The sequence below is a fragment of the Oryzias latipes genome, chromosome 10 (genome assembly GCF_002234675.1).
Source record: "Oryzias latipes chromosome 10, ASM223467v1".
In the NCBI taxonomy this organism is placed as follows: domain Eukaryota; kingdom Metazoa; phylum Chordata; class Actinopteri; order Beloniformes; family Adrianichthyidae; genus Oryzias; species Oryzias latipes.
Genome location: NC_019868.2, coordinates 25,386,370 through 25,843,053, shown reverse-complemented (window position 1 = coordinate 25,843,053; position 456,684 = coordinate 25,386,370). Strand labels below are relative to the sequence as shown.

Here is a 456,684-nt window from a genome sequence, read left to right as displayed (position 1 = left end):
GCAAAAGAAAAAGAAAAAAAAGCACAAGGTGAAAGGAATTTATTTTAGGGATTCATCCCATTTACGATACAAAAACAATTAGCTATAGTGAAGGAATTCGAGAAGATGGTGAAATCCACCTCCACATGGAATTACCCGTAGACTGAAATGCCAAGATGTTTTTTTTTTTTACTTATGAAGCAAACACAATAAATTATTTAGTTATGATTAATGGAGAGCTGATTAAGACCAGTTTGTTTTTTTGCAACGACCTACAGTAGTCCATTAAGCGGAGTGTTTAGAAAGTCACTGGCTCCTGATGGACTGATGTCCAGTGATCAGGACGGATGCCAGGGGAGTACTGCACATGCAGTCAGAGACAAGCAGGAATTGACTGGTGTGCTCCGAGAGCAGCCCAATAATCATCTGGTCAATTTAGAAAGAGGGAAAGAAAACAAAGACCTGCTCCTTCTGCTGCTCTGCTGACTGAAACCTTTTCTTACCTGTCCATAAAATGCATAAATGCATCCGGATTATTTACAGTTCTGTGAGCTTTAATGCTTGCTCGATAAAGAGAAAGGTGTACAAAAACTGTTGTGAATGTCATGCACGTTGCCCTCTGCTGGACAAACAGAGCATTTTTTTCTAGATATCAAATGTAGCAGCTTTAAAGGACATATCCATCATCATTTTTTTTCTGATTTACACCTCAAAGCAGGAGAGGTGCACTTAGTATGCTTTGCTGATAATCACGCAGAGCAGCTAAGCATGATATCAGCTACGGCGCCTTTGATACGTCTATCAGAGAAGGAGAGCATGCCAACGCACCAGGTGGTTGTTGACTCGTGGAACCATTTCAGGGAGAAAATACCTGAGCCTGTCATACAGAATGTTGATGTCAGCTGCATGTCAGCTTGAGTTGATTCAGTTGGCATTGCTGGAAATACTGAACCTTTCTTAGGCCTGTTACCTCGGCAACAAGCCATACACGGCAGAAGAAAGACGTTGTGAGGGAGAAACATGAGGAGCCCATCCAGGGGCTTTGCCATTCTTAAAGTGATAGGTCACCCGTCAGAAATCCTTTGTCAGGCCGGAACATTTTAGAGGGTTCATATTTATGAGGTGTTATTAACCGTGTTTACTTCTAAACATTCGTTTTAAAGGAGCGTTTGGCTATGGGTCATTTTGGCTGAATGAAACACAACCTGAGGCTGTGGATTTGAAGCAGAAGAAGGTGAAAGGTGCTAGGTGACTGGCCACAAAGCAAGATGGTACAGATAACTGGAACAGATAACTTATCAGCTCTTGCCCGGAGTATAAAAAGCATGATCGTAGACAAAAACCTATTTGTCATTCAAAATTTCTAAGTATGGGGTCACTAGTCAAGGGTCACACCGTTTGTATAGATATATATGTAGTCACTGCAGTTGGCCTGATACACTAAGAATTAACCCTTTAAAGGGCCTATAATGCAAAATCAACTTTTTTTTTTACTTTTACGTGTGTTATAATGTTAATTATGATGTAAATTCCTTACTATAAACAATTATTTTGATCCATTCACACATAAGTATTTTGCATATTCCTCTGAAACCCTACGCTCTAAAGACCTGGTGAGGAACAGCCCCTTCCAGGAAGAGTCTGCGCTACCAGTTCTGCCCCCTGGCTAACACACGCACCCACTTTCTCCGCAGAGCTAGCGGTGATCGGCTATAACGCTTTTGTAAGGCTCCGCAATGTGCACATGGATGGCGCCGTGAAATGGGCGGCACCAACACGGAGCGATAACCGGTGCCTCAGAGATCGAGTCATCTTACTTTAGAGTATGAAACTTAGCTGCGAAAATAACTAAAATTTCATTAAAAAATCATTCTTTAGCATGCCAAAGGTCATTTATTGTCACATATATGGATATAGTTTTCTCTGAAAGGCTTAAGACAGCAGGATATAGACCCTTTAACACCAGAGCTTTAGTTCCATTAGCTGCGTTTACATGGACAAAAGTAATCGGAATGAACGCCTGATCATAAAAAAAATGTGTCATGTAAAAACAACGTTTGGAATACTCTGCCCCGATCACACTCGTTTGGATCAAAACAAAATCTCTTTCTGATCGAAATACGTCAGTTATGCCAATTTTTGATCCGATCGTTGTGCATGTGTTGCTGCGCTTTGCCCTTCTCCGAGGGTGAAGGAGGGAAGGCTTCAAGCCCCCCGACGTCCGGACCCTGCGCGGACAAAATCATTAGCTCTATATGCTAGTGCGGAACCTGGAACTGTGTTTCCACATTGTGTAACTAACAATGGCACAGAGTTTTTAGGAACTTTGCCGACGAAGATGTGTCGTCAATTTCTGGTTCCCTTCACAGTCCAGATAATCAATGACAGTGTTTCCCATGGTTATGGGACGTTGTGTTTGATCTGCTCCAGACTTAATTCCAGGTAACAATGGTACTTATGTGGTTGATCAAATGTTTTGGTTATGTGGGCAGGCCCTCTACCTCAGTCTGCCTAGAGACTGGAGTGGGATTTGTGCTCCCGTAAAGGTCACAGGTCACACTTTCAAAGTTTCTCCAGTCCATGAGCCTCACCTGTGCCACCGACGTAACTTTATTGATGCCAAGCCACATTTTTCCATTTGGGGATCAGATGTTCCTGAAGACCATAAACACTGGAATACTGGGGAAAAGGTAACTATGGCATTTTTTTCCCTGGGTGGGAACTGCTTAAAACACTCTTAGAATTGAGACCATTGATTGCTGATTAGGTTTATTTTTGAACACTACAATTGAAGCATTTAAAGGCTATAATGAAGAAATGTCAAGCATGAGACTTCTGGTTCTACAGAGCAGATTGGTTTTGGACTTATTGGTCGCTCAGCAGGGAGGTGTTTGTAAAATGTTAAATGATACCTGCATTTATTCCTGAAAATACAGATGAAGGTCACAGCATCACTGAAGCATTACATCAACTTGAAAAGGTTCAGCAGGCAATGTAGGATGACAGGAAACCCCAATCTTGGTATTTCTTGTCCTGGCTTGCTTTTGGTTCCGGGTGGCAACTTTTGTTAAAAATAGTGACACCTATTCTTATGGTACTGATCATGTGTTGTGTGTTCACTACGTGCATTTTGCCTTGTATTCAATCTATGATTTCCAGTGCAGTGAATGATGGAGTACAAAGTGTTCTTCTGAGTCAAGAATACAACTTGTTATCAAAGGGAGAACAAGATGACTTTAATGATTTTGAAACTAAGCCGAAAGAGAAACAACAACAATGACTATGTAAAAAAAACTTCTGAGTGTGAATTGAAAGTGTTATGAAAATGAAGATGTTACAGAAAACTGAAAAGAGATGTGATATTGGAAGTGAGATTTTAACATTTATCAATGATGAACAGGAGGGACTTTGTGAAGGAAATTGTTTTATTATTATCATTGTTTAAATGTAACTGTTTAAATGTATGTTTAAATGTTAACTCAGATTGAATTTTTTCCCTTCCCCATCCCAGCCAGGATGAGGGGGTTTTACGACGCACTGTCCTTAGCTGATAAGGAATACTGTTTGAACTTAGAATCCTCCCAAATGGGTCATCATACGACACGCCCTGATGAACTTTTCTCTTTGTTTGGAAATTGTCAGCTCCTACTTGAATTTTTAATAAAAGGTGCATGGGAGAAGCAGTCCTTTGAGAAGAGAAGTGCCTTGCTGGACGTCTTCTGTCACACTTGCTTTTCTACCTGGAGTATAAGAAAACTTGATTCTTGTTGTGGTCTGTTGTTTCTAATCGAGTTTTTCTTTAATGTCTAGATGCATTTATCTGACAAAAACTGAAAATGACTTGAACATTCCTGTAATTCTTTTATATCAGGGAGGAAGTGATACATTCAACGATACGTTATCAGGAGCATTAATCTAAAGTTAGCCTCAAAGACCCACTCCAGTGAGAATCCTGTTTTTGGTGGTTTCAACATGTTCTTGTAGCATTTTTCTAATGATGGAGGACATATACAAAGAAAAATAGGATAAAAATTGTTTTTCTGAGTATTTATGCATCCAAATTGCTGTGATTTGGGAGCAGATGAAAAAATGCTGTTTGAAAAACAGTGATGTAGAAGCTACAATCAGTGGGCAACAAGCTCCATTCTGATGCATCCACTTGCATAAAAATAGATTTGTGTACGTCTTTGTTTTCCTCGTCTGAGCTGGAATCTGGATCTAAACTGTACGGCTGGATAGCTACTATATTGCTCGCCATTTTTGATGCACTGGTTGTATTGGGTTGGGGTTGTGAGGGCCTGCAAGACAGCAGGAGAGCACGTAAACAGATGGATGATGGGAAATAGGGGTAGGCTTACTCAACATCAATGGTCCTGCCCACAACTCGGGTGAATTTCTAATGAACTCCTGCTGCTCTGCAGAAACTATGTCCTAGAAAACGACAGTTTTTTTTTTATTTGAGCTAAAAATGGCATAATCATAATAAATAGAAGAATTTTAAAATAGATGTAAAGAGAATCGGATGACTGATGTATGACTGATATTTTACATCCATCTGCAGCTCCACAGAGAACTGAAAGTTCATTTGCTCTCAGTTGCCGGATGCTTATTGCAGAGAGATTGCTGCAGACACACTTCACTCCCAGAAATGAAAAGGCCACTTCTGTGACCTGAGTCGTGCTATTCATGCAGCAGGAGTTTTCTGCTCACTCTGTTGTTAATTTCGCTCAGGTTGTCATGGGAACTGAACTGAGTGCAGTCTCTCAGTCCTCCGTGCTTTGCCGGTCTTATTGCATCTCCCATCTTTAGCTCCAGAGGTTCTATAATAATTCTGTTTTCATCTGCTCCTAAATATAACTGTTGAGCTTGGCAGGGCCGGTGTGGGGGCCGGCCCAACACCGTCAGGATACAGAGAAGCAACAGATGAGGGAGCCGAGGCCTGCAGGCAGACGAGACTGGGGACAGTAGCAGTGATGTGATCTTATCATTTATCAAACTAATTTTGCAACATATATAATAGTACATCAAAGATTAGCAATCAGCTCTCAGTAATATAAATTAGAACAAAGATTATTTATTTATCCGTGAAGAACCCAAGAACGATTCTCTTCTGGGCCTTTAAAGTTAATTTGACCATTTAATATACTTGTTCATTTTGGTTAGCAACAAATGAAAGTGGCCAAAAAAATGACTAAAATAAAATATATATATATTTTTTTATAAAAATAACAAATAAATAAATTAAATTGATCCTATGGTTTCTCCAGTGTTATTTTGGTACAAGTTTAAAAAACAAAGTTCAATGTAAAGATTAAGTTTGACAAGGGGCCCCGAGTCTGTGTCCTCCTGTGTAGCTCCCCAGCTCAGGTAAAATACAGGCTTGTGTCAAACCACCTGTGCTAAAGCTGATTTTATGTGCCGACCACTAATAAAGGGATATGCCGAAGGGTAAACAACAACAACAAAACAAGGAGATTATTTGATAATTGCTATCTGACCATCATTTTTTGACGAAGGTCAAAATTATCTTTGTGTCTGTTTGACGTTGAAAGTGAAATTTTAGGCTTTTTTCATTTCCTCTCCAAAAATCTTTTGGAGGAAAATTTGTTGATAAACAGTTGTTACCCTGAAATTAACTGTACAATAGGAATGTCCAAAAAAATGCTAAATACTAAACAAAGCAACAATTATTCTGTTTCGGGTATGGTTTCCTTTACTAGGGTTTCTTTGATTTGTTATTTGGAAAAATTCAACTTTGTGGAAAGTGTTTTTATATTTGATTGAGAGGAGCAGCTCTAAATGACTCCATCTGCTGACTAAAACTGAAGACAAACCTGTGAACACTGTAAAATAAAGAGGTTACATTGACACACTCCAAAAACATCTTTAAACTTTTTTTTTCAGTTGAGTTAAAACAGAAATCATTTTCATTGGATTTGCTGCCGTTCTGTTCTTAGCTATAGAAAAGTGTCACTTTTTTTTAAATCTAATTGTTTAAACTCTGTTATCTGGAGTCAGAGCTCTACATCCAGCAGGGACTTCTACTCCGCTGTTTGAACGCTGGATTGCACCTGACGTGGCAACAATTCTATCTGATTCGGGACTCCCTTGAAAAAAAGAGATTCTTCATCTCAATGGGACAATTCCTGGGTAAATGAAGGTTAAATAAATAAAAATAATAATAAAAAATTCACATTATGTAAGTGTTTGCCTAGTAGTAAAAATGGATCCAGGAAAGCAAAGCAAAACAAAACAGTTCTGGCTCATTTGTGACCCAGTGAGAAATATTTTCAGCAAAGGAGGATTTGAAAACTTTAAAATAATGCATAACCTGTCAGATTTACCCTAAATTTTACCAGAACTAAAGCAAAGTCCGCCTTTGAGCTCATTAACTGATCAAATCTAAATGGATTTAACATTTCAACTATCTCAGCTTAAATTTTTAAGATTTTACCATTTTTGTGGATGTGTTAGCTATTAAAAAACATTATTTTAAAACAATAACTTCATCTAGAACGTTTGTGAAAAATTATTTAGGTTTTCAAGTGTCATTGCCTGAAATCTTTTATTTTTTAAATCTTTTTTTATCTCCAAGTTAATTCTGTGGGTTCATCTTAAATTAATAGAGTGAAACCAACAAGTTTGGCAATGTTGTCACCAAGCTACAAATAATTTTACTTGCTAACTTTTGGCACAACAACCAATAAAAAGAAAGAAATATGTAAAAGTAAAAACTGTCCAGAAAACACAATCATGCACTCTGCTTTAAAAGTCTGTACTGTTGTAATAGTAGTTCAGTTTGAGCCATAATGAATCAAAACTAATCTTTGTAAAGAATAAATTAATCTTTTCTTTTTTTGTATCAGTTGTCTTTGTTTTATTCATTTTTTAATCAATTTGTAATAATTTTTGTTCAAGTCTGCTTCATATTTCCAAATATATTGTCTTTTATTACAAGTCTGTAACAAATTCTTCTTTGACAATAAAGAGTTTTCACAACATTTATTGCTACTTAAAACAGAGTTTAATAAAATACGGCTCGGATTTTACTGATTCAATTCAACAAACAAATTCTCTAGATAATTTATCACAATATTTCTAAGTCCACTTTTACTTAGCTGCAACAATTTTCCTTTTTGAGCAATATTTCCCTAAAACATCAGCAAAAATGGAACCAAGCTACCAAACTAACCTATATCTGTTATTTTCTTTTAAAAAATGTGATAAAATTTATGTTGTTTTTTTATATTTCCTGACTATATAGGTATATATATATTCTTTTGTTCATTTGAATCATGTGAAAAATTGATGCTCAGTGTGTGAAGACGCAAAACATGTGTTACTCTTTCTTTCTGAATTTATATTTAATTTGCATTTAGCGTTTTTTTTCTCTAACAAATCCACATTCAACAGTTAAAAAGTCCAGAATAGTGATCTTACTTTTGCAGGAAGTTGACAAAACCTAAGTAAAGCAACAAAATGCTATTTTTCTCAAACAGAAGCGTTTGTGTTTTTATCTCCATCCCGGCCATGCAGGCTCATCTGATTAGCTCCTCTGAAGCTTTTTAGCGAAAAGCAGCATCCACTTCAACTGATGGCAGTTGTTGTGCAGAAAATTCCTAAATCAAATTATTCTGGAATGACACAGAGGTTCCAGCGTTCTGTTATGTTTTTGTTTTTTTGCAGTTCTACATGCAGGCTTGCATTGCACCCTGCATTTAGGGCTGCAGAGGTGAAGATGTCCTATTTCTGTCAAACCAAATTCCTGAGGTTTTCAGGAGCATTTGGTCAAACAAATCACATCTCCACTGGGAAGCTCATGCAAACATGGAATCCAAAAAGATTTGAGATCCATTAGTATCTATTTGCAGTTTTTTTTGGTAGAACAAAGAAAGAATTTTTGGTAATTGTTTGCTTTACTTTCTTTAAAAAAAGCAATGTCATTAACTTGTTTTTTGTAGAATCTTTTCATATTTGGCACAACTTTATGAAGGATTTCCCCTTACTGAATGATTTGCTTTGCATAGACAATGCATGTGATTCACCCAAGTAAAAATTGTGTTAATAAATGAAGAAATGTCAATACTAAAAATATCCATGTGTAAATCAAGAATATGAATTTCCTTTTCTTTTTTAAGATGATTCTTTAATCATCGTCCTTATGCCTTAGGGCTGCTGGACCTGATCAGTTTGAAATTTCCTAAAAATATGGTCTGTCAAAAAAAAAAAACATTACAGATTATGGTTCCAAATGAGATGGTCAGAAGTCAGAGGTACGTCTCCCCCTCTGTTCATCGGCGGGAACCATCTTCAAAGTTCTAAAGGCACTACATCTCCCAGCAACCCCAGCTTACCGTTTCTGGATGCCATAAATCTGACTTTCATTTGCAATCACTCACATGCACGTAAACACTGCACTGAGCCTCACTCAGTGCAAAGTATTGTTTGTGCCACTCTGCCTGTATTACTTAGCGTTATAGTTGGACCTGATCTTCTATCTCCTGACCTTGTTTTGTCTCTGACTCCGTCTGCCTGCCGCCTGCCCCGAATCTCGCCTGGATCCTGACTACTCCAGTTTCCTCTCCGATGCTCCTGTGCCTGTTGTTGACCACTGCCTGCCTGAACCTGATTTAGATTTGTGGACTTTTAGCTGTGCTAATAAAACCTGCTGCAAATGGAACCAGCTGTCTGCCCGTTTGGTGACAGAGACAATTCACAAAGACTCATTTTTAAGGATTTAGAGCTCCAAAGAGACATTTTTTCACAAATGGAGACAATTTGAAACAAAGAACCTTTCAAGGGGATAAAGTAAAAAAATTCTAAAAACAAACAGTCACTACGTACATTTTGCGCATATTGGGCGGATGAAAATTGGTCATATGTGAATGTAATGGGAAAAAGTGAAAAAAGTGTGTTTTTTCACATGTCATTTTCTCAGATGAATCACGGTAAACCCTGCAAAGTACTTGTACATCAACATAGAACATGAACCATGCGTGATTCAGTAGTGCTTTATGCGTCAATTGCATAATTTTTAGCGTTATATGTGGTCTGTACACGTAACATAAAGTTATACATTGCTGGTACATGTGTGAGACATCCGTTAGACATACGTGGAAAGCCACAAATATGCGCACGTTCCTCACAAAAAACACACACAATTGCTCAAGATTTATGTAACAATAGCATACAAACCACAGAAAATGCACGGGAATTGGACAATTCTCAATTGACTAAAAATGTTTGAAAACTCAAAACCGAACTCACGCAAAAACCTATCGGCCTCAACGGACGTGACAAACACTTCCGCATGTCACGCGTGTATCAGGCAAAAGACCGAAATTTCATCCGTGGAAAATGCACAGAGTTTACGTGGTGGCTGTGTGAAAGATTTATGTGTAAGAAAGACTTATCCAGGAGGTCACAAAAGAAGCAGCCGGCGCTTACTTTACTCATTCAATGTAAGTGAGCAGACAAAAAATTCACTGCTAAGATTTGGTGATGATTGTCTAAACTTCAGGAGAAAAACTGTTGATCGTCCTAACATTTGTCTTAGACCTGCCCCAACTGATAGAACCAAGTTCTGTTTTTTTCAGGATAAAATATATATCAGTAATCTAACTGGTGAAGCCTCCTACATAACCCCCCTTCCCTTTTGTTACTTTTGTTGTTCCGTGAATCTCAAAATGTTTTTCCCTCTAAAGATTGCTGCAACGGATGCTGACGCTCTCCTGAGCAACAGCCTCTTCACAACTAAGAGCATCACAACTGAAGTTCATCATGGCAAACATGAACCAGCGGATGAGAGGAGGATTTCTCTTCCCGGCTCTTCATTTGCAGTCGCCTGGTCCATCTCTGATGGGAGGATTAATAACCCTCCAAATGACTGGGACGTGTGTTAGAAAGTATAATATCAATTAAAATACATTATACAATTAAACACTAAGGACCTGCATGTTAATTTCCATGGCCGGGGGCATTCGAGTAAATGAGGGGACTGAGGTTTTCTTGGAAGCAGATGAAGCTCCAGGAAAGATTTGCTAAAAAAAAACAAAAAAAACAAAGTTGAATCAAGTCCCTGAAGGTGTAAAAATAAAAAGGTCACACACAGAAAGATTTTTGTTAAAAAAGAAAATTTATCTCCATCTATTGATGCATTATTTTTTTATCGCTCACATAAGAAGCTATTTTTTTTTTATTAATAATTAGAAAATTGTCCTTTTTTGCAGAGAAAATGTAGCATTTACACCAGGCATCCCATTAACTTAAGTTTGTTTAGCATGAAATGAAAGATTAGAATTTTCTAACAAGTAACATGCCAGTTTACCCTTTTTATATATAGAAATATTTTTTAAAGAGAAAACTTTGGAAGTTTCAAAGAAAATTCTAGTTAGGCAAAACTCCTGCCATATAACACCCAAATATTTCACACAAAAGTACACCAAAATATACTACAATAAACAGCTAAATATTATACATATTTGCTCAGGATCCATCTAGGTTTATCATCTTATTCCGGGAAGTGCATTTGGCGGTAAAACGCTCCCTCTAGTGGCTCCTTCCTCCTGCCTGATGTCTTCAGTAAAAGTGTGTCATCACTGAGCTGTCAGATTCATCTGTTTTTATTGACATTTTAGTTAGCTTTAACTATTTTGCTCTTATCTTTGTATTCTTCATATATATATATTTCTTAAATGTCGCTGTAGGGTCTTTGAGGAAAAGTATCACTGACCTGCATGTGATATTTAAAAACAAATTCTTTAATTGAATCATTTTTTCTCTAACCTGTATTTTTAAAAACATTGCTTCTATTTTTTGTGTGAAAAACTTCTTTTTGTGACTGATAGCTACCTCAACATGATATTTAATACATAGAATACCAATATTGTCTATTGCAGAATTAAAACCCTGATGAGAAATGCGTTCATTCAAACTGGTCAACTCTTGTGAATTGAGACGGCGAGCAGAAATGATCACGTCTCCATTAGCTAAGCCTGCTTTATCCTGGAACGGGTCAACAGGGGTCAGAGCTTATTCCTATAGACACTGAGGCTGGGCACAGCTGGACAGGCTGACGGCCTATTATGTTTCCATTGGTAGGCTTTAATGATGAGTCCAGGACTCGAGTGCTTTGCTGCATGGGATGGAACATTGATTTCTCATCGTTTGTTCTCGTTCCTTGTTCCTGCTGCGCTATTTTAAAAGTTTTTACCGTTTTCAACAAAGCAGATGAGTCAAACAATGACTCCAACAATATAGACATATTCAGGCCAAATTTTCCTAACGCATACCTTTTTGGAAAACTGATAGAAAGCTGAGTACGCACCCAAACATGTACATGACAGGAGCCCATATCATTACACTTCTCCTACTTTTTTAATGGCATTGACACTTTTTAATTTGTCTATCAAGTTGTTAAAAAAATGTAATCTATAATTTACATACATTTTGCTATGTGATTTTTTTTTTAAATAATTTCCTGTGTTTGCTTTGCGCTGTCTAGTAGCTTGACTCACTTGTGGATTTTTGCTTAAAATTTAATCAAATCATGTTTTTCAAGATCTGAAAAAAACCCTTTTATGACCGATCAGCAAATAATTTTATAAAAATAATCCCTGTTGTATCCTTTTTCTCTCAAAATCTCTTTTGATTTAAACATTTTTAAACTCAAAGTCTGTTCTTTTTCCCCTCCTAAGACAGATACTTCTGCAAAACTAAAGCTTTGTTTATAAGTATATTTAAAGAGGCTTTTATTTAAATTAACTTATATTCCCATGACAACCAGAAAATGTCTTACTGTCTTATTCTTGTTTTAAAATTTCTTACTTGAGCAAATAAGCTACATAAACCTATATTATTTTTTTTGTTGTCCTTTTTTGTACCATTAGTACCAAAGAACTTTCTGGTGTAGATTTGTGCTTTTTGTAACATGAATTATTGCTTCAGCGGATGAATTTGGGCCACTTTTGTAATTATTTATAAATATATTTGGGGGAATGGTGACACAAGGACCATAAATCAAAGATGCTCATCAGATATTGTAAAGAAGACAAAGAGGGGGCTGAAAAGTGTCTGTTTGGTACCAGGTGTCCTTAAGTCAAACACAAATCATAAACCTGTGCTGATGGTGACACCTCCCTGCTTTTGCTTCACAGAAATAAATAGAACGGCACGTCTTAAATAGATTTGAGCTCCATGTAAAAACGGGTCAGTTGAGCCACAAGAGGGAGTGTTGAACCACGGTTTACCTCACCCGCGCTCCACAACCACCACCGATGCCCTCATTTTAAGCAGCCGTCAGCACTGATAACTTCCTGAAAACAATCTGGTTGATGATTTCTTTTGCACTGATCTCCAGCGGTTTTCAAAAAGGATAAAGGGAGCGTGTTAACTGTTGTCCAGAGCAGCGTAATATGAAACAGTGGCAGAAAACCTGGCACTATCCGGCTCCATCAGTAATGCACTCTGAAATCATGGCATGCAAACCCTGAACACCGATCTGTTGCTGACAGAGTCCTCATTAGTGCACGGATGTCCTGCGTCTGTACCACGAGACACAAATGAGATGTAGCTCGTGTCCTGTTGTGAAAGACAGGGGGATTCTGGAGACTGTGGGAGCAGAAACCAATAGGGTGGTAATGATGGCAAAATCAATTTCACACATGACTGCGTTTAGCAGAGGTGAGGGGCGCTGGGCATCTAGATCTGTCTGTCAACTCGTGTGTTTCTCTTCTCTGTGGCAGCATTGCAACTCCCGTTAGACAAACTGATCCACACGTGCCAACAACAGAGTATGGCTGTTAGAGCCAGCAGCAAAGCAACTCAACACCAGCTGCTTCACCTTTAGCTACTCAAGTACGCAGAAAATGAGGCCACGAGGAAACACTTGACAAATCTGATCAATCATGAAAAGTTAAATCCTGAACAGTCCTTAAACCCCAAAGGATTTCTATGTAATCTGAGTTGAGATCCAGGTTCATCTTTTGACACTGCGCTTTGCAACAACAGGGCGGTTGACAGTTTCCACTCCAAAGATTCAATGACAATAAATGCCCTGATTCACCTCGACCGTCCAGACTCACAACGCTGACATGAGACAACAGGAAGGACAATTTTTTTGTTGTTGTGTGGTGTGTCATCTGGATAATGGTGTCCTCTAGCTGCTGTACACAACAATTCAATTACCAGCAAATTCATTGCCTTTGTGGGTCACAAGCTTTTGAAACTTCTCAAGGTCCCAATCAGCTCAGAGGCCCGTTCACATGCAAACGATACTGTTCATTTCTGCGCAGTACATTTCCTGAGCTTTATAGAAATGCAGCACTCGTAAAAACGTTTAATGTCGGAGAATTTCTACTTTTCATATTCTAAGAGTGATGGTAAAAGTATGTTACTGAAAAGCATCTACTGACTTGATATTTCTGCCGGTAATCCTTTTTGTATTTTATGTACAGTAAAAACTGTTGTGTTTATGTCATCTGAAATTCAGCAAAAACTAGATCATGTTGTCAAAAGGTGTGCTCATAGCAAGTTTTAAGAGGCTTTTGTAGTTTTCCCAAAACAATTAACCCTTTAACAGTGCTCGTGTTGGCGTTCTTTTCACTACTGTAGCTCTTCAACTATTTATGCAATTAACGTAATTTAAGAAATGCAGCCTTGCACTCATATGCAAAACTTTGCAGTATGCTTACATAATCAAGCAGCCGCTTTTCTCTGCATCGGATTCAGCTGATTAACGTTGATCGCACGAACAGTTGATGAGTTGCATTATGTCAAAGAGCGAGTTACTTTGGTGTCGTTGGTGACATCTCTGGTGTTAAAGACCCATCCCAACATAAATCCTGTTTTTGGTGGTTTTAACATGTCCTTATGGCATTTTTCAGTAGGACTTTACAGATAATGAAGCTTGAACTTGCTTCTCTGAGGAGGTGTGTGGCTGGCAAGAATCTGGATACAATATTTATTGCGATTCATCTCAAGGGTCACTCGTTCTCATCTGGAGCCCACTACAAAGCACCACAATTTACGTTTTTACATGGTACTGGCAGCAACGTGGCACAGAGTTTCGGTTTGGTACCATCCAACGCAAAACTAAGTACAGTAGTACATGTCTCATAAAAACGAAAGCTGCATCTCTGGACAGAACATTTAGCATTTAAAACAAGCTGATTTTTGTTAGATCTTGTTTTGTGCGGTGTAGAGGAGGCTCAGTGTGCTGTGCAGCCAACAAGCGGCCGGGGGTTTAAGTGGAAATATATAATTTAAATAAATATCGACTTGACAACATTTTGAATCTATAAAAGAGTCGCCAAATGAAATATCAGGATATATCGATTTTCCCTACACCCGTATTTTTGAATATTTCATTATTCAAATTAAACAGCAATCACCAAAATTAAAAATCAATGTGAAAAGAGCTTATTTGTAATGTAGAAAGTACACTTGGTGGCCACAAGTTCCCTACTCTGCTCACACTCTTAGTTTTTCTTCTCCAAGCTGGCATCTGGCCGGCGGTGTGAGGGGCTGTAAGGTAGCATGAGGGCATTTAAACAGACAGCTCCCAGCAACAGCGGGGGGGGGCTTGTTCTGTGCCAACAGTTCTGCAACTCAGAGGCAAACTTCCTAAAAACTACAGCAGTGTTTTTCAACCAGTGTACTGTGGGAAATGGTCAGGTGTGCCGTGGAAAATTACCCTCATTAATCTATCTAAAAACATTTTCCATCTCCAGGATATCATCTCTTTGTTCATCCAAACAGGCCCTGATAAAACACTCAGTATTTAGGAAAAAGAAAATCATAAAATACTTTTTTCTTTGTGTTTATTTGATTCTAGTAAAGACATTTTGATAAGAATGTCAGTATCGCGATTTAGCCGTAGCTTCAGCTGTTTTCTGAAAAGTCCCGCCCCTTTAACTGTCTCCACCAATCATTCTTGGAGGCTTTATCACATGTCATCAGTCTGACCAATCAGAAGTGGTTAAGGTTTCACTTCCTTGTTCCGATTCTGCTCATAAAGTCTCTTAGTTCCAACAAAAATACCAGCTAAAGCTCGTCTTTAGCGGTGTAGCTTTCAACAGAATCTGGTGTCAGACCGTGGAACAAGTGAACGTAGTAATAAAGCTCAGAGAAGCGAGTCTATCTGCGTTCTGCAGCTGTTCGCACTACATCTCCCATGATGCATTGGGTTAAAGTGACAGTGTCTCGGCGCACAATGAGTCTTCATTGTTAAACCACAACGAACACACATCAAACAGTTTTTAAACCATCTAACTTAACTTTTGTTACATCTTTTAGAAAAAAAAGCTGCAGCTTCCAGCTTTTTCTGCCACAATTATCACAAAAATGCCTGTGAGATTGCGGAGGGGCTGTAGATCAATACAGACTATGAGTATCTCCTTTTTTTTTTTTTGAATGCTGGTATGCCGCGGGATTTTTGTCAAGGTTAAAGTGTGCCGTGGCTAAAAAATGGTTGAAAAACACTGTCCTAGCGAACGACACAGGATTTTACATTTTGGCTAAATCTGGCATTAATAATAAAAAAAAGTAGTAAAGTAATAAAAAAAAGACCACTGGGAACGCTTTATAAATAGATAAAAGATAATAATTAGAGTGGGTCTTTAAAGGGTTAACCATACATTCAAATGCCATCTACAGTTTCACCACTAGATATCACTAAAATTACAGAAATGTAGAAGTGTAAGGAGTTCTTATTTTGCACGTATTCTCAGAATAACACTTCTTCTGGGAGAAAGATTGTCACCAACCAAGTATTCAAAAGATCTTTTTTTTAGTTTTCTCTAAAAAAAAAATTAAAAAAAATGGGGTTTTAGACCCCTCAAAATATTGGCTTCAAAAAAATAAAAAAAGGATTATTTATTGCACAACAGCTTTCCAATATTTTGCTACATTTTTTCAAAAGCAGCAAAAGTAAAATTTAGTTCTAAAAGTTGCGTTTTATTTGTGTCACAATGAATGTTGTTGTCGGTCTAATCCCACAGAGTAAGAGGATTACACACTTTTAGAAAACACAGACATGTTCATCCAAAGAGCCAACAGCATTTGGTTTACTGAGGTGATGCTACCTGCCGGTTGTTTATTTGCAGGTTGGGACGAGTCATGCTTTTCATCAAGCTTTAGAAACTCAGAGCTCACTTCTTTGTTGACAATTTATATCTGGATATTCTTGTATAGATTACCATGACAACATACTAGCTAATTTTAACTGAAATGTGTGTGTTTTTTTGTACCAACTTCAGTCAGTTTAAATATATTTTGCATTTGGTTTCCATCCGGCTGCGCCTTGGTATAGAATGGCCAGTTTATAAATATCAACTGGATTTAGTGGAGAAATTGTTCATTTTTCTGGGTTTAAGCCTGGGCTGACAATCCTTTTAAATTTTTTTTTAGAAAGAGATTGCAACACAAAACTAAAGAGAAAAGCCTCTGTGAAAAATCAGACTTGCAAATGCACTAGATAGTGTTTATTGTATTAACTGGCTGAGTTGCTCTGCAAGAGGTCTGCTTGGGTTTACATCATTCCTCCTGCAGGACCTCCACCGTGTGCTAGTGCAAAAGCCTAACATATCCAAATGGTTTGCCAAGCAAATCCATGAAAACAGAGTTTTTGCAGGTGTCTGAAAATGCTCTCCAACAGGTTTTCATAGTGAAGAAGCTAGAAATTTTATAATGGGAGCGGTTGGAGAAACCAAGTGAAGGAAGAAAGCATTCAATTTAATGCAAACAAATTCAAACATATTTAATTCTGATGATGTCAGCACTGTATGATACTCCGCAGTTGGGTTGCTTACTGTAGCTATTCAAATGTTCCTGTAAAAACAGCTTGATTTTTCACCAAAGGAAATCTTTGTCCACATCATTTTTCCTCATCAGATTTAACGGACCAACACTCGCAACAGTATAACTCACATTTTCCCACACATTTCTAATGCTGCCCCCTGGTGGCAGAAAACAACGATAACATGAACTGGTGGATGAAGGAAAGCAATAATGACGAGAGAGGATGTAGAAGTATGTTTAAGCCCTTGACCTAACCATTTGTTGATTTTAGCTTCATAAATAAAGTGACTCTCCCTGAAAAATCTGCACTTGTACTAGATCTATTTACTTTACATTGAGAGAACCTGGTCCTTGGAAGGGAGTCTGGTCTGTTGAGGCTCTCGTGCAGCTTCAACAACAGGAGGTGGTTTCCCGTGAAGTGCAATGAACCAGAGCAGCACGTGAGCATATTGTGGCTTTACTCTTTGATCCTGCATTTGCCTACATACCTATTCACTTGGACGGTCTTGACTGCAGCAAGTCAAACTATTTCTGCCTTAGTCACAACTGCCCTTACGGGTGACTATGGACTGTCTACGGTGCGAAAAATGGGCAAACTTGTACAGGGATAGCATTATGTAAATTTTAAGACCAAAGATCACTCGGTGAGCCCTTTCTATAGGTATACTGAAAGCAACAGGTTGTAGCCAAACTTATACAACACAAAACAGAAAGTAAGAGTGAAGTAGGTGAAACCCAGGCGTGTCCTGCAGATTTGTTATTTTGTCCAACTCCCCTGAACCCGTTGGTGCTGTTCAAGTGAAAACTGTGGGCTCCTCATGTGCAGCCTGACTGTTGAGCGATCTTCACACCACCCCCTGCAACACACAGTTAAGCTACCACTTAAACACCAGTAAATGCACGTTTTGTGTTTCCGTGTTCAAAACTCTTGCGTTCGTGTGTAGCTACGCAAGTTTCTACAACCGTATTTGGGTTCCACATACAAAACGAGCAGCCATTGCAAGTTCAACCAGGTCGAATTGTGATCAATCAGGCACTCAAATTTGGTAGTGACGTATGGGTAGCATCCCTTCCAATTCATTGACGTGCCAAGCATTTGAAAATTGATTACAAAGGAGAAATTAATCATTTCCGGCTTGTGTCCGGCTTGAATTATATCACACCATGGCTTTCATAGAGCTGTGAAAGAAAAAGCCAGGAGCGAGATTCACGTGATTTGCACCGCTTCAACATTTCACACCAAGCCCCTTCAAGCTTTGAGTACATGTGCTGGTAAACAACAGAAAAAGAAATAGAGGACGAAGCCCCTTCCCTGCTTGTCCAGAACTCCATGGACTAAAGTCACGTTCAAGAATGGTCATTTAACGTGTTCAAGAATGTGTGTCACGCACCCAAAGTGACTGTAGCTTTAAAAATGAGGAAATTAGAGAATCAGAGTGTATGTTGTGTGGGCACCTATGGGCACTTAAACATCACCCATGCACCCCATGCGTGGAGCATTTGTGTGCGGTGCCATACAACAGCATTAGCCTTGCGTCATAAGTGTGTGTACCTTACATTATCCTTACAAATACGTCACGATACACTTACCACACGCATGACATCGGTACGTTCCATTTTCATGACGTCCCTTGAAGTGGCTGTATGAGCCTCAAGGGAATTGCAAGACAAGACACACCAGCCCTCCCCTTAAGATATGGCCGCTCCGGTCGGACAACCCAAAATCCTACAACATCCGTATGGGTGCGTGTGACTAAGGCTTAAATCTCTATTGCTGCAAGTCTTGGTCTACCACTTGTTTTCTGATTCATCCCCAAGTTTAATTTGTTTTGTCAATCCATCTTGCATTGGTGAAAATCCTTTAGAAGAAGAATCTATACTTGGGCGATAAAGCCAGACCACTCTCTGGTGTAAAGACTTCCTTTTAGATCCAAATGAATTCTTCTTAGCTTGGCATTTCCAGGATTCAGTAATTATCCATCGTAAAATCCCTGCAAAACCAACACAATCCTCTATATGCTCTTAGAGAATCTGCCTGTACATCCTCAGCTTTCCTTGCACTCATAACGACTCTTAATATTCAAAAAGGAAGTGAAGATTTCTCAATAAATATACGTTTGCTTAACCAAATAAACACATAGACATTGCTGGAGCAGATCAGTTCAGGATAATCCAAACGGCTTGTCCAGGTGCGGGGGTACAAAAATAGGAAACTGGCAAAATCCCATGCTTCAGCTTGGCTACAGACCAAAGGGATCATGAGGCAGTTGAATCCATTAAAGACCTTATAAGTTAAATGAGGCATCATGAAATATACAAAGGACAGTCAAATATTCCTGTGTGCAGGGGCTCTTCTTCCTATTGAGTTAACCTGTGTTTTTTTGGTTCCATGTTCTCCACAACTCCAGAAGAAAAATATCTCTTTGTGGCGATTACGATCCGTTTTATTGTGTGCAGACGGCTTTATTCCAAACTGATTGTCACACCACGTGTTATTTCCAATTCTAACCTTTGCCCACCATTGTTTCCTTTGACAAGTAAACCACCCAGTACACCATGTTGAATGCACTGAAGGATACCGGGAACAGGATCCTTGCGTACTTGTCAATTTTGCTGGTTCCACCCATCCCAGCAGTGGTTGGCTGAGAGCATGGCGTCTGCTTTGGCTCCAGTTTATTCCCCATCATCTGGATACGCTCCAGTTTGGGCCCCAGCAGATGCTGCAGAGATGTGGAGCTGGTTCCCGGCTTGCACGGCGTCCCTGCCATTATATCCGGTGTGGAAGCTGCCGCCAGAGGTGTGCTTCTCACCAGCTGAGCTGAGGAGGCCACGCTGAGCAGGCTCCCAGACTTCGGGCTGGTACGGGAGAGGGTGGAGGAGCTGCCATTGGCCCCGCTGGCCTGAGGCCGCAAAGGTCTTCCTCTTCCGAGTCCTGAAATGTTGGTGATGGACTGGGCTTTCTGCTGACTGCTCGGCTCCTGATGTGCGACGTAATTCCGCTTTCTCAGGGAACCATTGGAATCAGGAATTTGCTGTAAAACAAATGGAGAACATGAAAGATGCACCAACCTTTAGGGTTTCTTGATTAGCCCTGCAACAGACCGGCTAACCAGGAACCAAAAACCAAGAATAGACAAGTCAAGAAAAACACCTTTGGGCTGCACCTAAGGCCTTCTAAAACTTATTCATCAATTCCCTGTTGATCAAAATGTAAACCAAATTCAAATTCATATTAATTTTATTTCCTAAAGCATTTTCATGAAAAAAAAACAGCTCAAGGTGCTGTACAAAAAAACTCCCACACATGCTATAACATAATAGAAAAATAACAATAAAATACATTACAACACAAATAAAATATAAATGGTTATAACCCAGATGGCGCTGTCCGCCCTGTCCTCCTGTTGGCGGGGGTGTCAGCATCTTAGCAGCACAAACACAACTCATCCCCAGCACCTCCTGCCCAACGGCCCCCCAACCCCCAGGTAAGGATCACGTAATTAGCTCAGATTTAATTTTAGTTTGTCAGATTTACAAATTTCACCGACAAATGTCACTGCTGACATCCCACTACCAACCACTGCATTTGCTGCATCTTTGAGGGGGATCATATGTGGTACAGGGCGTCTTTTATTTTGAAAGGAAGTCATGTGAACCTCTGTCAAAAGTTATAAACCATTTCATCTTTCAGAGGGAAAAAAATCTCTGTTTATGCAAAAAATGAACAACATAGTTACTATTATAACAACATTAACAATAAAATAAATGCTTATTTTTCTAAAAGGTGAAGTAAGACTTTGTGACTCCTAGTGGATTGCAGTCGATAAGAAATCGACCCGAATTGCACTTTAAGTTTGCAATTGCCTCTTCTAAACAGACCATAATTGTTCATTTTTTCTAATTATATAATGTCACGACATTTAATTTCAACACATCAAGTGGTCTTTAAGGCAATTAGTGTGAGCGTTGCCTTACTTGTACCCTTCACTTGTACCTGTTTACTTAATATAAAATATTTCTGCAGAAAGCGGTCCAAAGATATGACATGCCTGTTCAAAAATAATCGTACTGCCCCCTTTTTTTGTTTGTGGGAAGCAGTTATTTTTTCCTCTTAGTTGTCTTCCTTTTTATTTAACATTGTGCTAAAAAAGCACTCACTGAAGTCAAATGTTATTTCAAAGACTCTTTTCCTCTGCTTAAGGAAAATCAAAGACAAGCGCACAGTAACCGTACAACTTTAAAGCCTTTTCAAAAGAACAAACATTGCCTGTTTTTTTTCCTTTGCAGAGAAGGTAAATTCATGTGAAGTGTTTATTCTTTTAAAGGAATCGGTCAGCATCAGTCTGCTCCCCCCACACCCCCAACACAGATGACTTTAATCTTGAAACTGACAACAGTGTGTGCAACACAAATGTCACTCAGCGAAGATTTCATTCATTTCACACAAGCTTAGGACAGAGAGCGCGCTCAGGATGGCGTTGGGGTAGTAATACTATGTTGCATCAAAGGAGCTTATCCTTTGAGAGTTGATGTTTTCAAGAGGGGTGGGTGTGATGCTGGTGGGGAGGCAATAATCCACCACAACTCCCCACCCTGATACTGAGAGGATCTGATAGCGTTGAGTCTCAAGAGGAGCAGTGGTGGTGTGAGAGTGGATTGAGCTCATCATCGCTAAAGGAGGCGAGAGTTGGATCTTTAAGGTCCCACTCCGGACATCTTTTGATCCAATTTAAAAGGGTTCCCATGGGTCTTCTAATTATGATTATGCAATTTTTTAGGCTAAATCTAAAGGTTGCCTCAGATTTGCAAATGAAACTTTTTGCAAAAAAGGCCCTGAAAAGGTGTGAGGGTCAAGCATTCAGTCTGCATTCTTTGAACCCTTTTAATAAAATAAAATATAATGAAACTACTTAACGAAAAACATTTTTTGGAATGGGTTACCTTTTACTTCTTCTCGTAGAACAGAAATAAATCTAAACACAGTTTTATCCAAATTACAGTAAATTTACGAAGTGAAGACCGGGTTGTTGCAACAGGTATGCAGCGCCTTATTTTATAATTTAGCCAATCACCATCAAGAACTCGTACACACAGTTCTTAAAAAGCGCTGGAGGCCGTGTATGATTGATGTTATGACAACGGTATGGTGAAGATCTGAACGCGGGTGTAGTGGGCCTCTGCGCGATTGTCTCCAGTACCCCCGTTTGAAGTCTGTCCAGCAACTGTTATTGGAAACGCGAGTGAGACGTGTTTGTTCAATCACACTGTTTATTCCAAAAATGTACAATTACACAAACACACGGTGAAAAAACGATGTCGCTTCCAACTTTCTCAGGCTTCAATCTAACAATGCAGTCGTGCTACCAGCGTCTCTCCGACGTGGCGTTACTTGATTGCAAGCTCCAACAGGGATTTTTTTAGGATAATAACTATTAAATATAGAAAACTGACTTTGGCTCCAACAGTGGGTCGCATTTGGCCCATGGGCCAGACTTTGGACTTGCCTGGTTTACGTTCTCCTGCTAGGTTACAGCCCTTCCTGATTCCCCTACGATTTGAATAAAGAAATACTCAGAAACACTGTTTTAACCTTAATTTCTTAATACATGTCCTTCATTGTTTGAAAAAAATGCCACACAAACATGTTAAAAACACAATTTTCTTCTGAGTGGGCCTTCAGCTATCAACAGAGACCAACCTGTGTTTACACCCCCCCCCTCTCAGCTGACAGGACTTCCTGAGAGAGTATTAACTTTTCTCCCCCCTCCAGAGCCACTGAAACATATACAGATGTAACGGCGTGTTGCCTTGGCAACCTACTAATCCATCGAAGTGCCGTTGTCACTTTAATGCATGCAGGCATGATTACAACACACTGATCCAAATTGGAGGGGGCCTCCTAAAGCCGACCCTGTAAACTGACGTACGCATCGATAGGAGATCCGTTAACGGCTGGTCTGCGACAGAAAACACCATCCAAGACGCCGGCGCCTTTTCCTCCACGTGACTCCATGGCAGATCGTATAAAGCACTCCTCTATTTAAAAGTGATGTTTGACTTTCATCATATCTGACTCAGAGTCTGAGCTCTAAAATAACTTCATAGCATATTCATGAAGTCTGAATCGATTCTCATGTCAGCTACCATGCTGTTAATGTAATTTGCTTAAGCTCCCAGCACAAAAAGTTGACAATTCGGTTGTGTAGGAATTCAAAATGTGAAATGTAAAAGCTTAAGATGTGCAAGAAGGGGGCACTAACACAACTGAAAACACTTCAGAGGGTTCGGGTGATTAAATGTAGCTTATCCATCCAGGTGAAAGATGGTATATCTGTCCAAAAAGCTTTGAAATTCAAGGTCTAAAGAAATCTAAAAAAAAAACAAAAAAAAAACATAATGAGGGGCCCGGCTATATAGGTGCTCCTTGACATATGATAATTGAGCCACAGCGAGAAAGGAAACATCACCTGCAGCACTTCTTCTGTGTCCTTCACCTTGACAGGCGTGGTCTGAGGCCCCGGGGGACATTTGGCCGGCTTCTTTTTGGCCCGCTCAATCTGTGCATTGGTGAAATAGTTGACAGCCGCAAACTCAATGAGGGCAGAAAAGACGAAGGCGAAGCAAACGGCGATGAACCAGTCCATGGCCGTGGCGTAGGAGACCTTGGGGAGGGAGTGGCGGGCGCTGATGCTGAGTGTCGTCATGGTCAGGACGGTTGTGATGCCTAAAAGGAGGTGGAAAACAATGAAAGCACCCAAAACTGTGCCAAAAAGAGAAGACAAGTTTTATTCTCTTGCTGAAAATGAGAATTTGAAAACCTTCAACACCAGATGCTAAAAGCTATGTTTGTCTTAACTAAAGTTGTTACTATGTGTGATATTTTCCCAGATTTATGAAAGAAAATAGTTTGATTTTATAAATCCCTTGAGGGTCATACACTTACAGATGTCCTGCATCATTCTTAGCTCCAAAAAAATACAGATTTTAAATAATAAATCATAATCAAAAAGTCTAACAAAGCTGCAGGACTTTAAGCAGAAGGGAGGGACCAATCCACTGCTGCATCTGTGACAATTCCACTCGTGACAACATTGGGTCATTTGTTCTCTCACGGAGAGGATTGGAAGGAAACGCAGATGGAGTGTGGTTTTCTGGCAGTGTTCTTCACCAGCATTTGGAAATGCAACATGCCTGACAGATCATTGGACGCACCGAAGCACCTGACCACACATGCCGTGGTCACGACCATCAGGCAGGCAAACGAAACACAAGCAGCAATCTAATAATATGAACATTTAAAAGATAGTTGGTTGAAACCAAATACGACAGAGCCCAAAACATGGACTCATCCTCTACAAAAGAATAAAAATAAATAAATAAATAAAACAAAAGCATTATCCAAGCATCAGATCCGGTTTGAATCTACCAACTCCCAACAGATGGCTCTCCAAAACCACACCCACCCAAAGATACGTTTCATGAAACATTCAAGAGTTTCATACTTTGTCCAAGACATTTAACTATTTCATGCTTTTCAGCAGCAGAGAGATCCTTTTTCTTTCCTGTATTGCTCGAAAATGTTGGTCTGGCTAATGATGTGGGACGTCCTTCTTTAATTTGACTGACCTGACAAACTAAACATCACAGATGTCTGAGATTAATGTCAGTGATGCCAAGAGCCCCGAGGCAAAATATCATCCAGAAGTTTATATAATATAGCATAATAAATTGGAACACAGTGTATAAGGCGGACTGGTTGCTATTAGTAAACAAAATTGGCATGCGGTCCAAAAATTAAGGTTAGGGTAATTTAATTAGCCCCATTTTTAATTTCAGTTAGTCAGATTCACACATTTCTGATTTTGATACAGGTTACAGAAAAACTGTTTGTCCAGTTAATTTTCAAGAAATCTTTTTCTTTTTATGTTTGCTTTTTGACGTCAATTGTTGCTTTAAAACTTGAACTATAATGTGTTTTGAACCAAAAACCTGGTGCTGAACTAGGACTTTTAGTTCACAATGATGCTCCAAAGAATTGCACGAGTTGTTTTACGTGTTAGGATGGCAAAGAAAGGACGTTTTAGGTCTAATCACAACAACATCAGATTCTTTTATCCACAATAACAGTGTTTTCCAGCTGTTATTAAGGTTTTTACTAGTCAAAGATTATTCCAACTGCACTTTTTTTTTACAACAGCCATGCTATAAACTTTGTTCTTTATGTGTTGTTTTTCTTAATGGTAGTTTTTCTGATTTTTTTATGCTCTGTTTTGCAGCCAGCATTTCTGAAACTCCAACCAAACAACTTCAAAAAGAGCTAAAAGTACATATTTGAATGCTTCGGCTCTTCAGATCAATGGGGTCACTTCTATACTACACCTACCTGACACTACAAACAAACAATATTTTTTAATTCTATTGTTGTTACAAAACAGTTTGACATTGCTTCCTCATCTGTCGCTGATAAAATTCTTCCCCTCACCGCTCTGGAAGAATCAGCCGTGGCTAATAACGTTAAATAAGACAACACCGAGGAGAAACAAAAGAAGCTTTTGCTCTCTTTTGTTTCAAAGATTAAAAAAAATGCAACTTAAAAGAGGATTATTTCTGTTGGCATGCAAGCTCTGCTTCCAAATACCATTCATTGCATGAAAAATGTCATGCCACCAGCTTAAAGCTGTTCATTTTTCCTTCTGGCGCAGCATCACTTCTGACTCTTCAGTCAGACTGTAAGCAAATCGAGGTTATACACCATAGCGCCTGAGGATCTATTGATTGAAGCTCCTGCATAGAATCCATCCAAGATGAGCCAAACATGTTTGTTTTCGCTGTAAGGAATAGGCGATGCCAAAACCCAAACTAAAAAGCTAGGAAGTAAGGTCATGCTTGGCTCCTATATAGCAGAGGGTCACTGCACCAGCTTTCAGCTCATCACTCGTCCTTGGTATTATTAATCAATAGCTATGACGTGGCTTGGAGAAAATCTCCTTTAGTCTTGATCTGGAACAGTCTTTGCTGCAGAGTCCTTGCGCAACATAACTGTGCGTCCTCTGCGCTGCTATATAATTACTTGTCAGTCAAAAAGCGACTTGGTGGCATTTTAAAGGTGGACTGCAGAGAGAGCACATTAACCGCAAAGCTGTTATAAACTAAAATGGACTTATGTGAGGGAAAGAAAAAAAAAATCAAACTGCATCATTGAAAATAAAAGTCAAAGCAGAAAAAGTGCCATAAAAGCAAATATCTGGATTGTTTTCTCATTAAAATGCCCTCAACAACACATGTATGTTGAATAAAAACAGGTATTTTAATCAACTTTGGCCACAAATTATGATCACATACTTGAAATAAAAAAGAAAAGTTCCTTCTCCATTAGGAAATTGAAAAATCTTTTAGAAAAAGGGCTGGTTTTTGAATCATCTGGGTTAATCTTCTTTCAGAATCAGTAATCTGGAGTTTCCATTAACACAGATCCTCTAAATCTTGTGACTGGCTGCTGCAGTGCACGTCGAGAAAGTCCCGGAAAGAAGGCAGATTTCCTGGAAACTCCTCAAATTCTGATATTATTCTTTCTTTCTTCTTTTTTTTTCTTACACAAGTTAGAGGATTTACCAGCAGACAATGTGGCCACAATTGTGTGAGACACACTGAGAGCATCACTGACTAAAGATGTTAGATTACGGAAGTACACAAACTAATCAAACAGTAATTGGTTTTCTACAGAAGAGACAAGAAAACCACACAAAGCAAGCTCATCTGGGGAAAAAAAAAGCTCAATTAAATTGCTAATAAAATAATAATAATACAATGAAAAGCATCATTTACTGTGAAATAACTTTTTTTTGTACAGCTTTAAGGTTAAAAAAAACTGCTGCTCCAGCAGCTAAAAAAACAAAAGTTGACTCATACACCCACTCTTGCTACAAGATGCATCTGGGTTAAATGCTCACATATCATTCTTATTCAGATGAAGCAACATGCAGTGTTCAGCCTCAAACACAATGAGCTGGAATGTCTTTACATCCACTTCCAACCTTTAAGCTCCCAGCTCATGTAAGAAAGGCCGACACAGTTTCTACATTCAAAGTTAGGCTTAAGACATTTCTCTTTGAATAGACGTATTGCCAGACTTGCTAGTACTCTGAAAATATTTAACTTACTGTTACCATGTTTAAATTAAACTTAATAACAATAACAATTAGTTGCTAATAGGCTGCTAGAAATTAGAAGCTGGGGAAAGTATGGTGCACTGGGGTTCTGTCTTCTTTTCTCATCATTCATTTTTTATTTAGTTCTCCATGCCTCGGTTTGGTGCAGTGCGATTCATGCATTGTCCCCCTTTCCCACTCCCCCCAGAGGGAGCAGGAGTGATTCCTGTACCTGGCCGTGTACCTCGTCTCAGCTCCTACACTTGGTTGTGGACCCTGCCTGTGGTTCGTCTTGCTCCCCCAGCTGTTCCCCAACTCATCTGGATGAAGCCCATCTGCTAGACTCTTTAAACATGTAGCTGTAGAGTCAGGTAAGCTAATTCTTCTCTGATAGTTCTGGTACATCACCTGTCCGTCCTGAGAGAGGATTCCTCCTTCATGTGGATATCCCTGAGGTTGCTTCTTCTTTTTCTCCCGGAATCCGTTTTTTTTAAAGGAGTTTTTCCTTACCGAGATGGAGGGTCTAAGGGCAGGGAAGCCCAGTTTAGCTTAGTCTGTTTAATTTAGTCATTACCTATTGAATTCTATGAGTTTATGTTCTTCATTATTTCATGTTTATTATACAATTACCAGTATGACGCCCATTGAGACAACTGTTGTAATATTGGGCTATATAAATAAAATTGAATTGAATGGAATTAAGCAAAGCCCATTTGGTTTTAGCTTCTAGCTTTTAGGACCGTTCACCACTTGAGTAAACTCATTCTGCTCCATTGCAGCTCCAATAAAAAAAAAGTAAAAACTCATTTTATTGAATCATTTTACTCTGAAATTGATACCATTGACTGCATATGGGAACTGGACTGAGTGAGTGTGACTTCACTCATAGAAAATTAGTTTAGCCTTTAACTCCAATGAAATGAAACCAATTTAGTTGCCATTTTTTTGCCACGGACACCAACACGTCAGTAAGTAGCGATTGGTTCGAGTCAATCTGAGTCAACATTTTTAATGGCAGCTGCTCTCACCAGCCAAGAGTGAGCTGGTTGGAAGTCCACACCCTACCCACTTAAAAGCAGACAGAACGAAATCTATCATTTAAAAGGTTTTGAACGTGGGATGTAGGGATCAGCAGGCACCACATACTTTTAATGAAGCATCGGATTAGTCAGTTTGTAACTTGAACAACTTGCAATAAAGAAAAAAAAAGATCACAAGGAAAAATCAGGATAATCAAGATCGTGTAAAAAAAAAAAATAGCAGAGCAAGAATGGTCATTCTGACAAATACAACAACTGCGTAAAAGCCGTTACAGGGTACTGTAGGTGTGTGTACTAATATTTGCACTGCTTAGTTTTATGCCGGGCTTGGCGGATTTGTTCCAAAGCAACGCAGAGGATGAAGAATTCAATGGATTTAGGGATTTGAAGTGATAAATAGCTTTATTGACTTGTTAGCATGTTCTTGATATACTAGATTCCTCCAAGTTTCCTGAAGCTAATTAAGCTTCAGTGTGTCAAGGTGAAGCTGTGGTTGTTATCTATTCTGTTGTTTTCATTTGCCTTTCAAGATGAAATGTCGGTTCTTGTTCCCATATTTTGTAAAATAAATTAAGTGCGACGTATAGTCCAAAAAGTATGGTAATAACTGTAATAATTGTTTCTCAGTAGACGTCTATGGAATTTTGGCTTCATGGAATCAGCAGGTACTTCCTGTTTGGAACGCTAAGGGGGGAGGGTTCACTCAGTCCAGTTCTCATTTACAGTCAATGATTGGTCCACTGTCTCTGGTAATTGAAGACAAACTTCTTCCTCCACTCTCAAAGCAGGTCACTGCCGTTGAGTCACCCAGGCAAGAAGTCAAAACAGACAATGACTGCAGGAAAGATGGGGAAAAATCCAAACACCGCCTCCCCCGCCGCCACCGTTTCATCCCAAAGAGCCACACACGCACATCCAAAAGCAGCGGATAACAGCAGAAATCCACTGCCTCAGACTTTCCACTGAAGCGACAATAGCTGCGTGGCTGTGACGGCCGTGTCATGCTGGATTCTAGGGAACGGGGAAGCAGAGGCCGTGCAGCTGGACTGTCAGATGCACAGCTCGCTGCAGCAGAGCGGCACTGATCCTGCGCTGCTGTGCGAAGACTGTGCGAGGGTCACAACACATCTTTTCACTCAGTAAACACACAAACCACACAGCCAGTGCTCAACGCACCTCGAACTGGCTCCGGTGACACTGCAGAGGGGACCACTGACCAGAAAACAATTACACAGGCGACTTGTTTGACTCCCGTTACACTGAGACCATTTCACTCAGTGCTGCCACCATTTAGCTCACTCTTTGTTGTTATAACCAAAAGGAAAGTGGAGCTAAATGGCGTTTACTAATATGGCACTTTTCTACATTCTCAGAAGGCCCAAAGTGCTTCACAGTCTCACTCACCCATGCGCACACACATTCACACACTGATGGCAGCTCCACAGTCTTACACCTATAACAACCAGGAGCAGTGTGGGGTATAGTTTCTTTCCCAAGGACACTTCAACACATGGGCAGGCTGGGAAGGAACCGAACCTGCGATCTTCCAATCAGAGGTCAACCGATCAACCCCTGCACCACGGCAGAAGAAAACTGTTTTTATTTTTGGTTTTGCTCTATTATGTGTTTCCAGTCTTTTCTTCTTTTTTTCTTTTTTTTAACAGTTTATCATTATTTATAATTCAAAGTGACGATGGGGTCAATAAACAAGGGGTGTCTTATTGCATTGTGGGTGCGATGGAGGGGCCTTTGACAGAGGGCCTCAAAAACCCTTTAAACACTCCTGCAGCTAAGCTAATTGAACCAAAAAAAGAAAAAAGATAGCTCGTGTAGAGCAAGAGCAAAGCTTAAGTGTATAAAATGTACTTTCTGTTTTTACATTGAATAGTTAATAAAGAGGCCTCAAATGAAAAAATAAAGTGACAAGTAAAATTCAAAACTTTGTTTCTCTTTTTGACGTCTCTGAATCTTAATATAGCGAGTCATCAATTATTTGACTTAACAAGGGATGTAAAAAATTACAAAGCACAAATATATCAAAGCCATTTACGACATCAATAGATTTATTAGAAAATAAAGAAAAAGAAAAAAAAAAATGTAAGAAGATTTTGCTTTATTCTTGATAGTGTTATTGCTGATCATCAATGGATGTATTTTCCGTAATGGATACATTATTCCTAATTTGAAAATCATTAACCTCATAAATGATGTGAATCCGGAAAGAAAAAAAGTGTTAATACCTTTAATAGATGTTAAGAACCAGATTATGATATTAAAAAAAATGGTTAAGTGAAACATTATAGGCATGGAATTGCTTAAGTTTAATTCCTCCCGATAGCTTTCAGGCAATTAATCAAACGACAATCATTACATTTAATGAATTCAGAATGTATGATACTGTATGCAAATTTAGTTTTATGATTAAGAGCAATTATAATGTCATATAAAGAAGATCATTTTTATTTTTTATTTAATAATTTTTTTTTAATCTAAAATAGATTTTTTTGCATTTTTCTTTAGGTTTTATTGCTGAAAATGTCTTGAAATAAATCAATCAAAATGAAAAATATTTTTAAGTGAATCCATGTAAATGTGATTTCCATTTAAAAAGGAGAAAATTAATTAAAAAAAAGCTTTAAGAAAATCACATGTCAGGCAAATTCAGACACTGTTCATATAAGTTTATATTTGTAAAAATTGAGTAGATAAATTTCTCAGAAGGGTGTTTTTGTTTGGGTGTTTCATAGCTAAAAACAGTTTGTATCTTATTATAACCACCAGAAAAACATCGGTGCATCAATGTGGTGGCAGCTGGGATGACACCTCAGCACTAGCTGCTCTGTTGCCATGCAGGTATCAACATGAGCGCCTCAGACAGGCTGTGCAGGGCGAGGGGTGCATGACGTGTACGTACCGAAAACCGTGCGTGCCGGGACGGATTCCTTATTTATCCAGAAGGACACTTGGGAGAGGATTACTGTCATTATGCAGGGTATATAGGTCTGAATCATGAAGTAGCCCATTTTCCGTTTCAAGTGGAAGTAGACAGTCATTACCACGTATTCACCTGCAGGATCAACAGAAGTTTGATTAACAAAGAATTAAATTAAAACGATCATTTCTTTGAATTTTGGAGATTTTGTTAAGTTTTTTATATAGGTTTCAGATTTGAATTTGTAAAAATGTATTTGTAATCCTTTTATGAACTGTCTCACTGACTTCTTGCTGGTTTCTGAGCAGCTGACTGACATACATAATTTTAAATTAAACCTTAGACTAAATATATACTTAAAAAACAACACATTTTACAAAGTACACACATTTGTGGACAAGTTTTGATTGTGGCTTACTTGAAAAACACCTTAAGTGCTAAAACAACTCACCTGTAATGGATTTAATTGTTTCACTGGAGACCGTTTGGCCCGTGAGATCGTACTGAACCAGGCTGGAGGACTCTGGAGGAACCTCCACCGAGTGTTCAGGTCCTTTGGTCCAGGTGTAGATCATCTCTGTTTTAGGATAAGCGTCTGCCGGCACAGAAATACAAAGAGGAGAAAAAAACTATAAGGAAGCATTAAAATATACATTTGTCTAAAATCTAAATCAGGGGTCCCCAAACTTTTTCCAGCGAGAGCAACTCGACGTTTTCATTCTCTGATCGGGGGCCAGGGTCAGTTTGAAACAGAGAAAGTGTGACAGTGCCAAAATGTAAACTGAAAGCCACACATAACCAAATATTAATAACCCAATCTGATATCAAATAATCCTCTCTGGGTTCTTCACCAAAAATATATAATTACATTCTTTATGAAGTTAGTAAAAAACAAATGACCATCTCTGGGTTCTTTGCATAAAAAGTCAGGAAATATTTAGTAACACTATTTTAGATTATAGAAAATCAATAACCAAATAAATCTCTGTGGGTTGTTCACAGAAATAAAGTTTCTGTTGTCCATGCACAATCTTAGGTAAATGTTCAAGAATCTCTTAAATGACTCATATGAGCAGTCTCTTGAGGTTTTTGTTTTCTTTGCTTATTAGGAGGTTTTCAGGAGGCTGGCCTAGTAGATACCACTGTTTGTTCTCTGATCAACTAGGTTAAATACCTGCATTCTGAATAAATGTTTCCCTTACCAAACCTTTTAGTCATTTTTCTGTTTTGATGGGGGGGGCAAGGTCACGTTCAAGTTCTATGACTGGGGCAAAGTGAGGTTGCAGTAGCAACATTTTTAGCTTAGCTCACATTTCAATTCAAATAAGCTTTATTGATGTGAGTAAACAATACCAGGGATTCCGTTTTTTATGCTTTCATGAATCTCTCACGTGACCAGCCTAAATAAAATAATAACGCAAAAAAAAGAAAAGATATCGTTCAGGGGGCTGGGTCAAATGGGTGGGTGGGCCAAAGCCGGCCCGCGGGCCAGAGCTTGGGGACCCCTGGTCTAAATTGTCTTTTTTTTGCATAAACGTGCTAAAGTCACTGTTTGACCTCAAGTCTTAAAGATCCACTCTGATCATCTTTGGATCTATTTTTATAGCCTTCCCAGTGGTCTTTAAATTATGATTTTGCCATGATTTTGCAGAAAGCTCTCCGTTTATGAACTCTCCTGCTAGTTTAAAGCCCCTCATACCCCAACCCAACATTATTGGTGCAACAAGATTGGCAAGCAATGTTGGAGCCATCCAGCTTTGCAGTTTTAGGCCAGATTCCAGCTCGGACAAGGAACATGAAGTTGCACATGAATTTAGTCGTCTACAAGTGGATGCTTTACAATGGGGCGGAGCAGGGAGCTCGGGCCCCGCCCAGTGTATTTTTTTTACGTCACAGATCTTTTTCAGATCATCCCATTTTTCATTCTGTCCAGATTCACAACGATTTGAATACAGAAATACTCAGAAAGGGTGCATTTTCTTTATATTTGTCCTCCATCATCAGAAAAATACATCAAGCATATGTTGAAAATACCTTAAAAAAGTTATGAAAGGATGTACAACAGCAGAAGAAATGGAGTCAAAAAAATACAGTCTCCTTCCTCACCACCTCTGAGGGGTATCACTGCTAACCACCATGCTGCTGCATGAAATTAAACTGAAGTCACAGATGCTCTCCTTCTTTAGTCAGTCCCTCCCTGATGGAGCAGCATTATGATTACCAACCAGTGTGGATCTAAAACTACACCAGAACCAAGAGGAACGAACCAAAATGTGAAAAGCCCTCTCACGTATTGTCTCTGCAAAGCGTTTTGGAATTGCCTCTACATGTGAAGTGCTTTAAAAATAAAGCTAGAAAAAAGATGGGCTCTATGAAGAACAGTTTAAAGTGTCTTTACAGAAGCAAAACCTTCCCATGTTAGCACTCTGCCTCTTATTTGCTCATTGGTTTACGAACAAAAAAAACTGACCGATCTGTGGACGCAAAACAAAACGGCAGTTGTCTTTGCCTGCCACTCCCTATGGGACTCCACATCGGCAGTACACCAACTGTTCCACCAAATGAAATGACTCCGATGTGTCATGGGGTGGAACGCAGTGCCTATGCATACAAGTCCAGATGGAAAGCCAAAAAGGAGACGGGGAGAGGGAAGAGAAAATGGAAACACGGGGCAGACGGCAAGAAAATGATCACACACAGCACTGGGGAGGGGGGTGGGGGGTGGGCTGCATAGGTCTCTGCTGTCCTGAGGCAGAAGAAGAGAGTCTGACCTTCCCTCTGCTTCAGGCTGCATCAGAGACATGATTCCTTTTTTCTCTCCTGTGAATGCAGGTGAACAGTGACAATGAGCAGGATGGAGAAGGACGAAAACAAGAGGAGAGGAGAGAGGCAGGACACCAGCTGAGAAGGAGAATTCGTCCTCTGCGTTGTCACCAACCGACAGCGGACTGTCAGGAGACAAACTTTCTTTTCTCTTTCAGATTTAATCTTCCAAACGCTTCTTCCGTCAGATAAGACGAAGCTGCTCCGTTCCTTTATTTGAGTCATTTCTGCTGACCAGTTGGCACGCCATAAACACAGATGCTGAATCGGAGCTTCATTGTTCACAATAAAGAACAAATCTCTTCGTTCTTTAGAGTTCAGTGACTTTCTGAAGCTGCTGTCTTTACAATTCAGTTTAGAACTAAAAGTAAGAACAATGTGACTCAACTCTCATCATCTGGAAAGACTGCTGCATAGAATTAAAACCAACTAGCTTTTTCCGACCTATAAATATGATCAGAGGATAAAACTCACAAACTCAGAATCTTCTGTTGTCTTTCTTGCAAAACTGACTGGCTGTTGAGCAGCAAATCGCTAGTAGTCCACTAGTCTAAGAACAAAAGGAATCCACTCGTTTATTCCATTTCTTCTGATCACATTCCTTAAATTCCAGGTTGTGTTTTAAAATGAAAAATCAACTTTTTAATGATTTAGTATATCTTTAGTTCTTCCGTTTTTTTACAGTACCTCACAAGTAAAATAGTCAGGAAGTTGACCAAATTTAGGAAGAAATTTTGAAGATTCTAACTTAATTTAATGCAGAAACTAATTAAAACAAACACGCAAAATAAGCTTCAATGACAACAAAAAAGTGAAAACAACAGGAAATGGCCCTGAAGACTCAAGCTCTTTGATTGATGAAGGAACAAAGAGGAGATGATTAAAAAGTGAAGTCTGGTGGTGAAAACAGAACTTCACTGGAATATGTGACTGTAAATACACTTCTAAGATGACGGTGAACACACTTAATCTTGTGCTCTTCAAGACTTCCACACGTACAATAATAATTCTTTTATATTATATATTTTATGTCATAAGTACTTCTTACTAAAATTTACATTAAACATGTAAAAATTCTGTCTGATAAAATTGCATTTTAAAGAAACACTTCAATCATTTTTTGATCTATTTTAAAAGCATTTTCAGAGGTCTTTTAATAATAATTATGCTGATTTTAGCCCGAATAAAAACAACCTGTGTTGTTTTCTAGGACATAGATTCTGCAGAGCAGCAGAAGCTCATTAGAAATTTGCCTCCGAGTTGTGGCCGGGACTTTTGGCGGGGTGTAAGCCTGCCCACACTTCCCACTATCCCTTCATTTACAGTCTCTCCCGCTTGTTTACAGCCCCTCACATTCACAACCTACCGGTGCAACAAAAATGGCGAGCAACATTGGAGCCATTTGAGTCAGATTCCAAAACAGACGACTAAAACAAAGACGTACATTAATTTAGTTGTCCACAAGTGGATGCATCGGAATTGAGCGAAGCAGGGAGCAGGGAGGAGGTCATTTTAAATGGGAATTATCCTGTTATATGACCCCCATCATGTCACAAATACATGTTAAAAACACCAAATACAGCATTTTTTTGAAAAATGAAACAAGTCTGACAAAAGCGTTGAGAGTAAACTTTCTTTACCTTCAACACTTCTCACGTAAATCTTCTACATATTATGGCAACAAGGACTCAATGGAAATCATCTTTTTTAGCTCAATTAGTTTATTTCTTGTTCTTAAAAAAAAAGAAGGAAAATCAATAATGACACAGGTCATTTGCGTTATTGTAAAAATTAACATGTTCTGAATAGCTTACCTGGTTAAATAAAAGGAAAAAAATGTTGTTGTTTTTTTATCTATTTAACTCTAAATAAACTGGATAAAATGTCTCCTTCCCATGACTTAAGATCCTTATTAATGTACAAAGATATATTTTTTTACTATGTGGTCAGTTTTCTTGGATAACTTCTTCTTTCTTAGATAACTTACAGCTCCCAAACTTGAGAGGACATGCATGTGCATCCATGGGGAAATCCACAAGCTTCATGGGACACTGTGCAATGATAGTTAGCCTGAAGGAAAACAGAGAAGATGTTTCCCATTAAGAAACAATCACACAAGTACTGACAAACTAAGAAAAGAAACACTCTATTGACTGCAAAACTAACCTTAAGACACAGAAGATCGAAACATCTCAAAAGGTTATTTGAAAGCTTGCACTTTTCAGCTAAATTGGAAATAAAACCTTGAAAACCAGAATCCTCTACCTGAAATGTTGTTTTTGCTGTAAGTTAAGTAGTGCTTCAAAAAAGTACTTCTCCCCACACAGCCTTCTACTGTTTACACCAAGAGTCTGGCTTTGATTTCATAAGAAATCTCTCTTATTGCTTCACAACAAACAAAGTCTGTCATTCCTGCTATTTTAGCATGAAAAATCAACAGCGAAAATGCTTCATGTGAAATCTCCAAAGCTTCATTAAACAGATCGCATTGGCAAAGGTTGAGCTATATTTCATTTGGCAAAAATGTGAGAATCTTGAATACATACCTCATGGTGTAAAGGATGGTGCCGTTCTTCATGATGCGGAACAGCTTGTTGGGCGCCGTCATGTTGTGAGCAACCGACCTCTTGCCATTCCTGAAGAAAGTATCAGGCGTCCACACCTTAGTCACCATCAGGTTGTTCAGCCTCAGGATCTCCATCGGACCCTCGTACATCAGCCGCCGATCTATCCACATCTGACGGAAGAACACGTCCATTGTGTATTCCTGAAACCAGAAAGAAATTATAAGGCCACAAAAATAAATACATTTCTCGTCTTAATTTGAAGGTTTTCTGATCAAATACATAATTTGGTTTTCTTCTGCAGCCTTAAAAAAAACATCAAGCAAAACAACTGTTACTATGACGTTCATCTTAGAAAAAATACACACCATTTCAACATCTGAGACAGGCCCAAAACTTGTCACATAAATATCCGTCTTGACTTCAGTCACGGGACCTGTTGAATCAACAAAACCAGACAGGAGCTGTCACAACTATGACCTGCTTTAAATACAGAGTTTCTGACAGATTCATAAAAGAAAACACTTTTTTCTGACAGTTTAAAGGGAATCATTTAAAACAAAATGTTTTATTATGATTCGGAAGCTCTTTGCCGTCCAGATTTAGTGTTTTTCCAAATCTCTTGCAAAGATCCTGCTTTTAGACACCCTTTAGGTGTGGGTGGAGGAAATGCAGTGCTTCAAAAATATCCTCCAGGTAAATTGGCAAGCCACAGCCTCCTTGCTCTGCTCCATTCTGATGCATCCACTTGCAGACAACTAGATTGGGGGGGGTGTGAGTGGCTGTAAGTGGGAGAGCATGTGAACAGATGGATGACGGGATGGAGGGGTGGGCTTTGGAATGACGACGGGGGGGCACAACCTCCCTGCTACGTGCACTCAGCAATAGGAAGGGGAAAAGGGGGCGGAGTTGTTCTGTGGCAACAGTCCCACCCACAACTAAGAGGTGAATTTCTAATGAACTACTGCTGCTCTCCAGAAAAGAGGTCCTTATTTTTATTTTTTATTTTGCCCAAAGAGTGCATAATTATAATTAAAAAGACCACTGGAAAAGCTTTTACAAGAGATCAAAAGATGATAAGAGTGTGACTTTCAATGTATAAAGAAAATAACAGGAAAACAAGTTTCGTCTAAATTAACCAAACGAAACTCCACAGGGGTAAACTGAATCATCGGCTACACTGGAATAAAACAGAAATAAACCAAAACAAAACCAAAGTAAACAAACCAAGTTCTAATTAAAAAAAAGAGCCCAGAAAAAGGTTGGCTCTTACATTTCTAAAAACTGCACCTGTTTAGCACAAACTACGCTGATTCCCCTAAGAATTCATTGCTTTATTCCCTTTGTGTCCATTTTATTAAGAAAAAAAAAAAAAATCCCAAATAAAAGTTATTGAATATAACACGTGGCATAGCTCAGGGTTCAATCTTTGGTCCACTTTTATTCATTGTCTTTTATTAAACCAAACATAAATGTCAACCACTTGATTTCTTCACTTGAGAACTTGTAAATTAGTCACTCAGTAAATACTAACTTCCATAAAAAACAAATTAAATTAAAAAGCTATAAATCTTAGCTCTGACACTTTTAGGAAACAGTCTCCTGCTCCAGCTTTACATCTGAACTGACTTCAAATGCATTTAGTTAATCTGCTGCACACAATTACAAGAAGAATCAGTTACAGTATTTCATTTACCTTTTATTAAACCCAAAAACTCTTCTTAAGAACTTTAGCATCCCGAATTTCATGTTTCTTATGAGTTTATCTTTTTGTTCAGATGGATTTTAGCTTTAGCTTTAGTTTAAGAAACGTCTTTTAAAGCAACTTTTGAAAATTCTAGAAGAGCTTTTCTTTAAAAAAAAAAGAGCTTTGAAATCTGCTTAAAATCTGTTAAACTTTCGCATTTTTTCAGTCTATGTAGGGGCACATCATTAGCATAAAACCATTAAACAAATGTGCAATGGCTCATTTCTTTAAAAACAGTATGATGCACCCGCACACTTCTTAAACTATGTCAAAACCTCATCTTGAATGTATTTTTTCTCCACACTGAATGACTGCCAGGGCAGACTGCAATGACAAGAGTGGGCCTGCACGTGTGTAATTCTCTTGACAGGCTGCTCAGCACTGAAAACCACCAGCAAAGTGCCTCTCTAGGAATAATGCTGGTTCTTAACATGAACAGGCACGATAAATGACAGCCAAATCCAGACTTTTAACACTTGAACTGTGCATTAAGCCTCTGTCCTGCAACACACACTTCATTATACAACAGCGCTCTTCTCAGAGCGCATATAGGCCTGTCTACAGAAAGATTTCAAATTATGGACGAAATTTAGCATCTGCTGCATTGTGATGCGCTCAGCTAAGACACAGCGTTAGAACAAGTCACCCACATAGAAAGAGGTAGAATAAACAGACCACAATGATGTAATGACATACTTTATCTCTCCTGGGTGAGAGATAATCTCAGTTTTGTCTATTATGACACACAAAAAATACTTTTGCTTGATGTTTAGTCAGTGCTTGAATCATCTGCATTTAAAACTATCATATTATGTTCTGTTGCTCCTTTTTATCTTTAAAGATAATGTATAGAGTTACAGCTTTTACATTCTTTTAAATCATTAAAGTAAAGGTTTTTGGTGCAATGAAGTATATTTAGATATTTTATTGCATTCAATTGCAACTCATACATGTTTTACCATTTTTATTTTAGAAAATGGTTAAAGAAATTCCTTTTCTTAACTTGAAGTATCCAAAGTGGAAGAGAGTTGACGCTCTTCTTTAATATCATCTCTGCCAGTGCGCAAAACAGCCGTTTCCCTAAATACCTCCAAATCCAGGTCGCAGCCTGTTGTCATAGCCGTCCAGAAGTCGGTCCAAAATTCGAGTAAAATTCTCCGGGTTGGTCTTTTCATCCTTACGTGTCTGTCCACAGATTTTCTCCACACTAAAATAAAAAAACAAAAACAAAGAAGTTCTGAGCTGGAAACGGGAGGTGTAGGTCAAAGCCATCCACTTTAGAGGTTTCAGCACCACGGACAGAGGCACTCACCAAGTCGCCAAAAAGAAAAAGTGGACGAGGATCCCGATGAAAGCGGGGCGCGTCGCTGTCACCATCTCCTTCTTCTGGGCAGCCACCATCCTTGCATGCCATACTTCTAGCTGCTTCACATCTCACCGCGCCAGCCGCCTGTGTCCCGGGGAATCACGCGCAGGGGAAGAGACGCGGTGGCGGAGACGGCGGCGGCGGCGGGGCGCAGCGGCGAAGAGCGAAGAAGTTGTGAGCCGCTCTGCTGCTCTCACACATGGGCGCGCGCCCTCACATGTGCGCTTCCACCTTCAACCCCACCAACGGTCAACTCTCCTTCCTTTCAACTTCTCTCCTCCCCCATTTGCCTTTCCTCCTTTTTACTTTCACCCTCTGTTGTTGGAGGCTGCTGCTTCAAAATGTATTTAATAAGAGTCACGTGACTTCTTTCCTTTTTTTATTACCTCCATGTGAAAACTAGAAAAAGGAGGACTCATTATCCATAAGCCCTCCCTCTTTGCTAAACTTTCACCATTTAGCTTTAAACATCTGGCCTTTGACCTTTACTCCACTGTCCTCCATCACTGGCCACCTTGTAGTTGTGTCACTCGCTGCTTAGCCTACATGTTGAACTACTTTCAGCTGTTCTTTGGTGAGCTACTATTAAGATTCAAATGGGTCAATCTTGTCGCAATACGCAATTACGCACATGCACAGACACACACGCAGGTACAGTAGAGGAACTGGGACAAGCCACATGCTGCTTCACAGATTTCACTGCACCTGGGACAAACACAAGACCTTCCCTTTTTTGTGTGTGTGACTCTGAAGGTGAAGCGTGGGTATATATAGGAGAATGAGATAGAGTTTTCTCACACTGATTTTGCTGATTATAGTTTGGAACAGCCTACACACACGTGCGCACACACACACACACACACACAAACACACGCTCACAGGTTTCAGTTAAAGCTGAAGCTTCTTGCTACTGTATTACACATAAGCCGAAGAAGTCATGTGGCCTTTTAACGCAGCTCCCAATCCTCTGCACAGCCGCCCACCTCGGTCCTCCCACAATAAACTAAAGCAAGGCGGCTCTGTGGGAGATGAGTAATACACGTGCTCTTTGTGGGGGTGGGCTTTCGTCCAACAGATTCTCTTTTTTTTCCGTTTCTCGTTTTCTTTTTCTAGTTTCTCGTCTTTTTAGACATTTGGCTACCATTTGCTCATTTGTTGTGAGCACACTCAGCACTGAGAAGCTGTTACAGGGTACAGTACACAACAGTCAAATGCTTAAAAATGTCAGACACACAGTTTTAGGTAAAGCCGTGTCAGCCTTAAGGTGTCTGTTGACCTTTTTCAGTAAGTCTGGCTGCTGTTTATGTTGTTTCTTTGGGTTAAAATGTGTGGCCTGAGGATGCTCGGGTTACGCGGCACTAAGAAAGAATCAGAAGACTCCTCTCTTGTTTCAATTGTACGAACAGGCTATCTGCTTTGTAAGCACGATGCCCGCAGGAGGAGTGACTGATAACCTATTTCGTGCCTCTTTTCATATCTACTGCGCAAAGGAGGAAGGTGGAGCTGAGCGATGCTTCTGAAGGTGTTGAGGGGTAACACAGCTGAAGATCCTGATAGAACTCCGACAGCCCAAACTCCAGAACACATCGAGCCAGCTGATGCAACAAACAGGCTGTGCATCACTGAAAACATCCCATAATTTCAAAGCTTTTAAAGACTCACTCCAAGCCTCTTTTGATCTATTTTCAAAGTGTTCCCAGTGGTCTTTTAGTTATGGTTATGCTGTTTTTAGGCAAAATCCCAAAAACTTGTCACATTCACCTCTGATTTTTGGGTGGGACCGTTGGTGCGGAACAACTCCGCCCCTCTTCCTCTCCCCATTGCTTAGAGCCCAGAGCAGGGAGCGCAATTACTAAATCACAAATAAGTTCTTTTTCAAACTGATTTTTTTTGTCTGCTCCAGATTCTCAAACATTTGAATAAAGAAATACTTCAAAATGTCATTTTAAGCTTATTTTTCTCTGTATTTGTCCTCTGTCATGAGAAATCTGCCACAAAAACATGTTAAAAAACACAATTTTTATCAGATTGGGTCACCATGGACGCAATATTTATCTGAGGGAAAAGGAAGCAGAGGTTAAACTATTTTTAATGGAATAAAGCTTTTTTATCACTCCTTCAACTATCAGTTTGTTTTTCTAAATGCTTCAGTCATGTGTTGAAGTCTAACTTAACCCTTAAGTGATGATCACTTCTTCTTTGTGTTACAATCTTATGTAAAACTGTTACACCTGACATCAGAGATTTTGTTTTTTCAACAAAAAAGAAAAAAACTATAATTAAATACATAAAAAATACACATGCATGTACAAAAATTGCTACAACTGGTTGATTAAAAAATAATTTTGCACAAATAAAAGATCAGAAAATGTTTGGTGCAGCCCCATGAGACAGAAAATGCACTTTAACAAACACAGTATGATGAAAAAAACGAGGATCTTTGTCAATGAATTCAGAATTTTGTTAAAGAAAGTGTTTTTTTCTCCTAAATTAAGACTCATGAAATTTTTTTTCTTATCTTTGACAGAGATCCTTTTCCTTCTTTCATTAGAAAGCACAGCAGTAAAGGGATGAAAAGATATTTTCTTTAGCACTGATCATTTAATCAAACTTATGAATCCAATAAAAAAAGTGTAATTTGAAATGCAAAAATATGCAAATTCATTATTTTTGACAACAGTTTAAAGTTTGGTTTTTAGATCATTTTTTTTTTTTCACAGAAAAAATAAATGACCGAAAAAAAAAAGTGTTGTTTGAGAAGGAATGCAACCGATTGAACTGGTACCAAATCAAAATCTGTACATGACATTTGCTGTTAAAATGACACAATCTCACAGTTTTACTTTAATGAGCTGGAATTAGTCTTCACATTTGCAGTAGTCCATCATAAAATCACTTTGAAAACAGCTTCAGCAGAATTGTAGATCGTTTATAAAAGTGTTTTTTATGGCAGCATGTCCATCCATCCTTTTTTTAAACCTTCTTAATCCCTTCGGATGTCACAGGGTTGCTCACTGTGAGGTGAGAATGCTAACCACTGCACCACCATGGCGCCTTTGCAGCCTTTCAAAGGTTTTCTGATTTGGGGACTTGTTTTGATGCTGCCGTGAGGGCTTTTATAGTGTTTTTCTTTTGGCCTAATGTCTTAGGATTTTCTCAATTTGAAATCTTTTTTTACACACAAAAAATCTACTAGTTCTATATCTGTTGGTATGAAAAAAGAAAAAAGCAAACTAGTAAGTCAGCTTAACCCCGACTGTGCTAACCAACAATTGTCAATCATTAATCATCATCCCTCGCACCTCCTTCAAGTTTTTTCTAAGACAGTCAAAACTTCAGGAAATGTATTTACATCCCATGATGGATTTTTACACCAAATATAAAAAGTTACTGCATTACTATTTATTTGCATTTCAAACTCAGTTAGAGTGAATCAGCATTCTATCAGCAATTCTTTTTTATAACCTCTAGATTATAAGGAAATTGAGGGAAATGTCTTTATTTAAAAACAAAAGTGCATACAGGAACCTTTGCATGTTAACACCCTTTAGGCTTTTATTTTTATACATACTAGCTTCATTTTTATTCTTGCTCTTTGTGCAGAGTCGCAGTTTTGAAAACCTGTAACTCTAAGTGTGAATTAAACATGTTTCAAGGGGATAAAAATCATTTTTATGTGAGCTATCGGGTGATTATAGCTGCATTCTTTGTTTTTCTGCGTACAAAACACAACCAGGTTTCTGAGCAAAGACGGCCATAACAGCCAGGTAGGGAGAACACAGCAGTTTTCACTGGGGAGGGGCTTACAATTGATGAGGCTCGTTGTGGCAGCGCAGGGAGCTAATGACTCAGAACCACAAGTCAAGCTGTTAGAAATTCACAGCAGCTCTAACACCCCTAAAAAAAGATCAATGTGACATCTTTGACTGCGTGCAGACAAATGCAGCTGAGACAGAGGCACAAACTGAAACGAAATGACACCAGAGAAGGGAGCTTTTGCTACAGCTGTGATCCCTTTTTTAAATATTTATCTTCGCTGATGCACAAATACGAAAAGATATGCCTACAATTAACTTGGATGGAGAGATTTTACCACGCAAAAAAAACAAAAAACTTAAACTAGACATTTCAAAAATAGAAAAAAAATCTGATGGTAGTAACTAAACAAAAATAGTAAAAAAGGTTCATAAAATTAATTTGAATACAAAGGTTTTATAAAAAAAAAAATGATAAGCTAAACATTTAAAAAAAAGAAGCAAACATCTGATGGCAGTAAATAAATACAAATAAAAGTTATAAAACATGCATATAATTAACCTGATTATTAGCTTTTACTTAAAAGGACATAAACATGACATCAAAAACCAGGAAAAAACATCCGATGGGACTAAATAAACTAACCAAACCTCCATTCTGCTATTCCCTAAACTTGATGCACCAAACGTCACTGGAGCCCGGTTTCATCAGGGGCCAATTCTCCATTAACTCCCGTGTTTAAAAGTCCACTTTTAAATTAAATGTATTTTTGTAGTTTTGTTTTTATGTTTGCAGTTTCAGCTATTATTCATGACAACTTTCAGGGGCAAGGGGACTCTTCTCTCTGAACAGCCGTTCTGATTTTTTCATTACAGCCTTAAATTGCTCAATTGTAGGTGGTTTTGTGATTAAGAGGACTCAAAAGGGCGTTCAGGGGACGCCACAACAAATCCCTCAACAGTTTGCAAATGTGATATTCAGCCTTTGACCCAATCTTCTGCTTTTACCCAGACTTTGGACCGGCACATACAAGCACTGGAGAAGTTGTGGTTGCAGCAGCATAAACCACCTGATAGTCCACAGCTAGTGTAGGCAAAACTAGATTTAATCTACAGTTTCTATAGATATAATCATTCTATATCAACTTGGGGGGGCACAAAAGCCAAAATGGAAGCCATTATTACTGGATTCTTTGGGGGGATAGGCATTAATTGGGCTGGGAGGCAGTTCTGTATCAAGCATAAAAACCTGCAGATCATGACTTTAGATGGAGATTAGCCGTTCAATCAGAAAATATAAAACTTTTACCAGGCAAAATTAAGTTCTTTGTTATAAAAATTTCCAAAAATGTCCTTGCATACATGAATTAATTCAATTATATTTATCATCAATATTCTTGTTTCAAAAATTTAAAGACTTTATTCATTCAAAATTCTTATTTTTGAGGACTTATGTACCTTTTTTAATTAAATGTTACTTTCCTGGCCTTTAACCCTGGAGAACCCACAGGGTAAGAGTTAGCTTTTATTTTTATTTTTATTTTTACTTTTAACATTTTTTCAAATGTAAAACATTTCAATAGTTTGTTTGTATTTTTCATTTTATTTTTAAATTTTTACCTGCTGTTAAATGAAAAGAAATACTTAAAAAGCAAAAAGTCAAATTAACTTTAAAAGCCTAGAAGAAAATTGTCTGCCAAATAATCAAAATAGCTTTATTTTAGCTTGATTAACAGAAAGTGTAGTCACATCACTTGATTAAACACCCACTCCAATGAAAATTGTACTTTTAGTCTTTTTAACATGTTTTTGTGGTAAAGTTCTGATGATAGAAGACATATAAAAACAAAATTAAGTTTAAAACCGTGTTTCTAACTATTTCTTTATTCAAATGGTGGTGAATCAGCAGCAGACCAAAAAAAAAAAAAAAAAAGCAGTTTCAAAAAGGCCTCTTTTGTGATGTCACAAATGGTGGGCGGGTCACAAGCTCCCTGCTCCGCTTCAAATATTGCTCAGCGTTTTTGTTGCACCACTAATGTTAGGTTGGGGTTGTAAGCTGGCAGGAGAGCGTGTAAACATGGAGCTCCCAGCAACGGGGAAGGGAAGGTGGGCAGGGATGCTCTGCACCAATGGTCCCGCCCACATGCAAATCTCTGATGAACTCCTGCCGCTCTGCAGAAACTACGTCCTTGAAATTGATAGGTTTTTGCATTTTACCAAAATCCTGTATCTTCATTAAACGACTACTGTGAATGATTATAAAATAGATGAAAAGAGGATTGGAGTGGGAGTGGGACATTATTAACTAAATGACACACTTTGCATACATTAGTTGTAAACAATTTAGTTATTTTTTTACTGACTGAATAAAGGAATGATTGGCGGTTGTAAATTACTGGTCATAAATTCTTTTTTTTTGGGAATGAATGATGCACATTTTGAGTTTCCCTGTACGTGTGACAATAGCACAATGTTTTTCTACTATGGAGGTTCGCACAGGGGGTTCCTCTTCTCACGCCATGATCTTTCTCAGTTTTTCTGACTACTTGACTTTTACATGCATTTTTGTTCTGACAGATTCATCAATTCGAGATTTTCAAAATCATAAACGATCTGGGGGTTTTTTTTACCAACAGAGACCATTTTTCCCAGAATGCATCTGTGCTTGTGAGGCTCTTAAATTTGCCTCGCTTCAGGCTTTCTGTCCATCAGTGCTGCGGCCTTTTCCACTGAGACCCTTCACTCCACTCAGAGTAACCACCTGGATTTTGAACAGTCACAAAGCTCAGGCAGAGCGGTTTGTCCTTCATCTGAAAAGAAGCTTCTTCATTTAGCCCATCTTGACCTCTGACCTCTCAGTGGAGGTAGAGCCGGTGCCAAGAAAACAACATAAAATAAAATAATTCCCCCAGGTTCTGCAGTGTGAGATTAACACCTCTGCTCACCTGCACGACGGTAAAACTATCTGTAATTACAGCGCATTCATGTCCAGAGGTAAAAAGAATTGCTATAAATCCAGACCTTCAGTGTTAACCAACACCATCAAAGCTAAGAGAAAGTTATCTCCACTTTGAAACAAAAAAGAAAGGAAAAAAAATTAAACACTATTTGAAAAACCTGTTATGAACCAAAAAGCTCCAAATCAAGGGACTGAAGAGTCCTCGGGGAACAACCAACATGGAGAGAAGCATTTAGGAAAGAATGGCCAAACGTTTTCTAATACAAGTGTCTTCATTGTTGCTTTTAATCCTTAAGCATAAAATCTGAAATCGTCCATCCAAATGCAAGGGAAGCACTGCCCTCAGTCATTACCCTCTTGAGTCTGAGTGATGGGGAGGTATTTATGCTCTGGAGTGGGACAGTGACCTTTCATCCACTCCAGTAGGCCTGCCCACTCACTGTATGATGGTACTTGGCAATACTCGAGCGCCCTTTGATGTTCAAACGGAAAATTTGCCTCGCTACAGACAATTGCCGGTTCCAAATCATTCAGTCTGAGTGGTTGAAATGTTCAGGTCAGAGGTCAAGAAGTTTGCCCCAGTTTAAACCTCTTCTCTGTTTGAAGACTTGGGACACTTAGTTTACCACAATTACAACAAGAATGCATCACTTATTTTTACAGATCTCTACAGTTAAAAATTAGTCTTTTTGGGGCCAATTAATACAAATGGGTTTATATATCGATGAACAAAGAGTGTGACTTTGTCACCTGGTTAAAGACCCATTCCAATCAAAATGGTGTTTTAGCATGTTCTTGTACATAGAGTTAATGCATAAAGAAGAATATTGAGTGTTTTGTTTTTCAAATTGAAGGTAAGGCTCACCCTGATTGTTTTGTGAGTCCATTTCAGGGCCAAAAAGGGACAGACAACCACAAGAGTCCCAAAAGATCTTTTTCTTTGGACTGTGGGAGGAAGCTGGAGAGAAAACCCACACATGCTTGGGGAGAACATGCAAACACAGAAAAGACCCCGTCGGGATTCAAACCCGAGCCTTCTCACTGTGACTCGGGAGTTCTCCTTTCAGATTCAGACTTTTTGAGTTTATATTCCCTTAAAAGGCAGATAGTGCTGCTAACATGAGGGAGAATCTGTAAATCCAAATATGGTTAAAGGCTTCGACTGTCACGATGCCTCTATCAGCCCCGCCCCCTCTGCTCTGCTCTGCTCCTGACTCCACCAGCTGTGACCAATTCACCCTCATCATCTCTACCATTCATAAGGAGCCCCAGCTCCACAACTCAACGCCAGTTCGTTACCCCTTACGGTGACTAAGTCTGGTCTCAGTCGCGATCTTGTTCATGCAACCTATTCTTGTCTTGCAACTAACGTTATCATTCCTGTCTCAGGATTCCTGCTCTCGAGTGTCACCTGTGTGGAAGTCGGTTCGAGCCTCCTCTGCTTGTCTCTGGAAACACCACGCTCCGCCAGCCGCGCTACTACCTCCAGCCACGCCTCAAGCTTCGCTCCTCTCTGGACCTCCACCAAACTATCACCATCTTTCTGGAAGGAAAGAATAAAATCCTTACTTACCTCTCACCTACCTGTGTCCTCATTCTGGGTTCCAGCACCTGGGTCTGCCGCTCCTCCGAATCATGACATCGACACCATCAAAACCCCAAATTTTTCTAAGTATATTCGCTTAATTACTAATCCAATAATTTAGATCACTTGACATAAGAAGCATTGACATTTCTCTCAGAAGGACATTTTTATAGAAACACTCTAAATACTGGAAATATTCCCTTAAAACTTACAACTGAACTGCTTGCAGAACAAATGATTTGCTGAATAGTTTGCTTTTTACAGGCTGTTTGATTTTTTTCTTTTGTCTTGTTTTTCTTAAATAATTTGGAATTTTTCAAAATGTCTGTTTTATAAAAAAAAAGTAACTTACTTTTAGGGAAATATCAGTTTAGTTAATGATTCTTATATTAGGGAAAACAGGTTGAGTTAAAGTGAAATCATGTACTTGGTAAGATTAAAAATATTTGCTACGTAAACATCTTACTTTTACATCTAAACACAAACAACCGTCGTTTAAAAAGGTTTTGTACACATCCTTGATGTTTATTTATGCCCAAGAACACAAACATACAGTTCTGAAATGTCAGACAGCAGTAATCGTTTCAGTTTTTTTCATAAACATGGGCGCAAATGAGGCGATTGCACATCTATGGATAATTTCTGAGGACGTCTTGGATGCGCCTGCAGGGAATGCGGCCAGTGGGAGATGTAGGAAGAGCCGTCAATGTTGGTGGGAGAAAATTTGCCCTGCAGCGAAATGGTGGAGTGCGAGTGTTTCTGTGGACGATCTGCTGCTCAAGATTCATGATAAACTTGCTTTATGCCACTTTGAAAACTAACTTTGCACAGAGCTTTGAAGTAAATTAAGAAATGTGAAAAAAAGAGTAAAATCATCATGTGAAACAACAAAATTAGCTAAATCCGCAACCCCATTGATCCTTTATGACTCTAAAAACAAAATATACCAAGGTTTTAGCTAGCTTTGGTTGATTTTGCAGTGAAATTACAACAAACAAATCAGTTTTTTCTTTTTTGTTCCAATTCTGCAGAATCTGGCCAATCTCTAAATTCGTTTTTGCTATGGAGGACACAATGGAAAAGTGAGCCAAAAATTTCTCAGCGATCTCCACAGCACCTTGGACCCCCCGCCGGCAGCAGCAGATGTAGGCAAACCCCTCAACAGTCATTTTGCTGAGCTATGACAACTGCCACAGACGCAGTGTGACACTAAACAACCTTGCCAGCACTAACACTCACACAAGGACAAATTTGGATTGTCACTATGGCAACCTGCACCATCATTTTATCCTCTTAAGGCAGCAAGAGGTCATTGGACTGAGCTGGAACGCTACATGTGTATTTTTTGGGTTGTGTTTCATTAACTTGATAGCAGAATTATGGATCGCTCCATAACTAAAGAGACTGAAATGTGGTCATAAATGAGCAGCATTATGACAGGCTTCTCATTTATCTTCACATTCAAGACAAATTCATAAGTTAGCTCATACAAAGGTCGTTAAAAATGAATCGCTAAGAAGAAGAGAGTCTTGCAGGAACACAGTGAAGCTGAAATGTTAAAGCTGACAAACACAACAGAGACATAAAAGAAAACCAAAGTATTTTTGCATTCCAATGACGTTTTGGTTGATTAAAAGTTAAATGAAACCCTTTAATATCAGTAGTAATGAAGTGAGCTATGGTTTTAACAGTATTTAGACATATGAAACGTAAAAGCATCAACATTCATGTTTAAGGAAACTTTTTTGTACACTGAACCGAAGTATAAAAGCAGCACTTTTGTTTTGTGCTGTCATTTATCGTGAGAGTAACTCAAAGATCTGAAACATTTTCCACATACATAAATAGCCATGTCTCTCCAATATTGTTGACAAATCTGTCTAAATGTGTGATAATAAGCACTTCTGCTTTACTGGAATCCCACCTCACAGGTGAGCTTTTTAGATTAGCATAATTATTGCACAGGTGTGCCTTAGACTGGCCGCTCTGAAACATTTTGTGCAAAGGACACGCGTTGCACCGCATGGGGCAAATAGTAGCCACACAGGAGTCCCCCCAAAAAAATAACACGTTTGGCATTCTATTGTTGCCACACCTGTGCAATAATCATTCCATCTAATCAGCATCTTGATTTGGCACACCTGTATGGTGGGATGGGTTATCTCACCAAAGGAAAAAAACTAACAGATTTTTTGACTAAATCAAAATGTTTTTGTTTTTTTCTAGGAGCAATATGCACAATGTTTTCAATTATCAGTTTTCTAGTTGAGCAGGCAGTTAAGGGTTAAGAACATTTATTAACTGAAAATCCATCAGCCACTTGTCATTGAAAATGTCACATCCCTGTTTGGGCACTAAGTTGCTTGCTAAAGAAATGATACAGTTTATACAAAATGACACTTTGTTTTATTTTATTTAGCAAAAAAACAAAAATGTCTTTTGTAAATTTGAATTGAAAGCACACCAGTATGACAGCCTGGCGTACTCACCTCAATCCTAAACTCAGTCAAATCCTCAAAGTGTTGTCTTTTTGAGAAAACTCCTGCATGCATGTGCAGGGAAACATGCTAATTCCACACAGAAAGTCCCAAAATCTGCTGTTTTGGTGGATTTCCTTGGTTTGCTTGGATCGAGGCCACAGTCCCTGTCACACCAGGTTTCAGTTCCAATGGGCCACAGCTGTTTCTCTCAGTTAATTACCCCTCTGTCTGCTTCAGTCCACAGTTTATTAGTCTTTATTGTCAGCTATCATGTTTTAAAAAACACCCTTTGGGTGTTGCTTGTTTCAGCTTTATCACAGTAAAGTTTTGTTTAATTTCATTGTTTGCAAAGGTTGAGGTAATTCATCAAACTCTTTGAGCTTCTGCATTTGGATCCTCTATTATCAGCTTTCCTGACAAAAAGAGCTCCAGCTGGGATTCAAACCACTACCCTCTGGATAGTAGTAGTTTTAGTGTCAACCACTACACAAATAAAATCCCTTCTACAAAAAAAAACATTTTCCAGCTTAACTTGCTGTCAGGAAGAAGATTTATCTAGCATCACAATTTAGCTAAGAGCTACTAACTAACTGTCTGCTCCTGCTGTCTAATTGCAGGCTCAAAATAGTCTCACTCTCTTGGGCGTCTTGGTTGCAGAAGTCAGATTGTGTTTCTGCATTCATCTGCTTTGCTGTGTTTCCTCTCCTATGAGGCCTGCAGAGCCACGGATGGACCTGCTCAGGTCTGCACGAGCTGCAAAGGAAACTGCAACAGAGAAAGAAAAGTCTAAACTTCTGGTGGAAGGTAACTTTTTCACCAACTCAGAAGAAATGCTGTTCCAGACTCCAGTTTCCCCGTGACCCTGAACGAGATGAAAGTAGGCTGCAGAACCCACTGCAACTGAATTACTGGGTTCTCCTCTGAGCATTTTATGGGCATGTAGATGTTTTTTTAGCCGCCTTTTAAGCTATAGTAATTATCTTTTAATTAGCCAATTACTGAATTTGGTTGCAGAGTGGCCTTCCTGAACCGGAGGAACAGTTGCGGCTTTAAGCGTTACACATTAACATTAAATTGGTTGAATTTGCATTCAAAGAAGATATCAAAGTGATGTTAACCTCACTGTGTTACTAAGACACCACTGTGGGGTTTTTTTCATTTTTTTTTTTATAGCATTAAATGTTAAATCTCTGGCGCAACTTTAACATTTTTGAAATAGAGTTAAATTAGAGAAGAATTTGATGGTACTTTAAGCTCTCCACAAACCATCAGTAATGTATGCAAATAAACTACGGAAATGCAATCATCAATACATCCTGGTCTACCTGTTGTTTTTTTATTTATTCTAGAGAACTGTTTACTTACATGGACCTACTGTGATAACTTCAGCTGTTAGAAGATTGGTTACCCAGAAGAAAATACATCTAATTACAAAAATTCAACTCTTTTTATACATTTATTAGTTCACATAATTTAAAAACAAAAAGGGTATACAGATGTTTTGTAATTTGAGACAAGTCTTTTTATGCATGGATCCATTTTTCTTCGTTCTTGTGAGGAATCAGTAGTGCAGGACCCTAAATCCAAGACGCTTAGTGGCAGAAAGATTAGCGATGGGTGAATGATACCGAGGCTTCAGAGCTTGTGTTGCTCTTCCTGTGGTGGAGGTGTTTGTAGCGGTGTGGCTGAGCTTGTTTCAGAACATTGTGTTTGGAAAAAATCTCTGACTCCTATGTTTAAACAGTGCTAGAATTCATGTGGATCACGTTAAAAGTTGTTTCAGTGAACCTGCATCATCTCATCTCTACTGTTTACATCCCATAATGCCCAGCTACGGGGGCCCTTTTGATCCAATTGTTCCGCTTATTCAGACTGAGGAATCTCAGAGCGAACTGCAGCTCCAGTCTGATTGGAAACAAACTGAGACCCCCTCCAAAGACGGGTACAAGAGCGGTTCCTGGTCGTCGGACCAGGGTCAACTTGAATGTATTGAAACTGAAAATGTGTTCCAGATTACCCGTGGAAATGAACTCTGTGGTTAGCTTTGAGCAAACCAAATGTGTCCAGTCTGAAAAAACTAACTCAAAAGTAACTTAATTTATACTTTAACAATTACAACAACAACAAAAAACACATTTCTCCTGACATAAGTCTTTATATAAGTCAGGGAAAAAATTCTGAAGTATCATAGAAAGTTAAAAGATCGCACAGGAAACCACTGATTATGTGTTCATTTTGAGCAGGATAAACGAGAGTTGTGGGTCTTTTTTAGGAACGTGTTTGCCTTTTAACTGTCAATCTTAAATTATCACTCGATGTCCTGTTTTAAAAAAGCCACATTTGAAGTGTAAAATTTTGCTGTCAGAGCTAAAAACGCAGAAACACCAGTCAAATACTGTAAAATCAAGTTCTCTGGATTCTGGGATCTGTCGTATTGCAAGGAAACCAGGAACTTTTTCCATCAATGCCTTTACCTTCCTTGCCTTAATGCTGGGAAAAATCTCACTTCGTTTCTCTTCTCCATTGAGACGGGTGCCGTAGAAATAGACAGTCCGGAAATAGACCTTCCCTCTCAGAAGAGCTCTCAGGAGAGGACCTGGACCAACAGCCAGATTTCCAGCATTGATATATAGGCCAGAATAGACAAATTTCAGGAATGTCATGCATTTTGTGGAATTCCTTTAAATCTTAAAAAAAAGTAGTTGCAAGCAAAATATGGATTTAATTGGAACAAGCTTGCTTTTAAGTGGGACACTTTGCTATCAATGCTATATATATTGTTTCCAATGTTTTTCTTCCTCCAGCAGCAAAAGCCTCCATTCATTTACCACCCATTTGCTCATCCACGCCTCATTTCCTGTTTGCCATGATGTCCACAGCTGTTCTCCTCAACAGCATGCGCAGGTCTCTTTATTTGTGCTTCTTAATCCTCTTTCTGAGTCATGTTGTTGTAAATTGGGTTGTGCATGAAGAAACATGCTTTCTCCCTGAAGAGAACGATGTAAACCACGAGGCTCTAATGAATGATGATCACGCAGTATGTTTATTAATTTGTCATGAAAGGAGCCGTGTGGCTCCTGGGGATAACGTGTGAAAAAGATCCTTTTATTGTGGTGGATAATCAACCTCTGGAGAGAAAAACTCTGGCTCATAAGTTTCTCTTCCAGTGGATCTGCAGGAGGGACTGCAGGTGCTGTGGTGATCAGGCTGGAGTCGATTTAAGGATCCAGTATCCTGATCTGAGGACCAGAGTGTGGCTTAAGGGCACAGTACAACAAATACTTCAGGGCACACCTGAGCGCCACTTAAGAAGATGCGGCCGCTCCTATCTACGACCCTCCAGACAACTCAAAAACACGCAGCACCTAAATGGATCAAACCCCTGCACATACTCGTGAGGGCACGTGACTAAGGCTTAAACTGTTCAGCAATAGTTTATGTAGCTCATTAAAGATCAAGTCTTGGAGTGAAGGGGGGAGTACAGGGCCCTTTTTATTTTCTAAATGAAACCATAAACAACCAAGAGAACTTTAGGCCATGTTTAAAAAAAAAACAGTTAGCCAAATGTTCAGATTTACGGGTTCGACTTGTTTAACTTTTATACTAAAACACTCTGTCAGTTTTTAAGCAGTTCTGGATACCAGAAGCTTCCCAACTTCAGTCAAAAACAAAGAAATAACAGGAGCAAGGAACATTTCAGACGCATTTGCTCCACTATATAGCACAGCCCACACAGACTTTAAATTAACTCCATCAGAGACCCAACATTAGGGTTTCTGTGCACAATCCAAGTCTGCTAAACACTTTCCATGTCAGAAATTATTTCACAGATGATTGGAAATCAATGCAATATATACTGGTTTGCAACCAGAAAGCAAAGGACGAAAGATTGAAAAAGATGTTGCAGAAAGGAATACCTGCCAGATTCTCGTCATTTTTGGTCCCCAAAGCGGCATAAAACTTCAAGGGAATGTGATTTGCTTTCAATCGTCTTCTGATTAAATTGAAATCTATTTTTACACCTCAGTGATGAGACAGGTTTTGCCAACAGTCTGTTTTTGGACTGAGGACTTCCAGCAGCTGCTCAGATAGGAGTGATGGCTCTCAGCAGAAAATTCGACACCGCTGAAGATGCTGAAGAGCCATTTATCCATTTTAAGATGTGAAATATAGACTTTGTACACAAACAGTTGTTTGCAAAGCAGTTAATGTACCTTATATGTGGTATGAGCTTCCAAATGGTTTTTAGTCACTCAAAAAATCTGTGCTTTTTCCAGATCTTTTGTGAAAATCTTAAAATATTAGCATCCCATAGAAAAAGATATGTTAGTTTTTCTTCATGCTGAATGGCAGTGATTAGGTTATTTGTCTGACCTTGCCTACATCAAGACAAAGGCCGTCTGGTGTTTCTTCCAGTCCTGCTCTTCCTGCAGAAGGCTCGAAGGTTTTTTAATGATACATTTCCAATAATACTGACAAAAACACATTTTTCCAGGTGGCTTTTTGGAGTAAATAAACCTTTGTGGGAACCAAACCAACCAACGACAGAACCAGGAAATCCTTACTGAATATAAACCAAACTAAAAGGCAGAATTGTCACAGTTCCCCTCCCCAGAGGGACAAATTCCAGATGTCCTGGCACATGACATCAGTTGAATAGAGGGAGACTTGGATGAGCGCCAGAACAACGGTCAACCCGAGGGAGAAGGGCATCGTGGCAAACCTGTCCTTGGTAACGGAAAAGGAAGAGGAGAGGTCCCGGTGACCCTCCTTAAGGACAGGATCCCTGAATAGGTATTTTTCTCAGATAGGAATCATATTCACAGATGCTGCGTAAGTCAACACATCTAAAAGTTTTAGCTGAGTTTTATTTTATTTATTTTTATTTATTTTTTTAACTTGTCCTGTCCAACAGCTGGGCAGACAGATGAGTGCTGAGGGCCTCTTGTGTTGGACATATTTTACTTTAACAAGAGGGGTTATTAATCTTCAGACAAACCAAAGGTATGTCTGAATAAACCCCTTTTGTAATTGAGGCCAAACTTTATTAATTTCAATCATGTTTGAAAATCTTTAGTGTTGGACCGGACGGAAAAGGAAAGAGGGGAAGAAGAAAGAGGAGAAGAAGGGGGGGTAGGAGGGTGATAATAGGAGGGGAAGGGGGATAAGACCATGAAGCAGCATAAAGCAACAAGTTTACTGGTTGTTAATCACTATGGTAAGGTTCAAATGTAGTACAAAAAGGGCGGAGCCTGTCCACACACACACTCAAATGTTATAAACACACCTGCTAGCTGCAAAAATGTCCACCTGTCGACATGTACACAAAACAGATAGTGTTCACATGCATACTTATGCCTTAAAACCAACTAGTGTGAAATATTTCAGTCATTCAGTCATGCAAACTGAGCTAACACCTGTGCTCAGGTGAGTGTTTATGTTCTTCTAAAATGGATGGTGGAACGTGAAAAGAAGGAGGGAGAGTGCCCAGCCATCCCCACCCCAAGACCCCCACCGCAGTGGCAGCCGGAATCCCCCCAACGCCATCTAAAAGTTTTAGCTGAGTTTTATATATATGAGAACTAGACTGAATGACTCCTCCCCCTCGTGCCCCAAACAGAAGGTATCCACTGGCTCCAAGAAGCCAAAATACCTTCTATAAAGAAATAAACAGCTATTACTCAGTCATTCTATTTGTCCTGATTGACTAGAGTGATTGCCATAGAAACGATAACTATAAAGAAACGACAAACGACATTCATATTGTAAAGAATTGGCCAGTTCTCATATACAGTCTGCTGCTTTTGACACTGTTGATCATAGGATGCTTTTACACAGACTCCAAGCCTGGGTTGGAATTTCTGGTTCTGCCCTAAGTTGGTTCAAGTTATATCTCGAAGACAGGAAATATTTTGTTGAAATTGGGCGTTGTGTCTCAGACCGCATGGCTTTGAACTGTGGTGTGCCCCAGGGATCAATCCTGGGACCCCTTTTGTTCAACCTCTACATGATGCCATTAGGTAAGTTAATTTGCAGTGATAAAATATCTTATCACAACTATGAAGACGATACTCAGATCTATGTGTCACTGACACCAGGTGAATATGGGCCAGTTGATTCACTCAGTTATTGCATCCAACAGATCAGTGCTTAGATGCAAAACAACTTTCTCCTCCTAAACTCAGACAAGACTGAAGTCATCGTCTTTGGTCCACAGAAAAAAAGAGAAAGAGTCAGCAGTGACCTTCACTCTCTGTCTCTAAAACCTCCAAATCAAGTCAGACACCTAGGGGTAATCATGGACTCTGACCTGAATTTTAACAGCTATATCAAGTCAGTAACATCAGCAGCATTTTACCATCTAAAAACTTTGCCAAAATCAAAAACATAGTGTCAAAGCCAGACAGGGAGATACTTATTCATGCATTTGTCTCCAGTAGGTTGGATTACTGTAACGGTCTGTTCACTGGCCTCCCCAAACGAGCTGTAAAACAGCTTCAGTACATCCAGAACGTTGCTGCTCGAGTCCTGACTAGAACCAGGAAGTACCATCGCATCAGTCCTGTGCTCAGGTCTCTGAGACTTTAAAGCAGCTCTGCTTGTTTACAAGTCTCTCCATGGCCTTGCACCAAAGTACTGTACATCTCTGACGTGTTAGCGCCATATGAACCATCTCGGACTCTGAGGACCTCAGGGACCAGACTCCTGCAGGAGCCCAGAGTCAGGACTAAGCAAGGGGAATCAGCGTTTCCGTCTTATGCAGCTAAAAGCTGGAACAGCCTACCTGAGGTTGTGAGAAAGGCCTCTACTGTGCTAAGGTTCAAATCAAGTCAAAAAACATTCCTGTTTAGCCTTGTATGTAACTGAAGGGTCCTTTTTTGACACCTCTTTTCATATTCTTTTCTCTTTCATTTCTTTTAATGTAAATTTTATAATGATTATGTATGTTTTTAATCTTTGCACTGTTATGTATTGTGATTTAATACATTTTCCTGCTTTGTTAAGCACTTTGAAGTACTTTCTGTACAAATTGTTCATTCATTTTCTATTCCGTTTTTCACTTTCGGGGTCACGGGGCTGTCGGAGCCTATCCCGGCCACTTGTGGGCGAAGGCAGGGGACACCCTGGACAGTTTGCCAGTACAAATTGTGCTATCCAAATAAACTTGCCTTGCCTTGCCTTACAGTCAATAGTGTTTGTACCACCATTGTGCAATACAAGCTTCATGCACTAAATTAGCACAAAATTGTATCACATCTTGGACATTATCTTTTTATCTTATCACAAGTTGCTTCAGCCCGGAGCCGGTTTAGCTCGTGCTGATTTGCGGCGCCTGCCGTCTGTGAAACCTGGGTTCGAATCCGGGTTGCTCCCTGTTCCCTTCTCTACTTCTGTGCCAGTCCCAAGCCCGGTTGCTTTGAGAGGGTTGTGTCAGGAAGGGCATCTGGCGTAAAACATTGCCGAGTTTACCATGCGACTCGTTCACTGTGGCGACCCCTGATGGGAAAAGCCGAAAGAGAAACAACAACAAGTTGCTTCAGCCCTGTGAGATTCAGTCTCTCCCTAAACTGTTACGGTAGTTTTTAATTCAATCTGTAGATCCTAAACAGTGTTTGCAAGAACCATCAAAGCCTCAAAGGGAAATGTAATGTTTGTTTCACTGAAAATTTTTCCCCACCCACCGCTGATCACCTGGATCAGGTGTTTATGACAAATTAGACGCTGCAAGGGCCTTTGCTGATTGGAGTATCTACACAAAAATGACTGGTTTATCCATTTATCTGACAGGTACTGTAATGCTCAAAATGAGTTTCCTAAATCACAATGAAGAAACTGCATTTTTCTGGGTTAACTGAATATAACTCTGCACACATGGACCTTGGAGACAATTAATTGTAAAGGATGGACCTTTCTTTTCAACCCGGCAGTACACCAATAAATCCCATGATCTCTTTAATCACAATTGAGAGACAACAAATATTAAAGTAGTCGTGGCAGCAAAAAAGCCTATTATCATCATCCAAGAGTAAATTAATGCAGATTTGGAGCATTAACTGGTTTTAAATTAAGTTAATTTGTGGGCCAAGGTGAAAGAGCTCATTATCCTTTGTCATTAGGATAGGGAATGGATTTCAATAATTATCTACTGTCTCTGTAGCAATTAACTTGCCAGAGATTTAATCCAGTTTACAGTGATATCTGTGAACAGATTCCTACTGTACAGTAAATGCAACACAATAATGAGGTGTAGTGCTGCAGGCGGAAACACCAGCGAGCTACGCTGATCGGATGCTTTTACAGAGATCAGTCCAAGCAACTTTTTTTATTTTAAAAATCAATTGTTTTGGCTTGAGATGTCTTTTTGTTGGAAAACTGTCACCCATCCATCCAAACACAGACTTCGCTTTTCTCCAGACAAGAACAGCCATCTGTCTAACGACATTTTAATTGCACCAGGATTAATTCTGCTGGGATCAAAGCCCACAGTCATGGACTGGTCCCCAAAATATTCTGCTGTTTATTCCAACGGACAGAAGAGCAAATCGTTCCCACGTTCTAATCTAGAAAGTGCAAATTTAAACAAAGAATTAATTGATGAGAGTCTGAGCTGCTAATAATAAATTACAACTGGCGCTAATAGATTTCTTCAGAGAGAGAGAGAGTGAAGCAGAAAAATTAACAATTCAATCTTCATGATTTATTTTGTTGTACATTAGCTGGTTTTTAAATTATGGATTGCAAATGGCAAGAAAAAAATTAGAAAAAATTTGACTAAAAGCAGAGGGGGAAGACAAGTAGGGCAAATCTAGAATGTGCTAAAGCAGAAAACTGTCATAGAATGTATTATTGTAGGGTCTAAAAATGTGTTTTTATCAGAATTTTTTCATTTTATGTGAGCAATGATTTACATTTTGACCTCTCCCTGAATGCTTTTTTTTGCATCCAGCTGCAGACACACCATTGCAGCTCACATAAAACATCTGTTAACGCTTTAACAACAGACCACTGGCTCCAGTGTTTGCAGTCTTTGGACAAGTGCAAGTCTTCAATAGTATACACAACTAACATAATTCAAGCAGATTCTGAAGTGGAAAAAGTTGCCTTTCTCATCAGAATCAGCGGATTCAGAGGGCAAGAGTTACGTTATGTCAAAGACAGCTCTGGTTTTACAGGGTTAAACCCAGTTCAATAAGAAGAGATATTTAGGTATGTGTATAAAGATTTTTGGTGTTCCAGAAACATGTACATTAAATAAGTCCATAATCTTTGGTTGTTTGGTTGTGGGTCAATGAGGTCTTGCGTCGTTGGGATGAAACCAAGAGCTTGGTGGTGCTTCAAAGTCATCCCGAAGCATCACTCCAGGTGGAAAACAGGGATAAAGAGAGACTACAAACCATCTAAAATACAGACAACCATTAAGGAATTTAAAGATGGTGATTAGCTGAAAAAGAAAGGATAGAATTTTAGCTATTAATTCAATGTGAAGGGCTAATTGAGGATGGCGTAGAGAGTAATGTAACAACCCACTCAGACCTTACATTAACATCAGGGTTCCAGTCACTGACTGTATACGAGAACTGGAATGAGTTGCCCCTCCCCCTTTGTGTTCCAAACAGGAAGTCCCTGCTGGCTCCAAGAAACCAAAATCCCAAAGACTTCTATGGAGACATAAACAGCTGTTAGTCATTCTACATGTCAGAAAAACCACTCTTGCTCTGCAAACTGTTTTAATATGTTTTTGCTAATCCCAATATTTTTTCAGGATACATGTTCTGTAATGCAACTTATCCACTTTAATAACTGGCCTTAATAAAAGTATGTGGTCCCTGCTGACCCCCACGTCCAACGTTGAAATAGTTTGACAGATTTTGTGTAGTCTGTTTTCAAGTCATGGGGGTGTGGACTTCAACCAAGCTCACTTGGACTCAGATTGATTTGGACCAATCCCTGCTTACTGATAATCGTCAACTAAATTCCCTTCATTTCACTGGAGCAGGAAGTAAGTCATTAACTTTGGCAAACGTCAAACTGACTCTGTCAAGTTCTCATTTACCAGCAGTCAGCAACCTGAGGCTCTGAAGAATCATGCGATGTTAAATTAGTTTGAGTTAAACGCATATTCTAATCTATGCTGCACAGTAGTGTCAATTTATTCTCATGTTAGAAAATGTCATGTTAGAATTGGTTTTCATACATTTTTAATTCAAGTAAATGTGCTGCAGCAAGAAGATCTTATTTGAGACTGGGTGTGTTTTATTGTGAAAGGAACTGTCATGACTTGCTAGACTAGACAGACCCAGATGCTGGAACCCGGAAGGAAGACTCAGGTAAGTTTTGAGGTAAGTGATGGAGTTTATTATTATCGGGTGGGGTTGGAGTTGTGGCAGAGCTTGAAGTTGGATGATGGCTTGCGGCGAGGCTAGAGGTTCTGCTATGGCTCGTGACGTGATTGGAGGTTCGGCGAAGCTTCGTGGCGTGGCAGGTTGACTCCGTGGTGTAAGATGCTCGGGTAGTCTGGAGACTCAGGCTTCAACTCGTGGTAATGTAATCCTGACAACAAGGCAGAAGTTAAATAAGACAAGAGCAAAAAAACACATAACCTAGAAATACTAGACGACCAGACTATGCACCATCTGGGGCAACAAACTGGTGATGAATACTGGTTCTGGATCTCCTTAAGTAGGTCTGGACGCACAATGAGGAGAGTGGAAACAGCTGAGTTGAATCAGGAACCAAGCAGAGAGGGGAGGAAGAGGAGAGCTGCCAGAGGCACCATGACAGGAACTTGTATGTGCTGCTGTCCAAGGTAAAAAAGTTAAAGTTGTTATATATAGCAAACTAAAATATTTATAATTCAAGTACTGTAAATATTTAAAAGATTACATTTTATAAATTAATGACTCAATGGCTACAAAAACATAATTAAAGTGTATTCCAGTGAAATGGGAAAAAAGGCTCTTTTAGCTTTAGAGATTGCAGACCTCTGTCATATACCGACCCGGGTTCAAACACAATGACAACTGGTCCATACAGGGGGAGTCCTCATCAGTTCATGTATGGCTGAGTCAAATGTTACCAATGTAAGGATCTCCTCTAGCTTCAGAGTCTCCCCCTATCCTCTGACCCATGTTTGTCAACGGGTTCATGGAGAACAGGAAAAATTGAAAAATTATTTATTATGGGAATTCAGACTGGATCCTTATTTTGAAACACTTGTAGGACAAAAGGAGATACATGGAAAATACTTCTTCAAACTAAAACACACATACTAAATGTAAGGCAAACAACATCCATCCATTTTCCAAACCCGCTAAATCTCTTTCGGGGGTCATGGGGTTGCTGGAGCCTATCCAAGCTGCTGTTGGGCGAAGGCGAGGTGCACCGAGAACAGGTCGCTGGTCTGTCGAAGGGCTGCAGATGAAATCAAATTAAAAATGACGAATTAAATTTTGTTTTAATCTGCAAAGCATGCAGAAGGTTTACAAAAAAGCAAGACATTACAGTCAATTACCAAAAAAGCGTTCTGCTGTTTAGTCCTGAAAGGAAGTTTAAAATGATCCACCACAGCGGTGATGGCATTTATTCGGTGTGGCTTCAGTAAACCCTTCAAAAGAGATGTATTTAGTCCCAAAGGTTGACCTTCAGTAACATGGAGAGGAATGATTGAGTCATTACTCAGCCTTGAATCCCCACTTCAGTTTGCTTTCATTGCCAATGTTCCCTGTTCTATGAATTAAGAGATATTTGGACATAATGTCCAGAAAACCTGGCATAAACAGTAACAACAGACAAAGGCTGTGATAAAAGCATCACGCTTAAACGCAAACTGAAAGAGCCCCTCATTTTAATCTGCTCTGAATCCATGAAATATCACTAAGCTTTAAAGCTTTTTTAAATACCCAATACAGGTTTGATTGTTTTTGCACTGAAATTATTGTTTTCTCATAAGCATATAGTTATTAAATGTTGTGTGCCATAAATGGACCTCAACCACATCAAACACATGAAAATAAAGATTAACTCTGCAGATAAACGGATGGATTTGGTCATGCAGCATTTATTCTCCGTAAACCAGCGTTAACCAGTCTGCATTAAAATAAACTCCTCTTAGAGTCCCAGTTCACAGTCAATTTTATTTAATTCCTAGATTGTTAAATCCTCGGAAGGCAGGAAGTACATTGTCAGAAATGGGAGAAACCTGTACAATACATGAATTCAAAACCTTTATTTTGAAATCCAGACCCAAAATCAAAACATTGGTAGTGCTAATAAAATTAGAAAAGCACACTGGAGCAGATGTGAGCCGCTGTGAGAAGAAAAAACAGATCATCAGACGTCACAGCAATTATGTTAAAGCAGGAATCTTTTAGCGGCTCGGTGAAATCAAATCAAATTAAACTTTATTTATTAAAAAATAAAAGCCTTTCTCATACATTGCGCAACTCGAGGCGCTTTAACATTTACAACAAATTTTTAAAAAACCACACGCAATATTACAATAAACACCCAACCCACCCTTCACCCCTCCCACTTCCCTCCATTAAAACATGCGACCCGTGACCCCAAATACAATGAAAACTGAAAAAAGTAACTTCTAAAAGAAATTTAAGGCTTGGCTCTGTTGTAAGGAAACAGTATTTGGGAATCTCTTTATACCAGGAACCAGCTCGACTGTAGGAACATCGCCACAGTGCGCACCCAGACCAAGACAGCAAAGGGGTCCAATTGACAGCCGTGAGGCTGCAATGTGAAACTCCAGCTGCCCCAGCAAGGGCAACAACCGCGGCAACAACCACTGACCAAGCAGGCAAAGCCCTGGCATAAAAGATCCCCACAAGAAACACTGTAAAATCACGATAAGATGCTAAAATTAAAGACATAAGCTGAATATAAAAACATAAAATTGAGAACAAGATTAAATGCATATAATGAAATTAAATAGATAAGAAAAAATATACTAAAACTTATAGAATAAATAAGCAGATAAGATCAACTAAAAGTGAAATTAAAAAAGTTGGTTTTGAGCCTCTTCTTAAAAACCTCTGCGGTCTCTGCGGATGACAGCAGCTTGATGTTGGTTCATGTTTCCATTGTAACCCTCTTGATTTACAGGTTAGTCCAGGGGTCGGGAACCTATGGCTCGCAAGCCATATATGGCTCTTTTGATGGTCACATGTGGCTCGCAGACAAATCTTTTATTATACTTTTTTTTTTTTTTTTTTTCATTAGACCAGTCCTTCTCGTGCGCGATGCGATGCCAGAGGCGCGCAGTAGTATCGGTGCTTGGGGAGAAAAATCTGCACCGCATATCAGTTTATTATTATCTAATTTTTCTCAGAGTTTGTACCAGCTGGAAACCTGTGAATTGCCGTGCCTAATACTGCGCGCTCTTTCAGTTGCGGGGACGGGATGTGTGAGGGAGAAAGCAGAGGGTGGGGGTGTGGGGTTGTGGGGACCGGCAGCAGGTGAATCGCGCAGGGATTATAAAAACGTAAAACCCACTTCCCGTCACTCACTGCAGCGTGTGAGTGTGTGTTTGGCTCCACGTCTGCATGTGAGCAGTCTTTGTCACATCTACAGAACATTCAGACCTAAGATCACGTTAAAGTCTCAACGCCTGCATGAAGCAGAAACTCACCACGTATCAACCAGACTAGACCATCAGCAGAACTACCACGAGAAATACTCATCATTTATTAGCAACAGCATGACGATGTTATTAAAAATAATCCACAGACTTATTGTACTTTAAAAATGTTGAAATTACATCAAATACACATATTCATTTTTATATTTAGTTTTAAACATATTGTAGCATCCCCGTGTTCTGTTCATTCGTTAATGTTTTATTAGATGCTAAATTGCTCTGTTGATTATGGAGAACAGTGGGCGTGGCGGGAGAGGGGAGGAAGAGCCGCGAGACTAGGAGGGAAGCTCGTTTTTAGTTGGGGAGGCTGACCCTGTTTTTGTACGGCGTGGTTACGGCCGACAGTAACCGAGTGTTCGGAATAAATGAGGAGTTTATGGTGAAACCAGCGTCTGCATTCATTGAAACGCCACATTGGTGTCAGAAGTAAAAGCAATCAAACAAAAAAAGGAGAACTTCTGAGTTCTGACTCACCTCACCGCTAGTCTGGTAGGGCTTGCCGTGCATTGCAACTCAGTCAGCGGGGAAGATGGCGACGCCGCGAGGAAAACCCGACGCTCGTCCCAAAATTAAGGAGGAGATGACGCACGATGATCGCGCTGGTCTGCCTGGACATCTGGTAGGATTGAGCCACGCTGCGGAGCATGTAGCCCGTCTGAGACAAACAGCAAGGGAGATGGCTGCTGATGCCGGCTTCAGCGAGGCAGCCAGAGCCGGCGCGAAAAAGCCCGCGGACAGTGACGTCAAGCCGAATGTAAACAAAGATGGCGGCGCCCGGCCAGCCCAATTCCAGGTGAAAACTCCGAAATACTCCGGCAAAGCGGATTGGGAGGCTTTCCATGCCCAGTTTGAACTTTTAGCGCATGCTGCAGGCTGGTCAGAAGATGTTAAAGCTCTACAGCTGGCCATTTGCCTCACAGATGAAGCATTAACATGCCTGCTGCTGCTCAGCCCTGCAGAAAGGGGTGACTATAAAGCTCTGGTCAGTGCTCTACAGCGGCGGTTTGGACAGTGTTGCAGACCCAGTGTCCTTCGTTCGGAGTTGGCAAACAGATTAAGACATGACGGTGAGCCGCTCCGCGTACTGGCCAATGACATTGAAACCCTAACAAGGAGAGCATATGCCCACATGCCTGCTGATGTGCAGAGTGAACTAGCCAGAGATCAGTTCATCAGAGCCATAAGCCCCAGAGAGCTGCGGATTCAGACACAACTGGCACATCCCTCCAGCCTGCAGGAGGCTCTGGAGCTAGCCCTGGAACGTGAGATGGTTGGAGCAGCAGCAACAGAGAACGACTCCGCTGGCAGCGGTCCAGTCGTAAGGACTGTGGTACACGCAGACTCAAGCCAAGAAAAGCCAGCATGGGCGGATGAATTGACTGAACTGATCCGAGCTATGGCCGTGCAACCACCGCGCACTGGCGCTCGCGCTCGCCGGGACCCACCCGTTTGCTGGGTGTGCGGCCAACCTGGCCATATCAGCGTGCGGTGCCCAAAACGGGCTGGTGTTCAGGGAAACGACTCCGGGCCTGTGTAGATGGGACGACACAGGCCCCAACCTCTGTGTCCCCCACTGCCTCATTTCCCCAGGTTGAAACCCAGCCGAACAGCTGGAGCGGGGCTTCACTGTGGCCAAAGACAGATGACGATACAGAGTCACTGAGGGTGGTGGGCTGGACTCATAAAGGAGATTTTTGTCACATACCTGTCGCCCTGGCCGGGACCCCTTGTATAGCTCTTATTGACAGCGGCTCCACAGCTACACTTTTGAGACCTGACCTGGTTCCTGCGGGAACACAGCTGGAACCTACAATCGTGAAACTGCGGACTGTAACCGGTGAGCTCGCTCCTATGTTGGGGAAAGGGACAGTGGCCATACAGATTGGAGAATTTTCTGTGGACTTTAAGGTGTGGGTTGCAGCAGTGCAGGACCCCTGCATATTGGGACTGGACTTTCTGCGGGCTGCCAGCTGCGTGCTGGATCTGGGAAATAACACGCTGGCCTTTCCCAGGGGCCCCACAATCCCAATGGTGCATTCTTCACAGGTACCCAGACCGCAACTGCCTGCTGCTAAGGTGAGAGGAGCACACCATCGGTTAGACCCCCCACTTCAAAACTTTCCGCTTCCTCACCACCCACAGCCCCCGGCGGTTGCACAGCCTCCCGCCTCAACCCGACAGCCTTCTGTTGACAAGTTGGACAGGTTGACTGAATTAAGAAAGGTATGGGAACGCAGCTGTGATAACTTAGACCCTGGGCAGCAGGAGGAACTGTGGCAGGTGTTGTTAGAATTCAAGGACATTTTTGCTCTGTCTGAAGAAGAAGTTGGCTTGACACACCTGGTCCAACATGAAATCCACACTGGTGATGCACGGCCCATCAGGACACGCCCCCGCCGCCTCCCATTCGCACACCAAGTAGCTGCTGATGATGCAATTGGTGAGATGCTGAGGGCTGGCATAATTGAGCCGTCTGACAGTCCCTGGGCCTCGGGAGTGGTGATGGTTAACAAAAAGAAGAGCTCAAAAATGAGGTTCTGTGTGGACTACAGGCCACTGAACAGTGTGACTAGAAAGGACTCATATCCATTACCCCGCATTGATGAGTCTTTGGACTTGGTGTCCGGTTCTTCCTGGTTCTCCTCCTTGGACTTACGGAGTGGATACTGGCAGGTGCCCCTCAGCCCTGAAGCCAAACCAAAGACTGCTTTTTGCACAGGGAGGGGGCTTTGGCAGTTTCGTGTTCTGCCGTTTGGCCTGTGCAATGCTCCGGCCACCTTCGAACGTTTAATGGAAAAGGTGCTGGCCGACACCCCTCGACAGGAATGTCTGATATATTTGGACGACATTCTGGTCCACGGGGGCTCCTTTGAGACAGCTTTGGGGTCTCTGCGGCGGGTTCTACGGAGAATAGCAGCAGCTGGTCTGAAGCTCCACCCTGACAAATGTTGCTTTATGAAGGGAGAGCTTGAGTTTCTGGGGCACAGGATTGGTGGAGATGGCATCAGCACACTGGAGGAGAAAGTGCAAGCAGTGAGAGACTGGCCAACCCCCACCAATCTAAAAGAACTGAAGAGTTTCATCGGCCTAGCTTCCTACTACAGGCGTTTCGTGCGGGGCTTCTCTTGTATAGCTGCACCTTTGTTCGGCCTACAGAGAAAAGACAAGGATTTTGCCTGGACACCAGAGTGCGAGCAGGCCTTTGGCTCTTTAAAGAAAGCCTTGACAGAGTCTCCTATTCTTAATCCCCCGGACCCCAACCTTCCATTCATTCTGGATACAGATGCCAGCGAGGTAGGAATGGGGGCAGTGCTGAGCCAAGTTGGATCGGAAGGGGAGAGAGTGGTGGCGTACTTCAGTCGTACTTTCAACAAAGCAGAGAGGCGCTACTGTGTGACGCGCAGAGAACTCCTTGCCATTGTGAGAGCATTTAGCCACTTCAAGTATTACCTGTGTGGACTACCGTTCACTGTTCGTACTGACCACTCAGCACTTCAATGGTTGATGTCCTTCAAGGAGCCAGAAGGACAGATTGCACGTTGGCTGGAGGAGTTGGCACCGTACACCTTCAAAGTGGAGTACAGAGCAGGAGCTCACCATACCAACGCTGATGCCATGTCCCGGCGGCCCTGTGGCCCTCTTGGGTGCGGATACTGTGAAAAAAGGGAGACCCGGGAAACAGAGCTCTGCGTTGAGGAGCTGGGCCCCGTGGACAACCGTGATGACCCGATCTGCAGGGCAATACAACTCGTCAGCCCCCTTGAATGGAGAGCACAACAGGAACAGGATGTTGACCTGAAACCTGTGCTGCGGTGGGCGGAGGCTGGGCAGAAACCAAAGTGGGAGGAGGTAGCTGGGTGTTCACCGACCACCAAAGGACTGTTAGAAAAGTTCGGGGCCCTACGATTGAAGGACGGGGTGCTTCAGAGAGCCTGGAAGGAACCAGCAACAGGGGAGGAGAGGTGGCAGATTGTGGTCCCCAGTTCCCTGAAACAATCTGTTCTAAAAACCTGTCACGGAACTACAGGAGCCGGCCATTTCGGAATTTCAAAAACTCTTCGACGACTCCGACAAGGGTTTTATTGGGGCCGGTTGAGGAGGGATGTCGAAGACTTTTGCCGTCGCTGCGATCTCTGTACAGCATACAAGGGCCCGCCAGATCAGTCACGTGCCCAGCTCCAGCAGTTGGCTGTGGGCGCCCCAATGGAGAGGGTAGCTGTGGACATTATGGGCCCCTTTCCCCGCACAGACCACGGCAACCGCTACGTTCTCGTAGCCATGGACTATTTTACAAAATGGCCCGAGGCATATGCCATACCAGACCAGGAAGCAGAGACTGTAGCAGATGCTTTGGTGGCTGGGATGTTTGCCAGATTTGGAACACCGGAGATCATCCACAGCGATCAAGGCAGAAATTTTGAGTCTGCAGTATTTGGTGCTATGTGTAAGCAGCTGGGCATACAAAAGACACGGACCACACCTTTGCATCCCCAGAGCGATGGATTGGTCGAACGGTTCAACAAAACGTTGGCAAAACAACTTGCCATCCTCACAGCCGAACACCAACGGGATTGGGACTGCCATTTACCCCTTGTTCTTTTGGCCTACAGGTCTGCTGTGCAGGATTCTACATTGTGCACTCCTGCTCTGCTGATGTTGGGACGAGAGCTACGGACACCAGCCGAGATGGCTTTTGGTAAAACCCCAGACACACCAGCAGTTCCACCAGGACCGGAATATGCCAGGAGACTCCAGGACCGGATGGACTCTGCCCATGCATTTGCTCGTGATCAGCTACAGAAAGCGGGTGTACGACAGAAACGGAACTATGACATGAGGGCCAGAGGAAGAGACTTTAAAGCTGGGGACCTAGTGTGGGTGTACAGTCCTAAACGGAGGAAGGGTAGGTGCCCCAAACTTGACTGCCACTGGGTTGGGCCTTGTGAAGTGTTGGAGGTGCTGGGTGAGGTAGTATATAGGGTCCGACTCCCACCTAGGGGAAGACGGGTGGTTCTCCACCTGGACCGGCTTGCCCCTTATAGAGGTGATGCTCAACCTCAGCAGTTTTCTGGACCCCCAAAACATCCTCCAAGAAATGTGACACCCCCATCCGACGTACATTCTTGCCCCCTTCTACAACCTTCTCTTTCTGCCCCTTCCCTGGACTCTACCCCTGCTCCTCAGCTGGAGGTTCCAGAAACACGAGCACAACCCCAAACTCTCACTCCAAGGAGGCCTCAGAGACAGAGAAAGCCTCCAGGCCACCTCGAGGACTTTTTCTGCGGCCCCTCGGGACGAGGGACTTTGTAAGGGGGAGACAGTGTAGCATCCCCGTGTTCTGTTCATTCGTTAATGTTTTATTAGATGCTAAATTGCTCTGTTGATTATGGAGAACAGTGGGCGTGGCGGGAGAGGGGAGGAAGAGCCGCGAGACTAGGAGGGAAGCTCGTTTTTAGTTGGGGAGGCTGACCCTGTTTTTGTACGGCGTGGTTACGGCCGACAGTAACCGAGTGTTCGGAATAAATGAGGAGTTTATGGTGAAACCAGCGTCTGCATTCATTGAAACGCCACAATATTGTCGCGGACTGAGTTGGGCTGGGTGGCTGTTGGGCCGCGTTATAAGTTCTGGAGTTCAATGAACGCATCAAGCAGAGATCTGATTGGCCCTCAGTTCTGTCGCTCATTCTGTTGTTAGGTAGTTTGGACCAATGGAGTTCAGCTATGGGCCGAATAAGGGAAATGGGAGGGCTGACGCGGCAGTGAGGGAATATAAAGTTGGGAGACGCGCTCTCGTCTCAGCGGGAGAGATTCAGGAGTTGCTGAATTAATTTTACGGCGTTTGTTGCGGTCAGCAGTAACCAGAATAAAGAACCTTAAAAGAGGTTAAGTCTCCGTGCCTCAGTGTGGGAAAGAGACACCACATTATTGTATGGCTCTTTCAAAATTACAATTAAAAATATGTGGCGTTTATGGCTCTCTTGGCCAAAAAGGTTCCCGACCCCTGGGTTAGTCTGAAGTTTTACAAATTAAAGGTCAAATAAAGATCTGCTATATTCATCCAACAATTTCCTCTTTTTGCAGATTTTAAAGTATTATTAACAAAAAGGCATTCAGATCACTCGTAGCTCTGCTATTAAAAAAAAACAACATATTAATCATGAGTTGGAGTGGAGATAAAAGTCTGTGGCTTTTATTCACAAAACAATAATTACTAACACAATAGAACTGTCAGAAGTCAGAACTCTCCCCCTCTGGTCACCGACAGGAACCATCTCCAGAGTTCTAGCCACACTTCCTGGATGCCGAACATCTGACTGTCATTCACTCAGTCAACCACAGCTTAAGCACTGTAATGAGCTGAGCTCAATGCGAAGTCTTGTTTCTGCTGTTCTGCCTTCATTACTGAGCATGATAGCTGGACCTGTCCTTCTGTCTCATGATCCTGACTCCGTTTGCCTGCCGCCTGCCCTGACCCTCGCCTGGATTTTGACCTTTTCGTCTCTCCTCTGATGCATCCATGCCTGTTAGTGACTCAGACCTGCCTGACCCTAGTTTAGCTTTGTGGACTTTTAGCTGAGTTAAATAAACCTGCTGCATTTGGATCATGCTGTCTGCCTGTTCTTGTGACAAGAACAACTTCTTATTGGCAATGCACACCTGATTTGAGAAATCAGAGGTAAGACCAAGATTTGAGAAAACCAGCAGAACAATGGTCCATGAGTGTAGAAGAACCCTGGGAAATGACACTACTAGAACCAAACCTGTGAAATATCACTTCAGCAGACAATTTATCATGTATATTTAATATGACAGATAAATGAATGGATGGAAAAAGCTAAGTATCGTTCTTGAAGAATGCTGAAAAAGGCCTCTCAGTTTGGTTTGATACAATTATTTTGAAGCAATGTGCTGAGTGCATCTGAGGTTAATAAAGTATGATTCTGTCTCTGTTTGGTGTGACAGGAGCATCACTCTATGGGTATGTGGAAGAGGAAGAAGAGTCGACAAAACTTGACAGTTCTGGTTTATAAAATGCCGCCTGAGTTGCTGCTGTCAAATCTGGACCCCAAAACCGTCTGCCTGTACAACAACCTGAAAGCATGGCAGCTCCAACTCTGCTCTCATTCCTGATTCCTGACAGCAGGTCAGCACAGTTTTTCCCACCTCAGCCACTGGCAGACCCGTGGGATGAAGAAGACTCAAACTACAGCAGGTTGCTGAAATTATGTAGGACGTTTGTTGACTTTGAAAATCCCATAAGGCTGTAAATTTCAATATCAAATATTCACCAAAATGGACATGGGGGGAAAAAACAGGATGTAGTGGTACAAGCATGATCATTAGCATGATTATTCGTTGTTTCCAAGACGAAAGCAAAAATCAGGGGGGAAAAAAGCCTTTAAAATGTTTTTGACAGTTTGTTTACTATTAAAAAAAAAACACACCAGTTTTCACATCTTACTCAGTTTGTGATGCATTTTCTTTCAAAAGCTGAATTTTAAAAAAAGACATCAAGATTCCTCTTTTTTTAACACTGCATGCCCTTTTACTGCTGTTTGAGCCAACACTCCCCCACGTGTTAGCATTACTTCAACCTGACAATCTGACAGTGGGATTTCCTGCAAGCAAGTGTAGTGTGTGGGCTGCTCTCTGGAGCTAAGATGTGCAGGGTCAGGCGCAAATGCGTTGGTGTCTAAATGTACAGTATTGGGTTCTAAGAATATTCAGTGGTGCAGAAAGGAAAAAAAGGCAAGATGTCCTGGCGATCAGATAACTTGATCACATGACATAGATCCTGAATAAAACGATGCTTTGTGTGACATCTATTTTAATCTTCTGTAAATGCTTTTTGCTAACACACTGAGTTTGCAAAGGGGGGATTGCATGAAAATCCATTTTCTGATCTTTGTGTGCCATCTAGTGGTGGTTAAGCACAGTCCCTGTGCTTTTATGTGAAGGAAAAAATTCCCAGGATAATTGAAGGCAGCAGGTTACCAAGACAACGGTACACAAGCTGAGCCAAAAACACCCAGAATTGGACACTTGCTCTCCTTGCTTTTGTTGGATCTATAAGGAACTATACAGTAAGAGCTGTTTATTTTCAAAATCACATTGTAAACTTAAAATGAAGAGACCGGAAAAAAACAGTTTAGTTCAACATATAACCAAATTTTTTGTTTTTTTTTATTTATGATTGGGTAAAAGAATACAAAGTAATTTAGCAAGTATTTTTAATTAAACTAAAAGAATACATTAAAAAGAGACCACAGACTAAATTATATTTAATTATTTTGAATGACTTTTCTCCAAATGGACTTAAATATTTTTAACCAAATGTTTTTTATGTTTATTCCAAATTATTTGGGATATGTTGAACTATCAGAAAAATATGTTCCCATTGAAGCCATTAGCTTCTTTTATTTGTTAATTTCGACATGAGTTTACAGTACTTTTTCAATTCCAACCCTAGAAGCTCTTTGAATATCATCATAGAGTTTGTGTATTAGAATTTTGTATTTTCACATAAATCAGTTGTCCCCTGTTCTAATTAAATCATTACTGATAGAAAATGTACATTAAACATATTTTTGATCACTTAAATCCTAAAAGCTAACTAATAGGTGAAAGTCTTAATATTTTAGACAACGAAAAATAATTTGTGTTTTTCTTTTTTTATCTTCTTTCTTTTTTTAAATTAAATAATAAGTCACAATGTTTGGATTACAAGGTTGAAACAGGTTGACAGGATTCTGAATTTGGGTGTTAAGACTGCATTAGCATTATAGTTACAAATAAACAGACTTTTTGTGTTTTTGAAACTTGGTTGCAAATCAAAGGTTGACCTGGTGCTTCTTCAGAGAGCACCAGGTCATAGTGTTATAGATGTTGTAGACTGTTATAGATCGAAGGACCATAAACGCATAATTATTGAGTAATAATTTTGGTTTTTATTGTTTTTATGCAGCTAACTTCTGACAACTTTATGGAGTCAGAGATTCAGAGTGCTGCCAGATCTCAAAAAACAGGTGTGAAGTGAAAAATCTTGAACTATTTCATTAAAAAGTGACTTTTGCAGGTTTATTTTCTGTTTGCAGGGATGAGGAGAACACAACCAAGCCCATATGAAATACCAGATGACAGCAGCATTATCCAATTTAGTGCAAATGGCAGAAAAAAGCAGAAGGAGGTTCGCATTTGTTCAAAAACCGCAGTGAACACACTGTCCAGTGTGTGCTTGCACTGCGAGTGAAAGATAGATTTTACGGTTGATGCTTCTTTTGCTCAGGAGATGCGTAAATACCTGGCACTGCCAATTGGAGAGAAAACATCCCACACTGCAAGAATGAGGGCCAAGCTAAAGAATGAGCTGGTGGGAGATCCAAAGGAGGAGGAAGAGGAAAAGGAGAAGAAGAGGACTCTGAAGCAAAGCAAGAGTAACATGACAGTCCCTGAACAGACATCAGGAAAACGTGAGCTGAAAGTTTTCCCCATGAAAAGAGGTATGAAGGGAAAACAAGGAGAAGATCACTTCAATAAAGTTTCATTCTAAAGTGTGTTTTGTGTTAACAGAAAACATCACAAAGCACAGCAAATATGAATTCCTCTCCATGGAACGACAAAAAGCTGTTTTGGAGGTTATTCTTTTGCTTGTTTTTCCAAATTTCATACATGTATCTGAATATTTTTTTTTAAACTAATCCACACTCCTAGTCAGAAAAGCTGTTTTCTTTGTACTTGTGAACAAAAGAACCGAAACAAAGAAAACAGGAGGAAAAGGCAAAGGTCTTCTGCTAATTCAGGTCTCTTTTATCCCACCTGCTTCCAAAGTGTATCGATGTGTTTTATTTTGAAGAGAATTATCCAGAAAAAAGCCAAAATTGTGAGTCCCAGATGAAAAAAGGGCTGAGATTCACGGCTGCAATGCAGGTTTGATGCATTATTTTTGCTGAATCCTGCAAAAAGATTTGCAGTACTTGAAGTCCGGGAAGTTTTTTGACAACTTTGTCTGTCCCTTTTCTGTTTCTGTTGGCTCAGGAAGCTTTTAACTTTCATCTGTAACCATTCACCATTGTTGATTTGATATTCCTGCTGATATCTGGGGCTATTTTCTCAGTCCTATGTGGAGCTTTTCCCTGTCCGTTAGCAAACCATGCTGGACAGCACTTAATTGCCTCGCACAGCAATATTTGATCTTTTTTTATTTCTTTTTTTATTCTCTGCAACTGAGACAGGATCTGGTTTACTCCCCTCATACCAACAGCAGTTTTGTCAATTACCAGCCGTTCACAGCTTGTTCAAACGGACGCAGATACCGTTTAACTGGGAAGATTGCAACTCCGTGCTCTAAAGCAAGACAACCCAGTTCAGCCAGATCTGATTAAACTTTCTACTCATCAGGACAGCAGAGAGGAGAGACATGATGACAAGAGATGAGGAAGTCGGTTGACAGATGACAGAAAACAGTAGAAAAGGTGAAGGAGAAAAGAGAGCGGGCAGATATACTTATTACACAACCTCTTCAGCTCTAAATAGCCAAGAACCTTAGATTTTATTCATTTAACCTTTATTCATCCAGGCAAGAAAGATTTGAGGAAAAAAATTCTTATTTTCAACTGCAGCCTGCCAAAAGGCAAGAACTTTTGAGAAAGAGGCACAGGCATTCATTAAAACAATTAAAATCATGACATTAATAACATCATTAGATGAAGTAGAAATGTCTCAGACCATGACCTGAACTTAATATTTTTGCATGATATGTAAATTATGAGTGTATTGTTCACCTTTTGGCACATCCCGTCACCACAGCCAATCAGCTTTCACTGATCTGCACTGGTGGTTTGGCAGAGATTTTTGTTCACCGGAGGCACAGGGAGACCAAAATATGAGCAAATCAAATATGTTATTACAATTAATCGCAAATTGTTAATTGTTTAGTGTGAACTTTATAAACTACGCCAGATTTTTAGAAAGAAGAATAACCAAATTGAAAAGACAACAAGCTGCATTACAGCCCATGTTGTGTTTGTATATAAGACCATGTCCTTTAACATCTCTACCTGGATAAATACAGGTACTACAACTACTCTTAGATACAGTAAAATATCCAAGAGAACATAAACACTTTGCATTTACCCAAACAGGACTCGTTTGTGTATTGCTTCTCTTTCTAACATCGTCCTTTTTTTCTTTTATTTTTCATTTTTAGTTGTCCCTGATAGCAAAGAGGTCAGAAATTTTGAAGATGGACAGGACTGTTGTGAAAGAAGAAAAGCAGCTGAGAGAACTTGAGAAGAACATTGAGAGACAGAACCAGAGGTTTGAGGAGTTCCTTAAGGAGAACGAGAGAAAGTCTGTGGAAGCCAGAACCCTGTGAGTAAATGATTTGATGTCAAATTGTTTCTGCTTACTCACTGACACAATAAATAAAGAACTGAGTGTCTAACTAAAAAGCTTGTTTTCAGTTTTGAACAGGAGGACAAATCAAAGCAGGAGAAGAATGCTGAGATTAAGAAGCTCACTGCTGAAATAGGGATAATAAAAAGGTGACGTTCTTTTTTGTCACTTAAATGTTTGATGTAAATAAATGATGTATTTTTGCTTTTATCTGTAGGGAAATCTTTGGATTTGAAGAAACCCTGATGGACTACAAACGCTACAAAGAGTTTCTTCACCGTCTTTCTCCTCCAGAGTGGCAGGAAGAGCAGAAATTAAAGGCCTTAAAAGCTAAAGAACCTTCTGACAAAGATGGAGAGGAAAACCAGGAGGTGACTCTCCAAAACGGCAAGTGGTCTAGAAAAATGAGCACAAAAACCCCCCACAAGAGATAGATGTAAATTGAATTTCCAGAAACAGTTTGCTGTGTTGGTCAAAATGCCAACGCTAAGATGGCGTTTCTGAATGTCTAAAAACAGGCCGACAGGTCAGATGTTGCACCTGAGGAATCCAAATCTTAGCCCCATAGAGAAAAGTATTGTTGTTTTGAGATACAAGATGAACATTAAAACACCTACTTGAAAAATATTTAACCAGAAATAACAACAATATGAAATTGTGTTACTTACTTTTCCAAAGGTAAAAGGCTAAAAGAATCCTCTGCTTTGTTCAACCTGCAAATCCATACAGAGAAGAAAAAAAGAAAATAGGATGATATCGTTTATTTTTGTTTTTTCCTGTCATTTGTTTTAGATTTGGAAAGGAAAGCGTCAGGTTCGGACAGAGAAGCGTCCTCCTCAGCTCACCTCAGTGATCCGTACGGGACATCCAGCACAACCACATCACTCAGTTCTAGATGTTTTATTTCTATGTCCTGCATGCCTGACAAAACAAAAGGAAGGGAACTTTTTCCAAACAACACATTAAAAAAAAACTTCACCTCACCTGAAAATCCTAAATCTCCTCAAAAGCATAAAGGAACAGTGTTAATGAGAAGTGAACATAATAATTAATGACTCTCTTGTTCATTTGTCTGATCAACTTCAGTGCTGTGCTTAAAAGGTCTTTGTCATTTCAGAAGCACAAAAGACAGCTCTGACTATGAGGTCAGCTCCCCTTCGTTCTCCTCCCTTTCACATGCTTTGCTGCGGGTCCTGCAGTGGTGGTTCTTGTCCATTTTGTTGTGTGCTTGTAGGACGATCCAGAGCTGTACTTCACCGACCCCCAGCAGCTGCTGGACCTGATGGCAGAGCTGACCGAGCAGAATCTGTCTCTCATTCAGGACTCCGTTAGGGTGGAGGAGAAGCTGGAGGAGCTCCAACACTCAATAGAGGCCACCAGAAGAGAGATGTGAGCCCTTTGCATCACCTTCTCTGATCTCTGCTACTTCATTAAAAAGAGAATTCTCATCCACCTTTTTTCCTGTCTGCATTCAAATGCCAGACCTGTAAATGGAATTGTAACCTCCTCTTCCTCACTTCAATGCAATCCTGATTCCTCTCTTTTTGCAGTGACGAAGATGAACGGCAGATCAAAGTGCAGATTGATGAGGTAAAGCAGAGAATGGACAGGGAGAGGGCGAGAGCCGCCAAGCTCCAACAGAAGGTTCAGCTGCACACGTCCCTGAGCACAGAGGAGCGAGTAAGAACATCTTGCAGAACACCTTTCAAAGGAAACTTGTTTCAGCAATAAAAGCCTCAAAACACCCAGAAAGAGCTACCTATGAGATGAATTCACATAAGTAATTTAAATTATATTTTTAACAAATTAGCTCTTCATTTTTCTTTTTTCGTTTCTTTTTTAATTTTTATTTTAAAGTTGTAGTTCTACATTTTAAATTTTCTAATTGTTTGTTTTTTAATGTTTAATGACAATTTCAATATAATTTTAGTTCACAATTTTTTTGTTCATAATCCTTTATTTTTCATTTTAAGTGTATTTCTAATTTTTTAATTTTGGTTTTAATTTTATTTTAATTGAAATAGCCATTTTAATTTTTATTGAAATTGCAATTTTAATGTAATTTTACTTGTAATTTTTTATTTTTAGCTGTCATTTTATTGCACCAAACAGGGCTTTTGCCCCACTGTCTACATTCTTCTAAAACCTTTTTTTGCAGACCAAAAATTGCAGTATTGCCAAAAAAAGACATGAAAGACAAGGTTTAATTCTTTTTATTAATTCACTGTTTTTTGTGTTTTACTGTTATAAATTTCCCAAATTTGTTCTTCTTTCTGTCTTCTTAATTCTTTACTGCAATGATTTCAACCCAGATGGACGACAACAATTTGGAATTCATTTGAATGAATACAATCAAGACTAATTATTTATTTTTACTGGATTTAATGTATTTCTTGCACTTTTTCAATGTTGTGTAAAAAAATGACGACATGATAATAGTTTATTTATTCACTGTTTGTTTTTTATAATACATTCTTACCCTATTTACATTATAAATCAGGCATTTTCATAATGTTGCTCAGTTTTGTTTTGACTTTTTGACGTGTGACCATCCCACTGAAATACTGAAGCTAAAGATTCCTGATGCATGTGAGCACAGTGTCGTTGCTCAAATCTTTCCTTTGTATCGTGTTTGTATTGTGCGGCAGAACCAAGCAGGTGTGTTTGTTCATTTTGGAGGATGCTATGTTGGATGCTCTCAGTGAGAAAGTGGCAAAGGTCCACCGGAGCTGCGTGGATGACAGAATGACCAACCTCAGCACCTTTGAGAAGGTGGCGAACATCGAAAACTGTATGCTGTCACTGCTGGAGGGCCTGGAGAGCATTCCTGGAGAGACGCTGGAGAGCATGAGGAAAATCAAGGAGAGTGAGAAGAGGACCAGGTGAGTCTTGACGGCTGCATTACTCATTTTTACCACCGTCACACGTGTGTCACTGCAACGCTGTGTTGCAGACAGCGCGAGGAAAAGCTGAGGGAACAGAAAGAAAAACAGGAAGAAAGGATGAAGAGATACCTGGAAAGATCTTTTTCCGACTCAAAGAAAAAGGTGTGTATCGTTATTCTAATTTTAATCGACTTATTCTGTGAAGGAAATATTCAAACAGAAGCCTTCGCTCTTCACTTTCCCACATCCTGCAGGTATAAACCATGAAAAAGCACAAAAACTTTAAAAACATGCCTGTAAAATCGTGAACCCTATAACTTCTGCTTTGGAGTTGAGTTTAATTTACTAAGAGGAGAGGTTAATTGAGCTGCACACCTTGTCTTCCAGAGTGGGAGAAAGCTCATGCCCAGATGCATGCCCGTTCCACAGAAGGTCAAGGTCAAGACTGTGGAAAGGAATCCAGCTGAAGATGAGATCCAGGAGTATCTCTTTGGTTCTGAGCACACCAACTAAAAGAAAAAAAAACTGAACCATAATCTAAAATATGTAAAGTTTAGTACTTTTAAAAATATATATTTTTCAGTGTTTTTCCAATCAAGGTTATGCTAAATTTAGGTGGTGTCCTGGATTAAATGGTGCATTTTGAATTAGCGACATATGGCGTGAAGGGGTCAAAGCCCTGCCTTTGCCCAACAGTAGCTGTTATAGGCTCCAGCAACCTCGTGCTACCAAAAGGGATTTAGTGGGATCAGTAGATGAATGGATGAATTTTAAACCAATTAGGAATGAATGTTCCAATTGGGATTTTATGGTCTTTAAAAAACAATCAAGACCGCACTTTTCCATACATTATTGTATTGCAGAATCAATTTTCTAATTATAAAAATGTCTAAAGAAAATTAAGCTTAAGATTGCATTTCTAAGAATTTCTTTATTTAATCCCTTGTGCATCAGTAGTAAATGGGAAAAAATCAGTTTGAAAAAAGGTATGTAACAAGATTTGTTACATAGAACTCAAGCTGGGTGGGCCACAAGCTTCCTGCTCCACTCCCTTCTGATGCATCAATTTATAGACCACTGCATCCATAAACGTTTTGGTTTTCCTCTTCTGACATTTTGCCAATATTGGTCGCTGTTGTTGTCGCATCGATAATGTTAGGTTGGGGGTGTGAGGAAGCTAGTGGAAGAAAGCATAAACAAAGAGCTCTCAGTTGTGGATGACAGGAAGGGGGGGGCGGAGCGGCAACAGTCCCTCTCACCGTGCAGAGGTGAATTTCTAAATGAACATTGCCGCTCTCCAGAAACTATGTCCTAGAAAGAAAGAAAAATGCATAATCATAATCAAAAGACACTAAACTAAAAAAGTATGTTTTTCTTTATTTCTCTTCCTTTTCTTCTTGGACTAAAACATCAACAATACTTGTTTGCTCTTCCTTTATATCTTTTTCTATGTATAGTTGGTGATTTGCATGATAGTTTAAATAAAGTCAACATTAAAAAGTCATTATTATTGTCTCATTAAGTTTTTTATGTTGTTTTCTGTCTGTCCGGATCTGTGCTGAAATTTGTTTTCTAATAAAATATTTTTTTAAGCTCGTTTTCTTTTTTTTCTAATTTTTTAATCGTTTTTGAATCACTTTTTCAGATAATTAATTGCCTTTGAACGTGATGAAGAAAAAAAAACTGTGCAGTAAAAGTTTTCCAGACTTGAGGTTGGGGCGGTAGGGGGCGCTGTGGAGCCGGACTGACATCAGCTGCTGAAAGAGGAAGTTGTTGGAGAAAGATGTCGCCTCTTTATTGAGCACCAGCAGCTGCCGGGGGAGTAGGAGCTCGGCAGCTTGATACAATCAACCCCCGACAATGCGATGGGTAACTGCTGGGCTTACTGCGTCGGCCTCTACCGGAGGGAAGCCGGCAGGATCCAGAGAGGAGGCGGGTACGTGCGTGTTAGCTAACAACTACTAGGGAAGCTAGCTAACAACTACTAGGGAAGCTAGCTAACATGATCATTGCAGCGCGCGTGAACAATCACAGAGTTAGCTAGAACCCCATCTTGGGAAACTAACAGGATGCGTGTATAGCCTTCTGGGGGTGTTATAGAGGAGTTACAGAGGAGTTAGGTACTGTAGGTAGCGGTCTGTAGTTTGGAATCGAGACCCCAACCCTAGCTATTGTTGACAGCTCGGACAACAAGTCAAGTGCAGCTCAGCTGCCTGCTGACACGTAAACACACCATCATGTAGTTCTTCAAAAACTAAGTGTTCTGTGAATGTGATATTTTTGCCTCGTAGTGTCAAAACAGCCCTTCTTGTCTCTTTCAGTGAGTAGTTGTAGATACCAGCCCGGATATTAATAATTAATAATTTCTGTCAATGATGTTCTTTCTTCTCTGCTTTACCGCTGAGATGGAGAATGGGCTTGAACAGTTTTGGTCGGTTTGTTTCTCCTTCTGGCATTGTAGAGTTGTTAGAAGCACAGATTCTCTCAGGCCGCTGATCCAGCCTGTCATAGTTTGTGCCCCATCCCCAATAATTTGCAGTAGAAGTGACAACTATTTTGTGAAATACTTCCATAACAAAGTGACATTCATAAATCATGTTGTGGTTAATTTTATTTATTTATTTTTTACATAAAAAGCTGTCGTTTCACGCAGAATTTGTGGGGGGAAAGGTACGGTGGCCTAGAAGGGTCACAACACTTTAGATTTTGCAACACAAAATAACGTACAATTCTAACTTGTGTTGTGACGAATTTAATTCGTCACAACACAAAAAAAGAGTTAAAGTTTTGTGTTGTGAGTTATTGTGTTGTCCTGTGAGTTGCTGTCTTGTGAGTTATTGTTTTGTTTTGTGAGTTAATTTTTTTAGTGTTGTGACGAATTGTAGTGTGTTATTTTGTGCTGTGTTGCGAAATCTAAAGTGTTGTGTAGTGACCCTTCTGGGCCACCGTAGAAAAGGCTTAAAACTACTTATTTGACTCTTGACAACACCACATACATGTTCTAAAATAAAATATACCCAGTCTAATGCTGCAACATAAAATCAAGCGTGACATTTTCTATCATTGGGATTTTGGGACGCCTTTATCCGTCAATATAAACATGACGGCATCGGTTCGGCATCCTCTGTACATGAAAACGCAGTTATATACTTAAAAACCGGGGTGTGACTAGAATTCATTTTTATTCCGATGATCCCACCAGATCGATCTCGCTGAGGCAGAATGGAATCAAATCGAATCGATCTTTACCGTTAAAATGTTTTTTAAAAATTAGATAGTCAATCTATCTGGATTGAGACATGGTAGGTTTATTTCACTATAGCATAAAAATGACCAAGTGCCGTCCCAGCGGGCAACACTCGTGTTGTGTTTTGGCAGCAAAAAATGATCAAGCCATCATTTCAGTCCAATGCAAAGACGTGTGATCGTCTGTAGTGCTCAGGCAGAAATCTGCTCTGTTTTCTTCAGGTCAAAGTACTTCAGAAGCAGCACCACAGGGGAACATTATACAATAGAGGTCTGACTCTTAACATTGAAACTTTCTTCAGATACTGTTATTTTTTTCCTCTTTTGTCCTCACTTTGTTCTTCCATCTTTGCAGTTTGACAATCTGGTAGAAAGCGATGAGGTAAGTCTACTTTTCTAATGAGATATTTAAGGAATGTGTTTGTTCTAAACTCTGTTGCTGCTTTATTAGAAAGCGTCTGCATTCAAGCAGGACTCCAGATTAATGAAACATTGTTCCACTTCTTTTAGCTCTTCCACCATTTCTTTCCAGCATACATTTATGTCTTAAAATGCTCTCAAATCGCGTTGCAATGATTTCTGTTTTGCAGGCTGAAAGTCCACAGCCATGCCCAAGGTAAGAACTAAGACTGAAGTGTATTCAGTGTGTTTAAAGAAATGTTTTAAGACTTGATTTGATTTTTATTAGGCCTATAAGTGAAGATGAGCTCAAGAACCTCCAAGAACATCGTTATGCTGCTATTTCAGACAAGCAGGTCTTGATAGACCAAAAGCTACAAGCTGAAGTAAGTTTCCGACAGAGTCGGATCATCGGCTCCCATCATTTTCTGTTTCGTCTTGCCTTTAAGTTGTTGCATTGCTTCTTATTTTGTGTTGTTATTTTGTCGTGTTTTTTCTTGTTTTGTCTTTGTTTATTTTGGTTTTTGTTATTTCTGCTCAGTTAGAGGCACAAGAGGAGAAGTTGAGGCTAGAAGAGGAGGCTAGAAACGCTGCCCAGCGTGAGGCCGCCAGGCTGGCACGTGAGCGAAAACTGAAGGAGGTGAGGCGGCACTAAGCGCTCCCTTCTGCCAGTTTGACCTTGATGCTCGGCTAAAGCAGCTTCTCCTCTGACCCACTGTCATGTATATGGAGGGGGGGGGCTTCAAGCCATTTTGTTTTCTGTCACATCATTCCTCTACTTTATTATTTTCTGTTTTTAAATCTCATTTTTGTTTGGTTTTGCTGTTTTTTTCAGATATCATTTGACCCTTTCTATTTAAGCTAACAGCTTTAAGGCTCGTTTACTCGTCAGTTGTTTTTGAGTGCAGCACATCTATTATTTTTATGCATTTATCCATCATTTCTCCAGGAAAGTTCCATCGAGATCCCCAGATCTCTTTTTCAGCAGAGTCCTAGACCACCAGGCAGAATACAACACAACCCAAGACATTTTATACAATTCAAACACTCCAAAAATGAAAAACAACAGCATGTTACAGTGATGTCATGTCAGAATCAAACGAGACAAAATTTCTGCAAGTGCCTGATACTGAAATTCAAGAAATGATGAACCATAAAGAAACATTTAATTGTCTTAAACTTAAAAAACGCCAAGGGAAACTTTTAAAAAACTGTTTTAATCATGTAATCTGTAGGATAAGTAGGTGAAAATCAAAAAGGCAAAGCTGTGTCTGAATTCACGTTTCTATAGTTTAACTCATGCTAAATATTAGAAAAACATCTGATCTTACTAAAAAAAAAAAAAGTATGGAATTGCAGATTCTTCAAGAGACGTTTAGATACTTATGAAACTGTTAACGCTTTGAAAAAAAAGAGTTCTAAAAGTTCATTTGTACTTAAAATACTTGGATATAATTCAAATCTGATTTGAAATCTTACTAAAAAAAAAGTTCAAAAATCCTTTTTAAAGCAATATGAAAGGGTTGAAATAAAGAATTCTGATTACGACATTAACCTGTCTTACATATTAGGATTGAAAAAAAAAACGTTTAGCATAAATGTCATAGAAATTTGACTTCAGATTTTTTTGAAGGCATTTCTTTTACTTAATCTGTAATGTTTGTTTGTTTTAACAGAGGAAGCGTGGCAAAGCAGATGGAGCCAGCAGTGAAACCCAGCAAAAAAAGTTTGTTGGTGTTCATGAAGGAACCACCGAAAAGTGAGGAAACGTGACATCACAGACAAACAAATGCTATAAGGAAAGACTGTAACCACACAGAAACAGTCTCTTTGTTTCCTGAGGCTAGGCTGTTTTACATTGGATGAAAAGAGGAACAGAATATTTTTCTTTATAACAAATCCCTTAGTGGTGAGTTGGTGAACTGACCTGGTTCCAGTGGCTTTAAGTTCTTGAACTGCCTCAAACCAGAAGTCAAACTTCTGTTCCAGCTGGTGAAAAGGTCTAAATAGAAGGATTTGAACACCTTTACACTTAAAGAGCTTTCTGTTCTGTTTTTTTTAGAACATGTTTGACATTCTTAAATACTGTTGGTTTGGATTAGCTCTAAAAAACAAAAACTGTGTTCTTACGTTTCAGACAAACCTCCGGGGAGAATTTCGATGTCTACCTCCAGAACGTCAAAGCCCAGTCCGAGGCTTTTAGGAGCAACCGTAAGCGCACAGCCTGGCTTCTGGGAAGAATCAAACAAAAGGCAAATGTTCATGTTGCAATTAGAGGAATCGCTGGTGAGTTTTGCTTTGGTTCCTCTGTTTTCCAGGACTTCCATCAGACACAAACACGGTGACTCCCAACACGGAGTACAGCTGGGATTTCACCACAAAGACGCGCTCCACCAACGAGGACGGGACCTCTCTGGATTTAGAGTGGGAGGACGAGGAAGGTGGGCATTTAGGGACGCTTTCCATCAGGCAAAACGCAACATTTTTGATTTTGGGGACGCCCCGATCGGAAAATCGGTGTCAAACCAGATTAGAGTTGGATGTTGTATCCCGATCAGGGATCGGATATTTATTTTAGTCGCATTATTATGATCAGTGCTATTTATTTGGCTGAGTTGTGTTTTGTTTTTGCTTTTCTACGTTTATTTAGCATTAGAAGTAAAAAAGAAAAGGCAGGTGTCTTTGTTGGTTTCAAGCTGCCCTAATGGCCTAGTGGTCAGGTGTCCACTCTCATCATTAAGGAATTTGGAATTGATTCCAAACCAAACGCTCTTCCCTGAGCGCCAACTTGCTGGGTTTAGCATGCGGCGATGGCTGCTGCTCATCTTTTCTTCAGGGAGGGGTCAAAGGTGAAGGACCGATTTCTCACATTTGGGTGTGGCAACAAAGTTTATGACTTTAACTTTGTCATATCGTTTGTTGTCCTGTCTGGAAAAACGGAAACATTTTCAGCTCGAGTGTTGCCCATGTGATTTAACCTCCTCCAGCAGCAGACCTGACCTCCGTCTTACACTTCTTCAGGAATCAATCGCGCTTTTCCGGCGTGGGAGAGGTCTCGAACAGAGGAGGACATCCTGCGGGCGGCTCTGAGGCCCGGCAGCAAACCGACGCACAGCGGGCCGACCTCGGCCTCCGAGGACTCCAACGCTCTGGAGTGGGAGAACGACTTTGTGAGCTCCCGTCCGGAGGACAATCCAGACGTGGAATTCCAAGGGTTTGTCAACCCCGTCCTGGACACTCCCTCCGAGGCCGTGTCGGACTGCAGCCTCCACTCAGACGTCCAGGACAGATAGTGTCCAGCACCAAAGGAGACATTTCTCACGCCACATTGCAGGTCACCAGCTTTCTGTTGCCTCATCGAGCAGACGCACGCGCGTTACAAGGTCCTCATAGTCTGGAATGAAACTGTGATGCTGCCGGAATGTGTCGTCCATCTCTGCACGGCGACGCAGAGCAGCGACAATTTTATAAAAACTTGTTTTCAGTGCCTTTATTTGCTGCATCTGCTGACCATTTAATGCACCAACGAGAAACTAATGTTGACCTTAACCTTTTTTTTTAAGAGCATAACCTCAGTGACTGTGGAGTTACTTCAGGAGCTGAGTGAGCCAACAAAACGGGATCATTTGTCAAGTTTCCCAACACCTAGAGACCAAATCCAATGTTGTAAAAGCATCAACGGTATCCACGGAAACCGTATAGGACTTACCAATTAATTAAAAAAAATATGACTGAAGAATCAGTTAAATTGCTGACAATTATGTTTTTAATGCTATTAATGAATGGGAATAGATCTGGGGAAGTGATTATCTTTTTTTTAATCATCTAATCAATGAAAAAAATATTATTTCACTTAATTTTTATTGAAGAAAATCGGTAAAAGCTGTTTTTTTGTGTGTTTTTTCTTTAATTTCTTTTAGGATGAATGAATATTAAAAAGTATAAAAGTTACAGAGTGGCAGGAGTTCATTGGAAATTCGCCTCAGAGTTGTGGGTGGAACCGTTGGAGCGGAGCGACTCCGCCCCCTTTCCCCCTCACCGTTGCCTTTACCTGCCCAGTGTTCTAAGTCCCAAACAGGCTCGTTTTCAAACAGCATTTACGCGCCTGCTCCTGATTCACAGCGATCTGCATTAAGAAACACTCAGAAATGTAATTTTAAGCTGAATTGTCTTCATATCAATGCCACAAGAGCATGTTTAAAACACCAGAGCGTTCATCAGCGTGAGTCTCCACCACACAAGAACATTTCCTTATTGATTTTAAGAATTCATTTGTTTGGATGTAGCAACCGCATTTCTATTGAGCATGCCTGGGTTTAGCAGCAGGTTTGAGGAAAAGACTTCCAGGAGAGGATTTTTGTCACTTATAAACAGACAGTGGAGGAAAATGTTTTAACAATGTGAACATACTGCAGAGGATAAATCCATTAATATCAGTTTTTGTATTAAATTACATTCTAAACTCAAACCATTTGACTGTGAGGAGCTGGGAAGACAAACAATAACAGCTGTACATCCTGATGTTTCTCTGCGATAAGATCAAGCTTCAGATCTGCTGCTTTTCATTCCTGACGACCTTCTTCGGTTGTTGCTCTTGGGAGTTGGAGGTCTGCGTGCTTGTAGAGTCATTTCCTTATTTCATTTTTGTTTCTTTTTAATGATTTTTTTTTTGCTCTGATTTTATGCTTTTCACTGTAAATTCTGTAAAACAGAATGTAAATTGAAATTGTTGTGCTGAGCTCAAAAAGAAAAATAAAATGTTCACACTCTGATTTACTTCTATGCTTTAAAGTTCTCTACTTTACTTTTAGGAAGCACTTCTTAAGTCTATGTCTTAAATTTTATTGCCTGTTTTTATGTGTCTGATGTTGGGTCCATTCAACCGGTTATTAAGCCTTTGTTGTTGACAAGAATTGGATATATTACTCACTATAAAGGAAGCAATATCAGATTAATTTTTTTAATCTATGAATAATCTAATATGTATTTGCGAGCGTTTGTCAAAAGTGATTATAGATTTTTAACCAATTTCTTTCATGATGCTTTAAAACATAGATAAAGGGGAGCTAAACATTGAAGAAATATCCAAATAAATGGCAGTTTTTATTTTTATAAACCTACAAAATGTTTCTTTTTTAATTCAGAGAAATTGTATTAACATAACGAGGTCTAGAAGACCTTTTAAGATCAGTTCAAAATAAGTTTAAAAGCAAGACACCCCTCACAAAACTGTATGCTGACAGAAGTGAGACATACACTTCTATTTTGTAAAAAGATTCAGGCTGGTTTAAACACATTTTAATTTAAGAAAATAAACTATTTACGCGGCTTAAAAATAAACTGCACCCCCTGTTACACCGAAAAAGAGGGGGGGGGGGCTATTTTGGTAACACAAAACAACTCTGTCATCTATCAAAGATTACTATTAATTACTTGAAAATTGTACTCCTTATGTGCCTCAACTTTAAAGTTGCGCAACAATTGAGTACAAATTTCACTGGGTAAATGCAGGAACCACTCATTTTAATGACACTTTGGCGCCCCCTTGTGGTCTGTCTTGTCTTAACACGGACTTCCCAACATCAGGTTCTCAGAATCTTCTGGAAGAAACGTGACACATTTAGAATAAATATTTTACAGAGTTTGGAGACAAAGAAAGGGCTCTTAAGCCTCTAATTATCAGAAAATACCATCTAATTTTGAGTCAATGTGTTTAACACTAACAAATATGCACATACTAGGAAAATACTTTTTTTTAACATAAGTTCAGCATGAATATTTCAGTAAATCTACTTTTTTCTCCAGTGTTGTTGAATTTTCTTTCATGGGGAAATGTATATAGTCATCTATGAAGAAAAAAAACATTAATTTTAATTTTTCATATGCATGGCTGTGTAATATCAAGAATTAACTATGTTTAACAATGAACAGTCAAGGGTTGTTACTTTTATGAAAATTAAGAAGATATACCTTTTTGTTAACTATCATAATTAATATGTGTACCTTAACAGAAATGTATCCTGGTAAAATCCTCAGAAGCTCATGTAATCAAACATATTTTTATAGAAAAAACAAAATAAACATAAAATAAAATAAACATAGAAGAAGGCTGCCACCTAGTGGCTAAATCGTGACACTACATTAATTCCAGAATCCAAAGACTTCATCCGGGAAAAAAGGATCCTCAGTACTACACCAGGAGTATTTACTTAGTTAGTGTTTCTTCCTCAGTGAAAGGTGTGGAACTATAACAGCCAGTCTGATTAATTCAAGTTAAACGGATTACCAACGCGACGACTGTCTCGAACAACTGACAACAAAGGACAACAATACAACAAACCACAGCACTCCAGACAGAGTGGAGCCAGCAAACTTGTGTGAGACGTTCCAGAGCCGCAGCACGACCGGCGCAGGGTTTTTTCTACTTCAAACGGCGAAATATCAGAGCACGTAAGCAAAAATAACGTGTTTTTCCCTACATAGTTTAGCCTTTAGTTTCGATTTATGAAGCATGGTTGGAATATCTGTATGTTTACTTATATTTAAACTAAATTAGTGCCTTTGTTCAATATTTCTCACTTTCCTGCATTTCTAACAGAACATATTGGGGTGGGGAGTGAAAAACGCGTATCACAGTTTCAAACATACAAATAAATATGAAATCGTAACTTTTGTAAACGGGTAATAGATTTTTTTGTAATCAGGAAAACCCTTTAGTGTTCAACATGACGTGCACTAGTTTGTCAGTGGGGCGGAGGGATATGCGTAAGGTCTTTCCAGTCTACTTGTCTCTGGGACTTGGAGGACATGGCATGGGGAGAAGGAGGAAAGAAGCATCGGAAAAGATCAGTCTTTCATCAAAAAAAGTAAGGAATAAACCTTTAACGTTGTCATTATAAAAGAGTGACATCTTTCGGAGTTTTGCTTAAAACTTATCTGATTAAAAAATGACTCACAGTTGGTTAAAAAAAGTGAAATCTGGTGTTCTTCATCATCAGCTCGGTAGACTTGCTGCAGGCTCCGGTCTCCCCCGGAGGAGGGCTCGGCTAGCAGCTAGCATGGTGTAGCCTAGCGACACTTTTAGAAGTTTAAAAAGTCCAATCGAAATAAGCAATGTGTCTTTAACTTGATTATATTGATTCCGAAATTACTTTCATGGGATTTGTTTTCAAGTACGATGTATTTTGTGTAATATATTATTTCAGGTTGTGCCGTTCTCGTAACTAACAAACTTGAAGCTAATCAAGCTATTCTGTAAAATAGAAGCTAGCTACCTAGCAAACTTTCCAGACTCTGTTGATCAACTTTCTGTACACAAACATTTTTGACTAGTATTGTGGTGTTAGCTGTTACACATAAATAAATTAAATAAAACACTTGGAGTCGCATTTTAGACGTCTTTTAAACTCTTTTTGGGTGGTTTGGCGTAGACAGTAGAATTGAATTTTCGGAGTCTGGGTGGTGGTGGGGTGGTACTTTCTTCTAACTGAACCGTTCTTCCATGTTGTCGTCTTCTTCTTCTTTTCTCTTGATAACAATTTCCAATAGATTTCCTAGTGGAAGGGTGAGTTTACCCGTGTTATTATTTTGATGTGTAGGATAGGAAGACACGTTTGTGTGTCGTTGGCGCCGGATCATGACTCTGTAGGAGAAATCAAAGTGTGACAACAAACCCTGAAGGACGCGAGTAAACTTCTACACCTTTCAGATTGAATCTGTTAAGAGATCAACTTGTAACACAGATGTTCTGGATGTTAGGAAGTATAAATTATTGTTTTGTGCACATTTGTGTAAATCCGTATTATTACTGTCGGAAAGATAAACAAGTTGCGTACATACTCGTTTAAAACCGACTTATTTTTTTAAAATCTTGCTTGATAAGTCTACAAAAAGATAATAGTGAACTGCCCCCGATTTTAATGTAATTTTTATGGTCAAATTAATTTCATTGTGTTGGTTTGGTCAATTCAACAGTGAGTTGATGAGCTATTTTTAGTTGGTTAAAGCAGACTAGTTAATTCAGTTGTGTTAAGGTTCTTTGTTGTAATTTTAAACACCAGCTGGGTGATCAGTTTTGTCTTTGGCTTTACGTCCTGCCATCTATGATTTCCTACTGATTTTTGTGTGGGTGGGGGGGGGGGGTGTATAACAATGAGCAATAAGAACTGCTGGACAGCTGTGGTCTTGATGGGAGGAATCAGGCAGAGATGAGATGGAGGAGGAAGCGGCTTACATCCTTTCTGACTCCACTAGTTTTTCCAAACTTCCACACAGCTGCGGCTGCACATGTTTGAACTCCATTTGTTTGGTCTGCATACGCTTAGAACAAAATAAGTCGCGCTCTGAACATTGTTTTTGGTGTTTTTAACATGGAGGCCATTTAATAAGTAAATTAGGCTCGGAATAGCCTTTCTGAATATTCTTTTTTTTTTTTTATTCAAATCAGGAATAAGAAGCAGACAAAAAATGCTGTTTGAAAAAGATCTTATTTTTATAAAGAAGATGCACTTAGCGAGTTCCCTGCTCTGCTCCATTCTGATGCATCCACTTGGAGACAAATGGATCCATGTGTACAGGACGTGATCTGTTAGTTTTAATTACACAAAATATTATCTGTCCCTAAGTTTCTTTCCCCCCTGTATTCTGTGTTGGGTTGTGTAGCCGCTCCTTAATGTGTTCTTCTTCGCTGGTTTTCTCTCTTTATAAGTTTGGCGCTTGCTTTCCCTCTCTCCTTTTTGTTTGATTGTCCAGCGGGAGAGGTGGGTGCCCTGTAATGATAGCCATATGAATCCTCGTTTTATGTTAGTTATTGTCCCTTATACTCTTATTATGTGGAATCTGTTATGAAAACACAAAAAACCTTTGTAGATGTTAACTGTTTATTTCAGTATAAGAATTTCCTGTGCTCCCTCTACCTCTCACCTTCACGTAGGAGCTAATACGGGATGCTAACACCGTGGTTTCTATTTTCTTTTTGGAAAATTGTCCGATACGCAATAAACGGAGGTTGTGCTGCTGTGTCCCGACATCTTTTGACTTTCTTAAACACAACGCAGAAATGATCCGGTTACACATGCACGTCTTTGTTTTCCTTGTTTGAGCTGGAACCTGGATCAAAACTGTACGACTGGATAGCTCCAACATTTCTCACCGTTTTAGTTGCACCTGCAATGTTAGGTTGGCAGGCCGTAAGATAGCTGGAGAGTGTGTAAGCAGCTCTCAGTTTTGGGTGATAAGATACTTTTCATTTTCACTTAAAGTTTACTCTTTGAAATGCAACACCTTTCAGATGGTTGAGTCATTCATGTTTCAGCAAGCATGCCTGAACTTCCTTACAACTGATGTAAGATAGAGAAAAGAAGATGGCAGACTTCTCGAATAACCTGTTGATGAAGACAAGTGCTTGTCACATGATTTCAGAACTCATAAACACTGATCTTAGTCCCGATGAAGTTAACCGAAGCAAGAAAAGTTTGTTTTTTTAGCATCCAAATCATCTCAAATATTTTCTGTGTTGCTTTTCCCTAACATCTGCTGTCTCTTTCATTTTGCAGAAAGGTGGTGACTTCATACTGAGCTTCGTTGGATGAACACATCACACAGGAAATATGGTTGTCTTCCTATAAGGCTTTTTTTTCTTTTTCTTTGTCTTTTTTTTTTCTGACACAGGCGTCCTGATGTCAGCCCCTGCAGTTTGAAACTTTTCCCTCGGTTAGTAGTGGTGACCCGACTACGGTCAGCTTGCTGCAGGGCCTTTCCTGAGCAGCAGCAGCTGCGTCCTGCTTGCTGACTCCCATTCCTCCCCTGCTTCCTGTCCTTGGTCAGACAAGGCTAGTCTTCTCACTCCACCCTCATCTCTGTCCACTCATTTGCTTTCTTACACTGCTCGTTTGATTGATCAAGCCTTTGGACTGGTTTTAGGGTACCATCATTTTTTGAATTCTTTTGGACGGACGGAGGGTGACCGTTTACCCCACGCAGCTCTCTGATTTGGGCTAGACTACATTGTGCAACATGTCGTCCATGTCTAGCCTCTTTTCTTTTACAAGCCCAGCAGTCAAACGGCTGCTTGGGTGGAAGCAAGGAGATGAGGAAGAGAAATGGGCAGAAAAGGCTGTGGATGCACTTGTGAAAAAGCTGAAAAAGAAGAAGGGCGCCATGGAAGACCTGGAGAAAGCCCTGAGCTGCCCAGGTCAACCCAGCAAGTGTGTTACCATTCCACGATCCCTGGATGGCCGGCTGCAGGTTTCTCACAGGAAAGGTCTCCCTCACGTTATCTACTGTCGAGTGTGGCGCTGGCCGGACCTTCAGTCCCACCATGAGCTGAAGCCCCTGGACGGGTGCGAGTATCCATTTGGCTCCAAACAGAAGGAGGTCTGCATCAATCCGTACCACTACAATCGCGTGGAAAGCCCTGGTAAGTATCAGTAGATATCATACTTATTGAAATATTTGCACTTTGCTCTTTTAACTGCTTTAAATATGCTTTTTTATTTGTAAATTTTAAACGATAAAACTTTGTCAGATTTCACACATTTCCATTTGAGTTATTCGTGTTTGTTGATGTTAAGGAACCTTTTATGTCAAAAATGTTCCTCTTTTTTTTTTTTTTTTTTAATCTTTGGCATTAAAACCATAAGCGCAATTCTCATATTGGCACACTAACTGATGTCGGGCTGCACACATCCTTCAGAACCTCGAGTTCCAAAGAGCTCGGTAAACAAATCCACAAAGGTCAGGAGGCTGTCCTCACTGGCCCGTTCTACCCGCCTCCTCCATTTCACAGAAAATCAATACCACTAGCTCTAAGAATCTTATTAGATTATATGCCTCAGGCACTCCAGATTGGGTGTGGCATCAAAGTGGCTCAGTAAATGCATAAACCCCTCGGAGTAAACTCCCAGCATGTTCTGTTCACGAACCGTCCTCCCTAGTTTAACGTCCGTCACGTTGGGAGACAAAAAAGGAGGACCCCTTTTGTTGCTTTGAGATGCGTTTCTCTGGTGGCGAATATACTTGTCGGTTTCGTGTATCACTGGCTCCTTTGTTAGATTTTGTTACATCCAGCTCAGAAAGACATTTAGATTGTTTTCAGCAAAGTCACATTATGGTTGGCTAATTAAACATGTGACTGCAGCTTCTACATTAGCCTCAGGGACTGGAAGCGACAATCCTCTGTGAAATTGTTCTTCATTTTTTCTCCCATGTTGGGTGTCTAAATTCAATGCTTTGGTGTGTTAATGGTATATTCCATTATAAAAATGCATTGCTATTTATATTTCTTTGCAAATAATGTAAATAACATTGTGTTAAAAGTTATACATTGTATTAATAATTTATGATGCTTATTTTTATTGGCCTGTTTGTTTGGTTTGCATTGCGTGTGCAGGTAGGAAAGTCCACCTGAACCTTGTTTATGACCAAGAAAGCAAACCTTTTCATTCTTTTTTAAACACCTGGTGCATTTCAGTGACGGTGTAAATGTAAGCAGATAGTTCAAGTGCCAAAGAGTGATTCAAGCCGCTTTGTATTGCTAAGGAAAATCTGGAAAGAACTTGAAAATGCACAAATTACATAAAGACATTAAAATGCCTCTTAGGTAAACACTGTGATGGAACGATGGGAAGTGTATCGAGATTATAAAAGGACAATTAGCTTTATACTTAGTTTTTTTTTTTCTTCCAAACAAACGTCTTTTTTTTTTCTGCAAAAGCACCCCAAAAAGACTTTTTTTTTTGGTGATTCAGTAGTTTTTGAATCAATGCTGTGCATGTACTAGTTCATAATGCAAGGCTACTTTTATGCTCCCCGTATGGCTATTGGGCATCCTGCGCCTCTGTTTTGATGTGTATCAAGTTAGCTGCTTAACACTTGTCCAAAAGTGTGTTTATAAACCTGATGCTCCCGACACTGCCGGGATGAGCTGCTGTCAAAGCTTTTTAGCCTCATCGCCACATGGAAGCCACCGATGATGATGAGAGATCAGTTATCTTAAAGAGCTCTTCATCGTGTCTCCATGTATGGGTTCATGAGGTCATTCAGAGACTCTGCCAGTACGGTGAGGTTCACCATCTACTGCAGGCGCTGTGTCTGCATGACGGCGCTCTCAGCTGTGCTTCCGTCTCTCTGTGACCCAGTCTGACGACTTGCTGTCCCGCGTTACTCTGAGAAAAGAAAAAATAAAAATAAAATAAGAGGAACTTTTTATTATCGTCGCCCTACAAAGAAGAAAAATATCACAAAGTTCAGGAGGAGAACAAACATTTCTCCTCCATGCTGGTTTTGGACTCCACCCACTGATCACGTCAACAGCATGTCACGGGCCAAAGCTGAGTTCCTGATTGGTTGACGCAGAACAAAGTTTTCACCAAAGTTTTGATGTTTAAACTCTGGAAATATGCTGAATTTTCGCCTCCCTGTTCAAAACGTGCTGTCTCTAGAGAATCGCGCTGCAGCTGACGTTCAAAATTCATCGCAAGACTTTTTATTGAGTCCGTATGAAACCGCGACTCGCCCTTGTTGTGAACGCAGCTTTAGTTTGCTTCCGGTCTTTGGTTAACTTAAGTTTGCTTTCTCGCTAAAAAGAACCAGACAGGAATTCATTTGCTAGTAAATTTATAATCTACTAAATTAACCAGAGTTTGCTTGACTTGACAATCAAGTTCAGAAAAAATGTATATATTTTTAAGAGGGTATACATCTTTCATTGGTTTGATTGTTTTATGAGGGGGTTAGCCATTAATAACTACTTATAACAGAAAAGGTCTTTTAGCGATTGTTTGGTATAATGGAAATTTCTTAACATTTAATTTTATTTTTATGATTTTAATGTGTCAAATAAAAATGTCTTTGTCTCCTTTATCTTTCTTTCTACCTTCCAGTGCTGCCTCCTGTCCTTGTACCGCGACACAGCGAGTTCAATCCACAGCACAGTTTGCTTGCACAGTTTCGCAATCTCACCCACAACGAGCCGCACATGCCCCTAAACGCCACCTTTCCGGAGTCCTTTCCACAGCCGCACAACGGGGGTGGCTCCTTTTCCATTTCTCCCAACTCTCCATATCCCCCCTCTCCAGCCAGCTGTGGTACTTACCCAAACTCCCCTGTCAGCTCGGGACCCTCCAGTCCATTCCAACTCCCAGGTACATCACACCCATTCATGTTCCTGACCCTGGGAAACCTGCCAGGCTATTGTTTGACTCAGCTGTCGCTCTAACGTAGACAAGAAAACTTCTGACGAGTGTTGGTCTCAAGTGAGATGATTTTGATTGTGTGATGTGAGGAAGAGGTGTCATTTGCACTCGACTGAAGGAAATTGAACCAGAAAAAAATGGAATTTCTTTGTTGAATCATCATCAATGCAACTAGCCTGGGACCGCGTTAAATTTTTTTAGCAGACTTGGATCGTTGTGCTTTCTTATGGGGTCAAGATGACCATTGACGTGTTATTCCTACCATGACAAAGGTGGAGAGGATTTCTTGTAATCCATGGACACCATTGAAGTTCACAAATCATTGAAGAAAAAAGTTCAGCGCACTGTCTAGTGGGTCTAGATGACCCAACTCCCAATGTTAAAGTGCCTAGGATAGCACAAGGGTTAAAAATGGTTTTTAACCCCTTTTGTAAATTTCTGTCACAGAACTTTGTTTTAGCTTCTTGCTAATCTAATTAGTTCAACAAGTCCAAACCATTACCTGTAAATGAAAACTGGACTGAGTGGCCCCTCCTTCTTTGTGTTTCAAACAGGAAGTACCCAATGGCTTTAAGAGACCCATAGACTTCTACTGAGAAATAAATAGCTATTGCTCCGTCATTCTATTCGTCAGAATGATCATTCTCGCTCAACTACCTTTTTTTTTTTTGCTAATCTAAATTTTTTTTAATGATACTTTTTCTTTAGTGCAAGTTATTCAAAATTTGAAATGCCCAATAAAAGTGGGTGGTGCCTGCTGGCCCCCAAGTCCAATGTTTAAAACGTTTGACAGATTCTCCCGAAGCCGGCTTTCAAGTGGCAGGGGTGTAGACATCCAACAAGCCCACTTCTCGATTGACAAAAGTGGTTACCATAGAAACGTTGGCTCAGACCGCCTTGGACTTTCACTGCTTTCTGATGACGTCTAGCTCCAAAATTTTGACGTCCATGTAAAAAAAAAAAAGTGACTGAATTTACTTGATTTCATTGGAGCTGGAAGTAACCAAAGGGGAGGCTCCAACGAAATGAAGTCGATACCATCGCCGTTTTTTTTTCTCCGCGATACAAACACCGCCATGTAGGAGCCAGGTGTTGTCGGCAACCTGTGAATGGTCCAAGTTGGTCGGAGATGACGTTTCTATGGCAACCACTCTGACCCCCTACCACTTTAAAGCAAGCTACACAAAATCTGTCAAAGGTTGGAATTGGCCAATCAGATGGCCTCTTACTACAGGATATGATTGGCCAAGTTATAATTTGAATAACTTGCACTACAGAAAAATTATGGGGAAAATAGAGGAATATCATGAACATGTTAAAAAGGTACCAGAGAAAGAACGGTTATTCTGACAAATATGACTAACAGCTGTTTATGTCTCAATTGAAGTCTATGGGATTTTGGCTTCTTGGAGCCAGCCGGCACTTCCTGTTTGGAAAGCCAGGGGGAGGAGTCGCTCAGTCCAGTTCTTTTATACAGTCAATGGTCTAAAGAGGAAAAGCCTGTTTCAAGCGTGTTCGCCTCAGTGTAACCTAGAATGTGTGGGTGTGGCTTACGTTCTGCCTTGTCCATAGTTTTGGTCGGTTCCAGCACTATGGAAGTCAGATCAATATATCAAACTGCTTCCACAAATCCAGTTTATCTGCTGGCAGTAAGACAGAAATTGCTTTAAAAAGCTACTTTTGCTGTTATTATACGACCCTATCTGTTCTTTAAAACCTCATTAGAGGTTTTCCTCCCTGTGTTCTCTACTTCACTTGGAGTCATGACTACAAACGCTCAGATTGCGCCTTTCGGGAATTGGTTAGCATGTGGCTCAAAAGCGAGGCATAAGTGTAATCTGACTCTGTTTCCGGGCCACAGATCCAGGGATGATTGTCTGAGTCAAGGGAGGTGTGTGTGTATGTGTGTGTGTGTGTGTGTGCGCACGTGCATTTTGTGTGTTTTATGTTACAACCATTTGCCAGCACCAACAACTGGTCTCATCCTTGCTAACTGCCTTCTAATGTCCCAGCTGACACCCCACCCCCAGCCTACATGCCCCCAGATGAGCAACTGGGCCAGGAAAACCAGTCCATGGAGACAAGCAGCAGCCTTGTGTCTCAGAACATCGGTAGAGGAGGTGAGAATCGCACACAATTAGCATCACAGCAAACACACTGCCCACAGTTGAACATTTGATCTTTCTTTTCTCTGTAATGTAAAGAGTGAAAAACACACCTGGAGGGGAAGAATATTGGTCTAGGGTCTTGTTTTTTTTCTTGGAAATATTTGTAGAACAATGTTCAGCTCATATCAGTAGCAAATTGCAGCAATTAGGAGAACCAGGAGTAGTTTTAAGAAAGTTGTTTGCCTTGGCCTAAGAAGAGTGTTTTCAAGAAGAATGTGGAAAAGAGGAACCCTGATTTAAAGGTACATTTTCAGTGGTTTTGACGAAGCTGAATGTAAAAAAAGAAATGATTTGGTGTTTGGCCTCGTCTGGAGTTCAAACCCCAACAACACATCGACCATCTCTGGAGCAGATTTCCAGCGGCTTTATGGTGGTTAAACTGCTCTTTATAAACATTGTATAAACTGTTTGTATTTATGTTATTGATTTACAGTGTTTATGAGCTGGAAATGACTGTTGCATTTAAAACAACTGTAGAAGATCCATTAACTGGACAGGTCTTCCACACCTCCTGTTTCTCCGTTGGATTGAATTAATTATTAAAAATTTTTCCAAACTCCTGTCTGCACTTTTAGAACTGTTTTGAAGTTGAAGTATTACAGCTTCAGATGGGTTACACAGTTGAAGTAATTGTGTTTACGTTTTCATTTGGTCAGTGTTTTGACCCCAGAAGCTTTTTGTGTGCGAGTGCTGTGTTCACACCAAACCTGATTCGTGCGTCAAGTTCACTGCTAGACGCTTGTCCAAAATTGTGTTCATAAACCTGATGCTATTGTGGGAGAAGCAACGTTAAAAAAACGCGCTGTCTCTAGAGAATCGCGCTGCAGCTGACGCTCAAAACGCATCGCGAGACTTTTGATTGTGTCTGTATGAAACTGCGAATCGCTTTTGGTGTGAACGCAGCTTTGGTTTGCTTCCGGTCTTTGGTTCTCTTAAGTTTGCTTTCACGCTGAAAAGAACCAGACAAGAATTCATTTACTAGTCAATTGATAATCTACTAAAGTAACCAGAGTTTGCTTGAATTAACGACAATTGAGTTCAGTAAAAATGTACATATTTTTAAGAAGGTATACATCTTTCAGTTTGCCAGTTTTAGACTACAACCGCTGATGACGTCATCAACACGTCACCACCAAAGTTGAGTTCTTGGTTGGTTAACTTGACGCAATTTCTTCAACTAAACATTCCACAAGAATGGCATGACCTCTGATCGCATCTGTAAATCAACTTGACATTAGAAGTGGATGCCCTGTTTGGTGTGAACACGGCTTTAGAGTTACCCCCGTATTATTATTTGCCCCTGGTTTGATGTTTCCAGATTTGCACTCCGTGGAATATGAGGAGCCAAGTCACTGGTGCTCCATTGTCTACTATGAACTGAACAATCGTGTTGGCGAGGCTTACCATGCTTCATTATCCAGTATCATCGTTGATGGCTTCACCAATCCTGAAAACAACAAAAACCGCTTCTGCCTCGGGCTGTTGTCAAACGTCAACCGCAATTCCACGATTGAGAACACTCGCAGGCATATTGGCAAAGGTACAACTTTTGATTGATCTGTATACGTTTGTGGTTGTGCTGTACAACTCTACATGCAATTGTTGCACAACTTTAAGACTGTAGTGAAGAGGTGCACTTTCCGTTTATTTTTATTTTTTAAACAGGGGTGCACCTTTACTACGTGGCTGGGGAGGTGTTTGCAGAGTGCCTGAGCGACACCAGCATTTTTGTCCAGAGTCGTAACTGCAATTTCCAACACAACTTCCATCCCACCACCGTGTGTAAGATCCCGAGTGGATGCAGCCTTCGCATTTTCAACAACCAACAGTTTGCCCAACTCCTGGCCAAGTCGGTCAATGAGGGTTTCGAGGCGGTCTACGAGCTTACCAAGATGTGTACGATTAGGATGAGCTTTGTCAAGGTAAAGGCTTCTTTAAAAAAAAAAGAAAAAGTGCACTGAGATTTGATTCAGTGAAATTGTTGGTCATAGTTGTCTTTACTAAATAAGTGCATTTTCTTCTGCCTCCTCTCAGGGCTGGGGAGCAGAGTATCATCGACAGGATGTCACCAGCACCCCCTGCTGGATTGAAATGCATTTGAACGGGCCCCTGCAGTGGCTGGATAAAGTGCTGACACAAATGGGTTCACCCCTCAACCCTATTTCATCTGTGTCCTAATGATGGATTCATGGGAGCTTGGAAAGGCCTTAAGTTTTGTTTTTCCTTTTCCTTTTTTTATGTTTTGCTTCTCCCCATTCAACGATTTGTAATTTAAAATCAAGTGGACGAACTGTTTACACCTACTTGGGGAAAGGATTTTGAACTCTGGCTTGAGATTCAACAGCAGTTGCAGCCAGAATCCACTTGTTTTAAACAACAAACCAGCGCAAGAAAACACCTGGAAAAAAGAAGAGTTCCGTCTCTACTGTTGAGCCTGTGGTTGTCGGATATTCATTTTTGCCTCAAGTTCTTTTTTTTTGATAAACGTGTTTTATCTGTGTCGTTTTTAATTAGGCCAATCTCTCACTACTCTGCGTCTGACTGAATTTGAATTTTGTTGAACACAAATTATTGTTTCAACGTTAAGATACCGATGCGCTTTTGTTTACCTTTTTAAAACTCGGATAACATCATTTTATAGTCTCTACTGCTAGAAAGGAACACTGAGCTACTGCCTTTAAAATAAAAATGTATGCCATCACACGATAGTTAACGATATGGGAGATCACTGAACAAGTTTAACATGCCATAAGCTAACATTATGAATGTTACATCTATTGCAATAGAATTAGTCATTGTGTAATCAGAGAATGAACACTACAGTTATTGATTGTGTTTGTGCTCTCAAGTTCAAGTTAGAGTTGCTGTATTTTTCCATACTCACTGTATTAACAATATTGTGCACTCATGGATTTTTGTGAAGGCATATTCAGTTTTGGCTTGGGTACCGAGGCATTATGTCAGTAGTTGGCTTCATGAGCTCATTGAAATAAACTGGTTCTGTGGAAACCGGCATTGCTCATGTGTCTGTCATTCAGGTGTGATGCTGTTTCCATGCTTATGAAATTTAAACACAAAAAGCAACAAATCAAATATTTTCATTTTGATTGCGATCAGACATTATAGAGAAAAAACAAAAGTAGTTGAAAAGTACTTGAATTTATTTCCAAAATTCTATTTTTTTTTCTTTTTTTTTTGCACTCAAGTAAATGTTAAATTAAGGTTAAGATCACATAGTTTTAATGACTCAAGTATAGAATTAAAACATTCACATTTAGTCCAATTCTCAAGTGCTGTTTTAAAGGAGCGAAAAAATAAAACCTGGTTAAATATGGTCATGAACTAATTGGTGTTAATTCCAGAGTTTGTTGTCAGTTGCTAAAGTCTGTCAGAAAAGTTTTAATTTTTTTAAAAAAGGAAAAACTTTTGCTGATTTTTATTTTATTCATTTAAAAAAAATAATAATCAGTAATTGGAAAAATGATTTAAAAAATTCCAAGAACATTAGAATATTAACCCCTATGAATATATTTTTATAAATTTGTTCAATTTATTCTATTTTTTTACTGTAGATTTTAATTTGAAATACGTTTTTATTTATAAAGTTTAAAAAATGAATTTAATAAATTGAACAGTTGATTAGTTCGCCTTATTTGGCATTACTAAAATTAAATATAAAAATGACAAATTTATTCCTAATTAATTGTTTGTATTTTTCTTTCATTTATGTAAATATGTTTCATGACGTACCCTTTTAAAATTTAAGCTTTCTATTGGTCCACGTAATTTTCTTACCGTAATATTCGTCAAAATGTAAATGTAATATCTTATGGTGTAACGAAGAAAAAAAAAACATTTTACGTTAGGATTTAAATTTAAAATCATTTTTAAAAACTTCAAATCCAAAGCAGGAAGTGAGATTAATCAGAATTTTGCTCTTCGGTTGAATTACCGTAAAAACCGGAAGTGAGGTGGCTCGCAGGGAGCAAGCCAAAGATAAACACGTAGACGAACACGGCCCAGGATTTTCCCTATAACCTGGAGGCGTTCACAATGTGTTTGAAATGGACTAGCTGGTGACAACAAAGATATTTCACTAGTTTAGGGGTTGCTGGTTCATCCACCAAGGCCAAGTCTTCCTCGGGCGTCGTATCGGTGAGTTCCGCAGTGAAGTGACAGCTGCTAATTAGCTAAAACAAGCTAGCTGTGCTAACTAAGCTGCAAAACTATGTTAACAAGCGAGTCCGTCATTAAAAATAACATTACAATGATGAGTTATGATGGCCTTCCTGTTATGTTTGCAACTGCTGCCTTCGAAATTAAATTTTGTCAACTTATTAGTCGTTTCTATTTATGTGAAGTTTGGTTGCAAATTCGAAACTTGTTTTTTTTAAATTAGCTTGGTTTCAGATTTTTTCCCCCCTCGCCAAAGGAAAGAAAATGAAAGTAGTTTCTCTTAAATGTTTTGTGTTCCCGGTTTTATTTTTTTCTGTATACGTGGATAAAAAAAAAGCGGATCCTTGTTTGTTTACGGTTTGTGAAATGCATAAATAAACGAAGGCTGGGTCGACCTTTGCTAACTCTGCTAAGAAAAGTTGCAAATATAAGTGTTAGCATAACACATTTATATGCAACTGCAAGGTTTTAGTATCTTCTGGATTTGTTTTAATTGTTTTGATTCTAGACAAATGTAATGATAGTTGGCCAAAAAATTGACTCTTCTTTATAAATGTCAGTATAATTAACCTAAACTATTACAGCAAAAAAAAAAAAAAAAAAAAAATCCAGGAGGATTTTCTTTTTTAATATCTCAATTTTCACAACTTCAATAATAGTACTGTTTTTTGTAGTTATATATAGGTTTCATTTGTGCTGTGGTCATATCCACAAATGACTGATGATTAAAAAAAAATTGTATCACAATATTAGAAAACATATTGATGTTCACTCTCTGTTTAATCGCAGCATGACGTAAGATGCAACCAATAACAGTTTTTTGTTTTGTTTTCTTTGGTAGAATCTGCAGTCCAAAATGGTACGAGCCGCCTTAGTAACTGCCACCAGTCTGGCGTTGACTGGAGCTGTAGTGGCTCACGCTTATTTACTCAAACACCAGTTTTACCCAACTGTGGTCTACCTCACGAAGAGCAGCCCCAGCATGGCGGTAAGGATAGTTCAGAGCTGAATGTTTCACATGTAATACAGTCTGTGTGTTTAGTGCATTAGTCACAGATTCTGTTTTTTTTTTTTCAGGTGTTGTATATTCAGGCATTTGTTCTGGTGTTTCTGCTTGGAAAGTTTATGAGGAAGGTCTTTTTTGGCCAGCTAAGAGCTGCAGAGATGGAGGTGAAGTCATGGATCTATGACATACTAAACATTTCCTCTTTGAGTGTAAGTGTCTACAGCGGTATTCATGTGGACTTTGCGTTTCTCCACCAGCATCTCATCGAGCGCTCGTGGTACGCAGTGACAGAGACGTGCCTGGCTTTCACCGTATTCCGAGATGACTTCTCGCCCCGTTTTGTTGCCCTCTTCACCCTCCTGCTCTTCCTGAAGTGCTTCCACTGGCTGGCTGAGGATCGAGTGGACTTTGTGAGTGATGCTAAGACATGGAGACAAGCTCTCATAACTTTAGGTGGCAAATTTTTGGCATTTTTTAAGCAAGCTGCTTTATGACACGGGCAAAGTAAATGAATACAAATGTTTAACTCAAATGACATGACGGTTTTCTTTTTTTCTGGCAATTATAAGCACATCAAATGTGTTTTATAGTCATTAAACTTTTTCTTCTTTTTTTTTATTCAGATGGAGCGGAGTCCAAATATATCATGGATTTTTCACCTGAGAGTATTATGTAAGTATATTTCTTAAACTAATCTGACTTTAGTCCAGACATTTCATCTCTGTCTGTTTCCTGGTTTCCCCTGGTTGCACTTGAATGAAGCAAAACTATATTAAACTCTATGCAAATCCTTTTGTTGTGCACATGAAGCCAGATGTTCCTCAGTTTTACCTTGAAGAGCATCAACCACAATATAGTAGTAAAATTAGCAAATGAGTACAGAGAGTTTCTGGTCTTTTTCAGATTTTTTTTCCTTTCATTATTTGAACCCAGAATAAAAATGTAATTCCTATTTTCAAAAATATAGTAATGTTTTTTATTCTAAAGTCAAATTTTATTTACATTGTTAGCCTCATTATGAACTGATGCAAGACTGGTGTGGGTTTGCTTTTAAAGCTGGGAGTGATGCACATTTTGTCCCAGTTTTTAAGGCTAAATTGTTAATTTTTTGTCGTAAAAAATTGATAGATAGAGGATAGTTTTTAGATTCCACTTAAAGTAAACAATTTAAGTGTCCCTGGCACTAAACTATCAAGAACGGAAGTTCAGTTTGATTTAAATGTCCTTATTTTTGATGTGATGTGGTTTTCTGCAGCTCTCATGGGACTGCTGGGTGTCATGGACTTCTTGTTCGTCAACCACGCCTGCCACAGCATCATCACCCGCGGAGCGTCCGTTCAGCTCGTCTTTGGCTTCGAGGTTTGTCTTTCCGTGCACGTGTTCACTTTTTAACTCTTTGTCTATGTTTTCATTAGAGAGACGTCATTAATCAGGGAACCTGTCCTTTTCAGGGAGTAAAAATAACATTTCTGAGCACATAGATTAGCAAATAGTTTATTTGATTTTGCAATCACGTTTTTTTTTCTTCCTTTCTTTTCTTTGTCTCGTCACACACTGATGAATATCAGTTGACTTTGGTACAGATCTAGTGTAAAATATTCAACCATTTATACTTTATGTTGTGAAGTCTGCTGATCAAAGGATACTATATGTTTAACATGCCATAAACTAACATTATGAATGTCATCTATTGCAATAGAATAATTAACTGTATTTGATTAAACAACCTTTTGAAATTTATGTTTTAGAACTTAAATTAGTTTTTCTTAATGTCTTTTATGGAGGAGTAGTCTTTTTTTCTTTTGATCAGACAAAGATAAAGTCATATTTCCACAATTTTACCCAAAATGTGCTTTTATCGTTTTAATAAGGTCGTGTCGATTGCAGCAAACTCAAGACATGTCGATCCGTAGAGTGAACGATGGCCATATTGCAGTTTACAAAAAATGTGAAATGCAGAGATGGAAACATGTCTTTACATTTAGAGATGAGAGTCATTGGTTTGACGGAAAGGACTTGAAAACTCTAAGAAGAAAGAATAGAAGCAACCAGTCGTTTATGTGAGGAGCCGCACATCCAGGATGGATCCATATTTCCACTTAGATTTTTAAACTTATAAAGATGTTTTACATTTTTGTTTGCAGTTATAAGCATAGATAATCAATGGACGTCTTTAATAATGAAAACAATTTTGTTTGCCATGCATTAGCGAATAATAAAATATAATCAATGGGTAGGACTTATGTTAAGTCTGTAAGTTCTTAATTCAGAAACTCGGTGCAGTTATACATTGATGAGCTTTGTCAGCAGCACCTGAGCTAGTTTCCTTTCCCACAATCCTTTTTTCAAACATTAAGCTGCCTTTCCGAAGGCCCGGATCAGATGGGGCCAGAATCTGTTGATTCATTTCTTTGGGATTTGAATTATTCTTTGATTCTATTAAAGATGCACTTTGATGAAAATTGTGTTTTGGGTGTTTTTAAAATGCATTTTTCTGATGATGGAGAACATATTTAAAGAAATCTAAGATCAAAGTTGCACTTCTGACAGTTTCTTTATTTTAATTGTTGTGAATCGGATGTAGATGGAAAAAATTCCGTTTGAATGACATCGTATTTGTTTTGTAGAAAAAACGCTGGGCAAACTCCCTGCTCTGCTCCATTCTGATGAATCCGGTTTCAGACAAAAAGCTCTGATACTGCTCACCATTTCGGGGGCTGTAAGCCAGCAGGAGAGCGTGTAAACATCAACTCTTTGACTTTTTTCTGCAGCTGAGAATTTTATTTTTGTTTTGTTTTTTACAGGCTTTGTCTCCACTTTGTATAAATGTAAATGTAAGCCAGTTGAAGCATCTTCCTGATGTGTGTTCCCCAGTATGCCATCCTGCTGACCATGGTGCTCACAACCTTCATCAAGTACATTCTGCACACCGTTGACCTGCAGAGTGAGAACCCCTGGGACAACAAGGCCGTCTATATGCTCTACACGGAGCTCTTCACAGGTGTGTGTGTGTGTGTGTGGTTTCCCCTTTGGGTTTGTGTGTTCAAGCAGCTGAAGTGTCATTTTTGGTCATTTCCAGGCTTCATCAAAGTGCTGCTCTACGTCGCTTTCATGACCATCATGATCAAGGTCCACACCTTCCCCCTGTTTGCCATCCGGCCCATGTATTTGGCCATGAGGTCTGCTCAACTTCCATAGACTTTTCGCTCATTTGTTTATTCCTAAATTATCTTTATTTCTTATATTCTGCTTGATCAGAGACAGGTGTGTTTTAAACCGTTAGATCAGCTCACATAGGAGTGACGCCTGTTTTTCTGTTGCAGAAAGCTACATTACATTATTGTTTAGGAGGTTTTTTACAGACTCTGTATTGTAATTGATGCAGCTCTGAACTTGTTTTTCCAGACAGTTTAAGAAAGCGGTTACGGATGCTATCATGTCCAGAAGAGCCATCCGGAACATGAACACACTGTGAGTAAAAACCTGCTTCTCGTTTAAAGAAAATCTCTGATCATCGTCTGTTTGGTCATCACCTTCGTTTGTTAAATATTCTTCACTGAATATTCTTCACAGATATCCTGATGCGACCCCTGAAGATCTTCAGGCCTCTGACAACGTTTGCATCATCTGCCGAGAGGAGATGGTCACGGGCGCCAAAAAACTACCGTGCAATCACATTTTCCACTCCAGGTAGATTCATTTGGATTCTGAAATGTTTAAGAAACCGAAAAGTTTTTTCTGTTTTTTATAATATGTTTTGTTGTCTCACTTTCCCCACAGCTGTCTGCGCTCTTGGTTCCAGAGGCAGCAGACCTGTCCTACGTGTCGCATGGACGTCCTCAGAGCCACCAACAACAATCAGACGCAGGCTCCAGCTCAGGCTCCGCCTCCTGCGCCAGCGGCCCCCGCTAACGCTCCTGCAGCTCCAGCCCCCAACGGTAAGACTCAAGTCATTTTAAGTTTTCATTTATTTTTATTTTTAACTTCCACTGTGACACTTGTGTATTAAGGGAAAATCAGTATCACACTTTAATGATTCCTATGGGAAATGTATTTTACAAATAAAGTTTAAAGATATTTTACAGAGGATGAAGATTAACTTTACCTTCAACTGGCTACTATTAAAATGCTCACTTCAGCCTCGAACAGGCCGGTCCGGGAAAGTCTGGTCTGACATGAAAGCGGTTGCTTGATGAAGCTTTCAGAAGGTCAGATGTGGGCGCCCTCACCTTCCAAGCAGAACTCGCACAACTAGAACTTCATCAAAACCTTGACCTGAGTGTTTGGAAAAAGTTTGTTTCTGGCATGTAAGCATTTTCTTTGCTCCGCCTTCCCTCCAGTCCCTCCAGGCATGCTGCCGGGCTTCCCTCCTGGTGTCTTCCCTTTCTGGGGTCCTTTTCCTCCTGTGCCCCCGCCTGCAGCAGCAGCAGCGGCCCCCGGAGGCGCCGATGCCCCACCAAGCAGCTCGGAAGCGGCACAAAGTGCAGGTCAGAACCACCACTTTGATATCTCTGCAGCATAGTTGCAAAACAATAGTATTTAGGAGAATCTAACGTTTTGATTTGCAAAGATGTGTAAGAATTTCAGATTTTCCAAAGTGCATTTGCATCTAAATTATAAGAGAATTGTATAGAATAACAAAGTTGAGTTATATGAAGAAAAGGCCACAAATGTAGGTTATAGGGTTTGTTTATGTGCACTCTGGAAACTTTAGTTTCCAAAGCTAAAATCCGCATTAAATTAAGTGGTGTTTATACTTTTTCAAGCCTTTATTGGCTTACAGTTGTTGGCGTTTGACATGTGACTCTCCTGCAGGCACCAGCCAGCCGGCATCCTCGTCTCCTGCAGACACTTCTCCCCCTGCAGCAGCTGCTGCTCCGGGATCCGCATTCCCAGGGTTCCCCTTCTCCTTCCCGCCTCCTCCATTCCCCACCGCTCCATGGCTGCCCATGCCTCCCCCACCGCCTTTTGGTAAGATTTCATATACATTTATTGCATTTCACTTTTTCAAAAAAAAAAAAAAAAATTATCTAGATGTAAAATTCCCTCATGGATGGAAATAAATGTCGTACTAGAAATTGGCTGGAGTTTCCAAAAAGCCCATTTACTCTAAAATCGGAGAGTAATCTGATTATTGCAACTGAAAAACAAGGAGAAATGCTGGGAGATATTTTTTATGTATATTTAAAATAATAATATAATAATATTTCACATAAGTGAACTTATTTGGAGCTTTTCGTGCCTCTATGACTACTTCCAAAGTCTGATGGCTCAAGAAGTCCGTTAATGGTCAGGTTTGTGGTCACTTTTTTATTTCCAAAGCAGTTTTTAAAAGGCAATGACCATTTTTAAAGAAAAATACTGCTCTAATGGAATAAAGTCAATCTCCGATCGTATTTTCATCCATTTTCAAAGCTTTCCCAGTTGTATTTTCGTTATGATTATGCCGTTTTTTGTTTTTTTTGCCGAAATCAAGACACCGTTTCTGCAGAGCGGCAGCAGTTCTTTAGAAATTCAACTCCCACGTTGTGGGCGGGGCTTTTGGTGTTGAGCAACCCCGTCCCCCAAACCTTCCCGTTGCTGAGAGCTCGGAGCAGGGAGCTAGTGACCCGCCCACGTCACAAATATGATGTGGTCTTTTTTTCTTTTTGCTGCTAATTCACAACAATTTGAATAAAGAAATACTCAGAAATGCAATTTTAAGCTTAATTTTCTCAATATGGGTCCTCCATCGTCAGAAATGTGCCACAAAAGCAGGTTGAAAGCGCAAACGCAGCTCCAAAAGCTTGTTGCTTGAGCTGCCATTGGGCCAGAGTGGATCCTGACCAGGAAGAGGAAAATCTGCTTCAAGTCATCCGTCGACCTCCTCACTGCACCGGTCACAGATGAGACACTTGCTGAAGATTTTCGTCGTTTGCCCTTTGCAGATTTTAACTCCACGGTTCACTTTCCATCAAGCCGAGATCCACGTTTGTAGGCAAAAAGTTCAATCTTGTTGTGGCGGAAGTAGCAGTCATCCTGTTTATTCTGCTGCGTTCATGAAGCAGACCCTTCATGGATTCCTTCCATCAGTCTGTTTTTTTCCCCTCATGTTGTTGCAGTGTCCTCCATGCCCCCCCCGCCTCCTTCTCTGTCCCGCCTGTCGGAGGAAGAGCTGAGGGAGTTGGAGGCTGAGGGGCGGCGAGGTCTGGAGGCCAGGCTGCAGTGTCTTCAGAACATCCACACGCTGCTGGACGCCGCCATGCTCAACATCCACCACTACCTCAGCACCGTCACCACGCTCACGTAACCAAACCTCTGATTCTTAAACTGTAAAGTCATTCTCATGATAAAAAGTCGTCACCATGACAATTGCATGTTTATATTGGATACATGTTTATATTGAAATGCTGAGGGGTTTGCTTTCCCACAGTCCTCCTCGGGCCGAGAGCCGCTCTGCTGAAGCCACAAGCCGCACGGACGCTCCTGCAGCCCCCAGCAGCTCTGAGAAGAGCTCGTCCGCATGTAAGTGATCTGATCCGTCTGCCTGGGGGGGTCATGATGGCAGGAATGAGCTCAAATGGTAAAGAAAGCTACAGCTGTGGAGGATCGTGGGGACCTTGGCTGCAGATTCACAAATCATCTATTCATTCATTCATTCATTCATTCATCAAACCACAGTTCTTTTCATTTAATATCTTTGCTGCACGTTTGTCTTTTTACTGGTTTATGATGATAATATACATTTAATCAACATTTTTTATACTTTATTTATTATTTACACGAGAATCAACATAACATAAAAAGTGATCATTCCTGTACATCTTGTATCTTTACCAGATTACAAATTAGTAATCACAAATATTGGTACTTGATTTTTCTGGAACAGATCAGATATTCTAGTCCAGTGTTCCCTGGCTTATCGCAAAAGTTGCGTTCTAAAATGAATCCGCGATACGGTGAAATCTGGGAAGTAAGATTCCAGATGTTTTTAAGGCAGTAAACCTCCCTACAACCTTAAATAAACTTTTTTTCTGACAGACGTGAACATTTATGCACTTTTCTCTCGTTTAAACTCTCCATTCTCTCCATTAAAAAAAAAGGATTCTAGAATGATCGCAATTGAAGATTCTTAGAAATGTGGAAACGAGGTTTCCTGTTGGAGGTTGATTGACAGTTCTCTACGACCAATCAGGACGCAGAACACAATGTTTAATTTTTTTTTTTTTAAATGGTGTGAAACGGCGAGAGCTGTGGATTCTGTTACCTGATGGAGAAATGGTTTTTGTTTCCAGCTGATCAAGCAAGCGCCGCCGCCGCCGCGGTTTCCTCTCTACCCGCTGACTCCACCTCCTCTGCTCTGGACACTGGAGGAAAAGAAAGCGTGGACGAAGGAGAGGCGGAGGATGAAGACGGAGAACCAAACGCTGCTGAGCTGAGGAGGCGCCGCTTACGCAAGCTGGAGACGGCCTCCTCCTCATCGGCGCCCTCAGACAACTGACCCGCGGGTTTTGATTCAGGCGTGGCGATCAGGACCAACGGGAACTCTCGAGTCGACTTTAGGCTGCTTCGGTCCTTCGTTGCCTCTCTTCCTCTCTTGCCTTCCAGAGGCTCAGGTTTCTAAAGGGGTGGATCTGGACTCGGGCTGTCGGGAGACGCTCCTGGACTGTTTGTGCGTCAGGCAGCCGCTGACCGACGGGACAAATCCCCGCCCCGCTCGTGGAGGATGCTCATCGTTCGCTACAAAGGAAAAGTCCCAGGTTTGGTGGACAGCTGTTTTAACTGAAGGTTCCTGGCTGTCAGCCGAAGAATTGTTGTAAATAATGTCATTTTTCAGATCAAGTGGAAGAAAAGTTTAGGAAATGTGAACCAAAAAGAGTTTAATTCTCAGTCAGAATGGTTGTTTTTTTGTCTTTTTGGGTTAAAGTGTCTTTTCTTTGTTAAACTTTTTTTTTTTTTTAATTAATCTTCACAAAAATGTTGCAGGTTAACTTACTGCCTCCATAAATCCATGTAAGACCAAAAGTAACAAATGATTAAATGTGTCATGAAATCAGAAAATTGATTAAAATGTCAATTAATTTCATGTCAGAAATGCATGTAGTTATTTCACTTTTAAATGGTGTTTTCATGAATGTCTTTTACTGGTCAAGTGGGCGGGACCTTGCACCTGAATTTACAGAGTTAGCCCCGCCCACTGACTGACTGCTGTAACACCTGACCGTGAAATATCTAAATGCATTTCTTACATGAAATTATTTTGTGTTTTATTTAAGATTTAATGACAAATGTATTTATTTTTGTTCCAGTCTTAATGTTTTTTTGACACATTTATTTAAGTAATTAATGATGATTTTTTTTTTATTTCAATTTGTCACCTTTGGTCCTCCATACTTTCACCCATCGTAGCTGTTTTAAATTTTTTTTTTCTTTTCTGAATGTCAATCACATCTTTCTCATGCATATATATATTTTTTGTTTTCCTGCTTTTGTGTGTTTTTGCTCAACACATCTTTCCCTGTAACACACACACAGGAATGGAAATCCCGTGTTTTCTTTTCTTCCTGGGGTCCATGTTTCATGTGAGCCGTGGTTCAGTAGCTCAACTCCAAAGTAGCTGGTATGTTTAGTCCTTTGTAGATATATATGTTATAGAGATGCAGTGTTGTTCTGCAAGGTTTTTTTGTTTTGTTTTGTTTACTTGATCTGGAAAAAAATGGCATTAATTAAAACAATTTTCAATATTTTTGCATTTTCTTTTTAATAAAGCCAGACTTTCGCTGTTACAAATTATTCCTTTTCTTCTCCTTTATGTCCAAAGCGGCGGCTCCATATTTTTGTCGGGTTCGTAGCGGCTTTCTTGCGCTCTGAGTTTGGACTTCCTGCAATAATGGGTGGTGCAGATGTTTGACTTCCATCAGAGGGTGATGCTTCATCATGGGGAGGGAGGGCGCTCCGGTTCTCGCATCTTTTGTTGATGCCGCCTGTCTTTGGGGGAACCAATCGGTGGATTGAATCCGCTCCTGCATTTTTTGTCTCAACATGCAACGTGTACATATTGTATGAACGGTTTTAATAGGATCGTCTGTACGTAATGCAGAATAAAGAGTGTCAGTGGAACGGCGGCTACATCTGTTTTTAGTGGTGCCATGGAAAATATTGCTGTTAATAGAAAAGGTTGAAGTAGGTTGAAGTTCTAATGTCTTCACAAAGATAAAATATCAAAATTAACTTGTTCGTTAGTAATTGGTGTTTTTTTTTTACATCAGTTATGTTTGCAAAATGGTCTTCATTTGAGTCCATATTATTCTTATGCAGCCTATTGCACATTCATGTTCACAATCAGACTGTGGCTGCATAAAAATAATCTGAATTTTAATCTGGATTTTGGTGAAGCATATCATGCATGCTGGGAATTTGGCAGATGTTTGCTGCATGGTTATAAAAAAAGAAAAGTTCAGTTTAGATTTGAGTTCATGACATTTTGGCAGGATGGTGGATGTGTTTCATTGACTGTCTTCAAATTATTGTATTTTTTTTACCTTTCACAATAAAAGCATCTCAAATTAAATCCACATACATATTAAGTGGACAAGATGCAGAAACAAAGATTTTTTCTTTTGCATAAATGATTTTTTGAAAGCAAAGAAAATTTGAAAGCAAAAATTTAATATTTTCATTTGCAACTTAAAGTTTTGTATGCAACATGGTGGCATAAATATTTTTCCATAAAATAATCGATTCCTTTTGAAATTTGATACATTTCCTTTATTGGCACAAAATGCATCTGATTTTTTATTTGTTCCTAAACTGTAGATTTCACTATGTTCCCTTAGCAAACACTAATACACTTGAAGTTTATTGTTTTAAATATAACTATAATGAATAACGGAATACTTTTAATTGAAACATTTTAGCCTGTATATTGATAGTATATGAAAAAAATAAACATCAAGTATACTGCCTTATATTAAGCATATAGAATACTAGTAGTACACTTAAAAGGACTACTTTTTGCTAAGGGTTTACTCAGGTGGGTTGAAATTAAATACATTTATTTACTTTCTTGTGTTTTTTAAGATAACTTCTGAATCAAATTAGGACGTTAAAACTTTTTGCATAATGTCAAATAGAAGCAACAATTAGTATCTTCAAAGCTTCCTTTATCAAAAAGTTGTACACTTGAAGATTGTTTTAGTAAGTATACTTGAGTATAACTATAATAAGTCTACTATAGACCGGATGTCGGAATACTTCATCAGACTAAACTGGAGCAAGTTTACAAGAGTATATCTGCCATTTAAAACCCTTGTGCTATCTTAGATGACCCCACCCTTACATTGACGTGTTCTCCCTACCATGACAAAGGTGGATAAAGGTGGAAAGATTTCATGTAATCCATGGACACCAGTGAAGATCACAAATCATTGAAGAAAAAAGGTTCAGAGCACTGTCTAGTGGGTCTAGATGACCCAATTCCCAATGGTAAAGTGCCTAGGACAGCACAAGGGTTACATAATGAACTGTGGGGGTCTGGGAGCAGAATTTACATCCATGCTGTTGGTGGTTAGTTCAAATAAATGAACTTTGATGCCAGAAAGGAGGTTATGCAATCTGCCTCTCTCTTTGCTGCTCCATCTCTGAGACTGTTTAGGGCACAGACAGCCCTCCATCTCTGACAGTTAATTAGCAGCTTGGCACTTGCTTGTCGTTATTCTAAAGGTTCTTTTTGACAAAGATTAGTTGTTTTTGAGAAAAACAATAAAATAATCATATATACCATAAATCTTAATTAAATAAGCAATCCTTTTTTTAAGTAACTAGTATTAAATACGAGAAAGGAGAGAAACAATTCAAACAGTTTGAATTCAAAATCTGATTGGTTATTCAGAGACGGAATGCTGATTGGCTGTTGCTATGGGGAAGGTGCTGATTGGTCAATCGATTCTGACGTAATGTGTTCATAGAAAAGCACCAGTGTGGGAGAAATGTTGCTAACATTTTTACCACTTTAAATGTTTTCTCTCTCACGTGTTTATATTTATACACATGTATTTTTATGAGGAGACAGTAACTTTGGGCAATGCGAGTTAAGCATTTAGAGGATAAAAACATAAATAATAATGCCTTTATCAAGTCACAACCATAAAACTATTAAAATGCACACATTGTGTTTACAAAATGCTAAACTTTTTTTGGTATGGAAAACTGCTAAAAAATATTTTTAAAAGGACTAAAACGTCCCACCTTTCCATAAAACCTGTCATGTACGGGTCAGAGTCAGACAGTCTGGCTCTCACTGAAATTGACTGATTTTTAACCATCTTTTTTTTATGAACCAGCAATTATATTCATATTCTTGGGGCCTATAGATGGCCCAATAATAATTGAAGTCAGTCTGTTCTCACATTAAAAAAGGGAAGCAGCAGATTTCTATTTTATTTTCACAATCTTTTTCAGTTCTACAAGTTCTCAGAAACCACAACAGCAGTTCCTCAGCTGAGGTCACTTGAGGTGTGACGCCGAGCTTTGGAGCAGGAACTTCACGTTGGGACATTTTCTTGTATTTAACTGTTGCTAATAAATTTTGTGTGTGAAGAAAATTAACTTCCTCTTGGGCAAAATTGTACTAAACCAATTTGTCTGAATACAGATGTGGTCAAACGAGAGAAAAAGGTTCTAACTCTTTTGGTAAATTGTGAGACGTAATAGAAAACTCCTTAATCAACTTGAGCACTGAAAGAAAAAAAAGACGAACAAAAATGAAACCTTTTTTCTTTTACATGTTCCCTTTGGTGCTAACAATCTTCAATCATTTTCTGCATAGCAACAAGATGTGCAGAGTTTTGTAAATAAAAAGAAAAAAAGTACATGTCTGCAGTTTCCATATCAAATGTCAGTCTGGCAGAAAGTCAACAGCACAGATGAGTAAAAAGTCATGAAACCCCTTTTCCAGAGGAGACAGTAACTTTAAGCATTTAGAGGATAAAAACATAAATAAATAAAGCCTTTATCAAGTCACAACCATAAAACTATTCAAAGAGGAAAGAAGGGAAGACAAGTTTTAAAAGTGTTAACTTTTTTTTTTCAGATGCAAAACCAGCTAAAGGCCTAAAACAAACAAACAAACAAATCAACAGCTACAAGAAAGCTTAAATTCAAAGTGATAAAATGGAATTCCGTCTGTCAACCTCAAAAATAAATATCTGTAATACCGTCTGTTTTGTTAACTTTCCAAATCTACAGTTGGTCCAGGAATGAAGTCCACAGCTCAGAGTGACTTAAGGAAAGTATGTGGAGCTCCAGCCGTCAAATAAGGTAATTGTTTCTGCAAAAAAGTTTATAACCTGAGTTTAGTTTGATGAGGAGTCTGCTGAGCTTTTTCCCTTTAAGGTGAGATAGAGAGACGCTTTTGTCTTTTTGTTCCACGACGTCTACAAGGTGCTTTTTTTTTTAGCTTTCCTGAGCTTTTCAGTGCAAAACTGCCCACGGTGGGAGGTCCCATCCTTCCAGGTGTGGTGATTCAGCAGGTGGGGTCAGGTCTGGGGGGTGGAGTAAAAGGAGTGGTGCTGGTGGCCGCTCTCTGCAGGGTTGTTGGCGCACAGGAGAGGAGCCGTCTCTGACCCGTACCAGCTGGAGGCGTAACAAGAAAAGATGCTTCAACATTTGGTTCGCCGCTGCCAAATCATGGATTCAAAAACGTTGTCATTCAGTAGTTTGTCCCTCATTTATCATGGGACAAATAATGGTGTGAATTTGTCAAAATGACTGCATTCTGTACAGTAGATACGCCACAGATTGACATTGCTTTTCAACCAATCAGGAAGCAGAACATAGTGCCCTGTTTAAAATAAAAATAAAGCAGAAAACGCTTCTCTTTGCTTTAGAATCAGCTGATTTACTATGAAGACAACTCTTGCTAGTTGGTGCACTCAGCTGTATAGTGCGGATATGTGTTAATGTTATTCGAGCGGCTCAACACCAGACGGGGAGAAATGTTTTGTTCTCTATTGCGGCCGCTGCGTGTACCTTAAGTTTGACTGCGAGCCGCGAGCCCACGGAACGGGAATGTCGTCGTCGCTGCCTTGAGGGTCGTCAAAGAAATACGGACGAGGGAGAACTCTGTTGTTGATGGCCGTGCTGCTGGTCTGCGGGAGAGGGCAGCAAAAGCAAAAGAAATGTCTCCTGTCGCTGGGTAATAAACGTCACTCAGATTCAAGGATGACATGAGGACTAATCAGACACCTCCTGAGCTGGTCGACGAACCCTGAAGATCAGAATGAGGAGACTGGTAGGAAGCAGCTCCCATATGAAGAGGATGATGCCAAAGGCTAGATAGCCCTGGTCCCCAAGTTCAATCAGCAAATCAGCCTGAAAAAACACAGAGAAAATGGCCAAAATAACTGCTATGATGTGCAAAGTTAAATAGTCATTAGATCCTGATGCTTTGCATTTACTGTTTAACTCCTTGATTATTCCATACCTTCTATTGAAATTTGGTGAAATGCAAATAAGACATTTATTGTTCAATTTTCATTTGACATAAAAAAAGCAATACGAATATTCACAGGAAGAAACTTTGGGGATCCCTCTACTCTACTATTTTTAATTCACAGATTTAGTTAAATGTTCATGACAGTCTGAAAAATAGTCAGGAATGCAATTTATGTCTTCCACCATCAGAAAAATGCCCCAAGAACACGTGGAAAACACAAAAACAGGATTTTCATCGCACTGAGTCTATTAAAAGAACATGCAATTTTCAAGAAACCCCAGTTTAGAACTAAAATTTAAAAAAAGATACATTTTAATATAAGGTATCAGGTCATGGAATGATCTTTGACTGCAAATCAAGGAGTCAAAATCAATAAACAAAGATAATTTTAATCATATATATACCATGTATTGGTATAGTCATATTATGTGTTTATTAAGGAATGCACATGTTGGCTATTTGTCTTGTTTTGAGAGAGGGAAAAAAGGCACCAATGGTTTTAATAACAAAGTAAAAGTTTTTCTGTTCCCACACAAAAGAAATACATTTTTTTGTGGGAATAAAATAAAATAAAAATGAGATGAAAGCTTTGGATCATCAATATTTTGAAAGAAATAAAAGCTGGCTGGGACTTTGGTGGATTACCTGGTCAGAGACGTTGTACCAGTTAAAGTTGAAGGACTCCACGCGGTGGTTCTGGGACAGGATGAGGACTGTCAGGTTGTAGCAGGCGCGGCTGGTATACAAGAGGATCACCGCAGCTCCGAGGGCTGCTGTTTGGCACACGGTGGTCCCCTAATCAGGAACAACAGTTTAGACGTGAATTGTTTCACAAAAATAAGAATAAGAAGAGCATCAGTTCCAGGAGGCTGCAGTTTCCATTCTCAAGCCTAAGGAAGCAGTCATTAGCCAACATTTAGCAGGTCAACGCGTGAATCGTTTAAAGCTTTAGCAGATGTGGCAGATGAGCTCAGACCCAGAGGACATGACACGGCAGGTTAATTTTCAGAAAGCGGCGATAAAATAGCCATTTCTGCAGAAATGTCCTGCACACCTTGCTCATCAGGTAGGCGCTGGTGGAGCGTGAGTGTCGGGCCAGACGCAACAGTAGTGTGGCGAGCAGCACGGCAGCCATGATGAAAAGCAAGTCGTTGATTATAACGCGGACCAAGACGAGGTTCCAGGTTCTGTTACCCCTCTCCCCGCTGGTGTCGCGGTCCCCAAGGACTCCACAGGCCACATTCACGCAGAGGAAGACCAGACTCATCGCTCCGTATGCACAACGCGCTAGCCATCTGGATACACAAACATCAGATGCTTGATAGTTAGGCTATTCCACATGAAAAGCGCCTGGGTTGCAGTTATTTTACTTTTCTGTCAAACTCACAGCCGTCTGTTCATTGCAGAGCTGTAGGTCTCTCTTACTTTGAGTAGTACCTGTAGAGGGAGAGCAGAGCTGAATTAAGAAATCTGAGAGAACAGCCTGAATCTAAAGACTGATCACCTGTCCCAAGCTCACCTGAGTAAAATACAGGCTTATGAGGCTGAGAGTGAAGAACTGCAGACACACAGGGAAGCAGTACAGCAGCCAGTAGACTGCGACAGGGAGGTGGTTGGCCTGCACCGCATTATGGAAGTAAAAGGAGAAGAGCGTGGTGCGGAGTGCAGACCAGAGCAGGCAGAGGAACAGAAAGGCGCTCTGGTAACTCCATCTCTTGTGTTTGTAGAGGAGGAGCAGCCACAGCTGCAAGTACACCGCCACGAAGAGGCCCGCATAAAGAGCCGTGTACAGGACCGTGAAGCTAAGCTGGACCGACGGGAGGATGGCGGGAAGCAGGGGCACCGGCAGGGGCGAGGTGGAGGAGTTGGGATCGGGGGCGGCTGTGAGTGGAGAGTCCATCGGAAGGGTCGACAGGATTACCGCGCCGTCATCCTTTCACGCTGCAACATGGCAGGTTTACGTGGAAGACCTGAGGGACAAACAGATTAAGGACGTCAGCAGCTCGCTATGAGTTAACGCTCGTTACAGGAAAAAAGATTTCTTTTCTATCTTTTGGTATTTTTTCGTCTCCACTGAAGTACCAGAAAACACCAATCCAAGCCATAAAAAAGTAGACAACCAACACTCTTAAAAGCCCAATTTTTTTTAAAGATTTCACACTTTGGATTGTCCAGAGTAACCTTTTAGTCCAGTCTTTATGTCTTTAAGTCATAATAAAATGCTGACATCAATAACCAGTGGGTATGATGTAGTTAACTTGAAAATGCTGTTGACTTTAGATTTCCAGGTAACTTTGCTCAACCCTCCTAGTCGCCGTCATTTGTTATAAATTAACAAGACTTCAGATGGTCAAGGAAACATATAGAGGACAGACATAATACCCCAAAAAAAGGAGTAACAAGATCAACAAACCTGTGTCTACAAACACAGTCCAAACTTTTACGCTACAACTGCCGCCCTGCAGGAAAGTGGTCTTGACGTGAGGAACTTAAACTTTATTTAAACAGCTACCAGACAACAGCGCACTGACATGCCTTCATATATCAGTGTGAGCTCAGTAGAAAACACCTATATACCTATCTGAGTGTGTTACATAACATGTTTACCGTCACAATCACAAGCTTGAACATGACTGAATCCAAGAGCATTTCAGGAAACTTCCTGTTTCTTACAAAGGTCAGAGGTCAAACGCCCAGCAAGAGTTGTAACTTTAAACTTTCTTTTTCTTAGGTAGGTGCAGAAATATAGCTTTGGCTAGTTTATGATCACAACAATAACCATGCAAAAACATGGATGAATATTTCCCACTCAAGAACATCCGTGGAGATTTCCATGAAGTCAAAGAATGTCAGACGTCCCAGTCCTGGGGATCATTAGAGAGCGGTTAACGATATACTATCTCAAAAATGTTTTATTACACATTTAAAACTATAAAGTTATCTGCAATAAAGACAGGTACATAACCGTGTAGACAGAATCAGGAGGCTGATCTTTTATCTCTCCTCGCGGCTTAAACTAGCTTAAGCCATCGGTATTTTTTTTTAACAGTGTTTCAGTTTCGATTAAAAAATACAACATAATGCAAACATAAACTCTTTTTTTCCACCAAATTCGGTTCGATAACACTTTAAAATTGTCAATTTTCCATTACCTTAAAAGACCTTTTATTTCTCCTGTTTTTGGAACATAAACAACAGTTTGAGGAAGCAAAGCCAAGCTAGTTCCAACTGACAGCTAACACACCAATGTGAGACGCTTCTGGTGTCACGAGTATAAAACCAGCTATGATGTATTTTTAAAAATGCAAAATTCGATCTGTTTTTGACAAAAAGATCAGAACTTACAAGGAGCTTCTCTACCTGCAGCCAGAAGTCGAGAATTCCCCCTTTTCCGCATTAGATCTGCGTCACACATGGGGGGCGGGGCTAATTCGAACGGATCCCTAACGGCCAACCGGAAGTCACAGGAAATCGCGGTCTCTTTAAGTTGTTGTTTGTGTTTTTTGAGGACGCGCACAAATCAAATTATTATGAACGTGCATTTGGGACTCCAAATTTTTTTCCACTGAATTTAGCAGTCCATAAATGCAGGTGATGTTCTTCACAGGTCGATCGTTGCAATATTTTTTTATTAACGGTTGCAATTTAAAAAATAAAAAAAAGACCAAATACATAAAGAGCTCCGTCCGTTAATGTCGTCACACGTGTTGAATTTTTAAAGTCATCCAAGATGCCGATACAATTACGAAGCCGCAGGTCCAGGAGTTATAATAATCCGGCGACTGGAGTCGAGTTACAGGCGACGCCGAGAAGAAGGTCGATCCGCCTGCAGGGAATAAGTAGGGTTGTGATCGAGGTGGGTACTTTTATTGCTCAGCTTTTCCGCCTCCTCTTCCTCTTCCTCCGCTGCCGAACACTCCACACACGGCCACGTAGCTCGCTTGCTAACGTTTTCTAATTAACCACTAAGGTTGTTTAAAAGAGGTTGTAAAGAAAGCCTAACTATTAAAGTTTTATGGAATTTGAACAAAAAAACTTTATTGAGTTTATTTTTTGTACAAATGAGGTGGCTACCGTTACCTGTTCCTAGCTAAACTGAAAAGCGCTTTAAAAACAAACAAACATTTTTTTAAAGGTAATTTCTACTGGATGGTAAGTTTATTTCATTTTTGTAAAGGAATATAGACAAAGCTGTACCTATTTAGAGATGAAAGGCGTATTTTTTCTGGTTAATAGGAGTCAGATGAGTCAGAGCCCGTGCCGTACCGAGCGATGGAGAAGCGCCAGGCTGAGCCGGAGAAGGAGGCTGCCAAGGAGGGCGACGTGACGGTGAGCTGCTGCTGCAAATGTCTGCTAAATGCTCAGAAACAGGGGAGGTACAGATGAAGAAAGCGTGGAAGGACTGTTATTTGCACAAGTGCTTGATGACAGCTGCTCTTTGCATCATCTGCAGCAGGCAAATCAGGAAATTGCTGCTGCTGCAGATGGACAGCTCCAGCATCTGTCACTGCAGTGACTGATCAAACGTTAAATGTTCTAAAATACACTCTAAACACCAAAATCATTTATTAAAGGTTGCATTTAGAGACTAAACTGACTTAAATGTTGCATATAAACAACACAACTGTAAGATTCATATTCAATATGAATACAAAATGTTGTTTTCTTTATTGCATAAAGTTTAAAGCACAAGAGCATGCACCGAGGAGCTCTTTCAGTCAGAGACTTTAACACCCCTCTGCAGGGAGGAGCGCTTTCGCAGATCTCTTTTCCTTATTTTCATTTGTTGCTAATTATAAGTGGATTTAAATATAAAAACAGGATGACTGATTAATATGTGTTATTAAAACCAGGGGAAAAAAGATAAATATGAAGAAAATATTCACTGTTTGGAGTGTTGCAGATATATGGTCATAAAAATGAAAATCGTCCATTTATTGTACACCGATGACTGACAGGGTGCTGTTGGCATCAACCTTTTCTGAATAGCTTAAATGATTTCTGTTTTTGCTAAATTTGTGTCATTTATTTGTAAATAGGAACATTACTTAAATATAAATGCACTTAAACTACATTTTTTTTAAAATCCTGTTGTTTCACAAGCCTTTTTAAAATGTGCGATTTCACATTTTACACTAAATCTTTCACATTTCCCAAAGTCTAACTGAACAGCAAAGTTACTTTGACAGTTTGACGGCGTCGCCTGAACGAGCAGGTCTAATGCGACAGACAGTGGTAAAACCAGTTCTGGGTTCCAGAGGCAGAGCTACCATTTTTGGCGGGGCGACCTTTTTATGACGAAGGGAAAGCTAGTTTTAGGTGCACAAAGGCGAAGCTATTTCCTATGACAGAGGCGTAGCCATCAGCGATTTTCTAGTAGAAAGTAAAAGTGTGGGAGGATGCCAGGTAGTTATGTTTGTTTCTTCTTTTCCCTCTCAGGAACTGAAGCTCTGCAGCGTTGTGCTGGATCGTCTGGAAAAGGACGCTGAGGAAAAAGAAGACATGAGTCGGAAAGCTGGCAAGCTCGTCTCCCGAATCCCAACGTTCCAGAAACGGTCCGCGGTTGGCGGTCAAATCACAGACCCGCCTGCTTCCAGAGGCGAAACACCGCTCCACGCCGCTTCCGAGGCCACTGGCGCTGCCGAGGAATCTAAGCGCAAACCACCTGAAGTCAAAGAAACGGTGTCGGTTCACACCCCCAGAGTGGGCGTCGGAACGGCGCCTGTGTTCAGCAGCGAGGCTCAAGCTGCTTTGGGTGCTTTCAGCGGCTCTGCTCACGCAGACTGGAGTTTATCCGAGTCTGCTCAGAGCCCCTTCCTGAGCGTTAGCGCCCGGCCGGCGCTCAGACCGGAGCTGCTCAGCTCAGAAGCCGAAGCTGTTGGAGCGGATGCGTCTACAGGAATCCTCCCACACGACGATTCTGCCTGTCCAAAGCAGACCAGCGACACAGACCAAAGCCCCGCGGCTTCAGGAGACGAGGAAAGGTCTCCTGCAGATGTCAGCCCCACCCGTGGCGACCAAGTCGCCGCCATCATGGACGAAGAACCACCCTGGGAAACGGAGCCGATGAGTACGGCTGACATAAGGGACAGCCGCTCTTCATCAGACGCCGAGGGTGATGACAAGTCAGACGATTCCGAACATCTTCAGCTACCCGTTAGCCAATCAGGAGCCCCGAATCTCTCAGAGAAAGAAGCCAGCAGGGAGGAGTCTTCTGTGGCAGCAGAGTTTTCATCAAAGGTGAGAAATGTTCCCATTTTCTGCTTCCATCTTCTGTCCTCTAACTGCGTCTGGTATTTAGAAGAAATGTGGGGCACCACACCCAGCTGCAGAAGCCATGGAATGTAAACTTTGTCGTTGATTTAATAACTCATCATTCCGATTTAACAGAGGTCGAGAGGCTCCGGGTTTTCCGCCGGCCTCCTCCTGCTTCTCAGCCTGCTGCTGCTGGGGGGGCTGGGTCATCACGTTTGGCGCTATGGGCTCCCCAGGTCTGCGTCTGAGCTCACAGCCCAGCTGGAGCTGCATTGGCTGGAGGGCTTTGGTCTGAAGCCAGAGCCATGCAGCGTGGACTGCAGGTGAGTACGCCGAAGAACAGTCTTTCCGATCGGTCTGTTAGCGTTGAGTCGCGTCCAGCTTTATTTCTGCTCATCAGAGTGCGTCTGGTGGAAAGCATTCCCGTCGGGCTCTACGAGTCTTCTCCTTCCACGTGGCCGAGCATCGCAGACAGCTGGCTGCATCTGCTGCACAGAGCCGAGCGCTCCGTTCAGATCGCTGCTTTCTACTTCACGCTGCGAGGCAGCGGCTCTGCTGACCCCTCTGACTCTCAGGTCACAGCGATGCCACACTCGGGTAAAGGAGTTTCTCTGGTGCGTCCCGTACTGATCATTCTCCTCTCTGCTCAGCAGGGAAGACATGTGTTCGAGCAGCTGAAGCAACTCAGATCCAGAGGCGTGGAGCTCCAAATCGCAGTGAATGCTCCGCAGGCGTCCAGCCAGGACACGGCAGAGCTGGCCTCTACCGGCGCTGAAGTTAGGGAGGTGAACCTCACGGCTCTGACCGGAGGCATCGTCCACACCAAGCTGTGGGTGGTGGACCAGAAACACGTGTATCTGGGCAGCGCCAACATGGACTGGCGTTCCCTGAGTCAGGTACAACAACTGTGAGGGGAAACTGAAAAATCCTTGTCGCACATGAAAACATCAACGGAACTATGAAGTGGGATCATTTGACAAATGACATGTTTCACTGCTGTGGGGTCGTAAAAATCATCTTAGGATCTGTTGTAAAAGCGTTCCCAGTGGTCTTTTGATTATGATTATCTCAAAATTAAAAAAAAAGGTGTCGTTTTCTGGGACATAGTTTCTGCAGAGCGACAGGAGTTCATTAGAAATTCACCTCTGAGTTGTGGACGGGATTGTTGGTGTGGAGCAACCCCGCCCCCTCTGCCTCACCCGTCACTGAGAGCTGTTTACAGTCTCTCCCACTAGCTTACAGCCCCTCACAACACAGACATAACGTTACCGGTGTAACAAAAAGGGCGAGCAATATTCTAGCAAACCAGCAGTACAGTTTAGATCCAGACTCCAGCTCAGACGAGGAAAACAAAGACGTTCGTGGATCTAGTCGTCTACAAGCAGATGCATCAGAATAGAGCAGAGCAGGGAGCTTTTGGCCCGCCCAGCGTATATATGATCTTTTTCAAACGGCAGTTTTTCGTCCGCCTCTGATTCACAGCGATTTGAATAAAGAAATACACAAAAATGCAATTTTAAGCTTTAATTTCTTAATATATGTCCTTCATCGTCAGAAAAACACCACAAAAACATGTTAAAAACACCAAAAGCTGCATCAGAGTAGGTCTTTCATTTGTTTTGTTTTTTCACAAGTGTTTAACCGTTGAGTAATCAGCGGGGAAGCTGTCATGAGCAGAACAGAGCTGCTACTGTCAAACTGCAAACTCTCTGTGCTCCGTCTGACCAAGGTGAAGGAGGTGGGCTTGTCTCTGGAGGACTGCAGCTGCCTGGCCCAGGACGCCTCTCGGATCTTCGGGGTGTACTGGAGCGTCGGGGGGGTCAACGCTTCTCTCCCTCCATATTGGCCCGCGAGACTGTCGGCTCTGTCCAGCTCGGAGCAGCCGCTTCACCTGAAACTCAACGGAGTTCCTGCTCGAATCTTCCTGTCTGTAAGTTCAGTCGTCACATTTTCTGTTTCCTCCTAAATGTTGGTGGATTTAAGATCCCACAGATAAATATAGCTGTGAAAAAAATAAAAATTTCATTCTTGAGGTTTAGGTTTGCTTGGTTTTTGCATTTGTATCAAGAATTTGCATGCTGTGCTGCAGAGCGTTGATCCAAACGAACCAGCATGTCCTTCTATGACCGAATTCAGAAGACTTTGAGATCCGCCTCCATCTACTAGCTTTCTGGTTTGCCCATCAGAAAATGATGGTTAAGTGGGAGTCAGGTGTAAGGTGTACATAGATGACCTGTTGAAGGACCTGAATGCCTGTAATACCGGTTGCATGGTTGGTGGTTTTAAAGTCAATCATCTGATGTATGCAGATGATTGTCTGTTTTCCGAACAGACAATTCAGATGTCTGTTCTGAATTTGGTTTTAAGAATGATATTTTATATAATTCCAGTAAAAGTGCCGTGATTATTTGTCGTAAAAAGGATTTTTTACTTACTTTTACACTTTCTGATTCTGAGCTTGACGTTTGTCACAAAGTAAAATATCTTGGTCATATCCTCACCGATAAGCTTACAGATGGCGATGATATCCACAGACAACGGTGTATTTTATAGCTCAGGCAAACACGCTTGCACGCAGGTTTTATTCATGCTCGGACAATCTTAAAATCCTTCTTTTCAAAACTTACCACTGTATACTGCCCACCTGTGGACAAATTATAGGGCATCCAGTATGAGGAAGCTACAGGTAGCCAATAGTGATGCCCTAAATATTTCATTAAAAACGACCTCGGTGGTGCGGCACAAGCATTTTGTTTGGTGCTAGAGTTGATACTCTTCAAGCTTTGTTAAGACGTTTTATCTATGGTTTTATTTATTTTATCGTCTTAACGCTACTAATAACAGAATCATTTTAACTCTCACCAATGTAAGGTACAGCACTTTTAGATACCAGTCCCCTATTTGGAGGTTTTGGTACGGCCGCGTTTTTAAAGCTTTTAAGTTTTAGTCAGCAGTAGTTTTACTCTTTGTTTAAGTTTATGATATTTGGTTATTTTATTGTTGTTTTTTTTAGGGCTGCATGTTATGAGGAAGACTTGCAATATTAGTGATTAATATTGCGACGACGATATAACTTGCGGTGTATGAACATATGGAAAAATGGTCAAAAACATCATTTCCATTTTACGTAAACAGTTTAACAAAAACATTCCAAATGACCCGCATCTACATAGGAGACGAACATCTAACATAAAAGGGCTCCATCTGATTGGTCTATGATGTAAATGGGTCCGTTCCATTGGTCAAATACATAAAGGGGTTTGTTTGTTTTGTTAAATACTTAAAGCTGCCATAAGATTGTTTTTTTTACAATTTTGGTCATCTTTTGCGATATGCATATTTCACAGCTTGAAATTGCGATAACGATAAATTTGCGTTATATTGATCATGCCTAGTTTTTATACTTTTATGAATGTTTTGTTTTTATCCTTAAGTCTTTTATTTGTTTTGTGTTTACTGTGGAAAATAAAGTTTCTTTTTCTTCTTCTTCCTGTCTGTCTGCCCTGAAGAGCGCCCCTCCCCAGATCTCGGCACGCGGCCGCTCCGACGATCTCGCCGCCATCCTGTCCGTCATCCATGACGCACAGGAGTTTGTTTACATCTCTGTCATGGACTTCCTCCCGCTGTCGCAGTTCACAGAGCCGGTCAGGTAGGCCTGAAATGAAAATGCAGCGCTCCCAGTGGTCAAAATAAAAAAAACTGTGATCTTAATGTTCTGCCACAAGAACTCGAGACTCTTTGAACTCGTCTTATATTGACAGAGCCACTCAGACGAGTGGCTCTGTCAATATAAGACGAGTTCAAAGAGTTTGTGCTGTAGTCTCATGATGGTGTTCTGATCCCAAAGGTTCTGGCCCGCCATCGACTCAGCTCTGCGCGCCGCGGGGTGCACCCGGGGCGTGCGGGTCAGGCTGCTGGTCAGCTGCTGGGAGCACTCGCCGGCGTCCATGTTCCCCTTCCTGCAGTCCCTGCTGGTGCTCGGCAGGCCGCCGCTGCGCTGCAGCCTGGACGTGGTACGGCGCCACCTGTTCTAGGCCGGAACCAAAACTGCCGAGCAAAGACCGTTAAAGCTGCGCTTCCTCTCTGTTCCTTCCGTAGAAGATCTTCCGAGTTCCCTCCACAGCCGAGCAGATGAAGATCCCTTTTGCTCGAGTCAACCACGCCAAGTTCATGGTCACTGACAGAGTGGTCTATATAGGTACGTGCTGCGTGAATGGAATGCTCCTTTCTCATTCGCAGTGTGAAAAAAAAAATTCCGAACAAGGAAATCAAAGAATTTCTGAACAAAAGCTGAACAGTTTATTCTAAAACTCAAACAGGAAATTGTCTCCAAAAGGATGAAGTGACATTTAATTTTGACCGTTTAAAAAAAAAAAATCCAAATTGATCGAGAAAATAGGAAATTTTGCATTAAGTTCTTTTGCCTAAAGCACCGTTTATAAATGTGTTTTTGCTATGAAATCACAAAAAAAATATATATTTTTCAAATTTGTTGATAGGCAAGTAACAATGAGGTAAAACCTTTCAGTTGTTTTATACTAAGCCTGGTGTACTGCAATAAAATAATACACGTTTGACCCTTTGCATGTAAACATACATTCACTTTTCCCACCGTTCGGTTCAATGATGCAGCACACGGTTTAGTTATCAACCAGCAGTTTCTGTTGCAGTTGTCTGAACGGCGCAGAAATCCAGTCACCTCTTTCTGCTTTCAGGGACGTCTAACTGGTCTGAAAACTACTTCACCCACACTGCTGGCGTGGGCGTAGTGGTGAACCAGACCGGCTCCACCGTGGAGGACGGCCAGCAGACCCTGCAGAGCCAAGCAGAGGAACTCTTCCTTAGAGACTGGAGCTCCGAGTACGCCGCCGCGCTCTCCGTGGATGACCATAACGTCTGTCCAAAGTGACACTGCAGCTTCCTGCGGCTTGTTGGACCTTGTTTTTTTACTTTCCCCCTCTTTGTGCCCACATTTTGCTGTAAATAAATTGTTATTGTTTTATTACAAGTTGATTTGAAAGGGGCGAATCTGCTGAGCTTTCTCTCAGTGTTGAAGTGTTAAAGAAAGGATCTATGCAAACGGTTACAGCTTAAAGAATGAAATCTGCAAACATTTATTTATTTCTGTTGACCTATTTCTGCTGTTGAGCTGGTATTTTTAAAGAGCCACTCTAAAGTGTTAGCTTTCTTTATGAAGCTCTTCCGGCTCTGCTTCCCTCTCCTCAATGACAAAGTATTGATGCATTCAATGCTCCACACTGACTTTATAAAAAAACTGAAAAATGAAGCTGCTTGCACTTCATGGCCCGGGTCGGGTCAGCCCTGTAGAGAAATTCACCGATTTAGCAGAAATTTCACACCGAATGATGCAAAAAGAACAGGAGCTGGAGCTGGAGCTGGAGCATTGCACTTCAACTCAATCTTGCTGAGGGATTCTTAGAAACATTATATTACATTTAATTTTAAGCAAAAAAAAGGCATTGTCATTTTTCTGTTAAATTATTTGGACGTTTCCTTTTGTAGATTTGCTAAATTTAGAAATTAAATTCAGTTGAATGTCTTCTTCCACTTTCGGCTTCTCCCATCAGGGGTCGCCACAGCGAACGAGTCGCATGGTAAATTTGGCAATGTTTTACGCCGGATGCCCTTCCTGACGCAACCTTCTCAAACCGGGCTTGGAACTGGCAGAGGTAGAGAAGGGAACAGGGAGGAGCCCGGATTCGAACCCGGGTTTCACGGACGGAAGGCGCCGTAAACCAGCACGAGCTAAACTGGCTCCCCTAAATTCAGTTGAATGTAGCGTGTTCCAATTGCAAACAGGGATGATGGAGGTAAACCTGAGTGGGGAAAAAAAAAAAAGATTTGTCATAAATTTTGCTCTGAAACCCACAACTTAAAAATACCCAAATAAACATTCCGCTTTGGGTATGACAGACTCCCAATACAAACATGCTTTAGTGCAACATCGCTCCATGTACGACCAAACTGGACTTGCTGAAGCTTATCTTTCATTTTTTAAACTTCCAGAACAAACTCAAGGTTAGTGCTTTTGCCTCACAGTGAGAGGATCCTGGTTCAAATCTTGTTGGGTCTTTTCTGTGTGGAGTTGGAATGTTCTTCCGCCTGTGTGGGTTTATTCAAGCACTCTTTCTGCAGTCCAAAGACATACGTCCTAGCGTAATTGTATCTCTGAATTGTCCCTAGGTGTGCACGTGAATTTGTATGGCCCTGTGACAGACGGGTTCAGGGTGTACTCTGCCTTTGCCCAACAACAGCTGGGATAGGCTCCAGCAACCCCATGGGGGTTCTGAGGATGGATGGAAAATCAAGCTCAGGTGATCCCCCAACAAGTAAAGTACTACAAAGGAAACGTTTTGGCTTCTGTGCTTTTATTTATTTTTGAATAATAATCATTTATAAAGACAAACGCTCTGCTTCAATCACTAGGAGAGTCTCTAGTGTTTCGTCTTAACTGTTTGGCGGATCCCAACAAAAAGCAAATGTCCTCCCAAAAATTCACAGGGAGGACGGGAACGGTGTCTTAACACATGTTGACAGCCATCCAAGTCCTTGCAACCGCACAGGAAGTGATTAAATGAACAGATGTTTGGACAAAACAGGGCACTCATTCCATGGAGAGCTGCACGCTGTCCGTCTGCTGCTGCTCAAACTTCCTGGCTGGAGGAGGGAGGAAAAGACAGATGTTGGTATTTTATGGGGAAAATGAGCTATTAATGAACCATTAAATAATGCAATTTCCTTCACTGTCAAATGATTCAAGGGATAGGAAAATATCAGATTTATTTTGTTTTTTAAATGAAAATATGTGAGAAAATTACCAAAAATCAGCTAAAAAGCTGTGATATCATATCCAGATCTTTATTCTTGTTTAAAAAATATATTACAAACTGTGGGTCTTAAGTATCTGAGAGCTAAAAGAAATGTGATCCTACACATGTTTAAGTGTCCTCCAGAGAAATTCTTGGAAAAACACGTAAGAAGTGGCTCAATTAACACTTCCGTTTTCACAATAATCGTCTTTCTGACACTACTGCTGTAAAATTAATCTCAGTTATAGAGGTAAAAGGGTTATAGTCTGGTTCATAAGTTTATTAGAAAGCATCCGCGCGAGCTAAAAGAAATGTGAACAGAGGGTATTTCGACTTTCCAATTTTTTAAATGAACATTTAAATGCATCACAGCTCCTGTTCATTCTACATAACCTTTATTTGACCAAGGAGTCCTAAATAGTTCGTGTTGTCCATTTTTTACTGCCATGCTCACCCAGAGAGTACATCTCCAGCTGCTGCCGCAGACGGACCTTCTGCAGGCTGTCGTAGAAGTTTGGCTCCGGGCTGGTACCGACGGTGGGAGGCAGAGAGAAGATGCGCATGATCTTCCTCTTGTTTCTGCTCAGAGAGTAAACAATTAGTTACATCACACGATCATCAACTTTTATTATTTTTCATTGTTATTTTAGACCGTTTGTTTCGTAAGTCTCCGCGGCTGACATAAGGGAAACCGTACTCACTTTCTGGCGTACATGAGCAGGCACAAGCTGACCAGGATAACCAGCAGGTAGACGTTGGTTGCCTCGTTCCAGGCTTCATGAACAGAGTAATCTATCGACTCAGGCTCGTTTCCCAAAAGTCCGTTAGAACCCATCGATAATTGTGACCAAGTTTAGTTAAATAAACGCGAAAAACACTGGAATGCATCAGTATTCTTGCATTTTCAGAGGCTGCGCATTTAGGTGTAAATAATACGTCATTTCCGCATATCTTCTTTGTTTTGCCTTAAGAGCGCGATGCTGCCCCCTGCAGTCTGAAGTCAGAACCGCATTCATTTAAGATCTAAATTTTTTTGTTGGGATTGACTTCCATTTATTTTAACATTTTAAATCTGTTTGAAAGCAATTTCAGTCACTTTTGAATTAAAAGTACTATTGTAAGAGATTTGTCTGTTAAGGAAGCCTTTTTAGATCACATCTAACCTTCACACCTACATTATTGCAGGCAGTGTTTAATTTCAAAGGTTTTTATTCAGTTATGTTTGTTGTAATTATTAGATTAAGTTCCAACATAAAGCACGAACACAATAGAGTACAACTTAGTTTATTTGTCAAGTTTACAGATTCTCAGAACAGCCGGTTGGATTCCCGGCCAACGCTGGCGTTCAACAACAAGCATCAACAGTGGTTTATGGATAATATTACACAGAAACTGGTCTGCGGATGGTCCAAGTCTCCTCTCTACAGTGTTTAGTTGTAGGACAGCATCACTGACACACGTCTCAGTTGTTAACTGCTTTTAAGTTTGTTATCTTAGTTGCACTAATGTTTCATCACACATGATTTCATTGTTTTTTTTTCTTCAAAAATGATCCATTGTCAAAATAGAAATGAGTAGTTCATTGCTAGAGAAAGGATAAAGCTGTGTTTTTTTTTACAATATAGTTAGCTTTATACACACAACAGCACATATATAATAGACGATTTAGGTCAGCAACTGCAGTGGTCGATTGAAGCGGCTAGAACAGTTTTTAAAAACCAGTAAATAAACTAAAATAAAAAGAAAAAAACTACACCTACGGTATACGTTGTGTCATCTCGTCACCTCATTAATAGACTAAACTGAAGCTTACAGCTACAACCACCTCTGAAAAACTAATAAGACTTTTAATAATGCTGACAGGAATCAATTCATTTAAGTAGGAGTGCTCACAAAGAAAACTTCAGTGACACAAAAGAAAAAGAATGAAAATATTCAGGAAATGATTTTAGGCTTTAAGCTGCTTACAATCCTGAATCAGTTTAGCACAAACAGGGAAAAAATAAAACCCTCAAATATAAACCTGTTCCATCAAGTTGAAAGCAAACAGTAATTGGAGTATCTATCAGCTATTTACATCATAGCTGGGTTCTAGCGACAGGATCACACTTGTGGTGATGCGTTGCTGGATCACACCAGCAGTTGGTTTCAGTGCTCCCCCCAGGCCTCGATGAAATGGAGCCACGACATTCAGCGGATGGAAAGACAGACCAGCCAGAGCTCCGAATGTCCGCCAGCTCATTCGTCCGAGTATCTGAAGTATAAAGCGCCTGAATCCCGATCAGCTGTCGTTTCAAGCCTTAAAGGAAAGGGTTCCGATGCCTTTGCCTGGTCTGTCCTTCTGCAGGTGATGGTTTTATCAAGAGCGTTGCTTTTTTCTTTTTCTTTCTAGTTTTTACAGTATGGAGAGTTTCCTATTTTAGGGCGATAGCAGCATTTAAGCATCATGACAAACAGCAGACGTTTAAGTGGGACTAAAAGCACTTGTGTGTCGCACAAAACAAATCAGCACGTGAAGCGAGGCTACAGGCTGCTGGAAGCAGGGCTGGCTGAGGGCGGCGGCGGGGAAGGGGGAGCGGGCGCAGAGGGAGCACTGACTGATTCACTGCTGTCACATCAGTATGTCCAGGACGTCGGCGTGATCGTCCTCCTCCGTCACCCGCAGCGACAGCACCTCCTCGTTCAGGAAGAGTCCGCTCAGGCGCTCCTTGCGCGCCTGCCGCTGCTCCTTCAGCTGCCGCTTGCGCAGAGCTTTCTGCTGAAGTTTGCGCTGCTTTGAGCGTTTCTGAAAGGAGGGGAGGAGAAAACCTGCAAGTTATTATTAGAGTCACAGGATTACTCACTTTGAATCAGAACACGAAAAGCAAAAAGTCTTGTTAAACAGTTAAACTTGGTCTCATGTTGATAGTTGTTAGCTTTAAGAGCTTTAAACCTTTATTCCGGTAAATTAAAGCATATTTTAAACTCTTCAAAATTTCAATTTGTTTTTTTTGTTTAATTAAATTACTTATTTTGTCATTCATGAATTCAAACCTAAAATATATTATTAATATTATAACAAAACTCGAGAGATAAAAGCAGCAGAAGACAAATATTTTTTCTTAGTAAAGACATTTTTTGAAGAAAAATAAAATAAGGGAAATGTAAGCTTAGCATTCAATTTTTTCAAGTGTTGATATATCCATATATATTGCTTTCTATGACTTATTTACACAATCAATTTTTTCTTAAGATTATAAAAATGTTTTCATTAGAACCTTATTTGGTTCAACTTGAGTTTAAATTCTGTGTTGTTGCATTTGTATGTATTTAAAATCCTTTCCAGTCTTTTTAAAATATCTTTCTTAACCTGAATATGAATTAAAAACAGATAAAAACTGATATTTGGATATTTATAGAAGATAAATATATTTTATAAAAAGATAAACTGTTGATAGTTGAGGCCAATTTAGTCTCTTAAGGTCATAACATCTTTTTGTTCACCCCTAAATTACATCAGGTTCTCCTACCAATAAGCTCTGCAAACTTAACAGATTTGAAATGACCCAATTTTATTTAATTTATTAACAGGTGTAAAAGTATTTTCAAGAATTTCCAGGTGCTTTTCAATCTTTAAAAAAGATTTTGAAAGATAGAATACACTTCAAGGAAATCCTCTGATCAGGATTTACTCCCTACATGCATTAATAAGCATAATTCACTTGATTACGTTAGAAATATACTAAAAACATTTACGTCTTTGAAATATAAGATTTTTTTTTTTAGGTATGACCTTATAATAGGATACGAGGAAAAACTCAGAATGTGCTATATTAATGATCAATATTGCAATAACGATATAACTTGCGATACATGAACAAAGAGCAAAAGAACTAGATACATCGTTTCCATTTCACCGCAACAGTTGAATTTAAATAAGAGTCAACATAACTTAAAGTATACTCCAAATGACCCTCGTCAGCATCTAACAAAAAAAGTAGTCCATCCGATTGGTCGAATGCATGAAGGGATTAGCACATTTACGGGTTAACATTTATTGGAATTTTCCCCAACCTTTGCGATATATGTATAGCACAGCTTGATACATTTGTGATTTTTTTGTGCATATTTACACTTTTCTAACTGCAAAGGAATCATCAGCTTCACATGGAGTAACGGGAAGTTTAATTCTTTTCTTTCACTTCGGTTCAATATTTTGGCAAAAAGCTGAGAGAAAGCACAGGGGTCAAGTCTGTCCACGCTCTTACTTTGGAATCTCGTATTCGCTCTGCGGCGCTGGACAGGTTTCCGTCACTGTGAGCTCTGCTGATGTTAGCGGCACTGCCCCCACTGCAGGCCGAGGCCGGACCACCTGAAGCGTTACATCACACAAAAATACAACCATTAGTGAAGAAACTCCTCACAACAGAAGGTATGTTAGATCAACTAGAGGAACAAAGCATTTCAGCTGCAGAGGTTTGCGAGGAAACCCATAATCTGAGCAAAGATCGGCCACTCCCTTATTTTCCCATAAGTCCGAGGGTCTGCTCAGCCGCATCTCACCTGCCACAGAGTTGGAGGCGGTGGAGCCGGTGGAGGAGCTGGCGGAGCTGACCATGCTGGCGTTGCTGCTGCTGACTGCGCTGACCCCCCCTGTGCTGGCGCTGCTGTGGCTGCTCCTCTTCCAGCCCTCTCTGGTGCTGCTGGCCCGCTGCCTGGGGCCGTGCTCCCGGATGTAGTTACGCACCTGAACGCAGCGCGAGGGACACAGACGATGAGAACGCAGCATTTCATCAAGATTTACCATCTCTGTTCTATTGCTGAAAGCTGTGAGGGATGCAGATGTGTCTAAAATCCTCCATCATTAAATCAAGTACTTTTTAATCTGCTCACAGCGCCTTCTATTGGTCGTTTCATGTATTACAGTTTAAATCGTTTGTATAAAAAACTTTATTGAACATAAGTTAAATAAGGTTTACAGGCAAAGATAAAAGTGACATGCTAGCACACACCACACACTCACGCACGCGCGCACACACACACACTTATACATGCATTTTGTCGGAATCGGAAATCTAATAAAAAAATAATTAAAATCTGAGATTTTATTTTTAGGCCATTTCGCCCGGCCCTCATCTAACCTAGTAATTGATGTCAAAAACCTCATTTTAAGGTATTTACATTTAAATTGGTGAGATTAAGGCACAGTAAAAGATCTTTATGAAGCTTTATGACGTTTTTTTTCATAAAAACAGACTCCAACCTTTACTTTTATACTACAAAGGCGTTTTATTTTTAATCTTAAATCATTAGTGTTAAAAGAACACAAAAAGATGAAAATCCTTACTAAAAGTGAAGCATTTTGCGTGTAGGATTTCTGCTGTTTTGTATGAACTGTTAATTAAGTGGAAAAAAATGCAAAATTGTTGCATATCTGTCCATGTAGATGTAAAACATGGAGCTAAAGACAAACATACATTTTTGCATTGTTTTGATCTTGCTTCAGATTTTTTTTTGGGGGGGGGGGGGGGGGTAGGTTTTTATTTTATCCTTACACTTTTTAACTTTGCTATAAAACATAAAAACAATTTGTTCTCAATTGTTAAAGTAAAACAAAGACAACCTTTACTATTTGGTATTGTTTTTTTGTATAGTTCATTTTGAAATTATTGTGTAATAAAAAATGACTCCTTAAAAAGAAAGGAAGCTGAGGTTGTAGTTAAAAATATCCAAAATTGCCAGAATGAAGAAGTAAATTATTAGAACTAATTGTAAAGTAGTAAAAAAACTTTAAAAGGGTTCACAGTAAAAGAGAATCAGATGTGGTGGAAGTGTTTGTGTTTCTGCTCACCTGTTTGAGCTTCTCGTCGGTCAGACAGTTGAGCTCGATGATGAACTCACTGTCGGTGGGAGAGATCTGAGCGCACGGATCGATGATCTTGATGATGTCCAGCTGTTCCCTCAGGCCCATCTCCGTGCTGACCTTCCGACTCAGGTACTCGATGTACTCCACCTGTGACGGCAGTCGCAGAGGTTTGAACCCCCGAGTGGCCTAAAGGCAGTGATTCTGCGGGGCGTCTGCAGGCGGTACGTTTACCTGCTCGTCATTACTCATGGCGCTCCACGGCAGCTCGTCCAGGTTGCGGTGGGGGTGGGGCTTCGGCTTCCTTTTGGAAAACAAACAGGGTGAACTCGGCACACTCGGGATGATGTCGGACAGGACATCGCTGCCGCTGGCGATGTCACTTCCTGGCAGCTGTGACCAAAAAAAAAAAAATCAAAAAAACAAGTCAGGATATTGCTGGGAAATTTAAAACTTGTATTATAAAATATTTAAAAAATTTAGGAGCAAAAACAGCAGATGAATCACCTGCCACTCAAATTCGCTGTCAGACCAGTCCCAGTAGGTGCTGATGGAGGAAGAGACGTCGCTGCAAACGCTGCCTTCAGGGAACAAGTCCAGCGACGTGAGCTCCTGGTCATCCAGCAGAGAGTAACAGTCGTCCTGATCGCCCACAGAAACGGAGGAGAAGAGCTCCTCGCTGCACTCCGAGCTGGCTACACTGGTCCCGCAGGAGGTGAGGTTCCACCTGCACACAACAGACAGACGGCCCTTTACAGTCAATTCTGGACATGTATGAACATAGAACCGACGACTGCTACGACCCCTGGTCGTGTCTGCTTGTTGTGTTTGTGTGTGTTTGAGTTGCAGATCCTGCAGCTGATTGAGGCTACTTCCATTCGCCTGTCTGGGAGGGACACTTTAGAACAGGGGTGGGCAATTCCAGGCCTCGAGGGCCGGTGTGTCTGCATGATTTCCAGATAGTCTTGCCCTACTCATGGCTGATTACCTGGTTCAGGTTTGTCCAGCCAATTAGAACGTGCCAGAGCAGGGTATGCTGGAAAACATGCAGGAATGCGGCCCTCAGTGCCCACCTCTGCTTTAGAAGCTCCCAGAATCCTCTGCTTCAGTGGTGGCTGCATTCCTGAGAGGAATTTCTTTCTTCAGCCTTCCCCTGCCGTCTGCCTGGCCTTAGCCTGTGAAAGCCTCTGCTTTCCCTCTTAGTTTGATTCTGGTTTAGTCCTTTTGTGAAACTTCATCTTTTGGTCTTTGTTTACATTTTGAGTAACTTTGTGTTTCGCATTAAAACCTGAGAGTTTAAGCCATACCATCATTTATTCCACCCTTGGTGTTTTGTTGGTTAGTTTCCTCTAATTTACGGCTGTGTGACCGACTTTAATCCCACCCCGTTAGCCGTTTTTTCTTTATGTTACATATTTTCTCCCTGAAGAGGGAAGTAACAATGACATCTAGAGACTGAAAGAAAAAAAAAAATCCTTATTCAAAACACATTCCATGTTTATATTGACCTGAGCATTTCTGTGAGGACATTTATTATTAAACTATGTATTTTTCGCTTACTTATTCTTAACATTATTCTTATTATCTAAGCTACTTTTTTATGCCAGACTGGGAATAATGTTTTCATGTGATATTGTTAAAATAAAAGATAACATAAAAAATAAAGATATAAATGTTCGAACAAATGTATGAATACAATCAGAAAATGTCACCTAAAATTTACTTTAATATTATCAATGCAGAATCAAGGAAAACCTAAAAAATGATCGGAAAATGTTTTACGGGAGTTGAGCTTCCGTTGTTTTTTCCATTCCCGCCTTATTTGGACTCGTTTGAGTCCAATGCGGTGTCCAATGGTACACAGCTCAGAGTTTGCATATAAAAAGGTTGCATAAATAGTGTTTTAGACCATGTGATCACAGGTGGAGCTCTACCACAGTAAAGGATATTCAGGGGAAAATTTAACTCTTGTAGAAGAAGCTGGCAACACCTCAAGTGAAAGCACCAACAGGAGAAAGGGAATCAGTGGTTTCATATTTACATAAAAAAATCTGCAAAATTTAACATTTAAGTGCAGTTCTGCAGTGAGAAACGGACCCTTTTAATGGTTGGTTCCATCAACTCTCAATGCAAACATTGAAAGTTATTTTTGTTGCCACTAGGAAAGGGGATAAATGTGTTAGCTTGTATTTTAAATTAGATTTATGTTTATTCCCTACTTCTGCTGCTTGTTGTATTAGAACAGACGAGTCATCATTTGATTCATTACTGTGCTGAATGGCTCCAAAAACACTAACACACCTGTAAACTTATTTCTTATTTCTCTGCGCAGCCCTAAGCCGTTTCATTTAACTCCCATTTGATGGAAATAAGCCCTTTTCTATATTTAATTGAGCCCTTTCTGTACAGAGGTCTGGATATTTACAGCAATGCAGCAAGAAATGTATAAATTGTTTAAAAATTAAGTATATAATCCACATGAATATATTGTAGCCATGAAATGTCTTTGAAAATTGTTAAAATAATTTTTTTTATTTAACATAATTTAGGCAAAATGATGACTTTCTGTTACTGGTAAAAATCCTAAAATGACACCTAACTAAGACTCACCCTGACAGAAAGTTTACATCACACATGAGATTCCAAACACAAAAACTAACACGTTTACTTGCCTGTTGCTGTGAAAACGATGTAATGGATCCGTTCTGTGGCAAGAAGACAACTGACAGTTGAAATCGCTGACATCGAAGGTTCCCACATCACTGAGGTTGGCTCTCTGAGAGAGCAGAGGAAAGGGCTCCTCCGGAGCCAGAAACTTCTCGTACAGAGATTCAGACATGGCTGGATGGAGCTGGAATACCTGAAATACAAGAGAAAGAGTGAGCAAAGGCAAATAGAAAGCATGCAAACTTCTCAGATTTGAACCAACATGAATAAAGAACATTTGCAAAAAGGCTACATATACTCAAGTAAACTTTCACACACAAAACAAATCTATGTATCTCAGGTTTGTATTTTTAAAGTAGTTTTGAAACACTGGTAAGGAATTGTTAGTGAGATTGTCAGATAAAAACAACAACCTTTTAGAAAAGAAAAGAAGGAATATATTTTGTTGATCGTATCGATTTGACCTATATCATTAAAAAAAAGGTTTCAAAATTACATAAATTGATTATATCGATGTTGGAAAATACCAATTGGATTGAGACGTGGTAGGTTTATTTTCCTATAAACGTACAAATGACCAAGTGCTATCATGATGGTGGACGACAAAAGACGTGATGCAGCAAAGATTAATCAGTCCATCATTCCTGAACAATGTGTGGAAATGTGACATGTGACCATACAGTGAATGTTCTAATAATGTTCATGTAGTGTCGTGAAACTAAAATGCGAATGGAATTAACATAAATTCTTGTTTTACTTGTTTGTTTGTACACACACTGTCCTTGGTCAGATGCTTAAAGCCAGTCATTTTTCTTCATGCAGTATAAAAAAACAAAAATAACTTATTTTGCAGCTCTATAAACCAGTTAGGAGACATTTAAACTGTTTGATTTCAGTTTTTAATTCAGAACTTTTTGCACATTCACCTCAGTTATGGTGCAGACACAGAAAAAGTAGCCTTTAGTGGCTTCTGTGGCCTACAATTACCGTATGATGCTGTTGCTAAATGGCTGCCATCCGTGTTTTTGTAAATATTAGTGATAAATGATGCATCTTCTTAAAATAAAAGGCACATTTCTTTTACAACAAGGTTACAATACAAGTAAATCAAAGGTAAAAAACCGAATAGAACACACTTAAAATGTGGACAGAGTGCAAGGTAAACTACATTAACAGTTTAAAGCATCTGGTGGGACATTTATTCCGTCTAGACTGACCAGGAAAGCTGAAAACAGATAAGAGCTCGGATTAGAACCACGGAAGGGAAATGATGTGGTGGAGGTCCAAAGGAAGTGAGTTATTACAGCCTTTGAATCTCACCTTTATTTGAAAGACTCCATAAAGTTTGAAGGGTTAACAGCAATAATTAGGAATCCAAAATGTAATTCTGCTATTTACCAAGTCTTTATCCATGTGAATTTTTTTAACTCACTTTTTTCCCAGTCCTTTTTTGTTACGAATACATCTAATTGAGTCATTAAGATCAAATCTGTCTCATTTAGATAAATAAAAGCGAACATTTTAAGCCATAAACTTCTACTACAAAATCTCAAAACAGAAAAAAGTGACACTGATAACATTTCATTAAGGAATTAACTAAAAATCATACATTTATGATCATATTACTCCAAGTTATAATTCTAAAATGTCAGAATTACCAATTGTGGTCATGGAGACCCGTTGGCAAAACGGGATTTGATGGATGTAACCAAGTCACGTAATTAGTTAAAAAAAAAAAACCTATGCAAACATTATATGACCAACTGTGCTCCCACACTAACGCAGATCATTTTTCTTAAAAAGGTAAATTGAATATGTGGTAATCATCGTGTTAACAACAAGCTAACAATACCCTAAGCTCCTCATGTCAACACAAGCTAGTCCCGCTAGCTTTTAGCTAACATTCCAAATTACGCCCAATGAAAGCAATAACAGGGAACTTAACAAAATATTTTGCTATTTTGAACACGTTGAATCGACAAAAATTCAGTGTAAGATATGCCAAGAAACTAATGGAGCAGAACACCCACCTTTGTGTGATTAAAGAGTAACCTCCGCCATCTCCATTTGCAAATCCTTTCTATACTGACCACGTCACAACCTGTTCTCGCGAGATTTTAGAGCAAAGAATATGTCACGTGGCACGAAGGCGGAAGTTGTCACATAAACAGAAGCCTCTCTCGTTTTTATGTTTTTTCCTTCTATTTTGATTAATATTGCTGCACGTTCAGAATGTCCTCTGGACACGTTAAAGATTTAGGCTTTCTTGGAGGAAGGGCACCTCCGGAAATCGAGTCAATGTCAAGAAGTCTAAAGGATGTGGATCAAGATTTGTTTAGAAAGCTACTGAAAGGTAAAAATTCTTGTTTGGGAAAACATTAAAACATTTATTAAACATATAATGATAGGTTTGCATGTCTTAATTTTTTCCTAGCATTTTATATATACATATACATGCAGCATATTATTAAAAATCTATATTCTCATCAAATTCTCCACCAAAAGTAGTTTTGACTTCATGAAATACAAAATACTTTTTTATTTTCTATTATTATTATGACTGCTACATTATTTTTTTTAAATATCTGTATCTCAAACTGTACTTTATTTGTGTCCTACAGTCCCCTAAATTAAGTACTTTTTATGTTAAATATAATACCTCATTATTCTTTATGTTATACATTTGTTTCTATCCCCATTATCTACTAAAATATTTAAACATCTGTGTATTTAGAGAAGTAAATGTCCTGCCTATAGGTACCGGAAATTAGTTTGCAATTGTTATTACAAATGACTTTTTGTTGACAATTTTAATAATGGCATGACATTTTTGACATAGTTTGTGTTTTTAGGTTTTTTAAGAATGGAATTATTTTCTTTTTGTCCAGCTGTGGTCAGCGCCCTGGAGGGCAAGGACTGCAGAGAGGCCATGAGGTCGATAGCAGAGACTACGGTCATCCCACAAGAGAGGCTCAGCCACATCATAGCAGGGATGCACAGAGTGCTCTCCGAAGCCACTCGCATCCCTGCAGCATTACTCAAACAGGAGGTGAGATGCTGCTTAAATACACGAATGAGTAGCTCATTCTGGTTTATATGTATGTTTAATGTTTACTAAAAGACCAGACAAATGTCTGGGCAGCAGGGTGATGTAGTGGTTAGTGCTCTTGTCTTATAGTCAGAAGGCCCTGGTTCAAATCCCAGCTGGGGCTTTTGTTTGTGGAGTTTGCATGTTCTCCTTGTGCATGTGTGGGTTTTCTTTAGGCACTAAAAATCTTTTATTTCAAGTAAGTGTGTGTGTGTGCGTTTGTGGCCCAGCAACACACTGATGACCCGTCCATGCTGTAGATTGAAAATGATAATCAAATCTGAAAATTACACCTTTGAATCCCTTCTGTTGGGCTAATTGAGACATTTTTAGTGCAAAGTTTCTTTTGGACAAATCAAGTGTCAGACAGTCGTTAAGATCAAAATATTTGCTCTGAACTCAGGTGCATTGTGGGACATCCAGCAAGTTGTCAATGCTGAAATATATTGTAAAAATGTGTTTAAAGTAAAAATAAAGTCTGACCTATATTTGCAGATAACCTTAATAAACTGAATGTCTGTTAAACTAATAATAACATGGGGAAAAAAAGCAGTTTAATGACTTTTGATAGTGTAATAGATACTAGAATCAACTTCAGGGCTTCTGTGTTGGATCACATAAGAATTATCTTACTGTGCCAGATATGGCAGGCCGGGGATACGTTTATATATATGGAAGAATTGTTAAAAAATCTTTGCTTAATTTGTCTTTCAGGCCTTCAAAGAAGATCTAAGAGAGCTGAGGTAAAGACTTTTTTTAATGAAACTTCCACCATTTATATTTATCATTTTAAACCTGCTCCTTTTTGTCAAAATCTCTTTGGTGCTTTATCGTCAGGATACCTGAAGACTTCATCACAGATTTCTGCAGTGTGGTTTTTGGGAGCCGGTATGTTGAGTTTATAGCCCGACTTGTTGACATCGGGTGTTGTTAAATCTTTTCTCAGAGACCTTTAAATAAAAATAAAAAACTGTATGATAAAGGTGTTATGCTGCACTGCTCTTTGTGTTTGCAGTCGAGCAGCTCTGGAGGCAGCTTCTCTGCAGAAGGATCCTCATCTTCCCACAGTGGACGAGTTTAAATGGAGAGTGGATGTCGCCATTTCTACAAGGTAGCCAAACTGCAAAAAAGTGCCCCTAGAAATAAGGGAAAAATTCTTAAAATGGGAAAAATTAGTTAATGAAGCCGTATTTTCCCGTTTCCTCAGCTCTTTAGCCCGAGCCCTGCAGCCTTCAGTTCTAATGCAGATGAAACTGTCTGACGGGAAGTTTCACCGCTTTGAGGTACCGAGTCTTTTCCAGGTTGCAGTCTCACTCCAAATTGTCTAATGCCTTCAGTGTTCCCTAAAATGTTGACATAACAGATGTTTGAAATGCACGACTGTATCCGATAAGCATCTAAAGCTTTAACTGTTATTTAACTGAAATTCTTGACTCTCTTTGGTGCTTTAATGTTTTACATCCTGCATTTAAATTAGTAGAAAGAAGACGCTACTTTAGGAAATGTAAAATTCCTGGCTTGCAAGACAAACAAATTAACCAAATATGTTATTTCTGTGACATTTTTCCAGTATATATGTTTTGTGACAGAAATAATATAATTGTCCATTTCTGTGGATGTTGTGCCAAATGCACCAAAGGACGCAGTTGTCTTTGTTGAGCCTATATTCTATATTATGGTTTCGTGGAGTGCATCCTCACACTATGGCCCTGTAGACTTGGTTTTCAACACTGAGGAACTGGAGAAAGGTTTGACACCTTTACTGGGTTAGATCTGTTTTTAGACTGCGCTGAACAGCAGCAGACCTGACTACCTGAAAATGTCACTCAGTTAGAACTGGGAGCGCTTTTGTCTGAAACTAACTGACTATGATGAAACAAACAAAAACAAAAAAAACACAAAAAAAACCTAGCAATTCGTTTAGTCCTCTGACTGTCATGTATTGATTGACACCTTCACCTCCTCACTGCTGTCATTTAGCATTTGAATTGTATAAAAAACTAGAAGGAGCTGCATTTTCAGAAGAAAAGGCAAGGTTGAATGCTATATTGCTGGATGAAAATGAAACTTAAAGGTTAATAATTGGAAAAAAAAATAAAATAAAGAAATGATCAAAGTTGACTATAAATAAAGAGAAAACAGCTCAATAACAAAAAAGACATTTTTTGTGAAAAATGCCAGCGCCGGGTATTGAACCAGCGAGCTTATGCACCAAGGATTCCCCATGTATTTCAGTGGAGGCAAAAATCCCGCAAATCCTGGAATATCTTGAAAAGTTCAAGGATTTGAAGGACCAAAAATCATAGCTGGAAAAAGCTGAGAGCTGAACATTTGAATAGTTGAATGGTTGAAATAGCTGAAAAATTGTAGAAGGAGTTAAGCGCCAAAAAATGGCAGAAGATACTATAATAAAGAAAGAGAAACAGGAAAACGATGCTTTATCCCTTGTGCTATCTTAGATGACCCCACCCTAACATTCACATGTTCTCCCTACCATGACAAAGGTGGATAAAGGTGGAAAGATTTCATGTAATCCATGGACACCAGTGAAGGTCACAAATCATTGAAGAAAAAAGGTTCAGAGCACTGTCTAGTGGGTATAGATGACCCAACTCCCAATGTTAAAGTGCTTAGGATAGCACAAGGGTTACAGCATTCAACCAACAAAAATGGTTTTGAAGAATTATTTATTTCTTTTGGACAAAATGATAGGAAGTACAACCCAGCAGGGGGCGCCAGACTCCATCTTTTCCTTAAACAGATTTGAACAGATCCAGGACCTTAAATAAAAAACAATCGTCACAATAAATGTGATTTTTTTATTTAGAAGAAATCTGTGTCTTCCTGGTTTGTGTCAAGGTCAGTAAAAAGGTAATCAAAAGTAATGCGGAAAAATTAGTTTGGGACACAAACTAATTGGATTTGTTGCTAAAAATGGTGTTCGAAAACTACAAAACGTTATATTTTCGTTCATTCTCACAGCTGTGATACCCACAACAAAAAATACCTTCAGATTACAAGCTGATATTTGTTTGATAAAAGAAAAAAAATATCAGAGTATGGATCAACTGGGAAAAAAAAGCAAACAACCGTAGAAAAAAAACATTCTAAGAAAACCCATTTTAGATTTTTCTTTCCTATATGGTGTATCAGTCCTGCATTGATGTTTAGCTGCAAACTACTAAGTGGTCTGATCTACACCTTCAAACAAGATCTAACCCTTTACTTGAAAATATTTTCAGTTTTTTGGGTCAAACAGAAGCAGATAAAAGTCATTTACTATTACTTAGTAATAGTAAATATAAAAATCCCCACCTTAAAAATGAAAAATGAAAAGTATAAAAAATTACTATTTATTTCACTTTGTTTTTATCCCATCATATCTGTCCAGTGTAAACATTTTTAAAAGTAAATAGTTGTTTATAATCTTACATATCTTCATCTCTTGAATAGAGAATCGGGGTTTGTCCTCTGTGGGGGGGTGGATCCTGCCCCCGGTGGAAGAGTTTAAGCCTTTAGAGGTTTCTGACACACGGATTGGTCGGCGTCCGCCGTTATGGGGTCGCTGTTCCAATCTGTTGTGGTGGAGAGCTGAGCCAGAAAGGAAAACTCTCAATTTACCGGTCGGTATTCGTTCCAATGCTCACCTATGGTCATGAGCTCTGGGTCAGGACCGAAAGAACGAGGTCCCGAATACAAGCGGCTGAAATGAGCTTCCTGCCTTAGAGATAGGGTGAGAAGCTCAGCCATCCGGTAAGAGCTCGTAGTAGAACCGCTTCTCCTCCTTATTGAGAGGAGCCAGTTGAGGTGGTCTGGGCATCTGGTTCTGATGCCTCCTGGACGCCTCCTTGGGGAGTTGTTCCGGGCATGTCCCACTGGGCGGAGGACTCTCGACTCTACGTCTCTCGGCTGGCCTGGGAATATCTCGGGGGTCCCCCCAGAGGAGCTAGAGGAAGTGGCCCTGGCGAGGGACGTCTGGGCATCTTTGATTAGACTGCTGCCCCCGCGACCCGGATAAGTGGAAGAAAATAATGGATGGATGGAAAATTTTACATTTAGTGACTAAGTCATTTCTCAGCTCCAATATAAAAACCTTCTTTTATGCACATCTGCCACAAAGATTGGCTACGAATTGGATAGCAAATTCATTTGGTTTAAAACTTACAAGATGATAAAGTTTGTGTTTGCTTTTATTCTGACCCTTCCAGACAATGCCATTTTCCCCATTACGATTCACTCAGTTTGGTAAAAGCAGCCTCAGCATCAAATGCCTTCAAACTAAATGTGGACAGTGGCACAAGCGAGCTCACCTACAGCGGATGGACCTTCTGTCGTGATAACACAATAAGATTACTGCCGTTTGGGAGATTAGCGGCAATAACATCCGCTGTGCAGGTGAGGCGAGGGCGCTGCCAGTGGAGCGTGACAAATTTAATCAATAACGGGTCTGCAGAGCATAAGAGGCATGGAGGGCACCTGAATTGTCCTGACCTTTGCACAGACTGCTCTACTTTCGTTCTGATTATTTCACCTCTGTGCCAGAACCGTGTTTTTCTGGTTTTGGTGCTTAAACAGCAGATTGTTTTACTGAGGCTTTTTGCTTTATATAGTCGTTAACCAAAACCTGGATTTTATCCGGGCTTCATCGATATTCACTTGTCAAAGAAACAAACAAAAGGCAACAGTTTTTTTCCCCAAATGAGATTATATTAATAAAGGATGTGAGCAGTGTTTAAAGGAAAACAAACGAGGTTCAGTCTGAACTGTTCAAAAACCATGAAAATAAAAACACATCAGTGTAGATGTGAAGAAGAGTTTCAAAGGAAGCTTCAATTTGAGGATAATCATATGGAGGTAAGGAGGGTTTAAGGATAGGGATGCCCACTTTATCTTAGTTTAGCCTATTGAATTTTATGACTTTGTGTTCTTTTTGATTTCATGTTTATTTTACAATTACCGGTATAAAGCCCATTGAGACTACTATTGTTGTAATATTGGGCTATATAAATAAAATTGAATTGAATTAATCCAACAGACTCGTTTAGATTGGGGGTTAATTGCTAAAAATGAAAATTTTTTTAGTTTTAAATTTGCTTTTTACACTGCACTTTTGAGAGTGGACCAAACCAGCATGCAGTTACTGAAGGTGCTCACATGGGAGCAGCATTGTCCAAAACAAGTGGGAAGTAAAAGGAAACAAAAAAAGAGAAAAGAAGAAATCCCACTAAAGTTTTAATGCTATATGTCAGAATTCCCACCCGTATTTCCCTAATCCCTAACTACTAAAAAACGACATAATGCCGGACTATCTAGTGCCCTGGATTTTAAGAAAAGCAGCCCCAAAGCATGATGCTTCCACCTCCATGTTTCACAGTGATGCATTCTCCCCTTTCATGCATGGCCATTGGCGTTTATACCAAACAGTGACTGTTTAAGCGTGTGGACAGGTGTCTTTTATACATGTCAGTTCAAACAAGTGTCATTGATAAAAATGACAAAGGGAGGATAGAAGGAGAGACAGCATTATTGCTTCTTTTTAGGAGATAAACACTTTTTTTCTTCCACCAAAATACAAATAAATTCTTTTAAAATGTGATTCTTGGATTATTTTTACGTTTTGTCTCTCACAGTTAAATCATGTCTATGACGAACAACATTGGGGAGCATTTTAACAATATTGTTCGTTAGAGACACAATTTATCTTTAGCTCTGACCCTGCTCGGGTAACAAAGGACAGCTGAAATGCGATTGGTTAAATGTTTCAATGTGAAAATACGTCTGTCTGTCTGGAAGCAGCAATACCATCATAAACACAATAAAAGGGAATGGACAGACCATTTGGAATATTTAATGAGTATGCATGGACAAAATATAATTAGCACATGTTTCAGATATTTTTTAGGCCTTCAGAGAAGGCCTTGAAGGCCCTGACTGCCCACCACTGGAGCAAACTCATCTTTTATAGTAGAACGACTTACAGAATCCTACTAACAAATACCTTTTTGTCAAACTGTATATTAGGAGTTCAGTCTAAAGCGTCTTGATTTGACTTGATGTGAGAAAGTTCTTATTGTTTAGGTGATAATTTTCTTTCGTTAAGTTACATTTAGTTAGAGTTTTATCAGCATGTAAGTCAAAGTGATGCTGAATCTTCCTCGTGTTCTCCTTCAGGTGCCGGTAACTAAATTCCATGAGCTCCGTTACAACGTGGCTCTAATCCTGAAAGAGATGAATGATCTGGAGAAGAGGAGCATTTTGAAGATCCAAGATTGATGAACCTTCAAGACCTAATCTGTGAGACTCTCCCTGATCTGTTGGGAATTCGGGTCATTATATAGAAATTCGTCGTTGTACGTGCCCCTCATCCTCCTCTGATGATGCAGATTCTTCTATGAACTTGATTCATTCCAAAAGTGTTTTTGTGTTCCTGTCTTTGTATTAAACTCCTAATCCAATTATTTTCTTGTTTGTTTCGCGTTGATTTTAAACATGATCGTCAGGTATCCCAACAGTAGAAGCTTGTGATTCCTTTAAATCAACCGTATATTTATATGGCCTACAACATAAAAATTAAGAATGTTAACATGAACGATTTTGTGATTTTTTTAAGCTATGCTTAAAGGAAACTCAGAATCTAATGTCTGCAGACATAACATCGAAAAGAACTATAAACTCAATTTGTACCCAGAAGAACGGCTGACAATCAGCAGAAGAAGAAATGCCAACCTTGGACAACCGACAGACTATGGACCCTTTTTTATTTTCCCTTACAGCATTACTTTATTATAAAAAAATAAAAAATACAAAAAAATTGTAACATAAATGATTAATCAATTATTGAAAATGGTTAAATTGATTGACTTTTAATGATATTACTTCACTTGCTCCAAAAATTGATTAATTGATTCAAAAATCTTTCCTAATGTAACATAATTTTGCACGTTTTTAACTTTTGGTACTTGATGAAATTTTGCTATGAAAATCTCTGAAACTGTGTTTTGTCTATTTTACAGATATAGTATTTTTTTTTAGCATATGAATGACTTTTATAAGTAACATAATCTGCATATATTCTAGACAACTGATCTGCATTTGCCATGTTGATTTCTAAAATAGTTATTTTTACATTACAATTAAGTAATTCATCTTTGTCATGTGCTTTATTGATACTTTATGATTCTTAATTCTGTCTGATAAAAGCTAGGAACCGGATATTGATAAATCATATAGTAAAATGGTTACGGTATAACGGGGTGGGATTATATAAATTCGCTTCCTTCTTACAGGCTTCAAATGATAAACATGATTTGATTCTAAAATAAAACCTTAATTTTAGTTTCAGCCTGTTAGCCCATTTCTGAACATGTGGTTTAAAAGTTAGACAGTCATCAATGAAAATACCAAGGTATTTTTATTCTGTTACCAGTTCAATTAATGTCCTTTTGTAGTAATTGGGGGCAGGTTTTGGAGTTTGGTTTGCTTTTCGAGAACAGAATATATTTAGTCTTGTTAGAGTTTAAAACCAGTTTTAAATGATAAAAGGTGTTCTGCCGCTGATTAAAAGCTGATTGGAGCTATGATGTGGCAAGCTAAATTGAAAGTGCTGAAGTGTACAAGATGGTATCATCAGCATATAGGTGCAGTTTATCAATGATACCTCTATCAAGGTCGTTTAAATAGATGGTAAAAAGAACCGAAGAAATTCTATAGACCTCTAACTTGGTAATTTGATCAACCAGTGTAACATGAATGACTAAAAAGTTTGTTGAGTTTCCTGATGTGTCTACAAATTAAGAATTTGTTTTCCAAATGGAAGAGCTCTGTGATGATCTTGAGCCTCAAACGATGACGTTTCATTTTTTTACAGAAAGTTTGCCTAACTGTTGTCTAAAAACAAGCAGCAAGTAAAAACTAGTTTTAATGTTTCCTTCAAAAAGAGAGAATCAGAAAAAGCTTTTCCCAATCAATTTATATTTCTGATTTTAGGTACAATCTTTTTTAGAAAATTTCTCTAAATTGAGAAAGGTAAAAGCAACAAAGGATTGTTTGAAATCAAACAGATTATTTAATTTATATTAAATACTGACAACATGAGTGGAGTTTCAGGCCTTTAGACTGTATCAGAAGAAGAAACAAGTGACTTATTTTGAAATTTCTGGTTTTGGGGAAATTGTTATTCCAGCAGAGACAATAGTTGATTCAAAAAGTGATAAATAAACACCTAACTTTAGGTAAAAAATATATAATAGCTGAAAATCATTCTTTGGTCAGTCAATATACATCCCCTTTTAAAAATGCAAATGCAAAATTGGTTATAAAAAAAATCATAATTGAAAATGGAAAAAATAAACAACAGATATTTTCTTGTACGTTTTATCCTCCATGCTTTTCTTTGATTTTAGACATTTATTTCAAATACAATAAAGGTTAAAAAAAAAGACCCAATAAGAGCATTTCCCCCTACTACCTCATAGTTTAACATACTTTATATTTGCATCATATATTTTTCATTCTACCTATCCATTTTATACTTGGTCGTATAGTAAAATTGAGCTTTTATTTTGTCACATTTTTTTAGTTTATTTATTGTCTGAACCATCTGTAAAACAATATTTAGACTTTAAAAAAGAATTAACCCTTGTGCTTTCTTAGATGACCCCTCCCTTACATCTACGTGTTCTCCCTACCATGACAAAGGTGGATAAAGGTGGAAAGATTTCATGTAATCCATGGACACCAGTGAAGATCACAAATCATTGAAGAGAAAAGGTTCAGAGCACTGTCTAGTGGGTCTAGATGACCCAACTCCCAATGCTAAAGTGCCTAGGATAGCACAAGGGTTAAAGAGTAAAAATGGCACTGCTTGTCTTTCTGTGTAGAATAGAAGATTCCAGTTCATAGTTTTACAGGGATTTCATGTATTTTCAGACATTTCAATCACTAAGCCACTGATCGTTCTCCATAAATGTTTCCTTCCACCTTTCAGACTTCAGCGTGTTAGCAGGTAGCAGCCCTGACTCCAAGGTACCCTTCGAGCTGTGCAGACATGAGTCTGACAGTGAGCCTGTGCTTTCTTATTTGATTACGTAACACTGCGTCCTCGTTGACATATATGTCAGTCCGTCTGCATCCTCATGTGTGTCAGTCTGCTCCCGTGTGCAGCTGCATGTCAGTTGGAGTCCTGCGTCTGCCTGTGGGATTGAGTTCACGGGCTAGACCGGACGACCTATATTACCAGTTACAGCTACTCCCGCGGTGGACACTGACACACTGTGACCTGTAATCCTCACACACTCAGACTGGCCCGAGTGAGCAGCTTTTATTTGGAGTCTGCAGTTTCAGGCCGGGTCAAAGGTACCGTGTTAGACCCAGTTCAGGGGCAATCCCATCACCTTTACATAACTTGTCTTCATCCTACTTGAAATGGTAGCGATGAGCTTTGAATGCCAGGTTGGCCAGAGATCATGTTTACGGTGTGAGTTACCTTCATGTAAAGGAAGGAAAAGAGGTCTAAGCAGTCCGTTTGCTCACCTGAAAGTCAACATTTTGATCAAATCAAGTAGGTGTAGCCTTAATTATTTCTGAAAATATTAAAGTAGTCACAAATTAAGGTTTCTGCTCACCTTTCATTTTCCTCGACTGGTTATTCAAGCTGTTATAAAACCAGCTTTACTCTGTGACGGTGTCGTGCTTTGATAACTCAGTGTTTTGCAATGCTTCCTGCTTTTATTGTGCCGTCTGACACACCGGGAAATGATCTTTGCACCTACGCCCCTCAGTTCTGATGTAAAATCTGTGTCAGAGCTGAGTGGCTTTAGGTTTCCTGCAGGTTTTCCACCACATAAGCACAGCATTGTTGATTCTGCCTTGGATGACCCTCATATTTTACGGTTGTCTCATTGCACATGAGAACACCAATTTCCTAGCCTCAACAAATGAGCTGTCCTAAAAGTTTACTCAACTCTGTGTATTTCCCCTAAACAAGAGGAGATGTCTAAAATAGTATAATGGCATATTATCATATTGTTAAACACATTTACGATCAGGAGCAAAAAAGCTGTTCTTATAAGAAACCAGCCTTTCCTTTATTTCATCACTTCAAGTCCCACTTTGATCATCCTTTGATCTATTTTAAGAGCACTCCCAGTGGTCTTTTGATGATGATAATGACGTTTTTAACTAAAAAAAAAACAACAACAACAAAATGTTGATTTCTATAGCACATAGTTACTGCATAGCGGTAGTAGTTAATGCGAAATTTGATTCTGTGTTGTGGGTGGGACTGCTGGCGTGGAGCAACCTCACCCCCTTCCCTGCTGCTGAGAGGTATCCGTTTACATGCTCTTCCGCCAGCTTACAGCCCCTCACACCCCCAACCTTGCATTAGCGGTGCAGCAAAAATGGCGGCAAATATCCGAGTTATCCAGCCGTACAGTTTTCATCTGCTTTCCGGCTGAGACGAGGGAAACAAAGACGTACGCGGAACTATTTGTCTGCAAGTGGATGCATCAGAATGAAGCAGAGAAGGGAGCTTGTGGCTTGCCCGTTGTATTTGTGACATCACACTACTATCTTTTTCAAACTGCATTCATCTGCTCCTGATTCACAGCAACTTGAATAAAGAATTAATCAGAAATGCACATGTGAGCAGAAAAATGCCGCAAGATCGCACATTTTTATTGGATATGGTCTTTATTCTCTCAATTTGAATCATTTACAGATGGCTTTCCACTTGAATTAGGTGTTTGTTTGTTTTTTAATGTTAAATTATTTGTGCAACAATTTTACCATTTTAAGTTGATTTTTTATTAATTGTGCTCAACTTTCTTATTTGTATTTATGTCTTAATTCATATGCACGTACGTGTAAAGACAAACTATTAAAAAGGCTTTTTGTAATTCTGGAATATTACTCATCCTCTATCCTTATTTTTTTGCCTTTATTTTATTAATTATTGTTGTTTTATAAAGAGTTTTTTGTATGTATTTGTAAGGTAATTGGATTTATCGTTTTTTATATCTTGATCAAGTTTTGACAAGCTTAATAGAAAGGAAATTATTTATTTTAGTTATTTAATGTTTTGCCCACTGCTCTAAACATTTGTTCCTCTAAACTATTCGATTCATAGATCAGCATTGAGTGGCCTCTTAAAAAAACACTTTTAAAAATTAAAGGAGTAAAACCTACCTGAAAAAATAAAAATAATATGTTGTGTTCTTGCAGCAATATCGTAACAAAAACGTATAGGTTATATCTATAGGTTTTAACGTTAAAATGACTGGATAGGTCACATTTATATTTTTGTAGGTCACACCACACACAGTGATTGAATAATTCATATTATATACCTGACATATTTCTTAGGAAACTAATTTATATAATTTGACCCCCTGGCAGGTGAAGTGCGGGGCTGCAAGCCTGCATGCAGCTCTGTCCCGTCATTGTTTATCGGAATCCCGCATGCAGGTCAGTCGGGCACCAGAGTCCTGCCCCTTGGCCCGTCACCGACACTATTACATGTGGGATTGTTTTGTAACCATTTTTTCAAACTTTTAGCCAATCAGAGCGCTCGCCTGAGGTCACATGACCCAATTTTACATAAGCTTTTTTTTTCTTCTCGCGTCTCGGTCCATTGAGAAGCCCATAGGAGCTCTGTGTTCTTCACAGGCGGAGCAGAGCAGCGCTTCAGGTCAGTCATGCTGGACTCGGACCGGAGACCAGACTTCATCCAGTAAAGCTGCCTATCTATGGGCTCAGAGCGGGAGAGTATGCTGCACCTCGCAGCTCAGGCTTTCCGGGCGAAAAACTTCGACCTGGCGGCGGAAATTTACGAGTGTCAGCTGGCGTGTCTCGGAGAAGCGGAGAGCCGGCTGGAGCTGATGGTGAAGCGGGCGGACGCGCTCGCTTTCGGGGATAAAATCTCTGACGCGTTCGAGGTCTACCGACAAGCCTCGGAGATTGAAAAACTCCGACCGGCTCACCTGGCTAACCTGATGGACTACCTCATCCGCAACATCCGGACACAAGACCGCCGGACCGCCGAGCAGGAGGCGGCCCGGGCTGTAGGCGAGTCCGGGCGCGGGCTCATCTCCTGCGGGATGTGCCTTGGCTTCCTGTTCGAGCCCGTCACGCTGCCGTGCGGACACTGCTTTTGCAGAAAATGCCTGGAGCGGGAGAAGAAGGAGAAGGAGCGGCCGGTGGTGTGTAAGGAGTGCAAGGCCAGCTCCAGGGTGGCGGACGTCCAGAGCTACCGGGTCAACGTGGTCCTCTGCAACCTGCTCAGCAAGTGGTTCCCGGAGCTGCAGCGGGCCGGCCGGCTGAGGCGGGAGGGGAACGGGCTGTACGCCGAGCGGAGGATGGAAGCGGCGCTGGACAAGTACAACCAAGCCGTACTGCTCGGTAAACTTCTAAACTTATACTTTATAAATAAAGTTTTTTAAAATTATTATTTAAAACTAAAACGTGACAAACTCGTCTGGTGATGAACTGGCTTTGGTTTGGTTTGGTTTTCGGCTGCGGCAGCACATCCAGCCCCGTAAGTGGGTCATGAACTGCAGCCCGGAGGGCGGAGGCGGTGGGGAGGGGAGGGAACAGCGGCTCGCGGCCTCTTTCCAGGCATCCGAGCCCCGTCACCATCATGTGTGTTGGATAACGCGGTTATGTAGGCTGGGCTAGTACGAGACCAACCATTGCGTAAGCACGTATCCCGCCTCTATTGTGTAACGGTTAAACTACACAGCACGAATGTGGGTCACGGGTGTTACCGGCGTTCAGGAGAACGACCCCGGCGGCGCCAGAGGCCGGACGGCGGCACATACACACCGGACGCCTCCACCGGTAGGGGCAAGAACAGCTTTACACCTGTAAACTGAGAAATGCAAGTAAAATAATAATAATAATAAATAGATGCTATATTTATATCAGTTCAACTGAATTAATCGGTTAAGAAATACATTTTTTATTTTTAATGATTCCCTCTGGTCTTCTGTCCTGTCAACTTTGTTTGTTACAAGTGGTTTTTGTGCCATAAATCTCTTATATGTTGAATAAAATGTAAAAAAAAAAAAAGGCGAATAACTCCAAACATTCAGTGTAATGTGGACTAATGTGGGAAAAAAGTTTCATCCTCTGAGACATTATCCCATGAATGTAAAGCTCAAAAGTCATATTTTTCAGGTCAGTTGGACAGATTAAACTCAAAACATCTCGTTAATGGACTCAAACGGTTTTAAATCAAATGGATAGTGTGTTTATATATCCTTAGCATTACACAACATTTGTCCATAACACGTTGATGATATAACAAATCAAATATTCATTTTGATAAATATTTGAGCTTGTAATCAATCCATTTAGCACATTCAGGGTGTATACTATGGAAACATATAGTGTACTTATCTATAAGGTCAACTGATATTTTTGTTTGACATGAAATGTACCCCTAATTATAAAATGACCCATATGTTATATAAGTTCAGTATAAGTGTAAATAATATCAGTGAAACAAAATATGGGGTGGGATTTTGTAAATTGACTTCTTCCCGTTCCATTTAAAATGCTCAAACGTTATTAAATTACATATTTGACAATCATATTAAATGAATACAGTGTGATTAAGAGCAATTATAGGTAGCAGACCTTTCTGTTATTTATTTTCTATTTAATGTATTAATTAATACCTCAAATTGAATCATATATTTCTATGATCTTTTTTTTCTCTTATTTTTTACATTGCTTTAAGTAAACTCATCATTTTGTCCACTACAAGCATTCAAAATGATTTTACCCATGTTGACCCATTTCAGCTGTTTTAATTGCTTTAACTGAACCAAATAAAATGGAAAAAAGTACCAATAACATAAAAATGTAAAATTAGTTTACGCCCAAAAAGACCAGCACTGTGTTTGGTTTATGAGCTAATAGGAAGAAGGCTTTTAAGGGAGAACACCTCATTCTGTTGATCAACTGAATCAGGGATTGAGAAAACCCCTAAAGATGGGAAACAATGTCAAGAATAATTTGCTTTCTAATCAATTTAAATCTTCAATTAAAAAATGGTATCATATTCTGCAAAAACATGCTTATTTATTTTAAAATAATTGCTAAAAATTAGTTTCAGAGCTTGAAATAAAACAATTTTTCATGGTGCTTAACTTAATTGACAGATTAGATGCTAAAAGCGCAAGATAACCTTACCATGAAGACATAAAAACTAATTATCTGTTGTTTAATTTACAGTGAAAAGTTACTTTACTGGCGTAAAATGTTTTTACTGGTAAATATTTTAGACTCAACTGTGCTGAAAGACCTGTCTGACCATAGGGTAGAGCTGATTTCTCTGGAAGTTTAAGAGGTAAGAGTAAGAAAGTAGGGTTATTAAAAAACATTTAACTCTAGTTAAAATGAACAATAGTAACTAAATACTGAAGTACGATAAATGGAATTAAATAGTTGAAAAGAACACCAGATCTATGGTGAAGAATGTGACCAAACAAAAATTTTTTTTTATTTTTATATTTTATGGAACCAGTAAATTAATGAGCAAAAAGTACCATTCATAGGACTACAATCCATATATGTCTATACATCTTAAGAGGGAAGTAAACCTCTGTTTTACTTTTGGAGGTTCAGAAACCTTTTTTTAATTGATTAATGAATGTAAGACGTCTGATGATGATGGGGAGGTCGAGTCCTTCAGTGCAGGAGGAGGAGGCCGTTTGTGCTGGAATTCCTGGCCTGACCTGCTTTTCCAGCGCTGTGCTGCGGCAGCTCAGCCTCTTTATGGAGCTGCTCGATTTAACTTGGTCGTTCGCGGGAAGTTGACCCCTTCAAAGAGGTGTTTCACAAAGCAGGAACTGGGATGCGACCTCCGCTGTCATTTCTGCTATTTAGGTTAAAACACGGCAACCAGGGACCAAAGAGACACAGAAGGTTGGGGTATTCAGGGCAGGAGCCTTCAATGCCTCTAAAATCTGCCTGAACCTTTAGATATAACAACAAGCTAATATCAGAAACATATTTGTTTATGTTTCTCAGAAAGGCGCCCCTGCCCTCGTCTCTTGTTTCAGACCAGGGTCTGGGTGAGGAGGAACAGGCTGGGGTTTGTGTTGAGGCATGCTGCAGACCAGCATGAGGCTCACCAGCACCACCTCACATGTATAATTAGCTGCAGTCGATTGAGCGGATTCACGTGCAACGCCATAAAACCTCAGCCATCCGTTCCTCTCCGTGAAAATACTAAGACCTCCCCTCTGGTTTGAGGAGACGAGTGACCGCCGAGCAGGAGCGGTGGAAGGAAACACTCTGCTCCTCCATAACCGAGACATTTGCATTCGCCTGTACAGTTATGAAACCAAAAATCTGGGTGACCTTGATAGTTTTGTAAGGCAAAAATTTTGCATAACAGATTTTGTAATGTTCATTATCTCAGCTGTTATAACCTTAGACATTATATTATCATCTTTTTTTCATTTTTGATGATAGAAGACAAATAGATTATTATTATAACAAACATTTTTCCCCCATAAAACTGTAGATATGTTTTTATGGTTATGGCTGCATTCACTCATGTGTCATTATTTATTATTATCTTAAAAGAAATCAAATGCTATTGCAAATATTGTTTATTATTTAGTTGCAATGGAAAAAAATAAATAAAATCTTGGATGAATACACTTTTTTCTAGACTGATAAATCTAGAACCAGTCATATTTCAAGTTCTTCTCCTTCTCAGCGCCCACAGACCACATACTCTTCAGCAACCGATCGCAGATCCACTCCAGTCTGAAAAACTTTGAAAAAGCCCTGAGAGACGCTGAGACGGCCTGCAGGCTGAGGCCCCACTGGTCCAGGGTAAGACAAGTCAAACAGCTCACATGCAGGCTCTTATTTATTAGATTGGAGGTAAAATAAGTTTATCTTTGTTTGTCTTTTTCCAGGGTCATGTTCGTAAGGCTCAGGCCTTAGTGTCTCTGGGCAGGACAGATGAGGCTCTGAGAGAATACCTGGTCAGTTTGTCCATCGAGCCGGACTGCAAACTGGCCAAGACCGAAGCTCTTAAGGTAAACAGCACAGTCTCAGAATCTTGTCTTAATCTAGCTTGTCTCTGTTTTAAAGACCCACCCTAATGAAAAACCGGGCTTTTGACAGGTTCTTTTGGACATGTATTAAGAAAACTAAAATTGTACTTATGAGTATTGCTATATTCGGATCATTGTGAATCAGGAGCAGATGAAAAAATGCTGTTGTGATGTAAAAAATACTCCTGCGCCATGCTCGGCTCCGCAATGGGGAGGGGAAGAGGGGGCGGGGTTGTTTAGTGCCAATCCCCAACTCAGAGGTGAATATCTGCTATTACCGCTGTGCAGATTTTGGCCACAAACGGCCGAATTATAAGACCTCTGGGAAATTGTAAATTAGATCAAAAGATGATTGGAGTGGGTCTTGAAACAAAGGAATTGTAATTTTCCATCACCATTAACACGTTTTTTTTTGGCTCTTTCCAGCTCCTGAGTAATTTCCTGTCTCCAGTCACGGATCAGGTCTCTGAGCGCATCTCGGATTATTCCAACTCGCTGTCTTGCAGAGCGCACATCAAAAGCTGCATCACCACTCCCTTCCAGGTAAAGCTGCAACCTCTGAATGATGGAATCAGTTCATGCTCTTTTTCTTTTTGCCACTTCTTCATGAACCCTTCATGATGTTTGTCTCCAGACCGGCATTCCTGCCGCGCTGTCTTCAGAATCCAGTTTTTCCTGCGGCCTCCCGGGTCTGGAAGGTTCAGAGGAGGTTGTCCGGCAGCCTCAGACCTGGAGGGTGGACCGCTGCCGCCTCCTGAAACGGAAACGAAGAGGCTCAGAAGAGGCGGAAGAACGGCAGGAGGAAGCCGACGACCAGAAGAAATCCAAGCCTGGTGAGCACGCAACCAATGAGAATTTGTCAAATTAAAACAAAGTTTTGTGTTATTAACTGTCTGACAATCTCTATTTAGAGCCAGCAGAGGGGTCTATTTCTTTATCAGTGGACGTCCTGGACCCCACAGATCTGGAATGTTCTCTGTGTATGAGGTGAGATTTAAGGAAGAACTCACCAAGTGAGCAAACCTTTCACCTAAATATTTAACAGCATGTGGTGCCTTTCCCATCCAGACTGTTCTACGAGCCGGTGACGACGCCGTGCGGTCACACTTTCTGTCTTCAGTGTCTGGAGAGATGTCTCGACCACAACCCAAAGTGTCCACTCTGCAAGGAGGAGCTGAGCGAGGTACTGGCTTAAGTCCACACAGAGGGAGAACGCCCCTTCCTGGTTGGACTTTTATTTTATTGTTTCTCATCTCCATCTCTCTGCAGTACTTGGTCCAGAGGCAGTACTGTAAGACGGTGTTAATGGAGAACTTGATATCCAAGTATCTTCCGTCCGCGTTCATAGAAAGGCAGAAAATCCACCTGGAGGAGATGGCTGAGCTCTCCAAGTAAGTTTTCCCCCTGTCACTCCTATTTAGCTTATTTATTTTAAATTTAAATTCTTTTATTTTACTTTAAAACATGCATATATCACATGTTACATTTGCTCATTGAGACCTATTTATAAAAACAGAACACTAATGACGTCTTATTAGTATGTCACGGTGAGGAGGATGATTGGCTGACGTCTAGGGCTGCACCATGTGAGGAAAACTTTCCATATGCGATATTATTGATCAATAGTGCGATGACAATTGCACAGCTTGATATTGTGATAACGATACATTTGCGATTTATTGTGCAGGCCTACTAACCACTAAAACTGAATGCCCATGAACTATTTAATATTAATTTTATTGTGATCAGATACTTTCATTTCTTTTATATAAAACAAATGCCTTTTTTTAACCAAAATTGCTGTGAATTTTATATTTGAAAACCAGAAAGAAAATAAAGAAAATGTCTGTCTGGGGAAAAATAAAAGCTTTTGTCAACATTAACTCTGGGTTCATATTAAAGGTTACACATTATGAAATACTCTAAATTTAAATCCAGGGAGCAGGAAAATAGCACAAATATGTATCTTATTCAGAAGTACAATCCGCTGTGGGTTTTAAACAAGAAACAAATAATTTCCGTTCTTCTTGTTTATCTCTTAAGGCTCTGAAGATCAAGTAGCCACAGGATTGCTATTATCATGTCAGAAAATCGAACAAATTTTGAAAGCGGACGTATATTTTTGATTATATGATAGGAGCCTGCGGTACGGACATTGGACATGTCAGATGTAAATGAACCAAAGTGCTGTAAAAGTGCAGTTTGTTTAAGACTTCTCTCTTATTTGGTCTCTTTTTCTTGTTTCTTTGCAGTCTTAACAAGAATGTGCCTATCTTTGTGTGCACCATGGCCTTCCCGACTGTTCCGTGCCCTCTTCATATCTTCGAACCCTGCTACCGACTGATGATCCGACGGTGTATGGAGACGGGAACGAACTGTTTCGGCATGTGTCTAGGAGACGACCTCAAAGGGTCAGTGCCACGGCAGCAGCAGGGACCTCAAGGGTTTGATTGGCACAGCAAGCCTGACCCGCCCTCTCTTTGCCTGCAGGTTTGCCGACTACGGTTGTCTGTTGGAGATTCGAGACGTCAAGTTTTTCTCGGATGGCCGTTCGGTGGTTGACACAATTGGCAGGCGGAGGTTTAAAGTCATTCAGCACAGCGAGAGGGATGGATACAACACGGCTGATATCGAATACCTGGAGGATGTGAAGGTACGAAGAAGAACGACTTGGAGGAAGAAGGGAAAATCGGCAGGGGATTTTATTTATCGCTCAAGTGTGTGTGTGTGTTTGTGTGCAGGTTGAGGGCGTAGAAAAGCGTGAACTACAGTCGCTCAATGATGTGGTGTATGAGCTGGCCCTGGTTTGGGTTAACTCTCTAAAAGTGGAACAGAAGGAACGAATCGAAGGACATTTTGGACCCATGCCTGAGAAAGACTCTGAACTTCAGGTACCCCTCCTCATATTTTTAAGCAACCTGGATGTGTGCTTGTTTTTGTTGTTTTTTCTGTTGTTTTAAAGTTTGACCATGTAGTGTTAGAATCAGAAGAGGACTGGCTTTTGCACAGCCCTCTAGTGGACAACTGGTGAACTGTTTCCGGCTCCATTAACTTTTAATTTTTAAACAGGCTTCCAAATTTGTCGTTTTTGGCTTCTATATTAATAATAAGCCTGTTATTTCTCCCCATGAAGCCCAAATGTCTCAAAGCTTGATGGTGAAAAACCAGAGAAGAGTTTTATCAAGTCATCAAATACACACAAACTTATTTTTCAGCGGCTTTAAAGTTATTTTTCTTAATACAGTTATTTGTCTACTCCTCCTGATTCACAACAATTTGAATAAAGAAATACTCTGAAATGCAATTCTGAGCTTTTTTTTTTTTTTTTTTTATAAATGTCCTCCATCTTGAGAAAAAAGAACATGTTAGAAACACCAAAAACACCATTTTCATTTAATCTGATTCTGTTCTACCAGATTTTTGTGATTTCTGAGATGAAGCAAAAGCCGCTGACAGCATCTCTGTGTCTTCACAGGCAAATCCCAACGGTCCCTCGTGGTGTTGGTGGTTGTTGGCTGTTCTGCCTTTGGAGGGTCGGGCCCAGCTGCCCTTTCTTGCCCTCACTTCTCTGAAAGATCGTCTCAGCGGCATCCGCAAAGTCCTGCTCTTTATGGCGCAGAACAAGCACCGGTGAAAGCGCCACGCTCATCCTTCACAAAGCAGCAACCGCCCCGTTCTTCCCTTTGATGCACAGAGACTTTTTCTCCTCGTAGTGGTAGCATGGACTTTGTCTACATATCAGCTGCCAACCTGAAACAGCAATAATAGAAATATTTTAGCTCTGGGAGACTTTCTGTGCACCGTTTTCTCTTCATGACGCACAAAGCTGGAGGCTTATCTCATTTTTTCTGCCATCATCATTCACAGATTTGTCTAAGAATAGAATAAGTCATTTTCTGAGGCGATGCTTTCACTGAGTTTCATCTGTTCAGCATCTGTTCCTATTTGGCCCTACAGTTTAGAAATGGAAAAAAAAAATTCAAAACAATAAAAGATTATATTTTCCTTTAATCAAATAATAAATACTTGAATTATAAGTCAGGGCTCAATATTAAGGTAAAATGAGACAGATTTGTGACCATCAATGACAATTATTGGAATCTTTTGTTGTATTTATGATAAAATAAACCATTAAATTGAAATAAATGCTAACTCCAGATTGCATGGACACCTTTCCTGTCTGGGAATAATCAGACTTCTGTCTTCCGCCTTCCTAGCTTCCTTCCATTTCTTTCATCCCAAAGATCAGACTGGAGCGTTACACGTTGCTGTGCTTTAATTTTAATCATGCTTTTGTGTGTGCGTGTGTGTGTTTTATTTATTTTTGAATTAATGCATGCAGTGACATTGTTTACATTTCACAAAGAAAAGCTGCTCACTTTCCAAAGGTTTTACCCTTCCCCTTTTTTTTTGCAGACATCTGAGTTATCAGTTCAGTGTGAAGCTGATACAGCAGCTGCTGGTGGTTTCAGAAATAAAACTTTTGCTTTTTTTTTTATTTTGTTTTTTTTGTTGTTCAGGGCAGGTATCTTTCCAGGGTTTTAAATGAGTGCTGCATTTTTAATGTTGTTTTGTTTGTATTTCTGGGCCCCTCATGTAGTTAAATCACCCTCAGCAGTCTTTCTGGGAAAAAAGGAACTAGTGGAATCATTCACATGAATTTAGGGATTTTTTTAAATTGCTATTTATTGCATATTTATTCTAACTTTTTTTGCACTTCCACCTTAAAGCTCTGGTCCGGCTGTGGTCAGAGGACTTAAAGGAGGTTTTGATCACGATGGTAAATCCGTGTGATAATGTAGCAGACATGCAGATGATCTCCATTCATGTGAGTGTGAGAAAAAGGCCAGTGCCTTCTGTACACAAGGCATTCAACAGCCCCCCCCCCCCCCTTTTTTTTTGTTTTAAATAGGAAGCAGTTTATTCGGAATATAGTTGAATTCAGATGAGTCTATTTGCTATAAAAGCATATAAATGACATAAAAACCTTGAGGCCTTGCTGATGTCTGTCACATGATTGTGTTGTTGCAAAAAGCTAAAAATGCAAAAGTCCCGCTTTGCGTTTACTGTGGATTCTTTTTTATTTGTCTCTTTTGTAAGGGTTTTCATGTTTATGATTCACTGCACATGTCTTGACTATTCGCTATTGTTATTGTAAAAGGGCCAAAACCATACAATGCTGGAAAATTAGTCATATGAAAATGTGGATTTTTTTTTTCACCTTAACCAGATGCTTGGAATGTGTCACAATACAAAACCGTGTATTATAACAACAAATTTGTCACTTGTGTTCAGTTTGTGTCTAGATAGGCATTATTTATAATCAGTGTTATTCTTATTCCCTTCTAAATTTCTTTATTATTACCTATGAAGACTAAAACAAATGTGAAAATAGTTAGCCTATAAATTCCAGGGAGTAGCCATCATTTAAGCACCATTATAGGTCCAGTGAGATGTGGAAGTTATGGGAAAATGTCATCTCATTTGAAATATTCTGCTGCCCTGTTATAGAAATGAGTGAACTGGTGAGAGGAAATAATGAAATGTTTAATAAAAATACTAGCTGGAATCCTTTGATGTTTTATTTGGTTTCATTCAATTCATTTGATGAAATGACAGAAATACAGTTAATGGCAAGATTTAAAAATGGCGCTGGATGAAGTTTAGGCCCCTTTTCATAAAGCAATTCAAATTTAAATTAATTTAAATTTTATTTTAAAGAGTTACAAGAAATACATATGCAGAAACCAATAAGGTTTTTTTTTAAAGTTCATCTTTGTATTTGCATTCATAAAATGAAATAATATGACAAATACAGTTAAAATATGTCTGTGCAGGAGACAGTGTGACCCCCAAAACATAATCATGTGAAGCAAAAGGAAAACACTACATTTCACCTCATTTTTTATGGTTTATCAAAGCAAGCTTAATTTGTATTGGTTAATTTTTTTTATTTGTTTGTTTTTATTTCTCAAGTGAGGAAATAGATTTAAGAGTAAAGTTTAAATGATTCCAAAGCTTTGGCCCCTTGGCCCTTTACTGCATTTTGATTGATGGCAGTTCTACAGAAAGGAAGACGGAAATCATCACAATGTCTTGTTGGATAGGCATGAACATCGGAAGAATACATAAAAAATCAGCTGATTGACTGATACTGAAACATGAAGACAAAAAATATAGAAGAATTTACATAAAATATTGTGAATATTTTATACTTTTTGAATAAAGGATAGAGACAATCTATGAATAACTAATGATACGTCAGAAACAATGTTTTTTTGTGTAATAATAATATCTTGTATTGCCCAAAATTATATTAGAGTAGATAATGTGTGGCTAAATTAAACTTTTGTACAGCTTCATCATGCAAGATGTGTGTATAGAAAAGTAATTTTTGTTTAACACTTGTGCTATTCCAGGCACTTTAACATTGGGAGTTGGGTCATCTAGACCCACTAGACAGTGCTCTGAACCTTTTTTCTTCAATGATTTGTGATTTTCACTGTTGTCCATGGATTACATGAAATCTTTCCACCTTTATCCACCTTTGTCAAGGTAGGGAGAACACGTCAAAGTAAGGGTGAGGTCATCTAAGATAGCACAAGGGTTAAAATACCAACAGATTTCATAACTTTTTTTAACAAATATTCTGAGTATGATTTTTCCAAGTTAACTTCTGAACAGTCACTCCTAACATCTTTGTTTGAATGACTTGGTTAATAAAAAGCCATCAATAAGTTATTGATTTACTAAAGTTAAATGCATTCATTTTATTACTAAAAACCATCAAATGTGTACATTTAGAGAAAGTTGGTTTAATTAAAACCAATCAGAAATATTGGATAATTCAGACAATTGAAATCTGGATCATTTACAAACGTGGGAAGGAACATATTTTTCACAAGCACTGGTGAGCTCATTACTATAATAAAAATAAAAGAGGTCCCAAAATGGATCCTTGTGGAACCCAACAAACTAACTCACCTCCTTTTGACCACTGAAAATTAATAAAAAGAAATTGCCCCCTCTGTTCTGAATAATTCTGTACCCACCTTAAAAACAGGATTTTGTGTTTCATATTTTTTTAATTTAGAAAAGAGAATTTCATGGTTGACGGTGTCAAAAGCCTTTGACAAGTCCAAAAATATAACAACTATGGGTTTTTTGTGGTCTAAATTTGATGTGATTTTGTTTACAAACTCTATGAAAACCAACGTGTCCTCCGAAGCCATACTGATGATTATATAAGACACTGTTTTCGAAGAGATATTTAGATATTTGGACCTAAACAAATTTTTAAGTACCTTAGAAAAGAACAGAAATTCCAACTAAAAGTTATTTCCTGTAAAGAACTTTTCTAGAACTTTACTTTGGATCAGAAGTTCTTCAAATATCTTACGTTTCTGAACAGTAAACAGTCAGAATCCAGTTTTTTTTTAATTACAGTAACATCACCGTTAAAATTAAAATAGACTCGATTTTTTATTATGACAAAATGAAACAAGTTTATAAAAAAAAAACACTCATCACATGGCTTTACTGTTTAGGGGTTTAGTATTTAGGTTTGTGCCAACACCAGAATCTCTTTTGAGTTTTTTAATCTTTTAATAATCTCAAATGCGTGTGTGACGGTTGGTGTTCTGCTTTCAAGCGTGTAGCTAAAATTCTGATTATGTTTCCTCAGATCAAATTCTTTACAGGTGGAATACAAGCTAATTAAATTACAATTAGATTAAAAAATAAGCTTAAAAATACATTTGCACCAGCGGAGAGACAGTCAGGAGCTACAACATTTGGAATTTGGCAGAATTTTCCTTTCTGATCCAAACCAGTCACTATCTCAATATGCTTCAAGACTTTTCAGTCACTCAGAATAAAAAATCCTGAACATGCAGCTGCAGGCAGATCGACCTACAGACAGGAAGGTGAGTTACATAAGCTGCAAATGTAGGTCAGTCTGTCAGATAAGGAATCTTACACAAACAAGGTGTGAGAGTAAAGGAGAGAGTGCCAAACACAACACTGTAGATCTGGTTTCTTCCCGGGCTGCCCTTTACTCTGTAGAAAGGTTTTGTTTTCATAATGAAGGCCGTTTATTTCGGGGAGACTTCCCGTGTTTACGCTGCATGGTTCTCTTAATGTCAGATGACAGATGATCCCGTGTTTTTATGTTTTTCCATCTCTGTCCTTTCTGACCCCAGCCAGTCACAACAATCTTTGTACAGCCCACAAAGACACCCTTGAGATTGGATTTCTTACTTAACTTAACTGATCTGAATGACAGTGGTGTGGTGGTCAGCATTCTGACTTCACAGTGAGAAGGCTCTGGTTTAAACCCCTGCTGGTTTTTGTTGTGTGTGTGTGTTTTCCCCTGTGCGTTTAAGGCACATACTTCATAAGTCAATTGCTGACTGAAAATGAGATTGTTCATTAGGTGTGAACATGGGTGTGTGCTTGTATATGTCTGTGTGACAAACTGCATCCACCTTCACCCAACAGTTGAGATAGGCTCCAGCAACCCTGTGACCTCAAAGGTGATTAAGCAGGTTTGGAAACTGGATCAATAGACAACAGATTTTTATTTGATCCTTAAAGTATTTAATTTTTTAGATGATTTCTTTATTTCCACAGCAGGTCATAGTTTAAATTCAAAGTGCCAAGAATACATGAAAAGTTACGGATACATGCTATGATGAATATCATCATATTATTAAAGTTAAATCATTATACATGTAGCAGCAAGAGCCTCTACTTGTAAATGAAACATGTTGAAACGTTTTTTTCTGATATTTTGTCAATTTTCCCAAATTTACCAACTTATTTATTTACAGTTGTTTGTTTCTTTGGTGATTTGTTGTTCTATCTATATTTTTTTTCTTTAACAAGTGAATTTCTCTGTGAGATGAAGAAAGTTCACTTAATTTCATTCAAATTGTTTATGCAGATATAGTTGATTATTAATTTCGAAATAAATGGCTTCTCTCTGTGAAGTTTTTGGCGCAATTTCAATAAGGAAGGTCTACCTCAGTTCTGGGTAAGCTCATCCTGTTTGCCTTCACTAAAAGAAACAAAACAAAAATAATAAAGAAAAATGACGCCCTCACTCTAAACCAATAGCTGAATCCCCCATCTTCATTTCTCAGCCAATCATGTTTCTGCTCTTAAATCCACGGATGGTTAATCTTTTATGTTCATCTAGACATAGATCTAGATTCTGGTGCCCCGTTCTTCCCCATGGACTTTTTCATGGCTCTGGGGTTTATCCATTTATGGTCTGAGCTTATCCCACCAGAGCCTAACCATCAATAGACTTGAACATTTCTGTATAACCAATACATCTTTATTATTTGCATTCCAAAGACATCTCCTTATTGAAATGCTATTAACTGAATACAGAAAAAAAATGTACAATAGGAAATGTAAAATATATGATATATATATTTAAATCTGTATTTTACTTGACACATCCACACTTTGAGCTGAAGCCCTAAAACAAAAAAGAATTGTGGATGTAAAATAAAATTAAGTCTGTTTAATGAAAGTTTACATCTTTTTAGTGCAACTTTTTATGCACTGGCAAACAATATTAATATATATTATTTTATAAAACTGAAAACAATACATTTGGAAAATGACTGAAAAGTCAGTAATTGACTTTTTATAAAATAAAATAAAAACTGGATTATTGCTAATCAACAGAACATTTAATAGCGAACTTTAAAAGCTGAAAGACACGGATCATCAACATCTTATTGTCTTTTTAAATAAAGAACATGCAATTTGTAATGTATGCACAATAGAAATGTTGGTAATTTAAAAATGTTGTGTCTGTGCCAAAGTTTAAATGATTTACTGAAGTTCCTGGTACCCCTTCAGTGACGTTAAGGAGACTCTCCTGACCTTTGTTTTGCCTCCAAGTCTGTTAGTTATATAACTGAAAACGAGAAGGTCATCACCAAACAGTCGTCGCCATGGATATTTGGCACGGACTCGTGCACGCACTGCACACCGTTAGCCGATCCGGTTTGGAGCCACATGTGAAAGTGATGTTTGCCTCAAAAGTAGGGCAGCAGTGTTGTTACCCTTGGCTGTTACCCAACTCACCCAGAAAAGACATCTGGAGAAGTTCAGCAGCAGTCCTGCTGTTGCAGCTTCCTGTTCACCAAAACAATGAATCACGCAGCCTTTTTAGCTGTTTATGCACACGTGCACATTAAGAAGAAACTCCAAGCAGGTACAAATTATTTTCTTTAAGATGCCTTTTACAGAGCGTATGCAACTCACCGATTCGGGATATAACGAGAGATGTAAGAAATGCCTGCAAATAAAAACTGTAATAAATACATAAAAAAGACTAAAAAAAAATGTTGTCTGTCAATGAGAACTCTAAACCCTGTCTGAAGAAATTTGTTTCAAGAAAGACTTAAAAACAAGGAAAATTGTTATTTCATTTGTTGTTTACTGTACATTTTATGTACAAGAGAGATTCTCAAAAGTCAATACAAAATAAAAAGTGTAACATGTTTAGTTACTTTAAAGACACGTTTAAATGATACAGAACAATCATGACTTTTCCTTAACGGGTTCTTTTGCATCGAGAAAACAAAAACCAGGAAGTGAGTTTACGCTACTGATAACAGTCCAATTCTAAATGTCTGCAAAAAGCGAGAACAAAACATGGGAGTTCTGTATTCAGAACAGCAAAAAGATGGCAAAAATATTAATAAAGAACATCAAAAATATATTTTACAGAAACTTATGGACAAAAAGGATAATAATTTGTAAATTTTCTTGAGAGGAAATGGCTGAAACGGTTGTGAGATCACTGCGATAAAATAAAAGCACTCCCAGGCAGAGAGACACACGCGTCCATTCATTCCCAACACAAAACAAAAATATTGATAATATTTTACTCTGCCTGTTTGCTCCTTAGTACTTTTTCAATAAAGTTATTTCATAAAATAATCTGTGTTCCCTTTTTCTGACTGGATTCTTTCGGTCATGCGAACTCAGTTAGTTCCATTAAAATGTGTGTTTTATTGTTGTGAGTCGACATGTTGAGGCACCGTTGACAATCTAAGAAAAGGAAAGTTGTGTTGAACGCTCAGAAAAGGCGACTCTTGGACAGGATGAGAGCAGAGACGTTAAACTGATTACATGTGAACATCAGAGTAGTCCCCTATAGTTAGGAGGAATGTGCAATGCATTGTGGTCTATGCGGTCCGTCAGACCCAGCGAGGCGGTAAATGGCCAGTCACTGGACGATCTGCGGCATTTCACTCCAGGCTTTGGCTTTCTTCTTTGCCAACGCCATCCAGGGGGGCTCATCCTGCGGCAGAGCCGGGGTAGTTAGACCCCGTGGTCCGGGGGGTCCAGCCGATCTGGACGGAGACTTTTCAGGAGTGGTTCTTGATGCAAAGGCAGGGGATGGGACTGGAGTAGTTTGGGGAGTGGAGGTGGGCTTTGAGGGGGGTATACTGGGAGGTTTTGGGTGAACGGGGACTGGAGTGGGGGGCGGCAGGGATTTTTGGGGTGGACTGGGATGCTTTGCCACGGGAGGGGGCACTTGTGGCTTCGGAGCAACGGGGCAGGGGAGCAGCTGGGATTTGAAAGGCTGAGAAGCTGCAGAAGTTTGAGGGGAGAGCGCCCTCTTGGGGTCTTTTTCTGGAGACACGGGTGGCTTGACGGCCTCCGGCTTAACCACTGAAGAGAAAAACAAAATGCTTTAGAATCAGCAAAAGACACAGAGAAAACTTGTGACTGAAAATGATGCAAAACTACACAAACTACATCTTTTACACACTTTTTTTAAGGTGGCGCTGCACCAATTCAGAATTAACTTACATTTAGGCATAATGATTAATCTGTGAAACCATTATTTTTTGCATAACAATTAGGATTTGTAACAAAAAATAATATGGTTAAAAGAAAATTGAAGAAATAAATAAAGGTAAATCACAGTAAAATGGGAATTTTCAAGCTTTAGCTTGAGTTTTCCCCAGAACATCAATCTTAAAAATAAATCATCTGCCAAATATTAAACATATTAGACATTACATCCACAAAGGTCCTGCATAAACCCTGATCTGGGATCAGTGAAGTACAGACTTTGTTCTCATTTCCACATACTTCTTCAGTGGTGCTGCAGTAGCACATCTAGAACAGTTGGGGGCAGCATTGTTTAAACAAAAAACATCTTTACATGCAACAGATGTTGATGGACTTGGAGTGAATTGGAGGAAATTTGTTTTTCTAAAACTGAAATACCTAAACAAGAGACCCAAACTTCAGCCAATTAAACTCAAAGTTTTTCTGATTTCAAACGTGTAGTTTGTAGATCTAAAAGGTGAGTGCCTGCACCACTAATGTGCGCCTGTGCATGTGTGCTTGCTCAAGCTCTGACCATGGCTGCTGGATTCTGCTGCCTTGGTTCTGGGCTCCTTGTTTGGCAGTGAAGGCTTTTTCTCTTGTTCCTCCTGACAAAAACGTTCAAAGGTACAGGAGTGAGATCCTCCATGAAAACATGACAGGGTTTCTGCAAAACGTACATGCAAAAAGTAATCTAAAGCACTTTACACACAAAAAAAAAAAATAATAATAATCAGTAGAAATGTGTCCAACATCATCAGGAAGACTGCTCCAGACTGAAACGGGATACATGTGGTCCTGATGCCGGAAGCTTCTGAGGCGGTGAAGTCCTTAAACTCTAGATGCAACAAAAGCCGCACTATACATAATGTATGTTTGTTCCTTTAAGATTATCTTTGTTTTTTTGGTTTTTTTAAAAGCGTTTAAATGGACTTTTCCTTTTAGAAACACTAACAAATTCAAACGTCACAGCGTCTCTCTTTCTCATACATTTCTATTTTTCCAGCATCTTCTTCTGGAATTTGCCTTTCCTGACCAGCTCCTCAATCATCCAATACTCACACAGCGACCAGCAGAAAGCTGCAGGTCCACACGAGTTTCTGGCTGTTTAAACTTCCATTTTCATCAAATAAAAATGTTATAGTCCTTTTCTACATTTGTTACAATATTCAGTGCCTTGAGGCTGGTAGACCATGAGTTCCATAATTTGGTCAGTTCATACCAAAAACGTTGGGGTCGGGGTTAAACTATCAAGCACATATGTGACCACAGCTCCTTCAAGGCATGGAAATAATTTTTTTTCAAATTTTCAGCCTTTATGTCACATTTTGTCAGCATTTATCACTAATAAAAAATCATCTGTGATTTGAAAGCTAAACTTTCCTCCATGGCTTGGACTGGAGTGAGGGGCGTGGTTACATTTGCATGTTTCCAGATCATTCAAATTCAACATTTAGAATTCACATTTAGGTTTATATTTAGATTTAAAATTTACATTTAACATTTAGCGAAAACATTTAAGACTTAATTACAAGTTTAGACCTTTATTCATAATATTTTTTCCATTTTTTATCACAAATAAAAACATTTGTGATTTGAAAGCATGCACTTTTATATATGCTAAATATAATTCTAAATATTAAAGATTAATTGTAAATGTAAAATGTAGGTGTCAAATGTAAAGTTTAGACTTAACTCTTACATTTATTAATTACATGTAGCTTCACATTTCACACTTATACTTTACATTTACAATTAATCTTTATTATTTAAAGCATATTTAGCATATAAAAGTGCATGCTTTCAAGTCACAGATAATGTTTTTATTTGTGATAAATACTGACAAAATATGACGCAAATGTATAATATTTGGAATGAAATGTCTAAATGTGGTATTTGTCACATAATTCCAATGAGGTGAATTTTTGCATTCGGCGCTCCATGGGTCAAACACAAAAAGACCAAACGTTTTTCTCAAAAAAAAAAAATTTCTGGATCCTAATATCTTAAGAGTTATGCTGAATTTCAAAGCCAAACCTGGAATTTACACACATTTTGAAAATCCCCATTACCTTCTTGAGGGTTATCTCATCCAGCGAGTTTTCTCTGTAGAGCTTCTGCTTGTGTTTGGCCACAGAAATCCAGCTGGGAGGATCTGCTCGAGGCGGATCTGAAATCCCTGAAATCAGACCAAAACAATCAGAGACCTTCTGGTGGTTTTACCTGAACGTATAGCAGATCCGCGATTCCGAGTTCACACCTGAGAAGCGTTTCAGCTTCCCTCCGGCCTCCGCTTGGAGTTCCGGTTTCTTAGGGAGGGCGGGCTTGTTGCAGACCGGCTGAGATGCGGAGGGTTTACTGCAGACCTGAGGCGACTCAGCCTTACAGCTTGTTGGAGGATTTACAGACTCAACCGGAGCCTAAATGACAAAGAAATGTTTCAGATAGAGTGACTTAAAGCTGTGAGTAAACCTTTTTTGAAAACCACTTTCTCTGATGGATTCAATGTGTCACGTGTGTCCTGAAAATGAAGAATGAGTCATTATAATGATACGAAGATGGCATTATCCTTTATTTTCTTTACTTCCCTATGAATTTATAAATAAATAAATTGGTCGGATTTTTTCTCTTTTTCAATTTCTAGTAATAAACCAATAAGCCAAAAATCACACATCAGGTTCTAAAACGCAAGTTTTTCTCTTTAACCTAAAAAAAAAAAAATCTAAATTCTTAATTTGTTTTTTGTTGGAAAACTAAACAGTGGTTTTTCACCTCTTCTTCCTCCTCAGAGTTAAAGCGAAGAAGAGTTGACGTCTTCCTCAGCCGCACTCCAAAAGGGTTGTTGGGGTTGCCCCCTGTTGTGGCAGCGCTCTCTGGGGGAAGAAAAAAACCCCATCATGGTGTTTTTAACATGTTCTTATGGCATTTTACTGATGAAGGACATCCATAAAGAAGATTAAGCTTAAAATTGTTTTTCTTTATTCAAATTGTTGTGAATCAGGAGCAAATGACAAAATTGCCATTTTGTAAAAGACTCAGCAACGGAGAGGGAAGGGGGGGGCCTACAACTCAGAAGACAATTTCTGATGAATTCCTGCCGCTCTGCAGAAACTCTATCCTAGATAACAACATTCATCTGGATAAAATTTCTGGTTTGAAGGCATTTCGCCTCTCATCCGAGAAAACTGAAGAAGCCGCTTGCATGAGGCGTGAAACGTCTTTAAACCAGAAATTTTGTCCAAATGTGACCAAGTTGTTCCTTTAACACTTGTGCTATTCCAGGCACTTTAACATTGGGAGTTGGGTCATCTAGACCCACTAGACAGTGCTCTGAACCTTTTTTCTTCAATGATTTGAGAACCTCACTGGTGTCCATGGATTACATGAAATCTTTCCACCTTTATCCACCTTTGTCATGGTAGGGAGAACACGTCAATGCAAGGGGGGGGTCATCTAAGATAGCACAAGGGTTATGAGACGACGAAGAATTGGTAGATTTCTTGCCTGTAGTGTTTGCAGCAGCCGGGCTCGGAGCTTTGACCGGGGAGGGGCTGGTCTGCGATTTAGAAGTGGGGTTGCCTGCGGCCTTCACTCTGCCTGGACCCAACACAGATTCACTCGCTGGTTCGGCCTCTGAAGTGTGATCCTTCACAGGGACCTCCTCATCTTTGGGTGAGGAGACGCAGACAGGTGAGGAGGAAGGAGAGGTCAGACTCTGACACCTCTGCCAGGCAGGAGCGATGGTGAAGCGGACTTTAGTCTCCTCTGGAGAGGGAGTGGCAGGAGGTGAACCTTCCTCTTTTGCCACTTCCTTAGTTGCAGTGTCGGCCTCCTCTTCATCCTCAGCAGTCGGGAACTCCGTGACACTGGGACCAGGACTAACTGCCACTGGAGAGAACTGGAAGGATTTTTCTGAGCTGGGGGAGGCCAGATTGATGCTTAGGATGCTGGTCTTGCTGGAGGGGCTGATCACACTCTCCTGTGAGTGACTTTCATGCTGGGTCTCAGGACGAAGAGGCTCAGGCAAACCGGCGTCTTCACTCTGCTTCACATCATCACCTTCCTGCTCCACTTCCTGCTCTGCCGGCTCGGATGTCTCCATTTCCTGCTCCACTTCTTGCTCTGCCGGCTCCGCTGTCTCCGCTTCCTGCTCCACTTCCTGTTCTGCCGTCTCGAATTCCTGCTCCACTTCCTGTTTTGCAGTCTCCGCTTCCTGCTCCATTTCCTGCTCTGCCGGCTCGGATGTCTCCACTTCCTGCTCCACTTCCTGCTCTGCCGGCTCGGCTGTCTTCGCTTCCTGCTCCACTTCCTGTTCCGTTGTCTCCACTTCCTGCTCCGCAAACACGGCTATCCCTGCTTTCTCCTTCTCAGGCTCTTCTCCCACAAAGTCTTCCTCCTCCACATGCTCAGATTTGTGATTAAAATCATCTTCCTCGTCCTGCATCAGGAGAATTTCTTCATCAGCAGCTTTTGTGACTTCATCCGCCCCCTCCAAAGGGGAGCCTCTCTGATCTTCCTCATCTTGAGAAGGAGAAATCATTTCTCGCATCATCTCTGCTTCACCTTCGTCTTCGCCCTCCTGCTGTTGTACTTTGTCTTCCTCTATCTCTTTTTCATCCTCATCTTCCTTCTCTAGATTCATGAATTCTTCTTCTTCGTCGTCCTCATTTATGGATACAGGCATATTTTTATCCTCTTCTTCCTCCCTTTTCTTTGTTTCCTCCTCCTGATGAAAGACAATAAATGGAAGGAAAACACGAGTGAGAAGCTTGAGGGGTGAAGGTGGATGATCTAGACCAGGGGTCTGCAACTGGATGCTCCGGAGACTTTTTTTTACCTGCATTGTGGATCTCTAGTTTAAGAGAATAAAACATTTTTCCTTTTAAAAAGTTGTGCATTTTTGGACTACAGTGCGACCAAGTCAAATTTTATTCAACTCATTCACAAACTGTTGAGGCACAGTACGCATCACTCCAGCAGGAACAGGACTACAATACCCATAATGCTCCAGCAATTTATCAAGCTTCATAGTTTACCAAAGTCACACTGGAACATTAGGACAGATTTTTGTGCGCCAGGTTCCACAGAAAATCAATTGGAGATCAGTAAGAAGAACAAGAATTCATATGTAGATTACCAGATTATAAAGCACATTTTCCATTGTTGAAAAATTTGCATCATGGTTGGAAAAATATGGTAAGATTAACTTAATTTATAAAATTTATGAATGAGATGGACCAACAATGATAATATAAATTGTGCATTTTGTTTTAACTGCTGAGATCACGCTACCACTACATTTGCTACATTGAGATGATCCTACATGATACATGGTGACTTTTATTTTGAAAGGACATCATGCAAACTTCTGTCAAAAGTTATAATCTAGCTCATATTTAGAACGAGACTTTTTTCTCTTTGTTTTATGCAAAAAAAAAACTGTTCATTTATAATATGTATATCATGTGTATCATAATAGTAACGATTAAAAAAACAAAACAGAGCAGCATCTCATGTTTGATAAAGGGTGAAGTAAGACTCTGTGGCTCCTACAGAGTTGTGGTCAGTAAGAAATCGACCCAAATGATCTAGACGGTTCCTGTCGTCTGTTTTTCTGCTGATCTCATTTAATTCAGTTTGATCTGATCTGACCGAAGCATAAAACCTGCATCCGGTTTGGTGCAGGATTTCAGTTTTCTTTCCAGTGAGTAATCCTCTCTGAATTGATGCTCAGTGAGAGTTTGTGTGCATGTTCATCTTAGCAAAGTCTTAAACACATTTTTTGGTTTTTAGATAAATTCAGCAGATAAAAAACATTTCACCTCATGAAAAATACCTACATGATTGTCAAAATGCTCCACGACTAAAAGTTCCTCTTCTTTTACTGGTTCTTCCTCTTCATTCAGTGCCTCTTCCTCTTCCTTCCCTGACTCTTCCTCTTCTTCATTCACGGCCTCTTCCTCTTCTTTGGCTGCCTTTTCTTCTTCCACAGAATCATCTTCCTCCTGGCAGGAATCTCTCTGTTCGTCTGTGGTCAGGTCTGCCAGGACGGAGCACGGAGAAGCAGTCTGAATATCAACCTGCTCCTCTTCTTTCTCCTCCACCTCCTTTTGGTTTTTCTCCATTTCCTCCTTTGGCTCCAGGACCTCCTCCACATCTTCCCCGTCCAGTGAGCAGGGCTTGAGGGGAGTCTTTAAAGAACTTAGCACCTCCTCTAAGAGGGAGCTCTCTCCGTCCTTCTCCTCTTGGAAAGCAGCTTCTCCTCCTGACGTGGAGCCACTTTCAGCCTGGTTGTCCTCCTCTGTGCTGGAGGTGCTTGGAGTCACACGTTCCCTCGAGCCAGCAGGGGGCTCTGGTGTGTTTCTGGAGGGGGAGGTGAAGATGTCAGATTGATGTGAAGTAAATTAAAAAACAACCCAAAGAGCCAGGAGGGGCAGAACTAAAGGAAATGACATGTAAAGACCTGGGAGGGTCCAGCGGGGAGGCTCTCGAGCTGGACTCAGAGGAGGGCACAGGCGGACCGTCAGAGGTTTCCTCCTCTGAGACACTCTGCTCCCCTCTGCAGGAAGCGTCCAGGCCGTGAGAAACATCCGCTTCTGCTTCCGACTCATCTTCTCCCTCCTCGCCCCTAAACAGGGAGAGTCTGGGATCCTCTGCGTGAATCTTCTCCTCCTCTTCCTCCTCCTCCTCCTCCTCTACTTTTGGTTTTAGCTGATCATCAATTCCATCTAAAGCAGAAACAAACGTCTCACACACCAGAATAAACCAAAACAGGACGTTTATGGAGGAAAATCCTCAAAAGTAATAGACAGTCTTAATTCTATTAAAAACGATTTTTTTTTAATCTGTGACAATATCTGCTCTTTAATTAATGATATTTTAATAATCAAACCAAGAAACATGTTCAATTTTATCCTCCTTAACTTTCACAATGTAATATAACTTTTAATTAAAAACAAACTAAAAATAAAAAGTGTGGGCACAAGATACTTTAATTTCATTTTTTTTTAGCTTGAGCAATCATTTGTTAATTTTTTATTAGTTTACCGTTTTGTTAACTGAGAAGTGCTAAAAATTTAACTTTAACAGTTTTTTAATGAAAATGATAAAAGTGACACAGACTTTAAAATAACTTCCAACTTTTTTAAACTTTAAATGATTTGATCTTGTAATTTAACGACTCTTAGATTTTAAAATCAATGCTCCATTTAATAACATCCACCTCAGTTAAGGCTTTATCTGTTCTGTGAGAACAGTTTATTTTTCTAAATCTAACGGCCAGAAATCTGGACTAACCTGCTCTAACCTGCTTATGTCTCATTTACAAACGTTTATTTTAGATTAATAAAACAAAATGATTACTTTATTAAATTTGTCCGCATGAACTTAAAACAATCATAGGATTTAAATTTGGCCTCCCAGGAGTGACAGATGATCAAAGGCAAAAAAAAAGGTTAAAGGTTTGACCTTCAGAGTTTTGTTCTTCCTCCTCCTCCTCCTCCTCGGCGTTCGTTTCTGCTCCTGGTGTGGAGATGATCAACTTCTCCACCACTGCAGTGTCTGCTTCTGTTTTCCCATCCAGCCGCTGCATGAAAGTGAGACGCGACAGATGAACTCAACCAAAAAAGATCCGTCATAAAACAGAGTCACAGCTTCAATGGTCGATCCCAAAAATCCAACGTTTCAGTTCAGAAAAAGCAACATTTACGTACTTTGTAATGACGAGTGGAACTCCATAGAAAATACGCTTCTTAACTCATAAAAATCAATAAAAACAACATATATAGCAACTTATGAAAATATGTTTTTTAGCAGGAGCTGCTAAACCGTAAGAGGACGTAACATTTTACATAACCAGGATAAAATCCCAATTACTAATGGGGAATGACAAAAAAAATACATAAAAAATAAAGTAAAATAATCAATGAATTATACATTAATGTAAAATTCACATGTCCAATCGGAAATTTCTCCAATTTATATTTTTAGTATAGTCTGCACTCGGATCATCTTTTGATCGATTTTGAAGCGCTCCCAGTGGTCTTTGAATTATGGTGACACTCAGAAATGCAATTTTAGGCTTAATTTTCTTTATATACATGATTTTCATTGGCGTGAGTTTTTAAAATTTCAGCAGGAGGAGAATACCATTAAATGACAAACCTTGGAGGCTCTAGTCTAAATAAGTAATTATCCATAACTTGTCCTATTTGTTAATTAGATCAGGAAGTGTTTAGGTGAAAATCTGGGAGAACAAGTTTGTTAGAAGTTACAATGACCTTCTTGTTCAAAGTATGGATCAAATATTTATTTAATCCATCATTTAAACAATTGTGAAAACAAAACAGTGATCTGTATTTGTTGAAAGTCTCACCCTGACAGGTTTCCTTCTGTTGTTTGCTTTGGGTCTCAAACCCAGTTTATGTTTGGCAGCAGAATTATCCAGACAGGCAAACGGGCTGGCCGGCTGGCTGAAGTCCCCAGGAACCACTAGGGGGCTCACCGCTCTACTGGAGGCCCCACAAGGCAACTGGGAAGAAACAGATAGAGAGAGTGACTTTCCCAGATAACTTATTAACAGGAGATACTTTGTGTGGAAAAAACTGGCAGCCCTGGGATCAGACCACTCAGGTCTTTTGGGGGGGAAACCAGGATCGGATCCAGATGACCCGCCCTGAACCACTGCTGTTCCTATTGTTGCATTGGCGAAAAGCTGTTTCTAATTAGAAGCTGTGAAACTCCACTAACTGAAAAACACAGAGAAAGCAGAGAAAGATACCGAGATAAGCAGATCCAACGGCAAGAAGGGTGAGGGCGCCCAGCTGTGCAAACAGCAGCTCTCCTTATCTGCAGGGCCAACATTTTCTGTCTTTACTGCAAAGCAGCCCTCCTTCACCAAACACGCTCAGCAAAAACTCTGAAGGAACTGCTTTCTCATGTTCAATCTGTTGAAAAATGTACATTTTATGGGAAGTACAGGATTAGGATTTGGATGCAAAACGAAAAACTGGGTGATGTTTGTCATCTGAAGGGGCGGAAACACGATCCTGTTTTTGACAGGCGTGCCGAGTCCGACCAAAAGCTATAACTACAAGCAGACATGCTGACTGCCAAAGAAACCATAGGAATGCGCTCTGAACAGGCCGGGACTTACAGTAGGTCAGTGTAATAACATGTGGCGCGGCGTGGAGGCAGAACGAAGGTCAGGAAAAACTAAAGGAAGGAAAGAATGATGGACACACAGAGGAAGAAGACGGCAAACCACACACTTCCACGTAAGGTTAGAAGAGCAGCTTGATTGTTGGAAAACACTCGACACAGACACACACTGAAGAACGTTTGAAAAAGTCGCACACACAAAGCACATGACTGCCATTTGTCATCCTACAGAAGAGCATGTATGCAGAAAAACAATGGAAAGAACCAGAAGTCTAAAAAGTAGGTCAGATTTTTTCCTCATTTGTACATTGACTGTATATGAGAACTGGACTGAGTGACCCCTCCCCCTCATGTTTCAAACAGGAAGCACCAAGAAGCCAAAATCCCATTGACTTCTATAGAGAAATAAACAGCTGTTACTCAATTATTATGTTTGTCAAAATTACCATTCTTGCTTTACTACCCTTTTTTTTAAACATCCATCCATCTTTTCAACCTGCCTTATCCATTTCAAGGTCATAAGGTTGCTGGAGCCTGTCCTCGCTACTACTGGGCAAGGGCAGGGTCCAGTCCGTCGCAGGGTCAAACAGTCAAACATGCACATCTAGTGCACTTTAGAGTAACCACTCGATGCATAAAAGCACGCTTTTGGACGGTGGGAGGAGGCCAGAGTGCCCGCATAAAGCCCGAGCACGCACAAGGGTCTTGGGCTGTGAGGCGTGAGCATTAACCATTTAATATATTCTTGTTAAAAAAAAGTTTTACGTTATTTTCTTGTAGTGAAAGTGACTCAAGTTACAAATCAGATGGCAAATAAAAGGTTGTAGTGCCTGTTCAGCGTTCAAAACTTTTGGTTGACAGGTTTTGCGTGAACTTCCAAAAAGCTCATTCCTGATTGGTGAGAGTGGTTGCCATAGAAACGTGGACACAGACCGACTCGGTCCAATCACAGCCTACCGACGGTGACTGGCTCCATCATGGCGGCGTCCATAATTGCAAAAAAATGACAACTGAATTGACTTAATTACGTTGGTGACGGAAGTAATCTATTTTATTGGTGACGTCACACTCAGTCCAGTTCTCATATACAGCCTATGGATCCGTGTGACCTTCATGTTTTCCAGCTTCCTCAAACTGACAATAATCTGAAGAAATATACATAAATACACACATATAGTGGATAAACCGTCTTTATTTTGGAGTCATGGAACTGTTTTTGACCAAAATCTTTTTTTTCTTAACTTGTCCTGTCCAACAGCTGGGCAGGCAGATGAGAGCTGAGGGCCTCTTGTGTTGGACATATTTTACTTTAACAAGAGGGGTTATTAATCTTCAGACAAACCAAAGGTATGACTGAACAAACCCCTTTTGTAATTGAGGCCAAACTTTTATTCATTTCAACCATGAGTGAAAATCTTTGGTGTTGGACCGGACGGAAAAGGAAAGAAGGGAAGAAGAGGGAGGGATGTCAGAGGGGGGGGGGGGGGGGGGGGGTAAGGGGGGTTTGACCAGAATCTTGACTTCAAACAAGTTAAATTTCAAATAAAAGTTTACTTTGACTACTTCAAAGGCTTCAGTGTCTGTTTTCCGACTTTACATTTGGGTACAATTTTGATCTCAAACGCAAGCTATTAGTTCAAAAAAAAAATCATGTACTATTTAATAATTGATCTTAAATGTTTGAATGAATTAGGGTGTGGTCATTTAACTGACAGGTAAATCTTAAATCCTTGGGTCTAAAATAAAACTAAAGGCGATTTTTCCCAAAACCTTTAAGCTTATTTTTGTGTTCTTCATTTTTGGAAAATGTACCGTGGCACAGATTCACCGGACCCTCTTGTAAATGTTAACCGTAAGGGTGCATTACTGCAGATTCTGTCCAAAGTAAGTTTCATCCTAACCAGGTTGGACGCTGAACGATGTAAAATCTGTGCAGTTGCAGATCCTCATTAATTCCAGTTCCGTGTGACTTTTCCTCTTTGTGTGCATTGTTCCTTAAAAGGGGACTTTTGTAGAGTTTTCTAAATGCACATCTTTGTTTGTGGCATTTTCTGGCTCCTCTCCAATAGAGGAAGCTTTCACCCACAACTAAGGTAGAAGCTTCGATTGTTTGTTAAACGCGAACACTTTTGTTTTTGCTTTCATTACAGCCAGGAAAAGTAAGGCTCTCTGCCTCATTTATCCCCCCCATAAAAGTATAATTGGAATTAGTTTTGACAGTGACTTAACTATTGTGCTGCATCAGAAAAACAAGCAAGAATTAAGAAAGGATGCAAAGAAAAAAAGCACACAAAGAAAGAGAGTGATGAGAGGGGAAAATCCAAAGAAGAAAAGGTCAATCTCAAAGGGGAAGCTTTCCTTTCGAGGCAAGAGGGCTGATTTAAACTGGATCATGAGATGCTCACCATGGTCACATGAACAAAAACGCTGTTTACACAATGCGTCACAATCAGCCTGAAAGGTCCTTCTGTCTTCTACGATTCAGTTACCAGACTAGTTGAGAGTCCGTCAACAAAAAAAGTCCATGAAATTCCAACAAGACGACTAATTGATGGCATAAAAGAGTGGATTTTTATGCCAAAAATTAATATCTTAAAGAAAAAAAAAGGAAATATGGGTATAAAATCACAATAACAATAAAGGAAAATGATTATAAATCTAATGTTTTTTTTATTAAAACATTTTGTTTTAAATAAGTAACAATATATCAAACAGTTTGGTTGTCAAAGGCTAATTTAGCTGCTTCTGAGTGGCACATTTTAAGAACACCTAGAACCGCTCAAGTCTGGATATGTGTTTTAGTCAACCAGGCTACTAGTTGGCGATAAGGCACACACCGGGGTTGGTTGCCCCATCATGCACCTGGTGAAACTCATAAGTGTGCCGTATGTGCTGCTTAGAAGAAGCAACACCCGAATATTTGAGATCTACAAAAGAAGAAAAGGGATTTTTGGCTGTTCTTAGAGGATGTTTGTTAATTTAAAATCAAGCCCTTTCTTCAGAGAGCAGAAACCAAGCGACGAAATTTAGTTTGTTTGCAGAGGCTCTGAACAGTGCCCTGTGTGTTCTCGACTGGCCAGGAGTCTGCAGGGAAAACTCCTGCATGTTGTGTCGACCACAAACAGCAATAATGCTGTGTAAAAACAGTTCTAAGTAAGGAGGAAGAGAGTGCTTCATTTAATGATGTTCCACATTTAAAACATAAACAATACCTTTGTAATAAAGTATATCTGGAGCTGCATTGAAGCAGCTTCCCCTGAAACTGCAGAAGCCTGACCTCACTGGAGAGTAAAAACGGGAAGGAGCAACAAGGATCCACCAATAATACGTATAGATCAGCTTTTTGAGACAATACTGAAACTAAAACGAGCATGTGGGCCCCATAACTGATTGCAAATATTGCTGAATACTTCCTAAAGAATGTAGAAAGACGTCAAAACTGAGCAATGTTAGGTTGGAAACAGCAGGAAGCTGCTATTTACCTGGTCATTATCTAATCCGTGCAGACAGTTGGAGCTGTTCCTCTGATCCTGACGCTGAAGAGCACAAACAGAAACGAAGATGAGGCCACAAAGGCTGCAGGTTACCTGCACAGCCGATGACCACGCGGCTTTTCTTACTGAGTGAAAGGGAGCGTATTCTGGGGGACTGCAGGGCGGGCCATCCTCCTCGGACGTGGTCACGGCGTCCTCGTTTTTTTTCACGCACATTAAGGAAGGAGGCGAGCCCAGCCTGATGGCCTGCTTCAGCTGGAGCTGCAGACAAAGCGGCACTTCGGCCTTACTGAGGCTGGCTTGTGCTGGACGTCCGAGTCTTTACATCAGTGCAGCTCAAAAGAAAACTGGAGATTTCTTTCTTTTAAAAAGTAAGATTGGTTAAGTTAACACTGCCTTAATGAACACAGCATTACAAGCACAGATTAGAGGCAACAAAGAGTGACTGTGAGCTGGCATTTGGACGGTGGAGGTGCCTTCCAGAAATGTGCATGAAGGTTGAGTATCACTGAAACTCAAACAGACGCTTTATCTCCATGCCGTTCCATTACGGTAACTTGAAGACTCATTTACCGGAGCATTAAACAAACACGAAAAAAGGTTTTTGTTCAATTCGGCCAGATTCAGGGCGAATTAAAAGGAAAAATGATATTATTTTTCTCTAGTTTCTAGTTTAGTTATTCACTTGATACAAGACAAAAACTTACTAGTAACTTTTCAGTTAGAGGAAATGACTTGTTACAAACAATAAATCTTGTTTTGTTTGATTTAGCATTTTCCCTAATTAAACATGTAAAATGTTGAACTGGTTTTATGAAGGAAACTTGTGCCAGCGCTCACAGACAACAAAAAGTTAACCCAGATTTCTGTTCGGTTAACGAAAGTTAATACAGATTCTTATCAGCTACAAAAAGGTGTTTTTTTTTTTTTTTTTTAGAATTGACTTTGTTTTATGCTCCCAGCTCTTCATTGTTATGACGGCCACATGAATTTCTAAGAATGTACCGTGCTTTATCCTCTACTGGCACTTCACAAGATATTGATTATTGCATAATGTGTTTATATTTGGCTCAGGAATGACCTCATTCTGTTCATCAAACAGGAAGCTGAGCTCAGAGCAAGGATTAAGCACGTTTGCTTCCATCAGATGTTCGCCACTGAAAATTCAATTTATGCAAATTTGTTTATCTTAAAGCTTCATCTGCGTTTTCCTAAATTTGAACCGATTACTTAAGATGTTTATAAGTGGCCTTATCTTGCAAAACAAACCAAATATTTTGTTTTTCTGCCTGCAGTTGAACATTTTCATTTTTAGCAAATCCACTTAAGGAGCTTTGAAATTCTTCTTTCCTGGTAGCTTAGTGAAGTAGTTTGACTGAAGGTCAGCCTTTCCATCCGCGTCTTCCTGTTTTAGCTTCATGCTCTCCTTTTGCTCCGACGTCGTTGTGATCTTCATTTATACCAAAAATCAACCCAGAAATGATCCTTTTCCTCCCGCTGGTGTCATTATAAAATCTAAATATCAAACAGAATCCAGAAAAGCTGCAGCCGCTGGCGGCCGCTTTGAGTCGCTGAGGAATGGCGTTTGCGTTTTCACCTGCAGGGACTTCACTTTCCCGTGAATGCTGTCCTGAGACGCCCCCAGAGCCTCGTTGGCCTCCGATGTGTCACAAACAAAGACAGAGTCATGGGACATGGCTTTGCCACCCAGGCTGATCTTTGACCTTTGGGAAAGAAACCGAAATTAACTCAAAAGCAATAGTTTACCGATTTCAAAATAAAAGTTTACACTGCAAGCAAATGCGATACTTCAAACCTTGTTTTCAGAGATTCAAGATATTTTAACAGGTTTTGTTTTTAAATCTTTGCTCCACACGTTTCCAGGCTTCTGTCAAAATCTTTCTCATTCTGGAAATATGGAAATTATTTTTAAAATGAGTCAAAAACCTTTTTGCTCCATATTTTTGACAAGAGAAAAACTTAATTTAAAACTCAAGACTCAACTATTATGATTTAAGAAGTGTTCACAAGACTCTAAATGCATTTTATTAAACAAAATTTCTTCATAACGTGGAGAAGCTGCATTAAATCTAAGACAGTTTTAAAAAAAATGTTTAGATCTTAAAATTTTGATTTGTTTTAAAGTGCTAGTTTTAAAACAGTGCTAGAATTCACTAAGTTGGGACAACTTTACTAAGGTTTGTTTTATCATTTTGCTCTAAACTGTAATTTCCACTTCCTCACACTAGTTTCTGTATTCAAAAAAAAGTACAATTAGGTTAATAAAAACTCAAAATATACAAACCATTTAATTAGAACGAGCAAAAAAATACTTATTAATGCGCCGTTTACAATTTAGTTAATGCTAAACAGCTGCGTCACACCGGCCTCGCCAGCGTGCGTTCAGGCGACCACTTTTAACGAAAAGTCTATGCAAACGTGGGTTTGAAACTCTCGTGCAAATTTTTACGACCCTTTTCAGGCAATTCGTACAAAACGCGTAGCCATTGAACGTGCGTTTAAAAATGTAAACCTGGTTGAACTTTGACCCATCAAGGACTCTGATTTAGTCGTGCCATATGGATGGCGTCTCTCTTAATTCACGGAAGTGCCAACCGTTTAAAAATTGATCATGGAGGAGAAATGAGGAATGTCGGTTTGTGCCCGGGCGTAATTCTATGACCCCAAGTCTTTCATAAATTGGAAAAGAGTTGGAGTAAGATTAACCAGATTTGCACCGCTTCAACATTTCTTGGCTAATAAACAGTAGAAAAACAGTAAGAAGAAGAAGCCCCTCCCTGCTTGTCCAGTGTAAACATCATGTGCTAAACCCGGTTAGCACGTCCTATGTATACAGCTTTCCAGATAGCTTTGTTACCTTATTTAGCCTATTTTTCCAGTTTTTGAATGCTTGTGTTTCTAAATTTTGAGATCATTTCACAACTTTCTAGTGATTTTCTACTTAAGATTAGTGTTTTTTCTACTCTTAGGCTAACTCTTTTCCAGTGTACTCAGCATCTTAAACGAATGGATTAACTTTAATAGACAAATTGTATTTTCCTAATATTTTCGTTTTTTTCTTGCAATGACTGCTGTGAGATTGAAATCAGACATATCCTGTCCTGTAGACAAGAAGGAAGTGTCACGACCAAGGAAAAAAAAAAAAAATCATTCCAGGACTGGTCCTCAGGAAGAGGCTCGTTACAAAAACAGGAAGCAGCCAGTTTTCACAGAGGTGAGTTCACAGGACAGTAGATGAATGTTAACAAATAATCTTCCTTTCTTTTCCCTTATAAACTCTACACACAGCAGGATATTCCTCAGCCAGGAGGGGCATTTTTCTGCTACATAACTTTGCATTTTGGGGGTAAAGCAGCATCATGGAGGTGTTTGCAGCATCTCATTTATTCAGTCAGTGACTTTTGGAGGTGAATTCTTATCTAGAGTCAAAAGAATTAAAGAAAAATGCTTTGAAAATGAAAAGTTAAGTTCAGATTTTGCCAGAAAAATATACAAATATTTTAGAAATCTCTTTAATAAATTGTACTGTAAAAACTTCTAAAAGTACCCCAGAAATATATTTCTGACAGAGTCCATCTTTTAACACTAATTAGTTTGAAAAATATAATTAATTATATTTAAAGCCTTATAAAGCAGGTTTAATTACAGAAAAATCTAAAACAATATTAATACCAATATTAATTAGGAAAAAATACTGTTGTTGTTAGTGAAGCATCGTCGAAATAAACAGAAATTAGAATTTATTGATGTTTAGCTGGGAGAAAAGTGGCAAAATTAAAATAGAAAATACCATACAATTGAAAATGTTTTATATTAACATAAATAATATCTTAATTTTTTAAGCTAGGATTAAGGCTTTAAGGTTTTGAGTTGATGACTTTAGCTCATTTTACAAGCATAAAAAAAGAAATAAATGCAAATGTAAGAAATATTTTTTAATCTAAAGAAATAAATAATACAAAGTGATCCCAAAGATCTACCGCTGCAAACGTTTTTGAGGGGTGTCTGTTTGGTGCAGCACTTTCTAAACAGAATGTGGGGTCAGTTTCCCTTTCCTGTGTTCTTCTTGTTTTTATTTAAACAGTCAGACTTTGTGAAAGGCCCTCACCCCGATCCTTTGTCCTTCTCCGATCGAGTGAGAGCGTTGCTCTCCGAGGTTTTGCTGACATTGTCGATGGACTGGCTGGCTTTAAGGCCCGCCTCTGCTCCGCCACTTGATGGCTCTTTTCTCTTCTTCCTGGCAAAAAACTTTTTAAACGTTTTGAATTTGGACTTCTTCTTTCCTGAAATGAGACAGAGGAAGAAAACCCAGCGTCACAGCCCTGCTGGTCGCACAGATAAAAAGGGAAAAGTGCAGCTTTACACACTGCACTTATGTGAACTCTAGTAAAGGAGCAAAGTATCAGCTGAGGAGAAACCACACACACACTCTGCAGGATGAGCGTGGAAAAGCCCTCTGGCTGAGTCCACATCCATTGGCACAGAGTGGAAAAACGTTGCTCTTTAACGAGTCCTTCAACAGCAGCAAAGAGCTTCCGCTGCCTTTAGACTCCCAGACATCTACAATCTGAACGTCCCAACTGCGCTTCAGCATTTTTAAATCTTCAGTCTTCTTTAAAGATCCACTCCCATCATCTTTTTAAAGCAGTGATCTTTGAATTATGATTAGGCCGTTTTTAAGCAAAATTTAAAAAACAAAAAAATGCCGTGGTTCACATAGTTCCTGCAGAGCGACACTAGTTCATTCGACCACTGGTGGGAAGCAACCCCGCCCCACTTCCCGTCCTTGTTGCCGAGTGCTCGGAGCAGGGAGCTTGTGGCTCCAAAGCGTGTTTTCCACATAGTAAATATGCTCTTTTTTTCAAACGTCAGGTTTTTGTTTCCAATTGATTCAGAGCAATTTGAATACAGAAATAATCAGAAATGCAATTTTGAGCTGAATTTTCTTCAAATATGTTCTTTATCTTTAGTAAAACGCCATAACATGTTTCCATTTTGTCCACTCAGAAAAACAAAAACACAAAAACATTCACATTCTCATGTTTTTGTTCTATAATCATGGTACTAGAAATAGTCAGCCTATTCTCAGACACAAGACAGGACTCAGATGCAAAGCAGACGGGAACAGAGTTGGGACAGAGGCAAGGCCAGTAGGAAAACATAGCAACTGATCCAAAATAATGTTAAGCATGCATCCCTGGGCCATCCATAAAAAACACACTTTGGAATAGAGTCACTCTAAAACATTGAGTTTTTTCCTGTCTTGGATCTAAACTCTGCCAGTTTTGTCTTTTCTCCCTGTAAGCAGGAAGGAGGGAATCCTTTAGCGTTCATCCTTCTAAAAATATTATTTTTGGGTTGGATCATGACTGAAGAATGTCAAACATGAAAACCTGAGGTTTTGGACTTAAGACTATTAACAGCCACTGTAGAAGCAGCTTAAATGTTTGCCAATTCACAGCCTGTTCATAGCCACAGAATTTAATAAAAGAGACGAAAATATAGATATTTGTACCTTGATGAACCAGAAAAGTGAGGTGACCAAAACATCATATATCTAAACATTTAGTGGGGTGGGGTTTGAACTTGTTCGTCAGGCTGTTTTAGAGATGGGAGGGGCAGTATAATAAATTCAAATTCAAAATTAATTTTATTTCTTAAGCATGTTAAGCAAGTTCATGTAAAGGAAACAGCTCAAGGTGCTTTACATAAAAAAAAAGAATGCAAAAACACCAATAAATAATTAAATAAGCCCCTCATAATTAAATACACAAAACAAGCACAAGTTAAAGAGAAATGACTAAAAAAAAAAAAAAAGCTAAATAAGAGAGAACCCAAAGGACGCCGTCCGCCATGTCCTCCTGTTGGCTGGGGAGTCAGCATAAATAAAAATAAATAAATAAATACATAAATAAATAAATAAAAGTGGTTCAGCTCTATGACAAGATTGACAGATTGTTTCCTCAGAAGTTTAGGAACCTTGAGCAATAAGAAACAAATCTGACAGTTTAGAAAAAGAACCAGAAATAAAACAAAGGAACAGATAGGAAAATAAATCTAGTCAGCCCCAAACTATGAATAATTTAGCTTGAAACAGGGGTCTTTTTTCTGTATGAAGATTCAGTTTTTCGCAGTGTGTAAGATGATTTTTCACAATGTTTATGATAATGATGATAGTTAGTTGCAAATATTTTCATTCTTTACAGAGTTGGATTTAGCTGAGCTGCTATAAACCTTTTTTGCACAAAGCTTAAAAAGTCTCTGTGTGCAGCTATGTATAAGTATCAAGGAAAACACCCCCCCAACGTGCCGTTTATTGTGCTATTTTAGGCACAATTCACTGTTAAAGTAAAGGTCTTTCCTCACAGTGAGAACAAACAGAAAAAAGGCCACTTTGGAAGGTCACTGTAGCTCTTTGTAAGACTGAGATAGAAGTTTTTAATCCAGTCTTCATCCATGGTTGATGCAGTCTAAAGTCAAACAAGGGGAAGCTAGACCTTAGTGAACGCTCTGAGATAAAAAGATGCTGACCTTTGAGGAGGAGGATACCGTACATGCAGCAGAAGATGACAAATGACCAGCTATCATTACCCGTGGTTCTAACCATTGACTGTATATGAGAACTGGGCCGAGTGAGTGTGACGTCAGCCATAGAAAATGGCTCACTTCCTGTTCCAATGAAAGAAATTCAATTCAGTCGGCAGTTGTTTTTTTGCTATACAAACACAGCGATGTTGGAGCCAGAAATCGTCAGCATAAGCAGCGCCTGGTCCGAGTTAGTCAATGTTTCTATGGAAACCACTCTGGCCCATCAACAGTGGGCTTGTTGGAAGTCCACACCCCTACCAATAGAAGGCGGAGAATCTGTCAAACATTTTAAACTCTCGCCCCAAGACTGAATACCGTTTTTGAGGCATCTGATTGGTCAGTTTATTACTTGAAAAAGTTGCACAAAAAATTGTTGGATTAGCAAAAACATGTTTAAAAAAAAGTAGCAGAGTTAATATTGTTATTCTGACCAATAGAAAGACTGAGTAACAGCTGTTTATCTCTTTATAGAAGTCTATAGGATTTTGGCTTCTTGGAGCCAGTGGGTACTTCCTGTTCGGAAGGCTGGGAGGGCGGGGTCACTCGGTCCAGCTCTCAAATCAAATCAACCTTTATTTATATAGCACTTTTTCAACAACATATGTCACTCAAAGTGCTGTGCATAAAATACAATAAAATTTAAAAACAAGATGACATGACAAACCGTGCGACAACGCCCCCGCGCAAAAACACACACACCCACACACACCAAAAAATAAATAAATAAAAAAGTGATAAAATGATAGAATGTAGAGACCAGGCTTTGTCCTGAAGTGGGGAAACGATATTTTGGGGACATGTCCACATCAGCGACCCCCCAACCCAAGTTCACGGAGAACACCACCACAGAACCCCCCGGATCCGATCAAAAGAGTCAGACCCGGGAGATCCCACTGCAGCGACCCCGTTCACTGAGAAGGGTCAGTCACCGATGTGGAGGATCCCTCAGAGGAAAACACTGGAGTGTAATAAAATGTAAAAGGAATAAAATTAAAATATATATAAAACATAAACAAAAAACAAATAATTACATAAACCTTAAAAGGCATATGAAATAGTAAGAGTGACTTAAAAATTAATAGAATAAATAAATAAATGTATTTACATACACATATAAAACTAGTTAAAAGAAAAATAAAGAAATAATTAAAATATTAAAAAAACAAAAATTCCTAAAATTCAACTAAAAGCTAAATTAAAAAGGTAGGTCTTAAGCCTTCCTTTAAAAACATGAACAGTCTCTGCGGCCCTGAGGCTCTCTGGGAGGCTGTTCCACAGGCGAGGTCCGTAAAAACTGAATGAGGCCTCGCCGTACGTTTTTGTTCTAACTTTTGGAATAACCAAAAGGCATCAGAGGACCTCAGGGTCTGCGAGAGCTCATACTTTAAAATCATGTCAGATAAATATGAAGGCCCGAGACCATAAAAACATTTGTAAACCAATAAAATAACTTTAAAATCAATTCTTAATTGCACAGGGAGCCAATGCAGCGATCTTAAAACTGGTGCAATGTGTTCCCGCCCCCTGGTCCTCGTCAGAACGCGTGCTGCTGAATTTTGCAGCAGTTGAAGATTTGCTATTCTTGTTCTGGGAAGACCAGAGAGCAGGGCATCACAATAATCTAATCTGCTGGTAATAAAAGCATGCATTAGCACCTCTGTACTGGCAAGAGAGAGAAATGGGCGGACTCTGGCTATATTTTTTAGATGATAAAATCCTGTTTTTGTGATATTTTTAATTTGTGGGATAAAATTCAACTCAGAGTCAAAAATGACACCCAGGTTTCTCACACACTGCGAAGTTTTGTAATTCTTTAGTTTAGATAAAACTATCTCTCTCTTGTCTTCAGAACCGATCACTAAAACCTCTGTTTTGTCCTGGTTTAGCTGTAGGAAGTTCTCTGCCATCCATGACTCAATGTCTAAAATGCATTTTAAGAGTGTGTTGACCGACTCTTCGTCATCAGGAGACACAGCAATGTAGAGTTGAGTGTCATCAGCATAGCTGTGGAAACAAACGCCATGCCTCCTGATGACGTCCCCCAGTGGCAGCATATATAGATTAAAAAGTAGTGGGCCTAAAATTGAACCTTGGGGGACCCCACAGTTGATGTCAAAGACCTTTGAGGAGCAAGTATCCATACTTACGTAAAAACTTTGATCTGTGAGATAGGAATAAAACCACTTTAGTACGGTACCAGAGATGCCCAAACCTCTCAGTCTGTTGAGTAAAATACTGTGATCTACAGTGTCGAAAGCAGCACTGAGATCCAGTAGTACCAGAACTGAGAGTTTCTGACAATACATCTAATATCATTTACTATTTTAACAAGGGCTGTGCTGTGCTGTGGTTTGTCCTAAAACCAGATTGATATTTTTCAAATATGTTATTTCTATTTAAAAACTAATTAAATTGGATTAAAACAGTTTTTTCAATCATTTTACTTAAAAATGGTAAGTTGGATTCTGGACGATAATTGTTATAATTGTTTGGATCTAAATTACTCTTCTTCAGAAGAGGCCTCACCACTGCCGTTTTAAAGGCAGCAGGGAAGACACCTGTCTGAAGAGAGTAATTTACTATATTTAAAAGCTCTAACTCAAAGAAGTCATAAAATGTTTTCAACAACGATGTGGGGATTGGGTCTAAAAGGCAGGTGGTTGGCTTTAACTGGGAGAAAACCTGACAGTCAATAGTTTTTTATGGTTAACAGAAAATTCCTTTAACTGCTTAACATTCTTGTCTAGTGTGGTTATCCTATACACTAAATGAGTCAGTTGGCTCGCTTGCACCCAATATCGATCTGAAATAAAATGTACACCTAAATGTGTTTATTTCTTTTTTAATTTTTTTATTGATGCAGCACAAGTGGAATGGGCTTCAGAATTCACAGAAAGGCCTGAAGCGGAATATTTCTGCTGTAAAATTGGATCGTTAAATTTTATGTGAATAGGTTGCTTACAAATCACCTAGTGGTCACGTGTTGAACTGCGCCCTGCTTTCCAAGTGGCATCGCACAGGAGGTTAAAGGGGATTCCACTTGGTTCTTTGACAATGCTCTGAAATACTGACTCAATATTACGAAGTTCACTTTTCTGCACACACCTGCTTGTTTTTCTAGATTTGTTTTCGTCTCATATTTTTAGTCATGGTATTTGACCCTTGGACATGGAAAAAAAAACAGGGAACTGACTAAGCCGCTTGCTCCAAATCAAATAACTAATGTTTAATTGCATTTATACTGTCTTTACTTTTTCTAATTGTATCATTTCTAACTTTTAAACATTTCCTGGGGATGGAAAACAATGGTAAAATCAACAATGGTGTTCCCAGTCAGATATTAAGTTTAGCCGTTTCATCATGGCTGTTGAGTCTGTGACTGCTTTAATACTTTGAATTATTTGACCATGCAATATTTAATTTTCTGTGACTTCAACAAAATGCAACCTGATAAGAAAAAAAAAGTACATCATATTTTAAGAAATTTGTTACTATGTATTATCACAGTCTGTATAAGATTTTCTTTATTATATTCAAAAGCAACAGTTATGTGAACATATTTCTACTTTACCTCTTAAGTAAAAAAGAACCACATTTGTAAATGGGGGTAAAAGTATCATGATTGAGTTTTTTTCATATTAGCTGAAAAGCTCAGATTTTGAGTCAGTAAAGAAATCTATGCAAAAAAAAAAAAACTTTCCTTAACCACAAAATACATAAACAATGATTCCATTACAAACATTTTTAGATAAAGATGCAAATGAACAAACAGCAGCAAACCTCAACTTGCTGCAGAAGAGGCCAAGGATGCCTCTAGTCTGATGCAACGCCTAATGCAAGTCATAACTAGTAAATAATAAAGTAGTTACCCAACAGTAGGACACACCTAAAAATCCAACACTAACTCTGTGTTTTGGCTTTTTTAGCAAGACAATAAGTGCAAACCTGAACTCTCTTCCCGAACCTCAGCAGGCTCCTGATTGGTTAGGTCTGGGGATCCTGATGCCATGGCAGCACTGTCACTGCTGGGAGACAGAAGAACAAATAAAAGGTAAAGGCACCTTTCATCAACATGCAAAGAACACAAGGTGCTTGACATAAAAGACATAAACATAGGTTAAAACAATCAAAAGTCATAAAACACAATAGGCTAAAAGCAAAAACAATTAAAATATGGAGAAAGCAAATGGAAGGAAACGCTGTGGCAAACAGTTTGAGAAGAAACACTATGGATCAGAAAATAGAAAAGTAAAAGAAATGAACAAATGATAACCATAATGGTTATATAATTCTTAAAAGTCAAATAAATAAGTTAATTAAATGAGTCAAGTAAATTAAAGGTTAAAGAGATGACTGTTACATCTGTATTTGCTGCATAAAATACAAAAAAGGAAAGTTAACAAAGAAAGTATTCGGTAACTAAACAGAATAGAGTTGAATTTGAAAAAACAAAAAACAAACAAATGTGGTTTTTGTTTCCTTGCACGGACAAACCCCGAACTATATTTCTAACCTCTGAACTCCCCACACTCTGGCACGTTCCTCGAAGTCCACTGACAGGAATCTTTTATGTGTTCAAAAACTCTCTGGGAAAAGTGTTCTATAAATAAAGATTTATTCAACTTTATTGATTATTACTAGGACTGGATATCAATCCCAGCAAATTTGATTTTCAGTTACAAGTATTGATTTAATTCAATCGGTTTAAACACTAATTATTCCATCGATTTTACACCACAAAAACAAATTCGTTGGATCATGTCAACTATTTTCAGTTAGAAAATGATCAACAAAAACTAGGAGAAAAACTGTTCTTGTGCCTTTCTCTGTCTCCTTAACCATGTTCCGTCTTCCTTCAGACACAACTTTTAGGATGTTGTTGGAATTCTGAATTTAAAATGTAAACACAGACGTTTAAAGCTGCAAAGTGTTAGAAAAACTTTTGCCAACTTCAACGTTAAATCATCCTTTTTTCAGTTCCTGCCCAGCGGCCCAAACACTTCAATAGATCAGTTTCCAGAGCGTCTAATTCTGTGCACTAAAATTGTCATTTCTCTGAAATTGCAGTCCTCTTGCAACCTCAAACATAACTGGCGGTCACATGAGGCTGCGGCGTGCGATAGCTCACCAACAGCAGCTATATAAAGTGTGCTAAATTCTAGATTTATTTGAAAGTTGCATCAAAAATGTGTGAAATCTGTCGTTTCTCTTTATTCCACTTCAGCAGAAAGACGTTTGAAACAGGAATACAGCTCCAGGGGTTTCTACAAGCTGATATTTAATTGCAAGGTCTATTCTCAATCCTTTGGTGAACTCTTAACGTACAAGAATTACAGATTCTCTGATCACTTTAAAGATGAACCTACGGAGGTGCTTCTTGATTAATTTCAAAAATAAACTTGTCACACAAAGTAAAGTCAACAAAGCAGAGTAAAACAAAACAAAAACAGTAATTGATTAGTAACTATAACTCTGTAAAACAGATAAAAATAGTAAACATAAATGAAAAAAAAAAGAAAAGCAAGTGGAAAACTGTAAATTTGATGTTTTCCAAAAGGTTTTCTCTTCTGTTTTGATGAAAGACTTTCACTAAAAAACACGTCCTTTTTCTCCAAATCTAAATGACAACTACAGTCATTTCAGTTTCAAACATCTTGAAAAACTAGAGTTACAGTATTTAAACATTTCTTATAACACTTGCATTTGTCAACTCATAACTCAAATTTATCCCCATTTCTTCTTAACTTCCGTTTGCTTTTACTAATTACGATAATAAACTGACTTTTCAATTCTATCTGATTAATCTTCCTAACAACATTTAGCAAAAAAACTGCAGATTTCTTTAAATAAATTTCTCAAATCAGAGACTTTTTCCACCAGTTCCAACAAAAAATCAATTAAAAACTGTCATCGGTCTCAGCTTTACACAATAACATAATGTTACCTTAATTTTTTGTTTTGTTTTATACTTTTACCCCCCCCCCCCCAGCACTTTCTTTTGTTAAAAAACTGATGTGCAGTTTATCATTCTTTACTGTATGTCCTGCAAATGTCCCATAATTAATTAAAATTAGCAAAGATCAAAGGTACTAAATCAAAGCAAAAAAGTACTCACTGATATAACGCAGTATAGTATGGATGTAATAGTAAAACTAAAAGTATATTTATAAATAAAACTGTCTCTAACTAAGCAGACTTTCCTCTCGTTAAGATTTCTCATCATTGGATGCCTGGAAAAGCTCCATGATTGAATTTGCCCTTTGAGTTTTTGGAAAAAGACGTAGAATAAGCACAAAAATGGCAGAGAAATGTTTAGAAAAGTAAAATGAAATAAAAAAATAGGCTTCACTACACAAGGAGAGCGGCTGGAGAGCCTCTTGTCATCTGTGTTTACAGTGAGGGGAGCATTATAAAAACATGGAACATTCCAGAGGGTTTGTTGTCATGGCAAGAATGTTTCCTCAGAGTTACCACAATGCAATAAGATCCAATAAAGTACTATTATTTCACCAGAAGCACCTTTAACGTTTTCAAAAACAAAAACAAAAAAACATCTGAATTCAAATGATCTAAAGCACTCTGTGGTGTACCTAAAAAAAAAAAAAAGGGTACCAACTTATCATTTTGTAAACGCTAAAAAAGTTACATTAATTATCTGTAAACACTCATTGTTGTTGTCGTTATGAGCTGACAGCTCTTGTCTGATCATTTCCTGTCTCTTCCCACAGGAACTCAGTATGGCTGACAGGGAAACGCACAAACACTTGAGGAGGCGTCACAACATCTCTACAAAACTTAGATACGCAGATGACAAAAACACATTTATGCCATGTCTGCTTCATGGGAACAGTAAAGAGCCACACAAAAACGCCCCACTGCTACACTGCAGCGACGGCCAAAAACAACATTATGATCTACACATCAACAGACTATTGTGCAACAAGGACTATTTTAAAAAATAGATACTTCAGTACATTTGTAGACAGTGTTTAGATTGGTGAAATTTGAAGAACACATGAAAAAAACTGCAAAAACCTAAAGGAATGCAGAACTTTTCAGTGTGCAGTTTTTCTGTAAGTCAGCAGAACTTTTTCTAAACTGAGTTAATAAATGCCACGCTGCTAGCCATTTCATTCTTGCAAAGATTTAACACCTTGTTTTTAGACATTCCAGATATTTTTCTCATGTTTTAAGATGTTTTGGATTTGGAAATGTATTAATTTCAAGCACTTCTAACTTATCTTTGATGTACACTTTCTCTAAGGAGGAGGATTAAGGCCATGAAATGAAAATAAATGAATAAAGTGCCAAAATAAATTCTTCTCTTTTTTACAGAAATATGAGATTAAAGGCAGAATTCTTCAGAAAACAGAATTCTGAAATTACAGTAAATACTTAAAGTCAGAATTCTAAGAAAAAAAAAAAAGTCAAAAATTTAGAGATATAATTCAGAATTTTGAGATTAAAATACAGAATTCTAAGAAAAAAAGCCAGAATTCTGACATTCAAGTTAAAATTCTGTGATAGATTCGAGTCAAAATTCTAAGATTAAAATCAGAATATTGAGATTAAAGTCAGAATTATTTTTGGTCCTTTATTTTTTTCTCCATGGCCCTAATCCTCTTCCATATTTCTCAAAAACACACAGTCAAGATTTTTTTTTTTTTATCTCACCAGGATCTAGAATTAAGGAACCTATTATCAAAATGTGTTACATGTCTTTACTCCGTACTCTTGACAAAATAAAACATTGATTTGATCTTAAAAAAAAAACAAAAAAAACGAAGGTCTTGCAAACGTGGAGAAGTCACCTCTGATTAGACTTCTCACTGAAGTGAGTCATCGCGATAATCGGCTGTCCGTCCTGGGGGAGGATCCCTCCTTCATGTGGGCACCCCGCAGGTTTCTTTGTTTTTTCCGGAATCCGTTTTTTTTAGGAGTTTTTCCTTACCACGAAGGGGGTCTAAGGAATGTTTAGTTAAGTTTAGTCAGTTTGTTAGTTCAATTTAGTATTTTCCTATTGAATTCTATGTATTCATGATCCTTTTGATTTTATGTTTAACTTTTCAATTACCGATATGAAGCACACCGAGACGACTGTTGTTGTGAATTTGGGCTCTATATACAAAACTGAATTGAATTGAATTAAAAGTGATGACAAATATTAGTGATTATGACTAAAGTTACAGGTTTTGAGTAGGCGAAGGTGGAATAAATGCTGCAGAAATGAAAGAAAAAGAAAGTGAGATGAATCCAAGGCAAGAGAAGGAAGGGGTCAGAGAAAGGGGTTGTGGGAAAGTTCGGCATGAAAGCAGAGAAGAGTGTGTTAAGATAAACAGAAGAAGATTGGGATGAAGGAGACCAAAGGGAAAACAGCCTTACAGTAAACAGAGAGGCCTTCCAGAGGACAGATGATTGCTTTTAGACTGAAGGTTTTCAGTTGTTTCCATTCAAAGCTATTGATTTTAAAATACCTCAAACAATGTATTTACGTTATTAATCAGTGTTTACTTTAACCTAAGAGCTGGCTGAACTGAAACTCAATCATTATTACTGACTTTCTCAGCCCAAAAAACTCAAATTCACATCAGAAAAGGAACTATTTGGAAAACAAAACTGGACGTAAAGCTGATTTTGATGAGTTCAATCCATGGTGCTTTAAATATTTCAGGCTGACAAATGCTCCCTCATAGAAATTATGGATATTTGTGACTCATTATACACATTTGCCTGAATATAACGATCTGAGGTCTTGGCTGTGAGTCAGACTAGTGTTGCACCAACGCTCCGTAACTCGCAGTTCAGGTTTGAGACGCCTCAGGCTTCATCCTGGATTATTTTCAGTTTTCTTAAAAAAACAGAAAGTTGATTTACTTTTTTACCCGTCACCTGGGAGTGTGAAAAATGACATCCTTGTTGGGTTAGGTTAAACCAACAGAAAAGAGTTTATTGTTCTTTCAAAAAGTGAGCTGTGTTGGTGCAGAGAAAAGCCTGCTGGTTTGTTTCGGCAGCTTCACTTTTATTTTATTTTTGGCGCTAAACAAAAATCAAAGCTCTTCGATGTTGATCCAAACAGCATCAAGTTTTATAAAAAGTTTCCAAAGTAAACCTGAAAAACAATGATTTCCTAAAATTCTGGGATCAATTTCAAGGGTCTTCAGAATTCATTTTTGGTGTCAAAATGATGATTTGTAAAAAAAAGCACCGGAATTTTTATAGCTGACATGGATTAAAACAATGTCTTGTAATTCTCTCTCTGAGGGTATTTTGGCTTCAAATGTGATTTTAAAAAATTGATGTTCTTTGATAGATTGAAGCTTGAGTGCTTTGAATGGCAAAGTTTTATCACACAAACCTTTTTCTGTTTTCTGTAACATGCCATTTAAAAAAAAAAAGATTTTTATTTAATCCTCTTTTGATGGTACAGTCTTCTCCTATATGCCATTGTGCTCTTACTATGGTTATTTCCTGCACATACAAAGTAGAGTTTACTGGAATTACTCCAATAGAAACATCAGAAAAGCCAGTAATTTGACCCAATTATGGAATAGACATTATATTAAACACTGTCATCCATCCATCCATCCATCCTGTTTCACTCATTCAGGACTGGGCCACGGGGGCAGCAGTCTAAGCAAAGATGCCCAGACTTCCCTCTCCCCGGCCACTTCCTTAGGGGGACACAGAGGCGTTCCCAGGCCAGCTGAGAGCGTGTCCTGGGTTTTCCCCAGGGCCACCATCTGGAGGACCGGAACCCCCCCCCCCCCAGGGAAGGCCTGAGCCACCTCAACTGGCTCCTCTGGCTGTGGAGGAGCAGTGGCTCTACTCTGAGCTCCCTCTGGACTGACTCTCCTTCTCACCTCATCTCTGGCTTTAAGCCACCCTGCGGGGGAAGCTCATTTCAGCCGCTCGTATTCGGGATCTTCTTTTTTCCTGTCATTTCGGTCACCCAGAGCTCATGACTAAAGGCGAGTATTGGAACGAAGATCAACCAGCAAATTGAGAGATGAGCTCTTTCCTCCCAATGGACCAGCACAGCAACGGCACATCAGCAGACGCAATCCGCTCATGAATCTCACGCTCCAATCTGCCCTCAATCAAGATACTTAAACTTCTTAGCCCAGAGAGGACAAACTACCTTTTTCCAGTCAAAACGATCAGTTGACGTTAAATTTCCTTTTACTACAATTGTTTTCCTTGATATATTCAATAACTACAACTCCGGATTTTGTTCAAAAATGTCAAGGTTCACTTACTTTTCTCCATTTCTTTTCTTTTTTCTTGGATCAAATCTGCATTACTAATTCCCCAGATTGATTTATGAGTTTTCTGGCTGCTATTTATTAACTCTCAATAGATGCTAATCTTGCCGCATGTATTGCAAATCTGCAAACTCTCAAGCTCATCATTAGCTTTATTTGGAAGCAGAACTTGTACGATAGCTGCATTAGATAATGAAAGATTCAAACCAGCAGGGGGTTTCCTTTATTAGACGGTTGAAAAAATAAATAAACAAACCTCAGTAAGCCCAGCTTTTGTAATCAAGTGAAGCTACGTGAGCTAGTGTGAACCTGTTAACTTATCCCAACAGTTTCTGTCTGAATCAGTGTAACAAAAAACAAAATTTCCCTGCTTTCAGTTTTGAAATAATCCAGTTTGGGAAGAGAATGGTTCGACAGAGGTGAAGCAGGGAACTGTGGAAAGACTGAGGGAAGCTAATGACGTCTAAAACCAAAGCTTTTCTAGTCCGGGTGACTTTAACCAGATTTTATCAGCAGGTCTCGGTCTTCTGATGTAAGGAGGTCTGCTTCTGTAGTAATCCCCCAATGTTTCATTGAGCCACAGTGCTGACTAACCTCTACATGTCAGCCCAAGTCTGCCTCACCGTGCTCAGTAAATATGCTTTTTGTGAAATAATAACGGCACACCTCATTCTGTAGCCTCTGAGATCCCCACACTCTGTTCCTGATGCCACTTTGACAGCAGTGAGGGTTAACAGGCGCAGCCCAGAGAAACGTTTACCTTGAGGTTTTCTATGACTTATTAAGACATTCTTGAGTTCCAACCTCTGCTGCTGCAATTCTGCAAATCCTGTAATGCCTTGTATCCCACAACATGATTAAAGCCCAGTAAACATCGGTCTTAAGGAAGCAGCACATCACACGGCTGCTTTTCACAATAAAAGCCAAAGGAGGGGCATGAATGTCAAACGAGCAAACATGAATTTTAAATGTATAGTTTGGTTTGCAAAAACGATATAAAAAGACTTCATCCCTTTATTTTTCCTGACCTGCTATATCACTTTTGGGGTCAAGGGGTTGCTGGAGCCCGTCATGGCTGCTATTGGGCGATGGCGGGGTACAATGGAATGATCGCCAGTCTGTCACCGGGCACAAGTCTGTCTAAAGACTTCTAAAAAAAGGTCATTTTTAACTTTAAAAAAAAAAAGGTCAGAGGGCTTGGGAATGTGTGCTCTTCTGGTTGATTTCCTACCTCAATGTTTATAGGTCAAAGATTGTGCTGGATGGGCCATTCCAAGAAAATATTTCCATGAACTCTTTAATTGATAATTTTTTTATGCATCAGGCAGCAGTAGATGCAAAAATTGGTGTAAGGTAAATCCAGGTGTAAGAGTTTTATTTATTTGGGCAACAGTTTTGCAATTAATAAGAAAAATATACAAATATGTTTTTGTCAAAGGTGCTTTAAAGTTTTAATTGAAGCAAATTTATTATTATTAGCAGTAGTAGAGCAAAATCTAAAACTAGTGTAAATCTGATATTGGAAACAGATTGATAATCAGATTTTCCAAACAGTCTAATGGACTTATGTTCAATGGGCTGACCTTTTGACCTTACATGAAGGCATTCTCAAACTAAAGCCAAGTTTGCTTAGCTGGTTGTAAATTGCCTTTAAATATTAGTCCAGACACCGTTCACACATCACATATAGAAGGTGATGGTACGACTCTATGTTGGCTTTCTCTTTGCCAGTTAATAGAAAGATGCAAGTAAGTAAATGTTTATAGAAATAAAGATAAAATAATTTTAAAAAAAGCTTCACAATAGTAAAAGAGAGCATAAAGTTACAGAAATAAAAAAAAGACGACTAATCATACCATTCATAGGACAGGCTAAAAAAAAGATTTAGTCAGAGTAAAATAGTTTAAAATCAACAAATAGTTTTTCTGAATCAAAATATCATGACCTGTATTTTAAAACACTCAAAGGAGTTGATCTGTTGTAATGATGTAATGTTGATACAGAATGCTGGGTAAAAAAAAACAGATCACTGATTTGTGGCAGGATGGTCACTTAATTGTACCCAAATCAATCACCATTAGGGGTCAAATGCACTTTGGGACAGATTCAAAGGCTGTGAGAGCACAATCAATTTAATAGACAGAATTCAGATGTTCCCAGAAAAAGAAAGGGGCTTTTGCCACAGAACCAAATCCATAAACGTACAAATAAAAGCTAAAAATACTGGAATTTTAGTCATTAGGTTCAGATCAGGGCTGCACGGTGGCGCAGTGGGTAGCGCTCTTGCCTCACAGAAAGAAGGCCCCTGGGGGGACCTGAAACAGAACATCAATGGGGGGCCTTACTGTGTGGAGTTTGCATGTTCTCCCCGTGCATGTGTGGGTTTTCTCCGGGGTCTCCAGCTTCCTCCCACCGTCCAAAAACATGCTTCATAGGTTTATTGGTTGATCTAAATTGTCCCTAGGTGTGAGTGTGAGAGTGAATGGGTGTGTGATTGTGGCCCTGCGACAGACTGGCGACCCGTCCAGGGTGTCCCCTGCCTTCGCCCACAAGTGGCTGGGATAGGCTCCGGCAGCCCCGTGACCCCGAAAGGGATAAAACGGCAGAAGATGAGTGAATGAAAAAAACAAAAAAAAGGTTCAGATCAGTTCTGGAGAAATACTGCACTTCTTGGTGAGGTAAGGGATCATTGTCTGTTTATCAAATTTTTTTTTTTTTTACTCTAAATGTTAAGAAGAGGCTATTCCTGGCTATAATTCCTTTAAACTAGAGTTAACTATTTCAACCTAAGCCTTGTGCCATGACTTAAGACTGGTCTGTATGCGGGGATTTCTGCAGATCTGAAGCATTAGTCACAGGTACCAATACGGAAGGCCGACCCGTACGGGTGCTGCAGGTTTTTGGGTTGTCCGGGCCAATGGAGGGTCGTAGAAAGGAGTGGCTGCATCTTAAAGACCCAATCCAATGAAAAATACGTTTTTGGTGTTTTTAAAATGTTTTCTCATGATGGCACACCGACATTTAAAAGAATTTTAGATTAAAACTGCGTTTTTTGAGTGTTGCTTTTATGAAAAATCTGTACGTCTTACCTACTTTGCCCTTACATGTTACATGTTTGCCATGACCCGTCACTCGCAGCATGCCCGTAGGAAGAACGTGCAGGAACATTTTTGCTCTACAGGCTCACCGAGTGGTCTACAACCTTAATATTTCGCATCTACCTGTAAGGGCAATTGTGACTAAGGCATTCGTTTCAAATGTCAAAACTGAGTTTTACTTTATGAGGAGAAAGCAAGTACATCGCACAATCTCCCTCCAGAGGTTACTAAATTATTCTGACAAATAATCTTGGTCCAAATCTACATAAGCAGGAAGCAGATGCCATCATGTCACATGTATCTCTCCATGTTAATTCAATAAAGCTGTAATGGAGAGCAGGATGTTAAAAGATAATCTGAAGGAAGGACAAACATCTTTTACTCTTCTATATAGCTGCTTTGCTAGATTTTTTTTGTCTTTTCATGAGTTTTCTTTCAATGGTCTCCTCGTTCTGAGCCAAAAGGCCATAAAAGGCTGTAAACTATATGAAGAATGTAGCCAGATAACAAAGCCTCACACCAACATTTATTTCTCCCCTCATTCCTTTTGTCTCAGTATCTCAGCATTTGGTCTGTCTCTCCATCTCTGGCTCTCATCCAGATGCACAAACCTGACCGTGAACATGGCCTTTACAACCATGGTATTTCCTCTCGACCCATCCAACCACTCCACGCCCGGAGATGATGGCCAAGAAGGGAATTATTCATTAAACTCCTCTCCTGAACTCTGAAGAATGTGATTACAAGTTTCCCATGAAATCCAAAGTAAACAACCTGATTTATGTGAGAATGGTTCAGAGGGAGCAGAGCGGCCCCAGGTGAACCTCTTCAAGCTCTGATTAAAAAATGAGATGAGACACGAAGAGCTCTAGCTTTTACTTTGAAATACCAGAATCTTAAAGATGATCACCTCTGTGAGCATCTGTATTGCTGCTAGCTGCTAATTACAACTGTGCAAATTTCAGGCTGCACATTGAGGAGGTGAGAATCCAGAACCAGCTTTTAGTAGAAAGTCTAACAAATAAAGCCACAACTGTTGATTCAAGCATTGATCTCCTGGGTTCAAGAATACGAATTTGGAGCCTTGTCCTTTGGTGTCACGTCCAACAAACATAGTGACAAACGTGGAGAAAAAAAAAAACGTATAAAATACATAAATCTGGACAAATACAAGTCGAGCATCACAAAGTAATTTGTCTGCTTCTTTCCCTCCAAAGTTTTTCGGCTGCATTTAATTTGAAGTTTGAATCCACGATACTCCGTTTTTAAGCCTTAGCCTCATGCACCTGTATGGGGGTTGACCTGTGTGGATGCCGCAGGTTTTTGGGTCGTAGAGAAGAGTGGCTGCTTCTTAAAGGGAGCGCAGGCGTGTCTCGCAGCTCCCCTTGAGGCTCGTACTGCCACCTCATGACAATGGAACATGCCATGCCACATGTTTGTGGTAAGCATTTGTAAGGATGATATAAGTTAAACCCCTTATGACGTACGGCATCGTCATGCTACGCTGCAAGTTCTGGCTCCTTAGTGCCGCAAATTTTGACCACATTGTAAGGAACTAGACTCAAGAAAGTCTTCTTTTGTCATGATTAGGCCTGCACAATATACCGCAAATTTATCGTTATCGCAAAATCCAACTCTGCAATATGCATATCGCAAAAGATGGCAAATATCGCAATAAATCGTAAACCTTGAATGTGCTAAAACAATCTTATGTCAGCTTGAACCATTTAACAAATCAAATAAATCCCTTTATGGATTTGACCAATCGGATGGAGGCCTATTATGTTAGATGTTTGTCACCTATGTCGACGAGTGACATTTGGAGTATAATTTTTAAACTGTTGCAATGTAATGGGAATGGTTATTTGGTTATTTTGCTATTTGGTTATATACCGCAAATTATATCGTTATCGCAATTTTAATCTCTAATATCGCATATCGCGAGTTTTCCTCATATCGTGCAGCCCTAGTCATGATAGGAGAGCGTTTCTCCATGACTGAACATCTTTCAAATCCACCTTAAGCAAAAAGAACTTTCTTTCTGAAAAGCTTTGACAGTGTTTGTTTTATTTTATTAAGGTTTTTGAGCCAAATCAGTCATTTCAAAACATTAACAGATGTACTTTTCAGCTATTCTAGCAAACAAGCCTTAATTAACCCGCAGTCACCTCCGTGCCCGACAGAGTCACATTCTTCTCTAGAAATGTTTGGATTAAGACAAAACTATCCAGTTTGGTCTTACCTGTTTAATTCTAGTTTTAAATTAAATTAAATGCAGCAGTTTTTCAATATTTTAAGTATTATACCATGATCAAGACATAGCAGTAGGTTTTCTTTCCTTTAGTATTACAAGCTTTAGCCTCAGGGGGAGTTTGCTAAAACATCCATTCCCAGAAAGTTTAGCAACTTTCGTTGACGCTTCTCAAATCAAAACCATCATACTCACACCAGGCTGATGAAATCTTATCAGTAAAAAAAATGAGTCACTGCTGATGTCATTTCCTCTAAATGTCGTTTTAACACCAAAAGGCAACAGCTCAAACTAACTGGAGTAGGCGGCTTTACAAAAAAAAAACAGTTTCCAAACATTCCCATTTAAAACTGAACAATTTTACACAGAAATATTTTTTTTTTAAACAAATCACTGTGCAGACTTGTCTTAATTTACAGACAAGTGAAAAAAATCTTTAGGTCTATAGGATACTGGTCATGCTCCAGTAATGCTGGAACAAGCTGTTATCACATGTATATAATGAGGTAAATTACAGATGGAAGAAATTTAAGAATTAAAAATGCCTACATGAAGATAAAACTAAAATCTGACCACCTCTGTTACTTTCTAGTCTGAATACTTTTAAAGAGGTAGCTCTGATTAAAGTTGGTCTCATCTTCCAGCTCTCCTCCTTCCCAAATATTCTCCTTCGTCTTTGCATCTCTTCCCTAAGAAGGGGGCCAGCCAGCGCTCTTAGCAACAAGCCTTACATGGAGAAGACTGACCAAACACCTCCATCCGTCACTCCGGACACTCCACATTCATTCACAGCTGCATCACCGTTCCCCCTGAACAAACCCAATCTGGTTGCATGACCACTCCAAGAGCAGAATCACTCAAACTGGGTGGAGGTAACATTTAAAACAGAAGGTCCATGGGTTAAATATTTACAACAGAAAGAGAAGAGATGCTGGACACCTGCAACCTCACTAAAGTTTGCAGAAACTGAAAAGAAAATCACAGAGTTTATAGAGGAAAAGTCTTTACTTTACTCTTTAAATTCCTGTGGTTTCTCATAGTTCATTATTTATACAGTATATTGCAGCACGTGACGAACAAGTGATGAAAAACATGACCAAAACGTATCCAAAACACTTTGGAAAACAAGTTTTTCAAATAAAATCTAAACGTGTATCATGAAAACACACGCAAAGAAATATGCATCAAAACAACATTAGACCAAGCAAAATGTAAGCACAATAAGGAGATTTGTTAAAAACTATTTAACAAAATTGGAATTAAATAAATATTTCGGGTGAGATCAAATCATCCTGTGTTTTTTTTTAATAATCTATTTACGCAAAATCAACAGATCTGAGTTCAGAGGATGGAAAACACAATCAAGAAAGATAAAAAATGATTGAACCATTACTTCTGCAACCCTTTTCCTGCATATGCAAACAAAGAAAAATAAAGATTTTCTACTCACTCACTCAAAAATAAATACATTAAAAAAATATGTAGCCTCAACAGGGCATAAGCCAGTGTCACATTTGTGCCGTGCGTCAGGGATGACATGAAACCTTGGAGAAAAGTCAAGTGGATCACAGGAGACAATAGTCATAGCTTAGTTTTTTATGCATTTTGGGTACTTGGAATGATTTTACACCCCAACCTCTCAGTATACCCAAACTTGCCCCCCCCCCCCCCCCCCCCCCCATATTCTATCTGCACCCCAAACAGGGGCTGGCTAGATCCGGCCCTGTTGTGGAGCAACATTTTTGCCAGCAGCTTTTGGGGACGATCAGGTGAAGTACATTTTTACAGGGCAGGTTTTCAAACGGATGAAGAAAACCTCCTTTTCTCATCTCATCTTAGAAAATTTGGCATTGTTTTCCAAACAGGACTAAAACATTTGCTGAACATCACCTCAATAATATTTTTTTTTGTTGGCTTTTAAAAATTGAAGTAGAATTATCCTTTGATACTCCATGTTATTTAGATGAGCTGGGAGCAAAAACACCTAGTTAGGATCAGGTTTGGCTCTACTAAAACTTGAACTAGTTTTTAAAAGATTTACTAAGTTTGCGCTCATTCACCGCGATTTCTTTTGAATACATTGCTTCATTTTTATTTATTTTTTACCCGAGTTTGCTATTTCAGTTGTGTTTTTCTGGAATGCAGGTAAAGTGATCATTTATGAACATGTTTAGGTTTTTGAATGGTTCATGTCTTTTCAATAAACAACACTGTGGACTAAAAAAAATTGTTTTATACAAAAAAAAAAAGAATAACATCTGCATGTTTCTAGAGTTAAGAACATATTTGACAAAAAGAAAAATCAGCAGGAAGAGTTTTAATCATGAGTGCAACTCAGTGAATGGAGACAGATTTCTTTGATGCACTGTAAAGATAATGCATCCATTATTTAACTATTTGAAGCACAAATTGAGTAAAACTGAAAAAAATGTTTGCAGAGCAGAGCATCCACCTTGATTTTTAAAAGTTTAGTTCAAAGAGATTATGCACATTTTACTGTGTTAAGAGACTTAAGTGCCATCAAAATAGTAAATAGTTTTCTTTAAAAATGTCTCAATATAATTAATCCCTGCAAACAAAAAAATCAATAACAAAAAAACGTTAAATCTCAGCTTTTCCTAAATCTTTTCTCAAAAAGAGCTTTTGCTTTTAAAATGTCGACGTGCAACAGAAAATCCAGCACAGAGAAGCCTAAAACCTGGAGTCAAAATTGATGCTGCTACAGCAATCATCTCAATTGATTAGTTGACAACCAAAACAATTAAGTTATAGCTCTAGCATCAAGTAACCTGTTCTTATCAGTACAGCTCAAAGCAGCAGTGATTCTTTCCCTCTGCCTACAGCGTTTCTGAGGCCCGACTCCACTCTGAATACTCGGCCATCGGCAGGATTTGTACACTGTTGTGCGATGAAAGGAAAATCGTTGTTACCAAAGGCACATCTACAAAACTATGGTGCAAAGACAAAAAAAAAAAACAAGAGAGAGCATGGGAGAGAGAAAAAGATACTTCCCTGCAAGAAAAAAACCCAAAAGCCTTCATTATGCTAACCCTCCTGCGGTCCAAACACACTGCCAAACTCTGAGTCCTAAATTTAGGGCTTCTATCATTAAGAGCAGAAACACGCACCCAGGTTTAAGGGAAACTCGATCTGCACTGATATTCAGTGTAAATTTGAGCAGCATGACTTGACTGTGTGCCAGGGAAACTGGCAGGAAGTCAACTTCAGTTTCAATCTGGCACAAAAATTGTGAGGGATTCTTTTTTTTCTTTTTCTTTTTTACTCCCAGCAACAATCAATCTGTTTCTTGAATCATCCACCTGAAAGCCACTTCTCTCTTCAGTTCCAACTGCATGTTGGATCACTGTAACCACAAGAATCAGTTAGCGGTCTCTAAAAAAAGAAAACCTTTAAAGAGCTGAATAACCTCATTAGTTTACTGTACAGAAATGAGTTTAAAGCAAATGTGGAGCTGAAATCAGTTACTGAAGTTCGAAAACTCACCCTTTGCCCTTGAAGCATCCATACATCCCAGCCATGGCTCAGCAATAAGGGGAGAACCTGTCCTTAAGCACTGAAGTCTCACAGATTGGGATTTTTTTTATATTTTCTAGAATTTAAGGAGATCTCCAGCTCCTTGAGCTAAACCATCTTCCTCCACCAAAATTACAAGTAGAAGACTCTTCTCATAGACGCAGGGAAGAAAAGCAAATGTCCCAAACTCAGAGTAAGAGGTTGACACTCTGAAGAAAAATAAAAAGTCTCAAAAACTCTTAAATATTTCCAGTGAGTTGAAAAATCCTCGTCTTCTCACGTGGATCCAGATTTTCTGTTGTTTTTTTCTCTAAACAGGACAACAACAACAAAAAAACCTTAAACTACTAAAAAGTCAGAAAGAAGAATAAACTGCTGCCGTTCGCCTCACGCCTCTCCTCCCAGCCAACTAGACTGAACGCAGCAGAGGGACGAGGAGGAAAGATAAAGAGGGAGGAGTAAGGGAGGGAAGAGACATGTGTGAACAAGATACTCTCCTCTCATGACCTTATGGCTTTCTGCCTTCTTCTGTTGAGAATTGCCAAACACTTCAACTGTCTGAGTATTAAAGCTGGGATTAATTTAAATCAAAAACGAAGTGATGTCAGGCCTTTCCATAGTTCAGATGCTTTCACACTGAGCTGTTTGGTCCGCATTCGTTAGTTTCCTATCAGTAGAGTAAAAAGAATGGTGACGTATGCCCCATAGATTTTTTGTTGTGGTAAAAAAAAAAGCAAGAGTATGTAAGTAAAAGTACCCATGGGCTAGTATTTTACTGGCTTGATGTTTTTCTCACATAGAAACACCAAGCTGTAAGAAATTACAGACATTCGCAACAATTTTGACACAAAAACAATCAGTTTAGTCGAAATTTTTGACTTAAAAGCAGAGGAATTTTAAACTCAAGTTTCTGCAAGCATCTAAATGAAAAAAAAAAAAACATATTCTGCTATGAATAGGTAAATAAAAAGGATTCATCTTCATAAGAAGACCTAACAAATGTGACATTAAAAATTAAAAAATAAAAACCTTACACGTGGACATGGGCTGTCTGCGGGTGATAAAATGGCCAAACCTGTATACAGGTGATCATCATGAAATATCAAAGTTGTAGACTGCTCATTAATTGAGTTTGTAGACCAAAACAGAAACAAGTCCACTCCACTCTCTCCTGAGTCACTTTACAAGGCAGGCTTTTGGCAAATTACCCTTCAAATCTAACAGAACTTTATTTAACAGAAGCAATCTACAGAGATTCTGAAGCTAAAAATTTTAGTTATAAAAAAATGAAATCAATAAACCAAAAGGATTTTATGAACCATAGAGAGGAAGTGCATAGCAATACATGCTTTCACTGTCTCACAGTGCCATCTCAACAAATCAATGTACTGCACTTAGTGGTCCCAGTAAGCTTTTAATTTCGCGTTTGACTTTGGACTTCAGTTCTGGAGGAAACATTTGAACATTTTTTATCAAATCACACCATACACACTGCATTACTGTCATCAAAGCCTATAATTAGCGTGTGTTTCAGTCCAACACCATTTGAAATCTCAAAAACATTAAAAAACAACCAAACAACCAAAGCAACTGCAGAGATCGAAAGTCTCAGCCTGTCACAGTTAATCAGCTTTAGCAGGGAGCTTAACGACCTGCAGCCACTACAGCGTACAGAGTGCCGGCGAGCTGACTTAAGAGTCGATCTGGAGACCCCCCCGCTGTGAGATCTCCTCTGACTCACACAATTAGAAATGTTCCCAGTAAGACCATTACGAAAAAGAACCTCCCTCACCACCTGAGACAGGGTCGACCGTGGAACGCGTCAACTGTCAGAGGGTTAAAGTCTAAATATTTACTTAATGCAGGAAAGCCTTGTTCTGGTTATTACTCCCCTCATTTGGATGTGTTGATTCGTTAAAGAGGGTCAAACTAAGTACAATACTGAAACAAGTAAAATTACATAATTTAACAACGATCTGCTTTTTACTTCAAAACTTAAATTGTATCATTTAAAATTTCTCTTTCTACCAAACTTGTGTCCAGACTTTGGTGTCTTGTAAACCTGGTGGCTTCATGAAGTTCGTGGATATTTATGTTTTTTAAGCAACACTGAGGCTAAGGAAGATCTGCCGATATATGTGTCTATGTGTGACATCACACATAGACAAATATGCACTTCCAACTCCAAGAAATTCAAATTATTCACAATTCTTTCGCAGTACAGACGTGTTGTCGCCAGAAATCATAAGATGTGATTGGTCCGAGTCATCGTTTCTATCTAGCACTCTAGCCAATCAGGAGTGAGCATTATTTGAAATCTACACCCCTACCACATGAAAGTGGGCTACACTAAATTTGTCAAAAATTCCAAATGTTCAATGTGAAACCACATACTTATGAGGCATCTAGTTGGTCAGTTTACAACTTTTACTACAGAAAAAAAGCAGTAATAGCTGAGTGATTGCTGTTTATTTCTCCACAGAAGATTTTGGCTTCTTGGAGCCAGTGGCTACATCCTGTTTGGAATGCCAGGGGGGAGGGGGTCACTCAGTCAAGTTCTCATGTACAGTCATTGGCAGATATACATGCACATGTCATTTATGAACCCTTTTATGCATCTCTCCCAATTTCTGATGTTTGCATTTTTGTAAATGTTTCATATAAAACAAATTGAAATATTTGGGGGTGGAAAATCAATGCCAGCTACATGGCCTTGAAACCGATTCACACTGAAATCTGATAACTGCTCAGGCCACACTCGGCATCAAAAAGTGCAATCTGCAATAAATGGCATCACATCTTTTTGAAAGGAGGAGCTGTGGTATGTTCATCTTTAGAAAATTGTTGTATTTCAGTCACATTTTCATCTTTTTAAAAGGTCATACCACAGCATCTCAATCAGATTCCAGTCAGAACTTAGGCTAGACCTCTCCAGAGGCTCCATTTGGTTTACTTAAATGGTTTTTGTTCACCTTTCAGCTCATCTGGTTAGGGGTCGCCACAGCAAATCACACTGTTGAACACTGGCGCCACCCTATAACCACCAGGAGCAATGCGAGGTTCATCGTCTTTCCCAATGACACTAACACACGGGCATGTAAATCAGGAATTGAACCTGCGATCAGAGGTCGACCACTATCTCTGGACCATGGCTGCTTATGGTGGACTCCTTCAGTGGTGAACTTAATGCTTCGTCTTGGATCATTTACCAAGCTTACTTCATCTTGAGGTCATATGACTCCTGGTTTTTTATTTAGCAAGGCAACACAGCCCTGAACCGTCACCCTACTACTGCCGTTTTTGCCTGTTCATGTACTGTTATCATGGTTTCTAGACCATTTTTCTAATTTTGTGGACTTTTGGCCGTCAGACAGCTGCCACACTTTGATTTGTTGGGGTTTGCCATTGACAGAAGTTCTTTGGCAAACAGGTTTTCTTCTGGTAGTGTACAAAAAAAAACTAGGCTGTTAAATGTCTGACAGTGAATTCAGTTACATCAACACTAAAAATAATAATAATAATTCATGCATCAAAAACAAACAGTAGTAGTTCACATGAAATTTGGTCGCTGGGTAAAATTTCTCAATCCCAACATGCCCGGACTGAATACCGTCTGTGCGAAGTGGCAGCTACACAAGTCAGCGTGTGTCAGTGTAAACAAAGAGTGAGTCTGAATCCGTTCCAGAGCTCAGCAGCTCCATTTCAACAGCATAATATACAAACACACAGTCAATGAGATCAGTTGTGGCACGCTAGAATTGAGAAATGTGTTCTGGCTGACGCACTCGGCCCGTCACATGACACACGAACCCTGAAGACGGACCCTCGCGGGCTGAAGCGGAGCCGATGGGAGAAATTCCAACTCTAATCTGTGAGTTCATCAGCGCTTCCACCAATAGAGGCCGTTTGACCTACCAGGAACTGGGCTCCTGGGATTTCCCATCCTGAAAAGGTCTCATTCTTGTTGTAAAGCAGAATTTCAAGAACCATAGTCCAAATTTTTCAATACTGTAACGCATTATGGAAAATATAACTATTTATACACAACTCAGAAACACTGAAATGAAAGATTTTCAGTTTATTTGGGAGCAAATCATCCACTGTAGAACACAGACAGCCACTTCAGCACAGATGCTCAGTCACCTTTGCATACTTAGATAATTTATGCGCATAAAGGAACAATATGTGCTTGACGAGTTTGTTTGTAAGCATAGGTGCGCTTGTGAGCTGATCTGTACCTGTTTTGTGTTCGTGTTGTTGTGTATGAAGGCATTCTGAGCCAACAGGTATTTTTTTAGAGCGTCTGTAGACAGGCCAAACCCCTTTTGGATAAACATCTACATTAGAGATTAGTGCCATACCTCCACGACTTGGAGAGAACACTGTTGTATTATGAAAAACATTAAAATACTAAGATATTAAGATGTGATAAAAGAGATGATTGACCCTAATGGAGGCAAGGTGAGGCTGGACAGTTGCTAATCATCATATTTTTTGTGACTGTCCCAGTTTAAAAAGACTTTGGAAGAATGTCCAGGCCTCCTCAAGGGCTGTTTACCCCTCTGCTTTAAGGATTTATACTTGGGTTTTGTACTATTTCTAAAAAACTAAGTCAGAGATAAAACTGTTAGTTATTCTAGGCGGCATGTAAACAAACAATAACAAGAAAATTGCTGAGCCAAGTTTAACCCACATTGCTAAAAAAATAAAAAAATTGATAAAATGTGGCACCAATAGATTTTATTTAGAGAAGATTTTCTTTTACAGTACTTGTAACTCATTTATCCTGTATAAAGACGACGATGATAACCCCACTTTAAACTTTATCCCCCCTAAATATTCCTCTTTTTTTTTTTCAAATAAGGGGTATTACAATATTTTAAACCTCATTTGTGTATTTTAGTTTTCATATTAACATAAAATAAAAATGGCAGGACTCCTATTCATGGACCTTTTCTGTTGTCCAATCCAAAAAAAAAAAAAAAAAACAATAAACCACAAATATCTTGTAGCCTCATTTGCAACTCTACACTTTTCTATTCTTTATTGTAGTTTTTCATCCAACGTCTTTACCTTCTTTTTTCCCTCCCTTTTTGGTACAGTTATTGTTCGTCATTAAACCACTCTGTCTCTCTTCTCTTTTCTGTCCAGTCCACAAAGAAAATGTATGCAAATATAATTAATATAAAGGTTAGCCTAAGATATAAGAATGTTAAGGTCACAGATATGCATAAAAAAACAGAAGAAAAAAAAAAAAAAAAATCGATATAGTACTGAGAGTAACTCCATTATCAAAAACCACAGATATGAACAAGATTATCTTGGTACAAAAGGAATAAATTCGTTCAGGAAGTAAATCGGTTTTCTGTTCAACTTTTTCAGTTTCTCTTCCTGTTGTGCTTCTACCGAGATGGGTCAATGTCATTTGGCCGAAGGTGAATCACAGTGAACATATGATAATACTGTTTTCCACAGCACTTCAAACAACACCTGAATAAATTAACATGACACTCGGTTTTTAAGAACAAAACTGTCTAGAAGAGCCAAAATGGCAGATTTGAATGTTGTCACACCAAAGACCTGGTTTTTGTTGCTTAAAAAAAAGTGCCAAGAAAAACAATAGAATAGGCATTTTCATTTATAGTTTTAAACGCCAAATGGATAATAGATATCTAGATTGTATCCATTTAGGTAAAAAACGAGATGTTACATCTCAAAGGGCTTATCCTACAAACGAATAAATGAAGGGAAAAAAATGAAAAGAATTGGACTTTATCGTATCGCCACAAAGTTAGTTTTTATGCATTGATTTGTGGACCATGTACTGAAATGCTAATGTGAGGGGGAAAGATACACAACACCACTCAAATACAAAAGGAGTTTATACCAATATGCACTTCGTGTGTCTGAAGTCCCATAAATCTATAGTAACAGTAAAATCTGTTTAACACAAGAGGCCTTCAGCTCTTATCTGTTTGCCCGGGAGTTAGTTAAAAAAACAAAAAACAAGAAAAAATAATAAAAGGAAAATTTGCGGACAGCTAATTCAATGTGATGCCTACCTTACCTTATCCCTAGCTAACTGCTAACTCACAGCAATCTGTATGCTAGCACTACCCTGACAATTAGCAAAACTCCAGACAACTCAAATGAATCTCCACAAAGAGAGAAGGGTGATGCAGGGAAGACATTTAACTTATGTTGATAACTTGATAAGACGAAAAACACAAAAACCTGAACCCACGTTCACACCGGTCATGAGATGCGCATTCAAAGTTTTCACACTGGACACGCAGGGAGGGGCTTTTTGGTGTTCTTTTTCAACTATTTACTAGCGCATCTTCGCCTACAGTTGGAAGAGGCCAAGTGTGGAATGTCAAAGCAGTGTAAATCTGATATATAAAAGACTGTGTCATAATTCCCGCCGCACACATACCGCAATTATTCATTCCTCCTCCATGATGAATTCTCAAACGTTTGGCACTTCCAGGAATTGGATGGGACGCCATCCATACGTCACTTCCAAATCCGAGTCCCCGATTGGTCAGATTAAACTGGTTTAACTTTTAACGTACGTTAACTGGCCGCGCCTTTCCCACACGGAGCCCGAAAATCATCTTAAAAATGTGCGTAGCTACGCGTGGGTTTTGAACGCAGAAGCCTGAAATGCTAATGTATGCGTGTTTACATAGACTTTTCATTGAAAGTGGTTGCTTGAAACACGGATTTATCTGGGAGCAAACTGAATGAAAGAGATAAGAAAACTTGCTTTAAAGAGCTTTACAAGCCACAACCAACATACATGGAAATCACTTGATCTAACAAAATTGTCAAGATAAAAAAAATTTCATTTGTGAATACTTGATCTGCTTTTGTTGTTGTTGTTGTTTAACAACTATCAAAGTTCTCCAAAAAACACTGCACCTTAGTTACATTTACAACCACCAAGTTCCACTACCACCGAAGGACATTTGAAAAATATACAGCAGATGAAATTCAAGCAAACATGTTGGAATTCCTCATTCAAGTGTAAACAGAACCGAGAACTCGACACAGACGGATAGTCGCCTCAAACTGTGCGGGAAAACCCCCGGATACATGTGCTTATTCATGTTTTCAGTCATATGACTTTCTGTTTGCATGTCCCGCAGGAACGAGAGCGAGGAAAAAAAAAAAAAGAAAAGAAAATATGCTGGTATTTCCTGGAATGACCCCAAGTCTGGACCTTCTCCTGAGAGGGACTCAGAAATTTAAGCTGGAATCCAACAGAGTTTACAGACAGAAACACAAATTTTGACTCATTTCAAATGAATCCACTTTCTAGGAAACTGTTGATCAAATCTTTCAATAAAGAGGTTTAAAAATGTTGTGTTGGACTCAAAACTCTTGCTTTTTGAAGGTTTCTATGTGAAATATATATATAGGACAAAAAAATGGATTTTGAAGTTTTGAGATATATTGACAAACTACCTGGTTGGTTTTTTCCACAGATTTCTAAAAATAGAATCATTTAAATTATAAAAAGTAAATAAACCAAGAAAGAATCATGTCTTTATGGATAAATCTAAATTGTAGTAAAAGCTATTTCTTACCAAATTTAAACCTTTGAAATCCAGACCTCCTCCTCTCTTCTTCCCATCCCCTTTTCCCATCACCTCTTGCAGTCTGAGCTCCCTTCTCTTCCTCCTGCAGTGTGACGCCTTCTTTTAAGTTTTGCGGTTTTTCTGTGTTTCCTATCCTCTCTGGTGCCAACATTCAGGGTTGGTCCAGAAGAGGAGGGGAAAACCTCTGCTGGGCTTCAAATTCCACCTCACATCTGGAAACCATCCTTTTTCCTCCCACCGATCCCTTCTGTCGCTCCACGCCGTAATGTAAATAGCTCTGTAATCAAACTCCAGCAAAGCCTGACGCACTGGGCGGTGTTTATGCTTTTATGTGCATTTTCAGAGTTCTTATGCGGAACAATCTGAGATTTTATTCTTGTTTTCTTCGTTTCGGGTCCCAGCTGAGCTTTATGGGACTATAAAAACAATCACTTTTCTCCTTGTTAACATGTTCGCACACTTGTTTATTTAATGCCGAAACAACAGGAGGCCAATAGCAAAGAGTTTTACTGCTTCATGAAAAAGGTCGATGAACTTTCCTCAGTGTGACAGGGATGGAGGACAAGAACGACCAAAAAATAAAAAAATAAATGCCCATCAGCAGATAGAATCTCATTCATTTACGGAGAAAAATGTCATCTTCAGTCTGTTTGCAGTTAGGAAAAAAAAAAAGAAAAGAGAAACCCACCTCAAGTTAAAATCCCAGTGAAAACATCTGCTCCAAAGGTGGAGCCCACACAGCAGGAAGATGAAAACACGCCTCTCCAGAACCAACGTTTACAGCAAGGAGCCACGGGATGTTGATGAACCAAGGAATTTTTGCAGCATTTTTTTTAATATGATACCAGTTTAAGGACTCAAATCTAATAAAATGTTTAAACAAATCTCCACAATCCAACAGAAAACCAGGATGACGACATGTTTATCTGAAGGCAGTTTGTTCATTTCACATAAAAAAATTTAAAAAAAAAGCTGTTTTTTTATTATTGTAATAGAGAAACATTTTTAAACAAAAAATCCCTTTAGAAAAAAACAAAACAAAACTGCTGCTTCCTGTTTCCGCAAGCAGAACTTATGATCATTTCTAAAACAAATTTTAAAGCACTTTTTGAATCTAGAGAACAACAGAGAAATGTCAACAGTTTTTAAAGATTTAGAGCCCAAACTTGGCACCAAGTCACACCTGAAAATCAGAGCGCATTACTTTTATGACGTGTTGATGGTTTGGTTTAATGCCTACTTCAGCTGGTATGGATACGGCCGTTTATGTCACCTAATAATATGAATTCTATTGCTTTTTCAGAAAGAAATATTCAAATTAGTAATTCATTTTCATGTGTTTGTCAGTAAAACATTTGGCTAAGATGACCGGATTTTGTCTTCATATAAACATACTTATTCAGGAAATGTTCCCCTAGTGGTGTTTAAATAAGTAGAAACATGTTAGTATCAGATCCATTTGTTGATGTTTAACAGCAGTACGAATGTCATGAGAAGAAAACGGCAGTGAACAGAGCTAAAAAGGCGGGAACATTTCCAGTATTGGTGGAAACTAAAATACTGCTTTCATATCTTAGGATCCTTCATAGACTTTTAAATCTATTACCGATCGTGTTGTTAGATACCCTAAAGATTCCCCGTCTGCAGCAAACTTTTAGAACCCTAATTATTTTTTACACTATTATTTTTGCCAGCTTAAGTGTGAATTTACTGAAACAGTCTGATTTGTTTTAATAACTGTAAAGGCAGAAGGCAAACGAACCATAAAAAGATGGGTTCCCTTTTAACTTGCAAGTGAACCCTGGTGTGGTTCACCGGCAATGTGAATGTCTTTCAGAAGACAACTATACAGTGAAAATGCATTTTAAACACTGCAAATCTAAGAAAAGGTTCAAAATTTGATCATTCTGTAAATGTGGTGCATTCAAGTCCCACTCCGATCATCTTTTGATCTATTTTTAAAGCAGTGGTCTTTGAATTATGATCATGCTGATTTTAGCACAAATCTATGTCTTTTAAATTTTTGTTGAATGCTTTTCCTGACACAACCCTCTGCATTTTCCGGGCTTGGGACAAGCACAAGTTTATGTTTTTTCTTTTTACATTTATCTATAAATCTTTGCATTTTTTGTGCCTTTTAATATTTATTGATTCTTATTGTTTTGGGGGGTTGTTTAAGTGTTTTTTGTATTTTTTTATGCTTAGTTAATTGTGGATTTTTGTGGGCCATCACATCTTTAGGGGGGCAGTTATGGTATTTAAGGGGCATCGCCCACCTTACCCAGGTCTGTGTCCGGCCTTGGTTTAAAGACTGATTTTGATCAAATGACTTGCTCTTCTTCACGTTTGTGCAGATTTATCTCCGACCAGACTAACGCATCACTTCCTGTCTGTGATCCATTTGAATTTGAACCAAAGCTTCATTGAGTCGGCTCTTATCTGCCAGTAACAATCTAGGGGGAACATTCTAAAAAAGGAATGAACTGTAGCAACAACACGATCAAGTATCTGTTCGGAAAGTCTCTGGACGAGAGAGCATCTGAGCTTTGGACCACACAGAAATAAAAGCTGCTCCAGTTAGAGACCAGCCATCTCACCAGGGAAGTCTGACAGTTGATTGGCCGCACAAAGGTACATCAAGCTTCTCCAATCAGCTTAACGGCGTTGATGCTCTAAAGTTTCAGTGTGATAGCTCCCTGAACGACCACCGTGTCCCTGATCCCCGGTTTCTGTTCTTCTTCTGGGCTGCTCAGAGGCAGTCTGGGTGTGTGTGTGTGTGTGTGGGGGGGGGGGGGGGATTCTGCCTCCTCCTGCAGATCAGCTCCTTTTCTGCCCCCGTGAAGGCCAGCGTGGCTGCTGTCTCTGCTCAGGATTACACAGGTGAAAGATAACTGTTTAAGCTGCATCGTCCTTGACCTGCATCCACCAAACACTGAGCTCACGCTGAGGAATGTGGGGCTGCAAAGGACAGCTTTCCACCGGGGGGGGGCTCATATAGTGACATTTTTATCAGCAAAAGTACATTTAAACTACGGTTACAGGAGATGAAAAGTGAACTTATATAAAGGGGTGTCCTAAAAACTCACATATAAAGTTGGTTGTTCTTGTTGATGAAGTTTTAAAAGTTCAGGCACATTTTAAACTGAAAATTACCAACTGTTTAGGGAGTTCGTGAACTCATCAGCTGAGAGTCTGAGACCTTTAAGAAGAAGAGCTTGAATCAGCTTTTCCCAAAAACAATTAAGCTCCCACGCGCTCCCGGAGCTGCGGTCCTAACGGGAAACACGCGTTTCCTCCCTCAACTCCAGCTCCCGCACACCAAACAACGCACGCGAGCCGCTGCCAAAAAAAAACCCCGCACCAAAACCCAAAGTATCGATTACTGATCAAACCTCCAACACTGACCCAAGCGTCGGGAGGAGGGTACTCACGGCGTCTGCGGAACCTCAAACGGCCTCAGAGTGAAGTCATCCCTCAGAGACTGGAGCCAAGACATCAAGCGCCTTTAGTGGACTAATGATTGGATTATTTGTCTCCGTCCTGCGCTGGCGTTCTCCGCTCTGGGAGGAGGCGTTCCAGCACGGCACGGAAAATCGTCCATCCGCTCTACTCTAATTGTTCTCTTAAAAAAAACGCTCATAAAAAGGCCTAGATATATTTGATATTAATGTTAAAAATACCAGGATTTTTTTATGTTGTCGTTCGTTTGCAATGTTTGCAATTATTATGCAATTTGCTTTAAAAACAAATTTTAAAAATAAAGAAAATGACATAACAGATTTGCATCCACTTAAGTTACACAAATTAAATTCAATTGAATGTCCGCAGCAAATCCACTCCGTAATACCTCTTTATATATTTTTTTATTTTTATACAAAAAAATATATAACCATATATAGAGGCTATTTTTAGCACATCTACAACAACTTATCTTTGTTATTTGTAATCTTTTCAAATTAAATATTTTAAATATACATTTTACTTTGACAAATTTACTTGGTTAGGATTTTTACAGAAGGTCCGTAAACGCACCCCGAGCACAAAGCGCAGCACCACCTAACTGACTTCAGATAAAAGTCCTTTTCCTCCAAAGATGTTCGACCGTGTCAAGTCATGGATCAAGTCAGAGCTTCGCAGGAAGTTTAAAGAAGTTTTCACAGTTTCAAAGTGCAGGAAAAAACGTATTTTCACCCCAATGTTGCGCTTTGTTTCTAAGACTTTCAGTGCACGATGATGCTGGAGGGGAGGGAAGGTTTTTTGAAGAAGCCCCTCTAGCAGTTAAGATCAGGTCCCTCACTAAGGTGTGGACTAGTTTGCGTAAAGTTTTGTTTAGATGGCATGAAAATAAAAAGCAGGAAACTTACTTTTTGCAAGAAAAAAAAATCTGTTTTATGCCATTTAAAAAAACGAAGAAACACTGACACCTAGCGGCGTAGAGGTGGGATTACAAAATCAAAAAAGTGTTATAGTTTTTCTGTAGGTTTACAGCGCAACGTATTTCACCCTTGTGCTATCTTAGATGACCCCACCCTTACATTGATGTGTTATTCCTACCATGACAAAGGTGGATAAAGGTGGAAAGATTTCATGTAATCCATGGACACCAGTGAAGATCACAAATCACTGAAGAAAAAAGGTTTAGCGCACTCTTAGTGGGTCTAGATGACCCAACTCCCAATGTTAAAGTGCCTAGGATAGCTCAAGGGTTAAATCTGAAATGAGTCATCAAAAAAATTTTAGACAGTTAAAACAACTTTACACTAAAACCCTAAAATTGAGCCTCCAAACATCTTACTCCTCAACAAAATCAGACAAAAACAAACACTTATGGTTAAATTGTTTAATAAAACAGTAGAAAAACGCTTTTCATCAAAACTCCAAAATACTTGTTTGATGAAATAGGGGATTTAAGAACATTACTTTTAGCAACAGACTCAAAAGTAATCCTGTGGTTTCTTTTCACAAACAAAAACATGATTGCAAATAAAGTCTATAAAATCAGACAACTACAGATCAAAAGACCAAACAATCTTAGCAAAACTCCAGAGGAAGTTCTTGAACACGACGTCTTCACTATATTCTCCCAGCCTCCCTGAACTTGCCGAGCAGCCCGTCGTCGGCCCTCAGCGGGAAGTACAGCGTCCGCGTTTTGTAGAACTCGGGATCTGTTTGAAGGTTCTGGACGACGTCTGAAAGAAGGTGGGCGCGCTCCACGCCGCAGCCCGGCGCCTCGTAGCCCAGCCGCGTGAAGTGGACATGCAGGTGGTAGTAGGAAGGCTGGTAGTGGAGGTAGACTCTCAGCTGGCTGGCTGGAAGGTTGTAGCGCTGCAGGATGGCCTCCTAAAACACATTTGCACAGATGTGGCTATTGTTTTGTGAGGAAAAGACTTCTGCAGAATGAATCTGGGAGCATTCACGCTCACCTTTCCCTTTTGGAAGAGGTTTTGTAGCAGAGGGAGATGCTCGGAGGTCAGGTCTCTGAGACTCTGAATACCTCTCTGTCTTGCTATTGCAATGAGGTACAAATTATCCAGCTGAGAGACAAAGCAAAGATTTATTAAACAAAAGCAGGACAGCAGTGCTGCCACACAACACTTTTAAAAAAAATTTTTTAACCTGTTTTTGGTCCCACTTTAGATCAGGAAGTAGTACAAATCCAACATGTGGATCTGGGTCATCAAACACTATCCTGTCAGCCTCTGCCTTTTTCTCCAGGATGTTATAAACCCACTAAAAGAGAAAAAACAAGTAAAGCTGAAAGTTTTTAACATTTTCTAAAGACTCTAGGGTGTTATCCGTTAGCTGACCTGCAGGCTGAAACTCTGCGTCTGAATGTAAGGCAGCGTGATGGACTGATAATCCTCGGCCGACTCTTCTACCAGGAAACTCTCCTGCCGCTGGTGTCTCTTTATGTGCTTCTCTGTTGCAGGAAACACCACCGTCGTCTTAATCTCTGCAGAACAGCAGAAAGATGTAATCTTAGTTTCTTCAACTCTGCTCAGCCTTGTCCAGATTTTGTTAAGATTTTTATGACAATACCGTTAAGGTGAGGTGGAGCCTGCAGCTGATAGGAGCTGTAGATGTCATTTCTCATCTCGAGCTTGAGTGTGGAACCGCTGAGGAGCTCAGTGAGTGTTTCTTCTCTGAATGGAGTCTTCTCCAGAATAACCACAGCATCCTGGTCATCAATCTGAGAAGAGAAAATTGTGTGTTACAATATTTACCTTCCGATTGGGATCATATAATTATTAATAAGTCATTGAAAAAGGAATTTTTGAATAACACTCAAGGTTATACATATTTTAGAGACAACTTTTATTTTGAAAAGTAAAATAAAAATCCGGAAGTGACTGCCGTGACTTGATACCTTCTTTCAAGGAGACAAAAACTACCGTATCTTTCTGTTCTATAAAATATTACAATCAAACGAATAAGCGAAGCATTATTTTAATATTATTTTACCATTTGAATGTTTGATTAAAGACATAAGATGGCTAACTTTGAGAAAAACTACCTTCCCGTGGATAAAAGCGATTTTCTCCCGCGCAGAGTCATTTAAAACGCTGGACGTCTTGAAGCCCGACAGAATATTTTCAGTGTCGGGTACTATCTCGTCCTTTCCTTCATTCTCGTCGTCAGTTCTCGCTCTTTTTGCTTCCACCAATTCATTTTTATTTTCAGCGGTAAGATTTTCACGCTTCGCCGCGGCGTTCGCCATGTTCGAACGGCTTCCGTTAACAAAGATCGTCTAACCAAAAACTGATATCTCACTCGCATCTACAAGGCGCCCATCAAATTAGTGTTTTTCGTTTTTTTTTGCCCTTTGCAATATTTTATTGACTGCCGAGGATCTTTTCTGTTCAAATGCATAGTCTTCTTATTGATATTTAGACGGATTTTAAAATATGTTAACGCTTTGTTATTGGTTCAATTCATTATTCGCTAAGTTTAAACTTTTTACAGGATACACATTAAATCCCTAAGAGATCATGATTTAAGATTGCATCTTAAATTAATTAATTAAACAAGGTTGTTAAGTTGATGATAACCTACCTGTATTCATGTTTACGTTTTTCCTTTTGGTTTTATTTCAGTAAATGTACAAACCAAATTAGGAAAAAAAAGTCAAAATCGTTTGAAATTTCGTTAGGAGTAAGAGTTCATTAATTTAATATCTTTAGTACGTGACGTCAAGTTTGGGGATTGTCAATCAAACACTTGAATCGGAACCTCATCGTTGCCTTTTAAAATAAAAGTTTAATGGAGTGATTTTTTTTTTAACAAAATAAGTTGGATTTTTATCATTTAAATATTTTATTTTATTTTTTTTATAAAATATGAACAATTTTATCTTTTTACAAAGGAATAAATAGAAGGAAATGGTTGTTAAAACCAAATAAAGTTTTAATGTGAAAGAATGACTGAACATGAATGAAAATCATGGTAGCAATCCTAATGAAACGAAAACAATAAAATAATAAACATATAGATTTATTGAACTGTGTTGCAGTGAAGTAGGCCCCTGATGAGGAGACCAATAAAACGCGACCGTGACTCTTTAACAGGAAGTTGTGTTTGTTGCTGCTACTTTTGGCTTTGCTTCTATTTTCTTTTCTATCCTGGATTTTTTCCCCCTCAGATGTCGTAAAATGTTCACCTGTATTTGCTTTTTTGTTCTGGTGGTGCAAATTTTGGCATTATTTGCGGGAGCGAGAGAAGGTATTTTTATTTTTAACGAACTAATTTAGTTTAAATGCCTGGTCATTATATGACATTAATTTTTGTCCACTTGTGTTTTATGAATGAAGTCAGTTAGCTAACTCGGTTACTCACATTGCCGGAAATGAGCGTCTTGTGTAGTGATGTTAGCATTAGCTGCTAATTAAATTTAACTGTTCTCGTGGAGATCAAATGAAGTGAAACTTGTGACGGGTGAGTTTCTAGTGAACTCTAGTAACCTTATTAACTTATTGGGGGTTTTTTTCCAGAGAGGAAGAACGTGGTTTTCATCGTGGCAGATGACTTGAGGACTTCCCTTGGTTGCTATGGAGACTCCCTTGTTAAAACGCCCAACATTGACCAGCTGGCTTCAAAGAGTCTAGTATTTCTGAATGCCTTTTCTCAGGTAAGTGTTTTTCATCCATCTGAACGTCAGAGAACCCAAATTATAAATTTTTATTTCTTTAAAATTTTGATTTTTTTTTTTTTTTTTTTATTCATTTTGACAGCAAGCTGTTTGCGCCCCCAGCCGGACATCCATGCTGACCAGCCGCAGACCAGACACAACCCGGCTCTATGACTTCAAGTCCTACTGGAGGACCCATTCTGGAAACTTCTCCACTCTCCCTCAATACTTCAAATCACACGGATACTTCACTGCGTCCGTGGGGAAAGTGTTTCATCCAGGTAAAAGGGCACAATTTGTTTACAAGTTCATCTTTGTCGTCAAACTGAGACGTTTTGCTCCTGATGTTCTCCAGGAATCGCCTCCAACCACTCGGATGACTATCCCTACAGCTGGAGCATCCCTGCTTACCATCCAGCATCGTTTAGATTTGAAAAGGCCAAGGTACGAGCCAAACGGAAAGCGCCTTTCCCAAATACATGACATGAAATTCCTAGTAAAGGACCATACATTAAGTTGGAAAGTTAAAATGTTGCTGAAATATCAAGAAGTATAAGGATACATATATTTCTCAGTCGCAATACTATGTACATATAAATATATTATATTGTATGCTAGTACTGCCTTACCTTAAGCCAGGTATGGGGAAACGCCTACAAAATGCAAAAACAGGATTTTACTTTTGAAATCAATGTCACTAAAGGTTACAGAGAGAATAAAATATAAGACGATGCAAATCATTTTATAACGCTGAAAAAAAACCAAAAAAAACCAGAGCATTTTAGAAACTCCTACATTAGATGTTGATAAGCCTAATGGGACAAAGTACAGGCAACGATTTGGTACTTTATTTCCTTTATTTCTTTTGTGATTGTGTAAATAATGATTATAGGTTTAAAACATAGAAATGTGTGCATCATATTTTGTAAGGTTGGAGTGGGAATGAATGCGATTTTTCTTCCACCCACTCCTTTTTTGAGCACTTTGTTTATCATGTCTAACTGAGTATTTTATTCTCTGACAATCCAGAAATAAAAAAAAACAATATTTGTATCTGAATATACGGCAGCCAACAAAGCAAACATTACATTTACCAGCCGACGGAGGATGAATTGATTCTGTAGTGTTTATTTCTTTTTCAATTTTTTACTTTGATCAACCTGAATTAGGATAACTGTCTCCTTGTTTACATCTATAAAAGGAGGATCTAGGTTGTTTTTTATCAGTACAAGTCTGTATCTTTTCGAACACAAAGTACATAAAAATAACAGGACTTTATTTAAACTTTTTAAAAGTTACCTTTCCTGAATTTTAAATTCCGAGTTGGATTACTTGGTAAAACAAAACAGAAATTTAAGGAGAGCATAAATTGTCACTGACCTTTTATACTAATAAAGTTTTACTAATGAAGTAAACAGTTGTGTTTGCAGTAACTGAAATAAATGCGGGCCTTCTCTTTTAGAATAGACTTGTTGAAGTGCTGCCCGATTAGGAAACGTCTTTTTAAAAAGTGAAGTGAAGTTGGTTGATTCATCTTTGGTCATCTGGACGAGAGATGGATGTTTCAAGATGGGGTCAAAAAAAAGAGATAAAGGAGTCATTTGAACTTTAAGAATGTTTTATTGTGTAAACCGTGAGAATATTATTCAATTGTTCTGAAATAAACATCTAGTCATCATTATTGATTTGATAACTTTTTAATAATGTTCCAGCTTGCAAACTTTTGTTTTAGTTTTTAAAGGCTTTTACAAGCTTAGTGACACAATCAAAACCAAATCAATGCTTACTTAGTAAATTCAGTTATGATTATTTACATTTATAAACCCAAGTTTACTTTTAATGTTATTGTTTTACAAGTATCGCTTGTTATAAAAACATTTTCAGTTACATTTTATGTTAGAATTCAATACTTGGTCAAACTTTAATAGTTCAGTTTAAATCCATGCTTTTTTACTTTCTTAACCAAAAATGATTAGTTTTTAACTAAAATGAGTATCCATCCATCCATCCATCCATCCATCCATCCATCCATCCATCCAGAGCCTAGACAACTCTATAGTCTGTTGCAGGGCCCCACATGCGTGCACGCGTGCACGCACGCACGCACGCACTCACTCATGCACGCACTCACACATGCACACCATTTGATAACTCTTTAGTTGAAGATCTATTTTGGTGGTAAACTTACTAATTTAATTGACACAGTATATTTGTGAAAACCTGCCCAAATGAAGACCTTTTTTACACGGTTAGGGTGGTTTTCTCAGTCATTCTAAAAATGTTTTCAGGGACCGGGGAAATAAAAAACAGGATGGTCTCTTTTTAAAAACTGCTTCCAGATGTGTAAAGGAGAGGACGGGAAACTCCACGCCAACTTGCTGTGTGCGGTGAACGTGACGGAGCAGCCCGGGGGAACGCTCCCCGACATGGAGAGCACAGACGAGGCGCTGAGGTTACTGAAGAGCCGGGCCGACGCCGCGCAGCCTTTCTTGCTGGCTGTGGGCTTCCATAAACCCCACATACCGTTCAGAATACCCCAGGTCCAAAACCCCTTCACTTAGTTCATTTGCTCACAGTTTGCTTTGTGCAATTGACTTTTATTTTCTCCTGTTTATAATTACAGGAGTACTTGAAATTGTATCCCCTGGACAAAATGAGCCTGGCCCCTGACCCCGACGTCCCCAAACTCCTTCCAGCTGTGGCCTACAATCCCTGGACAGATGTTAGAAAGAGAGAGGATGTCCAAAAACTCAACGTTAGCTTCCCGTTTGGACCCATTCCTGAAGACTTCCAGGTTGGACTCCTCCTCCCCAAGTCTTCTTTAGGATAAGAAGTGCCTTCATCGTCTTTGTCGTGTGTGGCAGTTGGGCATCCGGCAGCACTATTACGGTGCGGTGTCATACATGGACGCTCAGGTGGGGAGGCTCCTCAGCGCCCTGGATGGAATGGGACTGACTGACAGCACCATGGTTGTTTTCACGTCTGATCATGGTTAGTTGGGAACTACCCTCGTAGAGCAGCACTTCCTGTACTCAACAGAGCGCCACTTGTTTCAGGCGTTGAGACAAATTTGTCGCACTCCCACTTTTGGTAGCAACAGCCTTAAAAACATACTTTGCTGCGTCCGGTTTGCTGCCCCAAGTTCAGACGGGGCAGCAAACCAGACGGTTGCAGAGGCAGTTCATAGAAATGAAGAAACTGTTCCTAGAAGCTCCTTTTTGCTAGTGGCCATTTTGACGTCTGCACACAGCAAGAAACGGGCAGGCGGACTTTACTTTGGAAAATAGAAGCCCAAGAAAGAAAAGAGTGCTGGGGGAAAAAAATCCAGATCCCCCCCCCAAAAATAAAGTTGTTTTTTTTAAAAGCACATTCGAATTTATCGGTAAAATCGAGTGTTCCCAGAAGTCTTTTTATTTTTTATTATGATTGTGCTGTTTTTAGCCAAAATCCAAAAACTTTTCGTTTTCCTGAACATAGTTTCTGCAGAGCAACAGTAGTTCAATAGAGATTAACCTCTGAGCTGTTGCAGTACTGTTTGCGCATAGCAGCCTCGTACCTCTTCCCGTCACTCTTCCGCTAGCTTACGGCCCCTCACACCCAACCTAACATTACTGGCGCAACAAAAATGGCGAGCAGTATCAGAGCTCTCCAGCCGTACAGTTTTGATCCAGCTCAAACGAGGAAAAACAAAGACGCACATGGATCTGATCGTCTACAAGTGGATGCATCAGAAGGCAGCGGAGCAGGGAGCTTGTGGCCTGTCCTGCATATTTTCTACGTCACAAATATGATCGATTTCAAACGGCATTTTTTTCATCTGCTCCCGATTCACGATTTGAACTTAATTTCCCTTTATAAAATTCCTTCATAATCAGAAAAATACCAACAAAACATGTTAATTATCATCAGAAAGGGGGATAAAAAAAATGGTCATGGGGGACTTAAGTGTTTGGTTTTCCTTCTCAGACACCAATGTGCTGTCCTTGTTTTGGCCACCAGAGGGCAGTGTTGTTACGTTGGGTTTTCTGGGCTTTGAAACTGCATCACTTCTCTCTGAAAACCTTAGAGGGGAGAACGTAAAGCTAGTCTGTGTCTCTTTATGAAGTAAAACTCAGTAGATTCTATACATGATAAATCACCCAAATATCCCTGCATTTAAAACATTTTTTGTGATGAATTAGTGTGAACTCCCATCTTTCACACCTTTTTCTTCCTCCTCTGCAGGTTGGTCTCTGGGCGAACATGGCGAATGGGCCAAATACTCAAACTTCGACGTGGCGACCCGCGTGCCTCTCATCATGTTCGTTCCCGGCGTGACCGCAGACCCTGACGCGGCGCTGGAGCCAACGTTTCCATTTATAGACATCTTAAGTGGATCAGAGCCCAGCTTCCAGTGTGAGGGTCAAAAACCAAATCTATTCAGCTCAACTTGAGCACGTTGTTAATGTTTAAACTCATGAGAAATCACAAAGGAAAAATGTAAAATTCTCCGCGAGCTTCAGAGGCTTGTTTAAAATATTTACTATTTTTCCAACTTGACTTTAATGAAGTCTTTGATTCATGCAGAGCTGCAGAGAACAGTTTTCAGGGATGTACTTTGATATTTTGCCTAAGGATGGTTTTTTGCTTCAAGTACAAGTGATGCAATTGTGATGAAATGAAAGTGCCTTTAAAAAAAAAAGAAGTAACTCTGGGTTCCCGTCTCGCTTTGCTTGCAGCAGTTTGATAAATCTAACTTTCTGAAATTGTCCCTCGTAGATGATAAAGTTGTGAGGAACATGGTGGAGCTGCTGGACGTCTTTCCAACCGTCTCTGCCTTGGCCGGCCTCAGAGGGCCCAAACACTGTCCTGACGTCTCCCTGCAGGTATCAGTAGATGAAGTGATCACCTGAGTATCTCATGCAAGTGGATGTCTGTTTTTTTTAATTTTTTTTTTTAAACCTAAAATAGAAAAATAGATGTTTCTGCGCTGAAGATCCCTCGAATCACTGTTCAATATTTCAAACCTGCTGAAAAACAAACAGCATATAGAAATATTAGTTTAACTTTGACTAAATCCCTGCACAACCATAAATTGTTTATGAATTTGTGCTACAATCTGAGAAATATTTTGTGTTTAAGGGGTTGGATTTTCTTGTAATCCTTTTAGTTCTGCAAGTTTAAAAAAAAAAATCCTTTTTAGGGAACCTTTTGTTCTATTTGCAGATGTTTTAGCCTTTTTTTTTGTTCAGCAAAACCTCACTGTTCGTTTCATTTGCAGCTTTATGCTTCAGTATATTTTATGTTTCAGAGTTTGATTGCACAAGCAGAAACCAAAGTTCTCTTGGTTCCTCAGCTGATCTCTGCTAATGTTGTATGTTTGTTTCTAACAAAAAAGATCAGTTTATAGGAACAGTATGAGACAAAAAAATGCAGAAAAAATGTCATTTGTTCTGGTCCTCCTGCAGATCCTCTCATCGGGTTTCATGGCTAACATAGAGCCTCCTTCATCTCCTCCAGTTTTTCTGAATCATAAAGGTTTGAGAGAACCTCAGGCCTCTCCAGGACCTTTTCAAATCTTTTTTTCGCTGTCTCGGTGTGTGTGTTGAAAGGCCGGTTTCGCCCTCAATGTGACATCCATTTGGTATCAATTCCAAAGGAAAGGTTTCGAATAACTTTAAGAATGTGTCCTACCATTTCTATGCCGATGATGTTCAGCTGTACTGCTCCTTCAAAGACTTTGAACTCCATAAACTTACGGAACGATTAGATTGTGTTAAATCATGGCTCACAAGTAACAGTCTTCAGCTAAACTCAGAAAAGACTGAAACACAGAAAACACAATCCCAATCATTTCCCAGCACCTTGGGTCTTTGAGCTCTTCTGTCCAGCCCTGTATCAGAAAACGTTTATCATTTACGTAACTTAGCAAAATTGCAAGCCTTTTTATCTAACTCCGTCTTAGAGATGGTTATCCATTTATTTGTTCTCGTTTATAATATTGTAATTCTCTTTTTACTTGTTTTAATGAATTCGTTCTTAACCGTCTTCAGTTAGTCCCAAGGCTGCAAGGCTTTTAACAGGATCTGACAAAAGGGCACACATCACCCTCATTTTATCCTCCTTGCACCGGCTCCCGATCAAGTGGTGTATTGATTTTAAAACATTAGTTTTAACCTATAGAGCTTTAAATGGACAGACCTCACAATACTTATCAGACTTGCTCTGTCCCTACGCGTCTGGCCCTGCCCTCCGATCAAAAATCTTTAAAATATTTTTAAGAACAAATATTAAACCAGAGGTGACCGGTCATTCCAGGCAATAGCCCCAAGACTCGGGAATGACCTCCCTCTGTCCCTTTGTGTGGCCGACACTGCCGATTCTTTTAAGTCAACCAAAGACACTTTTATTCAAACATGCTTCTAGCTGACAGGTTTCATTGTTATTTCTATTCTACGTTTATTTTCTTCTGTTAATTTTTGTTTTATATCATATTTAATTGATTGATTCTGTGTTTTTATTATATTGTATTGTGTTTTATTGTTCAGCGCTTTTTGATTTTTTTATCTTGGAAAGGCGCTGAATAAATAAAACTTACTTACTTGCAACCCTTTAGCCCAGAGGCGGTCCAGCAGCTCCACACCTGGATCAGGTGTATCCAGACAATCAAAAGCTGCAATCGCAGAAGAATCGCCCACTGCTGCTTTGTCAGCTTGACACCTCCAAAGCATCATACTTCCGCCTCCGTGTTTGATAGTGGAGATGGTGTTAAAGGTTTTAGAGGCAGAAAAAAATCAGTTGAAGCTCAACTTTTAGCGTCATGTGACTAAAATTCTTTCTCTGAAATGTTGAGATGTTTTAAGAAACGTTAGGCTGCTGCAGGATTTAAAAAAAATATTGCTGATGGATAGTGAATGAAAAACTTGTTTAAGGCAAAATGAAACGAATGATGTCTTATCAGATATCTTTTTTTCTTCTGTGAAGATGAACCCACCATAGAGACTGATCATTTCTTTGTACTAAACCACCAGAGATTAAACTTTGTTTTCCTCTCCTCTCTACATGAATGAAAAGCAATAATAATAAAAATGTATTGCCGGAAACTTTTAGTACGTTCCTGGCCTAAAAAAATGATTGCACTTTGAAAATGTTACAGCCCATAATCTTTTGTATTTAAATTATTTAACATCTAAATAACAATACCTGAAAAACCTCTTTTTTTCCCCCCCAAAGTCCCAATCTCTAAAATAATTCCTTCTGAGGATCAGCAACAGAGTTTACATTTTAGGGACCAAAATGATCAAATTCCATGCTCGTGGATGTAAAGCTTCTGATTCTTTATTAAAGAATAAATTCTTCATCTCCTCCAGAATCGCCGACAGCAGATCTGGGCGGGGTTTGTGATTGATGTAAAGTTAAAGCATCAGTGATAAATGATTGCATCTAATATTTATATCACATTAAAGCATTGACTCTCACTTCACATCAAACCTGGAACAAGGTCACCTCGGTAATTCATCGTGGACTCGATCCGGGCCGTGTTTAGCCTTCGTTCAGCTTCCATGTCTGCGTTTCCTGGATTTTGCCAGAACATGGATGTGAACGCCGTCTCTGTCTGTTCGTTTGTGTTCAGGTGGATTTGTGTGTGGAGGGAAAGAGTCTGGCCGCCAGCTTTAAACACCAGGAGAAGAAGAAGAACGCGGAGAGAATCGCCTTCAGCCAGTACCCGCGACCTGCCGACATGCCGCAGGTACCGTTGAACCCAAAGAAAACTGCAGCAAAGCAGGAGGCAGACCCCCGTTCCCCCACAAAGCTCCTTCATCCTTTTGTAAACGGATTACGAAGCGAAAGCGGTGAAGGTCAGTCATTTACCTCCCGTCTGCACGCCATTGCTCTCTGACCCTCCTGCCAGAGCCACCGCCATCAGCGCGCCGTCCTGGGCGTAAATATGCATGAGCTCTGCTCCGGCTGCGGGGAATCGTCTGAATGTGGCCGTTTGGGCCGACATTCGCTCGTCAGCTGCCTCACAGGATCACCTAGCAACAGAGACCTCCTCCATCTAAAGACGTAACCTCTGACTTTCTCGTTTTAGGAGAATTCTGACCTTCCTGATCTCAAAGACATTAAGGTGATGGGTTACTCGCTGCGCACCTGGGACTACAGATACACTCTGTGGCTGGGCTTCAACCCCGTCACCTTCCAGGTGCGTGCTTTTCCTCTGCCGTCACGTGTCGTGTCCCGCGTCCTGATATCAACTCTGCGTTTGCAGGTGAACGTGTCAGATGTCCACGCAGGAGAGCTGTACATCCTCGAGGACGACCCTGGCGAGGACGCCAACGTCTACAGCGAGTTTGACCACAGTCAGATGATGAGGAAGATGACGAGCCTTCCTCAGGTAGGGGGTGCGTCTCTTCAGGAGCGCGTCCGGCTTCATTCTGAACTCATTCGCTGACGTGTTCCTCCAGAACCTGAGTCTGCAGACCAGAATGCAGCTGCAGTTCCACTACGTGACGGCAGCGATGAAGACGAGCAGAGGAACGGTGTGATTGGTCAGATGGATAAAGATGGGAAGAGAAGATGAAGGACTTGCACTCAAGGATCCACAAAAGCCTGAAGGGAACTCTCATCAAAGGGATTTCAGTTTAAGTTTAGTGGAATGTCTGCCTGTTTTCTTCAGTGTTACAGGACCAGCTGTTGCTGCTATAAATCACTCAAAGGGATCATTTCTACGATTACATTTGCTTGATAATTGTTCCAAATGAAGCCTGTTGATTTCTTCATCTGGATTTGCTGCTTTGCAGTTCTTTAGAACCTGTGATGTATTTTCAGGTTGTCCTGAATCATTAAAGTTCTGATTTCTCCTTGAAAGAGGAGAACCTGAAAAAAAGAGTTTGATGAGGAACAAATCGAGTTGCATTTACTGCTGCTCAAATGCATGACAGGTTTTTCTTTTCTTCTTCCCGTAGCTGTAATTTGAAAAAGAAAGCAATTTCAGCTTTAATTTCAGGAGCGTCTGTGAAGGGAATGGATTTGGTCTATCAACTTTTCCGTCATACTAACGGCATGCAAATGAATGATGTGTCATCAGGATGATCAGGAGGTGTTTAAGCCTTTGAATATTTATTCAGTCCGATCAACTTTTGATCTAGTTATAAAATCCAGTGGTCTTTTTAATTCTGAGGCTGTTTTTAGCCAAAATAAAAAGTGTAGGTCCGGACTGTTGGCAAAGTAGCCCACTAGCTTACAGCCCCTCCCAACCCCAACCTAATGCAACAGAAATGGAGCTATCCAGCAGTACTTGCAGTGTTGAGCCAGATTCCAGCTCAAACAAAGACGAAGATGGATCTACTTTTCTGCAAGCGGATGCATCGGAATGGAGCTGAGCAGGGAGCTTGCGGCTTGCCATAGTAGCTTCCACGTCGCAGCCACAAGCTTTTTCCAACTGCATTTTTTTTCATCTGTCCCTGATTTACTGCGATTTGAATAAAGAAAAACTGAAATAATGCAATTTTTAGCTTAATTTTATTTATCTATGTTCTCCATTGTCAGAAAGATTACTCAAGAACACGTTGAAAACACTTTTTTTTTGTCGGAGTCTGTCTTTAAAACCCCATGAAAAAGCGCAGAAGCTTGATTGCAGCTGGACTCCTGTACAGCTTTCATAAACTGGCCATCCGCTCAACCACAGCTGAGGCGGGGTGGGGGTGTGTGTGTGGGGGGGCTCCTGTGGGACCTAGTCTGTCCAATCTTTTCTCTCTGGGTGAAAAAAAGACCAGGAGCAAAAATGAGTCAATTAGTGCATGAATCCACAGTGAATCTGTCTGCGGTTAACAGCTTTGGAGCTGCATTTCCAAACAGTGTATGAATCCAGCCTCATGTTTCCATTTTTTATTTTATTTTTTCTGAACCACTTTCAATTTCCTGGCAATCATGCAGAACCGTTTGTAGCCGTCAGCTGGAAATTGAGTCACCAGGCTGCAAATGATAACTCAAAGAAAAAAAAACTGTTTGCAAAGACAGAACTGCTTTTGAATTCCCGCCAACTACACCTGTTCCAATTATTTCTTTTTTCACCCCCATTTTTAATGATTACCTCCTGGCAGTCATGAAGGCAAAACTGCATTTGAAATCACATTGACATCCGCTCGAGGAAAGATTGTGTGTTCATCTGAGCGCTGCACCTCTGGGCGCTCCGTGTTGGTCATGCAGGCAAAGTCAAAGACCAGAACCTCAACTTGATGGTGTTTCAGGGTTTCTGACTGTATTAGATCTTTGCTCTGCATTCATGTGACACCAGTCAGCTCCAGAATTTAACTGTAAGATTCTTAAAACAGTCGGTTCTTAGACCTCACAGAACCCTCAGGTGTTGGTTTGCTAACAGTTCCTACTTCAAGAACCTAAACGGTTCATGGTCCTCACATGTGGAACTATCTCTTTGACAACCTGAGAACTTCTGCGAAGATTTTTAAATGTAACTTTGGACTATTGTTGGCGTTTACATATTTTAAGGATGTACTGGCGCTCTTTAGTCACATTTTCAACCCCTTACATGTTTTAATTAGTTTTTATTTTTAAAACGTTTTCATTTATTTTATAAATTTTTAATTACTTTTTTTTAAATATCTGGCTGTTTGTTTTTTAATACCATAAATATTTATATTGATTTTATTCTGTATCTTGTCCTGTTTAATGTTATTAGGGTTTCCATTCATTAAGTTTCTTTGCTCTGATGTGATGTTTTAGAATGAAAAATACACAACATTGTTTCAATTAATTGATTTAATTTGCCAATTTTTCTTTATCAGTTACATTGTTTTTATTCTCATTCTGTGTGTGTGTGTGTGTGTGTGTGTGTGTGTGTTTTTAAGGTCACTTTATATATTATATAATCAAATGTAGATATCATATTAATCAATCATATTTGGTCGGTTAATAATTGGTTGCTTTGGTTTAAATCAATTACTTGAGTCACCTGGTTCCTTAAAAGTCTTCTAAACTGCAAATCTGCTTTTGAAAAAATCTGGGCTGGAAATCATCCCATTTGTTTTTTTAATTCTTATAACAGACGTCATTGGAACCAGGTCAGTTCATCTAGGAACCACTTGTTGATAATGCAAAACTGTCAAACGCTCGAGCAGTCATGTTTTAAATGAACATCTATGGTGGAGATCATTTGTGATTATCTCATTTTTGTGATCCTTTTATTTTTTATCACAAAGGGGCGGGGCCTAGGAACAGGACTAGCCATCCCTAAAGAGGCGTAGTTTGGGACCAGATGGATTCTGGCACAGCCCAACTGTTGTGCTGCAATCAATGAAAAGCCTATGTGAATGTGGGTAAATGCGGCTTCCGGGCTTCCTTGTTCAAAACTGTCATGTTCATGTGTTGCTACACAAATTTCTATGACTGCTTTTGATTATGTACAAAACTGGCATTCATAGAACGCGCATAAAAAGTAAAAACCGGGCGGACCTTGGACCTATCAGGGACTTGGATTCGGTTGTGACGTATGGATCCTTTTTAATTCACTGAAGTGCCAATCGTTTGTAAATTGATCTTGAAAGAGAAATTCATAATTTGCGGTTTGTGCTTTGCTGGAATTTCGAGTCTTTCATTAATCGGAATAGAGCTTTTTTACATTTTTGTTTTAATTGACTTTATTTTTCTTCTTACCTTTAACATAAGGGGCCTATGGCATGCAGTCCTTTTTTGAGATTTTAAGTGTATAATTCTACTTCTTCACTGTAAAAAACCCAAAAGCGGAATATACGTATGAAAGTGAAGAACCGCCCCTTCCAGGAAGACTCTGCGCTATCAGCTCCACCCCCAGGCTAACGCACACACCCACTTTCTCTGCAGGACAAGCGGTGATCGGCTAAACACTTTTATTTTGTATGCACAATATGCACATCCATCTCTGCAAAAGTTTGTCGTTTGTTTTTGTGGGTGAAACACAGACACGCTGCCGAGGCCGGCTGTTGATTGATGTCATGAAATGGGCGCCACCCACAAGGAGAAAAAAGGCGGGGCCTCAAAGTTTGAGTCGTCTTACTTATAATTCATAAAAAATTTGTTCTTTAGTATGCCAAAGGTAATATATCATCATATATATGGATATTGTTTACTATAAAAGGTTTAAGAATAGCACAGGCCCTTTAACTTTTCATTTATTCACTGTTAGTGTTTTTAGCTTCTTGAAGATTTGCTCTCTGTGATGTTTTAATGACATTTCTACATTTTGAATACATTGTGTTGTTTTAAACCCCAAACACTGATTATTACAAACATTTTTAGATTTAAGAAAAAGTTTATAGAACAAACTGGATGGGAGAATCCAAAGTGACGGATGAAAATAAGTGAAAACTTGGATGTGCCTTGCTCAGGGGTAGCTTCCCCCTCCTTGCCTAAAAGCAGTGATTTCCTATGAGCGGCCACAGCTGTAACCATTCTCCTCTCTGCCGGCTGCACTCCTGCCAGCTCCCATTTCAGCCTCAGTGGTTTCTATTGATCAATATTTATCATCAGGAGCCGTGATCTCTGGCCACAACCAAATTGACCTAATTGCAGATCCATCACTGCTCACCTGCTGCATTCCCGCCCCGCCCTCTTCTACTCACTCCGTCTTCTCACCCTCTGCTGTTCCTGCGATCTGCTTTGTCTTTGTGTCATCGTGATGTTTCAAACACTGGTAATCGCATTACCGCCGCGGCCTTGTATTCTTGCAGGTCACACTGACTTTCTGTTCACGGCTGCGCCTCACAATTACATTACAGACATGAGTGTGTGTGTTTGGGAAGCACTTAGCTCAGCTGCATTAAGAGGTGTGTGTGTGTTCATGGCTTGGGTGTGTGAATAGATCCAGGAATAGTAAACAAGCTCCGGTTTTCTGCTGCACAAGGACTTCAAGAAGTGGACTTGAAGAGCACTTTGTCAGAGAGGCTGTTTTTCTCTGGAGCTACAGGCTGGTTGTCTAATTAGATGCTCCAGTGCAGCACATTAAAGAGCGTGTGTACAATAAGCTGTGTCCTTTCAGCTTCTTAGAAAAGTTGATGCTTATGCCATTTGATAAGATCAAGGCAAGCCAGTAATTTAACCCCTATGCAAATATGCATTAAACCACTTCAGCTCCAAAATTACCATATTCTTCGGACTATAAGTCGCTCCGGAGTATATTTTGCAGCAGCCAAAGCATGCATACCGGTAGTTAAAGAAGAAAAAAATAATGATTTAAGTCGCACTTTAGTATAAGTTGCCCTATGGGGAGATGCTTCTGGACAGCTCCGCCAAGCCAGGCAGAAGCAAGCTCAATTCATGCGTCCTCCATATTTGTTTTGGACTCCACCCACTGATTAGGCAGATCAGCTGCACTTCTTCTTCCTCATTGCTATCAGTAGCAAGTACTCATTAACATACCTACAGCGCCCTCTAGTGGTTGCTTGTGAGACAACAATAAATACGTGAGCCTAAATATTTTTTTTTAAATCCGTATATAAGTCATACATATAAACTTCAAAAAAGTAAGGTAACTTAATTTGACCACAACTTGAAAGCAAAAACACAAGTGATTTGTTTTCATATATGGAAATAAATTCAGGCAGCAAGGGGTTAACTGGAAACACCAAAACATAAGTCAGGTATTTATATTTTTAAAAGTATTACACATTGTTTTGCTGTTGCCTTAACACAAGAATTGTATTGCATGGATCAAAAGTAGAAGACTATTTTAAAAGATTTGGGACTTTAATACTCTTGTCACTGTTTTGCAAAGATGGGTTTAAATGAAACATTCTATTTATGCTCTATTGTATTTTGTTTTTTTAGGTATTAAAATGTTGTTGGTAATTTATGATTCGTCTTCTCATCTCCTTAACATCCATCATTAAAACCCACCCCTGCATGATTACATGTTGGGTGGTTGCACAAACCATTTCACTACATGTCGAACTGGATATGTCTGTGTATGTGACAACCACAATTTGAGTTTGAATTTGACCTCACACTTTATCCGTCTCTTCTTTAGTCGTTGCTTCATTTGGAGGCGAACAGAGATTCTGGGGTTTAGGGCGGAGCCAAGTTTAGCGAGCTTTAGCAGCTCCTCAGTTGAAGCTAGCTATGACCCTCAGCAAAAAGTAGTATTTTATTGAAGTATACAAGAATTATACATCGCAAGAGTGATGCCGTATAATGGAAGTTTACTTTTTATATACTATTGTGAACTTACCAATTTAGTCTGGAGAATTCAGTTAGTATACTGCATTATGTGTACTATGTCCTACAAAGGATCTTGCTATACTTATACTCAAGTATCCTTGATAAAATAAACCTTCAGGAAACTTTTGCTAAATGGGGGGAAAGAGCCAAATATCCTTGGTGTGGAAAAGTGGTACAAAACAAAGTAGGCCTACTCAAACGGCTTCAGTTCAATCATGTTTACTATGTTTTTTAACGTGTCTCAAGTCTCCTCACTCCAGAATGTCCTTATTATTCCACAGACATGAAGGATTTACACAAAGCAGCACTTCTAAAAAGGAGCTTAACATTTCTGTTAACTATATTAACCATAACCTTAATCCCTAATCCCTATCGTTCCTCCTTTCTTAATCTGCTTTGTCGGTTGAACGGCCTACTAAGTGAATTAGGAGAACGGGTTAAATGGGATGTGGAGCAGTGATCCTCAGTGATGGGAAGGAAAAGAGGAGGAATTCCCTCAGCATCAGATGAAGCTACTTCAACATCTAGGCCATTTTCAAAGATTCACCAGTACAAGTGCCTTTCTGCCCCAGCTATGGAACAAAAAACATGATTTTAGGCCGTCTCTGCTTTGGTCAAAACACATTTCATTAGTTACAAAAGGATCAAAAATTGATTTATTTATGTAAAAAATGACGTTTTTAGATGTGTAGATTATTTATTTTGGTTTTTCATATCCACAATTTGATTCATTGTTTTACATCACTATTGGTTTGGAGCTTCTGTTCAACCACCTCACCTGTTTATGTTTGAAGTAATTATCTAGATGTAAAACTTTCTGTCTCGTCCCACCTTTTCTTTTTAACTGTACTTTTCTGTCATGTTTTCTGTCAGTTGTCTGTAACCAAATCCATTTTGTGACATTAATACAAGACATCCAGCGTACAGCATAAAACATCAACATTTTGTGGATTTATTACTTACAGAATAATATTTTAATTTCATCCAAATCAAATCAAATGTGTTACATTTTACAAAATAGTGAAAAAGTTTCACATCACAGAAGAAGACCTAAGTAATGTAAAACACCTGTGGGGGTTCAGAGCCTTTCCTCAGTCTCCATTGTTGGACCAAACAATTTGGAGAAAGACTTGACAGTCATTCAGAAGAAAATTGCTGACAGCTGGCAAATTGGTGAATGTTAAAAGGTAACATTTCTGAAGGAGGCGGCTGTGCAAAGAGTACTGAATCAAGCAAAGTACTTAAAAGTGGAATAAAAGGGAAAAAAAAATGGAGAAAACTGCAGCTTTGAGAAGATTTAAAATGATCTGCTGGACTCAGAGCTTCAAGCGCCACTCCAGGACTAAAGACAAATCAACTGGACTAAATCAGAGTTTCAGGGCCTGGAAGAAGAAACATGGACTCCAAGCTGGTTGAGATTCTTTCCTCAGTCAGCAGTGGCTCAAGGAACCATCTGCAGATGCTGCTTCACTGTGTTTGATCCAGTCACAACTGGGAATTTTAGGCTTCACTCTGTGGACTACCTTTATGGAGACGGTGGTTTCATTTTCACTACCACAGAAGATGAAACCCTGACTACACCCAAAGAGGAGATGAAGGCCTTTAGGGCCACCTGGGCTCCAAACCATCTCAGTGGAACCTGGGACTGGTCTTCTCCATGCACCATTGCTGCAGTGATTGAAGCAAAGGGAGCCCCACCCAAGAACTGAGTAAGTGTTGAGTCATGAATTGTGTTGGCCAAATAAGTATTATGAAGTGCTTCCTCACAAATGTATAGTTTACTTTCTATTTTTATTTTTTACAAGACAGTATAGTTTGTGTGAGTTAAAAAATAAAGTCAACAATATATTATGCTTTGTTACTTAACGAGCTGCAGAATTAATCATGTTCAGATTATGATGGGAGGCAATCTTGTGACGGAATGGCAGTAACGCAGTTGGCTCTGCTTTACACACACGTCCACGTTAAAGCACCATTGTGCCCATTTGTTGTTGCATTATAAAGGGGTAAAATGCTAAAAGGTTCATTCAGTCTTTATAGTGTTAAATACCATCTCTGATCATCTTTTGGTCTATTTCAAAAGCGTTCCCAGTGGTCATTTAATTCTGATTATACAGTTTTTAGCCAAAATTTAAAAACCTGTGTCGTTTATAGGGCATAGTTTCTGCAAAGCGGCAGTATTTCGTTAGAAATTTGTCTGAGTTTTCTGTCAATTGACAACATTTTTCGGACCTGCAGGCTCAAGTTTTGCATGCAGCTCATTTGTTTGCTTGGCCGGGGGTTAAAAGCCTGCGCTCCGTTGTGCTCCAACAGACACCACAGCAGGTCTCCATGTGGGTCTTGGAAGGAGCAGGGGGCCTCAGCCCAGGAGGAGGAGTTGAGCAGGTCAACTTTGCCCTTTCCCTGGTGGCAGTTTTGCCAAATATTTCACAGCTCAGCTCAGGTTTGCAAACCGTGACTAGAAGGTATAGTTTTGTTTTAGCTTGAAAAGTAAATGTAGGTTTGCAGCAGCTGTTGCTTTGACTCTTTTTATTTTTTTGCCCCCGTGTTTTTTGTGAGAAGTTCCTTCTGGTCTCCCTTGAAATAGAGATCTTATATCAATGGGATTTCCTGGTTAAATAAAAGGTTAAAACAGTAAGATGACAGTATTTCCAACACACCGTAAACTTACTTTATGAATTTAACAAATGTTTTCAATGAACACTCTCCAACACTATTCTGTTAAAATGCATTGTTTTGGTGTCAATGGGCTGTGAGAACAACTGCAAGTGAACATCTACAGCAAGATTTTGTTGTTTTTGTGCAGAGCTGCTAATTGAGGCCCGGAACACAAAAGACACTGAAACATGTTTAAAAAAATGTAATGAAAAATTCTCTGTATTTAACATCGATACCCATATTGCCAAATAAAATATCGCAATATTTCACTTTTTTTTTTCTTCTCTACACTCTAGTGTGCAGGCATCTACGGTACATGCTGCTGAGTGGAGAGTTTAGAGTTAAATTTATACTCCTAAAATTTCCAATAGTATACTTTAAACTTTGGGTACACAAAACATAGATATGATGCAAAAAAAGTTCATTTAAAATTTTTTTTATGCATTAAAATCAAGCAAAAAGGGTAACTGTCTCCCTTGTACACTAGTTTTACTGAAAAACATGACGTCTCATTCACAAATCAGAGTTGTGGTTTTTTTGTTGTCTCAGGATTCTATAATTCATCAAAACGACTTCCTTAAGTGTTAAGATCAGAAGAGACAGAAACCAGCCTTTCCCTTTATAGGTCATTTATTTCATAAGTTCAGAGCTCCATATGCATGGTTCAATTCCAAAAGGTATTTAAGGAAATTAACTTGCAAAAATATCTTGTGTTTGGAGCGAGTGCAAGGATTGTGCGATCGTGGTTGTCTCTGCCTGTGTCCCATGTTACCAAGCTCTTCAGTTCTCATAACAAACCAGTTCTGAAGATTTTAATGGCTTTAATATTTATATTTGGCTAGTGGAAGAGTCTGAGAGATGCAGGTAAAATCAGAGAGTGGAGAACATGATGTGGTTGGACAAGGTCTTTGCGATCTGAGGCCTCACCAGCTGCTTTAAAAACTCTAACACAGTACTGTCTGACTGAACTGTCTCCCCTCTGGTCACCAGCGGGAACCATCTCCCACACTACATCTCCCAGCAACCCTAGCGCACACTTCCTGGATGCCGCACACCCGACTCTCATTCACCCAATCAATCATAGTCTACTTGAGCACTGTATTGAGTGTCACTCAGTGCAAAGTATTGTTTGTGCCAGTCTGCCTGCCTTACGGAGTGTTATAATCTGGATCTGATCTCATGTTTTCTGACCCTGTATCTGCCTGCCCCGACTGGATCCCGATTACTCTGGTTGCTTCTCTGTTCTCATGCCCGTTATTGACCCCTGCCTGACCCTGATTTAGCTTTGTGGGCTTTTAGCTGACCTAATAAACCTGCTGCAATTGGATGCAGCCATGTTCTTGGTACAAGTACAGACCTGAAGAACATTCAGGTAGTGGGTAGAAAAGAGGTCATTGAAGGTTATTTCTCTACTTCTTTACTTTTCTTTAAATGTATACTTATCTTGGCATGAAAGTCACTCAAATTAAATGACGAAAAAAAAGTTTTTCTTACTTTGCTTGTATACTGTTTTTCTCCTTCTCATTAACTTGTTCTGTCCAACAACTGAGCGAACAGATTAGAGCTGAAGGCCTTTTGTGTTGGACAGATTTTACTTTTGCAAAGAGAGGTTATGTATCTTTGGATATCCAGGGTGTTTGTTTGTATAAAACCCTTTTTTAAATTTATTTGTTACATTTTATGTTTTAAAAATATTTAGTTTATTTTTTAAGAGGGAAGAGAGTGGGGGAAAAATGTTAATAGCAGAAAATGGGGAAAAAAAGAGGGGGAGACAGTAGGGGGATTCAAGTGCAGAGTTGCTAATTTGAGCAGATAATGATATTAAGCTTAGTAACATTTATGCTAGATCTGCTGGAAAGACAAATGTTATAAGTGAAATTCTGACACCAAGATAAGCGGAACATATCCATCCATCAATACACTGTGGGTGCTTGTACACTCTGTTCAGTTTCACATATTTGTCACTTTCTCCCTAATAATGGAGAAAGTGAATCGTTGCATCCTTTACCAGTATGTTTAAACACTACATTTTAGGATTATATTATTACATTGCACTGGGCTTAGTTGGAGTTAACCGAAAGGTTTTTCTTTATTGTAACATGCTTATTGGAAAATGAAAAATATATATTTTTTTTGTTCCCAAATTCTTTTTGTTGTTGTATTTTTCTAATACAGAAATCATCCATTGAACCTAAACAAAATTGTGACCAAAAAATTTATGTTTGAACCAAATTGTGGGGAAAGTTTCCACCTAAAGGCTCACGAAGGTTTGATGAGAGGTAAAACCTGCAGGAATCAAACCTGAATGTTTTATAATGTGTTTGCTGCGTCAGAACTCTCTCTGACTGTTTGGCTGCTGTTTAAAGAAGTCTTGATCACAGCACCAGTCCAAACGAAAGAAGTCAATACCAGCAGCGTGAACCAGGCTCTCCTGCCGTTTGAGCTCTTTAAGCTGCACTTCCAACAAGCCTGTTTCAACAAGCTGCCAAAACATCACAAAGAATAAATAGAGTTTTTCCTCTGGAGTTGCTTTCAGACTTCAGGACATACGTTAAAATACACGATTTAGATGCATATATTTATGCAGTTTGCAGATTATGTATTGCATCTACATCTCTGTCAATTAAAGGGCCTGTATCATTCTATTTTAAAGTTTTCAGAGTAAAGAAAAGATCCATATTTATGTTAATATATTACTTTTGGCACACCAAAGAACTATATATATATATTTTTTTTAATGAAATTAGTTATTTTCGCAAATCTTTTTCCTACCCAGAAATAAGACCGCCTTTCGCTCCATTTGGGTGCCGCCCGTTTCATGACGTCATCCCAGAGTCGGCTTTGGCAGAATGTCTGCATGTTTCGCCCCCGAAAACAAACCACATCCAAACTTTTGCAAAGATGGACATGTTTATTGTGGAGCCTTACAGTCTTGACCCAGAGTCCGATCTGGAATTTGAAGTGCAGGGTGTACAGTAACCCCAAAGATGTATTCTGACGAGTAAGGTCTATCTTTTTTTTTTTTTTTTTTTTTTTTTTTTTTTTTGGGAAGGCTGAGGAAACTCCTAAATCTCTCGCAGCTAAATTGTTTTAGCCAATCACTGCAGTGCGTAAGTGGCGAAAGTGAGTGTGTGCGTTAGCCTGGGGGCGGTGCTTGCAGCACAGACTCTTCCTGGAAGGGGCTGTTCCTTATCAGTCTCGTGGGGGGCTGGTGCTCAGGGAGCAGAGTTTTAGAGGAATGCTTATAGATGAATGTAGCAAAATACTGCTTTGGTGGTGTTTTTTTTTTTGTGAAGAAATTCTATCATAATTCACAAAAAAACTCAAATGTGGATGTTTGCATGATATAGGCCCTTTAAACGCATCGCAAACAGTCTAATACAGTTAAGGAGTAAATTCTGCACAATTCTTTGGTCTGTTTTATTTGCCTCCATCATATTATCTCCTTTGCTTCTAAATGGTAATAAATGAAACGCATTGAAGAAGCCTAATAGTGGCTCTGCTGTGGAAAAACAAAAGTCACGGTTACATGTGCTAAATGTTTTGATCGGATCAAAGATCGGATTAGAATTCAACCGTGTACATGGGCCAGAAAAATCTTTTCCGTTAATAACAGAAGTTTGCATGCGCCACACTTTCGGTCGGAATAAATCATTTGGAAATGCGCAGTACTCTTTAAAATACCGGAAGAGGAAATGAGTGCCACTTTAAACAAGCATAACATACGAGATGATCCTCTAAACATGTTTTTATTATTGTTGTGGTTATTATGAAGCGCCTGTTCGCTCATCATTGTAATTTTAATCCGTGTAGTCGGAGCTTTTTATTTATTTTTTTGTGGCACAACGGAGTCAGAAAAAGGGTTAGGAGGCTAACACATGCTAATAACACTTAGCCTTGGATGAACATAAAATCCATGCGGGAAATGCCGCAATCTGCATGACGCATTCTTTTTCCGATCAGGCGTTCATTCGTTTATCTTTGTCCATGTAAACACAGCTAATGTAATTCGGTCAATAGGGTGACTAGGTTGTCATTTTTATGCACACAAGATGATCATCATAATAGAAGTGTCAAATCATTTGTGTTGTTTTTTTTATTTTGAAAAATATATGTAGAAGTATGACTGAATAAAGTATTTCTGAAGAACAGTTGCATGTAGGTCAGTGAAGTCATGTAAATGTCTAAGGCCGAATTCTTCCACAGTTGTAGGGGCATTTGGAGGGTTAGGGGTGTCCGAAATCGCTTTTTAAATGGAAAACCTTCAAGGCAGAATGCTCTAAATCCCTTCACTTGGGTGGTAATCGAGGAGAAACGCATTTTTTCACATGTGTATGTGTGTGCTCTGATGCACAGACATTTACGTGTAAATGTAAGTTATGACTTTTTGTTATAGCGTGACTTTTTTTAAGTTATAAAACTGATGTTATGCATTTTCCCAACAGCTACTCGCTAATGAGAAGGACAGACATTGATCGGTGGATGACGTCATCGAGTGGGAGTGACGTCTGAATTAGAAGACACTATTTTGCTGTAACTATATAGGTACTGTATATGATAACTCTATATAAATGTATAAGTAGGAGGAAGCCATATGGGTAGGGGAAGAATTCAGATTTGGCCTAAAACTAGAACCCACAAGTAGACTTAAAAAAAAAAAAAAAAAAAAAAAAAAACTCTCAACAGCATCACTGGTTGATCAGATTTTATTCCATATTTCAGAGACAATAAATATTTAAAAATAATGGTAATGCATCACAACTTTTGATCATCACATTGAACAACCTCATTATAAAAAGAGCCATAGAAAAGGCCAGAAGATAGCACTGAAAAAACAACAAAAGACTGCTGAAGTTGTGCAACACATTCAAAAAAAAAACAATACAATCCATGTTGGACAGATGTGTTCTGTGTCATTTTGCAGAGCTCTTTACATTGTTGCATCAAACCAGTGATGTGCATCAGAACCACAGTCATGGATCTATTAAGCCTCATGTCGGGCACCAAACTGCTGGTGCTTTAAAAACTGCAGATGCCTGGCTTTTTGGGACTCGGGTTTTTTTTTACATTTTCCATAAAGATAAGCCTGCTTATTTATTTGGAAGGAAACCAGCCTCAGACGGTGTTTGCCGAAAATCTAAATAAATGGAAGCCTCACAAGAAACTAGTCAATGGATTTACTGGAACTGAAAAAACAAGTACCAGGTATCTTCTATTGTGGCTCAATATTGGTGACCAGCAGCAACTAAAAGGAGGAATTCAGAGAGTGCCGACCTACAAGTTTACTTTAAGCTGCAGTGAACAAAAAAGTAGAAAAACTCTCTAACGGAGTGTTGTGTATTTTTAGGGTCATTTCTTCAAACCATTTTTATTTCTCACATTATTTAACACTTACACTCCACAAGGGAGGCAATAACATTTGAAATGCAGCATTTGAGGCAGAGTCTGGCTAAAAGTTAACATAATTTGGAGAAGAAACAACCAATTTGGCTTTGATCTTAAAATTGCATTTTTTTTTTTTCAATAAAAAGTCTGTTCTGCTTGTCTTTACAGCTCGATGTGAAACCAAGAGTTACAAAGATAAAAACATGAAAATATTTCACCTTTCTGAGTATTAACTTTTGACCGAGCCTGTTGGTTCAGCTCACATTTGAAAAGTACAATTTGTCTAAAAAGTAAAGTAATTTTACGTTTAATGTAAAACCGAGCTATAATATATTTGACCACATTTTTGCAAAGATAATCCAGTCCTAATGTTTTATTATTGCAAACTTTTTTTAAATTTTAATTTAAGTATATGCAAGGTGTGCATTGCTTCCAGAGATTTAACATACTAAAAACGATTCAATTTCTGAAATACAAAAGGTAGTAGTATATCACATGACAAAAACATTCAGCTGCAAAAATTAACATAAAACGAAAGGTTAACTGTTTAAAATTAGTTTTGAAGGCTGAAAATGGTTAATTCCGGAATAAAATAATAAAAAATGTTAAATTTAGGAGGATATTTTGCATTGTCTAGTTAAAAAGATGATTTGCATCAGAATATTTCTATAAAATTTTTATTTAGCAATCCTTGTAAAGTTGTAACAACTACATGTTTGTGAAAGGTTGGCCCATCTAACAAAAACATAAATTATGAGTTGTTCCCACTAAGTCTTTATTTGATCCTTTTCTTTAAAGTATGTTTAAACACTGACAGGAAAAGAAACCAAACATTGCAAACACTGCAAGTTCACTGACAAAGTGAGGCAATTATGACAATTTCCTAAATACCCAAAATATATTTGTGATTATATAAAATCCAAACAAATATTAGTGTTTTTTTTTTCACTGCTGGAGAGATTATCACTGCATCATCAGCTTGGTACCATCTGCTGTCAAAAAATAAAAAAGACTCCTCCTGTTTGGCTGTCTATTGTAATCACTGCAGTCGTGATGTTTTTCTGCTGCTGCTGTCTTTTCATAAACATGTTGACAACTGTGATAATGCAACAGGAACTAATGACAGATCTAATAAGATGTCAGCAGTAGACTGGGGCATGCTGGGAAATTTTGCTTCGAAAAAAAGTAAAAGTTTAGGCCAAAGACAGACTTTTAATGAACTGTGTGTAAAATTCTCGATGTTCTGCCAGACAGATCGGGGTGTAGTTTTAATTTTTATTTTTTTTTATTTTTTTTGTGTGTGTGATTGATAATTTTTTTGACAAATTTCAACTAATTATTCAGCATTGCAGGAATGCAGACTCAGTTTTTTAAATAAATTTAATTACAAAACAGCTTTAACACTGGAGATATTCCCAGCGACGGCAAAATAACACGTTATTGCGGAGAAAAGCGGCTTATCACTACAACTCAGTCTCCTCTCGGGGCTCAGTTCTGCTTCTTTCTGTTGACATCTGGAAAAGATCATATTTGTCGCATAGAAAATACGCTGAGCAGGCCACACGCCCCCTGCTTCGCTCTATTTTGACGCAGCCACTTGCAGACAAATGGATCCATGTACGTTTTGGTTTGCCTCGTCTGAGCTGAAATCTGGTTCTAACCTGTACGGCTGGACAGCTTCAGTATTGCTCACCTTTTTTGTTGAGCTGGTATTGTTACATTGGGGGTGCCACTCTGTAGAAACTATGTCCTAGAAAACAACACAGACTTTATTTTTGACTACAAATGGCACAGTAATAATTAAAAGACCACTGGGCGCGCTTTGAAAATAGATCAAAAGATGGTCAGAGTGAGTCTTTAAAATGTCCAAAAGTAAATATGTACACTTTACTAACCTAAAGTGTTGTATAATGCTGCAAAGCAGCTTTTCTTCGCATTAGAATCAGCTGACATGCGCTGATAAACACATAATTCTCATGTAAAATGTTGCATACCAGCTCAAAGCTACTTTGCCTCTTTTTAGAATCTGCTGGAATACCTTAAATTGCGGTCGTGGAGTTACATAATTCATAGAACATCAACACTGGAGTTGAAGCTCTATTAAAGGTATAAACTGTAAATGATGCTCCGACTTGATGAATTATGTTTTTGCGCAAATATTTAGATGACTTGGGAATCTTTGATTAGGTCTAAAAAGAACAAACAGAAAATCCTAAAAGATTGTTCATCCCAGGGAAGACGAAAAGCAAAGACCTCCATCTCTACAAGGAATCCATATTTTTGATTGATTCCTTTTAGATATTTTTATTTTATTTAAGAAAGGGATTGTATGTATAAATAGGTTTCCAGGCTGTTTCCCTTATTAGAAAATAAAAAAAAAAGCACAAACCCAGTTATGTGCTGGTGTTTGTTTTTCATGAAAACATCTGCATATTGATTTCTGTAGGACTTTATGCATGTTTGCTCTGAATGGGTTCATTCAGTGAGGCTGACTTCAGCTGATTAAAGTTATTCCACTGACACTCAGAAAATCTGCAGGCTTTCTCATTTGTACACATTTGTTTTTGGTCTGAAACTGCCGTTTATTGCATGCAGTGATTTCAGCGTTTCAGGCATTTCAGACAAACCCGAATCCATTCAGTCCGTCAAGACGAGGAAATGCAGCAGCCGCTTCGAGTTTGTTTCCCGTCTTGAAAAACAAAAAACCCGCAGTCATCATAAAAGCCAGTAAAATAAAAGCTCATGGAAACATTAGATTTTTTTATGAAGAAAAGAAAACATCTCAATTTTATACCAATATGGTATGGAAAATTATTTAGATCCATTCTTTGTTTTTCTTTTTAAATAAATAGAGCAATTCAAAGTTGACACAAATAGAGGCACTTGAGTTTCACTCTCTATCTTTTTTTTGAAGTCTTTCATACACATTCAGCGAGCGTAGAAGGAAGTGAAATAAAACACATGCTTGATGTGCTGGATTTACAGACACTGGAAAAAGCATACTTCAAGCCTTTGCAGCACATGAGACAACAGATGAGAGAGAAACATTGTAGTCTCCAGGTTTAAATGTACCCCAAAGAGTAAAATAAAATAAAAATCCTTTACATTTGGCACTGTGTAAAAGCAGCCATAGCCTGTGACCACATGCGATGTGTAAACAGTCATGCCTAAGCAAGAAGGTGCATCCTTAAACCAGGGGGTTTTACACAGGGAACACACCCAAAGAATGTTTTTTTTAATGACATTTGAATGATTTATGGAGACCCTAAATGGATATTTAAGTTAAAAACAACAACAACAACCCTTAAATACTAGTTTTAGGTGCCCACCAGAATCCAGCACTATTTTTTTTTTTACTTTTTTTCTGGTGCCCACCAGTGGGTTTTAGGTGAGCACTGGTTGATTTAATGGTGTGCACCAGTTGGTTTCAGGTGTGCACCAGTGGGTTTTGTGTGTGTGCACCAGTTGATTTCATGTGTGTACCAGTTGGTTTCAGGTGCGCACCTGAAGTTTCTTCATAGTTTCTGGTGTGCGCCCGTTTCTTTTCAGGTGCACATGTATCAGTTTCCGGTGTGCACAAGAAGCCACTAATGATTTCTTTTTTGTTTTTTCACATCTTTGTCCCTTTGGGTTTCCGTACATTTTTAAGCACTAAAGATATTTTTAAAGACAGGATCATTTTTTTCTAAGCAACCTTTCAGAATAAAACTTCATGTTTAGCTTTTTTAAACGTGCTATCCCATTCAGAGATCACAGTGATATAACTGGATAAGAAAATGTCTTTGAGATCATTTTCAGCTCATTCTAATTCCTGATAGGCTCCAATGTTCTGGTGTGTAAAAAATTGACATTTAAAGGGTGCAGCTTCACTTTGGCGTGGCTGTGAACAGTTTGCATGTGTCACTTTTCCTCTCACTTAGAAATGGATCGTCAGCAGGACACTTCAAAAACAAGAACAGCGCTTCCAGGAGTCACAGTCTGTACATTATGGTAAACAAACATCATTTCTGTTGGCTGGAGCGGGATGATTTGGATAGACTTGACAAATAGCTGTACATGTATACACACTAACAACACAACACAGCAAAAGTTGGGTAACAACCATGAGTCCTGGCAGTTGGTTTGATCTTGGTAAGTGCTTTGCAAAGTAACAGCTGTACTTTGACATCAGGGAAGCAGGACGGAGGTGTGATGCCTCCGCGAGTGTGTGTGTGTGTGTGTGTGTGTGCATGTGTTGGGGGGGGGGGGGGTGTCTAAGCCAAATTCTAATTAGTTATGGAATCATCCCTCGTCAGTGTTTTACACCCTTTTATGGGCGACTTTGGAAATGACAGAGTACACAAAAGCCCATAACCACCCAGACAAAGGACCAGAAAGATGCAGCGTTTTGATGGATGGAGGTCCAGCTGTTGGGACGCTAACCCCAAAATAATGTAACCAGCTACAGAAACCACAGATGTGTAACTTTGAAAATGTATGCAAAGCTTTGTCAGAGGGACCCTAACCTATGGCCACCTGCAGCAGCACAGCAGTTTGATGCCCTTTTTGGTCACTCTAGCAACCATTTAAAAATATTAGTTACATGTAGGATTTATTGTTGTTCAAATTAATGTTTACCCCTAATTGGAGTGGCATTATAAATTCCCTCCTTCCCACTTCTTTTAAATCCATTAATCAAACTCTATTTGACAATCCGTATATTTAAAGACCCACTCCAAAGGAAAATGCGGTTTTAGACTGTTGTTAATTTTTAAACCAGCAGAAAGGGTTTCCAACCCCAACTTTGACAGAAACTTTAAATGTATGCAAGTTTTACATTTTTTCCAAACAAACACCATTTGTTTACACAGCGCTTTTTAATAACTCATTAACAAATTTTTCTCTGCATCTTTTACCGTTTCTCAACTTCTGATCTCTCCCTGTTTGAAATCTGTGGTTATTTTTCTGCGACTGAATAAAACTCTGAAGTGTGACTTATGAGTGCAGGGGTAACCCAGGCGAGTGAGGGGTGAGCTCATGCTGTGCACGCCGTCTGGTTGTCAGCGTCTTTGAAGACTGACGACGGACTGAAACCGAGGCGGGGGACTGACCTCAGCTTCCATTAACTCAGCTTTAGTGTTCACAGTGCAGCTTTTTTTTTTTTTTTCTTTTCTTTACCAGTGTGGTCCTTATCTGATGGATTGGACTGCTTCTTTTCCATTTGGATCAATATCTGCCCGAGGCCCTTAACTCTGAGTTCCAATCACTGACATATTTCTGGTCTTCTGCTGAAGGAGATGAGCCTTCGTTGAGCTCCTTGTCCACAATAAGCTCCTTTAGTCTCATCAGTCTTTACTTATCTTTTTAAAATATTTACCTGCTTTAATGCATTTGAGCTGTGATTAAACTGCTTTTTCTTTGCTAGAAAATCCGAATCTGCAACCAACTAGTTTGTATTTTGTGACTAAACGATGTGTCAACATTCACTTATTGCTCAAACTAATTTGGTTTGAGCTCCGTTTAGGGTGATGCCAGTACTTTACCACGTTTGAAGGACCTCAGAGGGGAAGTGAAGCGTCATGTCAGGGTTATTGTATTTTGATTCAAGTCCAGTCTTTACAACAGGTGAGCCTCGATGCGGAGCCAGTGCAGTCCCTGCCTGATGTAACGAACCAGCTCCGTCATGCTGCTCTGCTGACTCAAAGGCTCCATGACTGCGTCCAGCTCCTGGAAGAAGTCTGCAGGAGGGAGGAAAGATGGGTTACTAAAAGGCACGTCTACCGCCTCCGTTTGGTCTTTTTGTTCGGCAAGAAAAGGCAAATGCAGGTGAGGCTTTTTTAGTCAAAAATGCACGCCATCCAAACCTCCTGGGGGTTTTGCAATTTGAAGGAGGGATGTACGACTTTTGTTGTACAGTTGGAGGCAAAGTGCTTTTATTGTGACAGGTTTGAATTAGTTCATCCTTGAACAAATAAAAGAGAAGAAATGACATGAAGTGTTGCGACGAGTTACAGCTGAAGGCAATGAAAGAAATCTGTCACTACATTACTATTTTATTTTAAAGATTGTGTTTAGAATAATACGACAGCTGCATATTTTTATCCAGTTTTTCCTTCATTTAGACAAAAAGCTCAACATTGTAACACAATGTTGTACTGAAACAACATGGTTTCACATTTTTACATCCCTTGTAATTAATTCAACGTCTTCCGTATAAACAAATGAGTAGATTAATAGTTATTTTATTTTTGAAATCATTTAACTTAATTCTACCAGACTGCATATAGCTGGAACTTGTTGAAAGCAGTAAGATATGTATAAAATAATTTCTATATATTTCGTTCCTGCAGATAAATTGAACAAAAAAAATCTGCTACAATCAGCTGCTCTGTGAAGAAATAAAGCAGTTATTGTGGAATAGACTGAAATAATAGATTATTTTAACTCCTCCCTAATGCTTTTCTACCTCCAGCTGCAGACACACCACTGCAGCTTCTGATAAACCAATTAGAATTGACATTGACGACCGATCACTGGTACTAAACTACTGAGATTGTCGTTTTGAGTCTAGATTTGGTGTCGCCTCACTGTGGCTTTCGGCGGCCAGTCTGTCCGCCGTCTCCCAATGTTCATAGCTCCTCAGGATGTTGTTGGTGATGTTGACATGACTGGCAGCCATGTGGTGGATCCGCTGGGGGATTGCCACACTTCCTGATGACCCCGATGCTCCTCCTCCTCCTCCTGCTGCTCCTCCACTGCTGACTGAAGACGGGCTGAGAGAAAGAGGCGATGGGGTCCCGTTGACCCTTTGGAAATACAAAAATTAAGTTAGAATAGAAAGCAAGAGAGGAGGGGGGATATCCCCACAAATGACAGAAACAAAATCAATGATTTTATTAATTTCTATTTAAACATTCCAGCTGTTCCATTTACTCTACAGCTGATAGATTCCAGCTTTTGCTGCTGAAGTTAATCAGACCAATGCTAGATGCCGTTTAAATCACAAAAATGCGAGATAAAAATAAGCATGGACAGAACTCTTTAAAAAAAAAAAAAGTGTCAATCTAAACAAACAAAACCAGAAGTGAAACAATTTCTTTGAAAAAATACGGTTTAATGGTAAAAAATAAATAAAGCAAAACATTTGCTGTTGCGTAATTAAGATTTGTGAAAATGAACAATAAGGCCAAAAAAAGTGCGTTTAAGTAAAATTTAAAGCAGATCTTTTATAAAACTGCCTTAAAACATCTTTATTCTGAACAATCAAAACATAAAAAATTCAACTAACTTAAAATGTTTTACCTAAATTGGTACGATCTAGATATTCATTATACATTTAAAACCATAAATTAAATGCTTGTTAACGGATAAACTCTTTTTGTTTTACATTTTTCTTCTAACTTGCACATTTTACTTTAAGTTGTGGTTCACCTTTCGGCATATCCGTTCAGGGGTCGGCACAGCCATTAAGCTTCCACTTATTTGCACATTTTGGTTTGGCAGAGATATTTATGTCGGATCCTCCTCCTGACACAACAATTTTATTTTATCTGGGCTGGGGACCGACACAGGGAGACCCAGACGCAGGCCCCTTTGTGGCTACAGAGTGATTTTCCCTGTGACAGTCCTGCACTTAATGTATGTAAAAAATATACATAACAATGAAAGGACATTTTTAAGGTTTAAAATCATTCAATGAGTGGTTTGGTAGACTCAGCAGGGCAGAACTGTTCACAAATGACAGACGTAAGGGAGAGAGGCAGGTGCAACTCATGGTAATGGCAAGACTAAAGTCAGCAAAAAGGAACATGGAGGCATTAAATAGTTCTTTGTTTTCAAAAGAGTGGCTCAATTTCAGATTTGAAAGATTTGAGGATGGGGCTAACAGGTTCATCTCACTTTGAGCAGTGACATAGACCAAATGTGTTGAAACTTATTTCTGTGACATTTGTCCCACTATTGTCTGAATTCAAATGAAGCCAGGTTCTGTCTTGAACCAGGTTCATACTTTGAACAAAGTCTTCGCTTTAAAACTAACGTTAAATGAAAGATAAGAGGATCTATTTGTGCTATTTGTCCATTTTTGGACGTAATTTACCCAACACTGTGTATCCGTTACACCACTAGAACAATCAGTTAAAATCTGCTTTGAGTCGTGTAAATTTTCTTTGTGATGTGACCAGGTTTTAAAAAAAAAAAAGTTTTATAGCCGTCTGTCACTTCAGTTCAAAATTTTAAAGCTTAAAAAACAAAAAACAGTCCAGTTTAAAAAAATAAGAGTAGTTTTAAAAAATGAGGAAAAATAATTGCATATAGATTAATAATTTTTTAAGAATTAATTTTAAAATTGACCAGTTTTTAATGAAAAGGCTGTTTAAACAAACAAAATAATTAAAGCTACACTAGCTTGTGATGTTTTTTTTTTTTTTGGAAAGTTTGAGATAAAAAGCATGTCTTTAACAGAACACGAGAGTTTAAGGATGAAACGTTTCGTTCACAGTGGAGGTACGGTGGACATGTTTGTACAAAGTGCTCTCCTCGTCTTGCCCTGGCAGTGATGTAATGTCTCTTATGTGGCCTTGACCCTTCTTGACCCCCCCAACTTGTGTCTGAGTCGGTCCCACACACACGAACGCGGAGCTCCCGTCCTGCTGTTGTGCAGCATCAGAGCTGTCCAAACTCATTAGTTTCACATCCGCGGCTCCTCCACGCCTCTCCTCCTCCATCTATCATTACTCCCTCCATCACTCCTTCTCACCGGGCACTCGGCAGCCCCTCCAGTCTCCTGCTTCTCGCATCTACAACAAATCAATCCCTTTATTTGCTTCCTGAGGGGTTTGTTTGAGCAAGTGGCTGTCAGGGATGGCTTGGTGTGCTGCACCGGAGCTCCGCTGAATTATAAATTCTCAATTATCCAAGTGAATGAAGGGGTGATGCTTCTTCTTCTTCTTCTTCTTGTGTGTGTGTGTGAGAGAGAGTATGCACGCAGACTCACTTTCCATTGGTCCTCCAGGGAGAGGGCGCTTGGTGGGAACTCTTGGCTGAATTCTGAATCACAAGAAAACACATTTATTAAATCCCGGCGTCTGCGGCTCAGCGGCGTTTCAGAACATTAAGCTTCTTTAAAAAATAAGACCGGTAGTCAGTCGGATCAGAAAACATCTTGTAAAAGCATTTGAATGTCTTCTCGTTCTTATTCGTGAATCTTCTTACATTCTTACTTATTAAAAAACAATGTGACCCGTCTGAGCTTCAGATTGTAGCGTCTGATGTGAGAACACTTCAAAAATGAATTTTTATAGTACTTATTTAAGGATAAGGTTAAATTGACAAACATCAGGGAGTCGTTATTGTGCTGATACATTTGCCTCACTGCTGACATTGGTTGTAATGCCTGATTCTCAGATGCTTGAGCTTCACATCAGCAGGATTTATTCTCTAACTGAATCTCATGGTGTAATGAAACCATCTTTGTATGGCATGCTGGGAAATCCTCATGTATTTGTTCTTGAAGTCCAAATTATCTTTGGCGCGATGTTAAGCACTCCCTTTGGTCTTTTAATTATGATATGCCGTTTTTAAACAAAATTTAAAAAAAAGTCGTTTTCTAGAACATTGTTCTTGCAGAGACATTAGACTTAGAGCTGTGGGTGGGACTTCCCCTCCCCGTTGCTGAGAGCTCTCTGTCTACATGCTCTCCCACTGGGTTACTCAGCCCCAACCTAACATTAGCAGTGCACCAAAAATGATGAGCCTTATCGGAGGTATCCCGCCATGCGTTTTTAAGGCCAGATATCAGCTCAGACGAGGAAAACGAAGCATCTAGTGGTGGATGCATCAGAATGGAGCGGAGCAGGGAGCTTGTAGCCCACCCAGCGTATTTTCAACATAATAAATTTGTTCTTTCCCGAAAGGCATTCTTGAGTTACAACAATTTGAATAAAGAAATACCCAGAAATGCAAATTTGAGCTTCATTTTCTTTATGTCCTATCAGAAAAATGTCACAAGAACATGTTAAAAACCCCATATGGCACCAATTTAATTTGGGTTTGTGAGCTTTGTCATCTGAGTTCAGCATTTTAGAGGCTGTCCTTAAAATGCACAATTTAGTGTCTCAGATGATCCAGGAGATGTCCTCGCCAATTTTCCAGAGTAAACTTTGGGTTTCTATGTAGTTGATACCTCCTGATGAGATAAAAATGTCATCAATGGACTTTACGAATTTTAGGCAAATCCCCCAAATAACACTCAAATTTGAAAACTCTTTTTAAAGATAGAGCAAGTCATTAAATTTGAATATTTTCCTTCAATTCTTTTTTTTACATTTTTACACTGAACAAATCTCCAACCGTTGCAGCTTTTTAGGTTACTGCCCATATGTGCAAATGAGCACATAATGAGTAACAAATGAGCTTTGAAAGGCCAGTAAGGCATTCAGCCCAATTTGTGAATCATCTGGCAATTCTGTCCTCACAACTAGTCATTATCTGTAGCCTACCTGCAGGGATACTACCCTTCATCCCCAAAGTTGTGCCTCAACAACTTGCAAGATATTGTACTAACTGAAATTGTTCCATAGCTCAGACATTCGTCAAGTTGTGTCACCAAGATTTCCCCCTAATTTGAAACTTTGTCTCTACCCTAATTTGTGTTTCCTTGTTATTTTATAAAAACAACCTTAAGGAGTGGAAGCTTGGTAAGATGCCAGCCTAGTGTGTTTATTTTCAGACTATTTTGTGGCTTGTGTGTGATCCTACCAGTGAGACACAAGCCTGCATTTTCTCCCCACTTTGTGCTTACAGCTAGTAATTAGCTGTCACAGGAAAACAAAAGCAGAAATCAACTTTCTTTTGGATTTTTTTCCCTTAAATTAGGCATTGGCTGCTGCACCACAAACTAATTTGCAGAATTTTCATCAATTTTTTTTTTTTTTACACAAATTTTTGTCTTTTTATGTTGACAATTTAATTAGACTTTGTGCGATCACCAGTGAGTTGAGATACTTCAGTAATTTGAACGATTTCTTATCTTGATGTTAGGTTTTGACCACTAAAAGCTCCTAGTTTGTGCATTTTCTCACCGTTTTGCACTTCTAACTAGTCATGTGGTGTCAGTCTAATAAGATACTACCCAGTATTTTCTCACACATCCCAACCTCCAATTAGTCGCAATCTGTCACTTCCCAGTGAGTTGCCTTCTTTGTGCATTTTAGCCAAATAAGTGTTTTCCCTGTAATTTTTTGCTTCTTAAAAGTCATTAGTTGTTGCATCTTGGAGAGATCCACACAATTTAATCAACTTAAACCTTCAAAACTCCATTTGTTTCTTTATTTTTTAGCAGTTCTTGGGCCCTAGACATGTCACAAATCAGGCGATTTTGTTTTTTCCTTTTAAATTATGTTTTCAACGTCAAATTATTGTATCTTGAAAAATCAGCAGCATGGGCTAAATTGTAGTTTTTTTGGAGCTTTGTGTAGTCTGATGCCTAATTTGTCTGTTTTCTCACAATGTTGTGTGTTTACCTTATCGTAGGTTGTTAAGCAGAATTGTATTTTTGTATTATTGTACTATTATTATTATTATTACTATTATTATTACTACTATTGTACTATTAATATTATTATTATTGTATTGTATTATTGTACTATTCTTCACAGTTTCATACATTTGTGCAAATTTTGCTGTCGACACGAGACTCTTTTCCCCAGTGAGATGCAAGTCTAACTTATGAACGTCATAGATTTTTTTTGTAAAAAATCTAGCAGTAGGACTTCTGTAAAGTGCTAGACAAATTCAAGTCTTGTGGTTTACCTAGTTTGTTACCTAGTCTCATCCAGAGATTAATTTTCTGCAAATAAAAATATGATTGAAATGTGTATTGGGTCTGATTTAAAATGAATCACAACAGTTTCTAAACATGTAATATTGTAAGTTTTCTTTTCCAGTAAACTATAAAGCAGCAGCCCTAAAGGATCGGGAGTTGGTGTTTGCTGATTTAGCATGTATTTGACACGTTTTCCAGCTCTTATGTAAACAAGTTTGAGCGTTGACTCAAATGTGAATTTAAAATTCACACCAGCGTGTAGTGACTAAGTGTATTACAGAAGTGCTTGGATTGTTTCTGAGCTGTTTTGACTTTCTGTCAACACGCAGCGTGTGTACACAGCCCCGCTCGCATATGCACGGCTTCCCAGAGAAGCAAACCCATCAATGCAAATGCACTGTGATAACGACATCCTCAGTAATTAATGAAACTAAACACAATTATTCAAAACAAGCACATTAAACCTCAACAATCCACTGTGATGATTGATGGAGCTAATTAATACATTAATATCAAGGAGAGGGAACGGGAGTTTAATACAGTAATGCAAAATTGATGCACAGGCACTGTGAAAATGAATCTGAAATGTATTTGAAAGGACTGTAATTGGCTTTAAATGTTTGGCACAGAGGGAAAAAATGGGAGAGAGAGGAGGGGGAGAAGGTTTGTGTGTGTGTGTGTGTGTGTGTGAGTATGTGCATGTGTGTGCACTACCTTAAAGTACTCCATGAGCGACCGTGAGTACTTGACAGCGTGGTCTTTCTTCAGATGGAACATCCTCAGATACAGCAGAGACTGACAGCGGTTACTATGGAAACACAAGCATTAAAAGGCAGATGAATCCTCTGCACAAATTCCTTTTTAAAGGCTCTATCCTTCATATTTTCATTTCATCCTCATAGACTTCAGAGGAACAACATGTGTAGCTATTCTGATCCTTTTAATTACAACATTTTGCAGAATGTCACTCAAATTCATTTCATGTATTTAAAAGAATTCTAAAATGAAATTATTTTTTGAGCGAGTCCTCTGTATAATTGGACTTTTCCAGAGACTATATTAGATTTGTCGGGACATTTTAGGAATTTTAGTCATTTGTTCAAAAGAAACCCATTAAACTAAAATGAGGTGAGACGAGGCTGCAGCTCGTTTCTGAATAAATGAGTTTTTTTTTTCCTTCTCTGAAGCACCTGTTCTACGGTCTGTGTGCAGGCGGCTGTCACTGGAGTCGCTGTCCTCGCCCCAACAGGGACCCATCACCTGCTGCAAGTCCATAATGCTCTTATCCGCCTCTGTGACTGACAAATCGCTTTAACCTCCCATGGAAACTGGGATCTACTTTGCTTTGGAGTTTTTTAGGTGGAAGGTTCAGTGCTGTGTAGAGGGCTTTTTTTTATTTTTTATTTTTTTAAAGTGGGGGCCATACTTTGTCACGAATCAGTGAAAATTATCATTGGCAACAATTACTAATAGTAATAGAAATCTTTAGCATTTTACCTTACCTATGCAAATTTAAACCATAATTATAATCAAATAAACAAATATTGAATTAAAATTTTGCATTTGTATGTACCTTAACAATAAAAATCCATGTTTAACCTTTGAACAAATGTTTAACTACTGTAACTCTTCAATCGTTTATGCAATCGACGTAATTCTAACGAATTACAAGTCCATTAGAAAATTCACCTCTGAGTTGTGGATGAAGTAAGCCCACCCCCTTCCCATCATCCATCCAATTACATGCTCTCCCACTAGCTTACAGTCCCCTCACACCATCAACCTAACCTTTCCCGGTGCAACAAAAATGCCGAGCAATATTGCAGGTATCCAGCCATTCCGTTTAGAGTCAGATGCCAGCTCAGAAGAGGAAAACGAAGGCATACATGGATCTATTTGTCTGCAAGTGAATGAATCGGAATGGAGCGGAGCAGGAAGTTTGTGGCCTGCTGTGGTAACTTGTAGGTCACACTTACAAGCTTTTTCCAACTCAGAAATGCCATTTTAAGCTCCATTTTCTTTACATCAGAAAAATGATGTTATGTTATGTCAAATGTTTCAAATATTTCTGTTGATGTTAAAACAACAAAAATCCAAGCTCCAACATTTAACAGTTAATCGCCGTCAGGGATAGGGTATTTGTGTGTAAAAAAAAAAAAAAATTTGTATCTAAATCTACATTTTCCCCATTCATGTATCTGGTGTAGCCCTGCACGCAGTCCCAAGAAAAGCTGACTTAACAGCAAATTTATTGATATTTATCTTTACTCCAAATTTCCAGAAACATTTTTCTCATTGATCTAAATAATCTGACTAGAGATCTGTTTTCTTAAACTCTGTTTAGCGTTTCCGTAGCAGCTAAAAATGGCAAACAGATACTGAATCCATTCAGCATTTGACCCCTGCATGATGGTAAATGATGGTGGACTTGACAAACTATAAATCGTAGCAGGGTCTTCCTCCGAGGCTTTGAGGGGGGAGGAATTCAACACAAACTTGATTTGTTTGTCCTTTTTTCACATTAAATGGTTTAGTTGAGTTAAAACATCCATTTGTCAGTTTTCTCCATTAGTTTCAAGCACTGGAACACATAACCTTTAAAGGGGATACTTTATTGTTGTGTCATCAAAAAAGCTTATGGTCTGGAGGAGCTGCAGAAGAAGCTGTATTTCTTATGATGGATGAATACTTATAGCGCAGCGCACACACATATAATAGCAGAAAGTCCTACCACAGCACAGCTAGTCTCTTCTCCAAGACGGTTGCTGAATGGCTGGTGAAGTTCTTCAGCCTCATGGCGTACCTGCAGACAAATATGGCAATGTTTCTCCACTTGTGCAGGAAGAAAGCTAGAGAAACTGGAAGCAAACCAGGATTTGTATTTTTATTTTTTTGTAAAAGCTTTTTGCAGCAGCTCAGATTTGGCAGGAAGTGAACTCTGACAGTTCTTTGGCAGCAAGTTGAAAGTGCCCTCGGGCGAAACAAGCTACAGGTCAGCTTTCTCCAGCTCTGTGGAGGCCAACCATTGTCATTCTGTGGGCTTTTTTTTTTTTTTTTAAAAAGAAAAGGAGTGAAGGGTTCATCTGCAGCCTGCTGGGTATGCTGATCTCATGAACTTTAAACAACACTCCGCCGTGAAAAATTAAACCCAACAGAGCAGCAGTAAGAATCAAGACTTATACCTTTGTGTTCTATTGATCTCTGAAGAGAAATGCTCATCCTTTTTCCGGATGTCTCCTCAGGAAGTTTAGAGGTCAATATACTGATCTGCAGCCTTGTAGCTGCCAGTGATTTGCTCGAGAGCACTTCAGCAGGATGGATGAGACGAGGAGATCTTGAACTCAAACACTTCTTCTGAATGATTGGATGTCATTCCACCGCCGAGACGTCAACCCTCAGCGGCAAACTTCTGCCCTGTGCTGCACTTAGCTTTTTCACAAATCGGAAGCTCTCAAAAGCTAAAAACCTGATGAAGCCATGGTGATTCAATAGCACAAATGTTTAAGCAGATTCCGTTTATAAAATGTTTCAAATATTTCTGTTGAGAAATGTGAACAGAAAAAGCTCAACTCTGTTTTTATTCGTTAGAACTAGAAGGGATTTTTCAATGACTCCAAATTCTGTATGAAAATCCATCAATTTTACTCATCCTTAATCATGGTCAGGGTCACAGGGTTTCTGGAACCTACCCAGCTGCTAAAGGTGAAAGTGCAACCTGGACAGCGCACCAGTCTATTGCAGGGCCACAGAGATGAACAACCACTAACACCTGAGGGAATATTCAGGTTTTGTCTGCAGAGTTAGTTTAAAAAAAAAAACGTATACTGTAGTATGGGACTTTCCAGTGTTCTGGATTTTTAAAGCTGTTCAGACAAATGCTCAGCAAAAAAACCCAACAATTTCTCAACGTAAAAACCTACTAAATATGAACATTTTTCAAAGACTATTTATGAATCTACTGTGTTCTTATGATGAAAATTTGAATGATTTAAAAATCAATACATTAAAAAAAAGTTCACGTAAAAATTGGTTCATAATGCACAATTCTTGGTCTATATTTGCCAATCTAGTGATCATCGATGCTCACCAATGTTTCGCAAAGACGTCTAGAAAATCTTTAGGGCAGGAGATTCAGTCTACCCGAAAAAATGGCGAATGTCCTATATAGCTTTAGAATCGCCAATTCTTAAACTAAGGATTGCCAATTAATCTACAACGCATGTTTTCGGATTGTGGGAGGAAACCAGAGAAAAATCACCCACGCAGGAGGAAAATCATGAGAACTCAACACAGTTGGGATTCGAACCTGGGCCTTTTCCCCATAAGGCTAAAGCCGCACAGGTACATTATTAAGTGATTTAAGTCTTTAACAAAAACTATCCACCAGATGTGAAGATGGAATTACCCTCTTCCTGGTTAAAATGCATCAATCTAAATCAGCTTTATGACTCAACTTTGCAAAAAATGAGGGAAATGGAGGCGGAAAATCCTTTTTTCAGAAATGCGTACATTTTCATAAAAAGCGCATTAAGCTTCATTTAAAACTGACTTTTTAGAATTTCCTTTATGGAAAAAAGATTGCATCAACGCTTCTGTTTAAATTAAATCAGATATTTTAACTAAGGATGCATCATACTGGGTACATTCCAAGGAACTATTTGTAACGTCCAGCTCAGTCTGCTCTCAAAACAAAATGAAAAAACACAAAGTATATCTGGGCTGTCAGAATTTATGACTTGTAATTTAAATCCAGAATGAAGACCTGAAAAATGTTTTTAGTATTTTAATTCTTTAGTGCCTATAAGCAACTAGACATTATGTTAAAATGGAGAGACATTAGGTCAGATCCATCCTGGTGGTGTTTTAGGGTGTAATAAAAACCCTCAACACTCATTTGTGGCAAAAACTGTTTCTGCCTTGATGCAGATCCTCATTTGTAAATTAGAAACATGTTTCGGCAGCCCTGTCGCACACAGGCTTGTAAGTGCTGTGCTTTAAACTTTCCTTAGTTTGAAAAGCATTTCCAAAAACTTCTTGACTTTGCATATTCTCATTTTTATGTTTTTATATACATCTTATGTTTAGTATCTTATCATGATTTTAGCCCCAGTGTTTCTTGTGGGCATCTTTTCTGCCAGAGCTTGCCGGCTTGGTCAGTGGTTGTTGCTGCAGTTGTCGCCCTTGCTGGGGCGGCTGAAGTCTAACTTTGCAGCTTCACGGCTGTGAAGTGGACCCCAGTGTTGTCCCAGTCTGGGTGGGCGCTGTGGCGATGCTCCCATGGCCGGGCTGGCTGCTGGTATGAAAGGATTCCCAAATACTGTTTCTTCACAGCAGAGCCAAGCCATACTTGTTTGTTTGTTTGCTTATTTATTTATTTAAAGTTGCATAGTCATTATTCTTTGTACGTGGGGCCATGGGTCATATGTTTTAATGGAGGGGAGTGGGAAGGGTGAAGGGTGGGTTGGGTTTTTACTGTAATATTTTGTGTCTTCTGTTTTTAATGTTAAAGCGGTTCGAGCTGCTCAAAATGCACGAGAAGCGATATTTTTATAAATACAGTTTGATTTGATTTATCGGACCATGAAACAGACTTCATTTTCTTGTCCTATTATTAATTTGACACAGAAGAGCTTATTCTGAAAAGGAGTTTTTTTATCCAAAAAGTCCAGAAAGATCCAAAACATCCATTTGAAGGAGCTTTAAAATACTGCTGCTGAAAAACCAGCTGTTAAATAATTATGCAATGTCTGCTGATGTATTACGGACATGCTATGATTTATTAAGATAATATCCAATGTATTGCTCCGTTAAGAGAACCTTAAGCAGCAGTTAAGTGATCCATAAACAATGAAGTAACATCATTCTGCATGTTTTTCTTGTATAAATTAATTTCTGCTGGTTCTTTTTCTTCCAAATTTGCACCTAAACCACCTAAGCTTTGAAAAGTGTCTGACTTTATTTTATATTTAATCCTCTTTTTTTTTCAACTAGAACAGTGTGCATTAATCAACATGACAGCATGAGCCTCCATGTAAATGAGCAAGAGTTGGGTAACTAGCAAACTTTATATGTTGTCCTAAGGGAAGCAAGAACAGTAAGAAAGTAGGAAAGACTCGAACAGTTGCAGTCAAACAGGGGTCAAATACTATACTCACCATAAGTAAGTGAAAAAGTCCAGACAATTTACATAATCTACATGCAGGGCTTATTTTTCAACCAGTTTGTAAGGAGACTTCAACCATTAAGTGAAGTGGCAGAGTTTGCCATAATGACAGTCATGAGCCTCCGACTGACATTACCATTTGACTTAGTCCAGCGCCGCTGCGCGTTTTGGTCTCCTCTGGTCAGTGCTCAAATGCTCGCTCCAATACGATGACTGTATCTAACAACTGGACCAAGTTAGTGTGACATCACCTCTAGAAAACGACTTCTGGCTCCAACAAAATGAAGTCAATTCGGTCAACAAGACATCTGAGTCTATGTTTCTATGGGAAATACTCAGAATAATAACAATAATCAGAAGTGAGCTTGTTGGAAACTCAAACCCTGACTAGTGTATTTGTCACAGTATAGGTTGCAGTTTTTGGCTTAGTTTGGTAAGGGGTGCAATTTATACATTATTTTCCTTTTAACAACAAACTGTTGGGCTGCACTCTTGCCCCACAGCAAGAAAGTTCAAGTCCCGCTGGGGGGCACTTCTAACAGAACACCAATGGTGGAACTTTCTATGTGGTGTTTGCACATTCTCCCTGTGCATGCGTGGGTTTTCTCCGGGGACTCCAGCTTCCTCCCACTGTCCAAAAACATGGTTCATAGGTCAATTGGTCACTCTAAATTGTCCCTTCGTGTGAATGTGAATGTGCACGGGTGTGCGATTGTGGTCCTGCGACAGAATGGCGGCCTGTCCTGGATGTCCCCTGCCTTCGCCCAAGAGTGGCCGGGATGAACTCCGGCAGCCCCGTGACCCCAAAAAGGACAAAAAGGGTTTGGAAGATGAATAAATGGCCGTTTACCGCTCACAAACGCTAGAGGGCAGTGTAGGTGTGTGTATCAGCATTTGCTACTGACGGAATATAGAATAAGAAGAAGAAGAAGCGCTGTCTAAAACAAACATGGAGAACCTGATTGTTCACTTCCTGGCATTATTTTCTTGTTTTTAGTTTTTCCTGCCATGTGTTTTTTCTTCTTTATTATGCATTTTTTGGCTCCTCCGACTTGTACACCGAAAAATACAATACTTGAAAGCGGGCTACTCAAAATTTGTCAATAATTCGCTTTGAACGTAAGACATGGGGGGGCCAGGGTCGCCACCTACTTTTATTGAGGCCTCTGATTGGTCAGTTCATAACTTGAATAACTTGAACTACAGAAAAACTTGATTAATATCAAGAAAATGTAAAAATAAATAAATAAATAAACGATATTAGAGCAATAATGGTTATTCTGACCAATAAAATGATGGGATTTTGGCTTCTTAGAACCAGCGGGTATGTCCTGTTTGTAACACCAGGTGGGAAGAGTCACTACGTCCAGTTCTCATTTACAATGAATGCTCAAATAGCATTTTTTATCTATAAACAAGGAAGGACGGTCTTAGGTAAACGCACACACCTGATTAGCTCCACAGTCTCGGAGTACATGGTGTATGGTGATTTGGCCTCGAGTGGATCTCGCTCCATGGCGTTTCCACACTCGATGAAGGAGAGGGCACCATCTGCGTAGTTCACCGCTTTACCGAATTTGTCCATCTGCAGACAGAAGGCGAGGATGACAGACAAAAATAGAGTGACTGTGATGAAATGAGATGCATCAAAAATAAAGATGAAGCATCTTAATGACGCTACTCTGAATAACCTCCTTCTAAGACGGCAATCCCCTAAACAAATCTGAGGACACAACTGGCAAACGTGACATAAATAACAAGTTAAATAAATCTTGTTTCATTGTTTGGGGAGGATCTAGTGACATTGTATAATCTTGCAGACATCATCAGTCCTTGAGTGCAATGTTTCCTTGGAGACAAATGGTGCAATAAATAACACAAATTATACAGTACAGTCCTTGATACGAAATAGATTTTCATTCTACAGAGACTAACGGAGCACATATAATTTCAGTCTAGACTCTAGATGTTAGTGCTGTCTCTGTGCGGGACCATCTGCTGCAGACAGATGAATGGGGAAACCTTTCCTTATTGATTTTCAGAGGCAATATTAGCCATAGAGCATCTCACCAAAGCATCGGCCTTGTGCTTCAGTCTCTTTGCTTCCTGCATGTAGTAGTCTGCACCGCGGACCCTGGAAACGGCACGGAGAGAATGTGGTTAAACTGTACCTAACAACAAAAGGAGGATCCATGATGTACATAATCGCCATCAACAACGTACGACGCAGATGCAAACACTCAGCATTTACACACACCTCAGGCTTAGTGTAACCTTGAGACTAGCACAACATGTTTCATGAATAATGCAGAGGCTTTCGGGGACAAATAAGCAGGAAGATAAATGATCTTTTCTAAGACTTTAGCTTGAAGGGGTGCAAGTTTAAAAAAAAAATGTTTTAGACTTTTATTTCTTTTTTCCCCTTAACTTTTTCCTCTTTTACAATAACAGCATGAACTTTGGCTTCATTTCATATTAGCAGGAAACTTTCATGCATACTCTAAGTTTGACCTGAGTCATAAAAGAATTTTGTACTACAGAAATTTACTAAATTATTTAGAAAGTTTGTTCTCTTTAAGTTCCATGTTAGAGTTGCAAAAAGTTTAACAATAAAGATTTTTAAAACCTGTTTGAAATAATCTGAGAACATGGTCTTAAACTCAATGTGAAATATTCTCTACTGAGTTTTTTCCATCCATGATCTCCTTCTCTGTCCTTAAACATGTTCTGTAGGAGTAGATTTTTTTTCTATTCTTTTTTAAATTTTATCTGTAACCTTTAGTAATCTTGATTTAAATCACGAAAGGCTTGTGTTTTCATAATATCCCACTTTCTGAAATACTCCTATAGCTCGTTTTATACATATATATATCAATATAAAATACATAGTGGCTGTAGGGATGGTGTTGTAGTCGTTTCCCCCATACCTTAGTAAAGGTAGGATAGTGCTAAAGTGTAGTACATGCATGGTATTACCATTGATCAAAATAATATATATAATATTTTCCTATACTCCTAGAAATTTGCAGTAACACTTTTAACCTACCATTTTTTTCTTAATTTATGGATAGTTAAAATACCTAGGAAATATAATCTTATCCACTCTTATTATCTGTGTCTGCTTAATTACCCATTTCAGCCTTCGTGTTGGTCTTCTTAATTGCCAGAAAAAAATAAATTTTGTTTTTTCTAGATTTATCAATAATCTGATTTCATCAAACCATATTTTCTGTTTCGATAGTTCAGTCGAGACCACATTTGACAAATTTTTCTTTCCCACACAGAACACGTTGGTGTCATTTGCAGAAAACTAATAATTTTATTATATCAGACGCTTAATGGATATTATTAATTTGGGGTCCAATATCATCAGGATATATCAGTTCAAGAATATATATATTCTTGAACTGATATATCCTATCTGCATAATTTGCAATTTTCCATGTAATATTTTAATACCTATCCATGCATGTGTGTGTTTGTACATACGTGTCAGTAAATGACAGCCTTGGCCTGCGAGGTTCAGTAGAGTCCATCAATGGTTCCAACCAAACCTCTGAGTCTGACTGACTGTTGGCATGGTGACCTTCTCCACAGAGTTTATCGCCATGTGAGTTCATTTCCTGTCACACAGAGGGCATTCAAACATGTGGCTATAATCACATGAATTATGGCTATAATGGCTAAACAGCACCTTTATTATCATAGCTGTACACTGACCATGAAGCCGTCGGTCAAGACGGTGTCATGAGGTTTAAATAAAAATATGACCGCTTGTGAAAGGATCTGTTAGCAGCACTCACAATGCCATTTCTCACATGTGAGGAAGCCTTTCCTTCACCCCTCTTGTGTCTGTGACAGGAGGATGAGGTGGGGGCATAGGAGCAGGGCAGCCTCCCGGGGGCGCCGCCCTCCTGGCTGATAGGAGTACTGCTGTCGCAAGTTGCTTTCCTGGGAGGTTCGTCGGAAAGTGGGGACAAAAGTGGCGGGAGCATCTTATCGTCATGTCGTCGAGTTTGCTTTCGACTAAAAGTGCTGCAGAAACACAAAAAAACAATTGTTTCATTTAAGCTAGGGTTGTAACAATTTATTTTAGCCCCTGGATTCATGTCATATTCTGTGGTTGCCTATCCGCATCCTTTTTAGTGTTGGTTTATCTTGAACGATCTGATTCACTGACCTAAAATTGATCCAGGACGGGGCCAGAGCAGGGGATTTTAAAGACAAAATTGAAAAAAAGAAATCAATAAAATATCTCTTAACCATTAGTAATAGCACCTAGCCAGAAGAACTGCTGTTTCAATTTTAATATTATTCCATAAGAACCCAGACCCACTTTCCTGAAACTAAAATTGTGTATTTTACCTCAAACCAAGCGGACCACGGAATCCATTTCTGATCATTTTCTGTTAATGGGTACTTATGGGTTAATTTTAACAACAATAAATATTTTTGATCCTTTCATTTGTGTTGGGCCCCCATTCTGCTGTTTTCAATTGCACCCTACCAAAGACTTCTGCCCCCTCCTTGCCCCCCGATGTAAAATGTTCCAGCTGATCCCGAACATCTTTAGCCAAAACGTTAACCAATGTGACTCAGAGATAAATAGCTGGGTACTGAACAGTGCCGGTGACATTTTCCAGATTCCTTCTATTGCAAGACAATCAGGTATAAATAAAATATGTGTACAAACAAACAAGTAAACAAGAATGAATGTCAACTCCTTTCCCATTTTAGTTTAATCAAATTCAGCCCACTGTTGTTTATCCACGTCAAAATAATCTAAAGCAGGGTTTTTCAACCTTTTTTGAGCCACGGCACACTTTAACCTTGACAAAAATCCCGTGGCACACCAGCATCCAAAAATGTAAAAAAAAAGGAGAAACTCATAGTCTGAATTGATCTACAGCCCCTCAGCAATCTAACGTGCATTTTGGTGATAATTGTGGCAGAAAAAGCTGGAAGCTGCAGCTGTTTTTTCTAAAAGATGTAATAAAAGTTAAGTTAGAAGATTTAAAAACTGTTTGTGTGTTCGTTGTGGTTTCAAGACGTTTAACAAGGACCCATTGTGCGCCGAGATACTGTCACTTTAACCCAATGCATCATGGGAGATTTAGTGCGAACAGCCGCCGAATGCAGACAAACTAGCGTCTCTGAGCTTAATTGTTTTGTTCACTTGTTCTACGGTCGGACACCGGATTCTTTGGAAAGCTACACCGCTAAAGACGAGCTTTAGCTGGTATTTTTGTTAGAACTGAGGGACTTTATAAGCAGAATCGGAACAAGGAAGTGAAACCTTAACCACTTCTGATTGGTCAGACTGATGACATGTGATTAAGCCTCCAAGAATGATTGGTGGAGACAGTTAAAGGGGCGGGACTTTTCCGAAAATAGCTGTAGCTACGGCTAAATCGCGGTAGTCATTCTTATCAAAATGTCTTTAATAGAATCAAATAAACACAATAAACAGGGAATGTTTAGATGAACAAAGAGATGATATCCTGCAGATGGTAAATGTCTTTAGATCAGTTAATGAGGGCAATTTCCCACGGCACATAGGTTGAAAAACACTGATCTACAGAGAGCATTATTAGAACCTTCTAGCACACTGTGTGGTCACATGACTGCTAAATTCAAAGTGTTTCCACGCATCGGACTGGAACGATGGCGCTTTTGCTGCCATAACGTGTGTGGTGTCCGCTGAAATGGCACTTGGTCCTTTTTATGTTATAGTAGCTGGAGGAATTGGGAGATGAACTTCTGGAGGTTCCTTCCGCACAGTTCCTTCCGAAATAGCTTACATTTGCTCATACATACAAACTGTTAGGGTCCTGACTTGCTATGTGCTTGCTTGTTATTTTGCCCCAGTTCCATTTTTCATCTCGTGTTCCCCTCACCCTCCTGCAGCCTGCCCCCTCCTTAAGGTCTTCTTGGCCTCTAGCTGTCCTCCATGATCCAATGTTGGAGTCATTCAGGGACTCACCTTGTTTCTTTCTCTCCCAGTTTGGAGGAGGTACTTTTTTATTTAGAATAAACTACAGAGAGAAAATGTCTATCCTGACTGGTACTTCCCTTGTAAAATCACTGGAATTTCATCTTTCCTTCAGCACATCAGAGATTATTCCCTCAGCTGTCTCATTCCAGCTCTTGTGACTGCAATTTTTTTTGCAACACGAGAGATGATATTTTTTTTTAATGTTTTCCTCTCCATGAAAAGCTCTGGGGGTTTGATGCAGCTAGAAAACTGCTGATCTCACAGATTAAGGCCCCAGGCACCAACATTAGAGATAATAAACAAAATCAGAGAGACAAAGACTAATAAGTTGCTGTAGAGTGTGTGCGTGTGCGCTACGGCGCCTGGGAACAGCATAATTGATGGGTGGAAGTGTGCTTGTGTGGGCAGCTATGCTAATTTGCACATATTTTTGTGTGTCTGTCATTAAGTGGATGGTGGTGTGTGCACACCAAGGTGGTGAGTTGATCTCTGGGTTCATTGAAAAGCATAAGGTGAGAAATCAAGCGCGTCTCGCCTAAAAGAACCATATTATATCTGCTGAACATTTTTATCACTCAAATAGGAGTTTTGTTGGAACTGTACCGTTTGTCATTTAAAGACATTCACATCTTGAATAAGAGAGTTGAGATATCAGTTAGAAATTGAACGTTTGCGGCAAGGAATTACCTACAACTAAAAAATAAACAAAAAAATCCCCTGTTGTTTAAGTGTTTCTGAGAAAGGAAACTTTAGTTTTGTTTGTCTGCAGAAAAAAGTACCGACAAAATACTTTACAGACCCACTCCAATGGAAAATGTGTTTACAGGTTCTTGTAGTATTTTTCTGATGATGAATGAAATATTAAGAAAATTAGGCTCAAAATTGCATTTCTGAATATTTCTTTATTCAAAAGTTGTGAATCAGTGTAATGTTGCTGGGGCTCCCTGCTCCACTCCGTTCTGATGTATCCACTAATAGATGAATAGGTCCATCTACGTCTTTGTTTTCCTCATTCGAGCTGGCATCTGGCTCAAAAAATGTAGGGCTGGATAGCTCCGATGTTGCTTGTCATTTTTGTTTGGCTGTTAGCTAGCAGGAGAGCGCATAAATGGAGTGCTCCCAGCAATGGGGCGGGGAATGGGGGCGGGGCTGCTCCAAGCCAACAGTCCCGCCCACAAATTAATTTCTAATGAACTCCTGCTAATAAACAACATAACTTTTTATTTTGCCTAAAAACAGTATAATTAGAATTAAAAGACTCTTTTACAACAGATGCAAAGATGTTTGGAGGGTTATTAGTTTGTACTAGTAAAATGCACATTATTTACATTTTAGCGCTAAATTGGTATAGTCAGTGAATAGTATATATAAAAACTACAAGAAACAAACTTATTGTAACTCAAAAATAAAAAATTAATCCAAAACAACATTACTGTTTGTTTTTATAAGTATATTAGAAAAAAGTGTTATGTTTAGAGCACTTTTGGCAAACAAAGCAATTAGCTTCATAAAGATCAAGGAATAATGTTTAATTTAAACCATCACTAAAGGAAATTTTAGCTGCTGACAATTGATCAGTTTATGACATGATGACGGGACACTCTGGAATTTGTTTCCCTTCCTTCGTGACAAGCTGGACTTTGCTTTACTTTGATGAAGAAAAAAAAACTAAAACACGTTTAGAAATCATTTTTTTCTTAACGATTCATGAAATTATAATAAATACTAGAATAAAGAGGAAAGAAAAATCCTAAACTAAACTAAACGTAAGGGTCAGATTACACATTTAAATCCAAACTATTAAAAGTTTAAAGTTTTCAACATTTGCTTTTTTTTTCCTTTTGTAGTGTTAAATGTTTGTAACATAGAGCAACTTTTTTGACATGGTAAATCGCTTCTCTGTTCCTTAAATTTACATTTTTCCCATTAAAACCAGGTTTTGCTTGATAAATTTCTATTTTTATTAGTTATTACTCTATATCTATATATTCTATATCAAGAGTGTCAAATTCATTTTCACCAAGGGCCACATCAGCATAGTGGTTGTCCTCAAAGGGCCAGATATAACTTATACATGTAACTAAATGTAATGAAAAATAAACGTAACTACTCCTTAATGTTAAATAATGCATTTATCTATTATAATTTTTAAAGTGACAATTACAGTTGCATAGAAAACACATGTTTGCTTGTTACTTTAGCATAAATCCTTTTAAATTTGATTCTGTCAGGTTAGGTTATATGGACAGTGTTTAAGTCCTAATGTATAGCTGCCCAATCCCACATTTCAAGTCCCATTCCCCCTAAATATGAATAAATACACACCAATTTGTATTTTTTATTTTAAGAAATTAAAAACTTTTATGCTCTGGCGGGCCACATTTGGCCGCGGGCCTTGAGTTTGACACGTGTTCTGTATCATAGATTTGACTTTTTCGCTGATTTTAAGGATTCCTTCGTCAATTTAATTTTTGCCTCTAACGAGCAAAATGTAAGTTTGCATAGATTGAAATCCAACTTTTCTAAATCATTCTCTAAACTGAGTTCCAACGAGTTTAAAGCTTAGTTGAGCTGTAAATAAAGGCCAAAAACTTCCCAGTCAGGCTGATGCCTGTCAAAATCTGAAGGAGCTTCTAACTGGATGATCCCATCATGCAACATTGAGCTGATGATAAACTGAGGTGACAATCACACAATGTCACAGGTTCAACTTTAGGTCGTCCCCGCCATCACCATCACCTCTGATGATGCTGAGACGCCACAAAAATATTTCCTCCAAAGCTGTCACATGGAGGCTTATTTATAGTGACAACCAGCTTAGTCTGGTTTTTAAATAATTCACACAGAAAGCTGGAATTCACGGTTCGTCATCTCTGTGTCCCGACATGAGCCGAGCTCGTCTGTCTGAGGGCTTCACGAAGCTTTCTTAAAAATAGGCTCCTGTAATTGTGTCTGATTGCGTGACCGTGTCAGTCACATTTGGCTGCGGGGCTCAAAGACCTCAGAGTTAAAAAGAGAGGGCATCTTTCACCACAGCTGCTTGAAATGTATCCTTTGTGGAAGAAAAACTATTTTTTGACACAAAGATGATATCACCGATGATACATTTCTATTATCTGAGCAGCAAAAGTTCTCTAATGTGGTGCTGCAAGTTTTCCCTCAAATAATCCTTTGACGTCTCAAATTTGAATTTAGTTCTGCAGAAAGTTTGGCTCATCGACGCCCCTCCTGTTTGTTTTCTGCGCATTTCGGCAGACACTTACTCTGCGGAGCTGTTCTTGTGGTTGTGGATTGGAGAGATGCAGGGCGGCAACAGCAGACAGTCTTTGTCCAGACGAACCTTCTTACTGCACCTTCCTGAAGGTTCTCCGTGATCCAGCTGGAAAAAAACGCGGCGGTGGCATGAATAAGTTAGAAAATGAGACGACAGCATTGACTGTATATGAGAACTGGACTGAGTGGCCCTGCCCCTCTTGTATTCCAAACAGGAAGTACCCGACCCGCTGGCTTCAAGAAACTAAAATTCCACAGACTTCTATAGCCAAAGAAACAGCTACTACTCATTCTGTTTGTCAGAATATCCATTTTTGCTCTAAAACTTTTTTAAACACGTTTTTGATTGGCCATTTTATTAAATACAATAATCAGACGCTTTAATAAAAGTAGGTGAAAAATTTGACAGATTTTCCTGAACCCTCTTTAAAGTGGTAGGGGTGTGGACTTCCAACAAGCTCACTCCTGATTGGTGAGAGTGGTTGCCATAGAAACTCTGACTCCGACCAACCACCTACTGCTTGCTGAATACGGTGGCGTTGGTATCCCAAAAAAGTGGCGACTGAATTGACTTCATTTATTTGGAGCTGGAGGTGAGTCATTATCTCACAGGTTGATGTTACTCAGTCCAGTTCTCAGATACAATCAATGGATGACAGAATAAAAAACCTTATTTTATTTTTTTGCAAATTCTTAATCAAAGGTCTACTTCTGTCTGGTTCTTGATGGAACTCAAAACCTTGTCTTTTCTGAAAAAAGGCAAACTGGTGGGAGGAGCTCACTAATGGTCTCCTGCCAATCAAAAGGCCACACCCTAATTAGAGGCAGTGCTGACAAATTAAAAGTGGACTGACATCTTTTGAGACCAGCTACCTTCCATCCTTTTCCTTTATGTCCAGTCAAACAAAAAACTATAAAGAATATAATTAACATAAATAAAGTTTAGTTTAAAATACAAAAGGGGTTTATTCATACACACTTTATGTGTCACAAGATTCATAACCCCATGTTGTAACGGTAAAACATATCCAACACAAGAGGCCTTCAGCTTTCATCTGTTTGCTCAGTTGTTGGACAGGACAAAAAAAAAAAAAGAAAGAAGGGAGAAGGCTGCATTAATCCTGTGTCGTTAAAAACAGACACGCTTTCAAACACAGCTTTGAATCTGCCACTCAGTCTTAACATCTCTTCCATCCCATCTGGGAAGAAAATGTCTTCTGAGGAAACTGGAGCCCTTTGGAAGTTCCTTCAGGTCAGCTGACTCTGACCCGATGCTGCACACCATCTTGCCAAGGAGCAGCAAAGAGTGAGAACCTGATTTGTTCAACTCACAACTATTCTCAATAAAGAATCTATCATTTACTTTTAACTGCCAATCCAAGTGTTTAGGCAGCATCTGTTTACAAACTTCTTAGTTTGCTTGAAGATGAAGAACGCTGACAGAATGAGGAACGATCAGTAAACCTGTTGTTTTCTGCAGCAGATATAAAAGTTAAAAAGGTTTCTGGGATGGGTGCACAAAAACAAAAACAAACGATCGGAAAGGTCTCACCACTCCATGATTTCCCAGCAGAATAGTTTGCTCTCAGATTGCAGGACTGCTTGTGTTTCATAGTTTTTCAAACTGGGGCGGAGCTCCTGAGCTGTGCGACCAGCTCCCAGCAGGCATTGGGACAGAAACCCATCCTGACATCACCATTTTCTTTAGAGCTTTTCTGTTTGAGAACACTCAGGCAGGTCAACTTCATCCATTCTCGTTAAAGTAATTGGAGTTTTCCCATGATGCATTGCTCTCTTTTCTCACATGTGTTTGCCTGTTGTGGTGTTGGAGTGTTTCCAGGCAGTGGTGGTGTATTAGTGTTTATTTCGGACGCTAAAATGTGAAAACTTGTAACACAAGCAGAGGCAAACTTTTACTTAATGTAAGTCTGTACTTTTTCAGAAAAAATAATTAATTTGCGACAATAATTTACACTCCGCTGCCAAACTTTCTCATGGGGGATGAGAAAAGTTTGAAAGTAAAACCCAAGAAAAGCCAAACATTTAGTAGAAATAATTCAACTGTATCAGAATGCATATAGATGATTAACAAATAAGCATTAGTTCATTAAATCCATTTATAAATTCTTTGTCAAAAAAGAAGAGAAAAAAAACATTTTTTGCTTGTTTTTATTAGGAAAATCCAGAATTTTAAAAAAGGGAACCTCCTTTTTATTTGACATCACAAATTAAGTAAAAACTTTTCTTATGACTGAACAGAATTTATTAAAACAAAGTAAAAATGTAATCTTTTTTTAATAATGTTAAATGATGAATCAAGTCAATTTGTAAGTTTGTTAGTTGATATGTACAATTGCCACCCAGTAAAATTTAATTTAAAGGGCTTAAATCATGCAAAATAACCTTCTTTGAGCTTTTGAGTGTATCATAATGTTAATTCTTGTCTATAAACAACCCCAAAGCGGTGTTTTCATCCATTCACGCATTTCTCTAAAACCTGTGCTCTTAGCACCAGCCCCTCTCAATCCTCAAAAATGTCTTGGTTCTCGCATTGTGCCGTCACAGAGTGAGGAACAGCCCCTTCCAGGAAGAGTCTGCACTGCCAGCCCCGCCCCCAGTCTAACAAACACACCCACTCTCTCCACCGAGCTAGCGGTGATTGGCAAAAACGCTTTCATTTTGTTTGCACAATATGCACATCCATTGTTGCAAAAGTTCAGATGTTTTTTTTCATGGGTGAAACACAGACACGTTGCCGCGGCCGGCTCTAGGTTGATGTCATGAAAGGGGCGGCGGCCACAAGGAGCCGGTGCCTCAGGGATCGAGTCGTCTTGCTTCCGGGTAGGGAAGCTGCAAAAAAACCCTTATATTTTATCTAAAAATTGTTCACTGGTGTGCTAAATATATGACCATATATATGGATACAGTTTACTCTAAAAGGCCTAAAAATAGCACGGTATAGGTCCTTTAAAGAAAATAAATGTCACTAAATGTGACCTGTTAACCTCTTTAAAACCGGAGCTTTAGCTCCAGAGTTGATGTTCTTTAAATTACTTTAACTCTTCAACCGTTTACGCAACTAACATAATTCCAATAGAGTCTGAAGTGGAAAAAAGCAGCTTTGCGCTGATGCTGCTTCTAAGCTTCAGAGTCCGTTGGGGTTACGTCGATGAAGACTTATGGTAGTTTGGAGAAAGTGTTATTTTGTGTCGCCGGCAAAAGCTCGGGTAGGAAAGAATTAAATATTCTGAGCTGAAATCAATCATAATAAAAGGCAGACCGCTCGTGAATAGGACAGGAGAGCACTGCCACGCTTCTTTTTATTGTTATTTTCATTTTCCATGTGTGCTATTTGTGTCATAATTCTTTATTTATTTAATATTTACTTGAACAGGAAAATGAATGACCATTTCTATAAATGTGCCAGTGTTTGCTGCAAAGCTAATTTTCAACTGTAGTTCCTTGGCAAGGTGTAGGTTTGCACTGAAGACGCATGAAATTAACAGTAAAATGCTGAATAATAAAAAAAATCAGTTTGAGTTTATGAATTTGTTAGTATTTAACATGTAGCCTCCCTCATTCCACGACACCCCCAACATATTGCCCCCCCAATCAATTCTTAACTGGCTGAAATCTTGGTTCCTTTAGTCTGCCTGCAGTAATTTCAGACTCTTTATGGATCATTTTTCTGTCTGAGGTCATTTTTTTCTAATTGATGCATTTCTTTTTTATATTAAAACAGTTTAAACTGTTTTTTTTGTTGTTATTGCTTCTAACCTCACTGCTGGGGGAGCGGCCTAGATAGTAAAGTCTGAGTATCTTTTATGTGCATTCATTCAGTAAGGTGGCATCTAAGCGGTAGGTTAATAAATGAGGCCCCCGGCACCTCCACATGCTGTGGGTCACTAAACCTTATGTGTTAATGGCTCACCCTGTCACGGTGAAGCCAAATGAAGCCTCTCGGGTGTAACCACCCTGTGATTTGACAGAAACCTCAAAGGGGAATGTGGTGATACTCACCTTGTGTTTCCTCTTGCTCTTGCTGGCGTGTTTTTCGGCTGAAAGCGGCGTGTTTGCGGTGGATTGTCTTCTGTTTTTTGCTCCGCCCTCAGCTGGCTCTCCTCTTCCAGACGGCCTGGGATTACCGTGTTCCTGCACAGGGGGGTTGTCCAGGATCCCCAGACCTTGGCAAATCTTCTCCCTGTCTCTTGTTCTGTCCCTTTCTCCAAACGCGAAGCGGTCCCTGTCGTCTCTGTCGGCTTGCCCTTCTCTGAGCAGCAATAATCTCTCATTTTCCTCCACCTGTCTCTCCCCCTTGTTCAGCTTCAGTCTTTCTCTGTCTCGTCCTTCGCTCTCCTCTCTTTCAGCAATTCCCACTCTGGATCTTTCACCTACACCCTGACCTGGCGCCCTGCTGAGCAAACTCAAGTCAATTTTCACCCACAAACTCTGGATCTCGTGGTATTCCCTCAGCGGGGACGGAGGCACCTCCTGCCCCACATTAGAAGGTGACAGGGGCTCCACCTTGCTCTGCCCGCCAGTCCCCCCAGGGTCAGGAACAGAAATGCCAAAAGTAGTGCTTATAGTACTGATGCTTAGAGAGTTACTGCTACTGCTAACGCTGCTGCTACCATTAGTTGTCAGGATGCTACCATCTTTAACCCGGAATCCCGTCCTCCCATTCGCTCCCAGACTTCCTACAGGGTTGGCAGAGGCCGGGCACGGCTGGAGAGCCGTGTGCATGTGTGTGCTGGAGAGAGTCTGTGTGTTGATGGTGGAGCGTGAGGTCTGGGCCGGCAGGGCCGGCATTTTGACCGCTTCCTCCGCATCCGACTGGCATTCCGACGAGGAGGAGGAATCTGTCTCGATGAATTCCCTGGACTTTGGTGTGATTCTGGTGCTGGGGCCTCTGTGTTTCTTCTTGTCCTGATTCAAGCACAAGCAATAAGAAAAAGGATTCTTAACACCCAGAAATGTTAACAACATAAAAAAGGGATTTGATGAAGGGATGAAGCTTTAAACGCCGCCGCAGACAAAGATCCCAAAGAAAAGCGGCCGTATCGCTGAATGTGATAATATCATGCAAATTAGGTGCAAGTTGCCAGCTTGTTCGTCTAATCTGTGAAGTGAAATGAAACATGTTTGACTGTATAATTATGACGAGCCGAATTATTCAGTGCAAGCAGTCCGTAGGACTGAATTTAAAGATTCCCCTCATAAGTAAAAGATAATGAGCTCCAGGAAAAACAATATCATTTTATTTATTTACGATGAATGAACGAACTACAAGACAGATTTCTAAATATGAGAGATTTTAAAACATAAAAAAAAAAATTTTAGGGAAATGTGATTTTATTTTTTAATTTTTTTTAATTTTATTTCTTCTTGAGTAAACTTTAAGCATTTGAACATTGAACAAGAAAGGGAAATTTCATATTAATAAATATTTAAAATCATGTCAGATTTTAGCCATAGGCTCACTTCCATCTGCAGTCCCCTGGCAGATAAAAATACAACAGATTTTAGGAGCCAGAATCTACTCAGAAGAATATAAAACACAGGTAAAAGCAGAATCCACCAGGGGTCTGCAACCTGAGGCTCCTAATCCACATGCAGCTCCTTCATCCCTCTTTTGTTGCCCTTTGGCTTTAAAGAAAAATGCACACAGTTAGAATAAATAGTGGTTTTGTAGTTTTGGTTGATTAGTTTTAGTACACATAGTTTGATATGATAACTGAACAAAATGATGGTTTAATCTACTGTCAGACTGGTTTATTGTTAGAATAAATTTTAAAGCACATATTATCTTGTGCTGCTCAACAGATGCTGTTTAGAGAATAGAGCATAATTAATTATTATGATATTATTATTAATTATATATTAAAATAAGACTATAATTGCTTAGATTTTTTAAATGGGATTCTTTAGGAATGTTATGTCTATATTTGACAGTACAAGAAGGGGAAAGGATGGTGGTGCCCTAACGTCTTAATGATAGAAAATGTCATGTTTGTCTTTCTTGCATGCTTAATTCAAGATAATCAGCTGCAGCTGATTAGGAGGATCTTATTTGACATGGTGTATTTTATTTTGAAATGAACTTGTATGTGGTGCAGTCAAAACTAGAGGGAAGTTAAGCTTTATACAACTATAAAACACTATTATAGTATAATTGTTATGAATATTTAAAAGCTACATTTTATAAACAATGGGCTTAAAGGCCCACTCAAATGATAACGGTGTTTTTGCTGATTTTAACATGTTCTTGTGGCGGTTTTCCTCATGATGGAGGACTTGTATATAAAAAGAAAAGGTTAAAACTGCATTAAGCTGTAAGCTAGCAGGAGAGCGTGTAAAGGGACAGTTTAGTTATGGGTGACGGGAAGGGGGGTGGGATTGCTCTGTACCAACAGTCCCACCCAGAAATCAGAGGTGAATATCAATTAAACTCCTGCTGCTCTGCAGAAACTCTGTCCTAGAAAACTGCAGTTTAAAAAAAAATAAATCCAAAACCAAAAAACTCATAATTAAAAGACGACTGGGAACGTTAAGAATATAAAACACAGGTAAAGGACAACATTCAAATAGAAATACAGTATAAAACTTGATATTTTCTAAGAAAAGTTCCACTCTTATAAAACACTGACATTTTAATGTATTTTCACGTATTTCACAGCCTGTCGTCAAACTGGGTTGTTCAGCGTTAAATAAGTTCTGTGTCAAAGTGTTTTTTAACTGAGTTACCGTGGTAACAAGAGGCGCTGTGTTTACATGCGAGAGCAGCTGGTTCATCTTTTCAAAGAAAGGACCTGAAGTAAAACTTCAAGCCGAAAACAAGTTCAGTGATGAAGAAGGAGGTGGAAGCTTGATTAATCCCAGGCTGTCGTGGAAATGTGCGACCCGGAAGGTTTTATGGATGAAACGGGAAAGTGGCAAACGAGGCGCCTCGCGAATTTATGGTCCAATAATTTTCTGTGCTGATTTCAGACATTATTGACAGAAAGGGAGCGCAGACGGAGAGGAAACAAGGAGCTAATTACTTGAATATTGAGCCGTTTCTGTTCACCTGCCTGAACTGTCAGTGCAGCACCTATCGCCAAGATACAAAACCCCAATTCTTTTTCCAACATTGTTCAATGGTGTGTGAATGATAGGAATTTTACAATCAGAGATGGATAAACGTTTAGTCTCAATTTATAATGATATTTTCAAACATGTTAAACCTGCACCAACATTTTAACTTTTATTTCATTTACTGAAGATGTAACACAGAGTCAAAACAATTTCCTTTGGGACTAACCAGAAATTAACTTAGCTAACAAAACAAGAAGCCAGTTTAGCTAAAGGGTTTATTGAAACATCCACTCCAATCATTTATTAAATCCGTTTTCAAAGTGATCCTCATGATCTTGTAATTATATAATTGTGCTGTTTTTAGGCAAAATCCAAAAACCTGTGTAGTTTCCTAGGACATGGTTTCAACAGAGCAGCAGAAGTTCATTAGAAATTCACCTCTGAGTTGTGTGGGGGACTGTTTTATCCCACCCCCCTTCCCGTCACCCATAACTCTCCTGCTAACTACCAGCCCCTCACGGCCCAGACCTAACGTTATCAGAGCAACAAAATATGGCGACCGATGTTGGAGCTATTCAGTTATGTGTTAATTTGAGGGAGGTGTCACAACTAATTGAGACAATCGTCAGCATCCATGTTTATTCAAAGGTTTAATTTTTAACAACAAATTAATCCATTTTCACAGAAAAAAGCAAAAGAATAACTTATCTGTCTGTCTGTTTTATAACACTTATGGTTATAACTTAAGCTAATGAAATAACTATTCTCTGTATGAACTAATCGTTACACATTTTCTTTAAAAAAAACTAAAAGTCTAAAATTGCAGGATTATTACCAATAAGCTCCTAAATTTCTAAAGGAAAAAAATCATTTGAGTTTTTTTTCTTGAAGATTTAACATTTTTCAATTCAACCATACAATTCAAATGATTTTTAAAAAAAATCATCTTTGTGTATCTATGCCATTTACCAAATGTATACTATGCCATTTACCAAATGTATACAAAGTATACATTTGGTAAATGGCATAGATACACAAAGATGATTTTTTTTAAAAATGATCTTGAATATTGTATACATTTGGTTATGCACACATAACCAAATGTATACAAATTTTCACTCTTTTTGTACGTTTGTCTTTCATTAAATGGTTTGTAGATTCTGGATGTGTTGTGGAAACGACACTAATCTGAAGGAAGCACAGACGGTGTTCCGGGTAGAACGTGGTCCTAACTTTGCTCCAGATGTGTGCAGAAAACTGCCGTGCTGCTCAGGAACCTCACCTGGTTTACAGTGACAGCCGGCACCGGAGCGGCACTTTGCTGCAGAGCTGCTGGTGGAGTGGCAGCGTTGTTGTTTGGGTTTGTTGCACTGCGAGGTTCCTTCCGTGGGGCTGTTTTCCCACTGGGAGGTTTGCTTCGCGGCCTCGGGGGGTTCTGATGCTCCAGGGGAGGGGGAGGCAACAGGTCCTTCTCTCGAGAAGTGGGGCTGGAAGGTGGAAAAGTGAAATGAGGAAGCGCCGTGAATTTGATTATCACTGACCAAAGCAACGACGCACAGGTGAGGTTTGCCTCTAAAGGCTCTGGGGGGGGATGAAGTGCGTCCAGATGGAGAAAAAAATACACAACAGTATAAAAAAATTGAAAACTGTGCATGCGGATGAACTTGTCTGGATGTTGGAAGCTAAACACGCAAAGCTGAAATAAAACAAGTGACTGTGAGGAAGAAAAACAGAAAAAAAAGGAAGCTGGGGTCATTGTTTTCCCTCTAACTGGCCCGGAGTCAAAGCAAGCACAGAGTTTGGCATGGTTTCTCCTCAATCAATGAGGTTCTTTTGCCTCCTCCATGTGAGTGACAGTCGTCAATGTTTGCTGCCAAGAAGCTCCGTGATCCAACAGAGGCTGTGCGGCTCCTGATATGAGCTCAGTCAGGCCTGAAAACAACAGCCTTTAACTCTGCTTTTTATGAGAGAACCACAAAAAATACGGATAACAACAAAGCTTCAAGTTTGACAAATACAAAATATGAGTAACAAATGTAATGATCTTTTTTTTAAATACTTTTTAAGTTTTTAAATAATTAAAGTTCATTGTGACTTCCCTGTTTATTTAAAAGCGTACACTTTGCTGAAATCTTGTACTTTTCCAACCAAATGGATAATATCCTCAACCCTTTTATACCGTATGTCGCTACTTTGCAAATTTGCAACACCTTAAATCCATAGCTCAACTTAATTCAACATCACTTTGAACGGAAAAACACTGTAGAACATTTTTTATATAACTGGAAATAAATTCAGGCATTGAGCGGTTAAAATATTAAACTAAATACGGCCATATTCTACAGTTTCAGCATCACGGTGCTCCTGGTCGGGGTGGCTCGCAGCGTTTTATTTTGAAATTTTGCCAGATTTGTCTTGTTAAATCTAAATAAACTACACCTGTAATGTGATTCTATTGGCCAGGTTCCCATATATGGACAAACAGGCCTAATGACTTTTGAAAAGCGATTTTGAAAGACCTAAACCAATGACGGTTGCACTGAAAAAATCCCTGGAATTTTTTTGTCTACATTTCCAAATGTAAAATTTGCTGTTGCATAACTTTCATTCTAAAGCTGGGGAGGCTCGTTGGGTGGACAAACTTTGACTCATCTCCTTAAATTGTCTTTTATTTTTGTGTTTTGGCTCCTAACCCTACTGTTAATCGTGATGGCAAACTTGATTTTTCTGGGCGTTCCAGAAAACAAAACATTGCCAGCTTATATTATAAAGTGTAAGTGTGATTCTGCCTGGACACTGCAGACTGTTGCATCCTTGATAGGACGAAGTATGATGTCACTGAAGGCCCGGCCCAGGTTTTTTAAATGAGGAGAAGAAGACTTCTCCGGCGTTCCCTCCTTCCTCACCTGTGCTGGTTCGCTCTGCTCCACGTCTGGTTCTGATTATCCTCGCCGCTGGCGGATCTCTCCACCCGCCCGACCGGCTGCTTCTTCCCAGTGGTGGTCCTCCGTGGGGTTGTGACCTCCTGGCCCGACAGCAGGCCCGGCGACAGCCTGATTTTGGATCTCTGGCTCTCCCCTGAGGCTTTCTGGTTGGTCTTTGCTTTGGCTTTCTCCCTGCCAGAGCTGCAAAGATAAAAATCAGGTTTTGATTTTATGGCCGAAGAAACAATCTTGTGGATTGCAAACTTTAATGTGTTCCGGCCTTTGATCTGAACATTTATAGTGGTAGCACCTACCAGAAGGTCGCCCTGGTATCTTTGTGCTCCACCACAGGAGCAGCGGGAACTGGCACACTGTTGGATCCGCTGGGTTTGGACTTGGCAGCGGTTCCCACTCCTGCTGCTTCGTTCCTGGGAGAGAAAGGCTGCGAGTCCTGGCTGCTGGAGCCTTAGAAGAAGACCAATGAGCCAAAATAAGCTCTTCTAGACAAACTAAAATGTGGTTATCAAGTTCACCTGTACACCTACCTGTGCCATGGAGTTCCTGCTGTGGAGGAGGAAGAGGTTTGGTCTGAGCTTGGACTTTGTTCAACCAGCTGTCAAGCTGCCATTTGTTTGTGGAGGGGGGCTCAGGCTGAAGACAGAAAAATACATTAAAGTTACTGAAAAGAGTTCTCAAAGCCCCACTATAGTGAAATTTGAGTTTTTGGTGTTTTTAACATGTTCTTGTGGTATTTTTCTACGGTGGCCCCGAAGTTCAAATCACATCAACAAGTTACTCGACACAAAAACATTTTAAAGATCTCAACAATTTAAAAAAGCAAAACAAATATATTTTTTTTGGCATTTTAGAAAACAAAACAAATTTCCAGAAATCAAAATGAAATGTTGAAAAACGAAACACAATGAGAAAAAATGAGAAGGTAGGTACTTTGGGACATCACTGGTTGTCTAAGCAGTATCGCTTCATGCCATCTGACTTTCAGTTAAAATGATGGACAAACGTCATCATCCAATCAGTGATCAGTGATCCCATATTAGAACCTACTTTCTCCAGTTTCTCATTGTGTTTCAATTTTTAAGATTTCATTTTGGTTTCTGAAATTTCGTTTCTGTTTTTTTTTAAATATTTGTTTTGCTTTTTTATTAGTCATTGTGATTTTGAAAATGTCTGTATCAAGTGATTTGTTGATGTGATTTAAACTTATGTACAGAAAATCGAGCTCAAAATTACATTTCTGAGTATTTGTTTATTCGTTTCATTGTGAATCGGGAGCTTTTTCAGTCCGAAAAAGCCCTTATCCGTGACATAGAAAATATGCTGGGCGGGCCACAACCTCCTTGCTCTGAGCTCCCAGCAATACGGAGGGGAAGGGGGGCGGTGTTCTTCCGCACCCACAACTGAGAGGTCAATTTCTAATGAACTAGTGCCACTCTGCAGAAACTCATAGGAAACAACGCAGATTTATTTTTATTTTTGGCATAATCATAATTAAAAGACCACTGGGAACGCTTTTTAAATGGATCAAAAGATAATTTATGGGTATTTTACTGTCTAAAATAAAATAAAACTCTTTTTTTTAAATGTATATTTTGTGTTATAGCATATAGTAAAACTGCCACTTTTGCGCTTTCCTCCTTTTTTTTTCCAAACTCCAAATCTTTGTCATAATCAGGGTTTTCTTTTCCTGCATCTGCATTTTCCCGTCACTTCCTCACAGCGTGTTAGACTGCAACAGCCCATAAACCCAGGCAGCCATGAGCCATTAAAATAATGCGATAACTAATGTAATAATTCTGTCCTCTGCAGTCGAGTTTTATGGCTCTCAGAGCAGCGCACAGTGGGAAGGGAATGTTTAATGTACAGATAGTCTGGCTCTGAATGAAGTAAATAGTGGTGAGTGGGGAGGAGTAAAACTGAGCAATGAAATTACATGAAACTCCTGTAAGATAAAGGAAAAAATAAATAAATTGTAATTAGAAATTTATAAATTGACATGTTGTAGGACGCTGAGATATAAACGTGCTGTTTTTCAAAAAGTGTGCTAATTAATATGGAAAATTTAACATTTGTTCAGTCCAACAAAAACTGTTTCCATCCCAGAAGCGTCGATGATCTCCGGCAAACACGTGTCTTCGTACCTCTGGGGTGTTTGTGCGGGACGCCTGATTGTACTCGCTGTCGCTGGAGCTGCTCTCGGACTCGTCTGTGTCGGACTCTGAGCTGCTCTCTGATTCGCTGCTGCTCCCTGAGCCGCCACTGCCAAAGAAAAACAGAGACGGTTGAAAATGATCCCGCCCCAATGTGGGGAAGGCCGGAGTTGAATATGTAAACAGTCTGCACAATAAAGGCAAATCTAAATAAATAAATAAAAGGTTTTTCGTTTAATAGTTTTTTCTATGGTGCAATAAGCTTTTTCTTTAAAATTACATGCAGTTTTAATTTTGATAACTTTGATCAACAAGTGTTTAAAAATATCAAAAATTGATTTTGGGGAAAAAAACTGCAGCAACAGATGGGCTTAACTTGCAGATTTGAGAGTATTTTTATCTGAACTGAAGGGATGAATTTGATTCTTTCATCTCATTAAAATGCAGAACAATTTAGGAAACAACAGCTGTTCAAACTTGTTCTTCCTCAGCAGCTGAGAACCGTTTACATGAACCAGGGGAGTCCAAACCCAGTCTTCAAATCCTGGTGTCCTGGAGTTTTTCCTGACATTTCTGCCTGATTTGCTGCTGATTACCTGGATCAGGTGGGATCCAATGAGAAGCAGCAATAGCAGGGGAAGATGGAAAAAAAAAAGGAGCAGGACACCAGGGACTAGGATTGAACACCACTGAACACACAAATTAGTCCAAATACATTCAGTTGTGTCATTTGCTGACAGTGCAAAACCTGGATGGATGTTTCAGGGTGACAGATTCCTGTTTATGAATGACAGTTAACTAATAAAGAGGTATAAATAGAAACTTGGCAAACTATTTTTTTATCTTAATGCATTTAAGCTCCACATCTGGCAGCTGTACTTCGTGTTTTAAAGTCGCCCCTCGGTTTATCTTCATTATGCAACTTATGAAAACATAAAACTCTCGTTAGCTGTCCAAATATTTCCAGATGTAACCTGAGCCCCCGAGTTTCTAATCTTCTCGTGTTGGAATTTCCAGGTGCTTGACTGTTTGTTTAGCTCTTCATCACGTCGACTCATTAAAGAATTGAGCATTTTGGGGGTTTTATTAGCCATTTAAGGGAAAAAAGTCAACCCATCGTTATCGTAGGGGTCATGATGTGTCATTAGATTCAGAACATCTTAACACAGTTGAAGTTTTTGAACATCTAAACACAGTTGAAGTATATAAAAACTAAAGAGCAACAACAGAATAATTCGTTAAAATAAAGGTATATATAGAAATAGTACAAGGCTGAAAGCGAAAATGCATATTTTGGGTGTTTTAACATGCTCTTGTGCCTTTTTGTGGGGTTGTTCTGCATTCAACAGCCCCCCCCCCCCCCCCCCCAAAAAAAAACAACGCAGAACTACTGCCACTCTGCAGGAACTATGTCCTATAAAATGACAGGTATTTTGATTTAGGCTAAAACTGGCATTGTTATAATGAAATGACCACTATGAAAACTGTAAAAATATGTCTTTATTATGATTTAGGATGCTTTGAATTTCCCATAAGGCCTGTTCTGTCTTTTTAGGTTATAAAAAAATATAACATTTGATTCACTGATGTTTTCGAACGTTTGTCTGCATTTATTTCATAAAGTTGACGACAAACTCGCAGTGACTACAACTGCAGTAAAACAAAACAATCTTTATTTATATAGCACTTTTCACATGTACAATAGCTTTAAGCCAAAACTAAACAAACAAAACAATACAAAAATAGAGCCCACCCCCTCCCCCAGACCCGCACACAACCGGCAACCCCTTTCACACCTCCCACCCCTTAACTGATGGAGATAAACATTGGGAGACAGAGTGCCCTCCTTCTAACTCGAACCTAAAATTAGAAATGTACAGCATTGGCTTTAGCCCAGTGATGCTGCACAGCTGAAATGAAAATCTGTCTTTATGAACCAATCTTTTTTTAATGCAACTTTACTTTTGAAGAATCTTCATTTTTATTCAACTTTTCTAACAATGCTTCTATCTTTACCTACGTTTGAAAACCAAGACTTGAATCATATTCTTCTTTTTTTTGTCTTCATTCGTCATGATGCAACATGTCATCTTTGCTATTGTTTCTTTTTCATTTATTTAAAGGACCTATATCATGCAAAATCTACTTTTTTGTGCTTTTAAGTTTATTAAAATGTTCATTCCTCATGAAAAGAAACCCAGACAGCAGCATTTTAATCCATTCGCACATATCTGAGCATTCCTCTAAAAACCTACGCTCTGAGTGTCACAATAACAGGCAGACAGCTGGATCCAAATGCAGCAGGTTTATTAACTCAGCTAAAAGTCTACAAAGCTAAATCAGGGTCAGGCAGGCCTGAGTCAATAACAGGCAATACGTTCATCACAGAAGAGGCAGGATGGTCAAAATCCAGGCAAAGGTCAGGACAGGTGGCAGGCAAACGGAGACAGAGACAGGGTCAGAAGACAGAAAAACGGGTCCAGATGTAACGCTTGGTAAGGAAGGCAGATTGGCACAAACGATACTTGGCACTCCAGTGCTTAAGAAAGCTGTGGTTGATTGAGTGAAATGATAGTCAGTTGTGCAGCATCCAGGAAGTGTGGTTAGAACTCTGGAGATGGTTTCCGCTGGTGACCAGAGGGGGAGACAGTGTTTCAACTTCGACAGAAAGTGAGGAACAGCCCTTTCCAGGAAGAGTCTGTGCTGCCAGCACCGCCCCCAGGCTAACAATCACACCCACTTTCTCAGCAGAGCTAGCGATGATTGGCTAAATGCTTTCCTTTTATACATACAATATGGACATCCATCTTTGCAAAATTGTGGATGTTTGTTTTCATGGAAGAAATGCTCAGGAGCTAACAAAGTTTTCTGTAAAGCACTTTGATTCATCTGAGTGTTAAAGCTGCTACACAACCCCACTCGTTTTACCTTACATGAAAATTTGATAATTGTCTGCATAAAAAAGATCCATTCATCTTCAGAACATTGAATACATTTCAAGGTCCCTGGGTTGCTGGAGCCTATCCCAGCAACTGGGGCTGGAACCAGGGCCTTTTAGGTGTGGGGTGAGAGTGCTAACTACTATATCCAAAAAAAAAGAAGTCTAACATCCGATCCTTGTGGAACTCCACAAACTGAAGAAAAGCCCACACCATTTTTCACATGAATTACCAATGAAATAAACTACTGAACACTTTACATTTTTCTTTTTTTTTTTAGTCTTTTTTAGTTCATCTGACCAATTTTTAAGGAATGCGAATAAGTCCGACCTAAAACAACGTTAACGTGTGACAGACAAACTACTGAAATGGCCATTACTAAATGCATTAACGCTGCATTGTGAACTCCTTGAATTATCTTTCATCAGCTGGCCTGCCTTTCATCCGTCCTTCCATGGTGGTTTAAATGGCCTCCTGGAGGCAACAACACACTTGCTTGTCCCGACTCGAGAACACACACAAACATGCTTGCACACAGAGAAATTGCAATTATGTGTAGTTCTCTTTGTGCGAGTGTGCACGTAATTTCAGTTCAAGGCTGCCATCACAGCAGGCACCAATCTGTGTGAGCAGTCAAGCAGCAAATCCATCAACTGTTCCTTAGGCAACGCACACATGCACGACCGTGGCGGCGTGTACTGTATGAATGCAGCCTGCGCCGCGTTTTTCCTCTATCATTACTCATATCTTCTCTGTCTCCTCTTCCTTTCATTTTCAATTAAATTTTCTCCTCAGGTTGCTCTATTAGAGTCCCAGAAGAAACGATAATGGCAAAACGTCAAGTTAACCCCTTTTCATACATAATTGTGTTTATTTGTGTGTGCGTCGTTGGCAGTTGTGTGCTTGGAAGACGCTGAAGCAGCTTCAGCGCTTTTTAGACAAACTAACTGGTGCAAATTAGCACAAAACTGACAGAGACACAGTTTATACCTTAATGCAAATCTTTCTTTGTAGCCATAATTGTTCCTGTAATGAAATCTAATCCCCTTTATTCATTATCACTAAATAAGCCTGGTTCTTTGACAGTTTTATGCTGTGTTTACTGTTTAAGTTCAGTCCCCTGGAAGGCATAATTGATTGGTTTTATTAGTTTTTATTGATGAGGCCAAGAGGGTTGTGCTAAAAGCTGGTGTGTTCGCAGTAGAACTGCAGGCAAATCCAGGAGTTTAAAAAACAAACAAGCACAGTGCTGATGTTGTATTAAGAGCCAGTAATAAAATGCTTTTGCAATCCACTTTTCCAGTTTATGTCTAGGAGGACGTTGTTTGTGACGCATCTTTCACTTGCTGTTGCTTTAGCTTATTGTTACTGTTTAACGGTCGGGTTGTGAATCTTTTCCTCCATATGATTCAACACAGATTTTGATACATAAATCCATACAAAAAAGATTAAGCTATTTTTTTTTACCTAAATAAATACATTCTAGATACGTATTATTCATATTTATTATTCGTTTAAGTCAACAAAAACAAAATCTCTTTGACATAAGCTACAAACATTCAGACCTGCATTTTGGGTATTTTAGACGGGTTTTTTTTCTTCGGGGTTAAATAAAAGTGTTCCATATTAATTTAGTCAGGTATTAATGGAAGTGCTGTGAAAAATTATGTTTAGTGCTTTACCAAAAAAAAAAAACAGTCAAATTAAGTATACTTGAGATTTGCACCACTTTATAGAAAATGCAAGCAATTTATGTTTAATATCAGAAATGCAACAATAGTTTTTAAATATTTAGAATAAATAAAGCCTTGACATAAAGACTTTTATTACTTTAATGTGATATCTATGTTTAACTAAATTAAGTTTGCAAAGAAAACAAAGACATTTATATTCACTTTTTTATTATTCTTTATCCAAAGGGAAGATCTAATTATGGAGACAGCAGCAAAGCTCTGTAACAAGCTTTCTGTACTCTTGTCTGCTGTGTAACTTGAATATTTTTGCAATAATCTCCAAACTCCAGTTTTGGAAGAAACCTTGTTACTGGAGGCTCGAAAAAGCTCTGCAGCTGCTGGAAACGTTAAGTTTCTTTAAATACTTTTCTTTTTTTTTTAAGTTAAAAAAATATTTGTTCTTTTAAACCACCAAAAATGAAGAGGCTTTTGCAGTCTGAGCATGTCAGGTCATAAGTAGTACTAAATAGACCATGCCAAAGAAAAACATTATCCAAAGTACTTCCAGTTGTTTTTTGGTTCTGATTTTTTTTCCTCCCTGAAAAAATCAAAACTCATGTTTGTTTGACTGCATATAAACTACAAACCAAAAGCTTTTTAATTGTACAGTTTCAAGCGGGTACAATATAATCTGATGAAGAAATAAAAGTGACGGCTCATTTTTTGCACAGAGATGATCAGGCATCGTCTGACTTTTTACCAGGAAGCTCCCTGTTGATGCATGAATTACTGGAATATGCAGGCAGAGATGCCGGGCAGATGGTGGAAGCAGACATATCCTGGCCTGCTGTTATGTCCCTTATTGCATTAAAAGAATCTTTTGATGAGTGACTGAGGAGAAGCAAAAGTCCTTTTGGTGAGTCAGCAGCAGCTTTCTGCTGCAGAGGAGACTCATTAGTATTATTGATTCCAACTCAAAAGAGCCAGACTGTAGCAATGCCACTACATTACTCTTCATAAAAGAAAAGGCATCACTTTGAAGGGATTTAGGTCTGTGTTTTTGAGAGCAGCATTAAAGCAGCATTGTATCCATGCACTTTAAATCCTAAAGTGTGGATGACAAATCTAAAAACAAAAACAAAACGTTGGTGTCTTATCCAAGAATGAGCATCCCTTCTTAAAGTTCAACACATTTAGTGTCGAGGTTTGCTGGAGGAAATAGCCTGTGGATGTTTTTTCTGGACTAATCCCTTACATACTGCCATGACGACCTTCACCATCCGACCTGTTTGCACCTGAGCAACAATGAGTCCAAACTCTGCCAACTCTACTTAAATTGTTTGGTCCAAGTGTGGAGAAGATGCAGGACAAAGGAGTAGCGCTTGGTAATGGAGTAATGGAGCAAAGATGCTTTTCTCAGCTTCTGCAGGAATTACGTTGAAGACTTACGGCTGTCAAAAGACTGTCAACACTGAGCCTAGCGCTACGATATTAAAGGGGTTAAAACGTGAAGCTTCGTGCATATCGTCCTTCGGAACGCGCAATCAAGCGACAGCGTCTAAAAAAAAAGTCATAACTGCGCGTTTTGGGCTTCCGTGTTCATAACTTTCGTTGTCATCCGTAGTTACACACGTTTCTACGACTGTTTTTGGGCTCTACATACAAAACGCGTTAAACCAGCTCTAACTTTGACCAATCAGGGATGCGGATTTGGTTGTGACATATGGATGGTGTCTTTTATTAATTCACAGAATTATACGGTTTGAACTGTAATTATTGAGGAGAAATTAATAAATGACACCTGAATAAATGCCAGCTGGAATTCTACAACACCAAAAGTCTTTCAGATATGCAATAGAGTTGTGAAAGAAAAAGCTTGGAGCAAGATTTGCACTACTTCAACATTTCGCGACAAGCCTCTTCCAACTGGTGGCGGACATGGGGTAGTAAACAGTGGTAAAACGAAAAGAAGAAGCAGCCCCTCCCTGTTTGTCCAGTGTGAACACCATCGGTCAAATGCCAGGTAGCTTGAGGCACATGTAAACCCTTCCATCAGAGAAACTTGGCCCCCTGTCTTTGGTCTAAACCACGTGTCAAACTCAAGGCCCACCATATAATTTTATGTGGCCTGCGAGAGCAGAAAAGTTTTTAATTTCCTAAAATAAAAAATAAAAATTGGTGTGTATTTATTCATATCTAGGGGGAATTGGACTTGAAATATGGGATTGGGCAACCATCTATTAGGACTTAAACACTGTCCATACAACCTAAGCTGACAAAATCAAATGTAAAAGGATTTATGCTAGAATAACAAGCAAACATATGTTTTCTATGCAACTGTAATTGTCATTTTTAAAAGTTATAATAAATAAATGATGAGTTATTTAACATTAAGGAGTAGTTACATTTATTATTCATTACATTTAGTTACATGTATAAGTTACATCTTGCCCTTTGAGGACAGCCGCTTTGCTGATGTGGCCCTCAGTGAAAATGAGTTTGACACCCCTGCTCTAAACGGATACCAGGATAAGATTCTAATTGGCTACAACTTATTTAGTAGAACCTGAGTCGTTCATCGCACCTGATCCTATGAATTAATGAGTTCAAAAGAGCAAACTGCAGCTCTTCTCTTTAAGTGACAAAAAACTACCCAGATTCCTTCATCTAAGTACCTGATTGTTGGATGAGTGTCTGGTTCGTTACTCAAATCATCAGCCTCCCAAGCGAGCCGGCCCACACAGTCAATAAGACATTTGGCAGGAAAAACAAGGTGAGAGCAGTCCCTTTCATGCGTCTTTATTGTTGGATGAGAGAGGAATTTCTGGGAGAACATGAATGTGTCTCCATGCAGCGCGCAGGAGAAGGATTGAAGATTGAAGTTTCATTAAGTTTGCCTATGTTTTGTTTTGGAATGCTTACAAGATGAATAGTGTCTCTCATGCTGCACAGGAAACTCCTCAGGAGATTGAGTATAACGAGAAAAGGGACATCTATTGCATTTCCTAGTGTTTTGTATTGGTTTACTAAAAGATAAAATGAGGTTTGAGCATGCAACAAATACAATGAGGTGGTAGTTCTATAAGGAGCAGGAGTAAAAGAACAGAGAGGTTTTTAGTCCGTTTTTACCAAGTGGGCCGGCCTTTTATTAGTTTTCTGGTAACAGAAAGCATGTGTGTGTGGTTTGGAAGAACGGGATGAAAAGAGAACTGTAAGAATGTGACAGCGTTATACTTGACTGGGTCGCTCCCCTCCTCTTTTCTCAGGAATCAGCCGTCAAAAATAATTTAATGCTGCAGTTGGTGCCAAATTAAAATGGAGCGCCAGCTGGTGCAGACTGACGGAGCAGCTTCTGACACAACAATTCAGCGACTTTTCTCTGATGTTCCGCTGAAGTTGAGACATGTGTCCTCCAGGAGGAAGTTTGTTTGTCTGAGTGGCAGCTTGACAGATGTTTTGTTGCGTTTTAGAGCGCAAATGCCAATTATTATATTTGTTCAAGCTTTTAATGTCATTTTCATTTAATTGGGGACATTTCTCTAATACTTTTGACAACTTGATATTGCTTTTATAAACAGCCTTCAAACTAAATTAAATCAAACAATGTATTAATTTATCATTTTTCAAATCCTTTTATAGTCATTTTAGATTACATAATCAGTAATGCAATACATACATTTTCAACATAAACCCAAATTAAAAGCAAAAATCTTGTAGATTTGACAACACCTATTAGGTTAAAAATTGTTTAAATTTTATTCAAAATAAATTTAATTTAAAACCTTCATATTTTATTTTTAATGCAATAAAATCAGGATTTTTATGTAACTTGAGGAATTGTGTTAAAGGGAAAAGACAGATTATTTTCAATGTAAAAAAACAACAGTTTGCACACCAAGGATTACTAATATTTGCGTGTTATATTTAAAGAATTCAAGCAAAAAAGAAAACACAAAATATTGAAATTTAAGCAAAAAACACATTTGTGATCATGTTAAAGTAAAGTTATAGCTATAACTAAATATGTACAGCAATAAACAGGATTTGTTTGCAACCATTTCCACTTATTCCTTATTATTAATGAATAGGGTTTTTTATTAAAGTTTTCAGTTTTACATTTTGTTTTGTGTGGTTTATGATAAGAAATGTTTCCTTTTTTTGAATTGTTTTATGTAAAAGAGTGTTAGCAAAAAAAAATAGTTAAATCCAACTTTTATACTTGTGTTTTTAAGTTGTTTTCTTTCATAGTTGACATCCAAGCGGTGGAGCTCATTCCGAGACGTCGCTGTTTGTCCTGAGTGCACCTGTGTCAGCGTTGCATAAGCAACACAGATTGGTCTGATAAAGCAGCTTCTGACAGATCCTCAGGCTCCAGCAGAAACTCGGGTGTCTGTCTGTTTATCCGTCTGATAAAATCACAAGCACAACAGGGGAAATGAAAGCCTAACGACAAAACGATGTGTCGGTGTGATGTGTCCTGTGGGCTTCAAAAAGATCCGCGTGGCATCCACACTCTTGAAGGCTGCAACAAAGCCGCACTTTGTGAGGGGGGGTTAGCGTACTGAGCGGCGAGGGTTCAGCGCTGCAGCTCAGAACGAGGACGGCAGAGGTGGCTGCGAGTTCACTTCAGTCATCAGATCATTAAAACTGTACAACCTAAAGGTTTATGAGTCAGATTATCGAGAATTCTCAAATCTTTGCTCCGAGGCAACGGCGGAACAGACTGGAATGTCTATAATGTTCAAGAACGCAGATTCTCATTAATTCTTTCTCAAATGATTCATTCATGAGAACTCACGGCCTTGATAAAAAAAAAAAAAAAGATAATCTATTCACTGCTTCTTAATGCCCTCAGTAAACCAGGAGCCTGTGATTCTTCTCTGCAGCACAAAAACCCACAGTAGAACTTTAAAAATCTTTTTTTTTTTTGCAAAGCATCTTCTCGTTCTACAACCTTGAAAAGAAGCTCAGACGTTTATGTTGTTGGTTCAAAGACGCAGCCGATAGGTAAAAAAAGTCCAAATATTTTTTCAAGTGGGAGAACTTCTATAAACCGAGAAGAACAAGACCCCAAATCTCCATAAAACACACAAATAGCCAGAATGTTTGTTTGGTAAGTTTTTCATGGGGACTTTCTGCATTTTCTCTCATTCCTGCAACGTCCTTTTTGTTGCTGAATCGGCCATCTTTTTCTGTGTTTCATTTGGTTACCCTTCCCTTTAGTCACCCCGCAAACCTCATTGACTGTCGGCCTCTCTTAGGCTTTTCAGTAATCCATTGAATTTGGATCAAAGGAGCATTTTCTCCTGTTTGATTGAGACTTGCATGTTCGATCAGGCCCTCAGCGGATGCCTTGTTCACCACCTGCTTGTATTGATTGTGTTGTGCACTGACGCCTCAGCTCTCCTGGCTTCTCTTCTGCTGACTTGCAGAATGTAGAAGAACTCTATTCTCAATCCATTGATCAACCTCATTGGGATCCCTGTACGATAATCTCCCCTAGTTGCATGTTAAGGATGACACCGGACTCCTCGTTTTCTGTTAGCCGTTCATCTGAGAGCAACGACAAGTTGTGTGTGTAACAGTTAATTTATACAGCAAATACTGGTGTTCTGCAACAATAATTAGTTAGCTCCCTGAAGTGGATTGCAAACATTTTCTTGAAAGAATTTGCTGATTAATGACTGATACATGTAAAAGTAATCAGTGTTTTTGTTTTTTCATTAAAACATCAGTTTTTGAAATTGTGCATTTTGTGTTCCTTGTTCCAACAATCTATATTTGAAAATAAACCTTGGTAAATCCTTCATTAGTAATTCATGTTAGAGAATATTGTAATAGTTTTAGCAGCACAAACATCAGAATATTCGGTTTTGGAGCCACTGGTGTGAAAAGAGCCCATCTGATGGGATCGGAGCGTTTTAAAGAGCTGGAATACTCGTCACTGGAATGTGTGAAAATGCTGAAAGTTTCACACTTCTTTTATTTTAGTTCTTTTTTGTGTTTTTCATTCAGTCAGTGTTGAAGGCAATCGGACCAAAATGTCTGATGTCACGCAAATTTAAGTCAAGTAAAGTCAATCTAACGTGAGGGGAGAAACATTGGGAATAAAACTTCTGCTAGTCTTCTCCCATTTATTGATAAACTCCTTTAACTTTTGCACTTTTAACTTTTAATTTCTGATTCTCTAGAAAGCCTACATGCGTTCACACCATTTGACTGTATGAGAGAACTGGACTGAGCGACTCCTCGCCCCCCGCGTTCCAAACAGGAAGTACCTGGTGGCTCCAAGAAAGCAAGATCCCATAGACTTCTTTAGAGACATAAACAGCTATTACTCAGTTATTATATTGTCAGATTAACCATTCTTGCTCTGCTACCTTTTTTAATATTCTTCATAATCCTAATATATAATAATATATAGGGCCAGTTTGTAATCCAAGTTAAAAACTGGCTCATCAGATGCCTCAATAAAAGTATGTGGGGCCTGCTGATCCCCACATCCGACATCTATAAGCCTTAGACAGATTTCGTGTAGCCCGCTGTCACATGGTAGGGGGGTGGACTTCCAACAAGCTCACTCCTGATTGGTGAGAGTGGTTGTCATGAAAATAAGGACTCAGTCCCACTCTAACCAATCACTGCTTAATTATATCTGGCTCCAACATAGCTACTGAAATGACCTTATTTGGTTGAAGCATGGAGTAAACCATTTTCTATAGATGACATCACACTCCCTCGGTCCATATCTACTGTACAGTCAGTGGGTCGCACTGAATGCATTTAGCTCAACACATTTTTAACCCTTTCAGCTTCAATATATGCAAACGTCTGCAGCAGGGATTCTTCAACAATCGGTTCAGTGGTGTAACACATCGTCTGGTTTTAAACGGAAAACTGAGAAATTCCTAGTGTTTACACCAACCATTGTCTGCAAAAAAAGAAAAACTAGCAAAAAATGATGAAAAGCCTTCACAAAAGGCCCTTCTATGTTTGTACTCGGAATGAATGACCCCTTAAAGAGTTACTCCAATGAAAATGGTGTTTTTTAACATATTTTTGTTGCATTTTTCTAATGATGGAGGGCATACCTAAAGATGCACCAAAATTAGAGTATTTCTTTATTCAAATTATTGTGAATCAAATGAACAAACACTGTTGGAAAAAGAGTTGCTTGCCATTTCTGTTAATGTAACCATTACTGGTGCCTTAAATTATGTCAAACTTTAGACTTTTTTTCTGCTACAGCAATTCTTCAAACACATCCTTTTCTATTAAGCCAAAGACCTTGATTAGGTTTAATAACAGGTAATTATTCCTACGTACAATCTTGGACTATTTTCAGCGAGGCAGTGATGTGGACTTTTCAAATTCTCCAGTTTGGACTCTTTTACCATTAATTAACACTGAGAAAATCAACAGGAGGAAAATCACAGCACAATAGATACTTGCACATTTTGGACACGTTCCACTTGGTGCAACATAAAATTGATCTGCCACGAATGACAATGGAGCTGTTGGCTTGGAGCCAGACGAACATGCAGCGGGTACAGGCTTTAATGGAGGAGGAGGTGGCGCAGGTACTTCCTTCCTTAGAATAGGTGACGAGAGGACGAGGAAGCATGTAAATTATGTGTAAAGGTCTTGCCGGAGTGTGAAGTGATGTTGCAGGAGGCCATCTGTGCTCGGTTCATCTGTCGTCTCATCATCTGCCTTCAGTTCGCTGGTTCTGCTTCCACTTGGCAGAGCTTCCTGCAGCACAGCTGGCTCCTCGGTCTCTCTCTCCCCCCTCAATCATGTTCACCTTTATGAGCCTGCTGGAATGTGTGTGTTTGTGTGTGTTTATCTTTCATGAAGAAACTTTCATTTCAGTAAGTACACACTGATATAAAATATACGAGGCTGCGACTACCTTTGACAAAATCAAGGCAGACATTTATGATCGATGGTTGTTTGTGGGTCCTGGATATGAAAAATTGTGTCCTTTTATTATGGTTTCACCTGCTCACAAGTTTCTTTGCGATGTGTGTATGTGTGTGTGTATGTGTCTTTGTGTATGTTTGACAGTGTTTGCCCGCGGCTGCACTGTGGGGAAGGCTATAATGGGCCTCCATTTGCACATATGTAGTGTGCCGATCCCTGCGGGGCCTCAGTTATTGTTTGAAGAGGTCTATCACATTTGAACTCGCCGCACTTGAGCACAATGACAAGCTGCAACCACGCCGCGTGTGACCCGCCAACACGTCTGTGTTGTCGATCAGAACTGAGAGCCACTTATGGCCGAGTTGAAACTTAAGATGTGTGGTCTCAACCCATCAGGTTCAACTTTAAACTGAAAGAAAAAGCCATAGGATGCAGTACGATACTATTTTAACTTGGTTAATTAATGTCAGTAAGTCCCACCCTTTGTGTAATGCTACGTCTACAGCGGCCACGTGTCTAGGAACGCACTGAAAGCAGGTTCTTGGACACGCTTTTAGAGTGCGGTGTTCACACTGGACTGTTGCTGCATAAGACCAGCGCATGAACTTGCAGTTGGCAGAGGCTTGATGTGAGATCCCCCCCCCCCCCCCCCCCCCAGTTTTGCTACCTATACATCACTACCAAATACAACTTCCTGATTGGTCCAAGTTCAACTGGTTTGACTTCCAATGCGTGTTCAAAAGAAGTGCGTTTTGTGTGTAGAGCTTCATTAAGCGACATATGCGTGCATATACGTGCGTTTACATGGAATTTTCCCTGAAAGTGGTCGCTTGAACGCGCGTTGCCAAGGGTGGTGTAATTGTAGCTTTAGGCTTGCTCTGTTCTGGAGGTTAGCTTTGAGAATCACATAAAAAAATCTGCAAGGAAAGTAAGGTATTTCTTTTGGATGAGAAGGCGCACCGTTTCAAGGCTACTTACGTGTGACGTCACCCGTAGAAAATTGTCTTACTTCTATTTTTAAACAAAATTAAGTCAATACAGTTGCCATTTTTACCCCCATGTGATTGGTCCAAGTCAGTCTGAGTCATCGTGTCAATGGCAACCACTCTCGCCAAACAGGAGTGAACCTGTTGGAAGTCCACACCACTACATCTAATCTGTCAAACGTTCTGAATGTTGGGGGGGCTGGGGCCAGCAGGGACCACACACCTCTATGGAGGCATCTGATTGGCCAGTTTATAACCTGAATGAGTTGAACTACACAAAAAAATGTAATGAAAAAACTCAGGATAGGCAAAAAAAAATGTTCAGAACAACAATGTTTATTCTGACAAATAGAATATCTGAGTAATAGCAGTTTATATCTCAGTAAGTCTTTTTGGCTTCTTGGAGCCAGCGGGTAATTCATGTTTGGAAGGTGCGGTGGGAGGGGTCACTCAGTCCAGTTCTCATTTTCAATCAATGAGAGACACAAAACAGTCAGATAATGTGGTATGAATACACTACCCAGAATCACTAAAGGTACCAGGCAGAGGGGTTGATGGGAAGTTTTCTAGTGAACTGTGTTATTTATGTTCACTTCCTTTATCTGTAACAAACAGTCGATGCAGAGAGTTTAACAGAATAGACAAATCAAACTTTGTTGACAATGGCTCTTCAATTGTAACATAAAATACCAAACAATAAACTAACATTTCAGGTCATGAAGTTAAAGCACAGTATGTGTCAATCTGCCAGGCTTTTGACTACAGTACCCAGAATGCTCCAATAATCCATCAAGCTCTGGGTTTTTAAAGTTTACCAGAGTCGTACTGAAGCATTTGGACAGACTTTTGAGCACCGTGTAGCACTAAAAATCAGTTTGAGCTAAGTAAACACAACCAGAATTCACACATAAGATGCACACGATTATAAGGTTCCCTGACAATATTAACAAAATTAAAGGATTTTAAGTGTCTTAGGTCAGAAACATAGGGTGTTACGAAAACTTAAAAAAAAGCTGGCTTAGAAAAATGCAACTTTTTTTCCTTATAATTTTTCCATTCAGATTAATATCAAAACAGCTTTTAATAATTATGGTTTTCACATTTTTGTTTTTATTTAGTCCATTAATTGTCTTATTGCAATTATTAAAACATTTGTGAGTATTTAAAAATATATCGGAAGTGTACATTTTTGTCTTTTTCTTTGAAAGTTTTCATTTTCCTGCTTAGTGTTTCTTTTCTTGGATCTAAAGAACCACAGGAAAGAAAATGTTCTGTGCCGTGATGTTCTGTTTTCATGGATAAAAGCCCTTTAACTCAGTCGCTTCTGCACCCCAGTAAAAAGCTTTCTTCATTTCTTCTGCACCACCAAAGAACAAAGAACGTTTGCCTTAAATTATCTGAAAAACCTGCTTCACATCTACAGCCTGAAAGCAGGAAGTGCTTAAAAAATGAGAATGTCTGTGAAATGACAGGTGAAATGTTCAAGAAACCCAGAGAAGAAGTTCTGTTGATTTACAGTCAAGCTTTCAGATTTGCTGCAGCTTCTTTGTTGAAGACGAGCGGCGCTCAGAGAGGCAGGAGAGTGCTGTGCTTCTCCTTCTTACTGCCTAAAATAAAGTTTATTCTTTAACTAAGCCAAGATTCCTTCTTTTGTGCCAGAAATATTCCATCACCTCATGTTTCTTGACCTAGGTTACACTGTGACTGACAGCAAAAGCAAACGGTTTAATATCTGATCTCAAATGCAAGCGCATCCATTTTTTATGGCTTTTTACTGTATCGACCGTTTCACCTGGAGAAATGCCATCTCTACTCACGTCATTGTGGATTGACCGAATCTAACAGACGTCAAGTGCTCTTAAGTAACAAACTTAAAAAGGAAAATTCAAATCACCGTAGGCCGAGTTCCTCTTCAGCGTGATAAAAGACGCAACGTGAGAACACTGGAGTCTAAAAGCTGCCTAACGTTGTCGGATAATAGGGGGTTTTAGGAGCGCCACTGTGAAACAGAAGGCTAGCGGCTGGAACGTGGATGAGCCTGTCAGAGCTCGTCTGTATGGATGGTGTGAGGAGTGAGACGGTGTGTGTTGTTTCCGTGGGGGATATAGCCGGTGGATCGCTCGCAGCATCTCCAGTCCCAGCGCCCCTGCAGGATGTGTGTGCTCTGCTCAGTAGATTGGGCTGCTGAGTGAATGGGCTCATTAGCGGTAGCAGAATAACACATGGCCTGGGGCGCAGGCAGACTTTCACTCTAACTCCCCCCTATGCACACACACAGTCGTTGCTCCAGACATGCATACTAATGCTGTCAGATTGTAAACAGAGCAAGCCTCGTTTAAAATGATGCGTATATTTTTACACACCAGTCGGCTTTAAAAAACGTCCAGGGAAAACGAGCTAATGAGAAACTGAGGTTGGTGTCAAAGTCAGCTGTTTGCAAGAATTATTAGCAGCTAACATTTTCACCAGTGAACAAGCGGCTGACACGTTCCTCCATGGACAATCGTGACTGGCTCGGGCAGTTCTGAATGCTTTAAAATGTTCAAAGCAAAGAACAAAGATGCGCGCAACTTCACAAAAGTAGTTTTTCTTTAATGAAAAAGTGTTTCATCTGTGGCCTCCTGGAATTTAGGGGGCAGCCCAGATTCAGCGAAGAAACAGCAGGAGATGTTCAAACCAGAAGCCAATAATATGACCTTTTTCAGTGAAAACCAAACTCACCATTTCAGTCTGAAGTGTATATATATATAGTTCTAAGAGCTGCTTTTTATTCCAAAATGGTGGGTAAAAAAGAAAAAAAAGTTATTTGTTTACATACTACCATATTTTCTGGAGTATAGGTCACATTTCTTTCTACATTTTACTTTTTTTTTTATTCCTATCACACTACACTTTTAATAATGAATCATTAAAAATCTCAAACCCAGATAAAAAAAAGGCACAAAGAAGAAAATAGGCTACATCAATGAGTCATGTAACTACTGTTGTTTAATAAGAGGCTGCACTTCTTCCCTACCACATCTCCCCACAAGGCATTTTTTTCTACGTTTATCACGTTTTCTGATTTTCAGTCTTGATTTTCTTTAAAATTTTTCCTTATAAGACTCAGTTTCGTCTTGACATACTGGATGCAGTGCAGTGTGCCTACGACAAGGACCAGAGCTGATGCACATTTAGTACCATCTCAAGCAAAAATGTTTTCTATCCAGAATTACTGCAGTAGGGTTGGTATTCAGGACAAATAAGTAGATAAGACCTGTTTAACTCTTCAACACTGGAGACAACAGCTAAATAACACGCTCTTTGACCTACCTTAACTCATCAACTGTTTATGCAATCAATAGGAATTCTGACGCAGAGGAAAGCAACTTTTCATAATGACTTTGCAGCTATATCTAACATCTTACTTACGTGTTGCATAAACCGCTTCAGAATCTGTTGAATTTGCGTTAATTGTATCAATGGTTGATGAGTTGCGGTGGTCAACAGAATGGAAACAATGGAGCTAAAGCTCTGGTGTTACAGGGTTTGGAGAAAAATGTGTTTTTCCTTTTTTGCTAACTTCTACTGGACTTAAAAAATCCATGTATGCTTTAAATGTAGGTGGGAGGGGCAGAGTCACTGGCTGCAGCATCAACTAATTGTTCAGTCATACATAAACGGTGCTCTAATGGTTCTCCAATAAATCCATAGAACATTCTTATTATTATCGGTGGCGGGTAAAGAAACTGTCGTCAGTAAATATTCTGTATCATCATTGAGTAAAGTTATTGTACACAAATCATCAGATCTTTAACTGATTACCTGATTATGTGATTTTTCGAGTGGCAAGGTAATGAGATGTTTCTTCCAATAATTAAAAAGCAGATTAGCACGTATATAATTCCTGCCAGCATGCTCAACTTCATCCAGTATAGTTTGTAGTTTTCAATTTGCACATGTGTAAACAAAATGTAAAACATGGGTAATGGTTGGAAATCCAAGTCAACCACCGTTTTTATCTTGTGGGATACAAATGGACGACAGCAGCAACGTGTTGTTTCTCTTGCATATATAGCTAGCAAAGCAAATGCTTCAATCCTCTGCATTGTTAGTTTTCCAAATAACAGTGAAGTCTTGAAAGTAACAGAAATGTCAGAAAATTGGACTACCATGAAGACCAGATTTTCTCATGATCACATAATTTGCCAAATAATATCTGATTACTCAGCTATCTGATGTTGGTCTGCATTCAAACGGGCAAACTCCTACTTTCTTTAAAGCATCTCATGTTAAATTATCTTGTTTAATAATTTCCTGTTTCTAAATTTTGCCATTAGGTTCAAAACCAATATGTATTTTCTTTTTAAAATGGCAATTTTTTTGTCATAGCTTTAGCTTCTTGGGTACCAATAAGCCTTAGACCAAATATTTCATTATTTATTAACCCCAATCCATAAAAAAAGGTTAAAAAATATGGTCTTTTGTGGTTGATCATATGCTCTTTCAGATTTTCCAGATGTCTTACCTCGCCGTTGTGCCTCTGGCTTTGTTCTTGTCAGGCGCCTGTCAGCACACAGACAGAAAAACAAGTTTAGTTTCCCGTTTGTGGACAGCGCTGTGCTGCCGATTCAGCCATGCATATTGACAGTAAGAAATTATACACCACTGTTAAGCAATTAATATTTCCTTTAATAGATTTGAATATTAACCTGTAATTAAACCAAATTCAGTGAGATTTAGTTTCACAAATGAAGGGATTTTTTTACTTTCTAATAAAGAAAACACACACACACACATAAAGGCAAAGTAGCGATCCAAAAAATGCAATAAAAATTAACAAATATATCAGCTTCATTTAGATGAAAATATTACCACACAAAAAATATATGTGGAAATGACATGCCGCTGAAGCTTTTGTCATTTGGCAACCGTGTAATTCATTTTTAGACACATAAATATTTAAAAAATGTACAAAATAGCCTACAGTTTTACTTAAAATCTTAATCAACCTATAAATTTCCAACTCCAGTGAAGTTTCCATACCAACATGTTTGCACCCGAACTCGTCATATATGGACATATGGGTAGACCCCCCCTCTTTGTCATGATTTACAACAGAAAAGGAAATTCACATACACATACATATATATATATGTATATATATATGTATATATATATATATATATATGTATATATATATGTATATATATATATGTATATATATATGTATATACGTATATATATATATATATATATATGTATACATATATGTATACATATACGTATATATATATATATATACATATACGTATATACATATATATATACATATATACGTAGTTTCTAAACAGCTTAATTAAACTGGTTGTAAGACATTAACAAATGATAAGTAATGTACTTATAAGCAACTTACAAAAACATTACTAGTGCTTGTTAATGTCTTATAAATAGTTTATTAAGGACTTTTATTATAAAGCGTTACCTATATATATATATATCTATATATGTATATATAGATATAGATACATAGATATATTTTTACAAATTTAGATGATCATCAATAGAAGTGTAAAGGCATTTGCAATGACAACTAAAATAGATGTCACTCAAGATAACAAGATTACTATTTACCAATCATATTTTGGAAAAATGGGGTAAATAAAGTGTTAAAACTTCTCTCATTTCAAGTCTTTTTGCCATCTCAATGCTGCACGGTCTCCATCTTTAATTATAGACATCTTTTTTATGCCATTATTTCTTTTTATTTTAGGGGAAAAAACACAACATTTTTTTTCAGACACACTTCCCCCTCCAACCTTTTTTCCACCCTTTGTTACCTTCCAGACAGTTTAGTACATGCCTACATCAATTATAGTGGCAAAACAAAAATGTTCAACTGAAATTCAGCAAATATCATCCTGTAATTTCTCTTCAAGCACCATAAACCAGCAATTAACATAAATGACTTGAACATAAACGGGACGTTTTGTCTCGACTGGCTTGTTGTTTCACTCCACTGAAGGAAGGTGATTAACTGAGCTGGAGAAGTTCCTGATGGATCGATTCAGACCTGGAGGCGAGAACAACAAACCTCCTCAGATCTTTGACTTCTGGAGACTTGTAAGTCTCACAAAGGGGATTTGACTGTGAATATATTTATCTTGCTGCTGGTTTTACTCAGATTGGAATAAAGATCATCCCAACTGGAATTTATTCACACATTTTTCAGTAGTTCAAACACAACCGTTGTTTTTTCTATAAAACAGGCAGAAAATGAGATGTTTCATTTTATTTTGACAATATTCACTTCCGTTTTTCTCCTTAAAAAAAAGATTTTAAGTAGGTGCCAAACATCCTGATGTTTCACAGCAGCCTTAACGAGGCTTTAAAGCCGCCTACACCAAAAACAGCAAGCAGGCACTTGGCTCTATCCTTGTCTTAATGCTGTCGTTTGACTTTGCGAGAGATTCTTTCAGGCACTTCGAACAGCTCAGTTTAAAATCCTGTTTCTCATGCAACTCTTTCTCAGGGCTGCAGGAATGAAAACACAGCAGAGTCAATCATCTCCAACCGGCACTTTGTTTCATATTCAAACATTTGCCTGCAAAGTGGACTCAATTAAAAGTTGAATTTGAAAGTTGAAATTGTTTCCTTTTATTCAAAGAACTGTTCATTTTTTAGGTCCATATATACGTATATATATATATATATATATATATATATATATATATATATATATATATATATATATATATCTATATATATATATATATATATATATATATATATATATATATCTTGCTTTAAGGCCTAATGCGCTGGTTCAGTGTCTTGAGCAAGGACACTGAAGGCCTCTTGTGTTGGACATATTTTACTGTACCAACAGGGGTTATGAATCTTCTGAAAAACCAGAGGTCTGTCTGAATAAACTCCTAAACTCTATACTTTGGTTTTATTAGAGCTTCGTTTTGTGAAAATTTAAGGATTTGTTGTGATTAACAGATGTGTGGTCCCAACAAATCACCTTCTTCATGTTGTCCAAATTCCCCTTTCTTTTATAATCCTGTTGAATTGGATGGTATAAATTCCCCTCATTATGTCCTCTTCAGAAGTCAGAAATGATATCGTTTATCTTCAAACGGTATAGCCCCAGCTTTTACTCAAAAACTGGCTTGGCTTTAAAAGTTAATGGAAGTTGGCTATTATTTGCCTCGCAGACGGGTAAACAGGGTTCAGTTTACTGTTAAAATGGTACGGTATCATATTTACAGCCACATAATGTAGACAAGAGCACTAGCAGTGTTAGTTACCAAAGCAATGTGGAGTATTACCAATTACTACTAATACTAATTACTAATACTACCGACTGGCTAGGAGACCGGCTACAACTGGACTATAAGAAGCAGGTCACAACCACTACCTGAAAGCAATGAATGGAAACTCCCACTTGTTGCTTCATGTTTCAAACTTCTGTTATCAACCTCTAATTTTCTTAGCCCCCCCCATCTAACATCCCTCTTTCGTCTTCCCTCTTCTTTTCCGTCTGGGCCAACAAAAATAAGGTAACAAATAAAATCAATAATAAAAATGTTTAACCTAAATTACAAATGGGGTTTATACAAATATACACCTTATGTGTCAGAAGATCCATAATCCCATTGTAACAGCAATAAATGACCTTTTTGTAAAGCCGTTTTTGGGCTTTATGTACCAAAAACACGGCCATTGAACGCACGTTTCAAGTTAAACCTGGTTGAACTTTGACCACCAGGGAGTCAAAATTGTTAGGGACGTTTGGATGGCGTCCCTTATAAATTTTTCAGAAGTGCCAACAATTGGTTAATAGCTAACGGAGGAGAAATTATACCGAGTCCTTAAATTATTTTTTTCTATCAGACACTGGTTTGTTTTTTGTAAAACGTACCGACATGTTTCGGGGGAATACCTTCCGGCTTCGTCAGGGTCGTCATCAGCTGGTAGTGTGTGACGTCTTTAAAAACAGATGATTGTGACTAAGGCGGAGTCACCTGTCAAACTTTGACAAGTGACTCCGCCCCTTGATGTCCGTTCTTTGCTGGAGGATGTTGCTCCAGGTGTGGGAGAGCAGGAAGGCCCATTCATCCCTGTTCATAGAAGTATGGGCTGGCTTTTCTTAGGAGAAATTAATTATTGCAGTTTGTGCCCGGCTGGAATTATATGACACCATGTCTTTCATGTATTCCAGTAAAAGAAAAAGCCTGAAGTAAGATTTGCACCGCTTCGCCATGTGGCACCAAGTGTCTTCCAACTGTAGGCGGCGGACATGCGCTAGTGAACTGTAGACAAAGAATCCCCTCCCTGCTTTTCCAGTGTGAAAACCACATGTTGAATGCGCATCACATGGTTGAAATGCAGACTAACCAATCTTCCTATTCCTGGGTCAGTTTAATGCCAAGCACAGACCGTGGGTAACACACAAAACCAGTAAAAGCTATCCTTTCCCACATGAGCTCAAGACTGCCGTGTTTACTGGCTTGACTTCAAGCCTGTGCAGTTTGACCTCTATTTACTCTGCAACCTTTTGAACTTATCGATTAGCGACTCCTCAAACCTTAAACACTCTTCCTTGCTCTGTTTTGTGCCGAGTGTCTAGTTTACTTCCTCGCACTTTGTTACTTCTTATCTGTCTTTCCTGGTTTATTAGGAGCTGCAGCTCTTTTCTCTGTGGAAAAATTAAGCTGCTCGTCTGCAGAAAAGCCTTTCCAGCCTACACTATAGTGGATGACACCATCTGAGCTCTTCAGAAAGAGGGGATACAGCCACTATCTGAGACACAACATGAAACCTGTCATTATCCAAGGAATACATGCAGTTAGTGATGACATAGCTGTGGTGTATGGTAGCATCTTTTTACTGACAAAACGGTGGTTATACAGAGAGTAAACTTCAGTGAATAAAACCAAAACAACGGCTCCTGAGCATAGGGAAAAACTGTTACAAAAACTCAGGCCTCAAAAACTGTTGTTCCACTACGGTCTTTGTAAAAACCCACTCATCTTTTTCTCAGTTTTTCTTTATTTATAAAACATTTTCACATTTAAGCACACCAAAACTGTGATTAGAGGTCACTGCATAACTACACTGAGGCACTCAATTGCAGGTTGAGACTGAATCTGTGAAGGTCAGTCATGCTCATCAGATTCCCAAAGCACACAGTTGCGAGGAGATAGTTTGGAAAGAATACATAAACCTTTATTTTTACGTTTTGATGAATGGTGTGGCTGAGCAAACTTTTTCTATTTTGAGTCAGCTGGGATGCCCAGAATTTTCATAACTGGGTATAAATCTTTAATTGGAAGCTGTATTCTTGCAAACAAAACCTTGGAATCCGACATAGAAATAGCTCTCTGGCATTTTTATATTATGCTGGAGAATAAAAATGTCAAAAATAGGGCTAGAGTAACAATGGCAGACTTATTCAGGCTTTCGCTAATGTGGATAAAAAACGAAAAGAGCTTAAAAAGGTTGATGTACACACTAGATACCTTTTAATTTCTATAAACACAAAGTTTTTGGGGTTTTCTGGCATGTGGACGGTCGTGGAGAGGAGCAGCTGCTTCTTAAGGGGAGTACAGGTTCAGAAGTACAGTTCCCTTGAGGCTCATACGGCTGGGCTCTGGAGTGCGACTGCATTTTTCAATGGTGCGCTCGAAAAAGAAAATCAATGGTCGCACAGGTGCGCCCAGTCGTTCAGTGGGAGGAAAAAAAGCAAAATTGTCGCGATTCTAAAAGTCTCATTCCTGTATGTGTGTGCAGGTGTAACACACCTCGAAGAAGAATGATTGACTAAGTTGTTCAGTTTGGGTCCGTGCACGACAGTTGGAGCAGATAAAAAAAAAACGCCAAAATTTGGCAGTAACATTCCTTTGACTACCATGACTTTTCAACGCAATTAATATAATTCCAGCGGATTCTGATATGCAGCACTGTGCAGTTGTGAAGTGTTTACGTAATCAACATTTATCAGCAGATACTGTCGCGGAGAAAAGCGGCGCTGCAGCTCTAACTTAGTAATGTGTTGCATAGCGGTGAAAAGCCGCCTCTCTCCGCGTCAGAATCTGCTGATTCATGGGGATCGTGTGAACGGCTGAAGATTTACAGTCTCTCAAAAAGCCTGCTTATTTAGGTGTCGCTGCGAAATTATGGGTGTTAAAGGATTAACTACGGTGTCCCGGAAGTACATTTAACTCAACGCAAAAACATCAGAAAGATCACAACAATTAAAAAATAAATAAACTTTACGTTTTAGAAATCAAAACAATTTCTGTAACTACACCTATTCAAAAAAATAAATAAATAAAAGAAAAAGACAAAATGAAACGTTCCAGAAAAAAAATGTAATTTTCATAAATCAAAATGAAATGTTAAAAATGACGCAAAGAGGAAACTGGAAAAAGTAGGTATCACAGGACATCACTGATTGGATAGTGACGTTTGTCCATCACTTTAACAGACCATTATTTGACATTAAAGTCACTGCAGACAAACAAAGCTACTGCTGTCAAAGAATATTTTAGACTCTAGACTTGATCAACATGATTCTCTGTAAATAGATGACTCTTTATGTCAAATCATTTTTTTAAGTGTAAATGCGCTCATAAGCTTTTTTTTGTTTCTGTTAAAAAATTACTCAATCTGTCACTGACTTTTTAGGAATCTAATAAAAAACTGTTGAAGCCTGAAATTAAATATTAATGTCCCAAAGAAAGAGCTTTGATCCGGAATATGTTTGCAAGACTCGTTTTACTTTAGTTTATCTGTACAGCTTCTAGCTAATACCGCATCACGGCAACATGCCAGTTGAATGAAAAAAATAGTTTTGGATTGATGAAATCTAGTTGTTTACACTTTCATCCAATTTAGGGAAATACATAAACAACAATACAAATAGTTGATTTTGCTGCCTAAATTCGTGTTAATAAAGTGTTGCATACTGGTGTAAAGCTAATTTATGTTAATTGTGTAAACATTTCACTACTGTAAAGTGTTGCATATCGGCGCAAAGTAGCTTTTCGCCTCAAATTCCACACGAAATACGTTAATTGGATAAACGGTTAAGGTGTTACAGTAGCCCACAGAATGTTCACACTGGAGCTAAAGCTAGTGTTAAATGGTAAATGGAGTATACTTATGTAGTATTTTCCTACCTTGTGTTAAGACCCAAAGTGCCTAACATTCACAGCGTCATTCACGCATCCAACCAATGACGCCAAACCACAACCACCAAGAGCAATGTGGGGTTCATTGTCATCCCCAGGGACACTTTGACACATGGATTGACAAATTGGGAACAGCAGCTCTACCACTTCCGCTCCAAAGAGTTAACCAACATGCAGACGGAAGCATATCACCCCTATTTTTGCATCTTTACAATGGTTTCCTGTCCATTATATATATTTTTTGAACATTATATTCTTGATTTGCAATGGACTGGCGACCCATACGGGGCCATCCTGCCTTTGCCAAACAGCAGCTAGGATAGGCTCCAGCAACTTTGTGATCCCAGAAGGGCATGAAAGATGGACGAAAGGATGGATTTTATTCTTAGTTTCTAAACTTTTACATGGCTTGGGCCCTCCCTTCATTTCTGGCTGTATGTATTGCTACAACCCTCGGGGATCTGTGGGGTCTAAGGCCCAGCTCTTACTTGATTCACCAGACATGAGACTGAAAAGTAGAGGTGACTCAGTGGCTGCTCCGAGACCGCGGAACAATCTGCTCCTGCTGATAAGAGTGGGCCCCACAGTGGAGCTTTTAAAGTCTCGTCTCTATTTTTATCCACCAGCTTTTGAGCATCATCAACAGTAATATTACTAAGACATAAAGTTATGGGAGAAAAAGCTGCAGCTGTTTGTGACGCCCTGCTGCCGCCGTTTACCGCAGCCGGTCGGCATTTAGTACCTTCACCTTCCTGATGCAAACTCCTCAGGCTGCAGAGCTATAACACATTTCTTCTGACATGCTTTTCGGTTGAATGTTGCATGTCATAACAGTGCAGCTGCTACCAGGGCACGGGAGCACTTCAGAAAGCCTGTCAGTGTTTTTGCTCCTCCTCTTTCAAACCACATTTACCTTCAGGCTGGACATTTTTACCAGCTGCAACTGTGCTTTTCCACAAAGAGCACATCTTTAGAGCTGCATTTGCCTTGATAGAGGGATACAGACAGAGACAAAGGACAGTCCTGCAGTGGTAATTGGGTTGCTGTTCTTCTGTCAGTTTCTGAACTCATTAAGACTCCTCTCTTTCCTTCTATCACTGGTTTCCTCTAAACCTCTGCGCTCTCCTCCATCTCCCCTTTCTCTGTTCTTTCTTTCAATTCCCTCCTCTCCTTCGTCTCTTTTGCCAAAAACATATTCATCATACTCCTCTGCTGCCCTCACAAGCGTTGTGCCACAGCATACTAATGACAGTGTGAGTCTGAGCGTGCATCTGTGAGACGCTGTCAGCGTGTCTTCGTGTGTTTGCTGGCATAAAGGCTCGCGAGCACAGGTTGGTGTCGGCACACTCTTTGCACTTGTCTGTGCGCACAGAAGCATGTGGGTTAGACTATAAATGTGGGAGTGTTTTGTGTTTTACTTCAGGCTGTAAAAGCTTGATAATACACCATGCACTCATTTGCTATAAGCCTGTTAACAGCATGCACAGATAAATGCCACAGAATTCATCTTACCCCTCTCCATCTTCCTCTCCCTCGGTCTGCATGTTTATTTTTCTCATATTTCCTCTGCTCTCTCTTTGCCTCCTGCTGCTTTTCTTATCAAACTGCTTCACCTTCTCCCGCATTTTTCTCACCAATTTATGTTCAACATTGTTGTTGCATATGTTTTAGCATTATTTATTTTTTAATTTAAGATCATCTTTTAAGGTCTAGACTTTTATATCTTTACCACAAATGGGTGAAAAAGACTTGATTAAGATCATTCTATGCTTATCTGGAGCAATCTTATCTAAATCATTTGTCCTTTTAACCAGCAGTTTTTTCTACTAGTTCAAAAAGCTAAAATAAAAGGCTCAAATGTTTTAAATTGACCGTTTTTGCTTCTTTCATGCTTCAAGCTACAAGTAGCCTATAATGATGCCCTAAGAATTTTATTAAAACAGCCTCGGTGGTGCAGCGCACGCTGTTTGTTTGTTGGTGCTAGAGTTAATACTCTCCAAGTTTCATTAAGTCATTTTATCTATGGTTTTATTAATCGTCTTAATGCTTCAAATAATGAAATCATTTTAAATCTCACCAATGTAAAGCACAGCACTTTTAGATACCAATCCCCTATTTGGAGTCTTTGGAAGTACGGTTGTCTTTTTAAAACTTTTATGTTTTTTTGTTTTTTTTTAAGTCAGCAAATTTAGTCTTTTTATTCAGTTTATGATACCTGGTTATTTTACTGTTCTTCTACTTTTATGTAATTGTTTTAATATTCCTATGTGATTGATTTTTATACTTTTAAGACATTTTTTTAAATACTTTTTATGACATTGTTCTTATACTTGTTTGAGAGTTCTATTTTTATCCTTAAGTCTTTTAGATGTTTTGTGTATTTTGTGGCAAATGGACCTTGAGTCTGTAATAAAGCTTATTATTATTTTATGTCTCCTCCATACACAGCTACACACCCTTAAACACTGGAGATGTTTCCAGCAACCCCTAAATAACAGACTCTCTTTGACATACTGTAACTCCTTCAACGCTCACGTGATCCACGTGAATCAGCTGATTTTGATGTGTAGAAAAACCAGCTTCTCGTATTGGATCTACGTTATAATGCAACAGATCACCAACGCAAAGTGTTGCATGACAATCCAAAGCTGCTTTTCTCCGCTCCGGAATTGGCTGGAATTACATTAATTACATAAACCAGTGAAAAGTTACAGTAGTTGAAAAAATGTTAACACTGGATCTAAAGCTTCGGTGTAAAAGGGTTAAAAAAACAAAAAAAATGTTTTAAGACTTTTTATAAATCTCATGACCTTCATTACCCGTTAAAGTCTGACTGTTTTGATGTAGGAATTGATAGAAACATGCTCTAAAAGTGGAGGCTTGATCGCCCCATGAGGATCAAGTTTTGAGTGATGTCCACTAGAGATGCCACAATTCTCTGCTCAGAAGGGACTCGTATGTTACACCATTAAACCCAATCATGAGGAAAGTGAATTGTTGCATCCCTACTGCATACTAGCACGATGACGTTGAAGGTGTCAAACACAGGTGTTGTGCTAAATTTAAGAAGGATTCATTATGTGTTGCTTTATTACATTTGTCGGCATGAGCCAATTTAATTAGCAAATTAAAAATCTGATTTTTCTAAGAGTTTTTTTTTTCCGTTGGATTCTAATATCAAGCCAAAACAAAACTTGGACCCAAAAGTCAAGGTTTAAACTGAATCCTGGGTAAAGGGGAATTGTCGGATCCCTAATGTCCTTCCACATTGAGTCTCCTCTGACTGGTGATAGAAGAATAAATAAAAACTTTCAGGTCTTCCCGGCTGTTCAGAAGGGTTTCTCCATAAACAAATATAACTGTAAACATAAGACTCACAATAAGAAGTTCTATTTATTTTTGTTTCTTTATTTTTTGGTAGAAAAAGAATGAGGAGTGTGTGCTCACAGAATATCGTCATTACACACAAACGATACACACTGTCACAAACCGGACACACACATACAGACAAACTCGTTGTTTTTTCAGAGGACTCCTGGCCTGTTAAAACACTTTCTAATCATTGATCCTCCTTTTTATAGTAAATTTTGCACTGATACAAATACAGTGTACCGACCAGCATTGTTTTAGTGTTATTGTATTTGGTGTTGCTCCTCATAGTTAGTGTTTTGTGATTCTGGGTTCAGATTGATATGCTGTATGAGAGGTGAATGTGATTGGGTGAGTGTGATTGTTGGCTGGAGGAAATATAAGGAGGGTGTTTGAAGAGTGATGGATGGATGGATGGATGAAGCCTTAATAGTTGTTACTGCTGTATCTGCCGTGGTTGTGGCCTCCAGCAACCGCTTAAATAGACACTAACAGGTCTGTAGCACAAAAGACTGTCTCTGATTCATATTATGACCAACCAGATGTTACATTAGTTTGTTACTGGAGGAATTTGTTCTGCCTCCTTCAGTCTGTCCAGCTTTAGGTCTTTTTTTTAAGAACTGTAAAGATTCTTAAAGGACAGATGGAGTTGTGTAGCTGTATTCTGCCTAAATCCTGTTTTAGTTCAGATTGAGATCTTGGGCTTCTGCTTCCAGTTTTAAGTACTGTGCAAGGCCAGAAAATGACTACAAGTGCAGTTCTCTCAAGAAAATACATTCTAAAAAACAAAAACAAAAAAACAAACTTGATAAGAAAGAATGCTCCTGTACAGAAACTCTGACCCAAGTGTACCAACGTTTTGGAAGCACGGGCTAAAACAGAGGGAGAAAATGGATGGATGGATGAAGTGCATCCAACGCTTAGCTGGCAGGAGTGCAGGCAGCTCAGGCAGAGCCAGAGAGTCGACATCAGCCATCCATCACCATCATCTCTGAGCTCAGCAGTATGAGACGGTTTGAAACAAACTGCAAGTGAACCGTTTCTCTGCATCATATTTGTGTGTTTGGAGCATTTGTAAGATTTTGCTGCAATGTTGATCTGCAGACACAAAACACACCATCACGGTTTTAAACTTTGGGTTCTTTTGCATTCACATTGGGGGTGTGGATGGATGCTCTGGTCATGTTTGTATCTTTGGCAAAGATGCTGGTAAGCTGTGTTGGAATTTTACTAATAGACCAAAACTGGAAGAACTACATTGTTGTAAAATCTAATTACTTATTAGTTTTTGTTTTGTCCATTTGTCCAGTCCAGCAGCTCAGCAAACAGATGAGAGCTGATGGCCTTTTGTATTGGACATATGTTACTGATCCAATAGGGGTTATGAGTCTTTGGAAATACAAGGTGTATATTTGTATAAACCCGTCAGCTTACAGCTGCTCGCAACCCTAACCTAACATTGCTAATGCAAAAAAAAAGGTTAGTTTTTCTCAGTTTTGAGCCAGATGCCAGACCCAAAAGAATATGGATCTATTGGTCTAGAAGAACGGGGCGGAGCAGGGGGCTTGTGGGACACCCATTGTATTTTCTATGATATAAATAAGCTCTTTTTCAAAACATTTTTATTCCTCTGCTCCTGATTTCACAACAATTTGAATAAAGAAACACTCATATTATTTACCTCCATCATAAAAAAAATGTCACAAGAACCTGTTAAAAACACCAAAAAGGTGATTTTCATCACCAGTCCTGACAGTAGCTATAAACTTCCTCTGTTCACCCTTCAGTGTCAGTCCTGGAGCTTCCCTTACATTTTATTTAAATAATATCCAAATCAAATGGATGGCATCATTAAATGTCTTTAGGCCAACAGAAACCTTCCAAACTGAGGAGTTGGCAGAACCGCGCAAGACCTGCTTCTGCATGGAACAAATTGTGTTATACAGTACTAACTTCAAGTAATTGAAGGAAAAACGTGTGGTGTTCCATGTGAAGTTGCATTGTCGTTCACCTTTTGTGAATCAGACAGTGAATCAGATGTTTTGCACAGTTGGTTTGGCAGGGATTTTCACGCCGGATGCACTTCCTGACACAACCCTGTATTTTATCCAGGCTAGGGACCGGCACAGGGAGACCCAGACTTGGGTCCCCTTATAGCTACATAGTTGGGTCTTGCCCAAGGACCCACACTGGACAAAGCTAGTTATACCCCCTGGGAATCGAACCCTGATTTCCCATGTGCCAGTCCCACACGCAGCATGGGAAATCTTTAAATTTGATGTAGGAAGGAATGGATTTTTTTTTAATTAATGAAGATAATTATGATTAAAACCCAGATTAAGACTTATTAAATTTCTTCTTACGTTTTAATGTACAATTTAAAAAAAGTACATTAGCTGGAAGCAATTTCCCGTACTATATCTGTGATATTTAAAACCAGTGTAAAGACCTGCAATCATTTCTAATTATGATGTTGACCAACCTGATAATTATGCAGTCAAAAGACCGGATAAAAGAGGATGAGAGGATTATAATTTTTTTTTTATTAACAGCAAATATCTCACAGACTCTTTGATGATCACTGATTTCCGTCTGCCCAGTAGGGGAGGGGACAAAAGCGTGACCCCTGCTGCCTGCTCTGAACTCTTCTGAGGCATCATTAGCGTCTGATGACAGTGATTAGCGGGGAGAAGGCCACCGCGCCAGTTTTCTCTGAGACAAACAAGACGGGAAGTATGGGAAAACCGGCTCAAAGCAGTATCACGAAACAAACTCGACCCCTCTGGTCCGTAGGCGCCAGCCTCGCTGAATTAGACCCAACGGGGAGCATCTTTGCTTCAGTTTGTAAACAGACCATTGAGGATGGAAAACACCATTTAAAAATGTACATTTATCTCTGTTCTTGGGTTTCCTCCCATTACTGCAGAGCTAAACATGACTAAATTCATTTAATCCATTTTAAAGGTTAGATGTGTTGCAACCTGGCAAGTCAAGTCAAGTTATGGTATTTGTTGTTTAACAACTGGTATAGCACAGTTCATGTACAAAGTCAACTTAAAATACTTTAAATTAAAATATATACAGTACAGACCAAAAGATTGGACAAGCCTTCCCATTTATTTGAATGAGAAGGTGTGTCCAAACCTGTGGTCTGTACTGTTTATACAGTATGAAAATAATTAAGGAGTGATCATTAAAATAATAATTTAAAAAAGTTAAAATGAAATTAATTAAAGTGAGAGTGTGGATGTAAACTTTTGAATGAAAAATGATCAAATGGAGCTGAGAACAGGTGGGGCTTAAATAAAAAAAAAGGATTTAAAGAGACTGAGTGTTTTAGTTGATCTAAGGCTTTCTGGAAGTCTGAATGCAGCTTCTCCATGTTTGGTTTTTGTCTCTAGGAACTGACAAAAAACAGGATCCAGATGACTGGAGAGGTCTGGCTAGTACAAACTGGGTCAGGAGGTCAATCATGTATTTTGGTGCTAAACCATTCAAAGCTCTAGCAGCAGAAGTTTCAAGTCTGTGCTCTGACAGACAGGCAGCCAATGTAAAGAACTCAGAACTGGACTGGTGTGGTCTACCTTTTTTTGGTCCTTGTCAGAGAACCCGAGCAGCATAATTCTGAATGAGCTGCAGTTTTCTGATTGTTTTTTTTTGTCGTTGTTGTTGTTGTTGTCCTGTAAAAAAGCTGACTACAATTGAGCGCATAAACTAGTTTCTCCAAGTCTTGCTTAGACATCAGATCTTTAATCGTTGGAATATTTTAAGCCTTGGAATATTTTAAAGATGATAGTTGGCTTTTGTAAGTGCTTTCATGTTTTTATCAAAATGTAGGTCTGTGTCCATCATCCCACCTAAGTTTCTGGCCTGGTCGGTGGTTTTTAGAGGAATAGATTGAAGCTCTGTAGCAACCTCCAACAATTTCTCTTTAGCACTGAAGACAATGACCTCCATTTAGTTTTTCTTTAACTGAAGTAAGTTGTGGCAAACTGATGTCCTCAATGCATTTACCAAGTGCCTGTACAGGACCTCTGTCCTTTGGTGTAATTTTATAAACATCTGTGTCATCTGCATAGCTACAGCAGGTAATTTTGCAAAACTAATAACACATTTTCCCCCTTTTTTATCATAGCTTAAAGTTTTTAGCTGACAGGAAAGCAGCTAGTAGCAACAAGCAAACAATTCTTGTAAAGTCTTGAAGTTGGGTCAACTGGACTTCTTTTTTGAAACGTTTCATCATGCATCGAACTAGTTTCGTCAGACTAATGAAGACTTTAAATATAGATGGCTTGACTCAACTTAAAGACAACATCACGTGGATGAATGAGAAACGTCAATGAAACATTTGTGGGATTTCTCAGTTTGCTTGTGAGGTTTGAAGCTCTCCACCCTCCTCATCTGATAAAATCTTCCAACCATTCAAAAAGTGAATCTCTAAAATGAGTCACAGACCTTTTCACGAGTGAGTTCTTTTCATTTTAAAACAGTGTTACCTCTCGAGCCGTTTTAAATCAGTGAACGTGCAAAGCCTTCACACCCCTAATTTGCTTTCGTTGACAGGAACTTCACAGGTAAAAAAATGGCTGCTTGTTTGTCTGAAATGAGCGAAGTCACATGAAAGAGAAAAAGCAAATAAAGAGGAAAACTCGCTTGATCTGCTAATCCTTGAACTAAACTAAACGGTGTAACTCCTCGTCACACCGTACTTACTGACGAGATATTTTTTTAGCTTTTTCTTTATTAGTGCTTCCCCTTTTTTAACAATGACAGTTGTATTGCTTACTCTGTTTCATTTACTTGTGCTCTTTATCTTCCTGGATAATTTGTGTGAAATTACAGTCTACAAACCAAGACTTTGTTTGAATCCCTTTACTACTTCCTACCTGGAGCATTTCTCAGGGACCAGGGGCCTCATTTATAAACGTTGCGTACGCACAAAAGTAGGCGTACGCCACTCTCTACGCAATAGTTGAGATTTATAAAAAGCAAACTTGACGGGAAAATGTGCGGTCCTTCACGCAAGCTCTGACCCAGGCGTACGCACAAAAACGGGTGAAATGAGAAACGGCGACACCGTCGGCAGATGGAAGAAACACGTGAAAGTGAAAATACTGCCTCTCAGAAATAACATGAAGACTTCACAAAGCAAGTCTTACAATTGACAGCCTACACCAACACCCGTTTGATCAATCAGCAGTGAAACAAACAAAATAAATCAAACGAAAATTACAACAGAAACTTAAATGAACACATATTTGCAAAAAGAAAAGTGAAATATATTCTACAATATTGGCATGTAGTGCAATTCATCCTCATAAATAATATAGTTAACAGAACGAAATACTGTACAAAACTGATATTCTCGTCAGTGTGTCTGTCTGGTGGAGCAGATATAGTCAAAGTCAGCTTTATTGTCAAATATGCTGCATCCGTAAGACATACAGCACAGATGAAATTGCTTTCCTCCCACCCCACAGTGCAAGCAGCATATAAAATACTAAATAAACGACTTACGACTTAAAATACATTCTTTTAAAAACAATAAATCCTATAAACCCAAAAAGATAAAGCCAAAAAAAAGCCAAAAAACACTGAAGGTAGGGGAGAGAGGAGCCGCTGCGTGTGCACAATCACACAGACGGACGGACGGACGTATTAATTGTCCACTGGGGAAAGTTGTTTTCATATTAAAACATTTCTTCATAAGCTATGGAATTATGGTATTCATGCATATGCCTTTAGTTTGTTTTATTTTTGATAAAACAACGTATGTCTCAACCATTCAGAAAGCAACAAGAAATTACATTTGCGCGGAACATTTTCCCATTTCCACGTGGATGATTACCGACATCTGTAGCTTGTCAGATGTAATTAAATGGAGGGAAATAAAATGCCCCATCACAATGCGTAATGACGCACAATGGCTGATCTTGCGCTCTTAGAAGATGTGGCAAATGAAAGAATTCGGAGTGAACGCATCTTTAGACAGCAAGAAGACATGCTGGCAAACGAGGACGAGTGTCTTATGAGCCGGTTCCGACTTCTTCGAGCCGTCCCTTTGGACCTCTGCGGGCTTTTGGGGGGGTGTCACCCAGTGCATCTGGCGCGTCGGTGTCTCCCTCCGCCTCAGTCACCACTCCCCTTAAAAGGGATTCCCCAATTATTGCCGCCAGTCTCTCTCTCAATTATTGCCGCCAGTTTCTCAATCAATGAATATTCATTTGTGGGCGTTTCACGGACTATTTATGGGCAACTATGGACGTGTCATGAAGCCCCAAAAGCTGCGCTGCATTTAGAATTGGTTGTGATTTATAAAAGGAAAGATGCGTAAGATGTGCGTGCGCACGGTTTTATAAATCCGAATATTTCTGTGCGTACGCACGTCCTATGTTTCATCCGTACGCCACTTCTGACGCAAATCCAACGCAAAGTTTTATAAATGAGGCCCCTGGTCTGTAAATTAGCTGTAAGTTGGCCTGTGGACATAGCATTGGATGCATTTGAAGCTGTAACAATGTTTCTTTTTGTCCTGTCCCTTTCAAAAAAGTATATTATAATAATATAAAGGGCGTTCCCCTTTTTTTGGGGTGGGTGGCGGGGGGAGGGGGGGTGACACCTGCGGACATGAACTCTGGAGTATATCAAGCTGTTCAATCTTCCCTTAGTGTGTATGACTTTTAGATAACCAAAGAAAAAAACTGTAATCTATTAAAGACACATGAATGTCAATGTAACATTCTGGGATGTAGTCCAGCTGGGGCGCACCAGATATTAGATACAAAGTGAATTTTAGAGTTTCACCTGTCGCCACAGTAAAAAGACAGACTTTTAAAGCACATCGGCATGAAGAGCTAAATAGATTCAGTCTAATATATGGGAAATGATTTGTTTTTCTAATCCCGAAATCATATTTCTGTTATTAAAATAATGTTAGTTTTGCAGAGAGTCTTCTGTCATTCATGTAATGATGATAAACTCTTTTCTTACTAGAGGTTCTCGTCTCCTTCCAGTGTTTCTCTCCACGTTTTTCATCAATTTACACTCAATGCTCAACAATCTGTTTAATGTTTTGGTCCTTGAAGTGCTCCTTCAATCTGATTGCAGTCAACAGATGTATAAAGAAATAATACATGCGAAGATCATTTGAAGTGTGATCAAAGAACTCCGGCTGGTTTGATCCGATCTCAAGCAGGTCCCTATGGAATTGTTGAATTTGCTTTGAGTTGAGTAAAGGAAGGGTGTTGTGGGTTGGTGCTAATGTGTAGTTTTTTTTTAAATATTTAACCTGTACAGCCAAACATAACACACTGAAAGTTAAAATATAAATAACGTGTAAACTTTGAATGCTAGTTAGTTACAGCAGTGACGGCATGTAGTTACAGGAACGCCAGTTGATCAGAATATCTCTGAGTACATTTTCACAAGTTTCTTCGACTCAGTTTGCTTTTTTTGGTCGCATCGGCCTGGTTTTGGGCTTGAGAAAAAGTTGAAAAGGACCAAACAAAGAAGCTCCTATCCGCCCTTAAAGGAAGGATCCTGAATTCACAGCTCATCATGAATGCAGAGGGTCAATCCATCAAAACAAAAGAGAAAGTAATTTAAGGACCATGGAAATTTAGGGGATAAAAAAAAATTGTGAATCACAAAAACATTAGAAAATGTGTTGACAAATGTGGTGTTATGATGAAGCTACAGCCTGAAGATCAAGCAGTTGATTGCTGGATTTTATTCAAACATTAAAGTTTTCCAAATATACAGTGGTCCTTAACTACACCGTGGTTTAGCTTTCGCCGTCGATGTTTATTTTGTCCATTTTTTATACATAATCTTGGGTTATACATTCTGTTAATTAAGGTTAAGTGGCCAACAGACACATTTAACTGAAACTAAATTGAAATAATTATTTTTTAATCAAAATAAATAAAAACATTTTTTTACAGTTGCATTTTTAATTTAGACAAAAAAAACAACCTATTATAACTATTATAAACGCAAGATGCTGGAGGGACTGGTATGTCATTTATACAGATGGTTGTTGGTGTGCCATGTGTTTTTTGTTAAGGAAAAACTCTACCTTGGCTCGAAAAAGTTTGTAAAACCCCAATGTCAGCACAAAAAGAGTAGATTTTATACCTTTTCCATGGTTAGTATCTTCCAGCCTTGTGTTCACACTCGAGAGTGCAGTGTGAAAGCTAAATAGCATCAATGGTGTGCAGACTGTTGTGATTTCCTGACTGTTTAAATTGAATCTGCATGACTGCCTTGGTGTGAAAGGGCCTCTGTGTCTTCATTAAGAAGGGCTGATGTTAAACATTTCAGATGTAAAGTGATGTTTCACACATTTGCACTGAAACAAGATGTTAAAGACATGCAGGCTGTAGGATAAAGTCTGAGGAATCCAGTGTTTTCAGGGTCAATTTGTTGTTTTTTTGAATGGTGTACCAAAATAAATGATTACATATTGTACTGAAAACAAGAACTCACCTGTTCAGCTTCTTCTTCATCACTGCTAATCTTCAAGTCATCCTCCAACATCCTGCACAGCAACAGAAGGACACTGTTTCATTTCTTTCTGCATGCTTGAATTACAGACATGTCCTGATGTGACCTTTTCAAATACACATGTTACAATGTTGTTTAATAGCATTTTTAATGGAGAGATTATAGTCTCACTGGATTTGTGCGTGGCCATTCTTGATTTGTAACTCATACATTTTGTAACTGTGTGTACTTGTATGTACATGTACACACGAATATCAAAAATGTAGGAATACAAAATATTACTTACACACGCACAACTTGAAACTACACCGGCTTTAACTAACTACGAATTCAAAACGTCTCCTACGCAGACAAGACTTTAAATGGTATGCACCAATCGCCTGATGCACGCAGAGGAAACCACATTTATGCACAGATCAGAGTTATAAGTACAGAAGAGGTTTTAAGACTCCTTTCATATCTCCAGAGTTTTCTGATGCGTTTTCTAATCAGCCTCTTTACATTTGGATTGTTAATAATATCTAGTAAAAATGTGCCATTTTTAAACAAAAAAGTCTAAATATAGTCGATCAGGTCGATGGAGGGATGGGGGCCGGGTTAGCTCGTCCTGGTTTGCGGCACTTTCCATCTGTGAAACCTGGGTTCGAATCTGCTGCTGCTCCCTACTCCCCTCTCTGCCACTGCACCAGTCCCAAGCTCGGTGGGATTGAGAGGGCTGCATCAGGAAGGGCATCCAGCGTAAAACATTGCCAAGTTAACCATGCAACTCATCCTCGAGGGAGGCTTGTTTCTCTGTGGCAACCCCTGATGGGAGAGGCCGAAAGTAAAAGGTCAATGGAGGGATACACTACGGAGAGAGATGTGCTCGACCCCGTCTCCAACCCCTGTGCTGAAACAGTGAGTTCTGGAAAAATTTGTGATTTAAAAACTGCATTTAGACTTTTTGTTAAAATTCGTTTCTATAAGCCTATATTTGTTTAGGAAAGTGGAAAATGTTAAGATACTATGAATGAGATGACCCGGCATTATACCAGCATTTAAATGCATCATTTACACACAAATCAGAAGACATGAGTCTCAAAACCTCTCTTCCACTTGTGACTCTGATCTGTGCGTAAATGACATTTTGTCTGTGTGCATCAGGCGATTAGTGTGTTCTATCCACAACTCCAACCACCATTTCTCAAAATGACTTCATTCATAGCTGCTCCCCCATGTAGGAGCTCGCCGCTCCATGGCCTAAAGAAGACGCCGATGTCTCCTCTGATAGATGAGGATGATGAGCGCTAGTGCCTGGGCAGAGGTTTGAATGTATCTGCTGTAAATCAAAGTATTGTTCACATCTGTGTTTTTGTATTACTTATTGCGTGAGTTGGTTTGTGTTTAATTGCATAATTATGATTTAATGGAAACTGTGTAATTGTGAAATTGTGGTTTGTTTTTGTTTTTTGCATTTCTCAAATTTCGATTAAGTTGTGCACATATCTGTAAAGGAAACACAGCTACAAAATATGCGCAATACATACTGTCTGAGTTACAGTTATGAACACACAAATCCAGTGAGACATTTTTTGCTTCATAAGTTGTTGTTGGGGAAGGAAGGCAGAAGGTGAACATCAACTTCAAAAAGACTTTTGGGCTACAAAAGGGCAGTCAGATTGTGTTTTCAACTGGAAACTTTCTGACTGCTCGCCTTCAGCAAAGACTTCCTTTCTTTAGGAAACAGACTTTTGCAGGTCTTTATGACTGCTATAATGTATACACACTATCCTCCATTCAAAAAATCAAAAAATCTAATATCAATTACATAAAACCGATCATTCTGGCACTCATACCATCACCTGCTTCTCACCACACAAATGATTCTGTATTTATGTACACTGGCAAGTTACCATGTTTTATGGCTTTATATAAACCACACAAAAGCTAGTGTTATTTTAAGCTGGCAGTGCTGCTGCTGTGACAGGAGAAACCCCTAAAGGGATTTTTACTGCCTCATGAAGCACTCTTGTCAGTGCTTGCACCGCAAAAAAGAAAAAGAAAAAAACACTCCCCATTGTTGTGGTGTTTTCAGGTGGGGCTTTACGAGTCCTGAATAACTGAAGCACTAGGAGAAAAAGCTGTGCAGATAAGGAGCACGGTGCAGCACACGGTGTTGATAGATACGTTTGAATGTTAGAAAAATGGATTCATATTTTATTTCATAAGAAGGAGATGGATAGGGGAAGATAGTGTGTGTGAGATGGAGATGATAATGACAGGGAAGTGAAGGGGAACGAGTGGAAGCTGGAAAGAGGAGAGGATGTGAATAAAAAGCACCGGAGAGACTGAGAGCACTTTCAGGACAGACATTGGAGGTTTGGACTTCCACATACAATGAGCCACATTCAATTATGAGCTGAGAACAGCACAGCCTCCAGTTTTCACCTGTTCTTAAAGTCCCCCTATGACAGTAAAAAAGTGGTATTTTAACTATGATTAGAAAGGTTTTAACCAAAATCCCACAACCAAAATGTCGTAACCCTTGTGCTATCCTAGGCACTTTAACATTGGGAGTTGGGTCATCTAGACCCACTAGACAGTGCTCTGAACCTTTTTTCATCAATGATTTGTGAACTTCACTGGTGTCCATGGATTACATGAAATCTTTCCACCACTATCCACCTTTGTCATGGTAGGGAGAACACGTCAATGTAAGGGTGGGGTCATCTAAGATAGCACAAGGGATAAAAAGCCATATTTTGTGTTTATCTGAAGTCACTGATCCAGAATCTCCTCTACATGGGCGTGGCAGTTTGTGCTGAACTGAGTAGACCTCCATATACGACACCGACTGACAGTCTCTATTCACAAAAGTTTTGGTGAAAACAGTGGAAAGTGACATTTTTGGTTCCAAATAAGCACTTTTTGAATAATATGCAGAATGACAAAATGAATGTGTGTACTAGACCCTGCTGTTTAGTAAAATTACACACGAAAAAGTACTTTAATACGCCCCAGAAAAATGCTTCACATGACATTATAAGTCAGGCTACATTGCACCAGCAAAAAGAACTGGCTGTGGCTAAGAACTGATTTGATGCTACCATGCAGATTGTTGAATTCACTTGCTCAGCAGATAAAATGAAATGCCAGAAAGACAGTTACTATTCCCACGTAATTTTCCAAATACGTGCCGTCAGTGCTGAACTTTTTTCTTGACCTCACGGACAGGACCCAGCGGAAGGGTTAGGTTTAGGATTACGGTTAGGGTTAAACCACCAGACTGTTTCTGCAGCTCACCGCTCCTCCAAGAGATGGATCAAGTATAGAGAACACATACAGCTAACGGGGCTTTATTTTTTAGTTTAATTTTAAATGTGCTAATGTTCTCTCCTCCCACACCTTAGCTTGTGCACGGTGGGCGGGGCAGATCAAGGAGCTTGAGCTTGCACTCTTGGGCCGTTCTGACATCACAACAGCTCATTAAATCAAAAAGAGCGTCTTCACAACTGTCTGACAGCGATTTGAAAGGAATAAATACTGGATAAATCATTTCTTATTACATTTGTTCTCTTTCATAAGAAAAATGCCAGGCATACATGTCAAAAACTCAACAATGATTTTCATCAGAGGGGAACTTTTATGCCCTTAAAGTCATAATACAAAGATCAGTGTTTTATCATAGTTCTGCTGATTCACTATAAATAAAATATATTTATTAATAATTAGACATCAGCATGAAAAGTATCCGTAATTTTAAATATGATTTTGAATAAATCTAAAATAAACCTAAATGAAATGAATATGTTTTGTCCAGTCCATTGAAGCTACAGTTCTCACTTGATTATTTATTCTGTATCATTGTGAATCATTTAAGACATACTTGGCAATACACAGCCAACTGGTTTTCCTCCATAAGTTACACTTAAAGTTATTTTAAATCCTTATGTAAGTTTAAATTTTGTTTCAATGATTTTAACTTCATTTTCCAGCCTGTTAGCTGTTGGTGTTGTTACCTTTACTGTGAGTGGAGAATACTGGCATCTTTATTAAAGTATGTGATCTGAATGTGAGGAACGTGTACCGTCAGATGGTTTTTCTTGGAAAATAGTTTAATTACTTTGGAAACGTCAGAAACTTGCAGCTGTTTCAGCACGGCGGCTCTGATAATCTATTACCTGCTTGGCACCAAAGAGCAGCAAGGGCCAGATGGACATAACTTAGCGAGTAAGCTAATAAACACAAGGGAGCATTTACAAAAGACAGAGCCAGAACACTCACATATCGGCGTGTATGTCTGAATGCAGTAACTGCTGGAGAAAGCAGAGGAGCAACAAAGAGACTTTGTTCCTTTGTGTTGAAAAAATGATCAGAAGAAATATCTTTTGCTCTAGTCATCATCTAGGTTTTAGAAAAGCCAGTTACACAACTTAATGTTGTTGGGTTAAATATTCTTCATTTACCATGCTTGTTTCAATGTATTATGTGAAACAAAAACAAGGAACGTGTCTTTTTTTTTTTTTAAACCTACATCTCTTCCTGATTTGCTGTAGACAGTGATATTTGTTTGGACAAGGAAACACGGCAGCACTTGTGCCTTTAAATTAAAATGTGTTTAGTGGTTTCAACATTATGGTAGTATTTGTCTGAAGATGGAGGACATATATAAGAAATTTTAGATTAAAATTGCATTTCTGAGTTTTTCTTTATTCAAATCGTTGTGAATCAGGAGCAGATCATATTAGTGATGTAGGAAATACGCTGGGCCACAAGCTCCCTGTTCCACTCCAGTCTGATGCGTCCACTTGCAGACAACTAGATCCATTTGTTTTCATTTGTTTCCCGCTGTCAAACTGGATAGCTCCAACATTTGTTGTATTAGTAATGTTGGGTTGGGGTGGGAGGGGCTGTAAGCTAGTGGGAGAGTGTATAACCAGAGACATCTCATTAACGGAAAGGGAAAGTGGGGGTACCCCATGCCAACAGTCCCGCCCACAGTTTAGAGGTGAATTTCTAATGAACTACTGCCGTTCTGCAGAAACTACGTCCTAGAAAACGACAGGTTTTTTGAGTTTGTCTAAAAATGGAATAATCATTATTAAATCTTCGCTGGGATTGCTTCGAAAATAGATCAAAAGATGATTGGAGGGGGACTTTAAACCTAATATATCAACAGAAACTAAAGACAAGTTTAGTAATAAAACACCTTTTGTAAATCTCTATTTTTTTTCTCTAAATTTAGGCAAATCCTTCTAACGCTGTTGCAAATTTTTCTCAAAAGTTTATAAGTATACATGCATCTAAATTCATTTTTTATGGTCCACTCAAAACTGATGAATCAAACACCGCTTCAATTTGGTGTTTGGTTATTTTACGAAAATCTGTATGTTTCATTCAGAGATTTTGCTAGAAGAAGTGAACAAAAACTGTGACTACTTAAAAAAAAGAAAAAGCACTCCATATTTTCATCTTTAACTTGTTAATTGTTTACCACGTTAAAATAAAATTGTTGCCAAGCAACAACAGGCTCCATTTCCTGTTCCAAATATTAGCAGGTTCTAAAGAGTCGCATTAAGCTTGTTTATGGTCAAACACAGGATAATTTGGGATCATGAGGTGATTTTATGAGCCAAGATTTTTCCCTTCCCAGTCTCATACCACCATGAATCTTACTGTTAAGCTTCATGAGGGATGCGGGAGTAGACTGCAGCCAGAGATGTTGCAATATGCTCCTGGCTCACGATAAATTAATCTGGCTGAACTTTTCTGCTCTGATCCACACAATCTTCATATTTTTCCTCCTTCCACCAGCAAATTCCATCCGAGAGTCGTGTTTTATTTTACCTGGAGGCAAGCACAGCAGGAAAGCAGAAACTCTCCATTTGTGTGTGTTTTAGAAAGATACTTACGACTTCTGTGGTGCCGTTGGTGCTTTAGCAGCAGGCTTGTTAGCTGGAACAGGGCATCTCTCTGCAACACAGCAAAGGACATTTAATCATCCTGTCTCCTGTGTGTTTATCTCAGTTAAAAATAAGCCAAATTCAATTACTGTCAACTTTTAGCATTTTTATGAAGGAAAATAAAAAGTGTGTCTTTGCCTGTTTTTTTTTTTTTTGTTTGTTTTTTTATTCATCCTGCCAAGCAGCTGAGCAAACAGAAAGAAGCTGAAGGCTTTTTGAGTTGCACTAATTTTATTGTTGTTATTGTAGGAAACCTTTGGAAAAAGAGGGGGTATGTTTGCATAAACCCCTTCTGTATCTCAGGGCTAAACTTTATTTTTATCAATAATTTTTAATATTATGAATTCCTTTTAACTTTCAGGGTGGACATACTGTACATTCACAAAAAGGCAGATTGTGGTGCAGAGGAGTGGTAAGCTAAGACCAACCAGGCTCCAGTCGCCAAGGTAATGGAAATATTTTTGCTGTTTTTGACAGATGAGCTTACATAACATCATTGTTTATGTTTAAACTAATAAATTCATTATTTCTTAATTGCAAAATAACTTTTACATTTATTATTTTTAAAGTTTTACTTTCATTTGTCATTTGGAAAGATAAAAAATAGGAACATGAGTTGAAATTGCCTCGACTAATAAAATTATAGGGGGATTTAGGGAAAACCGAAATTGTGGCATTTTTTTTATTCTCACCAAACAATGTGTACATGTTAATAGTTACAGTTTTTATATTTAGGTGTTTGTTTGATTTTTAAAACCAATTTTGTGCATTACACCATTTAAAAATACATTTATACATGAAACAAAAAAATGTAAATTACAAATGATCAATTCTAACAATGAAAAAAATTGAAATAGTGTGTGTGTAGTTTTTTAAATTAAAACTACACACATGCATTTTAACCAGTTATGATGTAGGATAGACTTTTCCTTCATGTTTTGAAAAACCTCCCAAATCTCAGATTCCTTTGGACTTTTAGTAATTTTTTTTGTTTTCTGTTTGTCCGTCTTCCTAAACATAATTCTGTTCTTAGCACCTGCTTTGCATGCTCCCCATTCATGTTTGGCTCGTAGTTTGTAAAGTAGTAAGTACTTGTCTTCGCTTTTCTTGTTGGTTTTTTTTTTATTTTTTTGCGCTTACCTTCAGTATTCTCAGAAAAGTCATTTATATCCATGCATTTCTGAGAGTCCTATCATATTAGCATGTGCAAAACCCACCTTAGGAAGCAATGATGTGCATTCAGGGAAGGCAGGTGATATTCTTATCAATTATGTTTTAGACATGTCTATTTTATGATTTTTTTTCTGTGTGGGATTTCAATGTTTCTTTGATAAATAAATAAAAAAGTAGCAAATTTTTTAATTTCCTGTTCAAATACAGGAGAAAGCGGCAGGTGAGGCACCAGCCGCCTGTGCCTCACCTGCGCCCAGACTGCACTGCACACACCGACAGGAACTGTAGCTGACACATGCACTTCACTGTTTCGCTCTTTCTATCATCAGAAGAGGCGCTTATTTACTTCATTTTTCTATTTCTCATCAACTGTCTAATTACCTTGATGCCAGTTTATTTATTCTTTTTTTACCCGATAAAAATGTGCAGTAGAAGCACACCAAGGCAGAGTGCACTGGTGATCCCACAGAATGTGACACAGCGGCTAAAAAGTAAGACAATTAGATGTAGCAAGTCAAGTGCAGCCATCCAATTAATCTTTAATATTGTTTAGCATCATCTTCTGAATGACAGATTTCGTGTCTAATCTCAGGAATTTGTGGAGACACGTGATCTCCACTGGGAGAGAGAGAGTTTTAAAACTGAAAAAAGAAAATGAAAACTGGGGTCTCATGCAAACAGGTTATCCATGTGTTTCTTCAGAAGAAGTGGCGCACAGACTTCATTTAAAGGTAAAAGTAAGTCAATAATAACCATTTTGGTGCTTTTTTTCAATGCTACAGTTTTTAGACGGAAGAAACATGTTGAAATTAAATTTTAAACAACGCGCTTTAACCGGTGAATAAGTCACTCTGTAGTGTTCATTAGTTTGTATATCTGACTGATGACGTTGGTGCCTCACGAGCCGCGAACCTCACAGCGTGTAATTAACTTGGTCAATGTTTTCTGCTCTGCAGTTTTCATCAGTCCACTAGGGGCAGTAGAAGGCCTTTTCCTGCTCATTTTAAAACGGCTGCTTCCAAGAAATCTCAAAAACACTTTTGGCGGGAAAAGTTTAGCTAATTTTCAAAACCTTATGCTGAGAATATATATTATTTTAAAGTGCTGTATTGAAAGACTGTGACATTTGTTAATAATACTTTTTCATACAGTTACTCCACATTAAAATGCGGGGACCAAATCTGCAACACTGGATAAATAATTTTCTTTTTTTTAAAACTAACATTCTTGTGAGCAAAAACCTAGCAAATTACCTACAACTGACAATATCAATTACTCATCACAAATCATATAACACATTTTCTTTGTTGAATTCAACAAAGGGTTTTAAAAAGCATCTTTATTCCCAAAAATGTTATTTTCTGTCCATTTTTTTGACGTAGTGGGCTTCACAGTAACAGGAACCACAAACTTTGATACATTCTTAAAAAAATGCAGAAGGAATATGGATTTTGGTGCTGTAAATATGTAACTCTGATATTATTTAGTTTTGTCATATTCCAAGTGCAGAGCAATGAATTATAAATGCTAATCAGTTCAGACTGTGCTTTCAAACATACATGGCTCATGAAAAGAGCTACTTTCTTAGGAAAATGTAATAAAAATGTCAAGTTACATTCGTGATTGGGATGCAAAAGTCCAGCTTTTTCACTTTTAGCTGTTTAATTGGACCCAGTCCATTCCCAATATCGCCCACAGAATTCTCCCTCCTCCACTCCCACTTAGCCCTTTTTGTCAGATTACTTGTTCAAATAAAAGCAGAGATAAAAGCAAAGGTTTTCAGAGCATCACGTTTGAGTGGTTGCCATTTTTTTCTCTTCTTTTTCCCCACAAAGCAGTTGCCTTTACGTTGGTAATTATCTCAACCGGTTTGAGAGTGCTCATGCTTGGAAACTTACTCTGAGGGTTGTAGCTTGACGTCACATGCTGCGCCTCCTAGAGGGAAAGGAAGAAGGGAAGGGAGAGCCAAAGGGAAGAGAGTTGAATGAACAAACAAATATATGTGATTATTGATTCCGCAGCAGCACAATGATGATGTCACGTAGATTTCAGATGTTTTCTTTCACCATTTGAAAGATTGGCGAGGTGGCTTCACAACCAGAAAAGCGTCAAGTATCTGTCAGAATGTCACTGTTGTGTCTGAGCTCAAGTTCAAAGATTTGGACAACCTGGTGTCCTCCTACTTGAAGCTGGTCTGAAATACAAATCAGTTTATGCAAATCATCTAGCAGCCACTGGGGGCTTGGTGAGCAAGCATCGTAAAAAAAAAAAGATCCAACTTTACGACAATCTTTACAGGCCTTTTTCACTAACGTTTTGCGTTGCTGCTACACAGTTATTTATATCTATGGTAATTGCAGTTTTATAGGTTTCAACTTTTCAAATTTGAAATTGTGCTGTAAAAGAGGTGTGGTGTTTCGATTTATTAACACCCTTAATGTAAAAAAAAAAAATGGATGCAAATTATGTTTTAACCCCAAAAGCACAATAACTATTTTTTTCTTTTTTTTCATTGCTGGAAAAAAATTCAGGGGTCAAGGGGTTAAAAAAAACTATATGAAAAAATAAATTGACCCTGTAGGCTCTCTAGAGTTAAGTAACCAGTTGGTCATGTGACCACGCCTTATATTAGGGGTGGGCAAACTTTTTGACAGAAGGGCAGAACCAGGAGCAGATGCGAGGAATGTTCTGGTTATCCACCTCAAAGGAGAAAGAAATAGCTTGGAATCTGGATAAAAACATGCTTTAGTTTTGATTTAAATGTATATGTGTATACTGTATATAACTATAACTGCTTGGTAATTCATTACGACTTTTTCCTCCAGGTACTCACCTTTTTTTTGTATTTTTTCTGAATTTTATTACTAAAAAAGGAGAATTTTTTGCAAGAATATTTTTTAGTTACTAAAAATTTCAGAAAACATTAATACATTTTATAAAATTCTATCAATGGCTTTAAGTACAGCTGTGTAAACAAGCAAAATAATTGCAAAAAAATGAGCGAATATGTGTTTTTAAATCCGAGTTTCAGTCTTTTTAAAAGCTAGCTGGAAAAATGTGATCAGGTCCAACAAACATGACAACAAAGCAGATAATGGCAAGTATCTGCTTCACTTAATGAGCAATCTAAAAGCTAACTGCCTAATCGGCTCTTGAGTTTTCAGTAGTTGAGTGGCACTGGGAAATGGATCACTCACCTTGTTGGGGATGGGAAACTTGGTCTGTTCCGCTTTTCCGGGAGTGTGTATGGCTGTGAGAGGAGGCGGCCAGGAATGGGTCATCTCCTGAAAAACAGATTTTCTACATCATCCAAAAGCGATCATTGTTCCAATCATAGCTAAATGTATGAGGGAAAACTAAACAATAATGATGGGTAAAGTATAGCGTCACACTGAGCAAAGGAAGTGTTTCTGTAACATCAGGAGTGGAGTCAGCATCTTCTCACAGTTGTGTTTCAGCATCCTCATCAGAGTGGATGTGAATGTATTTATAGTATGAACTCGGAGGTGCACGGGGGGGGGCGTGGCTCACTAGGGATCAGTGTACAGAGAGTGAGTTAAGTGCAGACTTGGTAAATTAGGAAAATAAAAGCTGACTCCAGTTGGCTGCATTACAATTAGGGAGCAGAGCAGATGCAGCCTCTCCTTTCAATTATTCTAATCACAGTCTTCTCTGTTGAATTCCAGCCTCAATATGTAGACGCTTAAATTAATTAAGAGCAAAAGTGTGCTCGAACACGTCTGTGTGTGCAACAGTTCTTAACATTGTGGACACACAGATTGTCATTTTTTGTGTGCTGTGCACAGTTGCATTAACAGTTTGTGTGCTTATTTGTACGACAAATCTTCACGTGGGGATTTGTAGGAAAAGGAAAATAATGAAATGACTCCTGCTTGTGGCGTATAGTTGTTTCTATCCCATCATGCCTCACCTCAGATGAGTCAAAGTCAAAGTAGACTTTTGATTCTACAGCTACGTGAACCCTTGAATCCCGTAGGCAATGAAAGGCCATGAAGAAGCCACAACGAAAGCAGCAACTGCCAAGTACCAACAAGGGGAGTCCTGAGAAGTCAGCTGACTGGCAAAAGCAAAGAATTGGGTATCAACACCTAAGACCTGCCAGTCATTGGATACCCCACCGGCATAAGAAGATGGCCAACAAAGGAGATGGGGGCCGCTGACACCAAGACAAGGAAGATCCTTGCGATGCATGGAGCATTTCACTCCTATTCCAGCACCCAGAGACCACCGAGAGAACCAGGGAGATTGAAATGTCAGAGCTACTCCCCAGGATGAATCAACACAGATCCAGGATTACATCAGGCCCAAGTGATAATGTGCTGAGTTTATTCCTCAAGCAGCAGAAGAGAAGGAAAAGCAGGAACTATCGTGGAAGCATTTCAGACATTTCAGCGTTTCCATCCTACTATTGGCTGGACAAAGGTGGAATGATGGAGGGCAAAGAGGCACCACACAGGACAGTGGCACTAATCATGGTTGCACAGGAACAGTATAAAAAAACAAACAAGGATCAGGATCTACCACACCAGGCAGGACTCGATGGTATATCTGGCTAGCAGGCAGGACCCACTGAACATGGAACGGCATGATCAATTTGCTGACAAACTGTTCGGTAAGTGGGAAAAAACAAGATTTCTTAAGATGGGAATGGACATTGGACAAGAGGGAGAAAAGGCCAAAATGATAGCGCTGATTCCAAGTGATGGCAATGTGAGTAGATTGAAGAAAGATGTGGAAGATGATGGCAACAGGGGTCTCTGTGGTGATTGGTACACTCTGGGCTAGGACCCCCAAACTGGAGGAATTACAGAAGACCTGAATTTCAATATAATCAAACCACTCACAGACCAAAGGAAAAAGGCACCGTTTTACTATAAGTATAAGGACATAAGGAGGCCTACATGACTGGCTTATGTTTTTGAAAAAGCATGGCTTTATCCTTGTAATATTGGAACTTATTTCTCACAATTTTACGACTTTATTTTCGTGCATTTATTTATTTTTTACAGTGGCCCTAATACTCCATCGTAGAATGGTGATTAAACTAAAAAAAAATGCATTTAACATTAAGTTTCTAAATTGCAGAAATGCTCACTGGTCTTTACAGTCATACATGTTTCACATCAACTGAGCTGACAAGCAGCAGGTCACTCGGTCAGACTAAGCATCCCATCATGCATCTGTTCCCCCCTTTGGGGGCCAATGACTCATCTGATGACGCATGCAGAAGTGAGCCAGAACATGAATCACTGTGGATTTCCTTGAGTGGTGGAGGACATCGTCACAACCCCAGGTTATGCAATACAAGACTACTGATCCCAAACAGAGTCATTCCAGCACCTCGGCAAATAATGTTTCACATGACGCGCCAGAAAAAGTGAAATTTAAAACTTATAATGAAAAAAATCTGTGTGATTTGTTTTCACGTAATGTAACTGGAACTGAAGAGTATTTTATTTTGATTACTGCGTCAAATGTCATGACAGACTTTTACGTAAAACATGTTAAAGTTTACTGATCGTATTAAAAATCACCCACTTCATTTTTCCCTTAAACTTTGAAATCGAGAAATACTGCTAATTTAAAAAAAGGCGGGAATATTTAGTCATGTCACGATGAGTTTAACGTACAGGTCTAGTCATTAAAATATCCTCTAATTTTCAGCTTTTCAGAAAATTTGTTTCAGGGGAGCTGAGCAAAACCTTTTATTTTTAAAATCTCGTCTGTCCAAAAAGCACTTTTGAAGTTAATATTTAAATCAAATCACTTTTAGTTATGTGGTGATTTAACATGACCGCAGTCAGGCAGGACATTTAAACTCAGTTAACAGTTACAAAATAAAATAGTAACATTTAAAATAGGTGACCCACAAACAAACAAATAAACCCACAGTTAAAAGTTTAAATATTAATCTAGAGATTGATAACTAAGATACCCTTATTAACCCTTTAACACCTAAGACGTTTCTGATGACACCTGAATAAAAAAAACTCTATTTGGTCTATTGTAAGTCTTCCACCATTTATGCGATCAGATGAAATCAGATGATTCTGATGCAGAGAAAAGCGGCCTTTCAATTCTGCTATGCACAGAGATTCAAAATATAACTGAAGGTAGTTTTTCCTGTCAGCACAAGGTTGCTTTTCTCCACTTCAGAATACGCTACAATTACGAAAATTGCGTAAACGGTTTAAGATCGTAAGATTCGTCTTAAGATCGTAAGATTGCAGGTTCGATTCCCGCCTTGCACACCCATGTGTTAAAGTGTCCTTGGGCAAGACACTGAACCCCACCTTGCCTTTGGTGGTAGGTTGGTGCCAGTGTTCGGCAGCGGAGCCGCCACCAGTGTGTGAATGTGTGTGTTACTGGGTGAATGGGTCTGTGACTGTAAAGGGTTTTGGGCCTTGTAGGTAGAAAAGCGCTCTATAAGTATACGCCATTTAGCATTTAAGATGGCAAAGGGTAAAGAAACCCCTGTTCAAGAGGTAAAAATTACAGTGGAATATAGAAAAATGGGAAAAAAACCACAGAAGAAGCCAAACTTTGTTTAGAAAGATTTTAAAAACAATCGACGTCCATCAAAAGAAGAAAGAATAAGAAGTTTGTGAGAGGAGGAGAATGGCTGCTTCAAGCAGTTGATGAAAACACAGGCGTCAGCTGAGATTTGACTGTTTGCTTAAAGGGTGACAAGAATACGCCGTCTGTCACTGAAAAGCTGTAAAAAATAAACGTTTTACAGCTCAAAACGGAATTTGGTCTGAAGGATATTGGAACTTTTAATTCTATTTCAGAGTAAAATTTCTCTTTTTTGATTTTTTTTTTAAGCTATGTGCAGTTTTTTTTCAGTTGACTTTCAAGACACTTAAATATGCTAAAGAAGTCCAAATTGCCCATTGGGTTCCACCATAACTCATAATTTGTCTGTAAAGGGGCCATTGCTGAGCTCAGGAGCTGCACAGGACGGCAGGGTGTGAGGTACAATAAACTAATAAATGGAGAAAACGGTTTTATGGACATCCAGATCAAAGAAAACAAGCTACTTCAGACGTGTTTAAGCACCACAGAAAAGCCAAATGAAGGCTTCACCTGAGCTTTGTATGAATGATGTATGAGAATTAACAGTTTTTTTTCACTGATTAAATGTAGCTTATTGATGTTAAGAGAACTCACATGAGGTTGGTGGTAATTTTTTCATTCCAGAAACTCATAGTTACGCCTTGTTGGACAGAACAACCCAAACTGAAGACTTCCCTCCATTTGTTTTTTGTGCATTTTTGCGAACAAACAAGCTGATATTTATATTTTTCATCAGAAAAAACAATTTTTTTTTCTATTATTTCTTAAAGTTTTCTAGTCATGAAGGACTTTGTACAAATCTGAGTTGCAAAACATTATTTTTAACCACAAAAGCGATCATTTCCTGCATCAAAATCCTCAGACGCTGTGAGAAGCCGAGCAGAGTCGAGGTCTACGCCTGTGATAAACACTTTTCCTTGAGCTGTAAAAAGACAAGCATGTTATTTTGACAGCTGACATATCTGTAGCATCACAGACACACAGAAAAATGTGTTTTTGGCTCCGATTCACCCCATGTCACAATTCTGAACTCTTTCTACTTGACACAGCTGAAAACCACAGACCCAATTCAATAGAGCACCAATATTATTGACAAAGGCCTTTCATGCGCTCACGGTATACTATCTGTCACACAGCCTGTTGACTGCAGTATTGATCTGCCACAAAGAGAGAGGTGAATGGCAAAGGGCGGAGAAGAATGAAAGGAGAAGATTCTGACATAGGTAGGAGACGGTTTTTCTTTTTTTTTTACGGCTGCAAGTCCTCCTGACAGAAAACTGAAAAGTGATCGTGTCAACATTCTTCTGCGGGAGCAACAAAGCAGATAGGAGGGACAAAGAAGATGGAGAGTGTGGAAAAAATGTGCAGCTTGATGGGGTTTTGATGACATGCAGATTCGAGGAAAAAAAAAAGAAAAAGGATGGATGAGGGGAGAGCGTGGAAAAGATTTGGGCATGAAGTCATTAAAGAAGGTTGTGTAATCATTGACCGGAGCCAACGGATCTTTTTCTTTTCCCTTCATTGCAATCCTTCTTATTCTTGGTTTCATTGCACGATCAGATTGACTGTAGAGAGACCCAAGTCTTTGAGAGCAAACAGAAAACAGCTGATAATCACTGCAATTACTCTGTGTGTGTGTGTGTGCGTGTGCACGTGAATGAGTGTAAAGGCAACATACCCGCAAGATCTCTTCCACACAGCTGGATTCGTTTGGAAGGCTGACCTGGAGAAACAATGGAGAAAGACAGAGATTGAGCGTGTCATTCCACACTCACACAAACGCACACAAAAAGTGATATTTCAACATCAAAAGCAACACACAGTCGACACGTCTTCAACCTCAATGTAATCCGCCACTGACTGGAGCAGATCGAGCTGAGTTTTTAGTCAAAGGGTTTCTGCTTTCTCGGCTCAGCACTTGAGTTGGTTTGTCTGGCAGACTTTCACTGCAGCCAGCTGAAACTCAGACAGGAATGTGTAAAACCAGAATCTTTGGGAATCAAGCTGAGCGGTTCTAACTCTAAAGGAGGCGATACGTTTAGATCCGAACCATAATTTCAAAATCCATCCATGTTCAGAACCCCTGTTGGGGTCATGGGGTTCCCTGAGTCAGCCCAGCTACTGTTGGGCAAAGGCAGAGTACATCCTGGACAGGTCACCAGTGTGTTACCACACAATCACACTCACATGTACACTTGGGGGCAGGGGATGCACCGCGCCAACGGTCCCGCCTACAACTACGAGGTGAATTTCTTGTTAATGCAAAGTCCACACAGAGAGATCCCGGGAAGGATTCAAACCAGGGACTTCTCGCTGTCTGTCAGTCCAGAGCGCTAACCACTACGCCACCGTGCAGCCTAGACCATCTTAATATGCAAAGGGAATTCTTATGATTTTAGGTCATCCATATCACCTTGGGCATATCGATCTCATCTGAATCTGGAAGCTGAACAGGACTGGTGCTTGTTGGTTCTTGGATGGGAAACGTTTGGAACAACTAGGAGCTGGAATTTCCTACAGCCACAAGGTGTGCACTACAATGACCCCAAAAAGAGTATTTGAAAGTAAAAACAAACAAAAATTCATGTGTTTGTAGTCTTACTGTAAAGCTGCAAAATAATAATAATACATTTATATGGTGCCTTTCTGGGCACCCAAGGCCATGATTTAGATGATTTAGAATAATACAATTATTAAAAGACAAAAAATGTAGATTTTGAGATTTTCAAAGAACTCGGGGAGTGAGTCCATGTTCGGTAGATCAGAGGGAAGGGAGCTGAACACTCTGCCCCCCATGGAGATGAGACAAGCGGTGGGTCCAACCAGTTGGAGGGAGGAGGACGACCTGACATAGCGGGTGGGAGTGGCAACGTGGATGAGGGTGGGGGTTATGGATGTCAGTATGAGGATTTTGTAGGTGATCCGATGAGGCTCGGTGGAGCTGCTGCATGATGGATGTGATGTTAAGAGTGGAGGGGGTTTGTGTGAAGATCTGGGCTTCAGAGTTTTGGAGCAGTTGAAGTTTGTGAATTTTTTTAGGGAAGTCCAGATAAAAAAGGATTGGCAGTTGTCCAGACGGGAAGTGATGAGACTGCGAATGCTGTCACCTGTCAAGTTCACTGCCTTGTGAACCCAGTGACCCACGAGCAGAACATCGGAAGGTTTCTTATATTAACTTCATATTTGTGCCTTTTGTCTACCCAACAACTAAAATGTTCCTGGTTGAAAGGCGTGAGGCGGCATAATGTCAGCACTCGGTCTGCACTTGTTGCAAACATTTTCCAACCAGCTCTCATAAAACTTTGTTCTCTCTCCTTTGATTCTGAGACTTTTTCGACGGATCTGAATCCATGTGGTATTAATGTCGCAGCAAAATGATTAAAAAAAAAAAAAAAAAAAAAAAAACCTCCCTCGTCTTCTCCTCTTGATGTGCCGTCAACGTCCAAAGCTGGATCTGAAGTCAACATCTGCTTAGCATTCCCTTAGCTGGACAAACCAAAAGCAACACATCTGAATCTGGTGCCATTTATCACCATCAGGATTCTGCAGAACTTGTTGGAAAAAGTGAAAGAAAATTGTAAAATTCTTGCATGTTTTCGCTGCACTGCAGTGCAAAAAAACAAGTTTCCAGTGTTGTCTGTTGAACACAAACCCAATTCCCGCTGAGCTTTTACAGGAAGTCTGAACTGGAATCTTGCAGGGCTTAATGTCAATCAGCTGCTCAGATGGTTCTTGTTTTGCAAAAGGTTTCTGAAACTTAAATGACATCATAAAATCCCAAAGTTGTGCTTTTATTCCAGCCCCAGGGGTAAGCAACCAGCCAAGCCGTTCAGACGTGGCCGCAGCGTTTACAAACCCAACAGCCCGCATTTCAAACTGTCCAACTGCTACTGTAAGGCGGTAAATTTGAGCGAAGGCCCCTTTTTATCATGACTGGTAAACTGTTTCACAGGGGGGATATTTGAGGGTTTAAAAATGACTGCGGGTTTGGCTTCTGCCACACAAAACGCAGATTGCTGGGCTCGGACACATCCAAAACTCTCGTGATCGACCCGTTCAACGCGTGCCATGCTGCTGATCTGTGTAAAAACACGGGAGTGCGGAGAGCAGAGCAGCAGCTTGTGGTGCTGCCTGAAGCAAGGATGCAGCAGGTGCATCAGATGTGGCTACACTAACTTAGATTTGAGACTGAAAATAACCGTTCCTGTCAGAGAAGGAAGGGATGACAGCTTTCCCAGCTGGAGTTTACCAAGTTCAGCCAGAGTTCAAGTAGTTTTATTCCAAACATATTGTTGTTTTTTTATGACCCGGTTTGATAAAACTCAAAAGGACAGAAGAAGGTATCGCCTTCTTGCGTCTGACACATGACAGCGCTGTAATCTTTCCTGCAAACCATTACCATGAACACAAACAGTGAAAAGTTTGGTAACTTTGGGGATGAAGATGTCGTCATGCTTGCAGGTTTAGTGTCTCAGTCAATGTTCCGTAGATGATCTGGACACCGGCCATGTTTTTCCTGCATCAACATGCTGACTGGACGGTGAGCCAACAGTAAAAATCTGTTTTTCCCCATGACGCCGCTGAAGAAACAGCAGAAACACAGAACAAATGCAGCAACAGCTGTGTGTCAGGAACTCGGGCCGCGTGCATGACCGGGAAAATGTGGGAACTGGAAGTAATCAGGTAATTAATGAGATGCTGCAATAATCACATCAGAGTTTACATGGACTGTAAAAATCAAAAATCCCTGCTTTACATGTTTCAATCTGTGATAATTAAATTAAGTTTGTGTGCAAGACACTTTAAGACTCACTCTAAGGTGATTTTTTTGTGTTTTTAACATGTTATTTTAGCATTTTTCTTATGATGGAGGACAATTATTTAAAGAAATTAAATAAAAAATGCGTTTCTGAGTATTTCTTAATTCAAATTGTTGTCAATCAGAAATAGACAATAAAAGCTGTAGTTGTTACGTACAAATTACAATTGGCGGGCCGCAAGTTTCCCGCTCTGCTCCATTCTGATGCAGACAAGTAGATTCAAGTACGTCTTCGTTTTCCTCGTCTGAGCTGGAATCTGGCCTCAAAGCTGTACAGATGAAAAGCTCCAGCATTTTTGCTGAACTACTAATGTTAGGTTGGAGTTGTGAGAAGCTGTAAGCTAGAGGGAGAAAGTGTACACAAAGGGATGATGGGAAAAAAATAAGGCTCTCTCCGTGCCAACAGTCCCGCCCACAACTCAGAGGCAAATTTGTAATAAAGTCATGCAGAAGCTATGTCCTAGAGAACGACAAGTTTCTGATTTTGGGACACAAAACCCAGAGTTATTGTGATTAAAAGACCTCCTGGAATGCTCACCTTAGACTTTAACGCTAACACTGCAGATGTCACCGGAGACAAAACACACACGATCTTTGACCTGGCATAACTCTTCAACCGTTTACACCAGAGTGGCCCAATCCTAGTCCTCGAGATCTACTACTCTACCTCTTTCCAGCTTTCCCTGAGAAACTGGATCAGGTGTGTTCAGTCGATCAGAATGAGGGGACACCTGAGTAAAGTAATCAGCAGCAAACAGTACAGAGGGAACTGGAAAACAGGCAGGGTTGTGGATTTTACGGGTTTGGATTTGGCAGCACGCGATTAAATGAATTAGCTGATTCTGAGATGGAAAAACTAGCTTTTTATATCGGCTTTGGACTGATATTCAACACATTATTAACGCAAAGTGTTCCATATCAGCACGTATATTTAATCCTTTTAATTTCACTGGAATTACGTTAATTGTGGAAATAGTGGAAGCTGAAGCTCTGATGTCAAAAGGTGTAAAAGCCTGACTTTTGCAGCATCTGAGGCCACATCTTAAAATGCCTCGGTAAACGAAAATGTTGTGGAAAACAAAACGTGCAAAATCAAAGCAAACAAAGGTTTTAATGAAAACAAATTTGCAGTAAAAGATGCACCCTTGAAAAAAAAAAAAAACTGCACAAAGGACTGCAAGGTTTTTCAGGTGATTTGATTGCAGAAACATCACAAATTAGACAATAGGAAATGATTCACCAGATGTTTTTTATGTAATAGAAATATTAGCGAATAGGCCAAATTGAAAAAGCTAAATAGCTAAATCTGGTAAATAAATGAAACTGCAAGATTTGCATTAGGGAGCAGCTTTTAGTGAAAACACAATAGTAAAAACTTTAACATTGGTTTTTACTGTCACAAATGTTCAGAAAAACATTTCTCTTTGCGTTTACCGTTGTGTTTTTAGAAAAAACAGCTTGAACTCATGTGGCCTGTTGACGCACCACAGATGAAAATATCAGATCTATTTGTCCTTGAGTTGTGGATAAAAATGGTCAAATGTTTAGTGTTTCTCTTTATATGAGAATTTACCGGCATCTGCTCATTTTTAGGAACAATTCCAAACAAGAATTTCCAGAATAATTATGCATACCTCTAATTTATGAATAAATGACCCTCCCCTGCGTGCAGAATCTTTGATTTTAAAGCCCGGCCAGCGTCTATTTTTTTTTTTTTTTTTCTATGTCTATCACCTTTCTAGGCGCAGCACTCAGGTTGTTAATTGCTGCTGCAACATGCTGCACTCCCAGGTTATTTATTGTATGTGAAATGCCTAACGAAACCTTTTTCCGATGCTCCACTTCTATGAGCAGCGCCTCAGGGTCATTTCAGAAAGCTTTGAAAACTGGACTGAACCAGCAGAAAATGCAGAGATTCTTTCTGCCGCGGCTCTGAAATTGATGTGTGAATCAACACAGAAACCCTTGTGTTATATGGCTTACCAAAAGAAAAAGATAACATGGATCCTGCTAAATGTTCCTGAGTAATCAGCTAAGTAAAACAATAGCGCAGGTTAGCAAAAATGATCATTAGCTGCAGATTTCAATGCATGTTGCAGCAGAATAATTGAAAAAAACGTGTCTGCTTCCTGTATCTAACACAACCTTTACAACTTCACAAAGCTTAAAATCACTTTAAAATAATTATTACTTCATTTTAAAGTGAAGAAGATGAGTTTTATTCTCTGTGAAGGACTTGAGGTTTGCATCTTCTGTGAGGGAGACACAAGACATCTGCTAGTGAACATTCGCAGTGACACAGACACAGAGAAAGTAGTGGAGCTTCACGCAGTTTGACAAAGTGTCAAAAGATTGAATCACACATCAACCGTGTCATCCGAGGAAAGGAAGTGAAGTCAAGGTTTGCAGGGCTGCCGCCTGCGTGTGTCTGCCTGTTCTGACAAACATCCCTGATGTTCTGACTCTGAAAGGTCCGTTATCGAAGCCAGACTATAAATGTAAAAAAACAAATTTTAATGGATTTAAACTTTATAATTTATTTTTCTTTAAAGTGGTAGATTGTTCAGGTTAAATGTTTTTAAGCAGCATAAACTGAAACCACTTTGCATTCTGTCCCAAAAATGACTGCAGTCACCCAAAGATTTAAAGAAAAGAAAAGAAGAAAGTTTGACCTAAAAAATCAGGCGTTTCACATTTTGCAGACTCCAAAGGGACTTGAGGAAAGTTGGGTTAAATGTCTTGCTCAAAAGCACACAGAGATATATAACTACAGAGTGAGGTGTAGCTTCTATTGCTAACATGTTGTCAATCTCCACCGACAACTTTTAGAAGCTTCGTCGTAACCTCTTTGTTGCTAATTTGTCGTAAACAGTGGGATTTAACCATCAATGTCTTTGCACCCATCAGCAGATAGGGGGCAGTGCAAATTTAGAGGTGGAACCTTTTTTTTAATTGTCGATGACATTTTTCTGAATTGGATATAACTGTGTACAAATGAAAGAGACATCAGTATTTAGAAACGGCATCGCAGAACAATGAGCGTATAACCTGCATCCTACAGGAAGTTACCTTTTTTCCTCTGGGATGGCAGTGCTTTAGGATGTGGGAGGGGTCGACTGAAGCACCCAATACTTGTTAAGTAGAGTTTGAAAAAAAATGCTCCACATCATAAGGTAATGATAAAAATAAGATGAGTCACTTTATAAGAGATATGTCAACACATTCTGACAGATGGGGACAAGGTGGTTAGGGTTAAAAAAATTGTCAAAAGTGGGAAAATAGTAAAATGGTTTTGTTTCGGAAGTTAAATTTATGTTTTTAAGTCTATTTATAGCCCCGTGACCCCGAAAGGGATAAAACGGTTAAGAAAATGAATGAATGAAATGAAATGAAAGTCTATTTAGTATTCTGTAATACAGGGTTGCCCACACAGGTGTTCAGCATACAAACTACTTTTGAAACAACTAGCTTCAAAAGATCTACACAGACACATTTGCATATGTATACAGATTTTGTAAGACATGATTTTATTGTATATCCAGTAAAATCATAGTTTTAAATGTCCATGCGTATTTTCTTAAATACACAGACATATTCTGAAAAGCAGATTTTAAAGTGGATCAGACAATCATTCAGAGTTAAACTGATGCATTTAGATGAATTTGTAAGATCACAACATGATAAAAAATTCCTCCGTCATTTTCCCTTCAGCAGCTTGTTGAATTGGACCCGCGTGTTCTTAGTCGTCATGTCAACTGCAGTGCACGGTGTGCCGACAACATAAACGGTCTGTCCAAGGTTTTTTTTTTTTTTTGAGTGACTGACCTCGGCCCAGTTAAGAGAAAATAAGGCACATTAGCAGTTACATCCACGATTAGGAGTCTGACACTGAACGCTCACATCTTTCTGAAGTTTCAGAGGAAGAAAAACACTTGCTGAAGAGTGTGGCACTTCTGTTTAGTCGAACATGCATGTGCAGGGATTTGTGTATCCAAGGATATTTGATTGGTGGTTCTGCATGCGAATCGAGTGATGTAGAGGGGGGTCTAAGGGCAGGGATGCCAGTTTAGCTTAGTCTGTTTGTTAGTTCAATTTTGTATTTTCCTATTGAATTCTATGTGTTCATGATCCTTTTGAGTTTATGTTTCACTTTTTCAATTACCGATACGAAGCCCATCGAGACGACTGTTGTTGGGAATTTGGGCTATACAAATAAAATTGAATTGAATTGAATTGAATGGTTGATGGCAAGGATGATGATTGGCTGGCGGCAACTTATTTATTCTTTCAAACACGTATTTTTATTTTTTAAAGCCTGTGATATACCGAAACATCCTTCAACCTGCTGATGTACTGGGCACTCATGCTCTAAAACAATAGCTATGATATTACAATAATGCGATATATAATAGCATAAGGATTCCAGGGGTGGTTTATTGGGAAAGTGTTAATAGCAGAACAATATAATAAAGCAGCTGGAACTCAATAAATGCTCTATAACTCTGGTAATAAATGATTTACAGCAACAGAGGCTTTCATCACTACGAGTTATTAGATACTTTAAGATTGTTTTGTGTAAATTAGTCTCCCAACAAATGTTAAAGTTGACATTAGAGGCTGCAAGAAGTCAAACAAAACCATTTCAAACTAAATCAAATCAATGTGGAAAACATCACTCCTCTAGTGGTAAATGAGTCACTGAACACAAAAAAATCCTTCCATTTTGGTTGAAATGACTGTTTCTGAGTTATTTCTGCCTTCATTCTACATCTGAATGTCCCTGTCAGTTCCTGTTATTCTGCACAAAAAGCATACCTATTGTATTATCCTAAACATACAAGTTCATTATTCAAAGGACGTCTGTAATGCGCTCAGAAAATGAAGACTGGCTTTAATGATCCTAATGGACAGGTGAGTCACACGTGTGTCTGTTTCCCAGTGATTCTCCTGTGTTATCATGGTTCATTTGAAAAGCTGAAGGATGCAGAGAGCATAAAAGAGAATTGAAGGGTGAGAGGGACACAGGAGAACTCTGCAGGGAAGAAAAGAGGAGCAAATTCAGAGAGAAAATAGATACCAAAGGAAAAATGAGCGAGGGAGAGATTCAGGGGGAAAATCTGGCAGAGGCAATTACTGAGGCAGAAATCCTTTTCTCTGTGAAAAAAGCTGCTCAGACAGATAGGCATCCACGCACACAAAACCCCACAAACACAGCGCCGCGGTCACCACAAAGGCACATCTGCACCGCCACTTCAGCATCGATTAGTCAGATTTCTTTCTTTTTTTTCATTGGGACTGAAAATGTTAGCAAATGGCAAAAAAATGCAAAAATCACAGAACATCAGGTGATGTTTTCAATTTGTTTTTATCGTCCAGATGGTTGGAGCTTTACAACCATCCAAGAAGTCATTGCTGGAGACTGTCTGCTTAAAGAGAAGGCATTTTTCAAAAAAAGTACTTGGCAAAAACATGGAATTATCCATCTGTCTGTTACAGGCTGGCCTTAGACCAACAATCTTTGTAGAACCAAAACATCTATCCTGCTATACTTTTTGTATTTTGATTGTTCTCAGGGACCAACAACTTCTGTGCCGCCCTTTTTAAATGCAGCCACGGAAAACCAGTGCAGGGAAGGAAACAAAGTGGAACTAAATGACCTGATTTAACCATAAAAGCAGGTCATCAAAACTATATTTGGTTAAAAGAAATTCAAATAAAACATACAAGATTTTGATTGACTGTCCACTTCAGCCATCAGTGAGGTTATTGTGAAGAATAATCCACATATGGAACAGATAATGGAGCTGCTGCTGCCTTTTTTGGTCTTTTTTTTTTTAAATCAAAGGGCTTGAAAAATCCAAAAGGACAAATCAAGTGATGGAAAATGTTAGTCATGACTCAGCACTGCTCAGTGATGCTACTCACATTTTTATGGTTGATGACCACATTAAAATTCCAAGAATTACTTTTTATTTCTTGCTACAATTGATCCCATGAACAATGACAAACACTGAAATTCAGCCGACATCTGATGACTAAATATTTTCATCGTGGCAAATATACCAAGTCTGGGATGTCAGAGCTGTTGGTTTTCACTGAGATTGTTTGTCGTCTTGCTTTAAGATTACGATTTTAAATATTTAGAGGGTAAATTAGGATGACATCCTGCCATAAGTTTTGTGAATTTACCTCTTAATTAAATTTCAATAATAAACTTTTAATTTATTGAAAATGGTTTATTTCAAACAAGTGAAACAAAAATAAAACTAAAGAAGACGAACAACAGAGAAGTGTTTGGGGTGTCGTATCCCTCTGAGCCCTTAAAATTCATAGACAACCATCATAATCAGCTCTTCTATTCATATATCTTTATTTTACTTTGATTTATTTAATATGTCTTTTAAGTTTGATGTTTAATGCCCTTCCTGACACCACCCTCTGATTTATACCGGGCTTGGGACAGGCACAAGAAAGACAATAGTTTATTTATTTATTTATTTTGCTTTTAATGCCTATCTATAAGTTCATTTGTCTGTCTGTCCATCTTTACATTTTTATATATGTACTTTTTTTTTCTTTGTTAATCGTGGATTTTTTGCGGACTATCGCATTTGTGGAAGCAGTCGTGGCATTTAGGGCCCCCCTTGCTCATACTTACAAGGCTTTGGGCACTTCCAGTTTTAATAATTTCTTATTAAAAAAAAACTGTGGAAAGCTGTGTGCTAAAATCACACCATCATTATCATCATAAAGCTTTTTAATTTTTCTAATTCTAAATGCAAAAATACGACGGAGTATTAGGGCCACCAAAAAAAAAAAAATTAGAGCCACCAAAAAAAAAAAAAAGTAAAATTACGAGATTTTATCTCGTAAATTTAGGAGATAAAAACTCGTAAATTTAGGAGAAAAAAAGTCGTAATTTTAGGAGATTACAGTGGAAGTGAGCATGCAGAGCAGCAGGTGAACGCCGTGCAGCAGCAGAGCAGACCGACTAAACTTTGTTGAACAGGTGAGCTGAATGTTTATTGATAACGTTCCAAATGTCTGGAAGGTCATTTGTTTGATTTACGATTCATTAAAGTTGTATTTATTGATGGTTGGTTTGCAGGATCTCTGCAGCCCGATGAAGCCGTCGTCGGTGTCCCTGCAGCAGTTCGCTTGAATCCTTTCTTCCTCCACCAAAGACAAGACTCTACGTCTGAGTGACGCTTCCGTCACACAAAAGGAGGAGCACTTTTTTGGCATTTTCAACGTTCCAAAGCTAATATAAAACACTATTTTCATTCCTCTTTATTGTTTTATGCTGAAACGGGACATTTCATCTGCAGGAGGGGGCGTTTGTAAGACTGTTTACTTCCGCATTGGTGTTGGGATGACAGGTTCATGACGTAATGAGACAAATGAACTTCAGGATATGTGAATGAAAAGGAGAATAAAGGCTGCAGCGATTGTCTACACCCAAACGTGTCTCTGAGCTCCTTATTTTACATATTAAACTCCGCTTTACTGACACTGAACCCCGGAAAGACTGCTACACGGAAAATAATCTGATTTTGAGTCACCAAAAGGTTCAGAATCTCTTTGTTTTAAACCTATAATAATCCGGAAATGAAGCTTCACAAAAGGCTCCACATACTTCATCTTCAAGCTAGGTTCCGATAAACGGACAACTTCAGTGTTTTTTCCTTAATCTACGACTTTTTTCTCGTAAATTTATGAGATTTTAAGTCGTAAATTTATGAGATAAAAAGTCGTAAATTTACGAGTTTTTATCTCCTAAATTTACGAGATAAAATCTCGTAATTTTACTTTTTTTTTTTTTTTTGGTGGCTCTAATTTTTTTTTTTGGTGGCCCTAATACTCCGTCGTACAAAAACAAGTACCAAAATAAAAATAAAGTATCTAAAAGGCTTTTATGTTCAACATGTTCTGAAAAAATAAATAAATCCAAACCTAAAGACCGGAGTTTAAACTGACAGATGTTTCCAATAAAATCTAAGTAATCGTTAGAAAATGTTTTTGTGTTTTTTTTATGAAAGTGTATCCGCAGATGGCTGAGCGTGGGGATAACTGACAGTATCTAATAGCAAAGGCTCGCCGTTTTTTCCTAAACATAACATCTGATTATGACCTGACACTCCACTCTGATTTGCAAATGGGTCCTCGCTTATTATATTAATTTGCCTCATCAGCGAGGGGCCCCCTTTTACACTCTACAAGCAGCCACCTCTAAAGTCATACAACAAACCCATAGGATGTCATTCCACTCCATTTTCCTTTCTTGTGTCTGTGCTGTTTGGAATCCACCAGGGGTGTTCTGTTTCTTTTGTGCTGAAATTAAATATCATTAGGAGGTAATTACAGTAATGCGTTTAAGATTAAAGAAGCACCCCCCCTCCCCCTCAATTTCTCTCTCTTTTGAATGTGTCTTTGAAAAGACAGATGGATGCAAGTGGGGCGACAAAGTATGAAATGCTGCAAACAACCCAGAACACACAGAGTCTATTCATGTTTAGAAAAACAGGGAGATAGTTTTGTTCTGCTCGGAAATGGGAAGGAACAAAGATGAAAGGGAATGAAAGCGGTGATGAGACAGAGAGGCAAACAAGTCAAAGAGAATTCAATCTAAAGGCTGATGAATGTCAATGTATCCTCTGAGAGCTTTTAACAGAGTCCTTGCTTTTTTTTCTTGTTTTACAACTATTTTCCCAGGATATTTTTACACCAAAAAAAGGGGAAACGTTTACTTAATTGTTTGCTGTGAGGCTACTGTTCACATATCCCAAAATGCCACAGCGTGGTGACCTAAATGCAAGTTTTTCAGCAAATTATGCAGGTGGTGGCAGCATTTGTAATCATAAAGTGGAAGTCACAGGGCAATGGCCAGGGGGGGGGGGGGGGTTTAAAGTTGTGCAAAGTTCCAATTTTGAGGCGACTGGGTCAATGTTTCCCTCAAAGTGGACGTTGGTCAGTGGCCACCCGGGTACATTTGGAGGTGGAGCAGTGGAAGTCCAATGGCAGGAAGGCAGCAGTGCGATAATTGACTGATAGGAGTAAGGCTGCCACCCTGCCACCGTGCTGCCTTTCCACTGCCACCGTCTGATTGTTAGAAATCATATGGTAGGAGCGCGGGAACTCGACCAGGGCTGTTGACACGGCCCGGCCATGACTGGACGTCAAAATGGGGAGATGGCATTGATGCTCTTCATCCGATGAAGACTCCTGCTGTGGTTGGACTGCTTGGACGCTGGGGCTTTGCCCTTGCTGGGTTTCTTGGAAGGCATGTTATCTAAAAATGTGCAAATTGAGAAGATTATATTGTGTGCTCAAAATCTGAGTTGTGAAAGACCAGTGGTGCAGGATGGCCTGTTTTTTTTTTATACCCCCCAGGCTACTGGGGGGCTGTGGGTCGATGGTGCTTAATATGGACGGACTCTGTCCAGACACATTTACACAACGTCCAATCAGAGCTGCTGGCGATCTGGCGGTCACCGCCTTAGCTGTCACCCGATGTAATGACATCATCCCCGTCTGACTGACGGCCGCCGTCTAGATTCACGACCACCCAAACGATTTTCAGAAATATCGGGCGTGAAATCTTGAAGATTCTGTCGATGCCTCTCTACTGCGGGGTGGCAGTTATATTTTTGACTTTAGCATAAAATGCGCCGCGGAAGAGACAGGTCGCTCATGAAAAAACAAAGTCAAATGATGACTGTCAATCATCCGGTCAGCACAGCTGAACTTTTTGCGTCCGCGATTCCGACGCCCTTCCAGCAGTGTTTGAAAAATCTTCAATGAGTTTTTATTTTATTTTTTCTGGTGCCTTCTTGTTTATTCTGTTTCATCTGCTTCTTTTATCATCCATATGTAAGCTGTTTACAGAGCAGCAGTGACCGCCAACACTGGGATTACCAGCATGCGAGATAGATCACAAGTTTTGACCCTTAGAGGAAACTGCATGTGTGTATGCAACTGTTGTGTGTTGGGGATTCACTGCCATGTGTGCATGTTTATGCATGAGCCAGCAAACTTAAGATTCTTGAGTGCACAGAAGTGCATGAAAAAGTGATTTTTCAGGCCTATGTGGTGTTGTAACCGTAAATATTCATTTTCATTTGCTGGTAAAATTGTTTTTTTTTCTCTCCCTCCTGTTGCTGCTGTCACAGTTTTACTCCCATCACAACTTGATGCCTGTTCCTGCTAAGATGGAGTTCGTCTATTAGCTGTTTTTTAGCGATGCAGGAAACACAGACAGGAACATAAACAGACTGCTGGGAAAATGAGCAAAGAATTTTAGTCAAATTGTGATTTGAAGAGGCAGGAGGAGCACAACATTACAGACTTCTACTACATCCAATATTGAAACCAGCATGCTGGACTTGTTAGTTTTTTTTTGGGACCAATAATTGATGTAATTTTAAAAAGGTCCTCATTAGGATTTGGATGTTTTTTAGCTAAATGTTTTGTCATAAAGGTTAAGGCTGGGATGAGGGTTCAGCCAAGTCTGGGGCCATAGTTCTTGACGGGAGAACGGTTGTGTGTTCTCTCCGGTGGGTGAAGAGCTCCTGCCTCAGGTGGAGGAGTTTAGGGTATCTTGGAGATACCATTTTCTGGTCCGGATGCCTCCTGGACGCCTCCCTATAGGGGGTTGTTCCAGCCATGTCCTACTGGGTGAAGGCCCAAGGGAAGACACAGGGCACGCTGGAGAGACTACGTCTTTTGACTGGCCTGGGAACGCCTTACTTCTACCTAGAGCTGGAGAAAGTGGCCAGGAGAGGGAAGTCTGCTCATCTTTTTCTTAGGCCGCTGAGACCCGGTTGAATGGAAGAAATGGATGGATGGTTTTGTTAGGTTATACATTACAAAAAAAACCAAAAAAAACATGGCTTTAACATTTAAGTCCCGTTCTGATCTTCTTTTGGTCTATTTCAAAATAGTTCTGAGGGTTTTTTTTTAACATGAGATAATCTAAGCTTTAAGTCAAAATACATTAAAAAAAACCTGTGTCCTTTTTTGGGACATAGTTTCTGCAGAGTTCATTCGAAAGTTACCTCTGACTTGTGGGCAGGACTATGGGCACAGAGTAAGCCCGTCCCCTTCCCGTGATCCATCTGATTACATGCTCTTCTGCTAGCTTACAGCCCCTCACAATCCCAACCTAACATTAATGGTGCAACAAAAATGGCGAGCAATAGTGGAGCTATCCAGTGGCACAGTTTTGAGGCAGATACCAGATGCAATTTTAAGCTTAATGTTCTTGATAAATTTCCTTTTTTAGAAAAACGCTACAATAACGTGCTAAAAACGCCATTTACATCAAAGTGGGTCATTGTAGTGGGGAAATTGAGGATGAAGTTGCCTGATGATTTTCTTTGGATATTTTTCTGGAGTTTTTAGGGGGATTTTTTTTGGAGTCAGTGTTCATTCCAGCCAACACTGCCCCCCCAAGACCAGCTGTTGTAACTGCAAGCACTTTGATTCACTGTATGAAATAATCTGAGTCAAAAGGAGAAAACTTTTCCCGGACGAGAATGAAAAATATTTCATGAAGGGATCCTAATTTAGGCCCAACACTTAATGGAGTGGCAGTATTATGATATGGGGTTGCCAGTTGAATCCAATTCAGCACATAATGTACAGAGGAAATTATATTATCTGTGATCCTGATACAAACATGAATATTTTGAAAATATTTGTCTGCAACGGCACAAACAAGTTCCCACATGACTGATTGATCAGACTCACTGGAGGATATTATTCCCAGACTTAATTCAATCAACCTTGTTAGGAACGTCTGTGATCTGCTTCACAACAGTATAACTCTAATCATCAACACACATCTTAGTGGAAACAAATAAAGCAATGCTGCATTGCAAATACTTATTGAAATGATTTCACAAACATGAGGCATTATAGAAAATCTAAAACTTCTCTTTTTTTTTCACTACATCACAAACTTTTTCCTTGAAACTTCTCTGGGTGTAAATGTCACACACCGGCTGCAAGTGAACTGATTACTGATCCGTATGGACTTACAGTTAATCGTGCTGAAAATTCACTTACTTGCAAATAATGAAACCGTAAGCGTGAGAGATTTTATCAGAGGCGGGATTGATGTCGGATTTGACTTTTGGGAGCAGTGAGGAAATTGTTCCATCAGCGTTCGGTGCCTCGTCGAACGACTGCAGTTGTCACAGCTATTAACCTCTTCCAGTTTCCATTAGCAGTGCATTGCAAACACGGGGTTCGCACAATAATTTGAAACAAAACTATAAAAGAGCAGCGCAAGAATAGGCACAACTCCCTTTTCTGTCCATTAAACATGTGTAAACGGTCTCAACAAAATACTCATTTATGGAACCAAAAGGAGCAGGATTTATCGATTTTTCACCTGTTTGCAACACAGCTGGCAATTCCCCGTCAGTCCGGCTGTGTCGGCTGACTTCTGTCAAATATAAAGCATCAGCAACCCTAATTATCTCAGAAAGTCATGTCTCTTAGAAGCTGAAGCCTGAAAAAGCCTGCAGGACACAGTGTATTGTATGTTGCAGCTGCTTTTGGGCTTGTCCTCTGGAAGGAAATAGATGGAACTGGATGTAACTTCACGTCTCTGTCTGTTTTTTGTAATTCTGTCAAAATTGAAAGATAAGGAGTTGCAATTGGCAAATAGAAGAGGTTTTAGAGATACTGTTATTGAACTTTACTTTTTTTTCAAAAAAGAAAGATCTTGACTTTGTAAAATGACTCTGAGGTGATTTACTGTGTGAATGGAAAATGGAAGTTTGAATTTGTCAAAAATAATTAAGAAAGTAATTTGATCTTCTGAGTGATCCACCTGCTTTCAAACTGTTGCTGAACTGCACCAGGGTTCACTTGCATTTTCCAGAGGACCAAAATTTGCATGATGGTTTACACCAAACCTCTGGGTTATTTTCAGTGTTTCACATCTGCCAGATAAAAGTGGACTGTCCAAGAAAGCGACCTCGGATGCAGACAAAATAACCTGATGTGAAAGCGTCCTCATGGAACATAAGTAGAGAGGTCAGGTTTAACATTCCTGCTGTGTTGCATCAGCTGCTTTGGTTTTTAACGTAGACCTCTTCTCCAACTTAAAGCCATATTTCACTCTGTTCTTTTTTGATAAAGATGATAGTAAGCATTGAAAATAGCTAGCCAAACGTAAAGGGCTTCTTCACACCAGGCAGTCTGTACCGTACTAGAGTACATTTACGTCCTGTAAAAAGTTCCTTCCTCTGCTGTGACCGTTACTGGGCCACAACTCCTCTAAACAGCCTGGCGTAAAACCACAACAGATTCTAAACTACAAACAATAGTGTGCATTGAGCCAGAGCATAGTAAGAAATGATTACAAGTAATTAAAAAAAGCTTCAAGTGTTCTCAGGTCTGGATTGTTACATCAAGATGCTAGTTTAGACAACGTCTGACACGTTAGACTGCCAGAACACTAGCTTTAATGAGCAGTTTTTGATTGATTGATTGATTGATTGATTGATTGATTGATTGATTGATTGATTGATTGATTGATTGATTGATTGATTGATTGACTGGTATTTTTAAATTTCAGCAAAAAAGAAAAAGACAATCAAACTACATCAAATATATTAAAGCTATTAAATATATCTTGACATTATAATTGTGAGTATATATTTCGTTTCACTGCTATGACATTTTTTTTTCCAGCTGTACATCTCTCTTTACAATTGCAGATCCTCCACTATCTTTGTGTCAGTCTTTTATGTCCGCTATAGTAAAGCAATAATTAATATTGTGGGAATGTGCATATAATAATTATTTTTTTAATGTTATGCTTTAATTGAGAAACTGTGACCAAGAAATATCCCATTTGAAGCAATAAAATATATTATTTTTAACGTTAGTTTTAAGAATAACCTTTAAAGAATATCAGTTATAGAAATTTCTTTTCATTTAAAAATGTTTGAAACTGTTTATTAACAAAAGTCCAGTTTAATAAATAATTGACTAGAATTCACTTAAGGCCATTATCTGCCACGCCACCATAAAGACCATAAGCATGTAATTCTTTAAACATATAAAATACACTCTTTCACTCAGTTTCTCCTCCCTATTTTTCCTTGTTTTGGTTTCCTTTTTTTCCTTTCTTAAATCCTTTTTTCCCCTCTCTCCATCTTCTTTCTGTCCGGTTTTCACCCACCAAGCTGCGGAGAGGCTGATAAGGAGCTGATTTACCATCCAATTAACTATTGTCATTGAAACATTGCATCAAATAAGCCTGCTGTTTTTACCCCGCACTAATTGCCCTTCCACTTGCATTATAACGTGTGAAGTATGCGCCTGTTTCATTATTTTGTGTTTATCTAAAGCTATCTAAAGCAGATTGTTTGCTTCCAATAAAGAAAGGGGGTCATCCCAAGTTCAAAACGTAAAACTTGAGGAAAAGTTGTGTTTCTTTTGGTTCATTCTACCAACAAAACTTTTTTTGTGAGTTAAGAATTATGCAGGAAAATCTGTAAACTGTGTCAAACCAGTTAACTGTTTTGGATTCCAAAATATCACTAAAATATTTAAAATATTCAGCTTATCCTCAGCTAATTACTGTCTTTTGTTAGCTTGGTTTTTTTCTTCTTTGATTGTAATTTTTGTTTATTTGCAGCTACTTGGACTTAAATTGACAAAAATGTGTTATCCTATCCCCTTTCTTTTGATGATCCGTCATAACAAACGGCAAAAACGCATCCACAGTTGCTTGGAAAACTTCCAATTCTTTTAGAATTTAAGTTTAAAACTTTAACCAAACAAGAAAAAAGAAATCTATAAATTACAGTGCAAAAATAATGACATCCCCATTTACATTTTGCAAAACCAATCCTCAGTCATTTTTTAAGCCAATAGTTGCTCTCAGTGGAATCTCAGTAGCTACGTCTGTCTTTTATACTCATGAAATGAGAAACCATTCCAGTTCCCTTTAACACACACATTCACACACCCGTACACATTAAATGCAGATTCTTTTTTATAGAATTTTAATAAATCCATGGCCAAATGATTTAAAAACTCATTTATCAAACATTTAACAGTGACTTAGCCATTAAAGAGGTTCAACAGAGGGAGAGAGGAGGATAGATTAAAGAAGAGCAGCGATGATCAATGCCAGTGGACCATATAATTGCACCGGAGTGGGTTAGCTGAAAAACATTAGCCTTATTTTCTGATGGATCTCAGCCAGCAAGCCAAGCTAAAGGCTTTAATCTGTATTAGTAAAACCTAAAGTCACCCATCCCACGGAGCGGCGAAAATGTGCGATTGCTGCAGTTGACGAGTTTAAATCTAGCAATACCTGCATGCTTGTTATTAGCTTCTTTCGCGCATAATGGAAGGATTCTGGGGACAAAACGATTTTGTTGATTCCAAATTTGATCATCGTTTGTGAGACACAACAATGTAAAGACATTTTTTTTAATCAAATTAAAATTATTTATCAAAAACTTTTATAAACTGCATTTTGTTCCCAAAAAAAGACGCACAATCTTCTCCACAAACTTTGACCGTCTTAAGCCTCGTTTCCATTGAGTGCTACGGTACGGTATTTTAAGCATTTCCATTATAAAATGGACCCATTAAGCTGAAATGAACCATACCATTTTTGGCCCCTGTAGATTGTAGGTTCATAGAAAATATAGATCAGGCCGGTTAGGGCGGAGCTTCCGTCATCATACGAATAAACCCAATGATTGACAGAAGGTTCATTATAACAAAAAGAAAGCGCCACACCAGCGCAAAAGTTTCCAAACATGAAATTGTCTTTCAGTCGACGTTTATCAGAAAAAAGATGCCGGCAACCAATGGCAAGGTCTGGTCTGCGTTGGAACCACAGACGTTTCTTGCCATCCATTGTTATTGTCGATAGCTTCGCTTTCGCTGTAGTCGCACTACCACGACGCAAAGCTACACGATCCGTCTACATTCAACATGTGCCATGGCGGTCAAACGTTCCCTCTGAATTGCCTTAAGCATTCTAAACCGTACGGTTTAGTGGAAAAGAGGCTTTAAAGTCCCGCTCCAATCATCTTTTGATCTATTTTTAAAGGGTTCCCAGGCGTCTTTTAATTATGATTATAAAGTTTTTAGCCAATTTTGAAAAACCTGAGTTGTTTTCTAGGACATAGTTTCTGCTGAGCAGCAGGAGTTCCTTAGGAATTCATTTGAGTTGTGGGAGGGACTGTTTAAGCTTAATTTTCTTTATATAGCAGTACAGACCAAAAGTTTGGACACATCTTCCCATTAATTTGAATGAGAAGGTATGTCCAAACTTTTGGTCTGTACTGTATATCCTCTACAAATGACACAAGAACATGTTAAAAATACCTTTTCCATTGGAGGGAGTCTTTAAAGAAGATCTTCCTCCAATTGAAACCTTAAACCGATAATCACTACAAGCAAAAAGCTTCTCAACTCTTCTTTCATCAATTATGGAACAACATTTGTTTTCTTTGGTGGCAATATTCCATCGAAGTTGTTTTTTATTTATCTCGTTATTTTTTCACTGCTCTGTAATTGGCTGGCCCGGGACCAGAGTTACAAGTTTTATTTTACCCTGTGGTGAACTGACAATAAAGACCCTTGAAATCCTTGAATATACTGAACTCAACAATCCAAAAAAACTGAAGCAGTCAGTACGACTTGATCAAAACTGAAGTCAAATTTGGCTCTTTGTTGGAAGCAGACGTGTCCTCCTTAAAGAGTTCTTGGAAAAATCCTCCTTTTTAGAATAAGGCAACTGCTTCTTCTGCTTGTTAAAGTGGTATGCAAATTGCGTTTTTAAATGTTTGAGCATCTCAGGGCGGTCAGGGAGTTGAAAGGGAGCCGCCGCAGGACTGAGTCCCCCTTTCATCGGCAAGTCTTTTAGAAGTTTCTGGTATCAACATCCATGTTCTGGTCTGTCTGGGCTTCGTTTGTGTGCTTGTATTCCAGCTTCTCTCCGTCTTGGCCTCATAGACCCCGGTAAATTTGAACTCAGTTTTCTGTTCTGAACGATGTCTCGCCTCCATTGTAGGCGATTCATGAAAATCAAAAACACTCACGAAATACAAAAGACATGAAATGTTTTATCATCTGCCATTGATCTGTTCTAAATGAGCCTCTGTGCACACAAGTGTGATTCAGCGGCACCATGCAGGTAGTTGGTAATAGATTTCAATGGCATTGAGCTTTCCTAATGCATCCAGCTACAATTACTGTTGTATTTCAGAGTGTCAGTGGAGCAGCTGATGGTTCTGGGCCAATAATCTCATTAGCCTGTGATTTGTTTGATGGTTGAACATGGATTCTCGGTGTTATGGTCGTATTCTGCTTAATTTGCAGAACCTGCTTAAGGGCCCGCCACTAAAACACACAAGCTTTTTACTGTTTTCCCTCTCTAGCTCCTAAACGTGCATCATTAGCTTGGCATGAACTTCCCCATCCAGTGAGTTCAGGTCCATACGTGTGCTTGGTGAGTTCCCCTTCAAAGACTTTGCTTTTCTGTAAAGCCAGACGTGACGGTGGCTTATGAATATAGCAATAAAGTGTGCTTAGTTTCTGCCTTTCTTGATGGAAACATTCATTCAAACACTGATCTTCAATTCAACGTAAAATTTTAGAGATTGGGTAGATTTGTATTCTCATGAGACAACGCGTCTGCATTAGCAAACCATCCAATAACATCACGCAGCTGCAACCGCTTTTCATTTGGAGGAGGTTTTGTTTCTGCTCAGAATAACAAGCTATAAAGTACAAGCAAGGTTTAACAAGGTTTATCCATCCTTCCTTTTTCCTAACCTGCTACATCCCTTTTGGGGCCACTGGGCTGCAAAAAGGCCTGGGCAAAGGCGGGACACAGCCTGGACAGGTCGCCAGTCTGTCGCAGACGGAAGCTCTAACAAACTGCTGATTTAACAACCATCCTTAAAAAATAAAAATAAAAATTTTATTCCGAACACTTTATTTTAAATTAAATATTTTTACCCCACTGCTATGAACATTTTAAACATGACTAGGAAACATTAAGATTAAACTATAAGCAGTTAACATCTCAGGAAAATAATGTGCAATCAAAACCTGAATTACATTCATTATTATTATGGCTTTTTAAAAACCCTCAGAAAAGGAGCGTGCAGTTTGTGGCATTTGTGTACGAACAATGGCGCTGAACTGTGAGAAAGAATCAGTAATCAGACTGTGGCCATCAAAGAGCGAAACTCACTGGAGTTTTTTAAAGATGTGCTTTAAGCAATATTTATATTCTGTGTAAAATGTCTTCATTTAAAGCCTTCGTCACATAAGCAAACCCCTCTATGGGTTATTGGGTTGTCTGGGCTCGTGGAGGGGAGCGCATGTGAGTCTCGCAGTTCTGTTGAGACTCACACAGACGGCTCAAGGGAAGTAAGTGCATTGTAAAATATTTGTAAGGTAAATGTAAGCTGCATGCACTTATTTCATAGGGTAACGTTGTCATATGGTGCCCTTTTGCCACACTCTACTCTAGAAATTAGTAAAGTGTGAGTACCGGCTCTTTATCGACTGCATGCAACTTCTGCACACAGGTGTGCAGAAGTACGTATCAGGTGATGCGTACTCTAAGTGCCCATCGAATGTCCGCATGATGCCTAAACAAAATACATTCTGATTGTCTAATTACATCATTATTAACAAAATCTTGCTGTGTGTAAGAGTCGGGGAGGTTAATAAAGAGAAAATCTGTACGACACGACTGTGTCTCACCTACTCCACCCTTACTTATGAGTGTTGTATGGCTGTTTGCTACGACCTGTTGCAGGCAGCATCCCTGTAGAAAAAATGTGCATGAACAATTTTACTCTACAGGCTCACATTTTGTGCGGGTCACCTCCATACGTACAGGTTTACCCATTTTTCTGTATCCACCCATAAGGACATTTGTGACACCGGCTTAAGAGATAAACTTTGGCACAACCCACCCTTTCACTGACCCCCCTTTTTTTTTTCTTCGAGTTTTCCACCAATAAGATGGCCAAATCAGGTCTTGACCTCTCATTAATTTCAATCAATTCTTTACATTTGTAAACAAGCACACATAGAAGTGCTTCAAATGCAGCTCAAACCGTGTGAGCTCATTTTATTTTCCTTGTGGATTTACTGCTGTGGATGACATCTCCATTATCGGAGGCGTTAGATTTATTTCTGTGATTAATTGTGAGCGGAGCACATTCTTCAAACACCTACACCCTCCATGGCTTTTTCTCTGAGTGTCATGCTCACAATGCGTGGCAGAGTGTTGCATTAAAAAAAAAAAAAAAACCTTCACCAAACACATGAGACACATTGAGCTGCGTCAATGGAAAGAAAAGAGCTTGGTGTGTAAAAACATGCAGCCCTGTCTTAATTAGTGGGGAGAAGAGCCTCACATGCATCACTTTTCTGTTGCAGTCTGAAGGGGACAAGAGGATGATTGACAGCTGTGTGTGTCCAACATTCGAGCCGACTACATTGGATTTGTTTGGAATCTTTGTGTTTGTTTGCACTCCTTCTGTGTGGTCTGTCTGTGAGGTTGTCAGCATGACGTCCCAAACTTACTATATCAATGCCTCTTCAAATGTGTGTGTAGTGAGGTCGGGGTGTCATGAGACAGGTGAAAGAATACCCTGAAGGACACAGTAGTGCATCAAGTGTTTGTATTTGTGTGTGTTTTTATTTTTTTCTCACTATTCAGTTAATCTGTAAGGTAACTTAAAAAAATTACATTTAGAATAGTTTATGAAAGATAATATTATTCTTTCCTCGTTTTTTATCTTTGAGGTGTTTTGGTTGGCATTTGTTTTAGTCCAAATCTGATTGGAAATTTACCGCCTAACTTCATATTTTTTCCTCAATCTTCAGTTCATGGATGAGCCCTGGTGTCCTTTCAATGCAGAAAAATACTGAAGGGCATCAGGAGATGTATAACACAGAAGGTCCGGGGATTATGAAGGTTTCAACAACTTTATGTAAGCTCTTGGTTTATAGTACATTTACTTTTACAATTATGACAATTTCCACTTAAGTTGTCAAAAAATAAATAAATAAATAAAGACCTTCAGATAGTCATGGAGTTACTTATTCCGAGCAGTACAGCAGACACACTTATAAATTTCAGCGGGTGAAGGCTGTTTCAACTTAACTCAGCTGCACGCTGTTCCATCTCTCTGTGACTTGATTTTCTCATCACAGTTTGAGATTTTCTGACTTCGGGGGTCTGAAATGTCAGAAGGAGATGTTCTAAATCAATCGTGCGTCAATTACGGGCAGTGGAGCCGAAAGCGGCTTTTTGTAAATCCGGTTCTGAAGCATAAAGTTCCAACATTATCGCAAGATTTCCAACTGAAGACACGCACAGCTGATGTTAAATAAAAGTAACTTTTGAAGGAGGAAAAATGTTCACTTTGAAAAAAAAAAAAAGCCATTTTGGCACCGTGATGAGGACCAACTGGACATTTATCAGATCTTCCTTTTCTTCCTCAGTGTGATTTTCTTTTCCGTCTTTGGTAAAAATGTCATCAAATAGGTGTATAAGGTGCCTCTCTGCAGGGTAACCAGCAGATAAGGCCTCAGCTTGACAACAACAGAGCTCCAAAGTGAGGTGAGACCTCTGCACCTTTACAGGTAAGCTCTGTGTTTGCACTGCCACCAGAACATGACAGCAATATTTCCCTCCACAGCTCAGCAGACTCATTCACAGGATAACAAGACATTAAAAACTTAAACCGAATTCTTAAACTAACTTTCTGTTTCGTTTGTTCCCTCTAATCACCTTTATTCCTGTGACATTTCCCGTCATGTTGGCTGGCCCCTCATTCAAATGTCCCCTCTTTTGTTTTATTTTTTTCACCTCGCTCCTTCCTTGTTTCAGTCTCCTCTTCATCCTCTTTCATCTTTGCGCATCTTCATGCAGTTTAGGTCTAATCGGGGGATTTGAGGGTGTTAAGAGCTGAGGTGTAAAACACCAGCCGGCTCTCTGTAAGCTCCTACGAAGAGAAAATAATCCAACACAAAGCCTTTTTCTCAACAGCAGCTCTTCTCCCCTCTAATCACCCTATTAGTCCCCCTCTCCTCTGCTCTCCTCACACTCTCCACATGTGCATTTTGAACCACTGCATCCTCTTTTCTTACATTTTAACCTCCACATAAAGACACCAAACATACTCACAGACACTTAAGAGCTTTTGTTTTTAAGGAGCTCAGGAGCTTCAACTGTTGTGCAGTTATTTTGTCACTTATTTTGTAGCCTTTTTTTTTATTTCTATCCACACTTCTATATTGACTACATTGATGACAATCTGTAGGAGACATTGAGTGAAAAAGGAAGATATATAGCATACATTTTTTTAAATATTAAAAATATTAACATAAAGAATTTGAAGTGTGAAGTGACAAATGTGATTTGTTTGAAAACCTTTAATAATAATAATACACTTAAAAGTCTTAAACTATATTTTTTTGCTGCGTCAAAGCAGAAAAAGTACACGAAATCCACATTTAAGCCTCACAAACTTAGTAAAATGTTTTGTCTCTGTGTAGTTATTTTATCTGGTTTAAATATTGGGTTTTGGTGTTTTTTTAACATGTTCTTGTGGCATCTTTCTGATGATGGAGGACATGTATAAAGAAAATTAAGCTCAAAATGGCATTTCTGAGCTTTTTTTATTCAAATCATTGCGAATCAGGAACATACGAAAAAAATGAAATTTATATTTGCAATGTAGAAAATACGATCCAGTTGTAGACGATCAGAGCCATGTACGTCTTTATTTTCCTCGTCTGAGCTGGAATCTGGATTTAAACTTCACACCTGGATTGCTCCAATATTGCTTACCGTTTTTGTTGCGCTGGGATGTTTAGGTTAGGGTTGTGAGGTGCTGTAAGTTAGCAAGAGAGCACATGAACAGAGAGCTTTCAGCAATAGAGAAAAAGAGGGGCGTGGCCGCTCCATGCCAACAGTCCCGCCGACAACTCAGAAGTGAATTTCTCTGCAGATTCTAAGCCCTAGAGGACGACAGGTTTTTTACATTTTGAATAACATAGATATAAACATAAATGTTAATTATTTTTTCTACTAACGTATTTCCGCACTATGAAGGGCACTTAAGAGCCTTTTTTGGAAAAAAAAAACAAAAAAAAAGGACAGTCCACTTTAAAATCCAGAGCGCCTTCCAAATGGGTTAATTCTGGTTGTTATTACTGATGTTAAAGCAATTTTGAAAGGTGAACTGCACTCTGTTAAAATCTGTGATTGTGGGGTTTTGTAATTATGCTGACAAATTAGCTATCGGACTGTTTTATTTATTTTTTGTTATTTTTTATGTGTTACTAACGAGCTTGGGAGCTGCGTAGTCACGGTAATGTGTTTTAGCGGAATCAGTCTGTTCTTTAATGTCTTGCAAACAAGGTAAGGAGCTACAGAAATTGTACATCGTATGTGATCTGCATGTCAGAGGCGGACAGTGTTAATGTTAAGTCAATGGTACAGACGCAATCTAAGGTCCAGCGTCGGGATTTGAGCAACGGGCATGCAGCCAGAGCTTTAATATCTGAACTTTGGCAAGGTTCCACGTTACATCTACCAATCAGGGACTCATTTTTGAACATGTGACATGTTCAGTGATTCCATCGGCTCGTAGGATCAGCTACGCCGACCCCAGGACGCTGGCGGGCTATGACAGAGGAGCAGCTGCGGCATTGGTGCGGAAGCCTGAACTTTATTATATATATTTTTTATTTTCACAGAGACAATAATAAAAAGGAAAGATCTTCTAATGTTATTCTTGTCTTTTTTTTCTCCCCTCTCGGCTTAATGCAGGACAGTAAGTCTTCAAACTGGGTCACAGAGAGACAGAAACACTTTGGATGCGGCTCCTGCAGCGGGAGAACATCCGAATGACAGAGGACGTGAAAACCGATGCCTTTTGCTTTTTAAAATGACTAATTCAGACCTCAGTGTCTTCCGTGCATTGGAAATGAGATAGACACCGCTCCATGTTGCGATCAGGCTATTTGGTGGTGGCTCCTCCCACACGCAGCTGGGGCGCCATGCTTATGAACACATTTTTGGACAGGCGGCGAGCAACTGATGCGCCACCCTTGAAGGAGATGCGGCCAACGCGAATTTCCCATGCGAACCGCGTTCGCTGTCAACACACTATCACTTCTAATATGGCTATTGCGTAGCGTGTTAGAGCAGGGACGGCCTGGAGTTACCCATCCCTCTTCTTGAGGCAGTTAGTTAAGCCTTACTGACGGACTTCTCACACTTTGTGCTCCTTATAGTTTGGTGCGCCTTATATATGACATAAACTGGAAAATAAACCATTCATTGACGGTGCGTCTTCTTATCCAAGGTGCCCCTAAAGTGCGGAAAATACGGTGGTTTGGTTTGCCATCGGTGTTTGTGTGTTCCAGCATCACCGATCTTGTAGTCTCAACATCGGAAAAAGCTTTGTTGATCACCAGAGACTTTTAGTGCCATAAGCTAATAAAGTAATCATGTTTATTGATTCTTCCATAAATCTCCTGCCTCCAAGTACAAAAGAGAAAAAAAGAAAAGAAATGACATCTGTCTATTTTATTTATGATCTTCTGACACATTTCTGTACGCAGTCACCCCTGGAAGTGGAAAATGAAGTGCAGCACAGGGAAAGAGGGGGAAATGTTTCCTCTCACTTTCCTCCCCGCTCGTATCTCCTCCCCTCTTTCTGCTGCCAATGCCCTCCCCCACCAAACCACCACCACCACCACCCATCCTTCCGTCTCTCTTTTTTATATTCATAGGATTTTAAAATGTCTGTAATGGCCCTGGTAGATCAAAACATTTCTTCTCCCTCTGCGTGTGTGCATGTGTGCATTAGCACTCGTGTGTGTGTGTGCGTGTGTGCTTTGTGTGTGAAAGTGGGATTTGCATTTTGTGGCCATGCTCTGATTGGCAAACTGGCAACACAGAGCCCAGCGGGGCATTTTTTATTAAAAGACCCCTGCCACACACACACACACAAAAGGCACACAAACACACACAAAGTTAGAAACAGCCACTAGTCTGTGTCAGAACATAATGAATAATACTAAAGAGCTGGCACTGGGGGTTCATGTATTGTTCTGCGATGCCGACAGCAATGGAGATTTTTATAAGCATACTTTCATGGGTACCAGACATAAGCTGCTGTGGGAAAGTGGATATTTATTAGTAATTGTTCTTTTTTTACTCCTTAAGAAAGTTGTCATACATCATCAAGTTGGAAAGTAAAAGAGAAACGCTTTCAGAGCCACATTAATATGATTGCATTAAAAGAGTGCATGCTGTTCAGTTACATTTTAATGATGTTTCTAGGACAACATGAAAGAACATCTTGATATTTTTTTTTAATGTTTTGTTCTGTGTGGTGGTATGTGAAGCTTAGCCTGCAGCCATGTAGGAGCGTGATGCACAAACTTCCAATGTAACAATGGAAAACAGCTATTTCTTTCTTTCTTTCTTTCTTTCTTTCTTTCTTTCTTTCTTTCTTTCTTTCTTTCTTTTTATTTAAGCTGGCAACTCACTTTATTTGAAACCGCGGAGGCACATAAAAGAAGCCCTGCACTTGGCAAAGAAGTGGATCGGATGAAATACCAAAGCTATAAAATTTCTGCAGTGAAATTGCCACAGAGCTGCAAAAATAGTAGATCGGGCAGAGCCTGGTTTTAAACTCGTGTTTGTAATGTGATTAAACATAAAACTGCTGCAGCTACTTTTCAATACCTCTCATCGCTAGCTCTCAACCTGCAATACTTTTTTTGAACAGCTTTTTGCAACAGTTAATTTTGGTCTAAATGTTAAAAGAAATTCAATTTTTTGTGTGATTTTAGGTAAAACATTTCACTTTTGTTGTTTTGTATTCTTTCACAAGACCTCAGTGAATAATTTATGAGGCAAACATAATAGCAAATTCACTTCTACTGAGTTAACAGATTTGCAAATGGTCTGTCAAATAGATGAAAATTTATCAATCGATCAGTCGGTCATTCAGTCATAATTCATTGTAATACTGAATGTCTTGTGATACAACTGATCTAGTGGTTTCTCTGAACTACAAAACGGCCTCAAGCACATATTTATCGGATGACCATTAATAACTGTGCACTGGTCCCTTGTTTTATAGCAGTTCACGCTGTTTTGCAAGTTTTTTTTTTAGCAATTTTGCTTCTTTTTATTGTATAGTGCGTTGTGTTCTGGGTCCTGATTGGCTGCAGGGCTTGTCAATCAATCTCCTCTGTCCCCTATGTCCCCTATACAAAATGCATACAGCTTTCAAAATCTACAAAAATCTCTGAACACGACCAGATCTTTGTTTTCATTCTAGATTTTTTGACTTATTTTACTATGAAGGTTTGAACTTTGAGTATTTAAGCAAGAGAAAAGCGTGAACATATTTTTATCTGTTTGAAAGAAAGTGTATATTATATAATTCTCCTAATCTGTTCGTTTTAATTTGAGCTTTTATATCATACACAGTGAAGGCTGTTGACCTTCACTTCACTCTGCCTCCACTTGAACTGCTGACTTTTGACCCACATTCGCAGGACGGCCCTAACCCCTTAAATTAAAACCGTCGTTTTAGACGTGGAGCTCTTCGAAACACGGCACATTGGACCAGAGTAAAGGAGGACTGGTGCTTTAGAGGGAGGTGACAGCCCTCCAAGGAGCCCTGACGCACACGATCAGCTTATTATATTGACAGTGGAGATCAATGCTGATCATTGCAGCTAATCCAGTAAGCAGAGCTATAGTGTTAATCCCTGGGGTAAACAGCTCATTTTCCTTTCAGCTATAAACAGCATCTTTAAATAACTTACTACTCTCAGGGAACCATAATTGTACAACCACCAGACTGAGAGCCTGCGCTTCCTTGGAATAAATCAGCCAGTGGAATGTAAAAAGCGATGCAGAAACTGACTTCTGACTTTCTCAGCAACGTTGCAGCTGAGGATGCTTTTATTGAAACATTACATAACTCCAATCAACCTTCTGCATCTCAAAAATCCATCCCTGGATGCCAGTGTATTCCCTGTTTGATCTGGATCATCAAATATAGGCACATATTGCTTGGATGAAACCTGAAGGAGGCCTCTTTTCTCCATACATATCTCCATCAGCTCCCTGATTCATGGGACTCTTTTCTATAAGATGAATTTCATGATTTTTCTTTATTATGAGCATAAAAGCTAAATTATGTTATCACCCTCTCTGCGGTGGCACCAGCCTACCTCATGAAAATCAAGTTGAAAATGCTTTCATTAAGTCTCGCTTAACTTATTTAGTGCCGCCACACTCCAAGAGACGCAAAAGTTGGTGACATGTGTGCATTTATTAGTGCGTGTCTCGGTGAGCTGACAGGCAGCCTGAGGGGAAAGATCGGCCTGATGGGTGTTATGCAAATGAAGCCAGCTGTTTGCTGCGTTGGCACACTCCTCATAACTCTCGTCGTTCTGCAGGAAGTGCAAAAACATTTCATCCTCGGTTTCCCTCATCACTGCCTTCTCCTGCCACCTCTTCATTTCCTGAGAGAAGGTGTTTCTATATGCAACTCCATAAACTCTTCTTTCCGCTTTTTTGCCGTTATCCCTCCGCCTGTGCCATCCATCTGCACGGCTACGGCAATGAATGTGGAAACAATGAAAGCTGCCGAGCGTTTGTTGACTTCTGCGCTATAAATAAAGTAAATAGTTGTGAGGAATCCACAACTCGCTGCAGAAGAAAAACAATGAAATCTGAAGATATTTCCCACATTAATCCAAATTCTGACTGCACTCCTATTTGGAAAAGAAAAACCAACACATTTTCCTAAAACAGGAAAAAAAAAACTTTGCTATAGTTAATATTTACCAATATTCAAATATAATGGGCTGCTAACCCTTCACATAAGCATTTTACTTTCTCTTTAGCTCATCCTCAAAAAGTCCTGAACTTTATCTGTTTAATGTTTGTTCTGAAGCATAGTACGGTTTTATTGTTTAGAACAGATGTTTAAAGTGCAGTAAGGTAGCAAATGGCTGCTCAGATTCATAAGAGTGCATTACATGTAAACAACTTTACCTTCAAGCTAGAACCTGCAGCAAATGACCAGATTCACCTGGAATGACTTGACAAGCACTCGTCAATAAATCTGCTACGAAGCTGGAATTTACAGCTTTAAATTCCCTCCAGATGCTTAATGCAACAACTCTGGATGCTGATTTCAAACTATTTGGACATTTATTGTAACCAGCTGCGAAGCCACAACGGTATTGCAAGTTTACCTACAATTAGAGTCAAACTTGCCACTTCAGGCATCACAGCATTAGTTCAGATTTATATATTTAAATATATTTAATGATGAAAAATTTCACTCCAAAAATATTGTTTCCCTTAGGATGTTCTGTGTAGTTTGTCTAACAAACTCTAAAAAGAAAAAGCAACATAAAAAAAAAAACACACGTGGTCTATCTGAGAAAAAGGTTATATAATTTTTTTTTAAATGACAAAGTTTACAGAAAAAAAAAAATATTACTAGAGAACGGATTTGCTGAACATCTATAGCCTTAGTCACATGCACCTCAACGGGGGTTGACCTGTATGGATGCTGTGGGTTTTTGGGTTGTTCGTGGAGGGGAGCGACCCCATCATGAAAATGGAATGTACCACTGTTGTGCATGTGGTGAGTGTATCGTGAAGTATTTGTGAGGCTAATGTCAGTTGGGTACTTATGACGTGCAGACCATCTTGTCGTACGGTCCCCTTATGAGACACTCTAATTGTTAGTAAGATGTGCTTGTGGCTCCTTAATGATCCAGCTCAAAAGCTGCATGCGCGGGGTGTGCAGGTAATGCGTAGCTGCCCCATAGGACCCCCGTGGGATGTCTAAACAAACTGCGCTCTAACAGTCAGGCTGCAGGCAAGGAGCACGCATGTTGCATGCACTTATCACATGAACAGCCCTAAGGGGCTTCCTGCACAGTGCACAGAATTTGGGGGGCGTAAAAATAAAAAAACAAACATAACGCCAGCGTCTCACCTGCTTTTCCCTTACGTGTTGTAAGTATTTGCTACGACCTGACGCCCACCTCATTGAAAAAAAAACATGCATCAACATTTTTGATCCACAATCTACGACCCCGACATTTCATGTCACCTGCGTTTTTGTAAAGGTTGGCGCATGTTTTTGCCCGCAGACATCCCGTATCCACCTATAAGGGCACTTGAAGACCTTAAACGATGTATATTTTAAAGATGCTGTCTCTGACAAAAAGGTATAAGTCCTATCTAAAAAGGGTAAAGCTTAACCCGCATTGCTGTTAGATAAAAACCTCCTGGAATGGAGCGAATGTTCAGTGAACTCAGACTCTGCAATCACCTGATCTGGGTCATCGTCTGCAAGCAGGTAGCAGAGAAACCAGCTAAAGTCAAGTGCAGATCAGAACAGGAATGCTTAAATCCCACTCTGATCATCTTTTGATTTATTTTTAAAGTGTTCCCTGTTGTCTTTTATTCATGATCATGCTGTTTTTAGCTAAAATCCAAACACCTGTGTCGTTTTCTAGGACATAGTTTCTGCAGAGCGGCAGGAGCTCATTAGAAATTCACCTCTGAGTTGTGGGTGGGACCATTGGCGCGCAGAAACCCAGCTCCCCTTTCTAGTAACCCTTTGTTTACACTCTCCCGCTATTTTTCAGCCCCTCATAATCCCAATCTGACATTACCCGTGCAACAAAAATGGCGAGCAATATTGGAACTATCGAGCCGTAGAGTTTTGGGCCAGATACCAACTCAGACGAGGAAAACAAAGACGTAGATGGATCTGTTTGGCTGAAAGATGCATCAGAATGGAGCGGAGAAGAGAGTTTGTGGCCCGCTCCTACGTCAGCTACACCATCTTTGAATTTGCTCCGGATTCACAGCTATTTGAGTGGAGGAATACTCAGAAATACATCTTTAAGATGAATTTCCTTTATACATGTCCTCCATCACTAGAAAAATGCCATAAGAACACGTTAAAGACAGGATTATATTGGACTGGGTCTTTAAGAGCAACAATCCTTTTCTGAGAGCTTCCTCTCCCTGAAATAATTTGGGAATCGCCCTAGCAACCAGCATTCAATTAATTCTGAACTAAGGTTTTTTCTACAGATACACACACACAAAAAATAGATTTCTATGAAATTTCAGGATGATTGTGAGTCTTTACATACCGGTAGCAACAGAAGGAGTTAAAATTTTAATTTAATGACTCAAAGGCTTTTCTTTTTCTTTTTTCTTTTGGAAAAGTGAGCTCTAGTTGAAACATTTCAGCTAGGAAAACAAAATGGGTGTAGTAGCAGGAATCTTCTGGAAAACCAGCTTTCTCATCAAAGCTGGAGACTTTCTTTTCTATTATAATGTGTAATATAAAGGCAACATTCTTCAATCCACAGAAAGCAGAACTGAATGCTTTCCCTGTGAATGAAATAGATTAGACTGGTGTTAGTCTAACAGCGACAGCAGACTGAAGGTCTACCCTGTTTCTTATTTACCGCTGCATTACCGGAGAGGCGCTGTGAATTCCCGCGCACACACCTGATGGCGGCAGCCCAGCAGGCCTTCAAATCACTGTGAAATTACATCAGCTCTGTACTTTGAACCACATGTAAATTAAACTTGTCACAGTACTGTTGGAAATGTCACCTGCCACCTCCCTGTTTACCGTCTTGCTTCACAAACACACGTGCATTTCCACTTCGCTCCGTTGCCGTTCGTCTGAATGAAAATGCAGCGGCGCCCTGATCTAAGTGAAGGCGTTCTAGCGGCTTGACCACACCCTTCGCCAAGCTGTGATGTTTATTCTGCTGGTTTTTGCTTTGATGAGTCACCATTTCCAGCTTTCTCCTGCTTCATTTCTGAAGCAGCATTTGAGCTGAAATCCAACAAAGAGGCTAAAAGGGTTAAAAACTAGAATCCACACATGACTGAACTCAATTCAGAAACTAACAATTATAGAGAATGGACATTTTCATTGAGCGGTGCAGCCTCCTTTCAATCAGAATGAACAATTTTAAATAACTTTTGAGGCTTTTATGATTTCTTATACTTTTCTTGTTATTTTATTTTATTTTACAACTACCGTAGTTATATTTAGCTGCCTTAGCTTAAGTCACAAACCCAAATCCTAAATTGTACATTGGTTTAATTTTCTAGTATAGCTGAAACTCAATAAAGGTCAGCTTCTATAACAAAAGGGGTTGGAAGAGTAACAAACAACGCCGATAGCAAAAGCAAAACGTGTCCATCACGAGAGGCACACATCTATCGGTTCGTTTGCTGGACAGGACCAGAAAAACTTCTAGTTTAGCTCCATGATCCGGATAAACCATTATCAGTTAGCCCTTTTTTCACTTGATAGGGCAGTTTATTACACAGTGGAATTTGTAGTGTACCTCAGAAAAGTTTTTCACACGTTATCCGCGGTTCTCAGTGTCTCCCCTTCATCATCACTGACAATGTTCTGAAATTTTGTGTTTCCAATTTTCTCTCAAAATAATCACAGTAACCGTCTCAGTCTCATCCTAAACTGATCTTAGTTGTGCAAACTACAAAACTACAAAAACAAAACTGTATTTAAAGTCAAACTAATCCACATTTTCTGCATTTGACCCCTCCTCTGGTGGAGCGGTGAGCTGCAGACACAGCCGCACTTTGGAACCATTAGGGCACATGTCAAACTCAAGGCAAGGGGGCCAAATGTGGCCCTCCATGTCATTTTATGTGGCCCCGAGAGCATATCAGTTTTTCATTTCTTAAAATAAAAAATAAAAATTGGTGTGTATTTATTCATATCTAGGTGGAATTTGACTTAAAGTATCGGATTGGGCAACTATGCATTAGGACTTAAACACTGTCCATATAACCTAACCTAACAGAATCAAATTTAAAAGGATTTATGCTAGAGGAAAAAGCAAACATATGTTTTCTATGCAACTGTAATTGTCACTTTAAAACAATATAATAAATAAATAAATTAGTTGTTTAACATTAGTAGTTACTAGGGCTGCACGATATGAAGATAACTTGCGATATGCGCTATGAGGGATTAATATTGCGATAACGATATCATTTGCGGTATATAAACAAATAGCGAAACAACCAAAAACATAATTCCCATTTTATTGCAACAGTTTAAGAATTGTGCTCCAAATGACCCTCGTTTACATAGGATGGAACATCTAACATAAAAGGGCTCCATCTGATTGGTCAACAACGCTAAAGAGTCTATCCGATTGGTCAAATGCATAAAGGGATTTATTTGATTCGTTAAATAATTTAAGCTGCCATTAGATTGTTTTAGCGCATTTAAGGTAACCATTGATTGCAATTTTTGCTGTGTTTTGCGATATGCATATTGCACAGCTTGATCTTGCGATAACGATAAATTTGCGGTATATTGTGCAGGCCTAGTAGTTACGTTTATTTTTCATTACATGTAGTTGAATGTATAAGTCATATCTGGCCCTTTGCCGACAGCCGCTTTGCTGATGTGGCCCTCGGTGAAAATGAGTTTGACAGTAGGGTGTTTAACCCCCAAATCCAAACCCCTTCATGCGTGTCAAGCAGGGAGGCATTGGGTCCCATTTTTAGAGTCTTTGGCATTACTCTGCCTTGATTTGAAGTCACGACCTTCCAATCTCAGGGCAAACAAACAATGCTTCAGAGCGAGTATATAATATGTAATGGTGAGTCCCTGGAAACTATATTAAGAATCTGACATTTGAGGAGGAACAATTTTGGTGAGGTACTTCTGTCATCCAACATGTCTTAACTTTAGACGAATCTCAGCCCTAAATGTCTCACCAAACCAAAATAAAATTCAGTCTGACTCTATTTTTATGCTGTAACCAGCTCAGTGGCCTTGTGGTAGAGTGTCCGTCCTGTGACTGGAAGGTCTTGAGTTCAAATCCAGGCAGAGTCATACCAAATACTCTTAAAATGGGACCCAATGCCTCCCTGCTTCACACACAGTACAGGGTTGGATTGGGGGGGTTAAACCACCAAATGGTTCCCGAGCGTGGCTGTGTCTGCTGCTCACCGCTCCCCTAGGGGATGGGTCAAACACAGAGAACATATTTCCCACACCTAGGTGTGTGGCAGCTAATGGTACTTTAACTTAAACATTTGTTTTGTGTCACATCATCAACGAAACACTAACCTGACTGGTAAGAGACAAAAATGATGATATGAGGACATGACTAATAACAAATGTCACACACGTTATTAAACAGACTTAGTTTAACTGTTTTTGTCATTTTTTTATTCAGTTTCAAGAGATTCTGAGTAAAAACTAGCTACTAAACTTTCTAAGGCAGCTTTATGTTGCCCTCCTTTGACTTTTGATTGCATCACATTCAGCGGTTTGTAAAATTTAACAATCGCTGAATTTCTTATTACTTATAGTTTTGTAGAAAAATTATTTTGCGGTGAATTTCTTTAAAAAGTAACAAATTGATGAGGAAAATTCTAGGTTTTCTATTGCAATTAGGTTATTTATGAGACAAACATTCTCATTAAACCCACAATAGAAAGTTGTCCGTTAAAGCTTAGCAAAATTGCTAAAATATTCAGCTCAGTTTTCATTTTTCTTTTTGGTACTTTTGTTTTGTGTAATGAACTAAATATTCTTATTATTAATTTTTCAATGAATAAATAATTATAGCTTTTTTATATGTACTTTGAGATCACTGGGGTAAGTGAACCAGTAAGTCTTCAATCTATTATTCCATTTATTTACCTCTTAAAATGCAACTTCCTTCTAAATTCTAAAGTCTTTAAACTAAGTAAGTCTTAAATAATAGATGTTTTTGACACTAAAGGTCATTGCTTAGTCAAAATGGGACAAAAATCCTTTTAGTTGTGAGGTGTTTAAATGGAGCAATGAGATGGACAGATGAAGAGGATCTGAGTGTTTGAGCAGGTACAGCGATGTGCAGATCAATGATGCACAGGGAGGAGAAGACCTTGCAGGAAAAAAAACAGTATTTTGTATTGGATGGGACATCTGTTTGGATCCAGTGGTGCTGCTGGAGAACAGGTGTAACAGTTTTTTGTCATCTTTGTCGCTGAAATGGGAACAAGTTGGAGTTTGTGGAGACTTTACTGGCAGCAGGGAGTTGTAGAAATCGAGTCTGTTAACTAGAGTGGCAGCAGTGTGTGGGGTGAGAAAGGTCGGTGGATGTCGCAGAGATGGAAGCAGGCAGACTGGGTGATGATATTAACATGTGAAGTGGAAGAAAGTGTGCAGTCCAGAATGACACCCAGTCTCTTAACACGAGGGGAGGAAAAGACAAAGGAATATTGAAAAATATGGATAATCTGGGAGTTTTGCAAAACAAGTAGCTTTGTCACCGTTTTGTTCATTAGAACCAGTATTTTATTTCATGGAGGCAGTGAGACGTGAGTGAGGGTAGAGGTGGCCTATGTGCTGAAGAGATGGGTGTCATCTGCATAAAGGTGAAAATAAATGTGATATTTGGGTAAAAGAACAAAAAAAGAAGTGGCACCAGGACAGAACCTTGGGGCATTTCGGGGGTAAATGGAAATGATTGAGAAGTGATGAATGTAACTGAACGAACTACATGGGAGTAAAGAGCTGAGATTTCAACCTGTCAAGGAGAGTGCTACCAATACCAAGGAGGATGTGTAAAATATCAAAGGCTGCATTCAGATAAAGAAGGATGAGAACTGATAGGTGATCAGAATCAGCTATTGGATGGAGGCTTTAGGTAATTTTCAGGAAAGCAGCTTTGGGAAAAATAATGAGGCCAAAAGCCAGACTTATGGAGGCTGTTGGATAGGAGAAAAGCCTGAAGCTGAAGAGCAACAGGTTCTCCAAGACGTTTAGAGATTTTTGAGATTGGTGGGATATGCACCACTTTTTAAGTATTGGAGTTACAGCAGGAGCAGTTTTGAGAATTTGAAGGACAAGTCCAGTGATAAGGGAGGAGTGATGATGGACCCATAGGAGGAAACAGCTGCTTAAAAAACACTTTAAAATGAATCTAGTTGGTATGTTGATTAATTGAACTTTTTTTTAATTAAATCAAATGTTTTTGCAACAGAGGGAAGACAGAATATTGGCAATAACTGGGAGCAAAGCAGCAGTGGAGGAGAAGAGAAAGATGAAACCAAATAACTATTAGGAATCATCTGCTGATTAATATTTAGTTTTAGTTCAGAAAAAAGAGATCAGCGCATTGAAGAAAGCAGTGGAATAGTAATTTTGAGGTAATTATTTACATGGTTTTGTTGTTTCTTAGCAGAGAAAACAGCCTTAGAGTTCATTTTATTTGAATTAATTAAACTAGAATACTTGGTGAATTTGGCTTTTTCAATACATTCCTTGAGCTCTAGAAGAATCCAAACAACTAAAATAAGAAAATACACCCACAGTATCCAAGAATAAAAAAGCATTATACATTTAATATGTTTTCGGTGGAAAGATGGACCTTTTTAACATGGGAGTCATTGGCAATTTCTGAAACCAGCCCCCAGTGGTCATTTAAGGGAACTACAACATTTGGTTAGGCTTCAAATTGAACATCCTCCCTTCATAAACTTCCCAGCAGAAGAAATAGAAGTGAAAGGTAAAGAGTGAGTGGGCAGAAACGGAGCATTCAAGGAGATGTGGGTGAAAACAAAGCCAGAAAAGTCATGACCGCACTTTCTCCTGTTCACATGTTCCATAAAAAAGGATGGACAGTGAAGTATACTTGGACTCTTTTCATTTTGGAGCCACCTCCCTGGTTTTTCAGTTTTTGTGCCATATGCTCAAAGCTCCATCTCAAGCTCATTTGCAGCGTTCCACAGACAGACGCACACACGTAGACACACAAATCCGCTCCATCAAAGCACAGGAACAGCTGGCTTGCTCGATATGGATGACTACTTGCCTGTCAACCCGTCTCGCGGAACACACACACACACACAAGCACACAGATTGTCGTCATCATCATCATCAAAACGGGTGTGTCCCGCTGTTTTGTGAAGGAACATGAGTGAGCGCTACAGAGATAGATGGAAGGACAGCAGGGGGCTGGAAGGAAAAAATGCAAACATGCAGTCAGATTCATGAAAACAGAAGCAAAGTGACAGTATGTGTCACTGTTAACCACCCTAAACCAGATGCTCATGAATAATTTTAAATTGATTTGGAGGAGGTCTTTTTCATCATGCCTTTGCAAGATGAAATGAGTTATCAGTCATGTGTTGCTGCTCCAAAATCTAGAGATATTTTTATTTGACAAATAAAAACGACAGTTCAACATTAGAGAGTTAGCCTTTAACAAGGTTTAAATGAGAATTCAAAAAAAAAAGTTAAGTTTCAACCTGAACCGTTGACAGAATTGTGTTATCATCAAAATTTGGAAAGTAGCTTATTAATGTTAATATTATTTAAAGCTGAGAGTGGTGCCACCCGCCCTCGAAGTCCCCTCGTGACTCGCCCTCACTGGCTGAGTGGCAACCTTAGCCCCCCACCCAACCCCTCTGCTCCTGGTACCTGGTTGAAGCTGAAAGGGTCAAATTCATGAAAAAGAAGCCTTTTTTTCCAAAAAGGTGGCTTTTGTATTGGGTAATCTCCATAGCAACCGTCGTATCTCTTGGTCAGCTGGGGGTAACGAACAGGTCTACGTAATTTTTAGAAGAATCAGCAAAAGTAATTTTTAAAATGTCCTTGGTAACAGAGGTTTTTTTGTCAACCACTCACTAGTCCTAATGTGTTTACATTGAATGTCATGTACCATAATTTCTGGACTATAGAGCGCACCTTTACATTTTTAAAGGATAAACCCTATTGTACATACATAAGCCGCACTTGTCTATAAGTCGCATGTGCCCACATCGAAACGTGTTTTAGAATGAGGATGTGTATGTGCTGAAACCGCGCATGTGTGTAAGAAAGAGGAGGGAGCACGTGCAGCGGAAGTGTGTTGGGGGTGCGAGTTCATGTTTGATATACAGAGTGAAGGGGAACTGTAATAAAAGAAGGTTTCCCCCAGAAGGACGGTGAATGATTCTTTATTAACCCGCTCTGGAGGCTCTGAGGGTCTGAGGGTCTGAATGGGGAAGTGAACAACCGAATGAAGAGGGGGAGAGGGAAGAAAGAAAAAAACTAATCGCAGGAAAAGTTCAACACATGATATATTTACAAAGAATGAAGAGGGGGAGAGGAAAGAAAGAAAAAAAACTAATCGCAGGAAAAGTTCAACACATGATATATTTACAAAGAAAGACGGTACACTGAAAGACGGTTCTTCTGCGAGTCTTGTGTTCAAACTTCAAGGGCTTCTCGGGGAATTTCCATTGTATTCATTTCCATTACAAGCTGCGTGCGTTCTTGAGCGCGCAACACGGCCGCCCACCGGAGGATTTTGTGTTTAGGGGGGGTCGCAGGAGTCTCGACTCTTGCTGCTTCATCATGGCGGTGATCAAAAATCCCACACTGTCACCAGTGTACTCCACAGCGGGTTAATAAAGAATCAATCACCGTTCTTCTGGGGGAAACCTTTTGTTACTGTTCTCCTTCACTCTGTAACACCCCCAACACTGACACACATACAAAAAATCATTCTACAACACCTGTATAGTTAGTTCATTAGTTAGATAGTTAGTAGTTAGTTGTTACTGTTATTTGTTAATAAAGAATAGTGCGTTGTAATTATTACTTGTACCGGTATTCATTTCAACGCGGCGGCAGGGGGATTTTATGTTGCGGGGGGGGCCGCAACTCCTGCTGCTTCATCACTGGCATGATCAAAAATCCCACATCGTCACAGCTCTATTCCAAACAGTGCCTGTGACACGGCAGTAACACGGCAGCAATACGGTAGTTACAGCACTAACAGGGCTGGTTACCGGTAAAAGTCACTGAGAGCAGCAGTAACTTACAGGCGCACACTTCCTCTGCTCTGAAACCATGGAAGTCTTCCTCCTCAGTGTCGGATTGGAATAGCGTCAGACATTCTTCGCCACACTCTCTCTCAGTGTCTCTTTCATTGTCGCTGTCAGTGTCACTCTTAGGTAAATTCTCTACTGAGCTTGAGCTTTCCTCTCCGTCACGCAGCAGACCGGCTTTTCCAAACCCGTTGTTGATGGAGGATTTTTTCATACTGCTTATAACGATTGCTTTTAACTTGAAAGCTGCATCATATGCATTTCATCTTGAATTTTCCTTGATGAGGGTCTGTTCGTGCTATTCATTAACAAAGCTGGAATTTACATTAAACTTGTGTCTTCCTCGGCACATATGCCGTATTCCCCCTGTCTCACTCTTTCTTACCCTTTCTGCTCGAGCGCCCCTAGCGTCATTAGAAAAAATGCATATATTAGCCGCATCATTGAATAAACCGCAGGGTTGAAAGCGTGTGACAAAAGTATTGGCTTATAATCCGGAAATTACGGTAGTTTCAATCAGCTTGAGCCAACGATTCATGTATTAAAGTTTTCACAAAATTCTGATCAAAAATGTGCGAACAACAGGGAAACGCCACTTTTGCAAGCTCACCACACAGTTAAAAATCTACCGACTTTATGTCCAACATCTTTTCCCGAGTAACATCCCACTGATGCTGGAGGAGTTAGGAGGCAATAGAGTGAAATCCCTAAAAGAAGTTTACATTTGCAGACATCGGTTGTGGTTGTAGACTTAACCTGTTGGCATGTGTGTCAAATTTTGTGAAGATCGCTTGAGCAAAAAACTGTTTCCCCACATTGTTTAAAAATGTGAAAACTGCCAAATTTCCAGCTTTGCCACAAAATGGTAGGTCCTGTGGCCATCCCATAATTATTTCAAAACTTTCTTTGGTCATTCCCAAAATGTGTGTTTTGATTTTGTTGGTGCATTATTCTGATTTTTTTTTTCTTTAGATTTTGGTCCCATTTATTTTTTGCAGTTTCTCCAGATGTGATGTCATCATATTCTATGTTAAAAGATTTTGTCAGGTACGGTGCAAATTTAAATCCCTTTATGAGTATGTCTATGTGTTCCAGAGGAACAAACAGTGAGTTTGACATTTTTAAAATGTTTTGAGTGTTGTGCAATACAACCTTGGTGAGATATATAGACAATTGTTTATTTTCTGCTGTAAAACATTTCTGATTACAGCATAATGGCCTCAAAATATCTTACTATGTTTGAAAAATCCAAAGATAATTTTTCCAGTCTGTTTTTTTGTAGAAAGGTGAGTGATGTAATTTTTTTTCAAAATTCAATTGTTTGAAGGAAAACTAATAGCAGAACTGCATCAAAAGAAGAGGCAGTTTTCATATTTTAGCAACCCCATGTGGAAGAATAAAATGTGTTTTTTTTACCTCCTCTGTGTGACTGAGACTCAGCTTTGGCAGTTTATTCTTCGCATTTCCTGAAGCCCCGCTGAAAGACTGGCCATTACTAAAGCCTTCTGCAGCCACTAGAGGGGGTTTAAGCTGCGGAGAGTCCATTGGTGTCTGGTCCTGGCCATCCATTGGTCGAACATAGGCCGTGGGTTTCTGCTGCACAGCAATTGGCTTCCCCGACAGGGTGCCGGGTGGGAAAGTGGGCGTCATCAGTCCAGACGTGGGAGTGGTTAGACCGGGAGTGGGAGTGGTCAGAATGGAGGTGGAGGCCAGTGGGGAGGAGTTTAAAGAAAGCTGAGAGCCACTTTCATTTTCGTAGGGTGACAATTTGAAAGATCCCCCGTTTTCCGTGTTGGAGGAAGACTTAAAGTGGCAAGCATCTGTGGTGGACGACCGGAAACTTCCATCTGTGGAAGAAAAACAAGGAAATCAACAAAATGGCACCTACTGCTGAACACTGCAGGGCGTGACATAAAAACTGATGAAGACTGAGAGTATTACTGTTAGTATATGTTCTTAAAAGGCCAACAATTTGGAAACTTTTATGTCTTCGTATTCTATTAACAACTTATATCTTCAATTCTGGTTCTTTAAGCTTCAAATGAGACTAAAACCAGCTATGGCTTGAAGACTTTGGTTATCCTATTCCATTAAAAGTTTTTTTTTAAAAAGCTTAAAAATTGGATTTGAAAGTAAAATAACAATTTCCATGTGATTTGAAGGCTAAAGACGTGAGCATATTTTTTCATGCACAGTTAAGTTGAGCTTTGGTCAAAGCTCCGCTAAGCCATTTAATTGGGTTCCTGTCATTTTCCAGTATAAAGCACAGAAAGAGAATCTGGTAATTAACTCAGTATGTCTGACTCCATCCACTACAGTAGGTGTAATCAGGTTTCGTCTGTAAAAGGAGCCGCACACATTCTGAGCTTCACTTTATAGCTTCACTTTTAGCAGCACCGTGACTGACCACTAATGAATTTGACTTTCGCATCACGCTTCAATCAAGCATGTGTCAAATTAAAAGTGGTTTTGAGAGCAGACAGAGTGGCAAATTAATGTCAACAGACCTGAGTTGACCTCAGATTTTAGAGAACAGCGATGGGCTCCAACACTGAAAAAGTTTCTTTTTCTTAGTTTTTGAATCAACATGACCCATCTGAGATGTTCCAGTCTAGGTTTTACAACTTTAAATTGAACAGAAAGGGCTAACTTTTTAGGTAACAATTGACAGTCTCTTCATACCTAGAAAAACATTGTGTTTATTATGTTCTTATACCTTCATGCAACTTTTAAAGTCATAATTCAGTTAGTTTGCCCAGACGTGTATTTTTTTTCTGCATTAGACCCAACCCTTAGGGAAATGGTCCCCAGCCCCCAGGCCGTGGACCGGTACTGGTCTGTGGGCAACTTGGTACCGGGCCGCAGACAAAAAAAAAAATGCATTCACTAACTTTGATCATTTCCATTTTGTTTATTTTCTGATATTAAAGGAAGTTTTGTTTTGGAAAACTACCGGATTCTGTTCACCACATCCGCCTGTCTTAACGCGTCAAGCAGCTGTGTATTAGTATAAACCCCTTTTGTGTTTGAGGCTAAACTTTTTTATATTCATTGTGTTTGTATACTTGGTCCTTTATATTTAAAAAAGAGAGAAGAAAAACACACTTAAATGTAAGAGACATACCTGTTGGTTCCAAAAATCTTCACATACAAACATGACAACATTTACAGAGTACAATTACAGCTCGCTCGCACATACTTGGGAATAAAAACACACGTATACACACGTACACACAAATATTTCATTCTGTCACACATACTACCTGTGCTCAGGTGAGAGTTTATGTTCTACTGTGGTGGATGAAGGAATATAAAAAAGGGAGGGTGCCCAAGTATGAGGTGCCGCTTGTGCCAAAAGTATGTTTTTGTGTCCATTGTCTATGTCTACTGAACGAGTTCATTAAACATTGGTTCATGCGTTATGTTTTAAACTTTGCATTTGTCTTTGTTATTGTCGTTACCCCCTGTCATCTAACTACGTCATCAGGAAAGTCCTTAGCAACCGTTACTAGTGTCGTTAGCTATGACGTTTCTCCATGTCGTGACGTTATATCTTGTCGTCCTTTGAATGGCCGGTAAATTGTTTCCACGGAAAAATGTTTATTAAAGCCGGCGCTAGCGTTAAGCATGACAAACACATTTTTTTAAAATAAACTTTATTGATATTCCCGCAAACACGCATAGCCAGAAAGAGGGGGTCGCATGCGTACAACGCTTTCACATTCCCGAAGCGAGTCTTGCCAATTGTTTCAAGTTATTTAGAGTATGGCTTCAATTAAATCTGGAGATGAAACTATTATTTAAGTCTTTTAAAAAATAACTGATCTTTATCAAACATGTTGGCACAAATCGGGTGAATAAACGAGGAGCAGATGGGCCAAAATCTTTGACTGGATTTTGATCTTTTCTTTTTAATCTGTTATGTATTTATTTGAATATAAGGTGGCGCTCTCGGGGGCCAGTTTAATGCTCTTTTCGGCCCGTCTGCTCCTCCCTTTTCCGTCAGATTTGTAACAACATATTTGATAAAGATCAAGTTTTTTTCAAAAGACTTTTAAATAATACTTTTAATTGAAGCCATACTCTAAAAAACTCGCTTCGGGAACGTGAAAGCGTTGTTGTACGCACCCCCCCCCCCACACACAACTTTCTGGCAATGCATGTTTGTAGGAATATCAATAAAGTTGTTTTTGTTTTGTTTTTTAACGTGTTTTGTTCCATGGTAGGACAGGAAACAATTTACAGACCGTACAAAGGACTTTTCTGACGACTTTGGCAAAATTTGAAATACGACAGGATCTAAGGACAAGACATGGGGAGACAACGTAGCTAACGACACTAGCAACGGTTGCTAAGGACTTTCCTGACGAGACGGGGAGACGACATTGGGAAACGACAATATTAAAGACAAATGCAAAGTTTAAAACGTAAAGCAAGCGTAAACATCACAAAGTAAATATATAATATTAATCAAAGAAGCATGGGCACGCAGAAGATATTGCTTAATAGGACATAGACATGAACCAATGTTCAATGAAGTCATTCAATAGACACAGACAATGTGCCAAAAACATAGACAGTAGCCGCAAAAACATATTTTCACATTTTTGGCACAAATGGAACCTCATACCCGAGGGGCAAATTTCCAATGAGCTCCTGCCACGCTGCGGAAACTGTTTCCTAAAAAACAACAGTTTTTTTTTTACTTTGGAAAAAAATGGCATAGTCGTAATTAAAAGACCACTGGGAACACTTTTACAATAGATCAAAATATGATTGGAGTGGGACTACAAGGCCTGTGAGTTTGATAAATTATTTTCACCTGTCTTTAAGAAAGAACTGTTGTGACCCCCAAAAGTCTTTTTATGTTTTTACCTGCTCACATTGTATGTGGTGTGCCCCAGGGTTCAGTACTGGGTCCACTTTTGTAGTAAATAACATACACTCTCTGGACCACCTTGTCTATAAGTCAGTGTTTTTTACTGTCAGTCTTACCTGGAAGGGAATGTGTTTTAGATGAGTGAGAAGACTGCCTTCTAGAAGAAGATGAGGAAGAAGACGACGAAGAGGAGGAAGAGGGGCTTGAATCTTCCTTCAGGCCCAGCACATCTTTAAGTGAACTAAACAGCTCCTCGTGCCTCTGTATTTGCTGCTCCTCTGTCGTAGACGTTTTCCCTCTGCTGCCGGTGGCTCCTGACGAAAGCTGCCCCTGTCTGTTTTGTCCTGATCCCAAAATGAGGCCTGCTGCCTGGGTGCTCTGTCCATGGCACCCCCTTGACCAGTCCATGGAGTTTCTTGACTTTTTCAAATTCTGATGCGCGATTGTTGCAGTGCTTGCCACAGCAGGCGGCTGCATTGGAGCCGAGCACGATGCCGATGACGATGGCACACTTCCTGTCCTCTTTTCTCCACTTCCCTCTGCTCCTCCTCCCCCCATGTCTCCTCTCAGGGCCTCGTTGAAAAGCTGGGACTCCGCGGCGGGTCTTTCCGAAAAGCTTGGCGTTTGTTGCAGATTGTTGGCTGTGCTACCTTTAGGAATCCCCACCAAGTGGCTCTGGTTGGAGTGGCTGGTTAGCAGATCCTTCATTTCTTCGTAGGAGCCCAACGTGTTCTGGACACGACTGGCCAAGGCGTCACCTTTATTAGTCTGACAGCAGGAAAGATAAAAGACGGGGAGAAACAGAAGCACATTAATTAAGTCTCTCATTTCTCCTTTTATCCAGACTTGATGAAAAGCCCTCTTTACTCATCTTGAAAGGAATAGTGAGAGATGGATGGGGTGACCACTGACCAGACATCAGGATGAGATGATTAATTAAATAAATGCCACCTTTACAAGGGTCCGGTCCAGGCTGAAGCAGTAAAATTAATGGGGCAGGAATCATTATTGGCCTGACCCCGGAGTCTCCAGCAGTCATTGCTTAAAGGACAGTGAAGGCTCGTCTTCCAGAGACCTCAATGGTCCCTTTTGTTTCAGATTCATGAAATACATAATTTAGGGATTCAACCTTCTGAAGAGGACATGAAAAGAACACACTGGCCAGATTCTTGCAAAAGCTCATAAAAGTAAAAATTCTGAGAACCTGGACAACCAACAGTGAAGCAATTATTTATAATGAGCCGAGTCTAAATTATGCAAGAGCACATAATTCCAGTCTGCCGTTTTAATCATGATTTCCCGACAAACCAGGAACAATTGAAGCAGAGAAATATCAATGTGATAAAAGGTTCTGCTTTTCTTGGTCAAAAGATGTTCTCTGCATTAATAAAGTCTGGACGAAAAAATGGAAAAATATGGTTTTCATAGCCCGTTTGATGAAACAGAACCAGATTGTTTTAAAACTTTACTGCAAAATCTACCAATGTTTCAAATAAATTATTAACATTTTCTTGTTGAGGTTTAAGTTACACATCTAGAAATTTCTAATTGAAGACCCACGCGAAAAACTCAAGAGTCTTGGTTGTTTGTTTTGGCGTCCCTGTCTGTGGGTTGTTTTCTTATGGAAACGTCTCCAGAATACAAAAATAAAATCAAAGTGTGGTAACACGCTGGGATCCACTGAGACGTCTCATTGAAGAGGAGGGAAGGTTTTACACCATTACATTACAAAATATGAAAACATCACAGCATTATTTTCTCCCATAGAGTCCCGTTTAGATCGAGTTTTCCCTTTATTTAAATGTAAAGGCATATTTTTTTCTGATGGGATTGGAAGGCAAATTTAAATCCTTGTTTTAGCTCACAAATGATGCGTTTTTTCCAAAAGAAACACAAAATGAAAAGTAATAAAGATCCTAAATAATAGTGTGTAGCTAATTATCAGTATGTCCTGCTGGCCTACATTAATTCTAGCCTTAACATACATTGATAAAAGTTTTTTATAAAGTAATATATTTAAAACCAACTAAGGTCGTTCACAAAAAAAGAAAAAAATTCAATAATGTGTGTTATTTCAGTAGTACAGATTAAATAAAAATCAACATTTAAAAATGGTTTCTAGAAAAAAAAAAATCACTTTTTATTTTTTCCGGCCACAGAACTACAATGAAGCAACAAAAGATGCTCTGAAAAGGTTTTTTAAACTACTATATCTCAAACTCCACTGTGACTTTTCAAACCTACATTTTTTTCACCTTCAACAATTCTTTTTCCAAGGCGAAAAACTTTAGAGTCTATTTTTATAAAAACTGAAGCTTAACGACCTTCTTCTCTGAATCTCCACTAAACTCTTCCCTTAAACTTAACGGCACAGGGGGACGGGTGGTGCAACCACAACATACTCCTTGCATCATGTGCCACCTCCTGCAAACTCTCCCCAGCCTGCCTCCCTCTCCTCCACCAGTGTTTCCAGTGGTACACTGCACGTGCAGAACAGCTGATTGTCCTGACAATTTCCTGAGGTCGTGCATGGAAATGGAAAAATTCAACACTAAATATAATGCAAAAAAATAGATTTTACAAGTCACCGAGTCTGGTGATATTAATGGTTAAGTCTAAGAAAAGTAATCAAAAACGCCAGTGTACAAAAATATAATTTTTTTTTTTTCCTTTCTTCATTTTTTACATCAAGTTTTAACCAATTATATTTGAAAACGAGCAAAACGGATCTAATTTTCACAAAGTGTTGTGAAAATAAGCACAGGAGACCATTCAAACATCCCAAAATCTTTCATTGTGAGGACCTGCAAAAACGCTACACACCTAAGAGTCATGCGTGAATAAATTAGCTCATCTCTCCTCCATCTCCAGCTCATGAATAAAACATCTGGTGGCTGAAGAGGAACAGAAAACACATTTAGAGAGAGGTAAAATGAAAAACAGAGGCGCATGGAAAGAATGAAAATCATCTGTGTGTGTGTGTGTGCGTGTGTGTGTGTGTGTGTGTGTGTGTGTGTGTCAGAAGATCATTCCGAATAGCTGCTAACAGCGTAGCATTCCTTAACAGGATTAGAAGAGGGATTAACTAATAGTTGACAGAGAGAATGAATTCTGGAGTGAAGAAAGGAGAGACAAGCGATGAATGAATAGTAGAGACCAAAGAAAAAAGGACAAAAACAGACAGACTTTTGGTTAAAAACAACAATAAGGAAATAAAAATAAACCGTAGATGAAAGTTAACATGCAAAACAACAAGGAATGAAATTAGCAATGTGTTGCATAACCATGCAAAGCTAAAAAAAAAACGAATCCGTTGATTTAAGTTGATTGTGTAAATCATCTTAGAGTTACCGCATGCCATCGGGTGTGTGTAGTATTTGGGTGTCGGCAGTGACATCTCCAGTGTTAAAGGGTTAAGGTTTTTCCAAATGTGTCACTTAGCTGTTTCATATTCAGCATTTTTTCTATTATTTTTAGTTATTGAAAATATTTGGCACATAAAAACCAAGCGTGTAACATTTTAAAGACAGACGTTTATTTTTCCACTCCTATTTTAAACCACTTCTCGCCTGTTGCCACATAGCAAATTTAGCATAGTTTTCTTCTGTCTATATTAGTCTTTATAATGCAAAATCAACTTTTTGGGTTTTGAAATGTTTTATAATGTTAAATCTTCACAGAAAATAACCCCAAAGCAGTATTTTAATCCACTCACGCAATTTCCAAAAACCTGCACACTGACCACTAGCCCCTCCCACATTCACATGTATGAAAGTCAGGAACAGCCCCTTCTAGGAAAAGTCTGCGCTGCCAGCCCCGCCCTCAAGCTAACACACACACCCACTTTCTCTGCAGAGCTAGCGGTAATCAGCAAAAATGCTTTTATTTTATATGCACAATATGCACATCCATCTGTGCAAAAGTTCCGATGTTGCTTGTTTTCGTGGGTGAATTCAGACACACTGGCGAGGCCAGCTCTAGGTTGATGTCATGAAATAGGCGGCACCCACAAGGAGTGAAAAGCGGAGCCTCAGAGTTACCTTACTTCCAAGTTGGAAAAAAAACTCAGGAAAATAACTCATATTTCATTAAAGGAAATTGTTCTTTAGCGTGCCAAAGGTAATATATTATTATACATATGGATCAAAGTCCCAATTATTATTATTAGCATTATTCAAATTTGTTTATCTTTATCTCTGGAAAACTTTGAATAATGCTATTTAAACATGACATGCAGGTCATGTTTTTAAAGGATTCTGTTCTTCATGGAAACTCAACTTTAAAAGTGGGATAATCCGTTTTTTCCTCTATAATTCCTTTATTTTTTAAATTTGATGAGGAATTCGGGTTTGTTAAGTGCTAACTACTTCTGAGCATATTTTTTACTATTTTAGTTTAATTGGAACGGAGGCTCTGATTTCATAATTATCATTTATAGTTTTGTTATTCGCTTTTTCCGCTGCTTTACTGTTTCTTGAGTTAACTTGTGCATCTCAGCTGAGGAAACTGCACAAGTTTCTCTCCAGTTTTTATTCCTCCTCCTTTCATGCTGATTAATTTTACACAATCACGGCGCATTTGATATGCTAACAAGTTCTGTCTGGTTTACATGGAAAGCGTATAAAACGTAACAACGGCTCCAACGTTCTCCGTCATCGGGATGTCTAAATACGTCAGTGTGGAATGTTAACACGAGTGTGATTTATGTTTAAGAAAGATAACACATTTGCAACCGGAGCACAATGCAAACGACTAACAATGAATGAGAGGATGAATGTTGGACGGCAAAAGGAAACAGAATCCGTCTGAGTCACTTGGGGCTCCTCAGAGTCTGGGATGTTTGCAATCACCTACTTTAAATAAACCGAAACGCTGCTCAGAAACCAGTAAAAAAAACGTCTTCTATTTGATGAGCAGGACTTCTAATGCTTTAACATGAACATGCCAAACAAGATCTAGAGCTAGCAAACAATCGTGCTCATAACTTCATACATCATCTTGTAGATTAACATGCATAATGTGTAAAGCTGCGAGAGAGATGTTATCCCTCGCCAGAGCCAGCCCCCGTCAGCCAGGCTCTCTCCAAACAAACACAACTTGATCTCACCTCGCCACCATCAATTAGTTTGAAACAATTAGTGAGATGGATTCATTATCAGAACAACCACTAATTTGCCCCCGCTGTCCTCGAAACCCGAGCCGGGTTTCAGCCAAGCGCCCTCCTGTCCCCCCGCATTTAGAGGCCCTGTCAGTTATCGTGCATTCGGTCCAAGACTCAAAGCTGCTCTGTGCCGAGGTCAACACACTCGGCGGCACAGCCGAGCGTTGAAGTGCCCGCTGGAATCAAAGGAGTTAACAAACCCAAATCAATTTTGCACTCGGAGGGGCAGAGAGTAGCCGTGTGAACCTTTTGCACGGTTGGATTTCCTTTGTCCGAATGCAAAACTAAAGCGTTTTAAACTCCTCCAGGAAAAAGACTGACCAAAACCTGAAGTCTGAGGAAAAACAAGAGTTCTGAATATACTAACAACCACAAATGGCACAAAAGTTGTGGATCCGCCTGCCTGAGGATGTGACGACTTCACCCACTTCAAAATAATCTTTTTTGTGCTTTGCTGTCAAGTCGTTTTTAACATTTCCTCGTGTCTTAAATTGATTTTATGGAGAGTTTTTTATTGTTTATATTTGTATGATTGTGGGGTTTTTATTTTGATTACAATTTTTCACTGTTATTATTACGATTTTAATTTACGTAAAGTACTTTAAGGTGTTCTGTGGCAGAAAAAGTGATTTATAAAAAAGAGTATATTTGAATTTGAAAAAAAGAAAAAAAGTTGATTTACTGTTAAGTTACTCTTTAAATCATGAATTTAAAATAATGCGTTGACCCTTTTTATTTTGGAATTAATCTGCAAAAAAAGGAAAATATTGCAAGCTAACTCCCTTTAGCTTCGAAACAGCCCCATACCACTGTGAATCTACTACCATGCAGGGTGCCTAGTGACGGTAGCTGCAACTAGTTCTTTAAGTTTTATCAAACATGGGACTTATCTAAACGGCCAAACATTTTTTTAAACAAAACATATTTTCAAAATAAAGTGATTTGCTCAGAAATAACAAAAACTGTTCATCAGAAACATGACTTCTACCTGAACTTTGACAAAATGTACTAATAAACACAGAACGGTCTGAAAGTAGCTTTAATGTTTTAACTACATGGGGGGAACGTCTTTTAATTGCATCCTCTATGTTCCCAGTGGAACCTCTCAAGAATTTATGACTTTATCTTTTGTTTTTTCCGCAATAGATGAGAAACAGTGCATGATAATACACAAACTTTTTATCATATACATTGAATTTCACCATATCATTTGTTTTAAAATAGACTATTAAAGTATATATATTGTTTGGGGCATAAATAATAAAAGAGTCAGTAATTCTTTTCACAAAAAAGTCTAATAGTTTATATTTTCCCATTAGAACCTGTCTCTAAATCCATAATTTGTTTATTATTATCATTATTAGTGTAATTGAAAAAATATTGTTGTTATTATAATTATTTTATATGTTTAGTGTCTACAAACAGATTCAACTTAGTGATACAGTATAAAAAATGTGTAAATTTTTAATAAATATTTAATACAAAATAAAAAGTATAAATATGTGTTATTCCATATGATACATTCTTTAACTATGTTTTTTCAAATAAAAAATCTTCCTTATACTCTTGTTAAGGTCACTATTAAAAAAAAACTTTGATTTCCAAAAAGGCAAAACAAAAAATGTTTTTATTTCAAACAGCTGTCATTTAATAAGGAAAGTTTATACTTTGATAAATGAACAGGTTTTTTTTGTGAAAGTTGAACCAACACAGCTACAAGTTTATATTTAATTTGGCCAATATATATATATTTTTTTCATTTGAGCTCTGGAAAAGTTTTAAGACAAATGTCTACCTCAAAGCAAGCCAACCTTTCAAAATAAAAGTTTGAAAAGTCAACACTGATGCACAAAAAAAGGACCAAAACTGAAAAACAATTCTCTTCTCAAACAGTTTTATCTACAAAGGTTACAAATGTGTCAGAAATCAAACTTTTACTGTCTGCAGTCTTACCTTATAGGGCTCTCCAAACAGGTTAAATCCAGTTGAGAACAGGTCTTCATCCTGCTGGACCTCCTGAGTCCTCCTCTCCCACTCTCTCCTCTTCAAGACGCTGCGCTCTGACTCCAGATGACTGAAAGAAAAGAAAAAGCTGATTAGTTTAGCTTAACCACAGCACACAACCAGCCTTCACTGTAAAGCATTGACAGTTTTATTGCCTATATGGTTTAACAGTCAATTGCGAAAGAATTAAATACAATTCCAGAAATAAAAACGAGAGAATTTGTCCCACTGATGATAAAAATATTAAAAGTCCTGCATAGAAGTTATTTTTTTTTGCATAGAAGTTGTATCTCACAAAAAGTTTGAAGGTTTGTAATCATAAACACCAATCATTCTCTGTAGAATTTGACTAGAAAATGGTTCAAATGAACCTGTTCACCTTGATGTCATGTTTCATCCAATCCATCCAATCGGATCTAAAGCTGATAAATATCCCATTTCTTCACACTCAAGTAACCCAGGAATGACTGCAAATTGCATTTTCCTTAAAAAACGAGTTACCGTATGATAAAAGGTGCTTTAATGACTTGTTTAATTGTATTTAAAAACAATTATTGGAGCCTTTAAAGCCCATTAAGGTGTGACGCCCATGTATTCCCAGAGTATTACATTATTAAATACAGGCAGATAATAAATCGTGCTATCAAACATAATCTTAAAATAATACAGGGTAAAAAAACATGTATCTTTCTGCTTGATCATTTAGTTAAACGCTTGTAATAAATATCCTGTCTGTACCCAAACAATAAAAAGTGTTGATATTAAATTGACAAAGTTCAAAATATACCAAAGTCACATAAATGAAATGATGATTGTGTTTATACGATGTTCCAACAGTCTGCTCCAATAATATCATCAGCGCTGAAAGGGATTTTACAGCCTGCTTTTTCCACTAAGCCTAATATGATGTAACACGCCATTAGCTGTAATTCAGGAGTGAATAGGTGAGTCCAGCGGGGACTGAATCCAGGCAGTGTTTACGACACGCTGTACCCACTGAACCTGCAGAAAGGACAAATGCTTTTATGAGCTTTAACACTGACTTTGTTTGGATCCTCATAAAATGTGTTTTTAATTTCCAAACAGCCTTCTGATGCTGAGTAGTTTTCAGCCAGGGTGGTCGGAACCAATACAATATACACATGGGTAGAAACCAAATTTCCAAAAAGAATGTGAATATGAGTGCAGATAAAAAAAAATTTAATCTGCTTTGAAGACCCACTGATGAAAATGATGTTTTTAACATGTTCTTGTGACATTTTTATGAAGAGGGAGGTGACATATTTAAAAAATTAGGCTTAAAATGGCATTTCTGAGCAGACGTGAAGATGCTGTTTGACAAAGATCACTTCTGTAGCTACATTCAGGGGCGTCTTCCGGACTTCACCCATAATAACCCGTGTGATGTATTAGTGTCCGCTACAGCCCGTCACCCACAGCATGAGTGTAGAAGAATGTCCCTGAACATTTTCACTATGCGATCACTACGACTTTGATATTTCGTGGGACCACCCGCGTGCCTCATGCAGGTTTACCCATTTTTTCACCCACAGACAGCATGTTCCACCCGTGAGGGTTTTTGTTCGTAGCTTATTGATAAAATAAGAAATAGGATTTGTTTATGTTTATAGGGTTTCGTATTAGTTTTGTTGCAGATTAAGAAGACTGCTCTGGTGATAATAGATGCACGGTCCATGAATGCATCGTGAACACATCTAGTTTTTAGTTGGGTCACGCATCAACTTTGCTGTAATCAATTTATTAACTTCAAACAAGACATAAATGTTGGTACAGAACACCATTTTTTAGCTCTAGAACCTTTTAACGATCACTTTCATTAGGAAATGTGTCGTTTACAAAAATAAATTAAGGTTTGTTGTGATGTAATGACCTTTGAACCCACAACGGGAATTCCTTCCTTATCGCATCAACTGCACAGAGATGAGATTGTCTTCTTAGTTAGCCCTCAGCTCAATTAAGAGAATGTTTCTCCTGGAGTTTGCCTTCAAAATCTAACCTATCGGCAAGATGTGAGTGGGAGGGAGGAAAAAGAGAAACAACTAAAGAGAGGAGGCAAAAAAAAAAAAAGAAATCAGAGACCCGTGGGAGGGAAAAAGACCCAATTTCAGGGCAGCAGACAGTTTCTTTAAAAGGAAAGCAAAATAACAAAATGATAAAAGTCAGAGTGAAAGGACAGGAGAGGAAGGTGCAGCAGCGTGATGTGAGAAGCAAAGAGAGAGCGGTGGGAATTCCACCCAACATGATTGACAGGTGGGCTTTTTTCATGTGTTAGTTACAGCAACGTGTGCAGATTTGATCCTCGTGTGCGCTGGGATGCCTGCTTGACATCTGTCTTGTCTCTCAGCGCAGAAAAGACAACTAACAGTACTGTCGCCACCGAAAACACACGTGTGTGTATAAACGGCAACGTGCACACGGATCCACGGGACTGCAGTCCCGTGAGACGGATCTCTGTCTGCCGCACGCTACACACTCACAGGGAATCAGGTCATAGGAGGTAATTAACACATCCAGGGTTTAAATCCCACCAGACAGCAGAAACAGGGGAAAAGACCAGTTTTTACAGGCCAAACTACGACTGACGACCCATACAAAAGTTTTAGGGGTTTCACTAACATTCATAAATAATTCTGAACAGTTTTGTTATTTTTTAATAATGAAGAATCAAATAAATTTAACGTAAAGGTATTGCGGAAAACGGAACCGTTTTTTTAAGGGTAAAGAAACGGGGTTGACCTTTCAGAGACCAGCCCCCACTTCGCTTCAATCACTGCAGGTAGAAATGTGAATTGGAAGTTTTTTATGTTACACATTAAAGACACAATTTGACAAAAATTTTGTTTTTGGTGTTTTTAACATGATTTTGTGGCATTTCTCTAATGATGGAGGACATATGGTACAGACATTTAAGCTTAAAATTGCATTTCTGAGTATTTCCTTAGTCACATTGGTCTGAATCAGGAGCAGACAAAAAAATGCAGTTTAAAAAAGAGTTTATAAGAAGTTATTTTTTTTAGATAATCAACCAGAAAATTGTCTAAAGGTTTTCTTTCATTATAGTGGTTATAGCTTATTTTCAAGACTTGAAGAGAATTTTGAGAATAATAAAAATATGCTTCTTCCTCCACGACTAAAGACACCAAATTTCTCAACTTTACCCAAAAATTCAAAACATCTATTCCAAACATACTGTAGGTCACCTGGTATCGGCTGAACACTCAGCGAAAACTCAACCAGAAAAAAACCAAGCCAAATAACGTGAACAGTTCCTATAGATTCATATACTGTTGATGAAAATGTCACTCATTTCTGTGATGTTTCTCTGACAACCACTTCTCTACAGTTTGCCTGAAAGTCATTTAAACACAGGACGTTCACTGAAAATGTCTTTAAAAAAGGCTGCATACTACAAATTAAAGGTCACTTCTCATCTTTTGATGCATCCAAAGGCATTTATAGGCGCAACAAAATGTATGTTAATATAAAAAAAGGGTCATTACAGGGGCTGCAAATGTCTTGTCGAGTGGATTCAGTGTGTTTTGATTCAGGCTAAGGTTAAAACAATTTCAATAAAAAAAAACTTTTTATAGGATACAGAAACAATGGTGGAGCCGCACTTAAAATAACAGTGGTCTGAGGCAATTTTCCCAATTTTAAGTAATGAAATAAAGTAAATTTTTGAATTTTTTATGGCAAACGTTATTTACCAGTTATTTACGATTTCAGCTTCACAATTTGAGAAAACCTTTTGATTAAAGTGAGTTTTTTGGCATTGGTTGTGTTCCAAATCCATAAAATCTGCTGCTCTGGAACGCACAGGATGAACTGGCTAGTTTGACTATTTTAGGGTTTTTAAAGAGCTGGTTTGGATGAGGTTTTGAAAGTATTAACCCTCAAAAGCCTCTTGTGTCTCCAAATGTAAAACCAAACCGGCTCCATTTGCTGCAGTGGGAATAAGAACAGGTTGCAGGGTCTCGACTCGAGCATTCTCAGGGGAGGTGCTGAAACAAGCTCGGTTTACCAAGGTCTAGCACCTCAGAGCCAAAAGGATTTGCTGCCAAAGACCTGGTGCCAGACACCACAGGAGAGTCCAGAAGGTCCGTCAACATCTGCAGCGAGAACCTCCGAGCGACGGCCACTGGTTGGACAACAGAAAGCACAACCTTTGCTCAAAACCTTTATATGGATAGGACTAAACCTGCTTTCTTCAGGGAGCGAAATGACAGATGAAAGGAAGACATGATGGGCGTACAGATGGATTGTACGGGATTGGCGGGGATTAATAGCAGCTGTGATATCAGTGGCTGGCATTCTGTCAATGCTGATAGTTTCTGTGAATGAAAATGTAGTCACGGCAGCTCTTCCTTCCTGCCACTTTGCCTTCCCTCTGTGTGCAGGCCTGCCTGCGTGGATGTGTCCTGAAGTAATGCTGATAGTCAGAGTAAGCTCTGGGAATTTAATCTCAGCAGAGCTGTGCTGTGCTCCCCTGATAACTAAATGCACACACACACACACACACACACAAGGAGCAAAGTCTCAAACTGAGCCTCCTCACTCTGTCATTTATTTTCTCCGCACAGAAATTCACTTCTCCTCACTCTCTTTTCTTTTTTTCTTTTTATGAGAGATGCCCCTAGCGAGGCAATAACCCTGTAACTTGAGGGAGCAGACAGGCGTGGGTTCCGGTGCAGACTCCTTGATTATTCAGGGTTAATCACATGAGATTCCACCACGACAAATGGCTGCTCCAGGTTTTGGATGGTACGGTGGCCCAGAAGGGCCAACTTCACCAATAAATCCCCAAACGCAAAAAAAAAAAACCTCTCAAAGAATAACGACAATTAAAAAAGGCAAAACAAATATGAAAAAACATTACATTTTAGAAATCCAAACAAAATTCCCCCCCCACAAAAATGAAACGGAATAAAAGTGAAACGTGTTGAAAAATGTTTAACAAAAATGAAACAAAGAACTATTCAACATCGCTGATTGGATTATAACATCTGAGTTTTTTTTTTCAAATGTGTCTTCAATGTTTTTATACTAATACAAGTTTTATGAGCGTATCAAAAATCGCTTCATAGTAAATAACTTTCTGAACAACCGTCACCATCCGACCAGTGATGTCCCACGCTATTTGGAATCAGGCCAACCTTCTCCTCAGATGACAATGACTGATTTGGACATTGTTTTATTACCAACAACATTCTACAATTTAAGCACCGTATTTATAGGAATATATGCGTGTTTTTTTTTTGTTTTTTTTTGCATGGTTTGCCAGGAGTTCCATTTCTCACACAGTCTTACACCGCGCTTAATGGAATTGTTCCAAAGTGACACAGACAATTCAATTCACTGAGTATTACACTGTGTAATGTGCAATAATGATTACTGAAATGTTAGAAATTACAATCAATAAGCTATTGATTTTATTTGTACTTGATCTGCAATGTGTAGCAATAATTACTGTTTTAATGTGTTCTAATGATAATCAATGATTATAACGTATCGGTTACTGTTACTGTTTACTGAAATCATGAATGAATGTTTCCGGAAGCTAATCAATAATCATTATGAACTGGATTCTGTCTGATCAGAACTGCATTACAAAAACCATGTAAAATTATAAATGAATGAACTCAGTAGAGGTGGGATGTATAAATAATTATGAAACAGCTCATCTTATCGAAGGTTTGTGGGAGCAAATCAATGATGCTTCTTCCTCAATCAAACTGCAACATTTTTCATTCCTGTGCCAACTCTGCTGATCAATGCTGAACAAAAGCACATATCTATGCCAACATATTTACTCCGTCAAGGACATCTGCATTATTCAATGACCTCTTTTTTTAGGAACAAAGATTGAAAATAAATGCAAAGTTTAGAAAATACGAAGAACGGCAACAATCCTATTTATTGGAAGAAGTGTCATTGTGTGTGCGTCTTTACCAAATAAATTAGTGAGAACAGGATGATACTTGGAATAGAATTAGGTTACCAATGATGACACATAGTCATTAAAGAATGCATGAGCGCTGGAGCTCCATATCTCCAGCCTCAAGGAGGTAGAAAGTCTCAGCAATCAAAATGAGCTCCCTCTCTTTTTGGAAGCAGCGGAAACACTTTTTCAAGCAGAGAAGAAATGAGAACTTTTCTTTTTTTAAAAAGGACACAATGTGGGGCAAAACTTGGCATGTTGGGAGACAGGGGCGTGCAAAGGATTTTTGAGGGGCTTGAAGTCAGGAAGGAGCAGCAAAAACTTTTTTTTTTTTTGGTCCTTAAAACAATTCGGTAATTAAGTAATATTTTAAAATAAACTACTAATAATTAAATAATCAGCTACTGTAGGTGAAAGGGATACAATAATCATTTCTTTATGTCAGCAAATTATTGTCAACATGAGTTTGCTCACCTTATCATAGACGTGGAAGACATCAAAATAATTAAACAAGCGAGTCTATTTATATTGTACGACTGAGTTTTAGGACCACCAAAATAAAAAAAAAGTAATTACGAGATTTAAAGTCGTAAATTTAAAACTTTTTTCTCGTAATTTCGTATGTCTGATTTTTTTCTTGTAACTTTCCGACTCTAAAGTCGTAATTTTAAAAAACAATTTTGTGTTGTAAACTGGTCCCAAAACTCATAATACTGACACAATGTGCTGCGGGCAAACTCAACGTGAATAAAGTTTAAAACAGACGGTAATATTTTAAACACAGATATCCTACAACTTTCATCCCCAGAATGCTGAAATTATTATTATTATTATTTTATCTTGTTCTGTCCAACGACTGAGCAGAAAGATGAGCTGACGGCCTTTTGTGTTGGACAGGTTTAAATATTACAAAACGAGGTTAAAATTAGTAATAATATTTAATGATATCATACTGTTGCTGAGAGGATTCTGTAGCTTAGTTCAGTTTCTCAGTGGTGATTTTGGTCATGTTCCAGATTCATGTAAATCATCCACAGCTGTCTGCATTTCTGTTCATTGTCCTCAATGATAATGTGTTTTGTATGTATTTGTCTGTTTTTCACTTGTATCTTTTCAGTTTATCTGCTTGATCTGCTTTTTGTTTCCCCACATTTTTGTCCTGTTTAGGTTTATTTATTAAATGTTTATTAAAGATAATACAATCATTGTTTAATCAAAACACAAAGAAAAGCAGTTTCACTTAAATAACACAATTTAGAATCCAAAAAATAAGATCATCCGGGGATTTTTCAAAATAAAAGACTTCTCGGATAATGATAATCATGTAATCAAATGGTTACGGTAGAACAGGGGTGGGATTATATAAATTTGCTTCCTTCCACTCCCTTTCAAGCAATATTTATTAATATGTCTAATTATCCAAAGTTTGATTAGTTATTGTATGAATGTATAACTGATTGTATTGTTTTTGTGTATTATTCCTATTTGATTGCTTAAAATAAACCATTTCAAATCAAAATCAAATCTCAAAATAAAAGATAGTTCAGACTAATAATAAAAGGAGTATAGTATTGAATATTTCTTCAGCGGACCAGTGTGTGTGTTAATATATATATATTTTTTTATTTTTTTTCGTTTTAATGAGAATTAAATGGAGAGACGGACTAGACAGAGACAGAGAGAGACGGCTAAGGGACCTTCTACAAAGTGTTAGCTGCAGGAAAAAGTGATGAAAATAAAGAAAAAAAATCCCTAATGTCTCAAAAACAATTGAAACAAATAATTATTGAATGATCTAGTCACAAAGACTCAAAATATTAATGCTACAACAATGATTTTGTTGGAGAGTCAGTTTTTTTTTTTTTTTTAGGAATTTTTGATAGATAAGACTCACATCTGATCAAAAATGCCTTTATTTAACCAGAATCTTCACATTGAGGTAAAAAACCTATTTTCCAAGGGAGTCCTGGCCAAGAGGCAGCCAAGTGTTAACTGGTAAAAGGCAGGTTCCCAAAATTAAATCACTCAGAATCGGATCGGAGCCAGAAAAAATCTGATCCAGACGTCCCTATGCTGTTCAGTCTGCACAAACGTTCAAACGAGCTTTCTTACCTGCCGAACAACCAGAACTGTAAGGAAACAAAGTCTGGAAAACATACGTGAGAGCTGAAAATGTTTTCCTTTCCCCAGAAAGGTTCGGAATCGGTGAACACTAAGCGGCTTTGTTTGGGCTCACGACGCATCAAACACAAAAGCAGAACTCTGCTTTTGTTGGTGTTGAACCCACACTCTGACTGCTGACTCCTCAACCAGCAATCAAGTCATTAGAACAATTTGTGTTGAAATAAATAATCTCACTAATCTGTTGCTTCTAGAAATGATAAGCAGCCATTCATTTCACCTTTATCTTAATTAGTGATATGAAAGGGGCTGCTCGTATTTCCACTCATTCAGGCTGCATTTAACCAGCCGGCTCAATTTGGAATAAACCCCTTGAACGCGTTTGTGTGTGCGAGTCTGATTGTGTGGGAGACAGCTAGAGGATGCGAGGGGGTAGGACGAGTGTTTGGGAATGACAGGGAGAAGTGAGAGGGATAATGAGGGGAGGAGGAAGAGGAGGAGAGGGGGAAGGAGAGAGGACTGGCTGTCAGGCAGCAGACAAAAGCTTTGTTTGAAGTGTCAGTTCAGCCATGAGTTTGGTGTGTGCGCTCTCTTATTTGTGTGTTCATTCAGAAGGCATTAGAGGAATATCAGCAGGAATTCCTGGACAGATAGAGGAGAATCCGGAAAAAAAACACCATGACTGTTGAAACGCAGCTTTTCAACTCTGTTTATGCATGTTTAAAGCACATGTGTAGTTTTTAAAGACCCACTTTGGATCTCTTTTAAGAGCGTTCCCAGTGGTCTTTTAATTATGACTTTTCCGTTTTTAGCCCAAATCAAAAAACCCGAGCTGTTTTCTAGGACATAGTTTCTGCAAAGCGGCAGGAACTTTACCTCTGAACTTTGGGCGGGACTGTTTACACAGAGTGGCGCTGCCCCCCATTTCCCATCATCCTTTTGTTTGCACTCTCCCCCACTATCTCACAGCCCCACACAACCACAACTAGACGTTAGCAGTAAATGGCGAGCAATGTTGGAGCTATCCAGCCGTACAGTTTTTAACCAGATGCCAGCTCAGACGAGGAAAACAAAGACGTACACGGATCTGCTTGTCTGCATGAGGAGCTAAGCAGGGAGCTTGTGCCTACAGATTTTAGTTTGTACGTAACAATGTTTCAAACAGGCATTTTTTCATCTGGTCCAGATTCACTATGATTTGGATAAAGAATTACTCAGAATCTTAAGTTTTTTAGATATATTCTCTATCATCTGAAAAATGTAAAAAAAAAAAAAGAAGTTAAGTCTTCAAGAAAATATGTGGTTTAAGCTTAAGGAGGCCTTAAGGAGATAAAACCTACTGCTATAGATAAAAAAAAAATGTTGAGGAAATAAAAAACACTTAGAAACTAACTAACTATAGACTTTACTGAATTAAAAAGCTTTACAAAATTTTGTTAAAAGATTTGGAAACAGAAAAGATAAAACTGGATCCAGTCCAGACAGACAGACACTGCTGAGACAAAAATAGATCTTATTTTTGACAAAAAAAACATCTAGCCAATTGGGTCAAACCAACACTTATTTTTTACTAAAAGAAATTTAAACAACACTAATAGTAGATTGGGGATTTAGAGACTGGACAAACATGCTGTGATAGTGGAAATTATGACTTCTGAGCTCTGATGTAAAAATTTCATTAAATTTGTGGGTAAATTAGGGTTTAAATTTGGCCCAATATTCAGTCTGATACCTGTGTCAGGACCAATAAGTGAAATAAAAGAAGGACGAATCACACGATGATGTGATCCGCTGTCTGCAGTCATTTGCAGATCAAAAGCTCTGACCTTTCCAGAAAACTAAACCCGCCTGACAGCTATTGAACCACATTAAGGAAGCCTTTCTAAAACTATCAATCAAAAGACCACGCCCCCATTTGAGACCAACTTTAGCCTTACAATAATTTCTAATATGTGTCATGACTATCACCAAAAATGTAAAATCAAGTTTTTGGGGGCCAGAATAGGACTTTTTTCCCCCTTTTTATCTTAAAGTTGAATTTTGAGTAACAAGCCTTCCAATTATGTTTTTTTATTTTTATTTTGATGGGTGAACTGACCTTTAATTTTTAACTTGACCTCAAACCCAAAAGCATTTTAATCCCCCCCCTGGACCGAATACTAAGCATGGATGCAGCAGAACCCCACAATGCCACTGAATTACAGCAATTCTACAAAGAAAAATAGAACAAAGTTTTCCTACAGAGACGTAAAACGACAGCGCAAATGCTTTACTATGAAATAACTAACTGCTTTTGGTTTCTGAAAGAAAAAATTTTCCACCTGCAGGGTGATCAAGATTTCCCTGTAATACAGGAAATCATCATTTAAAAATATATATTTGAGAAAAGTGATTTTTGATTAATTAAAAAAAGGGACAAAAAACGGAAATTGTCTAGTTGTCTAACAAAACTGGCAGTCATTTTTATTTAAACATCCATGAGAATAAATAAGCAAAATCAAAAAGTACAGTAGGATTTTTTCATTAAGAAAAAGCAAAACAAAAGAAACTTTCATTCAAAAAAATAAAAAAAAAAGGTCTAAATCAATACAATTTAAAAATGAAACATACTTAATGCTAAAAATGGAGAAAAAAATGCTAAGCAATTATAATTAGAAAATACATCATTTGGGGGTTTTCTTTTTTGTACAAAAGCTTTAAGATTTCTTTTTTTTTTTTTAAATGTCTTCCATCAATTCAGGCTAACCACACCCCAACTCTTAACACCCATTCCTCGTTTACGCGAACCCACAAAATGCTATTGTATGGGGTGGGACTCTTCATCTTTGTCATTTATTCTCCTCTTTATAAAAAGAAAATGACCAAACCTCTGGTTTAAAGTGTTAACGGGTTAATTAACTTGGTGCCATTTTGGTTGTGGAAGGCAAAGCTGCTGCAAAAGTTGAAACTCCAGAACAGTTTGGCGTTCAGGATAGATTTGCACTGCAGTCCTTTGTTGGTTTTGGAGGCAGAGCTGCCATCAGAATATTTTGGACGTTGGCTTTCACATGTGGACAGACGCCTCCATTTATCCCAATGATTAACCCGACATGATGCAAATCAATCCGCACTTTCAAAACGTTTAAACACAGAGCAGCAGCAGAGGCTGCCAGAAAACAAGCACTTCCTGAAACATGTTTACCTAAAGGTTTTTTGGTTTGGTTTTGTTTAGAAGGTGTTTAGTTTGGAACGCAAATTAACTTTTCACTTGGGCTCCACAATCTCAAAACAGAACACCCAAAAGATCAGATGCAATTGTGAACATCGTGTTTGTGTTGACGGCGTCAGCAGTGTGGAGTTTGTGCAGTTTGCTGCTGACGTTCGTAACTGCTGATTCTGTCTTTCCTCTGTTGGTCGAACCTGATTTGAACGTCAGGGGCGTTCAGTTTCTACGTCAGTTAAGTCAATGTACAGACATGTTTTGAGTGTCCAGCATGGCCCAGTGGTGTGGCAGAGTTTGTTTCCAGAGTTCAAAATATCTGAATTTTTGTAAAGAGTTCGACCAATAAGGAACTGAGCTTTGATGTTCAGAGGATGTAACCAGTGGGAGGAGTCCAAAACCAACATGGAGGAGATTCTCATTGTTCTCCTTCTGAAATGTATTTCTTATTTGTATGGAGACAATAACAATATATTTTATTCTTTTCTTTTTCCACGTAAAGTGTCCGTCATTTAGACGCGGCTCCTGCAGTATATGGTTAACCTCATCGTACCGGGACTCTCCCGGTACGATGAGGTTAACCCAGACATGAAAATGTGATCACCGATGCTTTTGTAGAGCTCCTTAAGATAAATAAACCTGATTTCTCAACGTCTTCTCTGCACTGACTGAATTTGAGATATAGAGCCATGGCTTTCATGTAGCGATGAGGCTAAAAACTTTTCACGATAGCTCCTCCCATAAGTTTAAGCGTGTGAACAAAGTTTTGGCCAATAATCAAGCACTGAATTTGACAGATGCCAAAAGGGAGGCAGTGGATGCAAATTTGACGCAAATCGCATTTGGTGAAGGTGCAGCTTTTTATGACAATATGGTTTCTTAGGAAGTCTTTAAATAGTCATTTGTCTTTTTTAATTTTGCGTGACATGGTTTTGCATTGCTTTTGATATATTTTTTTCTTTCCTTTCTATAAAATTAAATTTCCAAATGTTTTATTTAAAGAAAGTTCAATTCTCCACATTGTCCTCTAACAACTGTACAATGATAGTTTGAGAATTCAATAGAAAAACAGGTTAAACCTTAAAGAGCACCATCGTCCTCTCTTTCAGCTAAAACTGTATTTATAATACACAAAGATTTCTGGAAACTTCAAATGAATACTATGAGTTAAAGTTACAATGACTAATTTAATGCTTACTATTTAACTGTACCATAAGCATGCATGCATGTGTTACTAACAATATCATGCACTATATTTAGTTCTTTCTATTCTTTATTTGTGAAATTGTTCATTGTTTCACTGTTGCAAAGTTGGTCGGAGAAAATAAAGAGTTAAATTTTACGGTGGCCCTGAAGTGCAAAGCATTCAAATAATCACTCGATACAAAAACATTTTTAAGAACACAACAACAATTAAAAAAAAAAAAAAAAATTTAAAAAGCAGCATTACATTTTAGAAAACAAAACAAAATTTCAGAAACCAAAACTTGAAAAACAAAAATGACAAAAAAAAAACATTTCAGAAAACAAAATTAATTTCCAGGAAAAAAAAGAAATATTAAAAAATGAAAACATTTCAGAAAAAAAAAGTAATTTCCAGAAAAAAAATGAAATATTAAAAAATGAAAAACATTTCAGAAAAAAAATGAAATTTTAAAAAATGAAAAACATTTCAGAAAAAAAATGAAATTTTAAAAAATGAAAAACATTTCAGAACACAGAATGAATTTCCAGAAAACAAAACGAAATCTTCAAAAATGAAAAACATTTCCAAACCGGAAGAGGCAGGTACTATGGGACAACGCTGATTGGATGATGATTTTTGTCAATCATTTGAACTGAAAAGTATTTTAAATGAAGCAATGACGGATTTTATCGTCCAAACAACAATGTACTATAATAATCCACGTATTTCCCATTTATATATCAAATAAAAAATGCAGCAAACTGTTAATGAACTTTAAAATTATTTTTTTAACATTTCGCCTGACACACGGTCACCCGGAAGTAGTTTGTGAGCACTTTTACTTTGAACGCTGTGCGCTAATGTCTATGGCTGCGAGGTTCACGCTGTCAATCATCTTCAGGTAAGAATCAAGTCTGTGATCTTTTCTTTTGTCAGTCACATGTCTCTAGGGATGTTAATTTTAGGATGTTAAAGTGCTGCTTTGAAAAGATAATTTCTTTTTATCTTGCGCATGCGCAAAAGGAACCCGATGGAAACGAACCGTCTTCACATGATAGCCGTTCCCGTTTTCGGTGACAACATGAGAGAAAAAGCTCCGAGCCAGCCTGATTCTGTGATTTATACAGTAATTACAGTAATTATATGGCATCAGTGTTGCTAAAAATCGACTTTAAGATTGAAATCAGTAAACAAGTTCTTATGGGAAATAATATTAAAGTGTATTGTATATTTTTGAACCATACATATACATATACTGAAACTTAAAAATGAACTTTAAAAGTTTATAAAATACTTAATTGAATTAATATGTGATATTTCTGCAGGTGAAGTTTTCAAAGCGAAGTTCCAGAAAGGTTTGTGCTGCAGAAGAACAGATGGCAGCTCTACATGGGAATACGAGAAGACTAAAGTCATTCATATCATTGTGCAGTGTACAGGCAAGTCACCATGATTTATCTGCAATGTAATCAATAAATATTATTTAACCTTAATATCTAATTTTTTTTTTTAAATTGCAGGTCCTTTAAAAAAAGTCTTTAACCTGCTGCATAAGCCTGATTAGTTGTAAATGATGCAGTGGGGAGTGAAAAACGAAGCACAATTCCTGGCTTTAGCGTCGGGCTGATGATCTGGAAATCACATCTATGAGGAATCGCATCAAACACTTGTTCAACTCCAAACAACTTAATGTTCCTTTAAGAAAAACTCCAGTTTAAAATGTTCATATTAGGCTTGCTTCATTTAGGAGTTTTTTCTATGTTTACCATTTTAGGTTTTAAAGCTTTATTAACAAAGTTGATGTTTGATTTTCAAAGCTGTTGTTTACAAATGTTATTTTGTCAATGAAAAAACTGAATGCTGACGTGAGGATTGTAATAATGGATATGAAAATAAACAAATTTGTTTCATAGCAATGCAGTATATTTATTGAAAACTTAACATGAAAACGTTACTCAGTAACAGAAACAAAGAAACAGTTGTGGATTTTCCTTTATGGGCTTCTTCATGCAGTCAATCAAATGTTGCGTTTACATTCAGCATTTACTCAGCGTACCTGTCAGTCACATTTATTAGAGGAAGAAATGCATCTGGGAAAAGTCTGTTTGTGCTTAACAACTATATCAAAAAGAGTCATGTCAGGGAAGGTTTGTCCAAATTGCTGCTCAGCATCAAATCCAGAGGAAGATGCACAGGTAAGGGAGCCCAGTTCCTGCTCGTACATGCTTGCAGCTTCCTCTGCACTGGACTCCAGCTCCATTGAAATCCCTGACAGAAATAAATTAATAAATTAAAAATCCCTGACAGAAAAACATCAGCTGCCGTTCATCTTTCATTCAGGAAAAAGTTGAGTTCATCAAAATGAGGAGAAAATGGGTTAAACCAGAAATTCATTAGGGAGGGGTCAAAACACCAAACTCAGAATAAAATACATTATTTCAGTCTTATAAAAATACATTCTAAAACACTTTGGTATTCCTCCTCTGCCTGAAAGACTAAAATGTTTTTTTTTTAAAGAATCTTTTTAGACTACAGACTTTGCCACCTTTAGTTACACACCTGGACGTGTCTGATGATGTGCACATCCAGTCATTTACTGTCATGTTTCTGTGCACTGACACACTCTAAAGCAGGGGTCGGGAACCTTTTTGTCCGAGAGAGCCATAAACGCCACATATTTTTAAATGTAATTTCGAAAGAGCCATACAATAATGTAGCGTCCCTTTCCCACACTGAGGCACGGAGACTTAACCTCTTTTAAGGTTCTTTATTCTGGTTACTGCAGACCGCAACAAACGCCGTTCAATTCATTCAGCAACTCCTGAATCTCTCCTGCCGAGACGAGAGCGCTTCTCCCAACTTTATATTCCCCTGCTCCCGCTGCAGCCCTCCCATTTCCCTTATTCGGCCCATAGCTGAACCCCATTGGCCCAAATTACCTAACAACAGGCTGAGCGACAGAACTGAGGGCCAATCAGATCTCTGCTTGACGCGTTCAATGAACTCCAGAACTTTTAACTCGGCCCAACAGCCAAGTTAAACTCAGTCCGCGACAATATGTTTAAAACTAAATATACAAGTGAATGTGTGCATTTGATGTAAATTCAACATTTTTAAAGTACAATAAGTCTGTGGATTCTTTTTAATAACATCGTTATGCTGTTGCTAATAAATGATGATTATTTCTGGTGGTAGTTTAGCTGATTGTCTAGTCTGGTTGATACGTGGTGAGTTTCTGCTTCATGCAGGCGTTGAGACTTTAAACGTGATTTAGGTTAGTATCAATGTTCTGTAGATGTGACAAAGACTGCTCACATGCAGACGGGGAGCCAAACATATACTCACACGCTGCAGTGAGTGACGGGCAGCGGGTTTTACGTTTTTACAATCCCAGCGCGATTCACCTGCTTAATAAAAAAGAATCCTAATTATTGTACAAAGTGCAAAGCAATTTCAGAATTCCACAGTTTCCACAGTTTTACAATTTCATAAATCATATAGTTGGTTTTCTATTGCAGGGAAAAGCAGGTGCGGTGCAAACAAATTATAAATTATTAAAAACTCCAGATTTAGTCGCTTTTCTGAAAGCAGTTTGGGTGAAAAGATCCTAAAACACACTATTTGCCACATATTTGTCCAAATATTCACTGATATTATTCACAGGACTGAGCGCAATTACATTTTTATGAACGAAGAAGTGCTAAAGTGTGCGTAAATAACAGTTATTGTGTTTGTGATTTTAGACAAATCTGCTAAAGTTCCTCTTGTTTTTGCATCTTTGAGCTGCACATCAGCGCTGACCTATTATTCTCCTAGAATGCTACAGAAAAGCAGCTGAAGGCGTGTGATCATTCACAGCTCAGCTGTGAAGAATCATACTTCTGAATTAATAATCCAACATTTACTGCTTTCAATAATCAGACACTGCTGGCTTTTGCAGATAAAAAAACATTACGCTTGGTGAAAAATGTCCAGCAAACAAAGAGGGTTTGTAGAGTTACTATGAGAGGAAGTGGTGTGAGATGCTACAGTCTTTTCGTGAACAAGAACAAAAGCTGATGGAGGTGCCTGATCTGACACAATTTAGATTTTTGTATTAACACAAAGTGTAACAAGTAAATCAAACGTACAAAAGCTACAAACGTGCTTGGCTTCATATGATTCTTTAGAAAGAAGATTTGCTGCAAGAAACAGAACAGAAATGAATATTTGACTCTTTGGATTGAGGGTCTGTGAACTCCGACACGGTGATCGTGTGGCTCCTGTCAGCTGAAGTGCAGTTGAGTGTGAGAATGACAGACTTTCATGACCCATAAGTCATTAAGTTATTGAAAAGACATCCATCCATCTTTAGAACCAACTGAATTCCATTCGGGTTCACTGGAGCCAACCCAGCTACTGCAGTCCTGATACTTAATAATGTAGTTCTTTTTTGTCAACATTAAAATTAACTTTAATATTTACATCAACTGTTTCATTATTATAAACATTTTAAGAGATTGTTATTACCATCCAAAGACAGAAGTAAATGCATTTTCGCGCATGCAGGGACCAATAGGGTAGCCGCTACAGATCAGGTAGCGACAGACGTAGTGAGAGAATTCAGACACAACCTGAGCGGGACAAGCTGGTTTTCCTCTTCGCGATTTTTTTTATTTAGCAGGGTTTGGAAATGTGTGAATTCTTCAGGAAGTTTTTGCTTTGCTTTTCTGTTTCTTAAGCTGCGGTCACATCGAACGCGGTTCGCACCGCAGGGGTGCCCAGTTTCAGTGTTAAGTCAATGTACAGATGCGATCGGAGGTCGTGCAGCGCAGTTTGAGTGCTGGGTGTCAAAGGTCACCTGAGGTGTGCCTGAGGTGGTCATGCTTTATTTTTGCAAGTAAACTCTAATGCTGATAATTACAAAGTACATGCGGATGCAGTATCCAAAAGACCAAAAAAGCAAAGACAAAAGCAAAGGAAAGACACTAAAAGATAAAAGCACTGTCCATTTTCAGTGGGGAAAAATAAAGTAACGTATGCATAAAAATCTAAGAAAGTAGAAATAATGAAAACTTCGGACATTTGAAATTGAAAAAAATAAAATTACATTTGACAACAAATTCGGGGGACCTTTCCAGGTGTCGCTGGAGACTTTTTGTAATGTTTGAAGACTCAAATTTGAAAGCCCACATTGTTCTGCCATTGCTGTTCTCAATGGGCAGGTGGGGCTGTGAGGGCCCCCCCCCCCCAAAAAAAAGATAGCACCCAGGTCCCCTCGGCAGCTGCAGTGCAGCAGAGGGAGATCTACACCCCACCACAATAAAAGTCCAAAGTGCACGTGGTTGGCATGGAAACAGTGACCTCACATGTCTGTGTTTTGTGTGGACACTCCTGAAACAAAAAACATGTGAAGGGGCTGATTATAGCAAAAATCTTTCCAACATTTTTCCCCAAAAGGTACGCAAATCATATGCTAATTAGGAGAGACATTGTTTAGGGACTATAGGCTCAGCCAACAGCAACTTTCTCTCTTAAGAAGCAAAGCAACCAACTTTGCTCATTACGTCCATCAGGCTATGTGGTGTAGACCTGCAAAATGTGCAATACGCAAATCGCAAAAGACGGCGTAAACTGCAATAAATGGTTACCATAAATGTTTACGCACATGCATCGACAGATAAACCATCATGTCTTTAAAAATAGCCAAAGCGCACACTGCCTACATCAGGAGTGCTCATTATGTTGATAGCAATCGACCGGATGTGTGGGTAGATTGCGGGCCATCAAGATTTAGTAAACAAAAAATATTGCCGTCAGAGAATAATCATCTTCACTGTGAAGTACGTCAGTTGATTGACATGCAGATCAGCCAATCGAACATCATCTGATACATACATATGTTAATGCACACGTGTGTTTAACATTCTGCTGGAGAGAGAGCCTCTCCTGGCCCGGCTGCGCCCCGGGTCCCCGGTGGAGGGCCACCCCGCCCCGCAAGAGCAACTATTGAGGCAAGGGCCGGCCCGCACACCTCAATTGGAAGTGGGACAGAGACGCCCCGTCTGACCCAGCCGTCCTGCCATGGAGCGCACTCAGGCAGCTCAGTACTTGAGCCCTGCCCACAGACCAGGGGTCTGGCTGGGGCTGCACGGCATGCACTCTGTTGCCGCACCCCCTTGCCCGCCATGCCCGCCACTCATTAGAAAGCTCTGCGCTGAAGTGAGCCGCTGTTCACTCGGCTATGGTTAAGCCACCCACGGTTTAGAAATGACATCCGCCGGCTTCCCATCTACACCTGGGGCTGGGATCAGCCCTTCCCTGGCTCTGGGGCGGGACGGGACAACCCTCTTGGGGCCCCCGGGCGCTCTGGGTGTCATCCGCTTCGGCTGCGGGGTCTGGGGTGGGGTGGGGGGTCTTGTCGGCCCTGTCCTGTGGGGGGGCATTCTGGGGGAGGGGGGGGCCACTATTGGTACGGGGCAGGGGGGGTTGACGGGTCGGGGTCTCCGCTGAGGCCATCGGCGGTTTCCCCGGCCGGTTGGCTGCCTCGGTCCCGTCGGCCTGACCAGAGCTCTTCTAGGGCCGGCGTTTGGGGGTGGGGGCCTGGGCTTGCTCCGGGGGGGGGCGGCGCTTTCTGGCTCCTCTCCCTCTGTGTGGGGTGGGTGGTGTTGGGCCTGGGGTGTCGGCGCCTCCGGGGGTGGGGCCCCTGGGCTGGGTGGGCCTGGCCCCCTTGCTGGGGGGGGGGGGCGGGGGACAGCTGTTTGACCACCGGGGGACAGTCTACCAGCTGTCCCCAACTTACCCCCTTCCTCATATAACCTCATAATAGGGTGAGGGGGTGGGGGGCTTAGCCTGCGATGAGCCTTGGGGGGGGGGGTTTACTAGGCAGTGGCCCCCCCTCCTATGGTTGCCGTATGGAGTGGGCCCCCCCTCTTTCGGTTTTATTTGCACCTTAGACATGTAGGGCCCTTGGTAGGGGGGGTGCTTGGACATCACTGCCAGCAAGCAGCAGATGTCCTCCTAGCACCCTACCCGCCAATTTTAACCGCACCTTAGACATTTAGGGCCCCTTGGTGGGGAGGGTGAGGGGACATCACTGTGAGTAATCAGGAGATGTCCCCTTAGTGCCCTACCCGCCAATTTTAACGGCACCCCCCTTAGTACACACACCCCTCCCCCCTCAATATATACATCCCTACATAAACACACACACATGCACACACACACCCTCTTAAACACACATACACACACACACATTTTGCAAGGAAGGTGGGACCTAGGACCATCTGTCCCCTGCCTCTTCCCTGGAGGGGGTACGGGCCCCTTTGCAACGGCGGCCGTGTCCCCGGGGTGCCGGCTTCCTGGGCCCGGCGGTGCTCTCTCTGCGCGGTGGGGGGGTTCACATTACATCTGAGCCGGGGGTGTTGGTGTCCCTGGGGGGTGGGTTCTGGTCCTTGCTCCTGAGCGCTGGGCCCCGCCAAATTTCCAACTGTGGCCGAGCCTGGTCGGGCCATATTTACAACACCCCTTGTGGGCCCTCTTTTTTTCCCCGGGGTTCCCCCCTCCTGGGCGGGGGCGGCGGGCCCCTGCCTTGCTCCTCCCTGGACCAACCATGGGCCGGGCGGATGGCTGCCTGGAGTGCGGAGCGGGTCTCCCTTGGGGGGTCCTGGCTCGTACCTGGGGTTGGGGCGGGGGGATGCCCAGAACTCCTGGGTGGTGGTGGGGTGCTCGTCTGGGGCTGTGGGCGTCCTTCTCCGGTGGGGCCCTGCGTTGGGTTCTCCCGGCGCGGCGGGGGGGCTGTTCTCCTGGCTGGGCTGGGGCGGCCCTCTCTTTCCCTCCGTGCCTCCCTGCTCTCTGGCTCTGGGGGCCTTGCGGCGGTCCTGCTGGCCCTGGCCTGGGTGGCGGGCTTGGTCGCCCGGGCGGCGGTTGTTCCCTGCCGGTTTCCGTGTGGCGTTGGGGGATTTCCGGCTGCCGCTGCTGCTGCGGTGGGGGTCTTGGGGTGGGGATGGCTGGGCGCTCTCCCTCCTTCTTTACACATTCCACCATCCATTTTAGAAGAACATGAGCACTCACCTGAGCACGGGTGTTGGCTCACCTTTGCACTGGCGGTTTGCGTGACTGAATGACTGAAATGTTTCACACTAGTTGGTTTTAAGGCATAAGTATGCGTATGAGCACTATCTGTTTTGTGTACATGTCGACAGATGGACATTTTTGCAGCTAGCAGGTGTGTTTGACACTTGGGTGTGTGTGTGGACAGGCTCCGCCCTTTTTGTACTGCATTTGAGCCTTACCATGGTGATTAACAACCAGTAAACTTGTTGCTTTATGCTGCTTCATGGTCTTATCCCCCTTCCCCTCCTACTATCACCCTCCTTCCCCCCCTCTCTCTAACGTCCCTCTCTCTTCTTCCCCTCTTTCCTTTTCCGTCCGGTCCAACACCAAAGATCTTCAAACATGTTTGAAATTAATAAAGTTTGGCCTCAATTACAAAAGGGGTTTATTCAGACATACCTTTGGTTTGTCTGAAGATTAATAACCCTTCTTGTTAAAGTAAAATATGTCCAACACAAGAGGCCCTCAGCTCTCATCTGTCTGCCCAGCTGTTGGACAGGACAAGTTAAAAAAAAAAAAAAAAAAAAAAAAAAAAAAAAAAAAAGAAATGACATCCGCCCGTAGTACATGGTTTACAGCAGAGCATATTACTGCTTTGTGTTTTGTTATTTGATCAAATTATTTATTACTACAAAAATATTATTAATACACACGACAAAGCTAGCTCCTCACAAAGATTTGTGTACTCTTACTGAGAAGTTTTTGAGTCATTAGTACATAAACACGGCATTTTGACTGAAGATGTAGCAAGATGTAGATTGACCTATCTATCCATCTGTCTACCTACCTGTCTACCTACCTGTCTACCTACCTGTCTACCTACCTGTCTACCTACCTGTCTACCTACCTGTCTACCTATCTGTCGGTCCGTCGGTCCTTCGGTCCGTCTGTCCATCTATCCATCTATCCATACCTCTGACCTTCTTAATTTTTCTCCATATTAGTTCTGGCCAGTACTTCCACAGAGGTAGACCATTGTTTTTGGGTGTGTTTCCCCAACATACAAGTTCTTACCTGTCTTGTATTGAGACAACTTGCTGAACTATATAAGTTGACTTTGGTTTAAATATCTTCACATTGTACAGTCAAGCTATTGATCATGAAATGCAAAATACGTATCATTTGCCATATTTGAACCATAACTGGTTCGAATTACCAACATCACTCAATCAATTATTGGGTAAAAAATGTTTTTCAAGCTCCTTCAGATCAGCTTCTGTCTCTCTCCGCCATGTCCTCATGGGCCCGTCGTGAACTTTCATTACACCTTGCAGCGCTAACGTTTTCACATTTCAGAGGCCTGCTTCCCATCATCAGATTTGAAGATTTTCTTTCCGCTCCGCTTTTGATGTGCAACTCCCAAGTCTGCTTTGAAGGTTGTTTTCATGTGGCAGCGGCCCAGTGGAAAAAAAAAGAGAGAGAGGGAGAAGCCTTCTGAGAATCACTTGGGGGAAATCAGTGAGCAGTGGCAACAATGACCCTGTAGATCTAACATTTACATGAACCATCGCAACGGTTTCACAGGAAGAGATGAAAGAGGCAACAAATGCAAAAAAAAAAAGTCATGATTTGTCTTTGTGGTTCCATGAAAGGAAGACTGATTATCCCTGATTAAGAAAATTAATGACAGCTGCATCTTCATTACTTGATTTTTCTCTTGATGATGAGGGGCTAATAATCAAGAAGACACTTAAAATACCACCTCTCCCTTAGTGATCACACACTTAATCTGCCAACTATTAGTCTATAAAAGGAATCGGTGCTTTATAAATGAGTTAATTAGATAATGAATAAACAAAGATCGACATGCTGTATCAAAAAACGGAAAGATCCAGCAACTGATCAAATAAATAATGCTGCTATGATCCCTTACAATAATTAATCTCTTATTCCGTAATTATTTTTGCAATTCTCCATATTTACTGGGCCTTTGAGGGGAAATTCCACCCCGCCACTTACTCAAAAACTCACTAAAATTTGCAACCACTCAGTAAAATTAATTTTGGGTACAGTGATTGACCCAACCATCTAAAATATGAATCCTATGAAACCAAAACCCACAAGCCGAGGATATTGAAAGAAAGTTTTGAAATTATTATGGGATGGCCACAGAACCTACAGCGACAAATTTCTGTCAAAATGTGTAATTTGGCTATTTTTCCCATTTTCACAAAATATGGGGGAAAAACTTTACAGAATTTCCCACACACAATTCCAGGTTAAATCTACGACCACAACCAAAGGTTTGTTGACCTTTGACTTGTGAAAGAGGCAGTCATCTTAAAATTTCAATTAAAAAAAAAAGCTAAATCCCGTTTTAGTACATTCTACGAATTTAAACTCCTAGGGATTTCATGCCATCTCCTTATAACTCCTTGAGCATCTTTGAGAAGCTATCTGGGTGAGAAAAAAGAAAAAGGTGGATTTACGGTTTATAGATTTTGAACGGCGTTAGCGGGGCGTTAGCGGGGCGTTAGCGGGGCGAGCTTGCATGAGTGGCTTTCCCCTGTTGCTCGCACATTTTTTAACCAGAATGTTGTCGAAACGTATTCAATGAATCGTTGGCTCAAGCTGAGCGAAACATATGAACAAATGTGGGCATATTCAACAAAAAACCATTGTTGCCAAGGAAACCAAAAATGTACTTTAGCCTCTTCGTCTAAAAATTACATAGATGTGATCGTCTTCCCCAGGTGACCAAAACATAAAAGCGTTGCTATGGTGATAAAACCACCAGAAAAGTGGCAATTTAAATGGTTATTTTTTCTCTCCCCATCAATGTATCACAGGCAGAGTAAGGTAAACGTAGCAGCAGCTCAGCCAGAGAGGGTGAGTCAGAAGGGGGCGGGTCATACAATGCCGGTCGCAGCTTTAATTCTATTATTGTTTTCTTTTTTGAAAAAGTAGTAAAAATAAGTTATTTATTGATAAATCATAGTTTTTAATCAGGGAAATTCAGGGTTGAGAGCTTTTTATTGACAAATGAATCAGGGATGTCAATGAGCTGCCATAGACTGACAAATAACAGGTTGCAGAGAAGAACAAAAGATCAGACAGAGCAGGGAAGAAGGACTCAGAAAACGGCATCTGGTGCCATGAATGTTTGTCTCCAAATGCTGCAAGAGCCGAGCTCTAGGGAACAAACACACACACACAAACACTCCCGCACAGCCTCCATGACCGTATTTTTCAGAAACAATCATTAAGTAGCGTTCATTCACTTGAGCACACGCATGCACACACACACACACACAGAGAGATAAGAAAACAATGTTGGACAGGCAGTTTGTCATGAGGGCAGCAGGAGACGGAAGGAGATTAGAGAGCACGTCCGTTTCAGGGGTTCACGGGTTACAGGAACAGTGTGAGTGCACGTGGATGTTTGCTGCCAATAAATGCATGAACTTAAAGACCCACTTTAATGAAAATGGTGTTTTTAACATTTCCTTTTGCCATTTTTGTCAAGATGGAGGAAATATGTAAATTAAATTGAGTTTTTGCCATTCAAATCATTGTGAATCAGAAGCAGACCACAAAAACGTTGTTTTTTAAAGATAGTATTTGTGACTTAGAGAGTAGCAGTGAGACAGAGACAAGAGGCTGAGATGGAGGTAGCGGAGATGAAGATGTTGAGGTTCTCCTTAGGAGTGACCAGGTTAGACAGGATAAGGAACGAATACATCAGAGGGACGGCTCATGTTGCCTGTGTTAGCAACAAAGTCAGAGAAGCCAGACTGAGATGGTTTGGACATGTTCAGAGGAGGGATAGTGGATATATTGGTAGAAGGATGTTGGAGATGGAGCTGCCTGGCAGGAGGGCAAGAGGACGGCCAAAGAGGAGATACATGGATGTCTTAACAGAGGACATGAAGTTGGCTAATGTTAGGGTAGAAGATGTCCATGATAGAGTGAGGTGGAAAAGGATGATTCGCTGTGGCGACCCCTGATGGGAAAAGCCGAAAGAGAAAGAAGATTTGTGACTTAGAGAACACGCTGGGCGGGGCCACAAGCTTCCTGCTCTGCTCCATTCCGATGCATCTACTTGGAGACAGATAGATCCGTGTACTTATTTTCCTCCCCCGAAAAACGTTGCCGTCGGCTAGCTCCAATATTGCAGAGGAGCCGTAAACTAGCGTGAGATCTCATAGGAACAAGTATCACTTTATAACTGTCATATAAATATATCTGTAAGCATTGAGACCATTTACTGAATATTGGACATAACTGTAAACCATAAGCTCCCCACTGCCAGGGATCTAATAGGAACAACATGTATCCCTATCAAAAATTACATTTACCTGAAAACAGTCAATTACTGACTATGATGGCAAACATAAGCTTCCCAATCTATTGGTAACAAACATTTAAAAAATAAAGTGATTCTGAAAACAGTCAGACGAATATCGGTAGATTTTTTATATCCGACCAATACTGAGAAACTCAAATTGTGCAAATATCTGCAGATACTGGCACTGATATATCTCCCATTCCTACTAAAAAAAAAGCACAATCATAACTAAAAGACCACTGAGAACACTTAGAATAGATCAAAAAAAGGATTGGAGTGGGACAACTCATGCAAATAAAAATCACAGCATGCACTGAGCTCTGTATCTAATCTGTCTCTGCATTTAATGATATTATGTTTGTTTATGTCTGTATCATATAATCCTTGTTTTTTAATTACTTTAACTCCCTTCATATAGAAATGTATTTCCGTCCAGGTGAGTGTGCATTCATTTCCCAGGTGAAACGAGTGTTTTGGGCTGTTTACATGTTAATGAGATCTGTCATCCAGAACATAACAGATTTAGTAATGTAATAACGGTCATTATCACGCTTGTGATCTGCATCCCAGACGTTAACAGCCGTGTCACACGCCTGTCGTGCCTCAGACGGCGTCCTCGCCGTTTCAGAGCTACAGTGGAAGCTGACATTTTCTTCTGTGCAGGACTCAGAAAATGTAATTGAAAAGACAGCCGTTCGAATTCCTGCACACTTACATGCATGTATATGACCATGTGCTTTCGCCTCAGGGATAAGCACATTTAAATCTGCTGTAATTACAGACAGAATCCGAGTGAGCAGCACAAATTTGCAAAGATGGCTTCACTTATTGACCTTTTTACAGAACACTGCAGTTAGACTGAGTATTAAAGCTTGAAAATATCAGTGTTGTGTATTTTATTTTATGTACTTAGCAGGTTTAAACCTTCTTTACTGTCACAAACTAGACCACAGGGCAATAAAAGAGAAAAATAAAAACAAAACACTGCATGTGAAGCTTGTTCAATTGAATTTATTCCAAGCAACCTTGATATCGGGGGGGGGGGGGGGGGGGGGGACGCCAAAAAAGATTGTAATTTAAAATCTGTAACAGCAACTGTTGCATCAAGTGGTAGAAAGCCTAAAACCAAAACTAAAGTAGGAAACAGTAAAATACAGGACAAACTAGAAAAAGCTGCGATTCTATTGATGTCCACTTAGTGTTGAATTTTCACTATAAGCTCCTTATTCTTTACAGTTCAGTACTTCAGCTTCATAACTCAGATTTTATCCTAAAACTTCACTACCTCAGTGCTTTTTGTGTTGAAAAGGAATGACTTTTTTAGTTTCCGAGTCCATTCTGGCAAACAAGAAGTACCAAGTGGTCACCTGTTGTCCATAAGGTGTAGCTCATCTTTTTAAAAAATGCATTTTTTTCTCTTAACAATTGCAAGTCCTTAAAGGGGGAAAGGAGAAGGGTTGGCGGATGTTTTTCTGCCTACATAAACCTTCAATCGTGATCAGATCTTTGGTTTCAGTCTATAAGACTGGACTTACACACTAGGCACATAATGCGTGTTCTAACACCCCCCAAAAACACGCATTCTATGATACGAATTTAGTCGACCAGCAAGGAGGGACTTCCTCTTCTTTTTCTGCTGTTGACCGGCTCCTGTCCACCACTTACAGTTGGGAGAGGTTTGGTGCAAAATGTCAAAGCGGGGAAAATCCTGCTTCAGGCTTTTTTTTCTTTCACAGCTGTTTTCCAACATATGAAGGAATTGGGGGGATCATAGAATTCCGGCCCAACACAAACCGCAATTGGTTGGGACTTCTGTGAATTAAAGGGGACATCATCCATACGTCCCTTCCAAATCCCAGTCCCTGATTGGTCAAAGTTCAATCTTTCAACGTAAAATCAATATCCATGCGTTTTGTACACAGAGCCTGAAAACGGTGGTGGAAACATGCATAGCTACATATGAATGGGAGAGTTTTGAGCCTGAAACACGCGTTTGCACAGATTTTTAATTGGAAGTGTTCACTTGAACGTGTGTTTCTGAGGCCGGTGTGAAGGTCGCTTTAAGCTTTGAGAGTTTAAACAAGAGAGAAAAGTGTTAAAATGTTCATGTCTGTCTGAGAAAAGTGTATAAAGTAAGTCAAGAGTTTTACAGATTAATTGTTGGAAAACACAAATATCAGGATTTCCCCTATCGCAGGTTGATTTTAAACTGTAATTAAACAGAAAATACAAAAAATGGGGCAAATTTGATTATAAAAAATATTAAAATAATTTAAACTGTACACATAAATTGCTGTTATAGCACGGATTGGTGGACACATATTTATTTTGCGATGAAAAAACAGCAGCGAAGTTGATGCCAGATGTCAAGAATGTAGCCGGACTAAGTCCAGATGACACAGACAAGATGAACGCAAATACCCACATGTGAAAATGTGTGCATGCAAAAGAGCACGCTTAAAGGTTTTGAAGCAGATCCACTCCAGCAGCGGGAGTCACCGCTGTCGGAAAAGAAAACGATGAGACGGCCCCAGTGGGCTCACCAAAATTGGACACCAGAAGATTTATGCTACTGACTTTCTAGCAAGAAAGCAGCGCATGAAGACAAAACCTAAGCCTGAGTGGGTCAAAGCTCCCCTAAGCGATCATAAACCCTACAATAAAACAGCATTACTGTATGCCCTGAAGCACCAGCCTGCGAGCTAGAACAGAACAAACAAGTTTAAAGTAAAGCCACAGAGTGCTTTCTGCTGTTCTGCAGGGCGGTTGTAAACCAGCTAACCTTGCTTTATGGCACCTCACAGAGCCACAACTACCTGTTGGACAAGAAGCTGACAAGCAGAGGAAACCCGTGAAATAATGAATGAGTGAAAGCAATTATCTCTCCATAGTGGCATAAATAAACTATACTGCTGTTCTTGCATGACCTCGTCTTCTGTGCTGCAGCACTCCGCCTGTCCTGCTTTCCCTCATCCCATTTCTCTCTGCTCGTGTGTCTGTATGCTTTTGCCTGCCAGCATGAACAAGCTGTACTGGACACACACAGGCAAACACACACCCACACAAACTCACACACACACACACGATCGCTACAGCCTGCCAGTTTGTATATGTGCAAGATAGATGAAGGAGCGGCATGTGTGTGTGTGTGTGTGTCTGTATGTGCGCATATATGTGCGCGTCGGTGGGGGGTGGGGTGGGGGAGAGAAAATACAATTTTTGGGACTCCAACAGCATTACCTCTTCTTCTACGTTGCCATGGTAACAAGCTCTGGACCAGAGAATGAGAGGGAGAAAGATGGATAGAGAGACCCCCAAGGATACACAGGCGCGTGTAAATTACACACTCGCACACAGACACGCACACACACACACACAGCAAAACATGCCTCCGTACCACCTTCTTCTCTCTTCTTTTCTCAGACAAAAGGCTTTTTCAGCCAATTATCCGTGCTGGCACATGAAGGGTTAACAGCTGCTCGTTGTCTGTACCGCAGAGATTTCTACCTCCAGCCATTTGGTCTTGGCTGGAATTGCTGCACACTGTTGTGTGGAGCTAAATGTATGCCAGCTATGTTAAATAGCAGTCTTTCTTTGTGGGGAAACTGTAAAAAAAATCCCCAAAAAAATCACAGCATACCACCACACACGCACACACACATGTACGTGCACGCAGTCCACCAGTGACGTCCTGTAGCATCGGCGCTTTGTTCTGCAGGACGAGCTGTCCCTGGACCAAATCACTGTGTCGTGTACTCCGTCACGGAATTGGGTGAGAATTTGCTGAGCCAATGGCAGTTTATTATTTCATCATATTGTTGGAGCTCTGAAGGAAACACGCCGTAAATTAATGTTTATCGGTGGTATTTATGGAAAGCACACTCAATACTCATCCGTGGTAATTGGCCTTCAGAGTAAACCATGGCAGAGAGGATGGTCAAATTGATTTTCTGGTGGATTGGTTAAAAAAAAGGCTTTTCTAAAACAATTTTAAAATTGCAGCATCATCTTTCTGGAACAATATTCCCAACATCATCAGGCTTTTAAAGATGATCATTGGTCAAAATTAAATCCATGTTTGACGACAGAATGAAAGGAATCAGTGTTGTTATTTTATTTAAAACAATTACAGGGAAAAACTTTTTAGCTGTGCCTTGATATGTTTGCCCGTCGTTTATAGAATTTATTTACAGTTCCACTCCAATCATCATTGATCCATTTTCAAAGCGTTCCAAATGGTCTTTTAATTATGACTACGCCGTTTTTAAGTCCCCACAGTTTCTGCAGAGCGGGAGCGGGACCGTTGCCGGAGGGTGAACCTCCTTTCGTTTCCCATCATCCCTTTGTTTCCACTCTTTTCCACTAGCTTACAGCCCCTCACACCCCCAACCTAACAATACCGATGCAAAAGGAAAAAATGACGAGCAATGTTGGCGCTATCAAGCCATACAGTTTAGAGCTCAGACGAGGAAACCAAGGCGTACATGGATCTAGTCGTCTACAATGGATGCATCAGAATGGAGCGGAAAAGGAGCTTGTGGCGTTTTTTCAACATCACAAATGAGCTCTTATTCCAACTGCATTTTTTTCCACTTCTAATTTACAACAATTTGAATTAGGAAATACACAGAAATAACATTTTAATCTTAATTTTCTCTAAATATGTCCTCCCTCATTAGAAACATGCCAAAAGAACACTCCAAAAATACAATTTTCATTGGAGGGGATCTTTATTTGTAAGCCAGTCTTTCTCCGGTCAAAGAAGTCCAACAACCTTTGAAATCTTTATTTTCTCTTGCTAGAAGTGACTCCTTTTTGTCTAGAAAGGTTCACCAATATCCCATGTTCTGTTCATTTGAAGATGTCTGCTCTCAGTGTGTTGCCCCCCTGACTGAGTGACCTGTGTCTCATCTGTTCCTGAAATTCTTAAAAACCCACACCAATGAATATTGTGTTTTTAATGTTTTTTACCATGTTCTTGTAGCTTTTTCTCATGATGGACACATTTAGGGGAAATGAAGCTTAACCTACTCTGCAATTCAGAGTATTTCTTTATATAAAGTGTGAATCAGGAGCAGACAAAAAAAATGCTGTTTAAAAAAAAAAAGATCACATTTGTTACATCAAAAACACGCTGGGTGGGCCACGAGCCCGCTGCTCCATTCTGATGCATCCACTTGCAGACAAATAGATCTTCGTTTTCCTTGCCTGAGCTGGAATCTGGCTCAAAACTGCACTTGTGGATGGCTCTGATGATGCTCGCCGTTTTTGTTGCACCGCTAATGTTAGGTTGGGCAAGTGAGCGGCTGTAAACCTAGAGCTCCCAGCAACTGGGACGGGAAGGGGGACGCGGTTGCTCTGCGCTAACAGTTTCGCAGAGAACTCAGAGGCAAATTTCTAATGAACTACAGCCGCTCTGCAGAAACTATGTCCTAGAAAATGACACAGTTTTTTTATTTTATTTTAGCCAAAAACAGCATATTGATAATAATAATTTGAGAAAAAAAAATTAAAAGATGACTGAAGTGAGTCTTTAAGCTGTCTGCATGACGCATTGCATTCTGGGATCTTTGAGTTTGCTTCCCTTTGGCAGGAAACCTCATATTTCTACAAGGCTTTTGCCTAGTCATGGTTGATAGTTTGGCAGGGGGGCAATTACTTTTTTACACAGCATCCAGTGGACAGATTTATTTTTTTCCCATTAAGAAAATAAAACATCACATTTGCTTCTAACATTAATTTTGACATAAAATAAAAAAATTTAGTCTGACTTGACAAAATATTTTCTGTAGTAAAAAATGTATCAGGATAAAAGAAATACCCTGATACTAAATTTATGGTTGTTGTTTTTAAAAAAAAGCAAAACAGGCGCTAGTTTGAGAAAATGACTCAGGTGAAAGCTCTTAGATAAAGCTGGATTTCTGATGAAGCTTGGGGATGAAGCGTCCTCTGAACTGTTCCGTTTGGGAGTAACCACGGGGCGCACCGACGAAAGGTCCTGACAGGATCGCCGTTGTTTTCTAGGTTAGCTCTTCCCTGGTGGCAGACCATCAAGGCCGCCCGAGTACCTCTGCCGGGATAAGACGTCTTAAGACGCTTTGTTCTTCAGCAGATTCAGACAGACAAGGACTTTGTGTTCTGTCAGTGTGAAAACATCAGGACAGGACCTGGACTCGGTCTGCGGTCGTTATCCCTTCACAGGCTCACGTCAGCTCTTGGTGACATGGCATCGCACGCTGACACGCAGAGGTCCAGGATTAGAAACACTGTTCTTCACCTCACACTTTTGAGGACATGGATTTGACACGAGCTGTGTGATCTTTACCTCCTCGTTTCTGTGATAATCCATGTCATTTAGGCCGAATAGACGGAAGACGCCAGACAGAGGAAGAATAACATGTGCAGAAGACATCTCCTACAAGAACAAGAAAAGTAAAAAAATATACCCAGACATGACAGAGAGAAAAAAAGTCCTTTCAACTTTTAAAACTAATTACCTGGAAGGTAAACCGCAGTATTATTTCCATCAAGGTTTCAGTGTACAGTTGGATGCTTTTTACACCGTAGGCATGCAGCTTCATTTCTTCATTTCAAAGTATTATCTCGCTGCTAATTCATTTTTTCTCATGCTGTGTGTGTGTGTGTGGGGGGGGGGGGGGGCACAGCTAATTTTGCAGCTCAATAACAAGACAAGGGGTCGACGGTTCCCCCAGAGATGCCACAACAAATGGGGGTTTGATTTAGAAAGGTGGGCATAAATGTCTACATGTTTGTTTCTTTATGTTGAAAAATTGGAGGATCAAAGTTTTGCTTGAAATTACAAATAAAATGAAAACGTTTTGCAAACTAAAAAAATAAAGTAAAAAAATAAGAAAGGAAGTTCTGCTTTACAAAAAATTAAGTTCCCTTTTTAAAAAAGAGTAATGTAAAAAAGAGCATAAGTTCCATAAAAAAAATTTGTACATAAAACTGAGGTCCCAAAAAGATAAGAACTGAGTTTTATCTAAAAAAAACAGCAGAAAATTTAAAGTTGTGTTGATAAAAAAATAAAAAAATGCAGTTCTGTAAAAAATCCATAAAAAAGCAGATTAATACGTTAGAAAAATTTACTATGTAAATTAAACTAAATTCTGTAAAAATGAATAAATAGATAAATAAATACGTATAACTGTGAGTTTCACTTAAAAAAATGAAGTTGTGTTAAAAACAATGGAGTTTTATAAATGTTTCGTATGAAACTGGAGTTCCATGAAAATATTTAGTTCTATTTAAAAAGATTTTTCAGAAATTAAACTAAGTTTATATAACAAAAATAAAATAAAAACAGTTTGGGGGGGGGGGGATCAACTCTAAAAAAAGACAGAGTCTTGTGAAAATAAAGAAAAACTGAGTTCCTGAAGAAAAAAAAACAAGTTTCACTTTGTAGAAATGTAGTTTCATAAAAACCTGTAAGAAACTGGAGATTTATAAGAAACCAGGGTTTAATTTAAAATGTAGTTGTGGTCCCTCAAAACTTCAGACCTTTTTGGCAGCAAGACAAACGTTTAGTCACTTCTTCTAATAAATGATTTTTCTCTGAAGATGTGTGTATACAAAGAGGTGATTCAACTTTAAAATTAAAAGACAAAAAAGACCCGAGAGGACAAGAATCATCTATGTCGATAAAGATAAAGAGCAAAGTGGGGAGAACGGGATTAACAGCATCTGAGGAGACGGTAAATAGTCACGTGTTAATGTGGGAGCGCTTGTGTGGGAGGTGATGTTTGCATTCTGCTCTGTTTGTTTGCTTGTTATGTACAGATGCAATATCAAATTGGCTGTCACAAACGACATTGTTATGGAAGTTTACCATCCTCGCGTCTTTTCTCCACAAGAGTTTGAAGTGGTGTGGAAGCAAAACAGGGCTCCCACTTAGCTAAAGCTGGAACTAATCAGCAGCAGTGATAATAGGTCACTTTTACCATGGTATAGTCTAAACGGTAACATGTCCTGTGGAGGTCTTCATCAAATCAACTGAGCTTTAACGGCTACTATCAAATGGAAAGCAAAAGGCTGTAGATCCAAAAAGGTTGTTGTGGTTCACTGAGCTGCGGCCATTCAGCTGCAGACACTAAAATGCTAGGAAATCTGCAAATTGGTGCAAAATCAAACTTGGGTTTACACCAATTCTGTGTTGCATGAATGTCACACACATTCCTAGGGAGATTTAGGCAAAAGTTTTCCTTAATTTTGAAAATTGTGTACCCAGAATATCACTGTTTGGATTTTGTTTTTGACTCTCAGAGTTACAATAGTTCCCTGAACCAGGAGTCTCAGTTTAACCCTTCAACACAGAAGCTTTAGCTCTACAGTTGGCATTCTTGATTCTGACGTGGAGAAAAGTGGCTTGTGCTATGGCATTTAATGCATGTGTTAAAGGGTAACTTTTTTATTTTTTTTACATAGGCTTTCTGAACATTAGTAGAGCGCTGAATGAAGATCTCTAAACTCCTTGATGTCAGAGACTTGGCAGAGCTTCTCCTCACATATCTGAGCCACATTTGGCCTGAGAGCAGAAGATACCATCACTGAGAGGCAATTCTCCCAAAAATTGCCCGAGCTTGTCCGCTTTTCCACCCACCTCCCTGAACTTGGCTTTAACCCTTTAGCACTAGAGCTGACCCCAGTGATAGGAAGTAACACACGCCCATTGAACGACCTTCAATTACACAATTAGCATTATTGCGATGGATTCTGAAGCTGATCGGCGCAAAGTTGCTTTTCTCTTCGTTTTCTCTACGTAGTCACTAAACGTTATTTACTACTTTACTACTGTAATATGTTGCATACAAGCGCATGGCTGCTTTTCTCTGCTTCAGAATCTGCTCGGATTACGTTACCTGCGTAAGTCGTTTAAGAGTTACAATCATTTAAAGAAAAGTTGAGGTCAGAGTTTCTTTGGAGGTCAACAAGCTCAGAAGGAGCATCTTGGATAGAAAAGGTGAAGGTTTCTGGGATAGTGAGCTAAAAAGCTATAAAGGCAACATTTGTGTGGCTTTTCATTACCTATCATGCTGTTGTTAAAACATGCATGAAACCGCTGTAGCTTTGGATTCACAGGAATGTTGAAAGCGTGGCAGAGATTTATAGACACTTGTAGCTTGTTTCCTTTGTTTTTCTGACTGTAGGTCAGTAGATTGGCGTGTTGCTGTTCATGCTGTAATAAAACTCCCTCTGTGCATCATCCTAACAACCATCATGTTAAAAAAACAAAAACATGATGGGGGTCTGAGTGGGTCTTTAATGTGTGAGCTTTATGTCTTGTTATATTAATTAATTAATAAGGAGAGCATTTATGGCACTGCACTGCTGCGTCTGTTAAAATTAGGGGGTAACTTGGCCCCAATCCCTCAACGGCGTTCAGGCCCACTCCCCTCATAGGTTTTGCACTAATATTATACTTTTTTATCAATGCGGGGCCTACACTATAACATTCTGAGCCCACGACTGCACGTTTAAAAAGAATTGCAAGTGACACGCGCCTGGCAGATCTTTGAATATTTCAAAGTAAGTTACTGCCTGTCACCAAAATTGTGAACGAAATGTAAAAAAATCTGCAAAGAAAAAATTCTTTAAAAAGTTTAGAACTCCTCAAAATGAAAGAAGCGGTTCAAAACAGAAAAAAGGCTCCACTCCTCTATTTAATAATAATGAGAAGACATCAGAGAGAGATCCGGAAATATAAACAGAAACGGAAAGCCGCGGATTACTGACAACAGCTAGAACAAACACTTTGACCATCTGAGTGTATTTGCTTGTGTGGGTAAGGATAAAGACGGTAAATCTTTGTAAACACCGGTCCTGACTGTACCGTAGGAACACTTTGACACATTTGGATTACTACATGACAGACATTGCACCGCGATGTGGAAACTCTGCACAAGTGGATCTGAAAAGCTACAAAAAAAATGTCCCCGAGTCCATTTGAACGAGCTGCCGACTTCATCAGTCATCATTTGTGTGTGTAAGCCGGTCCTAATGAAAGTGAAGCACAGCAGACCATCAGCTACACAAAACAACACCTCAGGATCAATACAGATTTAGACAGACGGTGCGCGGCAGCGGAGCGCACACGCGACGCACATGCAGAAGTATGGCACACATACTTCAGTCATTGATTATTACAGCTCAGAGTCTGTACTTAGAAAAGCACATCCATTTATGCGAAGGCTAACGAAGCACAGCCTTCTTATGAACCTAAATGGGCTTAAAAAACAAACAAACAACAGAGCCAAAGAGAATAAACTAAATAATATTTATCAATTATTTGTGTTTCTTCAAGATCTGATAACTTCTAGCAGCTAAAGTTAAAACTGATAAACAAACTTTCATATCATTTAAATCATTTTTCATCTGTTGGGCCTTAGTCACAACTGCCCTTATGGGTGGAAACGGGCAAAAAATTGGCAAACCTGTACAGGACACACAGACGACCTGCACAAACTATCAAGGAGTGAAAATGTCCATGCACAATTTTTTCTATGGTCATGCTGCGGGCGACAGGTCATAGCGAACACTTCGACACATAAGGGTGAATGAAGTAGGTGAAACGGATGCAAGAGAACAGATTTTCATTTTTTCAATTCCCCCAAATCCTGTGGACTGCACAAGGATCCTGTTAGTGCTGTTCACGTAATAAGCGTGCTCCTTCCAGATTGGCAGTTAGAAATGAGGAAATTAGATCATAGTGTAGTCTGTGTTAGCATCCTACAGGCATCCTATGGGCACTTACCAATCGCCCCCCTCCCAGCGGGTGCAGTATTACTGCACAGTCAGTGAGGGGCCAGTACTCGCACATTACTAATAACTAGAGTGTGACATAACTCATACGTCATACTGTAGGTCTGTACAACTTACAAATACTTTACGGTACACAAACTACACGCAGAACAATCGTACATTTCATTTTTGTGACATCCCTTGAGGTGGCAATACTAGCCTAAAGGGAACTGAAAGGCACACCTCCACTCCCCTTAAGATGTAACCACTCCTCTCAACAACCCTCCACAGGTCCCTACAATCCAAAAACGTGCAACATCTGTACGGCCCCCTTCATATGGGTGCAATTGACTAAGGCTTTAAATGTTGAGATCAAAAAGCAGATTTAGACGGGTCTCCCTGGAGACAAACTCTAGGATGAACTGAACAATCAGTGAGAAAAAGAACAAAAAGGGAGGATAAGTGCAGCATTCCCAACAAAAGGCTGCCTCCTAAGTTGGGGAGTATTTTTACCGGCCAGGAGTCTGCTGAAAAACTTTGTTGTGTTTTAGTTTTAACAATGTATGCATAGTTACATATGTAAGTGCGTGTTTAAGTGTGTTTAATTTTGAGTATTGTTCTACATAGCACTTAATGCATAACACAAGCTGAGATCTTGTAGTACACAGTACTTCTCCATGTTTCCACAATGTTTTGTTTTCTCCCTGTATTTCTCTGAACAACATAATATCTCCTGGTTGTTTTCATGTATTCCTTAATGTTCTCCAGGGATCGTTTGTGCTTTAATGTAAATGTGTCTGCAGGTTTCTCAAAAAGGGCAAACTTTTGGCTGAAGCAGCAGAACTCATAGTTTCTATTTACAAATCTCCTCCTGCTCACCTTTGTTTTTGTGTCTGGAGAAAGGGGTTGGTCCCGACTGTAAACAATAAGCCAATAAAAGACAGCTAACATTACTCACTAGTGGTTGCACCCCATTGGTGTTGGTCTCAACACAGAGGGGGCTTACCTGAAACTACTTGTCTTATTAAAAAGTTTAGAGGAGCAGGAAAAAAACGACACATCAGCTTTTTGAAGGAACACTGGTGTACAAGTTTATGAGGATTGAATTAGACTAGAAGCAGCATGGTAGGGCCGCTGAAACAATTCATTTACTGACTATGAAAAATACCTTTTTCTACACATTTGCTTTCACTTATTTTACTAGTAATCCCTGCAGGGATTCCTTTATCAGCTGCTGCTCTTTAATAAAGGTTTGTAAGAAATACCGTTCATCAGACTAAGCTAATGTGGCTAAAACAGATTTGTATCTAAAGATGGAGAAGGAACGTTTGATGCATTTCTTTAATTCTTGCAGTGTTGGTTAGGTTTTCTTGAGCTGCACTTCTGTTTTAGTCTCTAAAGTCAAACAACACATTCCAGTACAATCAGATTCATCAGAAATGGTGAACGGAAACCGGTCATCAGGGTCGTGTGCTGGTTAGCACTGTTGTCTCAATGACAGGCTTCCTTGATCTCAGCTGGGTTCTCTCTGTGTGGAGTCTGCAATGTTTTCTTTGAGTAAGCACCACTGACTGAACATGAAAACTGGACCGAGTGAGTGTGATGTCTCATAAAAATGGCTTACTTCCAACTCCAATCAAATGAAGCCAATTCAGTCGCCATTTTTGCTATATGGATGCTGCCATGTTGGCGCCAGACATCTGAGTCAACGTTTCTTTGACAACCACTCTCGTCAATGAAGAATGAGCTTGTTGAAAGACCACATCCCTCCCACTGGAAAGCGGGCTACATGAAATTTGTCAAACGCCATAAACGTTGTACTTTGGGGCCAGCAAGCACCACCTACTTTTATTGAGGAATCTGACTGGTCAGTGTATTATTTGAATACCTTGTACTACAGAAACAATATCATGAAAAATGTTAATATTAGCAAGAACATGTTTAAAACAAAGGTATCAAGGCAAGAATGTAATCCTAACCCTGACAAATAGAGTGACTGAATAACAGCTGCTTATGTCTACATAGACGTTTATGGAATTTTGACTTCTTGGAGCCAGTGACTACCGTCCCGGAATACAAAGTGGAGGGGTTACTCAGTCAGTCCATTTCTCATATACAGTCAATGGTTCATGTTGGGTTTCATTGGTGTTGTTTGTCTCTTTAAGTTTGTAGAAAAGTAGGTCAAAGGATTTAGCAGAACAAGTTTGGATTGGACTTTTTGACTTTCCAATGGAGCCCGAGCTGCTAATGAAGACTATGCTTTACGATGTGAGCAAAAGTCCCAATTTGCGATATTCATGATCAATATTGCGATGACGATATAACTTGCGATAAATGAACAAATAGCAAAACAACTAAATACATCATTTCCATTTCACTGCAACAGTTTAATTTAAATAAAAGTCACCATTACTTAAAACACACTACAAATGGTTCTTGTCTACAAAGGAAACCAGCATCAAACATAAAAGGGTCCATCCGATTGGTCAAATTCATGAAGGGATTCATTCGATTTGTTAAATAATTCAAGCAGCCATAAGATTGTTTTAGCACTTTCAAGAACCTCCTATTTTTCAAAAATCATTTCAGAAAATAAAAACAACCCCAAATTTCTTTTTAAAACAATTGATATTTTAATAAACAAAGACTTCAACAAGTCCTCCATGCCATCATCTAATGCTGCATGTGAGGACTTTGCAGACCACTTCATGGGTAAAATCAATGCTATAAGATCAAACATGTCATCTATGCAGTACACGGATCTTAACAGACCTCCAGCACTGTTTTTACCAGAAGAAACACTGGGGAGTTTTGTCCTGGTTGATGCAGAGATGCTTGGTCGAGTTTTATCCCAAGTAAACGCTACAACCTGCCTTTTAGATCCCATTCCCACTTCACTTTTTAAAACATTTGATGGATTCTTTGAGTCAGAGCTTTTAAATATAGTAAATTGCTCTCTTCAGACGGGGGTCTTCCCCTCTGCCTGTAAGATGGCGGTGGTGAGGCCCCTTCTGAAGAAGAGTCAATTAGATCCAAAAAATCTGGATAACTATAGACCCGTATCCAACTTACCATTTTTAAGTAAAATAATAGAAAAAAGTGTCGCTACTCAACTGCATGAGTTTTTAAATGCCCAAAAAATTTTAGAAAAATATCAGTCTGGTTTTAGGAAAAGCCACAGTACAGAGACGGCTCTTTTAAAGATCGTTAATGATCTAAGATTAAACTACGACTCACAGAAACTTTCTGTTCTGGTGCTGCTGGATCTTAGTGCCGCTTTTGATACAGTAGATCACCAGATTTTATTAGACAGACTTAGTAGTCTAGTGGGCCTCTCTGGAAATGTTCTTAAGTGGTTTTACTCTTACCTGACAGATCGACACTTTTATGTAAGTATGGATACGTGCTCTTCAAGAATCCACGAAATAAGTTGTGGGGTTCCCCAGGGGTCGATTTTAGGGCCAATACTTTTTAATTTGTATATGTTGCCTCTTGGGGTGGTCATCAGGAGACACGGCGTTGACTTTCACAGCTATGCTGATGATACACAGCTTTACATCGCCGTGTCTCCTGATGACCTTGAACCTGTTAACACTCTTTTAAACTGCATTTTAGATATAAAGTTGTGGATGGCAGAAAATTTCTTACAGCTCAACCAGGACAAAACTGAAGTTTTAATCATCGGTTCTGAAGACAAGAGAGAGATGATTTTACCACATCTTCATTATTTTAAACCTTCTCAATGTGTGAGAAACCTGGGCGTACTTTTTGACTCTGAGCTAAATTTTATCCCACACATTAAAAATGTCGTTAAGACAGGATTTTATCATCTCAAAAACATTGCCAGAGTCCGCCCCTTCCTCTCTCTTGCCAGCACAGAGGTACTAATGCATGCTTTTATTTTGAGTCGTTTAGATTATTGTAATGCCCTGCTCTCTGGTTTACCCAAAAAGTCTCTTTCAAACTTACAACTTCTACAGAACTCAGCGGCACGAGTTCTGACGAGGACCAGAGGGCGAGAACACATTACACCGGTTTTAAAATCGCTGCATTGGCTCCCTGTGCGTTTCAGGATTGATTTTAAGATTCTTTTAATGGTTTATAAATGTTTTTATGGTCTTGGACCTTCTTATTTAAATGATATTCTTTTAAAATATGAGCCCTCGCGGACCTTGAGGTCCTCCGGTGCTGGCCTCTTAGTTGTTCCCAAGGTGAGAACCAAAACTTATGGTGAGGCTTCGTTCTGCCATTATGGTCCTCGCCTGTGGAACGGCCTTCCGGAGAGCCTCAGGGCCGCAGAGACAGTAGAGGTTTTTAAGAAGAGGCTTAAGACCCACCTTTTTAATTTAGCTTTTAGTTGATTTTAACTGCTAATTTATTCTATTAGTTTTAGTATAGGCTATTTTATGTATTTATTTTAATTTTACGCATCTTATTTTCAATTTTATGTTGTTTTTCTTTTTTTTTTTTTTCTTTTTTATGTTTTAAATTTTAGCATCTTATGATTTTAGCCCCAGTGTTTCTTGAGGGGATCTTTTCCTCCAGGGCTTGCCGGCTTGGTCAGCGGTTGTTGCTGCAGTTGTTGCCCTTGCTGGGGCGGCTGGGGTCTAATTTTACAGCTTTTGGCTGTGAGGGGGACCCCGGTGTTGTCCCGGTCTGGGTGGGCACTGTGGCGATGTTCCGTTGGCCGGGCTGGCTCCTGGTATGAAAGGATTCCCAGATACTGTTTCCTCACAGCAGAGCCAAGCCATACTTGTTTGTTTGTTTGTTTATTTATTTATTTATTTATTTATTTATTTATTTATTTATTTATTCTTTTACAGTTACATAGTCATATTTCATTGTACGTGGGAGCCATGGGTCATGTGGTTTAATGGAGGGGAGTGGGAAGGGTGAAGGGTGGGTTGGGGTTTTTATTGTAATGTTGTGTGTTTACTGTTTTTAGTGTTAAAGCGCTTCGAGCTGCACAAAGTGCATGAGAAGCGCTATTTTATAAATAAAGTTTGATTTGATTTGATTTGAAGGTAACCATCTATCGCAATTTTCCCCGACTTTTGCGATAGCATAGTGCACAGCTTGATATCGCAAAAACGATAAATTTGCGATTAATTGTGCAGGCTTACTGAAGACTTTTTGTTTCAGAACGGGATATTAATGTGAACAATAATTCCTATTTCACCGCTCTATACTTCATCAGCTCATGACAGGTTTGCACCACAACTCTGCTGTCTCTGGTGAATATTCACTATTGTGTTTTGTGAGCAATGCTGGCTCACCTAGCCAAAATGCTGCACAACAGTCAGATATTTGGCAGCAGATTATACACATTCCCAGGCTGCAGTTTTTGTTCAAGCATGGCTGTAATACAAATACACCGGATTTGATACCAAATAAATTCTCTCAGGGCTAAATCTGATGCACCAAACAGAAAACAGCCACGTCTGTGAGATACAAGCAGCCTTTGATACCATCATTCATCTGTTGAATACATTTTCAGCTGAAAGTGAGAGTGAATGCCTGGAGGTGGAGGCCAAACGAACTCAGCCTCTTTACTAACGCCGAGGTGTAAAAACATCAGCGCTCCGTCTTAGTGTTTAAAGCATCGGCAGCACAAAACAAATGTGATTTTTCACTGATTTTTGAGGTTGTTGGCAGCACCTTTAGAGCAATTCCACTATGTTCCAGGGCAACGCAGAAAGCAAATGCTAATGACTATCACACAGACACCCTATGAACCCAGTGGGGGGGCCTGCCAAAGACTCATACCACAGCTTGAAAGCTGCTATGGTGAGTATACACTCATAAAAACACAGATTTAACAGAATACACTGCTGCAATGGAACCAACTAGGAAAAATCAAGATAGACGAACTCAAACGTTCACACAGAAAATGGATCTCAGTGTCCTGCTGGCTTTCAGACAGACAAATTGTCTGCGTGAAGATAATAGACCCTCTGCAGTGAGGAGGAAGTTTGTCTGTTTGAAGACATGAAAGACAAAAAAAAAGGTGAGTTTTAAATGAAAAACGAGAGCATAAAGAAGATGTATCGACAGAGAATGGCGATAGCAGAGACTGAGACAGAAAGTGGGCCTGTTAATTAGGCTCTGAGTTGATAACAAATGTATTAGCGGGCCTCTGAAGGAAGGCAGGGGGAGCCACGGAGGGGAAGAGGGGTCAGGGAGATAGAGAAAGGTTAACAGAAACAGGAAAGAGAGGGGAGACACCGACTGAAGAAGCAGAGACACGGGATGATTATGAATTAGTTGATAAAGAGGTAATAAACGTCCTGGAGGAGAGCAGGGATGACGGAGCATATAGAGGGGAGCAATGAAGGAGAAAATGAGAATTGGTGTCCTTTTGATATTAAACTTTGAATTAAAAGTTATTACAACACTTATTTGTTAAGTTTCAAGGACGACAGTATTCACCCTCGATTTAACCTGTGTGAAAAAGAATCTGCCGTTTCTAACCAAAAGTCGCACCTTTTCTAAAAAGAAGTGGATTATCCCTGCAGAAATGCAGATAAAGATACATTTCTGAAGTTAGAAGTCATGTTTTGCCCTACATCTGAGCCATAATGGGATTGTGTGACGATAGAGGTAAAGGTGAAATGGAAATGTAGCCCCAATGTTTAAATAGCTGCAGTAATTCATATGTTTCTGTGTAATCTTTTCTTAAAAAATGGGACAAACACTGATCCATTGAAATTATTAACCCTCCTGTTATGTTGCGGGTCAAATTGACCCGTTTTAAAGTTTGAACTAGGAAAAATAGTTTAAAGTATTTTTTCAGCATGAAACTTGTTCCGCTTGCCTTAATTACGTAATCAACATATATTTTGAAAATAGTTCATCTCACATATATGCAACCCCCCTTGCATGTTTATATCACATAGATACTGTTCGGGTCAATTTGACCTGGCAGTCAGACTGGAGGTATCAGGATATCTTATTATTATTAGTTTTCCTTTATTTGCAGCTGTGAGACATATTTCAACCCAATCACACACAAACACACACAGGTGCATAGGTGTTGTGACTTTTGACAGGAACCATTTATGTTCTAGCAGGAAAACTCAACCCACATTCAGTGGACACTCAACAGGGGAGGGGCAAAACATTTAAAAGATTCTCTGCATGGAATTCCTTCCAGCATTACACTCTGTTAGACAGACCTTTAGAAAATGAGCAGCAGAAGCAGAACGATGACAGTCCAGGAGGCTCTGGAAGTCATCACTGATCATGATCAGAAGAAGACTATCTTGAGCTAAATTCTGATTCTAATGATTCTGATTTTGAACCAAGAAAGACATTCATATCAAAGAATGGTGAAGTACATTAGTCTTCATCCCCAAATATGCGTCAGACAAACCTGTCTGCAGAAAACCTAATAAAGACAGTGCCAGGACCCACCAGGATGGCAGTGACTCATGTGACCATGACAATTCAATTAAATTCAATTCAATTTTATTTGTATAGCCCAAATTCACAACAACAGTCGTCTTGATGGGCTTCATATCAGTAATTGAAAAAGTAAAACATAAAATCAAAAGGATCATAAATACATAGTATTCTATAGGAAAATACTAAATTGAACTAACTAAACAGACTAAACTATCCTGGACATCCCTTCCCTTAGTCCCCCCTTCGCGGTAAGGAAAAACTCCTAAAAAAAAACAGATTCTGGAAAAAAATAAGAAACCTCATTGGTGCCCACATGACGGACAGGCGATTTACCAGAACTCATAAAGAGGAATTAATTTATCTAACCCTACAACTACATATTTAAAGTCCAGCAGACGAGCTTCATCCAGATGGAGTTGGGGGGACGGCCGGGGGCGCGAGTCGAGCCGAAGACAGGATCCAGGTCAAGACGAGCATGACCTGTGCGAAATGTGCAAAATTAATTAGCACAAAGCACAGTGTGATAGCTGGTCACTCTTGTGCTGTGTATATGTACAGACACACACACAACTTCATATTGCAATTGCTTGTCTGCTGTATTGTGATTTTGTTTTTTTCTGGTTCACAGTGCATGAATGTAAAACAAAATTTCAAGATTATGTTTCAATGTTATGTAAAACTATGGTATTTTATATGTTAGTCTTTCAAAAGTAATACAGTAGTGAAAAATTTAAAAAAAAGTTTGAACTTGTATATTTTTAAGAAAAAAGGAGTGAATTATCTAATAATTGAACCACTTCCTGTTAGACGTAAGGAAAACCATTTCACTAAGTTTTTGAAAGAATAATTGGTAATGGAGTTAGTGATGAAATATTCACACTGCTTGTAAGGATTTTCTGGGTTTCAGACATTTTTTAATTAATAAAACATGCACCGGGTCAAATTGACCCAGGAACATCATCTCTGTTCCTCACAAACAAACATAACAGGAGGGTTAAAAAATATATTATTCTGTTCAGTCTCTGTTTAAAACTGCATGTTCAGTGGAATCTCCCCAACTGTTCCGCCTTTTCTTTATTTAGGTCCTTCATCAAACGAAAAGTGCTAAAAACACCAAAAGCACCATTTCCATCAGAGTGGCTCTTTGAGATGCTCGTAGTACTTCATTCTTTACTTCTTTTTAATAAAGGCCTTAAACCTAAATATTTATTTTTCTCTTCCCAAGAGCCATAATTTCAACTGCAGATTCCTTCCTGTCCCTGACAGCCCAAAGGAATCACAGTCAGCTATTCTTTAGGGAATTCTGTCCTCTCTTCGTGGGGAATACGTGCAACTGAAGAGTCTTTTTCAACACTCATGGAGGCTGTTTTGTTTAGAGTAAAACAAACTATTAAAGAATTGGTTGGGATTTAAAACCAATTACCTTTTTTTTAAAGCATTACTTCAAGCTCCACACAAACGCATAAGATGTGACTTCCTTTTTAATTCAATTTTCATTTACCATTTAACACCGGAGCTTTAGCTCCCGTGTTGACGTTCTTTTAATTATCGTAACTCTTCAACCTTTTATATATTTATGTAATTTCAGCAGATTCTGAAGCGTAGAAAGGCCCCCTTGCAGTGATATGAAACCCTTTCACAGAAGGCAAGTGTTTACATAACCCACATAAAATAGCTGGTTCTTTCCTGAAGAAAAGCTGCTCTGTGCTGTTAGGCAACACTTTCCGTTACTAAAGTTGACGTTACGTTTACTTTAGTAAAGTGTTGATTCAATGAAGTTCATTGTGTCTATAAGTTCTATTAAGCACTTAAATTATTTTTTTATCAGACACTGGGTTTGTTTTGTGTAAAACCTACCGACATGTTTCGGCGGAATGCCTTCCACCTTCGTCAGGGTCGTCATCAGATGGTGGCGTGTGACGTTTTTAAAAACAGCTGATTTGTGACTGAGGCGGAGTCACCTGTCAAACTTTGACAAGTGACTCCGCCCCTTGATGTCCGTCTTTCTCTGGAGGATGTTGCTCCAGGTGTGAGAGAGCAGGAAAGCCCCCTCATCCCGGTTCATGGAAGTGTGGGCTCGTTTTCTGATCTCCACCGCCTCCATGATCCATCTGGGGTGGAGGCGGTGGAGATCAGAAAACGAGCCCACACTTCCATGAACCGGGATGAGGGGGCTTTCCTGCTCTCTCACACCTGGAGCAACATCCTCCAGAGAAAGACGGACATCAAGGGGCGGAGTCACTTGTCAAAGTTTGACAGGTGACTCCGCCTCAGTCACAAATCAGCTGTTTTTAAAAACGTCACACGCCACCATCTGATGACGACCCTGACGAAGGTGGAAGGCATTCCGCCGAAACATGTCGGTAGGTTTTACACAAAACAAACCCAGTGTCTGATAAAAAAATAATTTAAGTGCTTAATTAGTAAAGTGTTGTTTATCGGTGCAAAGCCCATGTTAAAAGTTGCTTTTCACCTCATCAGAATCCAATGAATCCCGCTGATTAGGTGAACATTTGAAGAGTTACGGTGTGTCAGAGTGTGTGTTTTTTAGGCGTGACTGGTGACAGCTCTGGTGTGAAAGGGTTAAAACTACTCATGAGGATTAGAGTTTATACATATAAAAAACTAAAATTACAACACATCCTGTTAGGTTTTTTTTGTGCTTTTCATATGTCAATATTAAACAAGCAGTAAAGAAGTTCAAAGAATTGGTGGCAATTGAAGAAAATATATAAAAAACCTGTAAAATACCAACATGTATTTTAAAATGTTGCCTCAAAGTTGACTGAAAACAATCATCATTATTATGTTCAAAAGTTTTGGTCAAGAGTCTAATGCTTAGGTCACAAGTACAACTGCCAATGCGCGGTGGGGAGACATCGGCAGAATCTTCAAGGTCAATTTGAAATTGTTGACCTGGTCATGACTGTAGACACGTCAGTCAAGAATCTGTCAGTCACGCAGGGATGACACCTTCACAACAGTTGGGCGGTGACAACCAGCAGCTCTGATTGGACAATGTGTAAATGTCTCCGGATGGTGGCCGTTCATTTCTAGTGCCACTGGCCGCAAGCTGCCCTGTAACAGGTTATAAAAAAAGTGGGCAATTCAGCACCCCTCTGCTGCAACCACTGCCCCACCAACAACTTCTTCTTCTTCGCCCTTCTCGTGAGCGTTGCTCGCCTTCTATAAGTAGTGCAGCAAGGGCAATGTTCGGTTTTCTCCATATCCTTCTCAGGATCAACCGCAATTCGTCGATACGCAGGTCTTGGAGTCGCTGTGGTGCTACTAAAGGCATGATGAGTTTTGAGCAGCATCAATGCCGTCTCCCCATTTGGACCCACGGTGGCCGGGATCGTCAGATTGACGTCTGGTCCATCCCCCCCTGGCCCATCAACGGCCCTCATCGAGTGCCCGCGCTGCCAACCTACGATTTTGAACAATGGTGGCAGTGGGACTGGGGCCGGGGATGGCTGGAGGGTGACAGTTTGATCATCAGATGATTTTTGGGGACCAAGGAGACAGTTATCGCACTGCTGCCTTCCTGTCTGCCACCCACCTGTCACTGGACTGCCACCGCGCGACCTCCATCCGTACCCAAGCAGCCACTGGCTGATGTAAAAAATAAATCGTTCAGTTGCCGTGAAATGTGGCGTGTAAAAGTACGCCTCTCGATTAGAACTTGCATTTAGGTCACGGCGCGGTAACATTTTAGGATATGTCACAGTAGTCTGAAATTGCTTGTTGATGTCAGCAAAAATATCAACAGTTGACTGATTATATGGATAATAATGTTGGAGCTCAGTCAAAATTAAAATGATCTTTAGAGCAACACAGAAATAATCTGTGGCGATTTTGGCTTAGATAAGCCAATTTCTGGTACCCAATTTAAGTTTTTTTTGTTTTGTTTACATTTTAAAAAAGGAAAAAGACATTTCAACTCGATGAGAAGCAAATGATCAGAATGTAGAAAAAAAACTCCTCACTGACCAATTTTAAGATATGAGCTCATTTAACTGCAACCGAAGAACCGGACTGCGCCAAATCTACGTCTGGCAAAGCTCGTCATCATCAGCTTCTCTTGTGTCGCTACAACAAGGACTGGCATAAGACTGAGGAGTAAAAACTGGGCTTGAATCATTGAGATTGTGTTCCTCATTTTTGGACGTTCATTGAACAAAAAGTCACCTGTTGGATGACAAACACAGGCAGGAGTGAACGAGAAAACAACAAAACGAGCAACATTTGTGTAAATCACAGCAGAGTCGTTGGTGTGAACACTCTCGGGGCATAAAACATCGCCCAATGTCGGATTAAACCCCCCCCCCCCCAAAAATACAGGAATTCTGATTTGATATAAGCATCATCAGACAAAGTGCTGGCAAATGTCTTTTGTGTTCTTGTGCGAACGCTGCAGGCCAATTACAATCAAACACGCGCTCCCCCGTCATCTCCTGCCTCTGCCCGTGTTCCTCTGGATCTCCCTGCCTCTTCCTGCCCTGTGTAAATAATGTAATTTGTCACAGACAGGCCTCCGTGTAGAAGATGACCTTTCCAAACCTCACAGTAAATTGGCCCCGGCTACAAAAACGACGTCATTAGCCCTCTCCTTCTGTCTCGCTCTGCCTTCCTCTGTATCTCCCTGCTTGCAGATTCATGTTTATTACTTCTGTTTAATTCAAAATTCATTGTTTAATATAGTGTCTCGCGAGGCTAACTAGCTCCCTCTGTCCATCTCATTGTCTCTCCAATGTGCTGCAGTCACAGACGCATAAAATCATAGAGCCCTGCTGGGAGTAAATGATGTTGGCTTTTGATTGTCTAGCGTGAGCAGAGGGAGGATTTTCAAGAGCAGCTCTTGTAAATGGTATTTATTGTGCGCATTGTGACTTAAATTACACAAAAACAGATCAGGTAATCCCCCTAGAACTGCTTTTCTCCTTACAGCAGGTTTTATAATTACACATTTATTTAATTGATGCTTGTGTTACAGTATATTGTTCTTGATGCTCTGAAGTACTGCTATGGGATGTAACAGAGGAGCTAAAAACCACATTTTGACAGCATTATTAAAGAATACTTTCCAACAGTTTCAATGATTGTAATCAAGCTAACACAATAAGACATATAAAGTCTGATATGATTTCTATTTAGGGTTTCAATTTCTAAATGTTAGGGGTTTAATCAGATCAGGCAATCATTAGACAATAAGATAAAACTAAAGTGTCAGATTCTGCTCATGTTTTTTAAACAAAGGCCTGCCTTTTTAAAATGGCTTTAAATTAAAATTTAGAAACCTTCTTACTTGATATTTAAACTATTTTCTGTTACTTCTGTTTTTACTCATTGGATTTGACCTTTTTTATTCACTTTTACTGATTTGTATCAGTCTATTAAGGTTGATTTATCTGGTTATTTATATCTATTTGTCGATCAATCTCTGTACAGACTGCCTTTAGTTTGCCACATTTACATAAATCTTTGGTCGCGTTCAAATATTTGTTTTCATGCTATAAAACTGGACTTATTTTTCTGTGACAGTTTGAAATTTGAGAGTCTAAAACAAGAGATAAAAGTGTGAAAATGGTCATGTCTGTCTCTAAAAAGTGTAGAAAGGGTGTAGTGAGGAGTATTAAAACATCTAGAATTTTTGTTTAAAATAAAATAAAATGAACTACTGCAAGAATTTCACTTATCGCAGGTTATTTTTAATACGTAACTCGCATGATAAACGAAAAACGACTGTATTTTGCCGTCATGTTAAAGTTCACGTCTGGAAACCTCTTAACACAAGGGACTTAATGTCCGTCCCAGCTCAGGGAAACATCAACGTGCGAGATGTCTTTGAATAGGTCCTAAACTGTTCTCTGGTTAGTTTCTGTGGCTCAGAAAAAGTGAGAATTTTGATCAACACATGAACCTAAACTGTAACTGATCAGAAACAATAAAGGATTTTACCTCAGACTTAATGTAAAGTTCATGCAATATTTAGCCAGCACTACCTTAAGTTTTTAGTCAAGTCTATTCTACATTTTAATGCTAACTTTGTTAACACTTTTTGTTAACCTTAAAAACCCACTTCGACACTTTGATAATGGTGTTTTTATTAGTGCTGAGTATCACCAATAATAACTTTACATATTTGTATAGAAATACATTAATAATCTATATATGTGTTGAAGATATTGATATCAATCTCATGCAGTTCCCATACTGTAAAATATATTAGTGAAAGAATAAACCAATGAGATTTTTAACACCAGACAAATCTATTAAGCTTGGATCAATTCAGATCAATTGATCATTTTTATCAACCCAGTCCTAGTTTTTCACATGTTCTTGTGGCGCTTTTCTGATGATAGAGGAACGATGTTATGAAAATTAAGCTTAAATCGCATTTCTTTATTTAAATCATTGTGAATCGCGCAGATTAAAAAATGCCGTTGGAAAAAGCCACAAGCGTCCTGCTCCGCTCCATTCTGATGCATCCAGAGCATGTAAACAGAGAGCTCTCAGGAGAAGGAGGAGGCAGGGTTGTTCATCGCCAATGGTCCCACCCACAACTCAGAGGTGAATTTCTAATGAACTACCGCTGCTCTGTAGAAACTATATCCTAGAAAATGACACAGGTTTTTCTTTTTTTGCCTAAAATCGGAATGATCATAAATAAATGACCACTGGGAACGCTTTGAAAATAAACCATTTGCCTTGTGGTAGAGTGTCCGCCCTGAGACTGGAAGGTCATGAGTTCAAATCCAGGCAGAGTCATACCAAAGACTCTGGAAAAATGCACCCTTAGCCTCCCTGCTTGACACTCCGCATGAAGGGGTTGGATTGGGGGGTTAAACCACCCAATGGTTCCCAAGCGCGGCTGTGTCTGCAGCTCACCGCTCCCCAAGGGGATGGGTCAAATGCGGAGAACAAATTTTACACACCTCGGTATGTGGCAGCTAATGGGACGTTAAAAGACTTTAATGTTTAACGCTGTTGGACCGTCTGTATTCTTATTTTTTGGATATATTTGAAGAATTATTGATACTTATGACATGTTTCTATTCAAACCTTTGAAGGTGTTTATGGAAGCTTGAGGCTAAATGAGGTAAAAGGCTCCAGTAACAGACAGCCGGACGGGTTTCCAGCTCATCTGTGAGGGGATAAACCCCCCACCCGCGGCTTTCTGCCGCCTTCCAACACTCACACAGACACACAGAGCAGGTATCAACAGCATCACTGATGCCAGCTACAGCAGAGAGGAGAGAACCACCGGATCAGCGGGTTCAGCCCTGACTGTGTGAGTGTGCAGGAGAAAAAACTGTGTGTGTTATCATTCCTTAGCACCGTGCTCCTCCTGGCAGTTGGCTCTGCCAACCTTGGGACCTGGCGTGCACACACACATGTATGTGTGTGCGTGCGTGTGTGTATTGTCTTGGTATCTTGGGGGCAGGAGGGCAGAATCTACCAGCCGTTGACTGCCAAGTCCCCTGCTCTCCTGTGCTCAATCTCTAAGCCCTCCAAACGTGTGTGTGCGTGCATGTGTGTCTGTGTGCTAATAAACTCAGGCCACTTATCTGCTCCCTAATATCAGACTAAATTTGCCGTTTAAGGACAAAACCGTCTCCAAATATTGGGTTTAACTGCAGTCAAAGTAGCTTTCTGCATCAAACCATAATCGGTGTTTTAGTTTGGGCCCTAATTGAAATAAAAGTCCTAATGAATAAACATAATGTCTGAATATCATAACAGACTCACTGAACTAGAGCAGCAGAACAAACGCCACATATTTTATTCACTAATCGGACTAATTACCAGCGAAGTATTTTTCCAAATACATAGGAAATGCCACTTCAAGCACACATTTTTAATTAGTCCCAACAGTTCACTTTGGATCGTTATTCTAAGTAAGTGCTCCATTCACTCCTTTGACCTGCACCTTAATCGGTTCTTTTTACAAACAAATGGTCATTACCATAAGCAAATTGTTTTCTAATTCAAATGCAGTCACTGGCGTGCAAACAGGCTCTTCATTTTTACTGACAGCTTGTAGAAAAAAACAAACTCCGCTCGTCTTCCTGTTTTTAAAAGTGACTCCAAAGTTCCTGTGCCTATAACATTTGAAATAAATTCTGCCTCCTGGAAACATACATTGGTCATAAAAACCATAAGAAATAAAAGAAATATGGGCATTGAAAATGTAAAGATGTAAAAACAAAAAAACAAAAACTATGATGGTAACACTTTATAACAACTATCCGTTATAGCTAGTTAACAAGTCAATAATTAACAGTAAGTTATCGAGGTATAAATGACTTGTTAAATAACTGTTAACAGTTTGTTAAGGATCTATAAATGTATCTTATTGATAAACAGCAGATAACTAACAAGCTTTTAGTTAGACAATACTAAATAACCTGTTACCTGTATACTAATGAGTTCTAACTGTACAATAACTAACAGTTTATTAATGATTTTTTACCTAGCCATAATGGATAGTTATTATAAAGTGATAACAAAACTAGAAGCATCCGTTTGTTTATTAAAATGTTAAATAATTTTGCATCTAAACTTGCCAGAGTCTGTTTCCATGTTGACTTAAAATACTTCATGTGAACTGACTGCTGTGTTTTTTTACTGTTTTAACACAGAAACACAAATGTGCACAGGGGGGACATCTGTAAACTGTCAGGTAGAAATATTTTATGATTCAACACATTCAACACATGAAAACATTTTTAACTTAACAAATACAAAACTTTCAGTGACAAAATTGGAATTTTTACTATTTATAACTAAAAGAGAAGCTATTTTTTACCAGAAATGAAGAAATCAATGAGTTGTTTTTTTTTTATTGGATTTTCAAATTAAATGTTGGTTTAATCAACTAATTTTTAAACCTACAAGTTCTTTTTCATCTCCCAACTTGATAATAAACCTGGTCGTGAGACACTTTGGTTAAAGGTTTAAATGTTTTTGTGAAGTTAAAATGTTTTAACCAAAAGGGACAAAGGAAAAAAAATCCTAGAGTGGTCCAAACCAGCCCATCCAACTACTTTAAAATAAAACAGAGACCCTGCATTACAGCACAAACAGGAAAACTGATTTTTCTACTTTTAGGCAAATAAATGATTATAAAAAGTTTATAATCAAAGTTTTTTTCAATTAACTAAGTAAAATCCAATTCAGGTGTGCACTTGACTGAGGTAGGGGGTATTTTTGTGTAACAAGCTGATTCGCAAATGTTTTTCAGATATAAAATGGACATAGAGGATGCCAGAACTGTCAAAAACAAGCAGTTTTACATGGGAATCACTGAAAGCTTCATGGTTTTGGTTTTAATACAAGCACAGTTTGTCCTTTTTGTTTCTGTTTTGTTGACAAAATCACTTCAAGACTGTGGGTGCTCTCCTCTACAAAACTTTTCCTGACGGGCCACACTAATGTGTGCGGCGTTATTCTCAAATCAAGTTGGCAGGAAAACGTCAGTTGTTAGTCCTGATGATGTTTACGGCCCCAAAACCCCAACATTAAAAAGACCCATCTGCATCCTGTTACATTCTCTGGAACACAGTTTTAAAAAAATACACAGCCAAAGTCTGGAGTGGATCGTTGGCAGCTGGGCTGATGCTTCTGGAAGACATCAAATCCACGCGAACGACTCAGCTCTTTGAAATAAACAAATTCAATCTAATGTATTCAATCAATCAATAAGAATTGCAATTTCTTTATTTACAACTTCTTTATTTCATAATTTAAAGTCAAACTTAGAAACCAACAAATTTGGGCTGTTTTGACTTTTAACTGATATTTATGTAAATATTTGAACAAACGATCAGGTTAAAATCTGCTTCCCTAAATCATAATTATGCACTTTCTATAGTTGTGACACTTGACAAAGAACCACTTATGTTTACATTTGATCATTTAGCTTACATGAAAATCTACGAAACCCCCGTATTCACTATTGACCTCCATTTAACCCGTGTGGAAAATAATTCAACATTTCCAATCAAAAGTCGCCCTCTTCCTACTTTAACAGAGCAGTTAAAGTAAATAAAGAGCATTAGTAAATAAAGAGCATTATCCTGCAGGAGTGCAAATCCTGCAGGATAAGTCTTTAAGACCCATTGCAATAAAAAAATATATTTTTTGTGTATTTTTAACATGTTCTTGTGGTATTTTTCTAATGATGGACACATACAAAGAAAATGAGGCTTACGTTGCATTTTTTTATTCGTTTATTCAAATTGTTTTAAAATACTGTGTAAAAAGGATTGCATTTGTTGCATAAAAAAATATGCTGGGCGGCGCCCGGCTCCGCTCTGCAATTTGGAGAGGAAGAGGGGGCGGGGTTGCTCCTCGTTCAAGCTGGCTAGCTCCGATAGCTCCAATGTTGCCCGCCATTTTTGTTGCACTGGTAATGTTTTGGTTGGATGTGTGAAAGGCTGTAAGCTAGCGGAACTCAAAAGATGATCAAAGTGGGTCTTTAAGTGAAAATGACTATAAAAAAAGTAACCCTTGCACTAAGAAACTACAAAAAACTCGATTTAATAAACAGAACGGTCTTATGAAAGGAACTGGGAATTCACGTCACCTGTTTGCATTCGGGACTCCGTTTTGTTTCTGTGATCAGAGCTTTCTTTCAGCACCACGGACAGTGACAGAGTCCAGGTGAGCTCACTCTTTACCTCCTTCACCCCTGCTGACAGACCCCCTGCTCTGCTGCCCTGCAGGATAATTGCATCGCCACTATGAGACAGAAGCTGACTTTATTTTCCCATCAGGGCTTTCTGCTGTCACTTTTGGAGAGCACGCTCTGTTTGTGATTTCTTGGCAGCTCAGGACGAGTCGCAGTTCGCCATTGCAGCCGCTGATGAAGCTGGTGTGAAGTATCGCTGAGAGGAGGCTGGTTTGGCGAGCTGAAGCCGATCACACGGCGAGGAGAGAACTTCCAGAATGATGAATGATTTTGCGCCTATTGAGCTCGCACGTGTGACTGAGCTGATTGAGAGGTGGGAGGATTGACGGGCAGATTGAATGTCGGACTGTGAGAATGAATGCTGAATGAATCGGCTGTCGCCAGATTCCACCTCATTCTCCCGCTGATTTCACGCGAGGCTGGTCTGAAAGCAGCGCTTCGACACTTTTACCCCGACTCTTCCATTTTCGAACCGCTTCAAAGCGAATATGCAAACTATGTCGGATCTGATCCAGTCAAGAAACAAATAACAGTAATCAGGGGAGTCTTCCTGCAGATGTGAACTTTCAGGCTTCAAAACACGCAGCTGGAATCTTCTCATTCCACGCTGACGAGATGTGTAATCAATTCTTTAATTAACCACTTAAATGGGTTCAACCAATCACCATCAGCGTCAATTAACATTCAAAGCGATCGCTTTCAGATTCCTCCGCCATGATTAGCCGGCGACATGATGGGCAATTACAGTGAGGAGCGCACAATATTCGGGCCTGTTGCAATCACACAAAGCCTTCAGATCTGCGAGAAGGAGAATGAAACAAGAGGCAAGATGGGAGGAGGAGGAGGAGGAGGGAGGAAGAGCAACAAAGAGGAAAAGAGATGAAAGGGTATTTCTTTAGGAGGAGGAGGAGACCTGCAGTGTTCGTTCAGATTTAACAAAGGCTCGTGTAGCTTCACGATTGTTTCTGTTTTTTCGTCTTCCTTTCGGGGAAGATCTGCTGTCAGACTCGCATCAACAGACTTTTCATGTAAATCTGAGTGAATTTTAGAGGAAAATATTTAAATAAAAAGGATTCTATTTAAAATAACCTTTTTTTCCCTCTCGTCTTCTGACTTTTCCCTTCTCCTGTGGACATTTCATTTTAATATTAATTAGAACTGAGTCACATCAAAGCAGCTTCTGGAGCCGTTGGTTACCAAAAGACTTCCAGAAGGAACTTGATCTGGATTTTATGTTTGCTCAGACAAAAGTTGGATTTGGATGGATTTTACATGTCATGTCTGTCTGGTTCCATCATCATCCCTCCTCTTTCCCTTTTTTCGGGGCTAATTTCTTCGGAACTTGGATTACATAAACAGTTTTCGACATTGCCATCCTGCCTTTTGGAGGCTGACGCTCACTATGCTTACATGCATTTCATATTTCAATCTAAGCCAGAAAAAAAAACATGTAAAAAAATAAGAATGGTAAAAAATAAACAGGATTTCTGGAACATCTAGAACTGGGGTCGGCAACCTGGGCAACGCGTGCTAACTGGGAAAGACGGGGGGTTGACAACAATAAACACTTGATCTGAACAGCAATAACAGGCTCCTTGCACAGTCCGCAGGGTTCAGGGGGTAAAACAAAGAAGGCAAAGTCCATTTGACACACCTGCATCTCACCTACTTTACCTATACTGACCTGTTGAATGAGTGTTGGCTACAACCTGTCTGTCATCTACAGAATACCTTTTGAAACATTTTTGCTCTATGGATTCACCGAGCGGTACACAACCTTAAAGGTTTGTGCAGGTTCGCCCGCAGATGTGACCACTGCATGGATCTCATTTTAGCAAACAATCTTGGAGCTAAAAAAGCTGCTTTCTGCCTCAAAAGGTGTCAACATGCTGACAGGATGATAGTTGATCAATGACATTGGGATTATAGACACAGCAGGTGGACCGAAAAAAAGCCCAACACTAACAAGATGACAGTCGGCAAACCGGCATCCATCACAGCAGAGTCGGCCTCACTCGCTCAATAAATCAATCCTCCACCTGCACTTGAAGACTGGAACAAGGACACCGGTGCAAATGAAAGCACCGCTCCAACAACTGCAGCTCCGCCTAATTGTGCACAAAACATTTCCTAGCCTCCGACTGGAGAACGACCAAACAGAAGCTGCTGACGGCTCATTCCCGTCTGCGTCTCTTTGAGGAGGCCTCTTCAGGTTCCCACAAGGACCTGCTGACTGTTGTAATTGAGTGTTGGCAGTGGAAGGGTTACACATGTAGACGCCCTCAGCTAGTTGTTGAGCCCTGGGCAGCTCCTCTCCACCAGCGGGGGGTTAAGTACTTTGCTCCAGAGCCCCTCCGTGGTGGTGGTGGTGAGGGGGGGGGGGGGGGGGCAGTGTGTGTGTCACTACCCTCTCAGACTCTGCCAGCTGGAATACAAATTCAAAATGGCAACATGATTGTATTTTTCCCCGACGTGGAGAAGCAAGCTGGTTTATAGACCCTCCTCCTGTTTTTGCTCGGGTGATGAAGGAGCTGGAAACGTCTTCCAGTGTGAACCACGGCGACTTCGTAAGAACCCAACGGTCACATCAGTGTGACAGATAAAATATCAGAAGTGGTGTCTGTGGTCCGCTCGGTTTGTGGTAAAATCCATGTAATTTTATTAAAAAAAAAAAATTTGGGTTTGGGTTCTTATGGGTTAAACCACAGGGTTAATAAATATCCCATGAAAATGAAAAAGAAAGCTACAGCATTAAGTCCTATTTTTCCAGGATCAGGTCAACTTGGGCTCAGCGGGTCAGCCTCCACATATTCCAAAGTGTTCATAAAAGTCGGGAAAAATGAAGACATAAGCCACGTTCCAGAGTTTTTGTTCCAGTTTTCATGACCATGAACTGTGAGAAAAAGACATTTTTTGGGAAGTTTTCCTCCAATCCTGCAGCAGTTTAAGGTTTTAATTAGATTTTTTTTTTTTACAAACTACACGTGAGATTAGGCCTGCACAATATACCGCAAATTTATCGTTATCGCAATATCCAGCTCTGCAATATGCATATCGCAAAAGACGGCGAATATCGCAATAAATCGCAAACCCAAAATGTGTTAAAACAATCTTCTAGCAGCTTGAAGCATTTAACGAATCAAATAAATCCCTTTATGCTTTGACCAATCAGATGGACGCCTTCCCATTGTTTACCAATCAGATGGAGGCCTATTATGTTAACCCTGGTCCTGAAGAGCCTCAACCCTGCCTGTTTTCCAGCTGTCCTTAACCAGCTTGCTGTTGATTGGCTGACTCAAGTGATTTCACATCCTGATTGACTGAACACACCTGATTTTGGTTATCATTATCGAGCAGTCTAGGGAGAATTGGAAAACAGACAGGGTTGAGGCTCTTGAGGACCAGGGTTAGCCACCCTGACGTTTGTCCCCCATGTCGATGAAGGTCAATTGGAGTATAATTTTTAAACTGTTGCAATGAAATGGGAATGATGTTTTTGTTTATTTTTCTATTTGTTTATTTACCGCAAATTTATCGTTATCGCAATATTGATCACTAATATCGCATATCGCAAGTTTTCCTCATATCGTGCAGCCCTACGTGAGATCATTTCCATGATTTTTATTTAAAGAAAAGGGTCACCCCATCAGTTCTTGTGATTTTTCTTCTGCAAACTTTCAAGCTCTCAGGCCATTGTGGGCCGACTGTTCCACACTGTGCCACACTGCTCACAGGGCTCGACATAGCCATTTGTCCGCTGGCCCGGTCCTGTTTTTCAAGCAGTACGGACCACAAGACTTTATTTTTTACTTGTCCGCTCGGGCCACTAAAATATCTAACGGTTAATACATTTTTCACCTTTTTCAATAAAGTATATTTTGCGAAAACGTGTAGATTTACCTCGTCTTTATAATTCACTTTTTCTGCTAGTCCTGTGTTCAGACTTCAAGGGTTTCTATGGGAAACCTTTTATTCCTTTTATTAACTCTTCTCCTCCTCTCCCACCTGCGCGCGCGGCTGTCGCTGCCGAGCACCACGCCGCACGCGCTCACTCAATTTTTTTTTTTCAAACTTTATTGAATGTAACGATTCAATACTAAACAATGTTAAACAGCAAAAACGAAGGAACAAGCCAGTGGGTTATTATTACATTTTATGCAGATATATTTAAACTGACACACATATCAGCGCGCCCCCTGGTGGTTTTTCACCGCGATGATCATAAATCCAACACCGTCACTGAAGAGAGACTGAAGCATGTCAGAGATGTGGAAGACATGGCAGGAATAGATAGGAATATGTTAGATGGAGTGACGGGTGGAATTAGTGCTATGGACAGCAAGATATTTAATGAATGCATTGAAGATGAAACTGTATCCACTAAGCTTTAAGCTGAATGTCAAAGAATCAAAGGCAAAGACTCCAAATACCTGAATCTCAGAGTCAAATGGAGTATAATGTCAAACTACTTAATTTTCTTTTTCTTTACAACACTGTAAGCAGTAAGTATTTCTAGTTAGCTGAATGATCTCAGTAATTTAATTTTATTTAATTTTTCAATTATTTAATTTAATTAAGTAACTAAAGTAGGGCTGGGCGATATGGCCTAAAAATAAAATCTCCGATACAACGCCGCTTGTATCGTTGTATCGTGACAGCGATGCTTTTGTCAGTTTACCTTGTTGCATTTTCAAAAGTGCAGAATAAAATGTGACACTGAATTTCAAACGGCACATTGTAATTTTTGCATCTATTATTAAAGTATTTATTAATAGTAATACAGTGGAAATTAGTAGATTTGGTTAGAATGTTGATTTACAATATGCGCCCCTAAATTTTCTGGTTGTGCCCCTAAAATTTTCAGTTGGGGGCCACTGTGCTCCTAGTGAAAAAAGTTAGTCTGGAGCCCTGGGCAGCATGAAAACTTCTTAACTAGTGTTACTTACTTCACTGCAGTGCTCTCTTCAAAACATCTGAAACAGACTAGAGCAGATTTAAGTTTGATATGCTCTATTTTTAGTCATTGAAAAGTGTATAAATAAGTGCTAGATGTCACCAGAATGCACCAAATTTCCCCATATTAAAATTTTCCGTGGGGGCATGCCCCCGGACCCCCCTAAAGTTGCAAGCACCTGCGGAGCTGTGTGTAGTGTCGGGCCAGTAACTTTCAGGCAGGGCCAGTAACTTTCAAAACCTACTGGCCCTGTGGGCCAGTGCAAATTTCTGGGCTATGTCAACCCCTGCTGCTCTGGCTGTCACTCCTCAGGGGAGTCATTTTCTAATATTCAGCAAAGCTGTTTCAGAGATGAAGATTCATTGCAAGATTGCATTTTGGGAAATTTTCATATTATTTTGATATTTAATTAAAACAATTTCAGCATTTTGTCTTAAGTAGCATTTTTTACTACTTTACATTTAGCTCTAATAATCCGACTTTAAAACAGTTTTTTGTAGCAATGTTTGGCATCCATCTTTTTCCTTCAACCCCAGCTCCTTATTTAAAGACAATTATCCTTATCTTACACAATAATTCCACTATGAACCTGAAACTGCTACACAAAATAGTCAATTTCAAGTGCTAAATTTTGTCTTTTTTTTACTGTAAAAATCACAAAATGTGATATTAAACTGTTTGTCTCATATTTTAAGACAAACATAGACAGACAAAATAAAAATGTATATATTCAGAAACAAATCAAGAAAGTGAAAAAGTGAAAAATAAAAGCCTATAGACTTTCATTTGTCTATAGACCTCACCTGTTTAATTTAAAAAAAAAAAAGGTGAAGCTGCACTGAAACATATATTTCAAGGTGAATCCTAATTATGTATCATACCTCTTATGTTTGTTTTAAACCACAAATGTCAAAACTAAAACTTTTTCAAAGCCCCCACGTTAAATTTTAAATGAAACTATTCACATATAAAAATGTAAATATTTCCCTTTAGTGCAGCTGTTACCGCAGAGCGGAAAAAAAAGGGTTTTGGAATCAGGTTAAAAATATTTTTTTAATGATCTGGAGGAACCAGGAACTTATTTGACGTGTCATAAGCCCCCTAGTGTTAACTTAGTGAATTGACTTGACTTCAGGTAGTTTTGCTTTGCAACAAGCTTCAATCCGGAAGTTGCTAGTTGATCTAAAAACAGTAATATGCTATAGTTTTGATTAAGGGGGAAGATGTTTTTCCTTTGATAAGACTCCATCGCACAATTACCACACTTGTCTGACAGTAAGTCGCGTAAGAGTGTAAGTCGCAGACACCAAACGATACACAATAAAGAAGAAAACAAATCCTAAGTAAGTCACGCTGGAGTACATGTCGTAAAATAATTTACAAAAAAAAGGACATTTCATCCTGAAAGGCAAATCCGAATAACGGAATAGATAACAATAATAGACTGAATGTCTGCCCGCTTCACTACCGAAACACAATGATGCTTATTTAGCTTCATAAAACATAGAAGGAATCTAGTACATTTACAATTATTCGTATAACCGTAGCGTAATTCCATGCTAACAAGTCAACCAAACTCTTTAAATCACTTCAAATCACTAAATCAGTTGAATTCTTCATCCTTTGTGCCTGGTGGAAAACTGTGCGGCGCTTCTTCTTCTGTAAGAATACTGATATACACGCCTACACCGCCCTCTAGCAGCAGTTGCTATTTTTCTTCTTTTAAATCCCATATAGGTCACACCTGAATAAGTCCCACCCCTGTCCCACCCACTATGCAAAAAAAATAATTAAATACACAGAGCGACTTATACTCCGAAAAACACAACACTTGAACAGCCAGAGCACATTCAGACCAGCACAGCACAAAAGACTTTTACTTAGTTTTGCTTTCACACTGCACTTTTGAGAGCTTTCATAGTATAGGGGGTGCTGTTGCCTGAAACAAGTTCATAGAGTTGATAAATATCCATTTGATCATCACATATTCAACAGACAGATAATCACTTTCACTACTCCAAATCTATCTCTGAATCTTTTTTAGAAACACTTTCCTGATTTGTGTTTTTTTGTTCTGAAAACTCTCAGCGTTTACATTGCTTCCTCTTTCTAATAACCGTCTGCATTCACACTAAAGATGTTCCCCCTGGTTGTAAGAGGAACAAAGGTTCAGGTTCAGCCAAACTCAGGCCCGGGGTGAACACACTGAGAGTATAAATGTTTCTGTTGGATTAACCTTGCACTTAGATTGGACAGCATCCGAGTGTACAGTGGTACCCGAGTCAGTGGCTGGCAAATGCATGTTAGGTTAGAGATTGTAGTTAATCAGCTCAGGTGTTATGCATGGTCCATTGCTGGACAAAAGCTTTGTTACTTTATATTTCAAACTAAAAAAAATAAAAAAAACTACAGTCAAGGCATATATAGAGGTATAAAAATTAAAATAAAGTGAAGGAAATGCAGTTTTGTTTAACCTTTGTTGATCTTTAATGCTTATTTCTGACCAATGGAGTGATAGACGCCTTAAAAGCACTTCTCCTCTCATGGGTCTTTGTTCTTATGTCTCATATGAGACAGAAAATGACTCCCCTGAGGAGTGAGAGCCAGAGCAATATGGCACAGTGTGAAACAGTTTGCGCCCAAAGCCAGAGAGCTAAAAGTTTGCAGAAGCAAGATGAGAATTGGACATTTTTGCTTCAGAAACCTGTTTGTGGTTTGATGAAGATCTCCTCAGCTTCATCATTTCCACTCAGAAATGTCAGAATTAATGTCATGATGAAGCCAAACGCAGTCTGAGGGTTTAATAACATCCTAACAGAGATGGAGAGACGCTCCTTGCGCGCTCAAACAAAAAATCCACAGAGCCCAACTTCGCTCCGCGCGTGTTTCTGTGGGTGTCCCATAAATCACAGCAGCACCTGTAGTGCGCAAACACAAACTCTGCGCGCGCGAATGGCAGCGTTTTTCCTCCAAACTTACGCACGGACGCGCTTCATCCATGCGGACGCGTCCGTGCGCCACGGATCCCCATCCAGCCTGGATACATGTCATCCTGCAAAAGCCGGCGTCGTGTTGGTGCACGTGCGTGTGCACGCCTCTCGGTTTTGACAAAGGAACGCTCCGGGACTCGGTCTGACACCCCCCCCCCCCAAACACACACACACAAAATATGCGTACACGTCCCCTCACCTCTCTGCCATGCGCGACCATAAAAGCGGAGACTCACCAGGGTTGTTCGAGCTCCCAGTCCCGGAAAAAGTCGAATTCAAAGAGGTCCATTGCCGCTCTGGTCCGGTTCGGTGTTAAAATCCAAAGTGGGAGCTGTGTCTGCGCCTACATGGGCTATGGATCCTGCGAGTGTCAGCCTGTGCGGCTGCGTGCGTGCGTGAGTGCGTGCGGGTGAGAGCAGAGACAAGCTGCTGCCGCCGCCAGGAAGCTGCTACGTGGTCGAAGCGAGCTGACAGCCAAGCAGAGGTGGAGGGAGGGAAGGAGGGAGGGAGGGAGGGAGGGAGAGAGCTCGCGCACACACGCGCCCCACTCTGACGACAAGTCGCATGGAGTGAAAAAACTTGCTTCGTCACAACAGGAGCTGTTTATTTCACCAAAAGACACCTTTAAATAACAGTCAGAGGGAGACAGCTAGAAGAGAAAAGGAAGGCAAAGAAAACGCTAAATCCTGACCGTCATTAAAGGGCACTTAACATTTTTCAACCTTTTTATTCTTTTAGATTGTTCATGTTTGCATTGAAGTGGTTTGTTTCTTCCTGAAATGTTTGGTTTCTGCATTATTTCTTCTCTTTTGTTTATGTGTGAAGTTTGTTTTGCATTCACACTGTTTCTGAACCGCACCAGGGTTCACTTTCAACTGAACTGAGACCAGAGTTTTCAGTTGGCTGTTTACAGTCACACCCCTCCCAAACAAAGAGGACTATTCCGAAAACAACCTTTTTAATCTGTTAGTTAGATTGTTCATGTTTGCACGGCAGACAGTTTGTTTCTACCTGAAATGTTTGGTTTTCAGCTTTTTGATTTTTTGATTTGAAATGGTTTATTTCAAGCAATCAAATAAGAATACACAAAGCAATACAATCATCAGTTATACATTCATACAATGACGAATCAAACTTAGGATAATTTGATATGATTTGATTAATAAATATTGCTTGAAAGGGGGTAGAAGGAAGCGAATTTATATAATCCCACCCCGTTATACCGTAACCATTTTATTACATGATTGATCATTATCCTGTTCCTAGCTTTTATCAAACAGAATTAAGAATCATGTGGCTTTAGGTCCTTGTTCATGGACTCTTAGAACACTTGGTTAATTTCTTCAACCCAATTTTTGGATTATTCATATAATAAGCAATAAAACAAAAGCAATAAAACAAAATTTAATTATTTATTTTATTTTATTATTATTTTTTAGTTATATTGGTTTCATTTTAACCCAATTTCCTTTTCTTCTTTCAGAGTCTAAAAAAAATAATATTCTTGAATTAAAAAATAACCCTGAAAAAAAGTTAGTCTCTTTTTTTCCTTGGCGTTTGGTTAAAAACATCCCAACTACAGTTATTTTTAACTATGGAGTCTTTAATGTGTGTGTGTGTGTGTGCAGCTTGTTTTGCATTCCCACTGTTTCAGAAAGCAAAACGGTGTGGACCAAACTGCGTGGTGTGAAAGAAAGCACCTGAAAAGTTTGAACAGCAAGTTGTTTTGTGTTCCAATAATATTCTGGTTTTTTTTTTAACACACATCAAAAACTTAATAACTCACACCTCGTCATTAGAAATAAACCAAAATTATTACAATTGTTTAAGATGAGTTGTCAAACCCAAAGAAATAATTTCAAGTGACTCAGTAAGGGGGAAAAAAAAGAGAAACCCGTAAACAGAGAAACAGATCAAATAAAGAAATACAGTAACTAGATAAAAATGGCAATGAATATATAATGATTTAATGCATATCACATCATTAAGTAATAAAATACTTCAATAAGGGATTTGTCAGTGTTATGTCAGTGTTGTTTTAATGCAAATAACGTGAATAATATGAATAAAAATACCAACAAATTCAAATAAAATCAGTTCCAATAGGAATAATCTTGTTCTTGTATTATTCTGAAGTCATGAACAGAAAGTTTTAAAAGGAAATAAACAGTAAATACAAGTTTTGTTTCTCAACTGGAACCGTGTTTTCTGTCATCAAGCATTGAAAATAACATTTTAATAACAGACGTCTCTGTCTCACTTGATTTTTTTGACTTAGTAAAGAGAGTCAGAATAGTTCTGTTTAAGTCAGAGAAAATTTTAAAGTGTCAAAGAATTTGCATGAAAAGTTTTCTTTTAAGTAGATTTATGTCTATTTGTTTTTTAGCTCTTTTGAATCCTTAGTAGTCCGAGGCCTTTTTGAGTGGTTTATTTTTATTTATTTATTTTTTTTACTACTTTTCAAAAGTTTTCTGATCATTTATCTTTAAAAACGTTTTTTGCTGCAACTCCTGCTATCCATCTTGTTAGTATAACCTCAGCTGCTTCTTTTCTTAAAGTCATATTTCAAAGTAATTCCACTTTTAACCTGAAATTGTACATAGAAGTCAATTCCAAAAATTAAATTTCTTACTGCAAAAATTACTAAAAAATTAGACAGTTTTTTGTGTTTTCTAACAAAAGATAAAGAAACAAACGAAAACAAAAAACATAAATCCAGAAGCCATCATTGGCTACAACAGCTAGGATGACTTTTTGCTCTTTTCAGGCATAACATTAAAAAATGTTTACCAGACTGTTTGACAGGGAAAAAAAAGTGCAAATAAATGTAAATTATTTTCAATTTTTACGCTGAATAAATTTAATGATTGAGTATCAAAGAAATCCTAAAAATGGTTTAAAGTTCATCACAGTTTGTAATGAATTGTTGCAGCCCAGTAAATTTATTCTTAGACAGAATAGAAAATGTGAGCTAAGTTTGTGAGAAGTTTAGGATCTCAAAAAGTAAACTGTGACCGCAGACAGAATTCAGAATGAGGCCCTGAATTTGTTCAATCCTATCTTAATACCAGTTAAACATTATTTCATGTCATTGTTATCCACAACTTTGCATATTTCTTCCATTTTTTGTGTTTTATATATTTATTAGGTTTTCAGTTTTAAAACATAATACCAAAAAATTCAAAACCCAGTCCCCCACCCCCTCCTGCTGTCAGTTGTGTATACACCAATATCAATTTAGTAAAAAAAATAAAAAATAAAATATAAGAAAGTGAAATGGTACAAGTGATAAGCAAATATATGAATACATAAACTCAGTCACAATATATGTAAATAGCATATAGAAAATAAACAATAAGTTAAGTGCAAATATATCAATACACACATAAAGAAAATAAAGAAGAAAGAAAAAAGGGCATCATTCTGTCACATTTGTAGATGGTAGACTAAAAAAGTTGAGAAATGGTCTCCATACCTTATAAGAATGTATGTTCTGATCGTCTCACAGTAAATCTTATTTTTTCAAGTTAATCCAATGTGATAAAGTGGGTGGGGCAGCATCCTTCCACTTAAGAAGAATGAGCTAGCAAATTTGAAAAAGTATATTTCTTCCATTTTCATGAGTCTTTCTGTATATTTACTTGTTATTGTTCCCCCAGCAAAAAAAGTGAAAAATTTTAAAACTTTTCTTGTCTGTTATGAATTTCAATGAATGTCAGCCCCCATATCATCACACTGCCACCTCTGTGCATCAATCTTAACACTGGTATAGTTCATTCTTGTTGTTGTTGTTGTTGCTGAATCAGAAACTTTGTAAGTAAACATCCTGAACGTTGTGCAGCGATCTTTCTTTCTCTTCTATTCAGATCTCTGTTTGTTGTGTTTCTTCCTTTATTGTGTAATCCTGGTAATTAATTCCTCAGAGGAATCCTAATGCAGACACGCTAAAAGTCCAAAAACTAAATTTAAACCTTTTGGTGTTCGAGCATTTTTGTTTGAGGTTTTCTTTGAAAGTGAATGAGAAAATCACAGACGTTGCTTTTGTTATTGTGGATTTTCAGTTGAAAGTGTCAAAAGTTTCTTCTTGCTTTTATTAAAATATGATCAGTCTTTGAGCTACGTTGTGCATTATTGACGGTTGATGATGTTTAGGTGTACTTTTAGTCATTTTAGTACATTATTCCTGCCATATCATGTAAGTTTCTACATAAAGAATGTCTGTTTTTTCTATAATATGAGATATTTCACTGTTTCTTTTGTCCTGAATGTATTTTAGTGGCGTGCAGAAGTCAGTATTTCAAAGATCCCGTCTTGGTCTGTGGTGCCTGGTGTTCAGTCTTGATCACTTTCACACGCTCCCTGCAGCACATGCCCAGCAGCACGTCTTACTGTTTACGCCTGGCGATGAATAATGATTGACCAGATGGTAGAAAACGTTGTTTTTTTTCCCCACCCTGCATGTGCGGTGGATGAAAGTGTGGTCCTGTTGCCATCCCCGCTTCCACGCCTGAACTTGTTGGGAACATTTTGGAAATGAGGTGGGAAGTTTGTGCGAGTGTGTGGACCCCGGTCGACGGGCCAAAGCTGAGTGAACAACACACAGTCCCAGAAGGGCACAAATTTGATGGGATTTGTAAATCTAAGGGTGTGTTTGTGTATGCAGGGGCAGAACTAGGTCAGTGACAAAAGTAGTCCAGTTAAGGTCATTTGTTGGACGACGAAGGACAAAACTGAGGTAAACCAGAGAGCAGGACTTGTGCTTTGATTTGAGCAGATGAGCTGCTTACTCAAAGATTTGAGAAGCTCGTCTTTGTTGGAGCTAATTTAGCTGCAGACAGACAGTAGGGCGGCCTGCTGCCTTCCTCTCACTCGCATCAGCAATAGTTGCACAGAAACGCAAACTGTTCAATAAAACAGACATGAGGGAGCGAGCTCTCCGCTCATTAAACTCACTGCTTCCTGCAGAAGTTTGAGAAGTTTCAGGAATTCTCAGGGTTTTTTTTCTCTCCTTTCTGTGGATTGGGAAGCAGTGGATTAAAACGGTACCACAGCTCCTCCATGTGGCTGAAGATGAGCTTTACATCCACATGGATCAGGTGGAAGGATCTGTATGTTATATTGCATGTTTACGAAAGCAGGTTAGAAAGAACTATTAACGCCATAAACATCTTTAAATCTGGATTTTCTGAGTCCCAACAGGCTTGCTTTTTAGTTTTTTCACTACTGTTGATGGTATGGCTGTGACGATTTATCGATTTAAGTTCCCACAATCCAACCAAATGGATCAATCTGAGGCAAGTTGGTAATCGAATCGACCTATTCTGATGTCAAATTGTTTCAAAATGAGAGCGGTTTGTTTGTTTTCCTATTTTTAAGAACAATTCTGACAGACTTTTTATGCTTTTATCACTTAACAGTTTTTGCTGCCTCACTAAACTCACATTTCCTGTTTCGGCTTCTTTATTGGAGCCTTTTTCAGTCCAAAATAAGTTTTAAAGATCTTTTACGTAAATCTGTTTGGCATGTCCCGGGTCAGGACTTTCTCCCAGCTGGTCCTCATTGGGAGTGCATCCAAACTCTGGGAATTGGCTGGAAATTAATCTACATGCTTTATCTCTATTTAAAAAAAACACAGCCAGCCTGCAAAAGAAGATTTTTTTGATACGTGTATCAGTGAAGTTGTTGTTGTAATGTAGACAGTTTACAGTCACCTTCTGGCTGTAGGTAAGGGCAGACTCACAGAGGTCAGCCCTCACCTCACCCTCACCTCACCCTCACCTGACCCTCACATAACCCTTGTGCTATCCTAGGCACTTTAACGTTGGGAGTTGGGTCATCCAGACCCACTAGACAGTGCTCTGAACCTTTTTTCTTCAATGATTTGTGATCTTCACTGGTGTCCATGATTACATGAAATCTTTCCACCTTTATCCACCTTTGTCATGGTAGGGAGAACACGTGTATGTGAGGGTGGGGTCATCTAAGATAGAACAATTACGATAAAAGCCCATTTTTTTCACTGGGAAGAACCTAAAGAACGTCATCTGCAAAGCTCCCAAAGCTAAATCCCTGCATTCATTTAGCTGTTCAGTTCTGTTTGTAACAAACACTTTTACTAACAAAGATCCAGTCTGACTTACTGTCGGCTTTGCAACCAACCTCCTGCTCCATTTCTACAGAAATAATCCTGAATGTATTATTTTGCCTTGACAGATATTTCAGAGCTTTGTTGTTGTTCCCCGAGTGACCAAGACCTGAACTCCAAGCTTGCAGAACCGGATCATGAGAAAAACTATTATTTAGGTAAAATTTATGAATAAATGAAGCTTTATTAATAAAGCCCTTTACAAACTTCTTAATGGTACCAAAGTGCTTGTTAATCAATTTTAAAAACGCAATAAAATACGGTACTTTCTGCTGACATTTTTTAAGTCGGTGATCCTACCTAAACTTGTTTTCCTATTTTATTTTTGTTCATCTTGACTTTATTTAATGTAAAGACTTGATCAATATTCTGGGGTTTTCTTTGTTTTGCATTGCTAATCTGAATGTCTCTTGCTAATCTAAATGTTAAAAAAAATTAGAAATTTCACTTTCTTTAAAAGGTTAATACTGCTAAAAGTCTTCGCGTCTGTAGTTAAAGTGAATATTTTCTTGCACTTCGTTAAATTTTCACGTCATTTTTTCGGACACGTTTATTCATCTCACTGGTGTAATTGAAAACTTTTCATTAAAAAAATGAATTTACTGGAA

The 456,684-nt window shown here is 39.3% G+C and overlaps 15 protein-coding genes across 35 annotated transcripts; 8 read left to right on the top strand and 7 right to left on the bottom strand.

Moving 5' to 3' along the window:
* Positions 1-15,533: 15,533 nt before the first annotated feature.
* Positions 15,534-39,895, bottom strand: LOC101158288 (gamma-aminobutyric acid receptor subunit alpha-4). Of its 3 annotated transcripts, none has more exons than XM_011480495.3 (9): positions 39,343-39,893; positions 39,119-39,237; positions 36,652-36,719; positions 36,266-36,486; positions 35,707-35,789; positions 31,348-31,491; positions 30,879-31,031; positions 23,244-23,500; positions 15,534-19,808 (listed from the first exon to the last, which is right to left on the bottom strand). In XM_011480495.3, exons 1-9 carry the CDS (start codon positions 39,429-39,431, stop codon positions 19,281-19,283), a joined length of 1,662 nt encoding a protein of 553 aa, XP_011478797.1. In that variant the 5' UTR covers positions 39,432-39,893; the 3' UTR covers positions 15,534-19,280. The 3 variants fall into 3 exon arrangements, with proteins under 3 accessions (XP_011478797.1, XP_020562429.1, XP_020562430.1); XM_020706771.2 differs by lacking the exon at positions 15,534-19,808 and adding an exon at positions 22,081-23,145 and having other exon boundaries at positions 39,343-39,895; XM_020706770.1 differs by lacking the exons at positions 36,652-36,719; positions 39,119-39,237; positions 39,343-39,893 and adding an exon at positions 36,566-36,599.
* A 31,928-nt stretch (positions 39,896-71,823) lies between these two features.
* On the top strand, positions 71,824-79,607 carry cfap100 (cilia and flagella associated protein 100). Of its 2 annotated transcripts, none has more exons than XM_020706768.2 (15): positions 71,824-71,907; positions 72,789-72,849; positions 72,919-73,010; positions 73,110-73,323; positions 73,394-73,458; positions 75,030-75,193; positions 75,286-75,366; positions 75,435-75,604; positions 76,010-76,073; positions 76,335-76,362; positions 76,452-76,606; positions 76,768-76,897; positions 77,897-78,099; positions 78,171-78,264; positions 78,490-79,607. In XM_020706768.2, the coding sequence occupies exons 2-15, from the start codon at positions 72,807-72,809 to the stop codon at positions 78,613-78,615; spliced, it is 1,629 nt and encodes a 542-aa protein (XP_020562427.1). In that variant the 5' UTR covers positions 71,824-71,907; positions 72,789-72,806; the 3' UTR covers positions 78,616-79,607. The 2 variants fall into 2 exon arrangements, with proteins under 2 accessions (XP_020562427.1, XP_020562428.1); XM_020706769.2 differs by having other exon boundaries at positions 71,869-71,907; positions 72,900-73,010.
* Positions 79,608-79,849: 242 nt separating this feature from the next.
* On the top strand, positions 79,850-86,523 carry ap1ar (adaptor related protein complex 1 associated regulatory protein). 2 transcript variants are annotated; one of them, XM_004073560.4, is made up of 10 exons: positions 79,850-80,038; positions 81,571-81,619; positions 81,704-81,730; positions 81,939-81,964; positions 82,037-82,133; positions 82,289-82,387; positions 83,424-83,506; positions 83,885-83,958; positions 84,066-84,188; positions 84,769-86,523. In XM_004073560.4, the coding sequence occupies exons 1-10, from the start codon at positions 79,968-79,970 to the stop codon at positions 85,038-85,040; spliced, it is 921 nt and encodes a 306-aa protein (XP_004073608.1). In that variant the 5' UTR covers positions 79,850-79,967; the 3' UTR covers positions 85,041-86,523. The 2 variants fall into 2 exon arrangements, with proteins under 2 accessions (XP_004073608.1, XP_004073609.1); XM_004073561.4 differs by lacking the exon at positions 82,289-82,387.
* Positions 86,524-87,923: 1,400 nt separating this feature from the next.
* On the top strand, positions 87,924-100,121 carry LOC101160003 (mothers against decapentaplegic homolog 5). Of its 4 annotated transcripts, XM_011480493.3 has the most exons (8): positions 88,525-88,613; positions 91,302-91,305; positions 91,417-92,164; positions 94,629-94,889; positions 96,953-97,060; positions 98,427-98,648; positions 98,774-99,030; positions 99,143-100,121. In XM_011480493.3, exons 3-8 carry the CDS (start codon positions 91,762-91,764, stop codon positions 99,284-99,286), a joined length of 1,395 nt encoding a protein of 464 aa, XP_011478795.1. In that variant the 5' UTR covers positions 88,525-88,613; positions 91,302-91,305; positions 91,417-91,761; the 3' UTR covers positions 99,287-100,121. The 4 variants fall into 4 exon arrangements, with proteins under 4 accessions (XP_011478794.1, XP_004073607.1, XP_011478795.1 ...); XM_011480492.3 differs by lacking the exon at positions 88,525-88,613 and adding an exon at positions 87,924-88,197 and having other exon boundaries at positions 91,302-92,164; XM_004073559.4 differs by having other exon boundaries at positions 88,501-88,613; positions 91,302-92,164.
* A 943-nt stretch (positions 100,122-101,064) lies between these two features.
* Positions 101,065-111,389, top strand: syvn1 (synoviolin 1). Of its 2 annotated transcripts, none has more exons than XM_020706766.2 (16): positions 101,065-101,263; positions 102,126-102,272; positions 102,362-102,454; positions 102,548-102,700; positions 102,914-102,962; positions 103,546-103,649; positions 105,165-105,291; positions 105,370-105,469; positions 105,696-105,761; positions 105,864-105,980; positions 106,071-106,228; positions 106,631-106,777; positions 107,103-107,261; positions 108,392-108,575; positions 108,703-108,794; positions 109,565-111,389. In XM_020706766.2, the coding sequence occupies exons 2-16, from the start codon at positions 102,141-102,143 to the stop codon at positions 109,768-109,770; spliced, it is 1,887 nt and encodes a 628-aa protein (XP_020562425.1). In that variant the 5' UTR covers positions 101,065-101,263; positions 102,126-102,140; the 3' UTR covers positions 109,771-111,389. The 2 variants fall into 2 exon arrangements, with proteins under 2 accessions (XP_020562425.1, XP_004073679.1); XM_004073631.4 differs by having other exon boundaries at positions 101,082-101,263; positions 107,106-107,261.
* Positions 111,390-113,673: 2,284 nt separating this feature from the next.
* On the bottom strand, positions 113,674-120,074 carry LOC101159757 (integral membrane protein GPR137-like). 4 transcript variants are annotated; one of them, XM_011480488.3, is made up of 8 exons: positions 119,962-120,074; positions 117,284-117,734; positions 117,152-117,201; positions 116,819-117,059; positions 116,410-116,559; positions 115,515-115,640; positions 115,299-115,417; positions 113,674-114,902 (listed from the first exon to the last, which is right to left on the bottom strand). In XM_011480488.3, the coding sequence occupies exons 2-8, from the start codon at positions 117,662-117,664 to the stop codon at positions 114,806-114,808; spliced, it is 1,164 nt and encodes a 387-aa protein (XP_011478790.1). In that variant the 5' UTR covers positions 117,665-117,734; positions 119,962-120,074; the 3' UTR covers positions 113,674-114,805. The 4 variants fall into 4 exon arrangements, with proteins under 4 accessions (XP_011478790.1, XP_011478789.1, XP_023815121.1 ...); XM_011480487.3 differs by lacking the exon at positions 119,962-120,074 and adding an exon at positions 119,125-119,210; XM_023959353.1 differs by lacking the exon at positions 119,962-120,074 and adding an exon at positions 119,110-119,208.
* On the top strand, positions 119,461-127,306 carry LOC101159515 (phospholipase D3-like). 2 transcript variants are annotated; one of them, XM_011480490.3, is made up of 11 exons: positions 119,461-119,620; positions 120,001-120,093; positions 121,204-122,004; positions 122,155-122,342; positions 122,420-122,594; positions 122,673-122,915; positions 123,749-123,949; positions 125,529-125,668; positions 125,867-126,032; positions 126,118-126,217; positions 126,735-127,306. In XM_011480490.3, the coding sequence occupies exons 1-11, from the start codon at positions 119,495-119,497 to the stop codon at positions 126,926-126,928; spliced, it is 2,427 nt and encodes an 808-aa protein (XP_011478792.3). In that variant the 5' UTR covers positions 119,461-119,494; the 3' UTR covers positions 126,929-127,306. The 2 variants fall into 2 exon arrangements, with proteins under 2 accessions (XP_011478792.3, XP_023815120.1); XM_023959352.1 differs by lacking the exon at positions 119,461-119,620 and adding an exon at positions 119,643-119,916.
* Positions 127,307-128,391: 1,085 nt separating this feature from the next.
* On the bottom strand, positions 128,392-129,811 carry smim19 (small integral membrane protein 19). Its single transcript, XM_004073557.4, has 3 exons — positions 129,551-129,811; positions 129,304-129,428; positions 128,392-128,697 (listed from the first exon to the last, which is right to left on the bottom strand). Exons 1-3 carry the CDS (start codon positions 129,682-129,684, stop codon positions 128,645-128,647), a joined length of 312 nt encoding a protein of 103 aa, XP_004073605.1. The 5' UTR covers positions 129,685-129,811; the 3' UTR covers positions 128,392-128,644.
* Positions 129,812-130,117: 306 nt separating this feature from the next.
* Positions 130,118-139,472, bottom strand: fam199x (family with sequence similarity 199, X-linked). The gene is made up of 8 exons (XM_004073556.4): positions 139,389-139,472; positions 137,364-137,551; positions 135,199-135,418; positions 134,926-135,084; positions 134,680-134,841; positions 133,392-133,575; positions 133,097-133,200; positions 130,118-131,634 (listed from the first exon to the last, which is right to left on the bottom strand). The coding sequence occupies exons 2-8, from the start codon at positions 137,528-137,530 to the stop codon at positions 131,461-131,463; spliced, it is 1,170 nt and encodes a 389-aa protein (XP_004073604.1). The 5' UTR covers positions 137,531-137,551; positions 139,389-139,472; the 3' UTR covers positions 130,118-131,460.
* Positions 139,473-139,487: 15 nt separating this feature from the next.
* Positions 139,488-146,904, top strand: LOC101158778 (COMM domain-containing protein 5). Its single transcript, XM_004073555.3, has 7 exons — positions 139,488-139,711; positions 140,247-140,407; positions 141,161-141,189; positions 141,284-141,334; positions 141,462-141,557; positions 141,654-141,729; positions 146,618-146,904. The coding sequence occupies exons 1-7, from the start codon at positions 139,591-139,593 to the stop codon at positions 146,717-146,719; spliced, it is 636 nt and encodes a 211-aa protein (XP_004073603.1). The 5' UTR covers positions 139,488-139,590; the 3' UTR covers positions 146,720-146,904.
* Positions 146,905-152,066: 5,162 nt separating this feature from the next.
* lonrf3 (LON peptidase N-terminal domain and ring finger 3) lies at positions 152,067-162,094 on the top strand. The gene is made up of 12 exons (XM_023959350.1): positions 152,067-152,845; positions 156,180-156,298; positions 156,385-156,507; positions 156,952-157,068; positions 157,160-157,358; positions 157,437-157,512; positions 157,594-157,708; positions 157,795-157,916; positions 158,778-158,936; positions 159,016-159,178; positions 159,267-159,416; positions 160,001-162,094. The coding sequence occupies exons 1-12, from the start codon at positions 152,194-152,196 to the stop codon at positions 160,157-160,159; spliced, it is 2,154 nt and encodes a 717-aa protein (XP_023815118.1). The 5' UTR covers positions 152,067-152,193; the 3' UTR covers positions 160,160-162,094.
* A 4,870-nt stretch (positions 162,095-166,964) lies between these two features.
* Positions 166,965-217,974, bottom strand: LOC101157306 (probable serine/threonine-protein kinase kinX). 7 transcript variants are annotated; one of them, XM_011480477.3, is made up of 16 exons: positions 217,836-217,974; positions 191,601-191,680; positions 185,176-185,350; positions 182,644-182,770; positions 181,173-181,307; positions 181,035-181,088; positions 176,768-176,923; positions 175,861-175,978; positions 174,857-175,121; positions 174,234-174,756; positions 171,898-173,119; positions 171,166-171,266; positions 170,654-170,813; positions 170,466-170,572; positions 168,929-169,001; positions 166,965-168,228 (listed from the first exon to the last, which is right to left on the bottom strand). In XM_011480477.3, exons 1-16 carry the CDS (start codon positions 217,898-217,900, stop codon positions 167,780-167,782), a joined length of 3,810 nt encoding a protein of 1,269 aa, XP_011478779.2. In that variant the 5' UTR covers positions 217,901-217,974; the 3' UTR covers positions 166,965-167,779. The 7 variants fall into 7 exon arrangements, with proteins under 7 accessions (XP_011478779.2, XP_011478780.2, XP_011478784.2 ...); XM_011480478.3 differs by having other exon boundaries at positions 191,601-191,677; XM_011480482.3 differs by lacking the exon at positions 217,836-217,974 and adding an exon at positions 217,002-217,141.
* On the top strand, positions 217,192-231,387 carry ids (iduronate 2-sulfatase). 2 transcript variants are annotated; one of them, XM_011480486.3, is made up of 13 exons: positions 217,192-217,284; positions 222,393-222,529; positions 222,633-222,810; positions 222,885-222,973; positions 224,869-225,069; positions 225,153-225,323; positions 225,394-225,520; positions 226,754-226,924; positions 227,288-227,394; positions 230,142-230,258; positions 230,601-230,711; positions 230,778-230,903; positions 230,974-231,387. In XM_011480486.3, the coding sequence occupies exons 3-13, from the start codon at positions 222,663-222,665 to the stop codon at positions 231,052-231,054; spliced, it is 1,449 nt and encodes a 482-aa protein (XP_011478788.1). In that variant the 5' UTR covers positions 217,192-217,284; positions 222,393-222,529; positions 222,633-222,662; the 3' UTR covers positions 231,055-231,387. The 2 variants fall into 2 exon arrangements, with proteins under 2 accessions (XP_011478788.1, XP_004073601.1); XM_004073553.4 differs by lacking the exon at positions 217,192-217,284 and adding an exon at positions 221,891-222,123.
* dcps (decapping enzyme, scavenger) lies at positions 219,230-221,161 on the bottom strand. The gene is made up of 6 exons (XM_004073554.4): positions 220,919-221,161; positions 220,444-220,594; positions 220,212-220,357; positions 220,021-220,134; positions 219,828-219,938; positions 219,230-219,744 (listed from the first exon to the last, which is right to left on the bottom strand). The coding sequence occupies exons 1-6, from the start codon at positions 221,120-221,122 to the stop codon at positions 219,478-219,480; spliced, it is 993 nt and encodes a 330-aa protein (XP_004073602.1). The 5' UTR covers positions 221,123-221,161; the 3' UTR covers positions 219,230-219,477.
* A 12,680-nt stretch (positions 231,388-244,067) lies between the features above and the next one.
* Positions 244,068-450,415, bottom strand: aff2 (AF4/FMR2 family member 2). 2 transcript variants are annotated; one of them, XM_020706761.2, is made up of 26 exons: positions 450,168-450,415; positions 388,235-388,355; positions 381,237-381,888; positions 377,658-378,088; positions 336,128-336,172; positions 331,050-331,136; positions 329,751-329,787; positions 326,629-326,689; positions 320,720-320,771; positions 302,191-302,228; positions 284,154-284,271; positions 282,540-282,645; positions 282,309-282,459; positions 281,977-282,195; positions 280,353-280,557; positions 276,017-276,922; positions 271,987-272,102; positions 266,532-266,763; positions 266,218-266,351; positions 264,799-264,862; positions 264,177-264,313; positions 259,297-259,368; positions 257,280-257,373; positions 253,737-253,789; positions 251,330-251,547; positions 244,068-250,479 (listed from the first exon to the last, which is right to left on the bottom strand). In XM_020706761.2, exons 1-26 carry the CDS (start codon positions 450,218-450,220, stop codon positions 250,358-250,360), a joined length of 4,524 nt encoding a protein of 1,507 aa, XP_020562420.2. In that variant the 5' UTR covers positions 450,221-450,415; the 3' UTR covers positions 244,068-250,357. The 2 variants fall into 2 exon arrangements, with proteins under 2 accessions (XP_020562420.2, XP_020562421.2); XM_020706762.2 differs by having other exon boundaries at positions 266,547-266,763.
* Positions 450,416-456,684: the final 6,269 nt, after the last annotated feature.

Excerpts from the sequence above, each read along its gene's own strand:
- dcps (XM_004073554.4), bottom strand. The coding sequence starts at position 221,122 with ATGGCGAACGCCGCGGCGAAGCGTGAAAATCTTACCGCTGAAAATAAA. Across the intron at positions 220,595-220,918 it reads TCGCTTTTATCCACGGGAAG|ATTGATGACCAGGATGCTGT; the intron begins GTAGTTTTTCTC and ends TTCTCTTCTCAG. Across the intron at positions 220,135-220,211 it reads CGCAGAGTTTCAGCCTGCAG|TGGGTTTATAACATCCTGGA; the intron begins GTCAGCTAACGG and ends TTTCTCTTTTAG.
- LOC101160003 (XM_011480492.3), top strand. The coding sequence starts at position 91,762 with ATGTCGTCCATGTCTAGCCTCTTTTCTTTTACAAGCCCAGCAGTCAAA. Across the intron at positions 97,061-98,426 it reads TCAGAACATCGGTAGAGGAG|ATTTGCACTCCGTGGAATAT; the intron begins GTGAGAATCGCA and ends TGATGTTTCCAG. Across the intron at positions 98,649-98,773 it reads TCGCAGGCATATTGGCAAAG|GGGTGCACCTTTACTACGTG; the intron begins GTACAACTTTTG and ends TTTTTTAAACAG.
- aff2 (XM_020706761.2), bottom strand. The coding sequence starts at position 450,220 with ATGGACCTCTTTGAATTCGACTTTTTCCGGGACTGGGAGCTCGAACAA. Across the intron at positions 336,173-377,657 it reads GTCTCAGTCACACAGAGGAG|GTCAGCCTTCCAAACGAATC; the intron begins GTAAAAAAAACA and ends TTGTTTCTCCAG. Across the intron at positions 257,374-259,296 it reads AAGAGACTAGCTGTGCTGTG|TAACCGCTGTCAGTCTCTGC; the intron begins GTAGGACTTTCT and ends GTGTTTCCATAG.
- LOC101157306 (XM_011480477.3), bottom strand. The coding sequence starts at position 217,900 with ATGTCTTGGCTCCAGTCTCTGAGGGATGACTTCACTCTGAGGCCGTTT. Across the intron at positions 175,979-176,767 it reads ACAGAAGGAAACCTGTCAGG|CGGCTGGATGGGAAAACAGA; the intron begins GTGAGACTTTCA and ends ACTTTCATGCAG. Across the intron at positions 170,573-170,653 it reads GAAGCTGAAACGCTTCTCAG|GGATTTCAGATCCGCCTCGA; the intron begins GTGTGAACTCGG and ends GTCTGATTTCAG.
- cfap100 (XM_020706768.2), top strand. The coding sequence starts at position 72,807 with ATGGAGTCAGAGATTCAGAGTGCTGCCAGATCTCAAAAAACAG. Across the intron at positions 75,367-75,434 it reads GAAATAGGGATAATAAAAAG|GGAAATCTTTGGATTTGAAG; the intron begins GTGACGTTCTTT and ends TTTTATCTGTAG. Across the intron at positions 75,605-76,009 it reads GGAGGTGACTCTCCAAAACG|ATTTGGAAAGGAAAGCGTCA; the intron begins GCAAGTGGTCTA and ends CATTTGTTTTAG.
- ap1ar (XM_004073560.4), top strand. The coding sequence starts at position 79,968 with ATGGGTAACTGCTGGGCTTACTGCGTCGGCCTCTACCGGAGGGAAGCC. Across the intron at positions 81,965-82,036 it reads AGTCCACAGCCATGCCCAAG|GCCTATAAGTGAAGATGAGC; the intron begins GTAAGAACTAAG and ends GATTTTTATTAG. Across the intron at positions 83,507-83,884 it reads CATGAAGGAACCACCGAAAA|ACAAACCTCCGGGGAGAATT; the intron begins GTGAGGAAACGT and ends CTTACGTTTCAG.
- syvn1 (XM_020706766.2), top strand. The coding sequence starts at position 102,141 with ATGGTACGAGCCGCCTTAGTAACTGCCACCAGTCTGGCGTTGACTGGA. Across the intron at positions 102,273-102,361 it reads AGAGCAGCCCCAGCATGGCG|GTGTTGTATATTCAGGCATT; the intron begins GTAAGGATAGTT and ends TTTTTTTTTCAG. Across the intron at positions 108,795-109,564 it reads TGAGAAGAGCTCGTCCGCAT|CTGATCAAGCAAGCGCCGCC; the intron begins GTAAGTGATCTG and ends TTTTGTTTCCAG.
- LOC101158288 (XM_011480495.3), bottom strand. The coding sequence starts at position 39,431 with ATGGTGGCTGCCCAGAAGAAGGAGATGGTGACAGCGACGCGCCCCGCT. Across the intron at positions 36,720-39,118 it reads GCTGCGACCTGGATTTGGAG|GTCCCGTGACTGAAGTCAAG; the intron begins GTATTTAGGGAA and ends TTGATTCAACAG. Across the intron at positions 23,501-30,878 it reads CCCGGCACGCACGGTTTTCG|GCATCACAACCGTCCTGACC; the intron begins GTACGTACACGT and ends ACCTCCTTTTAG.
- LOC101159515 (XM_011480490.3), top strand. The coding sequence starts at position 119,495 with ATGCCGATACAATTACGAAGCCGCAGGTCCAGGAGTTATAATAATCCG. Across the intron at positions 122,343-122,419 it reads CCATGCAGCGTGGACTGCAG|AGTGCGTCTGGTGGAAAGCA; the intron begins GTGAGTACGCCG and ends TCTGCTCATCAG. Across the intron at positions 126,218-126,734 it reads TGACAGAGTGGTCTATATAG|GGACGTCTAACTGGTCTGAA; the intron begins GTACGTGCTGCG and ends TTCTGCTTTCAG.
- smim19 (XM_004073557.4), bottom strand. The coding sequence starts at position 129,684 with ATGGGTTCTAACGGACTTTTGGGAAACGAGCCTGAGTCGATAGATTAC. Across the intron at positions 129,429-129,550 it reads CTGCTCATGTACGCCAGAAA|AAACAAGAGGAAGATCATGC; the intron begins GTGAGTACGGTT and ends CTCTCTGAGCAG. Across the intron at positions 128,698-129,303 it reads GCTGGAGATGTACTCTCTGG|CCAGGAAGTTTGAGCAGCAG; the intron begins GTGAGCATGGCA and ends TCCCTCCTCCAG.
- LOC101158778 (XM_004073555.3), top strand. The coding sequence starts at position 139,591 with ATGTCCTCTGGACACGTTAAAGATTTAGGCTTTCTTGGAGGAAGGGCA. Across the intron at positions 140,408-141,160 it reads CAGCATTACTCAAACAGGAG|GCCTTCAAAGAAGATCTAAG; the intron begins GTGAGATGCTGC and ends TTTGTCTTTCAG. Across the intron at positions 141,190-141,283 it reads GAAGATCTAAGAGAGCTGAG|GATACCTGAAGACTTCATCA; the intron begins GTAAAGACTTTT and ends CTTTATCGTCAG.
- ids (XM_004073553.4), top strand. The coding sequence starts at position 222,054 with ATGTTCACCTGTATTTGCTTTTTTGTTCTGGTGGTGCAAATTTTGGCA. Across the intron at positions 225,070-225,152 it reads TACCGTTCAGAATACCCCAG|GAGTACTTGAAATTGTATCC; the intron begins GTCCAAAACCCC and ends TTATAATTACAG. Across the intron at positions 230,712-230,777 it reads TCAACCCCGTCACCTTCCAG|GTGAACGTGTCAGATGTCCA; the intron begins GTGCGTGCTTTT and ends CTGCGTTTGCAG.
- lonrf3 (XM_023959350.1), top strand. The coding sequence starts at position 152,194 with ATGGGCTCAGAGCGGGAGAGTATGCTGCACCTCGCAGCTCAGGCTTTC. Across the intron at positions 156,299-156,384 it reads TGAGGCCCCACTGGTCCAGG|GGTCATGTTCGTAAGGCTCA; the intron begins GTAAGACAAGTC and ends GTCTTTTTCCAG. Across the intron at positions 157,069-157,159 it reads GCATCACCACTCCCTTCCAG|ACCGGCATTCCTGCCGCGCT; the intron begins GTAAAGCTGCAA and ends GTTTGTCTCCAG.
- fam199x (XM_004073556.4), bottom strand. The coding sequence starts at position 137,530 with ATGTCTGAATCTCTGTACGAGAAGTTTCTGGCTCCGGAGGAGCCCTTT. Across the intron at positions 134,842-134,925 it reads CCATGAGTAATGACGAGCAG|GTGGAGTACATCGAGTACCT; the intron begins GTAAACGTACCG and ends CTGCCGTCACAG. Across the intron at positions 133,201-133,391 it reads CGCCTCCAACTCTGTGGCAG|GTGGTCCGGCCTCGGCCTGC; the intron begins GTGAGATGCGGC and ends GTAACGCTTCAG.
- LOC101159757 (XM_011480488.3), bottom strand. The coding sequence starts at position 117,664 with ATGGACTCTCCACTCACAGCCGCCCCCGATCCCAACTCCTCCACCTCG. Across the intron at positions 117,060-117,151 it reads TCTGCAATGAACAGACGGCT|ATGGCTAGCGCGTTGTGCAT; the intron begins GTGAGTTTGACA and ends TTGTGTATCCAG. Across the intron at positions 114,903-115,298 it reads GGCTCGCAGTCAAACTTAAG|CTGGTACGGGTCAGAGACGG; the intron begins GTACACGCAGCG and ends TTACGCCTCCAG.